A 560071-nucleotide genomic window follows, 5' to 3' on the forward strand; every position below is an offset into this window, starting at 1 on the left:
TGGTCGACCTTATGTCTTTCTCGATGTTGCATTTGTCGATGTTAAGTTATGGTCGATGTATCGTGTGTCTACTAGAGTTGTCCGTCGATGTTCGTGTAGTCGATGTTCGGTTGTCGATTTAGACATTGCCGATGTTAGTGCGTCCGACTTCACGTCCGGATCCCTCTCTGGCTATCCCTGCGGGAGTTTATACAGATCACAAAAGTCACTTGACATATAGGAATCGGTTGCAGATAACTAAAAGGGGTAACTGGCATAGGCCAGCATAGCGACAGCTTAGAAGAATGGTACCAGTGCACAGTGAATATCCTCTCCTTTGAGGCAAAGCATGAACTGGCAAGTGTCCCTGTGGCAGACAGGACGAACTTTGCAATGAGTCTGTCTGACCTAACGTGACATGCACCCAGTAGGGTTCGGTGGAGTGCTGAAACATCAACCAAACCCTGCACTTAGAGGCGTGTGAAAAAACGGCAGATACAAGTGATCCGGTGTCTTTAGAGCACCAGTGGTATGTGGTTGCCTGGCTCATTAACTTTGGCGGTAGTCCCTGGGCATACCTCAGACAGGATTCTTAGGACTTATGGGCGGTGAGGTAGTTCTATAGGTCGGCTGTGACCTGGTCACAATGTCCCTCTTCAGTGCCTTACTATTGCACTAGTAGTGGTGATAGGGCGAAGTTTGTGCCTAATTGAACTGATGGGCAGTAAGTGAGGGCTTAACTGTCCTGGCGTCTGTGGTGTGGGGTATTCCGCTAGGCTTACCCTGGGTCTAGGGCAGGCTGGCGGCTGTACCTGGCTCCAGACTTGCGGCGCTGCAGTGGCCGGCTGTGCAGGGCTCCCATTCAGTGCAGCGGTCCGTGGCTCTCTCCAGCGGCTGCAGATGGACTACGGCTGTCGGGTCCCGGCTCCCTCTTCCTCGCGGCTGGTCGGGGCTCTCTCCAGCGGCTGGCAGGTGGGTCACAGCGGAAGGGTCCCGGCTCTCTCCAGCGCGGCTCCTCTTCAGCCCGATGCGGCTGTACTTGGTCCCCGTCTCTGATCCCTGCAGCGGGCGGCAGCGCTGTGCTCTTGGGTGGATCTCCGTCTGTGCCGGCTCACGCTGGGGTCACCTCACTCGCGTTGCCTTCCTACTGCTCTCTGCAGCGGCGTCTCTCTCCTTCCACTCACAGCATGTCTCCTCTCTTGTGCGCCGGACCCGTTGCTCCTCCTCTTGCTTTTCCCACCTCTCCTCCTCCAATCCATGGCGTTCCAGGGGTTCCCGCTCTCCCCAGCACGGTTGGAAGCTGCTGGGTCCTGGTGCTCGTCTCAGCCCCCCGTGAATCGTTGCTAGGCAACCGGAAGCAAAGGTTTGAATACTGCCCATACCTTGTCAGGCAGCATTAGCTGTACTTGGAAGGGTTAGTATGCATCAATGGAACACTCAAACGTGGGTATCACAATTGGTTCACTCATCTAAAGCTGTATTATCCATTTTATGGATTTCACCCTTATTCTTTTCCCATTTGTATTTCATAGTGCCCAATTCCTATCATTTCCAGTATCTGTTAAACATTATTCCAACCAGCTGGACAACATTACCTAGTTCAGAGGTTCCTAGACGCGACCTTCGCTGCACCCTAACACTCCAGGTTTTAAAGATATCCATAGCTTAGCACAGATGGTTAAATCAAATTGACTGAGGTACTAATTAAGTCACTTATGGCCAAGTATGGATATACTTAAAAGATAGATCGTGTTTGGGAACCTCCTGGCCTAGTTTCTTACGGAGGGTGCAAAAGGGTCCTATGCAGCAGGTGGACAGGATAGTATCCAATCCATTCCTGTACTAAGTTGTTCAATTACCGGTAGTTTACCTTTCAAATAAAAAAATGATGTTTTTGGGTAAATGTTTTTCAAATTGTAGCTCAAATTGTGTGGCCTTACAGCTTATGTTCTGGCTTCAATTATCCCATTACATGCACAAGGTCCTTTCCAACTTCGTTCATTTTTAATATGCCACAAATAATATAATAGAGATTCTTGACTTCCAGATCCACAGAAAAAATATCTGATGAAGTGAATAGGCTAAAACTGGGAGCAATAATTGTGGGATCCGCTTTCCAGGATTTAAGCTTCCTGGGGCATCTGGATCAACAGCTATATGGAAAAAAAAAGCATGGGATTGAGTACAGCTCAAACAACACAAAGACAGGCTGGTATCCATTTCTATTTGTTGCTAGCTTGGAACAAATTCCAAGCAACAATTACAATGTAAATAAATGGACCTTCCTTTCTCCTAACGGGATCCAGCAAGGATCCCGGCAGTCAAAATACGGGTGCCAGCATCCAAAATAGGCACGCAATCCCGGCACTGGAATCCCGTCCACGGAGGGGAGGGGAGGGGGGGGGCAGGGGGTTGGTTGTGATTAGGGGTGTCAGGTTTAGTCTGCGGGGGTGGGGTCGGGTGGAGTGTGTGTGATAGGTTTAGGCACCTCTGGGGAGGGTTAAGGTTAGGCTGCGGGGTAGGGGTTAGGTTTAAGCTGGGGGAAGGGGGTTTAGGCACCACCGGGGAGGGTTAGGGTTAGGCTGCAGGGGGAGGTGTAGGGTTGGGGGTGCATTGGGGAAACATAAGTATACTTACCTTCCGGAAGACTTCCGGTTCCGGCAGCGGTATGGACGGCTGCTGATCTCTACAGCTCCGCTGACCGGACCACCTCACTGCCGATTTCAAGGCTTTATAGCCTCCCGCCGCTGTCAGCCGCCCAAGATTGCTGAGGGAAGGTGTCCGCTACATGGACAAGTACCTCACCTCCATGCCGTCAGCAAAGAAGCACAACGCGAAGGAGAAGGAGCGGCACCACGCGGACTTCAAGATGGCGCTGGATGCCACTTCAGACCCAGCAGGCTGCCCTTCCACCCCCCTGCCGCAACGGGTGCGCATCTCAGGACATGAGGTAAATGACCCCTCCGACGCAGACACTCCCCCAGACTCACTGACCTCAGTTTCTGACCGGGTGATACCCCAAATGGATCACCCGGTTACATATGGGGAAATGGTGCAGGCGGTACGGTTAGCAATAGACCCGCTCATTAAGGCACAGACGGCACAGATCAATCAGAAATTGACTCTGCTGACTCAAAGAGTAATGAATAATGAGCAACAGATGGGAGAAGCGTTTGCTGACGTTGATACATTGAAGAAACAAGTCGCTGCGCAAGCTACTGAAATTCACCAATTACATAATACAGTACAAGATTTAGAGAACCGCTCACGCAGGCAGAATCTAAGGATTGTGGGCCTCCCTGAGACGGTTAAGGGCCAGGAACTCTTTGACTTTATACGTATTACACTGCCGACCCTGCTTAATGTTGCCGACAGATGTCATGATTTAATAATTGAACGTGCGCACAGGATTGGTCCGCCATGGCACCATGAAGCTGCTCGGCCACGCGCTGTTATCTTCAAAAGCCTTAATTATTTACACAAAGAACTGCTCTGGACGGCATCGCGTAGGTGCAGGAATCTATCCTGGAATGGAGTAAAAATCCTGCTTTTTCAAGACTTTTCGGCCGAATTGTCCAAAGCAAGAAAAGATTTTGCGGCTGCCCCCATTTGCTTACAACTGGTGCAGGATGGATGCAAGTTTGCACTTCTGTACCCGGCTCGCTTACGCATATATGACGGAGCCTCATTTACCGACTTTCTGAACCCTGCGGATGCTAAAGCTTACCTGAAAGAATATGCTGAAGGGGCTAGGTCTAGGCCTCACATGGCTGACTGTGATTGATCTGCTTTCTATAACGTTGTTATTGTCTTATTGCAGATGCTTATATGCAAAGCCTTCTTTCTTTTTGCATTGTCTACCCTACTATGATGCTATGTGATATACTAAGTGCCTTATATCTCCCTATCCCTGAGAATCCTCAGTTGCGCTACCGACATATATCGGCTGCAGGCCTCAATATGACCGCTTCAAGTGAGGTGTGCCGGCCCAGGAGCCCGTCACTTACTATTCCCTACTATATGGATATATGGTATTGAATTACGGAAGTCTACTACTGGTTTGTGTCCTATATAGGACTAGTTTTATGTTGTTTTGTTTTTGGTCCACCCCTTCACTGTTTACCCCCTGTTATGTCTCCCCTCCCCCGTCTCCCCTATTGCAGCCTGATATCTATGCTATATTGCTTGGCTCTGAAGTAAAAGGATCGATGTGTGTCACTGATCAGCGGAGGTCTTCATCGACCTTGTACCACAACTATTTGCTATAAGATGTCACAAACGTTCAAACTAGGCTGCTGGAATGTCGGCGCCATTAATTCACCTCAGAAAAGGAAGCGCATCTTAATATATCTTAACAAACTACGGTTAGACTTAGTGTATTTACAGGAGACCCATTTAGTTCCCTCTGAAACTTTAAAATTGAATATGCTGGGCTGGAGGGTTCTAGCCGCGGCTTCCTATACCTCTAAGGCTAGTGTTATGATTCCCGTACTCCAGACCAGAGGTGATCTTATGGCAGAGGTCTGAGTACTGGGAAGATATGCTGGTTGTGGGAGCAGGAGAGCCTAGTAACCCCTGGCGCCCTAACTCCGTTGTCTCGCCCGTGTTATCAGAAATCCCCTGCGAGACTATGGTTGCTTGAGCCCATGGCAGCCGCGTTCGAAGGGCGGATTATGTCTGCCCAACCCCGATGCCCCCGCAGGTCTTAATGGAAGACAAAGGGAAATCCGAGACAGGGTGATAACAAGGGGCCCTCTGACTAAGCAACCAGGCCAGGGGTTACAAGCTAACTAACTTAAACCAAAGGTATGTGCGGACTAGCCGCCAGGGAAAAGGACAACCAAAGATCCACTGATCCGTTACTCCTATCCAGCACCGCTGGATACCAGAGTGGATCTGTGGGAGCGGAATCCTCCGCAAAAGCTCCAGAACACAAATAAACTAAATAATAAACAGTAAGCGGACAAGCCGCAACACACGGCTGCGCCGCGACTCACGAACACCACAGGATGTTAAAGGTGCTCGGTCAGACTCCAGGAATAGATGACAAACTTCCGAGTACAGGATCACTGAGGACAGGAACAACCGGATTGAGCAGGACTGGAAACTCTCTGTAGCTGACACAGGCAAACAGGAAGCTATCACCGGCGTCTGTAAGAAGTCCTGAGAGTGCCTTTATTCAGGAACCCTCCAATCAGGATCCAGACAAGGTAATCTCAGGTAATGCCGTGCAGCTTGCATGCTGCACGGGCAGCACACCAAAATATAATTAGAACAGACCCAGCAACGGGGAACGCGGCCGAACGTGGCGTCCCCGTTGCTAAGGTCAGAGCGGCTCCGTGCGCCCGGCGTCTAGCGTTGCCAGGGAGCCGGCGGCTGTACGCGCACGGCGTCCCTGGTTGCTAGGCGCCGGGCCGCACCGACGAGCGGACCCCGGCGCCTAACAGTACCCCCCCCTTGAGGAGGGGTCAAGGAACCCCTAAAGCCAGGTTTCTGAGGAAATTCTCGAAAAAATGCCCTTTTGAGCCTCGGGGCATGAAGATCCTCATCCAGGACCCAAGACCTTTCCTCTGGCCCATAACCTCTCCAATGTACCAAAAAATAAAGCCGACCCCGGGACAACTTGGAATCGAGAACCTTCTCCACCAAGAACTCCTGCTGACCCTGTACATTTATTGGTGATCTCCCCTGAGATATTTTACGAGGAAATCTACTAGACGAAACATATGGTTTCAGCAATGAGCAATGGAAGGTATTTCCGATCCGCAAAGTTTTTGGTAAACGTAACCGGAAAGCAACTGGATTGACTTTTTTTGATAATGTGAAATGGTCCAATAAATCTAGGACCCAATCTGGCTGAGGTTTGTCGAAGTTTAATGTTGCGAGTCGACAACCACACCCTGTCTCCTACTTTAAAAGTGCACGGCCGCCGGAGCCTGTCAGAAAATTTTTTTTTCCCGGAATGCTGCTTTTCTGAGAGCCAGGTGCACTTTTCTCCAAATAAGTTTAAGATGAGAGGTCAGGGCCAGAGAGGAGACAGAGGAATGTTGAAAAAATGAATTAGCTCTGGGGTGAAAACCAAAAACTGCAAAAAATGGAGACACATTGGTGGAGGAATGACAGGCATTATTATAAGCAAACTCCGCCAATGGAAGAAACTCAGACCAGTCATTTTGGAGTTTGGCCGAGTACAAACGCAAATATTGTTTTAGAGATTGGTTAACTCGCTCAGTCTGCCCATTGGATTGGGGATGATAGCCGGACGTTAAAGATAATTTCATCTTTAACGAAGCACAAAAAGACTTCCAAAATTGTGCAATGAATTGTGGACCCCGATCAGAAACAATATCAGTGGGTAAGCCATGGAGTCTGAAAACATGGCGGAGGAACAAGACTGCCAATCCCTGGGCAGATGGCAATCGGGGAAGAGCAATGAAATGGGCCATTTTGCTAAAACGGTCCACTACCACCCATATGACTCGGCATCCGGCTGACAGAGGGAGGTCCACCACAAAATCCATGGAGATATGCGACCATGGCCTAAGAGGAACATTCAAGGGCATAAGTTGACCTATAGGCAAAGAACGGGGAACTTTATGCTGTGCGCAGACCTGACACGAAAAAACAAACTCTTTAATGTCTTTGGAAAGACCAGGCCACCATACTGAGCGGGAGACTAATTCCAAAGTCTTAGCGATTCCCGGATGCCCGGCAACTTTGCTATCATGAAACTCCGTCAAAACAGTTGCTCTCAAAAACTCAGGGACAAAAAGACGACCAGCAGGAGTATTTCCAGGAGCTTGATGTTGAAGCAGCTTTAACTGGGTAAATACATCCTGTGTGAGGCCTGCCCGAATGACTGAAGACGGAAGTATGGGAGTAACAGGACTGTTGTCTTGAACTGGAAGAAAACTGCGTGACAGGGCATCTGCCTTAGTATTCTTGGAACCTGGCCTGAAGGTGATAATGAATTTGAAACGAGTAAAAAATAAAGCCCAACGAGCCTGCCGGGCATTCAGTCGTTTAGCTGATTCAATGTATTGAAGATTTTTGTGATCAGTCAAAACTGAAATGGTATGAGTCGCTCCTTCAAGCCAATGCCTCCACTCCTCGAAAGCCCATTTAATAGCCAGCAATTCCCGGTTACCAACATCGTAGTTGGATTCTGCAGATGAGAATTTCCTGGACATAAAGGCACAAGGATGTAATTCAAGGGAATCCGGATCCTTCTGAGAAAGGATAGCCCCTACTCCAACCTCCGAGGCATCAACCTCAACAATGAAAGGCAATTCTGGGTTGGGATGTCTAAGGACAGGGGCTGAGACAAAGGCTTGTTTCAAGGCCTGAAAAGATAACTCAGCTTCACGTGACCAATTGGTAGGATCTGCTCCCTTCTTAGTCAGTGCCACAATGGGAGCAACTAGGTCAGAGAAAGAGTGAATAAATCTTCTATAGTAGTTCGCAAACCCTAAAAAGCGCTGAATTGCTTTTAAGTTGGTGGGTTGCGCCCAACTAAGGATGGCTTGGAGCTTCTTTGGTTCCATACGGAATCCCCGAGGGGAAATAATGTACCCTAAAAAGGATACCTCCGTGACATGAAATTCACACTTCTCCAGCTTGGCATATAGGTGATTTTCACGTAATTTCTTTAGAACCTGACGCACCTGGGTAACATGTTGTTCTACAGAGTCAGAATATATCAAAATATCGTCTAAGTAGACTACAACGAATCTTCCAAGAAATTCACGGAGCACATCGTTAATGAGATCCTGGAAAACTGCCGGAGCGTTAGACAGGCCAAATGGCATAACCAGATACTCATAGTGGCCTGACTGAGTACTGAATGCCGTTTTCCACTCATCCCCTGACTTGATTCTGATGAGGTTATATGCTCCTCTCAGGTCAATCTTAGAAAAAATCACAGCCGAACGTAGCTGATCAAAGAGGACAGAGATCAGCGGCAGAGGGTAAGTATTCTTTACTGAGATTTTATTCAAAGCTCTAAAGTCAATGCAGGGTCTGAGTGTACCATCCTTCTTCTCTACGAAGAAGAAACCTGCACTTAAAGGGGATTTAGATGGCCTGATAAATCCTTTCCCAAGGCTTTCTTTCACATACTCATTCATGGCCACAGTTTCAGGACCAGACAATGCATATAACCTTCCTTTAGGCAACGTGGCACCAGGAATTAGCTCAATGGCACAATCATAAGGCCTATGGGGAGGCAGAATATCCGCATTGCCCTTGGAAAATACATCAACAAAATCCTGGTATTCCCCAGGAATGGGTGCGGGAACGGCGGCAGCTACTCGGATAGGAAGCGTAATACATTCTTTATTACAAATGGTACCCCATTGTAAGATCTCCCCCGACTGCCAATCAATGATGGGATTATGAAAGGCCAGCCAAGGGTGACCCAGAACCACAGGAACTGCTGGACAATGGGTAAGAAAAAACTCAATCTTTTCAGAATGCAGAGCTCCTACCGAGAGTAAAACAGGAGGTGTGCATAGAGAAATAACCCCATTGGACAAGGGACTTCCATCTAAACCATGCATGGTGACACACCTACCCAAGGTTAACTGAGGAATACCTAAGGCCTTGGCCCATGTTAAATCCATAAAGTTCCCTGCAGCTCCACTGTCCACAAAAGCAGAGACCGAGGAACAGAGGCTGCCAAAGGAAACTTTAGCAGGAACTAACAGTGAATTATTTGAGGAGATAAGCTGCAGACCAAAGTGAACCCCCTCACAACTCACTTGGTCAGGAAGTTTCCCGACTTGTTCGGACAACTACGGGCAAAATGTCCCTTACCTCCACAGTATAAACAAAGACCAGAATTTTGCCTCCTGGTTCTTTCTTCAGGAGACAATTTGGAAAGACCTATCTGCATAGGCTCCTCCATGTCTACAGGAATGGAAAGAACACAAGGAGTAGACCCGACAGATGCCCCTTTTTCAGCCCTCCGCTCTCTGAGCCGACGATCTATCTTAATAGAGAGCTCCATGAGTTTATCGAGAGTCTCAGGAGCGGGATACTGAAGGAGACTGTCTTTTATAGATTCAGATAAGCCGAGGCGAAACTGACTGCGTAGGGCTGGGTCATTCCATCCACAGTCGTTCGACCAACGGCGAAACTCCGTACAATAACTCTCTGCGGGATTCCTACCCTGTCTAAGAGCACGCAACTGACTCTCAGCGGACGCCTCTCTATCAGGGTCGTCATACAATAGCCCTAAAGATTTTAAAAAGGCGTCTACAGACGATAAGGCCGGATCGTCTGTCTTTAAAGACAGACGATAAGGCCGGATCGTCTGTCTTTAAACCAAAAGCCTCTCTATCAGGGTCGTCATACAATAGCCCTAAAGATTTTAAAAAGGCGTCTACAGACGATAAGGCCGGATCGTCTGTCTTTAAACCAAAAGCCCAGGTCTGAGGATCCCCCTGAAGCAGAGAAATAATAATTCCAACCCGCTGAGCCTCCGTACCTGAGGAGACTGGTCTTAAACGAAAATAAAGTTTACAAGACTCTTTAAAATTAAAAAACTGTTTTCTATCCCCAGAAAAACGGTCAGGCAGATGCATTTTTGGTTCAGGGATGACCCTCGGGGAAGTCCGTAACAGATCTTCCTGTGACCTCACCCGGAGGGACAGATCCTGAACCATCTGAGTAAGTTCTTGAATCTGACTAACTAGAAGCTGGCCAGGATTTGGCCCAACACCGGCGGGATTCATGAGGCCGACAAAATCTCCCAACTGAATAAGTGAAAAAAAAGATTAACTCCTGTTAATTTAAATTTTTTTTTTTTGTCTGGCCGGTGATAATGTTATGATTCCCGTACTCCAGACCAGAGGTGATCTTATGGCAGAGGTCTGAGTACTGGGAAGATATGCTGGTTGTGGGAGCAGGAGAGCCTAGTAACCCCTGGCGCCCTAACTCCGTTGTCTCGCCCGTGTTATCAGAAATCCCCTGCAAGACTATGGTTGCTTGAGCCCATGGCAGCCGCGTTCGAAGGGCGGATTATGTCTGCCCAACCCCGATGCCCCCGCAGGTCTTAATGGAAGACAAAGGGAAATCCGAGACAGGGTGATAACAAGGGGCCCTCTGACTAAGCAACCAGGCCAGGGGTTACAAGCTAACTAACTTAAACCAAAGGTATGTGCGGACTAGCCGCCAGGGAAAAGGACAACCAAAGATCCACTGATCCGTTACTCCTATCCAGCACCGCTGGATACCAGAGTGGATCTGTGGGAGCGGAATCCTCCGCAAAAGCTCCAGAACACAAATAAACTAAATAATAAACAGTAAGCGGACAAGCCGCAACACACGGCTGCGCCGCGACTCACGAACACCACAGGATGTTAAAGGTGCTCGGTCAGACTCCAGGAATAGATGACAAACTTCCGAGTACAGGATCACTGAGGACAGGAACAACCGGATTGAGCAGGACTGGAAACTCTCTGTAGCTGACACAGGCAAACAGGAAGCTATCACCGGCGTCTGTAAGAAGTCCTGAGAGTGCCTTTATTCAGGAACCCTCCAATCAGGATCCAGACAAGGTAATCTCAGGTAATGCCGTGCAGCTTGCATGCTGCACGGCCAGCACACCAAAATATAATTAGAACAGACCCAGCAACGGGGAACGCGGCCGAACGTGGCGTCCCCGTTGCTAAGGTCAGAGCGGCTCCGTGCGCCCGGCGTCTAGCATTGCCAGGGAGCCGGCGGCTGTACGCGCACGGCGTCCCTGGTTGCTAGGCGCCGGGCCGCACCGACGAGCGGACCCCGGCGCCTAACAGCTAGAGGCGTGGCAATATTAGCGAGGCGACAATTCCACGCCGAAGTATCAGATATCCTCTCTGACCCTATGGGGAGATATGTCACGTGCCAACTTACGTTTGAAAACAGCTGTTTTATTGCATGAATATATATGCACCTAATGTGTATGACAAGGCTTTCTTTACTCACATTATTACCATTCTTACACCGAAATCGCACATTAATGTTCTTCTAGGTGGAGATTTCAATTTAGTTGCTCAACCTCATCTAGACAGGCAGACGCAGCGTCCTAAGGGTCGTGGACATCCAGCTCTGGGAATCCCAGATCTGGCACGCCAACTACAACTTATAGATATTTGGCGTCTGCTACACCCCACAGACAGAAATTTCTCTTGCCTCTCAGCGGCCAAACATACCTTATCCCGCATAGACTATCTCCTTATCTCTGTTACGCTTGTACCTAAGGCCTCCATTTCTGAAATGGAGCAGATACATCTCTCCGATCATGCGGTGGTATGGGTGCAGATTGCATTCTCATGTGACAAGGGCAATTATATAAATTGGAGATGCCCCTCCAATTTAGCGACGTCTACTAGACTTAAGCAGGCGGTCTTGGATGCTTGGTCCAACTATGAGATTAACAACTTAGATACCAAACATACTGATCCGGTCCTTTTTTGGCAGGCATCCAAAGCCACTATCAGAGGCGAAATTATTTCTCGATCCTCCACGCTTAAAAAGCAACTGACCAAACAGTATCTAGAATCCCACGACATTGTTTCCCAGACGTTTCTAGCCTTTACAAATAACCCTACTCCTCCACATCGGGCCTCTTACCTAGCAGCTAAATCTGCCCACGAGAAAATATTCATCAAACTGGAAATGTCCTACTCATTCTCCCGGGACTTCCGATTTCACAAATTCACAAATTCGGTAACAAATCAAGTAGGCTTCTATCAAATTTACTCCAGGGCTCCCGCCCCCCATCCGCGATTCACCCCCTGAAACTTCCAAATGGCAAACTGACCACTGATAACACACAAATCACACAAGTCCTTCTGGACTTTTATCGGAAGCTGTATTCTGCCCCAAGCTCGGACAAAACACAGGAGTCTATTCTGGGACAACCTTACGCTGCCCACATTACCGGCTGGCAAGGGAGAGTCATTGATAGCGGAGATTACCCAACAGGAGGTGAGGGAGTGTATATCCGGTCTTAAACGGGGCAAGGCACCTGGACCAGATGGCCTTACAGCAGACTATTATATGCTTCTCGCTGATTATATTGTCCCAATATTGACTTCAGTATATAACGCAATATTATTTTAAGGCTGTATCCCTGCATTTTTTTAATAGAGCTCTCTTGAGAGTACTGCCAAAGCCAGGCAGAGATCTCTCGGATCCGGGCTCATATCGCCCAATATCGCTTCTCAACTTAGACTATAAAATTCTGACAAAAATTTTGGCTAACAGATTGAAGCCGCTCCTACCAGAGTTGATACACAATGATCAAACAGGTTTCATCCACGGTAGAAGCCCGGTTACCAATATTAGAAAGGTCCTGGTGGTGGTGAGTGCTTCCCAGTGCGCCATGTCAAATTCTGGAACAGCAATATTATCTTTAGATGCGGAGAAAGCCTTTGACATGGTGCACTGGGAACATCTATTTCATTCCCTCCTTAAATTTGGTTTCCCAGGTCGGTTTGTCCAATTCATTCAAACACTATACAACGATTCGGCTTCCAATATACTATGTAATGACGCTCTGTCCGACCCCTTTCCCATTCTGAGAGGCACTAGACAGGGTTGCCCTCTATCACCGTTACTTTTTGCGCTTGCGTTAGAACCCTTAGCTTTAGCCCTACGTCAATCCCCACATTATCAAGGTATCTCTATTGGCCCTGTGGATCTCCGCTTGTCGTTGTTCGCTGATGATATGCTACTCCTTCTTTCGCATCCAGAGCACTCCATTCCAACCGCCATCTCGATCATCTCTGACTTCAGCTCCTTTTCAGGCTATAAAATTAATATTCACAAATCTGAATTGCTGGTGCTGAATGGCCCCACCCCGGTCCTACCTCAAAAAGATGGTACGGCATCTATTAAAATAGCCAGCTCACATATAAAATACCTGGGAGTGCAGGTCCCCCGCTCTCTCCCTAATCTTTACAATCTTAACTTTACACCGGCCATATCAAAGTTAGAAAAATTCCTGAAACATTGGGCAGGGTGGAAGTGATTAAATCTATATTGCTCCCAAGACTGACTTACTTAATGCAACTTTTGCCCATCAAACTTACCTCCGCAGACATAAAATCCATTAATAATATGTGTATGAGATTTATCTGGCAATCTAAGAAACCGAAAATTGCCCTTAAAAAATTATGTCTACCAAGACGGGATGGAGGGTTGGGTTTCCCAGATTTAACAATGTATACCCACGCTATACACTTTCGATATGCCATGGATTGGCATCTAGAACACGACCAATACACAAATTATGAGATAGAATGTGCGCTGTTTGCACCGCTCTCACCGGGAGCCCTACTACACGTCCCTAAAAATGCAATGGAAAAAAACACTTACCTTAATATCTTTCTCAAAGATACCCACTCAACTTGGCACTATGTGAACACATCATTGGGTCGTGATCCATTACGGTCCCAGTGGCTACCGATATGGGGTAACCCCCTGTTTAGCCCGGGCATCGAGAATGCAGCTTTTCATCGCTTTAGACAAAAAGGCCTGAAAGCAATCTCCCAGGTGTTTGACCCAGGAGGAAGGATCCTCCCCTTTAAACAGCTACAGGACACATATGGTTTATCTACCTCAGGTTATTTTGCCTACGCACAATTGAGACACTACGCCCTATCTCTTCCCATATTATCTGAACCCCCTCCCTCTACAGACCATTTGAAACGCATCTTCCATAAATGTCTGTTTAATAAATATAAACCACGATTCACTTATTTAGCTTTATTACAACGTCATAGAGAATACACTTGGACACTAGTCACAGACTCATGGGCAAAAGACATCCCCTCATTACCACAAGATGGCTCATTATTTAAATATTATCACTCAGTGTTGAGGGTGGTACACTCCTCTGTGCTCCAGGAGGTCCATGTGAAAACTATTCATAGAGCATATATTTCCCAGAGCCGACGTAGTCATTATGTACCAGAAGAGGATGGCAGGTGTCCAAAATGTAAGGTATCTTCTGCGACTCTCTTGCATAATTTTTTGACCTGCGGACATATAAAGAAATATTGGAATAAGGTTCTGTATTTTATTAATGCAACCATCAATATATGTCTAACTCCTAATCCTTTGCCTCTATTATTCGCTAACTTTGATGTTTGGGACCTAGGAGCACAGAGGAAACGCCTCATACCCATACTGTCCATGATAGTGACAGTAGCAAAAAAGGTCATCTTAAACTCATGGATCAAACGAAAGTCCCCATCTCTGAGAGAGATGACGAATCTACTCAGTAAAATATATGGCATTTGACAAATATGATGCTCTGTCTAACTCCAGAAATGGGACGGTGAGATTCAATAGAAAATGGGGTCCATATTTAGAGGCTTCTTAGAAATGTGGAATTGGAAATCTGATATATTGATATATTGATGACATAGAAGTGAATGGTGGATTATTATATGATTTGCATCAACTAAGTTACACACCCCTTATGCTGTGTGCTGGCTAGGAGACTCCGTTTGGTTATGGATATTTACATGGCTTGGGGTCTGGGACTCCAGGTCGACACCAAAAAGGTCGACACACCTTAGGTCGACGCCAATTGGTCGACACGCCTTATGTCGACATGGACAAAAGGTCGACATGGACAAAAGGTCGACAGGAACAAGGTCGACATGGAAAAAGGTCTACATGAGTTTTTTATGTTTTTTTGGTGTCGTTTTCTTCGTAGAGTGACCGGGAACCCCAATTAGTGCACCGCGTCCCCACCGCATGGCTCCGCTCCGCTTCGCTCGGCACAGATTACTGTTCCAATCGTAGTCCACGTGGATCGTTAAGTATAAAAATGTTCCAAAAAAAAGAAAAAAATTGTGAAAAACTCATGTCGACCTTTTTCCATGTCGACCTTGTTCCTGTCGACCGTTTGTCCATGTCGACCTAAGGTGTGTCAACCAATTGACATCGACCTAAGGTGTGTCGACCTTTTTGTTGTCGACCTGGAGTCCGGATACCCATGGCTTGATCCTTCATCCAGGCTTCCATGTGATCTGCTGTGTATGTTCGAAGGCTATGCCCCCAGTTTCCCCCTTCTCCCCCCCCCCCCCCCCGAATTATCTAGCATACATTTCTTACGAATGATACTATTTCAGTTTGTATTATGATTCAAATGTTTTCTACTGATCAGATCAGTATACGTTGGAGACTCTTACTTGTTTATTGCTGGACTATCCCTCAGAAGAGATTTACTATACTGTAACTGATCTCTTGGTAAGACCCAAGGATAACTCTGCTCGAGCACTTAAACCGGGACCTACCCTTTCCTATCAAGACTAGATCATGAGACCATGATATGTCCTAATGAACCTAACTTGTATTTGTCTCTAATGTTGTTGATGTATGTTGTCTGATATATATTTGAAAATCAATAAATACATTTGAAAAAAAAAAGTATACTTACCGTCCACTGTCAGGATTCTCACCGTCGGGATACCACGGTTGGTATTTTGACCGCCAACATCAGCGGCAGCGGCATTTCGAAACTAACAGTGCATATATAAAGACTCTAAGAACATTTTTCTTTTTCTGCAATGTTTAACCTGCTGCAGTATATGCAAAAAATTATATAGAAGTTTTAAAAAAGTTGTTTTTTTCACCACATACAGTACACTATATATAAAGAATACATTTTGTTTCCTCCACAATAACAATATATTTAAGACTGAATGCAGTAGGATTCTTTTATTTATTTATTTTTTTTTATTAAGAGTAGGCCATTAATCAATCATTCATATAGTTGTGTTTTTTTTTTTTTAATATAGTTTCAAAAGTATTTTTTACAATATTTAAATATTATGCTCATTTGCAGAATGGATCGCATTGTCAAAAACTGGGGGACACAGTGGGGCGATGCAGTTGCATGTGATCAGACCATCCCAGTTAAGTGGTTAATTGTGTACAATAATTTACACATTGGTGGTAATTTCAAGTTGATCGCAGCAGGAAATTTTTTAGCAGTTGGGCAAAACCATGTGCACTGCAGGGGGGGGCAGATATAACATGTGCAGAATCAGTTAGATTTGGGTGGGTTATTTTATTTCTGTGCAGGGTAAATACTGGCTGCTTTATTTTTACACTGCAAATTAAATTGCAGATTGAACACACCCCACCCAAATCTAACTCTCTCTGCACATGTTTTATTTGCCTCCCCTGCAGTGCACATGGTTTTGCCCAAGTTCCTGCTGCGATCAACTCAGAATTATTACCCCCATTGTTGGATGAAAGTGCATTTTTTACATTTGTCCACAAGGGGGCAGCTTTAGTATATGTAAAATATACATTATCAGAAATGTATATTAGTATGTACTGTATCTAAGGAATAAATGTACTTATTACATACAATAGGGTTATGTAGAGTTGCATATAAGTACACTTGCACAACATAAAGGCACTACCAAGTGCAAATTTGTCACTGTGCGTGCACGTGTGAACAAGTTTTAACTGCATTTAGAGTCGCGTGTAACTGGGCTGTTTTACTTTTAGAGGCAGACATTGGTTGTAATGTGCAGATGCAATACAGTCAGGGCATGCAGATGTAAATGAGACATGCATCTTTGAGGTGTGAGTCACTAATCTTGAAATACATCAAATAGATAACAATTGATGATGATGATAATTGTTGAAAAATTGCTCCTTACTAGTGATGTGCACCGTAAATTTTTCGCGTTTTGTGTTTTGGTTTTGGATTCGGTTCCACGGGCGTGTTTTGGATTCGGACGCATTTTGGCAAAACCTCCCTAAAAATTTTTTGTCTGATTCGGGTGTTTTTGTTTTTTTTTAACTCAAAAACAGCTTAAATCATAGAATTTGGGGGTAATTTTGATTCCATAGTATTATTAACCTCAATAACCAGAATTTCCACTCATTTCCAGTCTATTCTGAACACCTCACAATTAGAGATGAGCGGGTTCGGTTCTCCGAGATACGAACCCCTCCGAACTTCACCTATTTTACACGGTTCCGAGGCAGCCTCGGATCTTCCCGCCTTGCTCGGTTAACCCGAACGCGCCCGAACGTCATCATCCCGCTGTCGGATTTTCGCAAGATTCGTATCCTATATAAAGAGCCGCGCGTCGCCGCCATTTTCACTCGTGCAATGGAGATTGAACGGAGAGGACGTGGCTGCGTTCTCTCCCTGAAAAGCTCCGTAATCTATCCTCAGTGTGCTGCAAATATCTGTGCTCAGTGTGCTGCAAATATCTGCGCTCAGTGTGCTGAAAATATCTACGTTCTGTGCCTGAAAACGCTCCATATCTCTGCTCAGTGTGCTGCAAATATCTGTGCTCAGTGTGCTTTATTGTGGGGACTGGGGACCACCAGTATAATAGTAGTACAGTACAGTAGGCCATTGCTGTATCTTGCAGCTCTGTGTCACTGCAAGTATCCATTCCATATCTGTGCTGCATTTTTGTGAGCAGAATATAGAGTATTACAGTGCAGCATTTTGGTGACCAACAGTATATAGTTGTACAGTAGGCCATTGCTGTATCTTGCAGCTCTGTGTCACTGCAAGTATCCATTCCATATCTGTGCTGCAGTATTGTGAGCAGTATATATAGTACTACAGTGCAGCATTTTGGTGACCAACTGTATACATCTATAGCACAGTACAGTAGGCCATTGCTATTGATATATTACTGGCATATAATTCCACACATTAAAAAATGGAGAACAAAAATGTGGAGGGTAAAATAGGGAAAGATCAAGATCCACTTCCACCTCGTGCTGAAGCTGCTGCCACTAGTCATGGCCGAGATGATGAAATGCCATCAACGTCGTCTGCCAAGGCCGATACCCAATGTCATAGTAGAGAGAATGTAAAATCCAAAAAACTAAAGTTCAGTAAAATTACCCAAAAATCTAAATTAAAAGCGTTTGAGGAGAAGCGTAAACTTGCCAAAATGCCATTTACGACACGGAGTGGCAAGGAACGGCTGAGGCCCTGGCCTATGTTCATGGCTAGTGGTTCAGCTTCACATGAGGATGGAAGCACTCATCCTCCCGCTAGAAAACTGAAAAGAGTTAAGATGGCAAAAGCACAGCAAAGAACTGTGCGTTCTTCTAAATCACAAATCCCCAAGGAGAGTCCAATTGTGTCGGTTGCGATGCCTGACCTTTCCAACACTGGACGGGAAGAGGTGGCGCCTTCCACCATTTGCACGCCCTCTGCAAGTACTGGAAGGAGCACCCACAGTCCAGTTCCTGATAGTCAAATTGAAGATGTCACTGTTGAAGTACACCAGGATGAGGATATGGGTGTTGCTGGCGCTGAGGAGGAATTGACAAGGAGGATTCTGATGGTGAGGTGGTTTGTTTAAGTGAGGCACCCGTGGAGACACCTGTTGTCCGTGGGATGAATATGGCCATTGACATGCCTGGTCAAATTACACAAAAAAATCACCTCTTCGGTGTGGAATTATTTTAACAGAAATGCGGACAACAGGTGTCAAGCTGTGTGTTGCCTTTGTCAAAGTTGAAAAATATCGTGCTTCACATTGCCATATACTAACCCCATGCACATGCCCGCTGCTCATGCATTTAGTCTACTGTACGTGCACATGTCCGCAAATTGCGTACACTCACTCCGGCGATTACGCGCGGTATATGCGTATTTACGGTAGAGTTTATGAGCTTGTAGCGGGCGACTCGTTTATAGCATAGTTAACCTTTATAGTATGTTTTGTAGATATTAATCCCCTTAATAATGTCTGCAAGTATGTTTAGTGTAAATGGTTTGTGGACATGGGGATTCCTCTTTGCATGATATGAAGGGTCAGACAAAGGTTGAATGGTACAAATATAATTTTCAATATACACTCAACGTTACTTGAGTGTATATAAATATTTGATCGGGCGCACAAAAGCAAATATATCTACCTGTAAACACACGGAAAAAAGGTTTTATCTTTTGTCAATACATATAATAAATAGCTTCCAATAGCAGCTCCTATGGGACAACTGGATGTCAAGATAAGATAAATATATAAATCTCTGATAAACTAGAGACAAACATAAGGAGCGCTGGTTTAAAATTCAATTCATAAATTTAATATCAATTTAAACACACATAGTATAGTAAAAACTCAATTGAGTATCTATATAAGCTGACGCTTCAATAAGCTCATAAAAGTGCACATAACTGTATTTAAAAGTTCAAAGATAGATTCCAATCATGATCTACAGCAACAGAAATCAGCTGGTAATTGTCGGTCAAAGCTTAATTAGCAATCCAGGGTTCCTTTTATCTGCCTTTCAGTTGTAATTATGTCCTCCAAGTGCGCAGATGATTAGAGAGCATAGAATGGTTTTATGATAATTCAGATTAGACCTCTATAGCAGTTCAATTATCCGTTTAGTATAATCACACAGACAATGCAGAAGATGGAATTACCAGACCAGGCTGTCACGGAAATTTCTCCACCAAATTGCTAGTATTTTTCAAGCTGACACTGCATGGATACTTAACGGTGTTGGACCCAGCGGTCAGGATGTCCCGGGAGGGCTTGCCGGATATGGCGGTCACGGCGTTCGGTCCTCACAACTGGTAGACGCACTGAAAGGTTTGCACACGGAGGAAACGAGTGGCAGGGAACCAGGCTGACTGTAGCATACACGGTGCACAATGGAGCGTCCTCTACGCGTTTCTCCGCTCTAGTGGTAAGCGGTTTCCTCAGGAGGTTAATACAGGTGTCCATAGCAGGTATGCTTATAAAGTCCATTCAGCCAATAAGAAAGTCTCATTCGTTGGACTACACCTGTATTTAATTGATGCACCAGCTTAATTCATTCAGAGGAAATAAACCTATCTATCTTTATAGGGAAAACTCTATCAATCGATAAAACATGCTTAAGGGAGATTACATGTATCTAAATTCTTTGTTGACACATCAATAATTGCATACAGGTATATAAATTATAGTATTCTACATAACAACATTTCCTTATTTCATTATTATTTAATTTATGGCATCACAGAGAACATAAGTATCATTTAAACAGAAAATGCCTATAGCACTCCTAATATTACTAAGAGCTTTGGTTTAAGCATAAGTCTCAATAGCTCATCAGGTAAGTTCTAGGACTCCAGCTCCCAAGGTCACAGGATCGAGCCACAGCGAGACCCACAACAAAATCAGATCACAACCTTAATTTATATAGTTATTTACTTTAGCTTTTTTAAGTAGACAATATTTCAACATTGCCAGACCTAGACTAATAAAGTTTTTTTATATATATAAAAAAAAAAAATTATAAAATATATATATATATAACCAGACACCCACAAGAAAAAAGTAATAGTATTCTATAGATACATAGTCATACAATATTGGGCCATAGACTAATTTGTCATATGTTGTTCATTTCAATGTTTTCGTTCAAACCCATTGGAACAAGGGTATTGAGCGAACAGATCCAATACGCCTCTCGCTTGCAGAGGCGATTGAACCTATCGCCACCTCTTGGGGTCTCTTCTATGTGCTCAATGCCCTTAATAGAGATAACCTTAATGTCCCCCTCATGTGATTGAACCACATGTCTGGGCACACTGTGCGTGAGTGACTTCTTGTTAATTAGTCTTCTATGTTCTAAGAACCGTGTGTTGAGTGACCGGGTAGTACGACCTACATACTGCAGGCCACATATGCAAGTTATTACATATATAACATATGTGGTCTGACAGGTAATGGATCCGATAATACTAAATTTATAATTCCCAGTGTCTTTCGGGGCTGAAAAGTCATGGCTCTCTGAATCAATGAATCTACAGGTGATACATCTGGGTTTAAAACATTTCTTACATTGTCCTCTCTGTGCCTGAGATATATGAGGCTTCTTAGTGCAGTAAGTAGAAATGGGTTTGAAATAACTGGGTGAAAGATGGTTTTGTAGGTTATTAGCTCTTTTGAAAACTATTCTAGGTTTATCATTCAAACACCCTGATAGCACCTTGTCCATCTTTAACACAGAGAAGTTTTTTGTCAGGATATCTCTAATCTTATTTGATGAATTATTAAATCTTGAAATAAAGAGTGGTTCATTATTTTCTGATATATAACTGATCTTCTTTTTTTCAGATTTATCTAGTAGAGTCTCCTGCCTACATTGTTTTGATACCTCCTCATAAGCCAAATCTAGGAGAAATTTCGGATAGCCTTGATCCAAAAGAGATTGTGTCAGTTCCCTACTTTGGATAATAAAATCATTCTCATTGGAACAGTTTCTTTTAATCCTCAGATACTGGCTTTTGGGGATATTATTGACCCAAGGTTTATAGTGGCAGCTTGTGTATCCCAAGAAAGTGTTACAGTCAACCTTTTTTCTAAATGTTTTAGTTTGAATAGGTTGATTAATTGCCCCAGCGTGTAGTGCGATATCCAGGAACGTCATATCCGTCTTATGAACTGTGCTTGTGAAAAAAAGACCAAAAGTGTTTGAATTAAGAAAATCAATAAAATGTGAAACAGATGTTGTGTCCCCTTTCCAAATAATAAACAAATCATCTATGTACCTACCATAGAGCACCAGGTTCGCTCCGAAGGGGCCCCCCCATATGTACTGATTTTCAAGGTTCCCCATATATAAGTTGGCAAAGCTCGGAGCGAACCTGGTGCCCATGGCGGTATCATGAATCTGCAGGAAAAATTCATCATTAAACAAAAAATAATTGTGTTTAAGAATATACCAGATAGAATCCAAAATAAAGTGACAGTGCTTCTTAATTCAAACACTTTTGGTCTTTTTTTCACAAGCACAGTTCATAAGACGGATATGACGTTCCTGGATATCGCACTACACGCTGGGGCAATTAATCAACCTATTCAAACTAAAACATTTAGAAAAAAGGTTGACTGTAACACTTTCTTGGGATACACAAGCTGCCACTATAAACCTTGGGTCAATAATATCCCCAAAAGCCAGTATCTGAGGATTAAAAGAAACTGTTCCAATGAGAATGGTTTTATTATCCAAAGTAGGGAACTGACACAATCTCTTTTGGATCAAGGCTATCCGAAATTTCTCCTAGATTTGGCTTATGAGGAGGTATCAAAACAATGTAGGCAGGAGACTCTACTAGATAAATCTGAAAAAAAGAAGATCAGTTATATATCAGAAAATAATGAACCACTCTTTATTTCAAGATTTAATAATTCATCAAATAAGATTAGAGATATCCTGACAAAAAACTTCTCTGTGTTAAAGATGGACAAGGTGCTATCAGGGTGTTTGAATGATAAACCTAGAATAGTTTTCAAAAGAGCTAATAACCTACAAAACCATCTTTCACCCAGTTATTTCAAACCCATTTCTACTTACTGCACTAAGAAGCCTCATATATCTCAGGCACAGAGAGGACAATGTAAGAAATGTTTTAAACCCAGATGTATCACCTGTAGATTCATTGATTCAGAGAGCCATGACTTTTCAGCCCCGAAAGACACTGGGAATTATAAATTTAGTATTATCGGATCCATTACCTGTCAGACCACATATGTTATATATGTAATAACTTGCATATGTGGCCTGCAGTATGTAGGTCGTACTACCCGGTCACTCAACACACGGTTCTTAGAACATAGAAGACTAATTAACAAGAAGTCACTCACGCACAGTGTGCCCAGACATGTGGTTCAATCACATGAGGGGGACATTAAGGTTATCTCTATTAAGGGCATTGAGCACATAGAAGAGACCCCAAGAGGTGGCGATAGGTTCAATCGCCTCAGTACATATGGGGGGGCCCCTTCGGAGCGAACCTGGTGCTCTATGGTAGGTACATAGATGATTTGTTTATTATTTGGAAAGGGGACACAACATCTGTTTCACATTTTATTGATTTTCTTAATTCAAACACTTTTGGTCTTTTTTTCACAAGCACAGTTCATAAGACGGATATGACGTTCCTGGATATCGCACTACACGCTGGGGCAATTAATCAACCTATTCAAACTAAAACATTTAGAAAAAAGGTTGACTGTAACACTTTCTTGAGATACACAAGCTGCCACTATAAACCTTGGGTCAATAATATCCCCAAAAGCCAGTATCTGAGGATTAAAAGAAACTGTTCCAATGAGAATGATTTTATTATCCAAAGTAGGGAACTGACACAATCTCTTTTGGATTAAGGCTATCCGAAATTTCTCCTAGATTTGGCTTATGAGGAGGTATCAAAACAATGTAGGCAGGAGACTCTACTAGATAAATCTGAAAAAAAGAAGATCAGTTATATATCAGAAAATAATGAACCACTCTTTATTTCAAGATTTAATAATTCATCAAATAAGATTAGAGATATCCTGACAAAAAACTTCTCTGTGTTAAAGATGGACAAGGTGCTATCAGGGTGTTTGAATGATAAACCTAGAATAGTTTTCAAAAGAGCTAATAACCTACAAAACCATCTTTCACCCAGTTATTTCAAACCCATTTCTACTTACTGCACTAAGAAGCCTCATATATCTCAGGCACATAGAGGACAATGTAAGAAATGTTTTAAACCCAGATGTATCACCTGTAGATTCATTGATTCAGAGAGCCATGACTTTTCAGCCCCGAAAGACACTGGGAATTATAAATTTAGTATTATCGGATCCATTACCTGTCAGACCACATATGTTATATATGTAATAACTTGCATATGTGGCCTGCAGTATGTAGGTCGTACTACCCGGTCACTCAACACACGGTTCTTAGAACATAGAAGACTAATTAACAAGAAGTCACTCACGCACAGTGTGCCCAGACATGTGGTTCAATCACATGAGGGGGACATTAAGGTTATCTCTATTAAGGGCATTGAGCACATAGAAGAGACCCCAAGAGGTGGCGATAGGTTCAATCGCCTCTGCAAGCGAGAGGCGTATTGGATCTGTTCGCTCAATACCCTTGTTCCAATGGGTTTGAACGAAAACATTGAAATGAACAACATATGACAAATTAGTCTATGGCCCAATATTGTATGACTATGTATCTATAGAATACTATTACTTTTTTCTTGTGGGTGTCTGGTTATATATATATATATATTTTATAATTTTTTTTTTTTTATATATATAAAAAAACTTTATTAGTCTAGGTCTGGCAATGTTGAAATATTGTCTACTTAAAAAAGCTAAAGTAAATAACTATATAAATTAAGGTTGTGATCTGATTTTGTTGTGGGTCTCGCTGTGGCTTGATCCTGTGACCTTGGGAGCTGGAGTCCTAGAACTTACCTGATGAGCTATTGAGACTTATGCTTAAACCAAAGCTCTTAGTAATATTAGGAGTGCTATAGGCATTTTCTGTTTAAATGATACTTATGTTCTCTGTGATGCCATAAATTAAATAATAATGAAATAAGGAAATGTTGTTATGTAGAATACTATAATTTATATACCTGTATGCAATTATTGATGTGTCAACAAAGAATTTAGATACATGTAATCTTCCTTAAGCATGTTTTATCGATTGATAGAGTTTTCCCTATAAAGATAGATAGGTTTATTTCCTCTGAATGAATTAAGCTGGTGCATCAATTAAATACAGGTGTAGTCCAAACGAATGAGACTTTCTTATTGGCTGAATGGACTTTATAAGCATACCTGCTATGGACACCTGTATTAACCTCCTGAGGAAACCGCTTACCACTAGAGCGGAGAAACGCGTAGAGGACGCTCCATTGTGCACCGTGTATGCTACAGTCAGCCTGGTTCCCTGCCACTCGTTTCCTCCGTGTGCAAACCTTTCAGTGCGTCTACCAGTTGTGAGGACCGAACGCCGTGACCGCCATATCCGGCAAGCCCTCCCGGGACATCCTGACCGCTGGGTCCAACACCGTTAAGTATCCATGCAGTGTCAGCTTGAAAAATACTAGCAATTTGGTGGAGAAATTTCCGTGACAGCCTGGTCTGGCAATTCCATCTTCTGCATTGTCTGTGTGATTATACTAAACGGATAATTGAACTGCTATAGAGGTCTAATCTGAATTATCATAAAACCATTCTATGCTCTCTAATCATCTGCGCACTTGGAGGACATAATTACAACTGAAAGGCAGATAAAAGGAACCCTGGATTGCTAATTAAGCTTTGACCGACAATTACCAGCTGATTTCTGTTGCTGTAGATCATGATTGGAATCTATCTTTGAACTTTTAAATACAGTTATGTGCACTTTTATGAGCTTATTGAAGCGTCAGCTTATATAGATACTCAATTGAGTTTTTACTATACTATGTGTGTTTAAATTGATATTAAATTTATGAATTGAATTTTAAACCAGCGCTCCTTATGTTTGTCTCTAGTTTATCAGAGATTTATATATTTAAAGGTTGAATGGTGGTGTCTAGTGTCTAACTAAAGAGTATTTTATTAGAAACATTCCGGTGTTGGTTAGGAAGAGATCGGTCGCTCCAGCGTATAGTTATATGTAAAAGTAGTTTATGGGCTTTAAATGTATTTGCTGTTTTATTACACATGCAGTGGGAGTCCTGAGGATGCCTCCCACCTGAGCAGTTGGATAGAGACACATCCCCCCGTACGAGCCCACCTATGACCTTTTGTTATAATGCAGAGACAAATTCCTGTGTCCAATGAACAATGAGATTATAGGACCTTTGTAGTGTACAGTATGCTGTGTATATAAAGACCCCCATAGCCAGACCAGCTCACTTCTCTCCACAAGGTTTTCCCCGTGATGACTGAGAGCTGGTTTCCAGATAGCGCATGCGATTCATCCCCACGTGTGTAAGTTTTCTCTGTGGCCATTTCGTTACTCTGTGTGTATGCAATTGTTCTCTTTTGTTATCCTTTAAGTGTTTGCCATTTATTCTCTTTCTGTTTATTTGTATTTGCGATCGTTCGCTATTGTGTATATTCCTGTATAGTTATTCTGTTTAGTTATTAATGTTAGGACTGTAGTGTATAAGCTGTTAACTGTACTTTTCCCTTTTACTTACTAAAAATCATCTGGTAAGGTGTTGGAACCTTAACAAGTGTTTGTGTGATTCACCATATAAGTGCTAAGGGTTTCAGAGCATCTCAATTGCTCAAACAGCTTGCATACTCACAAAGGTTCAGTGTTACACCATTATAGTACCATGGTATTAAGGTTTACAGTGTAAGCATATTCTGTGTTTAAAGTTTATATAGGTTACTGTCTGTGTGTACGCTCGCTGTGTGTATTCCGTACACCCAGCGCAGCATGTGTACGTAACTTGCGTACCACGTGTGACGTCTTTGTACGCAAATAGCGCACGAAGTGCGTAGCATGTGCACGTGGTTTAGCGGCCATTACGGCTACACGGTATTAGTAAATAGCTTATGTTAAAAGGTTAATAATTAGCTTTATCACCTTTGTCAAGCTGTAATAAGTAGGGGTAAGGATGTTAACCACCTAGGAACATCCTCCCTTATACGTCACCTGGATCGTATTCATCAGAAGTCATTGACAAGTTCAAAAACTTTGGGTGGCAGCGGAAGCAGTCCACTGACAACTAAATCCCTTCCTCTTGTACCCAAGCTCCCGCAAACCACACCACCAACTCCCTCAGTGTCAATTACCTCTTTAGACAGGAACGCCAATAGTCCTGCAGGCCATGTCACTGGCAAGTCTGACGAGTCCTCTCCTAACTGGGATTCCTCCGATGGATCCTTGAATGTAACGCCTACTGCTGCTGGCGCTGCTGTTGTTGCTGCTGGAAGTCGATTGTCATCCCAGAGGGGAAGTCGAAAGACCACTTGTACTACTTCCAGTAAGCAATTGACTGTCCAACAGTCCTTTGCGAGGAAGATGAAATATCACAGCAGTCATCCTGCTGCAAAGCAGATAACTCAGGCCTTGGCAGCTGTGGTGGTGTTAAACGTGTGTCCGGTATCCACCGTTAATTCACAGGGAATTAGACGATTTATTGAGTTAGTGTGTACCAAATACCATTTAGGTTCCAGGACTATATGACTGTGACAGCCCACTGGGTAGATGTATTGTCTCCCGCAGCAAGAACAGCAGCGGTGGCACCAGTAGCAGCATCTCGCAAACGCCAACTCGTTCCTAGGCAGGCTACGCTTTGTATCACCGTTTTCCATAAGAGGCACACAGCTGACAACCTCTTACGGAAACTGAGGAACATCATCGCAGAATGGCTTACCCCAATTGGACTCTCCTGGGGATTTGTGACATCGGACAACACCACCAATATTGTGCGTGCATTACATGTGGGCAAATTCCAGCACGTCCCATGTTTTGCACATACATTGAATTTGGTGGTGCAGATTTTTTTTTTTAAACGACAGGGGCGTGCAAGAGATGCTGTCAGTGGCCCGAAGAATTGCGAGCCACTTTCGGCATTCAGCCACTGCGTGCCGAAGACTGGAGCACCAGCAAACACTCCTGAACCTGCCCCGCCATCATCTGAAGCAAGAGGTGGTAACGAGGTGGAATTCGACCCTCTATATGCTTCAGAGGATGGAGGAGCAACAAAAGGCCATTCAAGCCTATACATCTGCCTACGATATAGGCAAAGGAGGGGGAATGCACCTGACTCAAGCGCAGTGGAGAATGATTTCAACGTTGTGCAAGGTTCTGCAACCCTTTGAACTTGCCACACGTGAAGTCAGTTCAGACACTGCCAGCCTGAGTCAGGTCATTCCCCTCATCAGGCTTTTGCAGAAGCAGCTGGAGAGATTGAAGGAGGAGCTAAAACGGAGCGATTCCGCTAGGCATGTGGGACTTGTGGATGGAGCCCTTAATTCGCTTAACCAGGATTCACGGGTGGTCAATCTGTTGAAATCAAAGCACTACATTTTGGCCACCGTGCTCGATCCTAGGTTTAAAGCCTACGTTGTATCTCTTTCCGGCAGACACAAGTCTGCAGAGGTGCAAAGACCTGCTGGTGAGACACTTGTCAAGTAAGCGGAACGTGACCCATCAACAGCTCCTCCTTCACATTCTCCCGCAACTGGGGCTGTGAGGAAAAGGCTAAGAATTCCTAGCTCACCCGCTGGCGGTGATGCAGGGCAGTCTGGAGAGAGGGCTGACATCTGGCCGGACTGAAGGACCTGCCAACGATTACTGACATGTCGTCTACTGTCACTGCATATGATTCTGTCACCATTGAAAGAATGGTGGAGGATTATATGAGTGACCGCATCCAAGTAGGCACGTCAGACAGTCTGTACGTATACTGGCAGGAAAAAGAGGCAATTTGGATGCCCTTGCACAAACTGGCTTTATTTTACCTAGGTTGCCCCCCCCTCCCCCCCTCCAGTGTGTACTCCGAAAGAGTGTTTAGTGCAGCCGGTCACCTTGTCAGCAATCGGCGTACGAGGTTACTTCCAGAAAATGTGGAGAAGATGATGTTCATCAAAATGAATTATAATCAATTCCTCCGTGGAGACATTCACCAGCAGCAATTGCCTCCAGAAAGTACACAGGGACCTGAGATGGTGGATTCCAGTGGGGACAAATTAATACTCTGTGAGGAGGATGTACACAGTGAAATGGGTGAGGAATCGGACGATGAGGAGGAGGTGAACATCTTGCCTCTGTAGAGCCAGTTTGTGCAAGGAGAGATTGATTGCTTCTTTTTTGGTGGGGGCCCAAACCAACCAGTCATTTCAGTCACAGTTGTGTGGCAGACCCTGTCACTGAAATGATGGGTTTGTTAAAGTGTGCATGTCCTGTTTATACAACATAAGGGTGGGGGGGAGGGCCCAGGACCCAAGGACAATTCCATCTTGCACCTCTTTTTTTAATTTATTTATCTCTGCAACATGTGATGTTTGGGGCTAATTTTTTTAAGTGCCATCCTGTCTGACACTGCAGTACCACTCCTAGATGGGCCAGGTGTTTGTGCCGGCCACTTGGGTCGCTTAGCTTAGTCATCCAGCGACCTTGGTGCAAATTTTAGGACTAAAAATAATATTGTGAGGTGTGAGGTGTTCAGAATAGACTGGAAATGAGTGGAAATTGTGGTTATTGAGGTTAATAATACTATAGGATCAAAATTGCCCCCAAATTCTATGATTTAAGCTGTTTTTTAGGGGGTTTTGAAAAAAAACACCCGAATCCAAAACACACCCGAATCCGACAAAAAATTTTCAGGGAAGTTTTGCCAAAAGGCGTCCAAATCCAAAACACGGCCGCGGAACCGAATCCAAAACCAAAACACAAAACCCGAAAAATTTCCGCTGCACATCTCTACTCACAATATTATTTTTAGTCCTAAAATTTGCACCGAGGTCGCTGGATGACTTAGCTAAGCAACCCAAGTGGCCGGCACAAACACCTGGCCCATCTAGGAGTGGCACTGCAGTGTCAGACAGGATGGCACTTAAAAAAATTAGCCCCAAACAGCACATGATGCAAAGAAAAGAGAAAAAGAGTTGCACTGTGGTCGCTGGATGGCTAAGCTAAGCGACACAAACACCTCAACATCACAGGAATTATTCATTCTAATCAATGGTATTATTGGTCCAAATCACTGGAAGAAAATGACTAAGGGGGACATTTACTAAGCAGTGATAAGAGCGGAGAAGTGAGCCAGTGGAGAAGTGCCCATGGCAACCAATCAGCACTGAAGTAACATCTATAATTTGCATACTATAAAATGATACAGAGCTGCTGATTGGTTGATGGGGAAATTTCTCCACTGGCTCACTTCTCCACTCTTATCACTGCTTAGTAAATGTTCCCCAAAATCACAGGAATTATTCTTTCTAATCAATAGTATTATTGGTCCAAATCACTGGAAGAAAATGACAAAATCACTGGAATTATTTGGCAAGATCACTGTAATTAATAATTATAAATCACTGATATTAATTGGTAAAATCTCGCTATCGCCTGCCTAGTGAAGTGGAATCTTCATAAATTGTCTAAATCCCAATGCACTAATGGCGGAAAATGGGCACACGTCTAACAGCGCACTGATTATACTGAGAACTGATTATACTGATCACTGATGATACTATGGAGAACTGACACTGAGCAGCGAGAACAGCACTAGACTATTGTACTGTAGTATACTGGTCCCCACAATGCAGCACAGATATTGAGCACTGATCCGGAGAATAGAACTGAGTCTGACATGGAGCTGCAAGATAACGCTATGGCCTACTGTACTGTACTACTATATACTGGTGGTCACCACAATGCAGCACTGTACTACTATATACTGGTCCCCACAATGCAGCACAGATATTGAGCACTGATCTGGAGAATAGAACCGAGTCTGACATGTAGCTGCAAGATAACGCTATGGCCTACTGTACTGTACTACTATATACTGGTGGTCACCACAATGCAGCACTGTACTACTATATACTGGTCCCCACAATGCAGCACAGATATTGAGCACTGATCCAGAGAATAGAACTGAGTCTGACACGGAGCTGCAAGATACAGCAATGGACAACTTTACTGTACTACTATATACTGGAGGTCACCACAATGCAGCACTGTACTACTATATACTGGTCCCCACAATGCAGCACAGATATTGAGCACTGATCCAGAGAATAGAACTGAGTCTGACACGGAGCTGCAAGATACAGCAATGGACAACTGTACTACTATATACTGGTGGTCACCACAATGCAGCACTGTACTACTATATACTGGTCCCCACAATGCAGCACAGATATTGAGCACTGATCCAGAGAATAGAACTGAGTCTGACACAGAGCTGCAAGATAACGCTATGGCCTACTGTACTGTACTGTACTACTATATACTGGTGGTCACCACAATGCAGCACTGTACTACTATATACTGGTCCCCACAATGCAGCACAGATATTGAGCACTGATCCAGAGAATAGAACTGAGTCTGACACGGAGCTGCAAGATAACGCTATGGCCTACTGTACTGTACTGTACTGTACTACTATATACTGGTGGTCACCACAATGCAGCACTGTACTACTATATACTGGTCGCCACAATGCAGCACAGATATTGAGCACTGATCCAGAGATTAGAACTGAGTCTGACACGGAGCTGCAAGATACAGTGAGAAGTTCGATAGACTTCTTGGAAAGTAGCCACTAACCCCTATTGCACACTGTAACTGAAGCCGATGCGGCCGCTGTAATAAATCCTTTACCTACGTACTCTGTCCCCAGTTAGCGTACACAGTACCGTACTGTGCACGCACTTTGCGTACACACGCCGGAATAGCCGTGCAGCTTACACTCAGTGCATACACACAGACCGACACGCTGAGAGCACGAGGCAGCTCTAGGTGTGGCAATTACACTATACAAACGCTCAACAGAAACTGAATGCGACACCAGTATTTGATTGTATGTTGTGGTCCAAAGCAGCAACAAGTAATAATATATTTGTAAAAGGGGATTACAATAAGTTAAAATATATATGGTACAACACAATACAATTCAATCACAGAGAGAGAGTCACACCCAATGATACGTACGTTTGTTCGCCTGCGCAACCCGGATCCGGTCCTCTAGTTGATCTGGAAAGATGACCTTAGAGCGACTGGCCCAGGTGCAAGGTTTATATACCCTTGCCCAAAATACAATACAATGGGGTTGTATGCTCTCCACCGATTGGTTGGAGGGATGGTCGTTTACAGTACAGGAGAGGTCATTGGTCAGTTTGAAGATATGGGCGATGCCTTGATCCAGGGGAGTGTACTGCTGGTCAGCTCTGGATTCCCACCGCATACCAAGTACATAATAAACACAAATATACCTTTAATCTGCCTTTGCGAATAACTATTCGCAACGACATGCGATCTTCTCTACAACAACACCGGATTATTACTCATAATTATCCTAACACGTAGATACCATGCATGATGCTCTGATCAGTTACTGTCCCCTCGCATACTGTAAAGGTGTATAATTCCCTTGTTGTGCCTTGCAAATAAGTAAAAGTTGCATGAGGGGAAAGGGGAGACTATGTGCAATGTGTGCACCAAGTTTGGGAAACATGCAATGTGTGACAGATATTTCCATGTTCATTATGTTACCCTGTCATGCTATCTCCAAGCAACATGATCCTACACATGAAATGACCAACCATTCTCAAGATACACACAAATAAATAAAAATATATATATATATATATATATATCCATAAGTGTTTCCCTGCTATTATATCAAAGGTTTTCTAGACTGCAGGCTGCCTGTAGTTAATAATTTGAAAATGCAGGCTTATGTGTATCTATTGGGATATTTGTCTCCCATTGTTCTGGCTCCCACCAAACGATGACTTGTTCGGTTTGTGTTGTCTTCAGTATACACTCTGAAACAATAAGGATAACTAGAGATATTTACTTTCCTCACAGATCAGGGTGCCTGTTTCATGATCACAAACCTTTGCGTAAACAAGAAATGTCTTGATATATTCAAGACATTGTTTTAGAAGAATGTGTATGTGTGGTTTGATTAGCTTGTGTGTGAACAGTAACATGCCTTTGAAGATTACAGTCTGTAAAAATTCTGTACTATAAGGATTGCATATGGAACATGGCTTTGGGGGCTTTTCTATGCAACTGCGTATGTCACCGTATTTACCCACACCCCACGCTAATACGCAGGGCTTCACGAGCTAATGTATGCAGCGTCCGGGTGTGCGCACGCACGGCTAATACGCAACCGCATAGAAGCCACTCTGAATGGTGTCTGTATGTGTAGTGCGGGTTTGTAATATTTTCCGACTTCGACAACAGCAATGGACAACTGTACTGTACTACTATATACTGGTGGTCACCACAATGCAGCACTGTACTACTATATACTGGTCCCCACAATGCAGCACAGATATTGAGCCCTGATCCGGAGAATAGAACTGAGTCTGACACGGAGCTACAAGATAACGCTATGGCCTACTGTACTGTACTACTATATACTGGTGGTCACCACAATGCAGCACTGTACTACTATATACTGGTCCCCACAATGCAGCACAGATATTGAGCACTGATCCGGAGAATAGAACTGAGTCTGACACGGAGCGGCAAGATACAGCAATGGACAACTGTACTGTACTACTATATACTGGTGGTCACCACAGTGCAGCACTGTACTACTATATACTGGTCCCCACAATGCAGCACAGATATTGAGCACTGATCTGGAGAATAGAACTGAATCTGACATGGAGCTGCAAGATAACGCTATGCCCTACTGTACTGTACTACTATATACTGGTGGTCACCACAATGCAGCACTGTACTACTATATACTGGTCCACACAATGCAGCACAGATATTGAGCACTGATCTGGAGAATAGAACTGAGTCTGACACGGAGCTGCAAGATACAGCAATGGACAACTGTACTGTACTACTATATACTGGTGGTCACCACAATGCAGCACTGTACTACTATATACTGGTCCCCACAATGCAGCACAGATATTGAGCCCTGATCCGGAGAATAGAACCGAGTCTGACACGGAGCTGCAAGATAACGCTATGGCCTACTGTACTGTACTACTATATACTGGTGGTCACCACAATGCAGCACTGTACTACTATATACTAGTCCCCACAATGCAGCAAAGGTATTGAGCACTGATCCGGAGAAGAGAACTGAGTCTGACACGGAGCAGCAAGATAACGCTATGGCCAACTGTACTGTACTACTATATACTGGTGGTCACCACAATGCAGCACTGTACTACTATATACTGGTCCCCACAATGCAGCACAGATATTGAGCACTGATCCGGAGAATAGAACTGAGTCTGACACGGAGCTGCAAGATAACGCTATGGCCTACTGTACTGTACTACTATATACTGGTGGTCACCACAATGCAGCACTGTACTACTATATACTGGTCCCCACAATGCAGCACACTGAGCACAGATATTGAGCTTTTCAGGCAGAGAACGTAGCCACGTCCTCTCCGCTCAATCGACAATGCATGAGTGAAAATGGCGGCGACGCGCGGCTCTTTATATGGAATCCGAATCTCGCGAGAATCCGACAGCGGGATGATGACGTTTTCCCCCCTTCGGGTTTTGCGTGTTAGGCGGGAAGAACCGAGGCTGCCACGGACCCATGTAAACCACGTGAAGTTTGGGGGGGTTCGGATCTCGATGAACCGAACCCGCTCATCTCTACTCCTTACGCGTATATACTATACTTGCCTACTCTCCCGAATCCTGGGGAGACACAACATTTTTCAGATAGTCCCACACACTGATAGAAGAGTGGCCACCCCTTACGCATTCTGCCCACTTCCCAGTGAGCAGAATAGTTAGAAGAATACTGTTAATCCATGGTCTGCTTGGAGGGGGCAGGGCCTAGTGACTTGACTCTATTGTAATTACGGCATTTTAGCCCCACCCCCTATCCAAATGTGCATGAATCACATTTTACCATGAGGGGGTGTGTCCTCGCCACCATTACCGCCCACCTTCTTCTCCTCTCCATGCTTCTCCCAAAGAGGAAACAGACCGTGTTGGAAAGTATGATCTATACAAATATGCAAATAGATTTAAGGTTGCAAATCAAAATACAGACCTGGGTGTAAATTTAGTAAAGTTCGATTTGGTATTCAATTTTATGAATTGAGAAAATCCACTGAAATTGAATCAAAATCAAGCTACAAAATCCCTTACCAAAAATCTCTCATTTACTAATATTTTATTTGGCATTTGATTTTCAAATCAAATTCGATTTTGGTTTATTTTAAGAAGGGATTTTGAGTTCAGTTTATGAAATCCCTTCAAAACCTCAAATCCCCATTAAAATTGAAAGCAAAATCGAACTCAACTTCCTCATTACTTTCTATTGGGCCAGATGTATCACATGCACACTAATTAACAGGGAGGAAAAAAAAGGAATCACTTGTGCACGCTCTAGAAACTGAAAGTGAATGTGAAAGGGAGTTATTTTATTTTCCTAACCATACAAAACTAATGTTTGTTGTTTAATTTTAGATAAGCATATAAGTTTAAATTAATTATTTTTGGCCCATACAAAATTAGAACATTACCAAATAAACAAATTTTTTCACTGTTTTATACATGAACACCTAACTGTAGAATATAATTTTGTGTTATTTAATTGTAAAAAATAAAAATTCCTACAGCTGAAATAGTTGGCAATAAGTGTAGCCCTAATCTGCCTTCCACTTTCTGTGGTCACATAAAGCCAGATTCATATATCCCAACATGACCCTCTCCAGGAGGGACACAATGCTCTGCTTCTGGACATTTCTCTTAATTTATGATTTCCGGCACCTGCTTTGAACAGGTGAATGGATAAGAAAGGTGTTTCACCACAGGTAATGGTAATCATAAATTAAGAGGGAAGTCCAGAAACAGAGCATTCTGTCCCTCCTGGAGAGGGTCATGTTGGGAGGTATGCAGATTTATCAAGCCTTGGAGAGTGATAAATACCAACCAACCAGCTCCTAACTGTCATTTTTCAAACCCAGCCTGTAACATGGCAGTTAGGAAGCTGATTGGCTGGTACTTTATCATAGTGAAATTTATCACTTTTCGAGGCTTAGTACATCTCCCCCATAGGGCCTGATTCAGCATGAGTTGCAGTTTAGCGAAAATTCGGAAGACACCTGTTTCCACTAACATGCCTGGTCCTGTCCTGCCCCCCCTGCTAAAATGCAAATGCTTCGCTAAACAGCAAATCGCCCGCATGTTCAGGGTAGCCCCTGCCTCCGCAGCCAGTCACTGGGCCGCCATCTTTTGGGTCGCAGTGGCTGCGTGTTGCATCACGCAGCTACCAAGGCCCGCCCTGCAAATTGTCTAGACTGGACCGGACCATACCTCCCAACTTTCTGGCTTCGGGGGTTGAGATGCTTAGCAGAGCGTGACCTGATAAGGGGCATGGCCTTGAGTGGTGTAGGAGTGACCTCATCCAAGTGGGCGTGGCCTCGTGGCACTGACTTGTGGCGCGGCATATTGGGGGCGTGTCCAGCGCTCCTGGAGCAGCTGGGCAGCCCTCTGCTCACCTCCAGCAGTAAATAAATGCCATGCATGTGCGCACAGCATGTATTCAGTGACCACTCGCTGCTTTGCAGAGCAGAGCAGTGGGTGATCAAATCCTCCCCAACTGCTCCCCCCACCTGCGGGACACTGCTGCCCACAGGAGGAACAGTGGGACAGTGTCCAAATAGCAGGACTGTCCCGCTGGATTCGGGACAGTTAGGAGGTATGCCGCATCAATGCCCACAAAACGAAGCGTCGATGCCCCCGCCAGCCCCACGAATGCCCCTGCCTGTCAGTCAGGCAGAGGCATTCGCATAAGTGCCGTCACATCTCACTGTGTGTGCATGCGAAGTGCGGTTCCTTCGCGTGCGCACACCTCACAGGGGCTTCTGTATGCAAACGTATCACTGAAGCGTTCCATACTAAATTATGCCCATAGTCAGTTGTTGGTAACAAACTCTCTGCCAGCCTACCAATAGAATGGTGTAGAACTGGGGTGGCCAACCAATCAGAGGCAAAGAGCCAGAAAATATCTGTAGTCAAGGGTAAGAACCACTATCAAGCACGCGCCAAAATGGGGGCGTGGCCTAGTTGTCACAAAGCTGCACCCCATTTTTGCGCGCACACCTTTCGGTATGACGTTTGTAGGAGTATGACCTTGTGTCATAACCCCATTTTTAGTCATGTTGTACAGTGCCACATACATCTAATGCCCCAGTACAGTGCCACATACATATAAAAATGCCAAAAAATGGGTGACTCTACAGTGCCAGATACACATATGCCCCAGTGACAGATACATATATGCTCCCAGTGCCAGATAAACATGTCCCCACAGTGCCAGATACACATGCTCCCACAGTACCAGAAGATACACATTCCCCACAGTGCCAGATGCATATATGCCCCCAGTACAAGATACATATATGCCCCCAGTGCCAGATACACATGTCCCCACAGTGCCAGATACAGCTATGCCCTCAGCGCCAGATACACATGTCCCCAAAGTGCCAAATTCATATATGCCCCCAGTGCCAGATACATATATGCCCCACATTGCCAGGTACACATATGCCCTACAGTGCCAGGTACACATATGCCCCACAGTGCCAAATACATATATGCCCCACAGTGCCAAATACATATATGCCCCACAGTGCCAAATACATATATGCCCCACAGTGCCAGATACACATGTCCCCAGTGCCAGATACATATATGCCCCACAGTGCCAGATACATATATGCCCCACAGTGCCAGATACACATGTACCCACAGTGCCAGATACACATGTCCCAACAGTGCCAGATACAGATATGCACACAGTGCCAGATACACATGTCCCCACGGTGCCAGGTATACCCCAGTGCCAGATACACATGTCCCCACAGTGCCAGATATGCCCCCAGTGCCAGATACACATGTCCCCACAGTGCCAGATATGCTTCCACTGCCAGATACACATGTCCCCACAGTGCCAGATATGCTTCCACTGCCAGATACACATGTCCAAACAGTGCCCCCCCCCCCCCAGTGCTGCTCACTGCGCTGCTGCTGTTTGTGAGGGTTTCAGAGTGCAGCGTGCGCCTCTCTTGCCCCTCAGTCTCCGGCAGCGGTGTCTCTCTCTTCAATTATGCGCCTAATCAGGAGCCTTAGCTGTCGGTCCGCGAGCTTAGATTGGCTCACGGGCCAGCGCCGAATTGAAGATAGACATCGCTGCCGGAGACAAGAAGTGTGTGTGCCGGGCTGTGTCGGGCAGCGGGAGCCGTGAGCCGACTGAGCCGCATGTGGAGGATGAAAGAGCCGCATGCGGCTCGAGAGCCGCGGGTTGGCCACTGCTGGTGTAGCAGTTCAAATCTCCTGTCTCTTATTATTCTATTCATTTAATTAATTTAAGTTCAAATTCAGTTTGATTTGCGTTTGATTTGCAAATCGAATGTTAGAAAATGAGGGGATCCTATATTCGACTGTGGTAAAACATTGATGTTTTGCAGAAATTTGAGTTTGAGTGGGATTTGAGTGGAATTTGGTTTTATGTTTGATTTGACATTCAGTTTTGCCTTTAGTAAATCTCCAAAAGTCAAAATAAAATGGAAATCGATTGTCACATCTCTCAAAACTGAAAGTCGAACATTAGTAAATATACCCCCTAGAATCAAAAGTGTACAGATGTATCTTTGCTCATGTACAAACAGTACATCTCTATGTTTAACTCTAAATAAGGCCCGATTACTTGATATTAGCCTTTTTCTTACCGTTATATCACTGACCTGGGTTGAGAGTGTTGTGAACTCGGGGGTTCTTCCAGTGACCGAGAAGGAGAACCACAGCTGGGCCGAAGTAGAGATGGCCGAATATAGGTTTTCTTCATACAGGACTTTAGCGGTGGGCAAAACTCGTGACGGATACTGGAAACCACCTGAAAGACAGGACTTGAGAACGGTGCTGGTGATTACTGTGAGATATGCTAAAGAATCACTGTAGCGATGCTGAAGAGCACTAGGAGTGAGGCTGAAGAACACTGTGACACATGATTGTGAGCGTTGCTGAAGCACACAGTGACAAATTGTTGTGAGCGTTGCTGAAGCACACAATGACAAATTGTGAGCGTTGCTGAAGCACACAGTGACAAATTGTTGTGACCGTTGCTGAAGCACACAGTGACCAATTGTTGTGAGCGTTGCTGAAGCACACGGTGAAAGCACTGAAGTTTGTTTCAGCTAGGAAACACGCTGATCGCTGTAAGCCCAGAGTTCGTTTGACAGAAAGTCCCGCTGAGAGCTGGTTGCACTGGTGTCTATGCAATCGAGGGACTCACTAGATGCTGGAAGCACAGAGGTCTGTGCAGCCGAAGAACATGCTGAATGGTGCAGCACAGGAGTCAAGAAAGCAGCAGTAGGAGATTTTTGAACGAGGGAGCACTGGAGTTCAATCTTGTAGATGTAGATGATACTCAGGCGCCGGAGCTCTGCCCGGCGTCTGAATTTGAACTTCCCGCCTCCGTCTGATTGGCGGGGAGCGCCAATGACGTCACCCGCCCACTCATCCTCCGTGGACGCCGGGCGTACCTGCGGCGTCCACACTCTGAATGACTGCCAGGAGACCAGCGCCAATGGGACACCGGGACCCAGAGACCACCAGCGGGGACGGCCGCCAGGAAACCCAGCGCACCCGGAGGGGTAAGTGCGGCGGCCACGGCGGTTTGACAGTACCCCCTCCTCTAGGAGTGGCCCCTGGACACTTTCCTGGTTTTGTTGGGTGTCTAGAATGGAAGATCCGAATTAGTCGAGGAGCAGTGACCTCAGAAGCCTTTATCCAACTTCCATTCTACCAAATATTATAGATTCTTATGATAGTAACGAGAGTCCAGAATAGTTTTGATCTCAAATTCTGTTCCAGTTTCAGTCTCTACTGAGGTTGGACTAGAAGGCTCTGAATGGAAACGATTTAGGATGAGAGGACGAAGGAGAGAAACACGGAAAGAATTTGGTACACGAAAGTGAGAGGGCAAACCCAATTTGCAGACCACAGGATTCAGGACTTGTAAAACAGGGTAAGGACCGATGAACCTCGGAGCAAATTTCATAGCGGGCACTTTTAGACGGAGGTTGCGGGTGGAGAGCCATACCCTATCGCCAACCTTGTATTAAGGAGCGGCCCGCCGTTTCTTGTCCGCAAAGAATTTGTATCGGACAGAGATTTTCTTGAGGTTAGCATGAACCCTACTCCAAATTTGACTGAAGTGTTGTAGAGTGGAAGTTACAGCCGGAACCTCCTCCGACGGAAGGATTGGTAATTCTAGAACCCGTGGATGGAACCCATAATTGATGAAGAACGGGGATTCGCCAGTGGAGGAATGAAACAAATGGTTATGGGCAAACTCCGCCCAGGGTAACAGTTCCACCCAGTCGTCCTGTGAAGGAGAGAGATAAACGCGGAAAAAAGTCTCTGTCACTGGCCTAGACTGAGGGTGTTGTGAACTCAGGGATTCTTCCGATGGTTTTAGACGCTGTTATTTTGTAGAACTTGAGAACAATGACTGAGACACTGATGATATGAGGAACTGAAGTGCAGGGGTTTTAGACGCTGTTAATTTGTAGAACTTGAGAACGATGACTGAGACGCTGATGATATGAGGAACTGTAGTGCAGGGGTTTTAGACGCTGTTAATTTGTAGAACTGGAGAACGATGACTGAGATGCTGATGATATGAGGAACTGAAGTGCAGGGGTTTTAGACGCTGTTAATTTGTAGAACTTAAGAACGGTGATTTAGGCCCGCAGCCACTCTGATTCCTAGGAGCACTGGTGACTGGACCGCAGAGAGATATACCGGCCGCTGAGTACACTGGAACCGGTGCAGCGAACTGGCAGACTGGAAATGCCGGAGACACTGGAGTACAACTGCAGAGATCCTTGCCGGGAACAAGAGCGCTGGCATCTACGTCAGGGAAAGACGATACTCAGGCACTGAGGCTTCGTCCGGCGTCTGACTTTGAATTCCACGCCACCGCTGGATTGGCGGAGCGGTCAGATGACGTCACCTGCCCCCCGTCCACGTGAAGCCAGGTGTCATGGCGGCGCCCATGCCCCGGAGAACCGCCGGGAGCTGCGCCAGCCAGACGCTGGAGCCTGTGACCCAGCGAAGGCAGAGGCCGCAACACCGACCAGCAGACACGCAGGGGTAAGCGCGGCGAACGCCGCCTCTGGTGTGTGACAGTACCCCCTCCTCCAGGAGTGGCCCCTGGACACTTTCCAGGTTTTGTTGGATGTCTGGAATGGAACATCCGCACCAGTCGGGGAGCCATAACCTCAGTAGCTTTGACCCAGCTCCTTTCCTCGGGGTCAAAACCTTTCCATTCCACCAAATACTGTAGATTCTTGTGAAGATAGCGAGAATCAAGAATAGCTTTGATCTCAAAGTCCGTACCCTCTTCAGCCTCTGCAGAGGTTGGCCTTGGGGACTTGGAATGAAACCGGTTCAAAACAAGAGGGCGAAGAAGAGAGACATGGAAGGAATTTGGTATCCGGAGAAGGGAAGGCAATCCCAATTTGCAAACAACCGGATTCAGGACTTGTAACACGGGATAAGGACCAATGAACCTTGGAGCGAACTTCATAGTGGGCACCTTTAAACGAAGATTGCGGGTAGAGAGCCATACCCTGTCACCAACCTTGTATTGAGGAGCTGCCCGTCGCTTCCTATCCGCAAAGAACTTATAGCAACCGGAAACTCTCTTGAGATTGGCATGAACTCGACTCCAGATTTGACTAAAATGCCGGAGAGTAGAGGCTGCAGCAGGAACTTCTTCTGGAGGACAAATGGGTAATTCTGGAACTTGGGGATGAAATCCGTAATTAATGAAAAATGGAGACTCACCAGTCGAGGAGTGATATAGATGATTATGGGCAAACTCGGCCCAAGGCAACAACTCCACCCAATTATCTTGTGAGGGGGAGAGGTAAACACGGAGAAAAGTCTCTAGATCTTGATTGACGCGTTCAGTTTGCCCATTGGTCTGTGGATGGTAAGCAGACAAAAACTTGAGTTTTATTTGTAGGGCTGTGCAGAGGGCTCTCCAGAATCTTGCCGTAAACTGTACCCCTCGATCCGAGACTATTTCCAGAGGTAACCCGTGCAGGCGGAAGTGTTCCCGAATGAATAACAAAGCCAACTTAGAAGCTGATGGTAATCCGGTCAACGGAACAAAATGTGCCATTTTAGAGAATCGGTCGATAATCACCCAGACGGTGTTGTGACCCTTAGAGAGAGGCAGTTCAGTAACAAAATCCATAGAGATATGAGTCCAAGGCCTCTTAGGAATGGGCAATGGGTGCAACAACCCCGCATGAGGCAGACGAAGAATTTTGTGCTGAGCACATTGAGGACACGAGTTGACATATTCTTGAATGTCCTTCTTCATAGTATCCCACCAGTAAGATCTTCGTAGAAATTCCCACATCTTTTGAACTCCCGGATGGCCAGAAAACTTGGAAATGTGAGCCCACTGCAACAATCTTGGTCGAAATTTAGCTGGCACAGACATTCTTCCAGGAGGAGGACCCAACGCAGTGGGAGCCGCAGAAATAGAGACAGGACTGAGGATCAACGCCTTTTCAACGGAATTCTCCTCATCTGAAGCCATTAAGGAACGGGATAGGGCATCCACCTTGGTGTTAAGAGTTCCAGCCCGGTACTTAATGACAAACAAAAATCGAGCAAAGAAGAGCGCCCATCTTGCTTGACGGGGATTCAAGCACTGGGCCGTTTTAAGATACAGTAAATTCTTGTGATCCGTGAAAATCGTAATTAGGTGTTTAGCCCCTTCCAAAAGGTATCTCCATTCTTCTAAGGCAGATTTTATTGCCAACAGCTCTTTGTCTCCAATGGTGTAATTTAATTCAGCAGGGGAAAACTTGTGAGAATGGAAACCACATGGATGTAACTTCCCATCTGAAGCGTACTGTGAAAGTACGGCACCTATGCCTACCGTAGAAGCATCAACCTCCAGAAAGAATGGTTTTAGAAAGTCTGGTTGCTGAAGCACCGGAGCGGTCATAAAGGCTGCCTTCAACTGGGCGAACGCTGCTACAGTGTCAGGTCCGGGTGGTTTTGTGAATCCGTTAACCCGGGACCAACCACAGGTGTAGGTGCTGGGGTATGAAGAAAGCAGGGAGGACGAAGAAAGTTCCGTTCCATATATTTATTGAAATTAACAATTCCAGTAAAGAGTTAAATGACAAGTTGTTAATCATCATATCATACTGAAGTATTGCATGAATGGCAGAAATAATATGCAGGATAAATCTCAAAGACAAATAAAAGAAATGTTCATGGTACTGTATATAAAACAAGCTGATGAATAAATGTTGAATTGTCCAAATATAAACAAGCTTTGATACTGAACTGCAGAATGTGTTTAACTGGTTAATGCAGACATGAAGAAATAACTGTAAGGATTTGCAATGAAGTTTTGAGAGTTAACTGAGAAGCTGTGAAGAATTATCCTTGTTATGGTAACATAGAAAATAAAAGTACTGAATTGGGTTACTTGCGGGTTCCGGAGATCACTGTGAAAACTGTAGCAGATGACAAGGTGATGAACGGGTTAAATGCAGAGTAGAACAAACGAACAGCTGAGGGTAATGGAATCCTCCAAACTTTGTATGGTTGAAAGCAGACAGACAAGGTAACCTCATGCAGGACTCTGGGAATCCAACTGCTTCCAGTAGGTGTGCAATTAACTGACAGCACAGCGGGGAGCTGGTGGATCTTTTAGCAGTGAAGGCTGCAGACGGACCTCTGGGAACGGAGGCGATATCTGGACCACAGGAATCACACAGGAATGCACGGAGAGAGCTCAGAGCTAGAGCACAGCGTTGATACAACAAAGCACTGACCCAGAGTAACATAATCCCAGCCTACTTAAAGGCAGCACAAAAACGGGATTGGCTTACACCTGCCCACAGGTGTTTTCACAAGTGCTCTGTATTACCTATTTGGTCTCCAACATGGCCACCTCCTATACAGCAGACACACCGCAGTGCCTTAGGCCATTTGGTCCCCGCACTCACAGTTCCCAGATTCTGCATTACCTGTGCCACCGATCACGCCGCGTCCCCACACGGGCGCACAGCACCGCGAGCAACCGCACTGGCAACGGATGAACCCCAGAACCCGCAAAGGTAAGAGACCGGTTCGTGACAGTACCCCCTCTTCTACGGGTGGTCTCCGAACACCTTTGAACCTTGTCAGGATTTTTGGAGAAGTATTTCTGTACCAGTCTTGGAGCATGAACATCTTCAGAGAAAACCCAGGATCTCTCCTCTGGACCGTAACCCTTCCAGTCGACCAAAAACTGTAAACGTCCATATCGGGAACGTGAGTCCACAATCTCTTTAACTTCAAATTCCTCATTCTGCAAAGAGTGAACTTTAGGAGATTTGGACTGGGTAGTACGGAACTTATTGAGAATCAAAGGCTTCAGTAAAGATGTATGAAAGGCGTTAGGAATTCTCAAATACGGTGGAAACTTGACTTTGTATGACACAGGGTTGAGTACCTTTACAATGGGAAATGGACCAATAAACTTGGGAGCAAATTTCTTAGAAGGAACTTTGAACCTGAGATTGCGCGTAGAAATCCAAACTTGGTCTCCCACCTTGTAATTCGGTACAGCTTTACGTTTTCTATCTGCAAAAGATTTATAACGAGCGGAAGTTTTGACCAACGACTTACGCACACAACTCCAGATTCTGGATAGACGTTGAAGCTCTTGATCTGCTGCTGGAACCTCTAGAGCTGGCAATGGATGGAACTCTGGCACACGAGGATGAAAGCCGAAGTTAATATAAAAGGGCGTAGATTCTGAAGACGAATGGAAGAGATTATTATGAGCAAATTCTGCCAATGGAAGGTAGTCAACCCAGTCATCCTGTGAGGACGATATATATAGCCGGAGAAATGTTTCAAGGTCTTGGTTTACTCTCTCAGTTTGTCCATCTGTCTGAGGATGATATGCAGACGAAAAGTTCAACTTGACATTTAAAGATGAACAAAGCGACCTCCAAAACTTGGCCACAAACTGTGTTCCCCGATCAGAGATGATCTCTCGAGGAAGGCCATGCAACTTGAAGATTTCAGAGATGAACAATCTGGCTAATAAAGGGGCTGATGGTAACCCAGTTAATGGAATGAAATGTGCCATTTTCGAAAATCGATCCACTATCACCCAAATAGTATTTCGCCCTTTTGATGGAGGTAGATCGGTCACGAAATCCATTGAGATATGAGTCCATGGTTGTTTGGGTATGGATAATGGATGTAATAAACCTGGTGGAGAACTTCTTGGACTCTTATGTTGGGCACATTTAGGACATGCTGCAATAAACTCTTGGACATCGGCTTTGAGACGTGGCCACCAATAAGACTGTTGAATAAACTTGAGAGTCTTTAGAACCCCAGGATGACCCATGAAGGAAGAGGCGTGAGCCCAGGTAAGCAGCCGTTTTCGAAGATTTGTGGCGACAAAGGTCTTGCCAGGCGGAGGAACTGGAGAGGTTCGAGTCATTAAAAAGGACGTAGGATTTACAATGGCTTGATTCGTGGTAGCATCATTTAATTCAGAAGAAGCAAAGGACCGGGAAAGGGCATCTGCCTTTTTGTTCTGAGACCCTGGACGATAGGTGAGCTTGAAATTAAATCGTGTGAAGAAAAGCGCCCATCGAGCTTGTCGTGGATTCAAACACTGAGCTGACTGCAGATACAGAAGATTCTTATGATCAGTATAAACTGTAATGCGATGTTGTGCTCCTTCTAGAAGGTATCTCCACTCCTCAAATGCCAACTTGATGGCAAGTAATTCTTGCTCACCGATTGCATAATTACGTTCTGCCGGGAGGAACTTACGGGAGAAATATCCGCAGGGATGGACTTTTTTATCTTCAAAGACTTGTGATAACACAGCTCCTACTGCTTCTGTAGATGCATCCACCTCTAGTAGAAAGGGACGATTCAAATCAGGCTGTCGAAGAATGGGAGCTGACCCAAAGGCTTGCTTTAAATCAGAGAAGGCTTTGATTGCTTCAGAAGACCAGTTCGTAGGATTTGATCCCTTGCGAGTTAGGGCTGTGATGGGAGCAGCTAACGAAGAATAATTCTTAATGAATCTCCTATAGAAATTAGCAAAACCAAGAAATAGCTGAATCCCCTTGAGAGTTGTAGGAGTGGACCAATCTCGGATAGCTTGTACCTTACCGGGATCCATACATAGCTCTGATCCAGAAATGATGTAACCAAGGAACGGTATGGAAGATACTTCAAAAGTGCACTTCTCTAGCTTACAATAAAGTTGATTTTTCCTCAGACGTGTCAGTACCTCTTTAACTTGGTGACGGTGAGCCTTTAGATCCTTAGAGAATATTAGGATATCATCCAAGTACACTACTAGACACTTGTAGAGAAGATCACGAAAAAGTTCATTCACATAGCTTTGAAAAACTGCAGGTGCATTACAAAGACCAAAAGGCATTACAAGGTATTCGTAATGCCCATCCCGGGTATTAAAAGCAGTCTTCCACTCGTCCCCTGCCCGGATGCGGATTAAATTGTAGGCCCCTCGGAGATCCAATTTCGTAAACACAGTAGCTCCCTTTACCCGGTCAAATAATTCTGGAATTAAGGGTAATGGGTACTTGTTTTTCACAGTGATCTCATTGAGTCCACGGTAATCTATGCATGGTCGTAACCTACCGTCCTTCTTCTTAACGAAGAAGAATCCGGCTCCTGCAGGTGAAGAAGATGGTCTGATAAATCCTTTGGTTAGATTTTCCTGTATATAATCAGACATAGCTTGCGTCTCTGGGATGGATAGCGGATAAATTCGTCCCCTAGGAGGGGTTTTGCCCGGAACCAGGACGATTGGGCTGTCCCATTCGCGATGAGGAGGTAGAGAGTCTGCTGCTTGTTTACTGAAAACATCCGCAAAGGATTGATACACCGGAGGTAGGTCGGGAAGACTAATTGACCGGAGAGGTACAATTGAGGCTAAACAGTTCTTGGTACAAGATTTACCCCACGAAAGGACTTCCATGGTTTGCCAATTAAGTTGAGGATTATGTTTCTGCAGCCAAGGTAAACCAAGTATCACATCTTGAGAGGCTTTGGGAATCACGTAGCAGGAGAGGTATTCGGAATGGAGCACACCAACTTTCATCTTGAGACATACGGTTCGATGAGTAATTATACCATCTGGAATTCGACTTCCATCCACTGCTGTAACAGCAACTGCTGCTTCCAGAGGCATGGTTTGAACTTTAGACCGTATGACAAAGGCTGAGGAGATGAAGTTCTCGGCTGCCCCGGAATCTAGGAGAGCTGAAACTTTCACTGTAGAACTTGGAACTTCTAATTGAATAGACAAGGTCGGCTCTTTCCCAGAACGTGATTCTAAAGTAACTCCTAGCTTAACCTCTCTTGAATAAGCTAGGAGGCGAGAATTTCCCGGTCGGAGTTTGCAGAATTTAACCAAATGTTCGGAGGACCCACAGTACATGCAGAGGTTACCCTGTCGACGACGAAGTCGTTCCTCCTCTGTGAGGCGAGAGCGCCCAATCTGCATAGGTTCTTCTGTCGTCACCGGAGACTGTGATGAAGAATCTTGTCGAGGCCTAGGATGATAACGTGGACTGGATCGCTCTGCCCTGGATTTCTCTAAACATCGCTCCCTGTAGCGTAGGTCAAGTTTGTTACAGAGAGAAATCAATTCATCCAGTTTAGTTGGCACATCCCGGATAGTTAAATCATCCTTGATTCTCTCTGAAAGTCCATTCCAAAACGCGGCGATCAGGGCCTCCTCATTCCAGTTTAACTCTGAAGACAACGTGCGAAACTGAATAATATATTGACTGACAGGACGTAAACCTTGACGTAGACGGAGAATCTCCAAAGATGCTGAGGTGGTCCTGCCTGGTTCGTCAAAGATTCTCCGGAAGGATGATACGAACTCTTTGTAATTAGAGAGGATAGGATCACCTCTTTCCCATAATGGTGATGCCCACTCCAGAGCCTGATCGGAGAGGAGGGCAATAATATATGCAACCTTAGAACGAGCTGATGGGAAACTGGCGGACAACAGTTCGAACTGGATCTCGCATTGATTCAGGAATCCTCTGCAAAGTTTTGGAGTTCCGTCAAAATTACTCGGAGAGGGTAACTGCAAGCGGGACGTAGGCAGCGTCACAGGAGACTAATTAGAAAAAGAAAGGAGATCTTTCTTGCGCTTTTAACAAGTGTCAGCCTCTCGTCCCACACAAAGAAACCTTCACCGTGGTTTCACTTCAAGAACATACACCAACAGAAAACGTGAGGAAGAGATGGCGCTACTTGTCACTTCTATGGACACACAGAGATGCTTACATAAAATATTCTCACAGCCGGAGAGAAAAATGGGTGAATTAAGATTCACCTTCCACAAATATGAAATCTAAGGATATAACAGAAAGAAACACAAAAACATAGTGTATTCCAAATAGATTGATGGATCTTTATTACTTCTTGGTCTCACTCACATGATGGAATTATTAAATTCACATGTAGGAATCCATAGGCGTGATGACTCAACTTCATAAATATGCAGAGAGCATAAAATCCAAATGGCACATAAAAAAGAGAAAATAAAAAATAGTGCAATCCTGTCTGTGTATATTTAAAAGGTCTGAAGAAGGATATGTTATCCGAAAGCGCTTAAGCTGGGGACTCTTGTGTGCTGGACTGACTGGAACTTTGGAGAACGGACCTGACAGCGTGGGGACACCTCGAGTAAACCGGGACTTGCGGTGACTATAATCCGTGCTGCTAGTGGCTGTTTTCCTCTTGCCCTGATGTCCATGCAATTCCTTCCTTGTTTTATGCTATTTTCAAGTCTGTGTTTTGTGAGTGGTTTTTATTAAATACCTTTTAAATATACACAGACAGGATTGCACTATTTTTTATTTTCTCTTTTTTATGTGCCATTTGGATTTTATGCTCTCTGCATATTTATGAAGTTGAGTCATCACGCCTATGGATTCCTACATGTGAATTTAATAATTCCATCATGTGAGTGAGACCAAGAAGTAATAAAGATCCATCAATCTATTTGGAATACACTATGTTTTTGTGTTTCTTTCTGTTATATCCTTAGATTTCATATTTGTGGAAGGTGAATCTTAATTCACCCATTTTTCTCTCCGGCTGTGAGAATATTTTATGTAAGCATCTCTGTGTGTCCATAGAAGTGACAAGTAGCGCCATCTCTTCCTCACGTTTTCTGTTGGTGTAGCGTCACAGGAGAAGCTGTAGTGGTTACTGGGACAACCGGAGTTGGAATCTGGACTTGAGACGTTTTAATAGCCGTATGAAGAGTCTCTAAACGGTCTGCCATAGTTTGCATAAACTGCACTATTTGTGTCTGTATAGACTCCTGGTTTTCCAGACGGGAAAGGATATCTGTCGTAGCACCGCCTCCTGCGAATTGGTCACTTGACGGATCCATGTGGCCAGTGCTTACTGTCAGGTCCGGGTGTTTTTGTGAATCCGTTAACCCGGGACCAACCACAGGTGTAGGTGCTGGGGTATGAAGAAAGCAGGGAGGACGAAGAAAGTTCCGTTCCATATATTTATTGAAATTAACAATTCCAGTAAAGAGTTAAATGACAAGTTGTTAATCATCATATCATACTGAAGTATTGCATGAATGGCAGAAATAATATGCAGGATAAATCTCAAAAACAAATAAAAGAAATGTTCATGGTACTGTATATAAAACAAGCTGATGAATAAATGTTGAATTGTCCAAATATAAACAAGCTTTGATACTGAACTGCAGAATGTGTTTAACTGGTTAATGCAGACATGAAGAAATAACTGTAAGGATTTGCAATGAAGTTTTGAGAGTTAACTGAGAAGCTGTGAAGAATTATCCTTGTTATGGTAACATAGAAAATAAAAGTACTGAATTGGGTTACTTGCGGGTTCCGGAGATCACTGTGAAAACTGTAGCAGATGACAAGGTGATGAACGGGTTAAATGCAGAGTAGAACAAACGAACAGCTGAGGGTAATGGAATCCTCCAAACTTTGTATGGTTGAAAGCAGACAGACAAGGTAACCTCATGCAGGACTCTGGGAATCCAACTGCTTCCAGTAGGTGTGCAATTAACTGACAGCACAGCGGGGAGCTGGTGGATCTTTTAGCAGTGAAGGCTGCAGACGGACCTCTGGGAACGGAGGCGATATCTGGACCACAGGAATCACACAGGAATGCACGGAGAGAGCTCAGAGCTAGAGCACAGCGTTGATACAACAAAGCACTGACCCAGAGTAACATAATCCCAGCCTACTTAAAGGCAGCACAAGCACGGGATTGGCTTACACCTGCCCACAGGTGTTTTCACAAGTGCTCTGTATTACCTATTTGGTCTCCAACATGGCCACCTCCTATACAGCAGACACACCGCAGTGCCTTAGGCCATTTGGTCCCCGCACTCACAGTTCCCAGATTCTGCATTACCTGTGCCACCGATCACGCCGCGTCCCCACACGGGCGCACAGCACCGCGAGCAACCGCACTGGCAACGGATGAACCCCAGAACCCGCAAAGGTAAGAGACCGTTCGTGACATACAGCTTCAGAGGACCAATGGCTTGGGTCAGCCCCCTTCTTGGTTAGGGCAGTAATAGGCGCCACAATAGTAGAGAAACCCCTTATGAATTTCCGGTAGTAATTTGCGAACCCTAGAAACCGTTGTACTGCTTTCAAGGAAAGAGGATGAGTCCAGTCCCGAATAGCCGAAAGTTCCTCCGGATCCATACGCAACTCCGTACCTGAAATAATGTAGCCCAGAAATGGAATAGAGGGGACCTCAAAGGTGCATTTGGAAATCTTGCCGTAAAGATGGTTCTCTCGCAACCGAAGGAGTACCTCCTTAACTTGTATTCTGTGCTCAGTGAGATTCTTCGAAAATATCAGGATATCATCCAAATATACCACCACATTTAGGTATAACATGTCCCGAAAGACTTCATTAATGAATCCCTGAAAAACAGCGGGGGCGTTGCTGAGGCCAAACGGCATTACCAGGTACTCATAATGCCCGTCCCTAGTATTGAAGGCCGTCTTCCATTCGTCCCCTTGTCGGATACATATCAAGTTATAAGCTCCCCTTAAATCGAGCTTAGTGAAGACTCGAGCTCCGCGAACTCTATCGAAAAGCTCCGTGATGAGCGGCAGAGGATACTTATTCTTAATGGTGACTTCATTTAGACCACGATAATCGATACATGGCCTCAGGCCTCCGTCTTTTTTCTTCACAAGAAGAAGCCTGCTCCCGCTGGGGAAGTAGAGGGGCGGATGAATCCCTTCTGCAGATTAGACTTGATATATTCTGACATGGCTTGAGTCTCAGGTACTGACAAAGGATAGGTACGACCTCGAGGTGGCATTTTCCCCGGAATGAGCTCAATAGGACAGTCACAAGGTCTATGCGGTGGTAACTTATCGGCCGCCTGTTCCGAGAAAACATCTGTAAACTCCCGATAAGCCTCTGGAATAAGCTCTACATCCGACTTGGACGATGCACGAAGCGGGTAGACAGGAGTAAGACAATTCGAGTGACAGAATGGACTCCAAGAAATTATCTGTGTCGACCTCCAGTCGACGTGAGGGTTGTGAACCTTGAGCCAGGGAAGACCAAGGACGAGATCGTGAGACATCTCCTGAATCACAAGGAACTCCAGATGTTCTTGGTGCAAAGCTCCCACTTGCAGCTTGATTGGCATTGTATGACTTGTAATCAGAGCATTAGGAATTTGGGTACCATTAATAGCAGTGATCGTAATAGGTCGTTCGATCGACTGCAACTTCAAACCCAGATTCTGGGCGCAGGAAAGGGAAATAAAATTCCCCGCAGCTCCTGAGTCCAACAGTGCCTTAACGGTTTTGACTTCAGACTCAGAAAACAGAGATACAGAAAGCAGACAGTCCACTGCCGGAGAAGATTGAGAAACAACCCCTAGCTTAACTTCTCCGGAACAAGCTAGGACTGCCCGTTTCCCGGGCGAGACTTGCAAGACTTGAGGAAATGATCCGCGGCTCCACAGTAAAGGCAAAGTCTACCCTCACGCCGACGCTGACGCTCTTCTGGGGACAGCCGAGACCGATTAATCTGCATGGGTTCGTCTGGACTGGAATTAACTGTTTGCTTAGAAGGAAGAGATTGGAGTCTCAACCGGTCTGACCGACTACGTTCACCACCTCGTGCTTGCATACGAAGATCCACCTTTACACAGAGTAAGATCAACTGTTCCAAGGAATCTGGCAGATCTCTAGTAATCAATTCGTCTTTTAAACGATCCGAGAGCCTGTTCCAAAAAGCAGCCCGAAGGGCATCATTATTCCAGCTCAGTTCAGAAGCTATAGTTTGAAAGTGAATTACATACTGTCCCACTGTACGAGAGCCTTGTCGAACTCGGAGCAAGTCAGCTGAGGCAGCAGTCGTCCGGCCAGGCTCGTCAAAGATCCTTCGGAACGACGTAATGAAGTTGGTATAACTAGAGACTAACGGATCCGATCGCTCCCACAACGGTGACACCCACTCCAACGCTGAACCCTCAAGCAAAGAGATAATGTATGCCACTTTAGACCGATCAGTAGGGAAGTTATGTGAGAGGAGTTCGAAGTGTACCTCACACTGATTGAGGAATCCACTGCAATTTTTCGGATTCCCGTTATAACGAGGAGGAGTGGGAAGCTGAAGGCGTGACCTGGTTCCAGACAAGGTGGGAACATTGCCAGATACAACCACTGGAGCGGATACTGGAACTGGAGCTGGGACCACTGAAGCCAGCGAAGTCTGGATTTGATCCAGCCGGCCAGATAACTCCTGGAGATAATGCATCACCTGATTCTGTGCTGTTTCCTGACTCTGTACTCGGGAAACCAGGTCCTGCATGGCGCTTGCCTCTGTGTTCAGATTCCTCGGGTCCATGGGGCCTGAGTATACTGTCACTGGCCTAGACTGAGGGTGTTGTGAACTCGGGGATTCTTCCGATGGTTGGGAAGAGGAACCACAACTGAGCCGGAAAAGGGGAGGCCTAATATAGGATTTCCTCATACAGGACGCTGACAGTGGAGTTTGATGAAATATTGAAGAGTTTTATTGCAGGGAAAAGAACTTAAAGTCAAATGACAAAAGGAATAAAGGCGGGAAATGTCCAGACCCACTGAAGGGTTTTATAAGCAGGATTAGAGATGCTGGTAACTGAGGAAACTGTGGGTGATGTTTGAAAGTCACTGATAACTTATAAATAATGATAGAGGCACAGATGGATAAAGAACTTGTGAACGGTGACAGAGACGCTGATGATGTGAAGAACTGAAGTGCAGGGGTTTTAGACGCTGTTAATTTGTAGAAGCTTGAGAATGGTGACTGAGACGCTGATGATGTGAGGAATTAAAGTGCAGGGGTTTTAGACGCTGTTATTTTGTAGAACTTGAGAACGATGACTGAGACGCTGATGATATGAGGAACTGAAGTGCAGGGGTTTTAGACGCTGTTAATTTGTAGAACTTGAGAACGATGACTGAGACGCTGATGATATGAGGAACTGAAGTGCAGGGGTTTTAGACGCTGTTAATTTGTAGAACTTGAGAAAGATGACTGAGACGCTGATGATATGAGGAACTGAAGTGCAGGGGTTTTAGACGCTGTTAATTTGTAGAACTTTGTAGAACGGTGATTTAGGCCCGCAGCCACGCTGATTCCTAGGAGCACTGGTGACTGGACCGCAGAGAGATATACCGGCCGCTGAGTACACTGGAACCGGTGCAGCGAACTGGCAGACTGGAAATGCCGGAGACACTGGAGTACAACTGCAGAGATCCTTGCCGGGAACAAGAGTGCTGGCATCTACATCAGGGAAAGACGATACTCAGGCACTGAGGCTCCGTCCGGCGTCTGACTTTGAATTCCCCGCCACCGCTGGATTGGCGGAGCGGTCAGATGACGTCACCCGCCCCCCGTCCACGTGAAGCCGGGTGTCATGGCGGCGCCCATGCCCCGGAGAACCGCCGGAAGCCGCGCCAGCCAGACGCCGGAACCCGTGGCCCAGCGAAGGTAGAGGCCGCAACACCGACCAGCAGACACGCAGGGGTAAGCGCGGCGAACGCCGCCTCTGGTGTGTGACAGTCTCCAAATCCTGGTTGACTCGCTCAGTTTGTCCATTTGTTTGGGGATGATAGGCAGACGAGAATTTGAGTTTAATTTGTAAGGCCGAACAGAGAGCTCTCCAAAACCTTGCAGTGAACTGTACCCCTCGATCTGAGACCACCTCCTGAGGTAAGCCATGCAAACGAAAGTGCTCCCGGACAAATAGTAGAGCCAGTTTGGGAGCCGTCGGTAGACCTGTCAATGGAACGAAGTGTGCCATCTTTGAAAAACGGTCGACAATCACCCAGATAGTATTGTAACCTTTGGAGTGGGGCAACTCAGTAATGAAGTCCATAGAAATATGGGTCCAGGGTTTCCTAGGAATGGACAGAGGAAGAAGCAATCCGGCAGGAGGCAGACGAGGAGTTTTGTGCTGCGTGCATTGTGGACAAGAACTAACATAATCTTGTATATCCCTCCTCATGGTGTTCCACCAGTAAGACTTTCGCAGGAATTCGAACATTTTATGGACCCCCGGATGACCGGAGAACTTGGAGATATGGGCCCACTGCAGTATTCTTGGTCGGAATTCAACTGGTACAGACATTCTTCCAGGAGGAGGACCTAGAGAAGTGGGAGCAGCGGAAATGGAGATTGGACTGAGAATTAAACTCCTCTCAAAGGAATTCTCTTCATCTGAGGCAGTTAGAGAACGAGACAGAGCATCAGCTTTTGTATTGAAAGTCCCGGCCCGGTACTTAATAACAAAAGAGAATTGAGTAAAGAAGAGCGCCCATCTAGCTTGACGGGGATTCAAGCATTGTGCGGTTTTGATGTACAACAAGTTCTTGTGATCGGTGTAAATAGTAATCAGATGTTTGGCACCTTCTAATAAGTATCTCAATTCTTGCAAGGCGGATTTTATTGCCAAAAGTTCCTGATCTCCAATAGTGTAGTTCTGTTCAGCAGGAGAGAACTTACGAGAATGGAAACCACATGGATGCAATTTCTTATCCTAACAGTACTGGGAAAGAACGGCTCCGACTCCGACTGAGGAAGCATCGACCTCCAGGAAGAACGGTTCTTCGAAATTTGGTTGTTGGAGTACCGGAGCTGACACAAAAGCTGATTTCAACTGGGTGAAAGCTTCCACGGCTTCGGAAGACCACAAACTCGGGTTGGAACCTTTTTTGGTCAATGCGGTAATGGGTGCAACAATGGTGGAAAACCCCCTAATGAATTTCCTGTAGTAATTTGCAAAGCCCAAGAACCTTTGTACTGCTTTCAAAGAGAGAGGCTGAGTCCAATCACGAATGGCAGTGAGTTTTTCCGCATCCATGCGAAGCTCCGTACCCGAGATGACATAACCGAGGAACGGAATTGACGATACCTCAAAAGTACATTTGAAATCTTGCCGTAGAGACGATTCTTCCGTAGTCGGAGAAGTACCTCTGTCACAACTGAGGGCCTGAGCTGACGGGAGGCAGCCTCAGTTGTAGGGGCTGAGATGTAACGGAACCTGGGAGGTTGTATCAGACCCCTAGACATGTAAGTAACATGTAGAATAACTGCCCGAAGGCGTGACCACGACAACCAGGATAAAAGTCAATGATGTTTATTATGACAAACTCCGTAACACAGCAGCAGTAAAAGGAAACATAAAAGTCAACAGAGGATAAATACTATTCCTGGGTACTACAGGGTGGCAAGGGCCACAGGCACTGGTAGTGTGAGACAGTTCTTATAATCTTCTAGTTGGAAAGTCCTTACCAGGCCTGACTGTAGCAATGGAGAGAACCCAGGATCGTACCAGCTGGTGTTCCAGGAAAGGCTGGGCTGCTGAAGATAAAACGGCTGCTGTGGATACTGGCTGGAACCAGACTGTTGTTGGTACGGAGTGGATACTGGCTGGAACCAGTTAAATAATAAACGAACTTGAGAGCGATGAAATAATAATGAAGTTTGGAGTTTGAGAGCGGTGAAATAATAATACCGGTGGAGAGTGGTAAACTGCAGAAAGGACACCGGCCCTTTAAGAGAAGCTGTTCACTGCTGGAAGCTGGGCTGGAAGCAGGTGATTGATAATGAAGTTTGGAGTTTGAGAGCGGTGAAATAATAATACCGGTGGAGAGTGGTAAACTGCAGAAAGGACACCGGCCCTTTAAGAGAAGCTGTACACTGCTGGAAGCTGGGCTGGAAGCAGGTGATTGTTGTAACTGGAAACAGGTGAGTCCAGAATGGATCGGAGAGTCAGGCTACACCGCAGATGGAATGCTGGTGCGGGTCTCTATAGCAGAAGTCTGGAGACAGGAGCTGGAACCTGGAAGACAACCACAGGAGAGAGACAAACTGGAACTAGGTTAGACAACCAAAGCACTGACGCCTTCCTTGCTCAGGCACAGCTTACTTATACCTGCAGCAAGGAAGGGGTTGGCTAGGCAATTATGCAAATCAACAATACAGACAGCAGATTGGTGGAAATGATCAGATGACAAAATCCAAGATGGCTGCGCCCATGCAGACACTTGGAGGGAAGTTTGGTTTGTAATCCATGTGAGAATTGAAGCAGCAATGGCGGCGCCGGCCACAGGAGACAGGAGACGCCAGACTGATGAATGCACATCCAAACCACGCGGGCACAGCGGAGGCCGCGGCTGACGTAATCGCCACTCTGACACTTTGCATGCAGAAACTCAGGGACGGCGGCGGAGGCCGCGGGAGACGCCATGCCAGATGTAATATGGAGTTTACTGTGACCGCGTCTCAGAGAGACAGGAGAGGATGCAGGAATGTAAACATCAGGATAACAGATGGGATCTGGTCCTGGAGCGCTGAGCCAGCCTTAGGAGGCATCTGAAGGGTAAGTAATGGCGTCCAGATACCCGGATCGTGACAGCACCCCCCCCTTTAGGAGTGGCACCAGGACACTTCTTAGGCTTTAAAGGAAACTTTGCGTGGAAATTTCGGACCAAGGCAGGAGCATGGACGTCTGAGGCATTGGTCCAAGAGCGTTCTTCAGGACCATAGCCCTTCCAGTCAATGAGGTATTGTAACTGACCGTAACGGAAACGTGAGTCCAAAATCTTGGCCACCTCGTACTCGACTCCCCGTTGAGTCTGAACTTTGGGAGCTGGAGGAAGTGCGGAATGAAACCGATTCAGGATCAGCGGTTTCAACAAAGAAACATGAAATGTCCTGGGTATTTTCAAGAAGGATGGTAACTGTAACCTGTAGGCAACAGGATTGATGACTTGTTCAATCTTGAAGGGTCCGATGTAGCGAGGCACAAATTTCATGCTGGGAACTCTCAACCTCAAATTCTTCGTGGACAGCCACACACGATCACCCACCTTGAGAGCAGGAACCGCTCTACGCTTCCTATCGGCAAACTTCTTATACCTGAATGAGGCTTTAAGCAGGGCTGCGCGGACGTTCCTCCAGTTATTTGAAAACTGACGCAAGGTGACATCCACTGCTGGAACAGAAGTTGCGGGAAGCGGTTGGAATTCTGGGACTTTAGGGTGGAATCCATAATTAATGAAGAATGGTGTAGAAGAAGATGAGGAATGGTATTGATTGTTGTGGCTGAACTCGGCCCAAGGAAGAAGTTGAACCCAGTCATCTTGAGAGGAAGACACATATATACGGAGGAAGGCCTCCAAGTCCTGATTCACCCTCTCGGTTTGACCATTGGTCTGAGGATGGTAAGCCGTGGAAAACTTTAACTTGACTTGGAGGGCTTGACACAAACTTCGCCAAAATTTGGCTACAAATTGTACTCCACGATCCGAGATGATCTCTTCAGGAAGACCGTGAAGTCGGAAGATCTCTTGTATAAACACTTGAGCCAACTTGGAAGCTGACGGAAGACCGGTGAGAGGGATGAAATGTGCCATCTTGGTGAACCGGTCAACTACCACCCAGATGGTATTAAACTTGTTGCAGATAGGTAGATCGGAAACAAAGTCCATCGACAAATGGGTCCAAGGTCGACGGGGAACAGATAATGGAACCAGTTGCCCCGCAGGCGACTGGCGGGAGACTTTGTGTTGGGCACACTTTGGGCAGGAAGCAATAAATTCCATAACGTCCTTCTTCAGAGTTGGCCACCAGTAGGACCTAGAAATAAATTCAAGGGTTTTCTGAATGCCTGTATGTCCAGCAAAACGGGAAGCATGGGCCCAATGCATGAGCTTCTTCCTTAGAACTGGCTTAACAAAACTTTTCCCTGGTGGAGGCGTAGAGTCCATCCCTACCGTGGAGAATGCCAACGGATTAATAATAGGATGCTTGTCTGCAGACTCGGACTCATTTTCTTGCTCCCATGAGCGGGAAAGGGCATCGGCCTTACGATTCTGAAAACCCGGACAGAACTGGAGTTTAAAGTCAAACCTAGAGAAGAAAAGTGCCCATCTGGCCAGACGAGGATTCAGACATTGTGCGCCTTTGAGATATAAAAGATTTTTGTGGTCGGTAAGTATGGTGATTGAGTGGGAAGCTCCCTCCAACAGGTATCTCCACTCCTCCAGAGCGAGCTTGATGGCTAGCAACTCCTGATCGCCAATGGCATAGTTGCGCTCAGCTGGGGAGAACTTCCGGGAGAAGAAACTGCAAGGATGTAGATGTCCATCTTTGGCCCTCTGGGATAACACTGCTCCTACTCCAACGGAGGAGGCATCTACCTCTAAGATAAAAGGAGAGTCGGTGTCGGGCTGTTTCAGAACTGGTGCAGAGATGAACCGTTGCTTCAGAAGGTGAAAGGCTTGTGTAGCTTCCTCGGACCACTTGGACGGATTAGCACCTTTCTTGGTTAATGCAGTGATAGGCGCCACAATGGTGGAAAAGTCTCGTATAAATTTTCTATAATAATTGGCGAACCCTAAGAACCTCTGGACCCCTTTGAGGCTTAAGGGTATAGGCCAATTCTGGATTGCTTGGAGTTTATCAGGATCCATCTCTAGTCCGGAACCGGACACAATGTAACCTAGAAACGGAATGGTTTTAACTTCAAACACACACTTCTCCAATTTACAATAGAGGTGATTGACACGGAGACGGGAAAGAACCTCTTTTACCCAGAAACGATGATCTTCGAGATTATTAGCAAAGATGAGGATGTCGTCTAGATAAACCACGACATGGCGGTACAAGATGTCCCTGAAAATCTCATTCACGAAGTGCTGGAAGACTGCTGGAGCGTTGCTCAATCCGAAGGGCATGACGAGGTACTCATAATGTCCGTCACGGGTGTTAAAGGCGGTCTTCCACTCGTCACCCTCACGGATTCGGATGAGATTGTAGGCACCCCTCAAGTCCAGCTTTGTGAAAATAGTTGCACCACTAACTCTATCAAAGAGCTCGGTAATCAGGGGTAAAGGGTATCGGTTCTTGACGGTAATGTCGTTCAGACCTCTGTAGTCGATGCACGGACGCAAACCACCGTCTTTCTTCTTAACGAAGAAGAAGCCTGCGCCGGCTGGAGAAGAAGATGGTCGGATGAAACCCTTCGCCAGGTTCTCTTTGATGTACTCTTCCATGGAGTGTGTCTCAGGCAGAGACAACGGATAAGTTCGGCCTCGCGGTGGAACCTTCCCTGGAATGAGGTCGATTGGGCAGTCCCATTCTCTATGAGGAGGAAGGATATCAGCAGAGGCTTTACTGAACACGTCCGTGAAGTCTTGATATGGAGGAGGCGGAACATCAGATGACCTGGGGAAGGAAGAACAAACAGGAAGAACTTTGGCTAAACAAGTCTCAGCACAGGAGGGACCCCATGCCAGTATTTGCGTAGTCGTCCAGTCAATTGATGGGTTGTGGAGACGGAGCCATGGAAGGCCTAAAACCACTGGATGTGTGGCTCTTGGAATCACTAAAAAAGAAATATACTCAGAATGAAGAACTCCCACTCTCAGACGAACTGGAAGAGTCCTTAAGGAAATGACTGCGTCAAAAATCTTGCTGCCATCCACGGCAGTCAAAGAGATGGACGAGGACGGTCTCTCGGTGGGTAGGGACCACCGTTTAACATAAGCTTCGGTTATGAAATTCCCAGCTGCTCCGGAATCAAGGAGGGCAATGACGTTCCTGTAACGTTGAGCAATTTGGAGCGACACTGGGAGGTTACAGTCATGAGGAGATGGAGAGGAGATCATTACTCCTAGCCGGCCCTCTCCTTGGCGAGCTAGGATCTGGAGTTTCCCGGACGTTTGGGACAGGCATTGATAGTGTGCGACGGAGCTGCACAGTAGAGACAGAGAGACTCAGAGAGACGTCTTCGGCGCTCAGCAGGAGATAGACGGGAACGACTAATTTGCATAGGCTCATCCTTGGATGGAGATGGTTGACGAGGAGGAGGAGCAGAAGATTTAGGAGTAGATGATCTTCCTCGCTCGGTTGCTCTCTCTCTGAAACGTAGATCAACCTTCGTGCAAAGAGAAATTAGCTCATCCAACTTAGAGGGCAAGTCTCTGGTAGCTAACTCATCCTTGATGCGTTCTGATAAGCCATGCCAGAATGCAGCATACAGGGCCTCGTCGTTCCATGCCAGTTCGGATGCCAGGATTTTAAACTGTATAAGATACTGTCCCACAGTACGTGTTCCCTGGCGTAAACGGAGAATCTCAGATGAAGCAGATGTTATCCGGCCTGGCTCGTCGAAGATGCGCCTGAATGTAGCTACAAAGTCAGTATAGGAGGATAGCAGGGGATCAGACTTCTCCCATAAAGGTGATGCCCAGTCAAGGGCTGAGCCACTGAGAAGGGAGATGATATAGGCAATTTTGGTACGGTCACTGAAGAAATTGCCAGGTAGAAGCTCAAAGTGGATTTCACATTGATTGAGAAATCCCCTGCAGAACCTTGGAGATCCATCAAATTTTGCTGGCGTTGGAAGATGAAGATGTGGACTGGAAATGGGTAAGGAGGGTGGGGTTACAGCTGGTGTCACTGTAGTGGACGCACCGGACGTGCCAGGTCCACGGAGGGTCGTTTGAATCCCATCCAGCCGTGTAGAGAGATCCTGGAGACAGCGGATGATGTGGCCCTGTGCAGCCTCCTGATGTTCAAGTCGGGCTGCCAGTTCTTGCATCGGCCTGGCCGCTTGATCCTGGTCTCCGGCTGGATTCATTAGGTCAGTGCTTACTGTCACAACTGAGGGCCTGAGCTGACGGGAGGCAGCCTCAGTTGTAGGGGCTGAGATGTAACGGAACCTGGAAGGTTGTATCAGACCCCTAGACATGTAAGTAACATGTAGAATAACTGCCCGAAGGCGTGACCACGACAACCAGGATAAAAGTCAATGATGTTTATTATGACAAACTCCGTAACACAGCAGCAGTAAAAGGAAACATAAAAGTCAACAGAGGATAAATACTATTCCTGGGTACTACAGGGTGGCAAGGGCCACAGGCACTGGTAGTGTGAGACAGTTCTTATAATCTTCTAGTTGGAAAGTCCTTACCAGGCCTGACTGTAGCAATGGAGAGAACCCAGGATCGTACCAGCTGGTGTTCCAGGAAAGGCTGGGCTGCTGAAGATAAAACGGCTGCTGTGGATACTGGCTGGAACCAGACTGTTGTTGGTACGGAGTGGATACTGGCTGGAACCAGTTAAATAATAAACAAACTTGGGAGCGATGAAATAATAATGAAGTTTGGAGTTTGAGAGCTGTGAAATAATAATACCGGTGGAGAGTGGTAAACTGCAGAAAGGACACCGGCCCTTTAAGAGAAGCTGTTCACTGCTGGAAGCTGGGCTGGAAGCAGGTGATTGATAATGAAGTTTGGAGTTTGAGAGCGGTGAAATAATAATACCGGTGGAGAGTGGTAAACTGCAGAAAGGACACCGGCCCTTTAAGAGAAGCTGTACACTGCTGGAAGCTGGGCTGGAAGCAGGTGATTGTTGTAACTGGAAACAGGTGAGTCCAGAATGGATCGGAGAGTCAGGCTACACCGCAGATGGAATGCTGGTGCGGGTCTCTATAGCAGAAGTCTGGAGACAGGAGCTGGAACCTGGAAGACAACCACAGGAGAGAGACAAACTGGAACTAGGTTAGACAACCAAAGCACTGACGCCTTCCTTGCTCAGGCACAGCTTACTTATACCTGCAGCAAGGAAGGGGTTGGCTAGGCAATTATGCAAATCAACAATACAGACAGCAGATTGGTGGAAATGATCAGATGAAAAAATCCAAGATGGCTGCGCCCATGCAGACACTTGGAGGGAAGTTTGGTTTGTAATCCATGTGAGAATTGAAGCAGCAATGGCGGCGCCGGCCACAGGAGACAGGAGACGCCAGACTGATGAATGCACATCCAAACCACGCGGGCACAGCGGAGGCCGCGGCTGACGTAATCGCCACTCTGACACTTTGCATGCAGAAACTCAGGGACGGCGGCGGAGGCCGCGGGAGACGCCATGCCAGATGTAATATGGAGTTTACTGTGACCGCGTCTCAGAGAGACAGGAGAGGATGCAGGAATGTAAACATCAGGATAACAGATGGGATCCGGTCCTGGAGCGCTGAGCCAGCCTTAGGAGGCATCTGAAGGGTAAGTAATGGCGTCCAGATACCCGGATCGTGACAACCTCTTTGACCTGTGTCCTGTGTTCTGCAAGATTCTTGTAAAAAATCAGAATGTCGTCTAAATACACCACTACACTTTGGTATAACATGTCTCGGAAGATTTCGTTAACGAATCCCTGGAAAACGGCAGGAGCATTGCTAAGGCCGAACGGCATTACCAGATATTCGTAATGCCTATCTCTAGTATTGAAGGCGGTCTTCCATTCGTCCCCCTGTCAGATACGTATAAGATTATAGGCTCCTCTCAAGTCGAGCTTCGAAAAAACGTGGGCTACACGAACCCTATCAAATAGCTCCGTGATTAGCGGCAAGGGGTATTTATTTTTGATGGTGATATTGTTTAGGCCACGATAATCGATACATGGTCTTAACCCCCCATCCTTCTTCTTCACGAAAAAGAAACCTGCTCCAGCCGGAGAGATAGAGGGGCGAATGAATTATTTAAGAAGATTGGATTTAATATAGTCCGACATAGCTTGGGTCTCAGGTAGAGACAGAGGATAAGTGCGACCCCGAGGCGGCATCTTCCCTGGGATAAGGTCAATGGGGCAGTCCCAAGGTCTATGGGGTGGTAACTGATCAGCCGCCTGCTCAGAGTACACATCCGTGAACTCCTGATAGGTGTTAGATTCCTGGTGCTCAGAACAAGGGAGATGTTATGAAGCGAGTCCAGAGCACCAGGACGTAATGCTGGGAAAGGGGAATGGAAAGGGAATAGCCCCTGGCGCCCTATCTCCGTTGTCTCGCCCGTGCTGTCAGTACACTCTTGCGAGACTATGGTTGCTTGAGCCCATGGCAGCCGCGTTTGAAGGGCGGATTACGTCTGCCCAACTTCGATGCCCCCTCAGGTCTTAATGAGAGACAAAGAGTGAACCGAGACAGGGTGATAACAAGGGGCCCTCTGACTAAACAACAAGGCCAGGGGCTACTAACAAACCTAAAACCAAAGTATGTGCGGCTTGCCGCCAAAGGAAAAGAACAACAAAGGAAATGCTGACCACACGCCGACACAATACTTTTGTGTACCGGCGGTGACAGCATAAGCAGAACCCTCTGCAAAACACCAGTGACAGAAATAATAAGGGAATACAGCGGCCTAGGCCGACGGACGCGGCAGTGCCGCTACTCACGGAACCGGTACGGATACTGGCAAACGGACAGGAACTCCCAATGCTGCTGACACAGACTCTCAGAACTGGAGGACAGGCAGAATCCCAAACGACAGACCGGTGGACACCAAGAAGCCAGAAACTTGACCAGGCACAGGCAAAGGTACTGGACCTCAGGACAGGAATGCCTCACGGCAGGACACGGGATCAGACATAGGAATCGACACAGGGACTGACACAGGAATCGACACAGGAAGCTCAGGAACTAGCAGGAACCAAGCTCAGAACTCAAGCAGACTGGAAACGCAGAAATATCACCAGCATCTGTGAACTGCAATGAGCCAGCATATAACAGAGAGGCCTAATTAATAATTTCATGCAGCTGCCCTGTTGCATGACTCCAAACTGACAAGATGCAATTAGCAGCCAGGTGAGGCTGGACACATGGGAACAAGCTGCAATTACACAGACTCACCAGCGGCAGCAACCAAGAGTATTCTAAAACAGAGCAACGGGAAATCCTGGCCTGCAAGACAACTTATAAACATAAAATACATAACTGACATGCAAAACAGGAATGAGCCACAGCCCTGGCTCATAACAGTACCCCCCCCCCCTTGAGGAGGGGTCAAAGGACCCCAAAATACAGACTATCCAAAACAAGGGATACAAAAAAAAAACCTGACACACTGGTCTAACAGACACGAAAACAGAAACAAGCTGCAACCACAGCTTGTTACAGTGCCCTCCCCCTGACGGTGGCCACTGGACACAAGATAAGTAAAAAAAAAAAATCTTTTTTTTTTTTTTATCAAGGCAAGAGTCAAAAATTATTTCTTTTTCTTCTTCTTCTTTTTACAAAGCTCTTTAGGTCTGACCAAGGTAATTCCCCAAACATTGGCCCTCATTCCGAGTCGTTCGCTCGGTAATTTTCTTCGCATCGCAGCGTTTTTCTGCTTAGTACGCATGCGCAATGTTCGCACTGCGACTGCGCCAAGTAATTTTGCTATGAAGATAGTTTTTTTACTCACGGCTTTTTCTTCGCTCCGGCGATCGTAGTGTGATTGACAGGAAATGGGTGTTACTGGGCGGAAACACTGCGTTTTATGGGCATGTGGATAAAAACGCTACCGTTTCCGGAAAAAACGCGGGAGTGGCTGGAGAAACGGAGGAGTGTCTGGGCGAACGCTGGGTGTGTTTATGACGTCAAACCAGGAACGACAAGCAGTGAACTGATCGCAGATGCCGAGTAAGTCTGAAGCTACTCTGAAACTGCTAAGTAGTTTGTAATCGCAATATTGCGAATACATCGTTCGCAATTTTAAGAAGCTAAGATTCACTCCCAGTAGGCGGCGGCTTAGCGTGTGTAACTCTGCTAAAATCGCCTTGCGAGCGAACAACTCGGAATGAGGGCCATTGTCTGAACTGATGGTACCACCCAGCAAGGCTGCGTTCAAATCAGAGACAGGTTTCTTATCCTTGGGAGCTGAACTTTCTGGCAAAGTACTATTATTAGAGGAAGAAGAAGTAGTCAGAAAAGCACATCCTGCAGTCAAAACAACGGGCTGGGACTCTTGTGCCGAGTTTACAGTATTTGGTGGACTCTCAGCAGACAAGACGGTTGACTTAGAGGAACCTGAACCAATTTCTTTGGAACCATATCTTTTAATAATTGCATCACTGAATGCTGGGGGATCCTGAAGAATGGGATCTTCAGCTTTCATTAGGCTGGTCGCCCACTCAAAAGGCTCTCTTCTAAAAGAATAAATCAGATAAAGCACAATGTTCTCTGAAGTGATGCCCAGAAATGGTCTAGACAACATAATAATGTAATAGTGTTTGTAAAGCGCCAGAAATTGGGCTAAGTCCCCATCAAAGATTATGGATGTTAAGACATCAGAGTCAGGATCTGTTTCCTTCCCATCTGACTGACTGGAGTGCTTTGCTAGGACCTGGTCACTATTGACCTTACTCGAGGCTGAGACTCTCTGAACCCCACCCGGGGCAGTGACTTTCTGAACCCCACACGGGGCAGTGACTTTCTGAACCCCACCCGGGGCAGTGACTTTCTGAACCCCACCCGGGGCAGTGACTTTCTGAACTCCACCCGGGGCAGTGGCCTTCGGGAACCCCGCTGGGGCAGTGGCCTCCGGGAACCCCGCTGGGGTCAGCACCTCGGATTCTTTTACTGGGACCGAGCCGTCGGCCTCCCCCACTGGGACCGAGCCATCGGCCTCCCTCACTGGGACCGAGCCATTGGCCTCCCTCTCTGAGTCGATAATTATCGAAACTTCTCCCGGGACTATGACTTCCGGGACTTTTGCTGAAGCTATAACCTTCATCACCTCCACTAATGCTACACCTCTTAAGTTCTTTCCTGGGGAAGCGACCTCTAGACCCTTTTTAGAGGCTGCGTCTCTCGAGACCCCACTTGGGGATATTACTTCAAAGATCCCTTCTGGGGTTTTGCTTCTCGAGTTCCCTTCTAGAACTATGGTTTCAGATACCCTTTCTGGGGTTGCGCTCTTCAAGTCCCTACCTGGGGTAACAGCTTCTAAGACCCCTTCTGGTATGGAAACCTGAGCTATAATATTTGATGTCCCTCTATAAGCTAGAGCATCGGGTACCGCTCCAGCACTCTGGGCATCGGGTACCGCTCCAGCACTCTGGGCATCGGGTACCGCTCCAGCACTCTGGGCATCGGGTACCGCTCCAGCACTCTGGGCATCGGGTACCGCTCCAGCACTCTGGGCATCGGGTACCGCACCAAGATCCTGAGCATCGGGCACCTCTCCAGGACCCTGGGCAACGGGCACCACTCCAGGACCCTGGGCAACGGGCACCACTCCAGGACCCTGGGCAACGGGCACCACTCCAGGAACCTGCAACTCTGCTTCAACAGGAACCTCAAGAGAGGAGAGAAACATTCTCTTTTGATTCCTGAATCTATAATGGGGCTCCCTTGCCCAAGGACCCCAATTATAGGACAGAGAGCTTTTTAGTGTGGGTTGTGTGACAAGTACCTCTGCCACAGTAGAGACAGGAGTAGGTCTAGTATCCTGACTCAACTTGGCCAGAGGGCAAGACTCGTCACCACACTTTGGCTTGCGCAACTCACAGGTCTGCAGATAGTGGCCTAAACCCCCACAATATAGGCATAAGTTTAAGTTTCTGCAACGCAGACGCTCCTCTTCTGAGAGCCTGGGCCGCAGAAAACGTTTAAACCTTTTCTCTTCAATTAAACCAGAGGATTCTCTTGTCACCATACTGTGAACAAGAGTCTCTTTAGAGATAGATGTACTTTCAACGACTTCTGGCAAGATGAGCAAGATTTTAGTCAGAAGGTTTTGCAGTTGCTTTAGGAATTGCTGCAAAACTTCTAGTCGCTCTGGTCTCAAAGCACTGAAAGCAGAGTTCAGGGCTGAGAGAGATGCCTGCAGGGCTTGCATAGTAGACATAGGAGGATTTAAAACTAGACAAGACAAGACAAGACAAGGCAAGACTAAATTTTTGCTAAACAAAACAAGACTGCTTTTTTTTTTTTTTTTTAAACACCGGACTGGATTCTAAACACCGGACTGGATTTTAAACACCGGACTGGATTCTAAACACCGAAATCTAGACAGGACTGGATTCTAAACACCGGATTGGATTCTGCACACTGAATTCTAGACAGGACTGGATTCTAGACTAGACACTGGACTGGGCCAAAAAAGAAAAAAAGTTTTATTTCTTTTTTGTGGTTGGGCTGGTGATAATGTTAGGTTCCTGGTGCTCAGAACAAGGGAGATGTTATGAAGCGAGTCCAGAGCACCAGGACGTAATGCTGGGAAAGGGGAATGGAAAGGGAATAGCCCCTGGCGCCCTATCTCCGTTGTCTCGCCCGTGCTGTCAGTACACTCTTGCAAGACTATGGTTGCTTGAGCCCATGGCAGCCGCGTTTGAAGGGCGGATTACGTCTGCCCAACTTCGATGCCCCTCAGGTCTTAATGAGAGACAAAGAGTGAACCGAGACAGGGTGATAACAAGGGGCCCACTGACTAAACAACAAGGCCAGGGGCTACTAACAAACCTAAAACCAAAGTATGTGCGGCTTGCCGCCAAAGGAAAAGAACAACAAAGGAAATGCTGACCACACGCCGACACAATACTTTTGTGTACCGGCGGTGACAGCATAAGCAGAACCCTCTGCAAAACACCAGTGACAGAAATAATAAGGGAATACAGCGGCCTAGGCCGACGGACGCGGCAGTGCCACTACTCACGGAACCGGTACGAATACTGGCAAACGGACAGGAACTCCCAATGCTGCTGACACAGACTCTCAGAACTGGAGGACAGGCAGAATCCCAAACGACAGACCGGTGGACACCAAGAAGCCAGAAACTTGACCAGGCACAGGCAAAGGTACTGGACCTCAGGACAGGAACGCCTCACGGCAGGACACGGGATCAGACATAGGAATCGACACAGGGACTGACACAGGAATCGACACAGGGACTGACCCAGGAATCGACACAGGAAGCTCAGGAACTAGCAGGAACCAAGCTCAGAACTCAAGCAGACTGGAAACGCAGAAATATCACCAGCATCTGTGAACTGCACTGAGCCAGCATATAACAGAGAGGCCTAATTAATAATTTCATGCAGCTGCCCTGTTGCATGACTCCAAACTGACAAGATGCAATTAGCAGCCAGGTGAGGCTGGACACATGGGAACAAGCTGCAATTACACAGACTCACCAGCGGCAGCAACCAAGAGTATTCTAAAACAGAGCAATGGGAAATCCTGGCCTGCAAGACAACTTATAAACATAAAATACATAACTGACATGCAAAACAGGAATGAGCCACAGCCCTGGCTCATAACAATAGTCCTCTGGAATGAGCTCTTCGTCCGACCTAGAAGATGCACGGAGCAGACAGACGGGAGTAAGGCAATTAGTGTGACAGAATGAACTCCATGACAGAATTTGTGAAGACTTCCAGTCGATGTGGGGATTATGAGTTTTGAGCCAAGGCAACCCGAGGACAAGATCGTGAGGCATCCCTGGAATCACAAGGAACTCCAGATATTCTTGATGTAGAGCTCCGACCTGCAGCCTAACGGGCTCTGTGCGACATGTAATGAGGCCATTGGATATTCTGGTACCATTGATAGCAGTCAATGAAATAGGCCATTTGATAGACTGCAACTTTAAATCCAGACTTTGGACACAGGAAAAAGAAACGAAATTCCCAGCAGCCCCAGAGTCCAATAGGGCATTAAAAGATTTGGCAACTGACTTGGAGATCAAAGACACGGAAAGTAAGCAATCCAAAGTCGAAGAAGATTTGGACGTGACTCCCAACTTGACTCCTCCGGAACAAGCTAGGCCAGCCCGTTTCCCGGACGGGATTTACAAAACTTGATGAAATGATCTGCGGCTCCACAGTAAAGACAGAGTTTACCCTCACGACGACGCTGTCATTCCTCCGGAGACAGTCGGGACCGGTTAATTTGCATGGGTTCGTCCAGACTTGGTACAGCCGCTTGCCTAGGAGGAGGAAGCCGGAACCTGGAACGATCCGATCGACTACGTTCTCCTCCACGCTCCTGCGTACGGAGATCCACCTTGACGCAGAGGGAGATCAACTCTTCTAATGGATCCGGCAGATCCCTAGTGACCAACTCATCCTTCAGACGGTCGGAGAGACCGTTCCAGAAAGCAGCCCTCAGGGCGTCATTATTCCAGCGAAGTTCAGAGGCAATGGTCTGGAAATGGACCATGTACTGACCCACGGAGCGGGAGCCCTGACGGACATGGAGCAAGTTGGAAGAAGCAGTGGTCATCCTGCCGGGCGCATCGAAGATTCTTCGAAAGGACGTGATGAAATCGGTGTAGTTGGAAACCAATGGATCGGATCGTTCCCATAGTAGAGACACCCAATCCAACGCTGACCCTTCGAGCAGGGAAATAATGTGCGCCACCTTAGACCGATCCGTAGGGAAATTATGGGGTATATTTACTAAGCTCCCGATTTTGACCGAGATGCCGTTTTTTCATCAAAGTGTCATCTCGGTAAATCTCGGTCATTTACTAAACACTAATCACGGCAGTGATGAGGGCATTCGTAATTTTTTGCTAGTTTAGGTAAAAAATTACGAATGAATACACCATCGGTCAAAACGCGGCTGTTTAAGTATGAATCTCGGTCATTTACTAAGAAGTGCAAAGCAAAAAAACACAAAACACTGCCGTGAAAAATTACAACTCGTAAAAAAGTCCTAAAAAAAAACAGACCTGCTTTTTTTATCCGTGATTTGAGATGCATGCAGGGATCCATGAGATCCGTGCATGTATATCAGTGGGAAGGGGTGTGAAAGTGCTTATTTTTGCTAAAAAAATTGCGTGGGGTCCCCCCTCCTAAGCATAACCAGCCTCGGGCTCTTTGAGCCGATCCTGGTTGCAGAAATATGGGAATAAAAATGACAGGGGTTCCCCCATATTTAAGCAACCAGCATCGGGCTCTGCGCCTGGTCCTGGTCCCAAAAATACGGGGGACAAAAAGAGTAGGGGTCCCCCGTATTTTTAAAACCAGCACCGGGCTCCACTAGCTGGACAGATAATGCCACAGCCGGGGGTCACTTTTATACAGCGCCCTGCGGCCGTGGCATCAAAAATCCAACTAGTCACCCCTGGCCGGGGTACCCTGGGGGAGTGGGGACCCCTTCAATCAAGGGGTCCCCCCCCCCAGCCACCCAAGGGCCAGGGGTGAAGCCCGAGGCTGTCCCCCCCCATCCAATGGGCTGCGGATGGGAGGGCTGATAGCCTTTGTTGTAAAATAAAAGATATTGTTTTTAGTAGCAGTACTACAAGTCCCAGCAAGCCTCCCCCGCATGCTGGTACTTGGAGAACCACAAGTACCAGCATGCGGCGGAAAAACGGGCCCGCTGGTACCTGTAGTACTACTACTAAAAAAATACCCCAAAAAAGACAAGACACACACACCGTGAAAGTATAATTTTATTACATACATACACACATACATACATACTTACCTATGGCCCCACGCAGGTCGGTCCTCTTGTCCAGTAGAATCCAAGGGTACCTGTTGAATAAATTATACTCACGAGATCCAGGGGTCCAGGCTCCTCGGCAAATCCAGGGGTAATCCACGTACTTGACAAAAAAAACAAAACGGTGTCCCGACCACGAACTGAAAGGGGACCCATGTTTGCACATGGGTCACCTTTCCACGAATGCCAGAAAGCCACTCTGACTTCTGTCTAAGTGGGTTTCTTCAGCCAATCAGGGAGTGCCACGTTGTAGCACTCTCCTGATCAGCTGTGTGGTCCTGTCCTCACTGACAGGCAGCACACGGCAGTGTTACAATGTAGCGCCTATGCGCTACATTGTAACCAATGCTGGGAACTTTCAGCTCAGCGGTGACGTCACTTTAGGTCAACCGCAGGGCAGAAAGTTCCCAGCATTGGTTACAATGTAGCGCATAGGCGCTACATTGTAACACTGCCGTGTGCTGCCTGTCAGTGAGGACAAGAGCACACAGCTGATCAGGAGAGTGCTACAACGTGGCACTCCCTGATTGGCTGAAGAAACCCACTTAGACAGAAGTCAAAGTGGGTTTCTGGCATTCGTGGGAAGGTGACCCATGTGCAAACATGGGTCCCCTTTCAGTTCGTGGTCGGGATACCGTTTTTTTATTTTTAACAAGTACGTGGATTAACCCTGGATTTGCCGAGGAGCCTGGACCCCTGGATCTCGTGAGTATAATTTATTCAACAGGTACCCTTGGATTCTACTGGACAAGAGGACCGACCTGCGTGGGGCCATAGGTAAGTATGTATGTATGTGTGTATGTATGTAATAAAATTATACTTTCACGGTGTGTGTGTCTTGTCTTTTTTTGGGTATTTTTTTAGTAGTAGTACTACAGGTACCAGCGGGCCCGTTTTTCCGCCGCATGCTGGTACTTGTGGTTCTCCAAGTACCAGCATGCGGGGGAGGCTTGCTGGGACTTGTAGTACTGCTACTAAAAACAATATCTTTTATTTTACAACAAAGGCTATCAGCCCTCCCATCCGCAGCCCATTGGATGGGGGGGGACAGCCTCGGGCTTCACCCCTGGCCCTTGGGTGGCTGGGGGGGGGGACCCCTTGATTGAAGGGGTCCCCACTCCCCCAGGGTACCCCGGCCAGGGGTGACTAGTTGGATTTTTGATGCCACGGCCGCAGGGCGCTGTATAAAAGTGACCCCCGGCTGTGGCATTATCTGTCCAGCTAGTGGAGCCCGGTGCTGGTTTTAAAAATACGGGGGACCCCTACTCTTTTTGTCCCCCGTATTTTTGGGACCAGGACCAGGCGCAGAGCCCGATGCTGGTTGCTTAAATATGGGGGAACCCCTGTCATTTTTCCCCCCATATTTTTGCAACCAGGATCGGCTCAAAGAGCCCGAGGCTGGTTATGCTTAGGAGGGGGGACCCCACGCATTTTTTTTTTATTTTACATTGTTTAATTAAATAAATAAAAAAATAAGAACCCCAGCACGGATCACACAGATCCGGCCGAGATTGATTGTAAAAAAAAACGGCAGTGTTTTGCTAATCACTGCCGTAAAATTAGGTAAAAAAACACGAATGACATCGACATCGGAAGAAAAGAAAAACCCGAATACGACAGCTTAGTAAATCCATCGTAATCAATTCAAAAAGTTGCAGTTTTACACTGTCGATGTCATTCGTGATTGAACTTTGACCTTTTTTCGGAAATTACGAATCTTAGTAAATTTACCCCTATGTGAGAGAAGCTCGAAGTGCACTTCGCACTGGTTTAAAAAACCACGGCAATTCTTTGGATTCCCATTATAGTGGGAAGGAGTAGGAAGCTGAAGGCGTGACCTGGTACCGGCCGAAGGTTGGACATTACTGGAAACGGCAACTGGAGCGGTTACAGGAACTGGAACCGGAATTACTGAGGCTAAGGATGCTTGAATTTGATCCAATCGACCGGACAATTCCTGGAGATACTGCATCACCTGGCCCTGTGTCGCCTCCTGACTCTGAACTCGGGAAGCCAAATTTTGGATGGCGCTCGACTCTGTGTTCCGATCCCCCCGGTCCATGTGGCCTGAGTATACTATCACTGACCTGGGTTGAGAGTGTTGTGAACTCGGGGGTTCTTCCGGTGACCGGGAAGGAGAACCACAGCTGGGCCGAAGTAGAGATGGCCGAATATAGGTTTTCTTCATACAGGACTTTAGCGGTGGGCAAAACTCGTGACGGATACTGGAAACCACCTGAAAGACAGGACTTGAGAACGGTGCTGGTGATTACTGTGAGATATGCTAAAGAATCACTGTAGCGATGCTGAAGAGCACTAGGAGTGAGGCTGAAGAACACTGTGACACATGATTGTGAGCGTTGCTGAAGCACACGGTGACAAATTGTTGTGAGCGTTGCTGAAGCACACAGTGACAAATTGTTGTGAGCGTTGCTGAAGCACACAGTGACAAATTGTTGTGAGCGTTGCTGAAGCACACAGTGACCAATTGTTGTGAGCGTTGCTGAAGCACACAGTGAAAGTACTGAAGTTTGTTTCAGCTAGGAAACACGCTGATCGCTGTAAGCCCAGAGTTCGTTTGACAGAAAGTCCCGCTGAGCACTGGTTGCACTGGTGCAGTGTCTATGCAATCGAGGGACTCACTAGATGCTGGAAGCACAGAGGTCTGTGCAGCCGAAGAACATGCTGAATGGTGCAGCACAGGAGTCTAGAAAGCAGCAGTAGGAGATTCTTGAACGAGGGAGCACTGGAGTTCAATCTTGTAGATGTAGATGATACTCAGGCGCCGGAGCTCTGCTCGGCGTCTGAATTTGAACTTCCCGCCTCCGTCTGATTGGCGGGGAGCGCCGATGACGTCACCCGCCCACTCATCCTCCGTGGACGCCGGGCGTACCTGCGGCGTCCACACTCTGAATGACCACCGGGACCAGCGCCAACGGGACACCGGGACCCGGAGACCACCAGCGGGGACGGCCGCCAGGAGACCCAGCGCACCCGGAGGGGTAAGCGCGGCGGCCGCAGCGGTGTGACACGTTACACATAAAGATGGGATATTTTGTTGACATTGCAATGCCGACAATTGACCATGTTGACATTAAGTATGTCGACACTGATGTTGTGTCAATATGAATAGAATGTCAACAACATTTCCTGGTGGTCTAGTGGCACCTGGTATGGCAGGAGAGGATTTGTTCAGTCTGCTGTCGTGATCCCAGCGTCAGGATACCGACGCCAGAATACCTTCAGCCAACATTGCCACCAGCCATAATCCCTGCAAAACAGGACTATTCCCACTTGTGGGTGTCCACGACACCCATAGAGGTGCAACGAAACACTGAGCCCGCAGGGTGGCGAGCGCAGTGAGCACACAAGGGGACTCCTTGCACTCGCCCTGCTGCCAGCATTCTGGCAGGCAGGATATGGACAGCCGGCATACCGCCGTCGGTAAATCATACTGAATCTGGCAGGACTGATGAATCCAGCGATGTCTTCCAGGTCCAGCGGTCAACTGATGATGACTTCTGGTGGATCCTGCGGTACTTCTGGCGATGAGAAGGATTATGCATACCCCCTAACCCCCCTGGTGCCTAACCCTAACTTCCCCTCCCGTTGCCTGTGCGGACTCAACCCTCTGCTTTTCGGTTTGTTAAATGTCGACATGTTCACAATGTTGACATGTGAAAGGCCAACATTCTGCACGAACCAGCAGCGGGGGACGGGGGGGTCCCCTGCTGCTGGTTCGTGCAGAATGTTGGCGTTTCACATGTCAACATTGTGAACATGTCGACATTTAACAATCCGAAAAGCAGAGGGTTGAGTCCGCACAGGATGTTCTGAGAAAGTTCATAATATCCTTTCACAAAAAAATAACCAATAACAATTCTTTATTCCTGTACTAGGAAGAATAATTCTTACGTGGTTGGCAGTGCACTAAGGAGTAAAGTACGGTTATAATTAAGGCAGTGGTCCAAAGCAGAGCCGGATTAAGGGGGGGGGGGGGGCTCTGGGGATAAGTACCCCTGGGCCCCATGCTGTGAGAGAGCCCCCCGTCACCCGCCGCAGATCGGATCTCTATCACCGATCCGATCTGCGATGATGCTCTCCCTGCTCACCCACTGACTGCCGTCAAACAACTGCAGCTGCGCCAGCGCTGCAGACATTTACTGGGCAGCAGGTCCGAACGATGGTGTTGCTGCCCAATGATGACTGAATCTGCAGCCTGCGGCTCCCTGACTGGTTGGAGCGCAGGCTGCAGGGGAAGAAGGAGGCGGGATCCCGGCCATGTACAGCCTCGGCGTGGGAGGAAGGTTGTTGTACCCGGCGGAGGAGAGAGAGGAAAGTGCTCTCCTCCTGTGCAGTGTGTGTGTGTGTGTGTCACTCGTCACAGCTTGTCTTTCCCATCAGCACAGCAGTGCAAAAGTAAGACAGGCTGAATTAACTTTTTTAACGTCATTAAAATGTGAAGTTAATGTTCTGGGTATATATATATATATATAATATATATATATATACTGTATATTATGTGTTTGTATGTATAATGTATATACGGATTTTTATGTGTGTGTGTCTATATGTATATATATATATATATATATATATATATATATATAGACTCTGCGGCACGGCACTCGGCTTCTCAGCAAATGAAAGCCGGACAACTTCTGCCTATGTCAACGTTTCAATGTATTGTTCACATTTTCGTCAGGACGAATGTTTCAATACATTGAAACGTTGACATAGGCAGAAGTTGTCCGTCTTTCATTTGCTGAGAAGCCGAGTGCTGCGCCGCCGAGTCTATTTATTACCTACCTTTGCGAGGGCACCGGCACTGTTCATTAACGATAACTATGGAGTGGCAGACCCCGGAGCCGGCTGTATATATACATATATATATATATATATATATATATACATATCATATGTAGAAGATAAAATATCCAAGCTACCCGATCCTCCCCTAGTTCAAATTGCAGGCAGGGCACCGGAGCAGCTTTCAGCCTTCAAGTACAGAGTGCCGAACACCACCTCCATTTATATATATATATATATATATATATATATATACATATCATATGTAGAAGATAAAATATCCAAGCTACCCGATCCTCCCCTAGTTCAAATTGTACAGCGTGTGTCATTTTTTTAATATATATATATATATATATATATATATATATTCTGATTTTAATTTTAGACTTTAGGGCCCCCTTTTTTTTTTAAGTACCCCGGGCCCCCCGAAGCCTTAATCCGGCTCTGGTCCAAAGGGATGGGCCAAAAACTAGATTTCTTTTGTGGTGCACTCACTATCAAGTCATTTAAAACATAAGTTTTCATAATTATTTATAATAAAATTTTACCATATATTAAAGCAACCTGAAGTACAAAAATTAAGAATTCCAATTTATGTGGTTATAGAAATATGAAATTTGATGGCAGATAAGAACCAATTGGGCCATCTAGTCTGCCCTAAACACATGTACATGCACAACACTTACACACTAGGGTTAATTTTTGTTTGGGAGCCAATTAACCTACCAGTATATTTTTGGATTGTGGGAGGAAATCAGAGTACCCAGAAAAAAAAACACGCAGGTACAAGGAGAATATACAAACTCCACACAGTTAGAGCTATGGAGGGAATTGAACCCACAACCTCAGTGCTTTCAGGCAGTAATGCTAACCATTATACCATCCATTCCTTATATTTAATAAATGGAGAAATGTAAGAACATCTCACAATATGATATCAATAATAGTAAATTACTTTTAGTTAAATAATAGTGGGTGTTCACACAGTGGCGGTTCTTGCCACGGGCAAGCGGTACTTTTGCCCGGGGCGCCGCCTTCCGGAGGGCGCCGCACCAGGGCAAGATCCGCCACTGTGCCCCCCGCAGTGCCCTGCTGTGCCCCCCCCCCCCCGCTTTGAAGGGAACCAGACGCGTAGCGTCTAGTTTCCCTTCATTGAGAGGACCTTAGTTGTGCGGTGCGCGATGACGCTACGGTCTAGTTTCCCTTCATGTAGAGGACCTTTGCTGTGCGATGCGCGATGACGTCATCGCGCACCGCACAGCATAGTGGCACAGACACTAGGGGTCATAATTGACCTCTAGTGTCTATGCTGTTCTATGGGAGAGACGTAATAACGTCTCTCCCATAGATCGAAGAGAGGAGAAGAGCGGCGCCGCCGGCGGATGGGGGTCTGCAGCGGTCTGGATCAGTAACGGGGATGGTAAGTATACTTTTTTTTTATTTATTTTTTTCTTTCAGCGTCGTGACCACGCCCCCATTTGAAGCCACGCCCCCATATTTTGCCCGGGGCGCCACAAGACTAAGAACCGGTCCTGTGTTCACATCGCAGGGTACACAGTTAAAATTAACCAATTAACTGGCATCTATTCATGAGTCACATTTTATGTTAAATCATATGCGGCGACAAAGTTTTTTGTGCAGTTTTAGAGTAGCTCAATACCTACTTAGTGCTTGCGATGACTTCAGACTGTACAGTTCCTGTTTTGACGTCACAAACACGCCCTGCGTTCGCCCAGCCACGCCTGCGTTTTTCCTGGCACACCTGCGTTTTTTTGAACACTCCCTGAAAACGGTCAGTTGACACCCAGAAATGCCCACTTCTTGTCAATCTCTCTGCGGTCAGCAGTGCGACTGAAAAGCTTCACTAGACTTTGTGTTAAACTACATAGTTCGCTGTAATAGTACATCGCGCGTGCGCATTGCACCGCATACGCATGCGCAGATGTGCCGTTTTTTTTGCCTCATCGCTGCACAGCGAACGAATGCAGCTAGCGATCAACTCGGAATGACCACGTGAAAAAGTTTTTTTTGAGATTTTTGCAAATTTATTAAAAAAACAACAACTAAGAAATCACATGTACATAAGTATTCGCAACCTTTGCTCAATACTTTGTTGATGCACCCTTGGCAGCAATTACAGCCTCAAGGAGTCTTTTTGAATATGATGCTACAAGCTTGGAACACCTATCTTTGGGCAGTTTTGCCTATTCCTTTTTGTAGCACCTCTCAAGCTCCATCAGGTTGGCTGGGAAGCGTTGGTGCACAGCCATTTTCAGAACTCTCCAGAGATGTTCAATCGGATTCAAGTCTGGGCTCTGGCTGGGCCACTCAAGGACATTCACAGAGTTGTCCTGAAGCCACTCCTTTGATATCTTGGCTGTGTGCTTATGGTCGTTGTCCTGCTGAAAGATGAACCATCGCCCCAATCTGAGGTCAAGAGTGCTCTGGAGCAGGTTTTCATCCAGGATGTGTCTGTACATTGCTGTATTCATCTTTCCCTGCTGCGGAAAAACATCCCCACAGCATGATACTGCCACCACCATGCTTCACTGTAGAGATGGTATTGGCCTGGTGATGAGTGGTGCTTGGTTTCCTCCAAACATGACACCTGGCATTCATGCCAAAGAGTTCAACCTTTGTCTCATCATACCAGAGAATTTTGTTTCTCGTGGTCGGAGAGTCTTTCAGCTGCATTTTGGCAAACTCCAGGCGGGCTGTCATGTACTCTTTACTAAGAAGTGGCTTCCATCTGGCCACTCTACCATACAGGTCTGATTGGTGGATTGCTGCTGGTCCTTCTGGAAGGTTCTCCTCCCTCCTCAGAAGAATGCTGTAGCTCTGACAGAGTGACCATTGGGATCTTGGTCACCTCCCTGACTAGGGCCCTTCTTCCCCAATCACTCAGTTTAGATGGCTGGCCAGCTTTAGGAAGAGTCCTGGTGGTTCCGAACTTCTTCGTTTCCGAATGATGGAGGCCATTGTACTCATTAGGACCTTCAAAGCAGCAGATATTTTTCTGTACCCTTCCCCAGATTTGTGCCTCGAGACAATCCTGTCTTGGAGGTCCACAGACAATTCCTTTGACTTCATGCTTCATTTGTGCTCAGACATGCATGGTGAAGTGTGGGACCTTATATAGACAGGTGTGTGCCTTTCCAAATCATGTCCAATCAACTGAATTTACCACAGGTGGACTCCAATTAAGCTGTAGGAACATCTTAAGGATGATCAGTGGAAACAGGATGCACCTGAGCTCAATTTTGGGATTTATGGCAAAGGCTGTGCATACTTATGTACATGTAATTTCTTAGTTTTTTATTTTTAATACATTTGCAAAAATCTCAAAAAAACTTATTTCACATTGTCATTATGGGGTATTGTGTGTAGAATTTTGAAGGGAAAAATTAATTTATTCCATTTTGGAATAATGCTGTAATATAACAAAATGTGGAAAAAGTGAAGCGCTGTGAATATTTTCCAGATACACTGTATATAGAGTCAGTTTTTAAATTCACATGAGAGAGAAAAGAGGGACAGATCCTCAGCTGTATTTATTATTTATTAACAGTTTCTTTTCTTTTTTCAATATATATTTTATTGAGGTTCAGAACAGACATCAGTATGCAATAAAAAACATAAGACATGGGACCCTAGAGATTTCCAGCGAACCACTCCCTCTTCAGCTTCAACCATGCCGATAACGTGCCTGTCCATTAATGTCAAGGGGCTGAACACTCCCCAGAAGCGCTCTCATCTCCACAGATCTCTTAAAACATTTGAAATCGGATTCCCATCCATCCCTGACATCTAAACATTTCCCTATGGCTTGGTACTCCAATCACACAGCAAAAAAACAAGGGGTGGCTATCTTAATAAGAGGGTCCGTCCCTTTCCAATTCCTAGACTGTAAACACGACAATGAAGGTCGCTATGTAATGGTGAGAGGAAAAATCGGACACGAGGAGGTTACCTTGGCTAATCTGTACTCTCCAAACAATGCCCAATCCAAATTCTTTCGCAAGTTTTTTCACGACCTTTACTCATATAGATGAAGTAAGTTACTTGTTGGTGGCGATTTCAACATGGCTCTCACGGGCATGGACAGGTCAGGCCCCTTGCGTAGTAGTCAAACCCCGAAATCCTCCGTATTACACAGGGGCATGGCCGAGGCTGGCTTGTTCGATGTCTGGCGTTTCCTTAATCCGACCACTAGGGATTATACCTTCTATCCCAATCCGCATGATGTGTACTCGCGTATCGATATGTTCTTGAGTTGTGCACCTCTCTCCCGTACTGCTCGCTCTTCCTCGATAGTCCCGCTTACCTGGACTGACCACGCAGCTTTAACTGCGACATTTGACATTTTTGATATCCCTGATGGAAGACCGACATGGAGACTAAACGAGACACTATTGAAGATCCCTAAGTTTCAGGACTTAATTAAAACAGAGCTTCGGGAATATTTTGCAGTTAATGTAGAAGACGACTGCAGTATAGCCACTATATGGGAAGCCCATAAGGCGGTTATCAGAGGATCCATTATCCAATTTGCATCCCGCCGTAAGAAAAACCGAGAAAAAAACCGAGAAAACCAAGTTGCTCTGTTAACGGATAACATTGCAACATTGGACCGGGAACACAAACGCACACGCTCTAAAAAAACTCTAGCCGAACTTTCTAAGGCACGTGATGACCTACAATCTCTGCTGGCGGAGAATATTGAGCGCTCGCTCCGATGGGCTAATCAATCGTTTTATGATAAAAGTAACAAGGCACACACTTTATTAGCTAATCAACTACGTGCCAAAAAAAAGCTAACCAATGCATACATACTATCAGACAACCCTCAGGTAACATTACCTATGACCCCAAAAAAATTAACAGTATCTTTTTTGACTATTATAGGACACTCTATAACCTTGATCCCCCGTCCGATCCTATAGCACAAGCCGACCAGGCACAACAATATCTAGATTCATGCGCTCTTCCTCGTTTAGATGAGGAAACTAACTCTAATCTCAATGCTGATATTTCTGCTGAGGAAATTGAAGCGGCATTGAAAACCCAGAAACCTTCTAAAGCACCTGGTCCGGATGGATATCCGATGGTGTATTACAAAACCTTCGCCCCTCAACTCATTCCTCACATGATCTCCTTGTTTAATAAAATACTACGGGGTGCGCCCTTCCACACTGACTCCACAACGTCCCGCATTATTGTAATCCCGAAACCTGGAAAAGATCCCTCGCAATGCTCAAATTACAGACCCATATCTCTGATAAATACCGATCTCAAACTTTTTGCCAAAATACTAGCAACTCGCCTGAACGCTGTGTTGCCATCATTAATAGACCCTGATCAAGTGGGATTTATTCCTGGCCGCCAGGCCTCAGACGATACCAGACGTACTATAAACTTGATTCACCAAATAAACTCGACGAAAATACCAGCGATTGCTTTGGCGCTAGATGCCGAAAAGGCATTTGATCGCATTTCCCTTTTTGTTTTCTACCTTATCTACGTTTGGCCTCCATGGCCATTTCATCACTGCAATTGCGGCCCTTTATTCTAACCCCTCATCTACGGTCTTGACCAATGGATTGAGCTCACCTCGTTTCAGTTTGAAGAATGGTACTCGTCAGGGATGCCCTCACTCGCCCCTACTTTTTGCTTTATGCATCGAACCTCTAGCAGCCCGTATTAGACTTAATACGGACATTGGGGGGATTACAGTGGGGCAGAGCTCATACAAAATATCTTTATTTGCGGATGACGTGCTCTTGACATTATCTAACCCTTTGATTTCTCTTCCTAATCTGCAAAAAGAACTACTCCTATATGGTTCCTTCTCTGGTTACAAAATAAACCACACCAAATCTGAGGCCCTTACATTTAATATCCCACCCCATACCCATCTGATTTTAACCTCCTCTTTCCCTTTTCTTTGGAGACCCTCGGCTATCAAATACCTCGGCATATTCATTACTAAATCCTACACCAGCCTATACCAGACTAATTATGTTCCTATGATTAAAACTCTCACCCAAGATCTAGATAAATGGGACAGATTATTCATTTCATGGATTGGACGGATTAACGCCCTGAAAATGAATCTCCTTCCCCGTATTCTTTACCTATTTCAGACCATTCCGATAATGGTGCCCCGAGCGACTCTGGCTTCACTACAATCACTGTGCAACAAATTTATCTGGGCTCACCGTAAATCTAGATTAAGACGAACACTGTTGACTAAGAGTGCTACCTCAGGCGGATTGGGATACCCTAACCTTCAGGTTTATTTTAATGCCTGTCACCTTAACCACATGGTGTCATGGCATTCCCCCCAAGGGAACAGAAAATGGGTCGATATTGAGAATTCAATTTATCAGGGCGTCCCCCTCGACTCTCTTTTATGGCTCCCCAGGTCCAGGAGACCAGCCTCGGCCTACACAATCCCCACGATTAAATTCACCCTAGGATTGTGGGACAAACTCCGCAGCACCTACAATCTATCTTCACACCCCTCGCCTTTAACACCTATCTGGGGACACCCTGCCTTCCCACCAGGCTGCGAGCGAAAAATAGCGGCCCCATGGCAATCTCAGGGTATTACGAGATTTATCCATGTTAAAGGCCACTCAGCACCGACCTCTTTTGGAGATTTTCAAGAGCGCCTTGGTTTGCCATCCTCGTGTCATTACCATTACATCCAAATTCTTAGCTTTCTCAAATCTCAGCTTAAGACTACACCTTTGAAACCACCCACCTCCTTTGAACATATGTGTTTACTTTCAATTGGCAAAAAGGGGAATATCTCAACAATATACAACTCTATTCTGACCCCAGACCCACCTGACCGTGAATCCCATGAACTAGCCTGGGAATCAGATCTCTCCCACCCGTTGGAAGATGATCAATGGGAAGAAATCAGAATGCGCATCGCTAAAGCTTCCATTAGTGTGGCACTCAGGGAAACATGCTATAAGGTCTACACCAGGTGGTACTTAGTTCCCTCCAGACTTCATTCCATTTACCTCACGACATCAAATCTGTGTTGGAGACTCTGTGGAGAGGAGGGCACCTTTTACCATATATGGTGGACTTGCCCCTCTATTCGCCCTTTTTGGAAAATGGTTGGAGCACTTACTGCCCAAACATGCGGACATAACCTAGACCTCTCCCCTGAAACTGCTCTACTTCATGCCTCCATACCATCGCTACCCAAAACCCAAGACAAGCTCACCATGCTACTTTGCATGGCGGCTAAATCTCTGATCGCTAAATGCTGGAAAGACCATAAACCTACCTCTAAGGCTCTACTGATCACCAAGATTAATTATATAGCCAGTATGGAATACATTACAAGCCTGAGGAATAACACTGTGGCCCAGTTCCACAGCACCTGGTCTCCTTGGTACCTCGCTCGGTCCTTATTGATGCCCGGACTATCCTAATACTGCTAACACTGCTAACTCTGCTAATACCTCTATCACCCCTACTGTCTCCCCCTCTGTTATCAATACAGCGGACTGTTCCCATCCTCTTGCTTCCCTATATGTAATTTTCTCAATGTTTCCCCTCTATTAAGTTACGTTTTCTAGCTTCTTCTCTCCATTTCTTTTCTTTTTCTTTCTTGCTTTTACTCTTCATAAGATTACACTCTGTTTGGGTATAAATTTTATACTATATATGTAAAATAAAATGAGACTGGTCACATATGCATTTAGACTTATACAGGGCACATACTACTAATACATGTCGGCCTATATTGTCATAGAACTGTCTTTATTGTTCTGACATAGTATGTAAAATGTTTGTCTTCATGTTCAATTTCAATTAACCTGCACAACTTTGTTCTTGTTAATGTTTTGATTACTGACCACTCTCAATAAAAATTCTAACTTTAAAAAAAAACAACATAAGACATAATCATATGCACAAAGAGAGAAATCATGCAATAAAGCATTCTAGATGAAGCAGGGTCATAGTGTCAAAAATTTGTCATGTTTAAATACAGAAAGGAGGATCACAAATTATATGTGATCTAAGGTGTGGTCATTACCTTCAGGAATAATCACCAATCATTTTTCAAGTGACTGTATATATATAATTTTGTATTCTTTCATCTTAGATGTGACAAAATGGCTGACAGGCAATGTCCTGCGTTTAACCTCCATGCATCTAGCTTGTGAGAGAGAGAGTAAGTTCAGTCTTATCTACAGACCATAAAGTATGCCATGTGCAATGACCAGACCGGAGGTTATAAATACTGGTAAGAGGGAGATGTCAGGGAAAGCACACTTTCTCCTGTGAGCTGACCTCAGAATTGTATATTGTCCAAAATATAAATTATCTGTGGCCTGGGACCCTGACATGAAGTTGTAAAAGGGGATTGTATTTCTACATCAAAAGCAGATATTGCCAAGCTCTGGACATTGAGGTCTGATAAGCCCAATTCATTTGTTATGTCAACAGGGGGAGCTCTGTAAACAAACCAGGAGAGGGTGACCAAATGTCCTGATTGGAATGCTCCGGAATCCTATTTCCTGGATAATGTCATAAACCTCTAAAACTTCAAATCCACACCTCCAGGTTTAGGAAGATGTAACACCCAGAGCCCATACCTCACTCTCTTTGAAAGAGATTCATACAGTATGCCTTTGGAGGCTACACGCCCTCCCCCCACCTGTTGCCAAGCACCAAGTATGTAAAAATGTTGTATGTTTAGGGTCCAGCAGGGAAGTAGTTAAAAATCCCATGGGAGGGGGCTGATGGAGCTGAAGACTATATTTCTCTCTTACTGGGACACAAAGTGCATCTCTTGGGGAGATTACATGCTGGAGATTACCATTGTCTATTCTGTGAAACTCCCCCACAACAGAATCACCTCGTTTCAGTAAGTGAGTTAGGGTTTCTGTATTTATTATCTCTTTTCCTTTGATTGAGATTGCTGTACTCTGTGTGTGTTTTTAAAATATGCTTAATAATCTTTGTAACCTTTTTTGTAACTAAAGCTCTGAAGTATTCTTGAAATTAAGGGGGTCATTCCGAGTTGTTCGCTCGCTAGCAGATTGTAGCAGCATTACACACGCTAGGCCGCCGCCCTCCTGGAGTGTATCTTAGCTTAGCAGAATAGCGAACGAAAGATTAGCAGAATTGCGAATAAAAAATTCTTAGCAGTTTCTGAGTAGCTCGAGACTTACTCCTTCACTGCGATCAGCTCAGCCCGTTTCGTTCCTGGTTTGACGTCACAAACACGCCCTGCGTTCGGGCAGCCACTCCCCCGTTTCTCCAGACACTCCCGCGTTTTATCCTGGCACGCCTGCGTTTTTCCGCACACTCCCAGAAAACGGCCAGTTTCCGCCCACAAACACCCACTTCCTGTCAATCACACTCCGATCACTTCAACGATGGAAATTCTTTGTTCAGACGTGAGTAAGTCTACTAAGTTTTGAGCTAAAATACTTAGCGCATGCGCACTGCGTACCATGCGCATGTGCATTTTCGCCTTAATCGCTCTGTTGCGAAAATCGGCAAGGAGCGATCAACTCGGAATGACCCCCTAAATATCTAATTTTAGTTCTAATTCTGTGTTTCTTATGAACTCAGGACCCGTGTGGCTCACGTCTACCTACTTTTCTAAGTATTGCAGTGTGTGTGTGATAGGTAAAGCTAAAGACGCCTGCAATGTCCATAATATGTTGAAAAGTCTTTGCTGGTGACAGCTAAGGTGTATAATTAATCATGTGTGTCCTAAAGTGACCCCCACGTTGCATGTGGCAATTCTCAAATTGGCATATTTGTGGGATTGACTGGCAGCGTTGGGACAAAGTGGTGGCAAGCGGTGGGATGATAATTGTTTTTATCTAAGAACTTAAGTGAATGTGGTAATAATTCTGTGAGTGGAACACCTACTTCACCAGAATCAGAACTCAGAGCTTTACTATAATTTTAAAATCCATACAGTAAATGGCAATCTTTGTTCCCCTCCCCTTCTCGTTTTTCTTTTCTATTATTTTATTTTGGCAAAAATGAGATCAAAGATGACTAAGTCTAAGCATCTGATGAAGGATGATGGCAAACCTGTGCGTGGGAATGATGCATCGGCCTGGGCTGTTGAGACAGTAGGAGATGTATTGCGCACTGGACTGTTACATACTGCGGGTAGTAATGGTGCCATGCTGATTACTGATGTGGACTCTTATCGACGCAAGGTCCGTGCATATGGCCTTGGATAAATATTCGCTGACTGATATCAAGTATGGGAAAGATACAGAGCATCATGACTCTTATCGATGTGAGGCCTGCTGTGGCTGCCTCAAATGTGGATCTTGTCCCCCCATTCCTGGAAACTGAGCTGCGTGCTGGACAGGGAGAAAGTGTTCCAGTACACGAGGGGAGAAAGAGATAGAGCCTACCAATGCTGCACACCTGATGCAGAGGGAGAGTTCTATGGCAGAAAAGAGTTCTGCAAACCGAGTAGCTGAGAGAGGATGTAAGCTACAAATTGCATCGCAGCAAGAGATTGCTCATGATACCATGAGACCAGGGAGGTCACCGTTAAACCTTGCCTGACACCAGTCCCTAGTATGACGGACTATGGGAACTTGGACAGTACAACAGATACCAGACCGAGGACTGACCCCTCTGCCAGTACCAAGGAGACAGCAGAAAGTGCTGCAGCCAGGGAGACTGCAGGGCAACCATCTGAGACAGCGTCAGAAGAGCAATGGGGGTATGACCCAGATGACCTGTTTTCCAGGATGAGTATGGATGAGCTAATTAAAGAATGTCAGCTGCAGGGTCTCGCCTGCAGTGACTATACCCGCAGTGAGATGCTCAAGCAGTTCTGGCAGGTAGAGGAGAGCGAGTGCCATGCCTTCAGCCAGTATCGAATGTCACTTCTGTGGTTAGGTCCCGAGGTGAGTCCTGGGTACCTGCTGTGTGAGCTGGAGGAATGTTTTGAAGATGCATGGAGAGAGGCACGCAGTTTGAGGAAGCTCGATACCCCATTCTGGCACGATCAGTGTCGCAGAGTGGAAGATGAAAGACAACGTCTACGAAAGCTTCTTTTATCAGTGGAAGAAGCAGTAGTCCAGCCTGCAGGGGTGCCCCAAGAGGAACAGGTACCACCAACATCTACAGTCAGTGTGGACTATGTTACAGATTTCCCGCATCCCTAGGTGCAGTGTACCCTACTGGGTGGAGCTGTTGGTGCGAACAGCATATTACCACCATCTGCACAGATTTTGCAGCTGGAAGAGGCTGATTTTCAGGAGAACCTGATTGTGGAGGAAACTATGTCGACAAGAGAGGTGGGAGTGTCGGATATTATTCCCAAGAATGTGTTCATGAGAACTGACTTTGGACAATTGATAGCACAATATGTGCCTGACAATTCTAAGTCTGTGGAAAAATGTGAATCATCCCAGGTAGTATGTGATGATGCTGAACCTTCCAATGGTGATACTCTGTGTACAGTGCCTGTAATGCTATGTGATACTTCTGGTTCTTGCACAGAAGTGACTCTGGGTCAAAATGAAGTGCCTCGTGAACATTTTGCATTTTCTACTGTGACAGAGACTTGTGATAAAACCAGTGAAATTAACTGTATTGCTGCAGGAACTAACCCTTATTTTCCTCAGGGGACACCTGCTGATCCACACAACATTAATGCCAATGTATGTGATGCTGGGAATGTTACCAACCAGTGTGTGCTAGAAAATAACTCTTTGTCGTTACACGGGGCTGAATCTATTCTGTCAGAAAGTGCATGCCCTGATATAAAGTTGTGTGGGGTGCAGTTAGCCGATTATGTTCCACCTGTATCAGTAGTTGGGTTGAAGGCTGTATGCAACAATGTGTCCCATGCCACCCTGATTAATCTGATAGGATGTAACCCTGTCTGTCCACAGGCATCTTACCACAAGGTGGGGATAGGGGACCCTGTTCCCATATGTGTGCTGCCCAACTTGCCTAAGAGTGAGGTACTTGAAATTGGTTTGGGGCGAACACAATCCACCTACATGAATGATGGTGATGTCATTACTGATACTGCAACATTGCCAGCTTTTCTTGCTATCACCAGTCTCTCTCAGGTCCCGCGTGATCCGGATAACATGCCAATGTCTATGTGTAGGGACAAGGAAATGACTCCCTGTATTGTTGAGACAGCTCATGTTGATTTGCAGGTACAGTGGGGACAAGATGAAATGCAAATGTTTATGTGTCAGGGGAGGGCAGTGAATCCAGGTGTTGAGAAAAATGCTCAAATTGATTTGCATGTACTGAGGGGCCCCGAAAACATGCAAATGTCTATGTGTAAAGGTGGGGCAATGATTCCTTGTATTGATAATAATACTGTGTTGAATACTGTATGTAACCCGTTATGTAATACCACGCCTGTAATAACAGTAATGATACGCAGTGCAGCAGCACAGAAAAGCTTTGATTTAACCCCTGCAAGTGGGGAGGGTGACTCAAAAGCCAGAGATCCCCATCTGCCCCACTCCCTCCCTGTGAAAGTTGCAAGCTCAGATACTGGCCTAGGGAAGGGAGTCAATGAGGGAACCCTTGGAAATGAATCAGAAAGTATTTCTGTTGATAAGAGACTGTCTCCTTTCCACTTAGAAATGAAAGTAGAACTCTTATCAGTGTCAGGAATGGCTGTGCATGATATAGGCACTGATGTATGTGATACGGTTAATTTGTCCATTAGGAACCATGACCCGGTTAAGCTGCAAAGTGCTCAGCCAGAACCATGTAAAAAGTGTTGAAATTGTGTTTAATCAGAATGAGAATCCCCATTTACAAGTGCCAGGGGGTGATATGAACAAAAGGTTTGGACAGGAGTGTGATGCAGTCATGCCATTCAAACCCCCCTCTGCCCTGACAGAGAGCAGCCAGGGAGGGGTGGGACTCTTCAGAGAGAACCACAGTCAGATGCTGAAGAATCTCTGAGGGGGGGGGGGGGGGTCCTATCAACCTTCTCCTGAGGCTGAGCCAGGAAAGGAACATGTTACGCTCTCTCCAGGTGTTGGTAACTGGGGAGTATAGGTATACAGTGTTTATTTACAGAGGGTGTGTATGAAGGTTAGTGACCACAGTCTTGTGGGGATGGGGCAGAGTGACAAAGGCCTTAGCTGTGACGCAGCTATAACACATACAATAACAGCAGAGATAGCAACACAGGGAGCACAGTGTACGAAAGAGTGTGTTTGCATCACAAAACACATATTTGCCCACTATAGCAAGGAAGGGCAACCAGCTGACCCTGATTTAGCATCTGTAAGGATGCAGATCAGTCAGACAGGCTGGGGAGATAAATCAGGAAAAAATTATCTTAGAAAGGGACATTTAGGTGATGATCCCAATGTCCTAGGTATACCCCAAATGATGTGCAGGGAAACCTGTCAAGAGCATCCTGTAGAGCAAGACGCCCCCACCTCACGGCCCGTGTGGGGCAGACCACCACATCAGGAAAGGGCACAAGGTGAGATTGTGTGGGAGAAGAACATAGTCACCTGTCCCACCGTGAGCATTAATCATGAGAGTACTCCCGTTGGTAATGTGTTCAACCATGTAGAGTTAAAGGTACCAGGGGATCAGGTGAACCAAATGTGTAAAAATGTGTCTGATGCAGGTCAGGCCCCGACCACCCCCCTCTGCCCCGGTACTGAGCAGCTAGCAGAGGGTGGCGTCAGTCAGAGTAAACTTGTCTGGAGACAATGGGAAACTCCTGAGATGGAGTCTCACCTTGCAGCAGTATACCTTTACCATCCAGCACAGAATGGGTTCTCAACACACTAATGCAGATGGTTTATCACGGCTAGGTGAACAAGTGGTCAGTAGCGCAGCAATGAGTCAATGATGTGGGTCACCGCCCTTGTGCGCCATTTGCCGGTGGAGATGTCATGTTTAAATACAGAAAGGAGGATCACAAATTATATGTGATCTAAGGTGTGGTGATTACCTTCAGGAATAATCACCAATAATTTTTCAAGTGATTGTATATATATAATTTTGTATTTTTTCAGCTTAGATGTGACAAAATGGCTGACAGGCAATGTTCTGTGTTTAACCTCCATGCATCTAGCTTGTGAGATAAAGTCTTATCTACAGACCATAAAGTATGACATATGCAATGACCAGACCGGAGGTTATAAATACTAATAAGAGGGAGATGTCAGGGAAAGCACAGTTTCTCCTGTGAGCTGACCTCAGAATTGTATATTTTCCAAAATATAAATTATCTGTGGCCTGGGACCCTGACATGAAGTTGTAAAAGGGGATTGTATTTCTACATCAAAAGCAGATATTGCCAAGCTCCTGACATTGAGGTCTGATAAGCCCAATTTGTTTGTTATGTCATCAGGGGGCTCTGTAAACAGACCAGGAGAGGGTGACCAAATGTCCTGATTGGAATGCTCAGGAATCCTATTTCCTGGCTAATGTCATAAACCTCTAAAACTTCAAATCCACACCTCCAGGCTTAGGAAGACGTGACACCCAGAGCCCAGACCTCGCTCTCTTTGAAAGAGATTCATACAGCATGCCTTTGGGCTACACCCCCCCCCCCCACACCTGTTGCCAAGCACCAAGTATGTAAAAATGTTGTATGTTTAGGGTCCAGCAGGGAAGTAGTTAAAAATCCAAAGGGAGGGGGCTGATGGAGCTGAAGACTATATCTGTCTCACTGGGACACAAAGTGCATCTCTTGGGGATACAGCAGTTACATGCTGGAGATGACCATTGTCTATTCTGTGAAACTCCCCCACAACAGAATCACCTAAGGTTGTTTCAGTAAGTGAGTTAGGGTTTCTGTATTTATTATTTCTTTTAATTTGTTTGAGATTGCTGTGTGTGTTTTTAAAATATGATTAATAATCTTTGTAACCTTTTTTGTAACTAAAGCTCTGAAGTATTCTTGAAATTAAATATCTAATTGTAGATCTGATTCTGTGATTCTTATGAACTCAGGGACCGTGTGGCTCACGTATACCTACTTTTCTAAGTATTGCAGTGTGTGTGTGACAGGTAAAGCTAAAGACGCCTGCAACGTCCGTAATACATTGAAAAGTCTTTGTTGGTGGCAGCTAAGGTGTTTGATTAATCCCGTGTGTCCAAAAGTGACCCCACGTTGCATGTGGCAATTCTCAAATTGGCGTATTTGTGGAATTGGCCGACAGTGTCGTGACACAATTCCTGAAATATTTTTTCTATTTTTCAACACATAACACAGAATATATAGAAAAATAAACCGCTGTAGAACATAGTAATGAGCAAAAAGAGGTCAATAGTAGGCCTGAATTAGAAAAAAAGTTGGACGTGAGAAAACGTCCAACCATGTGAGGGACCAAAAACATAAACATAAACAATAAACACACATAAAAAACATTACCTGCCAAGGCCAGGGGACCGCCGACCCATCCATGGAGAGACCAACGAATCAGAAGATTCAAGAAGTAATTATTGACAGTTTCTTATATAGCACAGAAAATTCTGTTGCGCTTTGCAATTGGAACAACAGTAATAGAACAAAACTGGGTAAAAACAGACAGACACAGAGGTAGGATGTACCTGCTCGCAAGCTTACAATCTATAGGGAAATAGGCATTGATACACAAGGATAGATGCTACTTATTGCATAATGGTCCACAGGATTGCAAAGGTTATTAATGGGGTGTAAGATATGGTCATCCAGCAATGTTGGCCAAGGGTTAGGAGGATGGGAAAGTGAAGAAAGACAAAATAGGTGAGGTTCTTTGTGGACTGTACAGTGCAGATGTAATTAGGGAGACTTTGAGGATTATGTGGGTGGGTCCGGAATTTGATAAGCTTGTCTGAAGAGGTGATTTTTCAGGGAACGCTTAAAGATTTGGAGACTATAGGTGAGTCTTATTGTGCGTGGGAGGGCATTCCACAGAGTGGGTGCAGCCCAGATAAAGACCCGTAATTTTGAGTGGGAGCGAGTAATGATTAGCCGTATGATTATTTCCAAATGTGATTGTAAAATGTATGTATATATGACATTTAATTAACAATTTTTAACTGTATACCCTCCTATGTAACACCCACTATGATTTACCTAAGCTTTTTTTTTTTTTTATAATCAATTTTTATTAAGGGTTTTAAAAGACATATACAAAGAAAGGAAAACACCTATGCAGTTGCAAAAACGGAAACACCAATACAAATACAACTGATAAACACAGATCAAATTGTACAGATGTCAAAAGGAGATTTAGCAGTCCTGCAGAAGTGACTGAACGCGTCAGAGGTATTATATACCAAGTGTGTAGAGAACTGTGTTGTACAGCAGCAGCTAAAGGTGTTCTCATACATAAAGAACAAGAAAATTTAATAGAGGAAAAGAATAGGAGCGCCGGAAGGCAACAAAGTAGAAGTGAAGAGAAATAGGAAGTAAGAAAGGGAGAGAGAAAGAAAAAAAAATGGGGGGTAAGAGAAGTGGGGGGGGGGTACCACTTAGCAAGTTTACGGGAGACAGAGACATAAAGATTTTAGTTACTATCCAAGGGAGTGGCTAAGTAGGCCCAGGAGGTCTTGTATTCCAGCCAGGGGGACCATGTGGAATCAAATTCACGAGATTTGCCTATCGAAGAGAGGAACAGGTCCTCCATTCTTATGAAATAATCTAGTTTAGTGAGCCATGCACGACTCGTAGGAGGGAGGTGGGACCTCCACATGGATGGGATCACAGCACGTGCTGCGTTGCTTAAGTGTCGCAAAAGGGAGTGTTTGTGTTGGGACACTGGAATTGTGGAGTGATTGATAAGCCAGAATGCTGGGTCGTGTGGGACCTGAGTCTTAAGGATGAACTGAGAGATTTGTATCACTTCTCGCCAGAAGGGTTGGATCAGTGGAACCAAATATGTAGAAGGGTGCCAGATGGGGAGGAGCAGCGCCAACAGAGGGCTGATGAGGAGGGATACATAGCATGGAGAAGAGAGGGGTGCCTGTACCACCTTGTCACAACCTTGTATTGAGTCTCTCTGACCTGGACACAGACAGAGCTCGTGTGGGTTTTTAAGAATTTTTTTTCCCAGTCTCTAGGCGACAGGGAAATGCCCAGGTCTCTCTCCCACGCCACAGTAAAGGATGGAGCATCGATAGGTTGGGAATGGCAAACAATCTTGTAAAGTGTGGAAATAGTGTGGGTCGGATGAATTACAGCAACACAGAGTTTCTCAAAGAGAGTCAATTCTCCAGCGGCATTCTGGAGTCTAGTGCCAGTTATCAAAAAGTGTCTTATTTGCAGGAACTTCCAAAAGTCCTGTTGGGGGATGTCCCACTTCGCCCTCAGGTCTGAGAACTGTTTGACTCCAGTTGATGACACCATCTGACCGACCCTGAACAGACCTATTAATGCCCAGCGTGAGAAGTGGGCTGGGTTGACACCCGGGGTAAAGTCAGGGTTGGCCAGAAAGGACGTCAAGGGACCAAATTTAGAAGAAATATATGGTAGTGCACGCAGTGACTTCCAGGCGGCAAGTGTAGGAGTTATAGTGGGATGGGGAAGGAGCAGCTTAGGGGTGGAGGGGAGCCAAGAAAATATTTCTGGGAATTGCTGTACGTACAGGCCCTCCAGCTCCACCCATTGCTTAAGCTCACGGTGTCTCGCCAGTCCATTATTCTACTCAAAAGAATGGCATGGTAATAATTTTTTATATCAGGGAGCTGAAGGCCGCCACTCACAATCGATTTGATCAACTGGGAGCGTCTAATCCTAGGCCTCCTTCGCTGCTAGACGAACTGCTGGATCAAGAGTGAGATAGATCGGAACCAGGACTCCGGGATGTGGATCGGGAGGGTCTGCATTACATATAATAATTTAGGGAGGGTGTTCATCTTAACTATGTTTATCCTCCCAAACCAGGATAGATATTTTATATTCCATCTAGAATAGTCATTCCGAATCGTTTGCAGGAGAGGCAAATAATTCAGTGGGAACAACTTAGACTCGTCAGCACTCAACTTAACACCGAGATAAGTTATGTGGGAAGATTGCCACGAGAAAGGGAAAGAGCGTTTAAGGTCCGCGACGGAGTCCACGGGGGTGGAAATGTTAAGAGCACTGGATTTAGCATAATTAATTTTAAAATTGGAAAGGTGTCCAAATAGATCTAGTTCTTTCATTAGGTGCGGAAGGGAGTCAGTGGGGTGGGACACTATGGCCAAGAGGTCGTCAGCAAACAAGGCTAGCTTATATTCACAATTACCCATGGTGAAACCCCTGATGGCTTGATTGGCCCGAATAGACCTGGCCAACGCCTCAATACATAGCACAAAAATCAAAGGAGATAATGGGCAACCCTGCCTGGTACCGCTGCTTATGGTGAATGGATCAGACAGGGTGCCGTTTATGCGGACCCTTGCCGTTGGGGAGTCGTACAGGGCCATTATCCAAGTAAGTGCATTGGGACCTAAGCCTATATGCTCCAAAATGGATTCCATAAATTTCCAACTGACCCTATCAAATGCCTTTTCGGCATCGGTAGATAGTAGAATAGTAGGGGTAGTACTGTGGGATGCTAAATGGATGAGGTTAAGGATTTTGGTAGTGTTGTCTTTGGCCTCCCGGCCTATCACAAAACCCACTTGGTCATTGTGAACCAAGAGAGGGATCAGCACACTCAGTCTATTCGCCAAGATCTTTGCGTAGATTTTAAGATCTACGTTGAGGAGGGAGATGGGTCTGTAGCTGGAGCAGGCCGAAGGGTCTTTGCCCTGTTTCGGTATCACCGAAACATGGGCCTCCAGAGAATCCCGGGAGAAGTGAGAACCAGATGCTATTGAGTTAAACGCACGAAGGAGAAGAGGGAGCAACCTTTCCTTAAACACCTTATAGTATGCGATAGTGAATCCGTCAGGGCCAGGACTTTTTCCCGACGGCATAGAGGAGATGGCCTGGTCTATCTCTTGGGCTGTGAAAGGGGCTTCTAATATGCGAAGCTTCGAGGGTGGGAGAACAGGGTATTCAATGGACACCAGATAGTCCCTTATTTTTTGGAGTGAAAGGTGGGGATCTACAGCAGGGGAAGCACTCTCTAGGTTATAAAGCAAAGCGTAGAATTGTGCGAAGCAAGCCCCAATCTCAGGTGACTTAAATTTGGGGACCCCTCCGGTGTCCTTCACTGAACCAATAAATGAAGCCGAGTGTTGGGCTCGTATAGCGTGAGCCAGGACTCGGCCAGGCTTATTGCCCCATTGATAGTATTTCTGTTTACATTTACGGATGGAATGAATTATATTGTCAGAGAGGAGTTTATTCAGCTGAGAGCGGGCTTCCGACAATTCTACTAGGGTCACATCTGACAGTGATACTTTGTGAGATGTCTCGAGGGCATGAATTTTAAGTAAAAGTCCTGAGATCAGAGACTGCCTCTGTTTCTTTTTGTGAGTGCCCAGTTGTATCAACTTGCCGCGAAGGACACATTTATGTGCCTCCCACACAGTGAGGTGGGAGACATCATCCGTAACATTTGTGGCAATATAATCATCTAGGACCTTGTCTAAGGCCTCCTTACAGAGTGTGTCATAGAGAAGAGACTCATTGAGTCTCCAGGTCCATTGCTTATGGGAACCAAGAGGGAGGGACAAAGTCAAAGTCACCGGAGCGTGGTCAGACCAGGTGATAGAGCCGATAGCGGCATCTATAAGAAGCGGGAGATGTCTATGGCTAAGGAATAAATAATCAATGCGGGAGTAAACCCGGTGAGGGTGTGAATAAAAGGAGTAGTCACGTCCTGAGGGGTTAAGGGTTCTCCAGGAGTCGGCTAGTTGTTGTGTGTGAAATAGGCGTTTAACACGGCGATATTTGGATGCAACAAATCTAGAGGTTTGGGATGACGTGTCAGTGTTAGGGTCTAATGTCCAGTTGAAGTCATCACCTAAAACAATGACGCCCTGGAATAGCAAGTCCAACCGCGGGAGGTGGGAATTAAAGAAAGATAGTTGGGCCTGGTTCGGGGCGTAAATCACTGCAAAAGTGAACAGCTGCTCATAGATTTTGCAAGTCAAAAGAAGAAGTCTACCCGGTACCAACCTATGTACGGTAACGTCCGAAACACGCAAGTCCCTGGAAAAAACAATAGCCACTCCCTTGGATTTGCTACCTGGGGTGTTACAGTAGAACGCTGCGGGGAAGTAGTGATTGGTAATAGAGGGGTTGCGAATTCCAACCTTAAAATGAGTCTCCTGCACTAATGCTACATCTGCTCTTTCAGATCTTAACAGACGTAGAAGGCTAGACCTCTTCTCTGGCGAGTTGAGACCACGCGCATTGAGGGACAGCACTTTAATCTTCCCCGGATCACTCATGGTGGAATGAAGTAAAACGCATTCCTACAAACCTGAAAGTGGAGGGAAAGAGAATGGGGAGAAGGAAGAACAAGCATGGAAAAAGAGACAAAAAAGAAAAGAATACAAAAACAATGTAATAACATCAGCAAAAGACCCGCAGGAGAGAGACTGAACCGTATCACCGTCAGTCTCCCTGCCGGTATGGAACCAAAGGCGGGTATAATGGGGGGGAATGGGAGTGAACCGCAACAGGAACCATAATAAAAGAAAAAACATATTTAAAACTGACACAAGAAAAAAGGAGAGGAAAAAATCCTACAGTAAGAAAAGTGGCCAATGGGGGGACAAGGGCAGCAGAAAAGTCCATAGCCCCCTCCCCCCACCGGCCAACATGAGCACGGATATTAACCATTTATCAATAACCTCCGTAAACAGCTAGAAGTTAACACTTAACATGTGTGAGAACCCTTCGAAAAAGAAAAAATACCCTCCAACATTGCGTTATCAGCAAGAGTTTCTGTAGGAGGAAAAAAGAGCAGGGACAACAGTATCAATCAGAAGGGTCTTTTACAGCAAATAGGTCTTGGAGGGAGATGTAGTTAACTGGGATCCCCTCCTGGCGCCCCGAACCTCATGCCATGGTTGCGAGCTAGGAGCCCGCTTAGGGAGAGGAACTTCAGGAAGAGGAAACTCCCAATCCGGAATAGACAATGTAGGTAGACCTAATGAGAAGCAGAACGAGGTGAGGTCTGCGTGGGAAGATAGAGTGTACCATTTCCCGGAGGAACAGGCTTGGAGGTTAAAAGGGAAACCCCAACGGTAGCGTAGCTGACGTTTCCGTAGCTCGTTCGTCAGGGGCTTCAAGGATTTCCGCTGCTGGAGTGTGTACCAGGAAAGATCTTGATAGAGTCTTATAGCACAGCCATTGAAGTCGATACCATCCAATTGCCTAGCCTTGGACATAATCTCCTCCTTCTGGGCGAAGTAATGGAGCCGGCAAATGACGTCACGGGGCCGGTCGGTGGATAGGCCTCTCGGCCGAAGGGCTCTGTGGGCTCTGTCAAAAGTGATGACGTTATCCGAATCCTTTTTCAAGAGTTCGTTGAATATCTTGGTCAGAGCATCCACTAGTCCAGATTGGGGGACTTCCTCCGGGAGACCATGGACGCGGATGTTGTTCCGACTACCCCTGTTGTCGATATCCGTCATTCTGGACTGCAAAGCTCGGATTTCCTTGGATTGAGCAAGGACAGAGTCCCTCAACAGGGACACACAGGAAGCGCTAGCCTCTTGGTCTTCTTCCAGAGTTACCACGCGGTCAGACAGGTGTGAAATGTCGTTTTTGATGGAGGCAAGCTCATTCCTAATAGTGTCTTGGAGGTCTTGCTTTGTAGGAAGGGACCTCATGAAGCTCAGGATTTCCCGGAGCTCGCGACCGCCAGCTGACGCCGGGTCAGCCATATCATCAGCCGGATTCGACGTCGAGGAAGCAGAGGGAGAGGTCGGGGAGCGGGGGGAGGAACGGTTCTCCATCTGTAGGGAGGTCGTGGGGTGGAGGAAGGGCCTCAGGTCCGCTTGAGACCTCGTGACTTTTCGAGGTTGGTTGTTTTTGCTCCACCTAGAGGATTTTGAGGTACGCCTCATATTCCGGGGGGACAGTGAAGTGGATGTTTGCAAGTAGCTCAAGATGTGTCAGGATCAGCAGGATACATACAACAGCATAGTTCCCAGGGAGCGGTCACCCCCCGTGGCCTGGTCTCAGGTGGCCATCAGGTGGCCCCGGGTATATTAGTAGAGAACGAGAGCTCAGGGCAATGCATGTCAATGCGAAGCAGTAACGTTGGCAACTAAGAGCAGCACCGCAGAAAGCACCGTGGGAAAGGTTTCGGTGGTTGTAAGCTGCTTAATTATATCTCACCCGGGGGGGGGGGGGTCTATATCGTGACCCTGTGAGGTCTCCCAGCCCAGCACAGGGCAGGGGAACAGGACCCCCGAAGATCTGGCCTGCACAGACCTAAGTGGGGCCTTATCAGTGCCCACAGGGGCAGTTTGGTGCTGTAAAGATGGTCTAAGGGCCACAGTTAAAAGGCCCCCGGGCTGTGAGTATTCGCCCCAGGGGGCGGGGAGTTACCATGCGGATTGCAGAGAGGTAAGGAGGAGAGCCCCCAGGAGCACAAGGGGCGCACCTCCAGTACACTGCTTTATACAGCTAGCAGCGCGGTGCGCACCTCTTACACAGGGATCGTGAGGGGGAGAAGAGGGGGAGAGCAGTCACCCCAAGCAGGTCGGCGCGGCCGGAGAGAAACCCCCGAACACCGCTGAGCGCCGCCGCCAGGTCTCCGACCACTCTCCTTCCGCCAGCCACTAACCAAGATGGCCGCCACTGTAACTTCGGAGCTCCCGTCTCGGCTCCAGGTGGGTCCTGAGTCGCCCCTCTCCGCTCGGCGGGCACAGCAGCGGCGGCCTGAGCAGGCCCAAGGCAAGGGCAAGGTGAGAGCTAGGTACGGGATCAACGGCACTGCGGCCCGGGGAACCCTTCTCGCGGCGGGGGGACGCTCACAAATTGAGGGCCTGGCTTCAGGGCAGCGAGTAGGCCGCAATCCGCAGGAGCCAGAAAACCGGCTCCCCGACTCCGCGGCCCAACTCACTGCTATCCCAACCTATAGATGAAGCAGGACAGGGCTTTCAAATCAGGCAGCAAGCGTGGAGAGGCCGTTTTAGGTTATAAAAACTCCCAGGTCCCTGGGAGCTCATAAAAAACACTGCCTGCCTGATCAGCCTCCAGGCCACGCCCCCCCCCCCCCCCCCCCCCCCCCGATTTACCTAAGCTTAATTAACTAGCATTAATATCATATTGTGAGGTGTTCTTACATTTCTCTGCTATTTTCACCATTTATTCAATATAAGGAATGGACCAGATATATTAGAATTCTTAATTTTGTGCCATAGATTGCTTTAATGTATGGTGACATTTTATTATATATAATTATAAAAAGTTAAGACATTTTAACAATGTCAAAAGCATAACTGTTGACATTGTAAATGTTGACACTTTGGCATAAAGATTTGCCCAAATCGTATACTAAAAAATGTATTTGCCTACTTATAAGTGTGTATTTTTAGTTGAAAGTATCTAAAGAGGCACACACGGTAAAATAGAGCATACCGAATCTTGAGCAAGGGTATGCAAGTGATTATAATCAGCGCAGTACCTTGCACCACATTTATGGAGACAATTGTGCTTTTCCATGCATATCTTGAGTTGAAAGAATATAAAAAGACATTCAATTTAGAACAGAGCATATAGATGTATCTGCAGCAAAGATAAATCATCATCATCAACACATATGCTTGCCTACCAGGTTTGTGGAGGCACAAAAGATATTCCTCCTAGATAAAAGCCCTTAAAAAAACTACATTTTTTTCTAGCTAAAATCAACTCTAAGGCTGGGTACACACCAAACAGACATGTTGGTGGACCCGCCATAATGGCGACAGAACAGCTGATTCTGGTAAGTATTCACACTTACCGATTGGCCACTCGATGTGTCGGTCCTCTCATCCAGCTGCGTGGGATTTGAATTTGACCGTACAGCTGTGATGTCCGCCAAAGCAGCAAATGTATGGGTACACACAGCCAGATGCACCGATGTATCTTCAGATATATCGGCCATTGGTTGTCATGCACAGCCGACGCGATATGTCTGTGAAGAACATTTACAGGTATAATGGGGGTACACACCTGATGACGGGGCTTGTAATATATTGTCTGTTTGCCTAGTGTGTACCCAAGGGCGTAGCTACAATAGGTGCAGGGGATGCGGCTGCTACGGGGCCCGGGCCATCTCTGGGTCCTGAGTCCAACACTTCCCCTGCACCTAATTGCTGATCCCCAGCCAGGTCTTGTAGCCAGTCCCCAAACCTCTACCCCCATAGCCTGCAGCCACCTCCTGTAGTCAGTGTACCCCGCTGTAGCCAGCCTCCATACCCCCTTCCCATAGTCTGCTCCCTGTAGCCATCCTCCATACCCCCTCCCCATAGTCTTCTCCCTGTAGCCAGCCTCCATACCCCCTCCCCATAGTCTGCTCCCTTTAGGCAGCCTCCATGCCCCCCTCCCCATAGTGTGCTCCCAGTAGCCAGCCTCCATACCCCCTCCCCATAGTGTGCTTCCCTGTAGTCAGACTTCAAACCCCCTCCCCATAGTGTACTCCCCTGTAGCCAGCCTCCATACCCCCCCATATTGTGCTCCCTTGTAGCCAGCCTCCATACCCCCTCCCCATAGTGTGCTCCTCTGTAGCCAGCCTCCATACCCCCTCCCCATAGTGTGCTCCCCTGTAGCCAGCCTCCATACCCCCTCCCCATAGTGTGCTCCCTGTAGCCAGCCTCCATACCCCTCCCATAGTGTGCTCCCTGTATCTAGCCTCCATACCCCTCCCCATAGTGTGCTCCCTGTAGCCAGCCTCCATGCCCCCTCCCCATAGTGTGCTCCCTGTAGCCAGCCTCCATACGTAGTCCACTGGGGGGGGATGTGCCTCTGAGCGTGCAGTCAGTAGGGGGGCCCACAGAAATGATGCTATGGGGCCCCCATTGGCATGGCTACGCCACTGTGTGTACATAGCTTATGGAGAATGTTTTATTGGGATTTAGTTATGTGACTGGTCATTAGGGGACTGCCACTCACAATACTGGCACCTGCATCCCGAACCCTCACTATCCCTACCAATAGGTGACGACCAATAGGGACTATTCCCACTCGTGGGTGTCCACAACACCCATATAGTTTAAAAAGTATTTTTTTTTTATATTTCAATATTATATTATGCACATTTGCAGAATGGATCTCCTTGTCAAAAATTGGGCACAATTGCTGATCCCCAGCCAGGTCTTGTAGCCAGTCCCCAAACCTCTACCCCCATAGCCTACAGCCACCTCCTGTCGTCAGTGTCCCCGCTGTAGCCAGTCTCCATACCCCCTTCCCATAATCTGCTCCCTGTAGCAAACCTCCATACCTCCTCCCCATAGTGTGCTCCCCTGTAGCCAGCCTCCATACCCTCACCCCAGTCTGCTCCCTGTAGCCAGCCTCCATGCCCCCTCCCCATAGTCTGCTCCCAGTAGCCAGCCTCCATACCACCTCCCCATAGTGTGCTCCCCTGTAGTCAGCCTCCAAGCTCCCTCTCCATAGTGTGCTCCCCTGTAGCCAGCCTCCATACCCCCTCCCAATAGTGTGCTCCCCTGGGGGAATATATCTCTGAGCGAGCAGTCAGTCAGGGGGCCCATAGAAATTATGCTATGGGGCCCCCATTGGCATAGCTACGCCCCTGTGTGTACACAGCTTAAGGAGAATGTTTTATTAGGATGTAGTTATGTGACTGGTGGTCAGGGGACTGCCACTCACAATACTGGCACCTACATCCCGAACCCTCACTATCCCAATCAATAGGTGCCGACCAATAGGGACTATTCTCACTCGTGGGTGTCCACAACACCCATAGAGTGGGAATAGAACCTGTATGCGAGCGGAGCCCGCAGCGTGGCGAGTGCAGTGAACCCGCAAGGGGCTTCATTGCACTCGCCCTCCCGCCGGCCATCTAAATGCTGGAATCCCGCCATCAGTATTGTGACTTGCGGTCTCCTGACCGTCGGTCACACATAACCTACCCGTTTAATTTGCTACATTGTGCATTATCGTATGCAATCTGCCTCTCTAAGCGAAAAGGGCACAAGTGAAAGATATGCATAATTCCCAATATTTGTCAAGTCTGTGAGGCCACACCCCCTAATGAATGATGTTTTAGGAGTATGACAGTATGTCACACCCCTATGTCTCTTCAAGCTTGGGGCTTGCCCAGTGCTTTGGGAGTTGCTGGACAGGAACCAGCCTCTCCTAGCACAGTGTGGGTCATTAATTTACCACTGTGACAGTGTGCCACCCCTCCCTGCAGGTGGGACAGCGGAACAGTGGCCGAAAAAGTAATACTAGTGTCTAGCTGAAATCAGACTGGTTGGAAGGTATGATATATACAAACCCTCCAACACTGAACACTCGAAAACCGGTACAAATTAGGAAAAGGGGGTGGCCAGGGGTAAAAGGGGCATGGTCACGCCCCCTTTCCTACACTTTCTATGGAGATTTAGTGAGCAAAAAATCGGTACAAAGTCCTTTTTGGCCGGTACAGACCATAAAAAAACGATACTGTACTGGCCAAAAAGGTACAGTTGGAGGGTATGGATATATGTAACTCTAAATGTGGAAGCAACCCGTTTTTCTCAAAGTGCAATGGCACGACACACAAATAGAGTTTTGGCTAACAATAAATATGAACTTTTGGTTTAAAACAAATGTATTACTAGATTTCTTGGTGGACCTTTGTACCACAGTCCACAAAAAGGCAGTGGCACTCCCCGTTTCCTAAACTGTGCCGGTTTGTAGCTCACAGATGTTGGAGGGTGTTATTAACCATCTCATGCACCCCCAAGCTTCTTCCCTGACATATTTGTTATACAGGGACGTGCAGTCAGGGGAGGCAGTGCCTCCACTGTGATTAATTATTAAAATAATAAAAAGAAGATACTTATGACACATATTCTGTGTCATAAGTATATTCTTTATTTTATTCAAATCATTTTCTGTGTTTAAATTAGTTTGGGAGGCACTGATAGCAGTGCCTCCCGTGGATAATAAGAATTTACTTACCGATAATTCTATTTCTCGTAGTCCGTAGTGGATGCTGGGGACTCCGTCAGGACCATGGGGTTTAGCGGCTCCGCAGGAGACAGGGCACAATAATAAAAGCTTTAGGATCAGGTGGTGTGCACTGGCTCCTCCCCCTATGACCCTCCTCCAAGCCTCAGTTAGGATACTGTGCCCGGACGAGCGTGCATAATAAGGAAGGATATTGAATCCCGGGTAAGACTCATACCAGCCACACCAATCACACCGTACAACCTGTGATCTGAACCCAGTTAACAGTATGATAACAACGAAGGAGCCTCTGAAAAGATGGCTCACAACAAGAATAACCCGATTTTTGTAACAATAACTATGTATAAGTATTGCAGACAATCCGCACTTGGGATGGGCGCCCAGCATCCACTACGGACTACGAGAAATAGAATTATCGGTAAGTAAATTCTTATTTTCTCTAACGTCCTAAGTGGATGCTGGGGACTCCGTCAGGACCATGGGGATTATACCAAAGCTCCCAAACGGGCGGGAGAGTGCGGATGACTCTGCAGCACCGAATGAGAGAACTCCAGGTCCTCCTCAGTCAGGGTGTGCCCCTGACCAAGTAGCAGCTCGGCAAAGTTGTAAAGCCGAGACCCCTCGGGCAGCCGCCCAAGATGAGCCCACTTCCTTGTGGAATGGGCTTTTACTGATTTTGGCTGTGGCAAGCCTGCCACAGAATGTGCAAGCTGAATTGTACTACAAATCCAGCGAGCAATCGTCTGCTTAGAAGCAGGAACACCCATCTTGTTGGGTGCATACAGGCTAAACAGCGAGTCAGATTTTCTGACTCCAGTCGTCCTGGAAACATATATTTTCAGGGCCCTGACAACGTCAAGTAACTTGGAGTCCTCCAAGTCCCTAGTAGCCGCAGGTACCACAATAGGTTGGTTCATGTGAAAAACAGAAAACACCTTAAGGAGAAATTGAGGACGAGTCCTCAATTCTGCCCTGTCAGAATGAAAAATTAAGTAAGGGCTTTTATATGATAAAGCCGCCCATTCTGACACACGCCTGGCTGAAGCCAGGGCTAATAGAATCTTTACCTTCCATGTGAAATATTTTAATTCCACAGTGGTGAGTGGATCAAACCAATGTGACTTTAGGAAACTCAAAACAACATTGAGATCCCAAGGTGCCACTGGGGGCACAAAAGGAGGCTGTATATGCAGTACCCCTTTTACAAACGTCTGAACTTCAGGCACTGAAGCCAGCTCTTTCTGGTAGAAATTTGACAGGGTCGAAATTTGAACCTTAATGGACCCTAATTTTAGGCCCATAGACAGTCCTGTTTTCAGGAAATGTAGGAAACGACCCAGTTGGAATTCCTCTGTAGGGACCTTCTTGGCCTCACACCACGCAACATATTTTCGCCAAAAGCGGTGAAAATGTTTTGCGGTTACATCCTTCCTGGCTTCGACCAGGGTAGGGATGACTTCATCTGGAATGCCCTTTCAGGATCCGGCGTTCAACTGCCATGCCGTCAAACGCAGACGCGGTAAGTCTTGGAACAGACAAGGCCCCTGCTGGAGCAGGTCCTTTCTTAAAGGTAGAGGCCACGGTTCTTCCGTGAGCATCTCTTGAAGTTCCGGGTACCAAGTCCTTCTTGACCCATCCGGAACCAAGAGTATCGTTCTTACTCATCTCCTTCTTATGATTCTCAGTACTTTTGGTATGAGATGCATAGGAGGGAACACATACCCTGACTGGTACACCCACAGTGTTACCAGAGCGTCCACCGCTATTGTCTGAGGGTCCCTTGACCTGGCGCAATATTTGTCTAGTTTTTTGTTCAGGCGGGACGCCATCATGTCCACCTTTGGTTTTTCCCAACGGTTTACAATCATGTGGAAGACTTCCCGCTGAAGTCCCCACTCTCCCGGGTGGAGGTTATGCCTGCTGAGGAAGTTTGCTTCCCAGTTTTCCACTCCCGGAATTAACACTGCTGAGAGTGTTATCACATGATTTTTCGCCCAGCGAAGAATCCTTGCAGTTTCTGCCATTTCCCTCCTGCTTCATGTGCCGCCCTGTCTGTTTACGTGGGCGACTGCCGTGATGTTGTCCCACTGGATCAATACCGGCTGACCTTGAAGCAGAGGTCTTGCTAAGCTTAGAGCCTTGTAAATTGCCCTTAGCTCCAGTATATTTATGTGGAGAGAAGTCTCCAGACTTGATCACACTCCCTGGAAATTTTTTCCTTGTGTGACTGCTCCCCAGCCACTCTGGCTGGCATCCGTGGTCACCAGGACCCAGTCCTGAATGTCGAATCTGCGGCCCTTTCATAGATGAGCACTCTGTAGCCACCGCAGAAGAAAACACCCTTGTCCTTGGAGACAGGGTTATCCGCTGATGCATCTGAAGATGCGATCCGGACCATTTTCCCAGCAGATTCCACTGAAAGGTTCTTGCGTGAAATCTACCGAATGGAATCGCTTTGTAAGAAACCACCATTTTTCACAGGACCCTTGTGCAATGATGCACTGATACTTTTCCTGGTTTTAGGAGGTTCCTGACTAGCTCGGATAACTCCCTGGTCTTCTTCTCCGGGAGAAAACATCCTTTTCTGGACTGTGTCCAGAATCATTCCTAGGAACATTAGACGTGTCGTCGGAAAAAGCTGCGATTTTGGAATATTTAGAATCCACTCGTGCTGTCGTAGAACTACTTGAGATAGTGCTACTCCAACCGCCAACTGTTCTCTGGACCTTGCCCTTATCAGGAAAGCGTCCATATTTCTTTTAGGAAGAATCATCATTTCGGCCATTACCATGGTAAAGACCCGGGGTGCCGTGGACAATCCAAACGGCAGCGTCTGAACTGATAGTGACAGTTCTGTACCACGAACCTGAGATACCCTTGGTGAGAAGGGCAAAATTTGGACATGTAGGTAAGCGTCCCTGATATCCAGTGACACCATATCGTCCTGGTTCGCTATCACTGCTCTGAGTGACTCCATCTTGATTTGAACCCTTGTATGTAATTGTTCAAATCTTTTAGATCTCACCGAGCCGTTTGGCTTCAGTACCACAATATAGTGTGGAATAATACCCCTTCCCTTGTTGTAGGAGGGGTACTTTGATTATCACCTGCTGGGAATACAGCCTGTGAATTTTTTTCCAATACTGCCTCCCTGTCGGAGGGAGACGTTGGTAAAGCAGACTTCAGGAACTTGTGAGGGGAAGACGTCTCGAATTTCCAATGTACACCTGGGATACTACGTGTAGGATCCAGGAGTCCACTTGCGAGTGAGCCCACTGCGTGCTGAAACTCTTGAGATGACCCCCCACCGCACCTGAGTCCGCTTGTATGGCCCCAGCGTCATGCTGCGGACTTGGCAGAAGCTGTGGAGGACTTCTGTTCCTGGGAATGGGCTGCCTGCTGCAGTCTTCTTCCCTTTCCTCTAACCCTGAGCAGATATGACTGGCCTTTTGCCCTCCTGCCTTTATGGGTACGAAAGGACTGAGACTGAAAAGACTGTGTCCTTTTCTGCTGAGATGTGACTTGGGGTAACAAAAGTGGATTTTCCAGCTGTTGCCATGGCCACCAGGTCCGATGGACCGCCCCTTTATACGGCAATACTTCCATGTGCCGTCTTGAATCTGCATCACCTGACTACTGTCGTGTCTATAAACATCGTCTGGCAGATATGGACATCACATCTACTCTTGATGCCAGAATGCAAATATCCCTCTGCGCATCTCGCATATATAGAAATGCATCCTTAAAATGCTCTATAGTCAATAAAATATTGTTCCTGTCAAGGGTATCAATATTTTCAGTCAGGAAATCCGACCAAGCCCCCCCAGCGCTGCACATCCAGGCTGAGGCGATTGCTGGTCGTAGTATAACACCAGTATGTGTGTATATACTTTTTAGGATATTTTTCAGCTTCCTATCAGCTGGCTCTTTGAGGGCGGCCGTATCTGGAGACGGTAACGCCACTTGTTTTTATAAGCGTGTGAGCGCCTTATCCACCCTAAGGTGTGTTTCCCAACTCGCCCTCACTTCTGGCGGGAAAGGGTATACCTCCAATAATTTTCTATCGGAGGAAACCCACGTATCATCACACACTTTAATTTATCTGATTCAGGAAAAACTACAAGTAGATTATTCCCACCCTACATAATACCCTTATTTGTGGTACTTGTAGTATCAGAAATATGTAACACCTCCTTCATTGCCCTTAACATGTAACGTGTGGCCCTAAAGGAAAATACGTTTGTTTCTTCACCGTCGACACTGAAGTCAGTGTCCGTGTCTGTGTCGACCAACTGAGGTAAATGGGCGTTTTTACAAGCCCCTGACGGTGTCTGAGACGCCTGGACAGGTACTAATTTGTTTGCCGGCCGTCTCATGTCGTCAACCGACCTTGCATCGTGTTGACATTATCACGTAATTCTTAAATAAGCCATCCATTCCGGTGTCGACTCCCTAGAGAGTGACATCACCAATACAGGCAATTTGCTCCGCCTCCTCACCAACATCGTCCTCCTACATGTCGACACACACGTACCGACACACAGCACACACACAGGGAATGCTCTGATAGAGGACAGGACCCCACTAGCCCTTTGGGGAGACAGAGGGAGAGTTTGCCAGCACACACCAAAAACGCTATAATTATACAGGGACAACCCCTTATTTCCCTTATAGCATTTTCACATATGTAATCATATCGCCAAATAAGTGCCCCCCCTCTCTGTTTTAACCCTGTTTCTGTAGTGCAGTGCAGGGGAGAGCCTGGGAGCCTTCCTCACAGCAGAGCTGAGCAGGAAAATGGCGCCGTGTGCTGAGGAGAATAGGCCCCGCCCCCTAAAACGGCGGGCTCTTCTCCCGGAGTTTGTGAGATCTGGCAGGGGTTAAATACATCCATATAGCCTCAAGGGCTATATGTGATGTATTTTAGCCATAAAAAAGGTATAATACATTGCTGCCCAGGGCGCCCCCCCCAGCGCCCTGCACCCTCAGTGACCGCTGGTATGAAGTGTGCTGACAACAATGGCGCACAGCTGCAGTGCTGTGCGCTACCTTATGAAGACTGAAAGTCTTCTGCCGCCTGTTTCTGGACCTCTGGACCTCTTCAACTTCGGCATCTGCAAGGGGGGTCGGCGGCACGGCTCCGGGACGAACCCCAGGGTGAGACCTGTGTTCCGACTCCCTCTGGAGCTAATGGTGTCCAGTAGCCTAAGAAGCAAATCCATCCTGCACGCAGGTGAGCAGGACTCACTGAAAATAAAAAACCTAACTTAAACTTTTATTCTAAGCAGCTCAGGAGAGCCACCTAGATTGCACCCTTCTCGGCCGGGCACAAAGATCTAACTGAGGCTTGGAGGAGGGTCATAGGGGGAGGAGCCAGTGCACACCACCTGATCCTAAAGCTTTTATTATTGTGCCCTGTCTCCTGCGGAGCCGCTAAACCCCATGGTCCTGACGGAGTCCCCAGCATCCACTTAGGACGTTAGAGAAAATGGGAACGGGGACAGAGCAGGGGGCGGGGCCAAGCACTGAGCTGTAAAAGCCCATTAAAACAGATCAGGAAAGCGGCACTGAAACAAGTGCGTTGCTGACAGGGACACCACCCCCATGTCAGCGAGGCACCTGTGATTGGACAGCGGATCCAGGGCTGGATCCACTTGTCCAATCACCCACAGGCGGCGCTGGAGGCGGTGGGTCCCGGCGGTGATTGACGTTGGAGGGCCTGCAGGGTGTGCGGCTCTCCCCACGTCCTCACCCGCCGGCTCCGTCCTGCTGCTCACCTGACAGCCAGCAGCGGTGGGCCTGCAGTACGTGCGGCTCTTCCCCGTCCTCCGCCGGCTCCAGCAGCAGCAGGTTAGCTCGTCTCTCTCTCTCTCTCTCTCTCTCTCTCTCCTTTCCCCCTCCTGAGAATGTGTAATGTTCATTTTTACAGGTACCCCTACCCTATTAGATTCTACTGGACAAGTGGACGTGATCGGCGTGGGATGTAGGTAAGTCATCTGTCTCTCATTTTTATAGGTACCCCTATCGGATTCTACTGGACAAGTGGACGTGACCGGCGTGGGATGTAGGTAAGTATGTGTGAGTGTGTAAGTGTGTTTTAATAAAATTGTACTTTCACGGTGTGTGTGTTGTGTTTTTATTTGGGTATTTTTTGTTGTTGTAGAACTACAGGTACCAGCGAGCCCGTTATTTCTCCACATGCTGGTACTTGAGGTTCTCCAAGTACCAGCAAGCGGGGGAGGCTTGCTGGGCCTTGTAGTTCCATAACAAAAAACAATATTCTTTTTTTACACACATGGCTATCAGCCCGGCGCCCACCGCCTAGGGGGGCTGGGGACAGCCTCTGGCTTTACACCTAGCCCTTGGGTGTCTGGAGGGGGGGGGGCTTGATTTAAGGGGTCCCCACTCATCCAGGGAACCCCGGCAAGAGGTGACTAGTTGGGGGGGTAATGCCACGGCCGCAGGAACCAACATAAAAGTGTCCCCCGGCTGTGGCATTATCTCTCTGGCTAGTGGAGCCCGGTGCTGGTTTTAAAAATATGGGGGACCCCTACATCATTTGTCCCCCGTATTTTTGGAACCAGACTAAGAGCCCGGTGCTGGTTGTCTAAATACGGGGAACCCCTGTCCAATTTCCCCCCCAGTATTTAAACAACCAGGATGGGCACAAAGAGCCCGAGGCTGGTTATACTTAGGAGGGGGAACCTCATGCATTTTTTTTTTAACCCATTCAGACCCTTCTCCATTAAGTTAATGGAAGCCTTGGACAACAAAATTGCATTCATGTCCTCCTCCCACTCCCTTCCCAGTCCCAAACACTAATTTTAATTTTTTTTTCTATAAAAATGTACAATATATCACAAGTATGATGAGCAGGCAGGCAGTGGGCATTGGCGGCATCGGACTGAGATGCAAATTAGTGGCGGAGGGCTGGGTCAGTTGATGGTGGGCGAGTTTGTAAGCCATTGGCGGCGGCAGCGGGCAACGGCTCAGAGGCAGTAGCGGGCATTGGCTTGGGATCATCGGCAGGATTCGGCGGACATTGTGGCTGTAGTGCCTCACCAGCCACTGACCTCACCGCACGCCACTGTTGTTATAGCTTGCAACACTTGCTTAAAATGCCTGCTGATACATTAGCATAGGTAGGTGTCTCTCTCTTTAAATATGTTTCAATTTATTACTGAGATGAAGGATAATGCTCGGCTCCTTCGAAGGTTAGCGAAGACCTTGAAGTGAATCAGAGAGCCCATTGCTAGGTTAAATAAGTCCTGTTGTGTTACTTAGGCTGTATTTTTATTAATGGCAGTAAATAGATACTGGGGGAGATTTAGTAAAAACCTGCTAAAAAGGCAAAAAAGAAGGTGTTGCCCATAGCAACCGGAGTCTACCTATCATTCATGAAGCGCATGCTTTAAAACCATAACTAGAGTCTCATTTGTTGCTATGGGCAACACCTCCTCTTGCGCTTTTTAAAAGGTTTTACTAAAGCTCCCCCAAATATTGCAATAGGTAATGTCCGCCTCATTCAGGAGCACACGTGACGTCACACATTACACCAGGCTATGCGGTAAAACTAGAGCTCTTATGTGTGGAACGAGCCCCTGGCAATACTGTGCAGTACTAAGTTCGTATGGGGAGATTGAACGCTCTTGGTCTACTCAAAGATGGACGACGCCGTCCAGCTGGAGACACAATCTAGTCAATGCTGCTGTGAACTGTTCGGCCTCCAGCAAATGGGACCGCGAGAGAGAGGTCTGTGCTGCGTGACGTCACCGCCCGTTGGAGAAATTTTCACGGCGCCATTTTGAAGACGCTGCGCGAGGCACCGTGTGTCCCGCGTCTCTCTCTGTCGGCCCAGATCGCAGACGTCGCACGCGGTGAGGAGGATGATGATGTCTAACAGGAACCTGAAGCAAGTGCGCATCGAGAAGAACAACGGGAGCGGCGGCAGCAGCGACATGATGTCTCCTCCTCAGCAGCAGATGGTGCACGGAGGGGGGAAGAACAATAACAAGCGCAACCTGGAGGAGGGAGACCCGGCCTTCATGCCGCCCAAGATGGACGAGGGGGAACCCGAGGAGCGCGGGGTGACCATCGACATCAAGAGCCTGCTGAAGCCCGGGGAGAAGAGCTACACCCAGCGCTGCCGCCTCTTCGTGGGGAACCTGCCCACCGACATCACCGAGGACGATTTCAAGAAGCTCTTCGACAAGTACGGGGAACCCAGCGAGGTGTTCATCAACCGGGACCGGGGCTTCGGCTTCATCCGGCTGGTAAGGCGTGGGTTCAGGGGGTACCCATGGTCCACCGTGCTGATGTATGCGGTTCCCTCTGCGTCAGAGGGTGATGATATATGTGCTATTTTAATGAGAAATGTGCATCCTTCTGCGTCAGTGGGTGGTGGTACATGTGGTGGCATGGGTAACGTGCTTCCCTCTGCGTCAGTGGGTGGTGGTATATGTGGTAGTGGTATGGGGTACGCGTTTCCCTCTGCATCAGTGGTTGATGGCATATGTGGTGGTGGCATGGGTAGCACGTTTTCCTCTGATTCATTGGGTGGTGGTATGTGGTAGTGGAATGGGTAACGCGTTTTCCTCTGCGTCAGTCGGTAGTGATATATGTGGTAGTGGTATTGGGAACGTGCTTCCCTCTGCATCAGTGGTTGGTGGTGTATGTGGTAGTAGTATGTGGAACTTGCCGGGTATGGTATGCTGGCGGCCGGGCTCCCGCGACCAGTATACCGGCGCCGGAATCCTGACCGCCGGCATACCGACAGCGTGGCAAGCGCAAATGAGCCCCTTGCGGGCTCGCCGGGCACGCTACGCTATTTATTCTCCCTCCAGGGGGGGTCGTGGACCCCCACGAGGGAGAAAAACTGTCGGTATGCCGGCTGTCGGGATTCCGGCGCCGGTATACTGTGCGCCGGGATCCCGACAGTCTGCAACCTGAAGACCACCCGAACTTCCCTCTGTGTCAGTGGGTGGTGGTATATGTGGTATGGGGAAAAAGCCTTGAAAAAGTTTAGATAAGTAAAATGCTTATAGGGCCTAGGCACATATGTGCCCTGTTCACAAATGTTTCTCTTGACCTAACAATGATCTGTATTTAGCTGTATATAATATTTTGTACCAAATGCATGATTAGGCAAGTGTGACCATCTCTGAGGCAGCAATCAATGCATCATGGGGACGCTCACTGCAACTCAATCAGTGCTTTCATATTTAATATTGAGTTCTGCTGCGGGGTACACGGGTAATGACATTGGGGTGTAGAGTAGGATCTTGATCCGAGGCACCAACAGGCTCAAAGCTTTGATCTTCCCAGAATGCATAGCGCCGCTGCCTCTATAACCCCGCCTCCGTGCTCAGTGTTTGTAGTTGGTGCCATGCAGGAAGCAGGCATACAATAGGGGGGCTGCTCCAGCAGCCCTGAGAAGAAGCATTTAAAATAAAAATGAAGACTTCAAGGGCTGCAGCAGAGACACTGTCTGTGTTAGATGTGAGTCAGACATCTCCTGCTGCAGCTCCATCACCTCCCCTAGCGGCACTGTATACACCCGCGCCCTTGTTACCGGGTACTTACAGCGGAGGCTCCGGTTTTCTTCCTGTTAGTCACACACATGACTGCTGTTCTCCTGGATCGCGTGGCCGCACTCAGGGAGGAGGTAAGTGGGTCCCCCTGGGCGGGACCCGCTGTAAATAGCGATCCCGCGCGGCCGGCGGGGACACTGGTAGTACAGGGACCCCACTAGACCGCAAGGGCACAGGTCGGTTTTCTCTCATAAACAGGTTTATCTAAGCCCACAGTACCCGGTGGTGAAGTCCAGCAGGGGGATAAGGCTTTGACCTGCAGCCCCAGCCCGCCATTTAGAGTAAATGTTCCCGCCCTGGAGCTGCATATCTCTCTCCCTCACTCCCTGTCAGCGTTTGGGCGCCATTAGGACAGGCTGAGCTGATCCTGGGACCGTTTGGGCAAAGCCTCCTCTGTAAAGCCGCCTGCATGTCAGCGCTGTGCATTTTACAGGACACTTAAGTATTCTACATGTCTGCTGACAGTGTTAGTTAAGAAAGAGTGCATTTCTCCGGCAGGGTCCACAGGTTATCCACAGGATAACAATGGGATATGATGGAGCGACAGCGGATTGGCACCAAACGATCACAAGCTTTCAGCCCTCCCAGGATGCAACGGGCCCGTCCATATATCCCCGCCCACTGGCTCAGGCAAATCAGTTTTTTGTTTGGTGCGGCAAGAGCCGGACCATGGTCAGAGGGTTGCTGGTCTATGGCAGCCCTAAGCTTACTTGTTTTATTTTTATAGTCTTACTATGCTTTTGAGCGATCTTTCTTAACAGCGTCTTATACGCATATTGGAAAGAGTCGCTCCAACAACTCTCCGCCGAGGCGCAACAACGCTTACCCATGTGTGCAGTGCTGTCTCGGCGGGCGTCTGTGTTGGATATACTAGCAGGTCCAGCAGACGTTACCAGGCTGTGGCCGGAGCACGGGGAGAAGGTAAGGCATCGGTTCCCCGTAGTCGGGGAATACGGACACAGCCGCACTGTATTGGAAGGAGACTACCAAACAGTACTGACGCGCCGCCAACACGGGTGCTCCAGCGCTAGGCCTTAGGGATCATAAGGCACCAGGAATAGTATGAGGCTGCTATCCCTAGGGTTGATGTCAGCGGTGGAGAGTCAGACACTCTCCTGGTCGCCCCTCCCCCAAGTTCATGACCAGTTTCCGCGAGTCTCCCGCCATGAACTGTTGCCTCACTTTCTACCACCAGGGGTCTCGGTCGCAGCATAGGCCGCTGCATCTGTGTTCACTAAGCGCTACCGCGAGGAGACCCGGTCGCAATACAGGTGTCTGTATGGCGGTGCGTCTGTATGCACAGTGCCTCTGTGTTCACTAAAAGTTCCCGGAGCGGCGGTGTACACTAGTAGCGTCTGGATACACTCAGCGTTCGCTAACGTACTGATCGATCTTGGAAGTGAGGTGAGTCTCCCTGTATCCCACTCTACCGAGTATGGGTTATACAGCACTAAATTTCTATCTACTTTTGTCAGTATGAATAGTTAAATTTAAGTGCCTATTGCATATGAGTCTGTGTACATTACTGTGGTTTTCTTCGCATTGCGTCTGAATACGTTAAGATCTGTATAAAACAGAATTCAGTAATATGTACTACTACATACTTTAAAATGTGTTCGTAGTTGATTATGTGCTCATATGACTAATATATAACATGTGACCGACTGCTAGTGTGATTGCTGACTTTTATATATGTTTGCCAGTTGGTCTTCTGATCCTCAGTGCGGGTGCATGGGTAAGGGTCAGATTGATATCACTTTAGAACGATAAACCGTCAACGTCAAAAGAGGGATGGTTTTCTGAAAACCATGTCTGTCTGGGGCAGTCATATGGCTAGTCATGACTTCACCTTGCAATGTACAGCCACACCACACTGGATAGGCCCAATCTCACTAGATCTTGGAAGCTAAGCAGTGTTGGTCCTGGTTAGTTCTTGGATGGGAGACCACCTTGGAATACTAGGTGCTGTAGGTACACAGGGCTGAGGTACTGGAAGACAGGTTATCAGCGCCTGCAAGGGAGCAAGAATCCCATAAAGCTCATATGGACACTAATGTTCTAGGGCATCAGCATTAAAAATAGCTGCTCGTAGAGCAGTGTTTGCTTACATACATGAAAAGCTGATTCAGAATCAAAGGTGGTTCTGGAAACTGCCTTTGGCTGGAAGTTTCTGTTTGGGAAGGAGTTAACAGATATTCTGGAGTCAGAAACAGACACCAAGAAGGTCACGTTTCCGTACACATATAACCCCAAACCTAGGGGTCCGGTTTCGGCCTTGTCTGTCATAAAGGAATGTAACAGCCCCAATACAATAAGTTTGGTAAGGCAAAGAAGCAAAGGCAACCAGAGGGCCAGCTTCCAAACCAGAGGATAAGCCATCAGCATGATGGTGTGGGCCTCCTTCTGGGGGACCCCAAAAGGATAGGGGGCCGACTTCTTCAGTTTGCACAGATCTGGTAGCAGTCTACGAACAGATGCCTGGGTGCAAGAAGCAGTATCTCTAGGTTATGCTTTCCCTTCTAGTGTGCATATAGCTGCAGTGTGACCTCCATTTCGTGTATCTCACTCAGATTGCTTTCCCTATATTCTATAACCTGAGGGGGCTAAGTGCGATTAACTGAGACTGGCCAGTCGGACTTAATCCCCTGCTGTAATGACTTAATCCCCTGCTGTATTGTTCTCTGTATTGTATTGCAGTTGAGAACAATAGATGAAGGGTTTATGCTAATAAGTCATGTTGGGCCTAGGCGCAGAAAACTAGTCAAGATAACCGTGGACCCATCTGTAGTCCCCTAATTGGACGATCTCCTAATAAAGGCTATGTATTAGGATCGTTTGCTGGACAGAATCGATTTGACTATTCGACTACTGACTGATCATGGGTGGATTCTAAATTTTCAGAAGTCTCGCCTGGAACAGACGTCTTCAGGTTCCAGTTGAGGCTATGGTTCACTCGGGCCTCGCAAGGTATCCATACATCTTTGTATCCAATTACTGGGCAAGATGGTGGCTGCTTACGAAGCAATACAATACGGCAGATTTCATGCCCGATCATTTCAGCTGGATCTGCTGGACAAATGGTCAGGGTCTCACCTTCACATGCATCACGAAGTGACGTTGTCCCCGCAAGCCCGGATTTCTCTTATGGTGGATACAGGTTCCTCACCTGGTGGAGGGTAGGAGTTTCAATATCTACCCGTGGATTTTACTGACAACGGATGCCATCCTCCGGGGTTGGGGGGCTGTGACCCAAGGGCCCAGTTCCAGGGGATTTGGTCACAACAGGAATCTGCCCTACCAGTAAACATCCTGGAACTCAGGGCAGTTTACAATGCTCTTGTAAGGGCTTCTCATCTCCTGAAGAATCAGGCGATCCAGGTTCAGTCTGACAACGCAACGACAGTGGTGTACATCAACCGACAAGGGGGAACAAGAAGCAGAGTGGTGATGCGAGAGGCGTAGAAAATCCTCCTCTGGGCGGAGGCCAACTCAAGGGCCATCTCCGCCATATTCATTCCGGGAGTGGACAACTGGGAAGCAGACTTCCTCAGCAGGCACAATCTCCATCCGGGGAGATGGGGCCTACATACCAAGGTGTTTCAACGGTTAATTCACTGGTGCGGCTGTCCACAGATAGATCTTAGGGCTTCTTGACTCAACAAGAAGCTATACCGTTACTGTTCCAGAATGAGGGATCCGCAGGCTGTAGCAGTGGACGCGCTGACAACACCGTGGATGTACCAGTTTGTGTATCTGTAACCTCCGCTACCACTAATCCCAAGGGTTCTCAAAAGACTAAGAAGGGAAAGCGTTCAGGCAATTCTAATTGCCCCAGATTGGCCTCGACGGGCGTGGTACTCGGACCTCATGACCATGTCTCTGGAGGATCCCTGGCCTCTGCTGCTCCAAGAAGATCTTCAGCAAGGTCCATTCATCTATCCAGACTTACTGCGGCTATGTTGAGAGGGAGATTCTAGCAAAGAAAGGTCTCCCCTCTCAGATTATTCCCACCATGGTCCAAGCTAGGAAGATGGTTACGTCAAAACACTATCATATTTGGAATAAGTATGTTTCCTGGTGTGAAAGTAGAAAGGTTTCTCCTGTGGAGTTTAAACTTGGTTGTTTTCTGCTTTTCCTACAAGCGGGAGTGGATATGGGCCTACGTCTAGGTTCAGTTAATGTCCAGATTTTGGCGCTCTCTATTTTCTTAGAGAAACAACTTGCCCTGTTACCAGAAGTACAGACTTTCCTGAAGGGAGTTCTTCATATGCAACCACCTTTTTGTTCCTTCCACGGCTCGGTGGGATCTCAATGTGGTTCTGTCCTTTCTCCAATCGGATGTGGTTTGAACCCTTACATAGGGTGGAGTTGAAATTTCTCGCCTGGAAGATGGTGATGTTATTGGCATTGGTGTCTGCCAGACGTGTCTCTGAATTAGGTGCCTTATCCTGTAAAAGCCCTTACTTGATTTTTCATGAAGACACAGCGGAACTTCGGACCCGTCCTCAGTTTTTTCCTAAAGTGGTGTCTGCCTTTTCATGTGAACCAGCTTATTGTGGTTCCAGTGTAGTCTGACGCTTCTGTGGGCCTTGAGTCCTTGGATGTGGTCAGGGCTCTGAAGATTTATGTCAAAAGGACGGCACGTCATCTGAAATCTGACTCGCAGTTTGTCCTTTATGATGCCTTCACAAAGTGTTTTTGTCCCGGGGAGAGAGACCACAGGGACAAAGAAGAAAACCTCTTCTTGGGGGCACTCCTTAATGTTAAGATTGTTTAAAAACGATTTTAATTAGGTTCATTAAAAGTTTAGATGTATATAGAAATTTTATCCTTTTGCTACACCCCTTTTCGGTTAGCAAACCTAAACATATATGTCAACAATATTATAAGAAAAATGTGAGAGTTATACTTCCCATGGTAATAATAGTCAAATTACCATTTTGTGCTTAAGAAGGCTCAAACGTAAAGGACATAAGTGACCAAAGATCTGTTACTAATATTTATCCTGTATGGTGTGTGTCAGTATGCCGACACTATTACCATACAATTGCAATAGGTGATCCACAGAAAATATTGTATAGATATAAGGTTGCTATCGTAAGGACCTTTATAATTAAATAAGCTAGGAAGCAAATTCTCAGAGCCTGGTGAATATGGGTAATAATTATAAAAGATGTAGTGTGGTGTAATACAATCCGGGAGTAATTTCTCCCACCACACCGGGCATGTTAATTAATTTTAAACGGAGAAACAGCTGTTTGTAAAATTCATCCTATACACCTTAAATTAGTATGATGCTCATATATAATAGATGAGACCAAAGCCGGGTGTCTGTCGACTTCTGCTGCCTTCGCATGTGTGGAAAATTCCACGTGAATGGGAGGTGAGAGATTTGAGCGGCCGGCGCTGGTGTGAAGGAAGAAGAGCGGTGTTTGCTGCTGTTGAGGGCTCCGCGTCAAGGAACCTCTGATAGCCGTGGGGTCATTGCAGGGAGACGAGACCCGCCGCTCCTCAATGAGAGAACACCCGGATACCTGTTCGGAGAGGTGATGTTTATGCAGCAGCCGCTACAGCTGATAGCGCGTGTCTCTCCTATTGCCCGTAGCCGGAGCCGTGTTCTCTGCACGGGGATTCCAGATGACGTCACCGTGACATCTAGTAGCTGGACGTACGTTTCACCCAAAGGCAGGGCTTGTTCACCAACAGTCCTGTTGGTGAACAAGCCCTGCCTTTGGATGAAACGTACGTGATTGTTGTATTTTTCTCATACGTCCTAGAGGATGCTGGGGTCCACTTTAGTACCATGGGGTATAGACTGTTCCGCAGGAGCCATGGGCACTTTAAGACTTTTTCAGAGTGTGAACTAGCTCCTCTCTCTATGCCCATCCTCCAGACCTCAGTTTAGAAAATGTGCCCAGGCAGACTGGTCGCACTCTAGTGGAGCTCTACTGAGTTCTACTAAAAGACTTTTCTCTATCGTCCTAAGTGGATGCTGGGGTTCCTGAAAGGACCATGGGGAATAGCGGCTCCGCAGGAGACAGGGCACAAAAAAGTAAAGCTTTACTAGGTCAGGTGGTGTGCACTGGCTCCTCCCCCTATGACCCTCCTCCAGACTCCAGTTAGATTTTGTGCCCGAACGAGAAGGGTGCAATCTAGGTGGCTCTCCTAAAGAGCTGCTTAGAGAAAGTTTAGTTTAGGTTTTTTTCTTTACAGTGAGTCCTGCTGGCAACAGGATCACTGCAACGTGGGACTTAGGGGGAAAGTAGTAAACTCACCTGCATGCAGAGTGGATTTGCTGCTTGGCTACTGGACACCATTAGCTCCAGAGGGATCGAACACAGGCCCAGCCGTGGAGTCCGGTCCCGGAGCCGCGCCGCCGACCCCCTTGCAGATGCTGAAGCGTGAAGAGGTCCGGAAACCGGCGGCTGAAGACTCCTCAGTCTTCATAAGGTAGCGCACAGCACTGCAGCTGTGCGCCATTTTCCTCTCAGCACACTTCACTGGGCAGTCACTGAGGGTGCAGAGCGCTGGGGGGGGGGCGCTCTGAGAGGCAAATATAAACCTTATACAAGGCTAAAAATACCTCACATATAGCCCATAGGGGCTATATGGAGATATTTAACCCCTGCCTGACTGGAAAAATAGCGGGAGAAGAACCCGCCGAAAAAGGGGCGGGGCCTATCTCCTCAGCACACGGCGCCATTTTCTGTCACAGCTCCGCTGGTCAGAACGGCTCCCAGGTCTCTCCCCTGCACTGCACTACAGAAACAGGGTAAAACAGAGAGGGGGGGCACATTAATGGCTATATATATATATATTAAAGCAGCTATAAGGGAGCACTTAATATAAGGATATCCCTTGTATATATAGCGCTTTGTGGTGTGTGCTGGCAGACTCTCCCTCTGTCTCCCCAAAAGGGCTAGTGGGTCCTGTCTTCATTAGAGCATTCCCTGTGAGTTTGCGGTGTGTGTCGGTACGTGGTGTCGACATGTATGAGGACGATATTGGTGTGGAGGCGGAGCAATTGCCAAATATGCAGATGTCACCCCCCAGGGGGTCGACACCAGAATGGATGCCTTTATTTGTGGAATTACGTGATGGTTTATCTTCCCTTAAACAGTCAGTTGAGGACATGAGGCGGCCGGACAATCAATTAATGCCTGTCCAGGCGCCTCAAACACCGTCAGGGGCTGTAAAACGCCCTTTGCCTCAGTCGGTCGACACAGACCCAGACACGGGCACTGATTCCAGTGACGACGGTAGAAATTCAAACGTATTTTCCAGTAGGGCCACACGTTATATGATTTTGGCAATGAAGGAGACGTTACATTTAGCTGATACTACAGATACCGTAAAACAGGGTATTATGTATGGTGTGAAAAAACTACAAACAGTTTTTCCTGAATCAGAAGAATTAAATGACGTGTGTGATGAAGCGTGGGTTGCTCCTGATAAAAAGTTGATAATTTCAAAAAAGTTATTGGCATTATACCCTTTCCCGCCAGAGGTTAGGGCGCGCTGGGAAACACCCCCTAAGGTGGACAAGGCGCTCACACGCTTATCCAAACAAGTGGCGTTACCCTCTCCTGAGACGGCCGCACTTAAGGATCCATCAGATAGAAAGATGGAAGTTATTCAAAAGAATATATACACACATGCAGGTGTTATACTACGACCAGCTATAGCAACTGCCTGGATGTGCAGTGCTGGAGTAGTTTGGTCAGAATCCCTGATTGAAAATATTGATACCCTAGATAGGGACAATGTTTTACTGTCGTTAGAACAAATAAAGGATGCATTTATCTATATGCGTGATGCACAGAGGGATATTTGCACACTGGCATCTCGGGTGAGTGCTATGTCCATTTCAGCCAGAAGAGCCTTATGGACACGACAGTGGACAGGCGATGCGGATTCAAAACGTCACATGGAGGTTTTGCCGTATAAAGGGGAGGAGTTATTTGGAGTTGGTCTATCAGACTTGGTGGCCACGGCTACTGCCGGGAAATCCACTTTTTTACCTCAAGTCACTCCCCAACAGAGAAAGGCACCGACCTTTCAACCGCAGCCTTTTCGCTCCTACAAAAATAAGAGAGCAAAGGGCTTGTCGTACCTGCCACGAGGCAGAGGAAGAGGGAAGAGACACCAACAGGCAGCTCCTTCCCAGGAACAGAAGCCCTCCCCGGCTCCTGCAAAAACCTCAGCATGACGCTGGGGCCTCTCAAGCGGACTCGGGGACAGTGGGGGGCCGTCTCAAAAATTACAGCGCGCAGTGGGCTCACTCGCAGGTAGACCCCTGGATCCTGCAGATAATATCTCAGGGGTACAGGTTGGAATTAGAGACGGATCCTCCTCATCGTTTTCCTGAAGTCTGCCTTACCAACCGTCTCTTCCGAAAGGGAGAGGGTGTTGGAAGCCATTCACAAGCTGTACGCTCAGCAGGTGATAGTCAAAGTACCCCTATTACAACAAGGAAAGGGGTATTATTCCACTCTATTTGTGGTACCGAAGCCGGATGGCTCGGTAAGGCCTATTCTAAATCTGAAGTCCTTGAACCTCTACATAAAAAAGTTCAAGTTCAAGATGGAGTCACTCAGAGCAGTGATAGCGAACCTGGAAGAAGGGGACTTTATGGTATCCTTGGACATCAAGGATGCGTATCTACACGTTCCGATTTACCCCGCACACCAGGGGTACCTCAGGTTCATTGTTCAAAACTGTCACTATCAGTTTCAGACGCTGCCGTTCGGATTGTCCACGGCGCCTCGGGTCTTTACCAAGGTAATGGCCGAGATGATGATTCTTCTTCGAAGAAAAGGCGTATTAGTTATCCCATACTTGGACGATCTCCTAATAAGGGCAAGGTCCAGAGAACAGCTGGAGACAGCTTTAGCACTATCTCAAGAGGTGCTAAGACAACACGGGTGGATTCTGAATATTCCAAAATCCCATTTAATCCCGACAACTCGTCTGCTGTTCCTAGGAATGATTCTGGACACGGTTCAGAAAAAGGTTTTCCTTCCAGAGGAAAAAGCCAAGGAGTTATCCGATCTGGTCAGGAACCTCCTAAAACCAGGAAAAGTGTCAGTACATCAATGCACAAGAGTCCTGGGAAAAATGGTGGCTTCTTACGAAGCAATTCCATTCGGCAGATTCCATGCACAAATGGTCAGGGTCGCATCTGCAGATGCACCTGCGAATAACCCTGTCACCAAAGACAAGGGTGTCACTTCTGTGGTGGTTGCAGAAGGCTCACCTATTAGAAGGCCGCAGATTCGGCATTCAGGATTGGATCCTGGTGACCACGGACGCCAGCCTGAGAGGCTGGGGAGCAGTCACACAAGGAAGAAACTTCCAGGGAGTATGGACGAGTCTGGAAAAGTCTCTTCACATAAACATTCTGGAACTAAGAGCAATCTACAATGCTCTAAGCCAGGCGGAACTTCTCCTGCAAGGAAAGCCGGTGTTGATTCAGTCGGACAACATCACGGCGGTCGCCCATGTAAACAGGCAGGGCGGCACAAGAAGCAGGAGTGCAATGGCAGAAGCTGCCAAGATTCTTCGCTGGGCGGAGAATCACGTGATAGCACTGTCAGCAGTGTTCATCCCGGGCGTGGACAACTGGGAAGCAGACTTCCTCAGCAGACACGATCTTCATCCGGGAGAGTGGGGTCTACATCCAGAAGTCTTCAACATGTTAATAGACCGTTGGGAAAGACCAATTGTAGACATGATGGCGTCTCGCCTCAACAAGAAACTGGACAAATATTGCGCCAGGTCAAGAGATCCACAGGCAATAGCTGTGGACGCACTGGTAACTCCTTGGGTGTACCAGTCAGTGTATGTGTTTCCTCCTCTGCCGCTCATACCAAAGGTATTGAAGATCATACGGCAAAGAAGAGTAAGAACAATACTAGTGGTTCCGGATTGGCCGAGAAGGACTTGGTATCCGGAACTTCAAGAGATGCTCACGGACGAACCGTGGCCTCTACCTCTGAGAAGGGACCTGCTACAGCAGGGTCCCTGTCTTTTTCAAGACTTACCGCGGCTGCGTTTGACGGCATGGCGGTTGAACGCCAGATCCTAAAAGGGAAAGGCATTCCAGAAGAAGTCATTCCTACCTTGATTAAGGCACGGAAGGAAGTCACCGTGAAACATTATCACCGCATTTGGCGAAAATATGTAGCGTGGTGCGAGGATCGGAGGGTTCCGACGGAGGAATTCCAACTGGGTCGTTTCCTACATTTCCTGCAATCAGGATTATCTATGGGTCTCAAATTGGGATCCATTAAGGTTCAAATTTCGGCCCTGTCAATATTCTTCCAAAAAGAATTGGCCTCTGTCCCTGAGGTCCAGACTTTTGTCAAGGGAGTACTGCATATACAGCCTCCTGTGGTGCCTCCGGTGGCACCGTGGGATCTAAATGTAGTTTTAGATTTCCTCAAATCCCATTGGTTTGAACCATTGAAAAAGGTGGATTTGAAATATCTCACATTGAAAGTGACTATGTTACTAGCCCTGGCCTCTGCCAGGAGAGTATCTGAATTGGCGGCTTTATCTTATAAAAGTCCTTATCTAATCTTCCATTCGGATAGGGCAGAACTGCGGACTCGTCCGCATTTTCTCCCTAAAGTGGTATCAGCATTTCATCTGAACCAACCTATTGTGGTGCCTGCGGCCACTAGCGACTTGGAGGACTCCAAGTTGTTGGACGTTGTCAGAGCCTTAAAAATATACATTGCAAGGACGGCTGGAGTCAGAAAATCTGACTCGCTGTTTATATTGTATGCACCCAACAAGTTGGGCGCACCTGCTTCTAAGCAGTCGATTGCTCGTTGGATTTGTAACACAATTCAACTTGCACATTCTGTGGCAGGCCTGCCACAGCCTAAAACTGTAAAAGCCCACTCCACAAGGAAGGTGGGCTCATCTTGGGCGGCTGCCCGAGGGGTCTCGGCATTACAACTCTGCCGAGCAGCTACGTGGTCGGGGGAGAACACGTTTGTAAAATTTTACAAATTTGATACCCTGGCAAAGGAGGACCTGGAGTTCTCTCATTCGGTGCTGCAGAGTCATCCGCACTCTCCCGCCCGTTTGGGAGCTTTGGTATAATCCCCATGGTCCTTTCAGGAACCCCAGCATCCACTTAGGACGATAGAGAAAATAAGAATTTACTTACCGATAATTCTATTTCTCGGAGTCCGTAGTGGATGCTGGGCGCCCATCCCAAGTGCGGATTATCTGCAATACTTGTACATAGTTATTGTTAACTAATTCGGGTTATTGTTAAGGAGCCATCTTTAAGAGGCCCTTTCTGTTGTCATACTGTTAACTGGGTTTAGATCACAAGTTGTACGGTGTGATTGGTGTGGCTGGTATGAGTCTTACCCGGGATTCAAAATGCCTCCCTTATTGTGTATGCTCGTCCGGGCACAGTACCTAACTGGAGTCTGGAGGAGGGTCATAGGGGGAGGAGCCAGTGCACACCACCTGACCTAGTAAAGCTTTACTTTTTTGTGCCCTGTCTCCTGCGGAGCCGCTATTCCCCATGGTCCTTTCAGGAACCCCAGCATCCACTACGGACTCCGAGAAATAGAATTATCGGTAAGTAAATTCTTATTTTATTTAGGTTTTTTATTTTACAGGGAGACTGCTGGCAACAGTCTCCCTGCTTTGTGGGACTTAGGGGGAAGTAGTAGGAACCAACTTCCTAAATAGTTTCATGGCTCTGCTTCTGCTGACAGGACACCATTAGCTCCTGAAGGGTACTGAACACTAACTGCGGCTATGCGCTCACTCCCACAGCACGCCGTCACCCCCTAACAGAGCCAGAAGTCAGAAGACTGGTGAGTAGTATTACCGGAGATCTGCAGAGAGGGACCTCCGGTCATCGTGACGGCTTAAGGTACCACGCAGCGAGCGGGAACGCTGCGCGAGCATGCTATCCATAACACAGACCCAGCAGGGTGGGCGCCCTGGGCAGCATGAAACCTACTCACTGGCAAAAGGTAGCATATGATGTTGTGGCACAGTTCTACACCTCCGCCAGTATAAATATTAGAAATTAGCTCTGAGGGGAAACGTGCCATTACAGGGGGCGGAACGTCTTCCTCAGGCAGACAGCACACTCCTCAGCTCCATATTCTCCCACCTGCTGCAGGGATAGAAACTCTGATCCTCCTCTCCACTTCTGAATCAAGTATCAGGGTGCAAAAAAAAGGGGGGGGGGTGGAGTGTAATTTGGGTGCTCAGTCATATTATTAGCATTATATAAGCGCTTAAGGTCTCTGTGTACAAAGAACATGGCACAGGGATTTTTTCCTTGGCGCTGAGTTGTGAGCTGGCAATTCCTGTTCTGTGTCCTTCTGACAGATTTTACTGTGGTCTGTCCTTAATAAGCCCCGGAGTGTCTGTGGTGTGATTGTGCACGTGTGTCACATGTCTGAGGCAGGGAGCTCTTCCCCTGAGGGAGCCATTTTAGGGACACAGAGTTTAAATGTGGTGGCGCTGCCGTCGCACCACGAGCCTGAATGGGTGAAAGAATTACGTGATAGTGTGAATCATATCGGTAAGAGATTGGATAAGTCTGAGTCTCATGCAGAAAACTGGAGAAAATCAGTGGAAGATGTGATTTTTAATAGTTCTGCCTTTTCATCCACAGGGGACCCCTCTGGTTCACAAAACAGATCTTTTGCACAAGTAGTACAAACTGATACCGACACAGACTCTGATTCCTGTGTCGACACTAGTGATATCAGGGGAATAGATCCAAAGTTAGCGAAAAACATTCAATACATGATTGTTGCTATAAAGGAGGTGTTAGAAGTTACGGAGCCCCCTCCTTTACCACAGTAGAAGGCTTACTTTAATAAAGAAAAGAAAATTAATGCAACTTTCCCTCCATCTCATGAGCTGAACAGTCTCTTTGAGGGAGTCTGGTCTAACCTTGAAAAGAAATTTCAGATTCCAAAAAGAATTCAGGCAGCTTACCCTTTTCCTGCAGAGGACAGGAAAAGGTGGGAATCACCCCCCATTTTAGACAGTGCCCTGTCGCGGTTAACAAAAAAGGTGATTCTCCCTGTGCCTGGAACGGCTTCACTAAAGGAGCCAGCAGACCGCAAGTTAGAGACTACGTTAAAATCTATTTATGTGACCAATGGGACACTACTCAGGCCTACCATTGCCTGTGCGTGTGTGAGTAGTGCTATTGAAAAGTGGTCAGAAAACTTGTCGTCAGACATTGACACAATAGAGACGAGATACTCCTAACATTAGGTCATATCAAAGACGCTGCTGCATATATGTTGGAAGCCATGAAAGATATTGGTCTCTTGGGATCAAGAGCCGCTACCATGGCAATTTCAGCACGTAGGGCGTTGTGGTTTCGCCAATGGAATGCTGACGCAGATTCCAAAAGGAATATGGAGGCTCTCCTGTATAAAGGCGAGTCCTTGTTTGGAGATGGGCTGGATGCCTTAGTTTCTGCGGCTACCGCAGGTAAGTCGACATTTTTGCCTAATGCTCCTGCGCCGGCAAAAAAGACACATCACTCTCAGATGCAGTCCTTTCGGCCCAATAAATACAAAAAGGGTAAAGGTTCCCCTTTCTTTGCGGGTAAAGGAAGGGGAAAAGGTAAAAAGTCCACGGCGTCTCCAGGATCACAGGAACAGAAATCAACCTTTGCTTCTGCCAAATCTTCAGCATGATGCTGGGGCTCCCTTGCAGGAGTCCGCTCAAGTGGGGGCACGTCTGAAACTCTTCAGTCAGATTTGGGTTCAATCTGGCCTGGACCCGTGGGTCTCACAAATAGTGTCCCACGGGTACAAGCTGGAGTTTCAAGACATTCCCCCATGCCGATTTTTCAAATCGTCCATACCAGTTTCTATCCCAGACAGGGAAGTGGTATCAGCAGCAATACAAAAATTGTGTCAGGATCAAGTGATTGTCCTGGTTCCCTTGTCGCAACAAGGAGAAGGGTTTTATTCAATCCTTTTCGTAGTTCCGAAGCCGGACGGCTCGGTCAGACCGATTCTAAATTTGAAAACACTGAATCTCTACCTGCAAAGGTTCAAATTCAAAATGGAATCTCTGAGGGCAGTGATTTCCAGTCTGGAAGAAAGGGACTTCATGGTGTCAGTGGACATAAAAGATGCCTACTTACATGTTCCTATCCTCCGCATCAGGCTTATGTGAGATTTGCAGTGCAGGTTTGTCATTACCAATTTCAGACGTTGCCGTTCTGACTCTCCACGGCACCGAGGGTCTTCACCAAGGTGATGGCGGAGATGATGGTCCTCCTTCGATAGCAAGGAGTCATTATAATTCCTTACCTGGACTATCCTGATTAAAGCAAGGTCGAGGGAACGGTTGATGCAGAATATTGCACTCTCCCTGACAGTACTTCAACAACACGGTTGGATCATACATTTTCCAAAGTCACAGTTCGAACCGACAAGATTATCGTTTCTGGGGATGATACTGGACACAGAAGTACAGAGGGTATTTCTTCCAGTAGAAAAGGCTCTGGAAATCCAGAGAATGGTCAAACAAATTCTGAAACCAACAAGAATGTTGATTCATCAATGTATTCGATTGTTTGGGAAGATGGTAGCGGCCTACGAGGCCATACAGTTTGGCCGATTCCATGCCAGAGTATTCCAGTGGGACCTGTTGGACAAGTTGTCTTGATCCCATCTACACATGCATCAGAGGATAATCCTGTCATCCAAACCCAGAATTTCACTCCTGTGGTGGCTGCACAGTTCTCACCTCCTGAAAAGATGCAGGTTCGGGATTCAGGACTGGGTCCTAGTAACCACGGATGCAAGTCTCCGAGGCTGGGGAGCAGTCACACAGGAGAAAATCTTCCAAGGAAGATGGTCAAGTCCAGAAACCTGTCTTCACATAAACGTTCTGGAGTTGAGCCATTTACAACAGCCTTCTACAAGCGGTGCATCTTCTTCAAGATCAACCCATACAGATCCAGTCAGACAATGTAACAGTGGTAGCGTACATAAACAGTCAGGACGGAACGAAAAGCAGAGCGGCAATGGCAGAGGTGACAAAGATTCTCCTCTGGGCAGAAAGACATGCAAGAGCTCTGTCGGCAATTTTCATTCCAAGAGTGGACAACTGGGAAGCAGACTTCCTCAGCAGACACGATCTCCATCCAGGAGAATGGGGCTTCCACCAAGAAGTCTTTGCAGAGGTGACAGGTCTTTGGGGAGTACCTCAAGTAGACATGATGGAATCTCGTATCAACAGGAAGCTTCAGAGATATTGTTCCAGGTCGAGAGACCCTCAAGCAATAGCAGTGGATGCACTGGTGACCCAGTGGGTGTTTCGGTCGGTGTATGTTTTCTCTTACGTCCTTGAGGATGCTGGGGACTCCGTAAGGACCATGGGATATAGACGGGCTCCGCAGGAGACATGGGCACTATAAAGAACTTTAGATGGGTGTGCACTGGCTCCTCCCTCTATGCCCCTCCTCCAGACCTCAGTTAGATCCTGTGACCAGAGGAGACTGGGTGCACTACAGGGGAGTTCTCCTGAGTTTCTCTGAAAAATAATTTTGTTAGGTTTTTTATTTTCAGGAAGCACTGCTGGCAACAGGCTCCCTGCATTGTGGGACTGAGGAGAGAGAAGCAGACCTACTTAAATGATAGGCTCTGCTTCTTAGGCTACTGGACACCATTAGCTCCAGAGGGTCGGAACGCAAGTCTCACCATCGCCGTTCGTCCCGGAGCCGCGCCGCCGTCCTCCTCACAGAGCCGGAAGATAGAAGCCGGGTGAGTATAAGAAGAAAGAAGACTTCAAAGGCGACAGAAGACTTCAGATCTTCTCTGAGGTAACGCGCAGCGGTAACGCTGCGTGCCATTGCTCCCACACACACACACACACACACACAGCGGGCACTGAAGGGCGCAGGGGGGGCGCCCTGGGCAGCAATTATAAACCTCTAGGGACTGGCTAATATATATATATATATATATATATATATATATATATATATATATATATATATATATATATATAATTTTTTTTTTCTCCTTCATCCACTAGGGGCCACTGGAGCGTAGTTACAATGGGGAAATAGTAGGCAGTAATTGGGAGCTGGCACTTTAAAACTCTAACACTGTGGCTAGCTCCTCCCCTACTATCTCCCCTCCAAGCCAGTCTTAGTTAGTGCCCGAGGTGAGCTGGTCACTTGGGTTTAGCTGAAGAATTTTTTTCTTTTTTCTTTATTATTTTTATTTTTCTTTCTTACACACACACTGGCAGCTCTGCCACTGCCAGTCTGCACCGCGGGAGCTGCCGGCGGGGTTCCATCGCAGCTGCGTGCGGCTCGGGATGGGCCCCGGCTGAGGGAGACACTGAGCTCTCCTGAGCTGGCCGGACACCGCTGCGTGCGGCGCGTGTCGGGGCCACTCCGGCAGCACGGCAGCGGTGAGTATCAGCGGCCGGACACCGCTGCGTGCGGCGTGTGTCGGGGCCACCCTCCACCACTGAGAAGGTGAGTGTGTGCATTCCCCCCACCCCTTCCCCCCAGAGTGTTGGGATGACGGGGTGGCAGGGGGGTTTGAATAGAATTAATTTTGTTAACTTGATAGTTTTTTTAAATGTTGGGTGGTGACTGACTGACACAGCGCCCCCCCACCCCCCCCCCAAAAAAGAGGATGCGCAGCGCGCCCGCCCGCCCCCCTCGCTGCTCTGATCTCCGCCAGCGCGGCTCACAGAGCCGCTACAAGGATCCGGCAAAAGGGCGCACAGCATCTTTGAATTTGGCGCCGTTGAGGAGGGGGCGGGGCTTAGTCCCGCTCTGCGCGCCCGGAAGTAGCGCGCGCTGGGGACCATTTCCGTTCGGCGGCAGCGCGGGACGGAAGAAGCCACGACGACAGTGAGCAGTTACAGTGGGGAAGGGGGGCACTCGGGGGCACTGCAGGCACAATATTTAACTTACTTTCAGCCTGTCACTGCACAGAGTATCGTGCAGGACAGATCGGGCTGCTGTGGCTGCGTTTTTTGCCCTGCTTCCCCCCCTCTCCCTCCCATTCTGCCTATTGCTGTTTTACCTGTGGGGGAAGGGTCTCAAGTGTAGGTGCTGCCATGGCCAGTAAAGGCTCCAAGGCAACATAAAAGCAGGGTCAGGTTTTAGGTGAGGAGTCACAGCCATCGGCTCAGCCCTCCTCAGAACCCCAGAGCGCCCCGATATGGACGACATAACTCACAGAGGTTATGTCCCTGCTGACTGGGGAACTTAGAGCCTCTCGGGAAGATAGGGAGGCGGCTCGGTTCCGACAGCTTGTCCCGGTACCGGCGCCAGAACCTGCATGGGCTGTCTCATTGGCAAAGTCAGTGGAAGGGCTTTCCAGGGCTGTAACCCCTTCCCAAGCCCCGTCCTTTAGCCCCCCTCAACAGGCTTCAAAAAAGAGATTGCTAGCCTCTGTGTTGCAGGACTTTGATGATGATATGCCTCAATTAGATGAGGCGGGGTTAGATGTACAGGATAGACAGGATGTGGATATCCAGGATACTGAGGACGATCAGGTATATGGGGACTCTGAACCAGTAACTCAGGGTTTAGAGGCTCTTATTACTGCTATTCGCTCAGTATTACAGGTGGAGGAGACGGAGGACACCTTACGCCCTTCAAGGTTTGGCACCAACCAATACCTGCCGGTGACCTTTCCAGTTTCGGAGGAGCTGGATGCGCTCATAACGACAGCCTGGAAGCATCCAGACGCAAAATTTCAGGTATCAAGAAAACTGTTGTCTTCCTATCCTTTTCCCGCAGATAGCAGAAAACGTTATGAGACCTCTCCGATTATGGATCCTTCGGTGTCTCATCTGTCCAAAAAGACGGTCCTGCCTGTTCCGGGGGCAACTTCACTTAAGGAGGCGTCAGATAGGAAGTTGGAATCTACCTTAAAGAATATTTACTCTGCGGCAGGGGTATTACATCTCCCGGCGCAGGTAGGTTGTTGAGTCAACAAGGCGATCGAAGCTTGGGCGGAACATTTGTCCTCTGGAATTCGTGACGAATTACCGGCGGATCAATTGATAGAGTTGGCGGAACACATCCGTGAATCAGCCCTTTATCTTTGCGAAGGGTCCAAGGACATAGGTGTTCTCGGAGCTAGAATTTCCGCTTTAGCAATTGCGGCCCGCAGAGCTCTATGGCTCCGGCATTGGCAGGCGGATACGGAATCCAAAAGGGCGGCAGAGGCGTTGCCCTTTACGGGTGAGTTTCTGTTTGGTAAGGATCTGGATGCCTGGATCTCTACGGCCACCGGGGGTAGGTCGGCTTATCTTCCTTCTGCTGCTCCAGCCGCTCCAGGCCATATAGGGGTCCCTCTTTTCGATCCTTTCGTGCCCCTTCCAGGTTTCGAGGACAGGCCAGGGGTGGAGCTTCTACCTTCCGTGGCCATAGAGGTAGAGGCGGCGGCAGGGGTAGAGGTTCCGCAGCCTCAGCCTAGTCAAACGTTAAGTCCTCTTCCACTGCCACCGCATGACGGGCTTCCCTCCCACCTGGGAGATCACAGGGTGGGAGCTCGTCTGTGGGATTTCAAGGAGGTCTGGATACAGTCCTGCCCAGACGCTTGGGTCCGGGATCTAATCACTTGCGGTTACAAGCTCGTTTTTCAGGAACAACCGCCCCAGCGGTTTTTTACCACGGGTTTGCCAGTTTCCGACAACCGGGGAGTTGCCTTACAAGCAGCGGTCCAGAAGCTTCTATCCGCAAGGGTAGTGATCCCTGTTCCCTCGCATCATCGGAAACAGGGCTATTACTCAAGCCTGTTTCTAGTACCGAAGCCGGACGGCTCGGTCAGACCAATCCTGAACTTGAAAGATCTCAATCCGTATTTGAAGGTATTCAAGTTCAAGATGGAGTCCCTCCAGTCTGTTATTGCGGGGTTGGAAAAAAACGAGTTTCTGGCATCCTTAGACATCAAGGATGCATACTTACATGTTCCCATTTGGCTTCCTCATCAGGCTTTTCTCCGGTTCGCAATACAGGACGCTCATTTACAGTTCCAGGCCCTCCCTTTCGGTCTCTCATCTGCTCCCAGAGCGTTCACAAAGGTCATGGCGGTCATGATGGCCCTACTTCGGAAGCAGGGTGTGACAATTGTTCCCTATCTGGACGATCTGCTAATAAAAGCAAGCTCAGCAGAACGGTTACTTCAGAATATCCGGATGACACAGGACCTTCTGATTCGACACGGGTGGATCCTGAATTTCCCGAAGTCTCACTTATGCCCCTCACAACGGCTGTTGTTTCTGGGAATGATTCTCGACACAGTCCATCAGAGGGTTTTCCTTCCACAGGACAAGATACTGTCTCTGCAGACACTGGTAAGATTGGTTCTTCAACACCGTCGGGTGACAGTGTATCTGTGCATTCGCCTGCTGGGAAAGATGGTAGCAGCGTTCGAAGCTCTTCCGTACGGTCGCTTCCACTCTCGACCGTTTCAGCTGTGTCTTCTAAATCAGTGGTCAGGATCTCATCTGTTCCTTCATCAGCGGGTGACGCTATCTCCAAAGGCACTCGTCGCTGCTCTGGTGGCTCCAGTCGACCCATCTGTTGGAAGGAAGACGGTTCGGTATATGTGATTGGACTCTCACCACGGACGCCAGTCTGCGAGGCTGGGGGGCAGTGACCCTGGAACATCGGTTTCAGGGGCGCTGGTCAATCCACGAATCCGCTCTCCCCATAAACATTCTCGAACTAAGGGTGGTGTACAACGCCCTGCTTCAGGCACATCACCTACTGCGCGGTCGAGCGGTCAGAGTTCAGTCCGACAACGCCACGACGGTAGCGTACATCAACCGTCAGGGCGGCACTCGCAGCCGTGCGGCGATGAGGGAGGTGACTAACAACCTTCTCTGGGCGGAGAAGTATGCTCTGTCCTTCTCTGCGATATTCATTCCGGGAGTGGACAATTGGGAAGCCGATCATCTAAGCCGACAGGACATGCACCCGGGAGAGTGGTCGCTACATCCCCAGGTGTTTTGGCAACTGGTACGTCGGTGGGGAAAACCACAGATCGACCTCATGGCGTCCCGCCGGAACCATCAGTTGCCTCTTTATTACTCTCGAACAAGGGACCCGGCGGCGGCGGGCGTGGATGCCCTCACGGCTCCTTGGAATTTCCGGTTCGTTTACCTCTTTCCTCCTTTCCCGCTGTTGCCGAAGGTTCTGCAACGCATCAAGAGGGAAGACGCTCTGGTCCTCCCCGGATTGGCCATGCAGGGTTTGGTACTCCACCCTGCACCTGTTGTCGGTGGCCGAGCCTTGGCCCCTGCCACTACGAGACGACCTTCTACAACAGGGTCCTTTTCTTTATCCAGACTTACGCAGGCTACGTTTGACGGCGTGGCTGTTGAGAGAGCCATCTTGACAAGGAAGGGGATTCCTCGTACAGTTATACCTACTATGCTTCGGGCTAGAAAGTCAGTCACATCTTCTCACTACCGCATTTGGAAGGCTTATGTAGCATGGTGTGAACGTCGAGAATTTTCTCCTTCCGTGTATAGCTTAGACCGTCTTCTCCGTTTTTTGGAGGCAGGTTTTTCAGCAGGCCTAAGACTGGGTTCACTAAAGGTGCAGGTCTCTTTCGGTTTTCTTCCAGAAAAAGTTAGCCTTGCTGCCTGAGGTTCAGACTTTCTTTCAAGGGGTTCTTCGAATACAGCCTCCCTTCCGTCCTCCGACAGCGCCATGGGACCTCAGTCTGGTCCTGTCTGTTCTGCAGTCTTCATTGTTTGAGCCCCTGGAATCAGTAGAGCTAAAATATCTCACCTGGAAGGTGGTTCTTCTCCTGGCGTTGGCTTCAGCTAGACGGGTGTCGGAACTTGGGGCTCTCTCTTGTAGGTCTCCTTACCTGGTGTTTCATGCGGATAGGGCCGAGCTTCGTACTCGTATGTCCTTTCTACCTAAGGTGGTGTCTGATTTTCACATCAATCAGCCGCTTGTGGTCCCGGCCCTCTCGGGGGACTCTCTGGATTCGAGATCATTGGACGTTGTAAGGGCGCTCAAGATCTATGTGGATAGGACTTCAGCTATTCGGAAGTCAGATTCCTTATTTGTTCTCTATGATGCTGCTCGCCGTGGTAGGCCGGCTTCTAAGCAGACCTTGTCTCAATGGATTCGACTGACCATCAGACAAGCTTATTTGGCAGCTTCTCGGGAACCTCCATCTTCCATTTCAGCGCACTCCACGCGCTCTGTGGGACCTTCGTGGGCGGCTGTCCGGGGGGTCTCTATAACTACTTTGTCGGGTGGCTACTTGGTCCGGCCGTCATACGTTTGTCAAATTCTACAAGTTTGACACTTTTGCGGCCTCTGCATCTCAGTTTGGCCGAGCGGTTTTACAGGACTCTCAGCGCTCTCCCACCCGTTTTGGGAGCTCTGGGACGTCCCCATTGTAACTACGCTCCAGTGGCCCCTAGTGGATGAAGGAGAAATCTGGATTTTGGTACTTACTGATAAATCCCTTTCTCCGATTCCACAGGGGCCACTGGACGCCTGCCCAGCGCTGTTTCCTCCTTGTTTTTTGCTTAACGGTTTGCATGTCAATAGATGACCGCTTGTTGAGTTCAGGTTAGCCTGTTTTTTGTTAGGTTCTGTTCCAGGTTTAGTTTGGGTTATCCTGGTTTATAGGACGTCATTAACCTCCTCTACCTTAAGGTTTTGTTTATTACAGCTCTCCTCGGGCACAGTTTTACGTAGACTGGCTTGGAGAGGAGATAGTAGGGGAGGAGCTAGCCACAGTGTGAGAATTTTAAAGTGCCAGCTCCCAATTACTGCCTACTATTTCCCCATTGTAACTACGCTCCAGTGGCCCCTGTGGAATCGGAGAAAGGGATTTATCGGTAAGTACCAAAATCCTGATAGATAGATCGATCTATCTATCTATCTATCTATCTATTTTATTATATATATTTTATTATATGGGCTGCGGAGGCAGTGTATTATATAATCCCCCGCAAGTATAGTAAATTTGAGCGGGACCGAAGCCTGCCGCTGAGGGGGCGGAGCTTGATCCTCCAGCACTAACCAGCGCCATTTTCCCCACAGCACACTGCAGAGAAGCTGGCTCCCCGGACTCTCCCCTGCTGAACACGGTGACAGAGGGCAAAAAAGAGGCGCAGTCAGTGTATATAAAAGCGCTGTTTTGTCTGTGAATTTGGTTTCCAGTGTCAGTTGGCGCTGGGTGTGTGCTGGCATTCTCTCTCTCTCTCTCTCTCTCTCTCTCTCTCTCTCTCTCTCTCTCTCTCTCTCTCTCTCTCTCCAAAGGGCCTTATTGGGGAATTGTCTCGATATAGATATATCCCTGAGTGTGTGGGGGTGTCGGTACGCGTGTGTCTGCATGTCTGAAGCGGAAGGCTCATCTAAGGAGGAGGTGGAGCAGATGATTGTGGTGTCTCCGCCAGCAATGCCGACACCTGATTGGTTGGATATGCTGAATGTTTTAAATGCAAATGTGTCTTTATTACATCAGAGGTTGGACAAAGCAGAGTCCAGTGATAGAACAGGGAGTCAATCCATGGCTTTGGCTGTGTCACAGGGCCCTTCAGGGTCTCGGAAACGTTCCCTGTCCCAAGTAGCAGACACTGATACCGACACGGATTCTGATTCCAGTGTCGACTACGATGATGCGAGTTTGCACCCAAGGGTGGCCAAAAGTATTCATTATATGATTATTGTAATAAAGGATGTTTTACATATTACTGATGACCCCTCTGTCCCTGACAAGAGGGTACACATGTTTAAGGAAAAGAAACCTGAGGTAACCTTTCCCCCATATCATGAGCTGAACGCGTTATTTGAAAAGGCTTGGGAAACTCCAGACAAGAAACTGCAGATTCCCAAAAGAATTCTTATGGCGTATCCTTTCCCTGCGCAGGACAGGTTACGGTGGGAATCCTCACCCAGGGTGGACAAGGCCGCTTGTCCAAAAAGGTGGCGCTACCGTCTCCAGACACGGCAGCCCTCAAGGATCCTGCTGATCGCAGACAGGAAACTACCTTAAAATCTATTTATACACATACGGGGGCCTTGCTCAGACCGGCAATAGCGGCGGCTTGGGTTTGTAGTGCTGTGGCGGCTTGGACGGATACTTTGTCAGCTGACATTGATACCCTGGATAGGGATACCATTTTATTGACCTTAGGTCACATTAAAGACGCAGTCTTATATATGAGAGACGTTGGTCTGCTAGGTTCGAGAGCCAACGCCATGGCGATTTCTGCTAGGCGAGCCCTGTGGACCCGCCAATGGACGGGTGATGCCGACTCAAAGATGCATATGGAAGTTTTACCTTACAACGGTGAGGATGTATTTGGGGAAGGTCTTGCGGACCTGGTTTCCACAGCTACCGCGGGCAAATCTACTTTTTTACCTTATGTTTCCCCACAGCAAAAGAAAACGCTGCAATATCAGATGCAGTGCTTTCGGTCGCATAAGTCCAGAAGAGGTCGTGGCTCTTCCTTCCTCGCCAGAGGTAAGGGAAGAGGGAAAAAGCTGCCTGCTACGGCTAGTTCCCAGGAGCAGAAGTCCTCCCCGGCTTCTACTAAATCCACCGCATGACGCTGGGGCTCCACTGAGGGAGTCTGCGCCGATGGGGGCACGTCTTCGACTTCAGCCACGTCTGGGTTCAGTCAGACGTGGTATACTTGGGCAATGGAAATTGTATCCCAAGGATACAAGCTAGAATTCGAAGACATGCCTCCTCACCGGTTTTTGAAATCGGCTCTACCAGCTTCTCCCCCAGAGAGGGAGATAGTTTTAGCTGCAATCCAAAAACTGTGTCAACAACAAGTGGTTGTCGAGGTTCCCCTAGTTCAACAGGGGAAGGGGTACTATTCAACCCTATTTGTGGTCCCGAAACCGGATGGCTCGGTCAGACCCATTCTAAATTTAAAATCCCTAAACCTGTACTTGAAAAAGTTCAAATTCAAGATGGAATCGCTCCGGCCAGTTATCTCCAGCCTGGAGGGGGGGGAAAAGGAATTTATGGTGTCACTGGACATAAAGGACGCATACGGGGATATGTCCCCATATATCCCCCTCATCAGGCGTACCTGAGATTCGCTGTACAGGACTCTCATTACCAGACGTTTCCGTTTGGGCTTTCCACGGCCCGAGTATTTTCACCAAGGTAATGGCGGAAATGATGGTGCTCCTGCACTGGCAGGGAGTCACAATTATCCCGTACTTGGACGATGATCTGATAAAGGCGAGATCGAAAGATCAGTTGCTGAAAAGCGTTGCGCTCTCCCCGAGAGTGCTGCAGCAACATAGCTGGATTCTGAATCTACCAAAGTCACAGTTGGTTCCAACAACTAGGCTATCTTTCTTAAGCATGATTCTGGACACGGAACAAAAGAGGGTTTTTCTCCCAATGGAAAAAGCCCAGAAACTCCAGAACATGGTCAGAGACCTGTTAAAACCGAGTGTCAGTCCATCAATGCACTCAAGTACTGGGAAAAATGGTGGCGACCTACAAGGCCATCCCCTTCGGCAAGTTTCATACGAGGACACTTCAGTGGGACCTTCTGGACAAGTGGTCTGGGTCCCATCTTCAAATTCATCAGAAAATAAGCCTGTCCCCCAGGGCCAGGGTGTCTCTCCTGTGGTGGCTGCAGAGTGCTCACCTTCTAGAGGGTCGCAGGTTCGGCATTCAAGACTGGGTTCTGGTAACCACGGACGCGAGCCTCCGAGGATGGGGAGCAGTCGCACAACGAAGAAACTTTCAGGGGATATGGTCAAGCCAGGAGGCTTGTCTACACATCAACGTACTGGAATTGAGGGCCATATACAACGGCCTGCGTCAAGCGGAGAATCTTCACGACCCATCCTGCCTCCTGTTACCACCACTACTGCACCTATCTTACCCCCTGGTACCACTACTGCACCTATCCTACCCCCTGCTACCACTACTGCACCCATCCTGCCCCCTACCACTGCTGCACCTATCTTACCCCCTGCTACCACCACTACTTCACCTATCCTACCCCCTACCACTACTGCACCCATCCTGCCCCCTGCTACCACCACTACTGCACCTATCCTGCCCCCTACCACTACTGCACCCATCCTGCCCCCTGTTACCACCACTACTGCACCTATCTTACCCCCTGCTATCACTACTGCACCTATCCTACCCCCTACCACTACTGCACCCATCCTGCTACCACCACTACTGCACCTATCCTGCCCCCTACCACTACTGCACCCATCCTGCCCCCTGTTACCACCCCTACTGCACCTATCTTACCCCCTGCTACCACTACTGCACCTATCCTGCCCCCTACCACTACTGCACCCATCCTGCCCCCTGTTACCACCACTACTGCACCTATCTTACCCCCTGCTACCACTACTGCACCTATCCTACCCCCTACCACTACTGCACCCATCCTGCCCCCTGTTACCACCACTACTGCACCTATCTTACCCCCTGCTACCACTACTGCATCTATCCTACCCCCTGCTACCACTACTGCACCTATCCTACCCCCTACCACTACTGCACCCATCCTGCTACCACCACTACTGCACCTAACCTAGCCCCTACCACTACTGCACCTAATCTACCCCCTACCACTACTGCACCCATCCTACCACCACTACTGCACCTATCTTACCCCCTGCTACCACTACTGCACCTATCCTACCCCCTGCTATCACTACTGCACCTATCCTACCCCCTACCACTACTGCACCCATCCTGCTACCACTACTGCACCTATCCTAACCCCTACCACTACTGCACCCATCCTGATACCACCACTACTGCACCTATCCTACCCCCTGCTACCACGTCACCTATCCTACCTCCTACCACTACTGCACCCACCCTGCTACCAGTACTGCACCTATCCTACCACCTTCCACTTCTACTGCACCCATTCTACCCCACATACCCACACAGTGCCCATTATAAACACCCCCATGCTGCTCAGTATTCACACCCCCATAGTGACCATCCTATGCACACCCCAATACCGCACAGTGTCTATTATACACCCCCCACAGCTCTCATATCACTCTATACCCACACAGTACTCATTATACACACTTACAATGCTCATAGCACCCTCTATTACCCACACACACCTGCACAGTGGCCATCATACGCACAACCCATGCCCACACAGTGCTCATAATACCCCCCCCCCCTCCCCCCACACACACACACAGCGCCTAGCATATGGGTACTCAATACCAACAGTGCCCAGGATACATCCCCCCATACACAGTGACCAGCATACATAAAATCCCATATCCACACACAGTGCTCAGCATAGACACAATTGCCACACCCACACAGTGCTCAGCATACACACACACAATCCCCAAACCAAAGCAGTGCCCAGCATACGCACCAACCCCATACTCAGACAGTGCCCAGCATACGCACACACCTCGTGTTATAGCGGTAGGGCTTCAAGAAGGACACGGAGAAGCTGATCTTAAAAGTTGACGGGGAGCAGGAAGCACCGAATCCTCGGTACTGATGCCTCCCTATCCCTAACACTGCCTACAGCACTACCTGCACCTAACCCCCTACTTGCCTCCCAATACTGCCATAACTGCTATCTACAATGTTGGGTGGTCTAATGCTATGTGGTAAGGCATAAGGGGAGCTCAAAAGCATACATTGCTATGGGACCCAGAAACTGTGAAATAGGACCCCAATTTTTTAAAGTGAGGGGTTCCCGGGACCCACAATTTTTTCTGCTCGGCGCGATCACTGCTCTGTCAGCAGTCTTCATTCCGGGTGTGGACAACTGGGAAGCAGACTTTCTCAGCAGACACGATCTCCATCCAGGAGAGTGAGGACTTCATCAAGAGGTTTTTGCAGAGATAACAAGTCATTGGGGACTTCCTCGGGTAGACATGATGGCGTCACGCTTCAACAAGAAGCTTCGGAGGTATTGTGCCAGGTCCAGGGACCCTCAGGCAGTGGCAGTGGACGCCCTGGTGACACCATGGGTGTTTCAGTCGGTCTAGGTGTTCCCTCTTTCTCTCATCTCAAAAATATTGAGAATCATAAGACGAAAAAGAGAGTGCAGACAATACTCATTGTTCCAGATTGGCCTCGAAGGGTCTGGTATTCAGATCTTCAGGAAATGCTCACAGCAGATCTGTGGCCTCTTCCTCTCAGGGAGGACCTGTTGCAGCAGGGGCCCTGCGTGTTCCAAGACTTACCGCGGTTACGTTTGACGGCATGGCGGTTGAACGCTGAATCCTAGCTGGGAAAGGTTTTCCGGAAACAGTCATCCCTACGCTGATAAAGGCTAGGAAGGAGGTGACGGTGAAGCATTATCACCGTATCTGGAGGAAGTATGGATCTTGGTGTGAAGCCAAGAGTGCTCCTACGGAAGATTTCTATCTGGGCCGTTTTATCCACTTTCTTCAGACAGGAGTGGATATGGGCCTCAAATTAGGCTCCATTAAAGTACAAATTTCGGCCCGATCGATTTTCTTTCAGAAGGAATTGGCTTCTCTTCCAGAAGTCCAGACTTTTGTAAAGGGAGTGCTGCACATTCAGCCTCCTTTTGTGCCCCCAGTGGCACCATGGGACCTTGATGTGGTGTTACGGTTCTTAAACTCTCACTGGTTTGAACCGCTTAAGACGGTTGAATTAAAATTTCTCACTTGGGAGGTGGTCATATTGTTGACCTTGGCATCTGCGAGGCGGGTGTCCGAATTGGCGGCTTTGTCTCACAAGAGCCCCTATCTGATTTTCCATATGGATAGAGCGGAGTTGAGGACTCGTCTTCAATTTTTGCCCAAGGTGGTTTCATCATTTCATATGAACCAGCCTATTGTGGTGCCTGTGGCTACGGAATACTTGGCGGACTCCCAAGTCCCTGGATGTAGTCAGGGCCTTAAAAATCTTTGTAGCCAGGACGGCTAGGGTTAGGAAAACAGAGGCACTGTTTGTCCTGTATGCAGCCAACAAACTTGGTGCTCCCGCTTCAAAGCAGACTATTGCTCGCTGGATCTGTAACACGATTCAGCAGGCGCATTCTACGGCTGGATTGCCGTTGCCAAATTCGGTAAAGGCCCATTCCACTAGGAAGGTGGGCTCTTCTTGGGCGGCTGCCCGAGGCGTCTCGGCTTTACAGCTTTGCCGAGCAGCTACCTGGTCTGGTTCAAACACTTATGCAAAGTTCTATAAGTTTGATACCCTGGCTGATGAGGACCTTGCGTTTGCTCAGTCGGTGCTGCAGAGTCGTCCGCACTCTCCCGCCCGGTCTGGAGCTTTGGTATAAACCCCATGGTCCTTTCGGAGTCCCCAGCATCCTCTAGGACGTAAGAGAAAATAAGATTTTAAACCTACCGGTAAATCTTTTTCTCCTAGTCCGTAGAGTATGCTGGGCGCCCGCCCCAGTGCGGACTCTTTTCTGCAAGGCTTGTATATAGTTATTGTTTACATAAGGGTTATGTTACAGTTGAAATCAGTCGTTGCCTGATACTGTTGGTTCATACTGTTAACTGGTTGAGTATATTCCAGGTTATATGGTGTGGGCTGGTATGAATCTTGCCCTTGGGTTCACAAAAATCCTTTCCTCGTACTGTCCGTCTCCTCTGGGCACAGTTCTCTGAGGTCTGAAGGAGGGGCATGGAGGGAGGAGCCAGTGCACACCCATACTAAAGTTTCTTTATAGTGCCCATGTCTCCTGCGGAGCCAGTCTATACCCCATGGTCCTTACGAAGTCCCCAGCATCCTCTATGGACTAGAAGAAAATGATTTACCGGTAGGTTTAAAATCTTATTTTCTCTGACGTCCTAGTGGATGCTGGGAACTCCGTAAGGACCATGGGGAATAGCGGCTCCGCAGGAGACTGGGCACAAAAGTAAAGCTTTAGGACTACCTGGTGTGCACTGGCTCCTCCCCCTATGACCCTCCTCCAAGCCTCAGTTAGATTTTTGTGCCCGGCCGAGAAGGGTGCACACTAGGGGCTCTCCTGAGCTTCTTAATGAAAGTTTAGTTTTAGGTTTTTTATTTTCAGTGAGACCTGCTGGCAACAGGCTCACTGCATCGAGGGACTAAGGGGAGAAGAAGCGAACCTGCCTGCTTGCAGCCAGCTTGGGCTTCTTAGGCTACTGGACACCATTAGCTCCAGAGGGACCGAACACAGGCCCAGCCTCGGAGCTCGGTCCCAGAGCCGCGCCGCCGGCCCCCTTACAGAGCCAGAAGCAAGAAGAGGTCCGGAAAAATCGGCGGCAGAAGACATCAGTCTTCAACAAGGTAGCGCACAGCACTGCAGCTGTGCGCCATTGTTACTCAGGCACACTTCACACTTCGGTCACTGAGGGTGCACTGCGCTTAGGGGGGGGCGCCCTGAGCAGCAATGTAAACACCTTGGCTGGCATAAATACACCACATATAACCCCCAGGGCTATATGGATGTATTTTAACCCCTGCCAGAACTCACCAAAAAGCGGGAGAAAAGGCCGCCGAGAAGGGGGCGGAGCCTATCTCCTCAGCACACGGGCGCCATTTTCCATCACAGCTCCGCTGGAAGGACGTCTCCCTGACTCTCCCCTGCAATCCTGCACTACAGAAAAGGGTAAAAAAGAGAGGGGGGCACTAATTTGGCGCAGTTTTGATACTAACAGCAGCTATAAAGGGAAAAGCACATTTTATAGTGATATTCCTGTCTATATATAGCGCTCTGGTGTGTGCTGGCATACTCTCCCTCTGTCTCCCCAAAGGGCTAGTGGGGTCCTGTCCTCTATCAGAGCATTCCCTGTGTGTGTGCTGTGTGTCGGTACGATTGTGTCGACATGTTTGAGGAGGAAAATGAGATGGAGGCGGAGTAATTGCCTATTATAGAGTTGTCACCCCCTAGGGAGTCGACACCTGAGTGGATGAGCTTATGGAAGGAATTGCGTGACAGTGTCGGCTCTTTACGACAGACAGTTGACGACATGAGACAGCCGGCTACTCAGCTTGTGCCTGTCCAGGGGTCTCAAACGCCATCAGGGGCTTTAAAACGCCCGTTACCTCAAATGGCAGACAGACACGGATACTGACTCCAGTGTCGATGATGAGGAGACAAACGTGACTTCCACTAGGGCCACACGTTACATGATTGAAGCAATGAAAAATGTATTGCATATCTCTGATAATACAAGTACCACTAAAAAGGGTATTATGTTTGGTGAGAAAAAACTGCCTGTAGTTTTTCCTGTATCCAAGGAATTAAATGAAGTGTGTGATGAGGCGTGGGTTTCCCCCGATAAAAAACTGATAATTCCTAAAAGGTTATTGGCATCGTACCCTTTCCCGCCAGAGGATAGGGCACGTTGGAAACACCCCCTAGGGTGGATAAAGCGCTCACACGCTTGTCTAAACAGGTAGCACTACCCTCTCCTGATACGGCCGCCCTAAAGGAACCTGCCGATAGAAAGCTGGAGAATATCCTAAAATGTATATACACTCACACGGGTGTTATACTGCGACCAGCAATCGCCTCAGCCTGGATGTGCAGTGCGGGCCTGGCGTGGTCGGATTCCCTGACTGAAAATATTGATACCCTAGATAGGGACAGTATATTACTGACTATAGAGCATTTGAAGGATGCATTTCTATATATGCGTGATGCACAGAGGGATATTTGCCGACTGGCATCAAGAGTTAGCGCGCTGTCCATTTCTGCAAGAAGAGGTTTATGGACGCGGCAGTGGTCAGGTGATGCGGATTCTAAAAGGCACATGGAAGTATTGCCTTATAAGGGGGAGGAGTAATTTGGGGTAGGTCTATCAGACCTGGTAGCCACGGCAACTGCTGAAAAATCCACATTTTTACCCCAGGTAGCTTCTCACCCTAAGAAGACGCCGTATTATCAGGCGCAGTCCTTTCGGCCCCATAAGGGCAAGCGGGCAAAAGGCGCCTCATTTCTGCCCCGTGGCAGAGGGAGAGGGAAAAGGCTGCAACAAACAGCCAGTTCCCAGGAACAAAAGCCCTCTCCCGCCTCCGCAAAGTCCTCAGCATGACGCTGGGGCTTTACAAGCGGACTCAGGCACGGTGGAGGCCCGTCTCAAGAAGTTCAGTGCGCAGTGGGCCCACTCGCAAGTGGACCCCTGGATCCTTCAGGTGGTATCTCAGGGGTACAAATTGGAATTCGAGACGTCTCCCCCTCGCCGTTTTCTAAAGTCTGCTTTACCGACGTCTCCCTCAGACAGGGAGGCAGTATTGGAAGCCATTCACAAGCTATATTCCCAGCAGGTGATACTCAAGGTACCCCTCCTACAACAGGGAAAGGGGTACTATTCCACACTATTTGTGGTACCGAAGCCGGACGGCTCGGTGAGACCAATTTTAAACCTAAAATCCTTGAACACTTACATACAAAGGTTCAAATTCAAGATGGAGTCACTCAGAGCAGTGATTGCAAACCTGGAAGAAGGGGACTATATGGTGTCTCTGGACATCAAAGATGCTTACCTACATGTCCCAATTTACCCTTCTCACCAAGGGTACCTCAGGTTTGTGGTACAGAACTGTCACTATCCGTTTCAGACGCTGCCGTTTGGATTGTCCACGGCACCCCGGGTCTTTACCAAGGTAATGGCCGAAATGATGATACTCCTTCGAAGGAAGGGAGTTTTAGTTATCCCTTACTTGGACGATCTCCTGATAAGGGCAAGATCCAGGGAACAGTTGGAAGTCGGAGTAGCACTATCTCAGATAGTGCTGCGCCAGCACGGTTGGATTCTCAATATTCCAAAATCGCAGCTAATCCCGACAACACGACTTCTATTCCTAGGGATGATCCTGGACACAGTCCAAAAAAAGGTGTTTTCTCCCGGAGGAGAAAGCCAGGGAGTTATACGAACTAGTCAGAAATCTCCTAAAACCAGGCCAAGTCTCAGTGCATCAATGCACAAGGGTCTTGGGAAAGATGGTGGCTTCTTACGAAGCAATCCCATTCGGCAGATTCCACGCAAGAACCTTCCAGTGGGATCTGCTAGACAAATGGTCCGGGTCGCATCTTCAGATGCATCAGCGGATAATCTTGTCACCAAGGACAAGGGTGTCTCTCCTGTGGTGGTTGCAGAGTGCTCATCTTCTAGAGGGCCGCAGATTCGGCATTCAGGACTGGGTCCTGGTGACCACGGATGCCAGCCTGAGAGGCTGGGGAGCAGTCACGCAGGGAAGAAATTTCCAGGGCTTGTGGTCAAGCCTGGAGACATCACTTCACATAAATATCTTGGAGCTAAGGGCCATCTCCAATGCTCTAAGCCTAGCAAGACCTCTGCTTCAAGGTCAGCCGGTGCTGATCCAGTCAGACAACATCACGGCAGTCGCCCACGTAAACAGACAGGGCGGCACAAGAAGCAGGAGGGCAATGGCAGAAGTTGCAAGGATTCTTCGCTGGGCGGAAAATCATGTGATAGCACTGTCAGCAGTGTTCATTCCGGGAGTGGACAACTGGGAAGCAGACTTCCTCAGCAGACACGACCTCCACCCGGGAGAGTGGGGACTTCACCCAGAAGTCTTCCACATGATTGTGAACCGTTGGGAAAAACCAAAGGTGGACATGATGGCGTCCCGCCTCAACAAAAAACTAGACAGGTATTGCGCCAGGTCAAGGGACCCTCAGGCAATAGCTGTGGACGCTCTGGTAACACCGTGGGTGTACCAGTCAGTGTATGTGTTCCCTCCTCTGCCTCTCATACCCAAGGTACTGAGAATCATAAGAAGGAGAGGAGTAAGGACTATACTCGTGGCTCCGGATTGGCCAAGAAGGACTTGGTACCCGGAACTTCAAGAGATGCTCACAGAGGACCCGTGGCCTCTACCTCTAAGAAGGGACCTGCTCCAGCAGGGACCCTGTCTGTTCCAAGACTTACCGCGGCTGCGTTTGACGGCATGGCGGTTGAACGCCGGATCCTGAAGGAAAAGCATTCCGGATGAAGTCATCCCTACCCTGATCAAAGCCAGGAAGGATGGAAGGATGTAACCGTACTGCATTATCACCGTATTTGGCGTAAATATGTTGCGTGGTGCGAGGCCAGGAAGGCCCCTACAGAGGAATTTCAACTGGGTCGTTTCCTGCATTTCCTGCAAACAGGACTGTCTATGGGCCTAAAATTAGGGTCCATTAAGGTTCAAATTTCGGCCCTGTCGATTTTCTTCCAGAAAGAACTGGCTTCAGTTCCTGAAGTTCAGACGTTTGTCAAGGGGGTACTGCATACACAGCCTCCTTTTGTGCCTCCAGTGGCACCTTGGGATCTCAATGTAGTTTTGGGGTTCCTAAAATCACATTGGTTTGAACCACTCACCACTGTGGACTTAAAATATCTCACATGGAAAGTGGTAATGCTGTTGGCCCTGGCTTCAGCCAGGCGTGTCTCAGAATTGGCGGCTTTATCCTATAAAAGCCCTTACCTAATTTTTCATACGGACAGGGCAGAATTGAGGACTCGTCCTCAATTTCTCCCTAAGGTGGTTTCAGCGTTTCACTTGAACCAGCCTATTGTGGTACCTGCGGCTACTAGGGACTTGGAGGACTCCAAGTTGCTGGACGTAGTCAGGGCCCTGAAAATATGTTTCCAGGACGGCTGGAGTCAGAAAATCTGACTCGCTGTTTATCCTGTATGCACCCAACAAGCTGGGTGCTCCTGCTTCTAAGCAGACTATTGCTCGTTGGATTTGTAGTACAATTCAGCTTGCACATTCTGTGGCAGGCCTGCCACAGCCAAAATCTGTAAAAGCCCATTCCACAAGGAAGGTGGGCTCATCTTGGGCGGCTGCCCGAGGGGCCTCGGCTTTACAACTTTGCAGAGCAGCTACTTGGTCAGGGGCAAACACGTTTGCTAAATTCTACAAATTTGATACCCTGGCTGAGGAGGACCTGGAGTTCTCTCATTCGGTGCTGCAGAGTCATCCGCACTCTCCCGCCCGTTTGGGAGCTTTGGTATAATCCCCATGGTCCTTACGGAGTTCCCAGCATCCACTAGGACGTCAGAGAAAATAAGAATTTACTTACCGATAATTCTATTTCTCGTAGTCCGTAGTGGATGCTGGGCGCCCATCCCAAGTGCGGATTGTCTGCAATACTTGTACATAGTTATTGTTACAAAAATCGGGTTATTATTGTTGTGAGCCATCTTTTCAGAGGCTCCTCTGTTATCATGCTGTTAACTGGGTTCAGATCACAGGTTGTACGGTGTGATTGGTGTGGCTGGTATGAGTCTTACCCGGGATTCAAAATCCTTCCTTATTGTGTACGCTCGTCCGGGCACAGTATCCTAACTGAGGCTTGGAGGAGGGTCATAGGGGGAGGAGCCAGTGCACACCAGGTAGTCCTAAAGCTTTACTTTTGTGCCCAGTCTCCTGCGGAGCTGCTATTCCCCATGGTCCTTACGGAGTTCCCAGCATCCACTACGGACTACGAGAAATAGAATTATCGGTAAGTAAATTCTTATTTTTTTTCACATGCTCAAAATGTGCAGAAAAATTTCCCAGAAAGAGTGGTGGGCAGGTGCCCTGTTCTCTTGTGTAAGCTGAGAACCAAGTTGAGATGATCTGGCTGTATCTATCACAGTGGTCCCAGTGATCGCGCTGATCCCAAAAAAAAGTGGGTCCCAGGGACCCCTCACTTTCAAAAATTGGGGTCCTACCGTTCTTTTTCTGGGTCCCATCGGAATAAAGGTTCTTATTAATCTTAATCTTGTTTGGACATTACAAAAGTTTTGCAAGGTGGGGGGATGGGGTGACAGTGCTGCTGGGCTGTGTAGCATGCAGGACACCCTGCACCAGAGCTGTAAGTAGACATTTTGGTGCCCTAGGCATGAAGTGAATTGGTGTTCCACCTGCGAGATAGGAAAGGGTAGGCAGTGCGCGCCGAAGGCGCGCTGCAAAATTTAAGGGGCGTGGCTTCATGCGGAAGGGGCGTGACTACATAATAGTGCCAATTCACATTACACCACACAGAAGTGCCGCTTATACACATTGCACCAGGTAGAGCACGTTATACACAATGCGTCCGGTAGTGCATGTTATATACATTGCACCAGGTAAAGCAAATATAAACACTGCACAAGGTAGAGCACGTTATACACAATGCGCCAGGTAGAGCACGTTATACACATTGCGCCAGGTAGAACACTTAGACACACTGCACCAGGTAAAGCACATATAAAACATTGCACCAGGTAGAGCACGTTATACACATTGCGCCGGGCAGAGCACGTTATACACATTGCGCCGGGCAGAGCACGTTACACACAATGTGCCGGGCAGAGCACGTTATACACATTGCGCCGGGTAGAGCACGTTATACACATTGCGCCGGGCAGAGCACGTTACACACAATGTGCCGGGCAGAGCACGTTATACACATTGCGCCGGGTAGAGCACGTTATACACATTGCGCCGGGCAGAGCACGTTACACACAATGTGCCGGGCAGAGCACGTTATACACATTGCGCCGGGTAGAGCACGTTATACACATTGCGCCGTGCAGAGCTCGTTACACACAATGCGCCGGGCAGAGCACGTTATACACATTGCGCCGGGTAGAGCACGTTATACACATTGCGCCGTGCAGAGCTCGTTACACACAATGCGCCGGGTAGAGCACGTTATACACATTGCAACAGGTAGAGCACGTTATACACATTGCAGCAGGTAGAGCACATTATATACATTGCGCCGGGTAGAGCACGTTACACACAATGCGCCGGGTAGAGCACGTTATACACATTGCAGCAGGTAGAGCACGTTATACACATTGCAGCAGGTAGAGCACGTTACACACAATGCGCCAGGTAGAGCACGTTATACACATTGCGCCAGGTAGAGCACGTTACACACATTGCGCCAGGTGACCACTTAGGGACATTGTAGCCACCATCTTGGACCCCCAGTTGTCGTCCCCAGACACAGTGATCACGGGTGTCAGTGGAGGGGGTGTCAGATGGGTGTGTGTATAATGGGCAGTGTGAACACGTTGTGGGGAGTGTGTATGATTGGCACTGTGTGTGTATAATGGGCAATGTGTGGGTATTGGGGGTGTGTATGATGGGCACTGTGTGGTTGGTGGGGTGCATGTGATGGCACTGTGTGGCTATGGAGGGTGTGGGTATATGGGGGTGGGGCTGGCCAATGTGTGCATTTGTGTTGGTGTATGCTGGGCACTGCCCCCACCCCCAGTGTTTGAATCGTTAGCTGCTGCCATCCCAATTACCCATATGTTTACTACTAACATGAATCCTCCATGCCAGGTGCTGCTTGAAATTCTTCTCTTCAGATCCTTACTGCTGTGGGCGGGATGTAGTAACCTCTTCTACAGCATTAACAGGCTTTCTCTGCGGCCACCCGTCTCCTCCCCGTCCCAGCCCTGCTATTCGCTTTTACCCCCCACCGCCGCGGGCACTCAGGACTCAGCGTTGTAAGTGCCGCGCTGAGCCTTTGAATCCACCGGCGCATGACCCCGCATCCTGAGTGGCCGCGGCGGTGAGGGGGGAGAAGTGAATAGCAGCGGTGGGACAGGGAGGAGACGGGAGGCTGCAGAGAGAGCCTGTTAACGCTGCAATTCGGGCCGCCTTCTGAGTACGGGTGCCGGCGCTGCATACAGGAGTAAAAGGCACCAACAGCTCCTCCTCCCCGTCTACTAGCCCTCCCGGAAGCCCGGCTATTGGAGGGGTTTGAGAGGGAGAGCTCTGTGTATACATGTGATTGGCCGCTGGACCTGGCACCACAGGATTGGCCGCTGGACCTGGCACCACAGGATTGGCCGCTGGACCCAGAGACATCAATGAAGCCACAAGATTGGCAGCGGGACCCGCGGAGAGATCAAAGGAGCTACAGGACGGCCTACAACGGAGCGCGTCCCCAGGGACGCACTCATTTTGTAAAAGAGAGTCCCCGATCCTCATTATGGGGTAAAATACGCGCTATAGCGCGTTTTTGCGATCACTGGGTCCAAGTAGTAGATCATGATTTTATATATTTTACTAGAGACTTGGATGTCAGTACAACATCCTCATTAACATCTTTGTGATCTACCTTTTTAGCCTATCTACAGTGCCAAGGGTGTTCACAAAGATTGAGCGTTATCACTGTCTTTCTGAGGTCCAAGTAGGTGATCTTCTTACCTTACTTGGATGGCTTATTTGTCCAGCCAGGTTCAGGTAGCGTCGTGGGGATGGAGCTCCCAGGTTAATTGCCTGTAGCTATTTAATTTCACACTGGGCAGGCACACAGCTGGTGTATTTCTGCTTGTACCCTCCTGAGGATGTGCACTGAAATCTTAATTAACTAGTGCCTCTGGGCATCGCGTCCGGCACTTCACCCAGGAGATGCAGTTTACCATGACTAAGCTCTGAGCGTTAGCTGCATTAAAGTGCACTTCCTGAGTTCAGTGTAGTGTGCGATGCACCCAATTGAATATCTCCAGGCACTTAACCTGGGAGCTACATCTCTGCAATGTTATTTTAATCGCCCTATTGGTTCACTTCAACATCATGTGCGATAGATGGGCCAGACCTGGGTCTCCTGAGTGATTCCCTCACTCACAGTAATCGAACTTAATACCTGCCCAGAGAATAATTTTCTATGGAAGCTGCTTTGCACCAGGCAGCAGAAGTTATTGTTGCTGGAAGATCAGATTCTGTAAGTACAAAGACTGATGCAATTGGTGTTGGCTCTCAGATGGATATTGCTTATGTTATCTGCTGAGGTTTTATGAAAGTAAGTCTTGATTTTTGAGGTGGTACAACTTGCAGTTTCCCTCACTGATGTTTGTAGATCAAGCCCGTATTGAAATAGATAAGTCATACCATTGACTGACCAGTAACTTCCTCAGATTGGGTCAGATGTATTAAACCTGGATAAGTGATAAAGCAGTGATAAGTGCAAGGTGATAATGCACCAGCCAATCTGCTCCAATATGCATATTTACAATTATGAGCTGATTGGCTGGTGCATTATCATTTTGCACTTATCACTACTTTATCACTTCTCCAGGCTTAATACATCTGCCCCATTGTCTCCTAAGTAGCATCAATTGCTTATCCTGTAGCTCAAGATCAACAACCTGAGCAGAGGACATTTCTCCACAGTTTGGGTGTGGACACTAGTGTCACACAATGGCAGCCTTTAGGAGTTAGGGGGCAATTGCTCTTCAGTGTCAATCTCAAGAAGAGTCAAAGCTCCCATAAACGTATTAAACCTAAAGGGGCCTACACACTGTGCGATATGAACTACCGATATGGATTATATAATCCATATCGGTAGTTATTAAAGTACATATCGCACCATGTGTATACAGCTTGCGATGCCCCTGCATAATCTCAAGATCAGAATCTCAAGAACAAATAGACTGTGCATACAGGTCAATATTGACTAGAAAGGGTATAATCTAGTTTCTAGTAAAGTGAAAATTGTATATATCCAAAATTGCACCATGTGTATAGTCGATATCTGTGGCTCTGGGGAGTTCAAGGGAAATTGCAAGATCAGAATCGCACCCTGCTTACCCAGCTTTAGAGTGCCATGAAACTTTCTAGCAGACAGCAGCATCTATTGCAAGGTAAGGCAATAAAGATTCCCAAACTGCCACAGCTGTGGCATACATTGACCATCATGGATGGCACAAGAGCTTATTGAAACCACCAGTGTAATGCATTGAATATGATTAAATGGTACAGCAATCTTAGTAGTGGTCACACCAAACATTGATAACGTAGAAACAGATTTTCTCAGCAGTCGTACCCTACTCACGGGAGAATAATCTCATAAGGAAATATTCTATCACGTTGTGAACAAATAGACACATGTCAGCATAATGGCATATCTGTTAAACCTTTAGGTAAAGCATTTACTTTTCTGCTACAGCATCCTTCACTCTTCTTGGAAGGCTTTTCACTAGATTTTGAAACATGGCTGTGGGGATTAGCAAACCATTAGCCTCAGGAGCATTATTAGTTTGGGAATGGATACGGGGCTATAATGTTTAGAACATATTCAATGTTCATCACAAATGTATTCAGTGGTGTTGAGGTGAATCTTGCTTTTGTGCTTGGTGGCAGTATAATACTGAAATTGTACAGTGCTTTCCCAAAACTGTTGCCACAAAGTTTGGAAGTACATAATTCTCGAAGTTTGGAACGCTGTTGTGAGTGTTGCAGTTAAGGACAGGTGATCTTTTAGCAATATGTATTGTTGCAATCACCAGTCCCATTCTATGGGGGTAATTCAATTGTTTTCTTGTGCCCATAGCTACTTTAAGTTCTGCGAGCTATTCATTTGTTTATGGGCGCCCATCATTTATCGTGGATATCTGGTAGCACTATCCTGGTGTGATCAGAAGTCCACCTCATGTATTGCTTTTGGGTGCCATAACGGCAATACGCCCAGTATTTGGCATAGGAAAAGATGCTTTCTCGGACGTCCTAGTGGATGCTGGGGACTCCGTAAGGACCATGGGGAATAGACGGCTCCGCAGGAGACTGGGCACATCTAAGAAAGATTTAGGACTATCTGGTGTGCACTGGCTCCTCCCCCTATGACCCTCCTCCAAGCCTCCGTTAGATTTCTGTGCCCGGCTGAGCTGGATGCACACTAGGGGCTCTCCTGAGCTCCTAGAAGAAAGTATAGTTTAGGTTTTTTATTTTCAGTGAGACCTGCTGGCAACAGGCTCACTGCAACGAGGGACTAAGGGGAGAAGAAGCGAACCTACCTAAGTGGTGTTAGCTTGGGCTTCTTAGGCTACTGGACACCATTAGCTCCAGAGGGATCGAACACATGACCCGACCTCGTCGTCCGTTCCCGGAGCCGCGCCGCCGTCCCCCTTACAGAGCCAGAAACAAGAAGGTGGTCCGGAAAATCGGCGGCTGAAGACTTCTCCCTCAGCACACTGGCGCCATTATTCCCTCACAGCTTCGCTGGAAGGAAGCTCCCTGGCTCCCCCCTGCAGTCCTGCACTACAGAAAGGGTAAAAAAGAGAGGGGGGGGGCACAATTTAGGCGCAGTATATGTGTATATATATATATATATGTGTATATATATATGTGTATATATATATATATATATGTGTGTGTATATATATATATATATATATATATATATATATATATATATATATATAATTTCTCTATCGTCCTAGTGGATGCTGGGGTTCCTGAAAGGACCATGGGGAATAGCGGCTCCGCAGGCAGGAGACAGGGCACAAAAAGTAAAGCTTTAGGATCAGGTGGTGTGCACTGGCTCCTCCCCCTATGACCCTCCTCCAAGCCAGTTAGATTTTTGTGCCCGGCCGAGAAGGGTGCAATCTAGGTGGCTCTCCTAAAGAGCTGCTTAGAAAAGTTTAGCTTAGGTTTTTTATTTTACAGTGAGTCCTGCTGGCAACAGGATCACTGCAACGAGGGACTTAGGGGAGAAGAAGTGAACTCACCTGCGTGCAGGATGGATTGGCTTCTTGGCTACTGGACATCAGCTCCAGAGGGACGATCACAGGTACAGCCTGGATGGTCACCGGAGCCTTGCCGCCGGCCCCCTTGCAGATGCTGAAGTAAGAAGAGGTCCAGAATCGGCGGCAGAAGACTCCTCAGTCTTCTAAAGGTAGCGCACAGCACTGCAGCTGTGCGCCATTTTCCTCTCAGCACACTTCACACGGCAGTCACTGAGGGTGCAGGGCGCTGGGAGGGGGGCGCCCTGGGAGGCATGAAAACCTATTTTGGCTAAAAATACCTCACATATAGCCTCCGGAGGCTATATGGAGATATTTAACCCCTGCCAGAATCCGTTAAAAGCGGGAGACGAGGCCGCCGAAAAAGGGGCGGGGCCTATCTCCTCAGCACACAGCGCCATTTTCCCTCACAGAAAGGCTGGAGGGAAGGCTCCCAGGCTCTCCCCTGCACTGCATAAAACAGAGAGGGGGGGCACTAATTTGGCGTTAGAAATATATAAAACAGATGCTATAAGGGAAAACACTTATATAAGGTTGTCCCTATATAATTATAGCGTTTTTGGTGTGTGCTGGCAAACTCTCCCTCTGTCTCTCCAAAGGGCTAGTGGGTCCTGTCCTCTATCAGAGCATTCCCTGTGTGTGTGCTGTGTGTCGGTACGTGTGTGTCGACATGTATGAGGACGATGTTGGTGAGGAGGCGGAGCAATTGCCTGTAATGGTGATGTCACTCTCTAGGGAGTCGACACCGGAATGGATGGCTTATTTAGGGAATTACGTGATAATGTCAACACGCTGCAAGGTCGGTTGACGACATGAGACGGCCGACAAACAATTAGTACCGGTCCAGACGTCTCAAAAACACCGTCAGGGGTTTTAAAACGCCCGTTTACTTTAGTCGGTCGACACAGACACAGACAGGGACACTGAATCCAGTGTCGACGGTGAATAAACAAACGTATTCCTTATTAGGGCCACACGTTAAAGGCAATGAAGGAGGTGTTACATATTTCTGATACTACAAGTACCACAAAAGAGGGTATTATGTGGGATGTGAAAAAACTACAGTAGTTTTTCCTGAATCAGATAAATTAAATAAAGTGTGTGATGATGCGTGGGTTCCCCCCGATAGAAAATTATGGGTGGTATACCCTTTCCCGCCAGAAGTTAGGGCGCGTTGGGAAACACCCCTTAGGGTGGATAAGGCGCTCACACGCTTATCAAAACAAGTGGCGGTACCGTCTATAGATAGGGCCGTCCTCAAGGACCAGCTGACAGGAGGCTGGAAAATATCATAAAAGTATATACACACATACTGGTGTTATACTGCGACCAGCGATCGCCTCAGCCTGGATGTGCAGAGCTGGGGTGGCTTGGTCGGATTCCCTGACTAAAAATATTGATACCCTTGACAGGGACAGTATTTTATTGACTATAGAGCATTTAAAGGATGCATTTCTATATATGCGAGATGCACAGAGGGATATTTGCACTCTGGCATCAAGAGTAAATGCGATGTCCATATCTGCCAGAAGATGTTATGGACACGACAGTGGTCAGGTGATGCAGATTCCAAACGGCAAAAAGGTGTATTGCCGTATAAAGGAAGAGGAGTTTTTTGGGGTCGGTCCATCGGACCTGGTGGCCACGGCAACTGCTGGAAAATCCACCGTTTTTACCCTAAGTCACATCTCTGCAGAAAAAGACACCGTCTTTTCAACCTCAGTCTTTTCGTCCCTATAAGATCATATCTGCCCAGGGATAGAGGAAAGGGAAGAAGACTGCAGCAGGCAGCCTATTCCCAGGAACAGAAGCGCTCCACCGCTTCTGACAAGTTCTCAGCATGGCGCTGAGACCGTACAGGACCCCTGGATCCTACAAGTAGTATCCCAGGGGTACAGATTGGAATGTAGAGACGTTTCCTCTTCGCAGGCTCCTGAAGTCTGCTTTACCAAGGTCTCCCTCCGACAAGGAGGCAGTATGGGAAAAAATTCACAAGCTGTATTCCCAGCAGGTGATAATTAAATTACCCCTCCTACTACAAGGAAAAGGGGTATTATTCCACACTATATTGTGGTACTGAAGCCAGAAGGCTAGGTGAGACTTATTCTAAAAATTTTTTTGAACACTTACAAAGGTTCAAATCAAGATGGAGTCACTCAGAGCAGTGATAACGAACCAGGAAGAAGGGGACTATATAGTGTCCGGGGACATCAGGGATGCTTACCTCTATGTCCCAAATTTGCCCTTCTCACTAAGGGTACCTCAGGTTCGTGGTGCAGAACTGTCACTATCCGTTTTAGACGCTGCCGTTTGGATTGTCCACGGCACCCCGGGTCTTTACCAAGGTAATGGCCGAAATGATGATTCTTCTTCGAAGAAAAGGCGTCTTAATTATCCCTTACTTGGACGATCTCCTGATAAGGGCATAGTCCAGGGAACAGTTGGAGGTCGGAGTAGCACTATCTCGGATACTGCTACAACAGCACGGGTGGATTCTAAATATTCCAAAATCGCAGCTGATCCCGACGACACGTCTGCTGTGCCTAGGGATGATTCTGGACACAGTCCAGAAAAAGGTGTTTCTCCCGGAAGAGAAAGCCAGGGAGTTATCCGAGCTAGTCAGGAACCTCCTAAAAACAGTGCATCATTGCACAAGGGTCCTGGTAAAAATGGTGGCTTCCTACGAAGCAATTCCATTCGGCAGATTTCACGCAAGAACTTTTCAGTGGGATCTGCTGGAAAAATGGTCCGGATCGCATCTTCAGATGCATCAGCGGATAACCCTATATCCAAGGACAAGGGTGTCTCTCCTGTGGTGGTTATAGAGTGCCCATCTTCTAGAGGGCCGCAGATTTGGCATTCAGGATTGGATGCTGGTGACCACGGAGCCCAGCCCGAGAGGCTGGGGAGCAGTCACACAAGGAAAAAATTTCCAGGGAGTGTGATCAAGTCTGGAGACTTTTCTCCACATAAATATACTGGAGCTAAGGGTAAATTTATAATACTCTAAGCTTAGCAAGACCTCTGCTTCAAGGTCAGCCGGTATTGATCCAGTGGGAAAAACATCACGGCAGTCGCCCACGTAAACAGACAGGGCGACACAAGAAGCAGGAGGGCAATGGCAAAAACTGCAAAGACTTTTCGCTGGGCGGAAAATCATGTGATAGCACTGTCAGCAGTGTTTCATCCCGGGAATGGAAACTGGGAAGCAGACTTCCTCAGCAGGCACGACCTCCACCCGGGAGAGTGGAAACTTCATCGGGAAGTTTTTTCCACATGATTGTAAACCGTTGGGAAATACCAAAGGTGGACATGATGGCGTCCCGTCTGAACAAAAAACGGGACAGGTATTGCGCCAGGTCAAGAGACCCTCAGGCAATAGCTGTGGACGTTCTGGTAACACCGTGGGTGTACCAGTCGGTGTATGTGTTCCCCCCTCTGCTTCTCATACCTAAGGTGCTGAGAATTATAAGACGTAGAGGAGTAAGAACTATACTCATGGCTCCGGATTGGCCAAGAAGGACTTGGTACCCGGAACTTCAAGAGATGCTTACAGAGGTTTTATGGCCTCTGCCGCTAAGAAGGGACTTGCTTCAGCAAGTACCATGTCTGTTCCAAGACTTACCGCAGCTGCGTTTGTCGGCATGGCGGTGGAACGCCGGATCCTAAGGGAAAAAGGCATTCCGGAAGAGGTCATTCCTACCCTGGTCAAAGCCAGAAAGGAGGTGACCGCACAACATTATCACCACATATGGCGAAAATATGTTGCGTGGTGTGAGGCCAGGAAGGCCCCACAAAGAAATTTCAACTCGGTCGTTTCCTGCATTTCCTGCAAACAGGAGTGTCTATGGGCCTCAAATTGGGGTCCATTAAGGTTCAAATTTCGGCCCTGTCGATTTTCTTCCAGAAAGAATTGGCTTCAGTTCCTGAAGTCCAGAATTTTGTCAAGGGAGTATTGCATATACAACCCCCTTTTGTGCCTCCAGTGGCACTGTGGGATCTCAACGTAGTTCTGGGATTCCTCAAATCACATTGGTTTAAAACCAGTCAAATCTGTGGATTTGAAGCATCTCACATGAAAAGTGACCATGATCTTGGCCCTGGCCTGGACCAGGCGAGTGTCAAATTGGTGGTTTTTTCTCAAAAAAGCCCATATCTGTTTGTCCATTCGGACAGGGCAGAGCTGCGGACTCGTCCCCAGTTCTCTCCCTAAGGTGGTGTCAGTGTTTCACCTGAACCAGCTTATTGTGGTGCCTTGCACCTACTAGGGACTTGGAGGACTCCAAGTTGCTAGATGTTGTCAGGGCCCTGAAAATATGTTCCAGGACGGCTGGAGTCAGGAAAACTGACTTGCTGTTATCCTGTATGCACCCAACAAACTGGGTGCTTTTGCTTCTAAGCAGACTTTTGCTAGTTGGATGTGTAATACAATTCAGCTTGCACATTCTGTGGCAGGCCTGCCACAGCCAAAATATGTAAATGCCCATTCCACAAGGAAGGTGGGCTCATCTTGGGCGGCTGCCCGAGGGGTCTCGGCTTTTACAACTTTGCCGAGCGGTTATTTAGTCAGGGGCAAACACGTTTGTAAAATCCTACAAATTTGATACCCTGGCTAAGGAGGACCTGGAGTTCTCTCATTCGGTGCTGCAGAGTCATCCGCACTCTCCCGCCCGTTTGGGAGCTTTGGTATTATCCCCATGGTCCTTTCAGGAACCCCAGCATCCACTAGGACGATAGAGAAAATAAGAATTTACTTACCGATAATTCTATTTCTCGGAGTCCGTAGTGGATGCTGGGCGCCCATCCCAAGTGCGGATTATCTGCAATACTTGTACATAGTTACAAAAATCGGGTTATTATTGTTGTGAGCCATCTTTTCAGAGGCTCCGCTGTTATCATACTGTTAACTGGGTTCAGATCACAGGTTGTACAGTGTGATTGGTGTGGCTGGTATGAGTCTTACCCGGGATTCAAAATCCTTCCTTATTATGTACGCTCGTCCGGGCACAGTATCTAACTGGCTTGGAGGAGGGTCATAGGGGGAGGAGCCAGTGCACACCACCTGATCCTAAAGCTTTACTTTTTGTGCCCTGTCTCCTGCCTGCGGAGCCGCTATTCCCCATGGTCCTTTCAGGAACCCCAGCATCCACTACGGACTCCGAGAAATAGAATTATCGGTAAGTAAATTCTTATTATTTATTATAGGCAGCTATAGGGGAAAACACTGTATAGTGATATCCCTGTGTTATATAGCGCCCTGGTGTGTGCTGGCATACTCTCCCTCTGTCTCCCCAAAGGGCTTTGTGGGGTCCTGTCCTCTGTAAGAGCATTCCCTGTGTCTGCTGTGTGTTGGTACTGCTGTGTCGACATGTATGAGGAGGATAATGATGTGGAGGCGGAGCAAATGCCTGTGAATGTGATGTCACCCCCTGCGGGGTCGACACCAGTGTGGATGGACTTATGGAAGGAATTACGTGACAGTGTCAGCTCCTTACATAAAAGGTTTGACGACATAGGACAGCCGGCTACTCAGCTTGTGCCTGTCCAAGCGTCTCAAATGTCATCAGGGGCTGTAAAACGCCCGCTACCTCAGATGACAGATACAGATGTCGACACGGATACCGACTCCAGTGTCGACGATGATGAGACGAGTGTACCCTCCAATAGATCAACCCGTTAAATGATTGAGGCTATGAAAAATGTTTTACACATTTCTGATGATACCCCAGGTACCACAAAAAAGGGTATTATGTTTGGTGAGAAAAAACTACCAGTAGTTTCTCTGACGTCCTAGTGGATGCTGGGAACTCCGTAAGGACCACGGGGAATAGCGGCTCCGCAGGAGACTGGGCACAAAAGTAAAGCTTTAGGACTACCTGGTGTGCACTGGCTCCTCCCCCTATGACCCTCCTCCAAGCCTCAGTTAGATTTTTGTGCCCGACCGAGAAGGGTGCACACTAGGGGATCTCCTGAGCTCTTAGTGAAAGTTTTTAGTTTTAGGTTTTTTATTTTCAGTGAGACCTGCTGGCAACAGGCTCACTGCATCGAGGGACTAAGGGGAGAAGAAGCGAACTCACCTGCGTGCAGAGTGGATTGGGCTTCTTAGGCTACTGGACACCATTAGCTCCAGAGGGACCGAACACAGGCCCAGCCTCGGAATCCGGTCCCAGAGCCGCGCCGCCGGCCCCCTTACAGAGCCAGAAGCAAGAAGAGGTCCGGAAAATCGGCGGCAGAAGACATCCTGTCTTCACCAAGGTAGCGCACAGCACTGCAGCTGTGCGCCATTGCTCCTCAGCACACTTCACACTCTGGTCACTGAGGGTGCAGGGCGCTAGGGGGGGGCGCCCTGAGCAGCAATAGAAACACCTTGGCTGGCGAAAATACATCACATATAGCCCCCAGGGCTAATATGGATGAATTTTAACCCCTGCCAGATTCCACATAAAAGCGGGAGAAAAGGCCGCCGAGAAGGGGGCGGAGCCTATCTCCTCAGCACACAGGCGCCATTTTCCCTCACAGCTCCGCTGGAAGGACGTCTCCCTGACTCTCCCCTGCAGTCCTGCACTACAGAAACAGGGTAAAAAAGAGAGGGGGGCACTAATTGGCGTAATAATTACAAATAGCGGCTATAAGGGGGAAAAACACTTATTTAAGGTTATCCCTGTGTATATATATATATATATATATATATATATATATATAGCGCTCTGGTGTGTGCTGGCATACTCTCCCTCTGTCTCCCCAAAGGGCTTTGTGGGGTCCTGTCCTCTGTCAGAGCATTCCCTGTGTGTGTGCTGTGTGTCGGTACGTTGTGTCGACATGTATGAGGAGGAAAATGATGTGGAGGCGGGGCTATTGCCTATAATAGAGATGTCACCCCCTAGGGAGTCGACACCTGAGTGGATGATCTTATGGAAGGAATTACGTGACAGTGTCAGCTCTTTGCAAAAGACAGTTGACGACATAAGACAGCCGGCTACTCAGCTTGTGCCTGTCCAGGCGTCTCAAAAGCCATCAGGGGCTCTAAAACGCCCGTTACCTCAGATGGTAGATACAGACGTCGACACGGATACTGACTCCAGTGTCGACGGGGAAGAGACAAACGTTACTTCCAGTAGGGCCACACGTTACATGATTGAGGCAATGAAAAATGTTTTACATATTTCTGATAATACTAATACCACTAAAAAGGGTATTATGTTCGGTGAGAAACTACCTGTAGTTTTTCCTGAATCTGAGGAATTAAATGAGGTGTGTGATGAAGCGTGGGTTTCCCCCGATAAAAAACTGATAATTCCTAAAAAAATTATTGGCATTATATCCTTTCCCGCCAGAGATTAGGGCGTGTTGGGAAACACCCCCTAGGGTGGATAAAGCACTCACACGCTTATCAAAACAGGTGGCTCTACCCTCTCCTGAGACGGCCGCCCTTAAGGATCCTGCTGATAGAAAGCAGGAAGGTATCCTAAAATGTATTTACACACATACTGGTGTTATACTGCGACCAGCAATCGCCTCAGCCTGGATGTGCAGTGCTGGTTTGGCTTGGTCGGATTCCCTGACTGAAAATATTGACAGGGACAGTATATTACTGACTATAGAGCATTTGAAAGATGCATTTCTATATATGCGTGATGCACAGCGGGATATTTGCCGACTGGCATCAAGAGTAAGTGCGCTGTCCATTTCTGCCAGAAGAGGGTTATGGACGCGACAGTGGTCAGGTGATGCGGATTCCAAACGGCATATGGAAGTATTGCCTTATAAAGGGGAGGATTTATTTGGGGTAGGTCTGTCAGATCTGGTGGCCACGGCAACAGCTGGGAAATCCACATTTTTACCCCAGGTCGCCTCTCAACATAAGAAGACGCCGTATTATCAGGCGCAGTCCTTTCGTCCCCATAAGGGCAAGCAAGCGAAAGGCTCCTCATTTCTGCCCCGGGGCAGAGGAAGGGGAAAAAGGCTGCAACAGACAGCCAATCCCCAAGAACAGAAGCCCTCTCCCGCTTCTGCCAAGTCCTCAGCATGACGCTGGGGCTTTACAAGCGGACTTAGGCACGGTGGGGGCACGTCTCAAGAATTTCAGCGCGCAGTGGGCTCACTCGCAGGTAGACCCCTGGGTCCTTCAGGTGGTATCTCAGGGGTACAAATTGGAATTCGAGACACCTCCCCCTCGCCGTTTCATAAAGTCTGCTTTACCGACGTCTCCCTCAGACAGGGAGACAGTATTGCAAGCCATTCACAGGCTGTATTCCCAGCAGGTGATAATCAAGGTACCCCTCCTGCAACAGGGAAAGGGGTACTATTCCACACTATTTGTGGTACCGAAGCCGGACGGCTCGGTGAGACCAATTTGAAACCTAAAATCCTTGAACACTTACATACAAAGGTTCAAATTCAAGATGGAGTCACTCAGAGCAGTGATTGCAAACCTGGAAGAAGGGGACTATATGGTCTCTCTGGACATCAAAGATGCTTACCTACATGTCCCAATTTACCCTTCTCCAAGGGTACCTCAGGTTTGTGGTACAGAACTGTCACTATCAGTTTCAGACGCTGCCGTTTGGATTGTCCACGGCACCCCGGGTCTTTACCAAGGTAATGGCCGAAATGATGATACTCCTTCGAAAGAAGGGAGTTTTAGTTATCCCTTACTTGGACGATCTCCTGATAAGGGCAAGATCCAGGGAACAGTTGGAAGTCGGGGTAGCACTATCTCAGATAGTGCTGCGGCAGCACGGTTGGATTCTCAATATTCCAAAATCGCAGCTGATCCCGACGACACGCCTTCTTATTCCTAGGGATGATCCTGGACACAGTCCAGAAAAAGGTGTTTTCTCCCGGAGGAGAAAGCCAGGGAGTTATCCGAACTAGTCAGAAACCTCCTAAAACCAGGCCAAGTGTCAGTGCATCAATGCACAAGGGTCCTGGGAAAAATGGTGGCTTCCTACGAAGCAATTCCATTCGGCAGATTCCACGCAAGAACTTTCCAGTGGGACCTGCTGGACAAATGGTCCGGATCGCATCTTCAGATGCATCAGCGGATAACCCTGTCACCAAAGACAAGGGTGTCTCTCCTGTGGTGGTTGCAGAGTGCTCATCTTCTAGAGGGCCGCAGATTCGGCATTCAGGACTGGGTCCTGGTGACCACGGATGCCAGCCTGCGAGGCTGGGGAGCAGTCACACAGGGAAGAAATTTCCAGGGCTTGTGGTCAAGCCTGGAGACATCACTTCACATAAATATTTTGGAGATGAGGGCCATTTACAAAGCCCTAAGCCAAGCAAGACCTCTGCTTCAAGGTCAGCCGGTGCTGATCCAGTTGGGCAACATCACGGCAGTCGCCCACGTAAACAGACAGGGCGGCACAAGAAGCAGGAGGGCAATGGCAGAAGCTGCAAGGATTTTTCGCTGGGCGGAAAATCATGTGATAGCACTGTCAGCAGTGTTCATTCCGGGAGTGGACAACTGGGAAGCAGACTTCCTCAGCAGGCACGACCTCCACCCGGGAGAGTGGGGACTTCACCCAGAAGTCTTCCACATGATTGTAAACCATTGGGAAAAACCAAAGGTGGACATGATGGCGTCCCGCCTAAACAAATTGGACAGGTATTGCGCCAGGTCAAGGGACCCTCAGACAATAGCTGTGGACGCTCTGGTAACACCGTGGGTGTACCAGTCAGTGTATGTGTTCCCTCCTCTTCCTCTCATACCAAAAGTACTGAGAATTATAAGACGGAGGGAAGTAAGAACTATAAGAAGGGACCTGCTCCAGCAAGGACCCTGTCTATTCCAAGAATTACCGCGGCTGCGTATGACGGCAGGGCGGTTGAACGCCAGATCCTGAAGGAAAAAGGCATTCCGGATGAAGTCATCCCTACCCTGGTCAAGCCAGGAAGGATGTAACCGCAAAGCATTATCACTGCATTTGGCGAAAATATGTTGCGTGGTGCGAGGCCAGTAAGGCCCCGATGGAGGTCGATTCCTGCATTTCCTGTAAACAGGAGTGTCTATGGGCCTAAAATTGGGGTCCATTAAGGTTCAAATTTCGGCCCTGTCAATTTTCTTCCAGAAAGAACTAGCTTCACTACCTGAAGTTCAGACGTCTGTAAAAGGGGTACTGCATATACAGCCGCCCTTTGTGCCTCCAGTGGCACCTTGGGATCTCAATGTAGTTTTGGGGTTCCTAAAGTCACATTGGTTTGAACCACTTGAATCTGTGGAGTTAAAATATCTCACATGGAAAGTGGTCATGTTGTTGGCCCTAGCCTCGGCCAGGCACGTGTCAGAATTGGCGGGCTTTATCCTGTAAAAGCCCTTATCTGATCTTCCATTCAGACAGGGCGGAATTGAGGACTCGTCCTCATTTTCTCCCTAAGGTGGTTTCAGTGTTTCATCTGAACCAACCTATTGTGGTACCTGCGGCTACTAGGGACTTGGAGGACTCCAAGTTGCTGGACGTAGTCAGGGCCCTGAAAATATGTGTTTCCAGGACGGCTGGAGTCAGAAAATCTGACTCGCTGTTTATCCTGTATGCACCCAACAAGCTGGGTGCTCCTGCTTCTAAGCAGACTATTGCTCGTTGGATTTGTAGTACAATTCAGCTTGCACATTCTGTGGCAGGCCTGCCACAGCCAAAATCTGTAAAAGCCCATTCCACAAGGAAGGTGGGCTCATCTTGGGCGGCTGCCCGAGGGGTCTCGGCTTTACAACTTTGCCGAGCAGCTACTTGGTCAGGGGCAAACACGTTTGCTAAATTCTACAAATTTGATACCCTGGCTGAGGAGGACCTTGAGTTCTCTCATTCGGTGCTGCAGAGTCATCCGCACTCTCCCGCCCGTTTTGGGAGCTTTGGTATAATCCCCATGGTCCTTACGGAGTTCCCAGCATCCACTAGGACGTCAGAGAAAATAAGAATTTACTTACCGATAATTCTATTTCTCGTAGTCCGTAGTGGATGCTGGGCGCCCATCCCAAGTGCGGATTGTCTGCAATACTTGTACATAGTTATTGTTACAAAAATCGGGTTATTATTGTTGTGAGCCATCTTTTCAGAGGCTCCTCTGTTATCATGCTGTTAACTGGGTTCAGATCACAGGTTGTACGGTGTGATTGGTGTGGCTGGTATGAGTCTTACCCGGGATTCAAAATCCTTCCTTATTGTGTACGCTCGTCCGGGCACAGTATCCTAACTGAGGCTTGGAGGAGGGTCATAGGGGAAGGAGCCAGTGCACACCAGGTAGTCCTAAAGCTTTACTTTTGTGCCCAGTCTCCTGCGGAGCCGCTATTCCCCATGGTCCTTACGGAGTTCCCAGCATCCACTACGGACTACGAGAAATAGAATTATCGGTAAGTAAATTCTTATTTTTTCCTGCATCTGACGAATTAAATGAGGTGTGTGAGGAAGCGTGCACTTCCCCAGATAAGAAATTGATCATTTCTAAACGGTTAATGGCTGCGTTCCCTTTCCCGCCAGAGGATAGGTCACGCTGGGAAACACCCCCTAGGGTAGATAAAGCATTGACACGCTTATCAAAGAAGGTGGCACTACCGTCACCGGATACGGCCGCCCTAAAAGAACCTGCTGATAGAAAGCTGGAAAGTACCCTAAAAGCATTATATTGAGACCCGCTATTGCATCAGCTTGGATGTGCAGTACTGCTGCTGCGTGGTCCGACTCCCTGTCGGAAAACATTGATACCATGGATAGGGACAATATTTTGCTAACGATTGACCATATAAAAGACGCGGTCTTATACATGCGTGATGCACAGAGGGATATTTGCCGGCTGGCATCAAAAATAAGCGCTATGTCCATTGCCGCCAGACGGGGGTTATGGACTAGGCAATGGTCAGGTGATGCCGACTCCAAGCGGCACATGGAAGTTTTACCCTATAAAGGGGCGGAACTTTTTGGGGAAGGTCTTTCAGACCTCGTTTCCACAGCTACTGCTGGGAAATCGACTTTTTTCTCTGACGTCCTAGTGGATGCTGGGAACTCCGTAAGGACCATGGGGAATAGCGGCTCCGCAGGAGACTGGGCACAAAAAGAAAGCTTTAGGACTACCTGGTGTGCACTGGCTCCTCCCCCTATGACCCTCCTCCAAGCCTCAGTTAGATTTTTGTGCCCGACCGAGCAGGGTGCAATCTAGGGGGCTCTCCTGAGCTTCTTAGATAAAAGTTAGTTTTAGGTTTCTTATTTTCAGTGAGACCTGCTGGCAACAGGCTCACTGCATCGAGGGACTAAGGGGAGATGAAGCGAACCTGCCTGCTTGCAGCCAGCTTGGGCTTCTTAGGCTACTGGACACCATTAGCTCCAGAGGGATCGAACACAGGCCCAGCCTCGGAGTCCGGTCCCAGAGCCGCGCCGCCGGCCCCCTTACAGAGCCAGAAGCAAGAAGAGGTCCGGAAAATCGGCGGCAGAAGACATCAGTCTTCATCAAGGTAGCGCACAGCACTGCAGCTGTGCGCCATTGCTCCTCATGCACACCTCACACTGCGGTCACTGATGGGTGCAGGGCGCTGGGGGGGGGGCGCCCTGAGCAGCAATATTAACACCTTGGCTGGCAAAAATACATCACCTATAACCCCCAGGGCTATATGGATGTACATTAACCCCTGCCAGAATCCATAAAAATGCGGGAGAAAAGTCCGCGAAAAAGGGGCGGAGCTATCTCCTCAGCACATTTTTCCCTCACAGCTCCGTTGGACGGAAGCTCCCTGGCTCTCCCCTGCAGTTAATACACTACAGAAAGGGTTAAAAAGAGAGGGGGGGCACAATTTAGGCGCAGTATACATATATATATATATGCAGCTATAAGGGAAAACACTTTTTATAGGTGCTATCCCTGTGATATATAGCGCCCTGGTGTGTGCTGGCATACTCTCCCTCTGTCTCCCCAAAGGGCTTTGTGGGGTCCTGTCCTCTGTCAGAGCATTCCCTGTGTGTGTGCTGTGTGTCGGTACGGCTGTGTCGACAGGTATGTGGAGGATAATGAGGTGGAGGCGGAGCGAATGCCTGTAAATATGTTGTCACCCCCTGCGGGGTCGACACCGGTGTGGTTGAACTTATGGAAGGATTACGTGAAAGTGTCAACTCCTTACATAAAAGGTCGACGACACAGAACAGCCGGCTACTCAGCTTGTGCCTGTTCCAGCGTCTCAAATGTCATGGGGGGCTCTAAAATCGCCCGCTACCTCAGATAACAGACACAGATGTCGACACGGATACTGACTCCAGTGTCGACGTCGATGAGACTGGTGTACCCTCCAAATAGGTCCACCCGTTACAGGATTGAGGCAATGAAAAATGTATTACACATTTATGATTATACCCCAGGTACCACATAAAAGGGTATTGTGTTTGGTGAGAGAAAACTATTAGTAGTTTTTCCTGCATCTGAGAAATTAAATGAGGTGTGAGAGGACTTCCCCCGGTAAGAAATTGATAATTTCTAAAACGGTTATTGGCAGCGTACCCTTTCCCGCCAGAGGATAGGTCACGCGGGGAAACACCCCATAGGGTAGATACAGCGCTTACACGCTTATCAGAAAAGGTGGCACTACCGTCTCCGGATACGGCCGCCCTGAAGGGACCTGCTGATAGAAAGCAGGAGGTTACCCTATAAGATATAGTCACACACTAGGGCATTATATTGCGACCAGCCGTTGCTTCGGCATGGATGTGCAGTGCTCCCGCTGCGTGGTCAGATTCCCTGTCGGAAAATAACTATGGATAGGGACAATATTTTGCTTAAAATAGAGCATATAAAAGACGTGGTCTTATACATGCGTGATGCACAGAGGGATATTTGCCGGCTGGCATCAAAAATAAGCGCTAAGTCCATTGCCGCCAGAAGGGGGTTATGGACTTGGCAATGGTCAGGCGATGCCGACTCGAATCGGCACATGGAAGTTGCCCTATAAGGGGGTAAAACTGTTTGGGGATGGTTTTTCAGACCTCGCTTCCACAGCTACTGTTGGGAAATCGATTTTTTGCCACAGGCTACCCCACAACAAAAGAAAGCACCGTATCATCAAGTACAGTCCTTTCGGCCCCAGAAAAGCAAGAGGGCTAGAGGCTCATCCTCTCTGCCGAGAGGCAAAGGTAGAGGAAAAAGCTGCAACACACAGCTAGTTCCCAAGAGCAGAAGTTCTCCCTGCGTCCGGTAGGTCCACAGCATGGTGCGGGGGCTGCTCAGGCGGACCCGGGTACGGTGGGGGCCCGTCTCAGAAATTTCAGCGGACAGTGGGCTCTCTCACATGGATCCCTGGGTCCTTCAAGTAGTATCTCAGGGGTACAGGCTGGAGTTCGAGACGTTCTTCCCCCCGCCGTTTCCTAAAATCTGCCTTACCGGCACCTCCCTCTGCCAGGGAGACGGTGTTGGTGGATATTCAACACTATAATCACAACAAGTGATTGTCAAGGTGCCCCTCCTTCAGCAAGGAAGGGGTTACTATTCCACAGTGGTTGTGGTACCGAAACGTTTCGGTGAGACCCATCTTGAAATTAAAATACTGGAACTTTTATATCCGAAGATTCAAGTTCAAGATGGAATCGCTAAGGGCGGATATTACGAGCCTGGACGAGGGGGATTACAGGGTCTCCCTGGACATCAAGGATGCGTACCTGCATGTCCCCATTTACCCTCCTCACCAGGAGTACCTCAGATATGTGGTACAGGACTGTCACTATCCGTTCCAGACGCGGCCGGTGGAGTTGTCCACGGCACCGAAGGTCTTTACCTAGGTAAAGGCAGAAGTGATGATACTCCTTCGCAAGAAGGAAGTTTTTATTATCCCGTACTTGGACGATCTCCTGATAAAGGCGAGGTCCAAAGAACAGTTGGTAGTGGGGGTAGCGCACTCTCGGGAAGTGCTACAACAGCACGACTGGATTCTCAATATTCCAAAGTCACAGCTGGTCCCGACGACACGTCTTCTGTTCCTGGGAATGTTTCTGAACGCAGACCAGAAAAGAGTGTTTCTTCCAGTGGAAAAAGCCGAGGAGTTGTCATCTCTAGTCAGAGACACCCTAAAACCAGGACAGGTGTCGGTACATCAATGCACACGAGTCCTGGGAAAAATGGTAGCTTCGTACGAAGCATAATTCCATTCGGAAGACTCCACGCAAAGACGTTCCAGTGGGACCTGTGGGACTAATGGTCCGGGTCCCATCTACAGATACAACAGCGGATAACCCTGTCAGCAAGAAACAGGGTGTCGCTGCTGTGGTGGCTGCAGAGGGCTCATCTAGAGGGCCGCAGATTCGGAATACAGGACTGGGTCCTGGTGACCAAGGATGCCAGCCTTCGGGGCTGGGGTGCAGTCACACAGGGAAGAAATTTCCAAGGAGATTTCGCTTCACATAAATATTCTGCAGCGAAGGGCCATTTACAATGCCCTAAGCCAAGCAAGGCCCCTGCTTCAGAACCAGCCGGTACTGATCCAATCAGACGACATCACGGCGGTCGCCCATGTAAATAGACAGGGCGGCACAAGAAGCAGGATGGCGATGGCAAAAGCCACAAGGATTCTCCGATGGGCGACCTACACCCAGGAGAATGGGGACTTCATTCAGAAGTTTTCCAAATGCGGGTAAACCGTTGGGAATGACCACGGGTGGACATGATGGCGTCCCGCCTCAACAAGAAGTTGAAAAGATATTGCGCCAGGTCAAGGGACCCTCAGGCGATCGCTGGGGACGCTCTAGTGACACCGTGGGTGTACCAGTCGGTTTATGTGTCTCCTCCTCTACCTCTCATACCCAAGGTACTGAGAATAATAAGAAGGCGAGGAGTGAAAACCATACTCGTGGTTCCGGATGGGCCATGAAGAGCTTGGTACCCGGAACTTCAAGAGATGCTGGCAGAGGACCCTTGGCCTCTGCCGCTTAGACAAGACCTGCTGCAGCAGGGACCCTGTCTGTTCCAAGACTTACCGCGGCTGCGTTTGACGGCATGGCGGTAGAACACCGGATCCTAAAGGAAAAGGGTTTTCCGAAGGAAGTCATCCCTACCCTGATCATAGCCAGGAAGGATGTCACCGCAAGACATTATCGCCGCGTTTGGCGAAAATTTGTTGCTTGGTGGGAGGCCATGAAGGCCCCGACGGAGGAATTTCAACTATGTCGATTCCTGCACTTCCTGCAAGCAGGGGTGACGTTTGGGCCTCAAATTGGGGTCCATCAAGGTCCAGATTTCGGCTCTGTCGATTTTCTTCCAGAAAGAACTGGCTTCACTGCCTGAAGTTCTGACTTTGGTTAAAGGAGTACTACATATTCAGCCTCCTTTTGTGCCTCCTGTGGCACTTTTTGGATCTCAACGCGGTGTTGGATTTCCTAAAGTCGCATTGGTTGAGCCACTTAAAACCATGGAGCTAAAGTATCTCGCGTGGAATGTGGTCATGCTGTTGGCCTTGGCCAGGCGTGTGTCAGAATTGGCGGCTTTGTCATGTAAAAGCCCTTATCTGATTTTCTATATGGATAGGGCAGAGTTGAGGACTCGTCCTCATTTTCTCCCAAAGGTGGTCTCAGGTTTTAACTTGAACCAACCTATTGTGGTGCCTGCGGCTACTAGGGACTTGGAGGATTCCAAGTTGCTGGACGTAGTCAGGGCCCTGAAAATTTTTATTTTTCCAGGACGGCTGGAGTCAGGAAAACTGACTCGCTGTTTATCCTGATGGCACCCAACAAGCTGGGTGCTCCTGCTTCTAAGCAGTCTATTGCGCGCTGGATTTGTAGCACTATTCAGCTGGCGCATTCTGCGGTAGGATGACCGCAGCCTAAATCAATAAAAGCCCATTCCACAAGGAAGGTGGGCTCATCTTGGGCGGCTGCCCGAGGGGTCTCGGCTTTACATCTTTGCCGAGCAGCTACTTGGTCAGGGGCAAACACGTTTGCAAAATTCTATGAATTTGATACCCTGGCTGAGGAGGACCTGGAGTTCTCTCATTCGGTGCTGCAGAGTCATCCGCACTCTCCCGCCCGTTTGGGAGCTTTGGTATAATCCCCATGGTCCTTACGGAGTTCCCAGCATCCACTAGGACGTCAGAGAAAATAAGAATTTACTTACCGATAATTCTATTTCTCGTAGTCCGTAGTGGATGCTGGGCGCCCATCCCAAGTGCGGATTGTCTGCAATACTTGTACATAGTTATTGTTAACTAATCGGGTTCTTGTTGTGAGCCATCTATTCAGAGGCTCCTCTGTTATCATGCTGTTAACTGGGTTTCATATCACAAGTTGTACGGTGTGATTGGTGTGGCTGGTATGAGTCTTACCCGGGATTCAAAATCCTTCCTTATTGTGTACGCTCGTCCGGGCACAGTATCCTAACTGAGGCTTGGAAGAGGGTCATAGGGGGAGGAGCCAGTGCACACCAGGTAGTCCTAAAGCTTTCTTTTTGTGCCCAGTCTCCTGCGGAGCCGCTATTCCCCATGGTCCTTACGGAGTTCCCAGCATCCACTACGGACTACGAGAAATAGAATTATCGGTAAGTAAATTCTTATTTTTTGCCTCAGGCTACCCCACAGCAAAAGAAAGCACCGCATTATCAGGTACAGTCCTTTCGGCCCCAGAAAAATAAGCGGGCTAGAGGCTCATCCTTTCTGCCGAGGGGCAGAGGAAGGGGGAAAAAGCTGCAGCACACAGCTAGTTCCCAGGAGCAGAAGTCCTCCCCTGCGTCCGGTAAGTCCACAGCATGACGCTGGGGCTGCTCAGGCGGAATCGGGAACGGTGGGGGCACGTCTCAGGTTTTTCAGCACACAGTGGGCTCTCTCACAAGTGGATCCCTGGGTCCTTCAAGTAGTATCTCAGGGGTACAGGCTGGAATTCGAGACGTCTCCCCCCCCGCCGTTTCCTAAAATCTGCCTTGCCGGCAACTCCCTCTGCCAGGGAGGCAGTGTTGGTGGCTATTCAAAAACTGTATTCACAGAAAGTGATCGTCAAGGTACCCCTCCTTCAGCAAGGAAAGGGTTACTACTCCACAATGTTTGTGATACCGAAACCGGACGGTTCGGTGAGACCCATCTTAAATTTAAAAACCTTGAACACTTATATCAAAAGGTTCAAGTTCAAGATGGAATTGCTCAGGGCGGTTATTGCGAGCCTGGAGGAGGGGGATTACATGGTATCCCTGGACATCAAGGATGCGTACCTGCATGTCCCCATTTACCCTCCGCACCAGGAGTACCTCAGATTTGTGGTACAGGACTGTCACTATCAGTTCCAGACGCTGCCGTTCGGGTTATCCACGGCACCGAGGGTCTTTACCAAGGTAATGGCCGAAATTATGATACTCCTTCGCAAGAAGGGAGTTTTAATTATCCCGTACTTGGACGATCTCCTGATAAAGGCGAGGTCCAAAGAACAGTTGATAGTGGGGGTGGCACTTTCTCAGGAAGTGCTACAACAGCACGGCTGGATTCTAAACATTCCAAAGTCACAGCTGGTCCCGACGACACGTCTTCTGTTCCTGGGAATGATTCTGGACACAGACCAGAAAAGAGTGTTTCTTCCACTGGAAAAAGCCGAGGAATTGTCATCTCTGGTCAGAGACATTCTAAAACCAGGAAAAGTGTCGGTACATCAATGCACACGAGTCCTGGGAAAAATGGTAGCTTCGTACGAAGCAATTCCATTCGGAAGACTCCACGCAAGGACGTTCCAGTGGGACCTGTTGGACAAATGGTCCGGGTCCCATCTCCAGATGCAACAGCGGATAACCCTATCGGCCAGAACCAGGGTGTCGCCGCTGTGGTGGCTGCAGAGGGCTCATCTACTAGAGGGCCGCAGATTCGGAATACAGGACTGGGTCCTGGTGACCACGGATGCCAGCCTTCGGGGCTGGGGGGCAGTCACAAAGGGAAGAAATTTCCAAGGACTGTGGTCAAATCAGGAGATTTCTCTTCACATAAATATCCTGGAGCTAAGGGCCATTTACAATGCCCTAAGCCAGGAAAGACCCCTGCTTCAAAACCAGCCGGTACTGATCCAGTCAGACAACATCACGGCGGTCGCCCATGTAAACAGACAGGGCGGCACGAGAAGCAGGATGGCGATGGCAGAAGCCACAAGGATTCTCAGATGGGCAGAGAATCATGTGTTAGCACTGACGGCAGTGTTCATTCCGGGAGTGGACAACTGGGAAGCAGACTTCCTCAGCAGGCACGACCTCCACCCGGGAGAATGGGGACTTCATCCAGAAGTCTTCCAAATGCTGGTCAACCGGTGGGAAAAACCACAGGTAGACATGATGGCGTCCCGCCTCAACAAGAAGTTGAAAAGATATTGCGCCCGGTCAAGAGACCCTCAGGCGATAGCGGTGGACGCTCTAGTGACACCATGGGTGTACCAGTCGGTTTATGTGTTTCCTCCTCTACCTCTCATACCCAAGGTACTGAGAATAATAAGAAGGCGAGGAGTGAAAACCATACTCGTGGTTCCGGATTGGCCAAGAAGAGCTTGGTACCCGGAACTTCAAGAGATGCTTACAGAGGACCCTTGGCCTCTGCCGCTCAGACAAGACCTGCTGCAGCAGGGACCCTACCGCGGCTGCGTTTGACGGCATGGCGGTTGAACACCGGATCCTGAAGGAAAAGAGTATTCCGGAGGAAGTCATCCCTACCCTGATCAAAGCCAGGAAAAGGATGTCACCGCAAGACAACATCACCGCATTTGGCGAAAATATGTTGCTTGGTGTGAGGCCATGAAGGCCCCGACGGAGGAATTTCAACTGGGTCGATTCCTGCACTTCCTGCAAGCAGGGGTGACGTTGGGCCTCAAATTGGGGTCCATAAAGGTCCAGATTTCGGCTCTGTCGATTTTCTTCCAAAAAGAACTGGCTTCACTGCCCGAAGTTCAGACTTTTGTCAAAGGAGTACTGCATATTCAGCCTCCTTTTGTGCCCCCAGTGGCACCTTGGGATCTCAATGTGGTTCTGGCATTCCTGAAATCACATTAGTTCGAACCACTTAAGACTGTGGATTTAAAATATCTCACGTGGAAAGTGGTCATGCTGTTGGCCTTGGCGTCGGCCAGGCGGGTTTCAGAATTGGCGGCTTTGTCTTGTAAAAGCCCTTATCTGATTTTCCATATGGATAGGGCAGAATTGAGGACTCGTCCTCAGTTTCTTCCAAAGGTGGTCTCAGCTTTTCACTTGAACCAACCTATTGTGGTGCCTGCGGCTACTAGGGACTTGGAGGATTCCAAGTTGCTGGACGTAGTCAGGGCCCTGAAAATTTATATTTCCAGGACGGCTGGAGTCAGAAAGATTGACTCGCTGTTTATCCTGTATGCACCCACCAAGCTGGGTGCTCCTGCTTCTAAGCAGTCTATTGCGCGCTGGATTTGTAGCACTATTCAGCTGGCGCATTCTGTGGTAGGCTTACCGCAGCCAAAATCTGTAAAAGCCCATTCCACACGGAAGGTGGGCTCATCTTGGGCGGCTGCCCGAGGGGTCTTGGCTTTACAACTTTGCCGAGCTTCTACTTGGTCAGGGGCAAACACGTTTGCAAAATTCTACAAATTTGATACCCTGGCTGAGGAGGACCTGGAATTCTCTCATTCGGTGCTGCAGAGTCATCCGCACTCTCCCGCCCGTTTGGGAGCTTTGGTATAATCCCCATGGTCCTTACGGAGTCCCCAGCATCCACTAGGATGTCAGAGAAAATAAGAATTTACTCACCGGTAATTCTAGTTCTCGTAGTCCGTAGTGGATGCTGGGCGCCCATCCCAAGTGCGGATTGTCTGCAATACCTGTACATAGTTATTGTTACAAAAATCGGGTTTTGTTGTGAGCCATCTCTTCAGAGGCTCCATTTTGTTATCATACTGTTAACCGGGGTTCCTATCACGTGTTATATGGTGTGGCTGGTATGAGTCTTACCCGGGATTCAAAAATCCATCCTTATTGTGTCAGCTCTTCCGGGCACCGTTCCTAACTGAGGCTTGGAGGAGGGTCATAGGGGGAGGAGCCAGTGCACACCAGATAGTCCTAAATCTTTCTTAGATGTGCCCAGTCTCCTGCGGAGCCGTCTATTCCCCATGGTCCTTACGGAGTCCCCAGCATCCACTACGGACTACGAGAAATAGAATTACCGGTGAGTAAATTCTTATTTTACAAGGCTAATCCTGATGCATTTGGGTGCAAAAATGCGTCACTTGGTGCTGGGTACCTAACTTCAAAAGTTCCTTTCACTTTAGACAGGAGCTGTGGGCGAGATAAATCAATTGAATTCCAAATTCCATTACAAGCTTTTGTGACCTACTTTGTGGTTTAGCTGTTATTGCTCTTAGGCATATATACACGTCATATGAACAGCACTTATGCTGGCCATACACTTGTGCGATGCCCCGCGACGTGGCATAGCGGGGCATCGCACCGGCAGTTCAGGTGCGATGAAATCGCACCTGAACTGTCAAAGTGATTACCATGCATAATGTGATAGATCGCATGGTAATCACATGATGGGCACGTCACCGCCGAGTGGGAGCGGCCTCTCGCCGCTCTCGGCGGGCGCACATCGCAGTGCGATATACAGCATGTGTTATTAAAAACACATGCGATCGTACTGTGATTCGATAAATATTAAGTGCAGCACATACTATCTTGAGACGTGAGATTCGACCGGCGTGCCCGCGCATAGCGTCGAAACGTACCTAAAATGTGCATACAATCCTTCGATTTCTCTCACAAATGCGGTCGAAATCGAAGGTTAGCACCGATTATCTCACAAGTGTATGGGCACCATTACAGTTGACCAGTGTAGCACTAGCAAGGTGGAAATGTGACAAAATGACCTGATGTAAAAGTGGGATCCTATGATCATGCCACATTCAACACGGAGCTCTTTAGTACAGCCTGTTTTCCTATGGCGATTGCATGGCTGTAAGATTTATTTCCTGCACCAGTTACTAATGTATGCATCTGACGTGATTAATCACTCACCAGTGTGCTGACCAAGTGACCGATCAAGCTAAGGGGCTGTTCAGTTATATCGTGCACCCCCTGCTGGGAGTTTATACAAATGGGTGTCTGTCGGAGCTATTTAATTGTTGCTCTGATCAGATGCTCATTAGCCACTGCAGCCACATTTGTTAATACAGCCTCTGAAGGTGTGAGGAAAAAATGTAAAAAAAAAAAAAAAAGTCTGTAATTTGGATGCCCAAAGTGCCCAAACCCAGATTTTAGACTCCCAATCAAGATCTTTAGACTGTTGGCTGCACAAAGCGGCTAAACCCGGAGCTGTCAGGCCTGTTCACTAATAATGGGCGTCTGATCCTAGCAACAGTTAAATAGCTCCGATAGATTCCTATTCATATAGACACTCAACAGGGCGTACACAGCACAATTGAATTGGCCCCTAAGTGTACACTCCCGGCTATATTTGTTTGGTCCCTGTCATGCAGCTGGGCGTGCATTTGAATTTACTTGACCAGTTATGATGTCAGCCCCCGCAGCCGCCCATACACACAGCACCATGTGCCGATATATCTGCCATCGGCTGTGTTGCAGTATGTCTGTGAACGACATCGTTCAGACAGATCACTGGTACACACCCGCCAATGCTACCACAATATATTTGCTGCTCAATTGTATGGCACATATATCGCCCAGTGTGTATCCAGCATTATTAGAAGTAGTGTCCGTATGTTATATTATGTTATAGTCATGGGTGACTGTATCTATGCATGCAAAGTATATTACATGTTTACTGGATGCATTTTTTAGTCACCGTGGTGATTGAAATATGACTAACCATGGACACATGTATGTACTACCTTTTCTTTTTATATTTTATTTCAAAAAGCATTTGGAGTAATCATTTTTCTTTTTCAGGAATCAAGAACACTTGCTGAAATTGCAAAAACAGAACTTGATGGTTTGGTGCTCAGAAACAGACCTCTCCGTATCCGTTTTGCTACCCATGGAGCAGCGTTAGTGGTTAAAAATCTTTCTCCTGTGATCTCAAATGAGCATCTTGAAGAGGCATTCTCCATGTTTGGCCCAGTTGAGCGAGCTGTTGTCATAGTTGATGATCGTAGCAGACCTACTGGAAAGGGGTTTGTTGAATTTGTTGCAAAACCTCCAGCAAGAAAGGCTCTTGAGAGATGTACTGACGGCGCATTCATACTGACAACGTAAGTAGTTTTATTATAACTCTCCATTGCTCATGCTACTTGATAGTTCAGCTAGTCCTCTAAATCAGTGAATACATTTAGGAAGCGACGTTTCAGAAATCATGTAAAAAAAGATTAACCGTTATGTCCATTATTCGCTCCATCCACCAATGCCACGTTGCACCACAGACTGTCCAGGAGTTGGCGGATACTTTAGTCCACGTCTGGGAGGAGATCCCTCAGGAGACCATCCACCACCTCATCAGGAGCATGCCCAGGCGTTGTAGGGAGGTCATACAGGCACGTGGAGGCCACAGACACTACTGAGCCTCATTTTGACTTGTTTTAAGGACATTACATCAAAGTTGGATCAGCCTGTAGTGCGTTTTTCCACTTTAATTTTGAGGGTGACTCCAAATCCAGACCTCCATGGGTTAATAAATTTGATTTCCATTGATAATTTTTGTGTGATTTTGTTGTCAGCACATTCAACTATGTAAAGAACAAAGTATTTAATAAGAATATTTCATTCATTCAGATCTAGGATGTGTTATTTTAGCGTTCCTTTTATTTTTTTGAGCAGTGTATATATGTGTGTGTGTGTGTATATATATATATATATATATATATATATATATATATATATATACACATACATGTACATATTTCCCTGCACGCAGTGCATTATCCTCTTTGTGGCAGTGTGGTGCAGAGTTTTGAGTTGTCCTTGAGTAAAACTGCTCTTTTGTTCACTATTCATACATAAAGAAAACAGGATTTACATAATTTTGGAGGTGTTTGATGTGATGCCAAAGGCAAGGACCGCATGTGGTTCAAGCTACTTTCTGCGCCAAGGAATGTGGAACGGAACAGGTTTCAATGTGTGAAAAACAAGAATGAGAATTTTTCTGTGTTTTTTTCATTTTGCCTTGAAACACAATGTTAAATTCCATACATTTACAACTATAGGGGTCAATTCAATTTGCTGACAGTTAAATAGCCCCGGGAATTAGCTCCCGGCGCTATTTTATACTGCGCCATATAACATCCCCGGGGGTGTGAGAGCAGAAATCCGACAAAACTGTTGGCGCGAGGCTGATTCTGTCGGTAATCAGCATTGCGCCGGACAGTTAAGTTGGAGAATGCCCGTTTTCCTGACAAACGAAACCTGTTATGTCCGGGAGAACAGCAATTCGCCAACTTAACTTGAGCAGAATTGAATAGTGGCGGGAGCTAATTTCCGGCGCTGTTTAACTGTCGACAAATTGAATTGACCCCATAGAACAAAATAATGCATAAAAAGAGGTGGATGTATGTTGAAACATTTTTATTGTTATATTGAAACTTGCGAAGCTTATGGGTTTACGTTCAGAATTTGTTGTATACCATAGCCCCATAGCACCCCTATACCCTGATACTTGGTAGATTGGGCTGATAATCGCATAGTGTGTTGCTCGCTGGGGCTTTGCTGCATTATCTGGTATACATATGTGAAGCCAGGGTTATCCATTCACCCAGAAATGTGCTTTTTGTATTTTGGAGGCATCCAATTCAATAGATAATTTGCATAGGACAGTTCAAAAACATGCAGAATATCCATAAATAGCAGAAGAATAACTGAAGCCTGCAAACATGTCTCCTGGCCTCTTGGGGAATGATAGGACGCATTGCTATAAACTATGGAGGTTGTTACTTAAGCAAGATTTCACATGTGGTACCTTCAAAGCTTTGAATGGAAATTACAAAGAGCCACATCAGTTTACTCCATTATGAAAAGAAGCAGGATGAGATTTGCAGTTGTGGTTGAAAGAAGACCTGTTGACATTAGGAAAATCATTTGACATCCCACAGATTGGGGAAAAACACATTGTCAGGCTGTGCCATTAAAGGACAAAAATCCAAATCTGACATGTTTTAAGGTGCATACACATTTGCTGAGAAAATGAGCGACGCCGCTCATTTTTCCCCTTCCTGAGCTACGTTGCTCACTTTGTTGCCAAGTGTGTATGCTGCTGCCTCAGTCGATCAGCGATGCGGCCCTGTGGATCGTTAAGGACTCATGCTGTCAGCCTTGCATGTAGCTCGATTTGGACTGTCGTCCAAGAGGTGCCTGCATGGCCTGGCTGCTGCTTGACGTCACTGAGCGATATGGTCGTCATATCGCTCAGTGTGTATGCCCAGCCCGGGAGATGAAACACTAGGTGACATCACTGGTAGAGCATGTCGCCTAGTGTGTACCCACCTTTAGAGTGACTAAATGTAATGTTGTGGATGATTTTCATGTCCTTGGATTACTAACCTCTGCAACTTGTTTCAGCACACCTTTACCGGTTATTGTGGAACCGATGGAGCAACTTGACGATGAAGATGGTTTGCCAGAAAAATTCATGCAGAAGACTCAACAGTATCTAAAGTGAGTTAAACTAAGCAAATCTAATCAATATAAAAAGTTTAGGAATCTGACCCCTTTCTCACAAGCACTGCATCCAGAATACAAGTAAAGGTACATCTGTGACTCACTGTTGCAACTTACCGATCTACCCCCCCCCCCCCCCCCCCCAACAAGTTTAGAAATCTTTAATTCCCTGATACACACTGAAAATGGCCAGGGTCGGGGATCTTTTTAACATGAACAATTTCCCTGACAGATCGCTGATCATCGATGGCCGCCGATCGGCAGTTCCCAACAGGGGTTTGGCGGTTCCAGGTGTGTTTTGGGGAAATATATAAAGATTATGGGGGCCTTAAGTCTTAAACATCAACCCAGTGCCCAAGACCCATTTACTATGCAACCTATTGTATAAATATAGTTGTCTACAACGTTGTTTCTCTAACATCCATAAAGGATATTGGGGACAGAATTAGTACGATGGGGTATAGATGGGTCCAAAGGAGCCAGTGCACTTTACATTTCTTCAATTGGGTGTGCTGGCTCTTCCCCTCTATGCCTCCTCCTACAGCTCAGTTTAGAAAAAAGTGCCCTTAGGAGAGGATGCACACTGTGCAAGCTCCAGAGTTTTTCTTCCATTTCTTTAAAACTTTTATTTCTTTCGGTATGCGGTTTGGGCAACAGCATACCTGCACCGTGGGAGTTAGGGGGGGGCGATCACCTGCCTCTTGAGGTGCAGAGCCGCTTCTCTGCTGCAGGACCACCGTCCTGAGGGGCTGTTTGTTCAGCGGGGCATGGCGCCTTGGATGTCGCAGCATGCCGCACACCCCTAACGCTGCCTGAAGGTGATCACTGGTGGTGAGTACACAACGGGGTCCCTGCTAGGGAAGTCCCCCGGTTCACTGTGCGGCAAAAGCGTGGTTGAGGCGTACGGGTCCCTCCTGGGGGGGGACCCGCTTTGACCCCTGCGTGAGACTGCCTTTTTACATGGTACCAAGCATTTGTGAGGTTACTAACATTTAGGAGACCTGGCCAGTATAAAAAATACACAGTAGCTCTGGTGCCATAGCGGTGGGCGGAGCTACTTCAGAGCGGTCTCAACTGCATTTTGGCACCTTCCTCTGCATAAGCAGCAGCCTCACACAGCTCCTCCATAACGGTCACACGCTGGATCACTGGTACAGGGTGTAGAGGGGGAGAGCCGCTATTTGGTGCACAAATATCATCCCTCTGAGGGATTTTTCATTAGGCAGACTTAATTATATGTTTGTATAAAACGCCGACAGCCTCACTGGGGCTGTGCAGCACTGGTGTCCTCTCTTCTGTGTCTCCTCTCACATGCAATAGGGCAGGCTTGTATTGTGTTGTGTATTTTACCTGTTTTTGTTTTCACAATGGTAAAAGAGAAGTTATGCAGTGTGTGTAATGCTAGATTTTCCCCTAGCTCATCTGACTCACAATCATGTGAGCAATGTAGTCAGTCATCGCAAAATGCTGATAACAATGTGGGGGAAGAGTAAATAGCCCTTCTGGCTGGGTGGGGGCTATCAAAACTATGATGTCTGATATGTCATCTCAGCTCACTGCAAATGCAAATAAGACTCAGGAACTGCAACAAGCAGTGGAAAATCTAGCTGCTAAACATTCCCCCCCATGTCCACTACAGGTGCACAAAAACGAGATTTCTCTAACGTCCTAGTGGATGCTGGGGACTCCGTCAGGACCATGGGGATTAGCGGCTCAGCAGGAGACAGGGCACAAAAAGTAAGCTTTTAGGATCACATGGTGTGTACTGGCTCCTCCCCCCATGACCCTCCTCCAAGCCTCAGTTAGGTTTTTGTGCCCGTCCGAGCAGGGTGCAATCTAGGTGGCTCTCTTAAAGAGTTGCTTAGAAAAAGTTTTTAGGTTCTTTATTTTCAGTGAGTCCTGCTGGCAACAGGCTCACTGCTACGAGGGACTTAGGGGAGAGAAGTGAACTCACCTGCGTGCAGGATGGATTGGCTTCTTAGGCTACTGGACACCATTAGCTCCAGAGGGAGTCGGAACACAGGTCTCGCCCTGGGGTTCGTCCCGGAGCCGCGCCGCCGACCCCCCTTGCAGATGCTGAAGATTGAAGAGGTCCGGAACCAGGCGGCAGAAGACTTTCAGTCTTCATCAGGTAGCGCACAGCACTGCAGCTGTGCGCCATTGTTGTCAGCACACTTCACACAGCGGTCACGGAGGGTGCAGGGCGCGGGGGGGGGCGCCCTGGGCAGCAATGTATAATACCTGTATGGCGAAAAATACATCACATATAGCCCTTGAGGCTATATGGATGTATTTAACCCCTGCCAGATATCACAAACTCCGGAGAAGAAGCCCGCCGAAAAGGGGGCGGGGCCTATTCTCCTCAGCACACAGCGCCATTTTCCCTCACAGAAATGCTGGTGGGAAGGCTCCCATGCTCTCCCCTGCACTGCACTACAGAAACAGGGTTAAAACAGAGAGGGGGGGCACTGATTTGGCGATATGTATATATATTAAAATGCTATAAAAGGAACACTTATAAAAAGGTTGTCCCTGTATAATTATAGCGTTTTGGTGTGTGCTGGCAAACTCTCCCTCTGTCTCCCCAAAGGGCTAGTGGGTCCTGTCCTCTATCAGAGCATTCCCTATGTGTGTGCTGTATGTCGGTACGTGTGTGTCGACATGTATGAGGAAAATGTTGGTGAGGAGGCGGAGCAAATTGCCTGTAATGGTGATGTCACTCTCTAGGGAGTCGACACCGGAATGGATGGCTTATTTATGGAATTACGTGATAATGTCAACACGCTGCAAGCCGGTTGACGACATGAGACGGCCGGCGATCAAATTAGTACCTGTCCAGGCGTCTCAAACACCGTCAGGGGCTGTAAAACGCCCATTTACCTCAGTCGGTCGACACAGACCCAGACACGGACACTGATTTCAGTGTCGACGGTGAAGAAACAAACGTATTTTCCTTTAGGGCCACACGTTAAGGGCAATGAAGGAGGTGTTACATATTTCTGATACTACAAGTACCACAAAAAAGGGTATTATGTGGGATGTGAAAAAACTACCTGTAGTTTTTCCTGAATCAGATAAATTAAATGAAGTGTGTGATGATGCGTGGGTTTCCCCCGATAGAAAATTATTGGCGGTATACCCTTTCCCGCCAGAAGTTAGGGCGCGTTGGGAAACACCCCTTAGGGTGGATAAGGCGCTCACATGCTTATCAGAACAAGTGGCGGTACCATCTACAGATAGGGCCGTACTTAAGGAGCCAGCTGATAGGAGGCTGGAAAATATCCTAAAAAGTATACACACACATGCTGGTGTTATACTGCGACCAGCGATCGCCTCAGCCTGGATGTGCAGAGCTGAGGTGGCTTGGTCGGATTCCCTGACTAAAAATATTGATAACCTTGACAGGGACAGTATTTTATTGACTATAGAGCATTTAAAGGATGCATTTCTATATATGCGAGATGCGCAGAGGGATATTTGCACTCTGGCATCAAGAGTAAATGCGATGTCCATATCTGCAAGAAGATGTTTATGGACACGACAGTGGTCAGGTAATGCAGATTCCAAACGGCGCAAAGATGTATTGCCGTATAAAGGGGAGGAGTTATTTGGGGTCGGTCCATGGGACCTGGTGGCCACGGCAACTGCTGGAAAATCCACCGGTTTTTACCCTAAGTCACATCTCTGCAGAAAAAGACACCGTCTTTTCAGCCTCAGTCCTTTCGTCCCTATAAGAGTCATATCTGCCCAGGGATAGAGGAAAGGGAAGAAGACTGCAGCAGGCAGCCCATTCCCAGGAACAGAAGCCCTCCACCGCTTCTACCAAGTTCTCAGCATGACGCTAGGACCGTACAGGACCCCTGGATCCTACAAGTAGTATCCAAGGGGTACAGATTGGAATGTCGAGACGTTTCCCCCTCGCAGGTTCCTGTAGTCTGCTGTACCAATGTCTCCCTCCGACAGGGAGGCAGTATTGAAAACAATTCACAAGCTGTATTCCCAGCAGGTGATAATAAAATGACCCCTCCTACAACAGGGAAAGGGGTATTATTCCACACTATATTGTGGTACTGAAGCCAGAAGGCTAGGTGAGACCTATTCTAAATCTGAAATATTTGAACACTTACAAAGGTTCAAATCCAGATGGAGTCACTCAGAGCAGTGATAGCGAACCGGGAAGAAGGGGACTATATGGTGTCCTGGGACATCAGGGATGCTTACCTCCATGTCCCAAAATTTGCCTTTCTCACCAAGGGTATCTCAGGTTCGTGGTACAGAACTGTCACTATCCGTTTCAGACGATGCCGTTGGATTGTCCAAGGCACCCCGGGTCCTTACCAAGGTAATGACCGAAATGAGGATTCGTCTTCAAAGAAAATGGACGACCTCCTGATAAGAACAAGGTCCAGAGAACAGTTGGAGGTCGGAGTAGCACTATCTCAAGTAGTTCTACGACAACACGGGTGGATTCTAAATATTCCAAAACCGCAGTTGTTCCGACGACACGTCTGCTGGTCCTAGGGATGATTCTGGACACAGTCCAGAAAAAGGTGTTTCTCCCAGAGGAGAAAGCCAGGGAGTTATCCGAGCTAATCGGGATCCTCCTAAAACCAGGAAAAGTCAGTGCATCATTGCACAAGAGTCCTGGTAAAAATGGTGGCTTATTACGAAGCGATTCCATTCGGCAGATTTCACGCAAGAACTCTTCAGTGGGATCTGCTGGACAAATGGTCCGGATCGCATCTTCAGATGCATCAGCGGATAACCCTATATCCAAGGACAAGGGTGTCTCTCCTGTGGTGATTACAGAGTGCTCATCTTCTAGAGGGCCGTAGATTCGGCATTCAGGATTGGATGCTGGTGACCACGGAGGCCAGCCTGAGAGGCTGGGGAGCAGTCACACAGGGAAAAAATTTCCAGGGAGTGTGATCAAGTCTGGAGAATTCTCTCCACATAAATATACTGGAGCTAAGAGCAAATTTATAATGCTCTAAACTTAGCAAGACCTCTGCTTCAAGGTCAGCCGGTATTGATCCAGTGGGATAACATCACGGCAGTTGCCCACGTAAACAGAAAGGGCGGCACAAGAAGCAGGAGGGCAGTGGCAAAACTGCAAGGATTTTTCGCTAGGCGGAAAATCATGTGATAGCACTGTCAGCAGTGTTCATTCCGGGAGTGGACGACTGGGAAGCAGACTTCCTCAGCAGGCACGACCTCCACCCGGGAGAGTGGGTACTTCATAGGGTAGTTTTCCGCATGATTGTGAACCGTTGGGAAAGACCAAAGGTGGACATGATGGCGTCCCGCCCGAACAAAAAACGGGACAGGTATTGCGCCAGGTCACGAGACCTTCAGGCGATAGCTGTGGATGTCCTGGTAACACCGTGGGTGTAACAGTCGGTGTATGTGTTCCCTCCTCTGCTTCTCATAACCAAGGTATTGAGAATTATAAGACGTAGAGGAGTAAGAACTATACTCGTGGCTCCGGATTGGCCAAGAGGGACTTGGTACCCGGAACTTCAAGAGATGCTCATAGAGGACTAATGGCCTCAGGAGCTAAGAAGGGACTTGCTTCAGCAAGTACCATGTCTGTTCCAAGACTTACCGCGGCTGCGTTTGACGGCATGGCGGTTGAACGCCGGATTCTAAGGGAAAAGGCATTCCGGAAGAGGTCATACCTACCCTGGTCAAAGCCAGGAAGGAGGTGACCGCACAACGTTATCACCACATGTGGTGAAAATATGTTGCGTGGGTGAGGTCAGGAAGGCCCCACGAAGAAATTTCAACTAGGTCGATTTCTGCACTTCCTGAAAACAGGAGTGTCTATGAGCCTCAAATTGGGGTCCATTAAGGTTCAAGTTTCGGCCCTGTAGATTTTCTTCCAGAAAGAATTGGCTTCAGTTCCTGAAGTCCAGACATTTGTCAAGGGAGTATTGCATATACAGCCCCTTTTGTGCCTCCAGTGGCACCGTGGGATCTCAAAGTAGTGTTGGGATTCCTCAAATCATATTGGTTTGAACCGCTCAAATCTGTGGATTTGAAATATCTCACATGGAAAGTGACCATGCTGTTGGCCCTGGCCTCGGCCAGGCGATTGTCAGAATTGGCGGCTTTGTCTTACAAAAGCCCATATTTGATTTTCCATTCGGACGGGGCAGAACTGGGACTCGTCCCCAGTTTCTTCCTAAGGTGGTGTCAGCGTTTCACCTGAAACAACCTATTGTGGTGCCTGCGGCTACTAGGGACTTGGAGGACTCCCAAGTTGCTAGACGTTGTCAGGGCCCTGAAAATATGTTTCCAGGACGGCTGGAGTCAGGAAAACTGACTCGCTGTTTATCCTGTATGCACCCAACAAGCTGGGTGCTCCTGCTTCTAAGCAGACTATTGCTCGTTGGATTTGTAGTACAATTCAGCTTGCACATTCTGTGGCAGGCCTGCCACAGCCAAAATCTGTAAATGCCCACTCCACAAGGAAGGGGGCTCATCTTGGGCGGCTGCCCAAGGGTTCTCGGCTTTACAACTTTGCCGAGCAGCTACTTGGTCAGGAGCAAATACGTTTGTAAAATTCTACAAAATTGATACCCTGGCTGAGGAGGACCTGGAGTTCTCTCATTTGGTGCTGCAGAGTCATCCGCACTCTCCCGCCCGTTTGGGAGCTTTGGTATATTCCCCATGGTCCTTACGGAGTCCCCAGCATCCACTTAGGACGTTAGAGAAAATAAGAATTTACTTACCGATAATTCTTTCTCGTAGTCCGAAGTGGATGCTGGGCGCCCATCCCAAGTGCGGATTGTCTGCAATACTTGTACATAGTTATTGTTACCAAAAAATCGGGTTATTGCTGTAGTGAGCCATCTTTTCTAGAGGCTCCTCTGTTATCATGCTGTTAACTGGGTTCAGATCACAAGTTGTACGGTGTGATTGGTGTGGCTGGTATGAGTCTTACCCGGGATTCAAGATCCTTCCTTATTGTGTACGCTCGTCCGGGCACAGTACCTAACTGAGGCTTGGAGGAGGGTCATAGGGGGAGGAGCCAGTACACACCATGTGATCCTAAAAGCTTGCTTTTGTGCCCTGTCTCCTGCGGAGCCGCTATTCCCCATGGTCCTGACGGAGTCCCCAGCATCCACTACGGACTATGAGAAATAGATTTATCGGTAAGTAAAATCTTATTTTTTTTTCCTTCAGATTCTGTCTCTCACAGTTGAAGTGTACCTATGATGGAAATTACAGACCTGTCTCATCTTTTTAAGTGGGTCAACTTGCACAATCGGTTGCTGTCCAAATACTTTTTTGCCCCACTGTATCTCCTTCAGATATGATAATGTTTTGACATGACAGGTTTTCTGGCTAGCAACATAGTGGTAATGACCTTTTTAAACAATTTATTTGTATATTCTTGCGGAAAATAAATATTTGGACAATCAAAAAGTTTAACTCAATACTTTGTAATATAACCTCGGTTGGCAATTACAGAGGTCAAACGTTTCCTGTAGTTCTTGACCAGGTTTGCACACACTGTAGCAGGTATTTTGGCCCACTCTTCCATGCCGATCTTCTCTAGATCGGTCATGTTTTGGGGCTGTTGCAGGTCAACACAGACTTTCAACTCCCTCCACAGACTTTCTATTGGGTTGAGGTCTGGAGACTGGCTAGGCCACTCCAGGACCTTGAAATTCTTCTTCCAGAGCCACCCCTTAGTGGCCCGGGCGGTGTGTTTGGGGTCATTGGAACGTGGCTGGGTCTTCCAGCATGCCATCTTCAATGCTCTTATTGAGGGAAGAAGGTTTTTGGCCAAAATCACACGATACATTCCCCCATTCATCCTCTACATACAGATCAGTCGTCCTATCCCATTTGCAGAAAAGCAGCCCCAAAGCATGATGTTTCCACCCCCATGCTTCACAGTGGGTATAGTGTTCTTGGGATGCCATTCATCATTCTTCTCCCTCCAAACACGGCGAGTGAAGTTTATACCAAAAAGTTTGATTTTGCTCTCATCTGACCACATTACATTCTCCCAATCCTCCTCTGAATCATCCAGATGGTCACTGGCAAACTTTAGACGGGCCTAGGCATGTGGTGGCTTAAGCAAGGGGACCTTTCAGGTGCTGCAGGATTTCAATCCATGACGACGTAGTGTGTGACTAATGGTAACCTTTGTGACTGTGGTCCCAGCTCTCTTGAGGTCATTGACCAGGTTCCCCCGTGTAGTTCTGGGCTGATTCCTCATCGTTCTCAAGATCATTGATACCCCACGAGGTGAGATCTTGCATGGAGCCCCAGGTCGAGGGAGATTTAGTGATCTTTTTTTAAATAATTGTACCAACAGTTGATCTCTTCTCACCAAGCTGCTTGCCTATTGTCGAGTAGCTCATCCCAGCCCTGTGCAGCTCTACAATTTTGTCCCTGGTATCCTTAGACAGCTCTCTTTTCTTGGCTATGGTGGAGAGGTAGCAGTCTGACTGTTTGAGGGTGTGGACAGGTGTCTTTTATACAGATAACCAGTTCAAACAGGTGCCATTAATACAGGTAACGAGTGGAGGATAGAAGAGCTTCTTAAAGAAGTAGTAACAGGTCTGTGAGAGACAGAAATCTTGCTGCTTGGTAGGTGTCCTGGTTCTGCCCCCTTTCATATAGGCCATGCCCCCTTCCCGGGCACATGCGCGTTTAGCACGCGCCAAGGTCCCTCTTTGTACTTTTAATAAGCTAGTTGGTATACAGTAAGCTGCCTAGCAATCTGTCTCGCCCCTAATTCTTAACAGCTCTAATTCTTAATGCTGTCTGTTCTCTCCTGTGTAGCAGGGCTCAGGCAGCTGACATCATCAAGGCACACAAAGAACAGCCAATCAGCACTTTTACATGAATGCAGGGTTTTATAACCCGGGTTGTACACTTTAGAGTGCCCATTGACCCGGATCCAACCTGTGTATAACACTGCTTTTATACCAGGTTGAAATGCAGGGTTACTCGACCCGGGATATTCAAAAGTGGTGCTTTTAGACTGCACCTCGAGCCGGGTCGAGCTGGCTCGACTCGGCAGTATCCCGGGTTATATTTGCGATGTGAAAGGGGTAATTCTAGGACAGGGCGGAGCTCCGGACTAGACAGCATTCCATCTGAATCAGACTATTGTGGTTCCGTCTTGCTCTGATGCTTCAGCTCTTCCGAGTCTTTAGATGTGGTGCGCGCTTTGAAGATCTATGTCAAACCCACAGCTCTGGTCCGGAAGACGGATTCTTTGTTTGTGCTCTCTGATGCGCAGAAAAAGGGTTGTCGTGCTTCAAAGCAGTCCATTTCTCGTTGGATTAGGCTTACTATCCAACAGGCCTATGTGTCGGCAGCCTTATCTGTTCCTAAGTCTCTGAAGGCCCACTCTACAAGATCGGTGGGCTCTTCCTGGGTGGCTGCCTGTGGAGTCTCAGCCTTACAACTATACCGAGCTGCTTCCTGGTCTGGGAAGAACACTTTTTTGTGAAATTCTACATATTTGATACCCTGGCCAGATACCCAGTTTGGCCAGGCGGTGCTGCAACAGTCTCCGCACGTTCCCGCCCGTTCTGGAAGCTTTGGGACATCCCCATCGTATTAATTCTGTCCCCAATATCCCTTATGGACTACGAGAAGAGGATTTACCGGTAGGTATTTAAAATCCTATTTTCTCTGACGTCCTAGTGGATGCTGGGAACTCCGTAAGGACCATGGGGAATAGACGGGCTCCGCAGGAGACTGGGCACTCTAAAAGAAAGATTAGGTACTATCTGGTGTGCACTGGCTCCTCCCTCTATGCCCCTCCTCCAGACCTCTGTGCCCGGCCAGAGCTGGATGCACCTAGTGGGCTCTCCTGAGCTTGCTAGAAAGAAAGTATTTGTTAGGTTTTTTATTTTCAGTGAGATCTGTTGGCAACAGACTCACTGCTACGTGGGACTGAGGGGAGAGAAGCAAACCTACCTGCGTGCAGCTAGCTTGTGCTTCTTAGGCTACTGGACGCCATTAGCTCCAGAGGGTTCGAACACAGGGCCTGACCTCGATCGTCCGTTCCCGGAGCTGCGCCGCCGTCCCCCTTGCAGAGCCAGAAGACAGAAGAAGGAGATAAAATCGGCGGCAGAAGACTCCGGTCTTCATTAAGGTAGCGCACAGCACTGCAGCTGTCTGCCATTGCTCCCACTGCACACCACACACTCCGGTCACTGTAGGGTGCAGGGCGCTGGGGGGGACGACGCCCTGGGCAGCATAAAGTATACCTTTTGGCAATATATACACATAATACAGTCTGGAAAACTGTATATGTGTAAAACCCCCGCCATTTTTAGTCAGAAACAGGACAGAAGCCCGCCGCTGAGGGGGCCGGGCCTTCTTCCTCAGCACACCAGCGCCATTTTTTCTTCACAGCTCCGCTGGAAGGAAGCTCCCCAGGCTCTCCCCTGCAGTATCCTGGTACACAAAGGGTGAAAAGAGAGGGGGGGCACATAAATTTAGGCGCAAAAATTGTATATACAGCAGCTACTGGGTAAACACTGAGTTGTAGTGTAATCCCTGGGTTATATAGCGCTGGGGTGTGTGCTGGCATACTCTCTCTCTGTCTCTCCAAAGGGCCTTGTGGGGGAACTGTCCTCAAATAGAGCATCCCCTGTGTGTGTGTGGTGTGTCGGTACGCGTGTGTCGACATGTCTGAGGTAAAAGTCTCCTCTAAGGAGGTGATAGAGCGGATATGTGTGTGAGAGGGTGTCTCCGTCGTCAACGCCGACACCTGTTCGGATATGTGTAAGTGCTAAGGTGAATTTATTGCACAAATGGTTAGGGAACAGACAGGAAATCTACCCAGGTCTGTCCCTATGTCACAGAGACCTTCAGAGTCTCACAATGCTCACTATCCAAATAACAAACACTGGTATCGACATGGAGTTTAACTCCACTGTCGAATACGATAATGGAAAGTTACAGCCAAGATGGCTAGAAAGTATTCAATATATGATTATTGAAATAAAAGATGATTTGCATATCACTGATGACTCATCTGTCCCTGACACGAGAGTACACATGTTTAAGGGGAAGAATGCTGAGGTAAATTTCCCTCCTCTCATGAGGAAAAAGAGCGGGAATCTCCAGACAAGAGGCGGCAGCTTCCCACAAGAGAATTCTCAGGCTGTATCCTTTCCCCACTAGGGCCAGGATGTGTTGAGAATCTTCCCCTAGGGTGTCCTGTTTGCGCAGACGGTAGCACTTGCTATTCTCAGGGATCCTGCAGATAGCATGCACATTCTAGTATACTACCCAGACCGGCGATTGTGTCGGCAGGGGTTTATAGCGCTGTGGCAGCGTGGACAGGTACCTTATCAGCAGAGATTGAGACCCTAGTAAATATATTAAAGATGCTGTCTTAAGTGATAGATATATAGTTATAAAGCATGCCCAAAGAGACATGAGTATACTGGGTCCTAGAGTCAAAGCTATGTCGATCTGTTTGACGTGTCCTGTAGAATATGCATTGGACAGATGATGCCGACTTAAGAGGCATATGGAAGGCTGAGGATTGTGTGGAGAAGGGTTCTCGGGCCTGGTCTCCACAGCTATAGCTGGTAATTCTGCTAGTTTGCCTTATATTCCTGCACAGCCTAAGAAAGCACAACATTATTAAATGCAGCCTTTCGAATAAAGAAACAAGAAAGTCTGAGGTGCGTCCTTTCTTGTCAGAGCCGGGATTAACACAGCTAGTTCCCAGGAACAGAAGTCCTCCCCGGCCCCTACAAAAATCCACCTATGCCGCTGGGGCTCCACAGGCGGAGCTAGGCCCGGTGGGGACACGACTTCGTAAGTTCAGCCACAAGTGGGTTCACTCCCTGTTAGGTCCCTGGGCAATAGATATTGTGTCTCAGGGATACAAGCTGGACTGTGAGAAGATGCCCCCTCACCGACGGCCCTGTGGTCTTCCCCCCAAGAGAGGGAGCCAGTGTTATCTGCAATTCACAAATTGTATCTTTAACAGGTGGTGGTCAAGGGTCCCCTCCTTCAACAAGAGGGTGTTCTTATTCGACCATGTTGTAATCCCGATACCAGACGGTTCGGTCAGACCCATATTGAATTAAAAATCCCTGAATTTATACCTGAGAAGGTCAAGTTCAAGATGGAATCGCTAAGAGCGGTCAGGGCAAGCCTAAAAAGAGGGCGATTTTATCGTGAATCGGGTCATAAGGGATGCATACCTTCATGTCCCCATTTATCCACCTCATTAGGCGTACCTCAGAATTGCGGTACGGGATTGTCATAACCAAGGTAATGGCGGATATGATTGTGCTCCTGCGGAAGCAAGGTGTCACTATTATCACGTACTTGGGCAATCTCCTCCTACAAGCGAGATCAAGAGAGCAGTTGCTGAACAGCGTATCACTTTCTCTGGAAGTGTAACGGCAACACGGCTGGATTCTATATATTCCAAAGTCGCAGTTGGTTCCTACAGCTCATCTGCCTCTCCTAGGCATGATCCTAGACACAGACCAGAAAAGGGTTTATCTCCCGATAGAGAGAGCTCAGGAGCTCATGACACTGGTCAGGAATCTATTAAAACCACAACAGGTGTCAGTGCATCACTGCACTCGAGTCCTGGGAAGGATGGTGGCATCATACGAGGCCATCCCCTTAGGCAGGTTCCATGCGAGGACCTTCCAATGGGACTTACTGGACAAGATGGCAGTACGGATGGTGTAATGGTTAGCATTACTGCCTCACAGCACTGAGGTCATGGGTTCGATTCCCACCATGACCCTAACTGTGTAGAGTTTATATATTCTCCCCGTGCTTTATGGTCCGGATCACCTCTTCAGATGCATCGGTTAATCACCCTATCCCCCAGGGCCAGGGTGTCTCTCCTGTGGTGGCTGCAGAGTGCTCACCTTCTCGAGGGCCGCAGATTCGGCATTCAGGACTGGATCCTGGTGACCACGGATGCAAGCCTCCGAGGGTGGGGGGCAGTTACACAGGGATGAAATTTCCAAGGTCTGTGGTCAAGTCAACAGACTTGCCTTCACATCAATATCCTGGAACTAAGGGCCATATACAACGCCCTAAGTCAAGCGGAGATCCTGCTTCGCGACCACCCGGTTCTGATCCAGTCAGACCGCAGGGGTTCATGTAAACTGCCAAGGCGGCACAAGGAGCAGGGTGGCGAGGGTAGAAGCCACCAGAATTCTTCGCTGGGCGGAGAATCAAGTAAGCGCACTGTCAGCAGTGTTCATTCCGGGAGTGGACAACTGGGAAGCAGACTTCCTCAGCAGGCACGACCTCCACCCGGGAAAGTGGGGACTTCATCAGGAGGTCTTCACGCAGTTTGCAAATTGATGGGAACTGCCTCAGGTGGACTAGATGGCGTCTCACCTCAATAAGAAGCTAAAAAAGGTTTTAGGCCGGGTCAAGGGACCCTCAGGTGATAGCTGTGGTTACACTAGTAACACCGTGGGTGTTCCAGTCGGTCTATGTATTCCCTCCTCTTCCTCTCATACCCAAGGGCTGAGAATTGTAATAAAAGGAGGAGTGAGAACAATATTCTTTGCTCCGAATGAGCCAAGAAGGACTCGGTACCCGGAGCTGCAAGAAATGCTCTCAGAGGACTCTTGGCTTCTGCTTCTCAGGCAGGACATGTTGCAACAGGGGCCCTGTCTGTTCCAAGACTTACCGCGGCTGCATTTGACGGCATGGCGGTTAAACGCCGGATCATAGCGGAAAAGGGCATTCCGGATGCAGTTATTCCTACGCTGATAAAGGCTAGGAAAGACGTGACAGCAAGACTTTTTCACTGTATATAGCGAAAATAGGTTGCTTGGTGTGAGGCCGGGAAGGCCCTACAGAGGAATTCCAGAGGGGTCGATTCCTGCACTTCCTACAGTCAGGAGTGACTATGGGCCTAAAATTAGGATCCATAAAGGTCAAGATTTCGGCCCTATCCATTTTTCTCTCAAAAAGAACTGGCTTCACTGCCTGAAGTTCAGACGTTGTTCCGGGGGTGCTGCGTATTCAGCCTCCTTTTGTGCCACCGGTGGCACCTTGGGATCTTAACGTTGTGTTGGATTTCCTGAAATCCCACTGGTTTTAGCCACTTAAGACCGTGGAGCTAAAATATCTCGCGTGGAAAGTGGTCGTGCTATTGGCCTTAGCTTCGGCTAGGCGTGTGTCAGTATTGGCGGTTTTGTCATGTAAAAACCCTTATCTGATCTTCCATATGGACAGGGCAGAATTGAGGACTCGTCCCCAATTTCTTCCTAGGGTGGTATCGTTTCCTTTGAACCAGCCTATTGTGGTGCCTGCGGCTACTAGGGACTTGGAGGATTCCAAGTTGCTAGACGTAGTCCGGGCTTTCAAAATTTATGTTTCCAGAAAGGCGGGAGTCGGAAAGTCTGACTGGCTGTTTATTCTGTATGCAGACAACAAGGTTGGTGCTCCTGCTTCGAAGCAGACTATTGTTCGCTGGATCTATAGCACGATTCAGCTGGTTCACTCTGCGGCTGGAGTGCCGCATCCAAAATGGTGAAAGCCCATTCCACAAGGAAGGTGGGCTCTTCTTGGGCGGCTGCCCGAGGGGTCTCGGCTTTACAGCTTTGCCGAGCTGCTACTTGGTCGGGGTCAAACAAGTTTGCTAAGTTCTACAAGTTTGATACCCTGGCTGAGGAGGACCTTGAGTTTGCTCATGCGGTGCTGCAGAGTCATCCGCACTCTCCCGCCCGTTTGGGAGCTTTGGTATAATCCCCATGGTCCTTACGGAGTTCCCAGCATCCACTAGGACGTCAGAGAAAATAAGAATTTACTCACCGGTAATTCTATTTCTCGTAGTCCGTAGTGGATGCTGGGCGCCCGTCCCAAGTGCGGACTCTTTGCAATACATGTATATAGTTATTGCTTAACTAAAGGGTTATTGTTATGAGCCATCTGTTACTGAGGCTCAGTTGTTCATACTGTTAACTGGGTATGGTTATCTCAAGTTGTACGGTGTGATTGGTGTGGCTGGTATGAGTCTTACCCTGGATTCCAAATCCTTTCCTTGTTGTGTCAGCTCTTCCGGGCACAGTTTCCTTAACTGAGGTCTGGAGGAGGGGCATAGAGGGAGGAGCCAGTGCACACCAGATAGTACCTAATCTTTCTTTTAGAGTGCCCAGTCTCCCTTATTATATAATCCATAGAATTTAGATATATGCTGCAACGTCTGGTCTGAGAATTAAAATACGGTTGTGTTTGGACAAGCTAGAAGATTGTTATTCTATATCGCAAGGTGTTGGGATGCCTAATATTATGCAGTATATTATATTTTTTTAAATATTTTTGGTTCCAGAAATAATGGCGCTCAAGTGCCCCCACCTGGAACACTGTATGTGGCCTTTAGTAAATGATTGGAAGCAAATTCAAATTAGTAAATTGCTAAGAAAAAACAGCAACTTTGCACTGACACTTAACATCTTGTATATGCTGAACCTGTAAGTCAGAGTTATGCAGTTCGAAAATATATGGTTTCTTTGGATACAGGCCAATTCCAGCAGCAAAGTGGCGATTAGGCTATTCAGTTGTCCCCAATCTACCAACATAAAGGGGCCAAGTCAGTTGTTCTTTGCGCCCCCTGCTGGGTGTCTTTAGCAATGGGTGTCTATTGGAGGTATTCAATTGTTTTATGATTATGAACAGCATAAACAAGTAGCATATGCAGGCAGAGTAAGCCAAATGAATCTCTTTGGGTGATATTCAGTAGTTTAGGGCGCTGGAAGCCAGTAGATGGCACCCAGTGGAGCTAATTAATTGTTGCTCCGTTCGGGCACAATTGGCTGTCTGTGCCGGACATTTCAGTTTGCACCTTCCCGGGGGTGGTGAGCTGAAATGAGCGAAAAATTACCTCTCAAACAGAACTTTTCGATGTTGCGCACACATTCGTTTAGTTGGGTTTAGCCGCTTACACAGCAAAACCCGACTTCTCTGGGATGTGACCAGAGCGATAAAAAGAATCAATTGAATATTGCGCCCCCCCCGATCTCCCGTCACTTTAGACTAAAGATGCCCATAATGTTTTAATAGATTTTACAAAAATCACTCATGATTAGCCATATGGCCATCCTTAAATCCTGTGTTTGAGGGGAAGATTTATCAAACATTCTAAAAAGGATAGGTTGGGGGGTATTGCCCAGTGGCAGCCAACCACATTCTGTGTATCATCTAGTACATTTTATAAAATGACAGATATAGGGGTATATGCAATTGCGGTCGAATTCGCTGCAATTTTCGCCGTGTTTTAATTCGACTCAATTCGACAGGTGAATCCCGGAAGGTGGCTTCCGGAATTCACCATATTCAATGAAAACGGATTCGCCAGAGTCGCGGGCGAAAATCGTCCGATTTGGCGGATTTTGCCGCGATTTTAAAAAACGGTAAAAAAACGTGAAAAACCGGAAAAAAAAAAATGGCGTGGGGTCCCCCCTCCAAAGCATAACCAGCCTCGGGCTCATCGAGCTGGTCCTGGTTCTAAAAATGCAGGGGAAAAATTGGCCAGGGATCCCCCGTATTTTTAAAACCAGCACCGGGCTCTGCGCCTGGTGCTGGTGCCAAAAATACGGGGGACAAAAAGAGTAGGGGTCCCCCGTATTTTTAACACCAGCATCGGGCTCCACTAGCTGGACAGATAATGCCACAGCCGGGGGTCACTTTTATGCCGTGCCCTGCGGCCGTGGCATTAAATATCCAACTAGTCACCCCTGGCCGGGGTACCCTGGGGGAGTGGGGACCCCTTCAATCAAGGGGTCCCCCCCCCCAGCCACCCAAGGGCCAGGGGTGAAGCCCGAGGCTGTCCCCCCCCATCCAATGGGCTGCGGATGGGGGGGCTGATAGCCTTTTGTGATAATAAAAAGATATTGTTTTTTCCAGCAGTACTACAAGTCCCAGCAAGCCTCCCCCGCAAGCTGGTACTTGGAGAACCACAAGTACCAGCATGCGGGAGAAAAACGGGTCCGCTGGTACCTGTAGTACTACTGGGAAAAAAATACCCAAATAAAAACAGGACACACACACCTTGATAGTAAAACTTTATTACACACTACCGACACACACATACTTACCTATGTTGACACGCCGACTGCCACGGTCTCCGACGATCCGAGGGTACCTGTGAAAAAATTATACTCACCTTACAGCGTCCAGAGATAAATCCACGTCCAGAGAGTAAAATCCACGTACTTGTTTAAAAAAAAAAACACGCAAAAACCCGCTCCATACCGGACTAGAAAGGGGTCCAATGCTTTCACATCAGACCCCTTTCTCCCGAATGCCGGGACATCACGTGACTCCTGTCACTGACGTCCCTTCAGCCAATCAGGAAGCGCTACTTCCGTGGCGCTCACCTGATTGGCTGTGCGCTGTCTGTACTGTGACAGCACATCGCAAAGCCGCTCCATTACTTTCAATGGTGGGAACTTTGCGGGTAGCGGTGGGGTCACCCGCCGGTCAGCCGCTGACCGGCGGGTGACCTTACCGCTAGCCGCTAAGTTCCCACCATTGAAAGTAATGGAGCGGCTTTGCGATGTGCTGTCACAGTACAGACAGCGCACAGCCAATCAGGTGAGCGCAACGAAGTTGCGCTTCCTGATTGGCTTAGAGACCTTTCTGTGACAGCTGTCACTGACAGGTCTCATTCGTGGAAAGGTGTCCCATGTGTCAGCATGGGACCCCTTTCAGTCCGGCATGGAGCGGGTGTTCGGTTTGTTTTTTTGCCAAGTACGTGGATTTATCTCTGGACCATGGCTGAGGTGAGTATATTGATCTTTTCTTTTCAGGTATCCGTGGATTCTACATGGAGAAGAGGACCGATGTCGGCGTGTGAACATAGGTAAGTATGTGTGTCGACGTATGAAATAAAGTTTTACTGTCGACGGTGTGTGTGTCCTGTTTTTATTTGGGTATTTTTTTCCCAGTAGTACTACAGGTACCAGCGGGCCCGTTTTTCTCCCGCATGCTGGTACTTGTGGTTCTCCAAGTACCAGCTTGCGGGGGAGGCTTGCTGGGACTTGTAGTACTACTGGAAAAAACAATATCTTTTTATTATCACAAAAGGCTATTAGCCCCCCCATCCGCAGCCCATTGGATGGGGGGGGGGGACAGCCTCGGGCTTCACCCCTGGCCCTTGGGTGGCTGGGGGGGGGGGACCCCTTGATTGAAGGGGTCCCCACTCCCCCAGGGTACCCCGGCCAGGGGTGACTAGTTGGATACTTAATGCCACGGCCGCAGGGCACGGCATAAAAGTGACCCCCGGCTGTGGCATTATCTGTCCAGCTAGTGGAGCCCGATGCTGGTGTTAAAAATACGGGGGACCCCTACTCTTTTTGTCCCCCGTATTTTTGGCACCAGCACCAGGCGCAGAGCCCGGTGCTGGTTTTAAAAATACGGGGGATCCCCTGTCAATTTTTCCCCCGCATTTTTAGAACCAGGACCAGCTCGAAGAGCCCGAGGCTGGTTATGCTTTGGAGGGGGGACCCCACGCCATTTTTTTTATGATTTCACCGTTCCAGCATAAAAAAAAAAAAAAAAAAATAATAATAATAATATTTTAAAAAATATATAAATAATATTTGTGCCTCCAAAAAAAAAAAAAAAAGTACCTAATCCCTTCTAATATAAATAGATCTGCTATTCCCCCCCAAAAAAACACCAAAAAAAACATGTTTAAAATTTTTTTATTTGTTTTCACCCTCCAAAGTGTGGCGGATTGAAAATGACGAATTTGCTGTCTAAAAGCACTGCTGTCGAATTTCCAAACTTGAATTGAATATGCTTTGGTCGAATTGCAGCACTTGTATCATTGCAGAAAAGTCGAATTTGCAAAAAGTCGAATTTCAAAAAGTCGAATTTTGAAAGTCCGTTTTTTGGTCGGAAAGCACTGAATTGCATAGGCGATTTTTTTTTTTTTGGTCGAAAATGACCCGAAATTCGACAATTTCGGGTATTCGACCGCAATTGCATATACCCCATAATCTGGTTGCAATGAGCAGCACTTCTACTTGTCCTCTTTAGATGGTTTGAAAAATCTCCCCCTAAGGCCACATGCTGCCACCAGTAATTACAAGCAATATGTATGGTCACTGATTACATTATTTGCCTCTGCTTCAGTGAGCTCTTGCAGCTAGTTGCAGTATGATCTCGGATTGTACTGTTGAGTTTTTGCAGCCGGAACATGTACTGTATGTGTGTTTTTGCTGTGTACCAGAAGGCTCTATAGCATGCGTTCTCCCCGTTTTCTTTTCTTTCTTTTTTTAATATATTTTTCTCTTTGGGGTCGATTCTATTCGGCAACTTAAGAATAGCGCCGGGAATTAGCTCCCGACGTTATTCAATTCAGCTCCAGTTAAGTCGGCGATGTCCCGTTCTCGCCGACTTAACAGGTAGTTTTGTCGGGAGAACGGGCATTCTCCGACTTAACTACACGCGGCGATGCTGATTCCTGACAGAATCAGCCTTGCGCCGGCCGCGAGGCAGCACTTTTGTTGGGTTTCTTCTCTCATCCCCCGGGGATGAGAGAAGAATTCCCGACAATTGCGGGTCACTAGCAGCTGAATTGAATAGCGTCGGGAGCTAATTCCCGGCGCTATTCTTAAGTTGCCGAATAGAATCGACCCCTTTGTGGCAGGTATACAATCCTGGCCCTACAAGTAAGAGGGCTCTATCTTTTTTTCAGAGTTTTCTGTCCTGCTATCAGTAGATGTTGGGGGAGGGGGGGGGGTAAAATAGGTACACACGATACAATTATCTGACAGATAATCTGCCAGGTCTGGCTGGTTGGAATGGAAATCTGGTAATGGACGAGAGCAAATGACAATTGACTATTTGCTCCCAAACACTGCAAAACGGACAAAAACAGTTCATACAATTTGGTTAAATTTACATTTAACCAATTTGTCTGAACGACAGGTCTTGTTTGTTTTCCAGTGTTTGGGAGCAAATGATCGATTGTCATTTGCTCTCATCAATTACCAGATTTCCTTTCCATCCAGCCAGATCTGGCAGATTATCTGACAGATAATTGTATAGTGTGTACCTAGCTTAAGCCTTCAAGTTACAGGTACACTCTGGGGTTTGGGGCTTTCTGTTTCTGTGAACATTATCTTTACCTTCGATCTCGTCATACTGGATTAACATATAGAACACATTCTTTATCCCTAATTTGAAGTATTTTCCTTTCCAGAAATTCTCTGTTAAACTATTTAATCTTCTCGAAGGTCTGAAAAGCAAATGCGTACAATTAAGTTTCTCTGACGTCCTAGTGGATGCTGGGAACTCCGTAAGGACCATGGGGAATAGACTGCTCCGCAGGAGACTGGGCACATCTAAAGAAAGATTTAGGACTATCTGGTGTGCACTGGCTCCTCCCCCTATGACCCTCCTCCAAGCCTCAGTTAGATTTATGTGCCCGGCTGAGCTGGATGCACACTAGGGGCTCTCCTGAGCTCCTAGAAAGAAAGTATAATTTAGGTTTTTTATTTTACAGTGAGACCTGCTGGCAACAGGCTCACTGCACCGAGGGACTAAGGGGAGAAGAAGCGAACCTACCTAAGTGGTGGTAGCTTGGGCTTCTTAGGCTACTGGACACCATTAGCTCCAGAGGGATCGCACACAGGACCCGACCTCGTCGTCCGTTCCCGGAGCCGCGCCGCCGTCCCCCTTACAGAGCCAGAAGCAAGAAGGTCCGGAAAATCGGCGGCTGAAGACTTCTGTCTTCTCCAAGGTAGCGCACAGCACTGCAGCTGTGCGCCATTGCTCCTCATGCACACCACACACTTGGGTCACTGATGGGTGCAGGGCACTGGGGGGGGGGGCGCCCTGAGCAGCAATAAATAACACCTTGGCTGGCAAACTGACACCATATATAGCCCCAGAGGCTATACAGGTGTATATTAACCCCTGCCAGAAATATTAAAATAGCGGGAGAAAGCCCGCCGAAAAAGGGGCGGAGCCATCTCCCTCAGCACACTGGCGCCATTTTCCCTCACAGCTTCGCTGGAAGGATCGCTCCCTGGCTCTCCCCTGCAGTCCTGCACTACAGAAAGGGTAAAAAAGAGAGGGGGGGCACAAATTTAGGCGCAGTATAATATATATATGCAGCTATATGGGAAAACACTCTTTATAAGTGATATCCCTGTGGTATATAGCGCTCTGGTGTGTGCTGGCATACTCTCCCTCTGTCTCCCCAAAGGGCTTTGTGGGGTCCTGTCCTCTGTCAGAGCATTCCCTGTGTGTGTGCTGTGTGTCGGTACCGCTGTGTCGACATGTATGATGAGGAAAATGATGTGGAGGCAGAGCAAATGCCTGTAAATGTGTTGTCACCCCCTGAGGGGTCGACACCTGTGTGGATGGACTTATGGAAGGAATTACGTGACAGTGTCAGCTCCTTACATAAAAGGTTTGACGACATAGGACAGCCGGCTACTCAGCTTGTGACTGTTCCAGCGTCTCAAATGTCATCAGGGGCTTTAAAACGCCCGCTACCTCAGGTGACAGACACAAATGTCGACACTGATACCGACTCCAGTGTCGACGACGATGAGACTAGTGTACCCTCCAATAGGTCCACCCGTTACATGATTGAGGCAATGAAAAATGTATTACACATTTCTGATAGTACCCCAGTTTCCACAAAAAAGGGTATTATGTTCGGTGAGAAACTACCAGTAGTTTTTCCTGCATCTGAGGAATTAAATGAGGTGTGTGAGGAAGCCTGGACTTCCCCCGATAAGAAATTGATAATTTCTAAACGGTTATTGGCAGCGTACCCTTTCCCGCCAGAGGATAGGTCACGTTGGGAAACATCCCCTAGGGTAGATAAAGCGCTTACACGTTTATCAAAACAGGTGGTACTACCGTCTCCGGATACGGCCGCCCTAAAGGATCCTGCTGATAGAAGGCAGGAAGTTACCCTAAAAGCTATATATACACACACGGGCATTATATTGCGACCAGCGATTGCATCAGCAGTGCTGCTGCTGCGTGGTCAGATTCCCTGTCGGATAATATTGATACCCTGATAGGGACAATATTTTGCTGAGGGGTGGAACTGTTGGGGATGGTCTTTCAGACCTCGTTTCCACAGCTACGGGCTGGGAAATCGACATTTTGCCACATGCTACCCCACAGCAAAAGAAAGCACCGTATTATCAAGTACAGTCCTTTCGGCCCCATAAACACAAGAGGGCTCGAGGCGCATCCTTTATGCCGAGAGGCAAAGGTAGAGGGAAAAAGCTGCAGCATACAGCCAGTTCCCAAGAGCAAAAGTCCTCCCCCGCGTCCGGTAAGTCCACAGCATGACGCTGGGGCTTCACAGGCGGACCCGGGTACGGTGGGGGCCCGTCTCAGAAATTTCAGCACACAGTGGGCTCTCTCACAGGTGGATCCCTGGATCCTTCAAGTAGTATCTCAGGGGTACAGGCTGGAATTCGAGACGTCCCCCCCCCCCCCCGCCGTTTTCTAAAATCTGCCTTACCAGCAACTCCCTCTGTCAGGGAGGCAGTGTTGGTGGCTATCCAGAAACTGTATTCACAGCAAGTGATTGTCAAGGTACCCCTCCTTCAGCAAGGAAAGGGTTACTATTCCACAATGTTTGTGGTACCGAAACGGACGGTTCGGTGAGGCCCATCTTAAATTTAAAATCCTTGAACACTTATGTCAAAAGGTTCAAGTTCAAGATGGAATCGCTCAGGGCGGTTATTGCGAGCCTGGTCGAGGGGGATTACATGGTCGCCCTGGACATCAAGGATGCGTACCTACATGTCCCCATTTACCCCCCTCACCAGGAGTACCTCAGATTTGTGGTACAGGACTGTCACTATTCGTTCCAGACGCTGCCGTTTGGGTTATCCACGGCACCGAAGGTCTTTACCAAGTTAATGGCCGAAATGATGATACTCCTTCGCTAGAAGGGAGTTTTAATTATCCCGTACTTGGACGATCTCCTGATAAAGGCGAGGTCCAAGGAACAGTTGGTAGTGGGGGTAGCACTTTCTCGGGAAGTGCTACAACAGCACGGCTGGATTCTCAATATTCCAAAGTCACAGCTGGTCCCGACGACATGTCTTCTGTTCCTGGGAATGATTCTGGACACAGACCAGAAAAAAGTGTTTCATCCAGTGGAAAAAGCCGAGGAGTTGTCATCTCTAGTCAGAGACCTCCTAAAACCGGGACAGGTGTCGGTACATCAATGCACACGAGTCCTGGGAAAAATGGTAGCTTCGTACGAAGCAATTCCATTCGGAAGGTTCCACACAAGGACTTTCCAGTGGGACCTGTTGGACAAATGGTCCGGGTCCCATCTCCAGATGCAACAGCGGATAACCCTGTCGGCAAGGACCAGGGTGTCGCTGCTGTGGTGGCTGCAGAGGGCTCATCTACTAGAGGGCCGCAGATTCGGAATACAGGACTGGGTCCTGGTGACCACGGATGCCAGCCTTCGGGGCTGGGGGGCAGTCACACAGGGAAGAAATTTCCAAGGACTGTGGTCAAATCAGGAGATTTCGCTTCACATAAATATTCTGGAGCTAAGGGCCATTTACAATGCCCTAAGCCAAGCAAGGCCCCTGCTTCAGAACCAGCCGGTACTGATCCAATCAGACAACATCACGGCGGTCGCCCATGTAAACAGACAGGGCGGCACAAGAAGCAGGAGGGCAATGGCAGAAGCCACAAGGATTCTCCGATGGGCGGAAAATCATGTGTTAGCACTGATAGCAGTGTTCATTCCGGGAGTGGACAGCTGGGAAGCAGACTTCCTCAGCAGGCACGACCTCCACCCGGGAGAATGGGGACTTCATCCAGAAGTCTTCCAAATACTGGTAAACCGGTGGGAAAGACCACAGGTGGAATTGCGCCAGGTCAAGGGACCCTCAGGCGATCGCTGTGGACGCTCTAGTAACACCGTGGGTGTACCAGTCGGTTTGTGTTTCCTCCTCTGCCTCTCATTCCCAAGGTAATACGAAGGCGAGGAGTGAAAACTATACTCGTGGTTCCGGATTGGCCAAGAAGAGCTTGGTACCCGGAACTTCAAGAGATGCTTTCAGAGGACCCTTGGCCTCTGCCGCTCAGACAGGACCTGCTGCAGCAGGGGCCCTGTCTGTTCCAAGACTTACCGCGGCTGCGTTTGACGGCATGGCGGTTGAACACCGAATCCTGAAGGAAAAGGGTATTCTGGAGGAAGTCATCCCTACCCTGATCAAAGTCGGGAAGGATGTCACCGCAAAACATTATCACCACATTGGCGAAAATATGTTGCTTGGTGTGAGGCCAGGAAGGCCCCAACGGAGGAATTTCAACTGGGGCGATTCCTGCATTTCCTACAAGCAGGGGTGACGTTGGGCCTCAAATTGGGGTCAATTAAGGTCCAGATTTCGGCCCTGTCGATTTTCTTCCAGAAAGAACTGGCTTCCCTGCCTGAAGTTCAGACTTTTGTCAAGGGAGTTCTGCATATTCAGCCTCCTTTTGTGCACCCAGTGGCACCTTGGGATCTCAATGTGGTTTTGGAGTTCCTGAAATCACATTGGTTTGAACCATTTAAGACTGTGGATGTGAAATATCTCACGTGGAAAGTGGTCATGCTGTTGGCCCTGGCTTCGGCCAGGCGTGTGTCAGAATTGGCGGCTTTGTCTTATAAAAGCCCTTATCTGTTTTCCATATGGATAGGGCAGAATTGAGGACTCGTCCTCAGTTTCTCCCGAAGGTGGTATCAGCGTTTCACTTGAACCAGCCTATTGTGGTGCCTGCGGCTGCTGGGAACTTGGAGGATTCCAAGTTACTGGACGTAGTCAGGGCCCTGAAAATTTATGTTTCCAGGACGGCTGGAGTCAGGAAAACTGACTCGCTGTTTATCCTGTATGCACCCAACAAACTGGGTGCTCCTGCTTCTAAGCAGACTATCGTGCGCTGGATTTGTAGCACTATTCAGCTGGCGCATTCTGCGGTGGGACTACCGCAGCCTAAATCTGTAAAAGCCCATTCCACATGGAAGGTGGGCTCATCTTGGGCGGCTACCCGAGGGGTCTAGGCTTTACAACTTTGCCGAGCTGCTACTTGGTCAGGGGCAAACACGTTTGCAAAATTCTACAAATTTGATACCCTGGCTGAGGAGGACCTGGAGTTCTCTCATTCGGTGTTGCAGAGTCGTCCGCACTCTCCCGCCCGTTTGGGAGCTTTGGTATAATCCCCATGGTCCTTACGGAGTTCCCAGCATCCACTAGGACGTCAGAGAAAATAAGAATTTACTCACCGGTAATTCTATTTCTCGTAGTCCGTAGTGGATGCTGGGCGCCCATCCCAAGTGCGGATTGTCTGCAATACTTGTAAATAGTTATTGTTACACAAATCGGGTTATTATTGCGAGCCATCTGTTCAGAGGCTCCTTTTGTTATCATACTGTTAACCGGGGTTCCTATCACGAGTTATACGTGGGATTGGTGTGGCTGGTATGAGTCTTACCCGGGATTCAAAATCCTTCCTTATTGTGTCAGCTCTTCCGGGCACAGTGTCCTTACTGAGGCTTGGAGGAGGGTCATAGGGGGAGGAGCCAGTGCACACCAGATAGTCCTAAATCTTTCTTTAGATGTGCCCAGTCTCCTGCGGAGCCGTCTATTCCCCATGGTCCTTACGGAGTTCCCAGCATTCACTACGGACTACGAGAAATAGAATTACCGGTGAGTAAATTTTTATTTTTTTACATTTTTATTTAGGGGATAAATGTTTAAAAGTACTAGAACGAAGTAGCATGGCAGTAGACAAAGTACAGCTGGGCCACAAAATACTGGAGGTGCAGGAGCTAAGTTCTCCTACAAAGTGTATATTGCAAACTGATAGAGAAAAGCTCTCTTGCACTGTTAACCCTGGCAAAGTAGCATAGACCTTTAAATCATTGCTTATTCGATATGGGTGTATATTTTCAGGGAAAGGGAGGAGCCACCACGGTTTGCTCAGCCAGGGACATTTGAATTTGAATACTCCTCAAGATGGAAAGCACTATTTGAGATGGAGAAACAGCAGAAAGAGCAAGTTGAAAGAAACATCAGAGAAGCTAAAGAGAAATTGGAGGCGGAGATGGAAGCGGCACGACATGAGCACCAGCTCATGCTCATGAGGCAAGGTGAGAACTGGCAATATGAACTAAATACAGCTGGCATGGGGTTGTAGTTGTGTGCTCAGGATTGGTGGTGAAGGGGCTTCTCCGATCTTCTTTGCAAGAATTAAATGGCCGTAGAAAGACATGCATATATGGTTCTGAAACATCGGTCTACTAACGCGTAGGGCCACCATTATCTATCAATAGTATCTCAGAAATAAGGGCTTTTTATGGATGTGAGAGCTGTGGTATGTGTCCAGCGTGTTTGATACAAGTAAGAGGAGATATTTAAAGTTGGAAATAGATGAAAATACCGGAGTTTATTTGTAGTCTATGCTAGCAATCTTAGTTTTATTGGGAATTCCACTAGACAGGTAAAGGTTCATTTAGCAGAACATACCGGGAATATTAAAAATAAAGTTTTCAGCTCACTTTAAGGAATCGGATCAGTGTTTTACCTCTCAAATAAAAGATTTTTGTGGTATTGCCACTATACAGGAAAACTGGAGAACAAATGGTGAAGAAATCAGATTTGCCAAGTGCGAAATGCTCTAGATCAGTGCTTCTCAAACTCGGTCCTCAGGACCCCACACAGTGCATGTTTTGCAGGTAACCCAGCAGGTGCACAGGTGTATTAATTATTACTCACTGGCACATTTTAAAAGGTCCACAGGTGGAGCTAATTATTTCACTTGCGATTCTGTGAGGAGACCTGCAAAACATGCACTGTGTGGGGTCCTGAGGACCGAGTTTGAGAACCTGTGCTCTAGATCTATGATTTGGGCACCCAGTTTCCACAGGGACTCAGTCATAATTTCAGATTGAAACTGTTCCTATGAGACTTTATTTGATCTTGTTCTGATGTTTTTGAAAAGTACTTTACAATTATAGGCATATAGGGGGAAATAATTTTATTCCCCCATGGCAGCAACTAGATGGCGCCTGGTGGAGTAACTGAATTGTTGCTGCGTTTGTGCGTGTTCATTTGCGGGAAGACACATTTCCGCTCGCAGACCCCTGTGTTAACTTGACAGGACTACTGCTCTTATTTTGTCTGTGAATAATCAAACAGAAAGATTCTCTGCTACCAGTCCATAATAGAATCATGTTGGCTATATAACGAGAATAATAGATATGTTTAGTGATTTCAGGTCAGAAAAAAAACCATGTCATAAGGGTGGCTCAATTGTTGTACAAGACCTTGCTGCTTATAAGGCTGAGAGAGGCCGACAACTGGAGAAAGAGCGCTATATAAATAAAATAATATAATTATTAACGGTCTGATGTGTCTCCCTACAAACTGCTTGATTCAAATCCTACTTCTGTCTTTTTTTTAAAAAAGATTCCTTTTATATATTACATGCTGTTGATGAGGGAATTATACTAACAGAAGTGGCCAAGTTGTTAACCACGGATTTTCTGGTTAAACCACTTCTTTATACACTGCCGAAGGTGCATAAGAGTCTAGTACACCCTCCCGGGAGACCGATTATCTCAGCTCGTGGTTCTATCTTTCAGCCGGTTTCTGTATGCCTGGATACCTATTTAGAGCTGTGTATTCAGTGTTCTAGATTTGTGTTGAAGGATACAACATCATTTTGTTGGATTTAAATGACTTAGGCAGTGTTCCAGATGATCGTTTACTTTGCAGTATAGATGTTAACTCATTGTTTACATGTATTCCCCACGGTGGAGGCATTAATGCCCCTAAGCCAGGCCTGGCCAACCTGTGGCTCTCCAGCTGTTGTGAAAATACACATCCCAGCATGCCCCGACACAGTTTTAGCATTCCCTGATAGCAAAACTGTAGCAGGGCATGCTGGAACTTGTAGTTTCACAACATTTGGAGAGCCGCAGGTTGGCCAGGCCTGCCCTAAGCGTTTCATTATGGATAATTGTCACTGTTGGTCCAGATGTGAATTTTTTTGTTCTGAGAGTCACTTGAAATGGTACTTACTAGGAGTTACTTCTATTATGGTGGACACCATTACTTGCTAGTGTGCGATGGGGTCAACGGTGTTCCCATCGTATGCCAACGCCTACATGGTTGCTGTTGAGAATTACATATTTTCTGACCCCTGAAATTACTAAACATGTCATCGGTTATTCTCGTTATAGACCTGATTCTGTTTTGGAGTGGTAGCAGAGAATCTTTGTGTTCGATAATTAACAAACAAAATAAGAGCAGTAGTCCTGTCCAGTTAACATTCAAGATTGATAAAAATGCTATTGATCTCTTATAGGCCCTACACACTGGACGACATGAGTGAAAGATATGAACGATCTTGTTCATTAATGAACGAGAGAGCATTCATCTTTCAGTATGGAGGCACCAGCGATGAACGATGCACGGCCCCGCGCTCGTTCATCGCTGGTGCCCTGTCGCTTGTGCATGCAGGCCAATATGGACGATCTCCACTGCTATGGAGCCGGGTGACGGGGGGGATGAAGAAACTTCACTCCCCCAGTCACTGCCCCCCCGCCGCCGGGTCGGCCGTATCCGCTGTCGGGTTGGCCGTATCCGCCGTCGGGCAGCTCGGCGGCGCAGTGTGCAGGGCCCATTAGATGTGAGGATACAAAAGAATGGTGTTGGTCCCTCTACGTCACTATTTGTTAAGCCGAGCTTTCATCCAAAAAGTATACATATGGGACTTTCTATTTTCCCAACTCCTCTGTGTCTGGAGGATTTGTAGTGACGACAAATGGATAGTATGAATGCAAAATTTGCTGGTAGATGTTACGATCGTGAGGCTTTATTAGCAGCAAAGGAAAAAGGTGTTTCTTTTTCATCCACTAGGGGTCACTGGAGTACTTTTGGGATATGGACGGTGTTAGCAAGGACAGGGCACTGAATATTCAAATTTCAGTAACTCTCCTCCCCTCCATACTCCCAGAATACCTCAGTGTTTTTTCGGTGCTCACATGGATAGGAGCACAAAGTGTGGAGCTCCTCCACATATTCTACTTTTAGATTGTTTTATTTTTATTTTTTATACTTTTTTCTATTTACAATCCTTTCCCAGCTTACACAAAAGCTATGGGTCCGGGATTACAGAAGCTGCTGCGTGCAGCTCTTGGCGTGTCGGGCCTCACAATAGAGCCCCCTCACAGCCACAAGCAGCTCAGCTACCTTCAGCTGAGGCTGCAGAAAGGACTAGTCGGAACTTGATCGAGAAGCCCCGTCAGAGCCCATGAGCACATAACTTCAGCAGTGCTGCAGAACGTCTTGCTGGAGAAGCCTGACAAAAAGGTATTTCTGAACGGGGCGGTCAGTCACGCTGCCGCCCGCCGTGTGGGGGACTATTAGACACGTTTACTGAGTCATGGAATTTGTCTGGTTACATAATAGGTAAGGCGCCAGCAAAACCTCACTGCGCAAGATAGTGGGGATATTAACAGCCGGGCAGTGTTAATTTCACCAGGGCGGTGCGTCAGTCTCTGAAGTTTACAGAGACTGAAGAAACTCTAATGCCTGATGGGGTAGTATTTACTAGACGAAACAGAGCTCCGGTGTGTCTTCCGGTTTCGGAATCTCTTAATAAGATGTTAGTAGAAACACGGAAAAAAACAGATAACCGGTTTTCTATACCTCGCAGATTTAAGACTAGTTGTTCATTTCCAGAGTTTGTAACATCTACATGGGGGAATCCGTCAATGGTGGATTCGTCTGTGTCTAAACTTACTAAAAATATTAACATTCCAGTAACAACTGCTACTACGCTTCAAGACCCGTCAGAGCGTAAACTAGAAGCTATGCTAAAGTCCATGTATACAGCAGCAGGAGTGTTGCTTAGACCTGGTTTGATTGCCATTTGGGTAACTAAGGCGCTAATGGTATGGATACCGAAACACAAGTCTGGTCTACATGATGATCACCTTATACTTCTCACAGATCACATCTGTGACTATGCTGAGCATCTAGGTTCAGCTTCTACTGACGTCTGCCAGCTCACTTCTCGCATTTCAACGTCGCTAGTTACGGCACGACGAGCTCTCTGGCTGCGGTCTTGGCAAGCGGAGGCAGAGGTTAAGAGATGTATAGAGGCGTTACCTTACGGTGGCGAGAAGTTGTTTGGTCCGGCATTGGACAAATGGATTTCTGAGGTCACGGGAGGGAAGTCTGTTTTACTACCATTGCCTCCAACGGTACCTAGACGGAACTACTCTGGCCCGGCGTTCAAATCCTTTAGACCTCAGCCCTTTCGAGGCCGTGGTAGAGGAACAGCCACGCCTGGTAGACGAGGTCGAGGACGTGGTTTTCAACAAACCAACACCTGTAATCAGGACGCTAAGGTCACCGACAAGCCAGTGGCATGACGGGCTCCCAACCCTTCTCGGATCTCCAGTTGTGGGAGTGCGCCTTCAGATGTTCCATTTGGCGTGGTTCCAGACATCCACAGATGGGTGGATACGCAATTTAGTGTTAAAAGGTTACAATATAGAGTTCGACTGTCTTACCGCCTCTGCCCAAGACAGGACTGCCTGTGTCGGACGACAAGAGGGCGGTTCTGCAAATTTCCATTCAGTCTCTGCTGGATTCAGCAGTTTTGATTCAGGTCCCTGTACACCGACAAGGTCAGGGTTATTATTCCAGTCTGTTTGTGGTACCAAAGCCGGATGGCTTGGTCAGGCCAATATTGAACTTAAAGGGCCTCAATCAGTACGTCACTTACTACAGATTCAAGATGGAATCTCTGCGGTCAGTAATTGCAGGTTTAGAGCCACAGGAATTCATGATTGCGCTGGATCTCAAGGATGCGTACTTACATATTCCGATTTGGCCACCTCATCAGAGGTTCTTGCGGTTTGCGATACGGCAGAACCCTTATCAGTTTCAGGTTCTACCGTTTGGCCTCTAGTCAGCGCCTCGGGTATTCACCAAAGTGATGTCTCTGATGATAGCTCATCTCAGATCCCTGGGAGTAATAATAGTTCTGTACTTGGACGTTCTGCTCATCAAAGCTCCGTCTCAACGGATGCTCCTCCAACATGCGTTGCTAACGTACAATGTACTAGTTCGGCACGGTTGGATTGTTAACTTCAAGAAATCACATCTGCTTCCGTCTCAACGATTTCAATTCCTAGGGATGATTCTCAATATGGTAGATCAAAGAATTTACCTACCAGAACAGAAAGTCATCTGGTACAATTGGTGCTCAAGCCTCGCACTGTCTCGGTACATTTGTGCATTCGCCTGTTCGGCACAATGGTGGCGGCTTTCGAAGTGCTTCAGTTCGGAAGATTTCACTCGCGTCCTTTTCAACTAGTAGTGCTCGCACAGTGGTCGGGCTCGCATCTGCAGATTCACCAGAGGATGAGGTTGTTTCCACGAGCCAGAGTCTCTCTACTCTGGTGGCTCAAAGTACACTAACAGCAGGGAGACAGTTCGGCATCTGGAATTGGTTAATTCTAAAGACGGACGCAGGTCTCAGAGGAGCTGTAGTTCAAAATTGTCAGCTCCAGGGTCTCTGGGCGGATCACGAAAGATTGCTGTCTATAAATGTCCTAGAACTCCGGGCAATTTACAATGCGCTACGACAAGCAGTGCACATGCTTCGGTCTCAGGTTGTCCAAGTGTAGTCAGACAACGCGACGGCGGTCGCGTACATCAACAAACAATGAGGAACGAGAAGCTGCATGGCCATGCGGGAAGTAGCTTGAATCCTCAATTGGCCCGAGCATCACCAAGTGATATTGTCGGCAGTGTTCATTCCGGGAGTGGACAACTGGGAGGCGGATTATCTCCGCCGTCGGGATTTTCATCCAAGAGAATGGGCATTAAATCCAGAAGTGTTTCACATGTTGGTCCAGAGGTGGGGTTACCCTCAAGTGGACCTGATGACATCTTGCCACAATCACCAAACGCCCCAGTATGTGTCCAGAACGCGAGATCCAAAGGCAGTGGCGATGGATGCTCTCACAATCGCGTGGCCGTACAGCCTCATGTATCTGTTTCCGCTGCTCCCTCTGTTGCTAAAACGGATCAAACGAGAGTATGCCACAGTCATACAAGTGGCGCCTCATTGGCCTCGGAGAGCTTGGTTCTCGGATCTTCACGGGCTACTCGCAGACGATCCTTGGCCGCTCCCGCTACGTCCGGACCTGTTACACCAGAGTCCATTCCTTTACCCCGATTTAGCGCGGCTGCGTTTGACGGGGTGGCTGTTGAGACCGCCCTCTTAAGAAGAGAGGGCATTCCATCAACCATGTTACGTGCTAGTAAGCCAGTTACGGCAGCTCGTTATTACAGGATTTGGCGTGCCTATATAGGTTGGTGTGACGCTCGGATGTTTCCGACGTCATCTTTCAAGTTATCCCGTCTTTTGTTATTTTTACAGACGGGGTTAGATGGAGGACTGCGTTGATCTACACTAAAGGTGCAGGTATCTGTTTTGTCAATTTACTTTCAAAGACTATTGGCTCTATTGCTGTCTGTACACACCTTTCTTCAAGGTGTCCTCAGAGTACAGTCTCCATTCATTCCGCCTTCAGCGCCATGGGACTTGAATCTGGTTTTAGATTTTTTAGTCTTCATATTTTGAACACTTACAACAAGTGGATATTAAGTTTCTCACTTGGAAAACAATTTTTCTCCTAGCCTTAGCTTCAGCTAGGCGTGTTTCAGATTGGGTGCCTTGTTATGCAAGCCACCGTCTTTGGTGTTCCATGATGACAGAGCGGAATTGCGGACGAATCCCGCTTTCTTACCAAAGGTAGTGTCATCTTTTCACATCAATCAACCAATGGCAGTTCCTGTGTTAACGGACGATTCTGGAACTTTGGATGTGGTATGCGCCCTACGCGTTTCGGTATCCAGACCGTCTACAGTTCGTAAGACGGATACGTTATTTGTTCTCTATGATGCTGCCAAGATAAGTTGGCCAGCTTCTAAGCAGACCTTATCCAGATGGATAAAACTGACCATACGTCAGGCTTACCTTCAGGCTAGGTTACAGCCGCCTACATCGGTAACAGCTCATTCCACGCGTTCTGGGGGAACTTCATGGCCAGCTGGTCGTGGAGCTTCTACGACGCAGCTTTGCCGTGCGGCTACATGGTCATCAGTGCACACGTTTGTGCGCTTTTACAAGTTTGATACGTTTGCGGCATCAGCATCTAGCTTTGGCCGCTTAGTGTTAAAGGTGCCAAACAGCTCTCCCGCCCACAGGGGAAGCTTTGGTACGTCCCAAGAGTACTCCAGTGACCCCTAGTGGATGAAAAAGAAAATAGGATTTTGGTACTTACTAGGTAAATCCTTTTCTTTGAATCCATAGGGGGCACTGGACGCCCACCCAGAGCAGTTTTACCTGGTTGTGGTAAGTTCAGTGAATCTTATGGTAACACATTCTCACCGATTTATCGGTTATGGTGTCAACTGGTTAGTTGTCAGTAACGTTATGTGTCAACTTTATTGTTGTCCGTTATGTTATAATGTTATAGGTAATTCACCATTGTTCATCCTCTCTATCCTGTTCGCCTCAGGAAAAAACACTGAGGTATTCTGGGAGTATGGAGGGGAGGAGAGTTACTGAAATTTGAATATTCAGTGCCCTGTCCTTGCTAACACCGTCCATATCCCAAGAGTACTCCAGTGCCCCCTATGGATTCAAAGAAAAGGATTTACCTGGTAAGTACCAAAATCCTATTTTCCATGCTGCGAGAAAATACTCTTAAAACACACAAGAAAAATCTGTGTATCAAAATTATTTGTACTAACTGTTTTAATACAGCCAGCAATAAGGCTAGACATGCTATCAAATCTCACTGTCCGATTATTAATCTGATAAGGAATTGCCTGGCTTAGATAGTAAACAACTTTTCTCTGACGTCCTAGTGGATGCTGGGTACTCCGTAAGGACCATGGGGTATAGACGGGCTCCGCAGGAGACTGGGCACTCTTAAAAGAAAGATTAGGTACTATATCTGGTGTGCACTGGCTCCTCCCTCTATGCCCCTCCTCCAGACCTCAGTTAGTATGTGTGCCCGGCCAGAGCTGGATGCACCCTAGGGGCTCTCCTGAGCTTCCTAGAAAAGAAAGTATTTGTTAGGTTTTTTATTTTCAGTGAGATCTGCTGGCAACAGACTCACTGCTACGTGGGACTGAGGGGAGAGAACCGAACCTACCTGCTTGCAGCTAGCTTGGGCTTCTAAGTCTACTGGACACCATTAGCTCCAGAGGGATCGAACACAGGCCCAGTTCTCGGTCGTCCGGTCCCGGAGCCGCGCCGCTGTCCCCCTTGCAGAGCCAGAAGAACGAAGAGAAGATGAAAATCGGCGGCTGAAGACTCCGGTCTTCATTAAGGTAGCGCACAGCACTGCAGCTGTGCGCCATTGCTCCCTTAGCACACCACACACTCCGGTCACTGATGGGTGCAGGGCGCTGGGGAGGGGGGGGGGGGCGCCCTAGGCAGCAATTAGATTACCTTACTTGGCGAAAAGCACATAATACAGTCTGATAACCTGTATATGTGCATTAACCCCCGCCATTAAAGTACATAAAAGGACAGAAGCCCGCCGCTGAGGGGGCCGGGCCTTCTTCCTCAGCACACTGGCGCCATTTTCTCTTCACAGCTCAGCTGGAAGGAAGCTCCCCAGGCTCTCCCCTGTAGTATCCTGGTACACAAAGGGTAAAAAAGAGGGGGGGCACATAAATTTAGGCGCAAAACTGTGTATATATGCTGCTATAGGGGAAAAATCACTCCGTATAGTGTACATCCCTGTATTATATAGCGCTGTGGTGTGTGCTGGCATACTCTCTCTCTGTCTCTCCAAAGGGCCTGGTGGGGGAACTGTCTTCAAATAGAGCATCCCCTGTGTGTGTGGTGTGTCGGTACGCGTGTGTCGACACGCGTGTGTCGACATGTCTGAGGTAAAAGGCTCCTCTAAGGAGGTGATAGAGCGGATATGTGTGTGGGAGGGTGTGTCCGTCGACAACGCCGACACCTGTTTGGATATGTGTAAGTGCTGAGGTAAAATTATTGCACAAAAGGTTAGGGAACAGATGAAATCTACCCTGGTCTGTCCCTATGTCACAGAGTCCTTCAGAGTCTCTCTATGTTCACTATCCAAAATAACAAAGTATCGACACAGAGTTTAACTCCACTGTCGACTACGATAATGCAAAGTTACAGCCAAGAGGGCTAAAAGATATTCAATATATGATTATTGGAATAAAAGATGATTTGCATATCACTGATGACTCATCTGTCCCTGACACGAGAGTACACATGTTAAGGGGAAGAATGCTGAGGTAAATTTCCCTCCTCTCATGAGGATTAAGAGCGGGAATCTCCAGACAAGAGACGGCAGCTTCCCACAAGAGAATTCTCAGGCTGTATCCTTTCCCCACTAGGGCCAGGATGTGTTGAGAATCTTCCCCTTGGGTGTCCTGTTTGCACTAGCTATTCTCAGGGATCCTGCAGATAGTGTGCACATTCTAGTATACTACCCAGACCGGCGATTGTGTCGGCATGGGTTTATAGCGCTGTGGCAGCGTGGACAGGTACCTTATCAGCAGAGATTGAGACCCTAGTATGCATATAAATATTTTAAGATGCTGTCTTAAGTGATAGATATATAATTATAAAGCATGCCCAAAGGGACATTAGTATACTGGGTCCTAGAGATAAAAGCTATGTCGATTTCTGCTTGACGTGTCCTGTAGAATATACATTGGACAGATGATGCCGACTTAAGAGGCATATGGAAGGCTGAGGATTGTGTGGAGAAAGGTTCTCGGGCCTGGTCTCCACAGCTATAGCTGGTAATTCTGATATTTCTCGGACGTCCTAAGTGGATGCTGGGGACTCCGTCAGGACCATGGGGATTAGCGGCTCCGCAGGAGACAGGGCACAAAAGTAAAAGCTTTAGGATCAGGTGGTGTGCACTGGCTCCTCCCCCTATGACCCTCCTCCAAGCCTCAGTTAGATTTTTGTGCCCGGCCGAGAAGGGTGCAATCTAGGTGGCTCTCCTAAAGAGCTGCTTAGAGTAAAAGTTTGTTAGGTTTTTTATTTTCAGTGAGTCCTGCTGGCAACAGGCTCACTGCTACGAGGGACTTAGGGGAGAGAAGTGAACTCACCTGCGTGCAGGATGGATTGGCTTCTTAGGCTACTGGACACCATTAGCTCCAGAGGGAGTCGGAACACAGGTCTCACCCTGGGGTTCGTCCCGGAGCCGCGCCGCCGACCCCCCTTGCAGATGCCGAAAAGTGAAGGTCCAGAAACGGCGGCAGAAGACTCTTCAGTCTTCATAAGGTAGCGCACAGCACTGCAGCTGTGCGCCATTGTTGTCAGCACACTTCATAGCAGCGGTCACTGAGGGTGCAGGGCGCTGGGGGGGGTGCGCCCTGGGCAGCAATGATAGTACCTTATTCTAGCTAAAAATACATCACATATAGCCCCTGGGGGCTATTTGGATGTATTTAACCCCTGCCAGGTCTCAAAAAAACGGGAGAAGAAGCCCGCCGAAAAGGGGGCGGGGCCTATTCTCCTCAGCACACAGCGCCATTTTCCCTCACAGAAATGCTGGTGGGAAGGCTCCCAGGCTCTCCCCTGCACTGCACTACAGAAACAGGGTTAAAACAGAGAGGGGGGGCACTTATTTGGCGATATGTATATATATATATATTAAAATGCTATAAGGGAAAAACACTTATATAAAGGTTGTCCCTGTATAATTATAGCGTTTTTGGTGTGTGCTGGCAAACTCTCCCTCTGTCTCCCCAAAGGGCTAGTGGGGTCCTGTCCTCTATCAGAGCATTCCCTGTGTGTGCGCTGTGTGTCGGTACGTGTGTGTCGACATGTATGAGGACGATGTTGGTGAGGAGGCGGAGCAATTGCCTGAAATGGTGATGTCACTCTCTAGGGAGTCGACACCGGAATGGATGGCTTATTTAAGGAATTACGTGATAATGTCAACACGCTGCAAGGTCGGTTGACGACATGAGACGGCCGGCAAACAAATTAGTACCTGTCCAGGCGTCTCAAACACCGTCAGGGGCTGTAAAACGCTCATTTACCTCAGTCGGTCGACACAGACACAGACACGGACACTGACTCCAGTGTCGACGGTGAAGAAACAAACGTATTTTCCTTTTGGGCCACACGTTACATGTTAAGGGCAATGAAGGAGGTGTTACATATTTCTGATACTACAAGTACCACAAGAAGGGTATTATGTGGGGTGTGAAAAAACTACCTGTAGTTTTTCCTGAATCAGATAAATTAAATGAAGTGTGTGATGATGCGTGGGTTTCCCCCGATAGAAAATTATTGGCGGTATACCCTTTCCCGCCAGAAGTTAGGGCGCGTTGGGAAACACCCTTTAGGGTGGATAAGGCGCTCACACGCTTATCAAAACAAGTGGCGGTACCGTCTCCAGATAGGGCCGCCCTCAAGGAGCCAGCTGAGAGGCTGGAAAATATCCTAAAAAGGTATATACACACATACTGGTGTTATACTGCGACCAGCGATCGCCTCAGCCTGGATGTGCAGCGCTGGGGTGGCTTGGTCGGATTCCCTGACTGAAAATATTGATACCCTTGACAGGGACAGTATTTTATTGACTATAGAGCATTTAAAGGATGCATTTCTATATATGCGAGATGCACAGAGGGATATTTGCACTCTGGCATCAAGAGTAAGTGCGATGTCCATATCTGCCAGAAGATGTTTATGGACACGACAGTGGTCAGGTGATGCAGATTCCAAACGGCACATGGAAGTATTGCCGTATAAAGGGGAGGAGTTATTTGGGGTCGGTCCATCGGACCTGGTGGCCTCGGCAACAGCTGGAAAATCCACCTTTTTTACCCCAAATCACATCTCAGCAGAAAAAGACACCGTCTTTTCAGCCTCAGTCCTTTCGTCCCCATAAGGGCAAGCGGGCAAAAGGCCAGTCATATCTGCCCAGGGATAGAGGAAAGGGAAGAAGACTGCAGCAGGCAGCCCATTCCCAGGAACAGAAGCCCTCCACAGCTTCTGCCAAGTCCTCAGCAAGACGCTGGGGCCGTACAAGCGGACTCAAGTGCGGTGGGGGGTCGTCTCAAGAGTTTCAGCGCGTAGTGGGCTCACTCGCAAGTGGACCCCTGGATCATACAAGTAGTATCCCAGGGGTACAGACTGGAGATTCGAGACGTCTCCCCCTCGCAGGCTCCTGATGTCTGCTTTACCAACGTCTTCCTCCGACAGGGAGGCAGTATTGGAAACAATTCACAAGCTGTATTCCCAGCAGGTGATAATCAAAGTACCCCTCCTACAACAAGGAAAGGGGTATTATTCCACACTATATTGTCGTACTGAAGCCAGACGGCTCGGTGAGACCTATTCTAAATGGGAAATCTTTGAACACTTACATACAAAGGTTCAAATCAAGATGGAGTCACTCAGAGCAGTGATAGCGAACCAGGAAGAAGGGGACTATATGGTGTCCCTGGACATCAAGGATGCTTACCTCCATGTCCCAAATTGCCCTTCTCACCAAGGGTACCTCAGGTTCGTGGTACGGAACTGTCACTATCAGTTTCAGACGCTGCCGTTTGGATTGTCCACGGCACCCCGGGTCTTTACCAAAGTAATGGCCGAAATGATGATTCTTCTTCAAAGAAAAGGCGTCTTAATTATCCCTTACTTGGACGATCTCCTGATAAGGGCAAGGTCCAGAGAACAGTTGGAAGTCGGAGTAGCACTATCTCAAGTAGTTCTACGACAGCACGGGTGGATTCTAAATATCCAAAATCGCAGCCGTTTCCGACGACACGTCTGCTGTTCCTAGGGATGGTTCTGGACACAGTCCAGAAAAAGGTGTTTCTCCCGGAGGAGAAAGCCAGGGAGTTATCTGAGCTAGTCAGGAACCTCCTAAAACCAGGAAAAGTGTCAGTGCATCATTGCACAAGAGTCCTGGGAAAAATGGTGGCTTATTACGAAGCGATTCCATTCGGCAGATTTCACGCAAGAACTTTTCAGTGGGATCTGCTGGACAAATGGTCCGGATCGCATTTTCAGATGCATCAGCGGATAACCCTATCTCCAAGGACAAGGGTGTCTCTCCTGTGGTGGTTACAGAGTGCTCATCTTCTAGAGGGCCGCAGATTCGGCATTCAGGATTGGATGCTGGTGACCACGGAGGCCAGCCTGAGAGGCTGGGGAGCAGTCACACAGGGAAAAAATTTCCAGGGAGTGTGATCAAGTCTGGAGATTTTTCTCCACATAAATATACTGCAGCTAAGGGCAATTTACAATGCTCTAAGCTTAGCAAGACCTCTGCTTCAAGGTCAGCCGGTATTGATCCAGTGGGACAACATCACGGCAGTCGCCCACATAAACAGACAGGGCGGCACAAGAAGCAGGAGGGCAATGGCAGAAACTGCAAGGAATTTTCGCTGGGCGGAAAATCATGTGATAGCACTGTCAGCAGTGTTCATTCCGGGAGTGGACAACTGGGAAGCAGACTTCCTCAGCAGGCACAACCTCCACCCGGGAGAGTGGGGACTTCATCGGGAAGTCTTCCACATGATTGTGAACCGTTGGAAAAGACCAAAGGTGGACATGATGGCGTCCCGCCTGAACAAAAAACTGGACAAGTATTGCGCCAGGTCAAAAGACCCTCAGGCAATAGCTGTGGACGTTCTGGTAACACCGTGGGTGTACCAGTCGGTGTATGTCTTCCCTCCTCTGCTTCTCATACCCAAGGTATTGAGAATTATAAGACGTAGAGGAGTAAGAACTATACTCGTGGCTCCGGATTGGCCAAGAAGGACTTGGTACCCGGAACTTCAAGAGATGCTCACAGAGGACTCATGGCCTCTGCCGCTAAGAAGGGACTTGCTTCAGCAAGTACCATGTCTGTTCCAAGACTTACCGCGGCTGCGTTGACGGCATGGCGGTTGAACGCCGGATCCTAAGGGAAAAAGGCATTCCGGAAGAGGTCATTCCTACCCTGGTCAAAGCCAGGAAGGAGGTGACCGCACAACATTATCACCACATGTGGCGAAAATATGTTGCGTGGTGTGAGGCCAGGAAGGCCCCATGAAGAAATTTCAACTCGGTCGTTTCCTGCATTTCCTGCAAACAGGAGTGTCTATGGGCCTCAAATTGGGGTCCATTAAGGTTCAAATTTCGGCCCTGTCGATTTTCTTCCAGAAAGAATTGGCTTCAGTTCCTGAAGTCCAGAAGTTTGTCAAGGGAGTACTGCATATACAACCACCTTTTGTGCCTCCAGTGGCACTGTGGGATCTCAACGTAGTTCTGGGATTCCTAAAATCACATTGGTTTAAACCGCTCAAATCTGTGGATTTGAAATATCTCACAGGGAAAGTGACCATGCTGTTGGCCCTGGCCTCGGCCAGGCGAGTGTCAGAATTGGCGGCGTTTGTCTCAAAAAAGCCCATATCTGATTGTCCATTCGGACAGGGCAGAGCTGCGGACTCATCCCCAGTTTCTCCCTAAGGTGGTGTCAGTGTTTCACCCGAACCAGATTATTGTGGTACCTGCGGCTACTAGGGACTTGGAGGACTCCAAGTTGCTAGATGTTGTCAGGGCCCTGAAAATATAGTTTCCAGGACGGCTGGAGTCAGGAAAACTGACTTGCTGTTATCCTGTATGCACCCAACAAACTGGGTGCTCTTGCTTCTAAGCAGACGATTGCTAGTTGGATGTGTAGTACAATTCAGCTTGCACATTCTGTGGCAGGCCTGCCACAGCCAAAATATGTAAATGCCCATTCCACAAGGAAGGTGGGCTCATCTTGGGCGGCTGCCCGAGGGGTCTCGGCTTTACAACTTTGCCGAGCTGATACTTGGTCAGGGGCACACCCTGACTGAGGAGGACCTGGAGTTCTCTCATTCGGTGCTGCAGAGTCATCCGCACTCTCCCGCCCGTTTGGGAGCTTTGGTATAATCCCCATGGTCCTGACGGAGTCCCCAGCATCCACTTAGGACGTCAGAGAAAATAAGAATTTACTTACCGATAATTCTATTTCTCGTAGTCCGTAGTGGATGCTGGGCGCCCATCCCAAGTGCGGATTGTCTGCAATACTTGTACATAGTTATGGTTACAAAAATCGGGTTATTATTGTTGTGAGCCATCTTTTCAGATGCTCCGCTGTTATCATGCTGTTAACTGGGTTCAGATCACAGGTTGTACAGTGTGATTGGTGTGGCTGGTATGAGTCTTACCCGGGATTCAAAATCCTTCCTTATTGTGTACGCTCGTCCGGGCACAGTATCCTAACTGAGGCTTGGAGGAGGGTCATAGGGGGTGGAGCCAGTGCACACCACCTGATCCTAAAGCTTTTACTTTTGTGCCCTGTCTCCTGCGGAGCCGCTAATCCCCATGGTCCTGACGGAGTCCCCAGCATCCACTACGGACTACGAGAAATAGAATTATCGGTAAGTAAATTCTTATTTTTGCCTTATATTCCTGCACAGCCTAGGAAAGCACGACATTATTAAATGCAGCTTTTCGAATAAAGAAACAAGAAAGTCTGAGGTGCGTCCTTTCTTGTCAGAGCCGGGCAGAGGAAAGAAGCTGTACAACACAGCTAGTCCCCAGGAACAGAAGTCCTCTCCGGCCTCTACAAAAATCCACCGCATGTCGCTGGGACTCCACAGGCGGAGCTAGGCCCGGTGGGGACACGCCTTCGTAAGTTCAGCCACAAGTGGGTTCACTCCCTGTTAGATCCCTGGGCAATAGAAATTGTATTGCAGGGATACAGGCTGGACTGTGAGAAGATGCCCCCTCACCGAGGACCCGGCGGGCTTCCCCCCAAGAGAGGGAGCCAGTGTTAACTGCAATTCGTAAATTGTATCTTCAACAGGTAGTGGTCAAGGGTCCCCTCCTTCAACAAGAGGGTGTTATTATTCGACCATGTTATAATCCCGAAACCAGACGGTTCGGTTAGACCCATATTGTATTAAAATCCCTGAACATATACCTGAAAAGGTTCAGGTTCAAGATGGAATCGCTAAGAGCGGTCATTGCAAGCCTGAAATGAATCGGGACATAAGGGATGCATACCTTCGTGTCCCCATTTATCCACCTCATCAGGCGTACCTCAGAATTGCGGTACGGGATTGTCATTACCAATTTCACCCAGGTAATGGCGGATATGATGGTGCTCCTGCGGAAGCAAGGTGTCACTATTATCACATACTTGGATGATCTCCTCATAAAAGCGAGATCAAGAGAGCAGTTGCTGGACAGCGTATCACCTTCTCTGGAAGTGAAACGGCAACACGACTGGATTCTACATATTCCGAAGTCGCAGTTGGTTCCTACAGCTCATCTGCCTCGCCTAGGCATGATCCTAGACACAGACCAGAAGAGGGTTTATCTCCCGATAGAGAGAGCTCAGGAGCTCATGACACTGGTCAGGAATCCATTGAAAACCAAAACAGGTCTCAGTGCATCACTGCACTCGAGTCCTGGGAAGGATGATGGCATCATACGAGGCCATCCCCATCGGCTGGTTCCATGCAAGGACAATGGAACTTACTGGACAAGTGGTCCGGATCACATCTTCAGATGCATCGGTTAATCACCCTATTCCCCAGGGCCAGGGTGTCTCTCCTGTGGTGGCTGCGGAGTGCTCACCTTCTCGAGGGCCGCAGATTCGGCATTCAGGTCTGGGTCCTGGTGACCACGGATGCAAGCCTCCGAGGGTGGGGGGCAGTTACACAGGGAAGAAAATTCCAAGTTTTGTGGTCAAGCCAACAGATTTGCCTTCACATCAATATCCTGGAACTAAGGGCCATATACAACGCCCTAAGTCAAGCGGAGTTCCTGCTTCGCGACCAACCGGTTCTGATCCAGTCAGACCGCAGGGGCTCATGTAAACCGCCAGGGCGGCACAAGGAGCAGGGTGGCGAGGGTAGAAGCCACCAGAATTATTCGCTGGGCGGAGAATCAAGTAAGCGCACTGTCAGCAGTGTTCATTCCGGGAGTGGACACGACCTCCACCCGGGAAAGTGGTGACTTCATCAGGAAGTCTTCACGCAGTTTTGCAAATTGATGGAAACTGCCTCAGGTGACTACATGGCGTCCCACCTCAATAAAAAGATAAAAAAGGTTTTACGTTGGGTCAAGGGACTCTCAGGCGATAACTGTGGTCGCACTAGTTACACCGTGGGTGTTCCAGTCGGTCTATATATTCCCTCCTCTTCCTCTCAGACCCAAGGGCTGAGAATTGTAATAAACGGAGGAGTGTGGACAATATTCTTTGCTCCGGATTGGCCAAGAAGGACTCGGTACCCGGAACTGCAAGAAATGCTCTCAGAGGACCCATGGCCTCTGCCTCTCAGTCAGGACATGTTGCAACAGGGACCCTGTCTGATCCAAGACTTACCGCGGCTGCGTTGGACGGCATGGCGGTTGAATGCCGGATCCTAGCGGAAAAGGGCATTCCGGATGCAGTTATTCCTACGCTGATAAAGGCTAGGAAAGACGTGACAGCAAGACTTTTTCACTGTATATGGCGAAAATAGGTTGCTTGGTGTGTGGCCGGGAAGGCCCTACAGAGAAATTCCAGGGGGGTCGATTCCTGCACTTCCTACAGTCAGGAATGACTATGGGCCTAAAATTAGGATCCAGAAAGGCCAAGATTTCGGCCCTATCCCTTTTTCTCTCAAAAAGAACTGGCTTCACTGCCTGAAGTTCGGACGTTGTTACAGGGGTGCTGCATATTCAGCCCCTTTTGTGCCTCCAGTGGCACCTTGGGATCTTAACGTGTGTTGGATTCCTAAAATCCCACTGGTTATAGCCACTTAAGAACGTGGAGCTAAAATATCTCACGTGGAAAGTGGTCATGCTTTTGGCCTTAGCTTGGACTAGGCGTGTGTCAGAATTGGCGGCTTTGTCATGTAAAAGCCCATATCTGATCTTCCATATGGAAAGGGCAGAATGGAGGACTCGTCCCCAATTTCTCCCTAAGGTGGTATCATCGTTTCATTTGAACCAACCTATTGTGGTGCCTGCGGCTACTAGGGACTTGGAGGATTCCAAGTTGCTGGACGTAGTCCGGGCCCTGAAACTTTGTTTCCAGGACGGCTAGAGTCAGAAAAACTGACTCGCTATTTATCCTGCATGCACCCAAAAAGCTGGGTGCTCCTGCTTCAAAGCAGACTATTGCTCGCTGGATCTGTAGCACGATTCAGCTTGCACATTCTGCGGCTGGACTGCCGCATCCTAAATCAGTGAAAGCCCATTCCACGAGGAAGGTGGGCTCTTCTTGGGCGGCTGCCCGAGGGGTCTCGGCTTTACAACTTTGCCGAGCTGCTACTTGGTCGGGTTCAAACACTTTGCAAAATTCTACAAGTTTGATACCCTGGCTGAGGAGGACCTTGAGTTTGCTCATTCGGTGCTGCAGAGTCATCCGCACTCTCCCGCCTGTTTGGGAGCTTTGGTATAATCCCCATGGTCCTTACGGAGTACCCAGCATCCACTAGGACGTCAGAGAAAATAAGAATTTACTCACCGGTAATTCTATTTCTCGTAGTCCGTAGTGGATGCTTGGAGCCCGTCCCAAGTGCGGACTCTCTGCAATACATGTATATAGTTATTGCTTAACTAAAGGGTTATTGTATGAGCCATCTGTTGAGAGAGGCTCAGTTATTGTTCATACTGTTAACTGGGTATAGTTATCACGAGTTGTACGGTGTGATTGGTGTGGCTGGTATGAGTCTTACCCTGGATTCCAAATCCTTTCCTAGTAATGTCAGCTCTTCCGGGCACAGTTTCCCTAACTAAGGTCTGGAGGAGGGGCATAGAGGGAGGAGCCAGTGCACACCAGATATAGTACCTAATCTTTCTTTTAAGAGTGCCCAGTCTCCTGCGGAGCCCGTCTATACCCCATGGTCCTTACGGAGTACCCAGCATCCACTACGGACTACGAGAAATAGAATTACCGGTGAGTAAATTCTTATTTTCTCTAACGTCCTTGAGGATGCTGGGACTCCGTAAGGACCATGGGGAATAGACGGGCTCCGCAGGAGATGGGGCACTTTAAGAAAGCTTTGGATTCTGGGTGTGCTGGCTCCTCCCTCTATGCCCCTCCTCCAGACCTCAGTTTTTACACTGTGCCCAGAGGGAAATGGGTGCACTTCAGGGAGCTCCCCTGAGTTCTCTGCCTAGAAAGCATTTTTGTTTGGATTTTTTCTATATTTTTACAGGGAGCACTGCTGGCAACATGCTCCCTGCATCGAGGGACTGAGGAGAGAAGGGCAGACCTACATAAATGATAGGCTCTGTTTCCTCGGGTACTGGACACCATTAGCTCCAGAGGGGGTGAACACAGGTTCGTCCTGGGCGTTTACTCTCAGAGCCGCGCCGCCGTTCTCCTCACAGAGCCAGAAGAAACTAAGTCAGAAGACGTCTCAGGCGGCAGAAGCCTTCAGAGCTTCACTGAGGTAACGCACAGCACTGCAGCTGTGCGTCATTGCTCCCATACACCTCACACACTCCGGTCACTGTAAGGGTGCAGGGCGCAGGGGGGGGGGCGCCCTGGGCAGCAATATAACACCTCTCTTATGGCAAAAGACAATATACATGTACAGGTGGGCACTGTACATGTATATAAAAAAGCCCCCACCATTTTTTAATAACTTTGAGTGGGACAGAAGCCCGCCGCCGAGGGGGCGGGGCTTCTCCCTCTGCACTCACCAGCGCCATTTTCTCTACACAGCACCGCTGAGAGGAAGCTCCCCGGACTCTCCCCTGCTTTACACACGGTGAAAGGGGGTTTGAAGGAGAGGGGGGGGGGGGTACATAATTGGTGTTTTATTACTACTCGGCGCTTCTGGAAAAGGGCATTCTGTGTTTTTTTTTCCAGGGGTATAGCGCTGGGGTGTGTGCTGGCATACTCTCTCTCTCTCTCTCTCTCCAAAGGGCCTTAAAGTGGATACTGTCTTCAGAAAAGAGTTTCCCTGTGTGTGTGTGAAGTGTCGGTACGCGTGTGTCGACATGTTTGACGAGGAAGGCTCGCTTAATGTGGAGGGGGAGTGCTTGAATGTCATGTCGCCGTCGGCAACGCCGACACCGGAATGGGTGGATATGCTGAATGTCTTAAATGCAAATGTCAATCTATTGCATAAAAGGTTAGACAAGGCTGAAGCTAGGGATCAGTCAGGTAGCCAGACCATGCCTGTCCCTGTGGCGCCAGGACCTTCGGGGTCTCAGAAGCGCACCATATCCCAGATCGATTACACAGATACCGACACGGATACTGACTCTAGTGTCGACTATGAAGATGCAAAATTACAGCCGAGGGTGGCAAAAGGTATTCGGTACATGATTATTGCCATTAAAGAGGTTTTGCATATTACTGAGGAACCCCCTGTACCTGACACGAGGGTACACACGTATAAAGGGAAAAAGCCTGAGGTCACCTTTCTGTCCTCATTTGAGCTGAGCGAATTATGCGAAAATAATTGGGAATCTCCAGATAGGAGACCACAAGTTCCCAAAAGGATTCTTATGGCGTATCCTTTTCCACAAACGGATAGGATACAATGGGAATCTTCGCCTAAAGTAGACAAGGCGCTGACACGCTTATCCAAAAAGGTGGCATTGCCTTCTCAGGATACGGCTTCCCTCAAGGATCCTGCTGATCGCAGGCAGGAAATTACCATGAAGCACATTTACACTCATTCAGGTACTATTGTTAGACCGGCTATGGCGTCGGCCTGGGTTTGTAGTGCTGTTGTGGCATGGGCAGTTTCCTTATCTACGGAGATTGACACCTTAGATAGGGATGCCATTTTAATGACCATAGAGCATATCAGAGATGCTGCCTTGTATATGAGAGATGCTCAAAGAGACATTTGTTTATTAAGCTCTAGAATAAACGCTATGTCTATTTCTGCTAGGCAGCTCTTGTGGACCCGACAGTGGACGGGAGATGCCGATTCAAAGCGGCATATGGAGTCCTTGCCTTACAAAGGGGAGGAGTTGTTTGGAGTCGGCCTCTCGGACCTTGTCTCTACTGCTACGGCTGGTAAGTCGAATTTCTTATCTTATGTCCCCCCGCAGCATACAAAAAAGGCACCTCATTATCAAATGCAGTCCTTTCGTTCCAATAAGAGCAAGAAGGTACGGGGATCGTCCTTTGTTGCCAGAGGAAAAGGCAAGGGGAAAAAAGCTGCACACAGCTAGTTCCCAGGAGCAGAAGTCCTCCCCTGCTTCTGCAAAGTCCACCGCATGACGCTGGGGCTTCCCGGGGGGAGGCAGATCTAGTGGGGGCTCGTCTTCGATTTTTCAGCCACGTCTGGGTTCACTCGCAGTTGGATCCATGGGCATTAGAGATTGTTTCTCAGGGATACAGGCTGGAATTCGAAGACTAGCCTCCTCGCCGGTTTTTCAAATCGGTTCTGCCGGCTTCCCCGTCAGAGAGGGAGCTAGTGTTGGCAGCAATCCAAAAATTGTATATTCAACAGGTGATTGTCACAGTTCCTCAACTCCAGCAAGGAGAGGGATATTACTCAACCCTGTTTGTGGTCCCGAAACCAGACGGTTCGGTCAGACCCATTTTAAACCTAAAATCCCTGAACCTGTACTTTAAGAGGTTCAAGTTCAAAATGGAATCACTCAGGGCGGTCATCGCCAGCCTGGAGGGGGGGGATTGGATGGTGTCCCTGGACATAAAGGATGCTTACCTTCATGTTCCGATATTCCCCCCTCACCAGGCTTTCCTGAGATTTGCAGTGCAGGACTGTCACTACCAATTTCAGACGTTGCCGTTTATACTTTCCACGGCCCCGAGATTTTTCACCAAGGTAATGGCGGAAATGATGGTGCTCCTGCGCAGGCAGGGTGTCACAATTATCCCATACTTGGACGATCTCCTCATAAAGGCGAGATCTCTGGAGAAGTTGCTGGACAGCGTGTCTCTGTCCATGAAGACGTTGCAGTTACACGGCTGAAATCTCAATATACCGAAGTCCCAGCTAGTCCCTACAACGCGTCTGACCTTTTTGGGCCCCAATTCTAGACACAGACCAGAAAAAGGTTTTTCTTCCGATCGAAAAGGTTCAGGAGCTCATAGCCCTGGTCAGGAACCTATTAAAGCCAAAAAAGGTTTCAGTGCATCATTGCACACGGGTTCTGGGGAAGATGGTGGCTTCATATGAGGCCATCCCTTTCGGCAGGTTCCATGCGAGGACTTTTCAATGGGACCTCTTGGACAAGTGGTCCGGGTCCCATTTACAATTGCATCAAAGGATCACCCTGTCTCCCAGGACTAGGGTATCTCTCCTGTGGTGGCTGCACAGTGCTCACCTACTAGAGGGTCGCAGGTTCGGCTTTCAGGACTGGGTCCTGGTGACCACGGACGCTCGCCTCCGAGGCTGGGGAGCAGTCACACTGGGAAGAAATTTCCAAGGTCTCTGGTCAAATCTAGAGACTTGTCTCCACATCAACGTCCTGGAGTTGAGGGCCATATATAAAACGCCCTGCAGTGTTCATCCCGGGGGTGGACAACTGGGGGCCGGACTTCCTCAGCAGGTACGACCTGCATCCGGGAGAGTGGGGACTTCATCAAGAAGTCTTCGCACAGATCACGGGTCGGTGGGGACTGCCTCAAATAGACATGATGGCATCCCGTCTCAACAAAAAGCTAAAGCGGTATTGCGCTAGGTCAAGGGACCCTCAGGCGGTAGCGGTAGACGCTCTGGTGACACCTTGGGTGTTCAGATTGGTCTATGTGTTTCCTCCTCTTCCTCTCATACCCAAGGTGTTGAGAATAATAAGAATATGCAGGGTCAGAACAATCCTCATTGTTCCAGATTGGCCAAGGAGGACTTGGTATCCGGAGCTGCAAGAGTTGCTCACAGAAGATCCGTGGCCTCTTCCTCTAAGGCAGGACCTGCTGCAGCAGGGGCCCTGTCTGTTCCAAGACTTACTGCGGCTGCGTTTGACGGCATGGCGGTTGAACGCCGGATCCTAGCGGAAAAAGTGATTCCGTAGGAGGTCATTCCTACGCTGATCAAGGCTAGGAAAGACGTGACGTTGAAACATTATCACCGTATATGGCGAAAATATGTTTCTTGGTGTGAGGCCAGAGTTTCTCCTACGGAGGAGTTCCATTTGGGCCGTCTACTTCACTTCCTTCAAACAGGAGTGAATTTGGGCCTAAAATTAGGGTCCATAAAGGTCCAAATTTCGGCCTTATCCATTTTCTTTCAAAGAGAATTGGCCTCTCTTCCTGAAGTACAGACTTTTGTGAAGAGTGTTGCATATTCAGCCTCCCTTTGTACCTCCGGTGGCGCCGTGGTGTTACGTTTCCTCAAGTCACCTTGGTTTGAACCACTCAAAACAGTGGAGTTGAAATACCTCACGTGGAAAGTGATCATGCTGTTGGCATTAGCTTCGGCAAGGCGTGTTTCAGAATTGGCGGCTTTATCGCATAAAAGCCCATACTTGGTTTTTCACGTGGATAGGGCAGAGTTGAGGACTCGTCCTCAATTTCTGCCAAAAGTGGTCTCATCTTTTCATGTGAACCAACCTATTGTCGTGCCTGTGGCTACACGGGACTTGGAGGATTCCGAGTCCCTGGATGTGGTCAGGGCTTTGAAGATTTATGTGACCAGAACGGCTAGGATCAGGAAGACTGAAGCTCTGTTTGTTCTGTATGCGGCCAACAAGGTTGGCGCTACTGCTTCAAAGCAGACTATTGCTCGCTGGATCTGTAACACGATTCAGCAGGCGCATTCTACGGCAGGATTACCATTGCCTAAATCGGTTAAGGCCCATTCCACTAGGAAGGTGGGCTCTTCTTGGGCGGCTGCCCGAGGGGTCTCGGCATTACAGTTGTGCCGAGCAGCTACTTGGTCGGGGTCAAACACCTTTGCAAAGTTCTATAAGTTTGATACCCTGGCTGAGGAGGACCTCCTGTTTGCTCAATCGGTGCTGCAGAGTCATCCGCACTCTCCCGCCCGTTTGGGAGCTTTGGTATAATCCCCATGGTCCTTACGGAGTCCCAGCATCCTCAAGGACGTTAGAGAAAATAAGATTTTACTTACCGGTAAATCTATTTCTCGTAGTCCGTAGAGGATGCTGGGCGCCCGTCCTATGTGCGGACTTCTTCTGCAAGACTTGTTTATAGTTATTGCTTACATAAGGGGTTATGTTATAGTTTATCGGTTGACCCGAGGCTATGTTGTTGTTCATACTGTTAACTGGGTAGTTTATCACAATTTATACGGTGTGATTGGTGTGGCTGGTATGGATCTTGCCCTTAGGTTAACAAAAATGCTTCCTCGTACTGTCCATCTCCTCTGGGCACAGTTTCCCTAACTGAGGTCTGGAGGAGGGGCATAGAGGCAGGAGCCAGTGCACACCCAGAATCCAAAGCTTTCTTAAAGTGCCCTATCTCCTGCGGAGCCCGTCTATTCCCCATGGTCCTTACGGAGTCCCCAGCATCCACTACGGACTACGAGAAATATTTTTACCGGTAAGTAAAATCTTATTTTCTCTGACGTCCTAAGTGGATGCTGGGACTCCGTAAGGACCATGGGGAATAGCGGCTCCGCAGGAGACTGGGCACAACTAAAAGAAAGCTTTAGACTAACTGGTGTGCACTGGCTCCTCCCACTATGACCCTCCTCCAGACCTCAGTTAGAATCTTGTGCCCGGCTGAGCTGGATGCACACTAGGGGCTCTCCTGAGCTCCTAGAAAGAAAGTATATTTTAGGTTTTTTATTTTACAGTGAGATCTGCTGGCAACTGACTCACTGCAGCGAGGGACTAAGGGGAGAAGAAGCGAACCTACCTGACTGGAAGTAGCTTGGGCTTCTTAGGCTACTGGACACCATTAGCTCCAGAGGGATCGAACACAGGACCCGACCTCGATCGTTGGGTCCCGGAGCCGCGCCGCTGGCCCCCTTACAGAGCCAGAAGCAAGAAGTGTTCCGGAAAATCGGCGGCAGAAGACTTCTGTCTTCAACAAGGTAGCGCACAGCACTGCAGCTGTGCGCCATTGCTCCTCATGCACACCTCACACTCCGGGCACTGATGGGTGCAGGGCGCTGGGGGGGGGCACCCTGAGGGCAATATAATACACCTTGGCTGGCAAATCTACACCATATATAGTCAGGAAGGCTATATAGGTGTAAAAATACCCCTGCCAGAATTCCAGAAAAAGCGGGAGAAGTCCGCCGGAAAAGGGGCGGGGCTATCTCCCTCAGCACACTGGCGCCATTTTTCCCTCACAGCTCCGCTGGAAGGACGCTCCCTGGCTCTCCCCTGCAGTGTCAAGCTACATAAGGGTAAAAAAGAGATGGGGGGCACTAAATTTAGGCGCAGTATATATAATATAAGCAGCTATAAGGGAAAAAACACTCATTTATAGTGGGATCCCTGTGTTATATAGCGCTCTGGTGTGTGCTGGCATACTCTCTCTCTGTCTCCCCAAAGGGCTTTGTGGGGTCCTGTCCTCTGTCAGAGCATTCCCTGTGTGTATGCGGTGTGTCGGTACGGCTGTGTCGACATGTTTGATGAGGAGGCTTATGTGGAGGCGGAGCAGATGCCGATAAATGTGATTTCACCCCCTGCGGGGTCGACACCTGAGTGGATGGTTCTGTGGAAGGAATTGCGCGACAGTGTCGACTCCTTGCATAAAAGGTTTGACAACATACCAAATATGGGACAGCTGGCTTCTCAGCCTGTGCCTGCCCAAGTGTCTCAAAAGCCATCAGGGGCTCTAAAACGCCCGCTACCTGAGATGGCAGACACAGATGTCGACACGGATACTGACCCATTTTAAATTTGAAATCCTTGAACACATATATAAAAAAAATTCAAGTTCAAGATGGAATCGCTCAGGGCGGTTATTGCAAGCCTGGACGAGGGGGATTACATGGTATCACTGGACATCAAGGATGCTTACCTGCATGTCCCCATTTACCATCCTCACCAGGAGTACCTCAGATTTGTGGTACAGGATTGTCATTACCAATTCCAGACGTTGCCGTTCGGTCTATCCACGGCTCCGAGGGTCTTTACCAAGGTAATGGCCGAAATGATACTCCTTCGAAAGAAGGGAGTTTTAATTATCCCGTACTTGGACGATCTCCTGATAAAGGCGAGGTCCAGGGAGCAGTTGTTGGTCGGGGTAGCACTATCTCGGGAGGTGCTACAACAGCACGGCTGGATTCTAAATATTCCAAAGTCACAGCTGGTCCCTACGACACGTCTACTGTTCCTGGGGATGGTTCTGGACACAGAACAGAAAAGTGTTTCTCCCGGAGGAGAAGGCCAAGGAGCTGTCATCTCTAGTCAGAGGCCTCCTAAAACCAAAACAGGTGTCGGTGCATCACTGCACGTGGATCCTGGGAAAGATGGTAGCTTCCTACGAAGCAATTCCATTCGGCAGGTTCCATGCAAGAACCTTTCAGTGGGACCTGTTGGACAAGTGGTCCGGATCGCATCTTCAGATGCATCGGCTGATAACCCTGTCTCCAAGGACCAGGGTGTCTCTGCTGTGGTGGCTGCAGAGTGCTCATCTTCAAGAGGGCCGCAGATTCGGCATACAGGAGTGGGTCCTGGTGACCACGGATGCCAGCCTTCGAGGCTGGGGGGCAGTCACACAGGGAAGAAACTTCCAAAGACTATGGTCAAGTCAGGAGACTTCCCTGCACATAAATATTCTGGAACTGAGGGCCATTTACAATGCCCTAAGTCAGGCAAAACCCCTGCTTCAAAACCAGCCGGTACTGATCCAGTCAGACAACATCACGGCGGTCGCCCATGTAAACCGACAGGGCGGCACGAGAAGCAGAACGGCGATGGCAGAAGCCACAAGTATTCTCCGATGGGCGTAAAATCACGAGTTCATTCTGGGAGTGGACAACTGGGAAGCAGACTTTCTCAGCAGGCACGACCTCCACCCGGGAGAGTGGGGACTTCATCCAGGAGTCTTCCAACTGATTGTAAACCGTTGGGAAAGGCCACAGGTGGACATGATGGCGTCCCGCCTAAACAAAAAGCTAGAAAGATATTGCGCCAGGTCAAGAGACCCGCAGGCGATAGCTGTGGACGCTCTAGTGACACCGTGGGTGTACCGGTCGGTTTATGTGTTCCCTCCTCTTCCTCTCATACCAAAGGTACTGAGGATAATAAGGAGAATAGGAGTAAGAACTATACTCATTGTTCCGGATTGGCCAAGAAGAGCTTGGTACCCGGAACTTCAAGAAATGATGTCAGAGGACCCATGGCCTCTGCCGCTCAGACAGGACCTGCTGCAGCAGGGGCCCTGTTTGTTGTAAGACTTACCGCGGCTGCGTTTGACGGCATGGCGGTTGAACACCGGATCCTGAAGGAAAAGGGCATTTCGGAGGAAGTCATTCCTACGCTGATTAAAGCTAGGAAAGAAGTAACCGCAAACCAATATCACCGCATATGGCGAAAATATGTTGCGTGGTGTGAGGCCAGGAAGGCCCCAACGGAGGAATTTCAGCTGGGCCGTTTCCTGCACTTCCTACAGTCAGGGGTGACTATGGGCCTAAATTTGGGTTCCATGAAGGTCCAGATTTCGGCTCTATCGATTTTCTTCCAGAGAGAACTGGCTTCACTACCTGAAGTTCAAACTTTTGTTAAGGGAGTGCTGCATATTCAGCCCCCTTTTGTGCCTCCAGTGGCACCTTGGGATCTCAACGTGGTGTTGGATTTCCTAAAGTCACATTGGTTTGAGCCACTTAAAACCGTGGAATTGAAGTATCTCACGTGGAAAGTGGTCATGTTGTTGGCCTTGGCTTCGGCCAGGCGTGTATCAGAATTGGCGGCTTTGTCATGTAAAAGCCCTTATCTGATTTTCCATATGGATAGGGCAGAATTGAGAACTCGTCCCCAGTTTCTCCCTAAGGTGGTATCAGCTTTTCATCTGAACCAACCTATCGTGGTGCCTGCGGCTACAAAAGATTTGGAGGCTTCCAAGTTGTTGGACGTAGTCAGGGCCCTGAAAATATGTTTCCAGGACAGCTGGAGTCAGAAAGACTGACTCGCTCTTTATCCTGTATGCGCCCAACATGTTGGGTGCACCTGCTTCAAAGCAGACTATTGCTCGCTGGATCTGTAGTACGATTCAGCTTGCACATTCTGCGGCTGGACTGCCGCATCCTAAATCAGTGAAAGCCCATTCCACGAGGAAGGTGGGCTCTTCTTGGGCGGCTGCCCGAGGGGTCTCGGCTCTACAACTTTGCCGAGCAGCTACTTGGTCGGGGTCAAACACATTTGCTAAATTATACAAGTTTGTCATCCTGGCTGAGGAGGACTTTGAGTTTGCCCATTCGGTGCTGCAGAGTCATCAGCACTCTCCCGCCCGTTTGGGAGCTTTGGTATAATCCCCATGGTCCTTACGGAGTCCCAGCATCCACTTCGGACGTCAGAGAAAATAAGAATTTACTCACCGGTAATTCTATTTCTCGTAGTCCGTAGTGGATGCTGGGCGCCCATCCCAAGTGCGGATTGTCTGCAATACTTGTATATAGTTATTGTTTAACTAAAGGGTTATTGTTGAGCCATCTGTTGAGAGGCTCAGTTGTTATCATACTGTTAACTGGGTATTGTGTCACGAGTTATACGGTGTGATTGGTGTGGCTGGTATGAGTCTTACCCGGGATTCAAAATCCTTCCTTATTGTGTCAGCTCTTCCGGGCACAGTATCCTAACTGAGGTCTGGAGGAGGGTCATAGTGGGAGGAGCCAGTGCACACCAGTTAGTCTAAAGCTTTCTTTAAGTTGTGCCCAGTCTCCTGCGGAGCCGCTATTCCCCATGGTCCTTACGGAGTCCCAGCATGCACTACGGACTACGAGAAATAGAATTACCGGTGAGTAAATTCTTATTATGACTTCTTATTCCCATGGCAAAATTTTACGTGATTACCTGGTGCATGCTGATATAAAAAAATTGGTTAAATTTTGCAAACATTTCCTCAAAAAACCTAAAGTAGGCTGCTATAAATGCACTGGCTGCCATACGCGTGGTTACATGCTGACAAGGGATTCAATTAAACATCCTTACTAGGTAAGATGTTAAAAATTTGACATCGACATACCTGCTTCTCCAAATTCGTAGTCTATGCTCTAATTTGCCCACGTGGGAAGTATTGTATTGGCAAAACTAATAGCCAGTTCAAGACTAGCATGGGCCAGCATATAGATATGCCATACGTAATGCATTTTGTCATTGCTGTACATTCCCAAACCTCTATGAAACACAAAATCATCGATGATTCCCCCCCCCCCCATTTCCTTTATCTAGGGGTGGGAACAGATCGAAGTTAGTACTACAGAAAAAGGCAAAGTGGATCTTTCTGTTAGATACACTTGTCCCATGTGGACTTTGAAACTATGGGTTTATAGTGTATCATTTAACATAGCGAATGTTACTAGACTTTTTTTACTCGATAGTATGTTACTATTTCAGCTGTCCAGCCCTGCTCGTTTTTCTGCTAATAAGTATCTTTCATATAGATGGTAACATTTTACCTGAAGCTATAACTTTGATATAACTTTGCTTCTATCGTTATGTATGGTATTTTAAAAATTGCTTTGGATCACTGTCATTTTTTGTTATTGTCGCTCTGCGTATGTGCCATCATTTCCGGGCACCATTTGGCTGTGGGCGCCCCGGACATGGGAATATTGTGGTAAAGGGGAGCATATATATGTGTTAAGATGTTTATTTTATGTGTTGCCCTGATGAAAAAGCACACTCTTTGAAATGTTAGCATTAACCCGGTGGTCGTTGTGTTATTACCTCTGTTGTGTTATTACCTCCGAGTGCCGCCGTCTATTTCTTCTATATCTATATATGAGGAACATTTTTAAACCTTTCTGATGTTGCCTCTCATTAAATTGTTTTCTGTGCTACAGAGAACACCTTTTTAGAATATTTTTCGTGATGGTCAGTATCAATATAGGGTAATGTTGGATAAGTAAGATATTTGCTCTTACGTCCTAGAGGATGCTGGGGTCCACATTAGTACCATGAGGTATAGACTGGTCCACTAGGAGCCACGGGCACTTTAAGAGTTTAACAGTGTGGGCTGGCTCCTCCCTCTATGCCGCTCCTAGCAGACTTAGTGGTATATGCAATTGCCGGCGAATCGTGGCAATTTTTCGCCCGTTTTTTAATTCGACACAATTCGACCATCGAATTCCGGCAAGTGGGTGCCGAAATTCAACATATTCAAATAAAAAACGTATTCGACAGTCCCGCTGTCGAAAAACGGCCGATTTGACGGATTTTGATCCGATTTTTAAAAAACGGGGAAAATCCCGAAAAAAAATTGCGTGGGGTCCCCCCTCCAAAGCATAACCAGCCTCGGGCTCTTTGAGCCGGTCCTGGTTCTAAAAATCCGGGGAAAATGACAGGGGATCCCCCATATTTTTAAAACCAGCACCGGGCTCTGCGCCTGGTGCAAAAAATACGGGGGACAAAAAGCGTAGGAGTTATACTCACCTGATCCAGTGTCCAGATTATAATCTACGTACTTGGCAAAAAAAAAAAAAAAACGAACACCCGGACCAGGCAGACTGAAAGGGGTCCCATGTTTACACATGGGACCCCTTTCCCCGAATACAGAGACCCCCCCCGTGACTCCTGTCACAGAAAGGTCTCTTCAGCCAATCAGGAAGCGCCACTTCGTGGCACTCACCTTATTGGCTCTGCGCGTCTAAGCTCAGACGCGCATTGCACAGCCCCCTCCATTACTTTCAATGGTGGGAACTTTGCGGTCAGCGGTGAGGTCGCGGGTAACCCCACCGCTGACCGCAAAGTTCCCACCATTGAAACTAATGGAGGGAGCTGTGCGATGCGCTGTCTGAGTTCAGACGCGCATACAGCCAATCAGGAGAGTGCCACGAAGTGGCGCTTCCTGATTGGCTGAAGAGACCTTTCTGTGACAGGAGTCACGGGGGGGTCTCTGTATTCGGGGAAAGGGGTCCCATGTGTCCGGGTGTTCGTTTTTTTTTTTTTTTTTGCCAAGTACGTGGATTATAATAAAAGACCACAGGACACTGGATCAGGTGAGTATAATTTTATTTTCAGGTACACGTGGATTCTACTTGGACAAGTGGACAGAGGTCGGCTTGTGAACATAGGTAAGTGTGTGTGTGTCGACATGTGTGAAATAAAGTTTTACTCTCACGGTGTGCGTGTCTTGTTTTTATTTGGGTATTTTTTTTCCAGTAGAACTACAGGTACCAGCGGGCCCGTTTTTCTTCCGCATGCTGGTACTTGTGGTGCTCCAAGTGTCTGACATTTTCCTGTGTGGTGTATGTTTTCTCACATAGCCATGTCCAGGGACTTATGTGTCTTATGCTGCAGAGGAATCCATTCCATGTACACAGGGATGGAATGTAATGTCTTATCTCAAATCCCTATTACTGAGCCAGAATGGCTGACCTCTGTTAAGGGAATGATCTCTACTAGGGTAGCTCATATTGAGACTGAAACTCAGGTTTTAAAGGATTCTATGGCAGTTTGGTCAGGTTCTGTTCCTATTCCTTCTAAATCCGCAAGCATACACCCACAGAAACGTGCACTTGCCCAGATTATGCAAGATGACACGGATACCGATACTGACATGGCAGACGGTGATGGGGATGTGCTGAGGGGGGCGGCATCCATTGCAAAGGGGGTGCAGCTCATGATTGAGGCCATTAGAGATGTGTTAAACATTACTGACACAACACCTGAGCAGGTTGCGGAGGCTTACTTCACTGACAATAAAAAAGCCTCGCTAACCTTCCCTGCGTCTAAAGAATTAAAAGCTTTATTTAAAAAATCCTGGGAAACCCCAGAGAAAAAATGTCAGATCCCCCAAGAGAGTTCTGGTTGCTTTTTCCCTTCCCTGAGGAGGATAGAAAAAGATGTGAAAACCCACCCATAGTTGACGCATCGGTCTCCAGACTGTCGAAAATGGTGGTTTTACCTGTCCCTGGTTCTACTGGCTGATCGTAAGATTGACACTACGCTCAAATCCATATACACTGCTTCAGGTGTGTCCTTAAGGTAGGGGTGGGCAACATGCGGCCCGCGGGCCGGATGCGGCCCGCGGACCGATCCTGCCTGGCCCGCTGTGCCCCACCAGAGTGCAATGACAAGCGGCCCGACAGGCCGCTTGTCATTTCACTGCTCGCAGACGCGGCGCCGCTGAGGAAATCCCGGTCACGTCACATGGTCAGCTGACCGGGATTTCCTCTATCTCATGCGCTGGGCGTCACGGGGGGCGACGCTGGGCAGGCACTGAAGAGCTGAACGAAGCGGCCAGTGGGGAGAAGAAACGGCGGCGGCCAGCGGGGAGAAGAAACGGCGGCGGCCAGCGGGGAGAAGTACGATCAGCAGCAGCAGCGCGGATCATCACTGACAGTGGGGATCGTCACTGACAAATAGGTAAACCCCCTGGATAAAGCTGCCCTATAAGTTATGGGGAGGGGAGTTAAAAATGGTTGTATGGGTTTAGGGGAGTGGGGGTGGGGAGGGTAAGGACTGCTATATAGGTTTAGGGGAGGGTGGGGAAAGGGGGGTAGGGACTGCCATATAGGTTTAGGAGAGAGGGGAATATAGACTGCTATATGGGTCCAGGGGTGGTGGTGGGGGGGGGTGTTTGAGGCTGCAGCATTACACAGGGTGCTGTTTGTTTTCAGCCCCGTGTTTTGTTTTGTTTTGTTTTGTTTATTACTGGATTACTGTGTTTATTGGACATATGTATTGTGCCTGTAAAAAAAACGATGTATTCTACTATGTATGTATGTATGTACTATGTATGTATTGTATATTGTATTGTGGTGTGTGTGTTTTTATAGTTATATGTACTATGTTTTTATAGTTATATACATAACTATGGGCCTTATTCAGACCTGATCGCTAGCAGGCGATTTTTGCACTGCTGCGATCAGGGGGAGGGGGTAATCGCTGTGCCGGGGTTGCGATCGCATGTGCAAGAGAGCTGCACAAACAGAAATTTGTGCAGTCTCTGCGCAGCCCAGGACTTACTCAGCCGCTGCGATGATCGGGGCCGGAGCTGACGTCAGAAACCCTCCCTCGAAATGCCTGGTGCCTCCTTCGTTTTTCCGGACACTCCTCTAAAACAGTCAATTGCCATCCACAATTGTCCTCTTCCTGTCAATCGGCTTGCGATCGCCTGTGCGATCGCTTTGTTCGCACCATCCCGGCGCTGAAGACTGACGTGCCTGCACATTGCAGTGTATGCACAGTTCAAAGCCAATCATCTGCTGTGCAAAAATGCACAGCAGTGATCGTGTCTGACTTGGGCCCTATAACGGGTCTTATTTTGAGTTGGTTGCATATGCATTTTGCTGCAACTGCTGATTAAAGGGCTGATGCAGACTTGATCACTGTGCTGCTAATTTTGCTGTCCTGCGTTCGGTTAGTCGCCGCCCCCAGGGGGGAGTGTAAATTCGCCTATGCAAGTGTGCAATCGTATGTGTACGAAGAGCTGCAAAAATCTACTTTGTGCAGTCTCTGCGCAGCCCAGGACTTACTCAGCTGCTGCGATGATCGGGGCCAGAGCTGACGTCAGAAACCCTCCCTCGAAATGCCTGGTGCCTCCTGCGTTTTTCCGGACACTCCTCTAAAACGGTCAATTGCCATCCACAAACGTCCTCTTCCTGTCAATCGGCTTGCGATCGCCTGTTCGATCGCTTTGTTCGCACCATCCCGGCGCTGCAGACTGACGTGCCTGCACATTGCAGTGTATGCACAGTTCAAAGCCGATCATCTGCTGTGCAAAAATGCACAGCAGTGATCGTGTCTGACTTGGGCCCTATAACGGGTCTTATTTTGAGTTGGTTGCATATGCATTCTGCTGCAACTGCTGATTAAAGGGCTGATGCAGACTTGATCACTGTGCTGCTAATTTTGCTGTCCTGCGTTCGAGTAGTCGCCGCCCCCAGGGGGAGTGTAAATTCGCCTATGCAAGTGTGCGATCGTATGTGTGCGAAGAGCTGCAAAAATCTACTTTGTGTAGTCTCTGCGCAGCCCAGGACTTACTCCTACAAATATTTGTCATTCATATCAGTCCCCTCCCTTTTGAGTTTTGACGCTTACAGTATGAATTCCGCAACACCTCCCAGTATATTTTTGTGGTGTGGGAGGAAAGCCATACAAACATCGGAGAACATAAAAACATCATACAGATGTCAGTAATGCGCACCACTGTGTGAGTCTTGTTTACATTTATTGCCTAAATTTTTATTTTGATTTAAAATCAACAGACTAAGAAATGAGTTTCACAAAGAAAAGAAAGATAGACGGTGAATGCAGAAAATTCAACAAAGAATGGACTCCTAAATATTTGTTTTTCCTTGTTGGTGAAAAAGCAGTGTGCTTAGTTTGTAAGGAATCCGTGGCAGTATTCAAAGAATATAATTTAAATCGCCATTTCGAGACAAAGCATGCTTTGAAGTATAAAAATTTATCTGCTGAAGACAAATTGGAGAAAGCCAATGAGAGAGATGGTTGCTCGAATCCAAAAAGAGCAAACATTTTTCACAAAATTGTCATCTGCACAGGATGGAATTACAAAGGTGAGCTATTTAATAGCACACAAAATCGCCAAGAACAGTAAGCCGTTCACCGAAGGAGAATTTATAAAGGAATGTATGGTTGACTCTGCTGCAATATTGTGCCCAGACAAGAAAAAAATGTTTGAAAATATTAGCTTGTCACGGCGAACTGTTGTGAGGCGCATCGAGGACATATCCGAGAATATGGAACTGCAATTAAAAAAGAAAGTCAACAATATGTCATATTTTGCGTTAGCACTGGATGAAAGTTGTGATGTCAAAGACACAGCCCAGTTGATGATTTTCATTCGAGGTATCAATGAAAATTTTGATATTACATAAGAACTGGCATCAATGCAGTCCATGAAAGATACAACAACTGGAAAGGATTTATTGGAGGCTGTAAATCAGTGTGTATCCAAACTTGAAGTGGAGTGGGAAAAATTGGCTGGTGTGACAACTGACGGAAGCCCCAATCTAACAGGAAAAAATATTGGATTGCTAAAAAGAATTCAAGACCAAGTCAGTGAAAAGAATCCAGAACTCAAAATTGTCTTTCTACATTGCATCATACATCAAGAGGTCCTTTGTAAAAGTGTTTTAAAATTAAGCAACGTTGTGGACACGGTTACAAAAGTGGTCAACTACATTCGCGCAGGAGGATTAAATCACAGACAATTTGTAGCTCTGCTAGAGGAGACTGAAGCTGAGCACACAGATATCCTGTATCATACCAGTGTGAGATGGCTTAGCTTGGGGAATGTTTTGAAAAGAGTGTGGGAGCTGAGAGAGCAGATTGGGGTGTTTCTAAACATGAAAGGAAAAGAACCCGATTTTCCCCAGCTGAAAAATAAGGATTGGCTATCTGATTTCGCATTTGCTGTTGATGTTATGGGCCACATGAATGAATTAAATCTAAGATTGCAAGGGAAGGGGCTTTTTGCTCATGATCTGCATTTCAGCGTGAAGTCATTTATGACCAAATTGCTGCTTTTCTCCCGTCATTTAAGGAACAAGCAGTTCACTCATTTCTGCACTTTGCATCAAGTTGCTGTTTCAGATGAAAATCTGGAAAAATATGCATCATCAGTACTCGATTTACATGGGGAGTTTTCACGGAGATTCAATGATTTCAAAACAATAGAAAAAGATTTATCTTTGGTCTCCTCACCTTTCACATTTGATGTCGACAATGCTCCTTGTGATCTTCAACTTGAGCTTATTGACCTGCAGTGTGATGCTTTGCTTAAAGAGCAAATCAAATCAGAACCTCTTCCACGGTTTTATGCCTCTCTCAATGGTCAAAACTTTCCAAAGATCAAGGCTCATGCACGGAAGATGCTTGTGCTATTTGGTTCAAGCTACATATGCGAGCAGGCATTTTCTGTGATGAAATTTAACAAGTCAAAACACAGATCTTCCATGAATGATGAGCACCTTGCAGCTGTGCTTCGGATTGCGACAACAGAGATGATGCCTGACTTCGCTTCTCTGGTTAATGCGCATCAGAGGTTTCAATCATCTCACTGACTCTTTTATGTAATTGTTAATTCCACCTTTGATTGTTAGTTTTTTTTTTTTTTTAAACGAACACTCCACTTGATTGTACGAAGGCTTGAGTGTTTGTTATTTTTTCTCTCTCTTGTTTTCTGTCTTCTCCTCCTCTTCCTCCATTTCTGTTCCTTTTACTCCTACCTAGACATTTACTGTGTTCTATATTGTATCAGTGTTCATTTTCTTATTCTGTTTGCTTCGTATAATAAAATATTTTTTAATCAAAATCTAACAGCATTTTTGTGATAGATATTGTATATACAAGATATTTTGTATGTGGCCCTCGAATATTCGCTGGAAGTGTTAAGCGGCCTCCCAGCTGAAATAATTGCCCACCCCTGCCTTAAGGCCTACTATTGCCTGCGCATGGATCTCTAAAGCTATAGTAAAGTGGTCAGGCACGTTACTAGAGGACTTAAGATACAATGGACAGAACTGACATTGAACTGTTTTTACGTAACATACAGGATTCAGCGGGGTTCATGGTGGAGTCCATGAAGGATCTGGGTACGCTGAATGCAAGGATATTTTCCATGTCGGTCTCAGCTCGCAGGGGACTCTGGCTACCCCAATGGTCTGCAGACACGGAATCCAGGAGAAGTGTGGAAAACCTACCCTACACAGGTCAGGCTCTCTTTGGGGAAGCGTTGGATGCGTGGATTTCCACGGCAACCGCGGGTTAGTCACCTTTTCTACCCTCAGCTATCCCTTCTACGAAGAAACCCTATTCTTCCTTTGCATCGCAGTCCTTTCGGACCGCTAAGACAAAAAAGTCCAAGCCTCCCACCACCACCTTTAAAGGTGGGCGGGCAAAATCCCAAAAGCCTGCACATGCAAGCTCCCAGTACCAGAAGCCTGCATCTGGTACCTCAAAATCCTCAGCATGACTGTGGACCACATAGCCTGTAGGACGGGCTGGTGGGTGCAAGACTTGGACGTTTCAGCCACGTCTGGGTGTCGTCCGGTCTGGATCCCTGGGTACAGGATAGTGTGTCCCAGGGGTACAGACTGGAGTTTCAAGAAACTCCACCTCACCGATTCTTCAAATCAGGCTTGCCAGCTTTACTGACAGACAGGGCTATCCTACAGGAAGCCATCCAAAAATTGTAAAAGTCAGAGGTCATTGCTCCAGTTCCACCTCATGCAAAACATGGGTTACTATTCAAATCTTTTCGTGGTACCGAAACCGGATGGTTCGTTCAGGCCGATTTTGAACTTGAAATCACTAAACCCCTATCTAAGGGAGTTCAAATTCAAAATGGAGTGTCTCAGATCGGTGATCTCATGTCTGAAGGAGGGGGAGTTTCTGGTATCCCTGGATATCAAGGATGCGTACCTCCACATTCCGATTTGGCGCTGCACCAGGCTCATCTCAAATTTGCACTGTTAGACAGTCACTATCCGTTACAGGCCCTGCCATTCGGTCTCTCCATGGCATCGAGGGTGTTCACCAAGGTGATGGCAGAGATGATGGTTCTCCTCCGCAAGCATGGAGTGAACATAATTCCATATCTGGACGATCTGCTGATAAAGGCATTGTCCAGGGAGAAGCTATTGCAGTCCATTGCTCTCACGACTCGTCTGCTCAGGGAACATGTTTGGATCTTGAACCTTCCAAAGTCACATTTGGAGCCGACAAGGAGATTGTCTTTCCTGGGGATGATCCTCGACACAGAAGTGCAGAGGGTGTTTCTACCAGTGGAAAAAGCGTTGGTGATACAAACAATGGTCGGGGATGTCCTGAAGCCAGCCCGGGTATCGATTCAGCAGTGCATTCGCCTTCTGGCGAAGATGGTTGCCTCTTACAAGGCTCTACAGTACGGAATATTTAATGCTCGATCCTTACAACTGGATCCCCTAGACAAGTGGTCGGGTTCTCATCTACATATGCACCAGAGGATATGTCTGTCACTGAAAGCAAGTATTTCACTTCTCTGGTGGCTACAAATGCCTCGCCTTCTGGAGGACCGCAGGTTCGGGATTCAGGACTGGATCTTTCTAACCACGGATGCAAGTCGCTGGGGCGCAGTCACTCAAGGGGAAACCTTCCAAGGAAGGTGGTCAAATCTGGAATCCAGTCTTCCAATAAACATTCTGGAACTAAGAGCCGTGTACAACGGTCTTCTCCAAGCGGCACATCTTCTGCGAGAACTGGCCATTCAAGTACAGTCGGACAATATGACAGTAGCCTAAATAAACCGACAGGGCGGAACGCAGAGCAGAGCTGCAATGTTAGAGGTAACAAAAATCATCCTCTGGGCAGAAAAGCATGCGTTGGCACGGTCAGCAATTTTCATTCTGGGAGTGGACAACTGGGAAGCGGACTTCCTCAGCAGACACGATCTCCATCCAGGAGAGTGGGGCTTCCATCCGGAGGTGTTCACTGAGGTCACAGATCTTTGGGGTGTACCTCAAATAGATATGATGGCCTACCGTCTCAACAAGAAACTTCGGAGGTATTGTTCCAGGTAAAGAGACCCGCAAGCAGTGGCGGTGGACGCCCTGGTAACTCCGTGGGTGTTCCAGTGTTTCCTCTACTTCCACTAATCCCAAGGATTCTAAAGCTCATAAGGAAAACAAAAGTTCAGGCAATCCTCATTGCTCCAGACTGGCCAAGAAGGGCTTGGTACGCGGATCTTCTGGATCTACTGCTGGAAGATCCGAGACCTCTTCATCTTCGGGAGGACCTGCTGCAGCAGGGGCCGTTCGCTTATCAAGACTTACCGCGGCTACGTTTTGACGGCATGGATGTTGAACACCAGATATTAGCTCGGAAAGGCATTGCGAACAAGGTTATTCCTACCCTGATACAGGCTAATAAAGGCATAACGTCTAAACATTACCATCGCATTTGGAGAAAGTATGTGTATTGGTGTGAATCCAAGAAGTTTCCTACGGTGGAGTTTCAACTGGGACGGTTTCTCCTTTTCCTGCAAGCAGGTGTGGACATGGGCCTGAGGTTGGGATTCGTAAAGGTCCAGAGTTTGGCCCTATCCGTTTTCTTCCAGAAACAGCTGTCTTCCCTCCCTGCGGTTCAGACTTTCCTGAAAGGGGTTCAGCATATCCAGCGTCCCTTTGTGCCGCCTACGGCACCCTTCAATCTTAACGTGGTGTTACAGTTCCTCCAATCTGATTGGTTCGAGCCTCTACAGGAGGTTGAGGTCAAGTTTCTCACATGGAATGTTGTCACTTTGTTGGCCGTAGCTTCTGCTAGATGGGTGTCAGAGTTGGGGGCTTTGTCTTGTAAAAGCCCCTACTTGGTCTTCCATGAAGATAGAGCTGAGCTCCGGACACGTCAGCAGTTCCTTCCAAAGGTTGTGACGGCATTTCATATCAACCAACCTATTTTGGTGCCTGTTGCTACTTGACTCCGCAATTTCAATAAAGTACTTGGATGTTATAAGGGCTCTGAAAATTTATGTGATGAGGGCTGCTCATCACAGAAAATCGGACTCTGTTTGTCCTTTATGATCCCAAGAAACTTGGGTGTCCTGCTTCTAAGCAGACGATCTCTCGCTGGATCAGGTTCACTATCCAGCATGCGTATTCTACTGCAAGATTGCCATTTCTAAAATCTGTTAAGGCCCACTCTACTCATAAGGTGGGTTCTAACTGGGCGGCTGCCTGGGCTGTCTCTGCTTTACAGCTTTTCCGAGTGGCTACTTGGTGTGGGTTGAACACGTTTGCTACTTTGGCCTCTGAGGACCTAAAGTTCGATACTTTGCCAAACTTTAGGTCCTCAGAGGCCAATCAGTTCTGCAGGAGCCTCCGCGCTCTCCCTCCCGCTCTGGGAGCTTTGGTACATCCCCATGGTACTAATGTGGACCTCAGCAGCCTCTAGGACGTAAAAGAAAATAGGATTTTAATTACCTACCGGTAAATCCTTTTCTCGTAGTCCGTAGAGGATGCTGGGCGCCCGCCCAGCGTTTCGTGATCCTGCCGTGGTTACTTGGTTCAGTACTGCTTTGTTCTTAGTTAAGTAACACAGCTGCCAGGCTATTAACCAACCAGCCCCGTTCTAGCCACATAACACCCATCCTCTACTCCCTTCACTGGCTGCCTGTAAGATGGCGAATCATCTTCAAGATCGGCTTACTGAGTTTCAAAGCATTACATGACCAAGGCCCAAGGTACCTGAAACAGCTTCTGACCCCATACTGTCCCACTCGATTATTGCGATCTGTAGATGAAAGACTTTTAGCAGTACCTAGAATCTACCGTAATTCATCTGGGGGTCGAGCTTTTAGTCATGCGGCTCCGACTCTATGGAACTCACTTCCCCGCACAGTGTGAGAGGCCCCAACTATAGAATCCTTCAAAAGTAGACTCAAGACTTTTCTGTTTACTCAAGCATTTCCATAATGTCCCTTTTAGTATCTTCATGCTTCTGTATTTTATGAAAATGTACTTCATTATTTTCTGTACTATATTATGCTATGTATCTGTTAAGCGCCTTGAGTCCTATTGGAGAAAGAGCGCTATATAAATAAAATTATTATTATTATTATTATTACTGCGTTATTACTTGGTTCAGTAATGCTATTCAGCTGTGGCGGAGTTTTCAAGCTAGTTAGCTTGGTTTGCTTTGTTTGTGTGAGCTGGTGTGAATCTCACAGGTAAATCCTTTTCTCGTAGTCCGTAGAGGATGCTAGGCTCCCACCCAGCGCTTCGTGACCCTGCAGTGGTTATTTAGTTCAGTACTGCTTAGTTCTTGGTAAGTACTGTTTTGTTACTTTGTAAGTAATCCTGTTCAGCGGTTGCTGATGTTTCAAGCTGGTTAGCTTGGGTTGCCTTGTATGTGAGCTGGTGTGAATCTCTCCACTATCTGTGTAAAATCCTTCTCTCAAAGTTGTCCGTCTCCTCGGGCACAGTTACTAGACTGAGTCTGGTAGGAGGGGCATAGAGGGAGGAGACTGCCCACACTATTAAATTCTTCAAGTGCCAGTGGTACCTGGTGAACCTGTCTATACCCCATGGTACTAATGTGGACCCCAGCATCCTCTACGGACTACGAGAAAAGGATTTACAGGTATGTAATTAAAATCCTATTTATACCGCTGTTGAATAGCTCCATTTGGGCGCCGTCTAGTGCCTGCTGGCGTCTCAAGAATTGAATCTCGCCCTAAGACTGATTGTTACTACAGGTACTTTACTAAACCTTGACAAAATTTATTAACTCATCGAAATACATTAGTTAACCAACAAGGAGGTCCTCCGCTTTGTCCAGTGGTCTGTTCCAGCTGTTTGCAGGGATCGTCCATCTGTCCCACATGTAGACTGTGACTATTCTTCTGTATCTGATATGGAGGGCCAACCTCCTATGTTTTTAGTGTTCCTATTAAAGTGCTTTGAAGTTTTGATATTCTGCACCATGAGCTCTCTTTCTCTCCTATGTGTTGAAATCACTATACATATGAATCCTCACCGGCTGCTGAATAAAGATTACTTTGTTTATCCAAAACTGATGTACGCATTTAAGTATTTTAACGGACTTCACCTATCCTGGTTGTTCTGCTCTCTTGGGGAGCACTTGTGACTGGATGGGTCCTCCTGTTTGCACCAAGTGATCACAGATTGGTTTTGGGCCTTACAGGATCTGTGCCAATAGGGGATTTCCTCTTACCGTCAGTACCCGCCTGTTACTGGTTCCACCCACTGCACAGTGGGTGGGTATTTTGCTGCCACCACCAGGTTCCTTAAACATGGCACCTTGAACCGTGATTCTGTTCAGATTCCTACTACAGCCACCTGAAATAGATTGCTCTGCTGCCACACCACCTGACTGGCATCTGTTGACCTCCCATGGTCACTGACCTGGAACAGGTCCTGCATGTTAGAGGGCAGAGCTTGGAGACTTTGGACTCGCCCCAGTGCTGCTGGAAAACAGAATAGCATTTGTGCAATTCTTTTAGTCACAGGATATGGATGCACTTGTTGTAAAGGCAAAATATTTGTTGCTCGAAAAGTCTTATAAAAAAAAAAAAAAAAAAAAGGCCATCACTAAAGGTGCGAAGGACCATTCGCCACATAAAATGTTTAACAGCAGCATACTCTCTTCTCAGTCAGAAGAGATCTCTCTCTGCCCTTATATATAGTCAGAAGAAGCAGTAGGGCTCACATTTACACAGGAACTGACCGTTGACATTCCTCTTTAGATATATTTATCACACAGATTCAAAGTATATAGTTTATACAGCAATTTTGTTTACATTTGACTTCTTAAATGGTACAGGAAAAGAACTTGCAAATAAGCAAATTGTTTTCCTCCTACCATTCATATATCACAGAAGTCTGCTTCATTAACCACTTTCCACAGGAAGCTGCAGAATCCAGGCACATCACTTCCAGTATATGGCCAACATCAAAAGTTCTTCTCATTTATTAGACATCCTGCTAGGAAATTATATTTTAGCATCCCATCTCCTAGTCACAGAAGATGGCTTCTAAAATCAAATACAGAATAAATAGCAGGTGCATAATTTTCCTTTAAAATACAAACAGATCTTAAAAATAAGTACATTTAAACATGTCACAGACTATTACATATACTCTGCTTTGTACACCTATGTATTACAGATCAGCTGCAGTGCTTAACAGCAATACATTTCTCTATCGTCCTAGTGGATGCTGGGGTTCCTGAAAGGACCATGGGGAATAGCGGCTCCGCAGGAGACAGGGCACAAAAAGTAAAGCTTTAGGATCAGGTGGTGTGCACTGGCTCCTCCCCCTATGACCCTCCTCCAAGCCTCAGTTAGGTTTTTGTGCCCGGCCGAGAAGGGTGCAATCTAGGTGGCTCTCCTAAAGAGCTGCTTAGAAAAGTTTAGCTTAGGTTTTTTATTTTACAGTGAGTCCTGCTGGCAACAGGATCACTGCATCGAGGGACTTAGGGGAGAAGAAGTGAACTCACCTGCGTGCAGGATGGATTGGCTTCTTTGGCTACTGGACATTAGCTCCAGAGGGACGATCACAGGTACAGCCTGGATGGTCACCGGAGCCTCGCCGCCGGCCCCCTTGCAGATGCTGAAAAGAGAAGAAGGTCCAGAATCGGCGGCAGAAGACTCCTCAGTCTTCTTAAGGTAGCGCACAGCACTGCAGCTGTGCGCCATTGCTCTCAGCACACTTCACACGGCAGTCACTGAGGGTGCAGGGCGCTGGGGGGGGGCGCCCTGGGCAGCAATGAAAATCCTTTTTTTGGCAAAAAATACCTCACATATACCCTCCGGGGCTATATGGAGATATTTAACCCCTGCCAGAATCCATTTTTAAGCGGGAGACGAGCCCGCCGATAAGGGGGCGGGGCCTATCTCCTCAGCACACAGCGCCATTTCCTCACACAGTTCCGCTGGTCAGGAAGGCTCCCAGGCTCTCCCCTGCACTGCACTACAGAAACAGGGTTAAATCAAGAGAGGGGGGGGCAAAATTTGGCGAAATTGTGATTTTATAAAAGCAGCTATAAGGGAGCACTTATTATAAGGCTATCCCTGTAAAATATAGCGCTTTGGTGTGTGCTGGCAAACTCTCCCTCTGTCTCCCCAAGGGGCTAGTGGGGTCCTGTCCTCTATCAGAGCATTCCCTGTGTGTGTGTGCTATATGTCGGTACGTGTGTGTCGACATGTATGAGGACGATGTTGGTGAGGAGGCGGAGCAAATTGCCTGTAATGTGATGTCACTCTCTAGGGAGTCGACACCGGAATGGATGGCTTATTTATGGAATTACGTGATAATGTCAACACGCTGCAAGGTCGGTTGGCGACATGAGACGGCTGGCAAACAAATTAGTACCTATCCAGGCGTCTCAAACACCGTCAGGGGCGTTAAAACGTCCTTTTACCTCAGTCGGTCGACAGACACGGACACTGATTTCAGTGTCGACGGTGAAGAAACAAACGTATTTCCCTTTAGGGCCACACGTTACATGTTAAGGGCAATGAAGGAGGTGTTACATATTTCTGATACTACAAGTACCACAAAAGAGGGTATTATGTGGGATGTGAAAAAACTACCTGTAGTTTTTCCTGAATCAGATAAATTAAAGGAAGTGTGTGATGATGCGTGGGTTCCCCCCGATAGAAAATTATTGGCGGTATACCCTTTCCCGCCAGAAGTTAGGGCGCGTTGGGAAACACCCCTTAGGGTGGATAAGGCGCTCACACGCTTATCAAAACAAGTGGCGGTACCGTCTATAGATAGGGCCGTCCTCAAGGAGCCAGCTGACAGGAGGCTGGAAAATATCATAAAAAGTATATACACACATACTGGTGTTATACTGCGACCAGCGATCGCCTCAGCCTGGATGTGCAGAGCTGGGGTGGCTTGGTCGGATTCCCTGACTAAAAATATTGATACCCTTGACAGGGACAGTATTTTATTGACTATAGAGCATTTAAAGGATGCATTTCTATATATACGAGATGCACAGAGGGATTTTTGCACTCTGGCATCAAGAGTAAGTGCGATGTCCATATCTGCCACAAGATGTTTATGGACACGACAGTGGTCAGGTGATGCAGATTCCAAACGGCACAAAGGTGTATTGCCGTATAAAGGAAGAGGAGTTATTTGGGGTCGGTCCATCGGACCTGGTGGCCACGGCAACTGCTGGAAAATCCACCGTTTTTACCCTAAGTCACATCTCTGCAGAAAAAGACACCGTCTTTTCAGCCTCAGTCCTTTCGTCCCTATAAGAGTCATATCTGCCCAGGGATAGAGGAAAGGGAAGAAGACTGCAGCAGGCAGCCCATTCCCAGGAACAGAAGCCTTCCACCGCTTCTGCCAAGCTCTCAGCATGACGCTGGGACCGTACAGGACCCCTGGATCCTACAAGTAGTATCCCAGGGGTACAGATTGGAATGTCGAGACGTTTCCCCCTCGCAGGCTCCTCAAGTCTGCTTTACCAAGGTCTCCCTCCGACAAGGAGGCAGTATGAGAAACAATTCACAAGCTGTATTCCCAGCAGGTGATAATCAAATTACCCCTCCTACAACAAGGAAAGGGGTATTATTCCACACTATATTGTGGTACTGAAGCCAGAAGGCTAGGTGAGACCTATTCTAAATCTAAAAAAATTTGAACACTTACAAAGGTTCAAATCAAGATGGAGTCACTCAGAGCAGTGATAACGAACCAGGAAGAAGGGGACTATATAGTGTCCCGGGACATCAGGGATGCTTACCTCCAAGTCCCAAATTTGCCCTTCTCACTAAGGGTACTTCAGGTTCGTGGTACAGAACTGTCACTATCAGTTTCAGACGCTGCCGTTTGGATTGTCCACGGCACCCCGGGTCTTTACCAAGGTAATGGCCGAAATGATGATTCTTCTTCAAAGAAAAGGCGTCTTAATTATCCCTTACTTGGACGATCTCCTGATAAGGGCAAAGTCCAGGGAACAGTTGGAGGTCGGAGTAGCACTATCTCGGATACTGCTACAACAGCACGGGTGGATTCTAAATATTCCAAAATCGCAGCTGTTCCCGACGACACGTCTGCTGTGCCTAGGGATGATTCTGGACACAGTCCAGAAAAAGGTGTTTCTCCCGGAAGAGAAAGCCAGGGAGTTATCCGAGCTAGTCAGGAACCTCCTAAAACCAGGAAAAGAGGCTTCCTACGAAGCAATTCCATTCGGCAGATTTCACGCAAGAACTTTTCAGTGGGATCTGCTGGACAAATGGTCCGGATCGCATCTTCAGATGCATCAGCGGATAACCCTATATCCAAGGACAAGGGTGTCTCTCCTGTGGTGGTTACAGAGTGCTCATCTTCTAGAGGGCCGCAGATTCGGCATTCAGGATTGGATGCTGGTGACCACGGAGGCCAGCCCGAGAGGCTGGGGAGCAGTCACACAAGGAAAAAATTTCCAGGGAGTGTGATCAAGTCTGGAGATTTTTCTCCACATAAATATACTGGAGCTAAGGGTAATTTTATAATGCTCTAAGCTTAGCAAGACCTCTGCTTCAAGGTCAGCCGGTATTGATCCAGTGGGAAAAACATCACGGCAGTCGCCCACGTAAACAGACAGGGCGGCACAAGAAGCAGGAGGGCAATGGCAAAAACTGCAAGGACTTTTCGCTGGGCGGAAAATCATGTGATAGCACTGTCAGCACTGTTTCATTCCGGGAATGGAAACTGGGAAGCAGACTTCCTCAGCAGGCACGACCTCCACCCGGGAGAGTGGAAACTTCATCGGGAAGTTTTTCCACATGATTGTGAACCGTTGGGAAATACCAAAGGTGGACATGATGGCGTCCCGTCTGAACAAAAAACGGGACAGGTATTGCGCCAGGTCAAGAGACCCTCAGGCAATAGCTGTGGACGTTCTGGTAACACCGTGGGTGTACCAGTCGGTGTATGTGTTCCCTCCTCTGCTTCTCATACCTAAGGTACTGAGAATTATAAGACGTAGAGGAGTAAGAACTATACTCATGGCTCCGGATTGGCCAAGAAGGACTTGGTACCCGGAACTTCAAGAGATGCTCACAGAGGACTTATGGCCTCTGCCGCTAAGAAGGGACTTGCTTCAGCAAGTACCATGTCTGTTCCAAGACTTACCGCAGCTGCGTTTGACGGCATGGCGGTGGAACGCCGGATCCTAAGGGAAAAAGGCATTCCGGAAGAGGTCATTCCTACCCTGGTCAAAGCCAGGAAGGAGGTGACCGCACAACATTATCACCACATGGGGCGAAAATATGTTGCGTGGTGTGAGGCCCGGAAGGCCCCACGAAGAAATTTCAACTCGGTCGATTCCTGCATTTCCTGCAAACAGGAGTGTCTATGGGCCTCAAATTGGGGTCCATTAAGGTTCAAATTTCGGCCCTGTCGATTTTCTTCCAGAAAGAATTGGCTTCAGTTCCTGAAGTCCAGAAGTTTGTCAAGGGAGTATTGCATATACAACCCCCTTTTGTGCCTCCAGTGGCACTGTGGGATCTCAACGTAGTTCTGGGATTCCTCAAATCACATTGGTTTAAAACCAGTCAAATCTGTGGATTTGAAGCATCTCACATGAAAAGTGACCATGCTCTTGGCCCTGGCCTGGGCCAGGCGAGTGTCAAATTGGTGGTTTTTTTCTCAAAAAAGCCCATATCTGTTTGTCCATTCGGACAGGGCAGAGCTGCGGACTCGTCCCCAGTTCTCTCCCTAAGGTGGTGTCAGTGTTTCACCTGAACCAGCTTATTGTGGTGCCTTGCGCCTACTAAGGACTTGGAGGACTCCAAGTTGCTAGATGTTGTCAGGGCCCTGAAAATATAGGTTCCAGGACGGCTGGAGTCAGGAAAACTGACTTGCTGTTATCCTGTATGCACCCAACAAACTGGGTGCTCTTGCTTCTAAGCAGACTATTGCTAGTTGGATGTGTAATACAATTCAGCTTGCACATTCTGTGGCAGGCCTGCCACAGCCAAAATATGTAAATGCCCATTCCACAAGGAAGGTGGGCTCATCTTGGGCGGCTGCCCGAGGGGTCTCGGCTTTACAACTTTGCCGAGCGGCTACTTAGTCAGGGGCAAACACGTTTGTAAAATCCTACAAATTTGATACCCTGGCTAAGGAGGACCTGGAGTTCTCTCATTCGGTGCTGCAGAGTCATCCGCACTCTCCCGCCCGTTTGGGAGCTTTGGTATAATCCCCATGGTCCTTTCAGGAACCCCAGCATCCACTAGGACGATAGAGAAAATAAGAATTTACTTACCGATAATTCTATTTCTCGGAGTCCGTAGTGGATGCTGGGCGCCCATCCCAAGTGCGGATTATCTGCAATACTTGTACATAGTTACAAAAATCGGGTTATTATTGTTGTGAGCCATCTTTTCAGAGGCTCCGCTGTTATCATACTGTTAACTGGGTTCAGATCACAGGTTGTACAGTGTGATTGGTGTGGCTGGTATGAGTCTTACCCGGGATTCAAAATCCTTCCTTATTGTGTACGCTCGTCCGGGCACAGTATCCTAACTGAGGCTTGGAGGAGGGTCATAGGGGGAGGAGCCAGTGCACACCACCTGATCCTAAAGCTTTACTTTTTGTGCCCTGTCTCCTGCGGAGCCGCTATTCCCCATGGTCCTTTCAGGAACCCCAGCATCCACTACGGACTCCGAGAAATAGAATTATCGGTAAGTAAATTCTTATTATTTTAACACACTTTATTATTGCACTGTATCTTGTCTGTCATGTCCCAGCATCATGCAGAGGCCAGCCTTACACTGCAGCCTGGGTCTATGCATTCCTGGCTGCAGTCCTGTTCCCTGCCAACGGCTAGCACGTACAGCTGGTGCCTCAGTGTTGATTGGCCCTTTCAAAAATTACGCAAAATCATGAGGGTTAACCCCTTTAGTGCCATGACGGTCATCTGGGCGTGGTCTCTGGCCACAGCACCCATTTCTGGATTTTTGCAATATTTCCCCACCTTATGTGTATAGAGATGGTGGAAACTGATACGAACATTACACCACTTTTTTTCTAATGTGTTTTCTTTCCATGGTTTTTTTTTTTTAACTGAGCATACAGCGCCATTGAAACATCTCTCATTGTTTGGAAGCTTAGTGGTTTCTGCAGGAAGACTGACTCCAGTGTACTCTATATTTTACAGTTCTCTTTAGGAATGGCGGACTTAGTCTTTCAGACACACACACACACACACACACACACACACACACACTATAGTTTTATTGGACAGACTGCATGCGATGTCTATTCTATAAAAGTTCTGTTTTTTTGTACTGGAGACTCTGTATAGTTGTGTGTGCAGGAGATTGAGCAATATAAGAAAATCTCAGTCTGAGTAAATGTTTTTCCTTTATTTTTCTCCCACCCCTTAATTTTTCAGTAGGAAATTCATTTTGTTTTTGTGTATTGATTATGACCACAGTAGTTCTCACTTCAGATGATTTTTATATAATTTTTTTGTTTTCTTTTTTATTATGTATAGCTGCTAATGTTACAGCATCTAATAGGCCTTTTTACACACTGTGACAACCTCAGACCTCTGCATTGGAACCGGTGATGTAGGTGTATTTACTGTATGGCTGCTGTCATGTTGGTTTGACATTGTGCAATTGAGCTGCCGTTGTTAACCGTTCCACTGCTCTTTTGTCCAAAAGAGGGGGGAAAAATGTGGAGCTGCGTTTTCCCCCCCTCATAAATCCTAGAGGATGCTGGGGTCATCATAGAACCATGGGGTATAGACGGGATCCGCAGGAGACATGGGCACTTTAAGACTTTGAAAGGGGTGTCAACTGGCTCCTGCCTCTATGCCCCTCCTCCATACTCCAGTTTTAGAATTGTGCCCAGTGAGACTGGACGCACTGCAGGGAGCTCTACTGAGTTTCTCTGAAAAAATACTTTTTGTTAGGTTTTTTTATGTTCAGGGAGGCTGCTGGCAACAGTCTCCCTGCTTCGTGGGACTTAGGGGAGAGGAGTATGACCCACTTCCAGTGAGTTCAAGGGCTCTGCTTCTGGCTACAGGACACCATTAGCTCCTGAGGGTGCTGATCTCTGGGTACGCCTAGATGCTCACTCCCGCAGCCTGCCGTCAACCCCTTACAGAGCCAGAAGTCGGAAGACAGGTGAGTAGCAGAAGAAAAGAAGACTTCAGTGACGGCATTTATCTGAGGTACCGCAGTGCACGGACGCTGCGCGCCAAGCTCCCACATACATGCAGCACTACAGGGTGCAGGGCGCGGGTAGTGGGGGGGGGGGGGGGGCGCCCTGGGCAGCTAATAAATCCTCAGTGGACATCTGGCAAGAGGGGACATTAGTGCCGATGCACTGTCCCAAAAACCCTTGCCAGTATAATCATACAAGAAGCGGGACGGAAGCGCGCCATTAAGGGGGCGGAGCTTCATCCTCACAGCTCACTCGACACCATTTTCTTTCCATCAGGCTGCAGGCTGGTCCTTCCTTCACACTGACAAGTATCAGGGTGCAAAACGGGGGGGGGGGGGGGGGGGGACTGGCTATATTTGGTGCAATATACTTTATATTAAAAAAGTGCTATAGGTCTGGCGCGTTTATTGGGCGCTTCAGAACCGCTGATTGGGCGCTGGGGTGTGAGCTGGCAAATCCCTTCTGTGTCTCTCTGACATGCTTTACTGTGGGTCTGTTCCCTATATGCCCGGTGTGTCTGTGGGTGTTTGGTGCACGTGTGTCGACATGTCTGAGGCTGAAGGCTCTTCCCAGGAGGAGGCTGTATTAGGGACACAAACGGCTGCGGGGGTGATCTTGTTGGCACCACCGACGCCGGATTGGGTATATGTGTTAAACGCCTTGAATGTAATGTGGCTCTTATTAGTAAGAGGCTAGATAAGTCCGAATTTCAGACCCAGGCATGGAAGAAATCTGTAGAAGATATGTTATTGCAAAGTCAGTCCCCCTCAGGGTCACAGAAACGGACGCTGGCCCAGTTGGCAGACGCTGATACCGACGCCGATTCTGATTCCAGTGTCGACTATAGCGATTCCAGATTAGATCCAAAATTGGCAAAAAGCATTCAGTACATGATTGTGGATGTTAAAGAGGTACTACATATCACTGAGGACCCGGCTGTCCCTGATAAAATGTCTGTATGTATAAGGAAAGGAAACCTGAGGTAACGTTTCCTCCCTCTCATGAATTGAACACGCTATTTGAAAAACTCGGGGATGCTCCTGACAAAAAGTTTCAGATTCCCAAAAGAATTACGGTAGCTTATCCGTTTCCCACGGCGGATAGGGAAAAGTGGGAGTCACCCCCCCACCGTGGACAAGGTCCTGTCACGTTTGTCTAAAAAGGTGGCTCTCCCGTCAACTGACACGGCAGCCCTTTAAGGATCCTGCGGATCGTAAACAAGAAAATATGTTAGTCCATTTATGCGACCACAGGTACGCTACTCAGACCTGTCATTGCGTCTGCGTGGGTAAGTAGTGCTATCGAAAAGTGGGCAGACAACTTGTCTTCTGAAATAGATACCCTAGATAGGGATAGCGTTTTCTTGACGCTGGGTTATATTAAGGACGCGGCAGCATACCTTAAGAAAGCTGCGAGAGATATTGGTCTTTTGGGATCCAATGCCATTGCAGTCTCAGCTAGACAAGCGTTGTGGATACACCAATGGAATGCCGATGCTGACTCCCAAGAAGAATATGGAGTCTCTACCATATAAAGGTGGTGTCTTGTTTGGTGACTGCCTCGCAGATTTGGTATCTACGGCTACCGCGGGTAAGTCATCCTTTTTACCTTGTGTTCCTCCACAACAAAAGAAAACCCATCACTATCAGATGCAGTCCTTTCGGCCCAATAAATACAGAAAGGGCCGAGGTTCTTCCTTCCTTGCTACTAGAGGGAAGGGGAAGAGGTAAACAATCACCAGCCTTGTCAGGCTCCCAGGAGCAGAAGTCCTTTCAGGCTTCTGCCAATTCCACCGCATGACGTTGGGGCTCCTATGCGGGAGTCCGCACCGGTGGGGGCATGTCTCAAACTCTTCAGTCAGTTTTGGGTTCGTTCGGACCTAGACCCATGGGTTTTACAAATAGTATCCCAAGGGTACAAGCTGGAGTTTCAAGACGTCTCCCCTCGCCGTTTTTTCAAATCTGCCTTACCAGCTTCTCTTCCGGACAGGGAGGTAGTTTGCGATGCAATACAAAAGTTGTGTCAAAATCAAGTTTATCGTCAGGGTTCCCCAGTCACAACAGGGAGAAGGCTTTTATTCAAGCCTGTTTGTGGTCCCGAAGCCGGATGGCTCGGTCAGGCCAATCCTAAACCTGAAATCCCTAAATTTCTACCCAAAGAAATTCAAATTCAAGATGGAGTCTCTCCGAGCAGTGATCTCCAGTCTGGAGGAAGGGGATTTTATGGTGTCGGTGGACATAAAAGATGCCTACTTACATGTTCCCATTTATCCTCCGCATCAGGCTTACCTTAGGTTTGCAATTCAGGATTGCCATTACCAATTTCAAACGTTGCAGTTGGGTCTGTCCACGGCTCCGAGGATTTTCACCAAAGTGATGGCGGAGATGATGGTTATCCTTCGCAAGCAAGGGGTCACGATTATCCCATACTTGGGCGATCTCCTGATAAAGGCGAGATCCAGGGACCAGTTGGTGCAAAACGTTGCACTCTCTCTGACAGTTGTCAGCACCATGGTTGGCTCCTAAATTTGCCAAAATCACAGTTGATTCCGACGACGCGGTTGTTGTTTTTGGGAATGATATTGGACACAGAACTACAGAGAGTCTTTCTTCCAGTGGAAAAGGCTCTGGAACTTCAGAGTCTGGTTAAACAAATTCTGAAACCAGCAAGAGTGTCAATCCATCAATGCATTCGGTTGCTGGGGAAGATGGTTGCGGCCTACAAGGCAGGATAATCCTGTCTTCCAAGACCAGGATATCACTCCTGTGGTGGCTGCACAGCTCTCACCTCCTAGAGGGGCGCAGGTTCGGGATACAGGACTGGATCCTGGTGACCACGGATGCAAGCCTCCGAGGATGGGGGGCAGTCACAATGGGAGAAAACTTCAAAGGAAGATGGTCAAGTCAGGAAACTTGTCTCCACATAAATGTTCTTGAGTTAAGGGCCATTTACAACGGCCTTCTGCAAGCGGAACATCACCTTCGAGATCTGCCTGTACTGATCCAGTCGGACAATGTAACAGCAGTAGCGTACATAAACCGTCAGGGCGGAATGAAAAGCAGAGCGGCGATGGCAGAAGCCACAAGGATTTTCCGCTGGGCGGAAAAGCATACAAGCACTCTGTCAGCGATCTTCATTCCAGGAGTGGACAACTGGGAAGCAGATTTCCTCAGCAGACACGATCTCCATCCTGGAGAGTGGGGCCTCCACCAAGAAGTTTGCAGAGGTGACAAATCGTTGGGGAGTTCCTCAAGTAGACATGATGGCATCTCGTCTCAACAAGAAGCTTCAGAGATATTGTTCCAGGTCAAGGGACCCTCAAGCAATTGCAGTGGATGCACTAGTGACACCGTGGTTGTTTCAGTCGGTGTATGTATTACCTCCACTACCTCTCATTCCAAAGGTTCTAAAGATCATAAGAAGAACAAAGACCCAGGTGATCCACATTGTCCCAGACTGTCCAAGGAGGGCTTGGTATCCAGATCTACAGGAATTACTCTTAGATCCCTGGCCTCTTCATCTGCGCGAGGACCTGTTACAACAGGGGCCGTGTGTGGATCAGGACTTACCGCGGCTATGTTTGACGGCGTGGCAGTTGAGCGCAAAATCCTAGTCTTAGTGTGAATCCAAGGGGGCTCCTTCGGAAGAGTTTCAGCTAGGACGTTTTCTCCATTTTCCACAAGCAAGTGTGGATGCGGGCCTAAAATTGGGCTCAATTAAGGTACAGATTTCGGCCTTATCAATTTTCTTTCAGAGACAATTGGCCTCCCTTCCAGAAGTTCAGGCTTTCGTGAAAGGCGTGTTGCACATCCTACCTCCATTTGTGCCTCCAGTGGCACCATGGGATCTTAATGTGGTGTTGCAGTTCCTTCAATCACATTGGTTTGAACCTTTACGGAAGGTGGAGTTAATATTCCTCACTTGGAAAGTGGTCATCCAGTTGGCCTTGGCATCTGCAAGACGGGTGTCTGAGTTAGCGGCCTTTTCTCACAAGAGCCCTTATTTGATCTTCCATGACGATAGAGCTGAATTGAGGACACGTCAACAATTTCTACTGAAGGTTGTTTCCTCTTTCCACATGAACCAACCTATTGTGGTGCCTGTGGCTACCGACGCCTTCGCTGAGTAAAAATCTCTGGATGTGGTCAGAGCTTTGAAGATTTATGTTGCCAGAACGGCTCAGATTAGGAAAACAGAGGCTCTGTTTGTCCTATATGCTCCCAACGAGGTTGGGTGTCCTGCTTCCAAGCAGACCATTGCACGCTGGATCTGTAACACGATTCAGCATGCTCATTCCACGGCTGGATTGCTGTTACCGGAATCGGTGAAAGCCCATTCTACTAGAAAGGTGGGCTCATCCTGGGCGGTGGCCCAGGGGTCTCGGCTTTGCAACTTTGCCGAGCAGCTATTTGGTCGGGGTCAAACAAATTTGCAAAGTTCTTCAAGTTTGACACCTTGGCCGATGAAGACTTTTAAGTTTGGTCAATTGGTGCTGCAGAGTCATCCGCACTCTCCCACCCGTTCTAGAGCTTTGGTATAACCCCATGGTTCTATGATGACCCCAGAATCCTCTAGGACGTATGAGAAAATTGGATTTTAATACCTACCGGTAAATCCTTTTCTCTTAGTCTGTAGAGCAGGGGTGGGGAACCTTTTTTCTACCAAGAGCCATTTGGATATTTATAAAATCCTTCGGGGGCCATACAAAAATGATCAACTTAAAAATTAGCTTGCCCCCAGTCAGTAGTTATGCCCCCTGACTCTTGTTATGCTCGATTAGATTTGCCCCCAGTCAGTTGTTATGCCCCATTAGATATGCCCACTGTCAGTTGTTTTGGCCCATTAGATATGCCCCGTCAGTAGTTATGCCCCATTAAATATGCCCCCTGTAGTTATGCCCCATTAGATATGCCCCCTGTAGTTATGCCCCATTAAATATGCCCGCTAGTAGCGCTGCTTACACACACACACATTAAAAGGAAAAAAAAACCCACAATGCTCCCTAGCCCTGCTCCTGCTTCCGGACCGCTGCCCTCCCTCTCCTCGGAACTATGGGAGAGATGTCATGACGTCTCTCCCATAGCGCTGCACAGCCACACATGTACACTGCCTGAGCCAGAAGCTGGAGCTCAGGAGTGAGCTCATGCCTCCGGCTGCTGCTGAGCCGAGCGCCCGCTGGTGGTAAAATTTCAGTGGGCGCTCAGCATCTCCTCTCATTTAGGTGAGCCTGACTGGGCCGGATCAAGTGGCTTTGAGGGCCTTATACGGCCCTCGGGCCTGAGGTTCCCCACCACTGCTGTAGAGGATGCTGGGCGCCCGTCCCAGTGCGTACTGTATCTGCAGTTATAGGTTACACACATGTTGTGTTACGTTATTGTCAGCATGTTGCTGCAAGTGTTCATGCCGTTGGCTTGTGTTCTGTTGAATGCCACGTTGTGCGGCATGCTTGAGGTGTGAGCTGGTATGAAACTCACCTTAGTTTAACAATAAATCCTTTCCTTGAAATGTCCGTCTCCCTGGGCACAGTTCCTATAACTGGAGTCTGGAGGAGGGGCATAGAGGGAGGAGCCAGTTCACACCCCTTTCAAAGTCTCAAAGTACCCATGTCTCCTGCGGATCCCGTCTATACCCCATGGTTCTATGATGACCCCAGCATCCTCTACGGACTAAGAGAAAAGGATTTACCGGTAGGTATTAAAATCCTATTTTTTACCTTATCTGAGGCTTGCACATGTGCTATGCGTTTTCTCCAGTGGCATGTAGAGTGTTCTCTGAAATCCGTTCTTTTATTAGGCGCTGTGGGGTCAAGACTTGTTCCAGCTGTTCAGTGAACACTTGTGACCTAACAAGTACCGTAGCTCATCTTGATCTTCCCCTGTCTTGGGAAGATTATGACCCTAGGTAAAATAGCGGACAAATTAGATATAAGGATTTTTCAGATTTAGGTGAAATGATCAGAACCGCTTTTTGATGGACTATGCTATAGCATACAAAGTCAGAATTAATGACCTTGGTTGATTACATACGATGTGGCCTGCTGGTCTTATTTCAATTTACAGTTTTTAACAGACTCTGTTTCTGTTCTTCAGAAACTACCCAGAGTACAAGGAAGAGGAGAGAACCCTATCAGGATAAATTATGTATCTTGGAAGGGGTTCTTTCCTCTGTTAATGTTCTTAAATAGAAGTGTCTTAGTGCTTTAGTACTGCAGATCATTGGGGAGAGTAAGAGGGTGACAATTTTATTCTAGGGGACAGTTTTTTTTTCCAAGAAGGACAACAAAGGGGAAGAACAAGCTTGGTTAGAATAGGTAAGAGACTGAACACCAAATCTTCATATTAGCAACCTGCATGATTTGTACTTTGTCCACCTGAGATCTCCAGTGTTTTGATTCTATCATCTCTTCAGGTACCAATGGTTCAGTTTCAAGATTTTGTTATGGTGCCCCCAAAAATCTAGTTACGCCCCTGGGTAAGACTGTGGGAAGAATTATCCTGTTCATCTAAACAATGATGGTGGAAGAAGAAAGGCAATGTGTCAGTTAGCAAGTGAGAGGAGGGGCCTCCCTCAAGCTTTCATTGCACAGCTGCTAGGAAGACATTTAGTAGGATCATAGAATTGTATGTATATGTCTATAACTATGGGTTCCTGTTTTTATTTTAAAACCAAAATCCAATATTTGTTTGCAGATCTTATGCGACGCCAAGAAGAGCTTAGAAGGCTTGAAGAATTAAGGAATCAGGAGCTTCAAAAGCGGAAGCAGTTTCACATGAGGTAAGATTTTCTGAAATTAAAGCTGTTAAAGGAGAAATCAAACGGATTGCCCCCCCCCCCCCCCCCCCCCCGTGTGGAACTAATTAACAGTGATAAACTATTCCTTTTTCTTGACTTGCTCTAAGTCAGGGGTGGGGAACCTCCGGCCCGCGGGCCGTATAAGGCCCGCAAAGCCGTTTGCTCCGGCCTACCAGCTTCTCCTAGTGAGACACGCCGCCGCTCAGTCCGGCGGCAGCGTTTCTCAGCTGTCAGTGTCGGGACAGGGAGGAGAGCGCGGCGGCGGCGGCGTGTAGAACTTGAAACCAGCCGCCGGTTTGTGAGCCAATCAGAGCTCGCGGACCGGCAGCCAATCAGGAGCCGCGGCTGTCGGTCAGCGAGCTCTGATTTGCTCTCGAACCGGCGGCTGGTTCCAAGTCCTACACGCCGCCACCCAACATAGCCGCGCTCTCCTCCGTGTCCCGCCGAAAGGAGCGGTAAGTAGCACGGAATGGGGGGGGGGGCACTGTGGGGGGCATTTGTATACCTGGCACTGTGGGGGGCATTTGTATACCTGGCACTGTGGGGGGCAGCTGTATACCTGGCACTGTGGGGGGCATTTGTATACCTGGCACTGTGGGGGGCATTTGTATACCTGGCACTGTGGGGGGTATTTGTATACCTGGCACTGTGGGGGGCGGCATTTGTATACCTGGCACTGTGGGGGGCATTTGTATACCTGGCACTGTGGGGGGCATTTGTATACCTGGCACTGTGGGGGGCATTTGTATACCTGGCACTGTGGGGGGCATTTGTATACCTGGCACTGTGGGGGGCATTTGTATACCTGGCACTGTGGGGGGCATTTGTATACCTGGCACTGTGGGGGGCATTTGTATACCTGGCACTGTGGGGGGCATTTGTATACCTGGCACTGTGGGGGGCATTTGTATACCTGGCACTGTGGGGGGCATTTGTATACCTGGCACTGTGGGGGGCATTTGTATACCTGACACTGTGGGGGGCATTTGTATACCTGGCACTGTGGGGGGCATTTGTATACCTGGCACTGTGGGGGGCATTTGTATACCTGGCACTGTGGGGGGCATTTGTATACCTGGCACTGTGGGGGGCATTTGTATACCTGGCACTGTGGGGGGCATTTGTATACCTGGCACTGTGGGGGGCATTTGTATACCTGGCACTGTGGGGGGCATTTGTATACCTGGCACTGTGGGGGCATCTGTATACCTGGCACTGTGGGGGCATCTGTATAACTGGCACTGTGGGGGGGCATCTGTATACCTGGCACTGTGGGGGGGCATCTGTATACCTGGCACTGTGGGGGGGCATCTGTATACCTGGCACTGTGGGGGGTCATCTGTATACCTGGCACTGTGGGGGGTCATCTGTATACCTGGCACTGTGGGGGGGCATTTGTATACCTGGCACTGTGGGGGGGGCATTTGTATACCTGGCACTGTGGGGGGGGCATTTGTATACCTGGCACTGTGGGGGGGGCATTTGTATACCTGGCACTGTGGGGGGCATTTGTATACCTGGCACTGTGGGGACAATTGTGGATCTGGCACTGCACTATTGGGGGCATATATGTATCACGTCCCATTTTAACTGGCCACACCCATTTTTTGGCACGCGCCTCTGGCGCGCACACACAGTATCTCTATGGGGCAGACCTGCTGGGGGCAGGGTAATTTTTTAAGTTGAGAATTTTTGTATGGCCTCCGAAGGATTTTATAAATATCCAAATGGCCCTCGGTAGAAAAAAGGTTCCTCACCCCTGCTCTAAGTGCATGAAAGGAATAGTTAATAATGAAAATGTGTGTGACTGGATGCACTTTGCTGCCACAGGTGATCAGATTTGTTCTGATGCCACTGGATTTGGGCTATTAGGGGATTCCCTCTTAAGGTGTGTACACACGGTGAGATTTCTCCTTTCGATTTTGACTATATAGTCAAAATCGCAAGGAAAGTTAGTGGAAATCGCAAGGTTTTAGGCAGCTTATGATACCTATTCGATCCCAGTGCGCACTTTTGCTGGGTTGGTATCGCAAGGCTAGATAGACTATGCATGCAAGTCAATCTTTACTATCTAGTGTACTATCTAGTACAAAGTATAGTCAAAATTGGCACTTATTGAAAATTGTGCATAGACAAAATCGAAAGTACAGGTAGTAAAAATCTGTGCTATCTGGGCTTTGGGAAGTTCTAGGGAAATCACGTAGTCAAAATCGGGCATAGCAAGGATCTCACCGTGTGTACACACCTTTACTGTCAGTAACCACCTGTTAATGACTCCACCCACTGCGCAGCAGGGGTGAGGAAAGGGGGGGCACTTTCCACCAACCTAAACCGCTTATTGCTGTGTGTATCTGCTGTGTAGGTGTTAAGAAGTTGCTGACCCACCACCTGATTGTCTTCGGTTTCCCACTAGTCACTCAACATCTACCAATCACTGCACAGTAGCTGGCAGAGGGCATGAGTTTGGAGAAACTGGGCTCAATCCAGGACAGCCGGAGAACAGAATAACATTTGACTTAATTCTTTTGGTCATAGTAGACAGTTGCAGTTGTCTAGCAGGCAAGATGTTTATTGCTCAAAAAGACTTCCATGTCAGATGTTGCTTGGGGGTATCACTGACATGAACTGAACTGTCTTCACACAAACCAATTTGTATTCCGTAAAACAGTCTGATTTAGTATATAATGGTCACTTTAACAAATTCTTGAAAACAAATTGTTTTCCCCCTACCCTTATGTACACGTTACATAGAGACACAAGATACCCCCTGGCAAAGAAAGTGCTTGTCCAGTCACAGCCAATCAATGTGAGGGTACCGGGGTTGTGTGCCTTATTATCTGCCATAAAGTCTTGACAAGGGTGCATGTTTATAGTTGGCACAGTACCTAGTTTGTTTCACAGATGACACATGAAAGTAAAAAGTTAGAAAGCTACCTTTATTACACAGCACACAGGTAACTGGATAAATATTAGCTAGATAAAATAAGTGTATAGGAATATTTAGATTGTAGACTGTATCAGTCACACAGAAAGTGCCCTCTACCCCTTAACAGTTTGAGTACCCTTTTTATTCAGTAGTGCAAGCAATTCTCTATTCTTACCAGCTCCTGCTGGGTGCAAATCTTTGCAAAGTGGAGCAGCCGTCTTTACTGTGTTGTGCTGATTAAGAGGTCTTGATTGATGATACAGCTTACAACCACTTTGGCTAGTGAGAAGTAGCTGCATATTCCTGCTGCTGGTACTGCATCTGTCCCACTGCACATTTTCTGTGTGACTTTGCTGGACCTGACAGAAGCCTTAACTTTAACACCATTTTTAATAATGAACTCCAGTCCTTTAAAGCGAGGAGCTTAATGCCTCTGTCTCCCGTCTTCCCATGTTGATATTTAATCAGACTCCTCTGTCCATCTAACCTCGGTGGAGCCAATTTGGGCTCAGGGTATGGTTAGATCTATACAAAACTCGAAGAAAGTTTTCTCTTCCTAGAGATATTTTTTTTACAATGTAACTCTGTAGCAAGACCATACAACGTTTACAGCCCTAGGAGATGCTGCTCTTGATGCAGGACTTAAATCAGCATTTTGGTCATGGTAGTTAAAGCAGGACATACTCTCTGGCTTAAGGCTTGGAAATTTGATATGAAATCTTTAGTAGTGGACTCTTAAAAGTTCCGTTTGAAGATAATGTCCTGTGTGGTGCTGAAGCTGATAGAGATTATTATTAGGTCTCAAGAGAAAAGTGCTCTTAACCCCATGTTCATGCTCCCAATTGCAGAGATTATTATTTCTGGTCTTTCTAATCTGACAGGCAATACTATACACACCATGTAGGGCTGTAGCTATGGAAATGTCTTTGTTGAGTGTCTAACCAAACCCTCAGCTACAGTGGTTGTTGTGGCAGCCACTGCCCACTTGTAGGCACCTGTGCTGGGGAGTGCTTTGACTCTGGTTCAGTTCCAGAGCAGATATCTGGGTAAGAGGAATCATTGACTGAAGCTGTGTTGTAGGTTGACTTTATGCTATAGTTGATCTTTCCGATGAACAATTGGTTGTGTGGTGTTGGGTGATGTCAGGGCACTGAAGATTTACTTGAATAAGACTTCATAAATCCCAAAGACACGTGACCTTTTTGTCTTCTGTGTTGCGCAAAATAGAGGCTGTGGCTGGTGACCAAGCAGACTGTTGCAAGATGGATTATATTAATAATTCAGCAGACCTACTACACTGGGAAAGCTGTTCATGACATTGTAAAGGCATGTTCCACTGCTTTCTGGGCTGCACTGCATAGGATGCCTCGTCTGACCAGCTTCGTTAGTGCTACCTATTTGTATCTATCAGGGGCGCTTTAAAATGTGTTTATATGTGTATATAGAATATATAATGTGTGTATGTGTAGATTTTTTTTTTTTTTTTTAAATACCAAATATCCTAGAATTTTAGTCATGGGTCATTTCATTTTATATCAAATCAACTCAAAAAGGTAAACATTTTACCGACCCTCCGATTTTAATGAAATTTGGTGTACCAGTAGCATGTGGGGAAAAACTAATCTACACCAAATTTCAACATCATAGGTTGGATATTTTTGGAGGTGGAGCCATTTTAAAATGACCAAAATATGCAAATTTACTGCCTCATGGGTCTTTTTGTTTGCCTGTAACTTGAGTTATAATTAAGACAGAGAGATGAAATTAGTGTAATTTTGAAGCTTATGACTAGATCTTTTCACTTCAATTTTAATTTAGTAAGGTAGTACTAAAAAAAAGTTTAATAACCATTGAACATGACCTTTGAACTCAATTTTTTTTAAAAGATTTTTTTTCTATCAAATTTTCTTTAAAAAAAATGCCCTTTTATCTCTTCTAAATGTGTACCAAATTTTTTTTTGGGACTATTAATAGGATGTTGAGCTAATTTGTTTTTCTTTAACGTCCTAGAGGATGCTGGGGACTCCTTAAGGACCATGGGGAATAGACGGGCTCCGCAGGATACAGGGCACCTCAAGAAAGCCTTGGATTCTGGGTGTGCACTGGCTCCTCCCTCTATGTCCCTCCTCCAGACCTCAGTTTTACACTGTGCCCAGAGGATGAAGGGCGTACTGCAGGGAGCTCTCGAGTTCTTTGCTACAGAAAGCATTTTTGTTTGGATTTTTACTTTTTCACAGGGAGCACTGCTGGCAACAGGCTCCCTGCATCGAGGGACTGAGGAGAGAGGGGCAGACCTACTTAACTGATAGGATCTGCTTCCTCGGCTACTGGACACCATTAGCTTCAGAGGGGGTGAACACAGGTTCGTCCTGGGCGTCCACCCCCGGAGCCACGCCGGCGTTCCTCACAGAGCCAGAAGAACAGAAGCAAGAAGACGTCTCAGGCGGCAGAAGCCTTCAGCTTCACAGAGGTAACGCACAGCACTGCAGCTGTGCGTCATTGCTCCACATCACCTCACACACTCAGGTCACTGTATGGGTGCAGGGCGCAGGGGGGCGCGCCCTGGGCAGCAATAATAACACCTCTTAGATGGCAAATAGGTATATACATGTACAGCTGGGCACTGTACATGTATATAATTGAGCCCCCGCCATTTTACACGATTTTGAGCGGGATAGAAGCCCGCCGCCGAGGGGGCGGGGCTTCTCCCTCAGCCCTCATTTCTCTCTCCACAGAACGCTGAGAGGAAACTCCCCGGACTCTCGCCTGCTTACACACGGTGAAGGGAGTTTAAAAAGAGAGAGGTGGGGCACATAATTGGCGGTTAAAGTATAATACAGCGCTGCTGGGGAAAAGCATTCTGTGTTGGTCTCCAGGTTGTTGCGCAGTGGTGTGTGCTGGCATACTCTCTCTCTGTCTCTCCAAAGGGCCTTTCAGGGGATACTGTCTTCAGAATAAGTTTCCCTGGGTGTGTGCAGTGTGTCGGTACGTTTGTGTCGACATGTTTGATGAGGAAGGCTCGCTTAATGTGGAGGAGGAGTGCTTGAATGTCAGGTCACCGTCGGCAACGCCGACACCGGAGTGGGTGGATATGCTGAATGCAAATGTAAATCTCCTGCATAAAAGATTAGACAAGGCTGAAGCTAGGGATCAGTCAGGTAGCCAGTCCGTGCCTGTCCCTGTGGTGCCAGGACCTTCAGGGTCTCAAAAGCGCCCCATATCCCAGGTCGCTGACACAGATACCGACACAGATACTGACTCTAGTGTCGACTATGAGGATGCAAAATTACAGCCGAAGGTGGCAAAAGGTATTGGGTACATGATTATTGCCATAAAAGAGGGTTTGCATATCACGGAGGAACCCCCTGTCCCTGACACGAGGGTTCACATGTATAAAGGGAAAAAGCCTGAGGTCACGTTTCCGTCCTCATTTGAGCTAAGCAATTATGGAAAAAGGCTTGGGAATCTCCGGATAGGAGACTCCATGTTCCCAAAAGGATTCTCATGGCGTATCCTTTTCCACAGAAGGATCGGATACGATGGGAATCTGCGCCTAAAGTAGACAAGGCACTGACACGCTTATCCAAGAAGGTGGCACTGCCTTCTCCGGATACTGCTTCCGTCAAGGATCCTGCTGATCGCAAGCAGGAAATTACCGTGAAGCACATTTACACACATTCAGGAACTATAGTTAGGCCGGCTATGGCGTCGGCCTGGGTTTGTAGTGCTGTCGTGGCATGGGCTGACTCCTTATCTACGGAGATGGACACCTTAGATAGGGATGCCATTCTAATGACCATGAAGCATATCAGAGATGCTGCCTTGTATATGAGGGATGCTCAGAGAGACATTTGTTTACTAAGCTCTAGAATAAACGCTGTGTCTATTTCTGCTAGGCGGCTCTTGTGGACCCGACAGTGGACGGGAGACGCTTACTCAAAGCGGCATATGGAGTCATTGCCTTACAAGGGGGAGGAGTTGTTTGGAGAAGGCCTCTCGGACCTAGTCTCTACTGCTACGGCCGGTAAATCGAATTTTCTCTGACGTCCTAGTGGATGCTGGGAACTCCGTAAGGACCATGGGGAATAGCGGCTCCGCAGGAGACTGGGCACAACTAAAGAAAGCTTTAGGACTACCTGGTGTGCACTGGCTCCTCCCTCTATGACCCTCCTCCAGACCTCAGTTAGAATCTTGTGCCCGGCTGAGCTGGATGCACACTAGGGGCTCTCCTGAGCTCCTAGAAAAGAAAGTATATTTTAGGTTTTTTATTTTCAGTGAGATCTGCTGGCAACAGACTCACTGCTACGAGGGACTAAGGGGAGAAGAAGCGAACCTACCTGCTTGCAGCTAGCTTGGGCTTCTTAGGCTACTGGACACCATTAGCTCCAGAGGGATCGAACACAGGGCCCGACCTCGATCGTCCGGTCCCGAAGCCGCCCCGCCGCCCCCCTTACAGAGCCAGAAGCATGAAGATGGTCCTGAAAATCGGCGGCAGAAGACTTCGGTCTTCAACAAGGTAGCGCACAGCACTGCAGCTGTGCGCCATTGCTCCTCATGCACACCTCACACTCCGGTCACTGATGGGTGCAGGACGCTGGGGGATGGGGCGCCCTGAGCAGCAATATTAACACCTTGGCTGGCAAAATAATCACAATATATAGTCCCAGAGGCTATATATGTGAAAAATACCCCTGCCAGGATCCATAAAAAAGCGGGAGAAAGTCAGCTGAAAAAGGGGCGGGGCTATCTCCCTCAGCACACTGGCGCCATTTTCTCTTCACAGTGCAGGTTGATGAGGAGGCTTATGTGGAGGCGGAGCAGATGCCGATAAATGTGATGTGGGGCCGACACCAGAGTGGATGGATAGGTGGAAGGTATTAACCGACGGTGTCAACTCCTTACATAAAAGGCTGGATGACGTAACAGCTGTGGGACAGCCGGCTTCTCAGCCCACGCCTGCCCAGGCGTCTCAAAGGCCATCAGGGGCTCAAAGATGATACTCCTTCGAAAAAAGGGAGTCATAATTATCCCGTACTTGGACGATCTCCTTATAAAGGCGAGGTCCAGGGAGCAGTTGTTCGTCGGAGTAGCACTATCTCGGGAAGTGCTACAACAGTACGGCTGGATTCTGAATAGTCCAAAGTCGCAGCTGGTTCCTACGACGCGTCTACTGTTCCTGGGTATGGTTCTGGACACAGAACAGGAAAAAGGGTTTCTCCCAGAGGAGAAGGCCAAGGAGTTGTCATCTCTAGTCAGAGACCTCCTAATACAAATACAGGTGTCGGTGCATCAATGCACGCGAGTCCTGGGAAAGATGGTAGCTTCTTACGAAGAAATTCCATTCGGTAGGTTCCATGCAAGGATCTTCCAGTGGGATCTGTTGGACAAGTGGTCCGGGTCGCATCTTCAGATGCATCGGCTGATAACCCTGTCTCCAAGGGCCAGGTTGTCGCTGTTGTGGTGGCTGCAGAGTGCTCATCTTCTAGAGGGCTGCAGATTTGGCATACAGGACTGGGTCCTGGTGACCACAGATGCCAGCCTTCGAGGCTGGGGGGCAGTCACACAGGGAAGAAACTTCCAAGGACTATGGTCAAGTCAGGAGACTTCCCTACACATAAATATTCTGGGACTAAGGGCCATTCACAGTGCCCTAAGTCAGGCTAGACCCCTGCTTCAACACCAGCCGGTGCTGATCCAGTCAGACAACATCACGGCGGTCGCCCATGTAAACCAGCAGGGCAGCACAAGAAGCAGGATGGTGATGGCAGAAGCCACAAGGATTTTCCGATGGGCGGAAAATCATGTGTTAGCACTGTCAGCAGTGTTCATTCCCGGAGTGGACAACTGGGAAGCAGACTTTCTCAGCAGGCACGACCTCCACCCGGGAGAGTGGGGACTTCATCCAGAAGTCTTCAAAATGATTGTACACCATTGGGAAAGGCCACAGGTGGACATGATGGCATCCCGCCTCAACAAAAAGCTAAAAAGATATTGCGCCAGGTCAAGGGACCCTCAGGCGATAGCTGTGGACGCTCTGGTAACACCGTGGGTGTACCAGTCGGTGTATGTGTTCCTTCCTTTGCCTCTCATACCCAAGGTATTGAGAATACTAAAAAGGAGAGGAGTAAGAACTATACTCGTGGTTCCGGATTGGCCAAGAAGAGCTTGGTACCCAGAACTTCAAGAAATGATCTCAGAGGACCCATGGCCTCTGCCGCTCAGACAGGACCTGCTGCAGCAGGGGCCCTGCCTGTTCCAAGACTTACCACGGCTGTGTTTGACGGCATGGCGGTTGAACACCGGATCCTAAAGGAAAAAGGCATTCCGGAGGAAGTCATTCCTACGCTGATTAAGGCTAGGAAAGATGTGATCGCAAAATATTATCACCGCATATGGCAAAAATATGTTGCTTGGTGTGAGGCCAGGAAGGCCCCATCGGAGGAATTTCAACTGGGTCGATTTCTGCACTTCCTACAGTCAGGAGCGACTACGGGCCTAAAATTGGGTTACGTTAAGGTCCAGATTTCGGCTCTGTACATTTTCTTCCAAAAAGAACTGGCTTCACTGCCTGAAGTTCAGACTTTTGTTAAGGGAGTGCTGCATATTCAGCCCCCGTTTGTGCCTCTAGTGGCACCGTGGGATCTCAACGTGGTGTTGGATTTCCTGAAGTCGCATTGGGTTGAGCCACTTAAATCCGTAGAGCTAAAATACCTCACGTGGAAAGTGGTCATGCGGTTGGCCTTGGCGTCGGCCAGGCGTGTATCAGAATTGGCGGTTTTGTCATGCAAAAGCCCTTATCTGATTTTCATATGGATAGGGCGGAATTGAGGACTCGTTCCCAATTCTTTCCTAAGGTGGTATCAGCTTTTCATGTGAACCAACCTATTGTGGTGCCTGCGGCTACGTTGGATTTGGAGGACTCCAAGTTACTGGACGTAGTCAGGGCCCTGAAAATATGTTTCCAGGACGGCTGGAGTCAGGAAAACTGACTCGCTATTTATCCTGTATGCACCCAACAAGCTGGGTGCTCCTGCTTCTAAGCAGACTATTGCTCGCTGGATCTGTAGCACGATTCAACTTGCACATTCTGCGGCTGGACTGCCGCACCCTTAATCTGTAAAAGCCCATTCCATGAGGAAAGTGGGCTCTTCTTGGGCGGCTGCCCGAGGGGTCTCGGCTTTACAACTTTGCCGAGCTGTTACTTGGTCGGGTTCAAACATTTTTGCAAAAGTCTACAAGTTTGATACCCTGGCTGAGGAGGACCTTGAGTTTGCTCATTCGGTGCTGCAGAGTCATCCGCACTCTCCCGCCCGTTTGGGAGCTTTGGTATAATCCCCATGGTCCTTTCAGAGTTCCCAGCATCCACTAGGACGTCAGAGAAAATAAGATTTTACTCACCGGTAAATCTATTTCTCGTAGTCCGTAGTGGATGCTGGGCGCCCGTCCCAAGTGCGGATTGTCTGCAATACTTGTATATAGTTATTGCCTAACTAAAGGGTTATTGTTATGAGCCATCTGTTAGTGAGGCTCATATATTTCATACTGTTAACTGGGTATAATATCACGAGTTATACGGTGTGATTGGTGTGGCTGGTATGAGTCATACCTGGGATTCCAAATCCTTTCCTTATTGTGTCAGCTCTTCCGGGCACAGTATCCTAACTGAGGTCTGGAGGAGGGTCATAGAGGGAGGAGCCAGTGCACACCAGGTAGTCCTAAAGCTTTCTTTAGTTGTGCCCAGTCTCCTGCGGAGCTGCTATTCCCCATGGTCCTTACGGAGTTCCCAGCATCCACTACGGACTACGAGAAATAGATTTACCGGTGAGTAAAATCTTTTCTCTATCGTCCTAGTGGATGCTGGGGTTCCTGAAAGGACCATGGGGAATAGCGGCTCCGCAGGAGACAGGGCACAAAAAGTAAAGCTTTTCCAGATCAGGTGGTGTGCACTGGCTCCTCCCCCTATGACCCTCCTCCAGACTCCAGTTAGATTTTTGTGCCCGGCCGAGAAGGGTGCAATCTAGGTGGCTCTCCTAAAGAGCTGCTTAGAAAAAGTTTAGCTAGGTTTTTTATTTTACAGTGATTCCTGCTGGCAACAGGATCACTGCAGCGAGGGACTGAGGGGAGAAGGAGTCAACTCACCTGCGTGCAGGATGGATTGGCTTCTTGGCTACTGGACATCAAGCTCCAGAGGGACGATCACAGGTACAGCCTGGATGGTCACCGGAGCCGCGCCGCCGGCCCCCTTGCAGATGCTGAAGTCAGAAGAGGTCCAGAATCGGCGGCTGAAGACTCCTGCAGTCTTCTAAAGGTAGCGCACAGCACTGCAGCTGTGCGCCATTTTCCTCTCAGCACACTTCACACGCGGTCACTGAGGGTGCAGGGCGCTGGGGGGGGGCGCCCTGGGAGGCAAATGTAACCTATATAAAGGCTAAAAATACCTCACATATAGCCCCTAGAGGCTATATGGAGATATTTAACCCCTGCCTGATTTCTCTAAATAGCGGGAGACGAGCCCGCCAGAAAAGGGGCGGGGCCTATCTCCTCAGCACACGGCGCCATTTCCTCTCACAGCTCCGCTGGTCAGGACGGCTCCCAAGTCTCTCCACTGCACTACAGAAACAGGGTAAAACAGAGAGGGGGGGGCAAATTTATGGCGATATTTTGATATAACAAAGCAGCTATAAGGGAGCACTTATTATAAGGCTATCCCTGATATATATATAGCGCTTTTGGTGTGTGCTGGCAAACTCTCCCTCTGTCTCCCCAAAGGGCTAGTGGGTCCTGTCTTCGTTAGGAGCATTCCCTGTGTGTCTGCTGTGTGTCGGTACGTGTGTGTCGACATGTATGAGGACGATATTGGTGTGGAGGCGGAGCAATTGCCAAATATGAGGATGTCACCCCCTAGGGAGTCGACACCAGAATGGATGCCTTTATTTATGGAACTACGGGATAGTGTCAACACGCTAAAGCAGTCGTTTGACGACATGAGGCGGCCGGACAATCAATTAGTGCCTGTCCAGGCGACTCAAACACCGTCAGGGGCTGTGAAACGCCCTTTGCCTCAGTCGGTCGACACAGACCCAGACACAGGCACTGACTCCAGTGGTGACGGTGACGAATCAACCGTATTTTCCAGTAGGGCCACACGTTATATGATTTTGGCAATGAAGGAGGCGTTACATTTAGCTGATACTACAGGTACCACTAAACAGGGTATTATGTGGGGTGTGAAAAAACTACCTATAGTTTTTCCTGAATCAGAAGAATTAAATGACGTGTGTAATGAAGCGTGGGTTGCCCCTGATAAAAAGCTGATAATTTCAAAGAAATTATTGGCATTATACCCTTTCCCGCCAGAGGTTAGGGAGCGCTGGGAAACACCTCCTAGGGTGGACAAGGCGCTAACACGCTTATCTAAACAAGTGGCGTTACCCTCTCCTGAGACGGCCGCACTTAAAGATCCATCAGATAGGAGGATGGAAAATATCCAAAAAAGTATATACACACATGCAGGTGTTATACTACGACCAGCTGTAGCGACTGCCTGGATGTGCAGTGCTGGGGTAGTTTGGTCAGAGTCCCTGATTGAAAATATTGATACCCTGGACAGGGACAATATTTTACTGTCGTTAGAACAAATAAAGGATGCATTTCTTTATATGCGTGATGCACAGAGGGATATCTGCACACTGGCATCACGGGTAAGTGCTATGTCCATTTCGGCCAGAAGAGCTTTATGGACGCGACAGTGGACAGGCGATGCGGATTCAAAACGGCATATGGAAGTTTTGCCGTATAAAGGGGAGGAGTTATTTGGAGTCGGTCTATCAGATTTGGTGGCCACGGCTACAGCCGGGAAATCCACCTTTCTACCTCAAGTCACTCCCCAACATAAAAAGGCACCGACTTTTCAACCGCAGCCCTTTCGTTCCTTTAAAAATAAGAGAGCAAAGGGCTATTCATATCTGCCACGAGGCAGAGGTCGAGGGAAGAGACAGCAACACGCAGCTCCTTCCCAGGAACAGAAGCCCTCCCCGGCTTCTACAAAAGCCTCAGCATGACGCTGGGGCTTCTCAAGCGGACTCGGGGACGGTGGGCGGTCGTCTCAAAAATTACAGCGCGCAGTGGGCTCACTCGCAGGTAGATCCCTGGATCCTGCAGATAATATCTCAAGGGTACAGGTTGGAATTAGAGACAGATCCACCTCGCCGTTTCCTGAAGTCTGCTTTACCAACGTCCCCCTCCGAAAGGGAGACGGTTTTGGAAGCCATTCACAAGCTGTACTCTCAGCAGGTGATAGTCAAGGTACCTCTTCTACAACAAGGGAAGGGGTATTATTCCACTCTTTTTGTGGTACCGAAGCCGGATGGCTCGGTAAGGCCTATTCTAAATCTGAAGTCCTTGAACCTGTACATAAAGAAGTTCAAGTTCAAGATGGAGTCACTCAGAGCAGTGATAGCGAACCTGGAAGAGGGGGACTTTATGGTATCCTTGGACATCAAGGATGCGTATCTCCACGTTCCAATTTACCCCTCACACCAGGGGTACCTCAGGTTCGTTGTACAAAACTGTCACTATCAGTTTCAGACGCTGCCGTTCGGATTGTCCACGGCACCTCGGATCTTTACAAAGGTAATGGCCGAGATGATGATTCTTCTTCGAAGAAAAGGCATATTAATTATCCCATACTTGGACGATCTCATAATAAGGGCAAGGTCCAGAGAACAGCTAGAGATGGGATTAGCACTGTCTCAAGAAGTGCTAAAACAGCACGGGTGGATTCTGAATATTCCAAAATCCCAGTTAATGCCGACAACTCGGCTGCTGTTCCTAGGGATGATTCTGGACACGGTTCAGAAAAAGGTTTTTCTCCCGGAGGAAAAAGCCAAGGAGTTATCCGAGCTTGTCAGGAACCTCCTAAAACCAGGAAAGGTGTCTGTACATCAATGCACAAGAGTCCTGGGAAAAATGGTGGCTTCTTACGAAGCAATTCCATTCGGCAGATTCCACGCAAGAATTTTCCAAAGGGATCTGTTGGACAAATGGTCAGGGTCGCATCTTCAGATGCACCTACGGATAACCCTGTCTCCAAGGACAAGGGTGTCTCTTCTGTGGTGGTTGCAGAGTCCTCATCTATTGGAGGGCCGCAGATTCGGCATACAGGATTGGATCCTGGTGACCACGGACGCCAGCCTGAGAGGCTGGGGAGCAGTCACACAAGGAAGAAACTTCCAGGGAGTATGGACGAGTCTGGAAACGTCTCTTCACATAAACATTCTGGAACTAAGAGCAATATACAATGCTCTAAGCCAGGCAGAACCTCTGCTTCAGGGAAAACCGGTGTTGATCCAGTCGGACAACATCACGGCAGTCGCCCATGTGAACAGACAGGGCGGCACAAGAAGCAGGAGTGCAATGGCAGAAGCTGCAAGGATTCTTCGCTGGGCAGAGAATCATGTGATAGCACTGTCAGCAGTGTTCATCCCGGGAGTGGACAACTGGGAAGCAGACTTCCTCAGCAGACACGATCTTCACCCGGGAGAGTGGGGACTTCATCCGGAAGTCTTCCACATGCTGGTAACCCGTTGGGAAAGACCAATGGTGGACATGATGGCGTCTCGCCTCAACAAAAAACTGGACAGGTATTGCGCCAGGTCAAGAGATCCGCAGGCAATAGCTGTGGACGCGCTGGTAACGCCTTGGGTGTACCAGTCGGTGTATGTGTTTCCTCCTCTGCCTCTCATACCAAAAGTATTGAGAATTATACGGCAAAGAGGCGTAAGAACGATACTAGTGGTTCCGGATTGGCCAAGAAGGACTTGGTACCCGGAACTTCAAGAGATGATCACGGAAGATCCGTGGCCTCTACCTCTAAGGAGGGACTTGCTTCAGCAGGGTCCCTGTCTGTTTCAAGACTTACCGCGGCTGCGTTTGACGGCATGGCGGTTGAACGCCGGATCCTAAAGGAAAAAGGCATGCCGGAAGAAGTCATTCCTACTTTGATTAAAGCAAGGAAGGAAGTAACCGTGCAACATTATCACCGAATTTGGCGAAAATATGTTGCGTGGTGCGAAGATCGGAGTGCTCCGACGGAGGAATTTCAACTGGGTCGATTCCTACATTTCCTGCAATCAGGATTGTCTATGGGTCTCAAATTGGGATCTATTAAGGTTCAAATTTCGGCCCTGTCGATTTTCTTTCAAAAAGAATTGGCTTCAGTCCCTGAAGTCCAGACCTTTGTTAAGGGAGTGCTGCATATACAGCCTCCTGTGGTGCCTCCAGTGGCACCGTGGGATCTCAATGTGGTTTTGGACTTTCTAAAATCTCATTGGTTTGAACCACTAAAAAAGGTGGATTTGAAATATCTCACTTGGAAAGTGACCATGCTTCTAGCCCTGGCTTCTGCCAGGAGAGTATCAGAATTGGCAGCTTTATCTTACAAAAGCCCATATCTGATTTTCCATTCGGACAGGGCAGAACTGCGGACTCGTCCGCATTTTCTCCCTAAGGTGGTGTCAGCATTTCATCTGAACCAGCCTATTGTAGTGCCTGCGGCTACAAGTGACTTGGAGGACTCCAAGTTACTGGACGTTGTCAGAGCATTAAAAATATATATTTCAAGGACAGCTGGAGTCAGAAAATCTGACTCGTTGTTTATATTGTATGCACCCAACAAGATGGGTGCTCCTGCGTCTAAGCAGACGATTGCTCGTTGGATCTGTAGCACAATCCAACTTGCACATTCTGTGGCAGGCCTGCCACAGCCTAAATCTGTAAAGGCCCACTCCACAAGGAAGGTGGGCTCATCTTGGGCGGCTGCCCGAGGGGTCTCGGCATTACAACTTTGCCGAGCAGCTACGTGGTCAGGGGAGAACACGTTTGTAAAATTTTACAAATTTGATACTCTGGCTAAGGAGGACCTGGAGTTCTCTCATTCGGTGCTGCAGAGTCATCCGCACTCTCCCGCCCGTTTGGGAGCTTTGGTATAATCCCCATGGTCCTTTCAAGAACCCCAGCATCCACTAGGACGATAGAGAAAATAAGATTTTACTTACCGATAAATCTATTTCTCGGAGTCCGTAGTGGATGCTGGGCGCCCATCCCAAGTGCGGATTATCTGCATAAATTGTACATAGTTATTGTTAACTAATTCGGGTTATTGTTGAAGGAAGCCATCTTTCAGAGGCTCCGCTGTTATCATACTGTTAACTGGGTTTAGATCACAGGTTGTACGGTGTGATTGGTGTGGCTGGTATGAGTCTTACCCGGGATTCAAAATCCTCCCTTATTGTGTACGCTCGTCCGGGCACAGTACCTAACTGGAGTCTGGAGGAGGGTCATAGGGGGAGGAGCCAGTGCACACCACCTGATCTGGAAAAGCTTTACTTTTTGTGCCCTGTCTCCTGCGGAGCCGCTATTCCCCATGGTCCTTTCAGGAACCCCAGCATCCACTACGGACTCCGAGAAATAGATTTATCGGTAAGTAAAATCTTATTATTTTCACATGTGGTACCTTCACAGCTTTGAATGGAAATTACAAAGAGCCACATCAGTTTACTCCATTATGAAAAGAAGCAGGATGAGATTTGCAGTTGTGGTTGAAAGAAGACCTGTTGACATTAGGGGGCATGTCTTCGTCTTTTCAGCCACGTCTGGGTTCAATCACAGGTGGATCCCTGGGCAATAGATTGTTTTCCAGGGATACAGATTGAAATTCGAAGACATGCCCCCTCGCCGGTTTTTCAAATCGGCTCTGCCGGCTTCCCCGTCAGAGAGGGAGCTAGTGTTAGCGGCAATTCACAAATTGTGCATTCAACAGGTGATAATCAAGGTTCCTCATCTCCAACAAGGAGAGGGTTATTATTCATCCCTGTTTGTGGTACCGAAACCGGACGGTTCGGTCAGACCCATTCTAAATATAAAATCCCTGAACCTGTACTTGAAGAGGTTCAAGTTCAAAATGGAATCGCTCAGAATGGTCATCGCCAGCCTGGAGGGAGGGGATTGGATGGTGTCCCTGGACATAAAGGATGCATACCTTCATGTTCCGATTTCCCCCCCCTCACCAGGCGTTTGAGATTTGCAGTACAGGATTGTCACTACCAATTTCAGACGTTGCCGTTTGGTCTTTCCACGGCCCCGAGAATTTTCACCAAGGTAATGGCGGAAATGATGGTGCTCCTGCGCAAGCAGGGAGTCGCAATTATCCCGTACTTGGACGATCTCCTTATAAAGGCAAGATCTCGGGAGAAGTTGCTGGACGGCGTGTCTCTGTCCGTGAAGACGTTGCATATGCACGGCTGGATTCTTAATTTACCGAAATCCCAGCTAGTACCTGCAACGCGTCTGACCTTTTTGGGCCTGATTCTAGACACGGACCAAAAAAGAGTTTTTCTTCTGGTGAAGAAGGCTCAGGAGCTCATAGCCCTGGTCAGGAACCTTTTAAAGCCAAAAAAGGTTCCGGTGCATCATTGCACAAAGGTTCTGGGGAAGATGGTGGCTTCATACGAGGCCATCCCCTTCGGCAGGTTCCATGCGAGGACTTTCCAATGGGACCTATTGGACAAATGGTCCGGGTCCCATCTACATATGCAAAAACGTATCACCCTGTCGGCCAGGGTATCTCTCCTGTGGTGGCTGCACAGTGCTCACCTCCTAGAGGGTCGCAGGTTCGGCATTCAGGACTTGATCCTGGTGACCACGGACGCGAGCCTCCGATGTTGGGGGGCTGTCGCACTGGGAAGAAATTTCCAAGGTCTCTGGTCAAGCCTAGAGACTTGTCTCCACATCAATGTCCTGGAGTTAATGGCCTTTTACAACGCCCTACGCCCGGCGGAGGAATGACTTCAGAACAAACCGGTTCTGATTCAATAGGAAAATATTACGGCAGTGGCTCATGTAAACCGCCAAGGCGGCACAAGGAGCAGAGTGGCCATGGCAGAGGCGACCAGGATTCTGCGCTGGGTGGAAGGCCATGTAAGCGCACTATCGGGGGTTGACAACTGGGAGGCGGACTTCCCCAGCAGGCACGACCTGCATCCGGGAGAGTGGGGACTTCATCAAGAAGTCTTCACACAGATCGTGGATCGGTGGGGACTGCCTCAAATAGACATGATGGCGTCCCGTCTCAACAAAAAGCTAAAGAGGTATTGCGCCAGGTCAAGAGACCCTCAGGCAGTAGCGGTAGACGCTCTGGTGACACCATGGGTGTTCAGATCGGTCTATGTGTTTCCTCCTCTGCCTCTCATACCCAAGGTGTTGAGATTAATAAGACTAAGAAGGGTCAGAACAATTCTCATTGTTCCAGATTGGCCAAGGAGGACTTGGTATCCGGATCTGCAAGAGTTGCTCACAGAAGGTCCGTGGCCTCTTCCTCTAAGGCAGGACCTGCTGCAGCAGGGGCCCTGTCTGTTCCAAGACTTACCACGGCTTCGTTTGACGGCATGGCGGTTGAACGCCGGATCCTAGCTGAAAAAGGTATTCTGGAGGAGGTCATTCCTACCCTGATCAAGGCTAGGAAGGATGCGACATCGAAACATTATCACCGATCCTTCAAACGGGAGTGAATTTGGGCCTAAAATTAGGGTCCATAAAGGTCCAAATTTCGGCCTTATCCATTTTCTTTCAAAGAGAATTGGCTTCTCTTCCTGAAGTACAGACTTTTGTGAAGGGAGTGCTGCATATTCAGCCTCCCTTTGTACCTCCGGTGGCGCCTTGGGATCTTAACATGGTATTAAGTTTCCTCAAGTCACCTTGGTTTGAACCACTCAAAACAGTGGAGTTGAAATACCTCACTTGGAAAGTGGTCATGTTGTTGGCCTTGGCTTCTGCAAGGCGTGTTTCGGAATTAGTGGCTTTATCATATAAAAGTCCATACCTGATGTTTCACGTGGATAGGGCAGAGTTGAGGACTCGTCCTCAATTTCTGCCCAAGGTGGTCTCATCTTTTCATATGAACCAACCTATTGTCGTGCCTGTGGCTACACGGGACTTGGAGGACTCAGAGTCCCTGGATGTGGTCAGGGCTTTGAAGATTTACGTGACCAGAACAGCTAGGATCAGGAAGACTGAAGCTCTGTTTGTTCTGTATGCGGCCAACTTCAAAGCAGACAATTGCTCGCTGGATCTGTAACACGATTCAGCAGGCGCATTCTTCGGCAGGATTGCTATTGCCTAAATCGGTTAAGGCCCATTCCACTAGGAAGGTGGGCTCTTCTTGGGCGGCTGCCCGAGGGGTCTCGGCACTACAACTGTGCCGAGCTGCTACTTGGTCGGGGTCAAACACCTTTGCGAAGTACTATAAGTTTGATACCCTGGCTGAGGAAGACCTCCTGTTTGCTCAATCGGTGCTGCAGAGTCATCCGCACTCTCCCGCCCGTTTGGGAGCTTTGGTATAATCCCCATGGTCCTGACGGAGTCCCCAGCATCCTCTAGGACGTTAGAGAAAATAGGATTTTTCTTACCGGTAAATCTATTTCTCGTAGTCCGTAGAGGATGCTGGGCGCCCGTCCCAAGTGCGGACTTCTTCTGCAAGACTTGTATATAGTTATTGCTTACATAAGGGTTATGTTATAGTTGGTCGGTCTTGTACCTAGGCTATGTTACTTGTTCATACTGTTAACTGGGTAGTTTTATCACAAGTTATACGGTGTGATTGGTGTGGCTGGTATGAATCTCGCCCTTAGGTTACATAAATCCTTTCCTCGTACTGTTCATATCCTCTGGGCACAGTTTCTCTAACTGAGGTCTGGAGGAGGGACATAGAGGGAGGAGCCAGTGCACACCCAGAATCCAAGGCTTTCTTAAAGTGCCCATGTCTCCTGCGGAGCCCGTCTGTTCCCCATGGTTCTTACGGAGTCCCCAGCATCCTCTACGGACTACGAGAAATAGATTTACCGGTAAGTAAAATCCTATTTTGTTTACCAGCAGTAATATAAAATGGTTATTAAATACAGTACCAGTAGGTTAATTTTAATAATAAATGGTTATGCAGTTATGCATTCATTCAATATAAACATGTTTCATATATATCTCAATCTATCTACCTCTATCAAAATGCCAGATGGAAAAAGAGTTCATGCTCAGAAACGGTTGGTTTTAAGCAATTTAAAAGAGGCGTTTACCTTGTATAAAGAAAAGTTTCTGCTGCAACGTCTAGGGTTTTCAAAGTTTGCAGAACTTCGCCCCAAACACTGCACCTTAGCTGGAGTAAATGGTACACATTCAGTGTGTGCCTGCACTATCCAACAGAATGTCAAACTCATGATATTAGGTGCAAAGATTTCTGATTTGACATCAAAGGAAGAGATCCCATTGAAATCGTATAAGGATTGTTTGGCGATGATAATATGCAATCCTTCTATGCCAGTATGCTACCTTAATGAGTGTAATGAATGAGAAGATGCCAACCGCCACAAACATTTTAAGGAACAGTTGAGGCAGTTAAAGGATGACAGCATGATGGATAATATTTCTTACAAACAATGAGTCTCTGTTGACCGTTCTAATCTTGAGACAGTTTCGCATTCATCTGATGACTTTCTGGACGCTTTTTGTGACAAGTTACAAATACTGCTGCACCATTCCTTCATTGCCAGACAACAGTCGTCTTTTCAAGCAGACCTCAAATTAAGTTTGCAACCAGGGGAGGTTTTGGTAATCTGCGACTTTGCAGAGAACTATTCGTTGGTACTGCAAGACAAAGTGCAAGGTTTCCACTGGAATAACACACAAGCAACTCTTCATCCTTGTGTAGCATACTTCATAGATGAGGCAGGGAGTCTAAAGCATGTCAGCTTTGTTATTATATCAAACTGCCTTCACCATGATACTGCTGCAGTTCATTTATTCCAGGGGTTACTCATACATTATTTTAAGGAAAAGTATCCTATCGTTCCAAAGATCATTTATTTCTCAGATGGAGCTGCCTCTCAGTATAAAAATCAAAATAATTTTCATTAATCTTTGCTGTCACGAGCAAGACTTTGGAATTCCAGCCGAGTGGCACTTTTCAGCCACATCCCATGGAAAAGGGACATGTGATGGAGTTGGTGGCACTGTGAAAAGATTAGCTGCACGAGCCAGTCTCCAAAGGCCGTACGATCAACAAATAATGACACCTCGACAATTGTTTGGTTGGGCCGTTGAGAATGTTACAGCTGTCTCTTTCAAGTACGCCAGTTCAGCTGACCACGAGGCAGAAGAATTTGAGCAATCCCGCACAATTGCTGGATCCCAGAAACTACATTCTTTTATTCCCTTATCAACAACTACTCTGTCAACTAAAGTTTATTCCTACTCTACATCTTCGAAAGTGGAACAAGTTTGTTTACTGGAGGACGAAGTAGAATTTAAAGACATTAAAAGATTTGTCACTTGTGTGTATGTGCAGAGTGGGTAGCATGTGTTCTTGACGTAGATGAAATGTACGAATTAGTAAAGGTCAGCTTTCTCCACCCACAAGGACCATCCCCATCATACAAATACCCAGGGAAACCCGACATTCTTCTAGTTCATCGTTGTGATATACTAACAGTAGATACAATGACTACAACAGGACGTTTGTACACCATTACAGAAAGAGAAACTGTCTGCAACTTCAAAACTAAACTCATGGAAAGCACGAACAAAACCTGGTCTGTATGTATATGTGTGTGTGTGTGTGTGTGTGTGTGTGTGTGTGTGTATGTATGTATGTATGTGTATATATATATATGTGTGTGTATATATATGTATATATATATATGTGTGTGTGTGTGTGTGTGTATGTATATGTGTGTGTGTATATATATATATATATATATATATATATATATATATATATATATATATATATATATATATACACGGCATCGGGTGCGGCACTCCAAGCGGCAGTAACAAAGTACACTTACATCAGTGGTGAAGACAACGTTTCAATGCATTTTACTTGTGCATTTTCATCAGGTCAAGTGAACAAAAACAAAAGTGCTTACCTAAATAGTGTGTGCAAACGCCATCACCACGCTTCCGGACCACAGGCACGTGCCTGGTCCGTCGGCGCTCTTACATGACGTCATTACCCACGGCCAGTAGCTATAGCAACAACAGTACACAATACAACATACAGGCATATTTATTGTACATCACAGACAGCACCAACACAGTAATCAGCATGTATAGAAATCAAACAAGAAAAGCTTATTGCAGTAAGCACAGAACATTCCAAATCAACATATAATCAGGGTATACCGACATGCACCATCATGAAAGCCGAGAGACATCAATACATAATATATACTCAGCGTGGTACAAACTGCTAAGTATGGCGGCACACATAATGGGTTAAAACTAAACCAAAAACCTAAATTAGTGGGCCTCATGGTCCCTACATCCCAGGTACCCAGCATGTAGATTGCAGGATACCTGCTGCGACTAAACAGTACCAGATGTCCATAGGACTTATAGAAATACATTAAGCCCTAAATGCTCGTTGAGGCCTCTAGGGTGCAATGTCCCCAGACGAAGGATCCACCTGGTTTCAAGCCGGAAGAGTTTAAGGCACCTATCGCCTCCCCGAGTGGGGGGGGGGCATGGTCGATCATTCGGTAACGTAGGGACACTAACTGGTGTGCCACCGCAAAGTGTCGAGCGACCGGCTGGTCACTCGAACCTTTGGCAATAGTCGCTTTAATTGCCGACCGGTGGGCTGCCATACGTTCTTTAAACATTCTTTCTATTTTGCCTATGTATGACAGCCCACACGGACACAGTAACTGGTAGACTACAAACTTAGAAGAACAGGTGAGTGTATAGTTAATAGTCAAAGCTTTACCCGTGAGTGGATGCGAAAAACTTTTACCACTAATCATAAATTGACATGTGGTGCATGTACCACCCTCTGGAGTTAGCCTGTAGTAATCTCTGTGGATTTGGGGAAATATCTGCTTTAGCAAGCATATCCCTGATGTTGCGCCATCTAGTATAGCATGACAGCAATTTTGTTTGACCCAAATTCAGTTCCTTATCAGACTGTGCTATATGCCACATACTCTTGGAAATCTGATTAATACCGCTACTAGCTGGGCTGTATTGGCCTACCCATGGCAGAAAAGTACTAGAATCAGTAGTTTTAGGTTTTGCCTGTAATAGTTTGGACCGATCTGTGGCCAGAGCCTTCAGTTTGGCTTGCTCAAGTAGTGCTACTGGATAACCTCTAGCTAGAAATTTACTAATCATACTGTTCATTTGGGTTTCCGCTAACACAGGATCAGAAGTGATCCGGTGGACCCTAAGTAGCTGGGAATAGGGCAAACCCCGCTTGAGAGGTGTGGGGTGATCACATCCTCGATATCTTCTTGATACCAGTACCCTGTTACGTAAGCTCCAGATGTTAAGTAAATTTGACAGCGAAGTTATCCTCTGCAGTATTGACGTGCAGAGTCCCTACGTTACCGAATGATCGACCATGTCACCCCCCCCCCCCTTAATCTCGGGGAGGCGATAGGTGCCTTAAACTCCTCCGGCTTGAAACCAGGTGGATCCATCGTCTGGGGACATTGCACCCTAGAGGCCTCAACGTGCATTTAGGGCTTAATGTATTTCTATAAGTCCTATGGACATCTGGTACTGTTTAGTCGCAGCAGGTATCCTGCAATCTACATGCTGGGTACCTGGGATGTAGGGACCATGAGGCCCACTAATTTAGGTTTCTCTAACGTCCTAGTGGATGCTGGGGACTCCGTCAGGACCATGGGGATTAGCGGCTCCGCAGGAGACAGGGCACAAAAGCAAGCTTTTAGGATCACATGGTGTGTACTGGCTCCTCCCCCTATGACCCTCCTCCAAGCCCCAGTTAGGTTTTTGTGCCCGTCCGAGCAGGGTGCAATCTAGGTGGCTCTCTTAAAGAGTTGCTTAGAAAAAGTTTTTAGGTTCTTTAGTTTCAGTGAGTCCTGCTGGCAACAGGCTCACTGCATCGAGGGACTTAGGGGAGAGAAGTGAACTCACCTGCGTGCAGGATGGATTGGCTTCTTAGGCTACTGGACACCATTAGCTCCAGAGGGAGTCGGAACACAGGTCTCGCCCTGGGGTTCGTCCCGGAGCCGCGCCGCCGACCCCCCTTGCAGATGCTGAAGATTGAAGAGGTCCGGAACCAGGCGGCAGAAGACTTTCAGTCTTCATCAGGTAGCGCACAGCACTGCAGCTGTGCGCCATTGTTATCAGCACTCTTCACACAGCGGTCACGGAGGGTGCAGGGCGCGGGGGGGGGGGGGGGCGCCCTGGGCAGCAATGTATAATACCTGTATGGCGAAAAATACATCACATATAGCAGTTTGTACCACGCTGAGTATATATTATGTATTGATGTCTCTCTGCTTTCATGATGGTGCATGTCGGTATACCCTGATTATATGTTGATTTGGAATGTTCTGTGCTTACTGCAATAAGCTTTTCTTGTTTTGATTTCTATACATGCTGATTACTGTGTTGGTGCTGTCTGTGATGTACAATGAATATGCCTGTATGTTGTATTGTGTACTGTTGCTATAGCTACTGGCCGTGGGTAATGACGTCATGTAAGAGCGCCGACGGACCAGGCACGTGCCTGTGGTGATGGCGTTTGCACACACTATTTAGGTAAGCACTTTTGTTTTTGTTCACTTGACCTGATGAAAATGCACAAATAAAATGCATTGAAACGTTGTCTTCACCACTGATGTAAGTGTACTTTGTTACCGCCGCTTGGAGTGCCGCACCCGATGCCGTGTATATTCCAATATTTGTGGAGGCACCCAGCGCTATTGGACTGTTTAATGGGAGAGCCGGACCTGCATGTTGTCTAAATATATATATATATATATCTGCCTGCTTGTCAGTAAATTATTATCGCATTATCCCATGGAGTCCCAAAGTGAAATTTGGTACATGTTTAAATGAAATATGGGAGAACTCATTAAAAAAAAAAAAAATCCCTATTTTAAAAAAGAGGTCAAAGGTTATTAAACTTTTTTTAGTACTACCTTACTAAATTAAAATTTGAAGTGAAAAGATCTAGTCATAAGCTTCAAAATGACACTAATTTAATCTCTGTTTTAATTAGAACTCAAACGGCTCCACCTCCAAAAATATCCAACCTATGATGATGAAATTTGGTATAAATTAGTTTCTCGTCGTACCTAACAAGCACAGCAAATTTCATTGAAATCGGTGATGGTCATGAAAATGGCTGTTGATTAGATGTGGAATGACCCTCATTTGGTTATTCCCTTTTTACTGGCTTCTCATGAACTGAATTACGAAATTAAGACATTAAGTGACTTCACGGTTTGATTTAATTTTAGACACGAAGAAGAGCACAGACGGCGTGAAGAAGAGATGATTCGTCAGCGCGAGCAGGAGGAACTTCTGCGGCAGGAAAGTTTCAAGTCTGCATTCATGGACGCCGTAAGTAACATTAATAATTCTTACTTGCAGCTACAAACAAATGTCATCTTCACTGTTCGTTATATAGTATTAACAATCCCGTTGTAAATTGCTTGTTTTGGGGATTTTTTCCTTTTTTCTCTATCGTCCTAGTGGATGCTGGGGTTCCTGAAAGGACCATGGGGAATAGCGGCTCCGCAGGAGACAGGGCACAAAAGTAAAGCTTTTCCGATCAGGTGGTGTGCACTGGCTCCTCCCCCTATGACCCTCCTCCAGACTCCAGTTAGATTTTTGTGCCCGGCCGAGAAGGGTGCAATTCTAGGTGGCTCTCCTAAAGAGCTGCTTAGAGAAAGTTTAGCTTAGGTTTTTTATTTTACAGTGAGTCCTGCTGGCAACAGGATCACTGCAACGAGGGACTGAGGGGAGAAGAAGTGAACTCACCTGCGTGCAGGATGGATTGGCTTCTTGGCTACTGGACATCAGCTCCAGAGGGACGATCACAGGTACAGCCTGGATGGTCACCGGAGCCGCGCCGCCGGCCCCCTTGCAGATGCTGAAGTTAGAAGAGGTCCAGAATCGGCGGCTGAAGACTCTGACAGTCTTCTAAAGGTAGCGCACAGCACTGCAGCTGTGCGCCATTTTCCTCTCAGCACACTTCACACGCTGTCACTGAGGGTGCAGGGCGCTGGGGGGGGGCGCCCTGGGAGGCAAATGTAAACCTATATACTGGCTAAAAATACCTCCCATATAGCCCCCAGAGGCTATATGGAGATATTTAACCCCTGCCAAACTTCACTAAAGAGCGGGAGACGAGCCCGACGGAAAAGGGGCGGGGCCTATCTCCTCAGCACACAGCGCCATTTTTTCTCTCACAGAAAGGCTGGAGAGAAGGCTCCCAGGCTCTCCCCTGCACTGCACTACAGAAACAGGGTTTAAACAGAGAGGGGGGCACTAATTGGCGATATAAATATATATATAAAGATGCTATTAGGGAGAAACACTTATATAAGGTTGTCCCTATGTAATTATAGCGTTTTTTGGTGTGTGCTGGCAAACTCTCCCTCTGTCTCTCCAAAGGGCTAGTGGGGTCCTGTCCTCTGTCAGAGCATTCCAGGTGTGTGTGCTGTGTGTCGGTACGTGTGTGTCGACATGTATGAGGACGATGTTGGAGGAGGCGGAGAAATTGCCTGTAATGGTGATGTCACTCTCTAGGGAGTCGACACCGGAATGGATGGCTTATTTAGGGAATTACGTGAAAATGTCAACACGCTGCAAGGTCGGTTGACGACATGAGACGGCCGACAAACAATTAGTACCGGTCCAGGCGTCTCAGAAACACCGTCAGGGGTTTTTAAAAAAACGCCCATTTACCTCAGTCGGTCGACACAGACACGGACACTGAATCCAGTGTCGACGGTGAATAAACAAACGTATTCCTCATTAGGGCCACACGTTAAGGGCAATGAAGGAGGTGTTACATATTTCTGATACTACAAGTACCACAAAAAAGGGTATTATGTGGGAGTGAAAAAACTACCTGTAGTTTTTCCTGAATCAGATAAAATAAAATGAAGTGTGTGATGATGCGTGGGTTTACCCCGATAGCAAATATTGGCGTTATACCCTTTCCCGCCAGAAGTTAGGGCGCGTTGGGAAACACCCCTTAGGGTGGATAAGGCGCTCACACGCTTATCAAGTGGCGTTACCGTCTCCAGATACGGCCGCCCTCAAGGAGCCAGCTGATAGGCAGCTGGAAAAATATCCTAAAAAGTATATACACACATACGGTGGTTATACTGCGACCAGCGATCGCCATCAGCCTGGAGATGCAGTGCTGGGTTGGCTTGGTCGAATTCCCTGACTAAAAATATTTTATTGATATAGAGCATTTAATAGGATGCATTCTATATATATGTATGCGAGATGCACAGAGGGATATTTGCACTCTGGCATCAAGATAAGTGCGTTGTCCATATCTCCCAGAAGATGTCATGGACACGACAGTGGTCAGGTGATACAGATCCCATACGGCACATGGAAGTATTGCCGTATAAAGGGAAGGAGTTATTTGGGGTCGGTCCATCGGACCTGGGGGCCACGGCTACAGCTGGGAAATCCAACCTTTTTACCCCAAGTTACATCTCAGCAGAAAAAGACACTGTCTTTTCAGCCTCAATCCTTCCGTTTCCCATGTGGGCAAGCGGGCAAAAGGCCAGTCATATCTGCCCAGACATAGAGGAAAGGGAAGTAGACTGCAGCAGGCAGCCCCTTCCCAGGAAAAGAAGCCCTCCACCGCGTCTGCCAAGTCCTCAGCGTGACGCTGGGGCCGTGCAAGCGGACTCAGGTGAGGTGGGGGGGTAGTCTCAAGAGTCTCAGCGCGCAGTGGGATCACTCGCAAGTTGACCCCTAGATCGTACAAGTATTATCCCAGGGGTACAGATTGGAGAGTCGAGACATTTTTTCCTCGCAGGTTCCTGAAGCCTGCTTTACCAACGGCTCCCTCCGACAGGGAGGCAGTATTGGGAAAAAAATTCACAAGCTGTATTTCCAGCAGGTGATAATCAAAGTACCCCTCCTACAACAAGGAAAAGGGTATTAGTCTTCCACACTATATTGTGGTACTGAAGCCAGACGGCTTGGTGAGACATAGTCTAAATCTGAAATCTTTGAACACTTACATAAAAAGGTTCAAATCAAGATGGAGTCACTCAGAGCAGTGATAGAGAACCGGAAAAAAGGGGACTATATGGTGTCCCTGGACATCAAGGATTACCTCCATGTCCAAATTTGCCCTTCTTAACAAGGGTACCTCTGGTTCGTGATACAGAACTGTCAATATCAGTTTCAGACGCTGCCGTTGAATTATCCACGGCACCCCGGGCCTTTACCAAGGTAATGGCCGAAAAGATGATTCTTAAAAGAAGAAAGGCATCTTAATTATCCCTTACTTGGACGATATCCTGAAAGGGGCAAGTTTCCAGAGAACAGTTGGAGGTCGGAAAAGAACTATCTAAAGTAGTTCTACGACAGCACGAGTGGATTCTAAATATTCCAAAAATCGCAGCTGTTTTCCGATGATACGTCTGCTGTTCCTAGGAATGATTCTGGGCATAGTCCAGAAAGAGGTATTTCTCCTGGAGGGGAAAGCCAGGGAGTTATCCGACCTAGTCAGAAACCTCCTAAAACCAGGCCAAGTATCAGTGCATCAATGCACAGGAGTCCTGGGAAAAATGGTGGCTTCTTACGAAGCGATTCCATTCGGCAGATCTCACGCAAAAACTTTTCAGGGGGATTTGCGGGACGAATGGTCCGGATCGCATCTTCAGATGCATCAGCGGATAACCCTGTCTCCAAGGACAAGGGTGTCTCTTCTGTGGGGGCTGCAGAGTGCTCATCTTCTAGAGGGCAGCACATTCAGCATTCAGGACTGTGTTCTGGTGACCACGGATGCCAGTCTGAGAGGCTGGGGAACAGTCACACAGGGAAGAAATTTCCAAGGAAGTGTGGTCAAGTCTGGAGATTTCTCTCCACATGAATATACTGGAGCTAAGGGCAATTTACGATGCTCTGAGCCTAGGAAGACCTCTGCTTCAAAGTCAACCGGTGCTGATCCAGTAGGACATCATCATGGCAGTCGCCCACGTAAACAGACGGGGCGGCACAAGAAGCAGGAGGGCAATGACAGCAAGGATTCTTCGCTGGGCGAAAAATCATGTGATAACACTGTCAGCAGTGTTCATTCCGGGAGTGGACAACTAGGAAGATTTCCTCAGCATGAATGAATTCCACCCGGAAAAGTGGGAACTTCATCTGGAAGTTTCCACATGTTTGTAAACCGTTGGGAAAGACCAAAGGTGGTATTGATGGCGTCCCACATGAAGCGCCAGGTCTAGAGACCCTCAGGCAATAGCTGGGACGCTCTGGTAACACCGTGGGTGTACCAGTCGGTGTATGTGTTCCCTCCTCTGCCTTTCATACCCAGTGTATGGAGAATGATAGGAAGGAGAGGAGTAAGAACTATACTCGTGGCTCCGGTTTGGCCAAGAAGAACTTGGTACCCGGAACTTCAAGAGATACTAGAAAGGATCTTGATTCAGCAAGAATCATGTCTGTTCCATGACTTACCGCAGCCGCGTTGACGGGTGAACGCCGGATCCTAAGGGAAAAAGGCATTCCGGAAGAGGTCATCCCTACCCTGGTCAGAGCCAGGAAGGAGGTGACCGCACAACATTATCACTGCTTAGGTGAAAATGTGTTCCATGGTGTGAGGCCAGGAAGGCTCCACGGAAGAATTTCAACTAGGTTAATTCCTACATTTCCTGCAAACAGGAGTGTATATGGGTCTCAAATTGGGGTCCATTAAGGTTCAAATTTCGACCGGTCGATTTTCTTCCAGAAAGAAATTGGCTTCAGTTCCTGAAGTCCAGAAGTTGTTAAGGGAGTACTGCATATACAACCCCCTTTTGATGTCTCCAGTGGCACTGGGCGATCTCAACGTAGTTTGGGATTCCTAAAATCACATTGGTTTAAACAACTCAAATCTGTGGATTTGATATATCTCACATGGAAAGCGACCATGCTGTTGGTCCTGGCCTCGGCCAGGCGAGTGTCAGAATTGGTGGCTTTATCTCACAAAGCCATATCTGATTGTCCATTCGGACAGAGCAAAGCTGTGGACTCGTCCCCAGTTTCTCCCTAAGGTGGTGTCAGCGTTTCACCTGAACCAGCTTATTGTGGTACCTGCGGCTACTAGGGACTTGGAGGACTCCAAGTTGCTGGATGTTGTCAGGGCCCTGAAAATATAGTTTCCAGGTCGGCTGGAGTCAGGAAATCTGACTTGCTGTTTTTCCTGTATGCACCCAACAAGCTGGGTGCTCCTGCTTCTAAGCAGACTATTGCTCGTTGGATTTGTAGTACAATTCAGCTTGCACATTCTGTGGCAGGCTTGCCACAGCAAAAAATATGTAAATGCCCATTCCACAAGGAAGGTGGGCTCATCTTGGGCGGCTGCCCGAGGGGTCTCGGCATTACAACTCTGCCGAGCAGCTACGTGGTCGGGGGAGAACACGTTTGTAAAATTCTACAAATTTGATACCCTGGCAAAAAGAGGACCTGGAGTTCTCTCATTCGGTGCTGCAGAGTCATCCGCACTCTCCCGCCCGTTTGGGAGCTTTGGTATAATCCCCATGGTCCTTTCAGGAACCCCAGCATCCACTAGGACGATAGAGAAAATAAGAATTTACTTACCGATAATTCTATTTCTCGGAGTCCGTAGTGGATGCTGGGCGCCCATCCCAAGTGCGGATTATTCTGCAATACTTGTACATAGTTATTGTTACAAAAATCGGGTTATTGTTGTAGGAAGCCGTCTTTCAGAGGCTCCTTTTGTTATCATACTGTTAACTGGGTTTAGATCACAAGTTGTACGGTGTGATTGGTGTGGCTGGTATGAGTCTTACCCGGGATTCAAAATTCCTCCCTTATTGTGTACGCTCGTCCGGGCACAGTACCTAACTGGAGTCTGGAGGAGGGTCATAGGGGGAGGAGCCAGTGCACACCACCTGATCGGAAAAGCTTTACTTTTGTGCCCTGTCTCCTGCGGAGCCGCTATTCCCCATGGTCCTTTCAGGAACCCCAGCATCCACTACGGACTCCGAGAAATAGAATTATCGGTAAGTAAATTCTTATTTTTAAATGCGTTTCTCTTGCGTCCTAGAGGATGCTGTGGTCCACATTAGTACCATGGGTATAGACTGGTCCACTAGGAGCCACTGGCACTTAAGAGTTTGTGTGGGCTGGCTCCTCCCTCTATGCCCCTCCTACCAGACTCTGTTTAAAAAATGTGCCCGGAGGAGCCGGTCACATCCAGGGGAGCTCCATAGGAGTTCTTTTATTTTTTATTTTAGAGTTTAGGCACAGGGAGGCTGCTTGCAACAGCCTCCCTGCTTCGAGGGACTAAGGGGGGTAGTAGTGTCCGCCCTGAGGGGGTCTGAGCCACTATCTCCGCTGACAGGACACTGAGTTCTTGAGGGGATCAAATGTTTGCCGCCACAGGGGATCGCTCACCCCAGCAGCTTGCCGGCACCCCCTTACAGAGCCAGAAGACTTCAGTGGCGAGTTAGTCACCGCCTCCTCTGGCAAGCGGGGATCCGGTGTGAAGATGGCGACAACAGGGTAGGGAGTGCAGTACTAACCGCTCCGGGGCTCAGCGGTACATGGTGCAGCGCTGTGAAGGGTGCCCTGAGCCAGCGCCTTCTCCCTACACTGTCCAGCAAGCCTGCCAGGGTCCCAGTATCGCTGCCGGCACAATTCCTCAGGCCAGTATAAACTACAGAAGAGCGGGAAGCAGTGCCATGAAAGGGGGCGGAGATTCTCCTTAGAGCGGACCCAGCCGCGTTCAGCGCCATTTTTGCGCCTGCAGATGCGCTGACAGGGAGAGCTGTCCCTCCTAGTCAACTCCAGCTATCTTGTACGGTACCAGGGGGTTGTAGAAGGGGAGGGAGGCTGTGTAAAGTCTGTGTAGTCTATTAAGGTACACAGACAGCGCTGGTAGTTTCATTAGTTCTACCTTAAAAAAGCGCTGTGTGTGGGTTGGCTCCAATCTCTGTGTCTCTATTTGGCATACTTGGGTTGGAAACTGTGTCTGACATTTTCCTTTGTATGTGGGTGTTTACTATCTCACATAGCCATGTCTAGGGACTCTGGGTCATATGCTGTAGAAGATGTTTCCCCTCAGGAGTGATCCATTCCATGTACACAGGATTGCAATGCTTTGTCTCAGATAGCTAATACTGAGACTGAAACTCAGGTGTTGAAGTCTATGGCAGTTTGGTCAGGCTCTGTCCCTATTCTTGCAAAATCCCCTAGCATGTTCCCACAGAAACGTGCACTTGCCAAAATTATGCAAGATGACACGGATTCCGATTCTGATGCTACAGACGGTGATGGGGATGTGCTGAGGGGGGCGGCATCCTTTGCATAGAGGGTGCAGCTGATGATTGAGGCCATTAGAGATGTGTTAAACATGAATCACACTACACCTGAGCAGGCTTACTTCACTGATGAGAAAGCCCTGCTAACCTTTCCCGCGGAAAACACTATATTTAAAAAATCCTGGGAAAACCCAGAGAAAAAATTCCAGATTCCAAAAAGAGTCCTGGTTGCTTTTTCCCTTCCCTGAAAGATAGAAAAAAATGGGATAACCCACCATTTATTGACGCATCTCTCCAGACTGTCTAAAAAGGTGGTTTTACCTGTACCTGGTTCTACCACGTTGAAAGAACCAGCTGATTGTAAGATTGACACTACGCTCAAATCCATCTACACTGCTTCAGGAGTGGCCTTAAGGTCCACTATTGCCTGTGCATGGATTTCTAAAGCCATAGTAAAGTGGTCAGGCACATTACTAGAGGATTTGGATGCAATGGATAGAAGTGACATTTAATTGTTTTTACGTAACATACAGGATTCTGCGGGGTTCATGGTGGAATCCATGAAAGACCTAGGTACGCTGACTGCACTGATATTCTCCATGTCTGTCTCCGCTCGCAGGGGACTCTTGCTACGCCAATGGTCTGCAGACGCGGAATCCAGGAGAAGTGTGGAGAACCTACCCTACACAGGTCACGCTCTATTTAGGGAAGCGGATGCATGGATTTCCCGGCATCCGCGGGTAAGTCACCTTTTCTTCGCTTTGCTACTCCTTCTACGTAGAAACCGTTTCTTCAGCTGTGCAGCAGTCCTTTCGGACCGCTAAGACAAAAAAGCCCAAGCCTTCTACCACTTTCTTTAAAGGTGGTCGGGCAAAATACAAAAAGCCTGCACCCACAGGCTCCCAGGGCCAGAGACCTGCTTCTGGTTCCTCAAAATCCTCAGCATGACGGTGGACCTCAAAGCCTGGAGGACGGGTTGGTGGGTGCGAAATTCAGACGTTTCAGCCACGTCTGGGTGTCATCCGGCCTGGATCCATGGGTACAGGATATTGTGTCCCAGGGGTACAGACTGGAGTTTCAAGAATTCCCGCCTCACCGATTCTCCAAATCAGGCTTGCCAGCTTTGCTGACAGAAAGGGCTATCCTACAGAAAGCCATCCTAAAATTGGAAAAATCACAGGTCATTGTCCCTTTTCCACCTCATAACAAGAGTTATTATTCAAACCTTTTCGTGGTACCGAAACTGGACGGTTCGGTCAGACCAATTTTGAACTTGAAATCATTGAACCCTTACCTGAGGGTGTACAAATTCAAAATGGAGTCTCTCAGAGCAGTGATTTCATGTCTGGTGGAGGGAGAGTTTCTGGTATCCCTGGATATCAAGGATGCGTACCTCCACATTCCGATTTGGCCGCCTCACCAGGCTTATCTTAGATTTTTACTGTTAGACAGTCACTATCAATTCCAGGCACTGCCATTCGGCCTCTCCACAGCACCGAGGGTGTTCACCAAGGTGATGGCAGAGGTGATGGTTCTCCGCGAACAGGTGGTGCACATAATCCCATATCTGGACGATCTGCTGATAAAGGAATCGTCCAGGGAGACGTTGCAGTCCATTGTTCTCACGACTCATCTGCTCAGGGAACACGGTTGGATCCTGATTTTTCCAAAATCACATTTGGGGCTGACCAGGAGGTTGTCTTTTCTGGGAATGATCCTTGACACAGAAGTGCAGAGGGTGTTTCTTCCGGAGGAGAAAGTGTTGGTGATACAATGGTCTGGGATGTCCTGAAGCCAGCCCGAGTTTCAGTTCATCAGTGCAATCGCCTTCCGGGGAAGATGGTGGCCTCTTACGAGGCTCTACAGTACGGAAGGTTTCATGCTCTGCCCTTCCAACTGGATCTCCTGGACTAATGTTCGGGATCTCATCTACACATGCACCAGAAAATAAATCTGTCGCCAAAAGCCAGTATTTCACTCCTCTGGTGGCTACAACTACCTCACCTTCTGGAGAGCCGCAGGTTTGGGATTCAGGTCTGGATCCTTCTAACCACGGATGCAAGTCTCCGGCGCTGGGGCGCGGTCACTCAGGGGGAAACCTTCCCAGGAAGGTGGTCAAGCCTGTAATCCAGCCTACCAATAAACATTCGGGAACGAACAGCTGTCTACAACGGTCTTCTCCAAGTGGCCTATCTTCTGCGAGATCGAGCCATTCAAGTGCAGGCGGACAATGTAACGACAGCGGCTTACATAAATCAACAGGGCGGAACGAAGAGCAGAGCTGCAATGTCAAAGGAAACAAGAATCATCCTCTGGGCAGAAAAACGCGTTGGTGCTATCAGCAATCTTCATTCCAGGAGTAGACAACTGGGAAGCGGACTTCCTCAGCAGACACTCTCCATCCAGGAGATTGGGGCCTCCATTTGGAGGTGTTCACGGAGGTGACCGATATTTGGAGTGTACCTCAAATAGAGATAATGGCCTCCCGTCTCAACAAGAAACTTTGGAGGTATTGTTCCAGGTCAAGGGACCCGCAATCTGTGGCGGTGGACGCCCTGGTTACTCTGTGGGTGTTCCGGTCGGTATACGTGTTTCCTCCAGTTCCACTCATTCTCAGAGTTCTAAAACTCATAAGGAGAACAAGAGTTCAGGCAATCCTCATTGCTCTGGACTGGCCAAGAAGGGCTTGGATCTTCTGGGTCTTATCTACTAGAAGATCCGAGCTCTCTCCCTCTTCGGGAGGAACTACTGCAATAGGGGCAGTCTGCTTATCAAGACTTACCGCGGCTACGTTTGGCGGCATGGAAGTTGAAAGCCAGATATTAGCTCGGAACGGCATTCCGAACAAGGTTATTCCTACCCTGATACAGCCTAGGAAAGGTGTAACGTCTAAACATTACCGTCGCATTTGGAAAAAGTATGTATCTTGGTGTGAATCCAAGAAGTTTCCTACGGTGGAGTTTCATCTGGGACGGTTTCTCCTCTTCCTGCAGGCAGGTGTGGATATGGGCCCGAGGTTGGGATCCGTGAAGGTCCAGATTTCGACCCTATCCATTTTATTCCAGAAACTGGCTTCCCTCCCTGAGGTTCAGACTTTTTTGAAGGGAGTTCTGCACATCCAGCCTCCTTTTGTACCACCTACGGCTCCCTGGGATCTTAACGTGATGTTACAGTTCCTCCAATCGGATTGGTTCGAGCCACTACCGGTGGTTGAGGTCAAGTTTCTCACGTGGAAGGCTTTCACTTTGTTGGCCGTAGCTTCTTCTAGACGTGTCGGAGTTGGGGGCTTTGTCTTGTAAGAGCCCCTACTTGATCTTCCATGAAGATAGGGCTGAGCTCCGAACACGTTAGCAGTTCCTTCCGCGGGTTGTGTCGGCATTTCATATCTATCAACCTATTGTGGTGCCAGTTGCTACCGACTCCTCAATTTCGTCAGTCCTTGGATGTTGTAAGGGCTCTGAAAATTTATGTGAAGAGGACTGCTCGTTACAGGAAATCGGACTCTGTTTGTCCTGTATGATTCCAAGAAGATTGGGTGTCCTGCTTCTAAGCAGACACTTTCTCTCTGGACAAGGTTCCCTATCCAGCATGCATATTCTACGGCAGGATTGCCGTGTCCTACGTCTGTTAAGGCCCACTCTACTCTTAAGCTGGGTTCTTCCTGGGCGGCTGCCCATGGTGTGTCTGCTTTACAGCTTTGCCGAGCGGCTACTTGGTCAGGGTCGAACATGTTTGCTAAGTTCTACAAGTTTGATACTTTGACCAAATTTCAGGTCCTCAAAGGCCAATCCGTTCTGCAGGAGCCTCCGGACTCTCCTTCCCGTTCTGGGATCTTTGGTACATCCCCATGGTACTAATGTGGACCCCAGCATCCTCTAGGACGTAAGAGAAAATAGTATTTTAATTACCTACCAGTAAATCATTTTCTCGTAGTCCGTAGAGGATGCTGGGCGCCTGCCCAGTGTTTCGTGATCCTGCAGTGGTTGTTTTGTTCAGTATTGCTTCGTTTTTGGTTAAGTACTGTTTTGTTACTTGGTTATGTAATCTTGTTCAGCCGTTGCTGATTTTCAAGCTGGTTTGCTTGGTTCGCCTTGTTTGCGTGAACTGGTGTGAATCTCGCCACTATCTGTTTAAAATCCTTCTTTCGAAATTGTCCGTCTGCTCGGGCACAGTTTCTAGACCGAGTCTGGTAGGAGGGGCATAGAGGGAGGAGCCAGCCCACACTCTCAAACTCTTAAAGTGCCAGTGGCTCCTAGTGGACCGGTCTATACCCCCATGGTACTTATGTGGACCCCAGCATCCTCCACGGACTACGAAAAAAGGATTTACCGGTAGGTAATTAAAATCCTATTTATGGGCCACCACCTCTATATAAAATAGTTACACTTTAGGCAAAACGTACCTTTCCTGCTGCTAAGTAAATAGAAGCCTAGTATGCCCTACCTTGTAAAGGAAGATGTAGACTGGGCCCATTGAAACTTTGTTCCCTGGCCACTGGTGAACGATAAATTGCTTACCTCTGATTTATTAGACCATCTCATTCAGAGCCATTCACTGTCAAGGAATGTCTTTGTTGCAATATTGACAATTACTTTTCTATATTGTGTTTTGTGTACATTTTATTTGATTATTTTTTTTTTCACTCTGACACACATTAGAGTTGTTAAAATTCTGTTAAATAGTGGCGGTAAGGAGGTCCTAAAACTATTCAGTTGTCCTTATCGCTAGTCAGGAGATGCCAGTTCTTGCGCCTTAAACCGGGTGTTTAGTCGCTAGAACTGGCATCTCTGACTTAAATACCTGCCATGATGCTGTTTATGCCACGCTAAAGGCAGAAAACAATGTGGCACTAGTTTAGTCAGATTTCTCCTCTAGTCGGGCATAACGGCATGATCAATTGAATATCTCCAGGACCTCCTTCCCTGCACTATTAACATCACGCAGAATTGAATCAAGCCCTGTGTGTGCTTTATTGCGAACATAGCTGTTAATGCAGAATTATTTCACAAAGCTGCCTTTTATTTACTGTTTAACGTCTCGTTTACTTTCTTAATCTGCATTTTAACTGTTTCCCTTTTGGGGCTATGAATTAACCTAAACTATCTTTTGCCATGCAGAAGACTATTAATGGGTTTGCAAAGGATTTAGTCAGGTTTGTGCCCCTGCTATGGAGGTAGACCTAAGTCTTTGCACAGAAATGAAAGTGGATTTATAGGGGTCAATTCAGTGAGATACGAGAGGGGGTAATTGCTATCAGTGGCGTCTCTAGGGGGCTGCAGGATGCACCCGAGTAGTGATGCCAAAATGCCGGCTCCTGCACTGTAACATTACGTAGCCACATCAGTCTCTGCAACTGGTTGCCATTGTAATTGTACAAAGCCCTATGGGGGATGCAAACAAAAGTCTGCAAACCCAACTATACTGTAAGTTCAGCATATAACCGCACATATGGACGTGATAAAGTCGCGTATAGTGTCATTGGCTAAACCCCATAGTGAGAATCATTCTGTACCACTTCCAGCACACTAGCTCCAATTTAGTTGGAAGCAAGTTACTTGCAGCTATATGCCACACTTACGGTGCTGCCAGACTAGGGATCTTTGTTCAGAGCCACATTGATCCAGGGGGACGAGTTGTGGTGCTGTTGGAGGTCTTTCTACGCTGTTACAATGGCTACTCGCGCCTCTCGTGTCTAAATGAATTGATCCTACTGTGTTTGTGATATGACAATTTAGGTATTGTATGTTACAGCAGACTTCTGTACTTTCTGTACTGGTTAACACACTTCATTTTAACAAAAATGTGCAGCCACAGCAAAGCATTTCTACGGTTAACTAGTTCTTACAAAGGTTTATACAGTTCTATATTAATCTCTGAAAGACATAATTATAATGGCCCTTGGTCAACAAAGGCTGTAGAACTAGTGTTATTCAATATAACCATTTACTTCCCTCTTTTGAGTAGCGCCGACTTCACATGTACAATTCACAAGTTTAAAATGAGGGAGTTTGATTCACTGTGCGTTCAATAATTATCCAGGCCATATCCGTGTTTTGTATTTAAACCCTATTTGGTATTGCCCAGCCTGTTGCTCACACATCACACCTTCCTCAGTATAATGAGATGCTTATTTTACCTGTGCTGAATATAAGGGTGTGTTTTTTATCTCTTGCAAATTAAAGTAAACTCAAACATCATTTAGAAATGGATTTCAGAAATGACAATCCACAAGCTTTTACCTGTTAGGCTAAAACATTAAGATAAAATAAAACTGATTGTAATCCATATATTTTCCCCACGTGTTGCTGATGCAGCTAACCATCTTGACAATGCACAATTGCTGTCTGTATCCAGAGAAATTATTTATTTGGGCTCGATTCAATACAATGCATGGTGAATAGGGCTGTGAATTAGTTCCTGGGGCTTTTCAATACAGCGCGCTGTGACACCTGACGGCGGGATTGCAGAAATCTGACAACAGTGCAGGCGCGATGCTGATTTCTGCCCTCAGCATGGTGGAAACAGCATCGCGCTGGGCACTTAAGTTGGAGAATGGTAGTTTTCTCCTGATAAAACATCCTGTTTATTCCGGGAGAATGGGCATTCTCTAAATTACCCATTTCGCTGTATTGAATAGCCCTGCAAGCTAACTCCCGGTGCTGTTCAGCTCGCATTGTATTGAACAGCACCGTATATTTCTCTGACGTCCTAGTGGATGCTGGGAACTCCGTAAGGACCATGGGGAATAGCGGCTCCGCAGGAGACTGGGCATAAAAAGAAAAGCTTTAGGACTACCTGGTGTGCACTGGCTCCTCCCCCTATGACCCTCCTCCAAGCCTCAGTTAGATTTTTGTGCCCGACCGAGCTGGGTGCAATCTAGGAGGCTCTCCTGAGCTTCTTAGGAAAAGTTAGTTTTAGGTTTTTTATTTTCAGTGAGACCTGCTGGCAACAGGCTCACTGCATCGAGGGACTAAGGGGAGAAGAAGCGAACCTGCCTGCTTGCAGCCAGCTTGGGCTTCTTAGGCTACTGGACACCATTAGCTCCAGAGGGACCGAACACAGGCCCAGCCTCTGAGTCCGGTCCCAGAGCCGCGCCGCCGGCCCCCTTACAGAGCCAGAAGCAAGAAGAGGTCCGGAAAATCGGCGGCAGAAGACATCAGTCTTCACCAAGGTAGCGCACAGCACTGCAGCTGTGCGCCATTGCTCCTCATGCACCACACGCTCCGGTCACTGATGGGTGCAGGGCGCTGGGGGGGGGGCGCCCTGAGCAGCAATATAAACACCTTGGCTGGCTAAATTACATTACATATAACCCCCAGGGCTATATGGATGTATATTAACCCCAGCCAGATTCCGAAAAAAAGCGGGAGAAACGTCCGCCGAGAAGGGGGCGGAGCCTATCTCCTCAGCACACTGGCGCCATTTTCCCTCACAGCTCCGCTGGAAGGACGTCTCCCTGACTCTCCCCTGCAGTCCTGCACTACAGAAAAGGGTAAAACAAGAGGGGGGGGGGGGGGCACTAATTAGGCGCAGTATAATATACACAGCAGCTATAAAGGGAAAAACACTCTGTTTGGTGTTATCCCAACATATATATAGCGCTCTGGTGTGTGCTGGCATACTCTCCCTCTGTCTCCCCAAAGGGCTAGTGGGGTCCTGTCCTCTATCAGAGCATTCCCTCTGTGTGTCGGTACGACTGTGTCGACATGTATGAAGAGGAAAATGATGTGGAGGCGGAGCAATTGCCTGTACTGGTGATGTCACCCCCTAGGGAGTCGACACCTGAGTGGATGAGCTTATGGAAGGATTTACGTGAAAGTGTCAGCTCTTTACAAAAGACGGTTGATGACATGAGACAGCCGGCTACTCAGCTGGTGCCTGTCCAGGCGTCTCAAAGACCATCAGGGGCTCTAAAACGCCCGCTACCTCAGATGGTAGATACAGACGCCGACACGGATACTGACTCCAGTGTCGACGATGAAGAGACTAATGTGACTTCCAGTAGGGCCACACGTTACATGATTGAGGCAATGAAAAATGTTTTACACATTTCTGATAGTACAAGTACCACTAAAAAGGGTATTATGTTTGGTGAGAAAAAACTACCTGTAGTTTTTCCTGCATCTGAGGAATTAAATGAAGTGTGTGATGAAGCGTGGGTTTCTCCCGATAAAAGACTGATAATTCCTAAAAAGTTATTGGCATCATACCCCTTCCCGCCAGAGGATAGGGCACGTTGGGAAACACCACCTAGGGTGGATAAAGCGCTCACACGCTTGTCAAAACAGGTGGCACTACAGTCTCCGGATACGGCCGCCCTTAAGGAACCTGCTGACAGAAAGCAGGAGAATATCCTAAAATGTATATACACTCACACGGGTATTATACTGCGACCAGCAATCGCCTCAGCCTGGATGTGCAGTGCTGGGGTGGCTTGGTCGGATTCCCTGACTGAAAATATTGATACCCTGGATAGGGACACTATATTACTGACTATAGAGCATTTTAAAGATGCGTTTTTATATATGCGTGATGCACAGAGGGATATTTGCCGACTGGCATCAAGAGTAAGTGCGCTGTCCATATCTGCCAGAAGAGGGTTATGGACGCGGCAGTGGTCAGGTGATGCTGATTCCAAAAGGCATATGGAAGTATTGCCTTATAAAGGGGAGGAGTTATTTGGGGTAGGTCTATCGGACCTGGTATCCACGGCAACTGCTGGGAAATCAACATTTTTACCCCAGGTAGCCTCTCAACATAAAAAGACGCCGTATTATCAGGCGCAGTCCTTTCGGCCCCATAAGGGCAAGCGGGCGAAAGGCTCCTCATTTCTGCCCCGTGGCAGAGGGAGAGGAAAAAGGCTGCAGCAAACAGCCAGTTCCCAGGAACAGAAGCCCTCTCCCGCTTCTGCCAAGTCCTCAGCATGACGCTGGGGCTCTACAAGCGGACTCGGGCACGGTGGGGGCCCGTCTCAAGAATTTCAGCGCGCAGTGGGCTCACTCACAAGTGGATCCCTGGATCCTTCAAGTGGTATCTCAGGGGTACAAATTGGAATTCGAGGCGTCTCCACCTCGCCGTTTCCTAAAGTCTGCCTTACCGACGTCTCCCTCTGACAGGGAGGCGGTATTGGAAGCCATTCACAAGCTGTATTCACAGCAGGTGATAATCAAGGTACCCCTCCTGCAACAGGGAAAGGGGTATTATTCCACGCTGTTTGTGGTACCGAAGCCGGATGGCTCGGTGAGACCTATTCTAAATCTAAAATCTTTGAACACTTACATACAGAGGTTCAAATTCAAGATGGAGTCACTCAGAGCGGTGATCGCGAACCTGAAAGAAGGGGATTATATGGTGTCTCTGGACATCAAGGATGCTTACCTCCATGTCCCAATTTACCCTTCTCACCAAGGGTACCTCAGGTTTGTGGTACAGAACTGCCACTATCAGTTTCAGACGCTGCCGTTTGGATTGTCCACGGCGCCCCGGGTCTTTACCAAAGTAATGGCCGAAATGATGATACTCCTTCGAAGGAAGGGAGTTTTAATTATCCCTTACTTGGACGATCTCCTGATAAGGGCAAGATCCAAGGAACAGTTGGTAGTCAGAGTAGCACTATCTCAAGTAGTGCTGAGGCAGCACGGTTGGATTCTCAATATCCCAAAATCGCAGCTGATCCCGACGACACGTCTTCTATTCCTAGGGATGATCCTGGACACAGTCCAGAAAAAGGTGTTTCTCCCGGAAGAGAAAGCCAGAGAGTTATCCGAGCTAGTCAGAAACCTACTAAAACCAGGCCAAGTATCAGTGCACCAATGCACAAGGGTCCTGGGAAAAATGGTAGCTTCCTACGAAGCAATCCCATTCGGCAGATTCCACGCAAGAACATTCCAGTGGGACCTGCTGGACAAATGGTCCGGATCGCATCTTCAGATGCATCAGCGAATAACCCTGTCCCCAAGGACAAGGGTGTCTCTCCTGTGGTGGTTGCAGAGTGCTCATCTTCTAGAGGGCCGCAGATTCGGCATTCAGGACTGGGTTCTGGTGACCACGGATGCCAGCCTGCGAGGCTGGGGAGCAGTCACACAGGGAAGAAACTTCCAGGGCTTGTGGTCAAGCCTGGAGACATCACTTCACATAAATATCCTGGAGTTAAGAGCCATTTACAATGCTCTAAGCCAAGCAAGACCTCTGCTTCAAGGTCAGCCGGTGCTGATGCAGTCGGACAATATCACGGCAGTCGCCCACGTAAACAGACAGGGCGGCACAAGAAGCAGGAGGGCAATGGCAGAAGCTGCAAGGATTCTTCGCTGGGCGACAAATCATGTGATAGCACTGTCGGCAGTGTTCATTCCGGGAGTGGACAACTGGGAAGCAGACTTCCTCAGCAGGCACGACCTCCACCCGGGAGAGTGCGGACTTCACCCAGAAGTCTTCCACATGATGATAAACCGTTGGGAAAAACCAAAGGTGGACATGATGGCGTCCCGCCTCAACAAAAAACTGGACAGGTATTGCGCCAGGTCAAGGGACCCTCAAGCAATAGCTGTGGACGCTCTGGTAACACCGTGGGTGTACCAGTCGGTGTATGTGTTCCCTCCTCTGCCTCTCATACCCAAGGTGCTGAGAATTATACGGCGGGGAGGAGTAAGAACTATTCTCGTGGCTCCGGATTGGCCAAGAAGGACTTGGTACCCGGAACTTCAAGAGATGCTCACAGAGGACCCGTGGCCTCTACCTCTGAGAAGGGACCTGCTCCAGCAGGGACCCTGTCTATTCCAAGACTTACCGCGGCTGCGTTTGACGGCATGGCGGTTGAACGCCGGATCCTAAAGGAAAAAGGCATTCCAGACGCAGTCATCCCTACTTTGATAAAAGCCAGAAAGGATGTAACCGCAAAGCATTATCACCGCATCTGGCGGAAATATGTTGCGTGGTGCGAGGCCAAAAAGGCCCAGACGGAGGAATTTCAACTGGGTCGATTCCTGCATTTCCTGCAAGCAGGAGTGTCTATGGGCCTAAAATTAGGATCCATTAAGGTCCAGATTTCGGCCCTGTCGATTTTCTTTCAGAGAGAACTGGCTTCAGTACCTGAAGTCCAGACGTTTGTTAAGGGAGTGCTACTTATACAGCCTCCTTTTGTGCCTCCAGTGGCACCCTGGGATCTGAATGTTTTTTTGGATTTCCTAAAATCACATTGGTTTGAACCACTCAACACTGTGGAATTAAAATATCTCACATGGAAAGTGGTCATGTTGTTGGCCCTGGCTTCAGCCAGGCGTGTGTCCGAATTGGTGGCTTTATCCTGTAAAAGCCCTAATCTGATTTTTCATACGGACAGGGCAGAATTGAGGACTCGTCCTCAATTTCTCCCAAAGGTGGTTTCAGCGTTTCATCTGAACCAGCCTATTGTGGTACCTGCGGCTACTAAGGACTTGGAGGACTCCAAGTTGCTGGACGTTGTCAGGGCCCTGAAAATATATGTTTCCAGGACGGCTGGAGTCAGAAAATCTGACTCGCTATTTATCCTGTACGCACCCAACAAGCTGGGTGCTCCTGCTTCTAAGCAGACTATTGCTCGCTGGTTTTGTAGTACAATTCAGCTTGCACATTCTGTGGCAGGCCTGCCACAGCCAAAATCTGTAAAAGTCCACTCCACAAGGAAGGTGGACTCATCTTGGGCGGCTGCCCGAGGGGTCTCGGCTTTACAACTCTGCCGAGCTGCTACTTGGTCAGGGGCAAACACGTTTGTAAAATTTTACAAATTTGACACTCTGGCTGAGGAGGACCTGGAGTTTTCTCACTCGGTGCTGCAGTCATCCGCACTCTCCCGCCCGTTTGGGAGCTTTGGTATAATCCCCATGGTCCTTACGGAGTTCCCAGCATCCACTAGGACGTCAGAGAAAATAAGAATTTACTTACCGATAATTCTATTTCTCGTAGTCCGTAGTGGATGCTGGGCGCCCATCCCAAGTGCGGATTGTCTGCAATACTTGTACATAGTTATTGTTAACAAATCGGGTTATTGTTGTTGTGAGCCATCTTGTCAGAGGCTCCTTTGTTATCATGCTGTTAACTGGGTTCATATCACAGGTTGTACGGTGTGATTGGTGTGGCTGGTATGAGTCTTACCCGGGATTCAAAATCCTTCCTTATTGTGTACGCTCGTCCGGGCACAGTATCCTAACTGAGGCTTGGAGGAGGGTCATAGGGGGAGGAGCCAGTGCACACCAGGTAGTCCTAAAGCTTTTCTTTTTGTGCCCAGTCTCCTGCAGAGCCGCTATTCCCCATGGTCCTTACGGAGTTCCCAGCATCCACTACGGACTACGAGAAATAGAATTATCGGTAAGTAAATTCTTATTTTCTATTTTTTTGTATAAATGATCACAACTTTCATACCTGCTGATGTATAGTAAATTCATTATTCTTGACTTCATGTTCCTAGAAAAATGTAATGTCGTCTCTATTTTTTTACAGTGCCAAATAGCTGCAATTGTTTTGCACTTCGTATGTTTTTAGTAAAATAGATCAATTACTATTCAATTAGTATATCAAAATCTTGTTTTAGAATTTTCTGATTGATGAATTTAAGTGCATTAAGAATTATCAAAAAGACGTGGTGGTGGTTGTGATCTCCAGACAGTGACACCCAACACTACAGACAAATATAAGTTTTTCAGCGATATGGGGGACAAGGGATTCCAATGTCCACATCTCCTCCATCCAGGTTCAAATTTAAACAGGGGTCTTCTCATTTGTTGTGGTAGGTTTTCTAGTTTTCAACATGGTGTGTCCAGATGTGCTGCCATATTATTCATGGTCATTAAATATATTTTAATCACAACTGTGAAAGCTATAATAAACCTACAAAAAAAACCCACTAGTATTTAATTCTGCTTTTAACTGTTTTTTTAATGGAAATGTAATTGATACCAAAACAAAAAGCACAAAGTATTTATTTTTTTGTGGATTTAAAAAATAACTTGTTTGCTTTGAATTTACTGGCTGTGTGAGTGATTATAAGCAGACTAATGCTATTCTGAAAGTGTTATATGTGTAGGTACTGTGTAAATAATGCTTATGTGGGAATATGACCAGCCTGAAAAGTGCTGTCATGGGCGAGAAAATTCTTGCCATGGAAGAGTTGTAAATCCATCATCACAACTTGCAATAAGTAAAGGAAGATTAAAAGTCTGTTTATATATTTATTCCTTTTTATCTTGTAAGTAGGTCAGACGCAGATCTGTTACCAGAAGGTGTTCTATTAAGTTTCTGAACCACAGATTTTTCATGACCTTGTCAAATGACCTCCCCATAGTAATCACCAGACCATTTGATTTAAAACTTAATCCAGATCATATGAAATGTGACTACAGTTGAAGCCTTTGTTCATATTGTGTGCAGTACGGATGGTGTCATGGTTAGCATTACTGCCTCACAGCACTAAGGTCATGGGTTTGATCCCTCACCATGGCCCTAACTGTGTGGAGTTTGTATATTCTCCCCGTACTTGCGTGGGTTTCCTCCGGGTACTCTGGTTTCCTCCCACAATCCAAAAATATACTGGTAGGTTAATTGGCTCCGAACAAAATGAACCCTAGCGTGAATGTGTGTGTACATGTGGTAGGGAATATAGATTGTAAGCTCCACTGGGGCAGGGACTGATGTGAATGGCCTAATATTCTCTGTAAAGCGCTGCGGAATACATGTGCGCCATGTAAGTAACTGATAATAAATATTGTTAGATGAACATTGAGCTTTTTTTGTTTAAGCCCAACTTCTGTTGCAATGCAAAAATTAATTTTAATGTTTGTAATACCACTAATCTGCAGCATTTTTTGCTGTATCTTTACATTTATCCAAGTAGTTACCTTGCAGAAATTGTTGGACCACAGAGAACTGTTTAACGGTCACAAAAAGCTAGCTCCAATTGAATAACCTGAAGCAATAAAAGTGAAAGCACTTTTTTTTTTTTTTTTGCGCCAGTTAAGTTATCATGGCTAATTGAATCCCTTAGTCTGTTGCAAAGTCCCTGTATTACTGCATGACAACTTGGAAGTCACGCTTCCACAGTGCGAACGTGACGGCCACCTGTGTGACTCTCTCAGGGAAATCTGACTGCTATTTTTTTTTTTTTTTATTGTAGAGTCGTTAATATGTGGACACCAGTTGCAGTTGTAGCTCTTAAATCTTGTAGCATTATATGCGGTTATCACAACTGCACTCTGTAGTAAGGATGTTAAGTTTAGTCTCAGAAATGCCCCCTTTTCCATTAGCATGGCCAGAGTGCCAGCAGTAGGTTAACACTGGCAGTAACTTCTACAATGAGCCAAGGAACATGTTGTGTTCCATTAATATGTCATGAAATAGTCATTTTATGATGCAGTATCCAAGGATTCCTTAATTGCTTAATACTTATACGGACAAGTACTTGGGACTTGAATTATCATTGTAAATAGCAAGTGTTTCACACAGCAGTGATTGCATCTCTATGGTGTGTTTTTCTTGGCTCAGGTAATTTCCCAGCACATTATTTATTAATTTCTAATTTAGAAAAACATTTTTATAGAACAAATTAATCCTTTGCAAGCATGTGCAGTGTTCTTAAACATATTTCTAAAACACTGATTATTTTACTTAAGTTTTGATCTCTTCATGACGCCCCAGCGTTGACTACTTGGTCACAGCAATTTTTGTTGCTGTCAGTACTTTTTCTTTTATTTGCCTACAATCATGGCAAATCCCATCCACTTTTTGTTTTATTTAAACCACAAAGATTGATTCAGCCGTTTACTTGAAACAGTTGTCATAGTGGTTAGTAATGCTCCCTCCGAGTGAGTATTGAAGTGCTGGGAAGCAGCAGGGGCTTTGGAGTTTATATGTTCTTCTCTTGTTTATCTGGGTTTACCTAGGGTGTTCAGTTCCATCTCTTAATTCAAAAGCATACAGGTAGGTTAATTGGCTTTAGCCAAAAAATTAACCCTAGTGTGTATATGTCTGTGTGATGGGGAATATAGATTGGAAGCTCTACTGGAGCAGGGAGTGAAGTGAGTGAAATTGTCTCTGTAAAGCGCTGTGGACTTTGTGTGCGCTATATAAATAACAAGAAATTGATTTTACATCTGTGCTGTTGGAGTCAACATGATTACTAAAACAAATCCATGGACACTGGCATTATAGCCCTATTTACTGCTCATACAGACTCTCCTCACAAGCTGCTTTGCGGTTCAATGCTATTTTGTCCACTATTATTATTTTCTCTGGATTGATATATACCTTTATTACAGCACTTAGCCATGCCCATTTGGAGTCCATTTTCAATTTAAAAAAAAAAAAACTAGACAAAATAATACACCATTGTTTTATTAGAGTAAATGTATTTACTTATTTTCAAGGTAGTTGCTATTGCTGAGTAGTCCTAAACAGACACATCAAGAAGGCAGTAAAACCTGGCTCATGTTCAGTGTACACGGTACTGTACTGATGAGGCACGACTTTCCAGCTGCCTTAGCAGTGCAGCGGCTCTTGCACATAGCAATAGATGCGCTGCTGAAGTCTGAGTCCTGTGTACAGTGAAGCATAAAACTGGCCTGGAATAGTATGGGGATGTTGCGAAGTGTTAGGGAATCCTGTCTTTGCATGTGATCTTCAGACTCCACCAAAGTGTAATATTTCATCAGTTTGCGACAGAGGTAGGTTTCGATGTGCGATTTGCGATGTTTTCTGCTTTTCAATCAAAAGTGATGCATTACTTGTATGAAGTGTTATGATTTAAATTTATTAATTATTGTTTAGTTAGAAACGTGCTCAATTAAAACTATGTAGACCAGATTAGTGTGATCCAGTGTAATCTAGAATTTTTCCTTCACACTAGGGGACACTGGGAATATATATTGGGGTATAGACTTGTGATAAATGGAACCTGGAATTTTAAGAATCGGTTAGAATTGAAGTTGGCTCCTAGCCCTCTATACCCCACGGGAAATCGGTTTTGGATTACACGGGAGCTCTGTGCTTACTAGGGCTGTCTGCCTTTATACATTTTTTGTTTTCACTTTTGATCTTCACTGAAGACTACAACAGGCAGACTTTAAGCTACTGCAGTCTGCCTGCACCATGGGAGCCACCAGAGGGACACGCCACAGCTTACTGAGGCCTGGCCCACACTAATAATCTGTATATACTCCAGTGTATAGTCCAGTGTCCCCTATCGGATCGGAGAAAGTGATTTATCGGCAAGTACCAAAGTCCTATTTTCTAAATAAAAATACTCTGGATGGTAAAATGGTAGGGATTTCCTTATTGAAACCAAAAGGAGTAAATCCTGTAGACTTATTTTGATTTATTTATACTGCACCCACATAGTCTGTAGCCCTTCACTTAATCATCTTAGCTGAAAGATGCGAAATGGGCTTTATGGATATTGCTGCAACATGTTGTCTCATTTGGAGTTTCCAAAACTTATCAATACAATTTGCCTCTTAGCTATGTGAGATCAAGTACCGACTACAGCTAAAGGTGATTGTCTTTAGTTATATTTATGCATTTGTTTTTTTATTGGTTCTGCTTTCTCTCCTTAATTTGGTAAATTATTTTTAATCTATTTATACATGAACTCTATAGTATTATCTAATGATCAAAAGCCAAGGCTTAGAACCTTAAGGCTATGTTGCTCCATTGATCCGGTTTTAGAGCTGTTGGTGAAACACGTGGTTGGTTGCATATTTCATGCCTTTTATTTTAAATCTCTCAATCGTTTGAGTTTTCGTTTTATGACTCCATGCCACTTGAGTGTGTTTTGGCCTCAGCAGCACCCCTGTATGAACTGGCTTGGACACAATGCCTGGCAAAGTCTTTTCGGGGCTTTAAGATTTCTTGCTTCCAGGTCTCGATTAGTATCCCTGGTGTAACACATTTGAGAGGACTCTGTCTCTGGATGCTGGTTTCATTGGGCAAATGTTTCGGCTTCAGAAACTTCAGCTTTGTTTAACCATCTGACTCATGGCTTGGGAAGCAGAAACTGACCTTTTTAAGGGGATTTCTTTTGACTGGAGCTGGATAAGATCATGTCCCTGGAGACAGGTGCGATTAGTGCATTTATGATGGTTAAACTGCCAAGAGTTCAAGTCTCCCGATTGTAGTCCTTTTGCTAAATTGGTAAAAGTAAGGGTAAAGTCTTAGACATTTCACTGTCTGTCATGGATGTCCACAGACCATCCAACACCCAAAGTGGCAGATAAACAGTCTGCATGAATCAGTGCTTTTTCAGCAGATTGTAGTGATGGGGTGTGCCAGACAAAGACTTGATTGTATAATTGTTAAACCACAAGGTGTAGTGATTCTGTTACAGGACAAGGGATCCACATATGTTTCTTTAAAACTCAGACAGTCACATGGGCTTTTTTCCTGATTTGTTAACTCTGGTTGCAATTCTTCCAGGTATCCTAAACCGGTAAAAAGGTATCCTACTGGCCAAAATGGTCCTGATGCACCAACCTACTTAGGGCCAAATTCAGTTAGCCTCGAAGTCCAAATTAGCTGTGATGCAGTGTCCGGAGCTATTCTGTTGCAGCCCGGCATGAGTCTACAAGCAGTACTTAACGCGGAAGTATATTTTGTTCACAGAAATCCACATTAAGTTGGGCTTTCTGCCATTACCACGTCTGGTAAATTTCCCAGAATCCGTGGGTTAACATGCAGCTGCAGATTTACTGAGTGAGGAAAGTGCTTGCAATTGAATAGCTCCGGGTGTAAAAGTCAGCATATGGACCTCGTTTGGCAAAAGTACACATATATACAGTTGGGCACTGTATATATGTACGAGCCCCCGCCAAGAAAATGTACATTTAAGCGGGACAGAAGCCCGCCGTCGAGGGGGCGGGGCTTCTTCCTCAGCACTCACCAGCGCCATTTTTTCTCCACAGCTCCGCTGAAAGGAAGCTCCCCAGGCTCTCCCCTGCAGATACACGGTAGAAGAGGGTAAAAAGAGAGGGGGGGCACATAATTAGGCGCAAAAATCTATATAAACAGCAGCTACTGGGTTAACATTAAGTTACTGTGTTATTCCTGGGTTTATAGCGCTGGGGTGTGTGCTGGCATACTCTCTCTCTCTGTCTCTCCAAAGGGCCTTGTGGGGGAATTGTCTTCAGATGAGCATTCCATGAGTGTGTGGTGTGTCGGTACGTGTGTGTCGACATGTCTGAGGAGGAGATGGAGCTAATGTGTGTGAGTGGTGTCTCCGTCGACAACGCAGACACCTGTTTGGATATGTAAAATTAAGTGCTAAGGTAAATTTATTGCACAAAAGATTAGAGAACAGACAGGGAATCTACCCATGTCTGTCCCTATGTCGCAGAGACCTTCAGAGTCTCTCAATGCTCACTATCCAAAATAATAGACACTGATATCGACACGGAGTCTGACTCCAGTGTCGACTACGATAATGCAAAGTTACAGCCAAAATGGCAGGAAAGTATTCAATATATGATTATTGTAATAAAAAATGTTTTGCATATCACTGATGACTCATCTGTCCCTGACACAAGGGTACACATGTTTAAGGGGAAGAAAGCTGAGGTAAATTTCCCTCCTCTCATGAAGAAAAAGAGCGGGAATCTCCAGACAAGAGACTGCAGTTTCCCACAAAGAATTCTCAGGGAGTATCCTTTCCCTACTAGGGCCAGGATATGATGGGAATCTTCCCCTAGGGTGTCACGTTTGCCCAAAAGGTAGCGCTGACTTAACAGCTATCCTCAGGGATCCTGCAGATAGCATGCACAGATACCTTATCAGCAGAGATTAAGACCCTAGTATGTATGTATGTATGTATATATATATATATATATATATCTATCATGCCCAAAGAGACATTAGTCTACTGGGTTCTAGAGTCGACGTTATGTCGATTTCTGCTTGACGTGTCCTGTGGAACATGCAATGGACAGGTGATGCCGACTTAAGAGGCATATGGAAGGTTTACCTTACAAGGCTGAGGATTGTGTGGAGAAGGGATCTCGGACCTGGTCTACACAGCTATAGCTGGTAATTCTGATCTTTTGCCTTATATTCCAGCACAGCCTAGGAAAGCACGACATTATCAAATGCAGTCCTTTCGATCACAAAGAAACAAAGTCCGAGGTGCGTCCTTTCTTGCCAGAGGCGGGGGCAGAGGAAAGAAGCTGCACAACACAGCTAGTTCCAAGGAACAGAAGTCCTCCCCGGCCTCTACAAAATCCACCGCATGTCGCTGGGGCTCCACAGGCGGAGCTAGGCCAGGTGGGGGCACGTCTTCGAAATTTCAGCCACAAGTGGGTTCACTCCCTGTTGGATCCCCCCACGAGAGGGAAACAGTGTTAACTGCAATTCACAAATTGTATCTTCAACAGGTGGTGGTCAAGGTTCCCCTCCTTCGACAAGGAGGGGGTTATTATTCAACCATGTGGTAGTCCCGAAACCAGACGGTTCGGTCAGACCCATATTGAATTAAAATCCCTGAACATATACCTGAAAAGGATCAAGTTCAAGATGGAATCGCTAAGAGCGGTTGTTACAAGCCTGAAAGGTGGAGATTTTATCGTGACTCGGGACATAAAGGATGCATACCTTCATGTCCCCATTTATCCACCTCATCAGGCGTACCTCAGATTTGTGGTACAGGATTGTCATTACCAATTTCAGACGTTGCCGTTTGGTCTCTCCACGGCACCGAGAATATTTACCAAGGTAATGGCGGAAATGATGGTACTCCTGCGGAAGCAATGGGTCGCAATTATCCCATACTTGGACGATCTCCTCCATAAAAACGGGATCAAGAGAGCAGTTGCTGATCAGCGTAGCACTTTCTCTGGAAGTGTAACGGCAACACGGCTGGATTCTAAATATTCCAAAGTCGCAGTTGGTTCCTACGGCTCGTCTGCCTTTCCTAGGCATGATTCTAGACACAGACCAGAAAAGGGTTTATCTCCCGATAGAGAGAGCTCAGGAGCTCATGACACTGGTCAGGAACCTATTAAAACCAAAACAGGTGTCAGTGCATCACTGCACTCGAGTCCTGGGAAGGATGGTGGCATCATACAAGGCCATTCCCTTCGGCAGGTTCCATGCGAGGACCTTCCAATGGGACTTAATGGACAAGTGGTCCGGATCACATCTTCAGATGCATCGGTTAATCACCCTATCCCCCAGGGCCAGGGTGTCTCTCCTGTGGTGGCTGCAGAGTGCTCACCTTCTCGAGGGTCGCAGATTCGGCATTCAGGACTGGGTCCTGGTGACCACGGATGCAAGCCTCCGAGGGTGGGGAGCAGTCACACAGGGAAGAAATTTCCAAGGTCTGTGGTCAAGTCAGGAGACTTGCCTTCACATCAACATCCTGGAACTAAGGGCCGTATACAACGCCCTACGTCAAGCGGAGACCCTGCTTCGCGACCAACCGGTTCTGATTCAGTCAGACACCATCACCGCAGTGGCTCATGTAAACCGACAAGGCGGCACAAGGAGCAGGGTAGCGATGGCGGAAGCCACCAGAATTCTTCGCTGGGCGGAAAATCACTTAAGCGCACTGTCAGCAGTGTTCATCCCAGGAGTGGACAACTGGGAAGCAGACTTCCTCAGCAGACGCGACCTCCACCCGGGAGAGTGGGGACTTCATCAGGAAGTCTTCGCACAGACTGCAAGTCGGTGGGTACTGCCACAGGTGGACATGATGGCATCCCGCCTCAACAAAAAAGCTACAGAGGTATTGCGCCAGGTCAAGAGACCCTCAGGCGATAGCTGTAGACGCCCTGGTGACACCGTGGGTGTTCCAGTCGGTCTATGCATTTCCTCCTCTTCCTCTCATACCCAAGGTGCTGAGAATAATAAGAAAAAGATGAGTGAGAACGATACTCATTGTTCCAGATTGGCCACGAAGGACTTGGTATCCAGATCTGCAAGAAATGCTCACAGAGGACCCGTGGCCTCTTCCTCTAAGACAGGACTTGTTGCAACAGGGGCCCTGTCTGTTCCAAGACTTACCGCGGCTGCGTATGACGGCATGGCGGTTGAACGCCGGATCCTAGCGGCGAAAGGCATTCCGGAGGAGGTCATTCCTACGCTGATAAAGGCTAGGAAGGACGTGACAGCTCAACATTATCACCGTATATGGCGAAAATATGTTGCTTGGTGTGAGGCCAGGAATGCCCCTACGGAGGAATTCCAGCTGGGCCGTTTCCTTCACTTCCTACAGTCAGGAGTGAATTTGGGCCTAAAATTGGGGTCCATTAAGGTCCAGATTTCGGCCCTATCCATTTTCTTTCAAAAGGAGTTGACTTCTCTACCTGAAGTTCAGACGTTGTAAAGGGAGTGCTGCATATTCAGCCCCCTTTTGTGCCTCCAGTGGCACCTTGGGATCTTAACGTGGTGTTGAGTTTCCTGAAATCCCACTGGTTTGAACCACTCAAAACGGTGGAGTTGAAATCTCTCACGTGGAAGGTGGCCATGCTATTAGCCTTGGCTTCGGCTAGGCGTGTGTCAGAGTTGGCGGCTTTGTCACATAAAAGCCCCTATCTGGTTTTCCATGCGGATAGAGCAGAATTGCGGACCCGTCCACAATTTCTGCCGAAAGTGTTTTCATCCTTTCATATAAACCAACCTATTGTGGTGCCTGTGGCTACTACGGACTTGGAGGATTCCGAGTTGCTTGATGTAGTCAGGGCTTTGAAGGTTTATGTAGCCAGAACGGCTAGGGTCAGGAAAACAGAGTCTTTGTTTATCCTGTATGCTTCCAACAAGCTTGGTGCTCCTGCTTCAAAGCAGACTATTGCTCGCTGGATCTGTAACACGATTCAGCAGGCTCATTCTGCGGCTGGATTGCCGCTGCCAAAATCAGTTAAGGCCCACTCCACTAAGAAGGTGGGCTCTTCTTGTGCGGCTGCCCGAGGGGTCTCGGCATTACAACTTTGCAGAGCGACTACTTGGTCAGGTTCAAACACTTTTGCAAAGTTCTACAAGTTTGATGCCCTGGCCGAGGAGGACCTTGTGTTTGCTCAATCGGTGCTGCAGAGTCATCCGCACTCTCCCGCCCGTTTGGGAGCTTTGGTATAATCCCCATAGTTCTTACGGAGTCCCCAGCATCCACTAGGACGTTAGAGAAAATAAGATTTTACTTACCGGTAAATCTATTTCTCGTAGTCCGTAGTGGATCCTGAGCGCCCGTCCCAAGTGCGAACTTCTGCAATGCTTGTATATAGTTATTGCTTAAATAAGGGTTATGTTATGGTTGCATCAGGGTTGACTTGTTGCTCTGTTGTTGTTCATACTGTTGACTGGGTATGTTTATATCAAGTTATACGGTGTGATTGGTGTGGCTGGTATGAATCTTGCCCTGGATTACCAAAATCCTTTCCTCGTACTGTCAGCTCTTCCGGGCACAGTTTCTCTAACTGATGTCTGGAGGAGGGACATAGAGGGAGGAGCCAGAGCACACCAGAATCTAAAGTCTTTCTTAAATTGCCCATGTCTCCTGCGGAGCCCGTCTATTCCCCACGGTCCTTACGGAGTCCCCAGCATCCACTACGGACTACGAGAAATAGATTTACCGGTAAGTAAAATCATATTTTACCGCTGGCTGATTGATCCCCCGGGGCTAATCAGTTAGTCCCCAAAGTGAGCTCACAGGCTACACTTAACTGGGATTTTTTTTCGTGTCTGAACAGATGTGAAATAAAATCCAAGATAGCCTGTTTTCGGGTGCCACACAGTGTTAACACATCGGTTTGGGAACTTATTTTGTGTTCTATTTGTTTACGACCGAAACAGGTTAACGAGTGAGAAAAAGGGTCTCAAATGGAAAAGCCTTGGGTGTTAAATGTCGAGGCTTACCCCCTTTTTCACTGCCAGTTAAATTAACTTGGCTAATTAAATTCGGACCATAATGTTTGATATAAAAAAATGCAATGGTCTTTGTTCCCTGCCATAATTTCTGTTGTCGGTAAGTTAAATAACCATTGTGTCCATATGCCCAATAAGAGTTGCATACACAATTACTTTACATTTTCTTTACTTCCCCTGTGATTTAATTACATAGTGAAGGTTACACACTTATTATACCCCCTTCACATCTCCAATGCCGGATCCCACCCGGGAATTGGAAACGGGTCCTTCCCGGGTGGGATTTGGCATTGGAGCATCTCTGCTGGCTTCCCGACCTGGTTCCCATAGTGGCGGAGCCGGGGGAGTAGGTGGTGCTAAGAGATCAGCTCATCTCCGCGCTGCCTCTCCCTATATAGTAAAGGGAATCCGTTTATGCTGCCATTGACCCGGTATTCAACCTGGTAATAACCCTTCTTATTACCCGGGGACCCGGACATTCTCCAAGGCCCCTTTTACATCGCACACTTACCCGTGTCGACCTGGCAATACGTCCTGAACACAATTAACCCACAAAGAGCCCTTCAAGAGACACACAGCCTGGAGCCAGCACACACTGCCCTTACTGCTAATGCCAAGCTTAGCCGGGTCGCAGACTAAGTACCCAGATTGGAGACTTAGTACACTAGTAAGCGCTCCCCCCCTGCTATGAGTCCCTGGTTCCGCTGAGGTAATCTGGAGTTTCTCTGGAGGAGCTGCGCCTCGCTGTCAGTCCACTGCAGAGGTAGGATGGCGCTGGTGAGCTGCTGGATCCGCTCATAGTGAAGCCCTGCCCCTTCAATGGCATGCGGTCTTCCTGCTTTTTTATACCGACTGAGGTAATTTTTGATGCTTAAAATGGAGTCAGTCGCCTTTTAAGTCTGTAATGCCAGTCTGGGTACTGTGTACACCCGTAGTGTACTTAGACTAAGTTTGCTCCCTCAGAAGCGGTGCATCCACACTGTGTACTTAGTCTGGAGACAGAGCACACTATCAAATTCTTAAAGAGCCTAAGGTTCTATACCCCCCACATGGTACTAAATGGATCCCCAGTATCTTCAACGGACAACGAGAATAGGATTTACCTTTAGGCAATTAAAATCCTATTTTTGCAATGTGAAAGGGGAATTGCTTTGTCTTAAGGCAAATTTGTAAAGTACGATTGCAGTTACAACTGGTTATTCTTTCTGTACAAACACAATGATCAGAAACTTTCCCAGCTGTATGGAACACATTTATTTAGAGAATGCAGACATTCTCCTTTGCTGTGTATTGTATATGATATATAGTGTACACTCTACTGTAAGTTCTATGGGTATTACTGTAGAAGCCACGGTGGTGATTTGATGGATGTGAGGTGATTTATGCAGATTTTGTTTTTGTGGTTGTACCACACTTGTACAACACTTTTTCTTAATACGGAAGTCCTGACATTGGAACTTTATACGGATTCTCGTCACCTCAGTTTATACTTAATGTTAACTAGGTGATTCATTGCGCCCTACGGGAGCTCTTCACACCGTCGGAAGGGGCTATGCCCCCTTAACCCTTGCCCTTGGGGCGTGCAATATTGTTATGTGGATTATTAGCTCCAATCGTAATTTAGTGAGTGGTGAAATATTGCACGTTCAAAGGGCATGCAATGGTTAAGGGGCCGTAGCCCCTTGCGACGGCGTGAACAGCGCATACAGGGCACAATGAATCACCTAGTATGTGCTGTGGTTGGGGGATAGGCGGGTGCGTCGGCGCGGATGGGGGTGGAGGGGTGCCATTAGTGGGGGAGGGGCGGTTTGTGGGGGTGCCGCGGATGGGGGAGGGTGTACAGAGGTGCTATTGTTGGGGGAGGTGCTATGGTTCGGGGAGGGGGTGCGGAGGTGCTTCGGGTTGGATAGGGTCGGGGGATTGGGGGCTGCGAAGGGGTCCGGAGGGGCTGGAAGTGGGGTATAGGGGCAGCCGTGACACGTGTGTGGGAGGGGTAGGTGCGGGGCTGCGATGGATGGGGGAGGGGTTCTGGAGGCACCGTGGATGGAGGAGGTTGTCCGGAGGCACTGTGGGTGGTGGAGGGGTGGGTGCGTGGGTGGGGTAGGGGGCCAAGAGGCGACGCTGGTGGAGGAGGTCCGAATGCTGGGTTTCCGCGAATGGGGTCCGGGGCCTCTGTGGGTGAAGGAGGGGAGGGTGCGAGGTTCCTGCAGGTGGTGGAGGAGCGGCTATGGTGGTGCTGCGGGTGGGGGAGGGGCATTCTATATACAGTTAACCATTCACACATGATACACTGTCCAAATACCCCATGCACACATTATACCCAACAGTGCACACTATATACCCAAGACAGCACGCACACTATATACATACCCAAGACAGCGCGCACACTATATACATACCCAAGACAGCACGCACACTATATACATACCCAAGACAAGCACGCACACTATGTACATACCCAAGACAAGCGTGCACACTATATACATACCCAAGACAACGCGCACACTATATACATACCCAAGACAGCGCGCAAACAACCTCTTCGGGAGCAGCTGTAGTGACCTGGATGTGCGCTCCTGCACACTTGCTGCTGCTGTCTGTGTAACGGCGGCGGGGGCTGGGAGACGGGGTCGCAGCTAGTCTGCAGCAGCAGGTGACGGGAGTGAGTGCGCCGCTCAGTGACACTGGGCGCACCCCCTGCGGCTAACAGTGAAGCAGGAGAGGGAATAAGGGGAGCCGTGGTGGCGGCGGGAGGCGACCTCATCCTGTGGGCGGTCTCATCCTCCCTCCTAACCGCAGCCCAGGAGCCGGGAGGAGGAGGACGCTGTCAGTGAGTCGGGAGAGGGAAGATGCGGTGCCCGCAGCAACAGCAGGAGGTGGCCTCATCCTGTGGCCGTGCTCAACCTCCCTCCTATCCGCATCACTGGAGCCGGGAACTGGGAGGAGGAGGACGAATCCGGCGGGGAAGATGGCGGCGAGGTATTTAACCAGATTAGTGACTCTGACTGTGACTATTCCCACCATTGTAACTCCGTCCAGCGTTAGTCACACAGGCACAGAGTCACACATCTGGGCTATTATATAGGAGATGTCACATGTATTTGATGGGTAAGCGGTGAAAACACATAGAATAACTGCTAAAACTTGGCTGTGCCAGTAGATGGAGCACTGACGCTCCATAGTCTCTGCGCCTGCTACAGCGACAAGACCAACAAGTATTTCTAACATAAATTGTTACACAGTTCTACATCTTTTCCATCAAAATGCTCTGTGTAACCTCTGTTTTCGAACACTGGTCTAACCTGTGTCAGAGCCAGGTCAGACACTGTAAACACCGCAAGCTGGACCGGGCATATTGGCGGGTAGACCCCTTTCAGACCCCATGTGCAGTTTTTCTGTTCTACTGGCGCTTGGAGATCTGTCTCTCTCTTTCTCCTATTGGTATGACCCGGGTTACGCCGTTTACACCGAAGGCTACTCAGGTTGTATTCCCGGGTAACTGGATCCAGGTTATTTCTCTGACGTCCTAAGTGGATGCTGGGACTCCGTAAGGACCATGGGGAATAGCGGCTCAGCAGGAGACTGGGCACAACTAAAGAAAGCTTTAGGACTACCTGGTGTGCACTGGCTCCTCCCTCTATGACCCTCCTCCAGACCTCAGTTAGAATCTTGTGCCCGGCTGAGCTGGATGCACACTAGGGGCTCTCCTGAGCTCCTAGAAAAGAAAGTATAATTTTAGGTTTTTTTATTTTCAGTTTGATCTGCTGGCAACAGACTCACTGCTACGAGGGACTAAGGGGAGAAGAAGCGAACCTACCTGCTTGCAGCTAGCTTGGGCTTCTTAGGCTACTGGACACCATTGGCTACAGAGGGATCGAATACAGGGCCCGACCTCGATCGTCCGGTCCCGGAGCCGCGCCGCCGTCCCCCTTACAGAGCCAGAAACAAGAAGATGGTCCTGGAAATCGGCGGCAGAAGACTTCGGTCTTCAACAAGGTAGCGCACAGCACTGCAGCTGTGCGCCATTGCTCCTCATGCACACCTCACACTCCGGTCACTGATGGGTGCAGGGCGCTGGGGAGGGGCGCCCTGAGCAGCAATATTAAACACCTTGCTGGCATAAAAATCATAGTCCTAGAGGCTATATATGTGAAAAATACCCCTGCCAGATATCTATAAAAAAGCGGGAGAAGTCCGCCGGAAAAGGGGCGGAGCTATCTCCCTCAGCACACTGGCGCCATTTTTCCCTCACAGCTCCGCTGGAAGGATCGCTCCCAGGCTCTCCCCTGCAGTTTCAAGACTACAAAGGGTAAAAAAGAGAGGGGGGCACTAAATTTAGGTGCAGTAGTATACATATAAGCAGCTATAAGGGAAAATCACTCAGTTATAGTGTTAATCCCTGTGTGTATATATAGCGCTCTGGTGTGTGCTGGCATACTCTCTCTCTGTCTCCCCAAAGGACTTTGTGGGGTCCTGTCCTCAGTCAGAGCATTTCCTGTGTGTGTGCAGTGTGTCGGTACGGCTGTGTCGACATATTTGATGAGGAGGCTTATGTGGAGGCGGAGCAGATGCCGATAAATGTGATGTCACCCCCTGTGGGGCCGACACCTGAGTGGATGGACTTGTGAAAGGAATTACGTGAAAGTGTCAACTCCTTACATAAAAGGTTTGACGACATAGCAGATGTGGGACAGCCGGCTTCTCAGCTCGTGCCTGCCCAGCTGTCTCAGAAGCCATCAGGGGCTCTAAAACGCCCGCTACCTCAGATGGCAGACACAGATGTCGACACGGATACTGAATCCAGTGTCGACGACGATGAGACTAATGTAACTTCCAATAGGGCCACACGTTACATGATTGAGGCAATGAAAAATGTGTTGCACATTTCTGATGTTACCCCAGGTACCACAAAAAAGGGTATTATGTTTGGGGAGAAAAAACTACCAGTGGTTTTTCCCCCATCTGAGGAATTAAATGAAGTGTGTGAAGAAGCGTGGGCTTCCCCCGATAAGAAACTGGTAATTTCTAAAAGGTTACTAATGACGTACCCTAGGGTGGATAAATCGCTCACACGCCTGTCAAAGAAGGTGGCACTACCGTCTCCGGATACGGCCGCCCTAAAGGAGCCTGCTGATAGAAAGCAGGAGGCTATCCTGAAGAATGTATATACTCACACAGGTATTATACTGCGACCAGCTATTGCTTCAGCATGGATGTGCAGTGCTGCAGCTGCGCGGTCAGATTCCCTGTCGGAAAATATTGATACCCTAGACAGGGACACTATATTGCTAACCATAGAGCATATTAAAGACGCAGTCTTATACATGAGAGCTGCACAGAGGGATATTTGCCGGCTGGCATCTAAAATAAGTGCAATGTCCATTTCTGCCAGGAGAGGATTATGGACTCGGCAGTGGACGGGTGATGCAGATTCTAAAAGGCACATGGAAGTTTTGCCTTATAAGGGTGAGGAGTTGTTCAGGGATGGTCTCTCGGACCTCGTTTCCACAGCAACAGCTGGGAAGTCAGCATTTTTACCCCATGTTCCCTCACAGCCAAAGAAAGCACCGTATTATCAGGTACAGTCCTTTCGGCCCCAGAAAGGCAAGCGGGTTAAAGGCGCGTCCTTTCTGCCCAGAGGCAGAGGTAGAGGGAAAAAGCTGCAGCATACAGCCAGTTCCCAGGAGCAAAAGTCCTCCCCCGCTTCCTCCAAGTCCACCGCATGACGCTGGGGCTCCACAGGCGGAGCCAGGTACGGTGGGGGCCCGTCTCAAAAACTTCAGCAATCAGTGGGCTCGCTCACGGGTGGATCCCCTGGATCCTTCAAGTAGTATCTCAGGGGTACAAGCTGGAATTCGAGACGTCTCCCCCCCCCCGCCGTTTCCTCAAATCTGCCTTGCCAACAACTCCCTCAGGCAGGGAGGCAGTGCTAGAGGCAATTCACAAGCTGTATTCCCAGCAGGTGATAGTCAAGGTGCCCCTCCTTCAACAAGGACGGGGTTACTATTCCACAATGTTTGTGGTACCGAAACCGGACGGTTCGGTGAGACCCATTTTAAATTTGAAATCCTTGAACACATATATAAAAAAATTCAAGTTCAAGATGGAATCGCTCAGGGCGGTTATTTCAAGCCTGGACGAGGGGGATTACATGGTATCACTGGACATCAAGGATGCTTACCTGCATGTCCCCATTTACCATCATCACCAGGAGTACCTCAGATTTGTGGTACAGGATTGTCATTACCAATTTCAGACGTTGCCGTTTGGTCTGTCCACGGCACCGAGGGTATTTACCAAGGTAATGGCCGAAATGATGATACTCCTTCGAAAAAAGGGAGTTTTAATTATCCCGTACTTGGACGATCTCCTGATAAAGGCGAGGTCCAGGGAGCAGTTGTTGGTCGAGGTAGCACTATCTCGGGAGGTGCTACAACAGCACGGTTGGATTCTAAATATTCCAAAGTCACAGCTGGTCCCTACGACACGTCTACTGTTCCTGGGGATGGTTCTGGACACAGAACAGAAAAAAGTGTTTCTCCCGGAGGAGAAAGCCAAGGAGCTGTCATCTCGAGTCAGAGGCCTCCTGAAACCAAAACAGGTGTCGGTGCATCACTGCACGCGAGTCCTGGGAAAAAATGGTAGCTTCCTACGACCACGGATGCCAGCCTTCGAGGCTGGGGGGCAGTCACACAGGGAAGAAACTTCCAAGGACTCTGGTCAAGTCAGGAGACTTCCCTACACATAAATATTCTGGAACTGAGGGCCATTTACAATGCCCTAAGTCAGGCAAAACCCCTGCTTCAAAACCAGCCGGTACTGATCCAGTCAGACAACAACACGGCAGTCGCCCATGTAAACCGACAGGGCGGCACAAGAAGCAGGATGGCGATGGCAGAAGCCACAAGGATTCTCCGATGGGCGGAAAATCACGTTTTAGCACTGTCAGCAGTGTTCATTCCGGGAGTGGACAACTGGGAAGCAGACTTCCTCAGCAGGCACGACCTCCACCCGGGAGAGTGGGAACTTCATCCAGAAGTCTTCCAACTGATTGTAAACCGTTGGGAAAGACCACAGGTGGACATGATGGCGTCCCGCCTCAACACGGCATGGCGGTTGAACACCGGATCCTGAAGGAAAAGGGCATTCCGGAGGAAGTCATCCCTACCCTGATCAAAGCCAGGAAAGATGTAACTGCAAAGCATTATCACCGCATATGGCGAAAATATGTTGCGTGGTGTGAGGCCAGGAAGGCCCCAACGGAGGAATTTCAGCTGGGCCGTTTCCTGCACTTCCTACAGTCAGGGGTGACTATGGGCCTAAAATTGGGTTCCATTAAGGTCCAGATTTCGGCTCGGTCGATTTTCTTCCAGAGAGAACTGGCTTCACTACCTGAAGTTCACACTTTTGTTGAGGGAGTGCTGCATATTCAGCCCCCTTTTGTGCCTCCAGTGGCACCTTGGGATCTCAACGTGGTGTTGGATTTCCTAAAGTCACATTGGTTTGAGCCACTTAAAACCGTGGAATTAAAATATCTCACATGGAAAGTGGTCATGCTGTTGGCCTTGGCTTCGGCCAGGCGTGTGTCAGAATTGGCGGCTTTGTCATGTAAAAGCCCTTATCTGATTTTTCATATGGATAGGGCAGAATTGAGGACTCGTTCCCAGTTTCTCCCTAAGGTGGTATCAGCTTTTCATTTGAACCAACCTATCGTGGTGCCTGCGGCTACTGAAGACTTGGAGGCTTCCAAGTTGTTGGACGTAGTCAGGGCCCTGAGAATTTGTTTCCAGGACAGCTAGTTTTAGGAAAACTGACTCGTTGTTTATCCTGTATGCACCCAACAAGCTGGGTGCTCCTGCTTCAAAGCAGACTATTGCTCGCTGGATCTGTAGTACGATTCAGCTTGCACATTCTGCGGCTGGACTGCCGCATCCTAAATCAGTGAAAGCCCATTCCACGAGGAAGGTGGGCTCTTCTTGGGCGGCTGCCCGAGGGGTCTCGGCTCTACAACTTTGCCGAGCAGCTACTTGGTCGGGGTCAAACACATTTGCTAAATTCTACAAGTTTGACACCCTGGCTGAGGAGGACCTAGAGTTTGCCCATTCTGTGCTGCAGAGTCATCCGCACTCTACCGCCCGTTTGGGAGCTTTGGTATAATCCCCATGGTCCTTACGGAGTCCCAGTATCCACTTAGGACGTCAGAGAAAATAAGATTTTACTCACCGGTAAATCTATTTCTCGTAGTCCGTAGTGGATGCTGGGCGCCCATCCCAAGTGCGGATTGTCTGCAATACTTGTATATAGTTGTTGTTTAACTAAAGGGTTATTGTTGAGCCATCTGTTGAGAGGCTCAGTTATTGTTCATACTGTTAACTGGGTATAGTATCACGAGTTATACGGTGTGATTGGTGTGGCTGGTATGAGTCTTACCCGAGATTCAAAATCCTTCCTTATTGTGTCAGCTCTTCCGGGCACAGTATCCTAACTGAGGCCTGGAGGAGGGTCATAGAGGGAGGAGCCAGTGCACACCAGGTAGTCCTAAAGCTTTCTTTAGCTGTGCCCAGTCTCCTGCGGAGCCGCTGTTCCCCATGGTCCTTACGGAGTCCCAGCATCCACTACGGACTACGAGAAATAGATTTACCGGTGAGTAAAATCTTATTTTTTTCAAGGACCATTTTTCAGCAAGCTGCGAACTGGGTTATTGCGGCAGTGGAGTATATTATTTGGGTATCACCCCTTTTCTCAAATTATTGAGTTCTGTTTCAACCATGCAAGCAATAATTTAAGCAACCAGGCCAGCCTAGGGTCCTTTTTAATAAGTCTGATCATGTGCAATGCACAATATATTGCTGTAACTTTTGGTAGCTCTTAGCTTTCAATATGCCAGTATGCTGGGTGATATTGGCGTGTCTGTAATGGGTGCTTGGTGTGCGCTGCACACAATCCTCTTGATCCAGGGGGCCCACACTACACACCATGCACCCATTTCTTCAATACTTAGCCCTCTGGAGTCCTTCATCAGTGATGGCAACAGCGATGCACAAGTCGCCGAAAAAATGGGGCGGTGGACATTTTCCCTGCATTTCATGCGTGTGCAGTAGGGAAATCACTGGGAAATTGGCTGCCACACCATTTTCCTGGAGTCATGTTCAGGCACACTAGTTTTTGGCACAGCGCTAGGGTCTCCTAGTGGCCCAAGTGCTCAGAAACCACTGTGCTGCCGGCTAGAAAGGAGGTCTGTAATTGTCTTACAATACACTCATCATATACTCCAATGTGTGAACATATCTATCCATATTTTGTGCCTAATGGTATATATATATATAACCAAGGCAGGCATTATATGTTGGAGGAGAAAAATCTCAGGTCTTAGTATCTTGTGACTTTCTTTCATCCAAGAGACACGCTGGGACTGGGTATAGGGGGAGTCGCAGGAGTCTGGGCATCAAAGAATTAACTACTTTGGGAGCAGCACAGGTTCCTACTCCCCTTACCCCGTCTGAAGCCCAGGAAGCCAGTCAGTTTGTATTTTGGTGCCTGAAGAAAAGAGTACTTCCCATAGAAGGAAGGAAAGCCGTTTTAGAAACCGCTACGGTAGCGACTTCTAAGACTGCTTTTCTTTCCTCTATGGCTCCCAAGACTAAAGTGTTTTCCTTTTGCTCCTTTCGTCCACAGGGTAAACCTCAGGGGCTATCCTGCTTCCAGAGCTCAGGGCTTTTCCACTAAGCATACCGAGTCCAGGGGTCACCAGACTCCCAAGTCTACCAACAATCCAGTGGCATGATGGGAGAGAATCCCCACACCTTCGCCAACGTATGGGTAAGGGACATAATACCTACTGGATTACCATATGACACCTGCAAGATACCGCGCTCAGGACTTCCATCAGCACTCTTCTAACCGCAGAAGTGATAGTTCTGGTCCCGCTTCCCAAGAGAGTTATGGGTTTTTACTCAAACCTGTTTCTAGTTCAAAAGCCGGACGGTTCCCTCTGTCTCGTCCTGATCCTAAAAAGGCTGAACCTGTTTCTCAGGGTTCTCATTTTCAGGATGGAATCTGTATTCCATCATGCAGGCTTTGGACCCGGGAGAGCTCTTGTCCTCCTTGGACATCCATGATGCCTACTTTCATGTTCCTATATGGGAGGATAATTTTTGTTTCCTGTGTGTTGCAGTGTACAAGTACCAATTCCAATTTCGGACCTTGCCTCTTGTACTTTCTGCGGCACCTCATATCTTCACAAAGATCATGTTGGTTAACCTTCTTCGTTCAGGGATCCGAATTCTACCTTACCTGTACGACCACCTTCTGCTGGCCTTGTCATAGGATGTTCTTCAAAAACATCTCTATCACTCTTGACTTGTTACATTCTCACAGTTGGCTGATCAATTGTTGTAAGTCCAGTGTTCCCTTACAGAAAATGCTTAACCTGGTTGCTCTCCTGAATCCCAGGGTCCAGAGTGTTTCTTCCAGGGACAAGATGGTATCCCCTTCAGTCCCTTATCCGACACTTTCTCAAAAATCACGGGGTCTTCATCCACCTCTGTATGCGGGTTCTGGGCAAGCTGGTCTCACCTTTTGAGATTTTGGAATAGGCACAGTTCCATTCACTCCTGCTGCAGTTGGAACTTTTATAGAAGTGGGACCTCTATCCTCTTCACCTTCGCCCTCAGTTTTTTCCATTGAGGTTCTCTTTCTTTCTTTTTCTCTCTCGTAGCTCCAGTCGTTTTACCTCAACATGGGTTGTCCATTCCTGATTCAGGAGTGGGACGCCATTACAGCTTGTCCCTTTCTTCTCTGGGCTGGTGGTCCGCTTGGGAGACCACGCATACATTTTCTAGAACTTTGTGCAGTTTACAGTGCCCTTTGTCAAGCAAGATCTGTTCTTCAGCACAGGGCAGTGAAGGTTCAGACAGTGCTACCACGGTTGCCTACATTAACCATCAGTGTCGGTTGAGGTTTCATGAAGGAAGTCAGATATGTTCACAACTGGTCGGAGCAGTTTCTGCCATTTTTGTATGCAGCCTACATTCCAGAAGTCCAGAATTGGGAAGCAAACTTTTTCAGTCGACAGGACGTTAATTTGGATGAGTGGGCCCAGCGACCCAAACTGTTTCAAATGCTAGTTTATAGATGGGGTCGTCCACACCAACTTAAAGGCCTCCCGACACAACCACAAGCATTCTTGATATGACTTCCGAACCAGAGACCCGTGAACATTCATGGTGGACCTTTCCAATTGTGTATCTATTTCCCCAATTGCTCTCTTACCTCGGGTCATTCACAAGTTGAAGCAGGAGCGAGTCGCGGCCATTCTCATCGCCCCAGACTGGCCATGAAGGGTTTGTTACGCAGACCTTTTTCTCTGACGTCCTAGTGGATGCTGGGACTTCCGTAAGGACCATGGGGAATAGCGGCTCCGCAGGAGACTGGGCACAAAAGTAAAAGCTTTAGACTAGCTGGTGTGCACTGGCTCCTCCCCCTATGACCCTCCTCCAAGCCTCAGTTAGATTTTTGTGCCCGAACGAGAAGGGTGCATGCTAGGTGGCTCTCCTGAGCTGCTTAGAAGTAAAAGTTTAAATAGGTTTTTTATTTTCAGTGAGTCCTGCTGGCAACAGGCTCACTGCATCGTGGGACTAAGGGGAGAAGAAGCGAACTCACCTGCGTGCAGAGTGGATTGGGCTTCTTGGCTACTGGACATTAGCTCCAGAGGGACGATCACAGGTTCAGCCTGGATGGGTCCCGGAGCCGCGCCGCCGGCCCCCTTACAGAGCCAGAAGAGCGAAGAGGTCCGGAGAAATCGGCGGCAGAAGACGTTCCTGTCTTCAAATAAGGTAGCGCACAGCACTGCAGCTGTGCGCCATTGCTCTCAGCACACTTCACACTCCGGTCACTGAGGGTGCAGGGCGCTGGGGGGGAGCGCCCTGAGACGCGATAAAACACTGTAAAAACCTTATATGGCTAAAGAAATGCATCACATATAGCTCCTGGGCTATATGGATGCATTTAACCCCTGCCAGTTTTCCTGAAAAAAGCGGGAGAAAAGGCCGCCGTGAAGGGGGCGGAGCCTTTCTCCTCAGCACACAAGCGCCATTTTCTTTCACAGCTCCGCTGGAAGGACGGCTCCCTGACTCTCCCCTGCAGTCCTGCACTACAGAAACAGGGTAAAACAGAGAGGGGGGGCACTATTGGCAGCTAATATATAAATACAGCAGCTATAGCAGGGAGTAACACTTATATAAGGTTATCCCTGTATATATATAGCGCTCTGGTGTGTGCTGGCAAACTCTCCCTCTGTCTCCCCAAAGGGCTAGTGGGGTCCTGTCCTCTATCAGAGCATTCCCTGTGTGTGTGCTGGGTGTCGGTACGATTGTGTCGACATGTATGAGGAGGAAAATGATGTGGAAGCAGAGCAATTGCCTGTGTTAGTGATGTCACCCCCTAGGGAGTCGACACCTGACTGGATGGTCGTATTTAAAGAATTACGTGACAATGTCAGCTCTTTGCAAAAAACTGTTGACGACATGAGACAGCCGGCAAATCAGTTAGTGCCTGTTCAGGCGTCTCAGACACCGTCAGGGGCGCTAAAACGCCCGTTACCTCAGATGGTCGACACAGACCCAGACACGGATACTGAATCCAGTGTCGACGGTGAGGAGACAAACGTAATGTCCAGTAGGGCCACACGTTACATGATCACGGCAATGAAGGAGGCATTGAACATTTCTGACACTACAAGTACCACAAAAAAGGGTATTATGTGGGGTGTGAAAAAACTACCAGTAGTTTTTCCTGAATCAGAGGAATTAAATGAGGTGTGTGATAAAGCGTGGGTTTCCCCCGATAAAAAAACTGCTGATTTCTAACAAATTATTGGCACTATACCCTTTCCCGCCAGAGGTTAGGGCACGTTGGGAAACACCCCCTAGGGTAGATAAGGCGCTCACACGCTTATCAAAACAGGTGGCGTTACCGTCTCCTGATACGGCCGCCCTCAAGGAACCAGCTGATAGAAGGCTGGAAAATATCCTAAAAGGTATATACACACATACTGGTGTTATACTGCGACCAGCAATCGCCTCAGCCTGGATGTGCAGTGCTGGAGTGGCTTGGTCGGATTCCCTAACTGAAAATATTGATACCCTGGATAGGGACAGTATTTTATTAACTATAGAGCATTTAAAGGATGCATTACTATATATGCGAGATGCACAGAGGGATATTTGCACCCTGGCATCAAGAGTGAGTGCGATGTCCATTTCTGCCAGAAGGGCGTTATGGACGCGACAGTGGTCAGGTGATGCAGATTCCAAACGACATATGGAAGTATTGCCGTATAAAGGGGAGGAGTTATTTGGGGTCGGTCTATCAGACCTGGTGGCCACGGCAACGGCTGGAAAGTCCACCTTTTTACCCCAGGTCACCTCTCAGCAGAAAAAGACACCGTCTTTTCAAACTCAGTCCTTTCGTTCCTATAAGAACAAGCGGGCAAAATGCCACTCATTTCTGCCCCGGGGCAGAGGAAGGGGAAAAAGACTGCACCAGGCAGCCTCTTCCCAGGAGCAGAAGCCCTCCCCCGCTTCTGCCAAGTCTTCAGCATGACGCTGGGGCTTTACAAGCGGACTCAGGCACGGTGGGGGCCCGTCTCAAAAATTTCAACGCGCAGTGGGCTCACTCGCAAGTGGACCCCTGGATCCTGCAGGTAGTATCACAGGGGTACAAATTGGAATTCGAGACGTCTCCCCCTCGCCGATTCCTGAAGTCTGCTCTTCCAACGTCTCCCTCCGACAGGGAGGCAGTATTGGAAGCTATTCACAAGCTGTATTCCCAGCAGGTGATAATCAAGGTACCCCTCCTACAACAGGGAAAGGGGTATTATTCCACGCTGTTTGTGGTACCGAAGCCGGACGGCTCGGTGAGACCAATTTTAAATCTAAAATCCTTGAACACTTACATAAAAAGGTTCAAATTCAATGATTCTTCTTCGAAGAAAAGGCGTCTTAATTATCCCTTACTTGGACGATCTCCTGATAAGGGCAAGATCCAGGAAACAGTTAGAGTTCGGAGTAGCACTGTCTCAGGTAGTGCTACGTCAGCACGGGTGGATTCTAAATATCCCAAAATCACAGCTGATTCCAACAACACGTCTACTGTTCCTGGGGATGATTCTGGACACAGTCCATAAAAAGGTGTTTCTCCCGGAGGAGAAGGCCAGGGAGTTATCCGAGCTAGTCAGGAACCTCCTAAAACCAGGCCAAGTGTCAGTGCATCAATGCACGAGAGTCCTGGGAAAAATGGTGGCTTCTTACGAAGCAATTCCATTCGGAAGATTCCATGCAAGAACTTTTCAGTGGGATCTGCTGGACAAATGGTCCGGATCGCATCTTCAGATGCATCAGCGGATAACCCTATCTCCAAGGACAAGGGTGTCTCTCCTGTGGTGGTTACAGAGTGCTCATCTTCTAGAGGGCCGCAGATTCGGCATTCAGGATTGGATGCTGGTGACCACGGATGCCAGTCTGAGAGGCTGGGGAGCAGTCACACAGGGAAGAAATTTCCAGGGCTTGTGGTCAAGCATGGAAACGTCTCTTCACATAAATATTCTGGAACTAAGGGCCATTTACAATGCCCTAAGTCAAGCAAGGCCTCTGCTTCAGGGTCAGTCGGTATTGATCCAATCGGACAACATCACGGCAGTCGCCCACGTAAACAGACAGGGCGGCACAAGAAGCAGGAGGGCAATGGCAGAAGCTGCAAGGATTCTCCGCTGGGCGAGAAAATCATGTGGTGGCACTGTCAGCAGTGTTCATTCCGGGAGTGGACAACTGGGAAGCAGACTTCCTCAGCAGACACGACCTCCACCCGGGGGAGTGGGGACTTCACCCAGAAGTCTTCCAAATGATGGCGTCCCGTCTCAACAAAAAACTGGACAGATATTGCGCCAGGTCAAGGGACCCTCAGGCAATAGCGGTGGACGCTCTGGTAACACCGTGGGTGTACCAGTCGGTGTATGTGTTCCCTCCTCTGCCTCTCATACCCAAAGTACTGAGAATCATAAGAAGGAGAGGAGTAAGAACTATACTCGTGGCTCCGGATTGGCCAAGAAGAACTTGGTACCCGGAACTGCAAGAGATGCTCACGGAGGACCCGTGGCCTCTACCTCTAAGAAAGGACCTGCTCCAGCAGGGACCTTGTCTGTTCCAAGACTTACCGCGGCTGCGTTTGACGGCATGGCGGTTGAACGCCGGATCCTGATGGAAAAAGGCATTCCGGATGAAGTCATCCCTACCCTGATCAAAGCCAGGAAGGATGTAACCGCGAAACATTATCACCGCATTTGGCGGAAATATGTTGCGTGGTGTGAGGCCAAGAAGGCCCCCACAGAGGAATTTCAACTGGGTCGTTTCCTGCATTTCCTGCAAGCAGGACTGTCTATGGGCCTAAAATTAGGATCCATTAAGGTTCAGATTTCGGCCCTGTCGATCTTCTTCCAGAAAGAACTGGCTTCAGTGCCTGAAGTTCGGACGTTTGTCAAGGGGGTACTGCATATACAGCCTCCTTTTGTGCCACCAGTGGCACCTTGGGATCTCAATGTAGTTTTAGGGTTCCTAAAATCACATTGGTTTGAACCACTCACCACTGTGGAATTAAGATATCTCACATGGAAGGTGGTTATGCTGTTAGCTCTGGCGTCAGCCAGGCGTGTCTCAGAATTGGCGGCTTTGTCATATAAAAGCCCTTACCTAATTTTTCATTCAGACAGGGCAGAATTGAGGACTCGTCCTCAATTTCTCCCTAAGGTGGTTTCAGCGTTTCACATGAACCAACCTATTGTGGTGCCTGCGGCTACTAGGGACTTGGAGGACTCCAAGTTGTTGGACGTAGTCAGGGCCCTGAAAATATATGTTTCCAGGACGGCTGGAGTCAGAAAATCTGACTCGCTGTTTATCCTGTATGCACCCAACAAGCTGGGTGCTCCTGCTTCTAAGCAGACGATTGCTCGTTGGATTTGTAGTACAATTCAGCTTGCACATTCTGTGGCAGGACTGCCACAGCCAAAATCTGTTAAAGCCCATTCACAAGGAAAGTGGGCTCATCTTGGGCGGCTGCCCGAGGGGTCTCGGCTTTACAACTTTGCCGAGCAGTTACTTGGTCAGGGGCAAACACGTTTGCAAAATTTTACAAATTCGATACCCTGGCTGAGGAGGACCTGGAGTTCTCTCATTCGGTGCTGCAGAGTCATCCGCACTCTCCCGCCCGTTTGGGAGCTTTGGTATAATCCCCATGGTCCTTACGGAAGTCCCAGCATCCACTAGGACGTCAGAGAAAATAAGAATTTACTTACCGATAATTCTATTTCTCGTAGTCCGTAGTGGATGCTGGGCGCCCATCCCAAGTGCGGATTGTCTGCAATACTTGTATATAGTTATTGTTACAAAAAAATCGGGTTGTTTATTGTTGTGAGCCATCTTTTCAGAGGCTCCTACGTTTATCATACTGTTAACTGGGTTCAGATCACAGGTTGTACGGTGTGATTGGTGTGGCTGGTATGAGTCTTACCCGGGATTCAAAATCCTTCCTTATTATGTACGCTCGTCCGGGCACAGTATCCTAACTGAGGCTTGGAGGAGGGTCATAGGGGGAGGAGCCAGTGCACACCAGCTAGTCTAAAGCTTTTACTTTTGTGCCCAGTCTCCTGCGGAGCCGCTATTCCCCATAGTCCTTACGGAAGTCCCAGCATCCACTACTGACTACGAGAAATAGAATTATCGGTAAGTAAATTCTTATTTTCTGTAGCGCTTCCATGGCGTCTGTCTCAAGCCCGATTTCTCTAACGTCCTAGAGGATGCTGGGACTACGTAAGGACCATGGGGATAGACAGGCTCCGTAGGAGACATGGGCACTTTAAGAAAGACTTTGGATCTGGGTGTGCACTGGCTCCTCCCTCTATGCCCCTCCTCCAGACCTCAGTTTGATACTGTGCCCAGTGGAGACTGGGTGCATTTCAGGGAGGTTTCCTGTAAAGAAAGTATTTTAGTTAGGTTTTTTTATGTTCAGGGAGCCTGCTGGCAACACTCCCTGCATCGAGGGACTGAGGAGAGAGAAACCGACCCACTTCTCTGAGTTTCAGGGCTCTGTTTCTTAGGCTACTTGACACCATTAGCTCCAGAGGGATCGGTACGCAGGTCTCACCCTTGCCGTCCGTCCCAGAGCCGCGCCGCCGTCGTCCTCCTCGCAGAGCCGGAAGATAGAAGCCGGGTGAGTATGAGAGGAAAAGACTTCAGAGGCGGCAGAAGACAGCTTGATCTTCATAGTGGTAACGCACAGCAGTGAAGCTGTGCGCCATTGCTCCCATTCACCTCACACATCGGTCACTGTAAGGGTGCAGGGCACGGGGGGCGCCCTGGGCAGCAATATAAACCTCTCCTGTGGCAAATGTACATATATACATGTACAGCTGGGCACTGTACATGTATATAAAGAGCCCCCGCCATGTTTTTAAGAATTTTGAGCGGGACAGAAGCCCGCCGCCGAGGGGACGGGGCTTCTCCCTCAGCACTCACCAGCGCCATTTTTCTCCACAGCACCGCTGAGAGGAAGCTCCCCGGACTCTCCCCTGCTTGATACCACGGTGATAGAGGGTTTTAAAGTAGAGGGGGGGGGGGGGGGCACATAATTGGCACATATACATACTTGAAAAGCGCTACTGGGTAAACATTCTGTGTTTTTTCCTGGGTCATATAGCGCTGGGGTGTGTGCTGGCATACTCTCTCTCTCTGTCTCTCCAAAGGGCCTGGTGGGGAACCTGTCTTCAGAAAAGAGCTTCCCGGTGTGTGTGTGTGTGTGGTGTCGGTACGCGTGTGTCGACATGTCTGAGGTTGAAGGCTCACCTAAGGAGGAGGGGGAGTGTATGAATGTAATGTCTCCGTCTGCAGCGCCGACACCTGACTGGATGGATATGTGGAATGTTTTAAGTGCTAATGTTAATTTATTGCACAAAAGATTAGACAAAGCTGAAGCTAGGGTACAGTCAGGGAGTCAACCCATGTCTGTCCCAATGTCGCCGGGACCTTCGGGGTCTCAGAAGCGCCCACTATCCCAAATAGTAGACACAGATGCCGACACGGATTCAGACTCCAGTGTCGACTACAATGATGCAAAATTACAGCCAAAAGTGGCTAAATGTATTTGATATATGATTATTGCAATAAAAGATATTTTACAAATCACATGTATAAGGAAAAGAAACCTGAGGTCACCTTTCCCCCCTCACATGAGCTGAACAAATTATGCGAAAAAGCGTGGGAAACTCCAGACAAAAAACTGCAGATTTCCAAAAGGATTCTTATAGCGTATCCTTTCCCGCCAAAGGACAGAATACGGTGGGAATCCTCCCCTAGGGTAGACAAGGCTTTGACACGCTTATCAAAAAAGATAGCGCTCCCATCCCAAGATATGGCTACCCTCAAGGATCCTGCTGACCGCAAGCAAGAGGTTACCTTGAAGTCCATTTACACACATTCTGGTACGTTACTCAGACCGGCAATTGCGTCGGCCTGGGTTTGTAGTGCTGTAGCAGCATGGACAGATTCCTTATCAGCGGATATTGAGACCTAGGGCATATAAAAGATGCTGTCTTATATATGAGGGATGCTCAAAGAGACATTAGTTTACTGGGTTCCAGAATAAACGCTATGTCTATTTCTGCTAGGCGAGTCTTATGGACCCGACAGTGGACAGGTGATGCCGACTCAGAGGCATATGGAGTTTTTGCCTTACAAGGGTGAGGAATTGTTTGGAGAGTGCCTCTCGGACCTAGTTTCCACAGCTACGGCAGGTAAATCAAATTTTTTGCCTTATATTCCCTCACAATCTAAGAAAGCGCCTCATTATCAAATGCAGTCCTTTCGTTCAAATAAAAGCAAGAGAGTACGTGGATCGTCCTTTCTTGCCAGAGGTAAGGGCAGAGGGAAAAAGCTGCACTACACAGCTAGTTTCCAGGAACAGAAGTCCTCCCCGGCCTCTGCAAAGTCCACCGCATGACGCTGGGGCTCCCCTGAGGGAGTCCGCTCCGGTGGGGGCACGTCTTCGACTTTTCAGCCACATCTGGGTTCACTCACAGGTGGATCCCTGGGCAATAGAAATTGTTTCCCAGGGATACAATCTGGAATTCGAAGAGGTGCCTCCTCGCCGGTTTTTCAAATCGGCGCTACCGACTTCTCCCCTGGAAAGGGAGATAGTGTTACATGCGATTCACAAATTGTGTCTTCAACAAGTGATGGTCGAGGTTCCCCTGCTTCAAAGAGGGAAGGGGTACTACTCAACTCTGTTTGTGGTCCCGATGCTGGACGGTTCGGGCAGAACCATTTTGAGTTTAAAATCCCTGAACCTTTACTTAAAACGTTTCAAATTCAAAATGGAATCGCTCAGAGCGGTCATCGCCAGCCTAGAAGGGGGGGATTTTATGGTATCTCTGGACATAAAGGATGCATACCTGCATGTTCCCATATATCCTCCTCATCAGGCGTACCTGAGATTTGCGGTACAGGATTGTCATTACCAATTTCAGACATTGCCGTTTGGGCTTTCCACGGCCCCGAGAATTTTCACCAAGGTAATGGCGGAAATGATGGTGCTCCTGCGCAAGCAGGGTGTCAAAATTATCCCGTACTTGGACGATCTCCTCATAAAAGCGAGATCACGGGAGAAGTTGCTGAACAGCGTATCACTTTCACTAAAGGTGTTACAGCAACACGGCTGGATTCTCAATATTCCAAAGTCGCAGCTGAATCCTACGACTCGTCTGCCCTTCTTGGGCATGATTCTGGACACAGACCAGAAAAGGGTTTTTCTTCTGATAGAAAAAGCGCAGGAACTCATGACTCTAGTCAAGAACCTGTTGAAGCCAAAACAAGTGTCAGTGCATCATTGCACTCAAGTCCTGGGAAAAATGGTGGCGACGTACGAAGCCTTTCCCTTCGGCAGGTTCCATGCAAGGACTTTCCAATGGGACCTATTGGACAAATGGTCCGGGTCACATCTGCAAATGCATCAGCGGATCACCCTGTCCCCCAGGGCCAGGGTATCTCTCCTGTGGTGGCTGCAGAGTTCTCACCTTCTAGGGGGCCGCAGGTTCGGCATTCAGGATTGGATCCTGGTGACCACGGACGCGAGCCTCCGAGGTTGGGGAGCAGTCACACAGGGAAGAAATTTCCAAGGCCTTTGGTCAAGTCAAGAGGGTTGTCTTCACATCAACATCCTGGAACTAAGGGCCATATACGACGCCCTACGTCAAGCGGAGACCTTACTTCGCGACCGACCAGTTCTGATACAGTCAGGCAACGTCACCACAGTAGCTCATGTAAACTGCCAGGGCGGCACAAGGAGCAGAGTGGCGATGGCGGAAGCCACCAGAATTCTTCGCTGGGCGGAGAATCATGTAAGCGCACTGTCAGCAGTGTTCATTCCGGGAGTGGACAACTGGGAAGCAGACTTCCTCAGCAGACACGGGAGAGTCTTCGCACAGATTGCAAGTCGGTGGGGACTGCTCCAAATAGACATGATGGCGTCCCATCTCTACAAAAAGCTACAAAGGTATTGCGCCAGGTCAAGAGATCCTCAGGCGGTAGCTGTGGACGCCCTAGTGACACCGTGGGTGTTCCAGTCGGTCTATGTATTTCCTCCTCTTCCTCTCATACCCAAGGTGTTGAGAATAATAAGAAAAAGAGGAGTGACAACAATACTCATTGTTCCGGATTGGCCACGAAGGACCTGGTATCCGGATCTGCAGGAAATGCTCACAGAAGATCCGTGGCCTCTTCCTCTAAGACAGGACCTGTTGCAACAGGGTCCCTGTCTATTCCAAGACTTACCGCGGCTGCGTTTGAACGCCGGATCCTAGCGGAAAAAGGTATTCCGGAGGAGGTCATTCCTACGCTAATAAAGCCTAGGAAGGACGTGACATCTAAACATTATCACCAAATATGGCGAAAATATGTTTCTTGGTGTGAGGCCAGGAATGCTCCTACGGAGGAATTCCATCTAGGCCGTTTTCTTCACTTCCTACAAACTGGAGTGAATTTGGGCCTAAAATTAGGCTCCATAAAAATTCAGATTTCTGCCTTATCCATTTTTCTTTCAAAGGGAATTGGCCTCTCTACCTGAAGTACAGACTTTTGTGAAGGGAGTACTGCATATTCAGCCTCCTTTTGTACCTCCTGTGGCGCCTTGGGACCTTAACGTGGTGTTGAGTTTCCTTAAGTCACATTGGTTTGAACCACTTAGAACAGTGGAGTTGAAATATCTCACTTGGAAGGTGGTCATGTTGTTAGCCGTGGCTTCGGCTAGGCGAGTTTCGGAATTAGCGGCTTTATCACATAAAAGCCCCTATCTGGTTTTCCATATGGATAGAGCGGAATTGCGGACCCGTCCTCAATTTCTGCCTAAGGTGGTCTCATCCTTTCATATGAACCAACCTATTGTCGTGCCTGTGGCTACACGTGACTTGGAGGATTCCGAGTCCCTTGATGTGGTCAGGGCTTTGAAAATTTACGTGGCCAGAACGGCTGGGATCAGAAAAACAGTAGCACTGTTTGTCCTGTATGCAGACAACAAGGTCAGCGGCCCTGCTTCAAAACAGACTATTGCTCGCTGGATCTGTAACACGATTCAGCAGGCTCATTCTACGTCAGGATTGCCGTTGCCAAAATCGGTTAAGGCCCATTCCACTATGAAGCTGGGCTCGTCTTGGGCGACTGCCCGAGGGGTCTCGGCACTACAGCTGTGCCGAGCTGCTACTTGGTCAGGTTCAAACTCCTTTGCAAAGTTCTATAATTTTGATACCCTGGCTGAGGAGGACCTCCTGTTTGCTCAATCGGTGCTGCAGAGTCATCCGCACTCTCCCGCCCGTTTTGGAGCTTTAGTATAATCCCCATGGTCCTTACGGAGTTCCAGCATCCTCTAGGACGTTAGAGAAAATAAGATTTTAAACCTACCGGTAAATCTTTTTCTCGTAGTCCGTAGAGGATACTGGGCGCCCGTCCCTAGTTCGGCCGCCTTCTGCATGACTTGTATATAGTTTTGCTTACATAAGGGTTATGTTATAGTTTTCATCGGTCTTGGACTGATGCTATGTTGTTTTTATACTGTTAACTTGTTAGTATATCACAAGTTATACGGTGTGGCTGGTATGAATCTTGCCCTTGGTTTAACAAAAATCCTTTCCTTGTACTGTCCGTCTCCTCTGGGCACAGTTTCTCTAACTGAGGTCTGGAGGAGGGGCATAGAGGGAGGAGCCAGTGCACACCCAGATCCAAAGTCTTTCTTAAAGTGCCCATGTCTCCTGCGGAGCCCGTCTATCCCCATGGTCCTTACGGAGTCCTAGCATCCTCTACGGACTACGAGAAAAAGATTTACCGGTAGGTTTAAAATCTTATTCTTCTGTTCATGACCCCGCACAACTGGCTTTGATGGGAGGTCTGTCGGTAAAACGGTTTTGAAGGTGAGGGCTTTCCTAGATCCAGACCATGCTCTGTCCGAAAACCTTCAGCAATGATCTATTATTGTGTGTGGCGGATATTTTTTTAATGCTGTTCTGGCCATGCTAAGAATCCTCTGGTCTATTATCTTTCCAGGGTTTTATCCTTCTTGCAGTCAGGACTGGATATGGGGCTTTGTCTGGTTTCTCTAAAATTGTAGGTGACAGCCGTTTCTGTATTATTTCAATGACAAGTGGCCTGTTTGCCTGCAGCCCACATGCAGCCTCCCTTTGTTCCTCTGGTACATCCAAGGGAGCCATTTGACTTTGTTGATCTCCTTTGGCATGCATGGAATACTGGAATATTGCTTCAGCATACTGCAATTTCTTTTCTTTTTTTTTACTTAGGAGCGCAGTCCCACCACTCACCTTTCCTTATTTTCCTCCCAGACCATGTTGTCTTTTATCTATCTGTTTTGTTTCCTTTTAAGTGGTTTCTCGTTTCCACATCAATCAAGAGATCGTTGTTTCCTCAGATTCGGATGCTACCGACTCTGGGCCATCTGTAGGTATGCTGGATGTAGTTAGGGCTCTTTGCACCTTTGTCAATGGAACTAAGAAATTTCACAAATCGGACTCTTCGTTCTTTTATGATGTCCACAAGAGGGTCTGGCCAGCCTCTAAACAGACGTTTGAAAGATTGTTACGCCTTACTATTTATCAGGCCTACTTTATGGCTCAGATGCCATTCCAGGCCTCAGTACTTATTCCACAAGATATGTCGGGGGCCTCTTTTGTGGCCCTCTGTTGTGCCTGTGCATAGCAGCTTTGTAAGGCGGTCACGTAGTCCTCTGCCAATACCTTCATCAAACTTCACAGCTTTACCTCCGCCGTTGCAGCTTTTGGGCGTCAGGTCCTTAGCACAGGAACATTTCCTCCCATTACGGGACAGCTTTAGGACATCCCACAGTCCCAGTTTCCACCTTGGATTAAAGAAAACAAGTAATTTTTGTCTTAACCTCTGTATGCTGCCCTGCCTCCTGTTGCCCCCACAATACCGACAGTCCCACTGTTTTCCATGGGTAAAAAAAAAAAAAGGATTTGAGATGTACGACAAAAATCCACTTTTTCTACGTTTGGCTTTAAAAGTTTAAGCATTTATAATGTGTTTTCCAACCTGTGGCTTTTCTGTCGAGACCAGTTTGTTATCTTAACAGCCTTATATGTAATTAGATTGCAAGCATGGTTTTAAACGTATCTGTAAAACTAACATAAAATGGTGACCCTTCTTAAAAGGCCTGTCAAGTGGGGTCTCTATTTAAAATGGTGCAAGCAAACATTTTTACAAGAAATATGCTGTTTTATTTGATTTACATGACCTGTTGGCAGTAGTTTTCATCATTCACACATTTGATGGTTGCGCTTTTAAAAATCGACAACTACAAATATCAAAATCCAGCCCTGAATTTGGGATGCAGTTAATTTGCCGTCTGTCGGGGTCCTAATGCCGACAGCCGGAATCCCTGTGCATAGGGGCTGTTCCCACTCGTGGGTGTCAACGACACTCACATAGTGGAAACAAAACCTGTGGCGAGCGCAGCAAGCCGCTGAGCCCTCAAGGGGACTCTTAGTGCCTGCCCCGCTGCCATCATTCTGACGGGTGGGATGCCGCTGTCGGGATTCTGACAGCCGGCATCCTGTCCGCTAGGAATACGTATGTATTACCTGAGTTTACTAATCGCAAGTCTTAATATTTTCATATTCTAGATTTCTTGAAGCTTAACAAACACATAATCTAATTTATTTATTTTTTATTTTCGTTTATAGGCTAGAATAGATTTCACTAGAAAATAAATACACCAAGTAATGTCAGGACTGTATGGTTTGCCAAATGTTACTTTATAAAAAGGTAACTATATTCCATTGTATGGTAAAACAAATCTAATTATAATTTAAGATTTGCACAACAATGAGCGTTGGGAAGAAGAAGAGGCCCACAAGGCGAGGGCAGAGAGGAAAAGGAAAAAAGAAGGCCAAACTACTGGAAACGCAGAACCAAACCAATTGAGATGGATAATTTAGGATGACACAAAACCTGGTTGGACTTGAGTTACTACATTTGTCCACAAACTGTAATTAATAGTAACGCTGCTTTGTATATCAGTGTAGATGTTTTGTGCATGCCATGTATTTTCATGAGGTGTGTAATTGTATTTTGTGATGAAATCTGTCATCTGTACACTTTTTGTTTTTACTTAATAAAAACTTGGAAATGTATCTGGACTTTGACTGTGGAAATGATGATGATAATAATGGGGGGTGGAGAGAATGCAGATAACCCCCGAAAGATTTCTTGTTTAAAAAAAAAAAAGCCTTCACTTTTGGTGAAAACACATAGGATCTGCGATAAGTTGCCAGGACCTGTGGGTTTTCGTTTCCACGATCGTGATTACAGGGCACTTACCAGGATTTTTTTCAGGACCTTAGTGCGTCTGCGAAAAAGAAAAACTTGTTAAGGGTTGTGCCTTTGGAGTTTATTGGATAACCCTGTAGATTAATTAAACACTCCCGCGTCCCGCCCCCATGTTTTCCTGCTTATGCAGAGGAATATGATCTATTAGTTCATAAAAACATGATCATTGTTTTATCCATTTTGACTACTGAAAGCTAAGAAGTTGGGACTAATATACACATGAGCTCTGAAACAATTTTTTTGTGCAGGTGATATGATATTGCTTCAAGATACATCATGACAATGTGTCAATACTGCGCTATAGTATAGCGTACTATGATTTTACAGATAGAAATTAGCATTTCATTCCCAAAGTCTCAATCATATTTTGAGTACAAACAATCATGAACATAGTGAAAGGTTGTAATAGTCTTTGTACAGGTCCTTTTACATTTTTGTTTTTGCGTTCTTGATTTCGACCACTTTGCTTTCAAGATGCATGTTAAATGCACTTTCATATGTTGTCTTAGGCCCCCGTGTATACAGTAGCATTATTCTACCCTTTTGTGCAGTTGATTTAAAATGTGAACTTGAGAAATCTACTCAATTAGTTAGTGATCCTTAGATTTTCCCTGTGAACTGGTCTACATTTAGTACACAGGTGTGACGTAGTTTACCGGCGGTCAGGATGCCAGCAGTCACATGACTGGCAGTGGCATCCTGATGATGAGAATGCCGACAGTGGCCATGGTAATTACTTTATCCCTCCCCTGTCCCCCACCATAGCCCTAACCCGCTTTGGGCGGCAGCAAGGTCTAAAATTTGGGAGTAGCATCTAGGGCTAAGACACCGGACGTGGCGTCTAGGGCCCCTCCCCAGGCCCTAACTCTACCAGTGACCCAATACTTACCTTCAGGATGTCTGTGTTCAGGTGCGAGGATTATGGCGTCAGTCACATTACCGCCAGCATTCCGACTGACGGTATGCTAGCCTCATCCCTGGTACACACAGAATGACCTCTCGCATTACCCGTGTTGGAGATAGACTCCGTATATCAATGCCCTTCGGTCATCTTTTTAAATACCCTTGAACATCAGTCAATGGTTCTGTACTTAGCAGCCGGCTGGAGACCAGAAATAATGAGAACACACAGGAGATATGTAGAAGCTCAGCAGGTCATTTCTGATCGGACTCGTTTATTTTAGGAGCCGTTATTTATACACAAATGAACAAAGGAATAAAGGTATGACAGTGTGTTAGCCAATCAAAGCACACCGTGTGCAAAGATATGGCAGTTTAACCAATCAAAGTACAGCATGTGTAAAGATAAACAATGATTTCAATAAACCAATTAACATTCCTGTATGTATATTCTTATCAATACCTTCTAATTAATTTAATGAGAAGGCCTGTTTTTTATCGCCATCTGGACATTAATCTTGAAAGCCTTCTTTCTATTGTCACCTGGACATTCCAAAACATACTCATTTTAATGTTCTCATACGCAATTATTGTTTTATCTCACCCTGGGAGTTAACTAGATGACCTTGTGACTGCAGCTGGAGAAATCATTGCTCTCAACAAAATAGTTTCTCACAGAAACATCTATGTAATTTATTTAAGGAAATTACATGTACTAGCTGGCTATGTTCATTGATTATTGCAATGAACATTCTAATCAATACCAAATTATGAAACATAGAATCAAATAACTGCTTATTGGGTTGAAACCTATTATAGAACATTATACATGCTTTGGTTATTAAATACAAAACAACAATCCTAAAGATGATTTTATATTTAAAACTATTTAAATTTCCTCAAACTCTTAAGGTCATGTTTCTGGGAATCTTGCCAAAAAAATTCTAACTAGCAATTATATATCTGCAGGTGTAAATTTCTTAAACAATCAAGCTAATAGGGAGTCTCTTCCCTATCAGGTCATTATATTTAACAAGCTATTATTTCTTATCAATAAATTTCATTTTTATGTAGTACAAACATTCACTTAAAACTCTTAACCCATATATGCATCTGCTAGGGCTAAGGGTCTCATGCATATATCATAAATGTCAGCATTACTTATAAACCTATAAAAAATAGCTTGAAATACATTTAGAATGGCTGCCATTATACAAAATGGCTGATAGCTGCTTTAGCATAATATTGTCTATTTCACCCGAAAAAAAGGGGAAACATCTGTAAACTCCACACAGGAGACCAAATAAGAGGGATTGCACTGATGAATAAATAGTATACTCCAAATGTGTATAACAAACATAGGGGTCGATTCTATTCGGCAACTTAAGAATAGCGCCGGGAATTATCTCCCGACGCTATTCAATTCAGCTCCAGTTAAGTTGGCGATGTCCCGTTCTCGCCGACTTAACAGGTAGTTTTGTCGGGAGAACGGGCATTCTCCGACTTAACTACCCGCGGCGATGCTGATTCCCGACAATCAGCCTCGCGCCGGCCGCGAGGCAGCACTTTTGTCGGGTTTCTTCTCTCATCCCCCGGGGATGAGAGAAGAATTCCCGACAATTGCGGGTCACTAGCAGCTGAATTGAATAGCGTCGGGAGCTAATTCCCGGCGCTATTCTTAAGTTGCCGAATAGAATCGACCCCATAGATATATTCTTGTGACTAAAATGCTCTGTATAAAATCCTCTGTTTAGCTTCAGTCTCTTAACTTGCAACAATGTGTGTACGGCTGGAAAAACCTGTGGGTATGTAAATCAACATACTTCGTATCCAAATGTTCAGTTGTGTTGTTCTACAAGTATCAAGACTGCAGTGCCTATAAGTATGAAAATATTACGCCGAACGTGATATTCAGGCACCTGAAATTCTACTTCTGTCTGTAGTGCATTAATAACGGATAGATGTGAACAACCCCTACAGTATCGCCAATTCACTTTCTGTATTTTACTTCTTGTTTGTTTTTTCAAAGAATGAATGTGCATGCTTGTTCAAACATGCATTTATTTAGAATATTGTTGAAACCAATCTTTACCGATTCTGTATTTATAGAAATGTGGGTCTGTGCTTCATATTTTAATAAAGATGTTTAAGCTCATGACCCAGCGATAACTTTCTTGATATTTGGTCTAATCCCTACACTCATCAGTGAAATCCAGATAAATATTGTACTGAATATTTTGATATATTTGATATATTTTTGAATATATTTGATACTGAAACCATGCACACCCAAGTGTCTCTTCTGTAGGATGCTTAGGTTGTAGCTGGACATTGCTCTGCATACGACTTCTGCTGCCGCCCAGGCGCAAGGTCGAAAGGACAGCACAGTCGCTGCACCTGTGTCTCCTGTGTTAGGCTTCTGGTTTGGCATCCTGTGTTAGGCTTCTGGATTGGCACCCTGCTGCTTTGAATTTTGCCAGCACACAGATCCATGCTCTGGCAAGCCCATTCCCTCACTTTCTCAAGTTACATGTGTGGTAGTAGTGGGGTTATTGATGCAAGCCAGCACGGGGCGCAGAAGTGTCCTACTGTTTGCTGTGCTTGCATGCAAGAGAAATAGCAACTATGCATTACATGCGCTGGTCCATTTCTGCATTTGTGTAGTGGGACTAGCTGCAATGCAAGTGTGATATATAAAACACCACAATTATTACTACATACAGTTGTATGTGTGTGCCAAGAAGTCATAGTATTTGCGTCACTTTCAGACTAGGGCTTTGTGGTATTTTGCCTTATTTTTTCATTGTGTGAGATGTTTGCTGTATTGCTCTAGTGCAGGTATTCCCAACCGCGGTCCTCAAGGCACACCAACAGTGCAGGTTTTAGTGATATCCAGGCTTCAGCACAGATGTTTAAATCAAAATAACTGAGGTACTAATTAAGTCACCTGTGTTCAAGCCGGGATATCACTAAAACCAGGACTGTTAGTGTGCCTTGAGGACCGAGGTTGGGAAACACTGCTCTAGTGTTTTAAAAAAAAAAATCTCCCTTTTTAAGTCTAATTATGTTTGGTATAATAATGCTGGTTTTGAGGTTGTATGCCTTTTTAAAGCTGTAATTTTGTAATGAAAATTTTGCTATTAATGTTTTTTAAATTGCATTTGCAGCTTACCTAATTGACAGAGTTGGGCAAGGTCTCATTTTAAACTTTTTTATGGTCTTTCAAATCCATAAAACAGCAGGTATGTTTCAATAAAAGTGAAACATTTTACATTTTCAATGTTTTGATTTTCAAAAAAAGCCAATTTTTAAAAATTTGAAGAGACAAATCTCAAACTGTTCATACTGTTAATAAATTCCCAAAGTTTTAATTTGGGATCATGTGACTAAAATTTGCTTTTAATATCTTTATACATCTAAATGGTCATGGTTTCAGTTAATATAGATCATTATAGAATCCAAGTTACTCATGGATGCTTAATACTGATTATGCTTGGTAGTTTTACTGTTCTGAAAAGTGTAATGATTAGCCGTCTCTTCCTACTTTTGAGCTATGTCATTTACGGTTTTCCTGTTCTACCAAAGGAGTCGAGCGTATTTTAAATGACACTGTAGCAAAATGTCTGGTTGTTACATGCCTACAACAGGCAAGAAGGCTGCATGACATATTGACATTTACAAAATACTCTCATGTTTATCTATTAGGAGTTTACTCCTAAATGGAGACACTGATACAATTATTAAGTTTATTGTCTAGAAGTAAACTATGTATGATCCTTTTTTTTTCACTGATTATTATAATATTTGCTGCCCTGTTTTATGGTGAACACTGCACAGAGAAAAGTGTATGAAAGAAAGCTATATGCATTTTGAGATTATCCAGAATCTGTTTACCTTACCATTCTAATTTCAGTAGGAAACGAGGGGTGACCTAGTAATTCTCTCATTGGCTGCACTGATTATTATAATTTTCAGCCGAAAGGAAAAGTCCCCATTTTTCTTACGCTAACTGATCTTTCTAAGGAATGGTACTAGTAGGGATCTCACCCCTTATTCAATGCCTAGGCAAATGGGGGAAACAGAATTCCGAACGTACCCCTGTAGTCCTTTCTATGCTGTTCCTTCTATTACACACTCTAAATCCACTTGGATCATTGGCAATTGTACAAAGTCAGGACCTGATCGCTTTTTTAGAATTTTTTCACGTTCTTTAATGTGTATATGTATGTTCATGTCATTTGTCTATATTTCACCTGTTATGACATACACCCTATCTTAGGGAATTTTAAGATCAATATTATTAAGAGTTAAGTTTTATCTTACTCCTTTCTCTTCAAAGATGAGTGCTTGACCACCTATAGAGTTCTAGGGCATCTCTCTCCTTTTTTCAAGTTATTGTTTACTCTGTGGAAGCACCACCACCAGTTTAATAGATAATTTTGTATTTGACAATTGGTATGGTAGTCACCTCTAATTCACTTTATTAGAAGTGGCTGTGCAGTGAAAATTTATTTTGTTGACAAGTATTTTAAATGGGCCTGCTTTATTTAATCCAGTGGAAAATTTTCAAGTCTCCTACTGATGATGATGGTTACTGACCTCCAAGATCTGATTATTTGTTTCGAAATCTCCGTAAGATCTTGATGTATGAAATCTGCATCTAAAGTCCTAGTTTTGTATGAATGATTAAAAAAAAAAAAATCCATACAGAACTAAAAATCTATTTCCTTATTTACAGCAATGAGAACTTTTAATGTTTATTTGTATTCTACATTTAACATGTTATCACTGTTTAGATTGTAAGCTCTCCAGAGCAGAAAATTTTCCTCTTGTGGTTTGTGGAAGACCCCTGAAAGCAAATGGATTGCGACTACATAAATAAATCTAAATTTCTCTTGGCAAAGCATTTGCTGTAGTATGATGGTGCTAAAATTGTTTTGTTCCACTGAGCCATGACAATTGCAGCAGTTTGTAGATGAAAGGGGGAAACAAAAGTTTTAAATATGGTAAGTTATAACCACAACAATAAATGATGCAAACAGATGGCTTTCTGCAGTTACATTATTTATTTGGGTGGGCTATGTGGGTGTTTTGACTGGACAAAATCAATTTGCCTCTCACTGGTTATACTCTAACGTTTCTTTAATTCATTTTTGTGCATGCAAGTAACTCCTAATATCAAAGAATATTCATAAAGTGCTATTTTGTTGCATTTGTTCACCCACAATTGTAATGTAAAACTGTCTTAGGTTGACCATGAAAAATATGTTTATTTTCAGAGAGAACAGGAAATGAGAATGGGTGATATGGGCATCCGTGGAGCAATAAACATGGGAGGTAGGGATTTTTACTAAAAACAAAACTTTTTTTTTTTTAATTTCTAAATCATCCAGTTCTTTTTGAGACTTTCTCTTTCCCTTGGATATCTTTGTAATCGGAACTTGGCGAATTGTATTTACAAAGTAAACTTGAATCTGTTAGTATTAAAGAAGTCTTATTATAACATCACTATAGTTTTTACTCTTAACTAGCAACTAGTTAACCATGGACAGATCCTCTCCTCCCCCCCCCCCCCCCCCCCCCCCCAAAAGGAAAAAAAATATACATTGGATTGATGCACTTATGTCTCTAAGCTGGTGAGTATACATACAGCAGCTTATAGTAGTAACCAGCTGGAGATGAGGAATTATCTTGGCTAGATTTTTACTACTTTATACAGGTTGAGTATCCCTTATCCAAAGTGCTTGGGACCAGACGTATTTTGGATATCGGATTTTTCCGTATTTTGGAATAATTGCATACCATAATGAGATATCATGGTGATGGGACCGAAGTCTAAGCACAGAATGCATTTATGTTACATATACACCTTATACACACAGCCTGAAGGTCATTTTAGCCTATATTTTTTATAACTTTGTGCATTAAACAAATTGTGTCTGCATTCACACAATTCATTTATGTTTCATATACACCTTATACACAAAGCCTAAAGGTCATTTAATACAATATTTTTAATAACTTTGTGTATTAAACAAAGTTTGTGTACATTGAGCCATCAAAAAACAAAGGTTTCACTATCTCACTCTCATTCAAAAAAGTCCGTATTTCGGAATATTCCGTATTTCGGAATATTTGGATATGGGATACTCAACCTGTATACAGAAATGTATATTGAGCGGTGCAAATGTGTCCACATACACCTATCCTTAAAAATGGCGTCAAATAACCCCATTTCTGCTGCGGGGTACACTGGGCTCCACAGGGGATGACATTGGGGTGTAGAGTAGGATCTTGATCCGAGGCACCAACAGGCTCAAAGCTTTGACTGTTCCCAGAATGCCAAGGGCCGCCTTCTCTATAACCCCGCCTCCGTGCACAGGAGCTCAGTTTTGTAGTTGATGCCATGCAGTAAGCAGGCACATAACAGAGCAGCCCTGAGAGAAGCTTTTAAAGAATATTGAAGACTTCAAGGGCTGCAGCAGAGACACTGACTGTGTTAGATGTCAGTCAGACATCTCCTGCTGCAGCTCCATCACCTCCCCCAGCGGCGCTGTACACTCCCGCACCCTGGTTGCCGGGTACCTACAACGGAGGCTCCGATTTTCTTCAAAGTTAGTCACACACAATCGCGCGGCCGGTGGGAGGCGGGCCGCGCACGCTGGTGTGGACACTGTGGTAGTACAGGGACCCCACTAGACCACCAGGGCATGGGTACAGGTCGGTTTTCTCTCATAAAACCGTTTTATTAAGCCCCCAGTACCTGGTGGTGTAGTCCAGCAGGGGGATAAGGCTTTGACCTGTAGCCACTCCCGCAGCCCCAGTACACCATTTAGAGTAAATGTTTCCGCCCTGGAGCTGCATATCTCTCTCTCCCTCACTCCCTGTCAGCGTTTGGGCGCCATTATAGCAAGCAGAGCTGATCCTGGGACTGTTTGGGCAATTCCTCCTTTGTAAAGCAGCCTGCCTGTCAGCGCTGTGCATTTTACAGGACACTTAAGTATTCTACATGTCTGCTGACAGTGTTGGTTAAGAAAAAGTGCATTTAGTCAGGGTTATTTAGTACAAGTACCCTGTGATATACATCCAGTCTTTACTGTGCATTGTTATATCTATTCAGTGTATAGCTATACATCAGAGATTTAAAACCTTTTACACTGAACAAGATTTAAATATTGCCAAAGCACATTCAAATATAATGGTAATGCATGGGGCAGTTGCGTGTCCTAGAGTGTCATGTCGCAGCCTCTCCATTGGTAACGCCTAAGCCACATCTGAGAAAGCCAGAAGAGCCCAACACTGCCTGGGCCCAAAATTAGAACTGGCTCTGCAACCACTAAACCCACCAGTATTGATTGTTCCAGGGCCTTAGTAGCGGCAAAACACTGATGGGCCTGGCTACGCTTCTATGGCGGCACACCTGGATACTGCTCAGGACACACTAGTTTGCCACGGCACAATGGTTGAAAAACACTGCTATTCATAGTACTACTCTGTATTGCTAGTCCAGTGTAGTTTTATTGCATGTCATAATTTCTGCATTGTACAAACTGTGACTTTGTGTGTGTGTGTGCATATAGCTGCTGTGTGACCTCCATTTTGTGTATCTCACTCAGGGGTCGATTCTATTCGGCAACTAATGAATAGCGCCAGGAATTAGCTCCTAACGCTATTCAATTCAGCAACTAGTTACGTCGGCGATGGCCCGTTCTCGCCGACAAAACAGGTTGAATTGTCGGGAGAACGGGCATTCTCCGACTTAACTCCCCGGCGCGAGGCAGCACTTTTGTCGGCTTTCTTCTCTCATCCCCCGGGGATGAGAGAAGAATTCCCGACAATTGCAGGTAATTAGTTGCTGAATTGAATAGCGTCGGGAGCTAATTCCCGGCGCTATTCATTAGTTGCCGAATAGAATCGACCCCTCAGATTGCTATCCCTATATTCTATAACCTGAGGGGGCTAAGTATGTCAGGTTTATCATAATATAGGCAGTTCACAGGATATACTCAGTGTATTTTTCTCTAATTTTTAGTCCCCATATACCTCTTGAATTCCCTGTTTGTGCTGATACACTACACAGGGGGTTCTTGTCAGGTATTGTGCTGCTGATATTGTACTGTGTTGCCTTGCATTGAGCTTTTGATTGTCAGCTACAAAGGGAGACGGAGCTGGGGCTGATCCCACATTGCGTGGTGTTGATGCTGCAGACACATTTGAGGATAACATAGCAGCTGAGGGTTCAGGTTCTGGGGGTTCCTTACCCCCCAGTGGGACTGTAGCAACGAGGACGCAAAATGACCCACCTTGGGCTACCTTCTCCACGCTATTGAATACGCTGGTTACTAGACTAACGCCCCCTATGTGACCTCCTGTGCCGGTTGATAATGCTGATTTGATTACCTTATAATATTAACTATATATGGGTAAGAGACTAAGTACGCAAGTGGCGTATGAGGTACCGTAAGGGTACGCACTTAGCGTAGCAGACGCTCGGCCGTGATCGAGACGCACATGCGGCACGCTCGCTCACAGCTTACGCTTGGTGTCGAGCACGCTATAGGCGAGCGACTACCGTAATGCTACGCTACCAGCGTATCGGACTCTCGACCACGAGGAGATCACGAGCGGCGCAGACGCTCACAGGATGACAATCAGTAAACCTTGAATGTAACACACAGAAAGGATACTCTTATGCTGTAAACCTTGTACTGAAACACTGTAGCGATATAACGCTGCTTAACCTTAATAATACCAAAGCTGTTTGAGCGATCAGGACGCTCCTATAACCCTCTGCAAATGTAATGAACACACGAAACCTTGCTAAGGTTCCAACACCTTTACTAACAAGCTTTTAGTTATATCGAAAAGAGAAACGGTTAACAAGTCATACACTACAGGCTAACATATAATTCTAACAGGATATCTAGACAGAAATATACGCAATAGTAAACAATCGCAAATACAAATACATAGACTAAGAATGAATGGCTAACATTACACGGGTAACAAAGTGGCAACAGAGAAACATACCATACGGGGAACACTCGCAGGCGCAACCGGAATCCAGTCCTCCAATTATCAGCGATAACTGTTGAAGAGAGAGTACTGGCCGGTCTGGGGACAGTGACCCTTATATACACAACATACAGTGTACTTCAAAGGGCCCTACAACCTTATTGTTCATTGGACACAGGAATGTCTCTCTGCACTATAAGAAAAGGTCATAGGTGGATTTGAACAGGTGGGCTGTGACTATTTCAAACAGCTCAGGTGGGAGGGAATCTCCGGATTCCCGCCGCATGTATAATGAACTGCAAATATAGAATATGTCCAGAAACTACTAATGGCCATAACTACACGCAGGAGCGATTAATCTTTACCTAACCAACACCGGATTATTGCTATTAAAATACTCTTCGGTTAGGTACCAGACACCACTGTTCAACCTTAATCAGACCCTTTGTACCACGCAAAGAGGGATTCCCAAGTCCGTGAACAAGTCACATTAACCAAACTTAGTTATCATTAAGGGGAACATTACCTATAAAACCTGCTATATGGATTTATTATCTAGCGATTGAGTCGCTCGCTAGACGCACACAAACTCTACCGTAAATGCACATACCACGCGCTCGAGCGCATGGCCGAGGCCCCATCACGCGGCTGCGAGTATCCGAACGCACAGGAGAGAATGTGCACGTGCAGCAGGCACGCGCATGAGGTGAATATATGGCAACGTGTAGCATGATATTTTTCTGACTTTGACACTGTACAACCGCTTATGGTCCCCGCGGTTAACCCGCTGTGGGCAGATCAACTGTCCAATCAGTTACATCAATTATTATTATTACTACATTTTATTTATAAGGCGCCACATGTGTTTCGCAGCGCCGTACAAAGGACAGTACAGGGAGAAAAAACATAGCATTACAGTAAATAAGTAACAGAAATAGAGTACCGGTAGAGCACCATATGTTCTCAAGACATAATACAGCTAAGATGTAAGTATTGATGGAGTGATCATCGTACTACTAGAGGCTGGTGGCCATAGATATAGATGAGCCTTTACTAGCAGGATGCCATTACTAGCAGGATAAAGATGGTCGTTGAGTATGGGAGGGCTGCGAGTGAAATGTGTCGAGACGAGGGCTTAGATAACAAGAGGAAAGAGGGCCCTGCTCTGAAGAGCTAACAATCTAGTGGGGAGGGGCGACAGACAGATGACAAGAGGTGCAGGCAAGTGGGAGGTAGCCTGATGGCATTATGCAAGCAAAGCTGAGATGTTCACGGCATGAGGCAGGGGGGTGGTGGCGTGGCTTCAGCACTGGGTTATGCATCGGGAGGGTATGCTTTGATGAATAGCTGGGTTTTTAGTGCCCGTTTGAAGCTTTGCAAGGTCGGGGAGAGTCTAATGGAGCCGGGGAGTGCGTTCCACTGAAGGGGTGCAGCACGGGCAAAATCCTGAACTCGTGCATGGGAAGCAGTGACCAGGGCGGTGGAGAGGCGACGGTCATTAGTCGACCGTAGGGGGCGGGAGGGAGAATGAAGGGAAAGGAGGTTGGAGATGTAGGGAGCAGTGGAATTAGAGATGGCCTTGTATGTGAGGGTGAGGAGTTTGAAGAGGATTCTGTAGGGGAATGGGAGCCAGTGTAGATTTTGTTGAAGGGGAGTGGCAGATGTGGTGCAGCGGGAGAGGAAGATAAGCCTAGCTGCGGAGTTCAGGACAGATTGGAGGGGAGCAAGATGGGAGCAAGCGAGGCCAGTGAGGAGGACATTGCAGTAGTCAAGTCGTGAGATGACCAGTGAGTGGATGATGAGTTTAGTTGCACTCTGGGAGAGATATGGCCTGATACGAGCAATGTTGCGTAGCTGGAAACGACAGGATTGTGCCAGAGCTTGGATGTGGGGTGCAAAGGAGAGGGAGGAGTCAAGAGTGACACCCAAGCAACGGAGTTGGGGAACGGGGGCGATGGTGGTGTTGTCAACAATGATGGAGATATTGGTCGGGGATGTTGCTCTGGATGGGGGGGGGGAGAGGATGAGTTCAGTTTTGTCCATGTTGAGCTTTAGAGAGCGTTCAGACATCCAGGAGGAGATTGCGGAGAGGCAGCTGGAAACCTGAGAGAGGACAGAGGGGGAAAGATCAGGAGATGAGAGGTAGAGTTGTGTGTCATCAGCATAGAGGTGGTATTGAAGGCCAGATGAGTTAATGAGCGCACCCAGGGAAGAGGTATACAGGGAGAACAGAAGGGGTCCAAGGACAGAACCCTGAGGGACTCCCAACAGGAAGGATGGAAGGGTATGAGGTGGTGCTGGAGGCAGACACAGAGAAGGAGCGGTTAGTGAGGTAAGAAGAAAACCAGTCAAGGACAGTTTTAGAGAGGCCAGCGTTTTGGAGTGTGCGGAGGAGTAGAGGATGATCTACGGTGTCAAAGGCAGCAGAGGTCCAGAAGGATGAGCAGAGAGTGGCCCTTGGATTTGGCCGAAAGCAGGACATTGGTGACTTTAACCAGGGCAGTCTCGGTTGAGTGGAGTGGGCGAAAGCCAGACTGTAGTGGATCGAGGATGGAGTTGTCAGAGAGGTAGCTTGTGAGACGGCTGTAGTCTAGTCGTTCAAGTAATTTGGAGGCGAAAGGGAGAAGAGAGATGGGGTGGTAGTTAGCGGGTGATGAGGGGTCGAGGTTGGGTTTTATGAGAATAGGAGAGACCAGAGCATGTTTGAATGGTGAGGGGAAATGCCGGTGGAGAGGGACAGGTTAAAGAGGTGAGCAAGGTGGGAGCAGGCAGTGGGGGAGAGGGAGCGGAGAAGACGGAAGGGAAGGGGGTCCAGGGGGCAGGTGGAGGGGGGGGGGGGGGAGGATAAGATGAGGGAGTGGACTTCCTTTTCTGAAATGGGACAGGAGGACAGGGTGGGATAGATAGAGGGGAGGGATAAAGGGGGGGTAGCAGAGGTGTGACGGCGGGAGATGTCGTGTAGGATATCCTCAATTTTGGAGATGAAGAAGGAGGCAAAGTCAGTGGCAGTGAGGGAGGAGGGGGGCGAAGGAGAGTGTTGAAAGTTTCAAAGAGATAACGTGGACAGGAGGACTGAGAAGAGATGAGTGCTTGGAAAAAGGATTGCTTGGCGAGGGAAAGAGCAGAGCTGTAGGAGGAGAGAATAAACTTGAAATGGAGGAAGTCCGGCAGACAGTGAGATTTCCTCCAGGAGCGTTCAGCGGAGCGTGAGCATTTTTGTAAGAAACGTGTTAGTTTGGTGTGCCAGGGTTGGGGTTTGGAGCGGCGGAGGGGGACAGAGGAGAGGGGGGCCACAGAGTCGAGCGCATCGGTTAGGGAAGAGTTATAGAAGGAGGCTGCCTGGTTGGGACAAGTTATAGTGGAAAGAGGAGATAGGAAAGTTTCGAGGGAGGACATGAAAGTGGGGTTGAGAGACCCGAGATTGCGTCTGGTGGTGGTGGGTCTGGGCGTGGAGAGGAGGAAGGAGGATGAGAGGGTGAAAGAGAGCAGATGGTGGTCAGAGAGAGGGGAAGGAAGAGTTTGAGAAATCAGAGAGATCACATCGGTGGGTGAAGACAAGGTCGAGGGAGTGGCCGAGATTGTGAGTAGGGGTGGAGGTCCATTGAGAAAGTCCAAAGGAGGTGGAAAGGGCGAGAAGATTAGTGGAAGCGGCATTAGTGATGTCGATAGGGATGTTAAAGTCACCGAGGATGACAGGGGAGGTCGGAGGAGAGAAAGTGGGAAAACCAGGCAGCACAGTTGTCAAGGAAAGGTGAACAGTGGCCAGGGGGGCGGTAGATCACTGCCACAAGGAGGTGAATGGGGTAGAAGAGGCGGATAGTGTGGACCTCGAAGGTGGAGAAGGTGAGGGAGGGCTAAGGTGGGATGACACGAAAGGTGCAGTTAGGGGAGAGAAGGATGCCCACGCCTCCACCCTGGCGACCATCAGGTCTGACCATGTGGGTGAAGGAGAGGCCTCCGTAGGAGAGGGCAGCAGGGGAGGTGGTGTCAGAGGAGGAGAGCCAGGTTTCAGTTATGGCGAGAAGGTGAAAACAGTGGGAGATGAAGAGGTCGTGGATAGTTGGCAGCTTGTTGCAGATAGAAATCAATTGAACCAATCACTGACTGCTCAAAAGTCTAACCTTCGCCCGCCTAATACCAAGGGGTCCTCTAAGCAGGCAATTACTTCCTCACAATCCACCAACGTCCCAGACACCTCGTCTGATGAGGATGGCGTTTAAACGGACCCCACAGATTCTGATTCTGATGGGGAAGTTGTTTCGCAGGTGGATGTTCCTGACTTGTTAGAGGCTATCGAGCTCATTCTTCAGGTTGGTGATTAAAAGTCAGAAGGTGGTTAAACAAGTTTTACCTCACTCTGAACATTTAGTTGACATACGTCAGGAGTCCTGGGAAAATCCAGGGAAGAATGTGACGCCTCATAAGAAGATGCTGGCTCGCTACCTCCTCGCTGCAGAGCTTAGTAAAAATTGGGAAACACCCCCGCCAGTGGATTCGCAAGTGGCACGGCTGGTAGTATCCTCAGCTCTGCCTGTAACGATCGTCACGTCCTTGAGAGAGCCGACGGACAAGCGTATGGAGGGTTGTTTGACGGCAATCTACACCCTAAACGGTGCGGTGCATAGGCCCACTATTGCAGACACATGGACTGTGGAAGTGTGGGCTCAGGAGCTGGAGGCGGAGTTGCCTTCCAATGCTTCTGATCATGCTAGACAGTGCCTGTCGTATATGGTTACAGCGTCTCATTACATTAGAGGCGGCTTCTGATGCCGGTATTCTGGCGGCCAAGGCTGCTTCTACGTCCATTTTGGCTCGCCGAATTCTCTGGTTACGGTCCTGGTCTGTGGACATGGACTCTAAGAAAACCCTGGAGGTACTCCGCTTCAAAGGAGACATTCTTTTCGGAGAAGACCTCAACAAGATAGTGGCTGACTTAGTGTCTGCTAAAACAGCATGTCTTCCTAGTACTGCTCCTTCGGTGCCGAAGGCTGAGAGTACTTCCTTTCGTCCTTCAGGTAAAGCAAAAGGTCAGGCGTACCAAAACAGGTTTGCACTTCCAAACCCAATAAGCCCATACCCAAACGGGCTTGGGCTGCCTGTCAGCCAGCTTCCAAAACGGACGGGCCTGCTGCATGATGCGGTGGGCCTCCCTCTGGGGAATCCCACAATGTGGGGGCCGATTTCTAGTGTTTACCCAGGAATGGTTGAAGACCACTTCCGATGCCTGGGTACGGGAAGTTGTCACTCGAGGTTACGCCGTATCCTTCAAGAATCGTCCACCTCATCGATTTTGCCTGACAGACGTCCCTTCGGATCAGGTGAAGGCAAAAACTCTTCATTCGGTGGTACAGTCCCTCCTGGACACAGGAGTGGTAGTACAGGTGCCTCTGGCTCAGAGATGCATGGGGTACTATTCACCGCTGTTCCTAGTCCCGAAACCGAATGGGTCATCCCGGCACATTCTCAACCTCAACTCCTTGAACAAATTTGTGAGGGTCGCCAAGATTCGTATGGAAACTCTTCGCTTTATTGTTCTGGCCTTGAAACCTGGGGATTATATGATCTCCCTGGACATACAGGATGCTTACCTGCATATTTCCATTGCAGTGTCGCATCAGCAGTACCTGAGGTTTGCGGTTGACACCCTCCATTACCAATTTCGGGCGTTACCTTTTGGTTTGACCACGGCTCTGCGAGTCTTCACCAAGTTCATTGCGGTAATGACGGCTGTACTCCGCCGTCAAGGGTCAGGATCCTACCGTACTTGGACGACTTGTTGATCCTGGCAAATTCCCCAGAGATTCTCCTACGCCATCTGGATCTGACTCTCCAGTTTCTGCAAGCCCACGGGTGGCTCAAAAACTGGAAGACATTTTCCCTGGTCCCTGTTCAGATCATGGTGCACCTGGGGGTGTTGTTGGACACTCTCACAACCAGCGGTTGTTCTTCTCTCAGGAGAAAGTCCTGAAGCTTCAGGACAGGATTCAATGCTTCCTATCTCGTCCGCAAGTGTTGATACATTCGTCAATGCAAGTGCTAGGTCTCATGGTGTCGGCTTTCGACATGGTGGAGTACAGTCAGTTCCATTCTTGCCCTCTCCAGAGGCTGATTCTTGCCAAGTGGGACGGCCTGCCTCACCAGATCAGGTCTCAAATGATCTCATTGTCTCCGGAGGTCCGTCTGTCACTGAGCTGGTGGCTTCAGGACCAACGATTGAGCAGGGGTCGTCCCTTCCGGATCTCCAACTGGGTCCTTCTGACGACGGAACGCCAGTCTGAGGGGTTCGGGCGCGATGTTGCCGCAACTCTCCCTTCAGGGTCGGTGGACCAAGGAGGCGTCTTTCCTCCCGATAAACATTCTGGAATTGCGGGCAATGTTCAACTCATTGAACTTGGCCCAGAATTTAATACAGAACAAACTTGTTAAAGTACAGTCGCACAATGCCACCACGGTGGCGTACATCAATCATCAAGGCGGCACTCAAAGCCGCATGGCAATGAGGGAAGTATCACGGATTCTTCAGTGGGTGGAACGCCATCTGCCAGCCATATCGGCAGTGTTCATCCGGGGGTCCTAATCTGGGATGCAGACTTTCTCAGTCGTCAGGACGTACACGCCGGAGAGTGGAGCCTCCATCAAGAAGTGTTTCAACTCCTCGTGGACAAGTGGGGCCTTCCAGATGTGGACCTGATGGCTTCTCGACACAATCACAAGGTTCCGGTCTTCGGAGCAAAGACGAGGGATCCTCTAGCAACGTTCGTGGCTGCACTGGCAATTCCATGGAACTTTCGGCTGCCATACGTGTTCCCTCCGGTGTCACTCTTGCCCAGAGTAAATAGGAAGTTCAAGCAAGGAGGAATCCTACTTCTGATCGCTCCAGTGTGGCCTAGACTGCATTGGTTCTTAGACCTTCAGGGTCTCTCGATAGAGCGTACCCTTCTACTTCCGCAGCGCCCAGATCTCCTCGTTCAGGGACCCTGTGTATATCAGGGTTTAGCCCGATTGGCTTTGACGGCGTGGCTTTTAAAGCTTCAGTCTTAAGGACCAAAGGATTTTCTGAGGCGGTCATTCAAACCATGTGGAAGGCCGGAAACCGTCTTCTGCTCGTATTTATCATAGGGTCTGGAATTCTTACTTTGCTTGGTGCGCATCTAAACATCATGATGCTTGCCAGCTTAGTATAGCCAAACTTTTGGCCTTTCTACAACAAGGCCAAGACTAGGGCCTTCGTCTGGTATCCATCAAGGTTCATATTTCTGCCTTGTTTGTTTGGTTTCAGAGAAAAATTGCGACCTTACCTGATGTACATACGTTCACTCAAGGTATGTTGCGGATTCAACCTCCTTATGTCCCGCCGGTGGCTCCTTGGGACTTGTCGGTGGTTCTGGAGACGTTGCAAGGGTCTCAGTTTGAGCCTTTTGAATCTGCAGACTTTAAGCGGCTTTCTCACAAGGTATTGTTTCTGCTGGCTATTGCCTCTGCTAGACGGGTGTCAGATTTGGGTACCTTGTCTTGTAGGTCACCATATCTGATTTTTCACTGTGATCGGGCGGTTCTTAGAACACGTCCCGGGTATTTACCTGAGGTGGTGTCTTTCCACCTTAATCAGGAGATTGTGGTTCCGGCCTTTGCCTCTCCTGATTTGTCTTCCAAAGAACGATCTTTGGATGTGGGACGGGCTCTCCGTATCTACGTGAAGAGATCTGCCTCCATCAGGAAGTCGGATTCTCTCTTTGTTTTGTTTGGTTTTCACAAAAGTGGCTGGCCTGCTCACAAGCACACCCTGGCCAGATGGATTAGAATGGTGATTGCACAAGCTTATGTACAGGCTGGTCTTCCAGCTCCTGCTACCATCAAGGCCCATTCTACTCAGTCGGTTGGACCTTCTTGGGCAGCCCGCCGTGGTGAAACCCTTGAACAATTGTGCAAGGCGGCTGCGTGGTCCTCAGTGAACACGTTCATAAGGTTCTATGCCTTTGATACTTCCGCCTCCCAGGATGCTTCCTTTGGACGCTGGGTTCTTGTGCCCACTACAGTGCGTCCCCTCCCATAAGGAACTGCTTTAGGACATCCCCCAATGTCATTCCCTGTGGAGCACAGTGTACCTCGCAGCAGAAAACGAGATTTATGGTAAGAACTTACCGTTGTTAAATCTTTCTGCGAGGTACACTGGGCTCCATAGGGCGCCCACCCTGACGCGCTTCTTTGGGTTGGTATGGCATTAGCCACTGACACTTCTGTCGTGAGAGTGTGGTGTATGTGGCTACTAACAGTTGTCGTCTCTTTTGCCTGCTACTGCATTGGACTGGTTAACAAAAAAACTGAGCTCCTGTACACAGAGGCGGGTTATAGAGGAGGCAGCGCTAGGCATTCTGGGAACATTCAAAGCTTTGAGCCTGTTGGTGCCTCGGATCAAGATCCTACTCTACACCCCAATGTCATTCCCTGTGGAACCCAGTGTACCTCGCAGAAAGATTTAACAACGGTAAGTTCTTACCATAAATCTCGTTTTATTGCGCCACAGACGTTGCTATTTAATTATGCAAAAGCATTTATCCTAAGTACCTAGTATATTATAAGCGAAATAGGATGCAATATAGAGGAAAAAGTAGCGGGATATAATACACAATCCAGTATAAACAGGCAAAAGACAGGCTTGATAGGAGTGACCCGTGTCATGCATTATTATTCTTAAGTTGACTTTATATTTCTGTGTGTCCAAAAAACCCTAATTCTAATTACCTAAATTACCTTTACACTAATTATGTGAACGGAGAGGCAAAATTGAGTTTCTCGCCCCATATGACATAAAAGGGCTAGGTGTATGAGGAGTTATCTGTATCAGATAGGATAGAAACACAGTGTTTCTTTTTTCTTACTGATACTATAATCAATGGTGAGTAACCAGATATACTTCTGATCATCACGTGAGGGTTCTCTAACTTTATTCATATGCTGGACAATACACCTTCAAATAAAAATGTCTGGCATACTTATTATTTGTCATGCTGACAACATCCAGTACTGTTGCCATACACTGTCCAATTATGGAAATGATATTGGATGCTTACGAATGCTGGATAGTTGAAATTGGAGCACCAAATTATTGGCTTTTTCAGACATGCTGGACAATTTTGCACATCCCCGACAGACTGATAATTACTACTCTGTCGTTGCAACAGACTCTGTCCGATCAGTTGGTCAGGCCGATAATTGAATAGTTTATACCCAGCATTAGTAATAAGGTAAAACATTGTGTGTAATCAATGATTTTCCACCAAATGTATTTAGAATTGATCCACATTACATACCTATTCCTCGTACCTCAAAATACTCACCTGAACGCACAGTGTTTGCTCATCCAAAACCACTGCATATGCCCTTTATAATCCCGTTGACTGCAAAACAGTTGTCCTAACTCCCACTTGCCTTAAAACACATTTCAAGCATGAAACAGCTCTCTGAGCCATTTGCAGCCCTTGAACTACCTGTTCGCCATCACTGCTCTAGCTACTATGTTAACGATAAACTTTTTTTTGTTTGTTATAAAACTCTTACATCTTATGTAAATCTATAGGCCTGGATATAATCTTAACGATTAATACATTTTAGAATAATTTCTGTCAATCTTTGAATGCAGGTATTTATGGGGAGCTTTAAAGTTCCAGTGAGCTCTTAGTAATATGTTGCTGATGTGTACTTCCTACATGATTTTATTACCCAAGTGTGAAGCCTTTTTTTTTTAATTTTTCTATGATTTTTAATTTTTCTCACTGACGTCCTAGTGGATGCTGGGAACTCCGAAAGGACCATGGGGAATAGCGGGCTCCGAAGGAGGCTGGGCACTCTAGAAAGATTTATGACTACCTGGTGTGCACTGGCTCCTCCCACTATGACCCTCCTCCAAGCCTCAGTTAGATCTTGTGCCCGGCCGAGGTTGGATGCACACTAGGGGCTCTCCTGAGCCCTTAGAAAGAAAGTATAGATTTAGGTTTTTTATTTTCAGTGAGACCTGCTGGCAACAGGCTCACTGCAGCGAGGGACTAAGGGGAGAAGAAGCGAACTCGCCTGCTTGCAGCCGGATTGGGCTTCTTAGACTACTGGACACCATTGGCTCCAGAGGGATCGACCGCAGGCCCAGTCCTTGGTGTTCGGTCCCGGAGCCGCGCCGCCGTCCCCCTTACAGAGCCAGAAGCAAGAAGAGGTCCGGAAAAACGGCGGCAGAAGACATCAGTCTTCACCAAGGTAGCGCACAGCACTGCAGCTGTGCGCCATTGTTACTCAGGCACACTTCACACTCCGGTCACTGAGGGTGCAGGGCGCTTGGGGGGGGCGCCCTGAGCAGCAATAAAATCACCTTGGCTGGCAAAAATACCACAATATATAGCCCCAGAGGCTATATATGTGGTAAATACCCCTGCCAGAATCCAGAAAAAAGCGGGAGAATAGGCCGCGGAAAAGGGGCGGAGCTATCTCCCTCAGACACACTGGCGCCATTTTCTCTTCACAGTGCATCTGGAAGAAAGCTCCCCAGGCTCTCCCCTGTAGTTTTCAGGCTCAAAGGGTTAAAAAGAGAGGGGGGGCACTAAATTTAGGCGCAATATTGTATATACAAGCAGCTATGGGGGAAAATTCACTCAGTTATAGTGTTAATCCCCACATTATATAGCGCTCTGGTGTGTGCTGGCATACTGTCTCTCTGTCTCCCCAAAGGGCTTTGTGGGTCCTGTCCTCAGTCAGAGCATTCCCTGTGTGTGTGCGGTGTGTCGGTACAGCTGTGTCGACATGTTTGAGGAGGAGGCTTATATAGTGACGGAGCAGATGCCGATAAATGTGATGTCGCCCCCTGTGGGGCCGACACCAGAGTGGATGGTTAGGTAAAAGGTATTAACCGACAGTGTCAACTCCTTACATAAAAGGGTGGATGACGTAACAGCTGTGGGACAGCCGGCTTCTCAGCCCGTGCCTGCCCAGGCGTCTCAAAGGCCATCAGGGGCTCAAAAACGCCCGCTCATTCAGATGGCAGACACAGATGTCGACACGGAGTCTGACTCCAGTGTCGACAAGGTTGAGACATATACACAATCCACTAGGAACATCCGTGACTTGATCCCGGCAATAAAAAATGTGTTACACATTTCTGACATTAACCTCTAAAAATGGGTTTTTATGTTTGGGGAGAAAAAGCAGGCAATGTTTTGTTCCCCCATCAGATGAATGAATGAAGTGTGTGAAAAGCGTGGGTTCCCCATGATAAGAAACTGGTAATTTCTAAAAAGTTACTGATGGCGTACCTTTTCCCGCCAGAGGATAAGTTACGCTGGGAGATATCCCCTAGGGTGGATAAGGCGCTCACACGGTTGTCAAAATAGGTGGCACTACCGTTTTAGGAACGGCCACTTGAAGGTACCTGTTGATAAAAAGCAGGAGGCTATCCTGAAGTCTGTATTTACACACTCAGGTACTAGACTGAAACCTGCAGAGCGTGCTGCTGCAGCGTGGTCGGTGACCCTGTCAAACATACTAGTTTGCTAACATGAGAACATATTAAAGACGTCGTCTTATATATGAGGGATGCACAGAGGGATATTTTGCCGGCTGGCATCCAAAATGAATGTAATGTCCATTCTGTCAGGAGGGTATTAGAGACCTGTCACTGGACAGGTGATGCTGACCTTAAAAGGCGCATAGAGATTCTGCCTTATAAGGGTGAGGAATTATTTGGGGATGGTCTCTGGGACCTCGTATCCGCAGCAACAGCTGGGAAGAAATATTTTTACCTCAGTTTTCCTCACAGACTAAGAAAGCACTGTATTATCAGGTACAGTCCTTTCAGCTTCAGAAAAGCAAGCGGGTCAAAGGCGCTTCCTTTCTGTACAGAGACAAGGGAAGAGGGAAAAAGCTGCACCAGTCAGCCTGTTCCCAGAATCATAATTCTTCTCTCGCTTCCTCTGAGTCCACAGCATGACGCGGGGGCTCCACAGGTGTAGCCAGGTACGGTGGGGGGCCGTCTCAAAAATTTCAGCGATCAGTGGGCTCGCTCACAGGTGGATCCCTGTTTCATTCAAGTAGTATTTCAGGGGTACAAGCTGGAATTCGAGATGTCTTCCCCCCGCCGTTTCCTCAAATATGCCTTGCCGACAACTCCCTCAGGCAGGGAGGCTGTGCTAGAGGCAATTAATAAGCTGTATTCCCAGCAGGTAATACTTAAGGTGCCCCTACTTCAACAAGGACGGGGTTACTATTCCACACGGTTTGGGGTACCGAAACCGCATGGTTCGGTGTGACCCTTTTTTAGATTTAAAATCCTTGAACATAAAAAATTCAAGTTCAAGATGGAATCGCTCAGGGCGGTTATTGCAAACCTGGACGAGGGGAATTACATGGTATCCCGGGACATCAAGGATGCTTACCTGCATGTCCCTATTTACTATCCTCGCCAGGAGTACCTCAGATTTGTGGTACAGGATTACCATTACCAAGTCCAGACTCTGCCGTTTGGACTGTACATGGCACCGAGGGTGTTACCAAGGTAATGGCCGGAATGATGATACTCCTTCGAAAAAGGGGAGTTTTAATTATCCCGTACTTGGACAATCTCCTTATAAGGGCGAGGTCCAAGGAGCAGTTGCTAGTCGGGGTAGCACTATTTTGGAAAGTGCTACAACAGCATGGTTGGATTCTAAACAGTCCAGAGTCACAGCTGGTTCCTACGACACGTCTACTGTTCCTGGGGATGGTTCTGGACACAGACCAGAAATAAGTGTTTCTCCCGGAGGAGAAAGCCAAGGAGCTGTCATCTCTAGTCAGAGACCTCCTGAAGCCAAAACAGGTATCGGTGCATCATTGCACGAGAGTCCTGGGAAAAATGGTAGCTTCCTACGAAGCAATCCCATTCGGCAGGTTCCATGCAAGAATTTTTCAGGGGGACCTGTTAGACAAGTGGTCCGGGTCGCATCTTCAGATGCATTAGGCTGATAACCCTGTCTCCAAGGACCAGGGTATCTCTACTATAGTAGCTGCAGAGTGCCCATCTTCAAGAGGGCCGCAGGTTCGACATACAGGACTAGGTCCTAGTGACCATGGTTGCCAGCCTTTGAGGCTGGGGGGCAGTCACACAGGGAAGAAACTTCCAGGGACTTTGGTCAAGTCAGGTGACTTCCCTACATAAATATTCTGGAACAGAGGGCCATTACAATGCCCTGAGTCAGGCAAGGCCTCTGCTTCAAAACCAGCCGGTCCTGATCCAATCAGGCAACATCACGGCAGTCGCCCATGTAAACCAACAGGGCGGCACAAGAAGCAGGATGGCGATGGCAGAAGCCACAAGGATTCTCCGATGGGCGGAAAATCATGTGTTAGCACTGTCAGCAGTGTTCATTCCCGGAGTGGACAACTGGGAAGCAGATCTTCTCAGCAGACACGACTTCCACCCGAGAGTGTGGGGACTTCATCCAGAAGTCTTCCAAAGGATTGTACACCATTGGGAAAGGCCACAGGTGGACATGAAGGCGTCCCGCCTCAACAAAAAGCTATAAAAGATATTGCGCCAGGTCAAGGGACCTTCAGGCGATAGCTGTGGACGCTCTGGTAACACCGTGGGTGTACCAGTCGGTTTATGTGTTCCCCCCTCTGCCTCTCATACCAAAGGTACTGAGAATAATAAGAAGGCGAGGAGTAAGAACGATACTCGTGGTTCCGGATTGGCCAAGAAGAGCCTGGTACCTAGAACTTCAAGAAAACATATCAGAGGACCCATGGCCTCTGCCGCTCAGACAGGACCTGCTGCAGCAGGGGCCCTGTCTGGTCCAAGACTTACCGCGGCTTCGTTTTGATGGCATGGCGGTTGAACGCCGGTTCCTAAAGGAAAAGGGCATTCCGGAGGAAGTCTTTCCTACGCTGATTCAAGCCAGGAAAGATGTAACTGCAAAACATTATCACCGCATATGGCAGAAATATGTTGCTTGGTGTGAGGCCAAAAAAGGCCCCAACAGAGGAATTTCAACTAGGTCGATTTCTGCATTTCCTACAAGCAGGAGTGTCTATGGGCCTAAAATTAGGCTCCATTAAGATACAGATCTCGGCTCTGTCGATTTTCTTCCAGAAAGAATTAGCTTCAGTACCTGAAGTTCAGACATTGTAAAAGGAGTGCTGCATATTCAGCCCCCGGTTGTGCCTCCAGTGGCACCTTGGGATCTCAACGTGGTGTTTAGTTTCTTAAAAATCACATTGGTTGAACCACTAAAAACCGTGGATCTAAAATATCTCACGTTGAAAGTGGTCATGTTATTGGCCTTGGTTTCGGCCAGGCGTGTATCAGAATTGGCGGCTTTGTCATATAAAAGTCCTTATCTGATTTTCCATATGGATAGGGCAGAATTGAGGACTCGTCCCCAGTTTCTCCCTAAGGTGGTGTCAGCTTTTCACTTGAGCCAGCCTATTGTGGTGCCTGCGGCTACTAGGGACTTGGAGGATTCCAAGTTACTGGACGTAGTCAGGGCATTGAAAAATTATGTTTCCAGGACGGCTAGAGTCAGGAAAATTGACTCGCTATTTGTCCTATATGCACCCAACAGGTTGGGTGCTCCTGCTTCTAAGCAGACTATCGCTCGCTGGATCTGTGACACGATTCAGCAGGCGCATTCTGCGGCTGGACTGCCGCATCCTAAATAAGTGAAAGCCCATTCCACAGGGAAGGTGGGCTCATCTTGGGCGGCTGCCCGAGGGGTCTCGGCTTTACAACTTTGCCGAGCTGTTACTTGGTCAGGGGCAAACACGTTTGCAAAATTCTACAAATTTGATACCCTGGCTGAGGAGGACCTGGAGTTCTCTCATTCGGTGCTGCAGAGTCATCCGCACTCTCCCGCCCGTTTGGGAGCTTTGGTATAATCCCCATGGTCCTTTCGGAGTTCCCAGCATCCACTAGGACGTCGGAGAAAATAAGATTTTACTCACCGGTAAATCTATTTCTCGTAGTCCGTAGTGGATGCTGGGCGCCCATCCCAAGTGCGGATTGTCTGCAATACTTGTAAATAGTTATTGCTAACTAAAGGGTTATTGTTGAGCCATCTGTTGAGAGGCTCAGTTGTTTTCATACTGTCAAACTGGATATAGTATCACGAGTTGTACGGTGTGGCTGGTATGAGTCTTACCCGGGATTCAAAATCCTTCCTTATTATGTCAGCTCGTCCAGGCACAGTGTCCTAACTGAGGCTTGGAAGAGGGTCATAGTGGGAGGAGCCAGTGCACACCAGGTAGTCATAAATCTTTCTAGAGTGCCCAGCCTCCTTCGGAGCCCGCTATTCCCCATGGTCCTCTCGGAGTTCCCAGCATCCACTACGGACTACGAGAAATAAATTTACCGGTGAGTAAAATCTTATTATTTTTTTGTGGGTTTAATTTTGATGCAGTAAATAAAGTGTTTCATTTCTGAATGTGGTCCATATTTCCTACATTTGAATTTGGGGCATAAATTCATTATTTATAAATAACAGCCAAAAATGTTGGCAGCAGTTCTCAATGGTAGAATATAATCAACAATGCAGATGCCCTCCACACTGATATCCTCCAAGGGATGTCCATGTAAAATTCATATATAGATATGGATATAGATAATGTGGTAGAGCTGTAGACATTCATATTTAGATATATTGAAACATGGATATGGATACATATTTAGATTGAGATAGTTATCGATAGAGAGATATATACCTCTAGTGATAGATAGATACATACATACATGCATACATACATACATACATACATACATACATACATACATACATACATATATAGATAGATTGACTTTTTATATCTATATATCTATCTAGGAAACTAGTTATATAAAGAAAATACATCCATTTTTTTAATAGGGTTGGGTTTTTGTGTAAAAAATTTTTTATTTGATACTAGCTAAATAATCACATAGTAATTTTTTTTAAACAATTTTTTTTGTATACTTAAGTACATTTTGTGTCCTGGACACACATGTATACACTTAGAAATATGTTGTGTTAAAATGTTAGGTGCTGTATTTGTATTTTTTTTGTTTTGTATATTAAATGTAAGCACAGCTTATGATTGATTTAAGTCCATCCAACATTGATAGTTTTGAAATACTTTCAGCATTTGTAAAAGAATAAGAACAGTTCTAAGTATAGATTGTTTTGCATAGATACCTATAGCCCAGCACCTGCTGGTAACCAAGGTCCACCTCCTCCAATGATGGGGATGAACATGAACAACCGACCAACTGTTGCAAGCCCTTCAATGGGTCCTGGACCTGGTCCTTCGATGGGCTCTGAAGGAGCTGCAAACCTGGGAGCTGCTATGATTCCTGATAATGGAGCAGTGGTAATGTATTTGTAGTTTTTTTTAACATTTATTATTTTAATTTGTTAACAGTAATAAGTGTACACAATTCAGCCTATGTTTATCTATTTTATTCAGTTTTAGAACGTAACGTAAAACTTTCAGCAAGCTCAAGTGAAGATTTGAGTCTGTTGCTTGTAGGCAACCCTAAACATTTATTTAAATGTATATTTATTATTTTTATTTATTTTACTGAAGCATTTGTTAGGCTTGGTCTTTATTCAATGTTTGTGGAGAGTTAAGTGTCTAAACATTTTTAAATATAACGGTTTTATAGACTTAATTCTATATTTTATATTTGCACTATTTTAATTGTTCTCTGTATGATATTTGATACAGATTTATATAAAAAGTCCCTTGACTTCTACTGAATCTTGATTTATTTTTATTTTTTTAATGTGATCATAATCTTTGCTCATGAGTTTTAATTTTTCAAACATTGCATAGAAATGTCATACTCGCCGTTTTGCTAAGTCTTTCATGGCAAATGTATATAATGAAAAATACTTTTTTTAAAAAGTCCGTTTTAGTAGTTTTCATCACTAAGGGAATGTAGTTTGTAAAATATTATAAATTTTAGTTTATTTTTATCCAAATTTTTTATTTCCTCCAAAATATTCTTGTGTATGGTACAGTAACAAAGATATACTAAAAAGTTAATTTTTTAATTTTGTCTCACTTTTGTTGTAATGAGTTCTCAGTCCTATTTCATTTAAATCTTAGCATATTGGAATTTATCTTTTACCAATTGAGCTTTAGGAGCTGTTTAGTGGCTATTTTTGAAATATTTGTAAGATAAAACTAATGAATAACGTGCATTAATGAGTATTATTTAAACGTGTTATGTGTTACAAAAGCAGAATAATCAGTACTGTATGATTCCTTATTGAGATTTATATTTACAAATTTGCACTGTTTCACTCATAGGGGGGAATTCAAATGGGTGAAAAGTCGGTTGGGTGTCTGTTTTTTCCTATCTAATAGGAAAAAACAGACACCCAACCGACTTTTCAAACATTTGAATCTCCCCCATAGTTTGCCAACAGCAGCATATAAAGCAGAACTATTAGTCAAAAACTCTCTAGTCAAATAACAGTGCATTGTTTATTGCATGTATATTGCACATGAAAAGGTGTTTATCACATTGTTAAAAGTTGTGACTACCATCTTTACAGCTTTATACATCTTTCTTTGGTACCTACCCAATGTCAACAGTGTAAATGTAGTCATCATATACTTACTATATATTTAGTGAATAGTTGTTACCAGTGTATAGTGTGTGTGTGTGTGTGTGTGTGTGTGGTAAATACCCTTTCCTTGTATGAGCAAAGAATATCATCCAGTCTTATAAGTAGTATTTGATAAAATTTAGTATTTCTGATCTATAAACAGTTTTTACAGCAATAAAATAGGACCATATTCACGAAATAATCAGTTGGTGCTTTGATTTTTTAAACCTTTGACGCTAAGAATACGTATTGGGATTACTTATTTTAATTTTATTTTTTTCTAAAGAAATAGATACTAATTTAAATGCTCCTTTCTTCCTTCTATGTACGACTCCGCCGGATTATCTTCTGAACATCATCACTGCACTTTGTGAATATTTCCAATAATATTGACAAATCTTAATCTTATGGGACTGCACATTGAACGAATGCGCTTATAGCGCAATGATAGATTCTCACAGCCATCTCCATCACAAATGGGATCTCCCATGGTTAACAGAGCAGGAACTGAAGCTGCTCAGCCAGCAATGGGTGGTGTAAATGCTGTTGGTGGTGCACCTGTTGGCTATGGTAGAGGAAGCCAAGGGGGAAGCTTTGATGGATCTAACAAACGTCGCCGTTATTAGTACGTCTATCCATACTGTGTAGAAAACATGTAGTCAATAAATTCCAGTGGAATGCATTTTTTTTTATTTTAGAACTTTTGTTTTTGTCTTAATGCTAGCTTTTGTAGTAGATTTTTGTTATGTAACTCATACATTTTGTGTTTTGACTAATAATGAGATTGATCATGCCTCATTGTGAAAGCTGAATGTGACTGATTTAATCTTTGTTTATAGTGGTGTAAAATGTGCAGTTATATAATTACAATAAAGATGAAACATCCTTTGAATTGTTTAATAAAGCAATTTTAAAGGCAGGATTTCATTGTCTAGACTTTATAAATACCTTTTTTTTTTTTTTTATTCCCCTATATTCACTTTTACATATCTGCAGTTAAGACGAGCAAAAAAAAACCCGCAAAGGAAACTGACAAACTTTATCTGATTTTATGGGGCTGATTCAAATACTTTGGGAGTCCAAATTTTCTTGTCTAAATGGGACTGTTTAGACACCCAACAATTGTCACAATTCAGTTATATGGTCGCTCATTCATATCACGCATGTCGCGCCCAAACAGACAGGCTTTAGCCGTGTAAAATGGCTCAACCTATGTAAAGTCATGCGTTGGGGGTCGTAACTCCTTAGCGCATATTTCTTATCACACCTCAGGAGGTTGTGAGAAGAAATGTCATTCAAGCGGCTACTGGGTGTCACAACAGAGCAACAATTGAATTGTTCCATTTTGCACCCCCTAGTGGTAGCCGTAGGGTAAAACAATTGAATCGGCCCCTATATGTCTATAACAGAGGTTTTGATTTATTTTTCCTAATATTCCACAACCCTGGTCCTCGAGAGCTACCAACAGTTCACGTTTTCCAGACCACCTAGCTGGTGCACAGGTGTATTCATTACTCATTGACACATTGTAAGAGATCCACAGATGGAACGGATTGCTTCACTTGTGATTCTGTTAGGAGACCTGGAAAATATTAACTGTTGGTAGCTCTTGAGGACCAGGGTTGGCTACCCCTGCACTATACTGTTCACTGCAGTACTAATAGTAATGGGGGGGAAAAAACAAATTGTAAGCTGAAAAAAACACACACACACACACACACACACACACACACACACACACACACACACACACACACACACACGGTCTTTGCATATATGTAGAAATTATTTCTTAGCCAAATACAATTCAGTACTTTTTTTATTTTTCTTATTTTCATTTTCCCCCCCCTTTTGTAATTGACTGTTTTAAGATCCTTACATTTAGAATAAAGTTCATGAAAAGTATGTCTAACATTTTTGCTTTTTGTTTAAAGCATAAAACCGTTTGTGGGAGGGTTGTACTAAATATATTTTTTGTCATGTACAACTAACTTTAGTACAGCTCAGCACATATAGCATATTTACTGAGAAATGTACTAGCTTATTAGTTAATGAGAAGTAAGAATCTACAGTCTTGCATATTCAAATGAGTTACATGATTATTTTTAGTTGTTTTTTTTATAGAATTTAAAACTGACATGCTGACTAGTTGTATTTCATATTCCCACACAAGGGCATAACTTGTGCATACTGATGCCCCTTGCTTAGGGCACCCCAATGCGTACACTTGCTTTATATCTTTGCATATTTTTAGTCACCCATATAGTATCTGGCTGTCACTAATTACCGTTAATATAAGTAGCAGTTCCTGGCTGACAGATTGTTGTGCATTGCATTGCTTTTCTCCTGTAAGCCTTTTTGTCCTCACTCGGGATTCTTAGTTATGGGAGAGCATACTCTAGCTTAGTATTAATCAGTGAGCATTTTCAAGTAGTTAACCGTGTTTCAGCATGTTAGTGTTTACATGCTCTAACATGAGCTCAGATAACACTGGCACTCATACTTTATCATGTTGAGTATTAGATGAAACCAATTAACATTATTAATGATTATCAGTAGAATACTTTGCCTAAGTATAACTTTGACATATGATAAGAAACATAAAATACATTAAGGGCTATATTTTGTTGGATTGCACTTAATTTAAAACTGACTAGGGAAGAAATGACGGTGTATTTTTGTTCATATTTAAATAGAAAAAAAACTATGCCAAATTAGATTTTCATTTATATTTTTTATCCCAATTTGCTGCCAAGAGTATCTTTTCCTGGAAAAGTAAAGTCGAGTGGGAAAAAAAAAAAATTTGCTTGGGTACATAAATAATTTATTCCTGGTGAAATCTTAAACCACGGGCCTCGAATGTCATATCTAATGGTGCTATTAAGGACTTTAAATGCAGCAATATATTGGCTACTGATGATGCATACACACTGATTCGCTCCTGGAGCGTATCGCATAGGGGTCGATTCAATTCGGCAACTTATGAATAGTGCCGGGAATTAGCTCCCAACGCTATTCAATTCAGCTCCAGTTAAGTCGGCGATGGCCCGTTCTCGCCGACTAAACAGGTTGAATTGTCGGGAGAACGGGCATTCTCCGACTTAACTCCCCGGCGCGAGGCAGCACTTTTGTCGGGTTCCTTCTCTCATCCCCCGGGGATGAGAGAAGAATTCCCGACAATTGCGGGTATCTAGCAGCTGAATTGAATAGCGTCGGGAGCTAATTCCCGGCGCTATTCATAAGTTGCCAAATTGAATCGACCCCATTGTGTTTCTCCTCCCCTCCTGGACCGCCAACATAGTGCATGCACACTGTATAATATCACAAGCTATATCGTACAATGATGTCATGCTGCGGCTGGACCGTGCATGCAGTTTTGAGAACTATCTAAATTGTGCTACATGCCCAGCGACGGCGAGCAATGATAACTATGCCCTGGTCCGCACACCGTTCCTCCAACAAGGCATACCCTAATTTGAAATTATTTCACAGCAGATAGATGTCTTAAACCCATCTCTTAAGGTGCATACACAGTGTGATATCACACATGATATTACCCATTTTCACCCTTCTGAGCGATATCGTGTGTGATAATGCCCAATGTGTATGCAATTTAAGCAAAGGAGTTAAGACCTCTATCTGCTGTGAAATTATTTCAAATTAGGGTATGCCTTGTTGGAGGAACGGTCTCGAGGGAGATCCCCACAATAATGTGGTAGTGGGTTACTTTATAAATATATTGTTTAAAGGTTCATTGGCCTTCAATATATTTAGATCTAGAAACTTGACATTTGACTCGTTTACCCAGTGTTATTTGTAACTATCCTGAATGTTTTAATTAGTAAAAAATACAAAGTATGGTGAGTTATTACATCCATAACACCCCTATTTTCCAAACATGTTCATGTGTAAATGTGGCTTCTAATTTGAAAAATATGCACAACATTTTGTTAACTACTCTTGTAATATAACTACGCTAGTCTGCATTTCTTTTATGAAACACGATGAAGTAAATAATGTTGAAGTTAAGTTACCTGTGGTCTATATTATGTTAGGCTTTAACATTTCATTCAGTTGATTTAGTTTGTAACAATTTGCTATGCTTATCCGATTGGGTTTTTCAATATCTTATTCTAAATTTCCAGTGTTTGTTCCCCTTGTGTATTTCTTTGTTTTTTTTAAGTAGAAAATTGTTTTTGTTATTTTACCAGTGAACAACTATTATACTGATTTTTTTTTTATTCAAAATCTTTTATTAAAGCAGGAAAATGTTAATCAAATACCGATTTTTTTTTTTGCCATGTAAGGAGGGAACAACTATTAAAAAAATGTAATTTAGGGATTAGATTATTATTTCTAAAATGACCTCGTTCAACTTTAATTATGTAAGCTTGCAGAAAGCTTATTTTAAAAAATAATGTATAAGTGGAGAATAAAGTTAAACTTAATGAAAGTACCTTCTTATCTGAGAATAAGAGCTTTTCTGTTCACCATAAAAATACTCTATAGAAAATTTATTGATATTGCAGTACCAACTTCTCAAATTCAAGCAGTCATCAAATGAGTCGACTCATGGTAACCATTGGAGTGTGTTCAGCAGGACACCCCTCTATTTTACATTAAGTAGATGTGTCCTTTAAATATGGCTATTAATTAAGCCTACGGAAATCCCAGTTGTTGCGTCTTGACAAACTTTTGGATGACAGAAACCTTTTGAAATAAACATTTTACAAATTAAATTTTTTTAATAAAACTTTAAAAAAAAAACCAAAAGGAGTTATTGTGCACTTAATAATAATGTATAACCTTTATATACATTAAAATTCCTAATGCACAGAAATCAACATATTTTAAAACTGACAGTATCCATTCATTTGTGAAGAAATACATAAATAATTGATTTAAAATCTTAAGTACATTTTTTTTTTTTACATCAATTTCTATTTGAGAATTCACAGTGCGTGTAATATTTCCCCTCGTATAAAAAGCACAGCGGGACTCTGTTAATTTTAAATCACTAGTTTATATCTTCACAAATCTAATGCAAATAAATGTATCTACAGTCAATTTTTACATATTTTGTTGACTTATGGGATAAGGCTTTTAAACACTTAACGGACTATTTTTCCCTTCAAAACCATTCATATATATTTTTTAAAGACCTTTAATATAGTTTAAAAAGTATTTTATACTTGTAAGTATTGTATTATATTGAGCACATCTGCAGAACGGATCGCCTCATCAAAAACTGGGTACACAGTGGGGTGGTACCGTTGCATGTGCTCTGACCATGTCCGTTAAGTGGTTAATGTGTCTATAATAAAGGGTATATTTTATCGTTGCATAAGTATTTTATTAAGAATGTTTAATTGGCACTTTTTTTAATACAATTCTAAAGTGTCTAATGTACTGCTTCATTATTCAACATGTTTGTTTTCACCTTTTTTTTCTTTTCTTTTTCTTTTTTTTTTTTTACTAAAATCAAGGCTTTGACATATGTTGCCTTGCTTAGGAACTGCCTTACTGTTTCTGACTATAATTGGTGGTTGTTTTTTTTTTGCACCTGTTTTTTATTGTTTTCCTGACAATAGATACACCTGAAAGGTCCCTTGCTAAAAATGTTTGAGGAGTCAGGGGCAGGCAGATATTAGTGGATAGTGAAAATATATAAAAATGTTTTTACAGTTTGGTGTGGTTTTGTTTTTTTTTAAATACTTTTTCCCTTTTAAGCAATTATTTTGTGGTTGAGGCTTTATTATACATTTTGTTATGTGGATTCTCATGTAATTGGGGTAGTTATAATTAAATCACCTCAACAGTCTGCGAAAGTAAGTGCGGCTATATGCCACATTTATGGCGCAGTAGCTCCGGACTTGCAGATTTTTGTTTGCAGTACCGTGGGGCAACATACAAAAATTAGTGAATCCAGGGTGTGGTCAGATTGAGGCCAATAAATGTGTGTAGGTGTGTACCGAATTATAAATTAGTAAAAAAAAAAATGTATTATGGTAGTTGCTACAAATACAAAACACATTGATGTGAATACATTTAAACATGAAAAGTAAAACTGTATCATGCTTTTACAGTTGCATACGTATTAAAAAAAAATAAACTAGTGTTTTTTACATAGAGGGATTCTCCTCTCTCCATAGTAAAACTTAAAAAAAAATAAAGAACAGAAAATTCTTTATTTTAAAAGTGAAATTATGTTATGCATGTTCAGGCTTACTTAGTATTTTAGGATTGCCTTTCTCGATGTGAACTTAAAGTATAAAACTGCTTACTGGTATTCAAACTTGTTTTGACCAAATCATTGCTTTTAAATGGAACAAACTATGTTGATGTTTTACATAATGGTAAAAATGTTAAAGGCAAGTTTAATGTTTTATTTTTTTACGTTTCCTATTGTAGGTTATACCTGCATCTATAAATCTTTTTCTAGGAGAAATAAAAAATTGTCTGTTGATGATGATTGACCAGCATGTACTAAGAATTTAAGTTAATTAAAAACTAATACAAGTTTTGAAATCTAAATATTATAAATCTATTTACTTAAATTGTTGGCATGTATTTGCGTTACATCTTTTTTTCAGTTGCTTACTAAATAGTTCATTTTTCCTGGCATTGGTCCAGTAATCCTGTTTCTAACTATTATTGATACTCTAATTGCTGTATTTGCCAGTCATTCGTTTTTCAGCTCCTTGGGCCATTAATGGTATTAAAACATTTGAACTGTCTGCTGACGTGCATTCCTTTTTTTATTTAAATTCAAGACCGTAAATGTGTTTAAACACTTAAATATTCAAATACAACTTTATATGGATACACACACACACACACACACACACACACACACACACACACACACACACACACTCTGATTCAAAAGTTGCAGTACTCCCTTTAGTTTCAAAACTGTGCAGGAAATGGGAAAGCTGGATACTCCAGTAATGTATGGGTGAGGTGCGCTGTCTTTTAGGGCAGTAATGGGGAACCTTTGGCACTCCAGCTATTGTTGAACTACACATACCAGCATGCCCTGCTACAGTTTTAGAATTTGGGCATGCTAAAACTTTAGCAGGGCATGCTAGGATGTGTAGTTCAACAACAGCTGGAGTGCCAAAGGTTCCCCATCACTGTTTTAGGGTATGTACCGAACATGGACACCATCTTGAAATCGCCCATCTTGAATCGACGTCCGTTTTTTCAAATGGAAAGGGGGTTGTGTAATATGTCAAACAACATCAGAATTTGCTGAACAGTTTATTCCTGCAAACAGGTTTTGAATACGGTTCAAAAGTTATAACACTTTTTTTTTTTGTTGGAATTTCAGGCTGAACTGTTTTCCATAAAGGACAGTCATTTAATGTGTGGGTTTTGTGCTGCGTTGTGGGCACTTCACAAAGAATGCCCAAACCATTGTTGAGGTTGTCTCATCAGTAGCACTTTTTGGCCGACCACTCTTTGACTTGTCAGCCACAGTACCAGTTTCTCAGAATTTGGAAATTAGGTACCTGACAGTGTTATGTGAAATTGGAAGTCTTTCTGAGTGCCGGTTGTTAAAATCTGCAGCTGTGACACGGAAACTTCGTTCTCCAGACATCAAAATGACCTCAATTCTTTCCTCTTTTGTCAAAGCCATCTTCAGTTACCTGCAACAAAGAAGTGTTGTAACTTTTTTGAACCATAACTACTGTTTCAAATCTGTTTGCAGCAATAAACTTTTCAGCAAATTCTGATGATGTTTGACATATTACACAACCCCCTTTCCATTTGAAAAAACGGACTTAGATTCAAGATGGCCGCCCATGTTCTTTACATACCCTAAAATAGTGATTTTCAACCTTTTTTTACTCGCGACACACCGAACAATATTTTAAAATTGCCAAGGTACACCATCAGTTACCCACAAAAAAAAAAACACACACACATTGGCCCTCACAGAAAAAGAAAAATCCACACATACATTGGCCTACACAGAAAAAACAATCACATGGCTCCCCACATAAATCCTATTGCTCCCCACATAAATTATTCACATTGTTCCCCCCATAAATTCTTATTCTCCCCACATAAATCCTATTGAAATCATATTGTTCCCCAGAGGAGAAATAAAATAACAAATATTATTATCAGCTGTCCTCCTCCCTGTCACTCAGTGGCGGGGGTTGTTCATAGTGGAGTTCTGCGAATATGCAGGTGTGGATGTGGGTGGGAAGGAAAGCTGTGTATGCAGGCGGGAACTGGAAGATGTGTATGCAGGCGGGTGGTCTGGCTGAGTGGTGTGACGCGGCGGCTGTGACCTATGATATCACATCGTTTTCAAGGCATAGGTCACGGCAGAGTACGACTGATCCTCTAAGAAGAGCCTGGGCCAACCGTTCACTCTGAAGGTGCAGTAAGCTGCTCTGGCTCCGCGGCACACCTTGCAACTGGTCGCGGCACACTGGTTGAAAAAGCCTGCCCTAAAAGATAGCCCACCTCACTCATACCTTACTGGAGTATTCAGTTTTCCCATTTTTCCTGCACAGATTTTCAAACAAAAGGGTGTATTGCGACTTTTGAATCACCCTGTATATGCATAAGATGTTTGTAAATTGTTTTATCTTTAATTTCCTGTCTTTCAGTTTTTCCCATTTCAATACATTTAGTTTCATTAGTATTTTTTCTAATAAATAAAAAACAAATTCTGGACAGGATTGCACAAGTTTTAAGAACTAAACTGTAATTTGCGGTCTCTGTTAAGATGTGTATGTTGCATAAACTGGGAGAACTCTAGAACTCTCTAGCTGTGGTTACTATTACTTCTAAATGCACTACCTACCAAAGGAAAAGATAGAGAAAAAACGCTTGGCATATTATTTTAACAAAACTGTGAATTTTTTATTTGATTACACTTACATATAAAACAGCATATATAAAATTTTAAAACTGAGTGTTCCTACTTGGATGAGCATGCAGTTTGAGAATAGATCCTTAGGGGGGAATTCAATTGTGTTACGTGCCCAGTCTACCATCTAAAATGACAGGAGATTGCAGGACGCAATTAACTTTTTTTTTTTGCGCTGATTGCGCCCAGCTTAGACCAGCTTTAGCCGTGTAAAACTACTAAGCCCGACCAAACTGCTGTGCTCCCAAACTGGTCCCTTTTTTTTTTCTTTTTTCCCCCCCATATCTCAGCTCACCAGCACGAGGGGCTGTGAGCTGAAATGCAGGTGTCGGCAGCTATTTGCAGCCGTATATAGCAACAATTGAATTGCTGGTAGTTGCCAACAATTGAATTCACCCCTAGGTATCCTCCAGAGTGACTTCTCACACAGCTGAGGTATCGGCAGGTGGTTCTCAGTCCTCGGTCATAGATAGATATCTGATATGTCAAACCCCAAGCGAGAGTGTAGTGAAGTGCATTATTTTCATTAATCTTGAACCTCTCGATATACTTGGGAAAGCTGCAAGGGAAACACCTGCTTTAATTTGTACACCAAGGGATGTCACATACATACATACATACATACATACGTGTGTGTGTGTGTGTGTGTGTGTGTGTGTGTGTATATATATATATATATATATATATATCTTTATATATATTATTTCCATGTACGGACGCACTCATCAACAGCTACTCAGACATCAGCTGGGGTTGCACCCACGATGTCCGGAATCCAGACATCCAAATATAGAAAAACACATATAGAGGTGCACTCACCAGAATAGTTTTGCACTGAAAAGATTAACATCTTAAATGCATACTTATCAGCACGTTTATACAGTTTTTGGTCGACGTTTTGATCCAGTCAGGATTTTCAACTGGCCATATTATGTAATTTATCCGCATTAATCCCTGTAGACAGGTTAATGCTGCTAATTAAACTCATTGTATTAATGAATGTGAACATGATAATGGTAGGTGCTTGCTATCTCTGCTCCTGAGAAGCAGTTTGTGCGGTCATCAAGCTGTCAGATTTCAGTACATTGGCTTTAAATGATGACATGCGCTCAGTGCCACAAAGAGGGAGGTACACAGCCATCCCAGCCAATATCACTTTGACTGTCCGAGTACAACAAAAAGTGTTAAAAATCTGCTTTACAGGTGATGCTAAAATGTATGGCAAAGCTGATGGCGCATTACTATGGACACAAATGCCTTCCCTGGCTCGCCTTATTGGTCCTACTTTTTCTTTTTTCACAGCATTTTTTTCTTTTATTTTGTTACTGCATGCTTTTTTTTACCCCATTGTCCAGTGCTTCAGATAACTAGTGCCTCACAAGTCAATAACCATAATTACCCAGGAGCACTGACCTTTTCTCGCAAATGTTTACAGTGGAAATTAATGCCTACACTATACTACTCAGTACTATTGCATGTATTGTTCAGTGCTATGAACTGACCAGGTTCTTCATTGTACTGTATGTTTAATATTTCTCTTTAATCGAAAAGTAGTTCTTCTATCCTGAGATATCAGCTGCCATTGACGATCACCCCATAAGCTTGTCCTAATTTTTCATTCACCATTACATCGTTTGCTCTCACTATAAAGTTCTTTATATGACCCTTCTGCACTCACATGAAGAGGCGATAACTCTGCAGTGTATGAATTTGGAATATACAGTATGCCTGTAATTTTACTTTATATAAATGTGTTCAGTTAACAGCTATTGAAGGTGACAATGCAGCATGCAAAGTGCATTGATTCAACGAACATATAAGATGTAATCAAGATGATATAACTTTGTATTTCAATGCAGAAAGACATATATTGTTTATCAAATACTGGCATCGATGAAGTACAGAGACTTACTAGTCACAGGGATGATCATGTGTTTCTTTCATTTTATACAAATTAACATTGGTTATCTATTACACTGTATTTGTGCAAAATAAATTCTGTAAAGTAAATAGAACTTAGAATGTTTAGCGCATCCTGTGTGGTTTTTAGCTGCCACGTTAAAGAAAATAGTACTGCATTCTGTCAAGAAATTTATAGCTATATGTTTCAGGTGACTAAAAAAATGTAAAATGGCCACACTGCTGTGTAGCTTCCAAACCAGACTGATCATACCATTGATTTCTACCAGATCATCAGTCATGTCGATAAAAAACCTGCAAAGATAACTAACACCAGCCTGTGTGCATCATCATTTTGTAATAACATGGACAAGATTCCATTGGTGTCGGGTCTAGATCAATTACTACAAATTCTAATATCCATATTGTGCCAGTATGAATGTGTTGTAGCATTTAAAGACATAAGGACGTGGCCTGCTTATAAATGGAAAGTCTGGTGTGCATAGACAAAATGCCAACCTGACCAATGACACCCTCATACACGTAACTAACTTAACCTGCACACTTTGTAGAAATGTATCTGAATGTTAAAATCAAACATTTCATTTATTGGATCTTGTTGGACCTGTGGTTGGTTACTTATACTCATTTTCATGGTTACAAAGTGATGGCAGGAACATAATGTGTTTTCTTATTAAATGTGTTTAGAAAAGTATTTTTCAGCAGAATCCAGACATTACGACGGCAAAGCACAACAAAGGGAATGGTGACATATCTGCTCAGCAGCATGAATATGAAGTGCCAAGAATATTCCTTTTCCTTTGAGGATAAATAAGGAGTAACTTGGAGGCAATAATTATATTTAAGCTACCTGGTAATGTAGATCCGTCGTGTTCCATTCTGGTTTCTTAAATAATGGAGACACCATTTTCCTCAAATGCATGAACACAAAAAACATAGTTTTACTGTTATTTTGTTGCAGTAGTAATATTTATGGCGCAAATACATAAATTCTTACTCCCACAATTTGCATTTTTTGTGTGCATGTGTTATGTTGATTAGGAAATTGGGGGTGTTGAGTACTCTAAAAACTGTCCTTTGCATCCCTACTGACTGTTCTGAAGGCCAAAGAGAATGTGTTGGAATAATTTACTTTATGGATGTCAGTAGCCTTTAACTAAATGTTTAGGTCATGAAAAAGGAGTAGCAGATGGTGCTGCACCTTATGTTGCAGGCAACTTGCAAGAATTGCAAACAAACGGTGGTATCTGGAGATAATTATCAGGTAGAAAAAGGGGAGGGGTCACAGCATACAGAAAGGGTGAATGCTCTCCCCCTTGTATCTCCCCCAGCACACTAATAACTGTAACAATACTTGAACCTGTCTGGTAATAGAATTTCAGCTATATTTGTTACATCAATTTGCAAATACATGGGAAGCTCCTGAGCCACTACACAGCTTCTCTGAAATCAGCAGTCCTACACTACATAATAACAGTGCTCTCAGGGCCATGTGATTTGTCTACACTAGGGTCTCATGATAAAGGCTCATACTAAAATACATCCCGATTGATGACCAGCTTACCTGAGAGCCTACCCGAATGCAAAAACAGTCTTTGAAAAGTTCAAAGTACATGGTCAGGTTTTTTTTTTTAAGGGGGGGGGGGTGTCGTTTTTTTTATTTATAGTAACTAGATGTTACGTTTCTATATAAATACTTTGTTGGCTCAAGTGTAAGATGCAGCCACAACCTCTGCACCAGCCATTGGAATCTGGTTATAAAGCTGTGCTGGTAATAGACCTGACTACCATTATCCCCTTTGATTTGACAAAAGCGAATAATTCCATAGAAAGCAAACTTCAGTTTTCAGAGCGGCATCATGATGTGCACAGACACGGTGTCTGCTCAATTCAGCAGGCTACTAGGATAACTGGTTGGGGTATTGGAGGAATTACAAAATCTTGTAAATGGCAAACTCTTTTGATTTGGTTGGAAGTATGATGTAAACTTTGGGTTTTTGGGTTTCTAGCAGGTGTAACAGTTTGCAGAAAAACTGAGCACAGTGTCCTGTGGTTACAGCTTCTATTAATATCACAGGGGTGCCTTAAAGTGTTGTTGCATTCACTTAAATGGCATCAAAATGGGAGCTAAAGGAGCAAACTCTTTCATTAGTTACAGAATGTGCGTGTAACGGGTTCAGATTGTAGGTTTTATACAACAGTGTAATACCTATTCAATACATTTTATGCTTATAGTTTCTGTGCAAAATAATGAAGTGGTTGGTCGTGATGCCAGATCTTGCAGATTATGAAGGTATTGTGCATGTTAACCCTCCACTGCACAGCTATGTCAGTATATTAAACCATCGGCTACTTAGCTTCATTTAATCTCACACTTATGTTTCCGTTTGATCTTAAATTTTAATTACTTCACATCCAAATAATTTCATTAATATGAAACTACTAAATTTGGATAACCTTCAAAAAAAGTGATATATCTGGTAATTTGTTGTTTCTTTTGCTCTTCTGACCACGTTGGGATTATAATACTTAGTATTTTATTGTTCTAAGCCTGCTTTACATGGTAAGGACTGCATTTATATCATGAAATTGTAGACTATATTCCATGTCAGAAATTATATTTCACTACTCTACAGTTCTATTAGCATGCCTGTAAAACCTATACTTTGAAACCTCGTGTAGTCCTTTTCTAGAGCTCTGTGAATCAGTGGTAGTTGGCAAAAATCATGCTAATGATCACCCATCTCTTTTTGCAAAACGTGAGTTAATTTGCAGCTTTGTCCCAAAAGTAAATACTACATTGTCTTCTGTGTTGTGCAAGATCAAATTAATTGTGTTCATGGTTACATATTCGAATTGGGAAATAAAATTTCTCTGACGTCCTAGTGGATGCTGGGACTCCGTCAGGACCATGGGGAATAGCGGCTCCGCAGGAGACAGGGCACAATGTACTGGCTCCTCCCCCTATGACCCTCCTCCAAGCCTCAGTTAGGTTTTTGTGCCCGTCCGAGCAGGGTGCAATCTAGGTGGCTCTCCTAAAGAGCTGCTTAGAAAAAGTTTGTTAGGTTTTTTATTTTCAGTGAGTCCTGCTGGCAACAGGCTCACTGCAACGAGGGACTTAGGGGAGAAGTAGTGAACTCACCTGCGTGCAGGATGGATTTGCTTCTTAGGCTACTGGACACTAGCTCCAGAGGGACGATCACAGGTACAGCCTGGATGGGTCACCGGAGCCGCGCCGCCGACCCCCTTGCAGATGCCGAATAGAGAAGAGGTCCAGAAACCGGCGGCAGAAGACGTCTCAGTCTTCATGAGGTAGCGCACAGCACTGCAGCTGTGCGTCATTGCTCTCCACACACTTCACACCAGCGGTCACTGAGAGTGCAGGGCGCTGGGGGGGGGGCGCCCTGGGCAGCAATGTAATATACCTATTCTGGCTAAAATATATCACATATAGCCCCTGGGGCTATATGGATGTATTTAACCCCTGCCAGGTTAAAAAAAAAACCGGGAGAAGAAGCCCGCCGAAAAGGGGGCGGGGCCTATTCTCCTCAGCACACAGCGCCATTTTCCTGCCCAGCTCCGCTGCGAGGAAGGCTCCCAGGACTCTCCCCTGCACTGCACTACAGAAACAGGGTAAAAACAGAGAGGGGGGGGCACTTATTGGCGATATTTATAATATTTGAGCTGCTATAAAGGGAACACACTTATTAAGGTTGTCCCTATATATATTTATAGCGCTTGGGTGTGTGCTGGCAAACTCTCCCTCTGTCTCCCCAAAGGGCTAGTGGGGTCCTGTCTTCTATCAGAGCATTCCCTGTGTGTCTGCTGTGTGTCGGTACGTGTGTGTCGACATGTATGAGGACGATGTTGGCGTGGAGGCGGAGCAATTGCCTGTAATGGTGATGTCACCCCCTAGGGAGTCGACACCAGAATGGATGGCTTTGTTTATGGAATTACGGGATAGTGTCAGCACGCTACAAAAGTCGGTTGACGACATGAGACAGCCGGCAAACCAGTTAGTACCTGTCCAGGCGTCTCAGACACAGTCAGGGGCTGTAAAACTCCCTTTACCTCAGTCGGTCGACACAGACACAGACACTGACACTGAATCCAGTGTCGACGGTGAAGAAACAAACGTATTTTCCAGTAGGGCCACACGTTATATGATCACGGCAATGAAGGAGGCTTTGCATATCTCTGATACTGCAAGTACCACAAAAAGGGGTATTATGTGGGGTGTGAAAAAACTACCGATAGTTTTTCCTGAATCAGAGGAACTGAATGAAGTGTGTGATGAAGCGTGGGTTACCCCAGATAGAAAACTGCTAATTTCAAAGAAGTTATTGGCATTATACCCTTTCCCGCCAGAGGTTAGGGCGCGCTGGGAAACACCTCCTAGGGTGGATAAGGCGCTCACACGCTTATCAAAGCAAGTGGCGTTACCGTCTCCTGATACGGCCGCCCTCAAGGATCCAGCTGATAGGAGGCTGGAGAATACATTAAAAAGTATATACACACATACGGGTGTTATACTGAGACCAGCAATCGCCTCAGCCTGGATGTGCAGTGCTGGCGTGGCTTGGTCGGAGTCACTGTCTGAAAATATTGGTACCCTGGATAGGGACAGTATTTTACTGACTATAGAGCAGTTAAAGGATGCATTTCTTTATATGCGAGATGCACAGAGAGATATTTGCACTCTGGCATCAAGAGTAAGTGCGATGTCCATATCTGCCAGAAGAAGTTTATGGACGCGCCAGTGGTCAGGTGATGCGGATTCCAAACGACATATGGAAGTATTGCCGTATAAGGGGGAGGAATTATTTGGGGTCGGTCTATCGGATCTGGTGGCCACGGCAACGGCCGGAAAATCCACCTTTTTACCCCAGGTCACCTCCCAGCAGAAAAAGCCGCAGGCTTTTCAGCCGCAGTCCTTTCGTTCCTATAAGAACAAACGAGCAAAAGGACATTCCTATTTGCCCCGAGGCAAAGGAAAGGGTAAGAGACTGCAACAAGCAGCTCCTTCCCAGGAGCAGAAGCCCTCCCCGGCTTCTACAAAGGCGTCAGCATGACGCTGGGACCTTACAAGCAGACTCAGGGGTGGTGGGGGGTCGCCTCAAACATTTCAGCGCACAGTGGGCTCACTCGCAGGTGGACCCCTGGATCCTGCAGGTAGTATCTCAGGGTTACAGGTTGGAATTCGAGAAGTCCCCTCCTCGCCGTTTCCTAAAGTCTGCTTTGCCAACGTCTCCCTCCGACAGGGCGACGGTATTGGAGGCCATTCACAAGCTGTATTCTCAGCAGGTGATAGTCAAGGTACCCCTCCTACAACAGGGACAGGGGTATTACTCCACGCTATTTGTGGTACCGAAGCCGGACGGCTCGGTAAGACCGATTCTAAATCTAAAATCTCTGAACCTGTACATACAAAAATTCAAGTTCAAGATGGAGTCACTCAGAGCAGTGATAGCGAATCTGGAAGAAGGGGATTTTATGGTGTCCTTGGACATCAAGGATGCTTACCTTCATGTTCCAATTTGTCCTTCACACCAAGGGTACCTCAGGTTCGTGGTCCAAAACTGTCATTATCAGTTTCAGACGCTGCCGTTTGGATTGTCCACGGCACCCCGGGTCTTTACCAAGGTAATGGCCGAAATGATGATCCTTCTTCGAAGAGAAGGCGTCTTAATTATCCCTTACTTGGACGATCTCCTGATAAGGGCAAGATCCAGAGAACAGCTGGAGGTCGGAGTAGCACTAACCCAAGTAGTGCTCCAACAACACGGGTGGATTCTGAATTTTCCAAAATCCCAACTGATCCCGACGACACGTCTGTTGTTCCTAGGGATGATTCTGGACACTGTTCAGAAAAAGGTATTTCTTCCGGAGGAGAAAGCCAGGGAGTTATCCGATCTAGTCAGGAACCTCCTAAAACCAGGAAAAGTATCTGTGCATCAATGCACAAGAGTCCTGGGAAAAATGGTAGCTTCTTACGAAGCGATTCCTTTCGGCAGATTCCATGCACGAGTCAAGCCTGGAGACGTCTCTTCACATAAATATACTGGAGCTAAGAGCAATCTACAATGCTCTAAGCCTGGCAAAACCTCTGCTTCAGGGTCAGCCGGTGTTGATTCAGTCGGACAACATCACGGCAGTCGCCCACGTAAACAGACAGGGCGGCACAAGAAGCAGGAGGGCAATGGCAGAAGCTGCAAGGATTCTCCGCTGGGCAGAAAATCATGTGTTAGCACTGTCAGCTGTGTTCATCCCGGGAGTGGACAACTGGGAAGCAGACTTCCTCAGCAGACACGATCTGCACCCGGGAGAGTGGGGACTTCATCCAGAAGTCTTCCACATGATTGTGGTCCATTGGGAAAGACCAATGGTGGACATGATGGCGTCCCGCCTCAACAAAAAACTGGACAGGTATTGCGCCAGGTCAAGAGACCCTCAGGCAATAGCTGTAGACGCTCTGGTAACACCATGGGTGTACCAGTCAGTGTATGTGTTTCCTCCTCTGCCTCTCATACCAAAAGTACTGAGAATTATACGGCAAAGGGGAGTAAGAACGATACTCGTGGCTCCGGATTGGCCAAGAAGAACTTGGTACCCGGAACTTCAGGAGATGCTCACGGAAGATCCGTGGCCTCTACCTCTAAGACGGGACCTGCTTCAACAGGGACCGTGTCTATTCCAAGACTTACCGCGGCTGCGTTTGACGGCATGGCGGTTGAACGCCGAATCCTAAGGGAAAAAGGCATTCCGGAAGAGGTCATCCCTACCCTGGTAAAAGCCAGGAAGGAGGTGACTGCACAACATTATCACCGCATTTGGAGAAAATATGTTGCGTGGTGTGAGGCCAGGAAGGCCCCGACGGAGGAATTTCAACTGGGTCGATTCCTACATTTCCTGCAAACAGGATTGTCTATGGGCCTCAAATTAGGGTCCATTAAGGTTCAAATTTCGGCCCTGTCGATTTTCTTCCAGAAAGAATTGGCTTCAGTTCCTGAAGTCCAGACTTTTGTAAAAGGAGTATTACATATACAGCCCCCGGTTGTGCCCCCAGTGGCACCGTGGGATCTTAATGTAGTTTTGGATTTTCTCAAATCCCATTGGTTTGAGCCACTCAAATCGGTGGATTTGAAATATCTTACATGGAAAGTAACCATGCTACTGGCCCTGGCTTCAGCCAGGAGAGTGTCAGAATTGGCGGTTTTATCGTATAAAAGCCCATATCTGATTTTCCATTCGGACAGGGCAGAACTGCGGACGCGTCCTCACTTTCTGCCTAAGGTGGTTTCAGCGTTTCACCTGAACCAGCCTATTGTGGTGCCTGCGGCTACTAGCGATTTGGAGGATTCCAAGTTGCTGGACGTTGTCAGAGCATTGAAAATATATATTTCAAGGACGGCTGGAGTCAGAAAATCTGACTCGCTGTTTATACTGTATGCACCCAACAAGCTGGGTGCTCCTGCTTCTAAGCAGACGATTGCTCGTTGGATTTGTAGCACAATTCAACTTGCACATTCTGTGGCAGGCCTGCCACAGCCTAAATCTGTCAAGGCCCATTCCACAAGGAAGGTGGGCTCATCTTGGGCGGCTGCCCGAGGGGTCTCGGCATTACAACTCTGCCGAGCAGCTACGTGGTCAGGGGAGAACACGTTTGTAAAATTCTACAAATTTGATACCCTGGCTAAGGAGGACCTGGAGTTCTCTCATTCGGTGCTGCAGAGTCATCCGCACTCCCCCGCCCGTTTGGGAGCTTTGGTATAATCCCCATGGTCCTGACGGAGTCCCAGCATCCACTAGGACGTCAGAGAAAATAAGATTTTACTTACCGATAAATCTATTTCTCATAGTCCGTAGTGGATGCTGGGCGCCCATCCCAAGTGCGGATTGTCTGCAATACTTGTACATAGTTATTGTTACAAAAAAATCGGGTTGTTATTGTTGTGAGCCGTCTGTTCAGAGGCTCCTACGTTTGTCATACTGTTAACTGGGTTCAGATCACAAGTTGTACGGTGTGATTGGTGTGGCTGGTATGAGTCTTACCCGGGATTCAAAATCCTTCCTTATTGTGTACGCTCGTCCGGGCACAGTATCCTAACTGAGGCTTGGAGGAGGGTCATAGGGGGAGGAGCCAGTACACACCACCTAGTGGTCAAACTTTTAAATTTTGTGCCCTGTCTCCTGCGGAGCCGCTATTCCCCATGGTCCTGACGGAGTCCCAGCATCCACTACGGACTACGAGAAATAGATTTATCGGTAAGTAAAATCTTATTTAAAGCTTCTTGGGGCAGCCTAGACTTGAGTTTAACACCATTTGCTGCCAAGGACTAGTTCCGCTCGTCTTTTGCATATTCATAAAAACTGCAGACAACGAATGGGTCTTGTCTGCTCTGAGAGAAAACCACTAAAAGTGTATTCTGTTCTCTACCTGCCTGGATAACCGGTGGATACTTGGTCAATCATGCCCTCTTAAGTTAAAAATGATGCTTCTATATTTTGGGACATCCGCATTTGAAAGATGAGCCCCTTAGCAGATATTGTTTGCTAATCAGGCAATATCACCCAGAGCTATGGACACAAATTAATAATAAAAAAAAATAAAAAATTTGAAGATGTGGGTACATTGTGCCCTTATTTCCTCATATTGGCTCGTAGACTCATGGGGGCAGTTTGCAATAGGAAAGTCTCCTCTTTCAAATGATATGCCTCATTAGTAGTTATTATCTGGTAATCACCAGATGATGACTTTTAACAGCACTCACACACATGAAAACTAAGTCCATGCATGGGGAACACCTAAAGGCTATATCTCCCCCATATTGTAGGGGGTGGGGGGGTTCCTCAATTTATACGTTAGGCTTCCTAGCTTAAAAAAATGTTTGAGCTTATTGGGCTGTGATATTATTCCTACACGTTTAAATCGAGGCAATGAATTTTTAAAAAAAAATATATAAATTTCACTTTTTTTGACTTATTAAACTTGCACATGCCGTTTTGGATCAGTGAATTGATGTCAGAGCAGAGTGTTCATTTGTGGTATTTATTTTAAAAAAGTTTAACCAAAAGCACTTCAAGTTTCAATAAACACTTTGACCATATTTCTTAAATTGTATTTGCCGTTTTAGACAAAGCAAAAACATTAATGGTATAATTTGAAAATAGTAAGTCATCTGAAAATAATAAGGTATCATTTCTGTGTGTACTGCAAAAAAATGAATCGAGTAGTATAGAAAAATTACCTCCAGTATAGGGGTGAGAACCATTAGCAACAAATGGGTTAAGCACCATTATTAAGTGCGATCTCTCCCTTTACATAGTGTGCAGCCTTCAGTTATTTCTGGTTATAGTAATTGAGGTCACTATAATTTACCTCTATACCTGTGTTGCACCGTACAAATAAAGGTTAATAGCAGTACTATAAGGGATCGATTCAGTTTGGTGCAAGTGGGTTCGGTATGATTTACCGATAAACAAAATGCCGGCTGTCAGTATACCGACAGCGGCATCCCTTCCACCAGTATGCCGGCAGCGGTGCGAGTGCAAAAGGTCTCCTCCTTGCGGGCTTGCTGCGCGGACATCCACAAGTGAGAATAGCCCCTGTGCGCCTGGATTCCGGATTTCTGCCTTGTCTGCTGTTGAGATTCCGGCGACTGCCTGGATTCCGACAGCCTGCAAATTAACTGCATCCCGCTGCAAGTATATGAATGCAAGTTTGTTTCATGAAACTTGCATATTCCACATGAATGCGCATACCCAAGAAATGCTAGATCCAATTAGAAATGCTAATTTGCAGTTGTTGCAGTGAGTGTGTATAAAAAGAGGAGACTACTTTCCTGGACCCCAAAAAAGCAACAACTTTGTTATCAGAATCATGTAGTTGGGCATAAGGAAAGTATTGGGCACTCTTAAAAGATGTCAAATGGCTGATTTGTGTTTCTTTTTTTTAAGTAAAAAAAATTATGTAAAGCAAACAAATTATAGGAAATGTGAAAAAAGGTGCTTTTTGAGGTCCAGTGTCTTTAAGTTGCTGTTGTAAATGTACTTTCTCTAACGTCCTAAGTGGATGCTGGGGACTCCGTAAGGACCATGGGGAATAGCGGCTCCGCAGGAGACTGGGCACATCTAAAGAAAGCTTTAGGACTATCTGGTGTGCACTGGCTCCTCCCCCCATGACCCTCTTCCAAGCCTCAGTTAGATCTTTGTGCCCGAACGAGAAGGGTGCACACTAGGGGCTCTCCTGAGCTTCTTAGTGAAAGTTTTAGTTTAGGTTTTTTATTTTCAGTGAGACCTGCTGGCAACAGGCTCACTGCATCGAGGGACTAAGGGGAGAAGAAGCGAACTCACCTGCATGCAGAGTGGATTGGGCTTCTTAGGCTACTGGACATTAGCTCCAGAGGGACGATCACAGGTCCAGCCTGGATGGGTCCCAGAGCCGCGCCGCCGGCCCCCTTACAGAGCCAGAAGGCAGAAGAGGTCCGGAAAATCGGCGGCAGAAGACGTCCTGTCTTCAACAAGGTAGCGCACAGCACTGCAGCTGTGCGCCATTGCTCTCAGCACACTTCACACTCCGGTCACTGAGGGTGCAGGGCGCTGGGGGGGGGCGCCCTGAGACGCAATAATAAACACCTTGGATGGCAAAAAATGCATCACATATAGCCCCTGGGCTATATGGATGCATTTAACCCCTGCCAAAATACATAAAAAACGGGAGATAAGGCCGCCGATAAGGGGGCGGAGCCTATCTCCTCAGCACACTGGCGCCATTTTCCCTCACAACTCCATTGGAGGGAAGCTCCCTGTCTCTCCCCTGCAGTCAGTACACTACAGAAAGGGTTAAGAAAGAGATGGGGGGCACTAATTACGCGCAGTATTAAAGATACAGCAGCTATAAGGGGAAAAACACTTTTATAAGGTTATCCTTGTATATATATATATATATATATATATATATATATATATATAGCGCTCTGGTGTGTGCTGGCAAACTCTCCCTCTGTCTCCCCAAAGGGCTAGTGGGGTCCTGTCCTCTATCAGAGCATTCCCTGTGTGTGTGTGCTGTATGTCGGTACATTTGTGTCGACATGTATGAGGAGAAAAATGATGTGGAGACGGAGCAGATTGCCTGTAATAGTGATGTCACCCCCTAGGGGGTCGACACCTGAGTGGATGAACTGTTGGAAGGAATTACGTGACAGTGTCAGCTCTGTATAAAAGACAGTGGTTGACATGAGACAGCCGGCTACTCAGCTTGTGCCTGTCCAGACGTCTCATAGGCCGTCAGGGGCTCTAAAGCGCCCGTTACCTCAGATGGCAGATATAGACGCCGACACGGATACTGACTCCAGTGTCGACGGTGAAGAGACAAATGTGACTTCCAGTAGGGCCACACGTTACATGATTGAGGCAATGAAAAATGTTTTTACACATTTCTGATAATACGAGTACCACCAAAAAGGGGTATTATGTTCGGTGAGGAAAAACTACCTGTAGTTTTCCTGAATCTGAGAAATTAAATGAGGTGTGTGATGATGCGTGGTTTTCCCCCGATAACAACTGATAATTTCTAAAATGTTATTGGCATTATATCCTTTCCCGCCAGAGGTTAGGGTGCGTTGGGAAACACCCCCTAGGGTGGATAAAGCGCTCACACGCTTGTAAGGGCTCTACCCTCTCCTGAGATGGCCGCCCTTAAGGATCCTGCTGATAGAAAGCAGGAGGGTATCCTAAAATGTATTTACACACATACTGGTGTTCTACTGCGACCAGCAATCGCCTCAGCCTGGATGTGCAGTGCTGGGTTGGCGTGGTCGGATTCCCTGACTGAAAATATTGATACCCTAGATAGGGACAGTATATTATTGCCTATAGAGCATTTAAAAGATGCATTTCTATATATGCGTGATGCACAGCGGAATATTTGCCGACTGGCATCAAGTCAAAGTGCGTTGTCCATTTCTACCAGTAGAGGGTTATGGACACGTCAGTGGTCAGGTGATGCGGATTCCAAACGGCATTTGGAAGTATTGCCTTATTAAAGGGAGGAGTTATTTGGGGTCGGTCTTTCAGACCTGGTGGCCACGGCAACAGCTGGGAAATCCACGTTTGTACCCCAGGTCGCCTCTCAACATGAGAAGACGCCGTATTATCAGGCGCAGTCTTTTCGTGGACAAGCGGGCAAAAGATTCCTCATTTCTGCCCCGTGACAGAGGGAGAGGAAAAAGGCTGCAGAAATCAGCCAGTAACCAGGAACAGAAACCCTCTCCCGCCTCTGCCAAGCCCTCAGTATGACGCTGGGGCTTTACAAGCAGAATCAGGCACGGTGGGGGGCCCGTCTCAATGAATTTCAGCGCGCAGTGGGCTCACTCGCAAGTAGACCCCTGGATCCTTCAGGTGATATCTCAGGGGTACAAATTAGAATTCGAGACGTCTCCCCCTCGCCGTTTCCTAAAGTCGGCTTTACTGATGTCTCCTTCTGACAGGGAGACTGTTTTGGAAGCCATTCACAAGCTGTATTCCCAGCAGGTGATAACAAGGTACCCCTCCTGCAACAGGGAACGGGGTATTATTCCACACTGTTGTGGTACCGAAGCCGGACGGCTCGGTGAGACCGATTCTAAATCTAAAATCTTTGAACACTTACATACAGAGGTTCAAATTCAAGATTGAGTCACTCAGAGCAGTGATTGCGAACCTGGAAGAAGGGGACTACATGATGTCTCGGGACATCAAGGATACTTACCTTCATGTCAAAATTTACCCTTCTCATCAAGGGTACCTCAGGTTTATGGTACAGAACTGTCACTATCAGTTCAGACGCTGCCGTATGGATGGTCCACGGCACCCCGGGTCTTTACCAAGGTAATGGCCGAAATGATGATATTCTTTCGAAGGAAGGGAATTTTAGTTATCCTTTATTTGGACGATTCCCTGATAAGGGTAAGATCCAGGGAACAGTTGGAGGTCGGTGTAGCACTATTTCAGGTAGTGTTGCGGCAGCACGATTGGATTCTCAATATTCCAAAATCGCAGCTGGTTCCGACGACTTGTCTTCTGTTCCTAGGGATGATCCTGGACACAGTCCAGAAAAAGGCTTTTCTCCCGGAGGAAAAAGCCAGGGAGTTATCCGAGCTAGTCAGGAACCTCCTAAAACCGAGCCAAGTCTCAGTGCATCAATGCACAAGGGTTCTGGGTAAAATGGTGGCTTCCTAAGAAGCAATCCCATTCAGCAGATTCCACGCAAGAATTTTCCAGTGGGACCTGCTGGACAAATGGTCCGGGTCGCATCTTAAGATGCATCAGTGGATAACCCTGTCACCAAGGACAAAGGTGTCCCTCCTGTGGTGGTTGCAGAGTGCTCATCTTCTAGAGGGCCGCAGATTCGGCATTCAGGACTGGGTCCTGGTGACCACGGATGCCAGCCTACGAGGCTGGGTAGCAGTCACACAGGGAAGGAATATCCAGAGCTTATGGTCAAGTCTGGAGACATCACTTCACATAAATATCCTGAAGCTAAGGGCCATTTACAATGCTCTAAGCTTAGCAAGTCCTCTGCTTCAAGGTCAGCCGGTGTTGATCCAGTCGGACAACATCACGGCAGTCACCCACGTAAACAGACAGGGTGGCACAAGAAGCAGGAGGGCAATGGCAGAAGTTGCAAGGATTCTTCGCTGGGCGGAAAATCATGTGATAGCACTGTCAGCAGTATTCATTCAGGGAGTGGACAACTGGGAAGCAGACTTCCTCAGCACGACCTCCACCCGGGAGAGTGGGGACTTCACCCAGAAGTCTTCCACATGATTATAAACCGTTGGGAAAAACTCGACAAGTATTGCGCCAGGTCAAGGGACCCTCAGGCAATAACTGTAGACGTTCTGGTAACACCGTGGGTGTACCAGTCAGTGTATGTGTTCCCTCCTCTGCCTCTCATACCCAAGGTACTGAGATTGATAAGATGGAGAGGAGTAAGCACTATATTCGTGGCTCCGGATTGGCCAAGAAGGACTTGGTAACCGGAACTTCAAGAGATGCTCACGGAGGATCCGTGGCCTCTACCTCTAAGAAGGGACCTGCTCCAGCAAGGACCCTGTCTGTTCCAAGACTTACCACGGCTGCGTTTGACGGCATGGCGGTTGAACGCCGGATCCTGAAAAGGCATTCCGGATGAAGTCATCCCTATCCTGATCAAAGCCAGGAAGGATGTAACCGCAAAACATTATCACCGCATTTGGCGAAAATATGTTGAGTGGTGCGAGGCCAGTAAGGCCCGACGGAGGAAATTCAACTGGGTCGTTTCCTACATTTCCTGCAAACAGGAGTGTCTATGGGCCTGAAATTGGGGTCCATTAAGGTTAAAATTTCGGCCCTGTCAATTTTCTTCCAAAAAGAACTAGCTTCAGTCCCTGAAGTTCAGACGTTTGTAAAAGGGGTACTGCATATACAGCCTCTTTTTGTGCCTTCAGTGGCACTTTGGGATCTCAATGTAGTTTTTGGGTTCCAAAAGTCACATTGGTTTGAACCACTTAAATCTGTGGAGTTAAAATATCTCACATGGAAAGTGGTCATGCTGTTGGCCCTGGCCTGGGCCAGGCGCGTGTCAGAATTGGCGGCTTTCTCCTGTAAAAGCCCTTATCTGATTTTCCATTCGGACAGGTCGGAATTGAGGACTCGTCCTCAGTTTCTCCCTAAGGTGGTTTCAGCGTTTCACCTGAACCAACCTATTGTGGTGCCTGCGGCTACTAGGGACTTGGAGGACTCCAAGTTGCTAGACGTTGTCAGGGCCCTGAAAATATATGTTTCCAGGACGGGTGGAGTCAGGAAAACTGACTCGCTGTTTATCCTGTATGCACCCAACAAGCTGGGTGCTCCTGCTTCTAAGCAGACTATTGCTCGTTGGATTTGTAGTACAATTCAGCTTGCACATTCGGTGGCAGGCCTGCCACAGCAAAAAATCTGTAAATGCCCACTCCACAAGGAAGGTGGGCTCATCTTGGGCGGCTGCCCGAGGGGTCTCGGCTTTACAACTTAGCCGAGCAGCTACTTGGTCAGGAGCAAATACGTTTGTAAAATTCTACAAAATTGATACCCTGGCTGAGGAGGACCTGGAGTTCTCTCATTTGGTGCTGCAGAGTCATCCGCACTCTCCTGCCCGTTTGGGAGCTTTGGTATAATCCCCATGGTCCTTACGGAGTCCCCAGCATCCACTTAGGACGTTAGAGAAAATAAGAATTTACTTACCGATAATTCTATTTCTCGTAGTCCGTAGTGGATGCTGGGCGCCCATCCCAAGTGCGGATTGTCTGCAATACTGGTACATAGTTATTGTTACCAAAAAATCGGGTTATTGCTGTAGTGAGCCATCTTTTCAGAGGCTCCTCTGTTATCATGCTGTTAACTGGGTTCAGATCACAAGTTGTACGGTGTGATTGGTGTGGCTGGTATGAGTCTTACCCGGGATTCAAGATCCTTCATTATTGTGTACGCTCGTCCGGGCACAGTATCCTAACTGAGGCTTGGAGGAGGGTCATAGGGGGAGGAGCCAGTGCACACCAGGTAGTTCTAAATCTTTCTTTAGATGTGCCCAGTCTCCTGCGGAGCCGCTATTCCCCATGGTCCTTACGGAGTCCCCAGCATCCACTACGGACTACGAGAAATAGAATTATCGGTAAGTAAATTCTTATTTTCACTTCAAATTATAAATGCAGTTATTACGAATATAAATGTTTCCTTTAATCAAGAAAAAGGATGTACTCTTAATTTACTAGTAATTCCCACAGCCCTCAATGTTACGCGCTCAAACTGGGCTTTGATGTCTGAATTTGACATGGACTTTGATCAGCAGAGCCTCATGCCCTGTATAACCTTTCTCTACACGGCATGTTTTGCTGATTTATGTAGTACAGTTTCAACATTTTTTTTTTTTAACATACTTTTTGATGGTAACTGGTTATATAGATGTGCATGTATGTATATGTATATTTCCAATGTTGTCCCTTCATTAGCAATTAAGGTTTTTATGCTTACAGACTGAGCGTTCTTCTAGTGGTGTGCAATATTTTTATTTTTATTTTATTTTTTAAGATTCTGTGTATACGGATTGTCACTTATACAGCTCTGATGTATAAAATTGAGCAAACACATTAACCAAATGAGTGACTTTTTATCTGTAGTCTGTTTTTTTTTATTTTGTTATTGTTAATGCAAAAATTGGAACACATTTCAAACAAAATGTGATCAACAATTTTTTAACTGTATTCAGATATATTGTAGTCTTCACCCCTCTAGTTGTGTTCATTTTTGTAGAACTATACAGTAAGTGAGCAGTGATCTGCCTGGCAAAGCGACCCAGCTGGATCATGTCAGCAACCAGATATTTACTCCAGGTAAGGACATAGGTGATTGAATTATACAGTAATACAACAAAGCTCCCTACCAATACACAGTCCCTGAGACATGGTGAGCCTCACATGTTTTATAATGTATGTTGTACATGTACCTTGATATTTGTGAAAAGGCATGTGGTGTGTGGGGTTTTTGTTTAGATTAAAAACTAAGATTTATATCAATGTTTTAATTACAGTTATGTCCTCACTGGTTTTCTTTTCACCATGCAGCGTGAGATGCCCGGCAAAGCAGACACAGCAAAAAGCTTCTCACAGCGCATTAGAGTAGCTGGCTGCGACTTTAATCGCACAGGAATAAGTTTTAAATCTATTCAAAGTCACAGATGAGGCAATTGGGACTCTGTGTGAGAAAAAGGCACTGCATTGTAGCACCACTCTGTCGCACACAGATGTATGTCACACACCAATTTGGGCGCAAGTAGTAGCATAGTTTTGCCGCTACTAGTTTTGTTTATTCAAATAAGATGCACATGTTCAGTAATACAGAAAGACTTGTTGTGGCCGAGATGCACGAGACCTGGCGCTTTAAATACTATAAAAAGTACACGCATCTATTTTAATTTGATTTTGTAGCACATAGTACTAGAAGATTTGTCTACTTTGGAGTATATTCAATTAGTCAGAAACTGCCATCTTATCAGAAGGACTGCAGTTTCCGACTGGAATAAGTCATAAGGTGTTCCGACCTATTCAATCCAGCCTCATTTTTCTGATGAGTCGGACAATCCGACTCTTCGGGAAGCTGTTGGAAAGCATGTGGATTGGCGTGCTGCTGTCGGAAACGGGGCCAAATCCGACAGGTTTTGGTCCCATTTCCGACAAGTCAATCCGACTTTTAGAAAAGTCTGACGCTGTCTTGACCGTGCCAAACCTGTCTGGTTTGGCCCGGCAGCTACTGGGAGCTGAGAGAAGGAGACGGGGGAGAACAGGAACCCAGTGGCTGCAGCAGCGAAGCAGGAGGATGGAGTTGGGTGGACGCGGCCGTGAGGTCTGGCGGCGGTGCCCCATCGCCCTGCTATGCTGCTGTAGCAGTTGGGTTCCTGCTCTCCCCCGTTTCCCCACTGCTCTCCCCCATCTCCTCCACTTGGCTCCCTCATCTCCTCGATCTGACTTTTCTCTGGCTGGGTCCACAGGATAACATTGGGATATGGCTGAGCGACAGCGGAAATGGCACCAACACTGTCACGAGCTTTCTGGCCTCCCAGGATGCACCGGGGTCTCACCATATGGTCCCGCCCACTGACTCAGTCAGATCAGTTTTTTGCTTGGTGCGGCAGGAAGCCGCATGGTCACAGGGCTGCTGTAGATAAGGCAGCCTCAGGCTTTTATTATTTTATTTTTATAGACTTACTATATTTTTTTCGAGCAACTTTTCTTAACAGCGTCTTATACGCATACTAGAAAAGAGTCGCTCCAACAACTCCCCACCGGGTTGCAACAACGCTTACCTTCGCGGTACAGTGCTGTCTCGACAGGCGTCTGTGTCGGATGTTCTAGCAGGTCCAGCAGACGTAACCAGGCTGTGGCCGGAGCACGGGGGGACGATAAGTCTATGGATTTCCTCTTACTAGGGGGGTCCGGACACAGCTACACTGATTTGGTGGAGACTACAAACAGTGTGTTGATGCGCCGAACATCTCGAGTGCGACAGCGCTACGCTCCAGGGATCATAGGCGCCAGGACTAGGTAGAGGCTGTGATCCATAGAGTTTAAGTCAACAGGGGGATTCAGACGCTCTCCTGGCCGCCCCTCCTCCGAGTTCATGACCAGTTTCCGCACGTCTCCCGTCCATGAACTGAATGACCTCACTTCCGTCTCAGACGCTACCACGAGGGTACTCGGTCGCAGCTTAGACGCTGCGGTTGTGTACACTAGAGATCCCACCTAGACCGAGTCGCAGGCCTTAGCGTCTGCATACACGTGGAAGTCGCTGAGCGTCCGTGTCCGTCAGTGAGCGACTGTGTCCGTTATCAGGAGCGGTAGTGTACATCAGTAGCATCTGAATCCACTCAGCGTCTTACGAGCGCGTTTGCTTGGATATGGAAGTGTGGTGAGTCTCCCTGTATCTTGCTCTACAGAGGTAGGGTATACAGTACTAAAAATTCTCTCTACTTGTTAGTATGAATTGTTAATTTTTAGTACATATTGCATATGAGATCTGTATATTACTGTGTTTTCTGCATGTTATGTTGAAAAAGGACCAGTTAAAAACAGAAGTACAATTTTCCTACTTATTCATAAGTTGTTATAGGGGTTGTATTCTCATATGACCATGTCTAATGCTTTAACATGTGACTGACTGCTAGTATGTGTGCTGACTTTTCTGTGTAATGTCAGTCCTGTTCTGATCCTCAATTCAGATGCACTGTGGTCAGATTGATCTCACTTCTATATACTCATATATAGGTGATTTTCAGTCACAAATTGTGTAGTCATTAACAGATTTTCTTTAACGTCCTAGAGGATGCTGGGGACTCCGTAAGGACCACGGGGAGAGATGGGCTCCGCAGGAGACATTGGCACTTTAAGAAAGAATTTAGTTCCTGGTGTGCACTGGCTCCTCCCTCTCTGCCCTTCCTCCAGACCTCAGTTTGATTCTGTGCCCAGAGGAGCTGGGTGCTTTTCAGTGAGCTCTCCTGAGTTTGCTGAGAGAAAGTTTTTTGTTAGGTTTTTTATTTTCAGGGAGCTCTGCTGGCAACAGACTCCCTGCATCGTGGGACTGAGGGGAGAAAAGCAGCCCTACTCTCTGAAGCTAGGTCCTGCTTCTTAGGCTACTGGACACCATTAGCTCCAGAGGGATCGGTACGCAGGATCTCACCCTCACCGTCCGTCCCAGAGCCGCGCCGCCGTCCCCCTCGCAGAGCCGGAAGACTGAAGCCGGGTGAGTATGAGAAACAAGAAGACTTCACAGGCGGCAGAAGACTTCGTGATCTTCACTGGAGGTAACGCACAGCACTGCAGCTGTGCGCCATTGCTCCACACACCTACACATACTCCGGTCACTGTTAGGGTGCAGGGCGCAGGGGGGGGGGGGGGCGCCCTGGGCAGCATTTGGGACCTCATTCTGGCAAATAAACACACATATACAGCTGGGCACTGTATATATGTAGGAGCCCCCGCCAAAGAATTAAAATTTAAGCGGGACAGAAGCCCACCGCCGAGGGGGCGGGGTTCTCCCTCAGCACTCACCAACGCCATTTTTTCTCCACAGCACGCTGAGAGGAAGCTCCACAGTCTCCAGTAAACGTAAAAAGGTCTCTAGCATGGTGGCTACAGACAGACCATTTAAACAAGGGGAGATTCTTTTGGATAAAAGAATGGCAAGTCCTGACAACAGATGCCAGCCTGCAAGGCTGGGGTACGGTACTCGGAAGCCTTTGGTTCCAGGGAAAATGGACCGCAAGGGAAAGTCGCCTGCCGATAAATCTGTTGGAAATGAGGCCCATTTACTTGGCTCTAGTTCAGGCAAAGGACAGTCTGCAAGGAAGACCGGTCCAGATTCGCTCAGACAATGCGACAGCAGTAGCGTACCTCAATCATCAAGGAGGAACTCACAGCAGGAGACTGATGGAGGAGGTAACTCCCATTCTAAAATGGGCAGAACTCCATCTCCCAGCATTGTCAGCAGTGTTTGTCCCAGGTGTACTGAACTGGGAAGCGGATTTTCTCAGTCGACACACCATTCAGGAAACCGAATGGGCATTACACCCAGAAGTGTTTCAGACACTAGTGAACAGATGGGGTCTACCAGAGATAGACCTCATGGCGTCTCGTCTAAACAACAAAGTTCCAAGGTATGGATCGAGAACAAGGGACCCAGGAGCGGTCCTTGTAGACGCACTGTCAGTAGAATGGAAATTTCATCTGGCATATCTGTTCCCTCCAATATCTGTTACCCAGAGTAGTGAGAAAAATAAAGCAAGCAAAGGGAGCGATAATTCTAATAGCTCCAGCTTGGCCAAGAAGGCATTGGTACACAGATCTGCTAAGAATATCCGTGGAAGCACCGATACTGCTCCCTCAACATCCAGATCTGCTAATGCAGGGTCCTTGTTGGCACAGTCATCTGGATCGCCTGTCTTTGACGGCGTGGCTGTTGAAACCTCTATCTTAGAAGCCAGAGGATTTTCAAGACAAGTAATACAAACTATGCTTAGAGCAAGAAAGCCTTCTTCAGCTCGTGTGTACCATAGGATATGGCAAGCCTATATTCATTGTTGTACTGGAAAAAATTTGAATCCAAGATCTTTTAAAGTGTCCAGGATTTTGGATTTCCTTCAAGCAGGATTGGATAAAGGTTTGAAAGTTGCTTCCTTGAGAGTTCAAGTATCAGCATTAACTGTATGGTTTCAGCGAAAGATTGCCGATTTACAGGATGTACGTACTTTCTTTCAGGGAGTTGTACATATTCAACCTCCGTTTGTTCCTCCTGCAGCTCCCTGGGATTTGAATTTAGTTCTTACATTCCTTCAGGGACCTCCGTTTGAACCGCTTAAGAGAGCAGATCTTAAATGGTTAATGGCTAAAGTGCTTTTTCTACTGGCAATGGCGTCGGCCAGAAGAGTGTCAGATTTAGGAGCATTATCGTGTAAGTCTCCTTTCCTAAGTTTTTTTCCAGACAGAGCAGTTCTCAGAACGAGATTTGGTTATCTTCCTAAGTTGGTTTCAAAGTTTCACCTGAATGAAGAGATTGTAGTCCCAGCTTTTCAGGTATCGGGACTATCTGCGGGAGAAGCGTCGCTGGACGTAGTCCGAGCTTTAAGAATCTACATAGATCGTACTAGTGCCATCAGGAAAACAGATTCTCTCTTCATCCTCTACGGATTCCATAGAAGAGGATGGCCTGCTAGTAAACAGACACTGGCGAGATGGCTCCGAATGGTAAAATCAGAAGCTTATTCTCATGCAGATCTCCCTACTCCGGCTAATGTCTCTGCACACTTTACACGTAAGGTAGGTCCTTCATGGGCAGCACAACAGGGTGCTTCAGCAGAACAGATATGTAAGGCAGCCACATGGTCTTCCATAAACACACATCAGACATTATGCCTTGGATACTTTTGCCTCTCATGACGCAGACTTCGGGCGAAAGGTCCTCCTGTGTAATCAGGAGCGTCCCCACCACTAAAAGTGGCTTTGGGAATCCCAATGTTATCCTGTGGACCCAGCCAGAGAAATAGACGTTATGGTAAGAACTTACCGTTGATAACGTGATTTCTCTTATGTCCACAGGGATCCCACCCTGACGCACCTGATTTGAGGATCTAGCCAATCACTAAACCTCTTCCCTCTTGTATGGAAGGGTGTGCATGTGTGTTCTTATCGCCTAAACAGGTCTCTACCTGATGCTCCTGCCTAAATCGCTGTGGAAAGAACTGATCTGACTGAGTCAGTGGGCGGGACTATATGGTGAGGCCCCGATGCATCCTGGAAGGCCAGAAAGCTTGTGACCGTGTTGGTGCCATTTCCGCTGTCGCTCAACCATATCCCAATGTTATCCTGTGGACATAAGAGAAATCACGTTATCAACGGTAAGTTCTTACCATAAAGTCTATTTTTTAAAGTTGCATTGATATTGTCTTCAACGGCCTAATCCTGTCTGATTTGGCTGTTCATTGAATAGGTCCTGTTGGATCCATTCCGACAAATGCAGGTCGGAATGGATTCGACTTTAATTGAATATACCCCTTTGTGTGAATCTCCGTACAACCCCTGTTCCACATTTGTTTGTAGAATTCAATATTAGAATATCGTTTTAACATTGTTGCTCAAGTCTATATCATTCCTATCTTTTAGCTTGCTCTATCTTTTTATATAATCAAGCCTGACTAAATCTCTCTCATAGGTGATAACATCTCATTTTTTTTCTTCTTCTCTGCTTTAACCCAGTTTTTCCCAAATTTGGTGTTTGTGCCCCAACCCATTCCCCCTCTATAACTGTTCAACAGTCTTGGTTTAAAGGATATCCATGCATGTGCACAGGTGACTTAATACCTCATTCATTTTGACTTAACCATCTTTGTTCAATCATGTATACGTACCTGGGCTTTTAGGGGGCACGAGGACAGAATTTGGCAGTTACTGCTTAAACCAAAATAAGTAATATGAATTTGTCCCCTGTGAAACTATGCTTTTAAATGGAAATTACAATTTTTTATCTAAGCACAAAATTCCTTAGTTCTTGTCCTTAAACTGTAAAATAAAGCAAAGGAAATTGTGATCAGTACAGTCATTTTTCTCCCTTAAATAGAAAACTGTTCTATTGAGTTATTTTTTTTCATTTAAAGTTTATCCTGCAAATTTTATCTTTTTCATACCGATTACACACAGGAATTTAGTCCTTATTGCTTGCACTCAAGTTATGTGTGGGTCACCCTGTATTCATTTGTATTGTAGTATGAAGCATTGTTTGTTAGGATTAGACACCAATGTATTATAATGGGTTAGAGGGTTTATGAAACACTTGGATCAACTCTTTGTGACTCTATTCTTTTTATGGCTTTGCTTTTCTCTGGCGTCGAGAGAGCACGGTCCTGGTCTTATAATACTCGCATGTGATAACATTTCATACCTTTTCTCATGTGGTGATGGGCCTGTGTTTGGGTTAAAAAAAAAAAAAAAAAAAAAGCTACATTAAGGACTCTTTATTGCCTAAAATGTTTCTACTTTGCATGTGTGGTTGATGTTCTAAAACTGGAACTTAAATGTTTCCCCATGCGCTATTGGTTCTCTATCTTCTAATGAATTCAATTACAGGTTGAGTATCCCATATCCAAATATTCCGAAATACAGAATTTTTTGAGTGAGAGTGAGTTAGTAAAACCTTTGTTTTCTGATGGCTGAATGTACACAAACTTTGTTTATTGCACAACCTTATTAAAAATATTGGCTAAAATGACCTTCAGGCTGTGCGTATAAGGTGTATATGTAATATAAATGCATTCTGGCTTAGACTTAGGTCCCATCGCCATTATATCGCATTATGGTATGCAATTATTCCAAAATACGGAAAAATACGATATCCAAAATACTTCTGGTCCCAAGCATTTTGGATAAGGGATACTCAACCTGTACTATATTTTTAACCACTGGCTTTATGACCTGAATACTTTCTATGGATCTCCATTATCAAGAGGAAAACAAGTATATGATTTCCTAAACTGTGTTTTTATCATGATTGCAAGTGTTACCAACTCATTTTAAATTATTGAAAAACCCAAATTCTGCAGTTTTTGCCTAATTGAAGGGCCGAGCCATTTTTCTCTTGGCATTGGATTGTATACAGTGTAGAGCAGGCATGTCCAAACTGCGGCCCTCCAGCTGTTGTGAAACTACATATCCCAGCATGCCCTGACACAGTTTTGCTGTCAGAGAATGCTAAAGCTAGCTCAGGGCATGCTGGGATGTGTAGTTTCTCAACAGCTGGAGGGCCGTAGTTTGGACATGCCTGGTGTAGAGTATTTGCTGATGCAAAGTATATGAGTAACATGGTTTAAAAGTAATCGATAACAGGAAAAACAATTTACTCAAAAACAGGGAAAGATGGGGTAGAATTCAATTCCCAGCATGGCACTGTAGCTCCTGGGTGAAGTGCCCAGAGCTATTCAATTGGTTGCTCAGTAAACCTGACTTAACTAGTGCCTTGGGGCTAGTTGCGGTCTTATCATGTGTACTAACCGCAGCACATCCAGCAGTTAAGTCAGGAAATGCCATTTACCGCTGCTAAACACTGGACATTAGTCGCTGTAAGCAGCATCTCCTGACTTTAGTGCCAGGTGCAATGCTGCACTTAACACATGAGCTACAGTACATCACCATGCTAGGAATTTAATCCCCTCCTATGCTACACTAGTGACAATTTCGGCTAATATCTAGCACAGCCTATACTATTCTTTTTGCAACGGATTGTTCCATATACAGTGGTACTTGAAAGTTTTATGAACCCTTAAGAATTTTCTATATTTCTACTGAAATCTGTCCTAAAACTACCTCAGATTTTTACACAAGTCCTAAAAGTAGATAGAGAACCAAATCAAACAAATGAGACAAAAATATTAGACATGCTCATTTTTTTTTACTGAGGAAAATGATCCAATATCATATCTGTAAGTGGCAAAAGTATGTGAACCATTGCTTTCAGTATCTGGTATAACCCCCTTGTGCAGCAATAACTGCATGTAAAAAATTCTGGTAATTATTGTTTAGTCCTGAACATCTGCTTGGAGGAATTGTACCTCATTCCTTCGTACAAAACAGCTACAACGCTATTATGTTGGTGGGTTTCCTCCCATGAACTGCTCGCTACAGGTCCTTTCATAACATTTTGATTGCATTAATGTCAGGACTTTGACTTGGCCATTCCAAAACTTTTTTCCTCTTTAACAATTCTTTGGTCGAATTACTTTGGTGCTTTGGGTCATTGTCTTGCTGCATAACCCACGTGCTCTTGAGATGCAGTTTATGGACAGATGTCCTGATATTTGCCTTTTAGAATATTCTGGTATAATTCAGAATTCATTGCCCCATCAATGATGGCAAGTCATCCTGGGCCAGATGCAGCAAAACAGGCCCAAACCATGGTCTCACAACCACCGTGTTTCACAGATGGTATGAGGTTTTTATGCAGGAATGCAGTGTTCTCCTTTCTGCAAACATAATGGTTCTTATTTAAACCAAAAAGCTCTATTTTTGACTAATCTGTCCAGAAAACATTGTTCCAATAGCCTTCTGGCTTGCCTGGGTGAACTTTAGCAAACTGCAGATAACGGACAGCAATGTTCTTTATGGAGAGCAGCAACTTTTCCTTGCAATCCTGCCATGCACACCATTGTTCAGTGTCCTCTTGATGGTGGACTCATGAACATTAGCTGATGTGAGAAAGGCCTTCAGTTGCTTAGAGGTTACCTTGGGTTCTTTTGCGAACTATTAGAGGTCTTGCTCTTTGCGTGATCTTTGTCGCCCACTCCTGGGGTGAGTAATAATGGTCTGTAATTTCTCAATTTTTACACAATCTGTCTGACCGTTGATTGGTGGAGTACAAACTCATTAGTTATCATTTTTTTCCCCGCCTGATGAGCATCACCAACTTTTCTTCTGAGGTCCTCAGAAAGCTACTTTGTTCGTGGTATCATACACTTCCACAAACGAGTTGTGGACTTTGATGTGTCCACTCACACCTGATTGTCATACCATAGATTGAAAATACTTGACTCTAATTTCTTCAAAATATCTGCTAAACCTAAAGGTTCACATACTTTTGCTACTCACAGATATGTGATATTGGATCATTTACCTTTAAAAAAAAAAAAAAAAAAAAGCCTGTCCAATTTTTTTGTTCAATTTGTTATATTTTGTACTCTATCTACTTTTATGGCTAGTGTGAAAATCTGAGGTAGTTTTAGGCCAAAACGTCAGTAGAAATATAGAAAATTCTGATGTGTTCACAATCTTTTAATTACCACTTTAGGACCAGCCACACTTACTGCTCTGTCATAGGGTTGATTGGCTAAGGCATATTCTGCATTAATACTTACTACCCACAAATAGTAATGCAAAGATAATCTATCCCTAATGTATTGTGCCACATTGGCCACTAACTATTGTCCATTTCCCTATACAAATAAACCACTTAAAAGCCTTCACGTTAAGTCTGATACTCCATGACCCCCATGTATGCATCATTTGGTCTTTTTCTTCTCTACTTTGTCATGGTCTTCAAGAAGGTACGACAGAAGGAAACGCCTATACACGCGTGTGATCTTTTTGGTGTGTCAGAGGTGAGACAGCCGATAAAGGATTCAAGATACCCAAGGTACCATTATTCTATACTGAACAATTTAGGGTATATGCAGACTTTTTAAATGGTTGGGAAGAGGCTAAATTATGTGCTGAAACATTGCTTTTGCCATAACTCAATAATTAACCACTAGAGTTAAACCACTGGACAATTAATGGGGCTCAGAAACCCATTGATCATCATTGCACACCATCTGGATAACCCCATCTCTGATGTGACCGTAATATATACAGCTTGCAGGCTGATGTGAGAAGATGGAAGGCTCCTCCAAGCCATGTATAGATCTTGTTAGTGAGTTAAGAATAGAAATCAATGGATTTTTGTGACTTACTTTATTTACAGCAATTCATTTACATTGCATTCTTCGGGTTGGGGTCAAAATGCTGGCGGTTGGGATGGCGGCGGTGGTCAGAATACCGACTGCTGCATCCCAATTGTGAGAATCCCGACAGAGGGAAGGTACACAGCCTAATCATAAACCTCCTCTGCAGCCTAACCCTAACCTCACCCCCGTGCGCCTTACCTCTCCGTCGGGTCGGCAGCATCTTGTTCCGGGATCCCAGGTGTCTGGATACCAGCGCCGGGATTTGATCCCGTTCGGGATGTTGGCGCTGGCATTCCGATGTGTCTGGATTCCAGCGTTGGTATTTCGACTGCCAGAATCCCGACTGTAGGGATCCTGACCGGATCCCTGGACACCTTGTGTACTTAGAAATGTGTCTCTTAACAGCACTCTCATTTAGGGCCAAAATATCTATTACAGCTACAGATGTGTCCTCATACACCTATCCTTTTTGCGCTACTTGGCACAAGAATCCAAGCTCAATTCCCATGTTAAATCTTCAGTTTTGCTGCTTTTTCCTCAATATTGTATCTTAGTTTGCATATGGTGTTTAGCCGCAAAGGAATTGGTTTACAGTCGCAGATAGTGTAATAGGATGTTTTAATTTGCTGGCTTTCCGGATCCCTACGCCGGAATGCCTACAATGCAGCCAGCCGGACTATTCCCACACGTGGGTGTCCACGACCCCCATAGATTGGGAATAGATCCTGTGGTGAGCGCATCGATCCCACAGGGGGACTCTTTGTGCTCGCCGTGCTGCTGGCATTCTGGCGGACGGGATGCCGCTGTCGGGATATTGACAGCCGGCATCCTGTCCGCCGGTAAATCGTATTGGATCCAGTGTAACAATGCATGGTTTTGGTCACTTGTATCTGACTTGCCTTTTGCCTTTTTATACAGACTGCATATTTTTCCCTCAAATTTTCATCTTTGCTTATAGTGTGCTAGGTACTTAGGGGTATATTCAATTGAAGTCGAAAGCTGCCGAAAAGACGTCAGTTTTCGACTTTTTAAGGTCGAATCTTGATTCGACCTATTCAATATAACCCAAAAATGTTCGACCAGTCGATGAATTCGACTGGTCTAAAAGCACGTGCATTGGCGGAATAGATGCCGATCCACGTGCTTGTGTCGAAGGTTTTGGCCCCCCTTTTCGACCATCTCAGTCCGACATAAAAAAAATGTCGGACTGAGATTTGGGACCCAGAGCAGGAGAGGGGGGAGAGCCGCAAGGAGACGGGGGAACAGCCGCGGGCATATAGGGGAGATCAGCGCTGCAGAGGATGTCACACAGCCGCACCACTCACGGCAGCTTCCACCTGGCTCCAGCAAGTGAGGTCACGCTTGCTGGAGCCTGGTGGACACTGCCGTGAGGTCGGTGCGGCTGTGTGACATCCTCCTGCAGCACTGCTGTAGCGCTGATCTCCTGCTGCTGCTGTCCACGCTGGTCTCCTTGCGGCTCCCTCTCCTCCTCTGGGTCCCTCATCTCAATTCGACTTGAAAAAGTCAAATTGAGATGAGATTTGAATAGGGGCTGACGAATCCATTCTGACAAATGCATGTCTGAATGGATCAGACGCTAATTGAATATACCCTTTAGTATCTTTGTAGCAATGGGATTGGTATAACGTTGCAGATTAATCAGTGATGCATGCCAGGTCACTTGTCGGGACCTTTCCTTATTTTTTTGCCTTTTTACCCTAAATTGTGTGCTTTTTTTTCCTCTTCCATTTTGCCACTTTGTCCGCAATTTTGTGTCTGCCTTTTCTTAGAGTGTATTAGGTACTTAATTACACCAATTGCGCAACGTCACTGGCGTGCAAAACAGGGCTATTTGACATTGAGAATAGGTGGACACATTTGTATAAACTGGATTAAACAAACGTGTCTTTTTTTTTTTTTTTTTTTTTTTTTAAAGTATTTATTTCTGCAATTGCAGAAGCGTTCTCCAGGGAACCAGATAACTTTATCACATGCAAAGGTCTATAAACATAGGTTTAATCAGATGACCATGCAATACTATAAGTAATATTGCCATTACAGGTTGAGTCTCCCTTATCCAAAATGCTTGGGACCAGAGGTATTTTGGATATGGGATTTTTCCGTATTTTGGAATAATTGCCTACCATAATGAGATATCATGGTGATGGGACCTAAATCTAAGCACAGAATGCATTTATGTTTCATATACACCATATACACACAGCCTGAAGGTAATTTTAGCCAATATTTTTTATAACTTTGTGCATTAAACAAAGTGTGTGTACATTCACACAATTCATTTATGTTTCATATACACCTTATACACACAGCCTGAAGGACATTTAATACAATATTTTTAATAACTTTGTGTATTAAACAAAGTTTGTGTACATTGAGCCATCAAAAAACAAAGATTTCACTATCTCACTCTCACTCAAAAAAGTCCGTATTTCGGAATATTCCGTATTTCGGAATATTTGGATATGGGATACTCAACCTGTATTTTAAATACAACATGTTAAATCTTTATGATTTTTGTGATTGTGTCGCTTTAAATTAATTATAGGACTAATATGGCCAGACTTCCTTATTTGCTATGAACTGCTTACCTTCTAAAAGTATTCTTGAAGGTAGAAATTAAGTCAACATATCTACAGTTTATTTTTGCTTGCTGCTCAGTTTACCTGTTTTTTTTTCTTTATTTGTCTGTTTTATTTAAAATTCATTTTTACCAGTAGTGTTCACTCTAGGATTTTTTTAGGGCAGGGTGCTGATCACGGGGAGGGCACATTTTTAAGTAGGTAGGGCATAATTAGGTACATACTATAATGCTTGGTCCTCCCATTACTACATGTGAAAGCATGGACATTGCGCGGCAAAGGTGCGCAGCAAAAATTTAGGGCGTTGTTTCGTGGGGAAGGGGCGTGGCCACATAATAGTGGCAATTCACATTACACCACACAGTAGTGCAGCTAATACACATTGCACCAGATAGAACCTCCTATACACACTGCGACAGGTAGAGCACGTTATACATATTGCGCCAGATAGAGCACGTTCTACAGTTAGCGCCAGGCAGAGCACGTTATACACATTGCACCAGGTAGAGAGCACTGAGGTACATTGCACCAGGTAGAGAGCACTGAGAAACATTGCACCAGGTAGAGAGCACGTTATACACATTGCACCAGGTAGAGAGCACGTTATACACACTGCACCAGGTAGAGAGCACGTTATACACTGCACCAGGTAGAGAGCACGTTATACACACTGCACCAGGTAGAGAGCACGTTATACACACTGCACCAGGTAGAGAGCACGTTATACACATTGCACCAGGTAGAGAGCACTGAGAAACATTGCACCAGGTAGAGAGCACTGAGAAGCATTGCACCAGGTAGAGAGCACTGAGAAACATTGCACCAGGTAGAGAGCACTGAGGCACACTGCACCAGGTAGAGAGCACTGAGGCACACTGCACCAGGTAGAGAGCACTGAGGCACACTGCACCAGGTAGAGAGCACTGAGGCACACTGCACCAGGTAGAGAGCACTGAGGCACACTGCACCAGGTAGAGAGCACTGAGGCACACTGCACCAGGTAGAGAGCACTGAGGCACACTGCACCAGGTAGAGAGCAATGAGGCGCACTGCACCAGGTAGAGAGCAATGAGGCGCACTGCACCAGGTAGAGAGCACTGAGGCACACTGCACCAGGTAGAGAGCACTGAGGCACACTGCACCAGATAGAGAGCACTGAGGCACATTGCACCAGGTACAGATTACTGAGACACACTGCACCAGGTAGGTCACATTTTTGATCTCCGCTTTTTTGTGTGCTAATTATACTTACTGGGGGCTGATGCTGCGGGAGTTGATCGCGCTGATTCCCCCTCACACACCGCGGAGCTGATTGAAAATGGCCGCCACACTGACTGATCCTCCCCGGCGTCCTCTTTTATAGGGTCATGTACACAGAGGAGGGAGGGCTGGGTTTGCCTCGGCGGGAGAAGCAAACCCAGCCCTCATCTTACCAGATTCCGAGCAGCCTGTCAGTGTTGCCTTCAGCGCAACAAGCCTAAGGCAGCTGCAGGGGGGGGTGACATCTCGGCAGTGGGGAGTGGCAGCGCGGCAGGCAGCGCGGTGAGACAGCGGCGGGGAGAAGTGACATCACGGCAGGGGGCAGTGACAACCTGGCGCGGCGGTGAGTAGGCGGACCTTTAGTAATCAGCAGGGCGGGCACAAACTGGCAGGGCGCATTCTGACACTCAAAAAGGGGCAGGGCGCAGCGCCCCGTCAAAGAAGGCTAGAGTGAACACTATACCAGTCCTGAAAGATCACTGAGAAATTTTATATTAAAAGCTTATGTTTAATGAATTATCAGAACTGAAGGAATTTCAGATATTGATCTGTAGGTGGTTGATTTTCCTTAATATAGGGCTAATTTCAAAGAGATATGCCTGCGAGCATCGCAACATACATACTGTATCAGCCATTTACGGGCCATATACATCGCAAGCTTTTTAAGCGCAACGCTATGAAGTGTCAGGCAAATATTGCGTTGATTGACTCGGGTATATGCAATTAGCGGCGAATCGCGGCAATTTTTCGGCCGTTTTTTAATTCGACACAATTCGACCGTCTAATTTCGGCAAGTGGGTGCCGAAATTGACCATATTAAATAAAAAACGGATTCGACAGTCCCGCTGACGAAAAAACGGACGATTTGACGGATTTTGTTCCGATTTTTAAAAACGGGAAAAAACACGGAAAAAAATTGCGTGGGGTCCCCCCTCCAAAGCATAACCAGCCTCGGGCTCTTCGAGCTGGTCCTGGTTCTAAAAATCCGGGGGGGAAATGGACAGGGGATTCCCCCGTATTTTTAAAACCAGCACCGGGCTCTGCGCCTGGTGCTGGTGCAAAAAATACGGGGGACAAAAAGAGTAGGGGTCCCCTGTATTTTTTACACCAGCATCGGGCTCCACTAGCTGGACAGATAATGCCACAGCCGGGGGTCACTTTTATACAGCGCCCTGCGGCCGTGGCATTAAATATCCAACTAGTCACCCCTGTCCGGGGTACCCTGGGGGAGTGGGGACCCGTTCAATCAAGGGGTCCCCCCCCCCCAGCCACCCAAGGGCCAGGGGTGAAGCCCGAGGCTGTCCCCCCCCCATCTAAGGGCTGCGGATGGGGGGCTGATAGCCTTGAGAAAATGACAAGAATATTGGTTTTTCCTGTAGTACTACAAGTCCCAGCAAGCCTCCCCCGCAAGCTGGTACTTGGAGAACCACAAGTGCCAGCATGCGGGAGAAAAACGGGCCCGCTGGTACCTGTAGTACTACTGGGGGAAAAAATACCCAAATAAAAACATGAGAGACACACCTTGAGAGTAAAACTTTATTTCTCTGACGTCCTAGTGGATGCTGGGAACTCCGAAAGGACCATGGGGAATAGCGGCTCCGCAGGAGACTGGGCACAACTAAAGAAAGCTTTTAGGTCACCTGGTGTGCACTGGCTCCTCCCACTATGACCCTCCTCCAAGCCTCAGTTAGATTTTGTGCCCAGCCGAGGTTGGATGCACACTAGGGGCTCTACTGAGCTTCTAAAAAGAAAGTATATAATTAGGTTTTTTATTTTACAGTGAGACCTGCTGGCAACAGGCTCACTGCAGCGAGGGACTAAGGGGAGAAGAAGCGAACCTACCTGCTTGCAGCTAGCTTGGGCTTCTTAGGCTACTGGACACCATTAGCTCCAGAGGGATCGACCGCATGGAACTGGCCTTGGTGTTCGGTCCCGGAGCCGCGCCGCCGTCCCCCTTACAGAGCCAGAAGCAAGAAGAGGTCCGGAAAATCGGCAGCAGAAGACATCAGTCTTCACCAAGGTAGCGCACAGCACTGCAGCTGTGCGCCATTGCTCCTCATACACACTTCACACTCCGGTCACTGAGGGTGCAGGGCGCTAGGGGGGGGGCGCCCTGAGCAGCAATAAAAACACCTTGGCTGGCAAAAATACCACAATATATAGCCCCAGAGGCTATATATGTGATAATTACCCCTGCCAGAATCCATAAAAAAGCGGGAGAAAAGTCTGCGAAAAAGGGGCGGAGCTATCTCCTTCAGCACACTGGCGCCATTTCTCCTTCACAGATCCGCTGGAAGGAAGCTCCCTGGCTCTCCCCTGCAGTCTACACTACAGAAAAGGGTAAAAAAGAGAGGGGGGGCACTAAATTTAGGTGCAGTATATATAACAGCAGCTATAGGGGACATAACTCAGTTAGTCCCTGCATTATATAGCGCTCTGGTGTGTGCTGGCATACTCTCACTCTGTCTCCCCAAAGGGCTTTTGTGGGTCCTGTCCTCTGTTAGAGCATTTCCTGTGTGTGTGCGGTGTGTCGGTACGGCTGTGTCGACATGTTTGATGAGGATAATGATGTGGAGGCGGAGCAGATGCCTATAGAAGGGATGTCACCCCCTGCGGGGCAGACACCTGAGTGGATGGACTTATGGAAGGAATTGCGTGCACGTGTCGACTCCTTACACAAAAAATTTGACGACATGCCAAATGCGGGACAGCCGGCTTCTCAGCTCGTGCCTGTCCAGGCGTCTCAAAGGCCATCGAGGGCTCTAAAACGCCCGCTACCTCAGATGGCAGACGCGGATGTCGACACGGATACTGACACCAGTGTCGACGACGATGAGTCTAGTCTAATGTCCACTAAGGCCATTCGTTGCATGATTGAAGCAATGAAAGAGGTGTTACAAATTTCTGATATAAACCCAGGTACCACTAAAAAGGGTATTATGTTTGGGGAGAAAAAACTACCCGTAGTTTTTCCCCCATCAGAAGAATTAAATGAAGTGTGTGAAGAAGCGTGGGCTTTCCCTGATAAAAGATTGGTAATCTCTAAGAAGTTACTAATGGCGTTCCCTTTCCCGCCAGAGGATAGGTCACGTTGGGAGACACCCCCTAGGGTGGATAAAGCGCTCACACGTTTGTCTAAAAAGGTGGCACTACCGTCTCCGGATACGGCCGCCCTCAAGGAACCTGCTGATAGAAAGCAGGAGGCGATCCTGAAGTCTGTATATACACACTCAGGCATTATACTTAGACCAGCTATTGCGTCAGCATGGATGTGCAGTGCTGCCGCTGCGTGGTCAGATTCCCTGTCAGAAAATATTGCCACCCTAGACAGGGACACTATTCTGCTAACCATAGAGCATATAAAAGACTCAGTCTTATACATGAGAGATGCACAGAGGGAGATCTACCGGCTGGCATCTAAAATAAGTGCATTGTCCATTTCTGCTAGGAGAGGCTTATGGACTCGCCAGTGGACAGGGGATGCAGATTCAAAAAGGCACATGGAAGTTTTGCCTTATAAGGGTGAGGAGTTATTTGGGGATGGTCTCTCGGACCTAGTTTCCACAGCAACTGCTGGGAAGTCAGCATTTTTACCCCATGTTCCCTCACAGCCTAAAAAGGCGCCGTTTTATCGGGTACAGTCCTTTCGGACTCAGAAAAACAGGCGTGGAAAAGGCGGGTCCTTTCTGTCCAGAGGCAGGGGTAGGGGAAAAAGGCTGCAACAAACAGCAGGTTCCCAGGAGCAAAAGTCCTCCCCCGCTTCTTCCAAGTCCGCCGCATGACGGTGGGGCTCCACAGGCGGAGCCAGGTACGGTGAGTGGCCGCCTCAAAAATTTCAGCGATCAGTGGGCTCGCTCACAGGTGGATCCCTGGATCCTGCAAATAGTATCTCAAGGGTACAAACTGGAATTCGAGGCGTCTCCACCCCACCGGTTCCTAAAATCTGCATTGCCGATTACTCCTTCAGACAGGGAGGCTGTGCTAGCGGCAATTCACAAGCTGTATTCCCAGCAGGTGATAATCAAGGTGCCCCTACTTCATCAAGGACGGGGTTACTATTCCACACTGTTTGTGGTACCGAAACCGGACGGTTCGGTGAGACCCATTTTAAATTTGAAATCCTTGAACACATACATAAAAAAATTCAAGTTCAAGATGGAATCGCTCAGGGCGGTTATTGCAAGCCTGGACGAGGGGGATTACATGGTATTCCTGGACATCAAGGATGCTTACCTGCATGTCCCCATTTACTATCCTCACCAGGAGTACCTCAGATTTGTGGTACATGATTGCCATTACCAATTCCAGACGCTGCCGTTTGGACTCTCCACGGCACCAAGGGTGTTTACCAAGGTAAAGGCGGAAATTATGATACTCCTTCGAAGAAAGGGAGTTTTAATTATCCCGTACTTGGACGATCTCCTAATAAAGGCGAGGTCCAAGGAGCAGTTGTTGGTGGGAGTAGCACTATCTCAGGAGGTACTACACCAGCACGGTTGGATTCTGAATATTCCAAAATCAGGCTTCTTACGAAGCAATTCCTTTCGGCAGGTTCCATGCCAGAATCTTTCAGTGGGACCTGTTGGACCAATGGTCCGGATCGCATCTTCAGATGCATCGCCTAATAACCCTGTCTCCAAGAACCAGGGTGTCTCTGCTGTGGTGGCTGCAGAGTGCTCATCTTCTAGAGGGCCGCAGATTCGGCATACAGGACTGGGTCCTGGTGACCACGGATGCCAGCCTTCGAGGCTGGGGGGCAGTCACACAGGGAAGAAACTTCCAAGGACTATGGTCGAGTCAGGAGACTTCCCTACACATAAATATTCTGGAACTAAGGACCATTTACAATGCCCTAAGTCAGGCAAAATCCCTGCTTCTACACCAGCCGGTACTGATCCAGTCAGACAACATCACGGCAGTCGCCCATGTAAATCGACAGGGCGGCACAAGAAGCAGGATGGCAATGGCAGAAGCCACAAGGATTCTCCGATGGGCGGAAAATCACGTACTAGCACTGTCACCAGTGTTCATTCCGGGAGTGGACAACTGGGAAGCAGACTTTCTCAGCAGGCACGACCTCCACCCGGGAGAGTGGGGACTTCATCCAGAAGTCTTCACGCTGATTGTAAATCGATGGGAACGGCCACAGGTGGACATGATGGCGTCCCGCCTAAACAAAAAACTAGAGAGATATTGCGCCAGGTCAAGGGACCCCCAGGCGATAGCTGTGGACGCTCTAGTGATACCGTGGGTGTACCAGTCAGTTTGTGTTCCCTCCTCTGCCTCTCATACCAAGGGTACTGAGAATAATAAGAAAACGAGGAGTAAGAACAATACTCGTGGTTCCGGATTGGCCAAGACGAGCGTGGTACCCGGAACTTCAAGAGATGATCTCAGAGGACCCATGGCCTCTGCCGCTCAGACAGGACCTGCTGCAGCAGGGGCCCTGTCTGTTCCAAGACTTACCGCGGCTGCGTTTGACGGCATAGCTGTTGAACGCCGGATCCTGAAGGAAAAGGGCATTCCGGAGGAAGTCATTCCTACGCTGATTAAAGCCAGGAAAGATGCAACTGCAAAGCATTATCACCGCATATGGCGGAAATATGTTGCTTGGTGTGAGGCCAAAAAGGCCCCAACAGAGGAATTTCAACTAGGTCGTTTTCTGCATTTCCTACAAGCAGGAGTGACTATGGGCCTGAAATTAGGCTCCATTAAGGTACAGATCTCTGCTCTGTCGATTTTCTTCCAGAAAGAACTAGCTTCACTACCTGAAGTTCAGACGTTTGTGAAAGGAGTGCTGCATATTCAGCCCCCGTTTGTGCCTCCAGTGGCACCTTGGGATCTCAACGTGGTGTTGAGTTTCTTAAAATCACATTGGTTTGAGCCACTTAAAACCGTGGATCTAAAATATCTCACGTGGAAAGTGGTCATGTTATTGGCCTTGGCTTCAGCCAGGCGTGTGTCAGAATTGGCAGCTTTGTCATGTAAAAGCCCTTATCTGATTTTCCATATGGATAGGGCGGAATTGAGGACTCGTCCCCAGTTTCTCCCTAAGGTGGTATCAGCTTTTCACTTGAACCAACCTATTGTGGTGCCTGCGGCTACTAGGGACTTGGAGGATTCCAAGTTGCTGGACGTAGTCAGGGCCTTGAAAATTTATGTTTCCAGGACGGCTAGAGTCAGGAAAACTGACTCTCTATTTATCCTGTATGCACCCAACAAACTGGGTGCTCCTGCTTCTAAGCAGTCTATTGCTCGCTGGATTTGTAGCACAATTCAGCTGGCGCATTCTGCGGCTGGACTGCCGCATCCTAAATCAGTAAAAGCCCATTCCACAAGGAAGGTGGGCTCATCTTGGGCGGCTGCCCGAGGGGTCTCGGCTTTACAACTTTGCCGAGCTGCTACTTGGTCAGGGGCAAACACGTTTGCAAAATTCTACAAATTTGATACCCTGGCTGAGGAGGACCTTGAGTTCTCTCATTCAGTGCTGCAGAGTCATCCGCACTCTCCCGCCCGTTTGGGAGCTTTGGTATAATCCCCATGGTCCTTTCAGAGTTCCCAGCATCCACTAGGACGTCAGAGAAAATAAGATTTTACTCACCGGTAAATCTATTTCTCGTAGTCCGTAGTGGATGCTGGGCGCCCATCCCAAGTGCGGATTGTCTGCAATACTTGTACATAGTTATTGTTAACTAAAGGGTAATTGTTGAGCCATCTGTTGAGAGGCTCAGTTGTTTTCATACTGTTAAACTGGGTATAGTATCACGAGTTATACGGTGTGATTGGTGTGGCTGGTAAGAGTCTTACCCGGGATTCAAAATCCTTCCTTATTATGTCAGCTCGTCCGGGCACAGTGTCCTAACTGAGGCTTGGAGGAGGGTCATAGTGGGAGGAGCCAGTGCACACCAGGTGACCTAAAAGCTTTCTTTAGTTGTGCCCAGTCTCCTGCGGAGCCGCTATTCCCCATGGTCCTTTCGGAGTTCCCAGCATCCACTACGGACTACGAGAAATAGATTTACCGGTGAGTAAAATCTTATTTTCACACCTGCCGACACACACATACTTACCTATGTTGACCCGCCGACTGCCACGTCTCCTGATCCGACGATCCGGGGTACCTGTGAATAAAATTATACTCACCTCAATCCAGTGTCCAGATATAAATCCTCGTACTTGGCAAAACAAATAAACGAACACCCGGACCAGCGGACTGAAAGGGGTCCCATGTTTTAAGTAATACCATTAGAAGAATGAATGCAGCCTTCTATTTTTACCTGTTTAAACCTAATTACCTTTAAATTGCATCATTTATGTATCTATACATACAGCCGAAACCAGTTAACATCTGATGTTGATTGCGACAGATAGTAAATATGCATAGATGGTCAAATGCTGTAGCCTTTCAGCCAAGCCAGTGATGACATCTGAACTTGCTGTTTGGACCCTTGACTTCAATTTAAGCCTTCCAAATAAAGTTATACATGTACATTAAATATGACTGATTCAGTTTGACCAGTGCTGTCAGAGCGGCTTGCATGAGGCCTGCTTGAAGGTGTACTTTTGGCAAAAAAATAAACACATTAAATAATAGAAGCTGTTAATAGCTTATACTCTTAAATAGTAAATACAATATCAAAATTCTCATTCAGTTTGTCTTTCTAACAAACTGTTAAGTAGCTTATTTCAGACAAAAGTCCTAATGTAAGTCTTTAACGTTGCTGCCAAGTTACTTGTGCTGTTTCTAGTAATTGTATAATAGCAACATTGTTTTTCAGATTTAACTTATTAATATTAATAGCCTTGGGTGCATTTTGTGCAGTTCTGGAAAAATTCTCATTCATTAATTGTAGAAAAGAAAAATATTTATTGGAATTATTTGTTTTCTTTTAAACCTAATTTTCTATATGAGTGATACCTGCTGATTGTACTACTTTTATTTTTTTAGTGTTCGCTGTGTGTGTTCTGTATCTAGTGGGTTAAATATTGACATGCATTTTACTTTCCAGGAATCCTGTTTACAAGAGAAAATATATACATAGCTGTGAACTCCATACATTATTTATGGATGATTATTTTGGTTTAAGGAAAGCAAAATAGATTATTTTAGACTTGTATCTCAGGTAAGTTCTGTAATTGTGCTACTATTCCTATGCCATGCATAGGCAAGCAAGTTTTAGCTGGAATTACTCACTTTCTAGGTGGGGTTGTCGTAAAAAAAATTTCCTGTTCTATTTTTTTTACAGCAACGTATAATATATATATTAACCCGGTATTCTTCTTGACTATTTCTGTATCAATGCAATAATATCTTACAGCTTGGTTCATGGCTGCTGCTAAATCTGATAACCAATAATATGTTATGAACTGAACTGTGATGGAAGTAGCAGGGATTCCAACCACCGTATTTATTTTGCGTGATCTTTTAGAGGACTTTGTCCTCGGGCACCATTTTCACAATAAGTGAAAAATTGCATATGTGTGTTTTGTGTCTATAAAGTACAAGGATTGCAAGGTACTGGAGATTAATAGCATTGAATTGGGATAAATTCATCTGGACCTATACAGTTTTCAGTGTAACACTTGATATTAAAGGCACCCTCAATCCTAAAACTGAAATTTCCATATGGAATGCGAAGGTAAAATTTGTTCAGTGCAAGTTCTGTTGATAAGTAATGTTATTACCGTAATACGAGTTCTGAAACTCCCCTCACACCTTAACACCTGAAGGTATCTGATGCAGGGCAAGACTGAGACTGCAGTTTTTTTAGTTGCTCTAACTTGTGCAGATAAATCCATGCTGTTACATTCTGCACAGCCATATATGCCTTGCAGTCGGTCAGGCAGCTTTATTAGAGAAACAGAGCATGGTGGACTTATTTTATAAAGTATGAATGTTATTTCCTGTATATTTCTACATTGTAATAGACTGCTATAAATATATATATCTTAAAGTGAAATAGTGTCTTAACTTGCTCTTTAAATTGATATTTTACCATAACAAAAAGTGAGATTATTCTTTATTTTTGTTCAAGATTGTGTTTGAGGACCATATAAAAGAGCACATCACCATTGAATGCTGCACTAGGTACTGCCACACAAAAAAGGAAACAAACTGTTAATGCTGTATTACATATGAAAACAAGTTCATGTTACCTTTTTTTTTTTTTTCCTTAAAGCCTCAAAAATTGAAGTGTAAATATAGTTTGGGTAATGGATGCATTTGTCTACATGAAAGCATGTTAAAATGCATAGTGCACAAGTCCAAAAAGGCATTCATTTAAGACCATATTGGCTGTTTTAGTAATTTGTGCAGTTATTTAGTCCAGCTTATGAATTTCCCTATGAAATAGTTTTGCACAAAATTTACTACTGATTCAAAAAGGAAACAGTTTGCTCTTATTACCATTATTTCTCTGACGTCCTAAGTGGATGCTGGGGACTCCGTAAGGACCAGGGGGATAGCGGCTCCGCCGGAGACAGGGCACAAAAATAAAAGCTTTAGGATCAGGTGGTGTGCACTGGCTCCTCCCCCTATGACCCTCCTCCAAGCCTCAGGTTTTTGTGCCCGGCCGAGAAGGGTGCAATCTAGGTGGCTCTCCTAAAGAGCTGCTTAGAGTAAAAGTTTTATTAGGTTTTTTATTTTCAGTGAGTCCTGCTGGCAACAGGCTCACTGCAACGAGGGACTTAGGGGAGAAGAAGTGAACTCACCTGCGTGCAGGATGGATTGGCTTCTTAGGCTACTGGACACTAGCTCCAGAGGGACGATCACAGGTACAGCCTGGATGGGTCACCGGAGCCGCGCCGCCGACCCCCTTGCAGATGCTGAAGAGAGAAGAGGTCCAGAAATCGGCGGCTGAAGACTTCCCAGTCTTCTTAAGGTAGCGCACAGCACTGCAGCTGTGCGCCATTGCTCTCAGCACACTTCACACCAACGGTCACTGAGGGTGCAGGGCGCTGGGGGGGGCGCCCTGGGCAGCAATGAAAGTACCTATGCTGGCTAAATATACATCACATATAGCCTCTGGGGCTATATGGATGTATTTAACCCCTGCCAGGTTGTCAGAAAAACGGGAGAAGAAGCCCGCCGAAAAGGGGGCGGGGCCTATTCTCCTCAGCACACAGCGCCATTTTCCCTCACAGAACTGCTGGTGGGAAGGCTCCCAGGCTCTCCCCTGCACTGCACTACAGAAACAGGGTTAAAACAGAGAGGGGGGGCATTTTTGTGGCGATATTATTACATATTAAGATGCTATAAGGGAAAACACTTATATAAGGTTGTCCCTGTAAAATTATAGCGTTTTGGTGTGTGCTGGCAAACTCTCCCTCTGTCTCCCCAAAGGGCTAGTGGGGTCCTGTCCTCTATCAGAGCATTCCCTGTGTGTGTGCTGTGTGTCGGTACGTGTGTGTCGACATGTATGAGGACGATGTTGGTGAGGAGGCGGAGCAATTGCCTGTAATGGTGATGTCACTCTCTAGGGAGTCGACACCGGAATGGATGGCTTATTTAGGGAATTACGTGATAATGTCAACACGCTGCAAGGTCGGTTGACGACATGAGACGGCCGGCAAACCAATTAGTACCTGTCCAGGCGTCTCAAACACCGTCAGGGGCTTTAAAACGCCCATTACCTCAGTCGGTCGACACAGACACGGACACTGACTCCAGTGTCGACGGTGAAGAAACAAACGTATTTTCCATTAGGGCCACACGTTACATGTTAAGGGCAATGAAGGAGGTGTTACATATTTCTGATACTACAAGTACCACAAAAAAGGGTATTATGTGGGGTGTGAAAAAACTACCTGTAGTTTTTCCTGAATCAGATAAATTAAATGAAGTGTGTGATGATGCGTGGGTTTCCCCCGATAGAAAATTATTGGCGTTATACCCTTTTCCGCCAGAAGTTAGGGCGCGTTGGGAAACACCCCCTAGGGTGGATAAGGCGCTCACACGCTTATCAAAACAAGTGGCGTTACCGTCTCCAGATACAGCCGCCCTCAAGGAGCCAGCTAATAGGAGGCTGGAAAATATCCTAAAAAGTATATACACACACACTGGTGTTATACTGCGACCAGCGATCGCCTCAGCCTGGATGTGCAGCGTTGGGGTGGCTTGGTCGGATTCCCTGACTGAAAATATTGATACCCTTGACAGGGACAGTATTTTATTGACTATAGAGCATTTAAAGGATGCATTACTATATATGAGAGATGCACAGAGGGATATTTGCACTCTGGCATCAAGAGTAAGTGCGATGTCCATGTCTGCCAGAAGATGTCTATGGACACGACAGTGGTCAGGTGATGCAGATTTCAAACGGCACATGGAAGTATTGCCGTATAAAGGGGAGGAGTTATTTGGGGTTGGTCCATCGGACCTGGTGGCCACGGCAACAGCTGGAAAATCCTCCTTTTTTACCCCAAGTCACATCTCAGCAGAAAAAGACACCGTCTTTCAGCCTCAGTCCTTTTCGTCCCCATAAGGGCAAGCGGGCAAAAGGCCAGTCATATCTGCCCAGGGGTAGAGGAAAGGGAAGAAGACTGCAGCAGGCAGCCCCTTCCCAGGAACAGAAGCCCTCCACCGCTTCTGCCAAGTCCTCAGCATGACGCTGGGGCCGTACAAGCGGACTCAGGTGCGGTGGGGGGTCGTCTCAAGAGTTTCAGCGCGCAGTGGGCTCACTCGCAAGTGGACCCCTGGATCCTACAAGTAGTATCCCAGGGGTACAGATTGGAAGTTCGAGACGTCTCCCCCTCGCAGGTTCCTGAAGTCTGCTTTACCAACGTCTCCCTCCGACAGGGAGGCAGTATTGGAAACAATTCACAAGCTGTATTCCCAGCAGGTGATAATCAAAGTACCCCTCCTACAACAAGGAAAGGGGTATTATTCCACACTATTTGTGGTACTGAAGCCAGACGGCTCGGTGAGATCTATTCTAAATCTGAAATCTTTGAACACTTACATACAAAGGTTCAAATCAAGATGGAGTCACTCAGAGCAGTGATAGCGAACCAGGAAGAAGGGGACTATATGGTGTCCCTGGACATCAAGGATGCTTACCTCCATGTCCCAAATTGCCCTTCTCACCAAGGGTACCTCCGGTTCGTGGTACAGAACTGTCACTATCAGTTTCAGACGCTGCCGTTTGGATTGTCCACGACACCCCGGGTCTTTACCAAGGTAATGGCCGAAATGATGATTCTTCTTCAAAGAAAAGGCGTTTTAATTATCCCTTACTTGGACGATCTCCTGATAAGGGCAAGGTCCACAGAACAGTTGGAGGTCGGAGTAGCACTATCTCAAGTAGTTCTACGACAGCACGGATGGATTCTAAATATTCCAAAATCGCAGCTGATTCCGACGACACGTCTGCTGTTCCTAGGGATGATTCTGGACACAGTCCAGAAAAAGGTGTTTCTCCCGGAGGAGAAAGCCAGGGAGTTATCCGAGCTAGTTAGGAACCTCCTAGAACCAGGCCAAGTGTCAGTGCATCAATGCACAAGAGTCCTGGGAAAAATGGTGGCTTCTTACGAAGCGATTCCATTCGGCAGATTTCACGCAAGAATTTTTCAGTGGGATCTGCTGGACGAATGGTCCGGATCGCATCTTCAGATGCATCAGCGGATAATCCTGTCTCCAAGGACAAGGGTGTCTCTTCTGTGGTGGCTGCAGAGTGCTCATCTACTAGAGGGCAGCAGATTCGGCATTCAGGACTGGGTCCTGGTGACCACGGATGCCAGCCTGAGAGGCTGGGGAGCAGTCACACAGGGAAGAAATTTTCAAGGAGTGTGGTCAAGTCTGGAGACTTCTCTCCACATAAATATACTGGAGCTAAGGGGCAATTTACAATGCTCTGAGCCTAGGAAGACCTCTGCTTCAAAGTCAACTGGTGCTGATCCAGTCGGACAACATCACGGCAGTCGCCCACGTAAACAGACAGGGCGGCACAAGAAGCAGGAGGGCAATGGCAGCAAGGATTCTTCGCTGGGCGAAAAATCATGTGATAACACTGTCAGCGGTGTTCATTCCGGGAGTGGACAACTGGGAAGCAGACTTCCTCAGCAGGCACGACCTCCACCCGGGAGAGTGGGGACTTCATCTGGAAGTCTTCCACATGATTGTGAACCGTTGGGAAAGACCAAAGGTGGACATGATGGCGTCCCGTCTGAACAAAAAACTGGACAGGTATTGCGCCAGGTCAAGAGACCCTCAGGCAATAGCTGGGACGCTCTGGTAACACCGTGGGTGTACCAGTCGGTGTATGTGTTCCCTCCTCTGCCTCTCATACCCAAGGTACTGAGAATTATAAGACGGAGAGGAGTAAGAACTATACTCGTGGCTCCGGATTGGCCAAGAAGGACTTGGTACCCGGAACTTCAAGAGATACTAAGAAGGGACTTGCTTCAGCAAGGATCATGTCTGTTCCAAGACTTACCGCGGCTGCGTTTGACGGCATGGCGGTTGAATGCCGGATCCTAAGGGAAAAAGGCATTCCGGAAGAGGTCATCCCTACCCTGGTCAGAGCCAGGAAGGAGGTGACCGCACAACATTATCACCGCATTTGGCGAAAATATGTTGCATGGTGTGAGGCCAGGAAGGCCCCCACGGAGGAATTTCAACTCGGTCGATTCCTGCATTTCCTGCAAACAGGACTGTCTATGGGCCTCAAATTGGGGTCCATTAAGGTTCAAATTTCGGCCCTGTCGATTTTCTTCCAGAAAGAATTGGCTTCAGTTCCTGAAGTCCAGAAGTTTGTCAAGGGAGTACTGCATATACAACCCCCTTTTGTGCCTCCAGTGGCACTGTGGGATCTCAACGTAGTTCTGGGATTCCTCAAATCACATTGGTTTAAACCGCTCAAATCTGTGGATTTGAAATATCTCACATGGAAAGTGACCATGCTGTTGGCCCTGGCCTCGGCCAGGCGAGTGTCAGAATTGGCGGCTTTGTCTCACAAAAGCCCATATCTGATTGTCCATTCGGACAGGGCAGAGCTGCGGACTCGTCCCCAGTTTCTCCCTAAGGTGGTGTCAGCGTTTCACCTGAACCAGCTTATTGTGGTACCTGCGGCTACTAGGGACTTGGAGGACTCCAAGTTGCTAGATGTTGTCAGGGCCCTGAAAATATGTTTCCAGGACGGCTGGAGTCAGGAAAACTGACTTGCTGTTATCCTGTATGCACCCAACAAACGGGGTGCTCTTGCTTCTAAGCAGACGATTGCTAGTTGGATGTGTAGTACAATTCAGCTCGCACATTCTGTGGCAGGCCTGCCACAGCCAAAATATGTAAATGCCCATTCCACAAGGAAGGTGGACTCATCTTGGGCGGCTGCCCGAGGGGTCTCGGCTTTACAACTTTGCCGAGCTGCTACTTGGTCAGGGGCAAACACGTTTGCTAAATTCTACAAATTTGATACCCTGGCTGAGGAGGACCTGGAGTTCTCTCATTCGGTGCTGCAGAGTCATCCGCACTCTCCCGCCCGTTTGGGAGCTTTGGTATAATCCCCATGGTCCTTACGGAGTCCCCAGCATCCACTTAGGACGTCAGAGAAAATAAGAATTTACTTACCGATAATTCTATTTCTCGTAGTCCGTAGTGGATGCTGGGCGCCCATCCCAAGTGCGGATTGTCTGCAATACTTGTACATAGTTATTGTTACAAAAATCGGGTTATTATTGTTGTGAGCCATCTTTTCAGAGGCTCCTCTGTTATCATGCTGTTAACTGGGTTCAGATCACAGGTTGTACAGTGTGATTGGTGTGGCTGGTATGAGTCTTACCCGGGATTCAAAATCCTTCCTTATTGTGTACGTTCGTCCGGGCACAGTATCCTAACTGAGGCTTGGAGGAGGGTCATAGGGGGAGGAGCCAGTGCACACCACCTGATCCTAAAGCTTTTATTTTTGTGCCCCGTCTCCTGCGGAGCCGCTATCCCCCTGGTCCTTACGGAGTCCCCAGCATCCACTACGGACTACGAGAAATAGAATTATCGGTAAGTAAATTCTTATTTTTCTGAATTGCCTGAATGTTTAATTTAAGACATTGGGGTATATTCAATTGATGTCGAATTACGGCGTGGATTCGTCCGTTTTTAGATTTGACACTATTCGACACCCGAAACCCTCCACCCGGGACCCTGAATTCGACATATTCAATTAAAAACGGCACACCCTCTGTCGAAAACGGACCAATCGTCGTATAGTGGGCGGCCTGGATTCGACTTCCCGCCGTTTGGAATGTTATATAGGGCTTGCTTGCTGCGTGCTCAGCATCCATTTTGTGAACCTGCAGAGCGGAGTGAGGAGCTGCAGAGTGATCAATTTGGTTTTGGAGAGAGGAGTGGCTTTGGAGAAGTGTATCCTGAGTAAAACTGTGGAATCATGGGTACATTTCCCTCAGCCGAGTACAGTAAAAAATCTTCTCTTAAAAAATCGAATATATAATACTGTGGGTCATAAATAGAAAAACCAAGTAGACAATCACTTCAAATATAAATAGAAATGCTATTAGAAATCAAAAAAGCACCAAAAAATAAAAGTATTTAAGATTTCTTATCAGCTCACACCAGAAAAAGTAGGCGCAATGAAATTGACGAAATTGTCGATAAGCACTGATGTCGAATCGACATTCTTCAATTGAGTATACTTTTTGTCGAAATGCCGCATTTTTAACATTACAGACATGAAATTGTCAAATAGTCAAAAGTAAAACTACAGGTTTTCTCTAACGTCCTAGTGGATGCTGGGGACTCCGTAAGGACCATGGGGAATAGACGGGCTCCGCAGGAGACAGGGCACTTTAAGAAAGAATTTGGATACTGGTGTGCTCTGGCTCCTCCCTCTATGTCCCTCCTCCAGACCTCAGTTTGAATCTGTGCCCGGACGAGCTGGGTGCTACTTAGTGAGCTCTCCTGAGCTTGCTATAATTTTGTTAGGTTTTTTTATTTTCAGAGAGATCTGCTGGCAACAGACTCTCTGCAGCGTGGGACTGAGGGGAGAGAAGCAGCCCTACTCACTGAAGATAGGTCCTGCTTCTTAAGCTACTGGACACCATTAGCTCCAGAGGGATCGTACACAGGATCTCACCCTTTGTCGTCCGATCCCGGAGCCGCGCCACCGTCCCCCTCGCAGAGCAGGAAGACAGAAGCCGGTGAAAGAAGCAAGAAGACTTCGAAATCTGCGGCAGAAGACTCCAGTCTTCACTGAGGTAGCGCACAGCACTGCAGCTGTGCGCCATTGCTCCCACATTAAACCCACATACTTCGGTCACTGTAGGGTGCAGGGCGCCAGGGGGGGGGGGGAGCCCTGGGTAGCAATTAGAGACCTCTTTGGCAAAAGTTTGCATAATATACAGTTGGGCACTGTATATATTTCTTTTTCATCCACTAGGGGTCACTGGAGTACTCTTGGGATATGGACGGCTTCCACCGGAAGAAGGCACTGAATAAATTAATTTTTGAGACTACTCCTCCCCTCCATATCCTGCAGCACTTCAGTGTTTTTTCTGTGCTCGACACAGTTAGAAGGCATAGTGGAGCTCATCCACAAAGTATTGGAATTTTTTTCTAAGTTTTTTTTTTTCTTCTTCAATTTCCACGTCCTTTCCCCCCTTCTAACAGGCGTGGGTCAGGGACAGTGGAAGCGGCTGAGTAGCCGTGAGTGTCGGACCTCTCTGTAAAGAGCTCCCTCACTCCACTTGCAGGCTGCCTGCAGGAAAGCTGGACGGAGCTTGGATGAAGGCCCCGTCATAGACTTTTGTCACGGTCCAGGTATGTTGGGTTGGGGCGGTCAGCGCTTGCTGCCGCTCCACTGTTGGGGATTGTTGGGTACTCACCGCTGCCCGGAGCGCGTGTACATGGGCCGCTTCACGGTCCATGCGGCGCGCTCTCACTCTCCGGTTCCCAGCATCCTAAAAGACCGCTGCTCCCTGCGCAGCAGCAGCGCTGCTTGGCTACACAGACACGCCGTTATGCTGTGTGTGGCGGGCGTGTGCATGGGCCGCTCCACGGCTCCATGCAGCACGCTCTCTGCTTCCGCCATCCGCCCGCAGCAGCCGAGGAGTTCCGTGGTCCGGGGTCTACAGTCAGGCCGCTCACACGGCCCTTTGCAAAACTTCCACAGACCCAGACCCGGTGCTGTACACGGAGGTCGTGGGAGTGGGGGGGGGGAGACTTTAACAGTATTTGGCAGTGCAAGAAAATGCTTAATATGTTTAAATGTTCTCCTATCTGTTCCAGGTTTCCTATTTTTACATCTCGGCTAAGAGTGGTACTAGAGGAATTTTGGGGTCAGTTTTCGTATTTCTGGCAGGCACTGCACTTGCCTAGATATATACCAGGAACTTTGGTGTTATTACTGAGTCGTGCAGTCTGTCTGTGTGGAGTTTGTATTGTCTGTCTTCATAATGAGTAAGACACCAGCAAAATCTAAGAAACATTTGTCATGTCATGTCTGTAAGAGTGTGTTGCCTGATGGATCCACCACATGTACAGCATGTGTTGTTAATACAGCCATAAATACGATTTCCATTCCAGAAGTAAAGGCATCTCAGGACCCGCCATGGGCTTTACTTGCAGATGTATTAGTTGGTTTACAATCAGAACTGGCCGCCTCTCGTGAAGAAAGAGAGGCGGCAAGATCTGAGTTTAAGATGAGACCATTTGAGTTACCTGGGGAGTCTCAAACTGGTCATAAGTCCACCTTGAGTGGAAAAGATAAGTTTCCTTTTCCTACTAATTTTCCTGTCTCTGGGATACTAGACCTCACTGAACAGGAGTACGAGGAGGGCGAAATAGAACAACAGTCAGAAGGTGACGACTTTGACAGCCCAGGTATTGACAATCTCATCAGAGCAGTTTGTCAGTCGCTGGAGTTTACGGAAACTGAGGAGCCACTGACGAATGATGAGGTAGTCTTTACTAAACGACAGAGATCTCCGATGTGTTTCCCTATCTCGGAATCTCTTAATAAAATGTTACTGGAGTCACGGAAAAATCCGGACAAACGGTTTTCTATTCCTCGTAGATTTAAATCGAGTTACCCGTTTCCAGAGGCCATGACAGCTACATTGGAGAACCCACCTTTGGTGGATTCATCCGTATCTAAACTTACGAGGAAGTTAACCATACCAGTCCCAACTGCTACTACGCTTAAAGACCCTGCAGATCGTAAAATAGAGGCTATGCTAAGGTCCATGTACACAGCAACTGGAGTGCTGTTAAGACCTGGGTTGGTTGGCATTTGGGTTACTAAAGCTTTAATGGTATGGATAAAAGAGCTCAAGTCGGCTCTGCAAGATGATCATCTTATACTTCTCGCGGATCAGATCTGGGAAGCTGCTGAATATCTATGTACAGCTTCTACTGACGTCTGTCAGCTTACTTCTCGCCTGTCCTCATCGCTAGTCACAGTACGACGAGCACTTTGGCTGCGTTCGTGGCAGGCGGAGACGGAGGTTAAAAAAGGTATAGAGGCATTGCCTTATGATGGCGAGAAACTTTTTGGTCCTGAATTGGACAAATGGATTTCTGAGGCTACTGGAGGGAAGTCTGTTTTTCTTCCATCGCCTACAACTATACCTAAACGGAAATATTCTGGTCCGGCGTTCAAATCCTTTAGAACTCAGCCCTTTCGTGGGCAGGGAGGAGCAGTCACGCCGGGCAGAAGAGGTCGGGGACGTAGTGCCCGACAATCCAATGCACGTCGTCAAGACACCAAGACCACTAACAAACCAGTGGCATGACGGGCTCCCAGCCCATCTCGGATCTCCAATTGTGGGAGCACGCCTTCAGAGCTTTCAGGGGGCGTGGCTGCAGACGTCCACAGATGGGTGGATCCGCAATTTAGTATTAGAGGGTTACAAAATAGAGTTCGATTATCTTCCAACAGGAAGATTTTTCACGACAGGACTGCCTGTGTCGGACGACAAGAAAGCAGTTCTGCAGGTTGCCATTCAGTCTCTGCTGAATGCTGCAGTGATAATTCCGGTCCCTGTGCAGGAACAGGGGCAGGGTTATTATTCCAGTCTGTTTCTGGTACCAAAACCAGATGGCTCAGTCAGGCCAATATTGAACCTAAAAGGTCTCAATCATTACGTCACTTACCACAGATTCAAGATGGAATCTCTCAGGTCAGTAATTGCAGGGTTAGAGCCACAGGAATTCATGATTGCACTAGATCTCAAGGATGCGTATTTGCACATTCCGATTTGGCCACCTCACCAGAGTTTCTTAAGGTTTGCGATAAGACGAGACCATTACCAATTTCAGGCTCTACCGTTTGGCCTCTCATCAGCGCCTCGGGTATTCACCAAGGTAATGTCCGTGATGACAGCTCATCTCAGGTCCCTAGGGGTAATAATTGTTCCGTATTTAGACGATCTACTCATAAAGGCTCCGTCTCAACAATTGCTTCTCCAACATGCCTTACTAACGTACAATGTACTAGTTCAGCACGGTTGGATAGTCAGTTTAAAGAAATCACATCTAATTCCGTGTCAACGACTTCAATTCCTAGGGATGATTCTCGATACAGTAAAACAAAGGGTTTACCTGCCACAACAGAAAGTACAGGGCATTCGTCATCTGGTGCAATTAGTGCTCAAGCCACGCACAGTCTCAGTACATTTGTGCATTCGCCTTCTAGGCACAATGGTGGCGGCTTTCGAAGCACTTCAGTTCGGAAGATTTCACTCACGTCCGTTTCAACTGGAGGTGTTAGCACAGTGGTCGGGATCACATCTGCAGCTGCACCACAGGGTGAGGTTGTCACCACAAGTCAGGGTGTCTCTTCTCTGGTGGTTAAAAATACACAATCTATCTGCAGGGAGACGATTCGGCGTCGCGAATTGGATAATTCTGACAACAGACGCAAGTCTCAGAGGTTGGGGAGCTGTAGTTCAGAGTTATCGGCTCCAGGGCCTCTGGGCGGATCACGAAAGATCGCTATCCATAAATGTTCTGGAACTCAGGGCGATTTACAATGCTCTAAGACAAGCGGTGTACATGTTTCGTTTTCAGACTGTTCAGGTGCAGTCAGACAACGCGACGGCAGTCTCATATATAAACAAACAAGGAGGAACGAGAAGCCGCATGGCTATGCGGGAAGTAGCTCGGATCCTCAGATGGGCCGAATATCACCAGGTGATATTATCGGCAGTGTTCATTCCTGGAGTGGACAACTGGGAGGCAGATTTTCTCAGTCGTCGGGATTTTCATCCAGGAGAGTGGGCATTGAATCCAGAAGTATTTCAGATGTTGATCCAGAAGTGGGGTTACCCTCAGGTGGATCTAATGGCATCCCGCCACAATCATCAGGTGTCAAGATATGTGTCCAGAACAAGAGATCCAGGGGCAGTGGCGGTGGATGCTCTCACAGCCACGTGGCCATACAGCCTTGTGTATCTGTTTCCACCGTTTCCGCTGCTCCCGTTGGTGCTAAAACGGATCAAGAGAGGGTTCGTCACAGTCATTCTAATAGCGCCTCATTGGCCTCGGAGGGCTTGGTTCTCGGATCTCCTCGGGTTACTCGCAGACGATCCGTGGCCACTCCCACTACGTCCGGACCTGTTACAACAGGGTCCGTTCCTTTACCCCGATTTAGCGCGGCTGCGTTTGACGGGGTGGCTGTTGAAAAGGCCATCTTAAGGAAAGAGGGCATTCCTGAGTCTGTTATACCAACCATGGTACGAGCTAGGAAGCCGGTTACGGCAGCTCATTATTATAGAATTTGGCGTACTTATATAGGTTGGTGTGAAGCTCGGAAATTTCCGACATCGTCTTTTAAATTATCCCGTCTTTTGTTATTTTTACAAATGGGGTTAGATGGAGGACTACGTCTTTCCACATTAAAGGTGCAGGTATCTGCGTTGTCAATTTATTTTCAAAGGAAATTGGCCTCGTTACAGTCAATACATACGTTTCTACAGGGTGTAAAGAGGATACAGCCTCCTTTCATTCCACCTACAGCACCATGGGACTTGAATCTAGTTTTAGATTTTTTACAGTCCGATTACTTTGAACCCTTACAACAAGTGGATATTAAATTTCTCACTTGGAAAACGATTTTTCTTTTAGCCTTAGCTTCGGCTAAGCGTGTTTCAGATTTGGGTGCCTTGTCATGCAAGTCACCGTATTTAATTTTTCATGATGACAGAGCGGAACTTCGGACGAATCCCGCTTTTCTACCAAAGGTAGTGTCGTCTTTTCACATCAATCAACCAATAGTAGTTCCTGTGTTAACAGGAGACTCTGGAACGTTGGATGTGGTTCGCGCATTGCGTATCTATGTTTCCCGAACGTCTACTGTGCGTAAGACAGATACGTTGTTTGTTCTCTATGACGCAGCTAAGAGGGGTTGGCCAGCCTCTAAGCAGACCTTATCCAGATGGATCAAACTGACTATACGTCAGGCTTACCTTTATGCTAAGTTACAGCCACCTACTTCAGTAACAGCTCATTCCACACGTTCTGTGGGGACGTCATGGGCAGCGAGTCGTGGGGCTTCTACGACACAGCTTTGCCGTGCGGCTACTTGGTCGTCAGTGCACACGTTTGTGCGCTTTTACAAGTTTGATACGTTCGCGGCAGCAGCATCTAGCTTTGGCCGTTTAGTGTTACAGGTGCCAAACAGCTCTCCCGCCACGGAGGAGACTTTGGTACATCCCAAGAGTACTCCAGTGACCCCTAGTGGATGAAAAAGAAAATAGGATTTTGGTACCTACCAGGTAAATCCTTTTCTTTGAATCCATAGGGGGCACTGGACGCCCACCCAGAGCAGTTTACCTGTTTTAGGAGTCCAGTGGTTCTTATGGTAACACACTTTCACGACTGGTTTAAATTTAACAAGGGTTAATCAGTTATGGTGTCAACTGTTTAGTTGTCTGTTACGTTGTGTCAACTTTATTGTTGTCTGTGAGACTATATGTAATTCTCCTTTTGTCAATCTCTCTATCGATCCTGTTCGGCTCAGTAAAAAACACTGAAGTGCTGCAGGATATGGAGGGGAGGAGTAGTCTCAAAAATTAATTTATTCAGTGCCTTCTTCCGGTGGAAGCCGTCCATATCCCAAGAGTACTCCAGTGCCCCCTATGGATTCAAAGAAAAGGATTTACCTGGTAGGTACCAAAATCCTATTTTATGAGCCCCCGCCAAAATTGTACATGAAAGCGGGACAGAAGCCCGCCGTCAAGGGGGCGGGGCTTCTTCCTCAGCACTCACCAGCGCCATGTTTTTTCTCCACAGCACCGCTGAGAGGAAGCTCCCCAGTCTCTCCCCTGCAGTTCCACGGTAGAAGAGGGTAAAAAGAGAGGGGGGGCACATAATTAGGCGCAAAAATCAATATAAACAGCAGCTACTGGGTTAACATTAAGTTACTGTGTTATTCCTGGGTTAATAGCGCTGGGGTGTGTGCTGGCATACTCTCTCTGTCTCTCCAAAGGGCCTTATGGGGGAATTGTCTTCAGATGAGCATTCCCTGAGTGTGTGGTGTGTCGGTACGTGTGTGTCGACATGTCTGAGATAAAAGGCTCCCCTAAGGAGGAGATAGAGCAAATATGTGTGTGAGAGGGTGTCTCCGTCGACAACGCCGACACCTGTTTGGATATGTGTAATTATGTGCTAAGGTAAATTTATTGCACAAAATATTAGAGAACAGACAGGAAATCTACCCATGTCTGTCCATATGTCGCAGAGACCTTCAGAGTCTCTCAATGCTCACTATCCAAAATAATAGACACTGATATCGACACAGAGTTTGATTCCAGTGTCGACTACGATAATGCAAAGTTACAGCCAAAATGGCAGAAAAGTATTCAATATATGATTATTGTAATAAAAGATTTGCATATTACTGATGACTTATCTGTCCCTGACACAAGGGTACACATGTTTAAGGGGAAGAAAGCTGAGGTAAATTTCCCTCCTCTCATGATGAAAAAGAGCGTGAATCTCCAGACAAGAGACTGCAGTTTCCCACAAAGAATTCTCAGGCAGTATCCTTTCCCCACTAGGGCCAGGATAGGATGGGAATCTTCCCCTAGGGTGTCACGTTTGCCCAGAAGGTAGCCCTGACGTATCCGCTATTCTCAGGGATCCTGCAGATAGCGTGCACATTCTGGTACACTACTCAGACCGGCGATTGTGTCGGCATGGGTTTATAGCGCTGTGGCAGCGTGGACAGGTACCTTATCAGCAGAGATTGAGACCCTAGTATGTATAGATAGATAGATAGATATATATATATATATATATGTGTATATATAGAGATATATATATATTAAAGATGCTGTCTTCAGATAGATAGATATATATATATATATATATATATATATATATATATATATATATATATCTATCTATCTAACATGCCCAAAGAGACATGAGTCTACTGGGTCCTAGAGTCAAAGCTATGTCGATTTCTGCTTGACGTGTCCTGTAGAATATGCAATAGACAGATGATGCCGACTAAAGAGGCATATGGAAGGCTGAGGATTGTGTGGAGAAGGGTTCTCGGACCTGGTCTCCACAGCTATAGCTGATAATTCTGATATTTTGCCTTATATGCCTGCACAGCCTAGGAAAGCACGACATTATCAAATGCAGCCTTTCGAACAAAGAAACAAAGTCCGAGGTGCGTCCTTTCTTGCCAGAGGCGGGGGCAGAGGAAAGAAGCTGCACAACACAGCTAGTTCCCAGGAACAGAAGTCCTCCCCGGCCTCTACAAAAATCCACCATGTCGCTGGGGCTCCACAGGCGGAGCTAGGCCCGGTGGGGGCACGCCTTCGTAAGTTCAGCCACAAGTGGGTTCACTCCCTGTTAGATCCCTGGGCAAATAGATATTGTGTCTCAGGGATACAAGCTGGACTTTGAGAAGATGCCCCCTCACCGACGACCCTGCCGGCTTCCCCCCACGAGAGGGAAATAGTGTTAACTGCAATTCACAAATTGTATCTTCAACAGGTGGTGGTCAAGGTTCCCCTCCTTCAACAAGGAGGGGGTTATTATTCGACCATTGTAGTCCCGAAACCAGACGGTTCGGTCAGACCCATATTGAATTTAAAATCCCTGAACATATAACTGAAAAGGTTCAAGTTCAAGATGGAATCGCTAAGAGCGGTCATTGCAAGCCTGAAAGGGGGAGATTTTATGGTGACTCGGTACATAAAGGATGCATACCTTCATGTCCCCATTTATCCACCTCATCAGGCGTACCTCAGAATTGCGGTACGGGATTGTCATTACCAATTTCAGACGTTGCCGTTTGGTCTCTCCACGGCCCCGAGAATATTCACCAAGGTAATGGCGGAAATGATGGTGCTCCTGCGGAAGCAAGGTGTCACTATTATCACGTACTTGGTCGATCTCCTCATAAAAGCGAGATCAAGAGAGCAGTGGCTGAACAGCGTATCACTTTCTCTGTCCTAGGCATGATCCTAGACACAGAACAGAAAAGTGTTTATCTCCCGATAGAGAGAGCTCAGGAGCTCGTGACACTGGTCAGGAATCTATTAAAACCAAAACAGGTGTCAGTTCATCACTGCACTCGAGTCCTGGGAAGGATGGTGGCATCATACGAGGCCATTCCCTTCGGCATGTTCCATGCGAGGACCTTCCAATGGGACTTACTGGACAAGTGGTCCGGATCACATCTTCAGATGCATCGGTTAATCACCCTATCCCCCAGGGCCAGGGTGTCTCTCCTGTGGTGGCTGCAGAGTGCTCACCTTCTCGAAGGTCGCAGATTCAGCATTCAGGACTAGGTCCTGGTGACCACGGATGCAAGCCTCCGAGGGTGGGGCTCAGTCACATAGGGAAGAAATTTCCAAGGGCTGTGGTCAAGTCAGGAGACTTGCCTTCACATCAACATCCTGTAACTAAGGGCCATATACAACGCCCTACGTCAAGCGGAGTCCCTGCTTCGCCACCAACCGGTTCTGATTCAGTCAGACAATATCACCGCAGTGGCTCATGTAAACCGCCAAGGCGGCACAAGGAGCAGGGTGGCGATGGTAGAAGCCACCAGAATTCTTCGCTGGGCGGAGAATCACGTAAGCGCACTGTCAGCAGTGTTCATTCCGGGAGTGGACAACTGGGAAGCAGACTTCCTCAGCAGGCACGACCTCCACCCGGGAGAGTGGGGACTTCATCAAGAAGTCTTCATGCAGATTGCAAGTCGGTGGGAACTGCCACAGGTGGACATGATGGCATCCTGCCTCAACAAAAAGCTGCAGAGATATTGCGCCAGGTCAAGAGACCCTCAGGCGATAGCTGTGGACGCACTGGTGACACCGTGGGTGTTCCCGTCGGTCTATGTATTTCCTCCTCTTCCTCTCATACCCAAGGTGCTGAGAATCATAAAGAAAAGAGGAGTGTGAACAATACTCTTTGTTCCGGATTGGCCAAGAAGGATTTGGTATCCAGATCTGCAAGAAATGCTCACAGAGGACCCGTGGCCTCTGCCTCTAGGACAGGACTTGTGCAACAGGGGGCCCTGTCTGTTCCAAGACTTGCTGCGGTTGACTGTATGGCGGTTGAACACCGGATCCTAGCAGAAAAAGGCATTCCGGATGAGGTCGTTCCTACGCTGATAGAGGCTAGGAAGGATGTGACGGCTCAACATTATCACCGTATATGGCGAAAATATGTGGCTTGGTGTGAGGCCAGGAATGCCCCAACGGAGGAATTCCAGCTGGGCCTTTTCCTTCACTTCCTACAGTCGGGAGTGACTTTGGGCCTTAAATTGGGTTCCATTAAGGTTCAGATTTCAGCTTTATCCATTTCCTTTCAAAAAGAACTGGCTTCTCTGCCTGAAGTTCAGACGTTTGTAAAGGGAGTGCTGCAGATTCAGCCCCCTTTTGTGCCTCCAGTCGCACCTTGGGATCTTAACGTGGTGTTGAGTTTCCTGAAATCACATTGGTTTGAACCACTCAAAACGGTGGAAGTAAAATATCTCACGTGGAAGGTGGTCATGCTATTAGCCTTGGCTTCGGCTAGGCGTGTGTCAGAATTGGCGGCTTTGTCACATAAAAGCCCTTATCTGGTTTTCCATGCGGATAGAGCAGAATTGCGGACCCGTCCACAATTTCTGCCAAAAGTGGTTTCATCCTTTCATATAAACCAACCTATTGTGGTGCCTGTGGCTACTACTGACTTGGAGGATTCCGAGTCACTGGATGTAGTCGGGGCTTTGAAGGTTTATGTAGCCAGAACGGCTAGAGTCAGGAAAACAGAATCTTTGTTTATCCTGTATGCTTCCATCAAGCTTGGGGCGCCTGCTTCAAAGCAAACTATTGCTCGCTGGATCTGTAACACGATTCAGCAGGCTCATTCTGCGGCTGGGTTGCCGCTGCCTAAATCAGTTAAGGCCCATTCCACAAGGAAGGTGGGCTCTTCTTGGGCGGCTGCCCGAGGGGTCTCTGCATTACAGCTTTGCCGAGCGGCTACTTGGTCAGGTTCAAACACCTTTGCAAAGTTCTACAGGTTTGATAACCTGGCTGAGGAGGACCTCATGTTTGCTCATTCGGTGCTGCAGAGTCATCCGCACTCTCCCGCCCGTTTGGGAGCTTTGGTATAATCCACATGGTCCTTACGGAGTCCCCAGCATCCACTAGGACGTTAGAGAAAATAAGATTTTACTTACCGGTAAATCTATTTCTCGTAGTCCGTAGTGGATGCTGGGCGCACGTCCCAAGTGCGGACTTCTTCTGCAATACCTGTATATAGTTATTGCTTAAATAAGGGTTATGTTGGTTGCATCAGGGTTGATCTGATGCTCCGTTGTTGTTCATACTGTTAACTGGGTAAGTTTATCACAAGTTATACGGTGTGATTAGTGTGACTGGTATGAGTCTTGCCCTGGATTCCAAAATCCTTTCCTTGTACTGTCAGCTCTACCGGGCACAGTTTCTCTAACTGAGGTCTGGAGGAGGGACATAGAGGGAGGAGCCAGAGCACACCAGTATCCAAATTCTTTCTTAAAGTGCCCTGTCTCCTGCGGAGCCCGTCTATTCCCCATGGTCCTTACGGAGTCCCCAGCATCCACTACGGACTACGAGAAATAGATTTACCGGTAAGTAAAATCTTATTTTTTGTCGATAAGTGACGTATTGAATTGTCGAATCCGATTCGACATGGTTTTTTGGTCGAAAAGCCCAGTTTTTCGACAAATTTAAGTAATTCGACATCAATTGAATATATCCCATTGTATATCTATTGAGTGTAGCATTTACTTCTATAAGCAACCTCCGTTTGTTTTTGATGGTTTGAATTTAGCTAAACTTTTTAATTTGAAGTATATTTTTGAACTTTTTTATAGAATGTTATTTCAGTAATTAAAAAGTTGTATGATTTTCTTTATCTGCACCTGAAACAATACTGAACAGTTGTCATGCTTTTATTTATAATTTTATAATACTGTTCAGAATTTCATTGGCTGCTCCCATAAAGAAATGCTCTTTTTTCTGAAAGGGGTTTATATCTCTGTGCATGTGAACTTTGATGTGCAAGAGCCTTTTCTGACAATTACTGTAAGTGTTAAGTAAATTCATATTGGAAAAATAGTATATTTTGCAGTCATTAAGTGGATAATTATGTTATGCTGAAAAATTAAAGGTTGATTACATTAAACCTGAGCTGCCGCTGGTACGGCTTCGCTGTCTTTTGTCTGCTCGCTGTATGACGAGGTGTGCACAGAAATGAGCTAAACCAGTGGTTCTCAAACTGGGGGGCAGATGTATTAAGCCTGGAGAAGTGATAAAGCAGTGATAAGTGCAAGGTGATAACGCACCAGCCAGTCAGCTCCTGTCAATTTACATGTTGGAGCTGATTGGCTGGTGTGTTATCACCTTGCACTTATCACTGCTTTATCAGTTCTCCAGGCTTAATACATCTGCCCCTGTGTGTCGTGGCACCCTGGGGTGCCTCAGGGCCCTTGCAGAGGTGCCCTGGGTTGGTGGTCCAGGACCAAATAAAATTTATTTATGGTTAATGTAATAGGCAAAACCAGTGCTGTTGGCAGTCAATCATAAGGTATGTGGACAAACAGAATCAAATCTTGTTCCTCAACACAGAATAGAACCTAAGGATGACGTTTAAACACAATTTACTTAACCTAATAATTCTTTCTAAATTTCTCAATGAGAAACTTTTGGCCTAGGGGTGCTGTGAAAACAATTCTGATACTCTAGGGTGCCGTGATTAAAAAGTTTGAGAACCACTGAGCTAACCATAATTACTCTTACGTGCGCAGTACACATCATATAAAGCTGCTTGCTTTGAATCTGTCCATTTTAAGAGTAGTTTACAAAATGTCTTACATTCCAAGTCTGCTTAATTAATTTCTTCTTTTGTATATTTCAATAATATTTCAATATTGCCATTAACACCACTAAGAGATGTGTTCTCATACACCTATCTGTTTTGCACCATATTTTGCAAGCACCTGATGGGTTTCCTATGCTGTGTACTTTCTCCTCACCTTTTCTACTTTTTTCCTCGGTCTTGTTTCTTAGTTTGGCTAAAGTGAACTTAATTACTTTGCATTAGTGTTTCTGTTGCAAAGGAATTGATATAAAGTCGAAGATTAAGCATAAACATGTATGCCAAGGGTTACTTGTGTCAGACCCGTCTCTTGCCTGTTTAACGTGTAGTTTTTCCTGATGTTCGTTGCAGTTTCCTCAATTTTGCGTCTTCATTTGCGCAGAGTGTACTAGGTAATTACAATGAATGTATTTGTACAGCTAATTAGCAAAGTCTGTGGTGCATTAAACTGAACTTTTGGTGCAATTTAGGGATAGCTGTATGTGGACACTTCTTTGCTCCAGTCAGCTCATTTTTTGTACTCTGTAATGTTACCATACACAAGCTGTAACCCAGCATTAAAGTCTCACAACTACCATGACAGCCATTTGGTTAAATTTAATAGACTTATGGTGTGTACACACGGTGAGATATTTTGTTACGAGTTTGACTATATAGTTAAAATCGTAAGAAAAATAAGTGCAGATTGCAAGGTGAAAGTCACCTTGCGATGCCGATGCGCGGTCCCGTGTGGTTGGCTTCGCAAGCCCAGATAGACTATGCAGGGAAGTCAATTTTGACTATCTCGTAGAAAAGAGAGTCAAAATTGACACTTAGCCAAAATAACACATAGGGGGTCATTCCGACCCGTTCGCACACTGCTTTTTTTTTCGCAGCCACGTGAACGGGCCAATGCGCAGGCCCATCATTGCCCGGCGACGAGATGAACAAGGAAAGCATTCGCAGCGGCGAAAGCAAGATGATTGACATCAGGAAGGCGTTCCTGTGTGGCAACTGACCGTTTTCTGGGAGTGGTGAGGAAAACGCAGGCGTGTCGAGGCGTTTGCAGGGTGGGTGTCTGACGTCAATTCTGGGACCTGACTGGCTGAAGTGATCGCAACGGCTGAGTAAGTTGAGAGCTACTCAGAAAGTACACACAACATTTTTTGTCCAGCTCCCTTGCACATGCCTTCGCACACTTGCTAAGCTAAAATACACTACCTCCATAGGTGGCGACTCTCTGATCGCACGGGCTGCAAAAAGTTGCAGCGTGCGATCAACTCAAAATGACCCCCATAGTCCGTATCGCAAGCACAGTCATTATGTGCTTGCAATGCCGACTTAGCCCCTATCGCGTAGTGTGAATCGGGGTTAGCTCGAATTTCACCATGTGTACACACCTTAAGCCTAATGGCTAGTGTGTTTACAGGATTGGAAAGTAAGAGGGTTTTTTTTTATGTGCGATCTGAAGTCATCCGATTTATTTGCAGCTTAAATATCCAAGGTGAATTTAGTCATATTTACTCTTTAAATTACTACTTCACATCTGAGATGTTATAATTATCATTCTCTGACTGGCGAACACAGTTTAATTTAACTATTGTGATTGGATTTTCCTTCCAATAGGGGTTATCCCACCACCATAGCTTGGGAACAAGCCATTCACTGTTTGTTAAAGTGAATAAAGGGAATGATCTCCCAGGTTACGACTGTATTTCACACCGGAAACGAATGGCATGCTTGCAACTTGTCAGCACTGAAAAATACATTTTTGCAAGGTGTTCAGATATAGTGAAGTCTTTTCTGGTTGTGTATACCATGAAACTTCTGGATGAAAGATATACTTCAATAATAACAATTTTAGAATAATTGTGTGCAAGTTTTATTTTTACAGTTGGGGTCTCTCAAGTTCAGTTACATCTTTCTGAGATGTCATAGTAATATGGTCATGTAAAATAGCAATTCCCAGATGTTTTTTTTTCCTGACAGGCAAATGGCCAGGAGGTTGTATATTTTTTTTAACATGCTGAAAATACTGTAGTTATCAAGAATTACAGACTGACGGGAAAAAAAGCGTGTGGTGTAATTGTCATGTTTAGTGTAACAAATAACATGAGTACACGATCTGTTAACAAAAAAAACAAAAAAAAAATCTCTCATTCTGATAAATTTTGTTTTAGCTTATCCCCCTGTGAGACACTTTTTAGTGTGGATGTTCACAGGAATTTGCAGTGTTCCAAAACTACTGCCATAAACCATGGCAGCCGTGTGTGTGAAAGAAACGTAGGAAGGCTTGCGTAAGTAAGGTAATGAACTTATTTTATATGAAAGCTTTTAAACTGAAATTGTTTTTTCTTTTTTTTTCCCTCAGTTTTTCACAATCTACGTGATTTTCTTTCTTTTTTTTAATATAATGTATTTTGTGTCAAATACAATACCATGGGATGTGTATGGCTGGGAATTATAAATGTAGGCATACACCTATTGCTCAAGTTTTAGCAGTAATTTCAACTATTCCCTGACTTTCAGACACATTATAACTGTGTAATTGCAAATGTAAACAAGTACATTTTGTACTTCTGAGGTTTGTGGGGGGGGGGGGGATGTTGGTGTTTTTTTTTTTTTTTTTTTTTTTTTTTTTAAGATTCTAACGTTATCCTTGAGTTCACACATGAGTTTATGGAATGGGGTTGGCATTGCTTTTATATTATGGGGTATAGGCAATTAGCGGCGAATCGCAGCAAATTATCGCCGTTTTTTAATTCGACACAATTCGACAGGTGAATTCCGGCAGGTGGCTTCCGGAATTCACCATATTCAATGAAAAACGGATTCGACAGTCCCGCGGGTGAAAAACGGCCGATTTGCCGGATTTTGCCGCGATTTAAAAAAAATGGGAAAAACCCGGAAAAAAATGGCGTGGGGTCCCCCATCCAAAGCATAACCAGCCTCGGCTCTTCGAGCTGGTCCTGGTTCTAAAAATGCGGGGGGGAAATTGACAGGGGATCCCCCGTATTTTTAAAACCAGCACCGGGCACTGCGCCTGGTGCAAAAAATACGGGGGACAAAGAGTAGGGGTCCCCCGTATTTTTTACACCAGCATCGGGCTCCACTAGCTGGACAGATAATGCCACAGCCGGGGGTCACTTTTATACAGTGCCCTGCGGCCGTGGCATTAAATATCCAACTAGTCACCCCTGGCCGGGGTACCCTGGGGGAGTGGGGACCCCTTCAATCAAGGGGTCCGTCCCCCCCAGCCACCCAAGGGCCAGGGGTGAAGCCCGAGGCTGCCCCCCCCCCCCCCCCCCCCCCATCCATGGGCTGCGGATGGGAGGCTGATAGCCTTGAGTAAAATGACAGAATATTGTTTTTTCCAATAGTACTACAAGTCCCAGCAAGCCTCCCCCGCAAGCTGGTACTTGGAGAACCACAAGTACCAGCATGCGGGAGAAAAACGGGCCCGCTGGTACCTGTAGTAGTACTACTGGGGGAAAAATACCCAAATAAAAACAGGAGACACACACCGTGACAAGTACAACTTTATTACACACTGCCGACATACATACATACTTACCTATGTTGACACGCCGACTGCCACAGTCTCCGACGATCCGAGGGTACCTGTGAAAAAAATTATACTCACCTGCCAGTGTCCAGAGATAAATCCACGTCCAGAGATAATCCTTGTACTTGGCAAAAAAAAAAACACGAACACCCGTACCACCGGACTGAAAGGGGTCCCATGTTGACACATGAGACCCCTTTCCCCGAATGCCGGGACATCACGTGACTCCTGTCACTGAGGTCCCTTCAGCCAATCAGGAAGCGCTACTCCGTGGCGCTCACCTGATTGGCTGTGCGCGTCTAAGCTCAGACAGCGCATCGCACAGCTGCCTCCATTACTTTCAATGGTGGGAACTTTGCCGTCAGTGGTGGGGTTGCCAAGTACGAGGATTATCTCTGGACGTGGATTTATCTCTGGACACTGGCAGGTGAGTATAATTTTTTTCACAGGTACCCTCGGATCGTCGGAGACTGTGGCAGTCGGCGTGTCAACATAGGTAAGTATGTATGTGTCGGCAGTGTGTAATAAAGTTGTACTTGTCACGGTGTGTCTCCTGTTTTTATTTGGGTATTTTTTATCCAGTAGTACTACAGGTACCAGCGGGCCCGTTTTTCTCCCGCATGCTGGTACTTGTGGTTCTCCAAGTACCAGCTTGCGGGGGAGGCTTGCTGGGACTTGTAGTACTACTGAAAAAAAACAATATTCTTTACATTTTCTCAAGGCTATCAGCCTCCCATCCGCAGCCCTTGGATGGGGGGGACAGCCTCGGGCTTCACCCCTAGCCCTTGAGTGGCTGGGGGACCCCTTGATTGAAGGGGTCCCCACTCCCCCAGGGTACCCCGGCCAGGGGTGACTAGTTGGATATTTAATGCCACGGCCGCAGGGCACTGTTTAAAATTGACCCCCGGCTGTGGCATAATCTGTCCAGCTAGTGGAGCCCGATGCTGGTGTATAAAATACGGGGGACCCCTACTCTTTTTGTCCCCCGTATTTTTTTGCACCAGCACCAGGCGCAGAGCCCGGTGCTGGTTTTAAAAATACGGGGGATCTCCTGTCAATTCCCCCCCCCCCCCGCATTTTTAGAATCAGGACCAGCTCGAAGAGCCTGAGGCTGGTTATGCTTTGGAGGGGGGACCCCACGTCATTTTTTTTCTGAATTTTACCATTCCATCTAAAAAAATATATATATATTATTTTAAAAAATATATAAATAATACTTGTGCCTCCAAAAAAGACAAACCAAGTACCTAATCCCTTCTAATATAAATAGATATGCTATTATCAATAAAAAAAAAACACACACAAAAACATGTTTTAAATTTTTTTTATTAGTTTCACCCACCAAAGTGTGGCGGATTGAAAATGTCGAATTTACGGTCTAAAAGCACTGTTGTCGAATTTCCAAACTTCAATTGAATATGCTTTGGTCGAATTGCAGCACTTGTATCATTGCAGAAAAGTCGAATTTGACAAAAGTCGAATTTCAAAAAGTCGAATTTTGAAAGTCCGTTTTTTTGGACGGAAAGTACTGAATTGCATTGACGATTTTTTTTGGGGGGGCGAAAAAGTCCCGAAATTCGACAATTTCGGGAATTCGACCGCAATTGCATATGCCCCTATATGTTTGTGCTTGACGTGAAGTGGAGCTCTTTGAGTAAAAATAGAATTTGGTTTTAGTGTACTATTTGGAAATTTTACAGAACCATTATATTCCTTATCAGTGCCTCTACGTATTTAGTTTGCCTGTAGCAGAAAAGAATATGTGAAAGTAAAGTCACTGTAAGTTTCGGTAATTGGTGAAATGCTTCCTGGACTTTTTTTTCTTTATATATAGATAGATAGATATACATATCTATCTATATATATATATCTATCTATATATATATATATATATATATATATATATATATATATATATATATATATATATATATATATATATATATATATATTGTATATGTGGGGTTTTTTGTTTCTTAATGGTGACTAGTGATGATCTGTTTCCTCTCCATACTCATTAATGAGTTTATTAATACTAATTATACTAAATAATAATTGGCTAATGCATTAATTAACTACACAATCTGCCAATCCTAAAAAAAAATACTCTGAGCAGTTAACACTTTTTTGTAACTTTGGTTTAATAAGTTAATAACTTTTGCATATAAAATAACAAGGACATTTTTTTTGTATGACACCTATGTTGCATCCACATTAGTTTTTACTGTAAAAAAAATTAGGGGTAGAGCGTAAGGAAAGGGATGGGTACAGGTGAATAAAGAGTATTTCAATTTTGTTGTAAGAATTAGTAACTATAAATGTATAATTGCAGTGCTTAAAATTGCCATAAAATAAAAATGAAGTAATTTACATATCTGAAAGAAGGATTGGATAGTTAATTTTAAGTAAACACATGCAAATATAATTGTATATAGTTCCTATTATGCCTTATTCTTTTTGATTTACTTGTAGCCAAAAAGAGCCTTTAGCGTTCAGGCTTTACTTGGTGTAATATCTTGCTCCATTTACTTAACCTGAATAAAGGGGTAATTCAGAGTTGATCGCAGCAGCAAATTTGTTAGCAGTTGGGCAAAACCATGTGCACTGCAGGTGGGGCAGATGTAGCATGTGCAGAGAGAGATGTGGGTGCATTATATTGTTTCTGTGCAGGGTAAATATTGGCTGCTTTATTTTTACACTGCAATTTAGATTTCAGTTTGAATACACCCCACCCAAATCTAAAGCGGGGTACTCACGGGAGAGATGTGTGCTGAGTGATCTTAACACAGACCGCTCAGCACACATCTCACCCCGCTCAGCACAGCGCGATGTGCTGAGCGAGGGGGAAAGCCGACGGGGGGCTGCTCACTTCACACAACGGTGAAGTGAACGACCCGCTAGATTGAGCCTGCATGCAGGCTCAATCTAGCACCGGCGATAGCGATGCGCGGGGCCGCGCATCGCTAACGCTGGAGGGCATACACACGGCAGATCCGTGCTTAAAATCTAAGCAATCTAGCAAGATTGCTTAGATTTTAAGCATGGATCTCTCCGTGTGTACCCCCCTTAACTCTCTCTGCACATGTTATATCTGCCCTCCCTGCAGTGCACATGGTTTTTACCCAACTGCTAGCAAATTTGATGCCGTCAACTCTGAATTAGGCCCTTAATGCATAGTAAATAGCAGTACTTTACGGTTAATGGTAATACTTCTATAATACAGTGTGAAGTAACAATCCACCTAGATTATTGAGAAAACAACAATTGCGCCTGTGTTTTGAGCCATAGGCCTGTATTCAATAAGAGTCGGAAACTGCCGTCTTGTCAGAAAGACGGCAGTTTCCGACTGGAATAGGTCGGAAGGGGATCCGACCTATTCAATAGGGGCACATTTTTTCCAACTTGCCGGAATGCTGTCGGGAAGCAGGTGGATCGGCGGATATTCCTGCTGTCGGGAAGCAGGTGGATCGGCAAGTATTCCTGCTGTCGGAAACGGGGCCAAATCCGACAAACTCAATCCGACTTGAAAACAAGTCTGATTGAGGTGGGGAGCGGTGCTACGGGAATGAGAGTAGTTCCTCCCCTGCCGCCGCAGACATCACTCCCTCTGCCTTCTCCAGCTGCCGCTGGAAGCTCCCTCGTCCGGCTGCCTCTCGCTGCACCCCCCGAGGGCCGCCGCTCTCTGCTCCTCCCACCGCTGACAGCAGCGACAGGACATAGCTAACAGCAGTCTGATTTGGCAGCTCTTTGAATAGGGGTTGTCTGGTCCATTCCGACAACTGCATGTCGGAATGGACCCGACTCTTATTGAATATACCCCATAGCAGTAAAACTGCTGATTTTTCTGCAGGCTAAGAAATAAAAAGTTATATGTCAAAGCTAAGCAAGCGCATAAATTCTTGTTTGTCATTTATTAATTCATGCAGCCCTAATGGTACGACTTCACTTCTTTAATTTCCTTTATTAAATAATGAATTTGTACTAAGTTGCATTGGTTCTAAATTATTTTCCTATTTATTCCGCATCAGTGAATTTATCACAGTACTGTTTATGCGGAAATGTGACATTTTCAAAATTACACTAACCCCCGGTTTTTGTTTAACTTTTATGCAAATCAAGTTTTAGGTGTATGCATAGTTTTGAGTAGTGACTTGGAAGCTGGGCTGAGCTATCAGGCACTACTGTATATAGCTTGCAGTGAGATTTAGTAAATGGATGATTTGGCCTTTATAGAAAAGTGAAATCATACAGTTTATCATTCTTTTAATTCTAGTTAAAAAAACAATAGTTTTCATCAGAGAAGTGGTTCCAAAATTGTCCAGCTAACGAGATTTAAAATAAGGATATATCTTAGTGGATATATCATGTCTGTGTTTTTGTTTGTGGCTATCCAGCTGAAGTTGAATGGCTGGAATCTGGTGGGAATGGATCATCAAAATCTGACAGCACCTTTAACACACACACACACACACACACAAAATTTATTTAATTTTTTTTCCTTTTTTTTCTTTTAAAGAAATTAACCAAAAGCTATATTTCTCCGGCAGGGTCCACAGGATAACAATGGGATATGGTGGAGCGACAGCGGATTGGCACCAAACGATCACAAGCTTTCAGTCCTCCCAGGATGCAACGGGCCCGTCCATATATCCCCGCCCACTGGCTCAGGCAAATCAGTTTTTTATTTGGTGTGGCAGGAGCCGGACCATGGTCAGATGGCTGCTGTTCTTGGCAGCCCTAAGCTTTCTTATTTTATTTTTATAGTCTTACTGTATTGTTGAGCGATCTTTCTTAACAGCGTCTTATACGCATATTGGAAAGAGTCGCTCCAACAACTCTCCGCTGGGTCGCAACAAAGCTTACCCATGTGTACAGTGCTGTCTCGACGGGCGTCTGTGTCGGATATACTAGCAGGTCCAGCAGACGTTACCAGGCTGTGGCCGGAGCACGGAGAGAAGGTAAGGCAGTGGTTCCATGTAGTCGGGGGAATACGGACACAGCCGCACTGTATTGGGAGGAGACTACCAAACAGTAGCTGACGTGCCACCACCACTGGTGCTACATCGCTAGGCCCTAGGGATCATAAGGTACCAGGATTAGTATCTGGCTACAATCCCTTGTTGATGTCAGCGGTGGGGAGTTAAATGCTCTCCTGGTCGCCCCCCCAGTTCATGACCAGTTTCCGCGAGTCTCCCGCCATGAACTGTTGCCTCACTTCTGCCTCAGATGCTGCCACGAGGGGTCTCGGTTGCAGCATAGGCTGCTGCGTCTGTGTTCACTAAGCACTACCGCGAGGAGACCTGGTCGCAGTACAGGCGTCTGTATGACCGATGCGTCTATGCACAGTTCGTTTGTGTCCACTTAAGAGTTCCCGGAGCGGCAGTGTACACTAGTAGCGTCTGGATCCACTCAGCGTTCACTAACGTATTGATCGATCTTGGAAGTGAGGTGAGTCTCCCTGTATCCCACTCTACTGAGTACGAGTTATACAGCACTAAATTTCTATCTACTTTTGTCAGTATGAATAGTCAAATTTAAGTGCCTTTTGCATATGAGTCTGTGTACAGTACTGTGGTTTTCTTCGCATTGCGTCTGAATACTTTAAGATCTGTATAAAACAGAAGTCAGTAATATGTACTCCTACATACTTTAAAATGTGTTCGTAGTTGATTATGTGCTCATATGACTAATATATAACGTGACTGACTGCTAGTGTGATTGCGGACTTTAGTATATGTTTCAGTTGTTTCTTCTGGTCCTCAATGCTGGTGCATGGGTAGGGTCAGATTGATATCACTTTAGAGGGTTAAAGTGATTACAGTCACAAATTGTGTAGTACACTGTGAAAGTGCTGATTATTATCATGTCTTAAGAGCGGCAAAGTGACGAGGGTACACTCACAGTAACACCAACACTCATATCATGTTTGTCTTGCAAAACTGTATTATCCTCTCAGGATCTGGTACAGGATGGTTTATCTGCAAATTTGTTTTGCGTTTCAGCAGATTACAAGGCAGATCCCTGTTCAACGCCAGGTACAGATAGATCCACCTTGGGCGATGTTTGCACAGACCTTGTCCAGTATAGCTGAACAGTTAATTCCTACAGCTTCGCTAAAACCATGTGTAAGTAAACCGTCAACTTCACAGGCTACACAGGATGATTCATCGGACGATGAAAGCTCTATATACTCTACTTCAGCATACGAAGAACAAGTAGAAGGTCTCAGCTCAGTGGATGATATAGCTGAGCTAATTAGAGCAATAAAGGCTATTCTGTCCTTAGAGGATTCGGCAGAACCAAGGCATCTGTATTTAAACGGCCCAAAGCAGGCAAGACTGAGTTTCCAAGTTCAGACCAGCTAACGGAAATCATGGAAGAGGCTTGGGCTACACCCTATAAAAAATATAGAATTCCCAAAAAATGGCATTCCAATTATCCTTTTCCAGCTGGGGACTGTTTTAAATGGGCAATGGCTCCCAAAGTAGATACGCATGTCATTCGATTAGTGTGAATAGCTATATTGCCTTTGCCATCGTCATTGGATAATGTCACGGATAGGAGAGTGGATGGTTTTCTGAAAACCATATTTCTCTAACGTCCTAGTGGATGCTGGGAACTCCGTAAGGACCATGGGGAATAGCGGGCTCCGAAGGAGGCTGGGCACTCTAGAAAGATCTTAGACTACCTGGTGTGCACTGGCTCCTCCCACTATGACCCTCCTCCAAGCCTCAGTTAGATTTCGTGCCCGGCCGAGGTTGGATGCACACTAGGGGCTCTCCTGAGCTCTTAGAAAGTTATAGTCTTAGAATTTGTTATTTTCAGTGAGACCTGCTGGCAACAGGCTCACTGCAGCGAGGGACTAAGGGGAGAAGAAGCGAACTCGCCTGCTTGCAGCCGGATTGGGCTTCTTAGGCTACTGGACACCATTAGCTCCAGAGGGATCGACCGCAGGCCCAGCCTTGATGTTCGGTCCCGGAGCCGCGCCGCCGTCCCCCTTACAGAGCCAGAAGCAAGAAGATGGTCCGGAAAATCGGCGGCATGAAGACTCTGTCTTCACCAAGGTAGCGCACAGCACTGCAGCTGTGCGTCATTGCTCCTCTCACACACTTCACACTCCGGTCACTGAGGGTGCAGGGCGCTGGGGGGGGCGCCCTGAGGCAGCAATAAAAACACCTTGGCTGGCTAAAATACCTCAATATATGGCCCCAGGGGCTATATATGAGGTAAATACCCCTGCCAGAATTCCATAAAAAACGGGAGAATAGGCCGCGAAAAAGGGGCGGAGCCTATCTCCTCAGCACACTGGCGCCATTTTTCCCTCACAGCTCGGCTGGAAGGAAGCTCCCTGGCTCTTCCCTGCAATTCTACAGTACAGTAAGAGGGAAAAGAGAGGGGGGGCATTAAAATTGGCACTGTATACAGTATATTATATAAAAAGCAGCTATTAGGGACATAACTCAGTTAGTCCCTGTATATATATATATAGCGCTCTGGTGTGTGCTGGCATACTCTTACTCTGTCCCCCCAAAGGGCTTTTGTGGGTCCTGTCCTCGTTTAGAGCATTCCCTGTGTGTCTGCGGTGTGTCGGTACGGCTGTGTCGACATGTTGAATGAGTAGGCTTATATGGTGACAGAACAGAGGCCGATATATGTGATGTCGCCCCCTGTGGGGCCGACACCAGAGTGGATGGATAGGTGAAAGGTATTAACCGACAGTGTCAACTCCTTACATAAAAGGGTGGATGACGTAACAGCTGTGGGACAGCCGGCTTCGCAGCCCGCGCCTGCCCAGGCGTCTCAAAGGCCATCAGGGGCTCAAAAACGCCCGCTCTCTCAGATGGCAGACACAGATGTCGACACGGAGTCTGACTCCAGTGTCGACAAGGTGGAGACATATACACAATCCACTAGGAACATCCGTGACGTGGTCCCGGCAATAAAAAAATGTGTTATACATTTCTGACTTTAACCCAAGCACCTCTAAAAATGGGTTTTAGGTTTGGGGAGAAAAAACAGGCAGTGTTTTGTTCCCCCATCAGATGAATAAATGAAGTGTGTGAAAGCGTGGGTTCCCCCGTTAAGAAACTGGTAATTTATAAAAAGTTACTGATGGCGTACCCTTTCCCGCCAGGTGGATAAGTTACGCTGGGAGATATCCCCTAGGGTGGATAAGGCGCTCACACGTTTGTCAAAAAAGGTGGCACTGCCGTCTTAGGATACGGCCACTTTAATAGGTACCTGTTGATAAAAAACAGGAGGCTATCCTGAAGTCTGTATTTACACACTCAGGTACTAGACTGAGACCTGCAGATAGTGCTGCTGCAGCGTGGTCGGTGACCCTGTCAAACAGGGATACTAGTTGGCAAACATAAAAACATATTAAAGACGTCGTCTTATATATGGGGGATGCACAGAGGGATATTTTGCCGGCTGGCATCCAAAATAAATGTAATGTCTATTCTGTCAGGAGGGTATTAGAGACCTGTCACTGGACAGGTGATGCTGACTTAAAAAGCGCATAGAGAGCCTTATAAGGGTGAGGAATTATTTGGGGATGGTCTCTGGGACCTCGTATCCACAGCAACTGCTGGGAAGAAATAATTTTACCTCAGGTTTCCTCACAGACAAAGGTACAGTCCTTTCGGCTTCAGAAACAAATGGCGCTTCCTTTCTGTACAGAGACAAGGGTAGAGGGAAAAAAGCTGCACCAGTCAGCCTGTTCCCAGAATCAAGATTCTTCCCCCGCCTCCTGTGAGGCCACACCATGACGCGGGTGCTCCACAGGTGTAGCCAGGTACGGTGGGGGGCCGTCTCAAAAATTTCAGCAATTAGTGGGCTCGCTCACAGGTGGATCCCTGTTTCTTTCAAGTAGTATTTCAGGGGTACAAGCTGGAATTCGAGATGTCTGCCCCCAGCCGTTTCCTAAAATATGCCTTGCTGACAACTCCCTCAGGCAGGGAGGCTGTGCTAGAGGCAATTAATAAGCGGTATTCCCAGCAGGTAATACTCAAGGTGCCCCTACTTCAACAAGGACGGGGTTACTATTCCACACGGGTTGGGGTACCGAAACCGCATGGTTCGGTGTGACCCATTTTATATTTAAAATCCTTGAACACAAAAATTCAAGTTCAAGATGGAATCGCTCAGGGCGGTTATTCCAAGCCTGGACGAGGGGGATTACATGGTATCCTGGGACATCAAGGATGCTTACCTGCATGTCCCCATTTACCATCCTCACCAGGAGTACCTCAGATTTGTGGTACAGGTTTACCATTACCAAGTCCAGACACTGCCGTTTGGACTGTACATGGCACCGGGGGTGTTTTATCAAGGTAATGGCCGAAATGTTGATACTCCTTCAAAAAAAGGGAGTTGTAATTATCCCGTACTTGGACAATCTCGTTATAAGGGCGAGGTCCAAGGAGCAGTTGGTAGTCGGGGTAGCACTATTTTGGAAAGTGCTACAACAGCATGGTTGGATTCTAAACAGTCCAAAGTCACAGCTGGTTCCTATGACACGTCTACTGTTCCTGGGGATGGTTCTGGACATAAACCAGAAATAGTGTTTCTCCCGGAGGAGAAAGCCAAGGAGTTGTCATCTCTAGTCAGAGACCTCCTGAAGCCAAAATAGGTAGCGGTGCATCATTGCACGCGAGTCCTGGGAAAAATGGTAGCTTCCTACGAAGCAATCCCATTAGGCAGGTTCCATACAAGAACTTTTCAGAGGGACCTGTTGGACAAGTGGTCCGGATCGCATCTTCCGATGCATAGGCTGATAACCCTGTCTCCAAGGACCAGGGTATCTCTACTGTGGTGGCTGCAGAGTGCCCATCTTCAAGAGGGCCGCAGGTTCGGCATACAGGACTAGGTCCTAGTGACCATGGATTCCAGCCTTTGAGGCTGGGAGGCAGTCACACAGGGAAGAAATTTCCAGGGACTTTGGTCAAGTCAGGTTATTTCCCTACACATAAATATTCTGGACCTGAGGGCCATTTACAATGCCCTGAGGCCGGCAAGGCCTCTGCTTCAAAACCAGCCGGTACTGATCCAATCAGACAACATCACGGCAGTCGCCCATGTAAACCAACAGGGCGGCACAAGAAGCAGGATGGCGATGGCAGAAGCCACAAGGATTCTCCGATAGGCGGAAAATCATGTGTTAGCACTGTCAGCAGTGTTCATTCCCGGAGTGGACAACTGGGAAGCAGATCTTCTCAACAGACACGACCTCCACCCGGGAGAATGGGGACTTCCTCCAGAAGTCTTCCAATAGGATTGTACACCATTGGGAAAGGCCACAGGTGGACATGATGGCGTCCCGCCTCAACAAAAAGCTATAAAAGATATTGCACCGGGTCAAGGGACCCTCAGGCGATAGCTATGGACGCTCTGGTAACACCGTGGGTGTACCAGTCGGTTTATGTGTTCTCCCCTCTGCCTCTCATACCAAAGGTACTGAGAATAATAAGAAGGCGAGGAGTAAGAACGATACTCGTGGGTGGCCAAGAAGAGCTTGGTACCCAGAACTTCAAGAATTTATATCAGAGGACCCATGGCCTCTGCCACTCAGACAGGACCTGCGGCAGCAGGGGCCCTGTCTGTTCCAAGACTTACCGCGGCTGCGTTTGTCGGCATGGCGGTTGAACGCCGGATCCTGAAGGAAAAGGGCATTCCGGAGGAAGTCATTCCTACGCTTACTAAAGCCAGGAAAGAGGTTACAGCAACTCATTATCACCGCATATGGCGAAAATATGTTGCATGGTGTGAGGCCGAAAGGGCCCCAACAGAGGAATTTCAACTAGGTCGATTTCTGCATTTCCTGCAAGCAGGAGTGTCTATGGGCCTTAAATTGGGTTCCATTAAGGTACAGATCTCGGCTCTGTCGATTTTCTTTCAAAAAGAACTAGCTTCAGTACCTGAAGTTCAGACATTTATAAAAAGAGTGCTGCAGAGTCAGCCCCCGTTTGTGCCTCCTGTGGCACCTTGGGATCTCAACGTGGTGTTGAGTTTCTTAAAATCACATTGGTTTGAACCACTAAAAACCGTGGATCTGAAATATCTCACGTGGAAGGTGGTTATGTTATTGGCCTTGGCTTCTGCCAGGCGAGTATCAAAGTTGGCGGCTTTGTCTTGTAAAAGCCCTTATTTGATTTTCCATATGGATAGGGCAGAATTGAGGACTCGTCCCCAGTTTCTCCCAAAGGTGGTGTCAGCGTTTCACCTGAACCAGCCTATTGTGGTGCCTAGGCTACTAGGGACTTGGAGGACTCCAAGTTGCTAGATGTTGTCAGGGCACTGAAAATATATGTTTCCAGAACGGCTAGAGTCAGAAAATCTGACTCGCTGTTTATCCTATATGCACCTAACAAGCTGGGTGCTCCTGCTTCTAAGCAGACTATTGCTCGTTGGATTTGTAGTACAATTCAGCTTGCACATACTGTGGCAGGCCTGCCACAGCCAAAATCTGTCAATGCCCATTCCACAAGGAAGGTGGGCTCATCTTGGGCGGCTGCCCGAGGGGTCTCGGCTTTACAACTTTGCCGAGCAGCTACTTGGTCAGGGGCAAACACGTTTGCAAAATTCTACAAATTTGATACCCTGGCTGAGGAGGACCTGGAGTTCTCTCATTCAGTGCTGCAGAGTCATCCGCACTCTCCCGTCCGTTTGGGAGCTTTGGTATAATCCCCATGGTCCTTACGGAGTTCCCAGCATCCACTAGGACGTTAGAGAAAATAAGAATTTACTCACCGGTAATTCTATTTCTCGTAGTCCGTAGTGGATGCTGGGCGCCCATCCCAAGTGCGGTTTATCTGCAATACTTGTACATAGTTATTGTTAACTAAATCGGGTTATTGTTGAGCCATCTGTTGAGAGGCTCTATTGTTTCATACTGTTAACTGTGTTTCATATCACGAGTTGTACGGTGTGATTGGTGTGGCTGGTATGAGTCTTACCCGGGATTCAAAATCCTTCCTTATTGTGTACGCTCGTCCGGGCACGGTACCTAACTGAGGCTTGGAGGAGGGTCATAGTGGGAGGAGCCAGTGCACACCAGGTAGTCTAAGATCTTTCTAGAGTGCCCAGCCTCCTTCGGAGCCCGCTATTCCCCATGGTCCTTACGGAGTTCCCAGCATCCACTACGGACTACGAGAAATAGAATTACCGGTGCGTAAATTCTTATTTTTCTCTGTCTGGGGCAGTCATAAGGCCAGCCATGGCTTCAGTTTGGATGGCAAAAGCAGTTGCTGCCTGGATAGAGGTATTGGAAGATGGTCTTTCAGCACCTTCAAGGGAGCAATAATCCTATATACCTCACATAAAACAGGCTGCAATATTCTTGGAAGCAGCAGCAATAGATATGGACACTGTCTCCTCCAGGGCATCAGCTTCAACAATAGCTGCTCGCAGAGCACTTTGGTTATGTACATGGAAAGCGGATTCAGAATCTAAGAAGGTTCTGGAATCTTTGCCTTTTACTGGAAGCATTCTGTTTGGTAAAGTATTGACAGATATTCTGGAGTCAGAAGCAGACTCCAAAAAGGTAAAATTTCCTTCCACATACAACCCCAAACGTAGGGGTCCCGCTTTTCTGCCCTTTGGGTCACAAGGAAAAGCAAAAGAAAAAAGTGATCGTAAGCAGCACCAATATAATAAATTTGGTAAGGCGAAAAAGCAATGGACTACCAGAACGCCAGCCTCAAAACCAGAGAATAAGCCATCAGTTTGATGGTGCGGGCCTCCTCCTGGGGGACCCCATGGTAGGGGGCCGACTACCTCAGTTTGTACAGATATGGCAGCAGTCGACAACAGATGCCTGGGTGCAAGAAGTGGTATCTCTGGTTTATGTTTTTCCCTTCAAGAAGCATCCTCTTTGAAGGTTCTTCTGCACCAGCCCATCTCGGGTAGAGACAAAGGCCAGGGCTTTGCAAGAAGCAATACAGAAATTTCTTCAGTCAGCAGTAATCATTCCAGTACCCCCTGCACAACGGGGACAGGGGTTTTACTCCAACCTGTTTTGGGGTCAGAAGCCAAATGGGTCATTCCAGCCAATTCTCAATCTCAAAATGCTGAACAAATGCTTTTGGGTACCTCGGTTTCACATGGAGACGTTACGCTCCATAGTTTTGGCCATGGAACCAGGGGTTTATATGGTATCCCTGGATATTCAGGATGCTTACCTACATGTTCCTTATAGCACTGTGTCCCATCAGTGCTATTTCAGGTTCGCTATCCTCCAGCATTTTCATTTCCAGGCATTACCTTTTGGGTTAGCCACGGCACCCAGAGTATTTACCAAGATCATGGTGGTTATGGCAGCTTATCTTCGCAAGCAGGGGATAAGAAATTTTCCATACCTCGACGACCTGGTAATTCTAGCACAATCACAAGAAATGCTCCTGGATGATCTCCAATAGACAATAACATGTCTGCAGAGGTACGGATGGCTCATAAATTGGGCAAAATCGTCTCTAGTTCCGTCACAACGGATGACTCACTTGGGGGCTTTACTGGATTCAAGTCTGCAGAAAATATTTTTACCTCGGGACAAGATAGCCAAGGTATAGTCAAGGACTCAGGAGTTGTTACACAGTCAAACAATATCAATCCACGCAGCGATGCGACTGATGGGTTTGATGGTGTCAACATTCGACATGGTGGAGTATGCACAATTCCACTCAAGACCTCTGCAGCGTCTGATTCTGGCCAGATGGAATGGAATACATCAGACAATAAAGAAACAGACTATGGTACTTTAATACAAGGTAAGAAAGTCATTAGCCTGGTGGCTGCAAACATCCCACCTAGACAAAGGGAGACCCATTTGGATATCAGATTGGGAGATCCTAACAAAAGATGCCAGTCTTCAGGGCTGGGGAGCAGTGTCCGGAAGATTATGGTTCTAGGGACAATGGACCACAGAAGAAAGTTGCCTGCCAATAAATCTGTTAGAACTTCAGGCCATATACATGGCACTGATTCAGGCAAAGGACACTCTTCAAGGAAGACCAGTCCAGATCCGCTTGGATAATGTAACTGCGGAAGCATACCTCAGCCATCAGGGAGGAACGCGCAGTCAAACAGCAATGAAGGAGGTAAGTCACATACTAAAATGGGCAGAACTCCATCTTCCAGCATTGTCCGCATTATTTGTTCCGGGAGTCCTAAACTGGGAAGCAGACTTTGTCAGTCGACACTCCATTCAAGCAAGCGAATGGGCTCTACGGGGGTCATTCTGACCCACTCGCTGCTTTTTATTGCTGCCGAGCGAACGGGTAACCACTGCGCCGTAGTGCGCCAGCGCATGCCAGAAGGCCGTAGCTGGGCTGCAATCGCCTCTGCCTGATTGACAGGTAGAGGCGGTCGCTGGGCGGGAGGGGGCGGAACGGCAGCGTTTGGCCGCCGTTTCGTGGGCGTAGTCCGGCCAACCCAGGCGTGGCCGGACAGTGCGGGGAGCGGCCCGCAGTGGCTGCGTGACGTCATACGCAGCCGCTGCGGGCCGGGGAGCGACGAGTAGCTCCCAGCCAGCACGCTAAAGCTGCGCTAGTCGGGAGCTACTCTTGAAGTGCAAAGGCATCACCGCTGTGCGATGCCTTTGCACTTCTGCAGGGTGGGCAGGCACTGACATGCGGTGCGGACTAGCCCTGTGCTGGGCGTCCCCCCGCATGTCAGTGTGAATGAAAAATGTAAACCGCTATGATCATCTCGGAATGAGGGCCTACATCCAGAAGTCTTTCAGACTCTAGTAGACAAGTGGGGTTTGCCAGAGAGAGATCTCATGGCGTCCCGTCTGAACAACAAAGTACCAGTATACGGGTCAAGAACAAAGGATCCCGGAGCAATCTTTGTGGACGCCCTGTCAGTGAAATGGGATTTTCATCTGGCGTATTTTTCCTCCGATCATCCTGCTACCCAGGGTGGTGAGGAAGATAAAAGAAGCAAAGGGTGTCATGATTCCAATAGCTCCAGCTTGGCTCAGAAGGCATTGGTAAACAGATCTGCAGAGAATGTCGATGGATGCTCCACTTCTGCTCCCTCAATGCCCAGATCTGGATCGACTATTGTTGACGGCGTGGCTCTTGAAACCTCTATCCTGAAGTCAAGAGGATTCTCACAACAGGTAATTAAAACAATGCTCAGAGCAAGGAAACCCTCCTCAGCTCGCATTTATCACCGAATATGGCAGGCCTATATTCATTGGTGCAGTGAAAGAAATATGGACCCGAAATCTTTCCAAATTTCTAGATTTCCTTCAGGCGGGAATGGATAAAGGTTTGAAGGTGGCTTCCTTGAGAGTACAAGTATCAGCATTGACTGTATGGTTTCAAATGAAAATTGCCAATTTACAGGATTTGTGTATTGTCTTCCAGGGAATGCTGCGCATTCAACCTTTTTTTGTTCCTCCTACAGTTCCTTGGGACTTAAATTTAGTCCTGAAAGCCCTTCAAGTTGCTCCATTCGAACCACTTAATAAAGTGGATCTTAAATGGTTGCAGCTAAAGTTCTATTTCTACTGACTATGGCATCAGCTAGAAGAGTATCAGATTTAGGAGCGCTGTCTTGTCGTTCTCCTTTTCTGTCTTTTTATCAAGATAAAGCAGTTCTCAGAACTAGGTCTGGGTATCTTCCGAAGGTAGTGTCTAAATTCCACCTTAATGAAGAAATTGTAGTCCCAGCTTTTCAGGTATCGGGACTTTTTGCGGGAGATGCGTTGCTGGACGTAGTCCGGGCATTAAGGATCTACGTGACCATCAGAAAGACAGATTCTCTCTTCATTCTCTACGGCTTTCACAAGAGAGGATGGCCTGCTACTAAACAAATGCCGGCAAGATGGCTTCGAATGACTATTTCAGACGCATATTCTCGAGCTAATCTACCTGTTCCGGATAAAGTCTCGGCTCACTCTACTCGTAAGGTAGGTCCTTCATGGGCAGCACAAAATGGTGCTTCAGCAGAACAGACATGTAAGGCAGCCACATGGTCGTCCATTAACACATTCATTAGACATTATTCCTTGGATACTTTTGCATCTCATGACGCTGAATTCGGGCGAAAGGTTCTCCTGTCCAATCAGGAGCGTCCCGACCACTAAATTGCTTTGGAAAATCCCATTGTTATCCTGTGGATCCTGCCGAAGAAATATACGTTATGGTAAGAACTTAGTAAGATCCCACCCTGATGCACCTGATTTGAGGATCTTTCTACTCACTAAACCTCTTCCTTCTTGTTCGCAAGGGTGTGCATGTGTGTTTCTCTCACCTGATTAGGGCTCTACATGATGCTCCTGCCTAAATGCTTTGGAATACAACTGATTTGCCTGAGCCAGTGGGCGGGGATATATTGACGGGCCCGTTGCATCCTGGGAGGACTGAAAGCTTGTGATCGTTTGGTGCCAATCCGCTGTCGCTCCATCATATCCCATTGTTATCCTGTGGACTTTGGAGAAATACAGTTATCAATAACGTATATATTAATCACTGCTTTTAAGGTTTTTATATAATTTAAATTAAAATAAAACAATACCCATCAGTGTAGGTAATATTTAGCATTTTGTGCATATTTGACAGGGAACCAACAAAGATTGTGAAAGTCTTCTCCTGTCGGATTCAGGGTTGATGGGTTTTCCACCCGTATCAAACTATTTTTCCTGATAGTCCTTGCTAATCTGTAGTTTAAAATTGGGCAAGTGGATGGCAGGCAGTTAAAGCAAGCTTGTGCTGCAGCACAAACTGGACAGGAACTGCTGCTTAGCTTTTTGACTGTGTAATCACAATAAATGGGTGTACTATGAGTTGCCAGCGGCCAGGTCCCCGGCGGCCAGCATATCGACGTCGGGATCCCAACCGCTGGCTTGCCGTCACTGGGGCGAGTGCAAATGAGCCACTTGAGGGCTCGCTGCGCTCGCCACGCTGTAGGCATGGTGGTGCGCCACGCTATCTATTCTCCCTCCAGGGGGGGTCGTGGACCCCCAAGAGCGAGAGAAGGTGTCGGTATGCCGGTTGTCGGGATTCCGGCGCCGGGATTCCAACAACCGGTATACTGAATACCACCCCAATAAATAGCTGTCTGTGATATTGTGAGTTTAGTGAAGCCCAGACTCTCATAGGAGATCCAGAGTAACCAAATTCTAAAGGCCAGAACACGCTGGAAGAGATGCGTGCTGAGCGATCTATCACAGACCACTCAGCACACCTCTCTCCCCCACTCAGCACACAGCGCGATGTATGCTGAGCGGTGGACGGGGGGCCGCTCATTTCACCCAGCGGTGAAATGAGCGATGTGCTAGATTGTGCCTGCATGTAGGCCATTCTAACACCGGCGATAGCGACGCTATCGCCGACACCCCTACCCACGGAGCAATGTGTTCTTAATTTCCAAGCAATCTAGTCAGATTGCTTAGAAATTAAGTGAACATCACTCCGTGTACACCCCCCTTAACAGTGGCTGACATGTTAGATTCGGGATGCATTTAAAAAAATTACCATAGTCTGTTTTATTTTAGAGTGCAACAGATTTAATTGTGTAATGGTAATGGGGCATACACACTAGACTCTTTAAGTGGACGATATATATGATAAAGATATTATTGTGCATATCGTTAAGTGTTGTATTGTCATAATGATGCTCGCTTCCGTGAGTGATTATCGGTTATCAACTGAACATGTACTGTAGTCCAATTTAGGCTGTATCTTTCATGACTTAATTTTTAGGGATGGGAGGGACGTCGTCACTGAACAATATTCACTATATCGTTCAGTGTGTATGCACTTTATTTTTCATTCTACAGCTGGTCAAATTTGAAGGCAAAATTTTTATCTTTATTGGTTCAAAATCCTTTAGTGTGTACCTGAATTAACTATGGCACTAATCATGGAATCATTGGGTTTTTTTTATATAATTTATCTTGTTTGATCTTGATTTGGAACAATATCTCAATGTCTTACCAACTGAAAACTTTGTGTTTTGACAAAATAAGTTAAACCAGCTATTCTGTGAAATGTTATGATCGTAAAATTATAAAATATCTTTTGTCATGAGTTAAATATTTTAATGAAGTGACTGATATGAGGAGAATTGTGTGAAAATACTATGGGGTATATTCAATTAAAGTCGGATCCATTCCGACATGTATTTGTTGGAATGGATCCGACAACCCCTATTCAATCCCATCTTAATTTGACTTTTTCAAGTCGAATTTAGATGGGACGCAGAGGAGGAGAAGGGGGGCGAGCCGTGGGGGGACAGATTGCGGGCATACAGGGAGATCAGCGCTGCAGCAGGATGTCACTCAGCCACCTGACCTCACGGCAGCTTCCACCCGGCTCCAGCGCGCTGCTGGAGCCGGGTGGAAGCTGCCGTGAGGTCGGGCGGCTGAGTGACATCCAGCTGCAGCGCTACTGTAGCGCTGATCTCCCTTTATGCCCGCCGGCTGTCCCACCGTCTCCCTGCGGCTCCACACCCCCCCCCCCCCACCCCACCCCCCCCTCTCTCTCTCGCCTCCTCTGGATCTGCATCTCAGTCCGACATCATTTTGATCTCGGACTGAGATGGTCGAAAAGAGGGCCAAAACCTGTCGGATTTGGCCCCGTTTTTGACATAAACACGTGGATCGGCAGCTATTCTGCCACTCCACTTGCTTTTCGTCAAGTCGAATTTATCGACTTGTCGAAAAATTTTGCTAAATATTGAATAGGTCGAATCAGGATTCGACCTTAAAAAGTCGAAAACTGCCGTCTTTTTCGACAGACGGCAGTTTTCTACTTCAATTGTATATACCCCAATTTGTGGACGATGGGATGACTTGGATTATACAGTTTCATTTTACTTATTTAAATCTCTAATTATTGAGATTGCGCACATAGCAGCTTGGGTGTTGAACTACCAAACGATTGACCAGCAGTGTGTATTAGACTGCCTCTTCCTTCATTTCCTGGACAACTAATATCACATGCACACTAATGAAGGTCATGTGCAGACCCAGTATTCCACTCAAGCAGGTCAGTTGTCTTTTGAGTGGATCATATTTTGATCTGTTGGGTTGCGTTCACGTACTTTCCAAAAGTTGGCTGCTTCTGTTGGCATATTAATTCGGCCCACCAAATCTGCATGTGTTGCCAATTTTTATATTTTACTTTACAGTTAAAAGGCACAAGTTTTGCAGGTTTACAGGCGTTGTGGAATGTCCTTGTTCTATCAATATCACAAAGTACGTTTCCTCGATTCGCACTACGCACCGATACTGTGTCTTTCCCACCCCTCTGTGACCATCCTTTAGCACAAAGTTGCATAGGAAATACACAGGTAACATCTGATATAAACATAACGAAAATACAGTAAATGTAATCTTACATATCACTGTAACAAAACAAAGCAAATAACCGACAAACTAGTTAGGTCACTGATGGGGTGATGGTTTGTAGACTTCATATATCCTGACAGGCGAGTAACGGTGAGTCACATGGAGTCAAAGGCAGTTCAGCGATCAGTGAGACTGCAGGCAGTGAAGAGCGAGCACAGAGTAAGTCACTTATAGGGACTTGGAGACCAGACATCGAGCATTGAAAGAATAAAGGATAGTACTGACAATGAACATCAGGTAGGAGGGCCCTGCCTGCTTATATTCTAGGAGGATATTAACTGGGAATCTTTCTCTGCTGTCCCCAGGCATATGAATGGAATTGGCAGCAATTGTTATGGGAGTGTTGATTGCAGTATTATCTGTCTAAATTTGACACCCATAATATTTTAGCTAAAGAAATAATAAAACCCTTCTTTCAGTTTGTATGGACATAATCCTCATGGCAAAGCCTGTCCCTGGCCTCAAAATAAATACTGTAATAAACATCCTCGCTGGTATCTCCAGGTCTCATCGATATGAGCCACTTGCATTCTACAAACTCTGAATCTGCATATTTGCAGTGTGTTATTGTTCCTTCATCTCGTGTCTGTTCATCTATGCCCACTATGCCTTTTTTTATTCTGATTCTTACCTGACACGTAACTAGTTAGAAGATATCACATTTTTCTATTCACTTTCTGTGCCGCCAGGTATTGTTTCATTTGTTTGTGGTCACTCACCTTTGGGCAGCCTGTAGCGCTCCTGCTGGAATAAGGAGCTAGAGGCTCAGAATAGCGGGAGAGCAACATGTGGCTTTCTCTGTCTTAGACACTGGAAGATCATTTTCATCGGTCTCTTGCAGTACCTTAAATGTTGGACGAATGGATTTGACGTGTTGACATTACATATATTAACACTAAAGCCAAGCATGTGTCTGCTCATCACTAGTCATTGACTAACATACAACATGTCTTGTGCTTTATGTACATATTACCATAATAATGTCTACAATATAATCCTATTCAAAGAAAATATTTAGAGTGCAAATTGTCTCGAGCAGGACAGCTTGTCAATTTGTTTGTGTTCGTACTTCTGGGTGTATAAAGCCCTGCTGAAAGTGCTAATTTCTACAGAGGAGTTCTAGAGCTAAAAGTACATCATCATGCTAGACATTAACGGTGTAGTGTAACTTTCTATTAACTGATCCAATTTTCAATTAGGTTTTTTTATCCTATGTTTTCCAAATTTATTTATTTTTTATTTTTTCTTGTGGGTGAAGGGGTGGGGGGCAACTCCATATACTTAATGGGCCGTCCTCATGCTAGGGTTGAAATATTTTAAAATATGTATTTTTTTTTTTTTTTTCAAGTTGTACAGGCTTTAGTTTGATAAACCATATGACTAGGTTTCAGAACGTTAATATGTCTGTCATGGGTTAAAAGAGGCCAGTTCAGTTGTGCTGTTGAATACTACTGGCTGCACATATATTTGCCATAAGCAGTAATCTGGTCACTGCAAGTTTTCCTGCTCCCCTCTATGGGGAGGATTTTTACAGGCCGCAATGTGCCATTCCGAAGTTTGATAACTTTTTTTTTTTTTTTTTTTTAATCATTTGCAAAACTTTTTTTCTCCATTCCTAGATGTTTTAGGACTGTCCATACTAAATTTTAAGATGGGATCCCAGTGAGATTTATTATCTCAAGTAATTAGTTTATTTCAAGTCTTAAAAATTTTCATGTGTGTCTTTACAGTATTTTCTCTTGGTGTGGAAATTGTGCATGTTATATCTATATATATACCGGTATATATATATATATATATATATATATATATATATTTATTATATATATATATATATATATATATATATATATATATATATATATATATATATATATATGTGCATGTACCACTCGACAAACTGTTAGTTTGAAGGTTAAGAGATGGTATTGGATGAGAGATGATGTTGTTGAACACTGTATCAAATATGAGTGATTATAATGTATGCCTAACAATAAATGTGTACCCTTGCAACTCTAGAGTGCCATTTAGATTATCGCAACAACTGTCCATGTATTGATTTAATGAACATGTTGAGACAAGATTGTGACGTTTGTGCTTGATATCTTGCATCCCTTTAAATGACTGCAAATGGATGTACTGTTGCTTAATTGTTCTGATGAAAAGACTGCGTCATACTCCAAAATAAGTGGTTTTATAAGCAGGGTGTGAAAAAATCATGATTTAAAAAAAGAAATAAAAAAATAACTCTTTTTTTTTTTACGTCAGTTTTTTTTATATTTAAATCCGATTTTTTATTTTAATTGTTTAATTTCATTGAAATTGGATTTTTATAATATAATAAAACAAGCGCTGTGTTGTTAATCTAAAAAAATACATATAGGATGGATGAGGTATAACACAATTTTTTATTTTAATAAAATCACACTGAAGGGATGGGAAAAATTAAAAAGATAATTATTAGTTTTCTGTCACTTAGGACATATTCCAAAGAAGATATCCCGGACTATATTATATGGCTTAGTTCTCCAAAGAAGCAGGGATTGGAATATAAGCAGCTGGTATATTACGCAATTGGTGGTTGAATACTCAGGCACAGTCTTTAAGCATGAAGCAGATAGCAGTAACTGTGTTATATGGTCCACTGGGCATCCATATAGTGCTGCTCCAATACACGCTGTTTGCTGGGAGAAATGGGTCCCAAGTTGTTAATAGTCCATATCTGGATCCTCTTTGATAGTTTGAAATGTGTACTGTGGAAGATGAAAGGCTTGACGCGTTTCCCTGGGCTAGGTCACCCAGCTTCATCAGAAGTGTGATTTTTATAAAAAAAATATCAAGTAAAAACAATAATAAAGTTCTTTTAAAATACTGAAACATTAATATATTTAATTTAAATGACTTGAGAGTGTCACCATAAATCATGGCATGGCGCAGCAAACTACACACATCACAAACTGCAAAAGGAAAGAAACAGCAATGATGGTAATAGTTACAATAGTTGGCAATTGGCCTTGCCTGATTTGTAAATCTGAATAAGCTTACACATTACGTTTTTTGAACACCTTAAAAAGAAACAAGTTTGCAGCTTTGTCAGTACCTAAGCGGTTTCTCAGTTTTGACTGCACCAAACCAAATGTTGAAAATATTCTTTCTATTAACACTGATGATGCTGCAGCTGTTAGCAATTGCTCTACTGCTACCATGATATTTTCATTACCAGCTACAGTTTCTGAATAAATGTGCATTTTCCACCAATCTGTTGGTGCCTCTGTTGACACAACATCTTTGTCAAACAAGGTCATTAAATGGGGTTGCTTTTGCTTGGTACTTGACTAGTGTTGGTAGAACTGTTTTTGAAAGTGGATATTTTTCTTTGGCAATCTTAAGAGCTTCAAACTTTTCTTCTGCATTTAGATATCTACAACAGTAACTTGGGGCCTTCAAGTAAGCATGAAAATGTGCAGGTCCCAATGCTTGATTATAGCGGTCCAGAATTGTCTTCGTGCTTGACTTTTCCAGAATTAGACCCAGGTTTATCAAGCCTTGGAGAGTGATAAATTACACAGTGATAAAGTATCAGCCAATCATCTCCCATGCCACTTTACAGGCTCTGTTTGGAAAAAATTACAGTTAAGAGCTGATTGGTTGGTACTTTATCACTGTACAATTTATCACTCTCCAGGCTTGATAAATCTGGGCCTTATTTCCTTCAAACTAACCTCTCCTTCTTTCCACACATGTACAGCATTGGAAAAAAAAAACCTTTAATTTAAATCGATTTAAAAAAATAAATTAAAAATCATGCGATTTAAATCATGATTTAAATCTCTATTCAGATCAAGCCGATTTAAATCGGCACACCCTGTTTATGGGGTATATTGAATTGAAGTCGAAAGCTGCTGTCTGTCGAAAAGACGGCAGTTTTCGACTTTTTTAAGTCGGAAGGGGTTCCGACCTATTAAATATATTTGACAAGTCGAGGAATTCGACTTGTCGAAAAGCATGTGGATCGGCAGAATAGCTGCCGATCCACGTGCATGTCTCAAACGGTTTTGGCCCCCTTTTCGACCGTCTCAGTTTGATTTTAAAAGAAGTCGAAGTGAGATGCAGGAGCAGTGATGGGGAGAGCCGCGGGCAGCCATACTGGGAGAGCAGGAGGATGTCACAGCCGTGTCCACCCGGCTTGCTGGAGCCGAGTGGACGCTGCCGTGAGCGGCGGCTGTGATGTGGGGCTGTGAAGAGGAGGGACGGGGAGAGGCAGAGAGACGAGGTGGGGGGGAGGGGGGAGCCGCGAGCAGACGGGGTAGAGCAGCTGCTGTAGCGCTCCTCTCCCCCGTCTGCCCGCGCTCTCCCCCGTCTAAGCTCCTGCATCTCAATTCGATTTTTTTAAAGTAGAATTGATAATGCATTGAATAGCCCAGGTCGGATCCGATCCGACTTCATTTGAAGATACCCCCATAAGTCTAAACTGTTGAATTATTTATTTTTAGTGTTTTCTTTAGCTGCAATAGTTACTGATTATTTTATAGGGAGATTCTTCAGAAAGTGAACATAAAGTCCCATGCATCACATGCTTTTAATTGTTTTTTTTTCCCTTTTGAACAGGTCTGTTAAGAAATTGTTCTTATATGAAAACTTAATTGCTTAGTAGCAATGCCTTCCCCTGTAACTTGAGACACACTAAAATCTTGGTATTTTGGTGAAGTATGTCTTTTGAATTTGTGTAGTTGTCCCTACAGTGTTTTAAGTGTTCGAAATTGTTTGCAGAAAAGATATCAAGACTGATCCATCACACAAAAACTCTTTTTCTTCTGTTTTCTTTCTTTTTTTTTTATATATATATATATTTTCTTCAAATCCATATTTTCTGAACATATTTGAACTTTCCTGAGAAACTTATGTTCACAGAAAGTGTTTCAATCTTCAGCACCTTTTGTGTTTTCTAATCTATACCAATTCATTCTCAACTGTTCCTTTTAACAGAAAAGTACCTGGACAGTAGTTACATTCAGCTAACTGGAGCTGCTGACGTGCACATAATTTTTTGCTAAGTATACTGTAGAGTTAACATTGCAACAATTTTAAAAGTGGATCCTGCCCTCCCCCAACTAAAAAAACAAATGGAAGTACTATAAATATATATCCTAGTAGGGGGAGTGCATGGTCCACCTATTAAAATTGTTGCATTAGTAACCTTGTAATGTTAACACTCTTAAATCTTGTCATGTAGTATATGAAATGTAAACCTTTTTTCTGTGAAAACTTGATCTTTGTATACTCACAAATTTGTGCAATTGTCACATTTAAAAAACTAAATAAAAAGCAGAATGTGATTAAAAGATATTATAGTTTTGAGACCTATTACAGTACTAAATGTGTTCAGAAACTAATAGAAAGGGGTAAAGTAATTTTGCATTGTATCACATTTAGATGGAAATAAGTGGAAACAGATTAAAAATATATATTTTCTTGTATTATAAAAAAGGATATCTCTTATTGTATCCTCAGAGGAAGAGAATTGAATTTGTGCTTACAACACTTTTTCTTGTTGGCACACACCTTCTTTACTTTTTTTTTTAATGAAACTAAATGTTTTATGTGGGAATGGATTTAGATCTAGTTGGTACTTATGATTGTGCTGAATTCTGCAGTACATTTGTCATGGTTTTTGATGTAATTTAATATTTTTTTGCTGCAGCATTCTGAGTAACATTAAATTATTGCAGTGCTTCTTACCATATTTGTTTTGTTTTTTAGTTGCAATATTATCTTTTTTGCTACAGAAATATCTTTGAAAATGTAGAGGTTTTTTAGGTTATTGGTATACATACAACACATATATATATATATATATATATATATATATATATATAATATGTAAATATATGTAATATTGAACCCATTATAATTAATTTTACATTAACTTGGTGGCTCAGTGGGTTTATAACTTCATTGGTGGGGCAGTGGACGGAGACGCTGAGCGATCAGCGGCTCCCGTCAGAGGCTCAGATAGAATGAAGCCACTGCCGAGGAGGGAGCTGCTGGAGGGGAGGTGAGCAATGTCACATGGTGCACATCGCTAATCGCGGCCCCATACACACATGCCGTGATGAGCGATGTCACAAGTGACATTGAGCAAGCAGCACGGCCAACCACCGACCTTCAATCAACGAGCACAGGTGCGCGCATCGTTGATTGGAGGGCCATACACACTAGACGATGTGAACGATATATCGTTCACAATCGTCGTTATCTTTCAGATCTTTGAAAAATATCTTCGTGTGCATGGCCCTTAAGTCATGATGCACAAATTTTAATAGCACTTTAACTCCACTATGCGCAAACATCATTCAGAGTTATTGGCCAAGTTTTGGGATTTATATATGAAATCATAATAGTTGATTTTGCGCTGTAAATTTCTGCATCTGGCAAATGATAGGTTGCCAGTTTAATCTGTGAATCGAAGGTTACAGCATTTCTTAGGTTTTCTTCTTTTTTTTTCAGGGTATCTTTGTTGTCCTAGAGGGAGGATAGCCTGAGAAAAAGTTTTCCCTGTGCCCCCTAGTGGATGGAAGAATAAAATGCAGCTTTTCTGTAAATGAACCAGAAGTGTTCACAGATGGAAATATCCCGAGGCCCAATTATTTTCAGGTAAATGAAAAGTTACACCTAAACCATGAAAGTTCTTCAGACATGTTGAAAATTGTACTTGGTTTGCTTTGCCAGATTATTTTATTGTGTCTGAAACTCCCATGATATTGTGTTAAAATGGATTGAACGTGTTTGCAAATCCATAATGATATAAAAATGTCCCTATGTACCAATGGGAAACAGCCTTTACAAATTATATAGACTATAAAGCATTAGCTGTGCTTCAGCAGAAGTTAATGAATGTCCTTATTCCTTTCCTGCACCCAAATGTAACTGACGTTTAGTAACCCATTTATCAGTGTATCTGGATAAATAAAACTTGAGTTCTTGCATTTGCCTATCTACCTGAATACCTCAGTGTATGGCAACTCATCAAAGATTACATTAACAGTCATGTCTAAAATAAAGGTTGATCCTTAAAAGCGCATGTAAAGCAGTTAGTATGCTGTTCAAAGAGTCGAATAAATGTAAAAGATTCTTTCTCTGACGTCCTAGTGGATGCTGGGGACTCCGTAAGGACGATGGGGAATAGCGGCTCCGCAGGAGACTGGGCACAGCTAAGAAAGATTTAGGACTACCTGGTGTGCACTGGCTCCTCCCACTATGACCCTCCTCCAGACTTCAGTTAGAATCCTGTGCCCGGCTGAGCTGGATGCACACTAGGGGCTCTCCTGAGCTCCTAGAGAGAGAGTATATTTTAGGTTTTTTATTTTACAGTGAGATCTGCTGGCAACAGACTCACTGCAGCGAGGGACTAAGGGGAGAAGAAGCGAACCTACCTAACTGGCGGTAGCTTGGGCTTCTTAGGCTACTGGACACCATTAGCTCCAGAGGGATCGACCGCATGGAACCGGCCATTGGTGTTCGGTCCCGGAGCCGCGCCGCCGGCCCCCTTACAGAGCCAGAAGAAAGAAGAATCCGGAAAATCGGCGGCAGAAGACATCAGTCTTCACCAAGGTAGCGCACAGCACTGCAGCTGTGCGCCATTGCTCCTCATACACACTTCACACTCCGGTCACTGAGGGTGCAGGGCGCTGGGGGGGGGGGCGCCCTGAGAAGCAATAAATACACCTTGGCTGGCAAATATATCACAATATATAGCCCCAGAGGCTATATATGTGATAAATACCCCTGCCAGAATCCATAAAAAAGCGGGAGAAAAGTCCGCCAAAAAAGGGGCGGAGCTATCTCCCTCAGCACACTGGCGCCATTTCTCCCTCACAGCTCCGCTGGAAGGAAGCTCCCTGGCTCTCCCCTGCAGTCTACACTACAGAAAAGGGTAAAAAAGAGAGGGGGGGGCACTAAATTTAGGCGCAATATACATATAGCAGCTATAAGGGGATATAATTTAGTTAATCCCTGATTTATATAGCGCTCTGGTGTGTGCTGGCATACTCTCTCTCTGTCTCCCCAAAGGGCTTTGTGGGGTCCTGTCTTCTGTCAGAGCATTCCCTGTGTGTGTGCGGTGTGTCGGTACGGCTGTGTCGACATGTTTGATGAGGAGACTTATGTGGAGGAGGAGCAGGTGCCTATAAATGTGTTGTCACCCCCTGCGGGGCAGACACCGGAGTGGATGGACTTGTGGAAGGAATTACGCGAAAGTGTCGACTCCTTACATAAAAAATTTGACGACATGCCAAATGCGGGGCAGCCGGCTTCTCAGCCCGTGCCTGCCCAGACGTCTCAAAAGTCATCAGGGGCTCTAAAACGCCCGCTACCTCAGATGGCAGACACAGATGTCGACACGGATACTGATACCAGTGTCGACGACGAAGAGACTAATGTAATGTCCAATAGGGCCACTCGTTATATGATTGAGGCAATGAAAAATGTTTTACACATTTCTGAGGTGACCCCAGGTACCACAAAAAAGGGTATTATGTTTGGGGAGAAAAAACTACCAGTAGTTTTTCCCCCTTCTGAAGAATTGAATGAAGTGTGTGAACTAGCGTGGGCTTCCCCCAATAAAAAATTGGTAATTTTAAAAAAATTACTAATGGCGTACCCTTTCCCGCCAGAGGATAGGTCACGTTGGGAAACACCCCCTAGGGTGGATAAAGCACTTACGCGCTTATCAAAAAAGGTGGCACTGCCGTCCCAGGATACGGCCGCCCTAAAAGAACCTGCTGACAGAAAGCAGGAGGCTCTCCAAAAAGCTATATATACACACACTGGTATTATACTGAGACCAGCTATTGCCTCAGCATGGATGTGCAGTGCTGCAGCTGCATGGTCAGACTCCCTGTCAGAAAACATTGACACCCTAGACAGGGACACTATATTGCTAAATGTAGAGCATATTAAAGACGCTGTCTTTTACATAAGAGATGCACAGAGGGATATTTGCCGGCTGGCATCAAAAATAAGTGCACTGTCCATTTGTGCCAGGAGAGGGTTATGGACCCTGCAGTGGACAGGTGATGCAGATTCCAAAAGGCACATGGAAGTTTTGCCTTATAAGGGTGAGGAGTTGTTCGGGGATGGTCTTTCAGACTTAGTGTCCACAGCAACAGCTGGGAAGTCATCGTTTTTGCCACATGTCCCCTCACAACCAAAGAGAGCACCGTCTTATCAGGTGCAGTCCTTTCGCCCCCAAAAGAGCAGACGGGGTAGAGGCGCGTCCTTTCTGCCCAGAGGCAGAGGTAGGGGAAAAAAGCTGCAGCATACAGCCACTTCCCAGGAACAAAAGTCCTCCCCCGCTTCTTCTGCATGACGCTGGGGCTCAGCAGGCGGAGCCAGGTACGGTGGGAGGCCGTCTCAGAAACTTCAGCAATCAGTGGGCTCGCTCCCAGGTAGATCCCTGGATCCTTCAAGTGGTATCTCAGGGGTACAGGCTGGAATTCGAGACACCCCCCCCCCCCCCCCCCGCCGTTTCAAATCTGCCTTACCAACGACTCCTTCAGAAAGGGAGGCTGTATTCCCAGCAGGTGATAGTCAAGGTGCTCCTACTTCAACAAGGACGGGGTTACTATTCCACAATGTTTGTGGTACCGAAACCGGACGGTTCGGTGAGACCCATTTTAAATTGGAAATCCTTGAACACATATTTAAGAGAATTCAAGTTCAAGATGGAATCGCTCAGGGCGGTTATTGCAAGCCTGGAAGAGGGAGATTACATGGTATCTCTGGACATCAAGGATGCTTACCTGCATGTCCCCATTTACCATCCTCACCAGGAGTACCTCAGATTTGTGGTACAGGATTGTCATTACCAATTCCAGATTCTGGACACAGTCCAGAAAAAAAGTGTTTCTCCCAGAGGAGAAAGCCAAGGAGCTGTCGTCTCTAGTGAGAGGCCTCCTGAAACCAAAACAGGTGTCGGTGCATCATTGCACGCGAGTCCTGGGAAAGATGGTAGCTTCCTACGAAGTGATTCCATTCGGCAGGTTCCATGCCAGAACCTTTCAGTGGGACCTGTTGGACCAATGGTCCGGATCGCATCTTCAAATGCATCGGTTGATAACCCTGTCTCCAAGGACCAGGGTGTCTCTGCTGTGGTGGCTGCAGAGTGCTCATCTCAGAGAGGGCCGCAGATTCGGCATACAGGACTGGGTCCTGGTGACCACGGATGCCAGCCTTCGGGGCTGGGGGGGCAGTAACACGGGGAAGAAACTTCCAAGGACTTTGGTCAAGTCAGGAGACTTCCCTACACATAAATGTTCTGGAACTGAGGGCCATTTACAATGCCCTAAGTCAAGCAAAGCCCCTGCTTCAAAACCAGCGGGTCTGATCCAGTCAGACAACATCACGGCTGTCGCCCATGTAAATCGACATGGCGGCACAAGAAGCAGGACGACGATGGCAGAAGCCACAAGGATTCTCCGATGGGCGGAAAATCACGTGTTAGCACTGTCAGCAGTGTTCATTCCGGGAGTGGACAACTGGGAAGCAGACTTCCTCAGCAGGCACGACCTCCACCCGGGAGAGTGGGGACTTCATCCAGAAGTCTTCCAACTGATTGTAAACCGTTGGGAAAAGCCACAGGTGGACATGATGGCGTCCCGCTTAAACAAAAAGCTAGAAAAATATTGCGTCAGGTCAAGAGACCCTCAGGCGATAGCTGTGGACGCTCTAGTGACACCGTGGGTGTACCGGTCGGTTTATGTGTTTCCTCCTCTTCCTCTCATACCCAAGGTACTGAGGATAATAAGGAGAAGAGGAGTAAGAACTATACTCATTGTTCGGGATTGGCCAAGAAGAGCTTGGTACCCGGAACTTTAAGAAATGATCTCAGAGGACCCATGGCCTCTGCCGCTCAGACAGGACCTGCTGCAGCAGGGGCCCTGTCTGTTCCAAGGCTTACCGCGGCTGCGTTTGACGGCATGGCGGTTGAACACCGGATCCTAAAAGAAAAGGGTATTCCGGAGGAAGTCATTCCTACGCTTATTAAAGCTAGAAAAGATGTAACCGTACAACATTATCACCGCATATGGCGAAAATATGTTGCGTGGTGTGAGGCCAGGAAGGCCCCAACGGAGGAATTTCGGCTAGGTCGATTTCTGCACTTCCTACAGTCAGGGGTGACTATGGGCCTAAAACTGGGTTCCATTAAGGTCCAGATTTCGGCTCTGTCGATTTTCTTCCAAAAAGATCTGGCTTCACTGCCTGAAGTTCAGACATTTGTCAAGGGAGTGCTGCATATTCAGCCTCCTTTTGTGCCTCCAGTGGCACCGTGGGACCTCAACGTGGTGTTGGGTTTCCTAAAGTCACATTGGTTTGAGCCACTCAAAACCGTGGATTTAAAATATCTCACGTGGAAAGTGGTCATGCTTTTGGCCTTGGCTTCGGCAAGGCGTGTGTCAGAATTGGCGGCTTTGTCATGTAAAAGCCCCTATTTGATTTTCCATATGGATAGGGCAGAATTGCAGACTCGTTCCCAGTTTCTTCCTAAGGTGGTATCAGCTTTTCACTTGAACCAACCTATCGTGGTGCCTGCGGCTACTAGGGACTTGGAGGACTCCAAGTTACTGGACGTAGTCAGGTCCTTGAAAATTTATATTTCCAGGACGGCTGGAGTCAGGAAGACTGACTCGCTATTTATCCTGTATGCACCAAACAAGGTGGGTGCTCCTGCTTCAAAGCAGACTATTGCTCGCTGGATTTGTAGCACAATTCAGCTTGCGCATTCTGTGGCTGGCCTGCCGCAGCCTAAATCTGTAAAAGCCCATTCCACGAGGAAAGTGGGCTCTTCTTGGGCGGCTGCCCGAGGGGTCTCGGCTTTACAACTTTGCCGAGCTGCTACTTGGTCAGGGGCAAACACGTTTGCAAAATTCTACAAATTTGATACCCTGGCTGAGGAGGACCTTGAGTTCTCTCATTCGGTGCTGCAGAGTCATCCGCACTCTCCCGCCCGTTTGGGAGCTTTGGTATAATCCCCATGGTCCTTACGGAGTCCCCAGCATCCACTAGGACGTCAGAGAAAATAAGATTTTACTCACCGGTAAATCTATTTCTCGTAGTCCGTAGTGGATGCTGGGCGCCCGTCCCAAGTGCGGACTGTCTGTAATACTTGTATATAGTTATTGTTAACTACAAGGGTTATTGTTGAGCCATCTTTTGAGAGGCTCTGTTGTTTTCATACTGTTAACTGGGTATAGTATCACGAGTTATACGGTGTGATTGGTGTGGCTGGTATGAGTCTTACCCGGGATTCAAAATCCTTCCTTATTGTGTCAGCTCTTCCGGGCACAGTATCCTTACTGAGGTCTGGAGGAGGGTCATAGTGGGAGGAGCCAGTGCACACCAGGTAGTCCTAAATCTTTCTTAGCTGTGCCCAGTCTCCTGCGGAGCCGCTATTCCCCATGGTCCTTACGGAGTCCCCAGCATCCACTACGGACTACGAGAAATAGATTTACCGGTGAGTAAAATCTTATTATTTACTTGTTACCTCCCCTTAATTTTCAGCAATATAGACTTTAGACCAGTCAGTTTAATCCTTCAACCAGCCTTCTTTATATCAGTGGGTCTCAACTACAAACCTTATGTACAGATCATATTTTAGGGATTTCTGTCTGACACAGGTGTGATTACTGACTCAGCAACATGGATAAACTCACTTGTGCATGATTAAAGTAATTCACAAAACATGAAATTTTGGTGGTATATGAGGACTACAAATGTTTCAAGGTGAATGAATTTTAACGTCTGCTAAGTTAATTCATTGATAGTAAGGGTTTCCTCGTGTTATTATAGTCTGCCATTCCACAGAAAACTCTAGCGCATTAATGATGGTTATCTATTTATGAAATTCGGCTTCAGTTCTATTACAGCATAGCATCCATTAAAGTGAGCAAATGATTGTCGTTTCACCACGGGGCACTTCACAGTTAATTCTTTTACAACGCAGATCACATGCAAATCTAATGCACAGTACTGACCTATTTCTCCATCTTTGCTTTGACATCACAGTAGTGTGAAATAGATAAGTTCAGCCCCAGCCAAACGCTTATTGTTGCTTCAAGTACTCCCAGTCTGTAACTCCAGGTAGATTCAACACAGCTGTCTACTACTGGTAGTACAATCTCCCAACAGTTTCAAGGCAGTATTCAGCATTCACACATGACACTTATGACTCTTTGACACCGAGCAGATAACCTGGGTTATTGCCGGCCAGGTGAAACAAAATGCCATGGGTATACAAAACACTGCTGTGTAAAACATGTACAATAATAAATGCATACCTTCTCTTTTATGGGATTGTTTTCTTCCAGGGAGTAACCTTTCTGATGTCACTCTTGAATCTTCCCAGTGTTATTTCTCTCACATGGTTGATTATGCAAGAAAAGATGGGAGCAACAATATCATAGCATAGCATGTCAAGATTAATTTCCACCCTAGTGCTCTATTTCGTAAAGGTGTTGTAAAAATTACTTAAAAAATACAGGAGCCTTTACAATAGCATACTGAATGTTTTTCCCAGGTCTAGACTATTGGTGAGCTGGAGAACCATTAAGAAGCCACAATTTGTTTGCAGTGTACAGATTTGGGGAGGGGGGTCTGCTTTGAGCAGTCCCTAGAGGCTCCCATCAGAGGTATTCTCCGGAGCATGTGTTTCTTCTTTCTCTATCATCCATAGGGGACACTGGAGTTCTGTACCATGGGGTATAGATGGGGTGATCAGGAGAGCTGGCACGTTACATTTTTCAATGTGTGTGACTGGCTCCTCCCCCTCTATACCCCTCCCTAGACCAGTTTGAGAAATGTGCCCAGGAGAGCCAGACACTTCCTCTGGAGCTCCAGAGATATCTTCAGGTTTTTTTTATTTTAATTTATAACTTTTACTCTACAACGGCCTGACGGTTTGCCCCTGCCAGTCTGCTACGTGGGAGCTGCCTGGGGAACTCTGTACCACCCTGCGGGGTTTGGAGCCTGAGTTCCCGCTGCGGGTACATCAGTCCCTGGGTGTCTTGCATCCAGCAGTTCACTGCTGACATAAAGCCCCAAGCAGCCTGCCTCCACCGGCAGCATGGCTGAAGACTACAGCTTGGTAATGTATAGCCTGGGTCCCCGGGTCAGATGGCGGCTGTAACAGGAAACATCACTAACAGTGTTCTGTTTATCCTCCTCACTTATTGCTAATAGCAGATGCCCACCTCGCATTACAGATGTGCTTCAGCTTCTCTTATAAACTCCACTGTAATATGCACCTGGCTCTCATAATTTCTGGAGATCCCGCTATACATCCCTGTATGTAGCTCTAATATCTGTGAAGTTGGGGCTGAGGCGGGTGCCTGCAGTGCTGCAGCCGTGCGCTGCTGCCATGAGTAGCAGGGGCGGCTAGTAGGGGGACCTCCGGGACGCTGAAGCCACACTCCGGGAGTCATCTACCCCACCTAACATTGGAGCAGCATGTTACGGCGCGTCCCAAGAGACCCACATCTAGTGCAGGGAGCAGCTGGTTCCAGCACGGGACTCCCGGGTGCGTCAGGGCGGATCACAGGGCTGATGGCTATTTCCTGCCTGGAGCGCGCTGCGACGGCACATAGGGTGCTAATAGCGGCTGTTGGTAAGTAGCCTCTGTGGATGTTACGGCGCAGGCGGCTGCTGTGCTGACCCTATATTGGCACTGTGCACCGTTGATAAAGCAATTTTTAATTTAGGCGCCATGTTTGGTGGGGGGGGGAGCTAAGCTATGTGATTACATTCTACTCATCTAGCCATCTCAGGCAAAGACAGCGCTGCGCGCCTCAGGACATGTTTACAATTAGGCACCATGCGGGTGGGGGCGGAGCTAAGCTCTGTGAAAACGGTCAATTTCTGATAACTACATTAAACATGTCTATGGGATGTTAAACAAGTCTCCTACCCAGAAGATAGAAGATCTCAAAAAATCTGGGTTACTACTCAGATCTGAACCAGATCATTTACAACGGTGTAAAAAAATAAATAAAATCGATGTAGACTGGTCCATGGTGCCATTTGCTCCCTCTCTGGGGGCTGTGTTATACAAAAGGGCATCCCCATATATATTTGAGATGTATTTTATGTAGTGTATGTGTGTGTGTATATGTGTGTGTATGTATATATATATATATATATATATATATATATATATGTATATATTATAGATACGTAGTTATTAGTTATTATTGGACATAAGATTACACTCACGGACACGTAATTGTGTGGAGTTTGTGTAATCTTCCCGCACTGTATGCGCTTTAGTTTAGTGACAACCACTATTTATCACCTTCTGAATAGGATCAGGGTAATATATGTTGTTATACGCCTCAATGGAGGGGATTATATATAATGTGTGTGCGAACTGTGGATCTGTCCACTCTACATGTTGATCTGGTATTACAATTACACCAGGATCGCTTCTCGCCTGTTGGCTAAGATCAAGTGTAGTATCTGTTCTTATCAATTTAATATCTGATACGCCTCCTATCTGGGGGCCATATATTAAATGGATTTTTAGAACAGGGAGATGGAAGAAGAGCTTGCTCTGTCCACTCCACACATTGACCCGGTACTGCATTACCTCCAGAACTGGTGCACCTATCCTATAGTAACTGTTATTGAGGCCAATACGTCTATAAGGACATGACGAAGTCTCAGATTGGCATTTATACGACTATAGTTTTTATTAAAACCATAGCATACTGTGAGCAGTACCTGAGAGAATTCTCTAGGGTGTATTCTAGTCTGTACTGTCTATAATGATCTTTATATTCCACAGGTTCCTACAATACCGGCATATCACTGAGTATCCAATTGACTACGGTCAAATCTGTTTTCTCCGCTTAGATGAATTTAGGTACAATGAACAGGGAAGTATTTGAGGATCATTAGCTCCTCATTCAACAGATATTTGTATGGACAATACTTCGGTTCCAGTTTTCTAAAATTTGTGATTCTGTACTGCACAAATAGACGGCTGAGAGGTGGTTCTAGTTTCTTCATACGCTTCCGCAGCCCGACCTTTCACTTACATGCGTGAGGCGGGAGTATTCCACTTAAGCACATGCGTTATGGAAACTTGGAGGCTGTAAAGCGTAATATATATTTATTTCCAGGTTTGCTGGTAAAATTGTGGAATGTCAAAATAAAAGAAAAAAAATTCCTGCTGTTGACTTCCTAGGATTTTGTATGTGTGAGTATGTATATTATATATATATATATATATATATATATATATATATATATATATTTATATAACGGCGAAGAATGAGGCGGCACTCGGGACTATACAGCAAACGTGTATTCAAAAAAAGTGCAATCAACGTTTCGGGGACCAGCTCCCCAGGTCCCCGAAACGTTGATTGCACTTTTTTTGACTACACGTTTGCTGTATAGTCTCCGAGTGCCGCCTCATTCTTCGCTGTTGTCTACATCAGAGGGGGGACCCTCGGTAGGGGAGGGCACTGGAGCAAGACGTATCCCGCAGTGGATAACCAGAGTGCCGGGGGCAATTGCTCAGGTATATATATATATATATATATATATATATATATATATATATATATATATATATATATATATAAAAAAAATTTATACTACACATATGTATAAGTTAATATATATGTATATGTGTACTTCCTATTCCTACAGGTTAGAGAGATTGGAGAATGTTCATGGAAAATTCTACAGCGTTCTTCCATCTATTGCTGGCTTCCAGTCTTCTCCCCTATTTATAGATGGAAGACTACGCTAGGGTGGTATTCCGTCTCCTGTCCATAAAGGGAGTTCGTCGGGATCACCCTTTTTTCAAACATCTGGATAAGTATATGTGCAGATGTGTTGGTATGTGTATATATGCATAGAAGAAATAAATAAATATATATATATATATATGTATGTATGTATGTATTACTTGGTAGACATGTACAGGTGATGGGTACATTCGAGTTCTTAATTGGTTCCATAGACAAAGAGCGTTAACTACCATCTTATCTGAAGTATCGCAATATGGAAGGGGTCTCCTGACTCTCTTTCTTGCTTGGGAGTAAGGCCTCCGCATTCATGGATCAGATATCTTTGCTTACAGAGAGTCAATTTTCAGCCACCTGACTTCTCTCAGCAACCATCATTACAGTTGGTTGGCACGAAGGGTCCTGAGTCTTATGTCTCTAATTCAGATTCCAAGCCTTCAGGTTATATACCTATTTCTCTGACGTCCTAGTGGATGCTGGGAACTCCGTAAGGACCATGGGGAATAGACGGGCTCCGCAGGAGACTGGGCACTCTAAAAGAAAGATTAGGTACTATCTGGTGTGCACTGGCTCCTCCCTCTATGCCCCTCCTCCAGACCTCAGTTAGAATCTGTGCCCGGCCAGAGCTGGATGCACCTAGTGGGCTCTCCTGAGCTTGCTAGAAAGAAAGTATTTGTTAGGTTTTTTATTTTCAGTGAGATCTGCTGGCAACAGACTCACTGCTACGTGGGACTGAGGGGAGAGAAGCAAACCTACCTGCGTGCAGCTAGCTTGTGCTTCTTAGGCTACTGGACACCATTAGCTCCAGAGGGTTCGAACACAGGGCCTGACCTCGATCGTCCGTTCCCGGAGCCACAGCACTGCAGCTGTGCGCCATTGCTCCCACTGCACACCACACACTCCGGTCACTGTAGGGTGCAGGGCGCTGGGGGGGGGGCGCCCTGGGCAGCAATAAGTATACCTTTTGGCAATATATACACATAATACAGTCTGGAAAACTGTATATGTGTAAAACCCCCGCCATTTTTAGTCAGAAACAGGACAGAAGCCCGCTGAGGGGGCCGGGCCTTCTTCCTCAGCACACCAGCGCCATTTTCTCTTCACAGCTCCGCTGGAAGGAAGCTCCCCGGGCTCTCCCCGGCAGTATCCTGGTACACAAAGGGTGAAAAGAGGGGGGGTGGGACATAAATTTAGGCGCAAAAAATTTGTATATACAGCAGCTACTGGGTAAACACTGAGTTGTAGTGTAATCCCTGGGTTATATAGCGCTGGGGTGTGTGCTGGCATACTCTCTCTCTGTCTCTCCAAAGGGCCTTGTGGGGGAACTGTCCTCAATAGAGCATCCCCTGTGTGTGTGGTGTGTCGGTACGCGTGTGTCGACATGTCTGAGGTAAAAGGCTCCTCTAAGGAGGTGATAGAGCGGATATGTGTGTGAGAGGGTGTCTCCGTCGACAACGCCGACACCTGTTTGGATATGTGTAAGTGCTAAGGTGAATTTATTGCACAAAAGGTTAGGGAACAGACAGGAAATCTACCCATGTCTGTCCCTATGTCACAGAGACCTTCAGAGAGTCTCAATGCTCACTATCCATAATAACAAACACTGGTATCGACATGGAGTTTGACTCCAGTGTCGACTACGATAATGCAAAGTTACAGCCAAGATGGCTATAAGGTATTCAATATATGATTATTGAAATAATAGATGATTTGCATATCACTGATGACTCATCTGTCCCTGACACGAGAGTACACATGTTTAAGGGGAAGAATGCTGAGGTAAATTTCCCTCCTCTCATGAGGAAAAAGAGCGGGAATCTCCAGACAAGAGACGGCAGCTTCCCACAAGAGAATTCTCAGGCTATATCCTTTCCCCACTAGGGCCAGGATATGTTGAGAATCTTCCCCTGGGGTGTCCTGTTTGCACAGATGGTAGCACTTGCTATTCTCAGGGATCCTGCAGATAGCGTGCACATTCTAGTATACTACCCAGACCGGCGATTGTGTCGGCATGGGTTTATAGCGCTGTGGCAGCGTGGACAGGTACCTTATCAGCAGAGATGAGACCCTAGTATGCAATATAAATATATTAAAGATGCTGTCTTAAGTGATAGATATATAGTTATAAAGCATGCCCAAAGAGACATGAGTATACTGGGTCCTAGAGTCAAAGCTATGTCGATCTCTGCTTGACGTGTCCTGTAGAATATGCATTGGACAGATGATGCCGACTTAAGAGGCATATGGAAGGCTGAGGATTGTGTGGAAAAGGGTACTCGGGCCTGGTCTCCACAGCTATAGCTGGTAATTCTGCTAGTTTGCCTTATATTCCTGCACAGCCTAAGAAAGCACGACATTATTAAATGCAGCCTTTCGTATAAAGAAACAAGAAAGTCTGAGGGGCGTCCTTTCTGGTCAGAGCCGGGCAGCTAGTTCCCAGGAAAAAAAGTCCTCCCCGGCCCCTACAAAAATCCACCAATGTCGCTGGGGCTCCACAGGCGGAGCTAGGCCCGGTGGGGACACGCCTTCGTAAGTTCAGCCACAAGTGGGTTCACTCCCTGTTCGATCCCTGGGCAATAGATATTGTGTCTCAGGGATACAAGCTGGACTGTGAGAAGATGCCCCCTCACCGACGGCCCTGCGGGCTTCCCCCCAAGAGACGGAGCCAGTGTTATCTGCAATTCACAAATTGTATCTTTAACAGGTGGTGGTCAAGGGTCCCCTCCTTCAACAAGAGGGTGTTATTATTAGACCATGTTGTAATCCCGAAACCAGACTGTTCGGTCAGACCCATATTGAATTAAAAATCCCTGAACATATACCTGAGAAGGTTCAAGTTCAAGATGGAATCGCTAAGAGCGGTCAGTGCAAGCCTAAAAAGGGGGAGACTTTATTGTGAATCGGGACATAAGGGATGCATACCTTCAGGTCCCCATTTATCCACCTCATTAGGCGTACCTCAGAACTGCGGTACGGGATTGTCATTACCAATTTCAGATGTTGCCGTTTGGTCTCTCCACGGCCTCGAGAATATTCACCATGGTAATGGCGTATATGATTGTGCTCCTGCGGAAGCAAGGTGTCACTATTATCACGTACTTGGACGATCTCCTCATAAAAGCGAGATCAAGAGAGCAGTTGCTGAACAGCGTATCACTTTCTCGAAGTGTAACGGCAACACGGCTGGATTCTATATATTCCAAAGTCGCAGTTGGTTCCTACAGCTCATCTGCCTCTCCTAGGCACGATCCTAGACACAGACCAGAAAAGGGTTGTCTCCCGATAGAGAGAGCTCAGGAGCTCATGACACTGGTCAGGAATCTATTAAAACCAAAACAGGTGTCAGTGCATCACTGCACTCGAGTCCTGGGAAGGATGGTGGCATCATACGAGGCCATCCCCTTAGGCAGGTTCCATGCGAGGACCTTCCAATGGGACTTACTGGACAAGTGGTCCGGATCACCTCTTCAGAGGCATCGGTTAATCACCCTATCCCCCAGGGCCAGCGTGTCTCTCCTGTGGTGGCTGCAGAGTGCTCACCTTCTCGAGGGCCGCAGATTCGGCATTCAGGACTGGATCCTGGTGACCACGGATGCAAGCCTCCGAGGGTGGGGGGCAGTCACACAGGAAAGAAATTTCCAAGGGCTGTGGTCAAGTCAACTGACTTGCCTTCACATCAATATCCTGGAACTAAGGGCCATATACAACTCCCTCAGTCAAGCGGAGATCCTGCTTCGCGACCAACCGGTTCTGATCCAGTCAGACCGCAGGGGTTCATGTAAACCGCCAAGGCGGCACAAGGAGCAGGGTGGCGAGGGTAGAAGCCACCAGAATTCTTCGCTGGGCGGAGAATCAAGTAAGCGCACTGTCAGCAGTGTTCGTTCCGGGAGTGGACATCTGGGAAGCAGACTTCCTCAGCAGGCACGACCTCCACCCGGGAAAGTGGGGACTTCATCAGGAAGTCTTCACGCAGTTTGCAAATTGATGGGAACTGCCTAAGGTGGACTAGATGGCGTCCCACCTCAATAAAAAGCTAAAAAAAGGTTTTACGCCGGGTCAAGGGACCCTCAGGTGATAGCTGTGGTCGCACTAGTAACACCGTGGGTGTTCCAGTCGGTCTCTGTATTCCCTCCTCTTCCTCTCATACCCAAGGGCTGAGAATTGTAATAAAAGGAGGAGTGAAAACAATATTCTTTGCTCCGAATTGGCCAAGAAGGACTCGGTACCCGGAGCTGCAGGAAATGCTCTCAGAGGACTCAGGGCTTCTGCCTCTCAGACAGGATATGTTGCAACAGGGGCCCTGTCTGTTCCAAAATTTACCGCGGCTGCATTTGACGGCATGGCGGTTGAACGCCGGATCCTAGCGGAAAAGGGCATTCCGGATGCAGTTATTCCTACGCTGATAAAGGCTAGGAAAAACGTGACAGCAAGACTTTTTCACTGTATATGGCGAAAATAGGTTGCTTGGTGTGAGGCCGGGAAGGCCCTACAGAGGAATTCCAGCGGGGTCGATTCCTGCACTTCCTACAGTCAGGAGTGACTATGGGCCTAAAATTAGGATCCATAAAAGTCAAGATTTCGGCCCTATACATTTTCTCTAAAAATGAACTGGCTTCACTGCCTGAAGTTCAGACGTTGTTTCCGGGGTTCTGCATATTTAGCCTCCTTTTGTGCCACCGGTGGCACCTTGGGATCTTAACGTTGTGTTGGATTTCCTGAAATCCCACTGGTTTGAGCCACTTAAGATCATGGAGCTAAAATATCTCACGTGGAAAGTGGTCATGCTATTGGCCTTAGCTTCGGCTAGGCGTGTGTCAGTATTGGCGGTTTTGTTATGTAAAAACCCTTATCTGATCTTCCATATGGACAGGGCAGAATTGAGGACTCGTCCCCAATTTCTTCCTAGGGTGGTATCATCGTTTCCTTTGAACCAGCCTATTGTGGTGCCTGCGGCTACTAGGGACTTGGAGGATTCCAAGTTGCTGGACGTAGTCCGGGCTTTGAAAATTTATGTTTCCAGAAAGGCGGGAGTCAGAAAGTCTGACTCGCTGTTTATTCTGTATGCAGCCAACAAGGTTGGCGCTCCTGCTTCGAAGCAGACTATTGTTCGCTGGATCTATAGCACGATTCAACTGGTTCACTCTGCGGCTGGATTGCCGCATCCAAAATGGTGAAAGCCCACTCCACAAGGAAGGTGGGCTCTTCTTGGGCGGCTGCCCGAGGGGTCTCGGCTTTACAGCTTTGCCGAGCTGCTACTTGGTCGGGGTCAAACAAGTTTGCTAAGTTCTACAAGTTTGATACCCTGGCTGAGGAGGACCTTGAGTTTGCTCATGCGGTGCTGCAGAGTCATCCGCACTCTCCCGTCCGTTTGGGAGCTTTGGTATAATCCCCATGGTCCTTACGGAGTTCCCAGCATCCACTAGGACGTCAGAGAAAAAAAAAAGAATTACTCACCGGTAATTCTATTTCTCGTAGTCCGTAGTGGATGCTGGGCGCCCGTCCCAAGTGCGGACTCTCTGCAATACATGTATATAGTTATTGCTTAACTAAAGGGTTATTGTTATGAGCCATCTGTTACTGAGGCTCAGTTGTTGTTCATACTGTTAACTGGGTATGGTTATCACAAGTTGTACGGTGTGATTGGTGTGGCTGGTATGAGTCTTGCCCTGGATTCCAAATCCTTTCCTTGTTGTGTCAGCTCTTCCGGGCACAGTTTCCTTAACTGAGGTCTGGAGGAGGGGCATAGAGGGAGGAGCCAGTGCACACCAGATAGTACCTAATCTTTCTTTTAGAGTGCCCAGTCTCCTGCGGAGCCCTTCTATTCCCCATGGTCCTTACGGAGTTCCCAGCATCCACTACGGACTACGAGAAATAGAATTACCGGTGAGTAAATTCTTTTTTTTAATTTTTTTTAAAAGTTCTGGAGAAACTTATCAGACACTCTTAGCGGTATAGGGACCAGAGTTAAGGTCACGGTCTCTTTTGGAACTGAAAGGTTTTTTTCTTCCCAGTTTATTGTAAAGAATTATCCTGAATATATTAACGCTTTCCTCCTTGTTCCCTTTTTCGTTAACTCGAGTTGTAGTTCTCTGGTCATCTTCCAGCTCTTAGTATGTTTTCATTGCCACCAGTGACTTGGGAGGCATCATTCATGGTCACAGGAGTTGCTCATCTGTGACCTCAACTATTAAGCTTCATTGTCGTGAGGGACGTTTTTCTCGAGTCCACGTATATACTGAGACTTTAGTTCGGACTGTTAGACTTAATGGATACTTTCTGTGAGTGTTAGGGATTCGCGTTGCTGAGACCACAGCTCGGTTAGTGTTCTTTTCTTCCGGGCGTTGGTTGGCCTTCAGTAGAACTTTCCCGTAGGCCTTCTTCCACAACTTGCCTCAGTTGCGAATTTTCCCAAGGTTCTGGTTGTGCAACAAAAAAAACAAAATAATAATAATTTTTGTCTCTCCGAGCCGGTTCAGGTATCGCCTTCGGATTCGGTTTTGCCCTTCAAGGTCCTTTTCTGGGAATATTTGAACGGGGTTGGGTCACCTCGATTCTTTTTTTTTTTTTCCAGCGTGGGCGATTTAAGTCTAGTCAGACTACACCCTATTGTTGCATACTCTTAGGAGTAGAAATACACAGATTAGACTCCACAGGACGTCTTATCGTCCATTGTCCTTCCAACAGCCAAAATCCTTCCTTAAGTGATGGGATTTTTTATACAAACTCTCTAACAGATAGTGTGCAGGTGGGGTCCTCCTTGTCTGCTCCATGGTTTTGCCAGTTAGCCTGGGTATTCTGTCTTTTCTGCTCCTTCCTGTTTACTCATGCAGTGTAAACTCTGGTGGCTCAACATGTTGGTTTCTCTCCTTTTCTGCAACATACAGTGTTCTTTCCTAGGACGGACATATTCCGTGGTGTTACTCTGCCGAATCAGTGGACGCAGACGGCCTATATTCCAGGTATCCTTCACCTATTGGACGGCATATGTTGCCTGAGATGCACAGCAGTCCCCTTCATGTTCTTTACGGTAAAGTTTCCCTGGTTGGTCTTCTCTATGAAGCACCTACTGTATATTCAACTGTTGGTTCAGAGCGATGTTGGCGTTCAATGTTCCTGCTTAGTTTGGATAGCCTCTGCAGTCTGTTACCTTCAGGATTCTATTGTGGCTTTAGTTTGTCGTAAAACCGTGATGGCTCCATTTTTCTTTCGATGCCTGCCTGGCTAACCTTCTCTTGAGGTCTGGCTCACTGGCAGGGCTGTGTTGGTTCAATATATGTATCCCAGTTGTCTTGGTGGGTCACTGTATTGGTTGACTCTGGGTCATACTGCATCTTAGGTTACCTGCCATCCTTTTGTCACGTTCCAAAGTTCTCTTGGTGGTGACCTTGAGTCTTGGCTTGACTGTGCAGTTTTCCGGAATACTCAACGCTATCCCGCCCGTTTGGGAAGCTTTGGGACGTCCCCATGGTACAGAACTCCAGCGTCCCCTATGGATGATAGAGAAAACAGGATTTTGGTACTTACTGATAAATCCCTTTCTCTGAGTCCATAGGGGATGCTGGACGCTCACCCAGCGCTGTTCTCTTCCGGCGGTGTGGATTATAATGAGATGCTGTGGCTCAGCAGACTAATGCTGAGGTCTGGTATACAGAGTCCTGGGTTCAAGGCCAGCACTAGACAGAATTGTTTTAACTGGTTACAAGGTTTCCTAGCAATACTGTAATTTTCTCTTTTGTCTGGTTATTCTGCAAGCATACATAACTCTATATGTGCGATGGCTGCCTTCAAGAACTGGTCTTAGGTTGTACTCGTGGGTGTGACTGCTAAGACCTGTGTGTTACGATATATAGCTATCCTGTGTATGTATCTGTGTATGTGTATATGACAATCCTAGGTATTTCCGGTATATATTTACATATCCGTTTCTCTACACGCACGCGTGTTCAAGGTATATCTGTGTGTTTCCGGGGTTTCTGTTTCGTGGATTTCTCTCCTACAGTTGTCTTACTTACCTCTTCCTCTGTTGGTCGTGTTGCCGTCTCTCCTCGGGCACAGTTTCTTGACTGGTCTGGGGAGGTGTATAGAGAGGGGAGGAGCCAGTCATACACATTGAGAAATTTAAAGTGCCAGCTCTCCTGATAACCCCATCTATACCCCATGGTACAGAACTCCAGCGTCCCCTATGGACTCAAAGTACCAAAATACTCTTTTCTAGTCTTATTTGGAAGTGCACTTTTAGCCTAGAGTGTGGATCTCCTGACCATTTCTTATTCAGCACTATAATCCAGACAGCATTCCAATTGTAATTGCAATGGAATATGCTGCACTATATAATAAACTGTTAATAATAGTCATATTACCACTGCATTCACTGACGAGCAGTATTTGTAGAGCAGTGCATTTTCCCTTTATCTCTCACAGTGCTTTGGATTGAACTACCATTATTGTTAACAGTTATCTAGCCTGTACTGCAACTAATTGTTCTCAATTATTATTGTCATTTTCATATTGGCAACACTAAAAGTTACCTCCACTTGAAAATAACATTACAGGTCGAGTATCCCATATCCAAATATTCCGAAATACGGAATATTCCGAAATACGTACTTTTTTGTGTGAGAGTGAGATAGTGAAACCTTTGTTTTTTGATGACTCAATGTACACAAACTTTGTTTAGTACACAAAATTATTCAAAATATTGTATTAAATGACCTTCAGGCTGTGTGTATAAGGTGTATGTGAAACATAAATGAATTGTGTGAATGTAGACACACTTTGTTTAATGTACAAAGTTATAAAAAATATTGGCTAAAATGACCTTCAGGCTGTGTGTATAAGGTGTATATGAAACATAAATGCATTCTGTGCTTAGATTTAGGTCCCATCACCATGATATCTCATTATGGTATGCAATTATTCCAAAATACGGAAAAATCCGATATCCAAAATACCTCTGGTCCCAGGCATTTTGGATAAGGGATACTCAACCTGTATATAGACTAAATTGATTATGCTTCGTACTTGGCTAGAAAACTTATGTCTACTCAAATCAGAACACCAGTGTGTTTCTGAGGTTACAACAGGCATAGAGGGAGATTTATCAAAGCACGGAGAGCAATAAAATGGAGAGATATAAATCACTAGCTAATCGGCTTCTAACATGCAGGTTACAGGCTGCATTTATAAAAATGACAGGAGCTAATTGGTTAATGTTTTATTTATCTCTACTTTATCTCTCTACATGCTTTGGTAAATACCTCCCATAATCATGTAGAACAGCTGTGAAGAAATTACCTTAAGGCCCCATACACTAGAACGATAATGCCCACTTTCGGGCATTCGGGCCGATATATCGGGTGAAATCGGGGCATTTTGGACGTGTTTCTGATCCGATGCACGTTCCCGTGGGGGTCGGATCGGCTCCCCTAGATCGTTAGTACTGCACTCATGATATGTCGGTTCCCGCAGGCATGGCTGGGATCGCGTGAGATATATCGCATGCATATGCAGAATCGTATGGAACCACTCCAGGGAATCTCCCGGGAGAGTTCAAGGGAAATCGCGTCCGACTTCAGCCTCAGACATATCGTTGTAATGTATGGGGCCCTTTAGCTTACATTATTATTTATAAGGTGCAGTGGGGGTAAGAACAATAAGCAGGCATTGAATTACAGTCTACAGTTTGTTTCCATGGTTACAAGTATTACAAAAGGAAGGTTATTTTATTCAAAACATAGCTGTCAAATCAGACAACACTGTTTGAAGTTGTGACCTCAACAATGCTTATAATACAGAAGTTTTGCCATTAAGTTGGGAGTTTAATTTTGGGAAAAATCTTTAAGTTTGAGTAGAAAAAACTCATTGTGTTGAAATATTAAAATACTTTTCTGTTTCTCCCCTCTACAGGCTGGAAATGGAAGAAATTGTTGTGCTGATGGATGAAAATCTGTAAATGTTTTATTTTATTATGGATATAAATTATTTTTTTACTCTCTCAAATCCTTGTTTTCATGTGCAGGTAAATTAAGTAGATAAACAAAAATTTCTGTTTTGTTAATCCTCATTATTTAAATGTTAGTCAAAATGATACTTTTATCACCACCCTGGGATCAACTCAGAGTGTATCTTCTATATGTGTATTTTACATTATAAAACAGTATCACGGATTGAGAGGATGGTGGAGGATGTTGGTAAATAAAGACATTTTATTTTGTCCTTGTGTTGCTCTTGCTTTGTGGCTTTATTTTATTTCTTTATTTATGCATCACATTAACGAGCTCAGAAGGAGAATAGAAACGTTTTAAGTAGACTGCTTGCTGGTGTCAAAGTTGCAAATCAATGTCTCTGTATTGCTTTCAGGAAATAATGAATACAGCATAGAACATAGCAAATACAAACACAACATCCAGCTAAAAACAAATATTCCCAAGGACAAACCTTAAATTCAATGGTGTTGGACCATAAAAAATAAGTGGTACCTCTTCTTGTGGCTCTCCAGCTGTTGTGAAACTATACGCCCCAGCATGTCCTGCCACAGTTTTAGCATTACTGAATAGCAAAACTGACAGGGCATGCTGGGACTTGTAGTTTTACAACAGCTGGAGTGCCACAGGTTGGCCAGGCCTGAAGTAGAGGATTGATCATTGGAATGTTGGGCAGGTGGACTGACCAGTTTGCAAGACATTCTTCATGTTAATCATGAATGATGTCGCTGTGACCTAAATGCCTGCCAACTCATCCAAAGCCATGCTGCTGTCTGCCCCCCCCTGCTGCAGCAGCCACTTTGCTTTCCCTGCCTTCAAGCTGTGGAGTGCCCATATTTATGGCTGAGATATTGCACAGTCTCAACAACTGCCGGTCTCCTGTCCAAATCACAAGTGTGATTGTCTATATAAAGTCCAGACTCCTGCCATTCTCTACAAGTAGAACTGTTTAGTTCTTCTGAAGGCACTTTTCTCTCCCTGCCCTCCGTGACTTACTGCAATTGCCAAAATGGGATTCCTTGCAAAAACTACTTTTAAGCAATTAGTAGCTGTAGCTGACAAAGTACCCTTGTCCCACAGATCTCTACACTTACCACGATCATACAGCCTGGAAGTTCTCCTTAAAGATATCTGCTTAGATCCACAAAGCTACTTTGCCTCTTCAGACTGTATAAATACTCATCTCCTTCAGCCTTGCAGTAACACCTGAAGTGGTGAGAGCTCTATCTAGTGGCTATTACATTTGATAACCACTTTTTAGATCTTTCTTCATTACCCCAGCACTTGCTCAGAGGTTTTAAAAAATCTTTCTCCCTCTTGATCCAGATGCTCAATAGTGAAGTAACGTAACTGATATTAATCTTTATGAAATATGAATCCAGGCAACTCGTGTTACATAATGCTTAAAGGAAAGAGCGTAACTGGTGAAAGTCTAATCTGCTACTTAAATTAACCGAAAACCCTCCAGGGCTAAAACTACCAAACCTGAATATCCTCATGTACCCACAGGCTTTGAGTCTGAAGTAGATTATCTTGTAGATTGCAGTCTCTCAATACCATCCTATACAATATATCTGCACCACTCCTTCTTTTAGTCAATCCTCTGATGAATTTATTAATAACTTTCTTGCTGAAGCATAAATTTATAAAATATGTAGAAGCTTTGCAAAATGCTTGAGATCTATAGATAATGATTAAATAAATATTAGAGATTATCAAGGACTAAGGTACAGCAAGTCTCGTGAACTGATGATGACAATTTACGGCTGCATACTATATAAAGTAATTACTTTTTGATTCCTCATCTGCTCTTCCTGTATAACAAAATGGTCAAAGGTGACCCTTTTCCTGCGAAAATGTTTGAGGCCAAAATCTTGGTGATACACAAGGAAAGTAAAGATCCTTATAACGGTGTCCTTTATAGGCCTGTTTCTCTCCTTATTTCCGACATCAAAATATATTCTGAAATCCTAGCTGATAGACTGAATCGGTTTCTCCCCTCTTTGATCCAATATGACCATGGAGGCTTTATTCCAACACTAGATGGGCTGTTGACCTCCTCCACATAGTGAATTCCAGGATGCCTTCCACAATCATTCTTTCCCTCGATGTTGAGAAAGCGTTTGTTAGTCTCTCAAGGAGTTTCATGAGGCTGACCCTTGAAAGTTTCAGTATAACAGGAGCTTTTCTGAGGGTTATTCTCTCCCTCTATACAGATCCTTCAATTAAGTTTTATTTCAAACCAATATGGACGGAAAGGCAAGTAGGAGAAGGGCAAAAGAATGAGTTGGGATTTAAGTGATATATAAGATGATGTGAGAGGAGATGCCTTTTAACAGATTGCTACTTTAAAACAGCATGCTTACTCGCCAGGAACCCAACAATATTACATTTACCTCTTGGAGGGGCATGCTTAAATTCCAACTATTCCAACCAGGTTGCATAATTGTAAAATTGTCTGCACTGAAATGTAGATTTCGCTTATGTCCTAGAGGATGCTGGGGTCCACATTAGTACCATGGGGTATAGACGGGTCCACCAGGAGCCATTGGCACTTTAAGAGTTTGAGAGTGTGGGCTGGCGCCTCCCTCTATGCCCCTCCTACCAGACTCAGTCTAGAAAATGTGCCCGGAGGAGCCGGTCACAGCTAGGGGAGCTCTACAGAGCTTCTTTAGTAATTTTTTATTTTTTTTACTTTACAGGGAGGCTGCTGGCAACAGCCTCCCTGCTTCGTGGGACTAAGGGGGGTGGGGGGGAGTAGTGTCTGCCCTGTGGGTTCTGAGCCACTATCTCCGCTGACAGGACACTGAGCTCCTGAGCGGATAGATCGTTCCCCACCACAGGGGATCGCTCACCCCAGCAGCATACCGCCACCCCCTTACAGAGCTGAAGATTAGTGGCGAGTGAGTTACCGGCCCCCCTAGCAAGCGGGGGGTTGGTGTGAAGATGGCGGCAACAGTGTAGGAGCTCAGTACTAACTGCACTCCAGAGGCTAAGCGGTACTTAGTGCAGAGCTGTGAGGGGCGCCCTGAGCCAGCGCCTGAACCCTGCACTGGTCAGCAAGCCTGTCGGGGTCTGTGGATCTCAGCCAGCATTTCTCTGACGTCCTAGTGGATGCTGGGAACTCCGTAAGGACCATGGGGAATAGCGGCTCCGCAGGAGACTGGGCACAAAAGTAAAGCTTTAGGACTACCTGGTGTGCACTGGCTCCTCCCCCTATGACCCTCCTCCAGGCCTCAGTTAGATTTTTGTGCCCGGCCGAGAAGGGTGCATTCTAGGAGGCTCTCCTGAGTTTCTTAGAAAAAGTTTAGTTTTAGGTTTTTTATTTTCAGTGAGACCTGCTGGCAACAGGCTCACTGCATCGAGGGACTAAGGGGAGAAGAAGCGAACTCACCTGCTTGCAGCCAGCTTGGGCTTCTTGGCTACTGGACACCATTGGCTCCAGAGGGACCGAACACAGGCCCAGCCTCGGAGTCCGGTCCCAGAGCCGCGCCGCCGGCCCCCTTACAGAGCCAGAAGCAAGAAGAGGTCCGGAAAATCGGCGGCAGAAGACATCAGTCTTCACCAAGGTAGCGCACAGCACTGCAGCTGTGCGCCATTGCTCCTCAGGCACACTTCACACTCCGGTCACTGAGGGTGCAGGGCACTGGGGGGGGGGGCGCCCTGAGCAGCAATAAAAACACCTTGGCTGGCGAAAATACATCACATATAACCCCCAGGGCTATATGGATGTATTTTAACCCCTGCCAGAATCCATAAAAATGCAGGAGAAAAGTCCGTGAAAAAGGGGCGGAGCCTATCTCCTCAGCACACTGGCGCCATTTTCCCTCACAGCTCCGTTGGAAGGAAGCTCCCTGGCTCTCCCCTGCAGTTACTACACTACAGAAAGGGTTAAAAAAAGAGAGGGGGGCACTAATTAGGCGCAGTATTAATAAAACAGCAGCTATAAGGGGAAAAACACTTCTATAAGGTTATCCCTGTATATATATATATATAGCGCTCTGGTGTGTGCTGGCATACTCTCCCTCTGTCTCCCCAAAGGGCTAGTGGGGTCCTGTCCTCTATCAGAGCATTCCCTGTGTGTGTGCTGTGTGTCGGTACGATTGTGTTGACATGTATGAGGAGGAAAATGGTGTGGAGGCGGAGCAATTGCCTGTAATGGAGATGTCACCCCCTAGGGAGTCGACACCTGAGTGGCTGAGCTTATGGAAGGAATTACGTGACAGTGTCAGCTCTTTACAAAAGACGGTTGATGACATGAGACAGCCGGCTACTCAGCTTGTGCCTGTCCAGGCGTCTCAAAAGCCATCAGGGGCTCTAAAACGCCTGTTACCTCAGATGGCAGATACAGACGCCGACACGGATACTGACTCCAGTGTCGACGATGAAGAGACGAATGTGACTTCCAGTAGGGCCACACGTTACATGATTGAGGCTATGAAAAATGGTTTACATATTTCTGATAATACAAGTACCACTAAAAAGGGTATTATGTTTGGTGAGAAAAAACTGCCTGTAGTTTTTCCTGCATCTGAGGAATTAAATGAAGTGTGTGATGAAGCGTGGGTTTCCCCCGATAAAAAACTGATAATTCCTAAAAGGTTATTAGCATCATACCCCTTCCCGCCAGAGGATAGGGCACGTTGGGAAACACTCCCTAGGGTGGATAAAGCGCTCACACGTTTGTCTAAACAGGTGGCACTACCGTCTCCTGATACGGCCGCCCTTAAGGAACCTGCTGACAGAAAGCAGGAGAATATCCTAAAATGTATATACACTCACACGGGTGTTATACTGCGACCAGCAATCGCCTCAGCCTGGATGTGCAGTGCTGGGGTGGCTTGGTCGGATTCCCTGACTGACAATATTGATACCCTAGATAGGGACAGTATATTACTGACTATAGAGCATTTGAAAGATGCATTTCTATATATGCGTGATGCACAGAGGGATATTTGCCGACTGGCATCAAGAGTAAGTGCGCTGTCCATTTCTGCCAGAAGAGGGTTATGGACGAGGCAGTGGTCAGGTGATGCTGATTCCAAAAGGCATATGGAAGTATTGCCTTATAAAGGGGAGGAGTTATTTGGGGTAGGTCTATCAGACCTGGTGGCCACGGCAACTGCTGGGAAATCCACATTTTTACCCCAGGTAGCCTCTCAACATAAGAAGACGCCGTATTATCAGGCGCAGTCCTTTCGGCCCCATAAGGGCAAGCGGGCAAAAGGCTCCTCTTTTCTGCCCCGTGGCAGAGGGAGAGGAAAAAGGCTGCAGCAAACAGCCAGTTCCCAGAAACAGAAGCCCTCTCCCGTTTCTGCCAAGTCCTCAGCATGACGCTGGGGCTTTACTAGCGGACTCAGGCACGGTGGGGGCTCGTCTCAAGAATTTCAGCGTGCAGTGGGCTCACTCAAAGGTGGACCCCTGGATCCTTCAGGTGGTATCTCAGGGGTACAAATCGAGACGTCTCCCCCTCGCCGTTTCCTAAAGTCTGCTTTACCGACGTCTCCCTCCGACAGGGAGGCGGTATTGGAAGCCATTCACAAGCTGTATTCCCAGCAGGTGATAATCAAGGTACCCCTCCTGCAACAGGGAAAGGGGTAGTATTCCACGCTGTTTGTGGTACCGAAGCCGGACGGCTCGGTGAGACCTATTTTAAATCTGAAATCCTTGAACACTTACATACAAAGGTTCAAATTCAAGATGGAGTCACTCAGAGCGGTGATTGCGAACCTGGAAGAAGGGGATTATATGGTGTCTTTGGACATCAAGGATGCTTACCTCCATGTCCCAATTTACCCTTCTCACCAAGGGTACCTCAGGTTTGTGGTACAGAACTGTCACTATCCGTTTCAGACGCTGCCGTTTGGTTTTGTCCACGGCACCCCGGGTTTTTACCAAAGTAATGGCCGAAATGATGATACTCCTTCGAAGGAAGGGAGTTTTAGTTATCCCTTACTTGGACGATCTCCTGATAAGGGCAAGATCCAGGGAACAGTTGGTAGTCGGGGTAGCACTATCTCAAGTAGTGTTGCGGCAGCACGGTTGGATTCTCAATATTCCAAAATCGCAGCTGATCCCGACGACACGTCTTCTATTCCTAGGGATGATCCTGGACACAGTCCAGAAAAAGGTGTTTCTCCCGGAGGAGAAAGCCAGGGAGTTATCCGAACTAGTCAGAAACCTCCTAAAACCAGGCCAAGTGTCAGTGCATCAATGCACAAGGGTCCTGGGAAAAATGGTGGCTTCCTACGAAGCAATCCCATTCGGCAGATTCCACGCAAGAACTTTCCAGTGGGACCTGCTATACAAATGGTCCGGATCGCATCTTCAGATGCATCAGCGGATAACCCTGTCACCAAAGACAAGGGTGTCTCTCCTGTGGTGGTTGCAGAGTGCTCATCTTCTAGAGGGCCGCAGATTCGGCATTCAGGACTGGGTCCTGGTGACCACGGATGCCAGCCTGCGAGGCTGGGGAGCAGTCACACAGGGAAGAAATTTCCAGGGCTTGTGGTCAAGCCTGGAGACATCACTTCACATAAATATCCTGGAGCGAAGGGCCATTTACAATGCCCTAAGCCAAGCAAGACCTCTGCTTCAAGGTCAGCCGGTGCTGATCCAGTCGGACAACATCACGGCAGTCGCCCACGTGAACAGACAGGGCGGCAAAAGAAGCAGGAGGGCAATGGCAGAAGCTGCAAGGATTCTTCACTGGGCGGAAAATCATGTGATAGCACTGTCAGCAGTGTTCATTCCGGGAGTGGACAACTGGGAAGCAGACTTCCTCAGCAGGCACGACCTCCACCCGGGAGAGTGGGGACTTCACCCAGAAGTCTTCCACATGATTGTGAACCGTTGGGAAAAACCAAAGGTGGACATGATGGCGTCCCGCCTCAACAAAAAACTGGACAGGTATTGCGCCAGGTCAAGGGACCCTCAGGCAATAGCTGTGGACGCTCTGGTAACACCGTGGGTGTATTAGTCAGTGTATGTGTTCCCTCCTCTGCCTCTCATACCCAAGGTACTGAGAATTATAAGACGGAGAGGAGTAAGAACTATACTCGTGGCTCCGGATTAGGCCAAGAAGGACTTGGTACCCGGAACTTCAAGAGATGCTCACAGAGGACCCGTGGCCTCTACCTCTAAGAAGGGACCTGCTCCAGCAAGGACCCTGTCTGTTCCAAGACTTACCGCGGCTGCGTTTGACGGCATGGCGGTTGAACGCCGGATCCTGAAGGAAAAAGGCATTCCGGAAGAAGTCATTCCTACCCTGATCAAAGCCAGGAAGGATGTGACCGCAAAGCATTATCACCGCATTTGGCGAAAATATGTTGCGTGGTGCGAGGCCAGGAAGGCCCCAACGGAGGAATTTCAACTGGGTCGATTCCTGCATTTCCTGCAAACAGGAGTGTCTATGGGCCTAAAATTAGGATCCATTAAGGTTCAGATTTCGGCCCTGTCGATTTTCTTCCAGAAAGAACTGGCTTCAGTTCATGAAGTTCAGACGTTTGTCAAGGGGGTGCTGCATATACAGCCTCCTTTTGTGCCTCCAGTGGCACCTTGGGATCTCAATGTAGTTTTGGGGTTCCTAAAATCACATTGGTTTGAACCGCTTAAATCTGTGGATTTGAAATATCTCACATGGAAAGTGGTCATGTTGTTGGCCCTGGCTTCGGCCAGGCGCGTGTCAGAATTGGCGGCTTTATCTTATAAAAGCCCTTACCTGATTTTTCATACGAGCAGGGCAGAATTGAGGACTCGTCCTCAATTTCTCCCTAAGGTGGTTTCAGCGTTTCACCTGAACCAGCCTATTGTGGTACCTGCGGCTACTAGGGACTTGGAGGACTCCCAAGTTGCTGGACGTTGTCAGGGCCCTGAAAATATATGTTTCCAGGACGGCTGGAGTCAGAAAATCTGACTCGCTGTTTATCCTGTATGCACCCAACAAGCTGGGTGCTCCTGCTTCTAAGCAGACTATTGCTCGTTGGATTTGTAGTACAATTCAGCTTGCACATTCTGTGGCAGGCCTGCCACAGCCAAAATCTGTAAATGCCCACTCCACAAGGAAGGTGCGCTCATCTTGGGCGGCTGCCCGAGGGGTCTCGGCTTTACAACTTTGCCGAGCAGCTACTTGGTCAGGGGCAAACACGTTTGCAAAATTCTACAAATTTGATACCCTGGCTGAGGAGGACCTGGAGTTCTCTCATTCGGTGCTGCAGAGTCATCCGCACTCTCCCGCCCGTTTGGGAGCTTTGGTATAATCCCCATGGTCCTTACGGAGTTCCCAGCATCCACTAGGACGTCAGAGAAAATAAGAATTTACTTACCGATAATTCTATTTCTCGTAGTCCGTAGTGGATGCTGGGCGCCCATCCCAAGTGCGGATTGTCTGCAGTACTTGTACATAGTTATTGTTAACTAAATCGGGTTATTGTTGTGAGCCATCTATCCAGAGGCTCCTCTGTTATCATGCTGTTAGCTGGGTTCAGATCACAAGTTGTATGGTGTGATTGGTGTGGCTGGTATGAGTCTTACCCGGGATTCATAAATCCTTCCTTATTGTGTACGCTCGTCCGGGCACAGTATCCTAACTGAGGCTTGGAGGAGGGTCATAGGGGGAGGAGCCAGTGCACACCAGGTAGTCCTAAAGCTTTACTTTTGTGCCCAGTCTCCTGCGGAGCCGCTATTCCCCATGGTCCTTACGGAGTTCCCAGCATCCACTACGGAATACGAGAAATAGAATTATCGGTAAGTAAATTCTTATTTTTACCTCAGGCCAGTATAATCCTTGTAAAGAGCGGGAAGACGGCGCCATTTTGGGGGCGGAGCTTCTCAGAGCGGACCCAGCAGTGTTTCAGTGCCGTTTTCCTGTCTGCACAGTGCTGTCCAGGAAGAGCAAGTCCCTCCACAGCAAATCTAGCTATCATGGTACCAGGGGGTTGTAGAAGAGGGGTGAGGCTGTATTAAGACTCTCTAACCTATTAAGGTGCACAGTCAGTGCTAGTAGGGGTCTCCCTTTACATTGGGAGTGCTGTGTGTGGGTTGGCTCCAATCTCTGTATTTCTCTTGCCATTCTTTGGGGTGAAACTCTGTCCTCCCCTATGTGTGTGTGTGGAGTGTCTGTGGTCTCCATTAAGCAATGTCCAGGGACTCTGTGTCATATGCTGCAGAGGGTATGTCCTCTCAGGATGATCCCATTCCATGTAATCAGGATTGCACTAGTTTAGCACAGATACCAGCAAGGGAGCCTGAGTGGTTATCCTCTATCAAATCTATAATTTCTCAGATTTCAAATAGGGTTGCTCAAAATGAATCTGCAGCTCAGGCTTTACAGAACTCTATGGCAGTCTGGCCCAGTTCTGGTACCTCAGGGCTCCCCGCTGTATATTCACATAAACGTGCTCTTGCGCAGATCATGCAGGATGATACGGATACCGATTCTGACACTGCAAACGGTGACGGGGATGTGTTTCGGGGGGCAGCATCTCTTGCTAAAGGGGTGCAGTTGATGATAGAGGCTATTAGAGATGTGTTGAATATTGCTGATACAACACCTGAGCAGGTTGAGGAGGCTTACTTCACTGAAAATAAGAGCCTTGCTAACCTTCCCTGCGTCAAAGGAATTAAATGCTATTTTTGAAAAGGCTTGGGAAAACCCGGATAAAAAATTCCAGATACCTAAAAAGGGTTCTGGTGGCATTTCCTTTCCTGGTAGAGGATAGGAAAAAATGGGAAAACCCGCCTATTGACGCGTCAGTATCCAGGCTCTCAAAAAAGTTGGTTTTACCTGTTACAGGATCTACCGCCTTGAAAGAGCCGGCTGGTCATAAGATTGATAATACGCTCAAATCCATGTACATGGCTTCTGTGGCAATGCTAAGTCCCACTATTGCCAGTACTTGGATTGCCAAAGCTATAGTAAAGTGGTCAGGCACGTTACTTGAAGACTTGGATACTATGGAGAAATGTGATGTTGAATTGTTTTTACGTAACATTCGGGATTCGGTAGGATTTCTGGTATAATCCATGAAAGACCTGGGTTCCATGGCTGCGGGAATTTCTTCCATGTCTGTATCAGCTCGTCGAGGACTCTGGTTGCGCCAGTGATCTGCCTTTGCAGAATCCAGGAGAAGTGTGGAGACCCTACCCTACACAGGTCAGGCTCTCTTTGGGGAAGCGTTAGATGCGTGGATCTCCATGGCTACGGCTGGTAAGTCACCTTTTCTTCCCTCAGCTACACCTGCTCAGAAGAAACCCTTTTCTTCAGCTACATCACAACCCTTTCAGTCTACCAAGCCCAGAAATGCCAAGCCGTCCAACACCTTCTTTCGGGGAGGTCGGCCCAAGTCCAAGAAACCTGCGGCTACAGGTTCCCAGGAACAGAAACCTGCTTCAGGTACACCAAAGTCCTCCGCATGACTGTGGACTGCATGCCCTGGAGGTGGGAGCGAGACTCTGACATTTCAGTCACATCTGGCTGTCATCCGGCCTGGACCGCTGGGTGCAAGATATTGTGTCTCAGGGGTACAAGCTGGAATTTCAAAATCTCCCTCATCGACTTTTCAAATCCTGCTTGCCAGCTGTGTTCTGCAAGAAGCCGTCCAGAAGTTGGTCATTGTCCCAGTACCACCTCATATGCAAAACAAAGGTTACTATTCGAACCTTTCCGTGGTACCAAAACCGGATGGTTCGGTCAGGCCCATTCTGAACTTAAAATCACTAAACCCCTTTCTGAGGGAGTTCAAGTTCAAAATGGAGTCTCTAAGGGCAGTGATATCAGGTCTGGAGGAGGGGGAATTCCTGGTATCCCTGGATATCAAGGATGTGTACCTCCACATTCCGATTTGGCTGCTGCATCAAGCTTATCTTCGGTTCGCACTGTTGGACTGTCATTTTCAGTTCCAGGCCCTGCCATTCGGCCTCTCCACAGCACCGAGGGTATTCACCAAGGTGATGGTGGAAATGATGATTCTCCTCCACAGACAGGGGGTGAACATAATTTCATATCTGGACGATCTGCTGATAAAGGCATCGTCCAAGGAGAAGTTGTTACGGTCCATAACTCTCACCACCCAGCTTCTCAGGGAACATGGTTGGATCCTGAATCTTCCAAAATCACATTTGGAACCAACCAGGAGGTTGTCTTTTCTGGGAATGATCCTCGACACGGAAGTGCAGAGGGTGTTTCTTCCAGAGGGAAAAGCATTGGTGATACAATGGTCCGGTATGTCCTGATTCCAACCCGGGTGTCGGTTCATCAGTGCATTCGCCTTCTGGGAAAAATGGTGGCCTCTTACAAGGCCCTGCAGTACGGGAGGTTTCACGCTCGGTCCTTCCAACTGGATCTCCTGGACAAGTGGTCGGGATCCCATCTTCACATGCACCAGAGAATACTTCTGTCACCAAAGGCCAGGATTTCACTCCTCTGATGGCTGCAACTGCCTCACCTTCTGGAGGGCCGCAAGTTCGGGATTCAGGACTGGATCCTTCTAACCACGGATGCAAGTGTCCGGGGCTGGGGCGCAGTCACTCAAGGGGAAACCTTCCAAGGAAGGTGGTTATGTCTGGAAGCCGGCCTGCCGATAAACATTCTGGAACTAAGAGCCGTCTACAACTGTCTTCTCCAAGCGGCCCATCTTCAGAGAAATCTGGCCGTTCAAGTGCAGTCGGACAATGTGACAACAGTGGCTTACATAAACCGAAAGGGCGGAATGAAGAGCAGAGCTGCAATGTCAGAGGTAACAAGAATCATCCTCTGGGCAGAAAAACACGCATTGGTGCTGTCAGCAATCTTCATTCCGGGAGTAGACTTCCTTAGCAGACACTATCTCCATCCAGGGGAGTGGGGTCTCCATCCGGAGGTGTTCAAGGAGGTAACAGATCTTTGGGGGCATACCCCAGATTGACATGATGGCCTCTTGTCTCAACAAGAAGCTTCGGCTGTATTGTTCCAGGTCGAGGGACCCGCAAGCAGTGGCGGTGGACGCCCTAGTGACTCCGTGGGTGTTCCAGTCGGTGTACGTGTTTCCTCCACTTCCACTCATCCCAAGAGTTCTAAAGCTCATAAGGAGAACAAGGGTTCAAGCGATCCTCATTGCTCCAGACTGGGGCTTGGTACGTGGATCTACTGCAAGGAGAGCCAAGGCCTCTTCGGGAGGGAGGACCTGCTGCAGCAGGGGCCATTAGCCTAATACTGGCTCAAAAGGTTATTCCTACCCTGATACAGGCTAGGAAAGGAGTAATGTCTAAACATTTACCATCAAATTTGGAAAAAATTGTGTATCTTGGTGTGAGTCCAAGAAATTTCCTGCGGTGGAGTTTCAACTGGGACGGTTTCTCCTCTTCGTACAAGCCGGTGTGGATATGGGCCTGAGGTTGGGATCTGTGAAGGTCCAGATTTCGTCACTATCCATTTTCTTCCCAGAAACAATTGGCTGCCCTCCCTGAGGTTCAGACCTTTTTGAAGGGAGTTCTGCACATCCAACCTCCCTTTGTGCCGCCTATGGCACCTTGGGACCTTAACGTGGTGTTGCAGTTCCTCCAATCGGACTGGTTCGAGCCTCTACAGGAGGTTGAGATCAAATTTCTTACATGGAAGGCTGTCACGTTGTTGGCCTTAGCTTCTGCTAGACGTGTGTCGAAGTTGGGGGCTTTGTCCTTTAAAAGCCCATACTTGATCTTCCACGAAGATAGAGCTGAGCTTCGGACACGTCAGCAGTTTCTTCCAAAGGTTGTGTCGGCATTTCATATCAACCAACCTATTGTGGTGCCAGTGGCTACTGACTCCTCAATTTCATCAAAGTCTTTGGATGTTGTAAGGGCTCTGAAAATCTATATGAAGAGGACTGCTCGTCACAGAAAATCGGACTCTGTCCTGTATGATCCTAAGAAGATTGGGTGTCCTGCTTCTAAGCAGACGATCTCTCGCTGGACCAGGTTCACTATCCAGCATGCGTATTCTATGGCAGGATTGCTGTGTCCTACATCTGTCAAGGCCCACTCTACTGGTACGGTGGGGTCTTCCTGGATGGCTGCCCGGGGTGTCTCGGCTTTACAACTTTGCCGAGCTGCAACTTGGTCTTGGTCGAACACGTTTGCAAAGTTCTACAAGTTCGATACTTTGACTGAACTTCAGATCATCAGAGGCCAATCAGTTCTGCAGGAGCCTCCGCGCTCTCCCTCCTGTTCTGGGAGCTTTGGTACATCCCCATGGTACTAATGTGGACCCCAATATCCTCTAGGACATAAGATAAAATAGGAATTTGGTTACCTACCGGTAAATCCTTTTCTCGTAGGCCGTAGAGGATGCTGGGCGCCCGCCCAGCGCTTCGTTTTCCTGCTATCATTATTTATACTGCATTGTTACTTGGTAAGTAATGTTTCAGCGGTTGCTGAGTTTTCAAGCTAGGTTAGCTTGATGTGCCTTGTATGTGTGAGCTGGCATGAATCTCGCCACTATCTGTGTTAAATACTTCTCTCGAAGATGTCCATCTCCTTGGGCACAGTTTCTAGACTGAGTCTGGTAGTAGGGGCATAGAGGGAGGAGCCAGCCCACACTCTCAAACTCTTAAAGTGCCAATGGCTCCTGGTGGACCCGTCTATACCCCATGATACTATTGTGGACCCCATGATACTATTGTGGATCCCAGCATCCTCTACGGACTACGCGAAAAGGATTTACTGGTAGGTAACCAAAATCTTATTATTCCATGGTCATATAGTAATCATTTGTAGAGTGCCAACCAACCTGAGTAGAGGGATTGTGAGGATTTACAGTGAAATCACCCCCTTGGCTGCATTGCTGAAATGGCATAATAAGGAGTTTTATGTCTGGCAACTCCAATTTTTCTACAAATTGATTAAATGTGTCCTGATGAAGGGACCACTCCCCTTAGGTGAACTTTATCTTGACTGAGAAAGTCTGCTTCCCAGTTTTCCACCCCTATAATAAAAATGGCTTTCACGTCTGGCACAAACCTTTCTGCCCATGTCATGATCTGGACTGTCTGACATAGCCTGAGATTGCCTGGTTCCTCTCTGTCGATTGATGTATGCCACTGCCCTGGCATTGTCTGACTGGATCTGCACAGGCCTGCCCTGAGTAATTGCTATGGCTGAATTAGAGCACACCAGACTGCCCAGACTTCTAACACATTAAAGCAGGGCTGGCCAATCCAGTCCTCAAGATTTACCAACAGTTCACATTTTCCAGACCACCTAGCTGGTGCACAGGTGTAGTCATTACAAATTAAGATGTGCTGCATTCATTCCTAACTGACAATTCTTTCAGGTCTCCAGCAGGCCTCGAAAACATGAACTGTTGGTAGATCTCGAGGACCAGTTTGGCCAGCCCTGCATCAAAGTGTCCTCTCTTTCAGTCACCAAATCCAATGAGTCACTGTGCCCCTTTCCCTGGAGACTGGCATTTTTTTTTAAATTGAAGCACGAATAAAAGCACATCATTCACTGAACATAAATATAAAAAGGGAGTACAATAACAGATTAACATTACAGTGTAATGTCCTTCATTGAATATTGACCGGAAAAAAATGTGAGATATTGTGTAAGAATCGTAGATTATGGAATACACAAATTCAAAGTAAATCCAATAGAGTGTGTGACCTTCACTTCTCACACCAAAATAATGTTCGGGGGGAAAAAATAAACATTCAAGAGCAATAGGAGGATCATTCTCCAAAATTCGTAGTCCATACCATGAAGTCAGACGTAGACTTCTGTGAATTCCCTTGCGTATTGAGATTGTCTGTGTTGCAATATAACTTTCCCAGACATCAAAAAATGGGCAAGCCCGTTTTTCTTTTTCAAACCCAATACATTCTAAAAATATTATATTGTTTTTCTTTGTACAGGATAAAAGATGGGGGGACAGGATGAATTCAGTTCTGCCATATAGTTTTTTTTTTTTTAGCTGCTGAGCTTATGGTTAAAAGCAGCTTCTTCCCTCCTTTTGTAATATATTGAGACTTTGGAGGGAACCCAAATATGCCCCATTCAGGGAAGTAAGGGACATAATTAATGTAGTTTCTCTGACGTCCTAGTGGATGCTGGGGACTCCGAAAGGACCATGGGGAATAGCGGCTCCGCAGGAGACTGGGCACAAAAGTAAAAGCTTTAGGACTACCTGGTGTGCACTGGCTCCTCCCCCTATGACCCTCCTCCAAGCCTCAGTTAGATTTTTGTGCCCGAACGAGAAGGGTGCTCACTAGGTGGCTCTCCTGAGCTGCTTAGTAAAAAAGTTTAAGTATAGGTTTTTTATTTTCAGTGAATCCTGCTGGCAACAGGTTCACTGCACCGAGGGACTAAGGGGAGAAGAAGCAAACTCACCTGCGTGCAGAGTGGATTGGGCTTCTTAGGCTACTGGACATTAGCTCCAGAGGGACGATCACAGGCCCAGCCATGGATGGGTCCCAGAGCCGCGCCGCTGGCCCCCTTACAGAGCCAGAAGACTGAAGAGGTCCGGAAAATCGGCGGCAGAAGACGTCCTGTCTTCAATAAGGTAGCGCACAGCACCGCAGCTGTGCGCCATTGCTCTCAGCACACTTCACACTCCGGTCACTGAGGGTGCAGGGCGCTGGGGGGGGGCGCCCTGAGACGCAATAAAAACACCTTATATGGCAAAAAATACATCACATATAGCTCCTGGGCTATATGGATGCATTTAACCCCTGCCAATTTTTCCTTAAAAAAGCGGGAGAAAGGCCGCCGAGAAGGGGGCGGAGCCTATCTCCTCAGCACACTGGCGCCATTTTTCCTCACAGCTCCGTTGGAGGGAAGCTCCCTGACTCTCCCCTGCAGTCCTGCACTACAGAAACAGGGTAAAACAAGAGAGGGGGGCACTAATTTGGCAGATAAATCTATACAGCAGCTATATAAGGGAAAAACACTTATATAAGGTTATCCCTGTATATATATAGCGCTCTGTTGTGTGCTGGCAAACTCTCCCTCTGTCTCCCCAAAAGGCTAGTGGGGTCCTGTCCTCTATCAGAGCATTCCCTGTGTGTGTGCTGTGTGTCGGTACGTTGTGTCGACATGTATGAGGAGGAAAATGGTATGGAGGCGGAGCAATTGCCTGTAATAGTGATGTCACCCCCTAGGGAGTCGACACCTGACTGGATGGTCTTATGGAAGGAATTACGTGATAGTGTCAGCACTTTACAAAAGACTGTTGACGACATGAGACAGCCGGCAAATCAGTTATTACCTGTACAGGCGTCTCAAACACCGTCAGGGGCTCTAAAGCGCCCGTTACCTCAGATGGTCGAGACACGGACACTGACTCCAGTGTCGACGGTGAGGAAACAAACGTATTTTCCAGTAGGGCCACACGCTACATGATCACGGCAATGAAGGAGGTTTTGAACATTTCTGATACTACAAGTACCACAAAAAAGAGTATTATGTGGGGTGTGAAAAAACTACCCGTAGTTTCTCTATCGTCCTAGTGGATGCTGGGGTTCCTGAAAGGACCATGGGGGATAGCGGCTCCGCAGGAGACAGGGCACAAAAGTAAAGCTTTCCGATCAGGTGGTGTGCACTGGCTCCTCCCCCTATGACCCTCCTCCAAGCCAGTTAGATTTTTGTGCCCGGCCGAGAAGGGTGCAATCTAGGTGGCTCTCCTAAAGAGCTGCTTAGAAAAGTTTAGCTTAGGTTTTTTATTTTACAGTGAGTCCTGCTGGCAACAGGATCACTGCAACGAGGGACTTAGGGGAGAAGAAGTGAACTCACCTGCGTGCAGGATGGATTGGCTTCTTGGCTACTGGACATCAGCTCCAGAGGGACGATCACAGGTACAGCCTGGATGGTCACCGGAGCCTTGCCGCCGGCCCCCTTGCAGATGCTGAAGTAAGAAGAGGTCCAGAATCGGCGGCAGAAGACTCCTCAGTCTTCTAAAGGTAGCGCACAGCACTGCAGCTGTGCGCCATTTTCCTCTCAGCACACTTCACACGGCAGTCACTGAGGGTGCAGGGCGCTGGGAGGGGGGCGCCCTGGGAGGCAAATGCATACCTATTTTGGCTAAAAATACCTCACATATAGCCTCCGGAGGCTATATGGAGATATTTAACCCCTGCCAGAATCCGTTAAGAGCGGGAGACGAGGCCGCCGAAAAAGGGGCGGGGCCTATCTCCTCAGCACACAGCGCCATTTTCCCTCACAGAAAGGCTGGAGGGAAGGCTCCCAGGCTCTCCCCTGCACTGCACTACAGAAACAGGGTTAAAACAGAGAGGGGGGGCACTAATTTGGCGTTAGAAATATATAAAAAAGATGCTATAAGGGAAAACACTTATATAAGGTTGTCCCTATATAATTATAGCGTTTTTGGTGTGTGCTGGTAAACTCTCCCTCTGTCTCTCCAAAGGGCTAGTGGGTCCTGTCCTCTATCAGAGCATTCCCTGTGTGTGTACTGTGTGTCGACATGTATGAGGACGATGTTGGTGAGGAGGCGGAGCAATTGCCTGTAATGGTGATGTCACTCTCTAGGGAGTCGACACCGGAATGGATGGCTTATTTAGGGAATTACGTGATAATGTCAACACGCTGCAAGGTCGGTTGACGACATGAGACGGCCGACAAACAATTAGTACCGGTCCAGACGTCTCAAAAACACCGTCAGGGGTTTTAAAACGCCCGTTTACTTTAGTCGGTCGACACAGACAGGGACACTGAATCCAGTGTCGACGGTGAATAAACAAACGTATTCCTTATTAGGGCCACACGTTAAAGGCAATGAAGGAGGTGTTTCATATTTCTGATACTACAAGTACCACAAAAGAGGGTATTATGTGGGATGTGAAAAAACTACCGTAGTTTTTCCTGAATCAGATAAATTAAATAAAGTGTGTGATGATGCGTGGGTTCCCCCCGATAGAAAATTATGGGCGGTATACCCTTTCCCGCCAGAAGTTAGGGCGCGTTGGGAAACACCCCTTAGGGTGGATAAGGCGCTCACACGCTTATCAAAGCAAGTGGCGGTACCGTCTATAGATAGGGCCGTCCTCAAGGACCAGCTGACAGGAGGCTGGAAAATATCATAAAAAGTATATACACACATACTGGTGTTATACTGCGACCAGCGATCGCCTCAGCCTGGATGTGCAGAGCTGGGGTGGCTTGGTCGGATTCCCTGACTAAAAATATTGATACCCTTGACAGGGACAGTATTTTATTGACTATAGAGCATTTAAAGGATGCATTTCTATATATGCGAGATGCACAGAGGGATATTTGCACTCTGGCATCAAGAGTAAATGCGATGTCCATATCTGCCAGAAGATGTTATGGACACGACAGTGGTCAGGTGATGCAGATTCCAAACGGCACAAAGGTGTATTGCCGTATAAAGGAAGAGGAGTTATTTGGGGTCGGTCCATCGGACCTGGTGGCCACGGCAACTGCTGGAAAATCCGCCGTTTTTACCCTAAGTCACATCTCTGCAGAAAAAGACACCGTCTTTTCAGCCTCAGTCCTTTCGTCCCTATAAGATCATATCTGCCCAGGGATAGAGGAAAGGGAAGAAGACTGCTGCAGGCAGCCCATTCCCAGGAACAGAAGCGTTCCACCGCTTCTGACAAGTTCTCAGCATGGCGCTGAGACCGTACAGGACCCCTGGATCCTACAAGTAGTATCCCAGGGGTACAGATTGGAATGTCGAGACGTTTCCCCTTCGCAGGCTCCTGAAGTCTGCTTTACCAAGGTCTCCCTCCGACAAGGAGGCAGTATGGGAAAAAAATTCACAAGCTGTATTCCCAGCAGGTGATAATTAAATTACCCCTCCTACTACAAGAAAAGGGGTATTATTCCACACTATATTGTGGTACTGAAGCCAGAAGGCTAGGTGAGACTTATTCTAAAAAAATTTTTTGAACACTTACAAAGGTTCAAATCAAGAGGAGTCACTCAGAGCAGTGATAACGAACCAGGAAGAAGGGTACTATATAGTGTCCCGGGACATCAGGGATGCTTACCTCTATGTCCCAAATTTGCCCTTCTCACTAAGGGTACCTCAGGTTCGTGGTGCAGAACTGTCACTATCAGTTTCAGACGCTGCCGTTTGGATTGTCCACGGCACCCCGGGTCTTTACCAAGGTAATGGCCGAAATGATGATTCTTCTTCGAAGAAAAGGCGTCTTAATTATCCCTTACTTGGACGATCTCCTGATAAGGGCATAGTCCAGGGAACAGTTGGAGGTCGGAGTAGCACTATCTCGGATACTGCTACAACAGCACGGGTGGATTCTAAATATTCCAAAATCGCAGCTGATCCCGACGACACGTCTGCTGTGCCTAGGGATGATTCTGGACACAGTCCAGAAAAAGGTGTTTCTCCCGGAAGAGAAAGCCAGGGAGTTATCCGAGCTAGTCAGGAACCTCCTAAAAACAGTGCATCATTGCACAAGGGTCCTGGTAAAAATGGTGGCTTCCTACGAAGCAATTCCATTCGGCAGATTTCACGCAAGAACTTTTCAGTGGGATCTGCTGGACAAATGGTCCGGATCGCATCTTCAGATGCATCAGCGGATAACCTAATATCCAAGGACAAGGGTGTCTCTCCTGTGGTGGTTATAGAGTGCTCATCTTCTAGAGGGCCGCAGATTCGGCATTCAGGATTGGATGCTGGTGACCACGGAGCCCAGCCCGAGAGGCTGGGGAGCAGTCACACAAGGAAAAAATTTCCAGGGAGTGTGATCAAGTCTGGAGACTTTTCTCCACATAAATATACTGGAGCTAAGGGTAAATTTATAATGCTCTAAGCTTAGCAAGACCTCTGCTTCAAGGTCAGCCGGTATTGATCCAGTGGGAAAAACATCACGGCAGTCGCCCACGTAAACAGACAGGGCGACACAAGAAGCAGGAGGGCAATGGCAAAAACTGCAAGGACTTTTCGCTGGGCGGAAAATCATGTGATAGCACTGTCAGCAGTGTTTCATCCCGGGAATGGAAACTGGGAAGCAGACTTCCTCAGCAGGCACGACCTCCACCCGGGAGAGTGGAAACTTCATCGGGAAGTTTTTTCCACATGATTGTAAACCGTTGGGAAATACCAAAGGTGGACATGATGGCGTCCCGTCTGAACAAAAAACGGGACAGGTATTGCGCCAGGTCAAGAGACCCTCAGGCAATAGCTGTGGACGTTCTGGTAACACCGTGGGTGTACCAGTCGGTGTATGTGTTCCCTCCTCTGCTTCTCATACCTAAGGTGCTGAGAATTATAAGACGTAGAGGAGTAAGAACTATACTCATGGCTCCGGATTGGCCAAGAAGGACTTGGTACCCGGAACTTCAAGAGATGCTTACAGAGGTCTTATGGCCTCTGCCGCTAAGAAGGGACTTGCTTCAGCAAGTACCATGTCTGTTCCAAGACTTACCGCAGCTGCGTTTGTCGGCATGGCGGTGGAAAGCCGGATCCTAAGGGAAAAAGGCATTCCGGAAGAGATCATTCCTACCCTGGTCAAAGCCAGAAAGGAGGTGACCGCACAACATTATCACCACATGTGGCGAAAATATGTTGCGTGGTGTGAGGCCAGGAAGGCCCCACAAAGAAATTTCAACTCGGTCGTTTCCTGCATTTCCTGCAAACAGGAGTGTCTATGGGCCTCAAATTGGGGTCCATTAAGGTTCAAATTTCGGCCCTGTCGATTTTCTTCCAGAAAGAATTGGCTTCAGTTCCTGAAGTCCAGAAGTTTGTCAAGGGAGTATTGCATATACAACCCCCTTTTGTGCCTCCAGTGGCACTGTGGGATCTCAACGTAGTTCTGGGATTCCTCAAATCACATTGGTTTAAAACCAGTCAAATCTGTGGATTTGAAGCATCTCACATGAAAAGTGACCATGCTCTTGGCCCTGGCATGGACCAGGCGAGTGTCAAATTGGTGTTTTTTTCTCAAAAAAGCCCATATCTGTTTGTCCATTCGGACAGGGCAGAGCTGCGGACTCGTCCCCAGTTCTCTCCCTAAGGTGGTGTCAGTGTTTCACCTGAACCAGCTTATTGTGGTGCCTTGCACCTACTAGGGACTTGGAGGACTCCAAGTTGCTAGATGTTGTCAGGGCCCTGAAAATAGGTTCCAGGACGGCTGGAGTCAGGAAAACTGACTTGCTGTTATCCTGTATGCACCCAACAAACTGGGTGCTCTTGCTTCTAAGCAGACTATTGCTAGTTGGATGTGTAATACAATTCAGCTTGCACATTCTGTGGCAGGCCTGCCACAGCCAAAATATGTAAATGCCCATTCCACAAGGAAGGTGGGCTCATCTTGGGCGGCTGCCCGAGGGGTCTCGGCTTTACAACTTTGCCGAGCAGCTACTTGGTCAGGGGCAAACACGTTTGCTAAATTCTACAAAATTGATACCCTGGCTAAGGAGGACCTGGAGTTCTCTCATTCGGTGCTGCAGAGTCATCCGCACTCTCCCGCCCGTTTGGGAGCTTTGGTATAATCCCCATGGTCCTTTCAGGAACCCCAGCATCCACTAGGACGATAGAGAAAATAAGAATTTACTTACCGATAATTCTATTTCTCGGAGTCCGTAGTGGATGCTGGGCGCCCATCCCAAGTGCGGATTATCTGCAATACTTGTACATAGTTACAAAAATCGGGTTATTATTGTTGTGAGCCATCTTTTCAGAGGCTCCGCTGTTATCATACTGTTAACTGGGTTTAGATCACAAGTTGTACGATGTGATTGGTGTGGCTGGTATGAGTCTTACCCGGGATTCAAAATTCCTCCCTTATTGTGTACGCTCGTCCGGGCACAGTACCTAACTGGCTTGGAGGAGGGTCATAGGGGGAGGAGCCAGTGCACACCACCTGATCGGAAAGCTTTACTTTTGTGCCCTGTCTCCTGCGGAGCCGCTATCCCCCATGGTCCTTTCAGGAACCCCAGCATCCACTACGGACTCCGAGAAATAGAATTATCGGTAAGTAAATTCTTATTTTTTCCTGAATCAGATGAATTAAATGAGGTGTGTGATGAAGCGTGGGTTTCCCCCGATAAAAAACTGCTAATTTCTAAAAAATTATTGGCATTATACCCTTTCCCGCCAGAGGTTAGGGCGCGTTGGGAAACACCCCCTAGGGTAGATAAGGCGCTCACACGCTTATCAAAACAAGTGGCGTTACCGTCTCCTGATACGGCCGCCCTCAAGGAACCAGCTGATAGGAAGCTGGAAAATATCCTGAAAAGTATATACACACATACTGGTATTATTATACTGCGACCAGCAATCGCCTCAGCCTGGATGTGCAGTGCTGGGGTGGCTTGGTCGGATTCCCTGACTGAAAATATTGATACCCTGGACAGGGACAGTATATTATTGACTATAGAGCATTTAAAGGATGCATTTCTATATATGCGAGATGCACAGAGGGATATTTGCACTCTGGCATCAAGAGTAAGTGCGCTGTCCATTTCTGCCAGAAGAGGGTTATGGACGCGACAGTGGCCAGGTGATGCGGATTCCAAACGGCATATGGAAATCTGCCCCGGGGCAGAGGAAGGGGAAAAAGACTGCAGCAGGCAGCCTCTTCCCAGGAACGGAAGCCCTCCCCCGCTTCTGCCAAGTCCTCAGCATGACGCTGGGGCCTTACAAGCGGACTCAGGCACGGTGGGGGCCCGTCTCAAGAATTTCAGCGCGCAGTGGGCTCACTCGCAAGTGGACCCCTGGATCCTGCAGGTAGTATCTCAGGGGTACAAATTGGAATTCGAGACGTCTCCCCCTCGCCGGTTCCTGAAGTCTGCTTTACCAACGTCTCCCTCCGACAGGGAGGCGGTATTGGAAGCCATTCACAAGCTGTATTCCCAGCAGGTGATAATCAAGGTACCCCTCCTACAACAGGGAAAGGGGTATTATTCCACGCTGTTTGTGGTACCGAAGCCGGACGGCTCGGTGAGACCTATTTTAAATCTGAAATCCTTGAACACTTACATACAAAGGCTCAAATTCAAGATGGAGTCACTCAGAGCAGTGATAGCGAACCTGGAAGAAGGGGACTATATGGTGTCTCTGGACATCAAGGATGCTTACCTCCATGTCCCAATTTGCCCTTCTCACCAAGGGTACCTCAGGTTTGTGGTACAGAACTGTCACTATCAGTTTCAGACGCTGCCGTTTGGATTGTCCACGGCACCCCGGGTCTTTACCAAGGTAATGGCCGAAATGATGATTCTAATTCAAAGAAAAGGCGTTTAAATTATCCCTTACTTGGACGATCTCCTGATAAGGGCAAGGTCCAGAGAACAGTTAGAGGTCGGAGTAGCACTATCTCAAGTAGTACTACGACAGCACGGGTGGATTCTAAATATTCCAAAATCGCAGCTGATTCCGACGACACGTCTGCTGTTCCTAGGGATGATTCTGGACACAGTCCAGAAAAAGGTGTTTCTCCCGGAGGAGAAAGCCAGGGAGTTATCCGACCTAGTCAGGAACCTCCTAAAACCAGGCCAAGTGTCAGTGCATCTATGCACAAGGGTCCTGGGAAAAATGGTGGCTGCTTACGAAGCGATTCCATTCGGCAGATTCCACGCAAGAACTTTTCAGTGGGATCTGCTGGACAAATGGTCCGGATCGCATCTTCAAATGCATCAGCGGATAACCCTGTCTCCAAGGACAAGGGTGTCTCTCCTGTGGTGGTTACAGAGTGCTCATCTTCTAGAGGGCCGCAGATTCGGCATTCAGGACTGGGTCCTGGTGACCACGGATGCCAGCCTGAGAGGCTGGGGAGCAGTCACACAGGGAAGAAATTTCCAGGGCTTGTGGTCAAGCATGGAAACGTCACTTCACATAAATATCCTGGAACTAAGGGCCATTTACAATGCCCTAAGTCAGGCAAGGCCTCTGCTTCAGGGTCAGCGGGTGTTGATCCAGTCGGACAACATCACGGCAGTCGCCCACGTAAACAGACAGGGCGGCACAAGAAGCAGGAGGGCAATGACAAGAGTTGCAAGGATTCTTCGCTGGGCGGAAAATCATGTGATAGCACTGTCAGCAGTGTTCATTCCGGGAGTGGACAACTGGGAAGCAGACTTCCTCAGCAGACACGACCTCCACCCGGGGGAGTGGGGACTTCACCCAGAAGTCTTCCACATGATTGTGAACCGTTGGGAAAAACCAAAGGTGGACATGATGGCGTCCCGCCTCAACAAAAAACTGGACAGATATTGCGCCAGGTCAAGGGACCCTCAGGCAATAGCTGTGGACGCTCTGGTAACACCGTGGGTGTACCAGTCAGTGTATGTGTTCCCTCCTCTGCCTCTCATACCCAAGGTACTGAGAATCATAAGAAGGAGAGGAGTAAGGACTATACTCGTGGCTCCGGATTGGCCAAGAAGGACTTGGTACCCGGAACTTCAAGAGATGCTCACGGAAGACCCGTGGCCTCTACCTCTAAGAAAGGACCTGCTCCAGCAGGGACCCTGTCTGTTCCAAGACTTACCGCGGCTGCGTTTGACGGCATGGCGGTTGAACGCCGGATCCTGAAGGAAAAAGGCATTCCGGATGAAGTCATCCCTACCCTGATCAAAGCCAGGAAGGATGTAACTGTGCAACATTATCACCGTATTTGGCGTAAATATGTTGCGTGGTGTGAGGCCAGGAAGGCCCCTACAGAGGAATTTCAACTGGGTCGTTTCCTGCATTTCCTGCAAACAGGACTGTCTATGGGCCTAAAATTAGGGTCCATTAAGGTTCAAATTTCGGCCCTGTCGATATTCTTCCAAAAAGGACTAGCTTCAGTTCCTGAAGTTCAGACGTTTGTCAAGGGGGTACTGCATATACAGCCTCCTTTTGTGCCTCCAGTGGCACCTTGGGATCTCAATGTAGTTTTGGGGTTCCTAAAATCACATTGGTTTGAACCACTCACCACTGTGGACTTAAAATATCTCACATGGAAAGTGGTAATGCTGTTAGCCCTGGCTTCAGCCAGGCGTGTCTCAGAATTGGCGGCTTTATCCTATAAAAGCCCTTACCTAATTTTTCATACGGACAGGGCAGAATTGAGGACTCGTCCTCAATTTCTCCCTAAAGGTGGTTTCAGCGTTTCACTTAAAACCAGCCTATTGTGGTACCTGTGGCTACTAGGGACTTGGAGGATTCCAAGTTGCTGGATGTAGTCAGGGCCCTGAAAAAAAAAATATGTTTCCAGGACGGCTGGAGTCAGAAAATCTGACTCGCTGTTTATCCTGTATGCACCCAACAAGCTGGGTGCTCCTGCTTCTAAGCAGACTATTGCTCGTTGGATTGGTAGTACAATTCAGCTTGCACATTCTGTGGCAGGCCTGCCACAGCCAAAATCTGTAAAAGCCCATTCCACACGGAAAGTGGGCTCATCTTGGGCGGCTGCCCGAGGGGTCTCGGCTTTACAACTTTGCCGAGCAGCTACTTGGTCAGGGGCAAACACGTTTGCTAAATTCTACAAATTTGATACCCTGGCTGAGGAGGACCTGGAGTTCTCTCATTCGGTGCTGCAGAGTCATCCGCACTCTCCCGCCCGTTTGGGAGCTTTGGTATAATCCCCATGGTCCTTTCGGAGTCCCCAGCATCCACTAGGACGTCAGAGAAAATAAGAATTTACTTACCGATAATTCTATTTCTCATAGTCCGTAGTGGATGCTGGGCGCCCATCCCAAGTGCGGATTGTCTGCAATACTTGTACATAGTTATTGTTACAAAAATCGGGTTATTATTGTTGTGAGCCATCTTTTCAGAGGCTCCTCTGTTATCATGCTGTTAACTGGGTTCAGATCACAAGTTGTACGGTGTGATTGGTGTGGCTGGTATGAGTCTTACCCGGGATTCAAAATCCTTCCTTATTGTGTACGCTCGTCCGGGCACAGTATCCTAACTGAGGCTTGGAGGAAGGTCATAGGGGGAGGAGCCAGTGCACACCAGGTAGTCCTAAAGCTTTTACTTTTGTGCCCAGTCTCCTGCGGAGCCGCTATTCCCCATGGTCCTTTCGGAGTCCCCAGCATCCACTACGGACTATGAGAAATAGAATTATCGGTAAGTAAATTCTTATTTTCTGCATCACGTTTGACTCTCATTCAAAAGCCTCTAATTATTGGGCAATGAACAGAAAAAGAGAGGACAAGAAAGTGTTGGTGCACTCTTATAAAATATTAGTAGACGATTAAACGTAACTTTTAATTATTTCTTTAAAATAATGTGATTAGAAAATGTAATAATATATCTTAGTATTCTTGCAAAATCACAAGTTACTCGCCTACATTTCAGCACAAGCAAAAATAGATATTAAGCGCCTTGGTGAAAATTATATAAACATAATGGTACAGTTACCCGGGTAAACCTGTTCGTTAATAATATATTAAGACAGGTTTATAGTTCCCAGGGGGGTATCCTTTTTAATCATTCCTCATAATAGTACATTGTTCGTGAGGAAAAAGTTAAAGTTTTTTTTATATTTGTTGCCTATATGGTTATTGAACACCTTCAGCTCTATATTCAGGCAATGGTGTCACCAGAAGGCATTTGATTCAGCAGTTTATTGCCTTTCAGTTGTGTCAAAGTTGCTGTGTTTTGATGCAGGGCCTTTCTTTCTCAAAAACCCTTTTGAGAGAAGAGGTCACAGATGTTTTGCATCATTTGTTGTGAATGAGTCAATTTCAATGGGATAAGAACAGACAATATTGTGTTTCTAATAGCCCAATACTGAAAGAGGGTTACTGTGTATCTGAAAGTACAAGAAGAAATACTGGCAAGTCTGGAAGAAGAGTAGTCGGTAGATATCTTCCTTCTGCTGTTCAGCATAGATGTTTACTGCACCTGGTATTCATTGTTGGTCTCCCAACCAATTACTGACCAGGCCTACCAAAGATTGGCTTCCAAGATTGGATGAGATTGGGCATATCCTGTGGAGTCTGGCAGTAATCTGCTGAATGAGAGAGTACTACTACCTTATAAAAGGAAACGTGTTTCTGCTGTCCAAATGGATGAAAGAACAGTAATAGATTAAGAAAAGTATTTAGATCAAGTGCTTAAAAAATTAAGTAGGTGTAAATCAGAAAAGTCCGTAAGGATGATTAAGCGTAGGAGTCTCTATAATTCTCTTTTTGATAAAAAGTCTGATAGTGATAAGCTTATCAGAAATGACTCGCAAAGCTTAACCCTCAATTATTGAGCATAACAGTATTTGTAGTGAAAAAAAATAATGATAGTTTTATGGTTGGATAATCATCCAACAAAAAAGCTTATCAGAAATTATTTACATATTATATGAAACACTTTTGTGCACAGAGCTCTAAGGCTCCCAGGATAATAAGTTATATGTATGGTATAAATCGATCATATAAATGGTGTGCCCATATGTATAAGCAACGTCTCTCTAAACAGAAAAGGAGGGCAAAATATGAGTGTTCACCAGTTGCACCTCACTATATAAGATATTGGCTAATCCCTCAGTATCTACTTATAGTCTAGAATAGCAACAAAGTATTTAACTGATTCCTCAGTATCTTTTTACAGCATAGAACAACAATTTAGCCATGGAAAGATAACAAAAAAAGTAAGCAAAGTATTCATTGATTCCTCAGTAGCATTTTACAACGTAGAGCAACAATTTAGCAATGGGAAAATAACATAAAAGTAAACATGTTAAAAATTGAAGCCAAAATGGGTGCTTACTGGACCGAGGTACCCCCCCAGGTGGGTATGGGCTGCGCAGTCCCAATACCCACACACACCAAACAGCCCTGTATCACAGTGAGGGTATATATCACATTAAGGTAATTACTTAATTAGCTGCTGGAAGATGCTGCACATCCCAGAGTGCGCGTCATTCGTTACTTCCGGAATTACATAATGGGCATAAAGCGTCATGGACCCCAAGATGCGTGCTTAGTGATGAGTGTCCCAAACAGGGCTGCCGCATACCCGGAGGTGCGCGTCACTTCTGGAGGCCTGTGACCCCATCGCCTGGGAGCATGGTAATCGGCATCCTGGGTGAAGCCGCAGTGTTGCCAGGAGTGCGCGTCATTCACGACACGCATCTCCTGGGTGAAGCCGCAGTGTTGGCAGGCGTACGCGTCATCTGTGACGCGCACTTCCGGAGGCCTGTGGTCTCCTCTCCCGGGAGCATGGTGTGAGGATACCGGGTGACCTGGGTATCCTGGGGTTCAGGGATCACACTGTGGAGCCAGTTATAATGAAAATCAAGGTGATCTTTATTCAGGGAGACCCAGAAATCCAGTGAACAGCAAGCAGGGTTATACTAATAATGTCCACTCAGAGTTCAGCAAAGTCCTTACCAGCTGCTGTATATCTCCTCCAGTCCTGGGCAGTAATGACAGCTGTAGCAGGGCACACAGAGTGGCTGGTCACTGATGACACTGAGAGGGGACGACACCCCAACCTCCAGTGAGTCTAGCTGTGCTCCATCACCTCCACACACACAGTCTCCTTCTCCCAGCCACTTCCTCTCCCCACAATTCCCCCTTGCTGGTTCCTTCTCTCTCCTCCTTTCTGATTGGTGGATCATGCTGTCAGTCTTTCCAGAGGGGAAGGAGGAGGGCTTTTCTAAAAGAAACACTCCCCTGCTGTATGCTTCTGGGATACTTCCTGTGTGTGACTTCTGCAGACTGAGGGCTTCAATTTAAGAACTCAGAACTTGGGCCATAGGATTAACTCTATCCTTTTTAACATGAAAGCATGTCCTAGACATCCCTTTCCCTGGTCTCCTCACATACCTCCCCCTTCTTAAATCGAGGAGACAGGCATGATGCCAATGTTGGAGTCCTGACTGTTGTCTCAGCCCGAAGGTCTGCGAAGTCTGGCATTTGTTTCCTCACGTCTGGATAACCCGTCAGCATTGTGATGGTCTCGTCCCTTTTTGTGAGAAATAGAAAAGTTGAAACCTTGTAACGCCAAACTCCACCTCAACAACCTCCCATTTTCCCCTGAGGTTCTGTTTAGCCAATTTAACGGGTTATGGTCAGTTATAACAGTGAATTCTTTACCATAGAGATAAGGTTGTAGTTTCTTTAAGGCCCAGACTATGGCTAGACACTCCTTCTCAATAGTGGCATAGGCTATCTCTCGGTCAGCTAGCTTACGAGATAGATACACAATTGGGTGTTCCCTACCATCTTCTCCCACCTGGCACAACACTGCCCCAAGTCCACACCCCGAAGCGTCTGTCTGCACAATAAACTTTTTATGGTAGTCAGGGGCAGCCAACACTGGGGCTCGAGTCAGCGTGTCTTTTAAGATGGTGAAGGCTTGCTCACACTCAACAGTCCATTCGATCTTCCGAGCATATCTCTTTTTGGTCAAGTCCGTTAGGGCCTTGGCCACGGTGCTGTAATGTGGTATACATTTTCTGTAATAGCCAGCAACCCCAAGGAAGGCCCGCACTTGCTTCTGGTTGACAGGTCGGGGCCAGTTGACAATAGCCTCCACCTTTGCCGGTTCTGGTCTAATAGATCCTCCTCCAACCCGATGTCCTAGGTACTGAACCTCAGCCATCCCCATCTGACATTTATCTGGGCGTATGGTGAGCCCGGCCTGTCTGATCCTTTTGAGCACTTCTGCCACATGAGTTAAATGGTCTGCCCAGGTATGGCTGAAGATGGCGATATCATCGAGGTAGGCTTGTGCAAAGTCTTGACATCCCTCCAGTAGGTCATTCACCATTCGCTGGAATGTGGCAGGGGCGTTCTTCATCCCGAAAGGCATGGTAGTACACTCAAAGAGTCCTATGGGTGTGATGAAGGCAGAACGCTCCTGGGCTTCTTTGGTAAGTGGGATTTGCCAGTAACCCTTGCTTAAGTCCAGCGTTGAGACGAACTTGGCCCCTCCAATCCGGTCCAGTAGCTCGTCAATACGGGGCATAGGGTAAGCATCAGTTATGGTTACTTCATTCAATTTGCGATAGTCCACGCAAAACCGTGTAGTCCCATCTTTCTTGGGAACCAACACGACCCCAGCGGCCCATGGGCTTTTAGATGGCACAATGACCCCCAAAGCTAGCATCTCTTTGATCTCAGTCTTCACCTGTCTCATAACATCTGGGGTCATTCGGTAAGCGACTTGTCGGATGGGCTTACTGTTCCCAGTGTCCACATGGTGAGTGGTCAGGTGAGTTCGACCAGGTTGACATGAAAACTGGGCTTGTTCAGCCTCTAAGATCCTCTGCATCTCTTGCTGCTGTGCCGTATTCAATTGTAGTCCCACCTGGACTGATTCCACTCCCTTATTCTCTTTAGCAGCTCCCAAAAGGTCAGGCAATGGATCAGTTTCTGGTGTCTCCATCGGAGGGCAACATACCATCATGGCCGCTACTTGACGATCTCTATAAGCTTTAATTCTATTTATATGGAAGGTGCGTAGGCGCTTCCCTCCCTTATCCAGGGCGATCACATAATTGACCGGTCCGGTACGCCTTACCACTGTATACGGTCCATCCCAGGTGGCTTGCAGTTTGTTTCTACGCACTGGGATAAGCACCATGACCTTTTGCCCTGGATTCAACTCACGGTCTTGAGCGTGGGCATCGTACCATTCCCTTTGTTTCTCTTGTGATTCCCGGAGATGCTCTTGGGTTAACTGTAGCAATCTTCTCATCCGATTCCGCATGTTCTCTACATATTGTAAAATGGGCTGCTGGTGTTCTTGGAAAGTTCCCTCCCAACTCTCTTTGACCAGGTCTAGGGGCCCCCGCACTTTCCGGCCGTACAGAAGTTCAAACGGGGAATATCCGGTAGATGCTTGTGGAACTTCCCGATAAGCAAATAGAAGCTGTTGCAGGGCTCTCTCCCAGTCCCTCCCCTCGGACTGTACGTAAGCTTGTAGGAGTCTTTTCAGCGTTCCATTGAATCTTTCACATAGTCCATTGGTCTGAGGATGATAAGGGGTGGTCCGAAGAGGCCGAACCCCCCACTTTTCCCACAGGGTTTGCATTAGTTCACCTTGGAATAGAGGCCCTTGGTCTGTGACGACTTCCTGTGGATATCCGATCCGACTGAATATGTCCGTCAGTGCTTGCGCAACATGTTCCGTCTCAATGGATGACAGGCCCACGGCTTCAGGGTAACGTGTCGTAAAGTCCACCAGTGTCAAGATGTACTTCTTGCCCGTGTGACTGGGAATAGCTAATGGTCCAACTAGGTCTATGGCAACACGGGCAAATGGCTCCCCTATAATAGGTAATGGGTGCAGAAAAGCTTTCTGTTGGGGCTTTCCCAGTCTCTGACAGGTATCACAGGTGTCCCGATACTGCTTAACGTCTCTAGAAATCCGTGGCCAGAAGAAATTCCGCAACAGTCGGGCCAATGTTTTCCGGGTGCCAAAATGGCCAGCTGCAGGGATGTCGTGGGCAAGAGCTAGTAATTGTGCTCTGTATTGTGTAGGTACCACCAACTGTTTAGTAGGCATGACTGCTTCCTGTCCGGGCCGAGGGATGACCACTCGGTACAGTAATTCCTCTTCCCACACTATCTTACTTCCATCAGCTGTTTCCAACCCCAGTTCGGCTGCACTCCTCAATTTGCTCAGGGAAGGGTCAGTCCGTTGGGCCTGTCGGAACTCACTCCGGTCCACCTCCCCCAAGTCTACCTCTAAAGTACTGGACAATGAACTAGAGTCACTCACCATTGTCTGGGTAGGCTGATTCTGGACCATATCTGTAGCCTGGGTCACCTCTCTTCGTGTTTGGCTTCTGGTTACCACCTGGACGAAGCGTGTCACTAGTCCTTGTCCCAGATCATTCCCGAGGATTACCTTGGCTGGTAGCCCCTTGAGTACTCTGACTTCCACGATTCCTTGGTCAGCTCCCCAGTCCAGATGTATCTTGGCAACAGGAATATCGGCCTGTTGTCCCCCGGCAGTGGCAATTCGCACATACTGTCCAGGTATCACCTGGGAGGCAGGAATCAGGTCTGGCTCAATCAACGTAAGTGAGGCCCCAGAGTCTCGTAGGCCCTGTACCTGCTGGTTCTCCACTATCACAGTCTGTAGGTGCCCTCGCATATTCCAGGGAGTCGCCTTCTCCTCCCCCAGAACCAAGTCCACAATATACACCCCACCCATCATCCCATCCATATCTGACTGGACGACCTCTTCACCATACTCCTCCGTGGGGTAACATACCACAGAGACTGGAGCCGGTCTAGCCCCAGGGAATGGCCCTCTTGTGCGTGGACAGTCCCTAAGCACGTGTCCTGGTTGATTGCAGCGATAACACTTCCGAGGTTCTGGGTTAGCCACTCTGAATCTGGGTGGCTGATAAGTGATGTTTTTGATAGGGCCTCCTTTATTACTATCTTTGACTTGCGGTTCTTTATCAGAGAGCTTCTCCACTCGTGGGGTTCTTGTACCGCCTGCTGCACTGAAGATTCTCCATTGCGGACGATTGGCTATATATTCATCAGCCCATTCCGCAGCTTGTTCAGGTGTACTGGGCTTCCTGTCTGCGACCCACTCCCGTACCTCTGGTGCCATCTTAATCATTAGCTGTTCTACCACAATTAAGTTGACAATCTGCTCCACAGTGGAGGCCTGTCTTCCTTCAAGCCATTTCCCACAGGCTTGCCGTAGCTGACTAGCAAACTCTTGGTAAGAATCAGTTCCACCTTTATTCAGTGTCCTGAATTTAAGACGATAAGATTCTGCAGTTATCTGGAACTTAGCAAGCAATGCTTTATTTATAAAGGCATAGACTCCACATTCCTGGGGGGTTAGGGCCCGATAGGCTTCCAGAGCCCTGCCAGTGAGACTTGGCCCCAAGTACTTTGGCCAGTCAGCTGGCTCTATTCCATGCACCCCCATGAGATTTTCAAAGATCTGGAGGTGAGTGTCAATGTCTGTTTCATTTTCCCGAAATGTGGGAACATCCTTAAATCCCAAGCATCGCTTCTCTTGTTCAAAACTTCGGGGGGACTCCGGAATTCCACTGCCAGCAGGAATTTGTACTCCTAGTATAGCTTGGATCACTCCAGCTCTCTCCTGTGGGGTCGCACCTTCGCCTAGCGCCCCCAGCAAGCTCTGCAGTATGGCAGGAGTGGCATCGGTCAACTCTGGTAACTTATTGGATGAATTACTACCAATGCCTGTTGGTCCCTCTTCATCATCACTCAGGTGGTCAGGATCCTCTGGGTGCCCCCGATCCCACTCCAACAACCGAAGTACCAGAGTTTCCCTGGTCTCAGTCCCATCATAAGTAATTCCCTTCATCCTGCAAAATCCTTGTAGGTGAGGTTTCCGAGCTGTACGGTAAAACTTCTCCTGCTCTCTCATTGCATTCTCCTCTTGACTGCTGGCCACAACTGCTGGCTGACTCTCCATGCTGATACTTTTGTGTATTAGCTCCCTGGAAACTCTCTCCCTGGAAACACTACAGGAACTGTGTGATATCCCACCGCTGCCACCAAATGTGAGGATACCGGGTGACCTGGGTATCCTGGGGTTCAGGGATCACACTGCAGAGCCAGTTATAATGAAAATCAAGGTGATCTTTATTCAGGGAGACCCAGAAATCCAGTGAACAGCAAGCAGGGTTATACTAATAATGTCCACTCAGAGTTCAGCAAAGTCCTTACCAGCTGCTGTATATCTCCACCAGTCCTGGGCAGTAATGACAGCTGTAGCAGGGCACACAGAGTGGCTGGTCACTGATGACACTGAGAGGGGACGACACCCCAACCTCCAGTGAGTCTAGCTGTGCTCCATCACCTCCACACACACACAGTCTCCTTCTCCCAGCCACTTCCTCTCCCCACAATTCCCCCTTGCTGGTTCCTTCTCTCTCCTCCTTTCTGATTGGTGGATCATGCTGTCAGTCTTTCCAGAGGGGAAGGAGGAGGGCTTTTCTAAAAGAAACACTCCCCTGCTGTATGCTTCTGGGATACTTCCTGTGTGTGACTTCTGCAGACTGAGGGCTTCAATTTAAGAACTCAGAACTTGGGCCATAGGATAAACTCTATCCTTTTTAACATGAAAGCATGTCCTAGACATCCCTTTCCCTGGTCTCCTCACACATGGTAATCGGCATCCTGGGTAAAGCCGCAGTGTTGCCAGGAGTGTGCGTCATTCACGACGCGCATCTCCTGGGCTCGTCATCTCTGGGGGCGTATTGTTAAGAGGCATGGGATACAATAAGGATGTAAATTGGAGATCATTACATGCTTGGCGCATGCGTGGCTTCCAACCCATCTGATCTATTATCTGATGGGTACTGCTGATCCACTATTGAACTCCGGACAGGCATATAAGGATCTATGCCACAATGATTGCCAAAAAGATCCCAATCACTAATGTACATTATAACTAGTTGGCAAATAACACACAATCGTAGACCAAAGGTGTCCGATTTGATAGTTCCTACTACCCCTGGTGTCAAGTGTATAATTCCTAATTTCCCCTGGTTGGCACAGACAGCAATTTTGTTTAACATATGGTTGGAAGATTGTGTCATCCAAAAATGTAAGTCTCCACATTTCAAGGGATAGAAAATATACAAAACATACTGGAGATAACTATATCTCATAATTAGGTACTGGTACTAGGGTCAGTTAAGTGCTGGATGTAATAATAATTAAAGATAAAGTTAATTGTACCTCTTATTGGCAATAGGAAGAGGGGGTATTGCCCAGACCCATAATTATATGATCAGAGTATAATTATGATGGTCATTATTCATATAGCCCATACATATTTAATTTAGTGAGCCCAGAGGTTAATAATTAGCACATAGGGTGCTACCAATATATGGGGACCAAGTTCGTGGTCCCTAATGTGGAGAGTGAATTGTGATCAAGGGGGGTGTGGGACCCACAGATACCTAACAAGTGTATCCGGCGATATATGACATAACCTGCCTAATTGATCAATGTGAATGAAGAGTGAACTATAGTGGGTATGGACTCTTGTGATCAATTGTGAGAATTAGGGTACTGTGTTAAAGTAATAATAATAATTTTATTTATATAGCGCTCTTTCTCCAATAGGACTCAAGGCGCTTAACAGATACAGTACATAGCATAATATAGTACAGAACATAATGAAGTACATTTTCATAGAATACAGAAGCATGAAGATACTAAAAGGGACATTATGCAAATGCTTGAGTAAACAGGAAAGTCTTGGAGTCTACTTTTGAAGGATTCTATAGTTGGGGCCTCTCGCACTGTGCGGGGAAGTGAGTTCCATAGAGTCGGAGCCGCATGACTAAAAGCTCGCCCCCCAGATGAGTTACGGGAGATTCTAGGTACTGCTAAAAGTCTTTCATCTACAGATCGCAGTGATCGAGGGGGGGGAGTATGGGGTCAGAAGCTGCTTCAGGTACCTTGGGCCCTGGTCATGCAATGCTTTGAAACTCAGTAAGCCAATCTTGAAGATGATTCGCCATCTTACAGGCAGCCAGTGAAGAGAGTAAAGTATGGGAGTTATGTGGCTAGAACGGGGCTGGTTGGTTAACAGCCTGGCAGCTGTGTTTTGCACCAGCTGTAAGTGTTGCAATTCTTTTGCTGGGAGACCAAGGTAGAGGGCATTACAGTAGTCTAATCGAGATGATACAAATGCATGTATGACTTTTGGCATATCATCTGAGGGAATAAAGTGCTTGATTCTAGCTATGTTCCTCAGGTGAAAGAATGAGGATTTGATTGTGGCTGATATCTGATGTTTAAGTGTCAAGCAACCATCCAGGACAACGCCAAGATTCCGCACACGATCACTGGTCTGTAATTCTGAATCCCTGAGTGTAAGTCCAGTTGGTTGGCTATGCTGCAGTTTTGTCCTTTGATGTTGCGGTCGTATCATAAGGACCTCTGTTTTATCCGGGTTCAGTCGCAGCCAACTGGCGCTCATCCACTCCTGTAGCTCAGCTAGACAGCCATTTAGGGTTGCCATTAGTGCCCGGAGCAAAGGACAAGTACAGTAGTGTATCATCTGCATAGCAGTGGTAGACCAGGCCATGGCGCCTGATTATTTCGCCCAATGGGAGCATGTATACTGAAAAAAGCATGGGGGATAGTATAGAACCTTGTGGGACACCACATGGCACTGGTGGTGATGAGTATAATCCAGACGATACTCTCTGACCTGCCTGTGAGAAATGATTTGTACCAGCTTAGGACTGTGCCATCCAGACCACAGAAATGTATCAGTCGCTCAATCAGAAGCCCATGGTCCACGGTATCAAATGCTGCAGAGAGATCCAGAAGTATTAATATTGAACAGTCACCTCTGTCTCTTGCCATCAGAAGATCATTTAACACACACACCACGGCTGTTTCAGTGCTATGTCTTTTCCTGAATCCTGATTGGAATGGATCATAAATATCATGGGTTGTCAGGCGGGTTTCCAGTTGATTTGCGACCACTTTCTCAATAACCTTTCCTAGGAAAGGAAGGTTTGATATCGGTCTGTAGTTGGTCGTGCAGTCGGGATCTAAATTATTTTTTTTAAGAAGCGGTCTAACAATTGCTTCCTTTAGGGGTCCAGGAAAAATGCCTGTCTGCAAAGAGCATTGAACAATTTTTGTAAAGACAGGACCAATTATATCCATACAACCTATTAGAAGCTTGGTTGAGGACGGGTCCAGATCACAGGTGGTGGGACGCAAAATCCGAGCAATTTCAGCAGTGTCCTTTACATCCACTGGTTCAAAGCTGGTCCATAAAGGCAGGTAGCTTATATTGGCAGGCTTTGTAGTTTGGCACTCCTTTGATGGCACTGTGGAGATTCCAGCCCGGATGGTGGATATTTTATCTGCAAAGAAGTTTGCAAACTCGTTGCATCTTGCCTGGGAGAGGGTTTCATCAGTCTGCAGGCATGCTGGCTTGCAAAGCATCTCCATTGTGCGGAAAAGTTGAGCTGGCCTATTGTTTGCTGCTGTGATCTCATTTGACAGGAACTGTGATTTCTTACGAGTGATTGTCGATTGATATTCTTCGTTATGCTTTATTAGTTTTGTTTTGTCATCCACTAGGTTAGTCTTCCTCCATCGTCTTTCCAGTCTACGCCCCCTTTTCTTGAGCTCACTAACACTGTTGTCGAACCATGGAGCTTGACGTTGTGGTTTATGAGGTCTTATATGCACAGGGGCGATAATATCAATTGCAGCCATAACATCCCTATTATAATAACGGACTAGGGAACAGGGATCTTCACAGGCACCCAGTATAGCAGAGAGATCCAGATTTGCGGCAAGAGCCTGGGAGTCGTACCCCTCCTTGGACGATACCTGGTCAACTCCACGGGCAGAGATCTTATTTGAGGGGTTGCAACTGAGAACCAAAGGGAGTAGTGGTCTGACCAGATGACTGGGTTTATTTTTAGGTCAGTGATTTCTAGTCCAATCTGAAAGACATGATCGAGAGTGTGACCACTTTTATGTGTGGCAGAAGGAATGACCTGTGTGAAGCCCAGACCATTCATTGTGCACAGGAGGTCTTGGCCAAGGCGTGAGAGCTCATCATCCACCCATGCATTGAAATCCCCGAGGATGAGCCATCTTTGATGTTCCAGAACCAGGCCAGCAACAGTGTCTGCAATTTCTTGTAGAAATATCTTTCCATCTCCAGGTGGCCGGTATATGAGAAGTACTCTGAAACCTAATCCTGTCGAACTCCAGGCAGCAATGCACTCGAATGAGCGAGTGATTTCAGTAGGGTGGACCCTAAGTTTAAGTTATTTTTTGAAGCAGATAGCCACCCCGCTACCCCTGCGGTCCAATCTTGTGGATGACAGAGTAGTTTGTTGGTGCTGCAGCCTCCAATATAGGTGCTGCATTTTCGGGATCCGGTCTGAAGATCGATAGTATCTAGGTCGACAATGTTTAGGTCAACCACTAGAGGTCGACATGGATGGAATGTCAACAGGGTTTCTAGGTCGACATGTGCTAGGTCGACAGGTCTAAAAGTTGACATGAGTTTTTAAAAAAAAAAAATCTTTTTTTGAATTTTTTCATACTTAACGATCCACGTGGACTACGATTGGAATGGTAAACTGTGCCGAGCGAAGCGGTAGCGGAGCGAAGGCACCATGCCCGAAGCATGGCGAGCGAAACAAGCCATGCGAGGGGACGCGGTGCACTAATTTGGGATCCCGGTCACTCTACGAAGAAAACAACACCAAAAATACAAAAAAAAAACCTCATGTCGACCTTTAGACATGTCGACCTAGAAACCCTGTCGACATTCCATCCATGTCGACCTACAGTGGTCGACCTAAACATTGTCAACCTAGATACTGTCGATTTGATGAACCACACCCGCATTTTCATCTAGCCAGGTCTCTGTAATACAGGCAGATTCAATAAGATCAGCAATTGTTGCAGTCTTGTTTCTTATAGATCTGGCATTACAAAGGACTGACCTGATTGGGCATACCAGAGGGCCTTCAGTTTTCTTTATGTTAAGTGCAGGAGCTCTGGGTATGGGGGTCACAAAGCGAGAGTTGACAGTTCTGTTCTTCCAAACACAGGGCCGTCTTTTGGGTATCACTTCTATTTGATTGTTCTTTGAATATGGGGGTGAGCAGGTGGGCAAAGGACTTAGGTGGTTACCGGGGCAAATACATTTCCGGCCTGCTCGCTTCCCACGAATGCGCCTGTGTTTCCTTTTTAAAATGCCAAGGGATTGGAGAATAGAAGCCTGTGATGGTGTGATAGGAACTGCGGAACGTGGTGGGCGGAGTGAAAGAATGAAGCTGGAGGAATACGTATACATTTGGTCATCAATGACAGATTACTATAAGTATGAGCTGCATATGATGATGATGAGAGAGGGAGAGAAAGCAGTGTTTTTTTGTTTTTTGTGTTCCTTTTTGTGTTTTGTTTTCCCCCAATTCGGTATGTGATCCAAAATTATAATGGGTTTATGAACAAAGTTATTGCTATAACCTTTTGGGTATATTTGAAGCAAGTGATAAATAAAATAACTGCTGATTTAGTCAATTATCCTAGGATAGGCAGTCTTTTGGAAAGGTGTTAGAAGCCAATTCCTACTGTGTAGGTGTGAAAAGTCTCAGTGTGAGAGGCCTGTGAAGTAGATTTCTTGTGGGGGTAGTGATGACGTGTCTTGGGAAATGGATCCTGATTTGAAACAGTGAGCCTTCAGCAATTCAGAGCCTGAATATACTGATATTAGTTGATTAATGCAATAAGTCAGTTATTTGTTGCTCAGAGAACAGAGGTGGATGATGTCTAAGTGAGGGGCTGGATGTAGCCAAAGATATGTTGTAGTCCACAGTACCTTATCTGGGATGTCCAATGCAGAGTACAGCAGCTGCTAAACTGAAGGACTTCTCAGAGGAGGTATGCAGAGGATTCAATCCAGGATTCATTCCAGTGTGTATCTCAGCGCAGGAATGCAATCCGTTGGTTTTGATGAGATGTCCGCGTAGAGTAGTACAAGTTTTTCAAATAGTATTTATTGATTTTTCAGAAATAAGTAATACTCAAGTGCAAGAACAGTCTACAGACCTACATGGTCAAATATGTGAACAGCAATGGCAACATAGGCAGCAGGGCTAACAGTAAATACATCAAGTAGGAAATTAGCAAACGTGCCATATGGTATCCAAATATATATACGGGGTGCTGCAAGTCTATAAACCGCGATTATAGGTAACAACTTTTAACAGTGTATAACAGAGTTGAAAAGAGAAGAAATGGGGTAGAGAGGGGGGTAAGGGAAGATGGGGGAAGGGTGATCTATGCCTAACTATGCAAGTACCTGACGTATATTGAACCGAAAGTTTTCAGAACCAACATTCGATGGTGATTATTACCAAATATGGATATCACATATGGGTATGCCCACAGGAGAAGATGGCGGGAGTTTTTGTATGATGGAAAGCTGTAAAATAGTATATAATTCCTAGAAAGTTATCGGTGGTTTATTATGTAAGTAGCATTTTCCTATGTAAATACCAATCCGTGGTATCAAATCGAGCAAAAATCTGGGCTTGAGGGAGGGTGCTAATATAAGGGTTCCATTTTTTGTAAAATTTTGCTACACCACTTTCCAAGTCCGCTATGGTAGAGAAGCGATCTATAAACATGGTCTTAAGTAGTGAAGCATGAACTGTTGATAGAGTTGGGGCCTGTTTAGATATCCATTTCTGGAGAATAGTTTTTTTTAGCTATAGTAACTATCAACGTCAGGAGTGGGTAGAGGTGTGAGTGTGTGTTGCCCAAGTTCCAAACCGAAAAATCTGCTAATAGTAATGCCTGTGGGTGTAATGATACTTTAATCCCAAGACTATTAGTAATGAATTGTACTAATTTGTTCCAGAATCGTTTGATGGTTCCACATTCCCAAAAGTTATGAAAAAACGTGGCCGAAGAGTGGAAGCACTTCAAGCAACGCCCAGTCTCCTCAGCCACAAAATGTTTCCTCTGTGTCTGTGATATATAGGCGCCCTATACACAGTCTTTACATGTACCTCTTGCAATGATGATGCTTTCAATATTTGCAGTGTTTTACCACAATGTTTAAATATGGATTCTGAATTTGTAAGACTCGGAATAAATTTGTTCCATGATTGAACAACTCGATTTTGAAGTCTATCATAGGAGACACTAAGCAAATCGTTGTACAAATACCTAGTTTTCTATGGACGGGAGCTGGATAGGTTCATTAATAAGAAAAGGGTCAGTTAAATTGGAATCTGCCATCACCGACGGCAATGAGTCTATGTAATGTCTAATTTGGAAATAGGCATTGAGGTGGGAAGCGTGTAAACCAAATTTTTCTTTTAATGTGATGAATGGTAGCAGGACACCTCCGGGGTCAAAGACATCTGCAATTTTCTTAATGCCTTTTAACTGCAGACGTCGAAAAATTGCATCATCAATGCCTGGAGTGAAAAGTGGGTTACCCCATAGAGGTAGGTACTGGGAATATAATGGATTCCTAGACAATTTCTTGTTGATCGCCCACCAAGACTGATAAATATCACTAAACAATGGATGGGAGCGTATAGGATCAGGGATCATGGAGCTAGGTGTATGCAGAAGAGCACTGGGAGAGAAAGGAGTAAACAGAGCGCAGTCCAGTTCATACCAGGTAAATCTGCTGCGTTCATAGAACTAATCCAGAACATATCTGAATAGGACTGACTGGGAGAAATGTAATATATCCGGGAATCCGATACCCCGTTATCTCTAGGCAGTTTTAAAGATCTACTAGCGATCCGTGGTTTGCCTCCTTTCCAGAGGAATCTACTGAACATGTTCTCAATCTTTTGTATGTCTGACTTCGACAGTCGTAAAGGGAGCATTTGTATCATGTAGGATAGTTGAGGAAAAAGCACGGACTTGATTAATGCATTCCTACCCAATACAGATAAAGGCAAAGTCATCCAGGTGTCAAGTTTTTTAGTGATAGATTTAACAATCGGGGTAAAATTTAGATTATAAACATCTCTAAGATTCACCGGTATCTGAACCCCTAAATATTTTATAGCTGAAGTGGCAATCTTAATATGTCGATACGGACCTTGTGTGTCCAAATAAACGGGTGGACCGTTCACTGGTAACAGTTCAGATTTGTGTACATTTATAGAATATCCAGAGAATGTGCCTAAAGTATTAATTAGATCAAAGGCAGCTGGCAATGTTAAATCAGGACGTGACTTAAGTAGCAACATATCATCGGCAAATAGTGAGAGACGGAGGTCAAGTTCACCTACTCGAATGCCATGATACAAGGGGGATTCTCTAATTGATATGGCTAGTGGCTCTAGAGCAACTGCAAACAGAAGTGGAGAGAGGGGACATCCCTGACGGGTGCCCCTTTGGATAAGGATAGGCTGTGACAGAAAACCATTGCAGAGGATTCTCGAACTAGGGTTGCTATACAATGTTCGTATGTAATCCACAAAACGGGGGGGGGGGAAGCCAAATCTGGACATTGTGTCAAATAAATGATCCCAGAACACCATATCAAATGCCTTCTCCGCATCCAAGGATAGTATAGCAGCAGGAATGGTAGACCTGGTGCTCTGGGATGTAAGGATTGCTGACAAGACTTTCCGAACATTCACCGTTGAAGATCGGCCCATAATGAAGCCCGTCTGATCACAATGGATAATAGAAGGCAAGACCAATTTGAGCCTCTCTGCAAGGATCTTCGTCAATATCTTGTAATCTAAATTGAGCAAGGATATAGGACGGTAAGATCCAGGGTCAGATAGGTCTCTTCCGAGTTTGGTTAAGATGGTAATTGTGGCAGTGTTGAAATATAGGGGTAATTCTCCAGTGGAGAGAATATCATTAAAGACTCTAGTCAATACAGGCGTCAATTTGGGAGCTAATAATTTATAAAATTCTGAGGAAAGGCCGTCCGGTCCCGGGGCCTTCCCATTTTTTAGGTGAGCTATGGTCTTAGAGACCTCTGTCTCAGTAATAGCCGCCGTCAACGTGGCACCAAGGGTGGTTGCCATTTGAGGGACAGGCAAATCCATCCAAAAATCGTGGGTTTGGGAAGGAGACAAAGAGGTGGTTGGCTTAGAGTACAGGGAGGTATAGTACGTGTGCATGACCTGAGCAATCTGGGCGTTGGTAGATGTAAGTGAGCCTTCCGGGGTCCGGAGAGGATGTATTAGCATCGGGGAGCGTTGATCTTGCAGTAAGTGTGAAAGCAATTTACCCGATTTATTACCAAATCGGTGAAATCTGGCATCTTTCTTAAAGGAGTATCTAGATTCCATTTTAAGAAGTAAACTATCAAAGGTCTGTTTGGCTTGCTGTATAAAATTTTATGAGCAGGGGTCGGAGCACATTTATAGGTCTGGAAAGACTCCGTTAGCGTGGATTGCGCCTGTAAATATTCAGAGTTTAAAGCTTTATACGTTTGGGATGTATGAGAGATAATCTCCCCTCTGAGAACCGCTTTCGAGGCTTGCCAAAACAGTTGAGGCGAGCTCGAAAGGGTCTCCGAGTTGGTACTGCAATAGGAATCCCAGGTGGATTCTATTTTTTTCCTAATGTCGAGGGAGTGAGACAGAGATGAAGGGAATCTCCAAGACCGAAATGTGCTCCTCTCAGTGCGTAATTTCAATTCTATCCATACCACTGCATGATCAGAGAGCACAATAGGTTCAATCATAACTCTAAGCACATGGGGCAATACTGTATCAGAAATAAACATATAATCTATTCTGGATAGGGTTCCGTGTGCTGCAGAAAGACATGTATAATCTTTTTCTCTGGGGTTCAGAGTTCTCCAGACGTCTAACAGTTGTAAAGATTGTGTAAACCAAGATATACCATGTTTAGGTAGAGATGCGCCCTTAGTGCATGGCAGTTGTTTATCCAGGTGAAGGGAGGTGACCATATTGAAATCACCACCTAATAGAAGCGGGGCATCATGAAACGGTGCAAGGATGCGCGTTAATTTGCGCAAAAAGAGTGGTATTTTAGTATTGGGGGCATACACATTACATAATACATACGGACAATGGTCCAGCATCACCTTGCAAATTATAAATCTACCTTCAGGGTCGTCAATCACAGACGTGAGTGTAATCGGGACAGTAGTTTTGACCAATATCGCCACCCCTCTGGCTTTGGAGGTAAAAGGGGAGGATGCAAGAACCTTCCACTTCATGGCATTAAGCTTTAGCATTTCAGCGGCCACTAAGTGTGTTTCCTGCAAATAAACAATATCAAGTTTCATTCTATTCAAATATAACAGTATTTCTCTAACGTCCTAGTGGATGCTGGGGACTCCGTAAGGACCATGGGGATAGACGGGCTCCGCAGGAGACATGGGCACTTTAAGAAAGAATTTAGGTTCTGGTCTGCACTGGCTCCTCCCTCTATGCCCCTCCTCCAGACCTCAGTTTGATACTGTGCCCAGACGAGCTGGGTGCTTTTCAGTGAGCTCTCCTGAGTTTGCTGAGAGAAAGTATTTTGTTAGGTTTTTTATTTTCAGGGAGCTCTGCTGGCAACAGACTCCCTGCATCGTGGGACTGAGGGGAGAGAAGCAGCCCTACTCTCTGAAGCTAGGTCCTGCTTCTTAGGCTACTGGACACCATTAGCTCCAGAGGGATCGTACGCAGGATCTCACCCTCGCCGTCCGATCCCAGAGCCGCGCCGCCGTCCCCCTCGCAGAGCCGGAAGACAGAAGCCGGGTGAGTATGAGAAGCAAAGAAGACTTCACAGGCGGCAGAAGACTCCGTTCTTCACTGATGTAACGCACAGCACTGCAGCTGTGCGCCATTGCTCCCACACACCTCACATACTCCGGTCACTGTAAGGGTGCAGAACGCAGGGGGGGGCGCCCTGGGCAGCATTTTGGACCTCTTTTGGCAAAAGTTAAACATATATACAGCTGGGCACTGTATATATGTATGAGCCCCGCGAAAAATTGCATATTTAAGCGGGACAGAAGCCCACCGCCGAGGGGACGGAGCTTCTTCCTCAGCACTCACCAGCGCCATTTTTTCTCCACAGCTCCGCTGAGAGGAAGCTCCCCAGGCTCTCCCCTGCAGATACACGGTAGAAGAGGGTTAAAAGAGAGGGGGGGCACATAATTAGGCGCAAAAAAACAATATATAAACAGCACCTACTGGGTTAACATTAAGTTACTGTGTTATTCCTGGGTTTATAGCGCTGGGGTGTGTGCTGGCATACTCTCTCTCTGTCTCTCCTAAGGGCCTTGTGGGAGAACTGTCTTCAAAAGGGGCATTCCCTGTGTGTGTGGTGTGTCGGTACGCTTGTGTCGACATGTCTGATGAGGAAGGCTATGTGGAAGCAGAGCGGGAGCAAATGAATGTGGTGTCTCCGCCGACGGCGCCGACACCGGATTGGATGGATATGTGGAAGGTTTTAAATGATAATGTTAAATCCTTGCATAAAAGGTTAGAAAAAGCTGAAGCCTCAGGACAGTCAGGGTCCCAACCCGTGCCTGATCCTATGTCGCAGAGGCCGTCAGGGTCTCGGAAGCGCCCACTATCCCAAATTGTTTACACAGATACCGACATGGATTCTGACTCCAGTGTCGATTACGATGATGCAAAGTTACAGCCAAAATTGGCTAAATCCATCCATTATATGATTATAGCAATTAAGGATGTGTTGCACATCACAGAGGAAATCCCAGTCCCTGACAAGAGGGTACATATGTATGAGGAAAAGAAGCCGGAGGTAACCTTTCCCCCCTCACATGAGCTAAATGAGTTATGTGAAAAGGCTTGGGAATCTCCAGATAAAAAACTGCAGATTTCCAAAAGGATTCTTATGGCGTATCCTTTCCCGCCAACGGACAGGTTACGCTGGGAATCCTCCCCTAAGGTGGACAAAGCTTTAACACACTTATCCAAGAAGGTAGCCCTGCCGTAACAGGATACGGCTATCCTCAAAGATGCTGCGGATCGCAAACAGGAGGTTACCCTGAAGTCCATTTATACACATTCAGGTACCTTACTGAGGCCGGCGATTGCGTCGGCCTGGGTGTGTAGTGCTGTAGCAGCATGGACGGATACCGTGTCTGAGGAAATTGATACCTTAGACAAGGATACTATATTGTTGACCTTGGGGCATATTAAAGATGCTGTCCTATATATGAGAGATGCTCAAAGAGACATTAGTCTACTGGGTTCTAGAATAAATGCTATGTCAATTTCTGCCAGAAGAGTTCTGTGGACTCGGCAATGGACAGGTGATGCCGACTCAAAAAGGCATATGGAGGTTTTACCTTACAAGGGTGAGGAATTGTTTGGGGAGGGTCTCTCGGACCTGGTCTCCACAGCTACTGCTGGAAAGTCAAATTTTTTGCCATATGTTTCCTCACAGCCTAAGAGAGCACCGTATTATCAAATGCAGTCCTTTCGATCACAGAAAAACAAGAAAGTCCGAGGTGCGTCCTTTCTTGCCAGAGGCAGGGGCAGAGGAAAGAAGCTGCACAACACAGCTAGTTCCCAGGAACAGAAGTCCTCCCCGGCCTCTACAAAATCCACCGCATGACGCTGGGGCTCCACAAGCGGAGCTAGGCCCAGTGGGGGCACGTCTTCGAAATTTCAGCCACAAGTGGGTTCACTCCCAGTTGGATCCCTGGGCAATAGATATTGTGTCTCAGGGGTACAAGCTGGAATTCGAGGAGATGCCCCCTCACCGATACCTCAAATCAGCCCTGCCAGCTTCCCCCCACGAGAGGGAAATAGTGTTAACTGCAATTCACAAATTGTATCTTCAACAGGTGGTGGTCAAGGTTCCCCTCCTTCAACAAGGAAGGGGTTATTATTCGACCATGTTTGTAGTCCCGTAACCGGATGGTTCGGTCAGACCCATATTGAATTTAAAATCCCTGAACATATACCTGAAAAGGTTCAAGTTCAAGATGGAATCGCTGAGAGCGGTCATCGCAAGCCTGGAAGGGGGGGATTTTATGGTGTCTTTGGACATAAAGGATGCATACCTCCTATCTGGTTTTCCATGCGGATAGAGCAGAATTGCGGACCCGTCCACAATTTCTGCCAAAAGTGGTTTCATCCTTTCATATAAACCAACCTATTGTGGTGCCTGTGGCTACTACTGACTTGGAGGATTCCGAGTTACTTGATGTGGTCAGGGCTTTGAAGGTTTATGTAGCCAGAACGGCTAGGGTCAGGAAAACAGAATCTTTGTTTATCCTGTATGCTTCCAACAAGCTTGGTGCTCCTGCTTCAAAGCAAACTATTGCTCGCTGGATCTGTAATACGATTCAGCAGGCTCATTCTGCGGCTGGATTGCCGCTGCAAAATCAGTTAAGGCCCATTCCACTAGGAAGGTGGGCTCTTCTTGGGCGGCTGCCCGAGGGGTCTCGGCATTACAGCTGTGCTGAGCGGCTACTTGGTCAGGTTCAAACACTTTTGCAAAGTTCTACAAGTTTGATTCCCTGGCTGAGGAGGACCTTGTGTTTGCTCATTCGGTGCAGCAGAGTCATCCGCACTCTCCCGCCCGTTTGGGAGCTTTGGTATAATCCCCATGGTCCTTACGGAGTCCCCAGCATCCACTAGGACGTTAGAGAAAATAAGATTTTACTTACCGGTAAATCTATTTCTCGTAGTCCGTAGTGGATGCTGGGCGCCCGTCCCAAGTGCGGACTTCTTCTGCAATACTTGTATATAGTTATTGCTGCAATAAGGGCTATGTTGTTGTTGCATCAGGGTTGAACTGATGCTCTGTTGTTGTTCATACTGTTGACTGGGTAAGTTTATCACAAGTTATACGGTGTGATTGGTGTGGCTGGTATGAGTCTTGCCCTGGATTACCAAAATCCTTTCTTTGTACTGTCAGCTCTTCTGGGCACAGTTTCTCTAACTGCGGTCTGGAGGAGGGACATAGAGGGAGGAGCCAGAGCACACCAGAATCTAAATTCTTTCTTAAAGTGCCCATGTCTCCTGCGGAGCCCGTCTATTCCCCATGGTCCTTACGGAGTCCCCAGCATCCACTACGGACTACGAGAAATAGATTTACCGGTAAGTAAAATCTTATTATTACGCTGTATGAGATGAGAACAGAGGGAAGAAAAGGCTTTCCTCGCTTTAGAAAGTTCCGCAGAATAATCCTGAAATATCAGAATCTTATGAGAGTTCCAGTCAATATTGTGTACTTTGCGAGAGGCCCTCCAGATCACCTCCTTGTGTAGAAAATTGAGACATTTAAAAAGCACCACCCGGGGTCTGGCACCATCATGTGTTTTCTGAGCCCCTATTGTATGTGCATGCTCAATCACCATATCATGACATGCAGCAGAGATGCCGAGGAGTTCCGGCAAAGTGACACGTAGAAAGGTGTACAACTCGGTGCCTTTGAGGGTTTCTGGGAGACCAATTACACGGAGATTCGATCTGCGAGAACGATTTTCGAGGTCATCGAGTTTATTGCAAATCTGATGATGTGATTTAGTAACAATTTGCCCTTCCTGCTTGAGCACAGATACATCATGAAATAATTCTCCTGCACGTTGTTCAGTTTGAAGAACTCTATGTGATGTGTGCTATCTGCTTGCTTATATCAGCTGTCTGAGCCTGTAGAAGAGGGCCTATAGCAATGCAGATCGCTCCCACCATGTCATTATATGTGACAGGTGCTGCTGGAGTGAAAAGGACCTGGTCTCCTGGGGGTACAGCTGGGGAGACACTGACCTGCGGGGTAGGAGGTAGAGGAGCCTCTGGCAAGCCCTGTAGATCCGCCACAGGTGAGGATGGGGGAGCAGGCAGTGGAGCTCCGGCGTCCGGCACCATCTTGGGCTCAGCGCGGCGCTTCTCCTTCTCTTTTTGCTGGGCATGGTGGGAGTTAAATACCGCACCATACAGCGGTCCCGGCACTCGGCTCTGGTGGGGAAGCTGTTGCAGGGGCAGATGGAGGCTATAAGCCTTGTAAAAGATGCTGTGTTCGGCGGGTAGCACGGAGCTCTCCCCTCACGCTGCCGTTCTCATAGCAGCCGGACAGAGTAGTACAAGTTAAAGGTAAGTCCTTGGATATTTATGATGATTCATTGGTCAGTTGTGGTGAATTTAAGCTGTTTTATGGAGATGACCAGGAGCATGCAAAAGGTTAGGCAGCCATCTTGGGTGCCAGTTTGCAGGAATCTATCTAAGTAACTTATTGTGACAAAAATAAAGTGATAGGATAACGGTTATGACACAGTTATAAATAGAACTGTGAATGTGAGTGCATGAGAGTCCTACAGTGAATCTGTATATCTTGGTGAGGCTTAGGTTTGAGTAGGTGTAACTCAATGATAAATAGGGAAATAATATTGGTGTTAGTGAGTGACTGTGAAATAAGTGAAACCTTAATAAGTATTGGAACTGATCTTGCTTGTAAATATTAGTTAGTGACAAAGGGATGAGTGAATAGTTGGTTTTGGAATAGGATTGGATGTCAGTTTTGATAGTTATTAGATAACTATAGTTATATGAAACCTAAATAGTATTGGAACTCATTACTCATAAGTGTTACTTAATGGCTGTGAGATGAGTGAGGGAGTTGTAAATATAGGAACTAGTATTAAGTGTAAGGTTTAATGGTATTAAATGAAAACCCCATAGTTGATATATTCATTCCATGGGGTGCCATGCTGTTAGGTTGTAGGTCCACTCTGATTCTTTCTTCAAAAGTTCTTTGGTTATGTCCCCACTTCATATTCCTAGTTTGATTTGTTCCAATCCAAAGGCCTTCAGTTACTTAGGGTTACTCTCATGGTAGCAGTAAAAAGTACTTGCCACTGATGTAGGCTTCCTCATTCTTTCCAAGTCTGTATAGATGTTCCTTATGGTTCCCACATGTTCCAATATGCAGAGTTTTAGTTTCCTGGTCGTCATCCCCACATAGTGCAGACCACATGTGCAGACTAAGCAGTAGATTACGCCAATTGAGATACAATTTATGAATTGACTGATGATTTTTATGTTCCCATATCTGTCCATGACACTTGTAGTTTGAGTCATATATGTACATATGTACATGCTCTACATGCTCTACATTCTCCACATGGATAAGAGCCTGTCGTTGCAGGTATTCGCCTGGGGTGACTAATAAAATAGCTGGAGACCAAATGGTCTCTCCGATTACTGGATCGCCGCCAGCTCATAGATGCTTTGGAGTCAAGGCTTTTGGATAGATTGTCGTCCAATAAGAGCACCGGACAATGTTTTTGATTGGAATTTTTTTATCTCCTTCCATTGTCTGCAGAAAGTTCCGACGAATCTTAATTTGTTGTCCGCTGTTTGTCTAGATCTCTTGCCTGTCTCATCACTGCTTGGGAAGATAAGGGAATCTCTCCCAGTGGATAATGTATGTTTGGCTTTTTTGATCGATCGTTGGCTGTACCCCCTTTCCCGGAGTCCACGTGAGAGATCTTCACTCTTCTCCTTGAAGATGTTTATTCAATCAATTTCTTCTGAGGCGTAAGAACTCCCCTTTTGGGATGTTTTCCACTGTGGGTGGGAAGTGGGCACTTGTTTGATGGAGTACACAGTGTTTTATCAAGGAGATCATTTCTATTAAGTTTTGGAGACCATTTCAAGGGAATTAGAAACTTTTTCCTCATTATAGCCACAAGCTAGGAAATTTTTACTCATTTCTACCGCTTGTTCATTAAAAATTGAGTCTTCGGTACAATTACGCCGTAGCGTTTTAAACTGACCCAATGGTATCGTATCCAGCCAGTTTTGATGGTGACAACCATCCCTCTGTATATACGCTTTTGAATCGGTTGGTTTTATATAATTTTTTTGTCTTAACCTTATTGTTTTCCACATATATATTTAGATCAAGAAAATCCACCTGATGTTTACTTATATTAAAACTCAAAACTATATTTCTGTCATTAGTATTCAAATACTGACAGAAAATGTTCAAATCTTTCCTATCCCCACTCCAAATAAAAATAATGTCGTCAATATAGGGAGAACAAGTAGACCATTAAAAATTTAGAATTGGTGAACACCTGCGTAACAGAAAAAAAGGGATTGAAACACATGCTCTGTCTATGCATTTTAAAGAGCAACACAATTGTGACACCAAACATATCCTGAATTTATATGGTTTACGCAGGGTGTCAGGTAATATCAGATTAAAGGACACTAGTGGTAAATTAGCTAGGACTGAAATGAACATGATTTATCATTATAAAACATTGGCTCCTATGGGTGTAAGCAAGGATTTTGAGCTAAAATGTTTTTTTATAGTGTATTACTAATATATGTTTTTAAAACACATTTGTCTTTTTAAGGTGTTATTCAACTAGAAAATGGCGATAATATATCCATTTAATATGAACAGTCCCTCCAAACATGGCCGCCAATCGTACATGAAATGAGGACGATCCGTAAATATGGAGATTCACTGTATATATTCCCTATAAAACCGATGACGGAAGTACCCGGAGCGGAGGAGGAAAATCTTCTATGTACAGTTATAATAGGTGAACGAACCAGGAACTTCCGGTCACACCATCGAACTTCCGATAACGTCATCGGAATCACCGCATGTGGACTCCACCCTCTGGCAGCGTCATCTGCCAGAGACATATGGACTTCCGGTAATGCAGACCGGCACTCACGGCCGCGTCTACATCCATAGGCGGCATGAATGTATGGCGGGCTTTCTGTTTGAGTATAAGAAACTATACACATTGGTTAATGGATTATATGGAAGGGAGTTTTTAATGTGAGGGATAGGATGTATTTAGAATAGATATGCCATGTCTGGAATTAGGTATGTTTTTGGATAATAGGAAGTGGGGTATAAATTCCCCTTATTCACAATGCTTTCCATCAGCCTTGACAAAGATATGACATATCGAAACGCGTTGGATTGGGAAGCTTGCAGAGTGTAGACCTATACCCCCAGAAGCAGGAAGGACAATTCCAGGGACGCCTGAGGCTCTCCATAGCTTGTGCGCATTTTGTCTACATCCTTGGTAGACAAATCCATCATTTGTTTTATTTTGTTTATTTAAAACAGACCCATTGTTGGGAGGAGTCTATTTAATGCTGTATAGAATAAATTTTACTGGAAGTCTTTTACACTGAAAGCTTTTTTTCTGACTTGCATGTACAAATTGGAGTGGAACACCAGGGAAAGTGGGAACATCTGAGGATTGCTTGGACATCGACTATATTCCGCCTCCACATGCTGATCTTGTCTGCTGTTGTGGTAGACAATATTCTGTGGTACGAGTTCCCACCTCTATACATTTTTAGATATCATTGTATTAATAGAATTACACTATTATGATTTGTTCCCTTTTGAGGTACTGAAGAGAGATCCAGAGGGAATTTGAATCAGTGAACAACCATCACTTAGATCATAAGTATTGTGTGTGCTTGTGGTGTGGTGATTCTTTTTTATAAATTAAATATGGTGGCTTGCAAAACAAGGCACCCAATTGTGAAACACGCCTTGCCGAAGCTAAGGCTAGGAGAAACACTTTTCCAAGTTAGAAACTTAACCTCCACGTGTTATAAGGGTTCAGAATTTGAAGACTGTACGAAATCTAAACCCAGATTGAAGTTTCATGGCACTGTAGGCAGTATAAATGGAGGGAGGATACATTGCAGGAAAGAGTAAACTGTTGGCAAAAGGGCCAAACGCCTTTGAAAGTAATTGACAAGGCAGAGACCTGCACCGTTAGTGTAGATAAACGTAGTCCTCCATCTAACATAGGCCCTCATTCCGAGTTGATCGGTCGCAAGGCGAATTTAGCAGAGTTGCTCACGCTAAGCCTACGCCTACTGGGAGTGTATCTTAGCTTCTTAAAACTGCGACCGATGTATTCGCAATATTGCGATTACAAACTACTTAGCAGTTTCAGAGTAGCTCCAGACTTACTCGGCATCTGCGATCAGTTCAGTGCTTGTCGTTCCTGGTTTGACGTCATAAACACACCCAGCGTTCGCCCAGACACTCCCCCGTTTCTCCGGCCACTCCTGCGTTTTTTCCGGAAACGGTAGCGTTTTTATCCACACGCCCCGTAAACGCCGTGTTTCCGCCCAGTAACACCCATTTCCTGTCAATCACATTACGATCGCCGGAGCGAAGAAAAAGCCGTGAGTAAAAATACAATCTTCATTGTTAAATTACTTGGCGCAGTCGCAGTGCGAATATTGCGCATGCGTACTAAGCGGATTTTCATTGCGATGCGATGAAAAATACCGAGCGAACGACTCGGAATGAGGGCCATAGTCTGTAACAATAGCAAAAGACGAGATCACCGATTTTAGAATGCCCTTTCGTCTTAAGTGCGGTTTCAACCACCACCCTGTCAAAAGCCGCGCTTATTTGGGTTAAAGGAACGGACCCTGTTGTGTTAGGTCTGGACGTAGCAGCAGCGGTCATGGATGGGCTGTGAGTAAACTGCGGAGATCCCAAAACCACGCTTTGTAAGGCCAATGAGGCACCACTAGCATGACTGTTGTGGACTATCGTTTGATCCGCTTAAGCCACCAAAGAAGCAGCATAAAAGGTGGAACAGATACCCAAGGCTGTATGGCCACGCTATTGTGAGAGCATCCACTGCCTTTGGATTTCTTGTTTTGAACCCATACTGGGTGTTTGATGATTTTGGCGAGTAGCCATTAGATCCAGCTGTGGGTAACTGCACCCTGGACTAACATCTGTAACACTTCTGAATTTAACGCCCATTCCTGTGGATGAAAATTCCGAAGGTTGAGATAATCTGCTTTTGAGTAGTCGACTTCTTGAATGAACACTGCCGACAATATCACTTGGTGATGCTCGGCACCAATCAGGATTCAAACAACTTCTCGCATAGCCATGCGACTTAGAGTCCCTTTTTGTTTGGTGATTTATGCAACTGCCGTTGTGTTGTCTGACTGAACCTGAACCGCCTGAGACTGGAGCATGTGAACTTCCTGGCGCCGTGTATTGTACATTGACTTGAGTTCTAGTACATTTATTGTCAGTAATCTTTCCTGGTGTGATGATAGACCCTGAAGCTGATATGTAGGACTACTACTCCCCAACCTCTGAGATTTGCGTCTGTCATCTGAATTAGGTAAGTCCAGACTCGGAACAATCTCCCCGCGGTGAGATGGAGTATGTGGTGCCACGAGAATAGTGATACTCTGGCCCTTGGATACAAGCGCACTATCTGATGAATCTGTAGACAAAAGTCTGACCACTGCGTGAGAAGATTCAGTTGAAGAGAGCGTGAGTGCAAACTAAAGACGCCCCTATGTTTTCTAACAGTCGCATGCATAAGTGCATCGAGACTCTCTGTGGATAGAGCACAAACCATACTAGAGATCGAATACTTTGTGCTTTGTGTTTCTTAGGCATTTAATTCCTTGACATGGAACCCGGCTTGATTTGTAGAAGTTGACAATCCAACCGTGCTGAACTAGTACATTGTACGTTAGTAAGGTATGTTGAAGGAGTATTTGTTGAGACGGAGCTTTGATGAGAAGGTCGTCTAATCACAGAATTATAATCACTACCAGGGATCTGAGATCAGCTATTATCACAGACATCACCCTTGTGACTACCCGAGGCGCTGATGAGAGGCCAAACAGTAGTGCCTGAAAGTGATAATGGTTTTGTTGTACTGCAAACCTTTAAGTATGCCTGATGTGGTGGCCAAAATTTGAATGCATAAGTATGCATCCTTGAGATTCAGTGAAATTACGATTTCTGTGGTTGTAAACCTGCAATCACTGACCACAGGAATTCCATCTTAAATATGTAGTGAGTAACGTACTGATTTATGGTTATGACAGAGCCGGCCGGCTGTGGTACTACAAAGATTGTAATAACCACCTTGAATCTACGAGAGACTGAATTGCAGTCTACAGAACTGCCTTTGTGTCTTCTGACACAGACAGGCTTGTTTTGGATGTTGTCTTGAAAAACCACCGCAAAGTGATAGACAATGGAACTCTATGGTGTAATGTTTTGAGCACTAAATTGTGGATCCACAGATCTGTGAATTTCCGAAACCATGTCAATTGAAACATCTGAAGAATTTGCTTCGACAAAAAAAGGATTTGAGACAGTTAAAAGGTCGCCATGCCACTGGCTTGGCAGCAGCCTTTGTGACTGAATGACGGTTAGTGGTTTATTGAAAACCACGTCCTCTACCACGTGTACTGTGTTGTAGGATAGCCTTGAAAGAACTGAGGTCTAAAGGATTTGAACGCTGGAGTAGCGCGTTTCCTTTTGGGAGCTGGTGTTGCAATGGCTGGAAAACAGACTTTCACGCCGTAGCCTGAGAATTTAATTTTCCTAATTTAGGAGTAAATAACATATTGCCCGTGTAAGGCAATGTTTCTATTTCTAGTTTTGATTCTGACCTGCGTAATTACTCAGCAGATCTTCAGATGTGCTTAGCAAGAAGTAGAAACTGTTCTAAGGCAAGATCCGGCTACCAACTACGTTGCCTATGCAACTATAACGTCGTTAACCCAAACCCCAACTACAGCATATACATTGACTTGAGCATAGCTTGAATGCACGCTCTGACGGGTCATTAAGCGTAGTTGCAGCTGGGACCGAATAGTTAACCTATTGGAAAGTCTTGACACCGAAGAATGCACTGTTGGTGTAGTCTCCCACTTAATTGTCATATACTCTGGTATAGAGAATGGCTTAATAAGAGAATTAGAAAAAAGAAAACACACACACACCCACAGAGGTTTTCGCTGCGTTTTATCCAATAACAACTCGATCATTTGAAATAGGTTCCTTAGTGTCAATAAAAAAATCAGAACCTTGCGTACTGGCCTAATGAGATTATGACTGGCTGGGCTATGAATAACTTCACTATGTGACTTGTGGCCTTGTGTGTGTGATAGATATAAGGTCTGGCACTGAATCGTCAGACTGCAACACAGCTGAAACTGTTACCATGCGACCAATGATGGCTACTGTTAGGAATTGAACAAGACTTGGACTTTGGTAAACCTTGCAAAGTCCTTGACATATCATGCGCTGACTCATAGCAGCTCAGATGGGGATATATTTACAAAGATTCGTGTTTTTGCCGTTTTGAAGGGTGTTTGAACTCGAATGGTATCGGGTGCATTTTACTGCAACTTTTTGAATCCTGATACGATCATTCACTAAGCTGCCGAGTTTTGCACAATCGTTTTTTCCGATGTCGATGTGATTCGTAATATCAGGTAGTGTTTTACGGGAGTGATGAGTAAAACACTGCCTGACAAAACACAAGGAATCCCAGACGGATCTGTGAGATCCGTGCAGGGCTTCACTGTGTACAATAAAAAGTTGATTAAAGTCTTAAAAAATCTGAAAAAAATTGCGTGGGGTCCCCCCTCCTAAGCACAACCAGCCTCAGGCTCTTTGAGCCGGTCCTGGTTGAAAAAGTATGGGGGGGGGGGAAATGACAGGGGTTCCCCCATATTTAATCAACCAGCACCGGGCTCTGCGCCTGGTCCTGGTTCCAAAAATACGGTGGACAAAAAGCGTAGGGGTCCCCCGTATTTTTGAGACCAGCACCGGGCTCCAGTAGCCAGGTACATAATGCCACAGCCGGGGGGACACTTTTATACTGGTCCCTGCGGCCCTGGCATTACATACCCAACTAGTCACCCCTGGCCGGGGTACCCTGGAGGAGTGGGAACCCCTTAAATCAAGGGGTCCCCCCCTCCAGCCACCCAAGGGCCAGGGGTGAAGCCCGAGGCTGTCCCCCCCCATCCAAGGGCGGAGGATGGGGGGATGATAGCCTTTTGAAAAAATGTGAATATTGTATTTAGTAGCAGTACTACAAGTCCCAGCAAGCCTCCCCCGCAAGCTGGTACTTGGGGAACCACAAGTACCAGCATGCGGTGGAAAACCGGGCCCGCTAGTACCTGTAGTACTTCTACTAAAAAAAATACCCCCAAAAAAACAGGACACACACACCGTGAAAGTATAAGTTTATTACATACATGCACACCTCCATATATACATACTTACCTATGTTCCCACGAGGCTCGGTCCTCTTCTCCATGTAGAATCCTTGGGGAACCTGTGAAAAAAATTATACTCACATAATCCAGTGTAGAATCAGACCTTTGTATAATCCACATACTTGGCAAAATAATAAAATGGAAACCCGACCACGCACTGAAAGGGGTCCCATGTTTACACATTGGACCCCTTTCCCCGACTGCCAGGACCCTCCCTGACTCCTGTCAAAGAGGGTCCCTTCAGCCAATCAGGGAGCGCCACGTCGTGGCACTCTCCTGATTGGCTGTGTGCTCCTGCAGTGTCTGTGAGGCAGCACACGGCACAGATACAATGTAGCGCCTATGCGCTCCATTGTAGCCAATGGTGGGAACTTTGCGGTCAGCGGTTGACCGAAAGTAACCTCACCGCTGACCGCAAAGTTCCCACCATTGGCTACAATGGAGCGCATAGGCTGAGGCATTATGTACCTGGCTAGTGGAGCCCGGTGCTGGTCTCTAAAATACGGGGGACCCCTACACTTTTTGTCCCCCGTATTTTTGGAACCAGGACCAGGCGCAGAGCTCGGTGCTGGTTGATTTTTCCCCCCATATTTTTTCAACCAGGACCGGCTCAAAGAGCCCGAGGCTGGTTATGCTTAGAAGGGGGGACCCCACGCAATTTTTTTTTCCGTTTTTACACTAAACAGACCCTTTCCCATAGATTACCATGCACAGATCTCACTTATCAGTGCATGGTTATCCAAACACGACTGGAAAAAGCAGGTCTATTTTTTTGCTGCTTTTTTTAACGAATCGAAAAAACAGACCCGCACTTGAGCACTCAGAAACTAACACCCAAATACGAATGAATAGTGAATGCCCGTATTGCATGAAATAACAGCCGTGTTTGACCGATGGTCTATTCATTCGTATTTCGGAACTTTGCAAATCAAACCATTACGAATAGTCCAAACACTGCCGAGATTGGTGCTTAGTGAATTCCCGGATTGCGACTTAGAAAAAAAAACACAAATCGGACAAACTCGAATTCTTAGTAAATACTGGCCATGGTGTTAATATAGAGTTAGATCTAGCCGTCTTACTACTTGCCTAAAGAGGATCAGGGTAGATGTCCGTATGCGGACTGGTATTCACACTGTGCACGTGGATTCCATTAGGTAACACTCGCACAGACGTTGGCTCAAGTGTGCATAAACTAGAAGCTTACACAGTAACTCTGTTAAAGAAGTGCTTTACAGACCCCGGATGGCCTTTCCTCAGAATTTTATAAATTGTTAGCCCCCAAATTGACACCTGTGCTAACTAGAGTCTTTAATGATATTCTCTCCACTGGAGAATTGCCCTTATATTTCAACTCGGCCACAATCACCATTTTACCTAAACCTGGGAGAGACCTATCTGACCCAGGCTCTTACCGACCTATATCCCTGCTCAATTTAGATTACAAGATGTTGACGAAAATCCTTGCAGAGAGGCTCAAGTTGGTCTTGCCTTCTATTATCCATTGTGATCAGACGGGCTTCATTATGGGCCGATCCTCAACAGTGAACGTTCGGAAGGTCTTGTCAGCAATCCTTACATCCCAGAGTGCCAAGTCTACCATTCCTACTGCTATACTATCCTTGGATGCAGAGAAAGCATTTGATATGGTGCTCTGGGACCATCTATTTGACACAATGTCTAGATTGTGCTCTGTTTACTCCTTTTTCTCCTAGCGCTCTACTACATACACCCAACTCCATGATCCCTGACTATATTCGTTCCCACCCACTGTTTAGTGATATTTATCAGTCCTGGTAGGCAATCAACAGTAAATTATCCAGGAACCCATTATACTCCCAATACATTCCTCTATGGGGTAACCCACTTTTCACTCCAGGCATTGATGATGCAGTTTTTCGACGCTTGCAATTGAAAGGCATTAGAAAAATAGCAGATGTCTTTGACCCAGGGGGTATCCTGCTACCATTCAACACATTGAAAGAAAAAATTGGCCTACACTCTTCCCACCTCTATGCATATTTCCAAATCAGACATTACATAGACTCATTGCGGCCGATGATGGCAGATTCCAATTTAAATGACCCTCTCTTTTCGTTAATGAATCTATCTTGCTCCCGTCCATATAAAACTAGGTATTTGTACAATGACTTGCTTGGTGTCTCCTGTAATGGACTTCATAATCGGGTTGTTCAATCATGGAACAAACTCATTCCGAGTCTTACAAACTCAGATTCCATATTCCACCACTATGACAAAACATTGAGGACGTTGAAAGCATCATCATTACAGAAGGTACATGTGAAGACCGTGTATAGGGCCTATATATCACAAGCACAGAGGAAACATTTTGTGGTCGAGGAGACTGGACACTGCTTGAAATGCTTCCACTCTTCGGCAACGTTCTTCCATAACTTTTGGGAGTGTGGAACCATCAAACGGTTCTGGAACAAATTAGTACAATACATCACTAATAGCCTTGGGGTTAAAGTGTCACTGCACCCACAAGCGTTACTATTAGCAGACTTTTCGGTTTGGAATTTGGGCATCACTCAATCACACCTCTACCCACTCCTGACGTTGATAGTTACTATAGCTAAGAAAACCATTCTCCAATGGATATCTAAACAGGCCCCAACCCTATCAGCAGTTCATACCTCACTTCTTAAGATTATGTATATAGACCGCTTTTCTACCATGGCTGACTCGGAAAGTGGTGTAGCAAAATTCTACAAAAAATGGAACCCTTATATAAGCACTCTCCCACAGATATCTCAGACCCAGATTTTTGCTCGATTTGATACCACGGACTGGTTCTTACATAGGAAAATGATACTTGCAACGTAACTCACCAGTAACTTTCTAAACCTTAAACTTACACCCCACTCTACAAGATTCCATTGTACAAAACTCCCACCATCTCCATTTGGGTTTATCAATGTGTGTTATCCATGTTTGGTAATATTCCCCATCGACTGTTGGTTCTGAAAATTGTCAGTTCAATATATGTCAGGTGCTTGTATAGTTAGGCATAGGTCACCCTTCCCCCGTCCTCCCCTCTATCTCCCATTTCTTCTCTTTTTCCAACTCTGTCAAACATTGTTAAAAATTGTTAAAAATTGTTACTTATATACGGTTTATAGACTTGTGACACTCCGTCCATATACTCGGACACAACATGGCATATCTGTTATTCTCCTTGGTTCCCCATTGCCTATATTGCCGTTGCTACTAATACATTTGACTATGCAAGTCTGTATGCTGTTATTACATCTGAATGTTACTTATTTCTGAAAACTCAATAAATATTATTGAAAAAAAAAAAAGAAGTGCTTTACAGAAATTCCTAACACCCCTGCACCCTCCAGTGGCCGAGTGCTGTAGGCTACATGAAAGTCCTGGAAGAAGTACCAGGAAGCTGTTGCTAAAATGGCCCCCAGCCATGTGTGCTATTATATAGAAGTACAGTGTGAAATAAAGATACTTTGTATATATACATTAACCATATAACATATATATATATATATATATATATACACACACACACATACACACACATACACTGCTCAAAAAAATAAAGGGAACACTTAACACATCCTAGATCTGGATGAATGAAATATCAATGGTAATCAAATTTATTAACCCATTGAGGCCTGGATTTGGAGTCACACTCAAAATTAAAGTGGAAAAACACACTACAGGCTGATCCAACTTTGATGTAATGTCCTTAAAACAAGTCAAAATGAGGCTCAGTAGTGTGTGTGGCCTCCACGTGCCTGTATAATCTCCCTACCATGCCTGGGCATGCTCCTGCTGAGGTGACGGATGGTCTCCTGAGGGATCTCCTCCCAGACCTGGACTAAAGAATCCGCCAACTCTTGGACAGTCTGTGGTGCAACGTGGCGTTGGTGGATGGAGCGAGACATGATGTCCCAGATGTGCTCAATTGGATTCAGGTCTGGGGAACGGGCGGGCCAGTCCATAGCATCAATGCCTTCGTCTTGCAGGAACTGCTGACACACTCCAGCCACATGAGGTCTAGCATTGTCTTGCATTAGGAGGAACCCAGGGCCAACCGCACCAGCATATGGTCTCTCAAGGGGTCTGAGGATCTCATCTCGGTACCTAATGGCAGTCAGGCTACCTCTGGCGAGCACATGGAGGGCTGTGCGGCCCCTCAAAGAAATGCTACCCCACACCATTACTGACCCACTGCCAAACCAGTCACGCTGGAGGATGTTGCAGGCAGCAGAACGTTCTCCTTGGCGTCTCCAGACTCTGTCACGTTTGTCACATGTGCTCAGTGAGAACCCGCTTTCATCTGTGAAGAGCACAGGGCGCCAGTGGTGAATTTGCCAATCTTGGTGTTCTCTGGCGAATGCCAAACGTCCTGCATGGTGTTGAGCTGTAAGCACAACCCCCACCTGTGGACGTCGGGCCCTCATACCACCCTCATGGAGTCTGTTTCTGATCTGATAAAGCTAAATATTTATCTTATAACATTCACTATATGTGGGTAGGAGACTCAGTACGCAATTGGCGTATGGGGTACCGTAAGCGTACGCACTTAGTGTAGCAGATGCTTAGCCGTGGTTGAGACGCACATGCGGCACGCTCGCTCACAGCTTAACGCTTGGTGTCGAGCACGCTATAGGCGGCCGACTACCGTAATGCTACGCTACCAGCATAGCGGACGCTCGTGACCACGAGGGGAACACGAGCGGCGCAGACGCTCACGGGATGACACTCAGTAAACCTTGTATGCAACACAATGAAAGGCTGAGCCTATACTGTAAACCTTGGTTTTGTAATGTGAGCACAATGCAATGCTAATTAACCTCTATTGTATGAAAGCCTCTTGAGCGATTGAGACGCTCTGAATACTCTCAGCAATGTAATAAACACACAATACCTTGCTAAGGTTCCAAAACCTTTACTAACAATATCTAGCTATGTAAAAAGGGGAAAACAGTTAACAGTTCATACACTACAGGCTAACATCAATATCTAAACATAATAACTACACATATACAATATACAACAGTTTAACAATAACAGAGAGAGGGAGATAGTATGGCAAATACAAACAGAGAATAAGTTGGTTACAGAGAATAACTTACACACTGGGAACGATCGCTGCGCAGTCCTGGTACCAGCTCCCTAGTTAGTCAATGATTAAAACCGTTGTGGAGAGAAGACTGAGCTGGCCAGGCTGGTTGTTCTTATATACACTGCGTTCAGTACACTACAAAGGGACCTATAATCTCATTGTTCATTGGACACAGGAATGTCTCCCCGCACTATAACAAAAGGTCATAGGTTAGTTTGAACAGGTGGGTTGTGACTTTATCGAACTGCTCAGGTGGGAGGGAATCTCAGGATTCCCGCCGCATGGATAATGAACCGCAAATATAGTAAATGTCCAGAAACTACTAATAGACATAACTATACGCAGGAGCGATTAATCTTTACCTAACCAGCACCGGATTGTTTCTAATAAAATGTTCTTTAGTTAGGTACCAAACACCACTGCTCAAACCCTGTCTGACCCTTCGTATCATGCAAAGAGGAATTCCCCTGTCCAGCGACCAGTTACAATAAACAAACTTACAGTTATTATTAAGGGGAACATTACCTATAAAACATACTATTTGGATTTACTATGTAACATTTGAGTCGCCCGCTAGACGCACACAAACCCTACCGTAAATGCACATATCACGCGCCAATGCGCACGGCCGTAGAAGCTTCATTACGCAGTTGCGAATATATGCACGCACGGGAGAGAATGTGCACGTGCAGCGGGCAAGCGCATGGGGTGAATATATGGCAGCGTGTAGCATGATATTTTTCGACTTTGACAGTCCACCCTTTGGCAGTCATCAATAACTGCCACTTCCTAAAACAGTTCAAAAAAGAAAAATATATGTCATCATGTAAATACCTTTTTATGATTGGGTAAAGGGAGGAGAGGAGAAGGTGGGAAAAATGTATGACCTAGTGAGATAGTAGAAGCATGTGTGTATGAATCCATGTTTGAGGGGTCATGTATCATCGTGCCGTACGTGTTTTAAATCAAGCTTCGAGGTATTGCGAAGTATACATTTGAATCCTTCTTATCCCATGTCAGGGATCTGTGGATGGGCTGTCAAACTCTACCGAGCTCTTTTCGGCTTTTGGTTGCAACAAATGGGGAGCACATTTAGTTGATGATACATGAACGGGTGGGACATGTGAATGCTGATATATGTGTCTATATTCCCTATCGACTATGTGTGTCATTACCTGGAGGTTGTAGAGATGAGGATAAGAAACAATCGTTATAAATGCAGTCGTAAACTATGTGAGTTTTTATAAACAGTCGCCGATTGAGGTCTTGTCTGATGTCTTGTCTTGATGTACATGTTGTCTGATGTCTCTCGGTGCTTTTGCTATAAATAGCGAACAAAAGTTGTTCCATTGTCCATAAAGTTACAGTCTCTAAAGTATTGGGCTATCGTAAAAGTTAAAGTCACTAGCGATATTGGGGGCTTGTAGCATAGTTCATCAATGGTCTGTATAAAAGAGGTTGTCAAATTCTTCTTCCAAACGGATGTCTTTGTACCTTGGAGGAAAACAAAGGAGAAACGGGTGAAAGAAACGGACTGTGGAATCACATTTTCATCACAACATTGTCTCTATCGTTGGGTCATAAATCAAATTAGTTGTTGTTATTACAGTGTCTTCGCTCCTCAGACTCATCACTCTGGTACTACCTTTACACTTCGTTAAAGTCCGAACGCATCTAAATATCAGGCCAACCAATATGACGACTCCCAGAATACACAAAAGAAATTTCCCTACGTCCATTATAATACCTTGGGTCCATTCTCCTAAACCAGAGAACCAATTTTGTGGGTTCAACCATGACACCCAACTGGTCAGCTCATTACCCACAGCAGCGAGTGTGAGATTGTGTTTCCTTTGAAACTCCCACTTTAATTGTAAAATGTCATCCATCTTTTGGTCTATGACCTCGGCTGGGTCCTCCGTGCTGTTTGTAATGTACGTGCAGCACTTTATTCCATATTGAGTTGCTAGGGTAACACAATACCCGCCTGTCACTGCTGTGAGGTAATTGAGAATCATCCTATGCTGAACCAGCTCTGTTTTGTAGGCTTGTAACTCTTTCCCAGTGTACCTGAACGTGTCGTCATACATTTCGGTGATATTGTCTAACAAGTTTGCTAGCGCAGATATATATTTATAATTTATCACTCCTCTGGCGGTACGAGTGATATCTAACGCGAGTAGGAATTGAATCCCAGTGGATTCATGGATCAGATCAGAGGCCGAGTGCTCTGTCCTCTCTATCAGGTGCCGTTTAACGATGTGCTCGTAATGAGTGTGAGTATAAGGAGCTTGGGCACCGCAGTGAATGTCTTTCATTTTGTTATGGGATACAGTCATTACTTCAGGCAGTACTTTTCCAATGTAACACAATCCCTCTGAGTTTGGGGCAAGCCACTTATACGCCTTTCTCCCACATATGAAATATGCATCATCTGGGAGAACATATGGGGGGTAATTCCAAGTTGATCGCAGCAGGATTTTTGATAGCAACTGGGCAAAACCATGTGCACTGCAGGGGAGGCAGATGTAACATGTGCAGAGAGAGTTAGATTTGGGTGTGGTGAGTTCAATCTGCAATCTAATTTGGAGTGTAAATATAAAGCAGCCAGTATTTACCCTGCACAGAAATAAAATAACCCACCCAAATCTTACTCTCTCTATACATGTTACATCTGCCTCCCCTGCAGTGCACATGGTTTTGCCCAGTTGCTATCAAAAATCCTGCTGCGATCAACTTGGAATTACCCCCAGGGGACGGAGTATGACATTACCATGTTACAAATTTTCCATGTGAAATCTCCTAACCCTAACTCTCCCATCTGTCTAGTACACGTATCAGGTTGTACGATATGTGCACAGTATCCTGGTGATACTTCTCCAACTCGCATGGTCCTACTTCCTAAAGTATACCTATACCGGAAATATTTTCCACTGTTGGCTATCTGGCGTATAAGTTCTGTGTCTATGGGCATTCTATCGGCTCTATATGAAAATGTCATGGTTTGATTACTCCATGACACTTTCCAATTTCCCGGTTTTCGGGGATTGGAAATGTTAAAGCATACTAAAGACCTATCCACATGATACTGGTGGAGCTTCAAACTAGGAGGACTAGAGATATTAAACCTCTTGTCCACCGGCCTCCCACCACTTAACTCAAGTACCTCTCCTACAGTTAAAGGGAATGGTACTAGTCCTGATTTGCTATGACCTTGAGGTACTTGAGAGCATACCCAACAGTCTGTCTGATTTAACACTTTACCCACTAAGGAGTGATAGTCACTCAATGGATGCCGGTCCATGTGGACATTAAAACTGGACTGACATTTCTTGATGCACCCATCCTCAACTATATTGTCACAATGCCTACAGATGCAGTTCTCTTCAGCAAACAATCCTTCACAATTCCTTCTATTGTCAATGCTACCAGATCGTTTTCTGATACTCGCCTTTACTCAGTGATTATGTCGCTCTTGGAAATTTACGCCTCCATCCTGGTCAACAGAACCCATTCCCGATCCTTTCTCGACCTCCATGGTACTCTCACAGAAACAGACTGCTCTGGTCAACATCATGGTCAACAGAAAAATCCGGATCACAGTCTCTTGGGGCAAGTCCATCTTATAGGAGGAAAAGGAGAAAAATAAGAAGGGGGAAGGAGAATAGGAGGGAGATGGGAACTGGAGAAAATAACAAAAGGGAAAAAGAAATCTGGCTCGACAAACGCCTCCGGTCTTATTATTCTCAGTGCTCAGGTGTCGTCTCAACCTTCCCGGAACAGACACTCTAGTGATACAACCTCTACCATCTGTTCTTTATCACGGGACCTCTCTGGGTCAGCGACCTTTTTACAATGAGACGAATGGACCCAAGTCTCTCTCTCGGCAACCTTCAATGCTGTTGTGCTGGTCAATAAGACTTGATATGGTCCTTCCCATCTGTCAATAAGTCAACCTGAGCGTAGAAAATTCCGTATCATTACATAATCCCCAGGTTCAATGTCATGACAATTATTGTCTAGCAAATCAGGAATCACCAACTTTAGATTATTATTCTGATTCCTCAATTGCTTACTCATCTTAACCAAATACTTTACAGTGACTTCATTGTTACATTTCAAATCATCCTGGGGGTTAATCATAACATGGGGTTGTCGACCAAACAGAATTTCAAAAGGAGACAGATTAAGAGGGGACCTGGGAGTGGTTCTGATGCTGTATAATACGATTGGCAAAGCTTCGGGCCACAACAATCCTGTTTCAGCCATTACCTTGCTTAATTTGTTTTTAATAGTGCTGTTTACTCTTTCCACTTTCGCACTTGCCTGGGGGCGGTACGGAGTGTGCAGCTTACTATTAATTCCCATCAACTTACACATTGCTTGAAAAACTTCACCTGTAAAATGGGTACCCCTATCACTCTCAATGATTCTAGGGATACCGTACCTGCACACAAATTCCTGCACAATTTTCTTTGCAGTAAACACAGCGGTATTTGTGGCCGCGGGAAATGCTTCAACCCAATTTGAGAACACGTCAATACAAACCAATACATATTTTAAATTTCTACAAGGTGGCAATTGTATGAAATCAATTTGTATTACCTGAAAAGGGCCATCTGTCGGAGGGATATGGGATGGCTCTGTCGGTATTGCCTTTCCGATATTCTTCCTCAAGCAGGTGAGACATGTCATCGCTCTTTTACCCGCATGGGAAGAAAATCCTGGGGCGCACCAATAAGCTCTTACCAACTTACACATTCCTTCTTTTCCTAGATGAGTCAGCCCATGTGCAGCCTCCGCTAGACTTGGAAGGTATGCTCTTGGTGCCACTGGCTTACCCTGTCCATCTGTCCAGAGTCCTGAGGACTCCTGGCCATATCCTTTTGACCTCCAAACTGCCTTTTCTTGTGGTGAACACAAATTTTGCATTTCATATAATTTCTGTGTGTTTACAGTATCAAATACCATCAGTTGTGTACTGTCTGTTTGTATGGGGTTACTGGCTGCTGATTTAGCAGCTTCGTCTGCTCGGCTGTTACCAAGTGATACCGGGTCTTGGCTATACGTGTGAGATTTACACTTGATAACAGCCACTCTGTCGGGTTCCTGTATCGCTGTTAGAAGTCTTTTGATGTGGGCTGCATGCGCTACGGGTGTGCCAGCTGCCGTCATGAAATGTCTGAGGCGCCATAGGGCCCCGAAATCATGGACTACTCTGAAGGCGTACCTAGAATCTGTGTAGATATTGGCTGACTTGCCTTTAGCCAATTCGCATGCTCTGGTTAGGGCAACCAGTTCAGCAACTTGTGCTGAGTGTGGTGGGCCTAGGGGTTCCGCTTCTATGGTACTTTGGTCATCTACAACTGCGTATCCAGTACACAAGTCTCCAGAGTCCGTCTGTCTGTGACAACTACCGTCAGTGTAGAAAGTAAAATCTACATCTTCCAGTGGGTTGTCACTGATGTCAGGCCTTGCCGTGAAATTTTGGGCCAAATATTCCATACAATCATGTGTGTCGCTGTCCTTACTAAATCCTCCTTCACCATCACTCTCATCCTCCACCCTTTGTGCCTGTCCAGGCACACCTGGGAGATTTGTTGCAGGATTTAATGCGCTGCATCTCCTTATGGTGATGTTTACGGGGGCCATCAATGCCAATTCCCATCTTGTAAACCGCGCTGATGAGACGTGTCTGGTTTGGGCAGAATTCAGTAAAGCTGACACTGGATGTGGTGTATGAATGTGAGGTTGTGTCCTAGCACAACATCTTCGCTTTTACTTGCTAGCAATGCTATTGCTGCAACGCTTCGCAAGCATGTGGGGAGGGATCGCGCTACCGTGTCTAGCTGAGCGCTATAGTAGGCTACCGGCCTGCTGGCATCACCATGTTTCTGGGTTAAGACACCTGCTGCGCACCCAGCACTCTTTGTTCCGTACAGTTCAAAGGGTTTTCCATAATCTGGCATGCCTAATGCTGGTGCCTGCGTTAGGCACTGTTTAAGTCTCTCAAATGCCATCTCAGACTCGTCTGTGTGCGAAATCTGATCAGGTTTGTTTGAGGAGACCATCTCCTGTAAGGGCAAGGCCAGTATGGAAAAACCTGGGATCCAGTTACGGCAATACCCACACATTCCTAAAAACGTTCTAATCTGTTGCTGGGTTTGTGGCAGGGCCATGTCACGAATTGCTTGAATTCTATCAGCGGTAAGGTGTCTCAGTCCTTGTGTTAGGCAGTGTCCCAAATACTTCACCCTGGTCTGGCATAATTGTAACTTATCTTTGGAAACCTTGTGTCCTGTGTCTGAAAGATGAAACAGGAGTTGTTTCGTATCTCTCAGGGACGCTTCTAGTGAATCAGAACACAGCAGTAAATCATCCACGTACTGTATTAATACTGATCCACTCTCAGGTTGGAAAAACTGTAAACAATCATGCAAGGCCTGAGAGAAAATACTTGGACTGTCAATGAAACCTTGTGGTAATCGAGTCCAGGTGTACTGAACTCCTCTGTATGTAAATGCGAATAAGTATTGACTGTCAGGGTGCATAAGTACCGAGAAGAAGGCGGAGCAGAGGTCAATCACAGTGAAAAATTTGGCAGTGGGAGGGATTTGCATAAGGATGACAGCTGGATTTGGCACTACGGGGAATTGACTCTCAACTATTTTGTTGATCCCTCACTAATCTGTAACCCCTCTCCCCACTCTTTTTAACAGGGAAGATGGGACTATTGGCAGTGCTGGACGTTCTTACCAGAATGCCCTGTTGTAGCAAGCGCTCTATTACAGGGTAAACTCCTAACTCCACCTCTGGCTTCAGAGGGTATTGTGGGATTTTTGGAGCTATCCTACCATCTTTTACTTGTACAACTACTGGGGCTACGTTTGCCATTAATCCATGGTCTTGTCCATCCTTGGTCCAAAGTGATTCCGGTATCTGGGAAATCATTTCCTCTACCTTGGACGGACACCTATTTACAACAACAGTGTGTGACATTAATCTTGTTGGGGAGTCTAGCATATCCTGCACTTCCTGAGCATGGTTTTCGGGTATGTCCAAGAACACACCTTCAGGAGTACAGTATATGACACATCCCATTTTGCACAGTAAATCTCTCCCTAGGAGATTAGTCGGAGCCGATGCAGCCAGCAGAAAAGAATGCTTGGTATGCAAAGGCCCTATCGTAATCTCTGCAGGTTTGCTTAAAGGGTAGTGCTGTACTACTCCTGTTACTCCCATGGCTGGAAATGTTTTACCAGTGGTTCTCAAGCCCACGGTCGAATTTATCACTGACTTGGCCGCCCCCGTATCTACAAGGAAATTTAGAGATTTACCAGCTACATCAATTGTGACCTCAGGTTCATTTCCAAGGCTCGCAATTAATTTCACTGGCTGCAGACTACAGGTGTGGCCCCACCCCTATTGTATGTGGTGGCCTCCCTGCATTGCGCTGGCAGCTATTACCTGTGAAGGGGGTAAATGGGAACTATCAGAGACTTGCCAGTCTCTTCTTGGGGGTACATTTTTGTTTCCCCTGCGTGTGGCTCATAACTCCGTCTCTGCGGTCCTTGATCCCAATTTCGTGTGTCATGTCGTTGTCTAGGGGGTTGATATGATTTTTGTGCATTTTTCGATCTACAGTCTCGTGCAAAATGTCCCTCTTTGTGACAGTAATAACAAGTTACCACATTTGACTTACCCACAGGGGTCGGGGACTTATACTGAGGTGGCCTTGTGGTCAGGGCCTGTGTACTTACGGCCATTAACTTATCACTCTGTGACTCCCTGTGTCTGGTGATGTTCCGATCATGATCAATAGCGGCCTCTCTCAAAGTAGCCACCGACAAATCTCGCCAACATGGTTGGGTGGTCTGTACCCTTGTCCTCAATACTTCCTTTAAACCATCCATTATCACAGATACTGCTACTTCTCTATGATTCAGATTTGTCTTAATGTCTTCTATTCCTGTATACTTAGCCATTTCCTGTAGTGCCCGATGAAAATAATCAGCAGCTGTTTCTCCCTCTTTTTGTTTGATGGAGAAAATTTTGTTCCATTTGGCAACAGCTGGGAAATACTCTCTTAACTGTAAATTTATTCTCTTTACATTATCTTGGTTGTACACATCCGTAAGGGGTACCTCTTCATCTAATTTAAAGTCAGCTATAAATCTCGCTGAGTCGACATTGGAGGGTAAACATGCCCTCAGCAATATCTGCCAGTCTTTGTTATTGGGCTCCACAGTATTTCCTAGCTCTCTAATGTACTTCTGGCTTGCAACTAGATCTTTCCTAGGATCAGGGAATTCAGACACCATTGATCTTAATTCCGTTCGGGAAAAGGGGCAGTGCATGGCGATGTGTCTGACAGGAGTGACTCCTGAAGTGTCAGTTTTCCCATTTGGTACTGCAATTACCCTAACGGGATTAAGTTCATTAACATCATTCTGAGTAGATTCTACAACATGTGGTGCAATGGTTTCAGCATATTGTACAGTGCCGTACTTACCAGTTGATACGACCTCACCTGTCCCTCCACTAGGGGCCTTTGATACTGCTCTTACTGGTTGGGACGTGCCCACTGTTGTTTCTGCTATGGTGGCTGCTAGAGAGAGTGCCGATATTGTTGTGGGTTCATCCTCTTGGTCACAATCCTGGGGAAAGTTTAAAACAGGGTACAGCTTGCACGGGTTAGTATTAGCATCAACAATCTTAGTTACATTATTCTTAACATTTATACAGTTACTAAGTGCATGTTTATCATACACCAGTGTGCCATTCTCTGTAACCACCTTCTCTCCCGTTATGTATGGTGGTGGTGGCGCGGTGGCTATCAGTTTTCTGATAGGGTTAGATCCAGCCGCTTGAGCCAATCCTCTTTGTATTTCACCTTCCTGTTGCCATAACTGTAAATAATCATAATGTTTGATCCGTCTCTTTGCAGATTTAATGAGACATATCCTTCTCCTTAGATTTTGTAACACCTCGGGACTAAAACTGCCTACCCGTGGGAACTTTTCCCCGTCATGCACAGTCATTCTTTCCCATTCATCGCACAAAACCTGTGTGTGTGAACCGTATTTCTCACACATGATATACCTTGCCGACCCGATTGGTCGGTTTACTAAGTCAACCTGAACCGAGGTTGATCGCCCCCTACCTGAACAACTGGCCCCCATCTTTGCAGGTGTTGCTTTCACTACCTCTGACCTTCAAATCAGGGTCTTCAGCGAACCCTTACAAAAACCAAGATGTCCGGGGTAGGCCGGCGGCAGAAGTTTACCGAGTACCTAAACTCCTCGCCCACGTTGGCCAGTACTGCAATCACTGACTCAGAGCTGCTGTACCCAACCTAGGGCCCCTATGAACCTTTATTTACTGGAACATGTGGATGTGATCCGAAGAGCACTTAACCCTTCCCAGTAACTATTGGTTGTTAGAGAATTCCGGAGTGACCAGCGAACCTCCCTTAAAATAAAAAAAAATTACACAAATCACGTTAGAATGTGCAAATAGCGTTTATGACCCCTCTAGCGTACGCAAATGGTACTGGGTCAAGTTACTAACTAATGCACACAATTACGTGCGGTACAATCGTTCTGCACATAAGCAACTAATCTTATGTGCGGAGCGACCAGTGGAATCGAAAATTGCGGCTGCGAATTCCTTCAGCCAGAGCTTAATGGCCTATATGGGTACCGCACCAACCCTTCCTGGTGTTGTGCTCCTTTACTCTTTATCTATAGCGGACTTCCTAGTCTGCTGTACCTGGACCTCCTGGTCCGTGACCTCCTGGTCTGTGCTACAGTAGACCTCCTGGTCTGCTATACTCTAATGCTCTTCTTTTAATATGTTTAACAAGGGATGCCTCCCAAGCCACCGTGCCGTCACTTACATGTATGTACCTCACGAGAACTCGATGATTTCCTGTGGTTCCACCCAAAAATTAGAAACTTATATATATGTATACACACTCTTTCACCTCATATACTCTTTACTTTCGTTTCTGCGCAGAAATCCCTTTCATTCAGTATCGCAGGCTAATCCCGAAAGGAGTTACAACTAGAGAAGGATCTATTAGCTTAAAATTTAGGACACTGAGATTGACTTGCGCTATTATCTCGTTGCCTCCATATCGCCTACTAAAACAATACTATCGTGTGATTTGTATTATGTGGGCGTACCCAGACGCTCAGTTGCGTAATATACGCTCCGTGCGTCGGCCCTTGCGTCGCGTACGCTAGTCCCGCCCTTTGTTAGAGGCACGTGTACGCAAGCCAGGTATATCCACAGAAATACAACTAACACGTTTATATCAAAGTAAATGATCTTTAACTGTAATCATTTACTGAACACCACACAAAACTTCCTTGTATCTTAGGCAAGCCGTGCACGTGTTTTACAAATTTCTCCTTAACGTATTAATATTACTTTTAACTACCAATAGCAACAAATCTTTCTCAGCACGTTATCAATGATAAATGGCAAGCAGGAAGGTGAGGTGTGAAAATACACAAATAAAAAGAAATGCAGGTGTGTGCGTGTGTTGCGTACGCAAAACAGAGATAAACAGTTTTAAAAGACAATAGCGTTTTGTTCTTACCTTCCGGTTCCGGATTCCACCAGCACTCCTACAGCGTAGCGATGCAGACGCTCATCTAGTCAGCACTACTGTATCCCTCACCACCAATACGGATACGAAGGGATACTGCCTTCCCGCCCTTGCTGACAGATAAAGTCTGTGTTCGCTAGTGCGGATATGTGGAGGATGGATGAGCCACCAATTGATAAAGCTAAATATTTATCTTATAACATTCACTATATGTGGGTAAGAGACTCAGTACGCAATTGGCGTATGGGGTACCGTAAGGGTATGCACTTAGTGTAGCAGACGCTTAGCCGTGGTTGAGACGCACATGCGGCACGCTCGTTCACAGCTTAACGCTTGGTGTCGAGCACGCTATAGGCGGCTGACTACCGTAATGCTACGCTACCAGCGTAGCGGACGCTCGTGACCACGAGGGGAACACGAGCGGCGCAGACGCTCACGGGATGACACTCAGTAAACCTTGTATGCAACACAATGAAAGGCTGAGCCTATACTGTAAACCTTGGTTTTGTAATGTGAGCACAATGCAATGCTAATTAACCTCTATTGTATGAAAGCCTCTTGAGCGATTGAGACGCTCTGAATACTCTCAGCAATGTAATAAACACACAATACCTTGCTAAGGTTCCAAAACCTTTACTAACAATATCTAGCTATGTAAAAAGGAAAAAAAAGTTAACAGTTCATACACTACAGGCTAACATCAATATCTAAACATAATAACTACACATATACAATATACAACAGTTTAACAATAACAGAGAGAGGGAGATAGTATGGCAAATACAAACAGAGAATAAGTTGGTTACAGAGAATAACTTACACACTGGGAACGATCGCTGCGCA

General features: G+C 46.7%; 1 protein-coding gene, 1 non-coding gene and 1 pseudogene across 5 annotated transcripts; all 3 read left to right on the forward strand.

The window, feature by feature from the left end:
- Positions 1-109957: 109957 nt before the first annotated feature.
- On the forward strand, positions 109958-487349 carry PSPC1 (paraspeckle component 1). 4 transcript variants are annotated; one of them, XR_010203527.1, is made up of 10 exons: positions 109958-110469; positions 175067-175368; positions 177665-177760; positions 203695-203891; positions 260217-260301; positions 285565-285667; positions 346571-346628; positions 366481-366659; positions 466830-466976; positions 487037-487349. XR_010203527.1 is itself a non-coding variant. In XM_063951654.1 (9 exons), the coding sequence occupies exons 1-9, from the start codon at positions 110083-110085 to the stop codon at positions 368530-368532; spliced, it is 1593 nt and encodes a 530-aa protein (XP_063807724.1). In that variant the 5' UTR covers positions 109958-110082; the 3' UTR covers positions 368533-368828. The 4 variants fall into 4 exon arrangements, 3 of the variants coding, with proteins under 3 accessions (XP_063807724.1, XP_063807727.1, XP_063807728.1); XM_063951654.1 differs by lacking the exons at positions 466830-466976; positions 487037-487349 and adding an exon at positions 368347-368828; XM_063951657.1 differs by lacking the exons at positions 346571-346628; positions 366481-366659; positions 466830-466976; positions 487037-487349 and adding an exon at positions 368347-368828.
- On the forward strand, positions 113642-113760 carry LOC135051667 (5S ribosomal RNA; annotated as a pseudogene).
- LOC135052839 (U2 spliceosomal RNA) lies at positions 475792-475981 on the forward strand. Its single transcript, XR_010242299.1, has one exon. It is a non-coding gene; the product is annotated as a U2 spliceosomal RNA (small nuclear RNA).
- Positions 487350-560071: the final 72722 nt, after the last annotated feature.

This window comes from Pseudophryne corroboree, chromosome 2 (assembly GCF_028390025.1).
Source record: "Pseudophryne corroboree isolate aPseCor3 chromosome 2, aPseCor3.hap2, whole genome shotgun sequence".
Taxonomy (NCBI): Eukaryota; Metazoa; Chordata; class Amphibia; order Anura; family Myobatrachidae; genus Pseudophryne; species Pseudophryne corroboree.

Excerpts from the sequence above, each read along its gene's own strand:
- PSPC1 (XM_063951654.1), top strand. The coding sequence starts at position 110,083 with ATGATGATGTCTAACAGGAACCTGAAGCAAGTGCGCATCGAGAAGAAC. Across the intron at positions 346,629-366,480 it reads TGGAGCAATAAACATGGGAG|ATACCTATAGCCCAGCACCT; the intron begins GTAGGGATTTTT and ends TGTTTTGCATAG. Across the intron at positions 366,660-368,346 it reads TTCCTGATAATGGAGCAGTG|CGCAATGATAGATTCTCACA; the intron begins GTAATGTATTTG and ends ATGCGCTTATAG.